Raw genomic sequence first — 563,999 nt, 5'->3', positions numbered from 1 at the left:
TGTCATCCTCATCCTCAGCAATCAGAGCCGGGGAGAGGGAGTCCGGGGTGCTGTAGCTCGAGGTGGGGACGCTGCCAGCAGCAAACTCCCGCGAGCATGGCTTGCACTCGGACCCTGCGGGGGAGGGAGGCAGGGAGACAGAGAGAGAAGCCGAGGGGAGTCGTGTCACACGGCAGGCGGGAAACCACCGCGGCCACGGAGCAACGGGCCACACGCCCACGCGCAGGCAGCTGCAGAGCGGGCACCGGGCGCTCAGCGCACGCCCAGCTCCCTCGCCGCCCGCAGCAGGCCCGTGCCGGGGCCAGGCCAGCTGGCACCTCCCGGCCTGCGTGCGGGGCGGCCAAGGGCGTGAGGATCCAAAGGCTTTCCCGTCCCTGCCCCTCGGAGCAAGGCAAGGCCCTGCGAGGGCCGCAAGCCTGGGGTCCAGCCGGCCGCAGGCTGCCCCGTGGGAAACGGGGAGCGCCGCGCGTCCTGCTCGGGCGGGCAGCCGAGGCAGCAGAGCCCCTGCCCCGGGGCACAGGACTGCAGAGCTGCCCTCCTGCCCCTGCACGGACAGCGCGTGGTGCTGGCCCCGGCCCGGGGCACGCCAGGCAGCAGCACGTTTCCTGGGCAAGGGCCGGGAGCCGGCTGGGGTGCAATGCCCAGGGCTCTGCACAAGGCCCGAGGGGTGCACAGCCCCGTCGTGGGGCAGCCTGGGGCTGGACCGCAACCTGCGGGGGGCCCCGCCAGCCCTTGTCACGCAGACCCCACGATCCCGCGCCTGCTCCCTGCACGGGGCACGGCCACCTCCTGCCACCGGCTGACTGAGCGTGGCGGGCGCAACGTGACGAGACACAAGCCAAAGCCCAGACCCGACCCGCGTTGCAGCGCATCGTCCAGCCGAGCAAAGCCCTTGCTACGTAACACGCCGGGTGGCAAGCAGGAGCTGTTGCCCAGCACATGGAGTCAGATGTCTCTGGCACAGGGTGCGTGGGGCGGTCATCGGGCTCCTGGCCGCGTGCTGCACCGCGCTGGAAGGGCGAAGAACGAGAGCCGAACAGGCCCCGCGGGGCAGATCTGCTCTGCAAGGATGTCCACAGCACCACGGGCAGCCAAGGAGGAAAGCAAGCCGGGTGCTGTCTGCGCGGGCCCCGGCCCTGCTTTGGCGCTTCAACGCCTCCGGCCAGAGGTGCCGCATTCAAGGAACGCGCCGTGGGAGGGGGGAGCCCAGCGGGGGCCGGGGCCGGGCTTGCAGGCGAGGCGCGGGGAGGACGTCAAGCTGGGAGCGGCGCGAGCCTCTGGGGAGCGTCGCAACTCAGACCCACCGGCCACTGCCCGCCACGGAAGATGGCGCAGGGCTGACAGCAGGAAACCCAGAGGACAGCGAAGCGCCAGCTCCTTCGTGGCTGGGGCCTTTCCTTCCCGGCTCTCGACAACTCTACTTCTTTTGCGGGCTACCTCCGGCTCCCAACCCCGGGGCGCCTGCTTTCCAGCATGCACGAGTTATTTGTGCCCTTTTCCAGGGCATTTCAGTTGAGTCATGTGGGAAAAAACCCAAACTTTTTTGCAGAAGTTCCGCACAGCAGGGACATCCAAGCTGAGTTTCACTATTAGTGAGAGGCTTCCACCATGAGCATCCCCTAAAGGTGCCGGAGGGTTTCATTTACAGTCATGGGATTGCCCTGGCCCACCCCGTGTCCAACAGGCAGCAGCAGAAGCGAAGGCAACCTCTCCCCAGGCTGCATCATGTGCCTGCACGGAGCCAGCTGCAGGAAGCACGGGCAGTCATGACAAAGCAGCTGATAAAAGTCATTGAGAAAGACTCGGGGCAGGAAAGGGGCTAGGGCAGGCCCTCGCCTGGCAGTGGTGCAGAGATGGGCACGGAGTGGGCAAGGGGAGGGGAAGGGGGCAAGTTCTGCTTCTGTAAGTGCTTACAACAAGGGGGGAGAAAAGAGGCCTCTTGCCTCCAAGCACCCGTCAAAGCAGGGGCTCGGCTCCGAGGGCACCCCAGGGCAGCAAGGCCCCTGCGACCGGGTGCGGGCAGCTGCTGCATGCCCAGACCCGCGTGGGTACAAGCCCCGAGCCAGAGTCGGGGCCGAGCCGCTGGCGCCCAAACGAGGCATCAGCCTCCAGCCCAGGACAGGAGTCGCAGCCCTGAGCAGGCGGCAGATCCCTGCCCAGCGGGAGGGGTTTGCCAGGCTCGAGGGCAGCAGCTCCCTGGGGTCTGGGCAGGTTTCCGCCTCTCCTTGTGCCACGCCGAGCGGGGAGCTGGATGGAGACACAAGCCCAAGACAGCGCGAGCTCTCCAGCTGAGGCCAGCATGCCTCCTCCTCGCGCCCAGGCTCCTGCTCAGCGCTCGATAAATCAGGCTGGCCCCAGCCGCTGGGCGCATCCTGCAGCAGCGTGGAGGAGCCCCTGCTCCGGGGAGACCATTTTAGGCAACGTGTGAGCAGCCGGGCAGGAAGAACGGAGCCCCCTGCTCGGTCCTGGCCCGACTCCTTCCACGCTAGGACCACGGAGAGGGCCGCGCCGGGTCATGCGCAAGCAGGGCAAAACGAGGGGCTGGGCAGGTCCGACCGACTTCACGAGGCCGAAAGGAGACAAGGGCTAGGAGCGCCAGACACCCCAGCCCGTGTCCCGCTGGCCCAGGAGCTCGGCTCCGACGGGGCTCCGGGCGGCCCGGGGGCTGCCCTCGCCAGAGCGAGCAGAGCTGGCCAAGGCTGGGCCTGGCTTCTCGCCCGCCGGTGCCCCCGTGCCCGGACCTGCCTCCCCTCGGCCCTTTGGGCAAACTGAGCAGCCCACCCCGGTGCCCCTGAACTTCAGCCCCCTTCAGACAGGCCAGGAGTTGGAGGCTGCGCCGGCGCCCCGGGCTTGGCTCGCGGGGAGGAGGCTGAGCCCAGCGCCGCCCAGCAGGTGCCTGGAGGCCCCGCAGTGGCTCCCACCTTGGCCGGGGCGCAGCTGGAGACGAGATGACAGAGTGACGCTCTCAAGAGCACGCACTGTTTGCTTTCAGAGAACATTAAGCAGATTAGGAATTGCAGTTGCCTAACGTGCCTCTGGCTGGGAACCATAAAAGGTTATTGCTGCAGCGAGCAGCCTCACCAGCAAAATCCCCAGAGCGCTCTCCACCCGGCCTGGGCTCGGCCGGTCCCGGCAGGCGCGGGGGAGCCGGCTTTCCAGGCCCAGCTGTGGCCCAGCTCCCCCGCCGGCCCTCGCGGGACCTGCGCGAGGGCCCGGAGCAGGCAGCGGGCCCCGCGTCTCCCCCAAGAGCCCTCGGTGTGGCAGGAGGCGCCCCCGGCACCCACGGCGGGCGGCTGGGCTGAGCCAGAGCGGGCTCGGCTCCGTGCTCTCCCCGCTCCCGGAGGCGGCAATGCGGGGAGGCCGCACCCGACCACTGACGGGGCCCTCCGTGGCCCGACGGCAAGGGGAACAGCGCCACAGCGCGGGAGCAACGTTAATCCCCTTGGGCGAGGGGGCGCTGCCCCCAGAGCCGGGCTCCCACACCCTCAGCTGGGAGATGGCGGGCGTCTGCCTGCCCGCTCCTCTCCTGGCACCTGCCCGGTGCCGCTCCGGGCTGGAGGAAGCACCGAGGCCCCCGGCCTCCTGCCCCCACTCCCCTGGCAGCAGCGCGCGGCCACGGGGAGCGCGAGGGCCAGACGCACTGCACATCTGCCGGGGGCTCAGCTCCGCGGGCGAGGATCGGGGCCGTGCTGCAGACCCAGCTCGGGGTGCGCTCTCAGCCTGAGGGCAGCGGGGGCCGAGCCCTCAACAGCCCTGCCAGCGAGAGCTGCCCCAGCCAAAGGCCCCGCGTCCTCGGCGCGTGCGGCTTGCAGCCCCGCAGCCTCAGACGGCTTGGGGTCGAGCAGGGAGCAAGTCCCACGCCAGGCCTGGCTCCTGGCCTAGGCCAACACGTCCCTCAGCCCAGGAAGGATGGACACGCGGGCGGACAGGGGACGGGAGGACCCCCCTGTGCCGGACCGGGGGCACCAGGGAAAGGTGCCTGCCGGGGAAGTGGAGCCGAGAGCAGCTGCTCCAGCCACCCCGCCTGCCCCGGTGTGGTCGGCCAGGGCAGCACAGGGCCTGCAGCCTCCGGCAGGGTCAGCGCCGGCTCAGGCCACGGCCACCTTGGATTAAGACCGGGAAGGCCTTGCCTTGGGCTCCCGCAGCACCGAGCCGTGCGCTCCTGGTACGTGCCACGGCCTGGCGTGCTCGCCGGGCACTCGCCAGGGACAGCTGCAGCTGTGAGCCCAGGACCTGCAGTGCCGACGTGTCCAGGGCACGAGGGAGCCAGGGGCTGGTGTTGCATGACCCAGCTGCTGAAAGCACTCGACATGCCCCAAAAGGGAGACTAAGGGGAAGTCAAAGCAGTAGCTGCAGTCGCGCAGCCTCCCCTCCGACAGCCTGGTGCGCAAGCAGGCGCCAGCATCTGGCCCAGGCGACCCACGGCCGTCCCAGCCCTGCTGGGACGTTACCTCGCTTGAAGGACCATCTCTTCATCCAGCGCCTCGAGAACGACGGCCAGGAGTGGTTGAGCAGCGAGTCTGCCATCGGGGCGCTGGGTGGCCACAGGCGAGGGTCGAGTCCCAGCCGCCGGGGCAGAGCTCCGCGCGCTGCGAGCGGCTGTGCAGACGGCCGCCCAGGGGCTGGCAGGAGGGGGGAGCAGCCCAGGGGCTGCCAGGAGGGGGGAGCGGAGCAGCCGAGCGTTTTGTGGAGAGCATCAGCTGATTGAAGCTGCAGCCAGGGGGAAGCTCGCAGGCTGCCGCGCTCCCACCTGCGCAGACGCAGCCCCGCCGCGCGTGGCCTGGAGCAGCGCCGGGTGGGGGCACGTCCTCGGAGACCGCTCGGCGCCCGGCCAAGGGCCGCAACAGGGGCCGAGACCCAACGCACGGAAAGCAGCGAGCCTGTCGACAGCCTCCCCTTGCTGGCAGGTTGCCCCTGCTCCACTCGTGGTCGTCATGACGTCCGCCTGCCAAATCCATCAGCTAAGCTGATACGCAGGGTCGCCGGCGCCCGTGCCAGGAGCGCAGCGGAGAAGGGCGCGTCCGCCATCCCCGGCTTTATGCCTCCGGCGACGGGTCCAGACCAGTGCCCGGCAGGCCTGCAACGCCTCCAAGAAGTCCCCGTGTTCGGCTGCCGCCCAGGGCAACGCGGCCCCCGAAACAAACTCACCCCCGATTTGTTTTTAACCCCAGTATCGCCTCTGGTGCCTCCCAGCTGGAGACCAAGCACTCCCTTGCTCCCGCCTCGCACCAGCCCCTCCAGTCCCGGGTTGGGCCCGAACCTCTGGCCTGGCGCCACGGCCCGTTGGCTGGGTGCACGGGGCAGCAGAGCAGAGCCGGGCTGCGGCTGAGCTAGCCCAGAGCACGGCGCCAGCCGGGCCCGTGCCTCCAGCACACGGGACAGGGGCTTTCCTCCGGCCCCAGCCCAGCAGAGGTCCGATGCCCCTGGAGCTCCCTGCCTCTGCCGGGCACCCCAGCATGGGGGCAGGGGGGACAGGAGCTCCTGCCCCGCTGCAGCACGGTGCTGGCAGCACCCCTCCCCGAGACGCCGGCCCTCCCCGCGTGCCAGGACTGCGGCCGTGGCTGGAGTAGGACCATGCTGGCCATGGCCACGTCCCTGCACAGTGGCCCCAGCCACACAGCCCAGCCCCCGGGCTGCTCCCCGCGCAGGGGCCGCTCAGCCGGGAGCCCCACACAGCCGGGGCCGGGGGAGCCTGGGCCGCGGGGCGGCTTTGCAGGTGGCCAGGCCCGGGGCAAGGGGCCGCATGGCCCAGGGCTGGGCGTGCAGCTTTGGGGCTTCCTGGGCACGGTGGGCAGCGCTGCCCCCTCGCACCCTGCCGGCCGCTGCTTCCTCCCGTGGACCCGGGGGCTCTCGGGGTGGCCAGGTATGCGGCAGCCTGCCCTGCCCAGCCCAGCCAGGCTCCTGGGTCAGGCCCCTTGTCCGGGGCAGGAGCAGCGTGCCGCTGGGAAACGACCCCAGGGATGCAGGGCTCAAACAGCTGGGCAGACAGACGGGCGGGTGGGCGGACAGCACGGGAGCCGCGTCCTGATCCTCCACTCCCCAGCAAGGCCCCGGCCTGTGGCCGTGGCACAGGCACGAGGCCCCCGCTTCTGCACCCAGGCCCACGAGACCTGCCAGGCAGGGCGGGGGGCCCGGCCCGGGAGGGGCCTCGCGGTACGACGACAGCTGCTTTTACCCCTCCCGCCGTTACAGTGTGAAGGGCCTCGCTCTCTGCCTGCCCCGCGGGGAGCCCGCGGCCCCGGCCTGGCAGCAAGGCACCGAGCCAGCACCCGCCCGTGGCGCCGCACCCGCGGCCACCGCTGCCACCGCACCCGCGGCCGAGCGCCGGGGCAGGCCGCGTGGAGTGCAACTCACCCAGGATGCAGGAGGCCCCTCTCCGGCGAGCTCAGCCCGCGCAGTCACCGCCCCGCGCCTCCGGCTTCTCCTCCAAGTGCAGGGACAGGCCACAGCATCGCAGAAGTGGCAGCAAGAGCAGCTGTGCGGCGGGTGCACCAGCTGCTGGATCAGTCCCCACCACTTCCCCTTTCTCAAGTTGCAACCGAGCTTGGCCTTTCCCGGTCTGTGATGCACCCAGGCGGGGAGAGCGCGGCTGCTAGGCCCCGTTGACCCACTTGGACAGGAGGGGCGCGGAGGTCCCCCACGGAAAGCGCAGCCTCAACGCGCCCAGGCCCAGCCCGGAAAGGAGTGGACACGGGGCCGCCGGCTGCCGCAAGCAGCTTCCTGTTCCGTTCAGAGAAAAACCACTCGGCGTTTGCCTGTGGAGGCCGCGTACACAGTAGGGCTGTGACCCCGCGCCCGTCAGCAGGGTCCCGTGCGGGGGCGCCCCACGGCTGGCACGGGGCAGGTCCCTGCTCCCCTGATGCCCCCTGAGCTCACTGCAGGTTTCTGGGGCCCAGCCTGGGCACCGCACAGAAGTGAGGCAAGCGCCAGCCAGGCCCTCACGGCTCTGCTGGGACCGAGACCGGCACCACTCCCATTACGCAGTGCCGTGGGTTTGACAGCGTTGCAGCAGCTGCTACCCGGCCCTCCAGGAAACCACAGTCATCGACAGGAACTAAGATTCAGTTCCTCCACCGTCCGCAAGAGCCTGATGAACATCTGAGATCAGGACCGCATTGGGCAAGAGGGGAGATGGGAACGAGAGGCGGCCCGCCGCACACGGCTGCTCGGAGCAGCCCCGGGCCCTGCGGGTGGTGCGTTAGGGTGCAAGAACCTAGGGACGGACCGGGCCGCTCTCAGCACGCCCTTGCCAGTGCTCGAGGCCCCGGGTCCAGCACATGGCGACGCCGCTACACAGCGCCTGTCCCAGGTGACACGACAGGCAGGGGAGCATCACTCTGGGATGTGCCATGTGGTACCAGCATAAAAACAGCACAGCACCCACTCTCCCCTTAATGCTCTCTCCTCCTGTAGGTCCCTGGCAGATCCCAGCCAGGCAAGGAGCACGGGACAGCACCTGCCATAGAGGAACCTGGGATGCCCGCGGAGGAAGGAATGGGCATCCCGTGGGCTGGAGCCCAGCCTGTCCTGGGCAGGCGTGGGCACAGCTGGCTCCAGGTGGGGACTCAAGCACGTGGCAGGTGCCGAGCTACAGCGCACACCACACAGCGCATGGGGGAAAGGCTGGCCCCAGTCGCGAGCCCATGAAGGGCGTGGGCAGGCAGCGTGGGGGCTGCCAGGTACCCTGCGCAGAGCAGAAGAGCCACTTGTCACAACCAGCTGTCTCTCCTCCTGCTCCTGGACCAGGGCTGCTGCTGGCTCTGGCTTCTCAACTCCCTTGGGGAGATGAAAGATGCACTTGGTGAGCAGACCAAGCTGCACGAACCAGATCTGCAAACACCACCTGACCAGTGCTCCATATGCAGCCACTACCCGGATTCCCAAGGCAGAGACTTTGGGCCAGCTTTCATCTTTCCAGGCCTAGCCCTCCCGCCTGCTGCTGCCATTCAAGATACAGGCCCGAGTGTCAGGCTGCTCCTGTGCAGCACAGCAGGCAAACCCTGCAGTTGCCCCGGCCTCTCTTCCAGGCCAACCTCTTGCGCTCCGAGTGCATGGGACCTGCAAACCTCTGCTGTTGCCTTAGGAAGATCCACTTGCTACCAAGAGCAGGAGAAGCCGCCCAGCCATCACCTTGAGGGGACCCGGGAGATGGGCTGAGACCTGGCAGCAGCTAGCAGAGCAGGGGAGACTGGTCTTCTGGCAAACGGTCACAATGCAAAGGCTGCCACAGGCACACAGCACACTTGCTGGAAAGTGCTTGCAGCAGATCTGCCAGCTCAGGCTGTTTTATGGGTTCCCTGTGAGCACCGCAGGTTAAGCACGGTCCATCCGAGCGGGCAGTTTTGCCAAGCTGATGACCTCCCCTTACCAGCCACCTGGGAGAGGAAGAAAAGGTGAATCCAGCTGCTGTGCCTGGTCCTGATGTGCGCTGCTCAAGACAAGCTGAACCGGCAGAAGGCACCGACCAGATGAGGAAGTTGGGCAACAGCAGCAGATACAGCTCCGGGCAGAGAAGTGTAAACAGATGCACAAGGGAAGAGATGGGCCGGGCTCCTCCCCGGGACCCACGAGCTCCATACTCGACACGGCTCAGGCCAGTCCTCTATGTTGCAGACAGACATCCAGACCGCTCCTGCGCCATGCAGAGCTGCACAGCATCGCTCTCATGCAAGTACCGGCAGGTTCATCTGTGCGTCACCACATCTGGCCCAAGGATCCTGTGCTCCAGCTGGGAAACAGGTACGGTCCAGAGAAGGGAACTGAGAGCACAAACATCCAGGGGAACTTCAGGCCCAGAGAGCTCAGAAAGACCAAGGCCTATTTGTGCCTTTGTCTTGCAAAGAGTTTGGGCCCCAGGTCCCTGGTCCTGCTGGGCTCCCTGAGCCACCGGGGTTTTAGTTTCTGTGAGGGTACAAGCAGCTTCAAAAGAGCTGGCTGGGGGCTCCTATTCGCTCTCCCCGTGACAGAGGGCGTCCCCGCGGCAGACCTCTGTTCAGGCTGGGTACCGGTAGCCACCTGCCCCCAGCAGCACAGTGCAACCTAAGTCACCCTGGTTCTCGGACTGATTCTGCAGCCGGCGCTGAGCTCCAAGCTGCTGCCTCCTGTCTCCTGCAGACCCCTAACCCAGCAAGCGGATCTCAGGCAAGCTTGGCTGCATCTATACTAATAAAATGCAAAGCCAGATCTATTTTTAAATGAGTGAGAATACAAGTGGCAGCTGCAAGCAATGATACACCCTCCTGCCTGCAGCTGATCGCTACAGCTGGAGCAGACACAGAATTTCACCCCTGATAAAGAACAGGGCAAGTGGGAGGAAAAATGGTTTTAAAGCTCTCCAACGCACTCAGCACTGACTGCTGCCTGACTCGGAGCACTGGGCTGCACTGGTTTGCCAGGTCCAATTAAGTCTGCTACGTGCCGGACCGAGCGCGAAGCGGGGCCCAGAACACAGCTCCGCTGACACGGTCTGTGCAGGATGAGCGCGCCATGCAGTGGTGCAGGTGGAGTTTTTCTCTCCGTGCTACAGAGAGGCAGCACTAGGCGTCTCCTGGGAGAAGGCAATCCTCTCCTCCCGCCACTGTTTATATCGAACGTCTTCACCTCCAGATGAAGCCGTGCCCCAAGGACAGAGCCGAGGACAGATCCCAGAACCAACTGCGCGGAGGAGTTAACCGGGCCTCAAACCACAAGCCTAGAATTGGCAGGGCCACCCCCCCCCCCTTAGCTCCTTCATCTTGCCACTAAAAGTATTACTTCTTCCAAGATGTGAATCTGATGCCTTGACTGTGGCAAAACAGTGTTCAGCATTGCACAGACAGCAGAGACAAAAATGACCAGAGTTATTCCTGGATAACTTATTCAGAATTTTAATATATTCAGAATTTTATTATAAACAGTTAATTGTTCAATATTTTACACACAGCAAGATTTAATATTCAAAGATATCTTCTGTACATGTCACTGCTTGGCTCTTTTATGAAAACATTGAAAAATAAAATCAAGCTTTTTTTTGTTTGTTTGTTTGTTTTGTTTTGTTTAAAACCATGGCACATTTTGATCCTTTACTTATTATTTCAAACAAGAGGTATCTGCAAGACTATCAGCATCCTGGGACCTTCTGTGTGCAGAGAGGAAGGCAGGAGCAGCAAGATTAAATATAGAAAAAAAATACAGACTTTACAGAGCTTTACCTAACACGCAACTGAACTTGCCTTTAGCTTATTTAAGGTACAAACAGAATGTTTGCTTTTGGCTGCATTGGTAAAGATGATGTCCAGTACCCACTTCAACAGGATGCCTCAAACACAAGGCACTGTGCTGATACTTGAACAAATCTATTCTTCACCCCAAATAAAAGCTAACGTTTTCCTTTTAGCTTTTTAACATTTTAATTCAGCCTTCAAAGCTAAAATGTGGCCCTTCTACAAACTCCATCAGCTCTCCTCTGCGGAGTCAGGGCTGGGGCAAGCATTTGGTAACTGGTGCCGTGGAAGGTAACTGGTGCTGCTGGAAGAATTCAAGTGCGGTAAGAGTGATCTGGTGACAAGTGGGACAGTACGTCAGAGATACTGGGAACCTCCTAACCCAGTAAAAGCCTTTACCAGTTTCAGTTTCAATCTGTATATTCCTGCTGATGATACTGTGAAATATTTCAGCGTCTTTGTAAATGGGGAGTGGAGGTCTTACCACTGGATACAGTTCAGTTAGTTGCTCAAGCACATGCCTAAATTTAAGCTTGTGATTATATTTCCACTGAGGCCCATGGGACCACTGGAGCCTGTAGCATCCCTAAGCCTGGGCCACAGTGTTTCAATCATATTTTCCAGAACAAGTGAAATGGGATGATTTACAGACCTTGGAACAAAAAAGAACCATCAGAAATAGTTTTCTTGCTGACTCCAACTATTTTGGCAAAATATAAACACTGCTCAAGTTAGTATTAACTTAATTATACAACATTTAAAAATAAATCTCCGTTTCTCCACCTGTCCTCTTCCAGCTTGCCCTGTGCTGCAGGTATTCTGCTGAACTGCAAGGCTGATGCTTGTTCCTGGAGGAACAAAGTGGGCTGATTTAAAAAATGAAACATCCACTTCACTGCATCAGATGTGGCAGTAATGTTTATAATGGCTTGCAAAATAGCAAACTCCTCCAAAGGGCAGATTTACTGTCAGCCTCACTCCTAAGAGGTTCATGACAAGGCAAGCCAAAACAGAGCAGGGTGAAGCACGTGAATGCTCTTACATCGATAGTTGTGGACATTATCCAAGCAGAGTCAACATCGAGCCAAGCAGAAGATAATAAAAAAGGCCAATTTTAATTTATGTTCCTAGAAATAACTCATCTTATCTCAGAGATTTCACGCGTTGAAGTTAGTATGCCTCAATCCCAATCCATTCAACAGCTCCTTTCCCTGGACATGGCTCTTCGGAAACCACCAGGGCACTAGGCGTGTTGTCAAAGGCAGCAAGTTCACGACACAAACCATGCCCTGTTCGGCTCCACATTCACAAGAGAGGTTTAGTGGGGCTAGGAAACAGCAAGAGGATCAAAGGTTTTACTGCAGTTTCTCAGTCCGTCTGCTGTTGCAGTCTCAGCCCGTCTCACATGGACTGACCAAGTAAGTACCCAGCATAAGCCTCTTTACTAAACTTTTTTATGGCACAAAGATTTTGGTTTAATTTCTGACTCGTAAAAGAGGTTCCAGTCTCCATATCAGGGCCCACTCGCCTACTTGAAAGCCGCCGTGGCGAAGGGCTCGGCCCCATCTTCACACCCAGGGACATACAAGAGGGACCCAGCTTGCCTCTTCCCCTCCTGATAGAAAACCTGAGGCTGGAGGATAACTGGCACAGGATCTGCCTCACTCCTGCCTCTTTTCCCGGTTGCCTCCATCAGGTTCCACACAAGCAACGTGGGGAGCAGCTTTGAGGTTTTCCAAAGAGATACCAACATCACAGGCAACACACAAAGATGAAGCAGTGTCCTGTTACTATAACACACGTTTAGGAGGAAAGAGATACACGACCCATAATCCAGAGTACCCTTTAGCAACCTGACAGCAGCCTTTTTCCTTGCCACCATAGCATAAGAAAGGCCTTGCTGCAGCTTGGTCTAGTTCACATCACACCTCTAAGCTAACCCCGCTGGCACGGAGCATGCAGCCATTAGCTCTTCTACCTTACAACACCACAGACTACTTATTTACAAGCCGCCACAAGAAACACTTTTCTGAGCCTAGCAGACAAGCTTTGCAGCAGAGAGCAGTGCAAGGTGCACCGTCTTGCAAAACCAGCGCCACCAGCTTTGCAAGGGACGTTCGGGAGAAGTTATCGTGTAATATTACCGAGACACCTGCCTATTCGCAGGCTCCCGCACCTGCGTGGGGAAGGCAGCAGGGCACAGGCGCCCAGCTTGCATGTTCTGCCTCGCTAGCTCTGCACGCCGAGTTATGCAGCAGGGGGCAGCAAAACCCTCCTCTCTGCAACACGAGGCCCTGGGACAGACTCACCGGAGCCCTGGAAGAGGACCGACCCAGCCTGCCACGCTTCGACCGCCCCTCCAAGGTGGTCGCAGGGGTCCAGGCATCAGCGGCAGCTGCTGCTGCTCCTTCTCCTTTGGGAAAGGAGAGAGGTCTCCCAAGCAGCGTGCTGCAGCCACCCTGCCAGAGCCCTGCTCCACCACCCTGGGCCTTCTCGCTGCTCGGGAAGGGCTTCCCTGCAACGCGTGGCTGGACGACCACGGCAGTCCCCGGGCTTTCAGCTCTGGTCCAAACCGCAGACAGCAGCATCTCCCAGGAAGAAAGGCCGAGCCGACTGCCACGCAGCACCTTTCTGCAGGCAGACGATAAACAGAGAAGTTTCTGTCCAACACGCACAGGTCCCACCACCCACTGAGAGGCTTGTCCCACTGGTGAGGCCTGCCTTCGGGGCTCCTTCCAGCCCCAGCATGGACTTCTCCCCCCTGCACAAAAGCATGCGTAGAAGCCAGGCGCCACTCTCTTCCTCCTCCCTCATCCCCACAGCCACCACTGATGGCATACGCGCAGCACCCCACTGCTAGCCGCTGCCGATCCGGCACCACGCGAAGGTGCTGGAGGAGCTCACAGAGGTGCTGAGCGAAGAGAAAGCCCGGCCAAAGCAGAACACACGTTCGCCTTCGGCGAGCTGAGCGCTGCCAAGCGTGCTACGCAGGGCCCAGCAGCACCAGGGAAAGCAAGCTAGGTACAATACAGGTTCCAGCGTCTGCCTGCGTAACGGGTCTTCTCCTGCTCCCGGCTACAGTCGCTGCAATTCTGAAGTGTCCCAAAGGTAAGGATCCGGCCGGAGCGCTGCACTGCAGGGACTGCACCCTGCGCGCACGCACCCCAGATCTGCACCGGAGCAAGCCAAGAAGGAAACAGGATCCGCGATGTCCGACTCAAGCTAGTCTATCGGGTCATTAACCTCTGTCCGCACTGTTCCAAAAACACACCATCCGCTCCTCCTCAGGCTGTGAATTCAGAAAGAGCCCACATAGTTAATGTTTAACCTTGACAACCGACTCTTTGTCCATAAAGGGGCATCTTCCTCATTACAGCAGAACTCTGGATACTGCATTAGATTCAGATTAGCCATTGTGTACCTGGAGCCACAGAGCGTCTTTGGTCACTACTGCTTAAATTAGGTGGTAAATAATGACAAGCTGTCCTCCCAGCCCTCTGGTAAATGGTCCCTAGTATTGGAATCAGCTGATATTGGATTCTCCCTGATTCACAATAGGTCCAGACCAGAATATTTCATCAAGTCTAGAGTTGCATGGCATTAAAAAAATATCCTTACGAGACACTGAGGTAGACAGCGCCAGAGCAGGACAGAAAAATCCCACAACTTCCTCCTGCCTAGCTGTCATTGATAAAAATTTAAATGTTCTGTGTGTTTTAAGAAAGCAAATGGTTTGTTTTTACAGTGATTTATATATTAAAATAAATTAAAAAATCCTAATAAGAAAATCTCTCCATTAGAAAAGTGTGAGGATAGCTTTTGTTTCCTGCAGTGTAGTGTAGAGCTGCTAGACAGTCAGTAGCTGTAAAGCCCAAGAAGTGTCAGCTAAGCCTCTTGAAACAGAAACTGCTTGTCTGGTATTTACATCATAGATTTTGCATCTGGATTTGCACAGTTTGTACCTTCTGCCTCTGTCACAATGGACTCGGTGCAAGAAGCACAAGGGGCTGCTGTTCCTTCTTCGTGGCGCACCGAAGTCCGTACCGCTCTCTAGGTGCTGCCCTCACAAGCTTAGCTACGGTCTGGCCTTGGCAGCCAGGGGTCAAAGCAAAAGCACCCCCATTCGCTCCATCTCCTGCTCTATTTTCAACACTCGCTTTATCAGTTGTGGAAAGTGCGAAGCAGCAGCACCCAGGCGGGCTCACAAAGCAGCATCCCTACGTGCCTGGCACCCCTCCCAGCCGAGCCAGGAAAACCCCCTCACTCGCAGCACATGGCACAGAGCGGTGCTACACTCGGCTGCAGCTCCCAGACCTTCCAGAACGAGCGGCTGGACACGGCCTTCTCTCTCCTCCTTGCCCTCTGCTCTCCTGCACTAGCGCAACCTGCCGCAGCCAGGGCATTTGCTTCTTGAGCTCAGCGATGCATTTGCGCCCCTCGGCTTCAGACCTTTTCCCCGCCAGCACACGACGCGCGCAGTCTAATACCCTACGCTAGCAGCTCTGCCCATTAAGCAAAGAGCAGCAAAACACAGCACGGTCTGAAAGACAACAGTCAGCATCCTGAGAGCTGAAGGCACCAGCTAACAACTCAGCAGCCCTGACCGGCTTGCAGGGCACAGTGCAGGTATCTCAGAAAACACCAAAGGTCCGCTTGCTGGCCCAGGCCAGACGCCCACGCAGGCGGCAGGCAGAGGCTGGCTCACCACAGCTGGGCTCAACGGCGGCTTCGCTTGCGGAGCACTGAGCGCTCCCCCACTCCTCCGGGGCAGGTTAGTGTCTTTTCCTGTTAGAGTTTTTGCTCTTCCACCTGTCGCGGGTTTTCTCCAACGTCGCTGGGAAAGTGCGCGTGGAAGGTGAAGTGAAGTGGAAGCCAGGAAGCAGCAGAGCAGAGAACTGGGGGGCAGCGCTTCGACGTCTGTCAGCTGCCACCAACCAAGTCAAGTCCAAACTACTTTATCTCGGGGCTTTTAGCTGGAGCCAGCTGACTGTTATATAAATCACAAAACTGTATTTTAAAGCCTTGTCAAGTACAAACTTAACATGTGCTTCATAGTTCCTCAGAGAGTAATCAGCTAAAATTAGTTCATTCTGAAATCCTTGGACCACTTTAAGACCAAACAAACCAACCCCCAATTCTCCCCCGCAAAGGATCATAATAATAATTTATATGAACTTAACATTTAAACCTTAAAAAAAAAAAAAGAGGAAAAGAAAGAGGAAAAGAATGGAACAAAACATTTTAAATATATTACAGCAAACAATATATATACTTAATGCTGCAAGGACAGAAAGCTTGATCTCTCAGGTCAGGGGGCTCCTGCTTTGTTTGGTCTTGAAAGAATCCGCAAAACTCAGACTTGTAGTCCTTTGGCTCCCAGCATATCTTCCTCATCTGCTAATGAGAGAAGAAGCTGCTCCCAAGTGTCCTTAGTATAAAAATAATCTGTTTAGGGTTCAGTCACTCCAGGGAACTGGGAAAAAGAGGAGTACACACTTACAAGAACAGGAAAGCTTCTATGAGAACATACAAAACTTATGTACAAAAAGAAGTGTATATCTTAATACATATGCACCCCACATGTATATACGGCATATGCACACATACACAAACACACACACACACACACACACCCACGCACGCACATGGGATTTCACCCATTTGAAAAGTATGAAAGCAGCAGCTATTGGTCAATCTGAGGACATGGCGCGTCCAACTGATGGGTGTTAAAATCCTTCGGCCGTAGTGAAAGATGCCAGAGACCTTGGAATTCTGCGGAGAACGTCCGTCCCGAAGAAGTTTCCTCCTGCACTGCAACCACGCGGTTCGGATACCGGCAACTCTCATCTCCTTTGCTGGCAAACGCAAATCCCCCTTCTTTTAACCCGACTGACAAGGTCACTTCCTGTTTTGAAACGATGGTTACAGAAGGAACAGCAGCCATGGAAACCTTTTCCATTTATGTTCACAGATAAGTCTCACAACCAGTCAACTTGGCAAAAAAAAAAAAAAAAAAGTCTCTTAATCGCCGGATGATTAAAAATCTGAAGAAAGAGTTTGTAGATGCGTGTCATGCACTGTGGCAGCAACAACAAGAGTCCTGAGATCTGTGGAGGGGAAAAGCGTTGACACAACCCTTGGGCCGAACAGAAAGTGTTAGGAGGGGCTTGACCGAGGCATGGAGAGAATCCGCCCGTTTTTCTTGCCGCCGTTCATGTGAGTGTAAGGTATGTGCTCTTCGTAGTTCCCCTTGAGACCCATGGAGGGCCCATTGTCCCGCCCCAGGACTTTGTCCCTCTGCGAGTACGACGAGGGGTCCAGGGGAATGCTCTCCATGTTCTCAAAGTCCATCTCAAACTCCTCCGTGTCCGGAGGTTTATTTTCTTCACTGTAGAAGAACGAGACCTCCTGGAAGCTGGGGTGGAGGTCCTCCTTCAGCATCTCAATGATCTCAATAAAGGTGGGGCGCATCCTGGGGTTGTACTGCCAGCACATCTGCATCAGCCTGTGCCTGTAGGGGGACAAACAAGAGAATCAGGATCTGGCAGGGGGTTGCCATCCTGGACACTGGCCGGCACCAGACCCAGAGGTATCTAGTCTCTGAGCCCCTGTTGGGGCAGACTCCCTGCAATCGCTGCCACTCTCCTGGGCACGCTCTCCTCTCTTGCTCTCCTCCTGTTTTCTGCTTCTCTCTACAGTCTCCTGCTCCTTCCCTCGGCTCCTGCCAGGGCCTGCAGCTCCCGCCAGCTCCTTCCAGGCCATGTTTATTCCTGCACCAGGTCTCAGCTTCGCCATCTCCAAACTGCTCTGGGGGAAGTTCTTGTCGAGCCTCCCTGCATCTCATCCCTGCAGCATCCCCACCCACCTCTGCCCACTGCTCACTTCTGTAGGCAGCCAAGCCCTGTCCACATCCCAGACCAGGACCCAGAAACCGCCCTGGACGGCGAGTGGTGTCACGCAGGCCAGGCCATCAACAGCGCAGGGCCACCCAAGTGCAGGAAACACGAGGAGAGACGAGCCCCACTGCTAGGAGCAAAACAATCTTGGTGGCCTGCACCAGGCATGGGGATTCAGTCTGGAGGGGGCTTGAACAGCCACATGCCGTTTACCACTCTGGACTCCGGGCACGCTCACCATCATGCTGCCACACTTGCCCCTTTAGCACTCCTAGCAGTGGGAAAGTGACCCTGCAGCTGCCTCAGCATGAATCCTGGCAGTTGAGCCCTAAGCGCAGTGCAGTGTGGAAGAGCTGACAAACCCGCAGGGGAGGGACTCAGCAAGGCAGCTGGCCTTTCCTCATGAGGCAGACACCTGGCCAGCAGCCTATGGAGAGCCGCCTTCCTTCTGGCCTAGCAGCGGCCCAAGAGAAACCTGCACTTCACACAGCAGTGCCAGTGCGGCAAGCCTCCCCAGGACAGCAGCATCTAGGATCTCTGGATTAACATGCAGCTCTCCCACATCCACAGCCACAGGCAAACCACTGTGCAGCCACCAAGACCCTGCCTGGCACACTGCTTGGGGCCCCTTGGCTGCCTAGGACCAGCGCTTTCAGGCAGGGGCGGCTGACGCATTGCTTGCTTGTATTTTACACTCCCCAAGTCTGAACTCTCAGGTTTCAGCAGCCTGTTCCTACACTATAAGAGCCAGGTTTGTTCTCCTTTCTGGTCACCTGGGCTGGCTCATGACCTTTATTTTCCACTCTGGTCACTCTCAGGGTAGGGGGCTGCATTTTCCTTGGTGGGTGGCTCTCAGCCTGCTGCTCTGCTCTTCCATTCAGAGTGTGCATGTGCAACCTGTGCTGACTGTACACTGGCAAAGAGGCATAACTCAGGCACTCCCAGCTCGCCTGTTGTACTTACAGTCGCTCTGGACAGTTGTCTGGCTGATCCAGGTACCCTCCGTCCATTACAAATTTTAGCACCTGTTCGTTGGACAGTCCCTGGTATGGCTGCTCTGCCAAGCTACTTATCTCCCAAAGCACAACTCCGAACGACCTGCAGAAGATCACAGTCTTTGTCAGGCAGGCACAGACAATCCACAGATAACATCTTCAAACCCGACTGGGGGAGGATTTTAGCAGGTGCACTATTTCTGAAACTGCATTAAGAGTGCATCATAAAGAGCTGAGCTCTCACACAGACTGAGGTAAGTGACCTGCTGTTGTGGCTCCTACTGCCCGTCATCCTGACATGCCGGGTACAACTTACCACACATCTGAGTAAGTAGTAAAGACGCCATCCTTCAGCGACTCGGGCGCCATCCACCTCACGGGCAGCAGTCCTTTGCCTCCCTTACGGTAATAATCGGTCTCGTAGATGTCTCTGGTCATGCCGAAGTCTGACAGAAGAAAGCAGCATGCGTTCAGTGTCACTGCCCCGGGCCCAGCCCAGCCCTGCTGGTGACTGGAAGGGCGAGGATGGTCACCGAGCACGCGCTGTCCTACCACACGCGACGCCGAGACAATCACTGCAGTGGGCAGGGCCAAGCTGCCTCGTGGGGGCCTTCTCTTTGGGCCACCCCTCAATCTCTGCGGCACCAGTGCCAAAACCTCCTGCGAGACTTGCAGCAGGCGAGGCTCTAGAATAGGTTCTCAGCCTCGGCCTTTTTGGAGTTGAATACACACAAAAGCTTAACGGCCGATCAGAACATCGCACAGCCTGGGCCTTTTGAGGTCTCCTTTTCCTGAGGCTTGACTTGAGCTGCTGCAAGGTTAAATTAGGCAGTTCACTTACCTGCAGCTTTGGGCATGGCAAGTGAAAGAGAGACCTGACACAAGAAAATTAGCCCAGATAAAGGACTTGAAAGGACAGACAGCATCCATCCTGGATTTCACACAGCCTCCTCCTCATTAACTGAGGCTTGCTACCAGCTTTGGAGCACACGACACATACCTCCAATTTTTACAGTAAAGTCTTCTGCAACCATGCAATTACGAGCTGCCAGGTCTCGGTGGACAAATTTTTTGGCATTCAGATAAGCCATACCATCAGCAATCTCTGCAGCCATCTGTATCATCTCCCTGAGAGTTGGTGGGGGACGGCCAGGGTTATTCTACGATGGAGAGAAAGGGTCAGAGACCACAGCCAGGCAGTTTGTCAGGGGCGTCTGCATCTCCTTGCTCCTGCCCTTACCTCAGCATCGGGTCTCAGGGAACGCAGGTAGCTCTTCATATCTCCATGTGCCATCAGCTCCATGACAACCAGCGTAGGCTGGCCTTTGGAGACCACCCCTAGGAGACGCACCTGAAAAACGGAAAAGGGATTCCCTGTTAGACCGTGTCCAAGCACGCGTGCCCGCCAAGCCAGCATTTCCCTGGCTGCTGACTGCAACAAGACGTGGGGCCTGACCACACCATGGAGTTGCGGAGCAGGATGCACTTTCCAAACTGCTCCTTGGGTGACCCTGTTCTGCCTTTAACACATGTGGCTGCCTTTGCAGCGGGACCTGCCCGGCCCACGAGCTGGATGGAGCCACGGGAGTCCCACCCAAGATGGAGATGCTTCACTTACCACATGATGGCAACTGAAGCCTTTCATGACCGAAGCTTCGTTCAGAAACTCGATGCGCTCCCGAAGACTGGCAGATTCGTTCACGGTTTTCACGGCGACCCGGGTCTCGGGCTCCCCTTTCACAATGTCTTTGGCGATCCCTTCATACACCATCCCAAAGGAGCCTTGACCCAGCTCACGGAGGAGGGCGATCTTGTCTCGGGCCACTTCCCATTCATCGGGGACATAAACTGTAACACAGACAGACATTGGGGTGAGCACGGCCGTCGCCAGGAGGGGTTCTCACAGCAGGGGCTGAGCCCCACAGGAATCGAGTCTGGGAGCCCCTGGGCCTCTGGCACAGTCCTCCGCAGCACAGAGCAGAGGGTGGGGGATGAGACGGGGACATGTCCTCCCCTCTGCATGGCCAGTTACTCCTGTGCAAAGCAAATGCAAAGCACTGCTTCCTCAGGGCAATGCACGGCACACCCAGGCTGCCCTGCTGTCAGTCGCCGCATGAGGGCAGGAGCTGAGCCCAGTCCAGCTCACGGCAGCGCTCGTTGCCTTGGCAATCTGCACCAAGGAAGAGACTGCCGTGCGAGCAGCAGGACCGCAGCAGCTGGTCAACAGCAGAGTGGAAGGTGGGTTGTGATCCTAGACTAGTCCTGGAATGACACTGGCCGCCTGCGCTGAAGCTTGCTGCTCCAACACCAGCGGCCTCTCCTGGACTGGATCCAGATTTCTGCACTGAATTTGCTGCCCGTGAAGACGCAACAAGTCTAAACAAATGAAGGACAGAAAACTGTTCTCAAATTTAAAACACTGAACTAACCGTGCTGTTCCCAGGCTGGGAGCCTTGCTCTGGGAAGACCTAGGCTGTGGCCAACCAAGACTGCTGCCCTGCAGCGGCGAACAAAGGGAGACAACCAACAAGCAGCTTCCTGCACCCCCAAACCTTTCCAATGCTGCGAGGTTGGATGTGCAGCCCTCAGCTTAAACTTAAACACAGAGACCATTTGTTCAAACTGACTGGCCATGCACAGCAAGAGGCAGAAACCACTTTTCAGTGCATTAGCTTGGGAAGCTATCTGGGAGATGGAGGGCAGGTGGGCAACAGAAGTGTTGACTCCGAGCCTAGGAGACGTTCTTTGGAAAGCACTGCATGTCAGAGGCTTCCACTTCTGCTGCAAGAGGTCAAGGTTCCCCAGGGGCTAACCCTCAGCAAAAAGTCCTGGACAAACAGAACAGCTGACAGGCAGCAAAACACCAACACCTCCTTCCTTACAGCTCCTGTGCTGTAGCCACCAACCCAACGCAGCAAGCTCATTAACAGCACAAGACTCCTAGATAGTTCCCGTGGCCCCAGATGAACAGCACTCTGTCCTAACCAGTCCTCTTCTCTACCCCAATATTGCTCCAGCAGCTGGATTCCCCACTGGGAGCAGCAGCTTCCGATGGGCAAGACCACCCCGGTACGATTTCAGAGTGCTCTCGTGTTTCCAAAAGAGTTGTTCAAAACAAAGCGCAGCACCACGAGTGCCAGAGCTGCAGCATGGCTCTCACCGTCGCTGGCGCTGAGGTACTCTGGGTTAGAAGAAGCGTAGAGAGGCCCAGTTGGTCCTTCGGTTTGTCTGAAACAGAGAGGACAGAGCAAGTCTTCAGCATACCCCCAGGTCTGTGCCTTGCATGCCAGGCACTTAGGCCGAATACAGCTTACTCGCAGCCACACTGGCTCCCGAAGTACAGGGCAGACTCTCTCAACATCAGATATTCACGTGCTATACAACATGTCACTCAGCAGTGAGGCAGACATTCATTATTTTTTTCAGAAAATAAAGACGATGCCCCCAGGAATAATGAACTTGTCTCTGGGGAAAACATTCTCTTTGCTCTGCTGAGAACGATGAAGGTCACCCACCTCTTTTTCACAAGCACGTACACAATGCCAATAGCTCCAATAATTATTGAGGCAAAAATGATCGGGACAACAATAACAGCGATATTAGGCTGAGCATTCACTAGAAAGAGAAAGAGAGAGACAATGTGCCGCTTTACATATACTTCCAAACAGCATCGTGTTTCTAGAATGAAATGCCCTCCAGAAGCCACGCAAAGTGCAGGGCGAGACCCTGCCAAGCTAATGGGCAAGAGGTACTCTGTGCCATACAGGAGCAGGCTGAGGCCGTGGCACAGATCTATTCTTGCCAGAGCCCGACGAGTTGTGACCAGAGCGAGACTGGCAAGAACCTCAGCAGTGTGAAGACTGGGTACCCAAACCCGTTCGCTGGTCCATGCTAAACACAAGCAGTCTAAGGGCTTGATGAATGACTGCGGATGAGCATCCTGACCAGCTCCCAAACAATCGCTCTCACAGGAGAGGTTCCACCTTCCCAGTCTTCTTGTGCTCCCACACACAAGCCTCGCACAAAGGTGTCAAGTGCCTTGGAGCGAGCATTTTCCCACCACAGGTTCATTATGGCACAGAACCTCTCTTCAGCGTCAAGCACAAGCTAAGGAAACTACGTCCCCATGTCGAGGAGTTTCCCAGCAGCTCACGTGCCCACAGGACAGCAGCTTGCTGGGTTGTGAGACCGCAGGCTGCTGCCCACAAGAAACACAGGGTCACACAGGCTTGCAAACTGAACCTGAGCACCCAAAGGAAGTGGAGCAGCTTCTTACAAGACTGCTTCTGTTTTCCAGATGCACCTCCTACTTGTCAAGGCAGACTTCTCCCCCACACCTCCATCCTGCCCAGCCAGCATGGCCTTGCCAGGCCCCCTCCCCCAGAGAATGGCTCGGAGAAAGCAAGCTCACAATAGTCAGCCACGTAGAAGTAAGTCGGCTCTGTCCACGACCCGTTGCCTGCCAGCGAGGTGGCTCGGATCCGGACGCTGTAGTTACCAGGCTGTAGCGCACGCAGTTTACAGCCCTGCTCACTGGCAAACTGCTTACGGGAGACACAGTAGTGCGCTTCCTGGAGGAGGGAAGACAACAGCTTTACTGCCTCTCAGAGAACGTAGCACCATCAGGGGATCCACAATAACCAAGCATCCTTACCTAGGCTAGGCTGCAAGTCTTCTCCATGCAAACACCTGTTAACCTCCTACAGAGATGCAGTGTAATGTCTCCTTGCCTAGGGAGCCTGGTAGCCATCAAGACTGAGCTGATGCTGGCAGCCGGGTCCCAGATGCAAGGTAACACATGGGAGTGTAGGCTGGACTTCAGAGCGTGCTAGGGGGTGGGCAGCCTGAGCATGAGCTGGCAACTCGCTGTGGGCAGTTTACGGACTGAACACAAGTGCAGCACGTGAGGACTGGAGAGTGCCCAGAGCTCCTGGTCCTTCATCACAGGAGATAGCTACAAAAGGCTTTTATTGACAGCCCCGTGCTTTTACATTTATTTCAGCTGAACAACAGTTAGGTATTGCAGCCAGCAGACGCTTACTATTCAAGCCTCTGAAAAAAAGCTAACCTCCAGGCCAAATCAGATTTTCACTCAGCATTAAATGAACATTCAGAAGCGCAAGAAGAGTCCTCAAACAAGGGGAAAAAAAAAGAGAGCCAGAAGGTCAAGACACAAGCCTTCTTCCCAGCTCATAACTTATGGACATATTTAATACTCAAAGCTGCTCAGTCGCTAAACAGTGCGATCTGTAGGAGTCCCGTTGTATTCAGGGCAATAAAGCCCTGAGGAAGGAAGCCCCTGTGCCAGGTTTACAAGTGAGATCTCGGGTTAGCAGGGAGCTGCAGGACGTAATTTGCAGTGCTGACCATCACCATGAAGGATGCTACAAGGAGTTGCAGGTTTGCCGGCCAGCATCCATGCCACTGCAGCTGATAAATACCTGTGCAAGTCAACTAAAGCAGGTTGCCTGCTGCTGATGTGCAAGGCAGCTATATCACGCAACCCAAGCACCCACTGCTGGACTCTCCTGGCACCATCTGATCCACCCCATAGTCGAGCTGTGCAGCAGGAGACTGCAGCCAGCTACTCTGGAGCAAACATGTCCAGCAACACGCAAACCTCTGAAGGCAGAAAGACACCGAGACATCCAATCCAACTTCCCACTGAACAGCTGCTCCCCAGCAAATTCGTGGCAGATGTTATGGCCAGGCCGTGTGGCACCCATCACATCCACCTGGTGCAGAGGAGGCCTGAGGCAAAGGGCTTGGAAAGTCTCACCTCTGTTTCCCCAAGACGTCCATAATTCACTTCATACAGCACGATCAGCCCATTTGGCTCCTTTGGCTCCTGCCACTTCAGATGAACAGCATTTTTTTCCACCAGTTCATGGCTCACTGGACCCACGATGTCATCTGCTTTAGCTAGAACCAGCAGATTTCGATAGATCAGGTTCAAAAATTCCTTTAAAAAGTTTTCCAGAATTTTACAAAATGCAGAACTGAGCTGAGCCAAAAGCAGGGAGGAGGGGAAAGGGGGCGGAGGTGGTGCCTGCGCCACCTCCATGCAAGGCCAGCGTGGCCACAGCAGGTCCCCAAGCATGCTCCAAAAGGCAGCTAGCTCACCAAGGAAGCCGCTGCGTCCACACACGCTCACCTGACTGAGCCAGCAGTCTGGGCTTACCTTCCGGCATGGTTCTGGCACTGACGTAGGCTGCAACACTGCACCGGGACTCCTGGGCATCGTGGTTACAAGCATGCAGTTCAATGCGATACCCAGTAAAATGCCGCAGACCTGAGATAACCGTGGACTCCTTAAACATCACCCTCTCAAAAGGCTTCTGCTCCTCCGTGTTCCCAGTGGCTGCAGCGGAGGTGTTTGGTGAGGAGGTGATGGTGGGCATCACCACAGTGGCATTTGCCACAGTGCCAAGGTCTCTCCGTTTTCTCGACGGCCTGCCAAACAACACATTCAAAATGCTGTTCATTGCGTTTAACTCAAATAGATTCATCTGGAGTGAAAGGGTTAAAATGGAGAGCTCAGAGTTCATATGGAAACTCAACGCAAGGCGGGCGCACTTGCGATGCAGCAAAACGTGGAAGTATTCAGGGTTTTGTTTTATTGTTTTTAAATGACAAACCCCTCTTGCCTCTACAGAACAGCCTCTTCATGGCAAAAAACAACAGAAACTAAAGGCTCAGGTATCAGCTCAGTCTGCCCCGTCGGAGGAAACCGCGCCGTTACTAACCCCAAGGCACAGGATCCCTCAGACAAGGGCGCAGCACTTGGGAGCTCACCCGGCCTGGTCTCGACATCTGAGCGCACGGAGCCGTGTCAACAAGGCAAACCTCTGAGCGTCTTTGGGGTCTCGCTATAGACCTGCGTTTGAGGCTCGCTGGGCCCCGGGCACGTTACTCTGAGCCCTGCCCATTCTGCTTTGTAGAAAGTTTTAACCCTTTCAAACACAACAGGGCACAGTCATTTCCTGAATGCTTTCAACATGAAAAAACGATTTTAGAAGCTGCTACTGTCAGATTCACATCATGCGCATTAGTCATACCCAGCGCTTGGTAACCAAGTGTTTTCTGTTAGATTATTGTACAGGAGTTAGTCAATCTGCTTCAACTTCCCGCCATTGCGAACATTAAGCTGTCAGATAAGACTTTAGCAGCTCCCACCCCTAAAAGTGAAAGCAGCCAGTTAATTTGAAATATGATATTGTGCTTCGCCAGACTTCAGGCCCACCCGCCAATTTAGATTCTCTTTTTAAAGAATCTGAATGCCGAGTGTCATAATCCGGATTTAGCGTTCAACCCCTGCGGCACCTTTTGGGGAGGAATTCCAGGCTTGGACTTGTGAATGATCAGGAGATCCAGCTGCATCCATGATAAATTACCATTGGTTGATTAAGAGGAATCCAATTTTTTTTTGTTAAAGTCACAGTCACCAGGTTGAAGGGGACAATGGCTGGCTTTCTACCCATCCTAGGAAACAGAAGGCACCTGGACAGTGCCCACGCTGTGGCCAACTCAGAGTTTAAAAATACAACAAGCAGTTGAAGCAAGTCTTTGCTGCTGAATTGAACTTTCCACCGCCACCCACAGACTGCCAAGCAAATGACTGGTTAATTAAAATTGCAACAGGTGATTCCAAGATCAAGCGTTTACCTAGAGTACTCAGCTCCATTCCCTGATGTAATTTTTCTGAAAAAACAAATGCAACCACTTTGAAAGCAGATTTTAAACATTTCCTCTAATTCGATAGCACTAACAAATTTATCAACAGGAGGAAAGAACAAGAGACACCAGATGAGATTCAGCTGAGCATGTCCAGTTTTAGTCTTCTCTTCTTGCAATTACTAATTAACTCAAGACACCATTTCTAAGTTGTTGTTGTTACAACTGGTGCATTGCTCTGAACTGTGTCCTCTAACCAGGAGGCAGAGTTCAAAGATGCAATTCTAGGTCACAGTAACCACCCCCTGCCCTGAGGAATCTTTATGGCTAACGACAAACCTTGTTTGTACTTAAAAGTGTAGCTGTACCCACTGCTGATGAAGTGCTGACTCCGCAGTCCCCAAACGAAGATCATTTAGTTTTTCAGCAGTAAAACAGTAACCCCCCGCGCAGAGCTGTGCCACTCAGTCATCCACCCTGGGGCGGCCAATGGAAAAATACAAAAAGAACCAAGAGAAGGTCCGGAAGCACGAGCATCCTCCTCCTGGGTGTAGAGCATTCCCTTGCTAAGCCTCTCCTTCAAAATATCAATAGGCCATTTTGGCTGGCAGAGAGGCTTGCCATATCCAACCCCCAGACTCAGATTCCCTTCCTCTGTGCCAGCAGGGCTAGCAGCCCTGGGGCAGAGTTTAGCCTCAGTGGTGCGGCAGAGACCAGCTCATAGCAGCCGTCCTGTGGCCTGCAGGAAACACAAGCCTTGCACCCAGGACTCCTCTGTTCAAGGGAAGATGAGATCTGGGCCTCACGTGTGATGTTCCAGCTTTCACATCTTCTCCATGTAACGTTCTCCCCTGCCCTCAGCCCCAGTCAAAGCAGCACTTTGCACACCACTTCACACCTGCGCATAACTTCCCAGTACAAGAACAAACAACAGGAGGGAAGAAATCAGCTGGTGTCAGACACAAGGGGAAAGGCATGAAGCCCGTCACTGGCATGAAAGGCACCTGCCACCTACAGCCATGAAGGCGTATGCAGTACAGGGCCTTTAGAAATCTGTGCCCGCCCTGCCAGAGCACCCAGGAGACCCGTGCTAGCACTCCCCCAGCTCAGCCAGCCCGCCATGCATGACCTCCACGCAGACCAGAGAAGGGAGGGACTGTGGCTGGGGCCAGCCGGGCAGTGCGCAGCACTGGGCGTGCAAACAGCGCCCAGGGAACAGAGTTCCTGCAACAGCAACAGGGAAGGAGGGGAGAGGACAGGACTGGCCCATCCTATTCTGCAAAACCTGCTGCCACAGGGGGCCCTGCAGCTGAGGGGCTCCCTGCGTCCCCTGCCGCCTTCTTCAGGGCAGGAGGCCCCAAAACTATTTCTTGCAGGGGGCCCCAAAAAATTGTGGGCCAATCCTGGGAGAGGAGGACAGGCAGGAGAAAGGAGAGGGGAGGAGAGGAGAATGAGTGGCAACTCCTCTCAACTGTCCCCCCGCCCCCACTTGCTGCCCATGCCCTGCTCATCTTCTCCCCCAACCTGGGCCCCCTCCCAGCAACTGCCCAGGCATCGCGTTCCAGCAGAGTCTGTGCAGCATGCTGGGGGGACATCAAGCAGACGGAGGGCATAGAAATCAGAGGTGGATTTAAAGACACATCCTGCTCTGCTGCCAGACCCAGCCAGGCTGCCCTGGACACATCCTGAAAGGCAACACTGCAGGCAGGCTGCACTGGTGGTGCCTCCGATGCTCGCTCATCAACACTGAAGTGAAGGGGGCTGCGTTAACAAGGTCAACCCGTGTAAACAGGCTGGCAGTTTCCCCCTCAGCAGGCTGACCAGGCAGCTTTCTGATGCCCTGTTTCTTCCCAGCACACATCCCCCAGCAGCTGACCTGCAACGCATCCGAGGCTGGCTGCGCAGGGACGTTTAAAAGGTCGGGCTGTCAGGACCGCTGGCCCAGACACAGCGCGGGCTGCGCATGGGACGGTGACTCTCAGTCCTGCGTGCCAACAAGCATGTTAGGCCCCAGGCAGTTCCCTGGTGCTGTGCCTTTCCCAGTGGCACCCGCTCACTTAAACAGCTCCAGCAGGAAGGAAAGGGCAAGCGAGTGACTGCAGGAGCTGCGCCGTGTCAGCAGCAGGCATCCCTCGCTCAGGTGCAGAGGGGCAGTGCTGCTTAGTGGCAGGTTTTTAATAAAACCCTGCGTTGCAGCAGCTTGGCCTTTGTCAGGTGGCTGCACTAAATACCTCATGGTTAAGGGTGGCAAGCACAGAGCAGGTTTCGTGTTTGGAACTGATTCTGACAGCTAAGAGGGCAAATTACCAGCGACTCCAACCCGATTCCCATAGCGCTTTCTCTGCAGCTCACACAAAGTGCGAACACATTCAACATCATTTAACGTGACAGTGTGTGCCATTCAGAACAGGACATTTACCACCCACAGCAGTTACATTCCTCACGGTATTGGAGGCATTTCCCAGGCTAAATACAGAGAAGGCTGCGAATACCGCAGCAGAGGCCCAGGCTCCAGCATGGTAAACTACCCATTTTCTTTTATTTTTAAAAGGCTACAGCGCAAGAGCCACAAAGAGTTTTGGGCAGAGCAAAACAGCCGTTTCTGGCATCACGCAAGTTCTCAAGTTCTAGCCGCCTTGGGTTGAGCAGAGGAGAAACCGAGCCTAGGAGGATCTCCCAGCACCGTAGTACCGTCCTGTTCTAACGGGTTTGTTCAGCAGCCTCAAACATGCACGTGCCCACACACTGCTGCCTTCACCGGACAGCGAGCCCCAGGGAGACCGGCACTGCACCCCCGCGCCGCCTCCTCTCCACCTCCCTTGCATAGTCTGCTTGCACCTCCCTGCCCCAAGCCAACGACACCCTGACCACAACGCAGGACGACGGCGGCAGAGCCCATTACCTGGGGACGAAGACCTCATTGTGCAGATAGTTCTCGAACGTCTTGCGGAAGGCAGACTCCTCCAGCTCCTTCTGGATCTGAGAGTCCGTCTTCGGGCAGGAGCAGCACTCCCCACTGACCTCCTCGCTTTCGCTTTGATTGTATTTCTGAGGGTCTTCAGACTCAAAAGGGGGAGACCACGTCCTTGAGGGCAATTTTAAACCTGTGGAGAGAAGATTTCTTTATATCACCCACATTCCATGTAGCGGGAGCAGAGGTCCCAGCCGGCCACAGACAGGAAGGCTAGGGAGCTTCAGTGCTGCTCTGCTGCGCAGTCAAAGCAGGGGAGGCCTCTAGGAAAAGGAAGGCACTGGTCTGCAGCTGCATGGCAGCCACTGGGGGAGCAGGGCCTGTGCATCCCCTGCAGAGGAGCCCTCCAATCCAGCTACATGCTTGTTTCTCTCAGCTCCCTGGGTGCTGCAGCACTCAGCGTACAACACAATGAACACCGCTGTTCTCCCGTCAGACCAAATGAAATGGGCTTAGTCTCAGGACAACAGATATTCTGGCAGCCTCATTTAGAAATGCTGAAGAAGGTGCAGTTCATGACTACAGCCAACGCTTTCATCAGCTATTTAGCTATTTGGTTGTTTGCTGCGAGGCGGCCAAGGAACACAATCCTGTCTGCACTCTGTGTTGGCACTACAGAGTCACGCCCTGGGTTTACAAGCAGTGTTGTGAAAGTCACAGCATGGCATGAAACATCCGGGCACAATGACTTTTCAAACACACTCACGCGATGCAGACGTTCCTTCCAGTAGGATACAGGAGTTCATCTGAGGGAAACATTATGCTGAAATCTAGCAAAAACTGTAGTAATTTTGAAACAAGTGTCCCACAAGTGTAAGTGGGTTAACACGCCAGCCCAGCAACTGTCCTCGCATGCTACAAAAGTCGCAGGCAGACTCTGCAGACAGCTCTGGCCTTTGCCCTCAAAATCAAAACAAAGCAACTTCTCCACTTGGCAGAGTCATTAGTGGGACAGGCACCAACTGAGCAGCTCTTCACACAAGTCATAAATTAAAGATCAGAACTATGTCAAGGGTGTCCCTAGAAGCCCAGCAAGTAGACAAGACTTGCAACCTGCTTCCCACCCTGTGAACCTTCCTGTCAAGACCCCATAACCCCAGAGAAGCATCTTCCAATTCATGCACGATGGAAATTGCTTTCCGACAGGCCTGTCAGCTCCAGCTCACAGCACTGGACTGGCACACAACGGAGGTGGTGCTCCAACTGGCCCTGAAGGGGTTACAAGTGCTGGCATGTGGATGACTCTATCTACATGGAACCCAAATGATGCAGAAAGACAGTCCTCAATTTTGGCGGCTGCTGCTCTCAAAGACAGCAGGCGTCCTCCACAAGGCCATTAGTAAAGGCCTTGCTTAGCCACGATTTAAAATAGGCTTGGTTGTAACCTGAATGAATTCTCACGTGGCTTGGGTGTCTGGCAACTAGGGTGAAATGCTGATGTTTGGTCTCGCACACTGGCTCCACAGCTCTTTAATTCATAGTTGTGAAAAGCCTTTGGACCGCTCTGTTCAGGCTTCAACCTAATGCTTAGAAATCGTGCACAGCTCAAACTCTGGTCCTACCACAGCTCATCCAGTCAATACAGGCAGAGCCTTAAGTGACAGGCAAGAGATTTTTGGACACTACCCAGTCTCTGACCCTGAGACGAAGCTGGAAGCCAATGGATGGAGTTACAGCAGAGGTTAATTTGGACCCAGGTCTTCAGAAGCCCAATGCTGTTTGTATCTGAAGAGCTTTTATTAAACTGGTTGCTCCGTTCAAGAGAAGCAGGGGCAGGGTGTGGATCCCAGGGGGACTGAAGCATCCAATTTTGTTGTGCAAAAATATGTTCGCTGCAAAGTTGGCACAAGGCCTGGCAGGAGCAACCACATTGATTCAAGTACACAGAGGGAAAATACAGCCTTGCAAGCTCTTGTACTTCACTGCGTGCTCCCAGAGCAATGCTGGCAAACACAAAACCCCATATCCCACTCATCTTCCATGTGCCAGGGAAAGAACCCCAACCCCCAGGGCCCTAGGGGCCAGAAGCATCATACCTTAGGTGCAGGCACTTACCCTTCAGGCAGTAATCGAGCTCGTACAGCTCGCTGTCCTCAGGCTGCTGCTGCCAGTACACCAGGTAGTGTGTAATGTTCCCATTGGGCTCTGAGGGTGGCTTCCACTTCAGAATGATCTGGGACGAGGAGTTGGAAACCGATATTGGATCTAATGGGACTGAGGGAACTGAAGGGAGAAAGACAAAGGTCATCACATCACCCTAGCCTGAAGCAAGTGGAATAAAAGGTACAACTGGGACTGATCGCCACTACTAGGCCATCAGGACTCTGAGCTGCTCTTTCTCCAAGGGGCCTACCAGCAGCTTCATCACTACACCTGCCTACTATATGGTGGCTTTGGTTAAGAAGCTTCACTCACCTGGGTGACCTCACACAAGCAAACCCAGTCACTGATTTCATTCTTAAATCAGCAAAAGACTGCGAACAAGGTTAACACCCCCTGAGGCTCCCTGCACAGCTGGCCTTATTGGTTTCTCCCCAGTGCAAGGACTGTCTTAGGGCCTGTGGGCTTTGGGTGCACATTGCTAGCTCTCAGGCAGGCACTGCTAGGAACTGTTCAGCCTTCCCCAGAGACGGGTCTGCCCCTTGGGTCTCACCCTCCTCGATTGTTCACGCTAGGCCTCAACTGTGAGGTCTGCCTTCTTTCCATCCAGCACTTAGTCTCAGTACACCTGGCCTTTCAGGGGAGCTGGGCTCTGCACCTCTACAGGATCAGTTACCTCCATGCTAAGAGTTGGCTGAGGATCAAGCAGTTGCAGAAGCAGGAAGCAGCCCAGCAGAGCAGAGAGCTGCAGGAGGCAGGCTCCTATGGGAAGCCCTGGGGACAGGTGGAGCATGCCCGCTCCCAGGGAATAGGCTAGACATCAGGAGGCGCGACTTCACCGTCAGGGCAGCTAGGAACTGGAACCAACTTCCAGGAGAAGTGTTGCTGGCTCCTACCCTGGGGGTCTTTAAGAGGAGGCTGGATGAACACCTTGCTGGGGTCATTTGACCCCCGTACTTTTTCCTGCCAGGGCAGGGGGTCGGACTTGATGACCTGCTCAGGTCCCTTCCGACCCTACTAACTAAGAAACTATGAAAAGCGCTGCAGAAGAGCCTGGGCTGAGGGAGGGATGGCCAGCACACGCGCCCAGACAGGTGCAGGCACTTGCTGACAGGAGCCCCATGTGCTGGGCTCCCCTCAAGAGTGTGGCTTGTATTATTCATGGACAAACAGTCCCAGCGCAACGGCATTTAGAGCAAGCAGCATCAGGAGACAGTGCCAGGAGCCACGCAACCTTACACGCAGATCAGGAGCACGGATGCTCTGTTTTCCCTTGCCCCACACAAGACAATGTTAGTTGATGCCTGCTCACCGGTGGCATTTGTCTGCACATAGATAATTTCACTCTTGGCTCCATAGGTTCTCCTCTCGTCTGAGAAGGTGACCAGCGTCTTCACAAACACGGCATACTGCGTCCAGGGCTTCAGGCCACGCAGCAGCCAGCCCGGGTGGCTCTGTGTTTTTGGCTCATTTGACCGCAGGGGAGGGTCAACATCGAGCACTGTCCAACTGTTGGATCCGCAGGCGTCTTGGCCATCAAATTCCGTCACATTCTGATAGGGACTGTTTCCAAGGAAAGAGAAAGGGGAAGGGCTTAAATTGATCAAGTCCAAACTCTGGCTTCTAGGAACAACAATCGCAACACATGCAGGACACCAGAGACACCAGCAACCCTTTATCCAAGGGAATCCAAGACCTCAACAAGCAGCAGTTGCATGGTGCTCTAGGGAGGTCTCATTTTACAGACGGAGAAACTGAGGCACAGAAGGAGAAAGGCATGATCTGTTCAAGAGCAGGAGGAACCTGAACCTTGCTGCCCATTGCTCCAGCCACGCCACGGACCCACATCACTCACTGTTCCAGACCTCAGCTATCCCAAGCCAGTGCACGCCTCGGTTTCCAGCATAACCCACTCACAGTAGCACCCCTCAAGGACGCTGCAACTGAAAGGAAACTGCCATGCTCGAATGAACCCAGGTGGGCAGCACTCTGGGAGGGGCAGAGCTGAGCGAGTAGCATCACTCCCAGGTTGTCAGCTAATGCCAGGAGCAGCCAGAACCAAAAGTCTCTCCACGGACACAGCTGAGCTGTTCGACTTTGTTTCTCAGCCCATGGAGAACAAACCACCATTGCTCTTCTGTTCATGCAGACCCATTACGTGCATTCAGCCAGTGAGTGGCAGCTCCTTTACGAGGATCAGGAATGAACAGCAGCCAACAAGGGGAGCCGTAACTCATCCACTGTAAAGCAGCTCAGCCCAGGGAAAGATCATGTCCAGCAGTGGTTCACACCAGCACCTGTCACCAGCTGCACGGGCCACAGGAACAGCCTGAGGCACCACCGACCCATGGGGTCAGAGTTTGTTCCTTTCTAGACTCGCTCAAATAACTCGATATAATTATACTGAATTTCCAAGCAGGCTGGGCCTGAGCGGGTGGATCCCTGGCTCAGGTGCCTCGTGGCTATGCCAACTCCAGCAGAGTTACAACAGTGAAAATCAGCTGAGAGCTCTCCTGAAGCTTTTCACAATGGAGCAGCTGCTAGTGAGACAGAGATGACCTGGGGGCACAGGCTCCACTCGTGTCAGACTGGAGCTCCCCCCGCCGCACGGAGCAGAAAAGAGGCAGTCTTTGCCGGGCCTCCAGCACACATGGAAGGAAACACCGGTCACCGGGAGTGCTGCAAGAAGCTGCCCCCTTGGCAAGTGTGCCATCGCGGTGGCCAGTCCTGCTTTCCTCCCTGCCACACTGCAGCAGATGGCTTATAACATGCTTGTTTAGACAAACCTTCTATTTAGGGCAGAGCCCTGCTGCTCACCAGGTATGTGCCACTATATAGGAACAGTCCCCTAAGCTGCCACTTCCCAGTATTTAGGCAGCCCCCAGTCAGAGGGACCAGAAACACTGTTAGGAAGGCACTGGAACAGTCTGCCCCCACCGACTGCTAGCAGGGCTCTGAGAACGGTCTGGCTACCACAGCCTGGCCTGCAGCAGAAGCCAAGTCTAAGGTACATCCTCTACCCTGCCTGCTGTCTGACTTCAGACCTTCACAGGTACCTCTCTTTACCCAAGCACATTAATCCAGATGGAAGTCTGGTGCTGCAGAAGGACTTTCAGCCCCTGGACTAGTTCGCTTTAAGCCATCTGGGGTCTCTGTACTACCATGTGGATGTACCTGTAGCCTTTTGCTTCGAGACTGGCTTTCATTCGAGCCTGTAAGACACCAAATACTTAACACAAAAGAAGCGTGTGAGGGATCAACTAGGATTCAGCCTCACCCAAGCTAGGCTGGTAACTCTGGTTTTAGAAGAACGGCTCCTGTCTGAAAGGGAACAAGATGACCCCACCCCAGGTGCGGATCCTGAGGTGATGAAATCTGCAGCTTCAGTAATTATTTGCTGATCTCAGCAAGTTCCTATTTTAATTTTTAGGTTAATCTTTAAAGTAAGGTTTTGGCTGCATGCCTTAGCTGAAGGAGTCCTAAACAGCACCTGTACAGGGAAAGGGGGCATTGAAAGCCTATGCAAAATTGCCAGGCAACTCAGAGGCTCAAAAGCAGCAGCAAAAATGTGACCTCTGCTCTCTTCCCTTTTGGAAAATTGGTGTGACAAAGCATGGCTTTGGAACCGGGATTCCCTTGAAGCCTACGTACGCTTCTTTGTAGAAGAGCATAAATCCCAGGAGATCACGGAAGTCAGGGGGCCAGTACGGCTCCCACCTCAGCAAGATCTTGTCGTGGGACGTTCTGATGAAAGAGAATTTCAGCAGCTCATTCTCACCTGCAGTAAGGCAAAAAGGAGACTCGTTTAAATCAACAAAAGCAAAGTTTTCTGTTTTTAATCATTTTTTTAAAGTTCCTATTTTCCACAAGCACATTCATAACACCCAGAAACACTTAGAGCTAGAAGAGCTACATGCTGTATCCCAATGTGAAGCTGTTGAGGGATATGTGAAGTATTATGAAAGATCCAAGCGAGCTTCTGAGTTCGCTCCGCACGCTCACTTCACAGAATCTCTGTTCAGCACGACGTCTGCCTTCAGACCTGCTCCCCACGATTTGTTTAAACACCACAGTGCCTGGGCAGAAACGACAGACACTTTACTGGGCAGTGTGCATGCATTGGCAGCCATCAGTAACAAAGTGCATTAAAGAAAGAACTGAAGGAGGAAGGTTTGCTCAGGGTTGCACCAGCCCTTAGTAAATGCTTGCCAATGTAACACATGTGGCTGCTCTTGTGAAGACAGCCTGAGCAAGGCGAGGGGGAGTCTACACAGAACAAGAGAAAGGAAAGCCGTTCTGAACAGATTTTAACACACTTAAGTTTGACCGTTTTCTACCATGCCGTCTACAGCGCAGATCCTCTGCAGCATATTCAGAACAGTCAGTAACAGCTACTGCAGAGACACAGATATTAACTCTGGTCAATGGAAAAAAACAAAAGCTAAATGGGATAAAATTCAGGCTTGTCTGCAGTGGCCAGCCCAGCAAGAGTGCAGAGATATCACAGTTTGTCTCCTGCTCTCCTCGGATGTGCCCAGTCCTGCCAGACAAGAGCCTGCCTCTCTGCAGAGAGGGGAGACCAGTGACAGCAGTCACTGCAGGAAGGGGAAGAGGGCTTCAGCATCTTATGTCCGAGGGACCCAAAAAGGACCAGCTGTGCAGCGCAGGTTGGATATGCCATCGTTCAGTAGCCGCACAAGGGAGGAGGAACGTTTGCTTCCCCGGTCCAGAACAAACAAGGCTGCCTTTACAAACAGGATGCTGCCAGCTCGAAAACTCGCCTTGCAACATGAAAACAAACAACGCAGCCAAACACGCGGTCTGGGGGCATGGAGAGGAGCGCAGCAGAACAGAGGAGAGCAGGCAGGGAGGAGCTCCCGCAGCTGCCAGGAACAAAGCAGCCAGCCAGCCCCACTGCTCTGCCCGGGAGCTGCGCACAACCACATGCAAGCATGGTTTGGGCTCCCGTTCCCCACTCGCGGGCCTGGGAAGAGCTGTCACTGCCCCCAGCTGCAGAAGGATTCTGGAGTCTGCATCCCCAGCGACAGCTCGTGTACTTGCCACGGGAAGGCCTTGTTTCCACAGGGCACCTTTAGGCTGTGAAAAGGCAGAACCCATCTCTGAGAACAGCCTAAGGCTGCCTCTCTGCTCCCAGGTTCTGCTGGAGCAGAACAGATTCAAAGGGAGAGTGCTAGCTTCAATGCACCAAAATTCACATTTCTCCTGCTGTTGTCACAGAAACCCTCTGGACCGCTAGAGCCATTCTCAGTTTGTTTCTTTTCTGTGCAGTCAGCAGCACTGCTTCCCCTCGCACGTGATGGGAAAAGGGACCGTTAGGTATATGGCAGCACCAGGGCTTTTAGGGCCCAACAGGAGCTAACACCACACCACACCAGGGGCCGTGCATGGACTCCAGAATATGCAGCCTCTTCCCTGAGTTGCTCACAACTGAGCAGCAGAAGCTGGAGGCATGAACACCATTTGTAACATGGCTGGATAACCACAGAACCTGGCAGGGGCCAGACCTGAAACCGCTTCTGGTTATGGCAGGGTAACAGTGCCCCTTTACTGTGGCAGCGAGTGGGAAATGGTGCATCTGGGGCTTTCTATGAGAATGCAAGGAGCAGTCCTTGCCCCGAGGAGTTCACACCCCAGACATGGAGGAATGAGGACGCATGTGCATGTGCCCATACATATGCCAGCAATTCTCAACTAGGGCAGCACAGCACCCTCTCATGCCTTAAGATCCTTTCAAGGGGGTCACAGGGTCCCCATGTGATGTCAGCACTGCTAGGTCTGCAATTATGATTCACAAGATAAACTCAGAGGTTTCCAACAGGAATCCATAGCGTTAAAAACGTTCTGCCCTGTTGTGGGTTCTGAGGGCTCTGCCACAGAAGAATCACTCTACTATTTTTCTGTAGTAAAAAAATGAACGAAGACTAAGGGCTGCAAGGGGCACCTTGAGGCTAAAGAAAGTTGAGAACCAGACATGCAAACAGCACTGGTCCCACTGCGTCGCGAGACTTACAAGAGGCCTGGTCGCCATTCGTCTTCAGGGCTATGTCGTTCCTCTCCTGACGTCCCTTAGTCCCAGAGATCTCCTCCATTTTGTGGATTTCGGATAAGCACAGTTTGGGGTTGTAGTGGAAGAAGAGCTTCCCCCGTGCAATGGTGAGGTTGTGCTTGCTCCAGTCCCAGAGCTGCCGCAGGTTCTGATTGTCCAGGGCGTAGAAGGAGTAATTCCTGCAGCGAGAGGAACGGATTGGAGCAAATGCTCGTGAAATGGGCCTTTCTCCTGCACTAATCCAGGCACAGACAGAAATCCATGTGTACAGCAGCTCGGGGGCAGGCTGCGGCAGAGCAGAGCAGCAGCCTACTCCAGAAGAGTTTGCCAGCACCGCCCTCAGGACCTGCGCTGCCCCCCCTGCAAGAGCACTGGATAAAGCAGCTTCTGAAAAACACTCACCCAGCTTCTAGCGTCTCCCCTTTAATCAGATGCAGTTTACGAAAGAAAGAGAGAGAAACCAAGGCATAGGAGCGTCGAATTTTTAGGTACCCTGAGATTTCTTCAACCAAGCCAAGATTTGCTTCTAGCTCAGCTGCTATGTTATCTGAGGAGAAGAAATAATGACTGATTTAAGCTTTTGGATACCAGTGACTGGCACAGCAGGCCCTGAGAGACCAGGTGTCTCTGCACCTCCCTGTATCGACTTAAACAACATTTCAAGAACCAAACCTGTAAAGCCATTAGCATCACAAATGCCTGCACTTGGCTGTTACTTCCTGCACCCCCCACCCCCCAAGCTCTGAAGCTCTGGAGACATCTCAGACTCAGTGGAAATCAACAATCCCTCCACAGTCCACCCCCGCTTCCCCCTCCACGGGCTCCTCTGAATCGCATGACGAGAGCAGAGCTTACTTCCCCCACGGATGTTTATGACTAAGCTTCCATTAATGATGGTGCAGCCACGGAGCTCCTGCGCCGACGTCACCGAATCGATGGTCTTCTCCTTGCCAAAGTCGCACACTTTGGGGCAGGGCCCCGCACAGGGGGTGCAGTGCAGGCTGAAAGCAAAGAAAACACCAGGTTTTAGTCTGACCCAGGCTGCTCCAGTGGAGCTCGCGTGCACGACGCAAGTCCCCGAGAGTGAGGCCCGGCTGAGTCCCGGGTTTGCTACAGGACCCGCACGCAACACAGCGAAGGACCCGGGAGAGAACCCTATTTGCAGAGTCCTAGCCCCCACCAGGATGAAGAGCTGCTCTGCAGGGCATTAGGCTGTTCCCTCTGAATGGCAATCAGAACAAACGAGACCATCTGCTAGTTGTGGTGCCTTTTCTGCTCACGTTCACTAGCCCTCAGCAACGGCACACTTAGCGAGGCAGCCACACAAACCCGCCCGCCGGAGAGGCCCTTGCACTGCGCTGCTCATCTGCCGAGACAGGGCTCTGAGGATGAGACAACTACCACTGCCCTCCTCACCTGAGCACCCGTGCGATGCCCCTTCAGCAGCACTCACTGGTGACCATTACTGTGAACACCTGCTAAGGCTGGCAGCTCACCAGCCCCTCATGCCAAAATACCACATCCAGACCTTTGGGACTATCCACTCGCTCAGTGATGACTTTTAGTTCTTTACCAGAACAGGACAGAAGCCCCTGCTCTTAAATTCAATTATTGCTGCTTGTGAGAACCAGCTCGCAAACCACACAATCTCCATCCTAAAATAGCCTCCAAACAGGTGGAGGACCCTCCTCAGACCACTCCTTGAGGATGATATGCAGGACAGTGCTTGCAAATTAAACAGGGCTAGGTTGAAGGCTTTGGAGCACGCGAGCATGGCCTTGCTGCCACGTGAGAAAGTCCGACACCTGTCCTTGAGTCTGAACCCCTGGCACCGCATCTGCTTCCAACCTGTCCAGAGAAAGATGAGCTTCATCGCCTCTAGGGAAAGCACGGGGGTCTTGTGCTCAAGTGCCAGTGCCAGTGCCAGTAGGACCAAAGCCAGCAGGTGTAGGCAGCAGGCCCCTGCTATCAGATGAGCAATGCGCAGCTCGTTACTGGGGCTGCTGATCATATGCCAGATGTACAAAACAGGAAACAGACCAAGAGAGCCAGCCACAGAGCCAATTCCCCAAGACTGCCACGCAGAGCAAACACACACGAAGACAAAGCTGCGACATTCGTAGAAAATCTGACTCATCCCAATAGATTATGGTACGGTGGGAAAAACAGCCTCCTTGATGAACAGCTCAGCATAGACTGGGTTTGTCCTCACAGCCCTGGGAATAGGAAGAAAAGGCTGCTCCCTTCCTTGTCACACTCAATGGTTGCCTGCTACGTTGTCACTTACCCTGGCAGAGCCCGAGCCATCCTGGTGATCAGACACGAGGGGCGAGGTGCACGGCTGGTCTGCTCTACATGCACTGTGCTCTCCTGGCATTGGGCAAATGTTTTTTGTTCTGATCTACAAGGCCCGTTGAATCAGGGGTCTGCCTGGGATGGGGTGGGAAGGGGAACATACCTGGAAGGTCTTAGTACACCTGTTTTCCCACGTGTCACTGCATCTTTGCCCATCCAGCTCCTTGAGAGCAGGAGCCACACAGTCCTTCTGTGACACTGCCTTCCTCCAGGAAGATCCCCTTTGCCTCCCTCCCTGGGCTCTCAAGCATGAGAGGATCCTTCCTAGGCAAGACCCCCCCACACCACCTTCCCCGCTCGGCTCCTCACCAAGGGGCAGTCGGGGAGCACAGGCAGCCTGGAGGAAGCTGCAGCCATGTGCAAGGTACAAAACTTGAGCCCTTACAGCAAAGAGCTGGAAATGGGTTCATTGATAAATCAGAGGAAGGTCACTTCAACAGCACAGCACCGAGACTGCTTCTCAGCCTAGACACAGATGAGGGGAGTGGGAGCAGGGCAGTGGTGCGTTTACCCGGAGACATCACTTACTTGCTGGAGTTCATGGTGTAGCCAGAGGGACACTCGTGCACGCACTCGTTGTTGTGGATGACGTGGCACCCCGACTCCCTGGCGTTCTTGCACTTGTTGTGCAGGTCCTGGCAGAAGCTGAAGGTCACACAGCGCCAGCCCTCGAACCGGTAGTAGCTGGGCGGGCAGGTCTCCACACATGTGCCGTCGAGGTAAAAATTGCGACAAGCCACACACTTTTCAGGACTGTTGGGCTCGGCGCAGTCGCCCAGGCACTCGCGGTGGCAGCACCGTCCGTCCGAGGTGCAGCCTTGAGACTTGCAAGCGGTAGGACAAACTGCAACAAGAAAGCGTGAGCAGCACCTGATGAGAGCACGCTCATCCACCTCGCAGCAGGCCCCGCCACCCGCTGCACACTTCGTCACTCCTCTCCAAGCAGTCCAAGGAGAAGGGCACCCACAAGTCTTATTGCCTGAGGTTTGCATGGCCTGTTTTTAATTATCCACTACTTAGCACCACACAATACTCTTAACGAGTGGTCTGTTTCCAAGCAAAAACCACAGGCAAAACACCAGGAGGATGCCGAGGAAACTCAAAGCTGGTGGAAAGGAAGAGCATTCCTGCCGCATTGCTCACTGCTTGCTCAGGACCTCTGCACACCACCTTCCTAGTAAACTTCCACTGTGGAGTGACGTGAGGAACAGCTTGAATGCAACTGCCTCACTCAAAAGAGCCACCACATTTCAATTCACAGGGTTACAATGAAAGTCAGAGGACAACTCTGGGTACAGCAAGCCAAATGCAAGCAGCTTTGATTCAGCATAGCACTTGAAAATAGCAGGAGGTGCAACTCAAGAATGGGTGTGCAGGGGACTGGAGTCAGTTGTAAGGTGCCAGATCTATCTGGACTACAGCTATGCCCTGCCAAGAATCAGATCAGGACATAGTCCTGCTCTACTGAGTCAACAGGACTTTTGCCAAGGGGAACAGGATCTGGCCCTTGGCCTGAAGACACACGAGGCAGGACCCACAGAAATGGTTCACTGCCACTATGCAAAGCAATGTTTGGATGAACTCTCTGGTGAGGTGCGGTGACCAGACCAGGTAACCCCATATCTAACAGCAGCTGCCAGAAGGGACCCATCGCAAGGAGCTCAGTTTTCTGGGCGAGCGGCATGAACGCAGGACGGGCCTGAACAGGGGAAGTCCCGGACGCACCAGTGCGCAGGGGCTGGCATGCCGTTTTAACTTCTGGCTGCCTCGCTGCAACAGGCCAGTGCTGGAAGGGGTTTACTTCCATTCACCAAAATGAATCGTACTGAGCTTCAACGGTGCAACATGCCACCGAGGCTCTCACGACAATCGCCAGCTGCGATTAGAAAGACTCCCCACTCCCCAGCCGAGGAGCAGGACTGCAGAATGAAGTGCGCTACGAGTCTGCTGCCCTCCTGGGGAGCACCGAGCATGGCCCGCTGTCGCAGACAGACAGCGAAGGAGCCAGACTACCACTCTCCTGCAGTCTGGCACGCCCTTCGTTCAGCCATGGGACAGGTAAGGTCTGAACTATCACCAAGCTAAGTACGCTCGCCTAAGCACCAGGCTGCTCCCGTCTCAGGATGCTCTCCCTGCACTTCTCGGACTCTGCTCGAGCACGCGCAGGACCCAACTCCTGCAGCTCCAGGCACCTTCTGGCATTTTCAGGAACAGACTCACAGTTAGAGACGGCATCAGCCCGGGGCTTGTGCGCTGCAAGATCAGCTGCTTCACAGGAAGGGCAAGTGGCACGGCAAGAAAACCTGTCCTTAGGGAAGGCCTCTTCATAACAGTAACCACTCACCAACGGGGGTCATGTTCCTAGCATGAGGGGGACCATCTATTCCCAAAACTCATTTAAGCTTCTCTCTAGTTCTTTCTCATCTGCGCAACAATCGAATCCCTTTGGGATCCTGCAGCAGGAAGTCTGAGAGGCCAAGGGCATCCTTCTTCCAGCAACCTGGGCTTTGCTGCCTCTCCATGCAGCCAGTGCCCTCTTTTCTCTGGACTAAGGAAGAAGGGAAGCGGGAAGGTCCAACCCACCTGCTCTGCCTCACTGCTCCTGTACAGCTGGCGTCCGCTCGCCTCGGAGGAGTGAGACCAGCCTGTCGAGTTTCTCAACGGCCCCGATCACACGTGTGACCCACCCGATTCCCCCCTGAGCGCGCCCTTCCTCCCCTCTTTAGCCTGGACCAGCTCGCCATCCAGACCTTTGCTTCAGCTCAGCCTGAACAGCGGCGAGTGTCCCACGGAGGATGCAGGGCCCCACACACCGCACCCTGAGCGAGCAGCCAGCACACAAGAGCCAAGAAAAGGATCCACAGAAAGACGATCCATTTCCACCCTCAGGCTAACCTGTAGACCTGCCCGGGGTGATCCAACATGGATCTGGCTCTTCCCTCACGACATCCTACAAATGGGGAGTGCAAAGTGAAGCATCCTGCAGAGACTCGCCCAGCAGGCCGGGGCCAGGACCAGTCTGCTGCTCCACCCACCAGGCTTCCCTGCCTGGTTTCCTCCCACAGAAAGCCTAAGCAAGCCCCAGAAACAAGGGGTGGCACCCCTGGCTCCCCACTTCAGAAGTCCTCATACTTTTGATGGACTGTCCCGTGTCCTGCCTCCAACACACGTGCGTAATCCTAGCCCTGCTCCTGGGAAAGCTTCTTGGCTCGAGGGGCTCCGCTTTGAAGCCGAAGAGACGTCTGCACTAGGCCTGCCAAGACGGACATGGCGCTGCCCGTGCTGCGCAGCCAGAGTCGCCCCCGAACACAGCACCAAGACACAGCTGCCTGCGGCCAAGCCACTTGGCAAAAGCAAATGCCAGCGACCGTTACCAAATAAAAAGGCTTCAAATTCAGGTGGTGACTTTGATGGGTATGTTAAACAAAGAAAACAGATAGAAAGCACCACAAGATATACATTCCCCCGCCTTAGACCTGGACTGCGTCCGTCTGCTTCAGGAGAGAAAAGAGCTCTGCAGATAATTTAGACCAAGTGGTTCAACAAGAGCGACACCGAAACCACTAAATGCTAACTGGACAACCACAGAAAAATGTCACCGGCTACATAAGACCCGAATGTGCTGCTCAGACCTGTCAAGTCCAGCGCTCGGAGGAGCAGCACTGGGAGATGGCTGTTTTCACAAACACGTGGCCAGTGCTATAAAAGACTCCCATCATAAACAAACCCAAAAGGAGTAACAGGCAATTACTTTCAGCATTGTGTGCCTGGCAACTTAAAAAAAAAAAGAAAGAAGAGTCTGCGTAAGAAGTTAACATTTAATAGCTTTGTTTTCTACGCTCCTGTAAACAACAGGCTTTCCACCGTTTCATGATTTCAGGTTCAAAGTCACAGAATTCAGGATGATTCAGTCTGGAGGTAACCGTGTGCAGGAAACGCGCGCTCTCAAAGTCCTTTGCGTAATTGCTTTACTCCTGCGAGGTGAAGAAAAGCACGAAACGTCTCGTAAACAGGGACTCGCCCCCCGGCCCTGCTGGGACGACAAGGCAGTAACCACGCAGCCTTGCTCTGCGGGCCATCCTGCCCTCTCCCCCCGTGTCGGCGGAGCAGGTCCTGCGAGGCAGGGCTCGGCCTGTACGGGCCACGGGGCCACGGGCCCCCAGCACACGGCGCACGAACAAGAGGGTGACACGGCTGCCCTGCCGTGCGCCCCTAGTTTTACACCCAATCGAGGAGGGCCTGGGCTCCCTCCCCATCCCCAAGATCTGCCCGAGGGAACGGCCCTCCCGCGTGACCACAGGTACGTGGTACACAAGCACGAAACAGAACCACGAATTCAGAACAAAGTTTGTTTCCTTTGATGCTGGGAAGTTTTGCGCTTCTGTTGCGGTAGCGTTTATACGTGATGAACCTGACACTTCCAAGTGGTAACCGGGCAAAGTCCCGCAGGCAAGCACAAAAACCACCCACCCGCAGGCGATTGCTGAATTTGGACGAAGCATAAAACGAAAACAGAAAAACCAAACCAAACCAAACCATTACAATAAAGAAATCAATCAATCAATCAATCAATCAGGCAGCACAGTGCACCCCCCCGCCCCCACTTCATGTGATGGCAGGGGGCTACCTCGCACCTCCTAATTAGATACAGCAAGACAAGGCAGCCAAAGGAGAAGCGTGCCCAAAAAGTGTATAAACAACCTGTGAATGATACTAGAATAATTACTCTGGCAAGCCCTCACACCCAAAGGTTACAAAAGGTTGTCAACAGAAATAAAGCAACAGAAAGTTCCAGAATTGATCCCAAACTCCAAACGCTTGTCGGCTCTGCGGTCTGAAGCGGAAGTTCAGACCAGGCCAGACGTCTCCCGGGTCTCACCCAGCACGCGCGGACGTGCTCCTCTTGGGCGCGGGAAGCCGGGCGCAGACTCCTGCCATGTCCCAAGGACTCGGGGCTGCATGGGGCTGGCCCACAGCGCGTCGGGCGGCCGCTGCGCTGGGCCCCTGCGCGCGGCTGGGCTGGGCTGGGCGCCGGCTGCCACAGGTGAACGTTTCGTGCCGCGCTGCACAGGACCCACGCGCCGGCCAGACCACATTGCTGTAGAGGGCCCAAGCCTCACTGCTGCCCACCCCACCGAGGAAACAGCGGGCGCAGCACCGCAGGATCCCCGGATTAGGTCGAGGACGATGAACGAACATGTCTTCAATTCATCCGCTTCCTAAACGTGCTCCCATGGAGCCGGAAGAGGGCTGTGGAAAACAAAAGCCAGGCAGTTCCCAGGCGCCTCGTAACCTGTCTCGGCCAGAGGCAAAGGGATGTCCCCTGCACGGAGCACGGCGCCACGACATGCCCAGGCGGCCTGGAGGAGCCAGAGCTCTGCGCATCAGGCAGGTCACGGAGAAACCCCCGCACAAACGCAGAGCAAGCATCGACAGGGCATTTGGCACCTATTCTATAACATGCCACACAAGGTTTTTGCACTTGTAATGGAAACCAGGGCTCCAAATCCTACGCTTATTTTATGGTTTATAAATTTGGCTGAAAATATTCAGAGCAGAAGTTCTCAGCTCTAAGGATTGTTTTAAATAGACAACAAGCTGTTTTGGAGCAGAGCTGGGAGGAGCAGCAGCACAGTACAAGTGTTTCTCACATTTTTGTAGAACAACAGGGAGGAGAGCAAGGCAGCCAAGCAGCTCCTTCATTAAGCATTCAAGGCAGGCTGCATTTGCTCTCTATTTGTACAGCTCCGAGCACAGCGGGCCCTGAGCAGGTTAGCCTCAAGGTGCTACCGCAATATAAAGTGCTAAATAATGATCGTTTTAAAAAAGAAAAGCACAATACAAGTCATGACTGCATGAGTCCATCTACTCGTCCCCACCACTTCTCTTGGACCCTCTGTGGGACCTGGGTTGCAGGGACCCAGAGAGGACGGGCTACAGAGAAGGCACTGGGGGAGTCAGCCATGCATCTTTCTTCGTTCTCTGCCCACCCCAAAACTGCAGCCCAGTGCAGCGTGCACAAGTGCTGGCCAGGCCCAACTCTAAGCAGCACTTACACACCCAGAGAAGGACCTAGTCTGGACTAGTCGGGCTCCTCTTCTCCCCTGTGGGAACAGCCCGAGAGCAGGACAGCCTGAAGCACTGTCCAGTACTGCAGGAGCATCGCCAAGACTCAGACCCTCAATGTCAGCAGCCTTTGCTCCTGAAGAGTCTGGGGGGACTGAGCCAGTCTGCCCCCTTCCAGGGGAAAAGGCCAAATTTACCACTGCCTCCGAAATACAGAAGAACAACGGGGGGAATCTTGTCGACCCAAATGCAAGAGTCTGCCAGTCTCTTGGTGGAAACAGTTCAGAGAGGGGAAGAAGTGAGGGGCCTTGATGGGACATCACAGCATGGGATGGGGAAAAAAGGACCTCAAACGCTTTAGCAGTGGACTGAGAGTTGTGGGGCGAAGGAGAGAGGCAGCACATTGCTGCAGGAAGGCGACACTTTGGGAAGCACATTAGAGCAGCGGTGCTCAACCTTGCTGTCCCATGGGCCAGATCCAGCATGCTGCAGTCAGTCCACAGGTGCACACCAGCACAACCTAGTGCACCGGGCCAGGTCGCCCAGAGGTTTGGCAGCAGGAGACCTGCGATTAACACTGCCACTGCCCAACCTTCAGACCTGCGGGGAGACCCACTGGCCAGATGATGTGGCATCACAGGCCAGAGGCTGGGCTAGGGCAACACTTGACTTTTCACCTGGCCTTCCGAAAAGCCGCACCTGCTAGGAGACGGTACGTTTTATGATGCTTGCCCAAGAACAGGGAAGATGGAGTCGGTGTTGGTGGGATTCAGACCTGCTCTTCTGGTCGCAAGCAAATACCTAAGGAGGCAGCCAGTGACTAGAGACTACGGAAACTATTATATAAAAAACCCTTCCTGATTAGGGATTGAGGCTGACATTTTTTCACGCTGCTGAGGCCCAAAAGAGGGGACATCTCCAAGGGATTCTCACACCTACGGACCCGTCACATCATTGCCCTGCTTTCCCCGGCATCATGCAAACATGAACAGTCCAACAGCATCGGATACTCTCTGGACACATCAGCCACCGCACAAAAGGGCCCTTGGAGGTGCATCATGGTACCCACTGCTACTCAATGCTAGGCACTCCACCTACTACTCAGCCACCTGATTTGACTATCTAGGCACGATAAAAATATTTGCATGAATTATTCCTTATTTCCTGCTTCCTTATAAAATAACACAACGGTAGCAGCACAGTGCTACACTGAGTTGGGAGGCAGGGGGGAGGAAAGATGGAGAAAAATCACAAGTTTTGGGGGCTTTCCTTTGGTCTTCTGCCTCGGGTAGGCTTTGGACAGACGCGCTCTGCAACTATGAGCTGACTGGTTGACTATTTTATCAACCAGCGGCACAAGCATAGATCAAATTTAAATATTTCAAGCCATTTATAAAGGCACCGATCAGAACATCATAGACCGTATGTGTGCAGATTTAAGATCCCACATTTTTCTACAGAAAGAGAAGCCCGCTCCATTTTCAGGCTGTTGTCTGAGGGATTGATATGATCTCGACTACTCGTAATAAAAACCCGCTCCTCTCCTCATGTGATGCCAGGTCCGTGGGGCTGGAAAACAAACAACACGGACCCCTCGCTGCTCTGTGCCGCAGGCTTCGGACCGCCTGCAAAACGCCGACGAGGAGAGCAGCGCAGGGAGGAGACTCTCCTTTCACCGCCGGGAGCTTTTCTAGAATTATACAAATGTGTTGGACTACCACCAGCCGATGGAGAGAAACGACAGGCTCCGTTCCCCTGAACTCCAGGCCGGGACACAGCTGCGCCGGGAGAACCACCCTCACCCGTAGCCAATGCGTTTGCTGCCTGCAGTCGGAGCCATTCAACGACTTTCCGTCTCTGCAGAAAGCAAACACACACTTAACCCTTTGGCAGCGAAGCAGAGAAGGGGGGAAATCCCAGATTCTCTCCTTTTGGACTGGTTTATACAGTTCCCTGGCTGCTCTTCAGTAAAGCATGTTATGCCAATGAAGTTTAATAATTTCAAGCAAAATGTTCTCATCCTGGATTCTAACTTTGAAGAACATTTTTAACTAGAAGAAACTCCTAGGAGAAAAGTCTAAATCCAACACTGACACAGCTTAAAATGGCTTGTCTTGGCTGCGATATACACAACTTGGTGCCAAGCCCAGGTTAGCGCAATGTTATAGTCGCAGCGTTACACGCGCGCGCACACGTCATACAATTCAAAGCCAGCATTCTCTAGAAACATTATCTTGGGCCTCCCAGCTTGCACAAGTAGTTTTCCTCTTACTGTATATGGCAATGACTTCTGTCATATATATATATATATTTACACACATGCACATGCCGCATGGTGGAGTTACAGTTGTTATGGAAGCCATACCTTTCAGCTCCCTTGCTCGAGTAAGCTGTTCACACTGCCTCAAATGAAGTGTTTTTCTCGTTCGGAGCGAAGAGACAACAAGGAGAGCAATTGCACGTCCCATTAAATCCCCTGGGTGTGTCTGCATTGCCAGCGGGATCCCAACTGAAGACAAGGGGGTTGTTTTCAGTGCTACAATTATTTGACATTTGCAGCCAGGCCTCGTTTTCAAGGTGCTGCATAGCCCCGCGGAGGTAAAACCCCGAGCAGAGGCTGCATTTCAGTGTATGACACGTGCACAGGGTTCAGCTTGTGCTCCGTTTCCACACACAAGTTTTCCTCCCTGCTCGTCTGAGTTAGGCGAGAACTTGGGGGTGCCCAGAGTAAGCCCCCCAGCCGCGCAGCACTTTGCTAACGAAGGCCCAAAGTTGCGCGAGCAGGTGGCCCATTCCCCTGGCAGGCAGAGCGTGCGCTGCCACAACACTGGCACAAACCACATCTTATGTAAGTTTGAGGACTGAAAACTAAAAGATACTGTGGAGCGGCAAAACTGAAGGTTGAAGACATGCATTAAGTACCTCGGGTTTCAACAAATGGATTTTCTTTCATTAAAGCCTGAAACGACCCACAGCCAAGCTGCAGTATAAAGGCCGATGCACTTCATTTTCTGAGATGATTTTTATTCTTATCAACTGAGTTTAAACGCACATTTTGCAAGGGACCTCATGTTTTATGGGTCCACCATAAAATGCTTCAAATATTTTAGTTCAGAAGCCTGGTTTAAAAAAAGCAAAGAAAGAAAAAAAAGATTACAGAACAGATGTGTGGGGCCAGAGGCAGCAAGAGGAGAGCAGCTTTAAAACACAAGACAAGCCACGGACAGCCAGCGTCAAGCTGAAGGAAGTGTTTTATGGCAGTTATAAATGGTGGAAACGTTGCCCCATCTTGACAGGGGAAGATGCAGTGGCTGTAGCCCTCCTGAAGACAGCACGCCCACAGCCCGTCCAGCCCAACACGGTCCCTCCAGCACTGGCCACCAGCAGCCGCTTGCACCTTCCCACCCGAGACCTGCTTACCCCAAAAAGGGATCCTCACCGGGGAGGGCGTGGGTGGCTTGCTCACACCAAGTGCGAGGCCTAGCTCCCTTTCAGCGTGTCCCACTCATCCTGCCTCCGAGTCAGGCGTGGAGTTGGGAACAAGCAGTTCTGCTCGTGGCTACAAATAAAGCCTGCTATGTTTTGAAAACAGATGTACGCATGAATGGTTGGTTTGGGGTTTTTTTACGCTAACAATAACCATCAAATGCAATGATTTTACCGTACACAGAACAGCTAGGAAGCACAAACAAACCTAGGCAAGTCTGTAGGTAGTTAAAAGTTTATTTTAATAAACTTTATGCAGTTTGTCTCTTTGCTCCTCAATCCCGACACCCCCCTGGCTGCTTTAATAAAGAACAGGCTTGAAAATATGCTAATAAAATTTTGGAACTCAACCCAGCACTATATTAGGTTGCAATAACTAGAAATTGTAGACTCAAGATAGGGATTGCCTCCTTTTGCAAACCAGGCACATTTTTACCTAATGGAAATTCCCATGTGCAGGTTTCGCCATTTTGGGTTTCTCTCTGCAGCCAAACGGTTTGAAAGTCGCATGTACATAAGAGAAGCATCCTACCGAAGTGACCCTTTTTAAGGCTGGTTATAATAAATACAGTAGCCGTTCTCTGTAGACACAATGCCTATAACTAGAACAACCTTTTGTGTCCGTGAATATACAGGTAACTCTATCCCTAAAACAGCCTCTCTCAAAACCTCCTACTCCCAACTTCTCCATAGGAAATGTTACTGCAGCTGCTTCTGAGAACCGTCTCCAGACACTGCAGGTATTTGGGAGTTTTATATTATACTCTGGTGTTGGGCAATTGAATACACCCAAGCACCAGCTCTCAAGCGGTCCCAGGGCTCTGGCTTCACCCAATATAAATCCTAAGCTGACCAAGCCGTCGGTATATTCAATGCCATGTTGCTACCTGACGATCCATTAAGCATGGACACTGTTTGGGAGAAAGGGGAGAGGGTCTGCTCACAGGCGTTTCAGCAGCAACAGCCCCCTCCAGCACAGCCTCTCAGAAAAAATAATCCCAGCCCACACGAGCTACGCAACATATCTGGAAACTCTGCTTGCTCTTGGGAGGCTGCGGCCGAAACGGTTTCAACTCAGACGTGGGCACCAATCAGTCCTCGAGTATGGGGACCCCAGAACTGGAAGCAACTGCCTCCTGCTGCAGACGGCGCGGAGACACGTAGCTGCATGCAGCGCCCGGCTCCCGCCGGCCCTGGACGGCCGCTGCGGAGCAGCGCTCGGGGCCTGGGGCCGCAGCGGCACAGGACGGAGCCGCAAGCCGCCCCGCGCAGCGGGCGGGACGCCACCGGGGCCCGGCCGGAACCGCACTGCGCCAGCACGGGCAGGGCTCTGCTCCAGGCGCTGTCCTCGTCTTCTCAACGGTCCGCCCGCGAAGCCAGGCAAAACGGGAGCCGTGCTCGTCACGGCTTCTCTTGCTGTGCGAACAGGATGGCGCCGCTATTCATTCGTGTCTGCAGAAAGCCGCGCAACATTTTAGCCCTCGTGCTGATCCATCTTCTCCGTGCACGTTGACGTGTGAAGAATATTCTGAGAGGACGCCCAGAATGAACCCACCCTTCCTTGCGGGGCTGGGGGCAAACATGACTGACATAAAAGGGGAAGAGCAGCTGTAAAACTTGAAAAAAACCCCTCAGGATTATAAAAAAAGACACTTAGAAAACAACAAAAAAGATGATTGGGGCTCGTTAGAGTCTGAGAGGAACAGTTAACATCCTCTCGAGACGGGGAAAAAACAGTCTTCATATATTACAAAAAATTCCAACCACGTATGAATGTGAAGCAAGCACACGGAGTCCATGAGGGGGAGCGAGCTCGCACCAGAGTCTAAAATGGCTGCTGTCAGGCAAGCAGCAGTCGGCCAGCCGTGTGCTGCACTCGGTCTGCCTCCTCCAGCCCTCTCAGTGCCACCGCGGCCCAGGTGGAGCAGCGACAGCCTCGGAGCCGCGCGGCGCAAGCCAACTGGAGACAGGCAAAGGCCTGGGGACGGAGCGAGCATAAAAACGCTCTGCAGCGGATCCCGCAGAGCGCAGGGAGTTCAGACCAAGCCTGCTCGGGAAAAAGCAGGGGCGTACCTTCAGCTTCTACTGCCGACTACAACCGTTGCAGCAAATCCAGAGCCAGCACCAAAAAACTGGCCATAACCAATGACATCCAACACACAAGAGTTAGTAACTGCTTTCCAGTGCGGCATACGCTAGTCTGGAACAGGCTGGGAAAAGTCAAGTTGGCACACTTCTACAAAGAGACGGTATGTCGGCTGGCAAAGGGGATGCTACCAAGTCCAACGCCTGTTTGCTAGCTATGGCCTCATCTGGTGAAAGTCAGGAAACACTGCCGCAGCGCACTAGAAATGCCTCCCGCTCGTTATTCACAGGTTCCAAGTTAATTGCTTTTTGCTACCTTCACCTGCACCTAACACCCTGGATGCTCGAGCCGCTTTCCCTTACGAGCTGCAGCAGTGACACTCGTTCAGGCCACGGAGCCTTTACTCGGGTCTCCACTCCGGTGCTCAGTAGGAATGGGGGTGAATACGTGCCAAACAGATTCAAGGTTTTACAATCTGCGCTAAAATGGAAGTGTTATTTATAAATTAAGCCATGACCCCTCTGAACCGTGAGTGCTAAGAGGGCCTTATTTACACAGGAACGGATAAAATTAACTGCAGGTGCCTCTCTTCCCATAGACAGTGACTTCCAAAAACAATACTGCTGGTACTAAACAAAAAGGAAACCCTTTCCGTTCACACAGTTTAGAACAACACTTCACTTTGTACCTTGGGGACTGCTAGGGTAAGAAAAGCACATTTCACCTTCAAGCCCTGACAACTGACATGTCCGTTTGGAGCTGCAAGCAGCTTCGCCAGCATGCCTGAATCACGCAGCCCAGCATTTCTCAGGATGCGTCGGGGTGTCCCTGCCAGTCTGACTGCGCCCCGAGGATGTGGAGAGGCCTCCATGGGCGTGGGCGGGAGACCCGGGAGGCCCTTGGGCAGACACTAGAGACCCCTCCTCGCAGCACCGAGGGTCAAGGAGGGGAACGGCCAAGTGCGGCGGACACTCTGGTAGCACAAGGTTTGGAAGGAAAGGGAATCCCTTTTGCTGAAGAGGAACCAACCAGTCAAGAGAGATGACGAGAGACGTCTTTGGGAAAGGTGCAGTATGTTCCTCAGCTCCGGGGCCCTCCTTGCTTGTCCCCCCCCAACCGGGAATATCCCAAACCAGAGCTGAGTTTGCAGGCTCCTGCACGGGATGGAGGTCGAACCTGGCAGGCTCCTCACCGTTTACCGCCCACTGCTCAGGCTGCAGCATGCCATGGGAGCTGGCCTAGGAGGCTTCCTGCTCTTTTTTCTGCTTACACCTGAAAAAAGGAGCTTCTCCGGCAAAGAAACTGGCACATACGTGGACTATGTCAGATTGGCAGCGTAACACCAACAGATCAGCGCAAAGGATGAAGATGGCCAGATCCGGCCATCAGCCACGACAACGCAGGCTCCCGAGCCCACGCTGCCAGAGGGGAGAGGCCAGGAAAGCCACCACCGCTACCCGCCAGGAGAGCAGACCGGCCGGCCGGCTGCATAGTGCCACCAGAGAGGCTGTGGAAGCAGGCAGAGTTTGCATCAGTGCCCTCGCCACGTAAATATAATCCTGCCAGACGTTTGCAGTGATGCCAAAGGTTTCCCCTTGTACCTGTACACCACTCTGCTCCCAGCCTAATCAGCGACTCGCTGCTAATTGCAACAGACAATGAGCAGCAGCCGGCTGCAGCTGCGGCGTTCCAGACTGAACTAGATCCCCCGGCGAGAGTCCGAACGAATAAACAGCGAGCACCAGCCCCGCACAGGCCGCTAGGAAGAAAACGCAAGAGGAGGATATGGGGTAATTAACTCCCTCCTGGGTTGCAGATATTTCCTGGCAATTCTGGGCTTGGAGGTTTCAGGTTAAGTGCAAAAGCAATTCCCTCTCCCACAACTTGGAAGCCTCCGACTGCTTCAAAACAGGCTGCAGGAGCCATTATCTGCATAACGGACATTGCTCCAGATCGAATGCTGCTGCACAGCTGGCACTCAGCTGAGCCGCATTTTTTGTGGGTAGTGATGTCACCGCTTAATTTAACCTCAACCTTTTATTCTATTAGGGTCTGTGCACTCGTTTGTGGGCTCAGCTCCATATCTGGGTGACAAACTGGAAACGACACTTTGTGCCCATGGAAACAAGAGTTGCCTTCACGGTGTTCAATTTTTCCACCGCAAAGGTCTGTTCCTCTCTAGCAGACTCTCCTGCACGGCAGCACCACCACCACCTCTCTCACGAGCTCAGCTCTGCTCTCCCCACACCACCCGCACACATTAGGAGAGGAACAGCAAGACACCCAGTGTCCGTTCCCCGCGGCCCGTGCGTGCTCAGTCCTCCCTCCCCTACAGCTAGCCTGGCCTGCAGGCTTCGTTTCTCTCCCCTGGCTAGAAAATGAACCTGAGCAACAACCCCTTCCTCCCGTCTCTGGGCTCCCCCTGGTCAGAAAGAGATGAGGAAATCCAAATGGCAGTTTTTAATGGGAACGCAGAAAACACCTGTCAGAAGCACAGGGACCTACAGGCCCCGACACGCATATTGGACGCGTGAAGATCTGTCTTAAAAATATAGAGAGAAATAAACAAATGAAAACTGTTTGCTAAATGCAATGGGAAAGGGAAGGACACCCAGTCTTGTGTTAATGGTCGAAATGTGAATCGCCCCCGTGCTTTGTACTCGTGCTGCCACCGTTACCTACGTGAAGTCCCCTCTGAGTGCTGGGCCAAGTGCACGTTGCTGGAATCCAGACTCCTTGCAGCTATCACGCTATAGCTATAGCTTTGCACCTATCAGCTACCAAAAGGTATCCAGCCATGTACACTGAATTATATCTGATGGGGGACTCGGTGTCTGAACATGCCCAGCAATATTCACTCTTTTGGATTTTCTCTTCTTCCCCTCTCAGGGATTCAGGAAATCCTGCGCAGAAGCTACTGAGCAGCCAGAGTCCAACACAAGTGCTAAGCTGCTACATGCTCTGCCCTTCAGAGCCTCGGCCTCGGCTCGGCTCGGCAGCTGGGGGTCACGAGCGTTGGCCTGCTGGGGGCTGCAGGCGAGGCCAGCTCAGGGCAGGAAGTACCGACTACCACGGCTCGGCAGGCACCGCGAGGCCAGGAGGAAGGACTCCGCTCCCAGTCACAGGTCTGCGCAATGACCCAGCCCGTGGCCCTCTCTGGACTCTGCCGAACTCAGAAGACCCTCTGGAAACAGAGGTCGGGAGGAAGAGCACGGCTGGCTTGAAGCTTTGTTGCACCGACTCTGCCAAATGAACCCTTGAACTGCTTGCTCTCGCTTGGCGAGCCCCAGTGACTTTTAGGTGTTGCCCCTCACCGTCTTTGTGGACGTGAAATCCTGGACCCGTTCCACCCTTGACAAATATCCTCATGATTTGCTTTTCCACCCGACTGTTCTGGAGTTTACTGTAAAGCCTCAGAAGAGCGCGTGTTAATATTTAACCATCTGCTGCTCTATCAGACAAATGGCATCTTGCAAGCACTTCTTTGTTCCCTTGGTAATCTCCTCGCAGTTAAACCGAGCCATCCTGCCTGGGCGCTCCACTCCCCTCCAGGCTTACAGGAGGGGAGTATTGTGGCCCCTGCTGTGGTACTCCATCACGAGTGGATATTTTATGGCCTTTTCCCTACATACCTGCTTCCCCATTCATTTAAAATGGATTACACAATGATGAAAAAGATGCTTTCTACTTCCACACTGCCATTTCAGTCATTCTTCAGATTTTACCTAGTCTTGTGTAATACTGAGACCTTCATCCCAGGGGCAGAGCTACATAGTAGTTAGAGAAGGGGGAAGGGCTCAGACTTGGTTGCCATGATTTTGTGAAGCACTCGGATCTGTGAATGAAGGGTTTGAAGAACAAATGAACAAAGCTACTCCCTTCACCTTACCCAGCTCAATCCTTCTTGGCTCTTAGGTTTTATTAGTCCTGCGCAGCACAACGTTAAGACGCTGTTCCAGTTTTGACTGTATCAGGAAAGTGGTGGAATTGTCCACAGTGACTAAGAAGGAAGCCATGTCCAGCTTTGTTCAATGGCTAATGATCAACAAGCAGTCAGAGCGACAGGCTGGCATTTTAGTTAGGATAGGAGACCGAGCTTCAGGAGAGAGGCAGACATGGGAGTCACCGAAACAGAGATGAACATGTGAACTGTCTGCAGATGAGCTTAGCCCGCGTCCTCTCTGGGTAAAGGGAGAAAGAAGATCAAGGACAGTGCCTTAGTGACCATCTCCGCCCCTCCCCCTCCAGAGGAGTGGAGACACGGAGGAGAATCCTCCGCCGGACGTGCTGAAGGAGTAATGAGAGGCAGGAGGAGACCGCATCAGGGAAGGCAAGGATGGACAGCTTTTCAAGAAGTTCAGCAGGGTCCAAGGGCTGAGGGGTCAAGAGGACGGAGCACCGATTCAGGCCAGGGACCTCCTCCACAGGCTCTGCTGGAGCGGAAGGGACGGAGGCTGCACGGCAGAAGGTCTCGGCCGTTCTGGGAGGGAAGGAGCTGTGGGCAGGGGAAGGGAGGGGGAGCCACAGCTGGAGGGGCAAGACGGGTCAAGGGTGGAAGAGACTGAAGGCAAGGAGGAGATCAACATAGACACAAAGGAATCAAGAGGGAAGAGAGGCAGAGGCTAGCAAGGGAGGTAGAGAGGAGCAAACAAGACACTCCTTTGCACGACGGGGAAGGAGGAGAGAGTTGCCAGAGGGAAGGGGATGGGAAAGCAAAGCAGAGGGAAGGCAGAAGTCTCATCATATTTTGTCAGTTTTCCTGAGATCCCATGGCCAGAGATAAACAGAGACAGCAGAAGAGGGGAAGGAGAGCGGTGATGGAGCTCGAGGGCAGGAGATTCAGTGAAGCTGGAGAAGTGCAGCTAGGAGATGTGGAGGAGGTGGAAGGAGAGAGCCTGAGGACAGGACTTCTGCCAGAAGCAGCTGGCACAACACAAGAAGGTCTTGGCAGGGCACTGGGCTGCCAACTCATGGTAGCCTACAAACGTAGGCAAGCTGGCATGCAAACCCACCCACTAAGGATGCGCTCCTTTGGACTAACCACCATGCAATCCGGTCTCAAGCACGTTTCTAAATTTAGAAATATTCCTCCCATAGCGATTGCACAAGTAAGCAGAGAACACACCAATGAAGTAAACAAAAGGGGTTGCGAAAACGTCTTGTCTGGCCAAACGTGCAAAGGCTCCGCCGCGAGGGCTAGACAGACCTGTCGATGAGCAGCCCCTTCGCCCGGATCCCCTCGGACAAGCGCTGCTGTCTTCCGCTTCCTGCCCGGCATCGTCCTTTTCTCCCCAAGGCAACGTCTGCGTCCAGTTGTGATGCCAATACAGATGCATTGTTATGTTATGTAGCCTATTACATGTTTCCAACTGTATCTGTGCACGTTTTGAAACGCTGCAAGCAAATGGTGCCCTTTCCTTTCCTTTTTCGTGTCCTTGTGACAAAGGATCTAGCAGAATTTGCAGGTTTGTTGGAATCGGACAGCCCACGCCGTGAGCGCTTCTGCTATGGCCTCAAACTTGCGACCCCTGGGCTGTCAACTGTGCGCCTTAGCACCGCAGCACCCCAGTCCCCGAGGTGCCCCGCTGGGGGGCGGTTACAGGGATCTGGGCAGTGAGCTGCCACAGAGGAGAGAGGCGGCCAGTTGGGGACTACCAGCATCATGCTGCACCCAGCCACGAGGGAAGGTGCCCAGTGAAGAGTCAGACTTCCCTTGCGCTATTCGCCGTCATCCTCGCACGTCCAACAATTTAGCAAGATCTTTCTGGAAACTGTAGCCAGCTGCACAAGGCAATATCTGGTGGCAGAACGTGGCTGTGCCACACAGCTATTCACTGCACACCAAAACTACCTCTTTTTTTCCCCCCTCTCTTTAAACATTAGCAAAATGCATCAACTGTCCTAGTGTACGTACATCTGGTATCCTACCAAACGCTCTTTGGACACAGCATCCCTGTCCCTCCAGAGCTACTCCCCAGCTACGGGGTTTCACCTCCTGGCGAGAGACGGCGGCAGAGGCAGGGATGAGGCTGAGCATTCGGCAGCATCCCTGAAGGGAGGCAGCCGACAGTCGATTCGGGAGCACGGTAGTACAGCTGCACCCCGTGGAAGCAGCCCACGCATGGAAGGACTTGCCACGGGTCCAAGACACAGATGCTCCTGTAGCAGACTACTCTGAACAAAGGCACAGAGACTTGTCAAACGCACGTGTATCTACGCTCACTTGGTAACATTCAGAGTCATAGGTTTTAAGGCTAGCAAGGACCACAGTGATAAACTAGTCTGACCTACTAGACAACACGGGCCAAAGGTCTTTCCAATGTATTCCTGCTTGGGCAAAGCCCCACATACTTTAGAAACAGTCTCCACCCTTGCTTTAGATACTTGGAAAGTTCAAGTAACACAGAATTCACCACAAACCTCAGTCAGTTGTTTCCGAAGCCAATTACTTTCCCTACAAAAAAGACATTTCATTTTTATCCGAGTTTGTCTAGCCTCAGCTTCAGCCCATGGAAAAATTATGCTTTTTAAGCTGCTGATTTTTACACTGTCCCACAGGTTTTCTTGCTCATTGAGGAGACGGCCACGACACTCCAGACACAACCCAACCTGGTCATGTCTTAGCAACCTGCTGGGAAGGGGCCTCTGCAACACTGGGGAAGCAAAAACCTTCGGAAGCTGCATGGGATGCCGTGGTGTGCCCAGATACTCTGCTACATTATTTGCACAGCAATTATTGGCAAATGATGCTCAGAGCTGTGATTTCAACAGTAATATTCGTCTTCCTACTTTCAGGAGGTTATAGTGCCCTCGTAGGGCCAGCCACTGCCGAAGAACAAACAGGATCTGCAGTTCTTAGAGGCAATTCCTACGTCCAGTAAAGAAGCCTCATTGCGGGCCGGCAATGCGAACTTCCTCCCCAGGTGGTGCGCAGGCCCCGGACACGCGAGCTCTGCAGACACGTTCCGGTGCTCCAAAAAATTCCTCATCAAGCTCCACGGCAAGTCACAAAGTGCAGCGACTTGCCCGTGGCCACACCATTGCTGCCAAGACAATCCTGCTCTCTACCCACTACACTGCGCTGCCTCCACACAAGACAAAATGCTCCGTAGCAGTAACTGCAGTCCTGCTTAATCCTCTTGATTAACAAAGGGGACACAGATTTAGAGCTGCACCTCCCCTTCACATTGAAATCATTCTTTGCGCTAGCTCGCTGGACGCCTGCTGTAATCCTCACTGCTGACTAAGCTTAAAGTTTGTTCCAAAATGAAACCTGGAGTTCCTCGTTATCAGAGAGATCAGAGCCTGCTGAAAAGTGACACACTCATCTCCGACTGATTACCTCCATTTAGCATCACGCCGTGGGGAATTAACTCCCGCTTTTGCTAGCACAGCTATTCTCTACTGAGGGCTTACTCAGGGTATTGTCCTGCCCGAATACAAGCACGAGGCCAGCGACTCTCAACCAGGTGCCACAGCACCCTAGGGTGTTTTGAGATCTTTTCACGGGTGCTGCGAGGTGTCACACAATGCTAGCGAGCGCTGTCAGACATGCCAACAGGATTCACAAGATAAATCCAGAGATTTTAAGCGGGAATTCACAAGGTCCAAAACGCTCTGCCCTGTCGTGGATTTCCCGAGTTCTCCAAAACAGAAGACTTGCTCTGTTATTTTTCCGGGCTCAAAAAAACAAGTGAAAATGAAGAGCTGGCACTTTCCAAGGGTGGCTGTGAGTCTAACAACGGGTGCCTAAAAAGGCCGAGAATCACTGCAGTGAGCAGACCAAAAGCCTGACATCTTATGCTCTTCAGAGCAAATGTCACATTTGCTACAGACGTCTGCTTTTAAAGAGAGTTTTCCTAATTGTGTGTGAAGCCAGTGACCTGTTACTTAAGCCTCAATGAAGGAGCTGAATGTTACACAAGTCATGTAAACAGCTGGGGAGATAAGATTAATGTAACGTGGAAGAGAAAGTCATCTGCACTCGACATATTTCCCTTCTCTCTGGGAATTCGGCACAGTACGTGGACAGAAGCCCTTTTCCCCAGAGCCGGCTGGTGAGACTGCCGTTGGATACCCACCATCAGGGCCCCGGCAGAGTTACACAATTTGCACATACCCCGTGGGTCTGCAATCCACCAGTCTTCAGGACAGAAACACGGGGCACCACTTTTTAAAGCCTGTTTCACCTGTGTGTTAACTAACAACCCCAATGCCTTTGAGCTGAGTGAGACGTCCAGGCAGCCAGACACTGCAGTGAGGTGCTCTACTTCCTCTCTGGCTTTTTTTGGGAGGTCTGAGGGGTACTTGCAAGGGAGCGCTGTGCTGAAGCTGTGCAAACACTTGCAGTGCAATCGGCCTTGGTGCAGAGACACAGCATTTAGGAAAAGGCAAAGGGAAATTGAGCCTGCCTTGCCAGGACTGTCATCGAGTTCTGTGCTACCCGTAGCACATCTGTTCTGTTTTGAGAGAGTCAAGCACCATTTCTATGCTGCTCAAGCTGCAATTGATGTTTCTAAGGGCAATTAAGTATTTAAAATTTTTTTATATATATATATATCACTGTGCAATGAATTAACGCGAATGCCTAACACAACTGAAATGGTAATGGCAAGATGCCTCTACCTCTGCTGGTGGTTAATGAGTTGCAGGTTTGCAATATTCTTGTGTCTTTACAAAAAGAAAAAAAGTCAAATATACTAATAAAGCTTCCTGCTTCGCTTTACAGTTTCAGATTCATTTATCTATCTGGCAGCACATTAGGTCTCAGACAAACTCGCTAGACTGCCTAAGTTCCAGGTATTTTCCTTTGAACTGTGTGAAGAAGTTGCCGATATTCAGAAGAGTAGGAAGAAAGGGACAATACCACAACACAGGCAGGGGAAAGTGGGGAACAGCACCTGAAGATGTATTTTTTGCCTCATATTGAAAAGCTACCTGTAAATTCAAGCTGCAGACACCACTCATTCTTTACAACCACTGGACCTTCACTTTCTGCTGCAAAGTAACTGGGTAAAACTTGGTTATTCATGGAGTAGCAGGCATAGGACAAAAGCCAATAGATCTCACGCTGCAATAAGAAAAGCCGATGAGCTCAGCAGCACTGCTTCTGCCACAAAATATTTCCTCCTCCCCATAATATGGTGTGAAGCTGACCCAACTCTTCTCATCAACAAGGGAAGCTGGCCAGCGCAAAGTGCACCATTTTCTGCCACCCTACCCACCATGCATCTTTGTTGCATCTGAATGTCATTTTTAATCTTGGGAAGTGTCTCTCCTCCTGGCAGGGAAAAGAGAAGGGGCCCACCTGCCCCTCGCTCTCCCCGAGACGGATCCGCACGCAACCTCTGCAGCGTGCCAGCTCCTCCGGGCAGGAGGGGGGCACTTGCACGCGGCTCTCTGAACACGTAGCTCACAGGGGTGCTGCCGCCTGCACAGCCTCAGTGCTACGTATTGCAGCCTCGAGAGAAACAACATCTGCTGAACAGCAGCTGTCCTGATGGAGAAGCTTGGGGAACTAGGAGACAAGTGGGACGAAGGAAGGAGGACACCGGTCTAAAACACTTCTTCAGAGATCAGGCTAAAACACCCCAGCAAGGGTTCACAGGCCTCACGGCCCCAGTTTGCAGACGTTTCCCCTGGTCTGTGGCAGACCTGGCCCATGGCTCTGCTGCAACCAGCAGCCTTTCCCTGTAACTCGAGCCGGGTCCGACAGGACAGGCAGGGCTCATCACGTCAGGGCCCTGAAATTCCAGCGTGGCCGCATACCAGCGGCAGCAATTCTGCAGGAATTCCAAGTGACCGGCACCCACATTGCACGGCTCCAAAACGTGGAAAAACAAATGATACGTGAACTTCTATAAACAGCTCAAGACAGACAGACTCCTCCTTCCCAGCAAAACGTTTTGCCGTGCTGCAGATGCGAGCTGCAGCAGCTCAGGGGACACGCATGTAATACCGGGCCACTCCCTACTTTCCGATACGAACAAAGCCGCGCAGAAGCGCCCACCGCGGAAGGGCTGGGACAAAGCAGCGCATGCTTGCAGAGCTCTTTGAAGGGCTGAAGTTGAATTTGAACATGACACTTAACAGCAGGTCTTAACATATTTGAAAAAGAGCAACTCTAAACTCTGTTATACAAGATTAAAGTCACACTTAATGAATTCTTTAGCTGGATTATTATTTCTCTCTGGCACATGTCCAGAGCACTGAGTATATATCACAAGTGCTAAAGCCATCCACTAAGAACATAAGGTCCGAGGAACAGCGCTCAGCACAAAACCTCGATTCCGGCTCTCCCAGCCATATGAAGAGCCCCATCCTCTACTCAGGCATATCATATGCCAATGCATGAAGATCCTCCTCTGTCTCAGTACACGCAGCCTCCCAAAATGCCCGAGGTTCACAACCCAGGCTGTACAGCAACAGCCAGGAAAGTTTGTTCCAGTTATATGCTGGGGACAGTCCACAAACAGTGAGAGGCAAGGATTTTTGTGGGTAGTACCTTTATTAGACTGCCTGTATATACAAAAATCCTTTGCTGTGCCATCCCAAAGTTAAGGAATTCACACTGATACCCTGCTAGCCGCTCCTGGGTGCATCTTGTGCCATCTCTGTCCATCTCTACTACTCCTCCAAAAACCTGAAGAAACACCAAGGTAGGAAAGGGTTTAGTCTGAGCTGAAGCTGGCCAAACTAGTCACTGGCTTTTCATGCAGGGACTCCAAGAAGTTAAAAATGTCCAGCCAAGGTTAAAAAAGTATGTACAGTCACAGTAATCATCCTCTTCATACAAAAGAGAAAGACGACAGAGAGTACAAGCTTCAGGCCTCTCAACCTTAGGTCAGCAGCCACGACTGCCCTCGTGTCCTCACCTGAAGCCAAGACAAGACGAGGAATACACCCAGTCGGCCAGCAAGCACTTCAACAAGTGGACCAGACAGCCCTTGCTCCACACGGTTACACACTGCCAAGCATGAAGCCTGGTCCAAACTGGTAACTCCGACTCTGAACACATACGGCTTGGCAGAGATTTCAGCCATAGCTTCCCAGCCTCCTGCCACCCAGCGCTCCGTCTAGCCAAAGAGCTGCAAGGATCCTAATAAAGAAGAATAAAATCCCAGCAACCTAATTCACATCCCTCCAATAGGAAATCGCACACAATGAGAGGATACAATCGGGAAGCACGATCACTGAGCTTTTAACCACCTATTGTTACAAACCAAGAAGGTCTCAGTGTTGCTTCCTCCAGGACACAGACAACTCCTTCCTGAATCTCATAATGAGCTGAAAGGTGCCCAAGTCCTAAAGCCTGAGGCTGGGAACAAGCTCTGCATTGATCACACTTGCACCACTGTCTCCGCGCAGAGTTTCTGTGTGGAGGCAATACTTGTTAAGCTCTCTCTGCTGGAAGATGATGCTCCCCAAGGCTCTGCCAAGTAACTCGCTTCAGTTGGTTTAACAGCACACACCTACATTTTTATTTCAGACTTACACTAATCCTTTTAAAGTTATCAGTTTCCAAAACAATAATCTTAATGACCAACTTCTGTTAAATGCCACTTCAAAAACCAAAATTTAAGCCTCAAGTCATTTTAACAGGAGAACAGAAGAAAGAAAATGCATTTTTTAAAGATTTGGCAATACAGTTTAAACAGCTTATAGACTGTCCATAATCTCCTGCAATGCATTTAATATTCATTTTCATTTCCCTTGCTTCAAATGCAAGAAGCACATTTCATGAGGGAGGGAGAGAGAGAGAGAGAGGTTTTATACCTTCTTTATAAAAATATTAAAGGACAAAAGGTGAAGTGTGTGGCCTTGCCAGGACCAAGCCTGAAAGACCCATCAGTAAAAAACACTTGTATGCCCAGAGGTTGAAGCCTCCCCCAGTGACCTTCACAGGGTTGCACATTCGGACTAGCTGTTTGTCTCCTGCTTTCCACCCTTCAATGGTCCAGCGTGACACCAACTGGTCCATATTTTGTTGCAAGGCAAAGTGTCCAAACTCAAAATGTGCCATGCGCTTGGTTCAAGAAGCGAAGAGCTGGAGCACTAAGATACTGGTCATACATATTATAAGAGGAGACAGAAACCAACACCCTGCTGATGTGCTCCCAAATCCTGCCCGCGTGCTAAGAATCCACACATTAATACTGAAGTCCTTACCAAATTCTGACTTTCCCGATTAGATCTCCTCTCCCCTCCAATACTCAGTTTAGCAACCGAATACAATATTCTTCCTTACCTCCTCTCACACCGTTGTGCATTCTTGTTTTGCCATGTCAATCAGCTGCTCCGCCTTGCCTCCGAGACGGTTGGCAATTACAGAATTAAGCGCTCTGGAGAAATCCATTTCAGCATTTCTTCCTTGGCTGCTCTTCACTGAGGTCTGTACATGGGACCAAATTATTTAAGGGAAAAAATGCCTAGTCTCAGCCTACGTCTACAGCTTGATGCAAGCGGAGGCTAGTTTCCATTGGCTGGAGCCTACGAGCATTTTACAAGGCTGGGCTAGTAGCCTGAAAGAAGTGTCCATTTGAAACAATTCAGAGCTTGGGCTGCTTTGCAGTTGGAAAGATCTACCAGGATAATTTTAAAAAACAAACCTGTACCCAACATGAGGCAGAGCAGAAGAGACTGAGGAAAGTATGTGGATGTAGAGCAAGGTTTAAAGAAAAAGCACTGCAAGCCGGTTCCTGGGCTTTCAAGTGCCCCTACAAGATCTAGGGGTGCGCACATGATAAGGAAAGGCATTGCCTGAGGAGCGGACGGAGCCGAGGACATCCCGATTTCTTCACGTTCCGGTTTCTGTGCAAGTAGGTCATTCGTTACGTTCCCTTTTTACGCTGCGTTCTTGCTATGTCCAACAGGATCTCCCACGGATGGGGAAGAGAGCCAGAATCTGGAAGTACAGACCCATTTCTATCCTCTGCACTCTTCAGTTTTCAACAAACGCATGGAAAACCCATTTTTCCTTCCCGTGAACTGTATTTCTACCACATCAACATAGAATCTAGTGCCAGATACAAAGTTAATGGCTGGCACCGAAAATGTCAATAAATGACTACCTTGCATGGTGAGTCACTGACATGGATATCAGAGCTAATCCTCCTCCTCCGGCATCATGGACTACTCTAATCTGAAAATAGATTTTGGCACCTCACCCCCTGGCTCAGAGCTTCGTTTCACAGTGGCAAGAAAAACAGGTGAACCAGAAGGAGCTAAACATCAAAATCTACCTACTGCCTGGACCCACGTGAGGTTTGACAGACATCAGACAGCATCCCAGAGCCCGCGAGGACACGGTGTGTTCTCAGATGATCCTAACCACACATCAGGTACAAAGAGCCGGCAAATACGACGTTAGGACAGAGATGCAGAGTGGTAACCCTTCCTTTACCAGTCAGCAAAGGTGGCGACTTTTTCCACAGAGGAAACAGAAGGACTAACATGATGCTATGAGGACAGCGACCGTTGCAACTTCCGTGGCAGGGCCAGGAGGAAACCAAGGCCACTCTTTCCTCACTATGCCGCGTTTCCGTTTGGACCAGAACTCCCCCCAGCCTTCCTCACAAGCCTTCGGCTTGGGCTAAGCTCGCATTTCGTTACGCAGCAAAAAGGCTGGCCTGGGTCAAAGGTGGCTGGGTCAAAACTGATCCTGGAGAAGAGAGAACCTGCAGCCACCGAGCGAGAGAGCAAACTAAACAGAAGGGACTGAAGCAGACGAGGAAGAGGGGCAAACCCCGCGGAAGGGGCAGCGCGGGCAAGCCTGGGGAGGCAGGGAGAATTCAGGAGCCGCAGGCAGCAGCACAGGAGAGATGCTGGCAAGAGAGAACAGTGGGCGCCAAAGCCCCTTCAGCCTCAAGGACAATAGCCTCATGTGGTGCCCTTGAGAGACAGATAGTTAACCTAAGGAAGGAAGCCAAAACAAGGCCCACTTGCAAAGCCCTGGGTTTGAAGTAGGCCGTGAGTAACCTGTTTAAACAGGAATTTGAACAATTCTTCCTACAGTTTTCAATCCCTCACTGCATAATCTATTTTGCCCCTGAATTCTGGAGTTGCACCATGCCCCCAGTCTCCTAGCTGCTCTCAAGAAGCTAACTGAATTAGTTCAAAGGGCCTAACCATTTTAGAAGCATCACAACAGCCTCAACCACGAGCACTGCATGTGCTCAATAAAGCTGTCATTTGGCAAGGTTTGGAACAGACGCCCCACTGAGATTATCGGGTGTTAACTTCCATCTGGCATCTGTTAAAGCTGGGGAAAAAGGCCAGTTCTTATCAGATCTCCAGACATAAAGAGCACTTCCACTTTGTGTGCTCACCACTGGAAAAAACTTCTTTGTGTTTCAAGTTTTAAAAATACCTTGCCCTTGAGGTTGGCAAGTGATCCAACCTCGGTGCTCCCTTTAAGACCCCGTTCCCATGCAAAGGTGATAAAAGCAATCTTATGGTTACAGAAATTCCCAGCACATAAAAATCACAGGAAGCTGTTGCTAAGTAATATTTCTACCTAAGTAAACAACACAAAACATTTCCCACACACACCTCTGAGCTCTGCTACTCAGACCCGCCTCGAAGACACGCATTGCAGCTAATTTCCCCTGGCAACACCACCTCCGAGGGCCGTCACTTCTATCTGAGGGCAGATGCCGAGAGCTTTGGGCTGCAGAATACTTTTGTGGGTGCTTTGTTGCACAGCTTTCTATAGGAAGCAGAAGCAAGCTGCCATTTCTGTAACTCAGGCCCCACGTTTCCCAGCAGACTCTTTTCATTCTTTTCAGTGGGCAAGACCAGGACTAGTCTTTCCTGCAGACACACCAAGAACCTGAGGACAAGATGCAGCACCACCAGGCTAGCTAATTTTTCTGTTACAACTCTTTCTTGCAACCCCGAGCTGCCAATTGCACTAGGATCAACAGTTAAGCATCACCTTACTCATCACCTCTGATGAAAATATTCATTTTGTTCGGATGAGGGTAACAGCGCCACCCGTTCCAGCCATACTGCCCGCCAGCCCCCTTGCCAGCAGGGGGGCTCAGAAGAAAGAGCACATCTGCAAACCTGGCAAGTAACCTGCCCAAGTCGCTGGTTCAAACTTCAAGGGTCCTGTGGAGCCCCAGAGTCACAATGGTGTGCACCCCAGGAACGCCCCCCCTCAGATAAATACATGGGGATTATTAGATAGCACATTTAGACTGTCTTCTAGCTTATTTTTATTCATTTCACATTTCCTCCCATCTCCCTGTCATTCTTTCTCCCCTCCGCTAAGTGAGCATGGGACACCAGTTGCAAGCAAATGACTGAAAAGTCTCTCCAAGATACTTAAACCCATTTGTATATCCCGAGACGTGGCTGAAGAAAGGAACTTGAGAGCAGAGAGACTACGGGGGAAACCTATCAGAAGGCAGAGCCATTCCTCCTCCAGCGAGAGACGCACACATGGTATTTCTATTACAGTTAAAAGACAAAGCCACATGGAAAAAAAATGCAAAATATGAAAGTGATGTTTGACAAACCCACCCTGCCAGATCTGAGGTCAGAGACACTGGCTTTTCAGCTATTTTGTCTACTAAATTCTTCAGAAAGACCAATTCTAGCTGAACAGACTGCAATGAACTGCAACCTGAGTCATCAAGGTGATAAAATAAAAAAAAAAAGAATGTACAACTTAAAAAATGCTCTAGCAAAATGAACCTGAAGATGCACAACGGCCTTTAAAAGACACCCCTGAATGTTAATTGAACTGCTTTTTCCTCACCCACACAAGTCACTAAAAATCAAGGAAATCATTAGTTAAACTAACATTCATATCCTGAACCATCTCTTAACACCCAAGTATATGCCATTCCTCAGCACTGCAAAAAGTCTCTACTACCTCCAACGTGCAACTGCCCCCAGACACCAATATAATTCCTATGCAATCTCACATAGGCACAATCTTAATTCTGACCTCAGCAAAACTCAGTCACCAACAGACCCTTTAGTCTGAAAGCCTCAAAGCCGTTACCTCTAACTAAACGTTCTCAACTCGAGTTACAGCTGCACAAGCACGATTCAAAGTCTTGGGCATAAGCTTGGTGTCTTTACGCTTCAAATAAAGAAGAGTTTGGTGCAGAGCAGGAATCAGGATCGATTTAAAGAAACCAACCACTCAACCAAAGAGAAACCCTACTCATGAAACAGGGCAGGGATGGAGGTCCAGAGATCCTGCCGAAGCGACCAAGCTATACTCCCGTGCCCTGCTCCCTCCCCCACATCAGAAAAGGTCCTGTTCCCGTTCCCAGAGGAGCGTGTGAAATGGCAAGAGAGAATCCTGGTAAGCACGTGACGGGAACCTGAAAACGCGAGAAACTGAAAGGTACAATTTCATAAGTGGGCTTTTTGGTCTCTGCTGCAGAACAGAAGGAGACTGATCCCTATATTAGCAGCCCTCCCTACAATGTTAAACCTCTGCTTGCTTGCACAAATATTATAAAAGTTGGTAAGGGAAATTGCATGGGGAAGAGACGCATTTAATCCCTGCTCCATGCATCAATCGCATGAAGCAGGGATTAAACGCTGGTGGGGGTGAGGCACCTCCAAATTAGCAACAACATACCTCTAAAGGACCCTGACTGCCACATCACATTATCTGCTAGCATCTACATCAACCGTGCCTCTGCTTCATTTTGGAGTGCAGGGAGAAGAGCAGTACATTTTAAGTCTGAGATGCCTTAAAAAGGTGAAGCTTCTCTAAAAGGAAAGGCCAAAAAACTTCTTAGCGTGCTTAGCACCCAGAGCTAAAAGCAGATATTCAGGAGAGCGCAGGTCCCACCGCCAGCACTCCCCTGTAGACTGAAGGAAGAGGAAGGAGTTCAATGGCCCTCCAGAGAGAACCAGAAATGGATTTTGACAGAAACTACGAATTATCCATCTCCTTAATCCAGCCAAGCTAGAGGAGCAGACGGGCAAGCCCTCACTTTCCTCTTGAATCCTCATGACTGTTCGTCCTCCTCTCAGATCTGCTGTCTCTACGTATATGGTCTGTGGCATCCGAGGGAGAATCCCGTCCATCAGAATGCATACTCACTGCAGGTCGAACGCTGACAAACAAAGAAGGCATCCATGTCAGCATTCGTGATGTTTCGGCTTTGGGATCTCTAATGAAAGCAAGCTGGGAGGGAAACCATCAAGTCGCTTTATGCATTTTGTCTTTGGCTACAGAACTGATTTCACATAAATATCTCCACACACACACACACACACACACACATCTTTAAAATATCTTTGTGATGAATCGAAGTTTTGTAGTACAACCACCAGCAACATCTCTACAGGTAGAAAGCAAAAGCAATGAACAGAGGAAGCTCTCCCAGCCAGTTTCCGTCTTAGAAATGCTTAAGGCACCCTCACCACAGCATCAAATCTCAAAACAAAGAGCCTACAATAGGTTTATTAAGCTCTGAATATATAACTTCACCAAGGTTTTGTCCCTAGAACAAGGATCCTACTGAGAATGTTACGGTCAATTGACTGCATTTCATCCCAGGCTCAGGTCCAAAAAGAAACCAAAAGAGCTGGAAACGATCTAGACCAGAAAGATAGGAGTCAAGATGCTCGGTGGGCTGGGATAGCTGCTTGAGATCATAAGAGAAGCCTCAGGCCAGCCGTCACAGTTTCAATATCCAGTGCACGGTAAATGGAAAGGTAAAATTGAAAGCTCCGAGTGCTTGTGGCTGGCACAAAAACAGAGACGCAGGTTCCAGTAACAGATTCGGCTAAAGAACCACCACGTAATCCCAGCCATGCTTAGCAGGAAACCTACCTGCACACGTGACTGCATCGTCACTGCTTATGGCCGACCAAAAACAAATAACAATTTTAAAAAGTCTTCAAGGAATGCAGGCAGGTGTGACAAGGCACTCACAAGTACAGATAGGTCACTGCTGAAAACGCGACTAGAACTCTTAGCATCCGAGAGCTTCGTGTCAACAGTTTGTCAAGTGTGTTTTTCAAGTCACGTATCAATTACAAGTGTTGCCACTCTAAATATTTTGACCAAGTCTTGTAAAATGAATGCACAGGATCTACAGGGAAGTCTGTGTGTGTCAGTAAACGTTAAAGAGAATGACTTTGCAGGCAATCAAAATCAGACATAAAAAAAAGATGCAAGCTGCCGTATAACAATCAAATAAAGAGTTGAAATTTGAATTTGAATCATCACGTTCTTCATCTAAGGACGATATACATGCACGTGCACACGCACGATTCCACCCCCACCCCCACCCCCAAGCCATTTCCAAAATGTAAAGTGTCAGGACTTAAATATTACAGAAACCAGTTTCTGATAATGGTTAGTACTTAATCTACAGCAAGCAACTTAAAGTATTCTTAGATGCGGTTCTTTAAATAGAAAACTACAAAACGACACAAACATCTGAAAACTAAAAAAGTTTCATAAATATTTCTGTTACTTCTTTTTCATCTCTGAAATAAAGGCAGCACTTAAGGGGGAGAGGGCGGCATTATCACTACCTGGATGGATTTACTGCCACCAGGGCACACTCAAAGTCATCTCGCGCTCTGCGTTCCTACCTCTCTGACAGCGATCGTGGGTCCAGCAGCGCTCGATGAAGATGCCGTTTATTACAGTAGGTGGGCAGTTGCTCTTTCCTTTCACAGTTCCTGGACACACATCTCCACACTCCTCTTTATCATCCTTGTTAGCAACGATGTAGTTGTCTTCCACGGAGTCCAAGATTCTTGACCAGTCAATTGTGGACAAATAACACAGTTCATTGTTCTTCTCAATCCTCACAGCACCTCGAGTAATGTTCATCAGGTTATAAAGGCCTATCTCTTTCAAGTGAACCATCTCGAATATGACCAGAGCATAGTTAAAGAAGAGATGAGTTCCTCGAATCACAGTGAGGTTGGGGAAAAGCCCCTTTAAACTTTCTAGGCCATAAACCCGAAAAAGCAGTAAGTAGTCTGTAATCATAGTCAGTTTGGGAAAACTGAGCTCACGGAAATCTTCAGGCTTGGTTTTAAACATCAGTAATATTTGCAAGTGGCCCTCAATCACAGTGCAGTTCTCCAGCATGTTCAGCCGGGTCAGGTTGTTCCGGATGTCCATGCTCTTGCAAACTGGAAATCAAAGAACAAAAACAATTAATTGACTGTTTTCTAAAGAACCAGGCATGCTCCTACACCCTGTGATGCACTGCATGCTCCAAACAGCAGGGGGGACGCGTCGAAGCGTGGGACTAACAGTGGGAAGCGCACTGCGGGGAGCACTCCCGTACACAGGAGGGGTTTGCAAGACAGGATCATATGCTCCGTCATCTGCAATTTCAATTTATGTTCACTGCGAACGGAGCCTCCAGGTTGAAGCAAGAGTCCTTATACAGTCATTTGGCATTTACAAGAGAGGAAAGAGTCTACTCAGCAGAGTCTGTTGCCAAGAAAACAACACACCTACCCCATTTTGGATTATGCAATTAATACAAAGGGATTACTGGGAGTAATTGGACAATGGGGCCTGGTTGGGAGGAGCAGATGGAGGAACAGACAGAGGGAAGGAAATGCAGCAGTGCACCGCATGCTGCCGCCTCAGCATCACTGATGAAGTCCAAGTTCGCTCCAGCAACCGAGAAGGAAGCCCGCTGCTCAGATTTGTTGCTTTGCCCGTTATTACGTTCCAGGTTGGGAACCTTCTCCCTGCCGTATCTCGTTCAGCACTTTACCTGGCAGAGCCACTGTTCACTTTGCCAGTTCTCTGGAGCCCTCAGCAGTGACAGGAAAACAAGAGCAACGTGAATGCAGGCTCTAGCAAAATAAGGAGCCAAAGATGCAACTTGGTTAATTTGTGCCAGTTCGAGAAGCAAAATCATGTTCCTCGGCTGATGCAGGTTTGGGTGACAGAGCTAAAGCCCCACTGGAGTCTGCTATCAAAAACGGCATCCAGCAAAGTCCAGCTGAAACCAACACTGAAGTTCCTCGCTCAACCGCTGCCCGAGGGCTCAGCCTTGGGCCCGGTCACACAACACCGACTCCAGCTGAGCCGTCAGCTCGGTCCCTGCAGTCCGCAGACCAACAGGCACCGCTCTGCCCGCAGACCCGGCTCCCAAGCAAAAGGCCTAGTGCCGCTCTGCGATCCAGGGCCTCCAGGTCCCGCTAGAACCAATTTCCTCCGCACTGCTCATCTGGTCACACCAAGCCTTCAATATTTCTGGCCATCACTTTTTGAGGATACCAAAATCCCCTTTATTGTGCTCTGCTCTTCTCCTGCTGCAGGAGAAAGGCAACACTGCTCCTGGTCGTCTGTAAACTTCTGCTATCGAAAGAGAGAGCTGACTAGAAACCACCATGAAAAAACTAGAGTAGAAAAGTCACCAATAAACCTGGGGTTTTGTTTGCTTGTAGACATTAATCCTCCAGCTATTCCTGCAAGGGGCAATCTACAGCTGATCAAAATGTGACTAACAAACATATCACTTTGATGAGGATGGGTCTGATAAGCCCTTTACTAGCCATTTCTCACTTCAGTATTTAAACTGCTGTGCAGCTTTCTGCCGTGAAGATCTGAGCCGCTGGAAGCGTTCCTCAGCACCCTTCCTGGCAGCAGCTATGCGGGTTCAGAGCCAGTCGCTGCACTCTCTAAAGTGCTTCAGAAAACCCAGGATTTGTCACTGGGACATAGCCAATCCCTTATCTGCCAAGAGGCAAACAATAATGCTGGACTAAAATAAACCATACATACACTTGATAACATTTCTCTGTCTAATTTGGTGCAGGCAGGTACCGCTATCTCTACTTGTTTACCTAATTAGCACTTTTCCAGGGCACCTACCTGCACATGCCTTTTAAAACAGGACTTCATCTCCGGGGTCTAATTCTGTTGTCGATTATTAACTGTTATCTGCGCTACGCGGTACAGAGCCAGCAACCTAATTTAATTTAATTAACATCCACACAAACATCTCTACTGCACCCGCTACATCAGACACACCAGCTAGAGCACCGTATTTGTTACAGGTACAAGTTTGGGAGTGTCAGACGTGACCGTGTCCCCTCAAAAATAAAATCACTATTACAGGACCATTAAGCTCTGTAAATTCTAAAGAAAGTCTGTTCCTGAAATTCCTTCACATTCAAACACCTCAGTGTTTTTAATGCTGCGTCTCACTACCTGCAACTTGCGATCGTTAGAGGACTAGCTAGTCCAGAACAAAATCTTCTAAGATGCACTTAGCAGGAAGAGTTCCAATTAGTTGAAACTGAAGCCATCAGCTTATTTTCTAAAGCTCAAGAGAATTTGTACACGCTAGATTCCCACTGGAGCAGACCTGGGCAGCTGCATTATAAACATTTACGTTTATGGCACTGCAAAATCAGTTAACCACAAAAAGACAGAGGTGTTGCTAAGCCGTGCTCAGGCGTACGGAGCTGTTTAGATTGCAAGTTCTTTGTGGCTTGCCTTGGTACCTGCTTTTAAAACACTTGGCACTCCTCTGGCACCGTACTATACAAATTAAGGTATTAACTGTTAGTAGTGCTACTGAGTATTACTATGGGAAAATTGAAGACTGAATATTGGCTACTTTTCAAACAGCAATTGGACAAGTGAGGCATGTTCAGTCTAGACAGTATTTTGTGCTTCTTCATTTTAGCTTAAGGCATGTGATATATTTATCTTTGATTTCTATCATGGACATCATCCTTGCTTAAACACTGAGGTGTTTAAATTGATTGCTATGCAAGATTCTTTCATTAGCTTGGGTTAGAAAACAGAGATGAATACGTGTAGGTGTTGTGTCCAGAAATGCTCCCTTCCCGGTGGTGCAGCACACTGGACTTGCATCTCTATGTGCGCGCACATCTCAGTGCAGCCCCCTTAGCACATGCTTAAACATTTCCCTGGACCCAGAGCCCACAGGAGGACAGGCTGGCTGAGCCCTGCTTGGTTCTGGAGGATCCAGAGTCATTCATTCAAAGCTCATTAAGAAGAGGCAGTTAATGATTGTTAAAAACGTAGTTTCTGGTTTAAAAATAAACAAGTCATTTGAACAGATAATCTACCTGTGGTTGGCAAACCACGTATTGAAATAAGGCCCTCTTAATATCATTCTGCATAATGCATACATTCAGTGTACCCTGCTGCTAAGAAGGATTTGCTTTCAGTCCAGAAGCAATCATGGGTGGGCCAGTAGATTTCCTCAACTAGTGTATTTTTACCTTTGGTTTAAATGAAAGCAACAGGAGTAATCTCACACAAGTGGATTTATATATTCTACCCCTTTCACAAGCCCCAAAATATTGTGAGCCACCAATCCAAGAGTACTTTTCAATGTTTGAGTCCAAAGGACAACACTGAATGCAAAGAGAACTACATTGTCACAACCTGCTTTAACTTATCCTAGAAAACTTCAATCCACTTCCAAAACTAGTCAAACCATAAACAAATGTTAACGTTAATATTGGACATTAAAGGTTACCACTGCCATTACCACATGGGTCTCGCACAACAAAGTCACCTAACACATTTCATTGTAACCTTTGCTATGGATTTGCTTTTTCCTCCATACAAGAGCTATACAACGTTCCCGTTTCTCTCGAGGATTCTCCAAGCAACAAACACACACGAACTATGGAGACACTTCTGTGCTTTCTTAACAGCCTTCCCCCGAGTGCACACAGACAGATGCACACAACGAAGCCAATGTCTCCTGGGCCATTATGGCCTGGCAGGGAAGGCAGCATTTTAAAGCTGGCGAAGCAAACACTTTAACCACAGGAACGTGTGCATCAGCTCCTGCGAGCAAAACAGAGACGGGGCCCCCCTCTGCGAATACCAGCCATTTCATTCTGACCGATGGCACCGTGTCCCGACACACCGGGTCCCTACCCAGCAAGACGGGCGCTGCGGCTCGTGAAAGAAGCGACACAGAGGGCAGTATCTCCCGAGGAGCAAGGTCCATGGCACTTGGTTACCCGCATCCATTTCCATCTCGCGCACACCCTAACATGCTCAAAGCTGCCAGAGCTTATCATGATACAATCACATTCATGAAAAATTAGGCATCAAAGGCCCATGCTTTAATCTACTGAACGTTACAAAAACCCCCGCATGCACGTGGTAGAAATTTGTTTGATGCATTTCAAAGCGTAAGAGAAGCGAAGTGTTTTCTGAAAGCCTGCAGGAACACACTGTGCAAAGGATTCGCTTCCCGAAACGCTCCTTGAGTGCTGGAGGCAGCAGCCCCTCGGCCCGGTGCCATGACCCACGCAAGCAGCGCTCCTTATACAACCACCACGCACACGTTGCAGTTAAATCACCCACTGGCCCGAAAGCCTGACGGCCCAACCGTTCAGGGCAGTGAATTGTCTAGCTTGTCTTGGCTCAACAGGCATGAGTGTGGGGTTTTTTTAAACTACCTTACTGATTTTTATTAAAATCTCTTAATGATTGTTCATAAACCTGATTAATTACAAATAAAAATTAAACTTGGCAACACTACTGTAAGATTCTGAGCAATATTATTGCTCAATAGGATTTTCTGGCATTATATCCTAGTGGCTTCATAAATCATTACTGGGAGAATGTTAACACACACACACAGCACATCAAAGGTGATGTGCTTTTCAAGGTAGAACAGGAAACCCTGTGAGCAATGAAAAGCAGCCTCTCTGCCTCACCAACACCTTTGGCCACGGCAGGAGCCAGCCAGCGAGTTATCTTTCTGCACATTGCAAGCATGGAATAAAATATTGGGAAAGGCTCAGACGTAGCTTGCACGGGCCGTTCCAGTCCGTCCTCAAAACAAGATAGAAGAGGAAGGGTGCTTTCAGGGCAGGCACGCATGGAGCGAGTGGGGCTTTCCCTCTGAGGTTTCACAAAGGCTACCACATTTAGTTCAAGAGTATCTCCTCTGAATCAACTATTCTGCCAAATGCTACCTAGCTTTAAATTAGAAAGTACCTAAATACCCTTTGAGGGCACCGGGAGAGGAAACAGGGGAATACCTGGTAATAAATCTGCTCACTGTAACACAGGAGATGTTTTCAGTATCATTTTCTTGCTGAAAAACTGAAACATCTGTATTTGCCATTTTGATCTTTAGCATTCTGGCCACGCCGAGGAGCCAGCAGCTTCGCTGCAGCCACGCTGCTGCTTCTCACCGAGCGCTGGTGTAACGTGCTGCCCCAGGCCTGGAGGAGAAATCGGCCGGAGCAGGAAGCTGGTCACTCATCCACTCCGACTGGCACAGGAAGTTCAGTGCAGCTCCCCAACACCAGAGCACCACAGAGTCTTCAGACTTATCCCGCTCCCTACACCGGCTCTGGAGCACGCCCACGGTGTGGGTCCTTATGTTCAAGGCCCTCTGTGGCCTGGATCCAGGAGAGCTAAAAGGGCACCTCGAGCTTTGGGATGGAGACTGTGAGGAACCAGGAGCCTGCTCTGGGGCAGCGGAAGAGACGAACGTTCCCAGGAAACGGCCTGAAACCGTGGGGTGAAGGACTCCAGAACTGGGCGTCATGCAGCCCCCGCCTCCTGTCCAAGTGCCAGGTGCGCCTCCGAGACCACGTCTCTCTAACACGGTGGCGCTCGAGCAGTCTAGCCACACAGGCCAGAGAAGTGACACGGGGCCAGTCTGCGGGCCAGATCCTGCACATGGGGCTGGACCCACTGCAGGGTGGGCACACGGGTTCAACCTAGCCCGCTGGTAAGACCCTGCACAGTGGATCCAGCCACAGCACAACCACGCGCTAGAGGGATCTGGCACACAGACAGTGCCACTCACACCACAGGGTCTGGATATTTGGTGGCAGGGGAGCAGCGGCATCATTGACACCTGTGGCTCTGGGAGCAAAGCTGCCGCTGCTCCCCCACTGCCAAATTTCTGGGGAGCTCCACAGGCTACAGTCTAAGGATCACTGCTCTAACAGATCTACAGCAACAGGCATGCAAACAAAGATACATGCACCCCCGTCCCCCTGCCCCAGTTAAACAATACTACCAACTGCATAAGCTTATCCGGGGAGAGGATGAGTGAACAAACGCCGCGAGACGCCAGTCACATTGCACGTGCATGGTTGGAAGGAGCCTGAATGCTACAGTGATCGGTATGGGGCAACAACCCAGTTGGAATAAAAAGAACAGCAATTTATTTTTTAAATCATGAATATTTTAAACAAAGGCCCAACCCATCGTTACTGGCGTCTTTTACGAAGTTCTATGGAAAACTTTTTGTAGAATTTCATACTTCTGTAAGATCAGAAGTGGTAACCATTACGCACCGACTTACAAGGACCACCTGCACATGCCTTCCTCTCTTCCAGGTCTCACTCCAGCACCTGCATCACAAGCGTCAAGCACAGCTGAGTACATTCAGCGTCTTCATGGATCAGAGGTACAGAATTGCTGCTATTTCAGAAAATCTGGGTTTGTCTTCTGCAGATCTGTCTTGCACAGTTCAATTCAACTGAGCAGTTGGAGTCCACTGGTGTTGTAACCACTCACATGACCCCTCTAATTCTGTAGTTACCATAAACAAAACTCAGTTTTAAGCAAAGCAGCAAGTGTTTTTCCACATCTCCCCTCAGCAAGACTTTCTGGGGTGGGGAGGGGCAGGGGCAGAAATCAGCAACAAGGCAATATGAAGACTAGTCAGGTGAGTGGCAGCACAGAGAGACTAGCAGTTTAAAAACCAGCTATTAGAGAGTTTTTAATACGGTTTCTGAAACAAACACAGAATCAGCTATTTAACCCTCAAATCTGTGCTCCAAGTGCTGCAGCTACAAGGCCTAATGCTGCTCTCACTGATGCTAGTGACAAAATTCCTGCGTCGCTAAATGTCACCTATTTCTGTCAAGCAGCGAGGCCGGCCAGAGCATGGACCTCAAGGAGGCTGGGAAGAGGCCCGCTTGCAGCCTGCTGCAGCGAGGAGGCAGAGCCCCGGGTGAAGAACACGCCTGCGTCCTGGCCCACGGAGCTGCCCAGAGACGGTCGATCGGTGGCAAGGCACATCAGCGCTTCCAAAACACGTGGCAGAGGCTCCTGCACAAACTGGTCTGCCAGTAACACCCTCAAGGTACTGAGGAGAGACACGAGGCCTGATGTCAGACTGTAGTTTTCAAGGTACTGTCTAATGGGGAGCACTTCTACGACTGACACTTGGTGTAATAGCGAACAACAAACCCTAACAACTCACCGCAACAGGCTCCGGCCCCCCATCCAGAGTCCTTGCTGCACACAAAGACAATTTATTTCGCTGACTGGAGTATTTCAAACCTGCTCAAGCACGTGGATAACAGCGGTCATTCTGATCAACCTAAACCCTTGGCACTTCCCCGCAACTCTGGTTTTCAGGAATCGTACATCTACAACGAAGAGCGAGTTACATTCCGGTTTTTACAACCGCTCATGGCTCTCGAGTGATGGTCTCACCCTGCGGAGATAGGACCTCAGGCAGAGCACTGGCCAGGGAAGACCTCAACTGAAGGGGCTGAGACCCAGGGTCCGGCCTGTTTCATACTGTTTTAACAATCAGATGATCTAATAATGAAACAACAAGATTTAGTTTTAAGCACTGTTTTCCTCCCCTTAGCGAGACCTGGACAGTGAAGCATGCTCAAACCAGGCTATGATGAAGGTGAGAGTCTGTTTATATGCCCCTGGCCTCCTCAGATGACCTCTCTCAGGCAGCTGCTGTCTTTATTCCTAGGCAAGGGGAAAAAAACCTCTGCTGAGCCAAGGCCAATCCTCCTCCGACACAGAGACTGCTTCTTCTGTGCTGGTTGCACACAGACTCCGCAGCCCAGCCCGAAAGGCTCAGCTGAGCACTGTGCGCTCCCCCAGCCCTGGGAGCTGCTACCAGTTTTAGGCTAGTCAGAGAAATAAGAACGTCTCTGTTACGTTCATCCCTGATGAAAGCAAAGGGCAGACCAGAGCAACAGGCATCCCCGCATGTACTGGGCAAGGCGTTCAGGAGCTGGTCAGCCGAAGGCCACCCCACCCCGTGGAGCCCGAGGCAGGGCAGGGCAAGGCAGAGGGCTGCTGTACAAGCCGGACAGTCCCTTCCCTGCCAGCTGCCTCCGGGCGCTGCAGGTTGTTCTTGGCCACAAGGACTCTTCATCCCGCTCCCAGTCCGGCCCGCAAGCAGAGCGTGCCAAGGACAGCAGCCCGCGCTACAGGGATGCTTCGAGGAGTCCCACAAGTGTGCCGAGGCAGGCATTGATGGGAGCAACGGGGACAGTCTACCTTAACCTCCAGGAAACGAAGCTTTCCTCCAGACTGAAACTCGACATACAACCAGACTGTAAGGCCCGCGTGAGACGCTTCGTAAACACAAGACTGTAGTGACACACGAGTCCAGTCCTGTGATTCAGGAGCAAAATGTGCACGTCCCTGCAGAGCGAACTCTCTCTGCTGTCCGAGACGCGCACGCAGGACGTGCGGGAGAAGCTTATGTCCGGGAAAGGTGGTGGGCTGGTGCAGCGGTCAAGCAAGAGCATCGTGCTTTAATTTGCACAGCTGCTCTGCGCCTGTGCGCTTTCACCCTGCAACAGGCTCGGGGGATCTTTGCATTTGACAAGCTGGCTGTGTCCAACCTGCTGCAACCACCTGTAGGTTCAGCGATCCCGAAGCCTCAACTCGGGGGCCTCGCGTTAGGAGAGCTCCCGACACCCCCAACCCGGGGCGAGAGGCCGCGAGGAGCCGTGGCGCAGCCCGGGGCGGGCGCCATGGCCGGCCGAGAGCGGCTCGAGCCCCGGGCAGCGCCTGGCTGGGGCGGCGGACGCGCGGGGGCGACCCCGCAGCGCGGGTGGGACGCGCCGCCGCCGGGGCCTGGTGCGGCGCCGGGCCGTGCTGTGCCGGACGGCCCCCGCCCGCGCCCCCCCGGCCCGCACTCACTGTCGCCGCGGCCGTGCCCGCACCAGGCCCCCAGCACCACGGCCACCGCCAGCGCCGCCGCCGCCGCCGCCCGCGGCCCCATGGCCCCGCCGCGCCTCACAGGCCGCGCGCCGCGCCGGGCCGCCGGGGCATCCGCATCGCCGCCGCCGCCGCCGCCGCCGCCTTATAGCGCCCGGGCTCCGCGGCGCCTTCCCCGCGGGCCGCGCCGCTGCACACGGGGCTGCCCCGTCAGCCCGCGGGCCGCGCCAAGAGGCGGAGCGGAGCCGGGCGGAGCGGAGCGGAGCGGAGCGAGCCGCCTCCACCTGCCGCCGCCCCCAGGCGGCCCCGCCCGCGCGCGGCTCCACGCGCCCAGGCCCGCCGGGGCTGCCAGCACCGCGCTCTTCCGAGGGCGAGCCCTGCCGCCGCCGCCCCGCCCGCGCAGGCGCCCTGCCGGCCCGGAGATCCTCGCAGGCACGACGGCCGGCTGAAGCAAGTGCTTTTCTCCGCCCTGCAGAGCATTTGCTCGTGGGGACGCGCCTGCCCCGCGCAGGGGCGCACCGTGCGGGCAGCTGCTGCTCGGGCCCGCGCCGGGCCCTGCACCCCGAGGCGCTGCTCAGGCGCCGGCAGCAGGCCGAGACGGGCGGCACGCGGCTCGCGCAGCGCCTGGCAGGCCCATCAGATAGAGCCCGCACGCTGCTGCCCGCAGGTACAGGACCCAGCTGCTTACACTTGTCTTTCTACAACTACAGGAGGAAGTATGTTTGAGGCCCGACAGGGGCTTTTTTATTTTATTTTAAGTGTCTTGACTCCAAGAACCCTACCAAAACCACCAGCGTTACTCCAGTGCTCCTCCCACGCTTTGGTGGTACTTACCTCCCCAATACCCCAGCCACCCCAAAGCAGGTCTCCTCTCCCCTTTCCCTTAGGGGGCTCAGGGACAGGCAGGCGCAGCGATGCACGAGGGAGTTAACAAGACATGCCGTGCCGTGCCACAGCCCAGCCCTGCGTTTATGATGGCAGGACTAGAGCACATCTGATGTTGCCCCCTCAAAACCATCATGAAAACCACCCTCAAAACAGTTTCATTTCAGATTGTTCTAATTGCAGCCTTTGATCTGGGCAGAGCTTTGTGTTTACAACAAAGCACGAACCAGGAAGGTGGAAGAGATTCATTAGGCCAAAGAGACCAGGATGGAAATCTTGCTAAAAACAGCAAGGCCTCCAACCACTCAGGGATCGCTCCCTAAGCTGCAAAGGCCCTGCCAGGAGCTTTTTTTTTTTTTTTGCACCGGTCCTGGAAGCACTGGTGTACCAGGTCAATGCTTGGAGTGGATGGAGCACGCTCCCGTTCCACGACCCAACACCAAAAAGAATCTGCTCAATATAGACCTCCTGTGGAAACCACCTTCGAGATCATGGTGTCTCCCCTGCCAGAAGGCAGGGAGAGGCTGCAGGGCCTGCCCGGCGTTGCACCCAAGAACCTCACAGCCTACGATACTCCCACTACACAACTTGTCACCTCAAGGCTTCACCCGAGTACATCGAGCCCTCTTACATAGGCTCCTGCTTTTGACCAGGCTCCATAGACGCATGGTTAGACTGCAGAAGCTACAACCAAAACGACCACGGAAAGGAAAACAGCATCACAGCCGAGGGGGAGGGAAGTCCCGCAGCCCTTGTCGTGGTCAGCTTGTACGTTCTGCAAGCGGCACAGCAATCCTCTAGAACATGGGCTTGCCATGTACAGCAGTCACGCTACATTTATCCGCACTAACAGTTGCCTTGAAACAGAACTGCCGCGTCCTCCCGAAGCTGGGGACTACACAGGTACAACAGGCGTCCTTGACGTCACTAGGAGAATGCTCAGACAACACGAGATGTCTGCGATGCTGTGACAAGGGAGGATCTGTCCCTCCATTTGCCACCATTACCAAGGCAAGGCTGTCCCGAGGTGCTAATTTAATTTCCTGCTGTAGTCGAGAGAGAAGAGCGCTCGTACCCGGATGTCGCTAGGTAGCAACTTTCGGTAAACACCGGAGTTCTTAATGGCAACCACTGCACCGAGTTACTTTCATCACTTCTCGGTGGCTGAGTTACCGCTGTTTGCCGCAGTCCTCAGGAGACGTCTCCCAGGTAGGGAAGATGTGGGCCTCAAAGCCAGAGTGAACAAAAGCTCCTGCCTGTCCCGTTTTGGTTTCTTTGATCTTTGGACGCTGTCTCAGCTCCAGGACGGTCCTAGTCACTTGGTCACCATTGCCAACCTGCTGCCCGCTGCTATAAGAAAAGTCCGTACATCCCACGTGGAATGAAGGCAAAACAAAGGTGGGACCTTACACGTGCCCAGGTGTCGCCAGAGTAACCAGCCTACTCCTTGCACAACTCCGGGAGGCGCCCTCTGTGCTGCCCAGGTGTGGCGGTGACAGGGCCCCGACGCGCACAGTACGGGACTGCAACGCCCCACGTATGGGAAGTTTGTGGTGATCAAGAAACACTGACTGTGCAAACTTTGTTCCCAAGCTGGGTCCGTGCTGCCCTGTCCCAGCAGCACAAGGGAAGCCCTGGGCCTTTCACAGCCATCCCGTGACTTGGCTCCATGGGCAGGATCTTGGTGCTGGCAGGTGCTCAATGCTGCTTAGCAAAACTGCCAAAGCTTGGACCGTGTCTTTTGCACAAAAATGCAAGACAATGGCTGGGGCAAGGCGGGGTTGTGGCCACAAGAAAATCAAAATCTGCTGACGGCTTGCAACCCATTAGGCGTCAAGACAGAGGAGTGCTTGTGGTACTCAATACCGGACGACCCATGCCATCAAGTAATGAAAGTGACGGTTAAAGTTGTTGGCAGAGACCTGACGTGCTCATCATGCGTGTAAGAAAGAGACAAGAATAGGCCAAGTCAGTGTAACTAGAGAAGGCAGGGAACCTACATCTGCATTTCAACTGAACTAGCAACTAAAGATGACAAAAGAATAAATAGGCATCTCAAGAGAAGCCTGTAAAAGGCACAGGAAAGATGTATGTCTGAGTTTTGTAAAAAGACCATCACCGGTACAAGCTATTGCAGATTTGCCCCAAGAATAAGCAAATCCCCAAAGACAGGTCTGGCAACCAATGCCTCTAGCTATCCTGTCTGACTGCTCGAGACCCATCGCCCATAACTGACCTGTAATTGCAGGGGCTGCAGAGAAACACAAGCCTTCAACACCTGGACAAGTCCAAAAACAGGAGCCAGGCAGTTTAACAATTGTAATATGATGGTCCCCCTTTTCCTCCCCATTCTGTTCCAACTTTAAATCAGCCAGCTATCAAGGAAAAATGTTTTGAAGCTATACAACTAACAGTGTAAGAGCTAGCAAGGTGTGCTCAGTCCAGGGAAGATCAAGAAGTCATCCTGCCACCCAGCCAATAAGTGAAGGATCCCCACTGCAAGGCGGTTCAGGAACTGCTTCCTGTCTGCATTGGGTAAAGGTCTCTTTGCAGCCAGGATAATATGAGGACTACCAACTTATTTTATATTCGGAAATATTTTCCGTCATTTAGTTTTGTAGCTTGCTGGTAGTTATTAAAGCAAGCCTTTCTGCTGTTCATCAGCCAAGTGTTGTGTCAATTCTTAGATCTTTGGGTTTAAAAACCCACTTCTCAAGTGCAACACTTGAGGGCCCCCAGGCAGCATTCTGGAGACCTCCGTGCTCCGGGCGCTTTGCACTGCTGCTGCATGGGACGTGCCACAAGTCTGACCCTGCTCCCAGACCTTCTTGGAAACGGGCTTCACATGCAGGTCACTGGGGACTCGGGGCTCTGAAAGCTCGTCAGTAGACTGTTCGCTCGCTGCCAGAAGAGATGGACGCATGTACTGGCTTGAAGAATCCAAGCGCACGGGGAGGAAGAGGGTTCGGCAGGGGCGTCCATAGAATCATAGTAGTCGGGTCGAAGGGACCTTGTAGATCTTCAAGTCTGACCCCCAGCCTGGGCACAAGAAAAACTGGGCTCAGATGGCTCCAGCCAGGTAGGCATCCAGCCTCCTCTTCAAGACCCCCAGGGTAGGAGCCAGCACCACTTCCCTTGGAAGTTGGTTCCAGCTCCTAGCCACCCGACCGTGAAGTAGTTCTTACAGATGTCTAATCTAAACCTCCTCTTCAACAACTTGTGGCCATTATTCCTTGTTATGCGGGGGTGCTAGGGGAAACAAGGTCTCTCCCAAACCCTTCTGGTCCCCCGCAGTGAGTTTATAGATGGTCACCAGGTCCCCCCTCAACCTTCTCTTGTGAAGGCTGAACAGGTTCAGGTCCCGCAGTCTCTCATTGTAGGGTCTGCCCTGTTATCCCCGGATCATGCGAGTGGCCTCCTCTGTACCCCCTCCATGTTGTCCACATCCCTCCTGAAGTGGGGCGCCCAGACCTGGACGCAGAACTCCAGCTGTGGCCTGACCAGTGCCGCATAGAGGAGGAGGATCGCCTCCTTGGACCTAATCGAGATGCATCTCTGGATGCACGACAAGGAGCCGTTAGCCCTGCCAGCTGTGACCCATGTTCATCTTGGAGCCAGTAATGACTCCAAGATCCCTTTCTGCCTCCCTGCTCTCAAGACGGGAGTTTCCCATCTTATAAGCGTGCTACTGGTTACTACTGCCCAGGTGCAGCACCCTGCACTTGTCAGTATTGAAACGTACCCTGTTTTTGCTAGCCCACCCCTGTAACCTGTCCAGGTCTTGCTGCAGTCTTTTCCTCCCTACTAGCGTGCTCACCTCACCCCAAATTTTGGTATCAGCAGCAAATTTGAACAGGTTGCTTTTCACCCCATTGTCCAAATTGCTGATGAAGAAATTGAACAGCGCGGGCCCAAGGACGGAGCCCTGGGGGACTCCACTGCCCACTTCCCCCCAGGTCGAATATGACCCATCCACCACCACTCTCTGAGTGCGACCCTTCAGCCAATCTGCAATCCATCTGACTGTGTAGGCATCAATGCCACAGTCACCCAATTTTTTTTAAATGGGGATGGGGTGGGAGACGGTGTCAAAGGCCTTGCTGAAGTCCAGAAAGACTATGTCCACAGCAACACTTGCATCCAAGGCTTTTGTGACCTGATCATAAAAGGCAATCAGGTTGGTCTGACATGACTTGCCCCTAATAAAACCGTGCTGGTTGGCCTTGAGCATCATCCCTGAAGCTGGCCCATCACAGACGTGCTCCCTGATAATCTTCTCAAAGAGTTTCCCTAGGATTGAGGTACGACTGATGGGCCTATAGTTGCCCGGGTCCTCCCTCCTCCCTTTTTTGAAGATGGGGACCACGCTGGCTATCTTCCAATCATCTGACACCTGGCCTGAGCACCACGAGCACTTGTAAAGCCGTGCCAAGGGCCCTGCAATAACCCCTGCTAGCCCCCTCAACACCCTGGGGTGGAGAGCATCTGGACCCGCTGACTTGAACACGTCCAGCCCCTCCAGAAGCTCTCTAACCCGGTCCTCCCCAACCTGAGGTCTGGAGGCGTTCCCCTCGAGTCCGTCTGGCATCACAGCGGGGAAGTCCTGGTCCCTGCACAAGAAAACAGAGGTGAAGAATTGGTTAAAGAGGTCTGCTTTCTCCTCTGGCGCAACCACCAGATTGCCCAGAGGATCTTGCGGGGCATTGCTTTTGTTCTTGGATCAGAGAAGGAGCACAGGATTCAAGTGTCTGTCATGCACGTCTCCGTATTTGTTAATGACGCTTGACACAGGCAGCTTGTGAATTTCTTACTGCTGGCATCAGCAATAAGAATTCATTACATGCCCTCCCTGGCTAACCAGATGTGCAATGTCGTGGTACAGCACCAGCAGGCTCAGGCTTCATCTCCCCTGGTAGCTTAGAGCTGTACCAGCATAAAACAAAAACAAGCTACGTAGCAGGCAAGACAAATCTTCTCCTGTGGGCCCCCCGCCCTTACACCCTGAGTAAGGCTCTGCAGGACAGGGACCTTCTCTCAAGCCCTGGGAGCTTCTTGCTCCCTTTAAGGCTCTACATTTGCCACGGTGACCGAGTGCTCTGGGCCAGGCTTGCTCTATAGGATGCTCCCTGGGCAAGCACTGAGAAATCTTTCGGGACCAGATTTCCTGCTCCCTAGGACACTGGGAACTTAGAACCAGTCATGCAGCCTCCAAAAGACTTCATGTAGAACCAACAGGGTTGCATCAACTCCAAAACCACCCCTAGCTGCTCCGGATCAATCCCGTGAGAACAGAAGTCCTTCCCCAACACTTTTCAGAGGGACTCCCCTTCACTCCCGAGACCAAGTATCCTGAACACAGAGTTCCTGTAGACAGCAGCAGGCGGGCGGCCCGCAGGATGCAGTGCATAGTTCCATTCTGCAGAGGAACTTGGTGAATTGGTTTGTGTTTTCAGGGTCAGAACCACTAATCTGCGTCTTTTTTAATGCAGTCTTCCTGGTCAAGCCAGTGCAGCTGAGAGAGACCAGGTGAGCGCTGTTCTTTTCTGGGCACCAGCTAGAGTCCAACACCAGGGCTGGCCACTTGAAGCAGCACGAACTCACTGCAGCATGCTCTGCGCCGCGCCCTCCAAGGCTCCTTCTGTCTTTGGCCGACTCTCTACAGTTCACACATCTGGAGAGAACCCAGCCTGGCTTCGAGAACCTGTGGGACAGAGGTGGTGGAACAGGGTGGGAAAATATGTTTCCTCATAAGCTACATTTGGGGACGAGACATGCTGACATGCTCGAGGGGCCCCCAAGGCTAGCTGCACAGTGTGGAAGTGCAGCTTGAGGACAGGGCCTGGCACACATGCAGTCTGTTTTGCAGCACTGACTGCTCACTCCAACTGAATACTGCAAGGGCAGCCAGGGTGCTGGCAGTACCATGCTGCACTTTTTGGTATCTGCAGCTGCAGACAGGTGACAATTGAGGGGATTGAAAATAATCTTAATTGCCAAGATGCAGGGAAAGCAACACTCAACCCACCCAGTTGAAGTAACTGGCTGATCCACAAATCCAGTCAAACTCAAGGAAAGACCTTGAATCTTTTGCAGCCCAAAGGATCATTGCCAGAGATTAACCAACTCTCACAGACTACCTGGAAGGTGGATCGATAGAAACCTTCACTTGAGGAAAGCGAGGACCAAAACCAGCAGCCCTGGTTCCACAGTGAGCCAGCAGGCAGACAGGGACACCCTGACCTCCAACCTCTGCTGTACCTACAAAATACCGCCCTTTTGTTGGGATCCAGCTCCCAGCTCCAACGAGGCAGCAGAGATGAGATGTGCATACTTCTGCACTGGCCCCGTGTGAGGGGACCTCACGTGGAACCAGTGTTTATTGGGAGCCAGCCTCACTGTTACTTCCCGTGATCAACGTGCTTTGTGCAATATACTTCCCAAGCTCTCAGGTTCTCAGCAAGCAGCATGTACCCTGCTTACCCTCTGGCTTTTTGGAGAAGTAGAAGTAGGAGTTACCATCTCAGCCGGTCGAGTAGATGGAGTGAGTCCACACGTCACAGGCAGGATGTTACAGGTTACAGAATAGACTGCTCAGGCTCACAAGCTGAGATCACATAAGATCTGCCCTTGGGAAACTCATCCCTTCCTGCTCAGAGACCCACAGGGCTATTGCCAAGTCACTTAAGGCAAATGATTTCACGTCATGGACCAGCAGATTTCCTCTTATGCTTCCTTCCATTCACACCCACTGACAACTGACTGGGAGAAACTTAGCTTGATGGGAGAAAACTGAGAGGATGAAGATCCTGTCTCCTGACGTGCAAAGGAAAGACATTCCAGTGTTTTACTGTTAACACAGGAACTACTGCCAAGACCTTCTGAACAATGCCATTGTTGCACTAGAAAATGTAACCTCGCCCAAGGCAAGTGGCAGAGGGCACCGCACACTTACGGAATCAAAGGAGTTGGAGATGAAAGGGGACCAGAGAGGTCACAGCAGTCCACTTCCTCCGACAGTGCTCCCTCAGACCGTCACCAGTCTTTTGCTCAATCTGCTTTTTAAAGCGTCACCCACGGCAGTGCAACATTTAGCCTAATCTCCAGTCCCTTGTCTGTAGGACTATGCCTTTCTTCCAGTCTGTGTAATCCCTGTTATTTATCGTTTAACTTTTTGCTGCAAGCAGCTTATCATTTGCAGAAACGGCTTCTTCAGGGCAGCACGGCACGCAGCAACTGGAACACGCCGCTGCCTCACACGTTAGCCAGCACAAGGAACGCCGTCCGTCTTGGATACCTCCGCATCCAGGTTTGTCCTGCAGTACTGCTACAAACAGCCCCCCTGGGTTTCCTGGCAAGTGCTCTCACCCAAGAACACTTAACCCACTCCACTTCCCTCTTCCTCCTCCCTGCAAGGGTGCTGCCCATTGCAGAAACCAGCCTGGGACACTTGAAAGGTCTCAGATAGGGCAGGGCTTCCATCAATCCAGCCATCACGTCCCATCTCTATCATTCACAATCAACACTGAAAAGTGCCATGATTAGCTACCCAAACTACAAGAACACCCGCAGTGCTGGGCACTTGACAAACGTGCAAGAAACAGCCCTGTCCCAGAGACCCCATCACCACAGACAGCATGGAGAAACGATGTGCATTAAAAAGAAAAAGGCTGGAACATCACCTTTAATGAACACTGCTAATGCCACATGGTGTTGCTTTGTCTACCACAGATGTTCCCAGTCGCTCTCCTGCCCATCGGTTGCTGGCTAATCTAGTCAGCCTGTATGCAGTGAGGCAGCCTCAGCCCACATTCCCCTCTTGGGAACACGCTGAAACGCGAAGTCTGTACCGTCTAAACATTAACGTCCTAGATCCCAATCACGTTAGGGACCAAACGTGTCCTGGACAAAGAAACCAAAACAGCAGTGGCACCCAGGAAGAAGCCAAACAGAAGGAGGCCACAGCCACAAGCTCCTTGGGAGAGGTTCTCGCTTGCTCTTCCCAGTTGTCTAGCTCTTCCAGCCATGGATTTAGGCAGCAGTCACTGCTGAACCCTAGCCTCGGGGGAATTCCTGCCCGTCTGCACTGCACGTCTCTGTATCGGAGGGATGAGCAAGACTCTCTGATCACCTGAACAGTCCAGATCCAGCTTGCAAGCCAGATTCACCCAACCGCTTCTTCCCCACACCTTACCTTTAACAGCAAACGCAAAAGCAACTTTGCAAGGGAACCGATTCCCTTAACACCTTCGCTAGAGGAGGTTTCTTCTTTACAGTACGCTGTATCACAAAATCAGATTCACCAGCCTCATCATTGCACTTCACACCTGCCATGGTATTCGCCTCGCCTGTTTCAGGCACAGAAGCACCAACACACCAGCAGTGCAAGCTTAATTTGGCCATATATGTAGCGCATCCCTTTCCAAAGGAGATAACTACTTCAAGGAATAGAAACAATGCAGCAGAGTTTTTGTTGACCTCCCCGGGTTGTGGATCAGGCCCTCTAACATACAAGCATTGCAGGTGTCAGTGTGCGTCCCCTAACCTGCAGGGCACAGCCGGAAGCAGCACCATGTGCATGCACCTCAGCCACAGGCCAAAACACTCCCCAAGATGTGGGAGAAAAACAACGTAGGCACATGGCCGTATGCTCATCTGCTCTAAAGCATCCCCTTTTAACTAAGTGGCTTTAGAAAGTGATTTACCTAAATCAGTGCAGGGCCCTTCACTGCCTCGTGAGGGCACTTGGCCCACGTAAGAACACCACACTCCTTCCTTTGGGAAGCTAGATAAATACAAGGCAGACACAAGCAAATTAGACTCAGAGTGCCCACAAAAAGGTGGTGGCACCGACTAGGCCACCTCAGCATCTAAACTGGTTCCAATCAGCACCTCTTGTGGGTGCAGACAAAGCTACAGTAACGAGGCAAATGCGGAGCTGAAGGGCTCTCGGACGGCATTAGCACTGGAGAGGTGTGACTGGGTCTGTGTGGGTAGAAAGACCGCTATCACCCGCATCTAGCCTAGGCAGATGACAACCCAGCACTTCCATGTCCCCCCCAGTGTACAAGGCAACCCAGGATACTAGCCACTGCCTGGGACAGATGCAGTGCAGTGCTGAGAAGATGATACAGGGGGACAGCCAAGTAAAAGGGTCTAAACTGGTGGCAACAGGACGAAGCTGCTGCTCTGCAACTTGGCAATTGATAACCACTCTCACTGCCTTATGCTCCATTGAGCCCAACGCCATAACACTGTCTCAGGAGGTTCCCTCTCACTTGGGGGACTTACTACCCATGGCAAAGTCTGCTCCATCCATGTCCTTCTTGAACCGATTCCACTCCCACCCACTTCTTCCCTCTTTGGCTATTTCTGTAGCTCAGATGCTCCATGAACATTTAACACGCTTGCTCCACACACAGGTGAGATGCCGGGGGTTTTGCTATATGTGGTAGCTGCCATTGAAAGGCAAAGGCCTTTGCGAGATGTTACAGCACCTTACAGGGATTTCACCGCTGCTGCAAGGAGCTACTGGCTTACCAACCGAGAGAAACAGACCCAGCAAACACGCACAGGCCAAGAGAGATCAGGCGATGGCAGCGCATGCACCCCCAAGCTTCCTATCAGCATCTTAACAAGCCGGCTGGTTTTACCAATGTGCTGCGGGACTTGGCTATCCCAGTGGAAGGAAGGAAGTGAACCGGGGCTCCATGGATGTTCCCCCGGATCACACAAACAGACTTCCCCTCCTACACAGTTCCTTAAGTTGTTCACTTCCCTACGTTGCCATTTCTTGCCTGAGCATCCCAAGGGCAAAGCGTCTGGAGCGTAACACAAGGACCTCCATTCCCTGTCGGTTCAGTACTGATGGCTGTCTGTCGCCCCATTCCTGCTGGGCTGTGCTCCCACTGGATCTGCCTCCTCTGTCACACTATCCAGCATAAGGCAGCACTGGCACTTCTCTGGCAGTTACTAGCATGAAAGCATTAAGCCGCAGCCCTATGACGTACCACTCCAGTATTGTAACCCAGGCAGAAAGAAGGGCAGAGACTTGCCACATACTAAGCAAGTCAAGTCAGGAACAGCATTCTGGCTGCAGCTCTGCTGCTTCCCCCATCTGGCAAGTCTGCCCCAACTGGCAGCCAGTTCTGGAAGGACAGACACAGACTGCAGAATCGAGTACACAGAGGCTTTGTGCAGTACATGCCCAGGCTCAGCTGCAGGACTGGTCACTCTGCCTTGGGAACCACTGCATACAATGCACTGCTCTTGCTGTCCACAGTCCCTGCCCGTTGACATCCACAGACCACTCACCCTGGAGGACCCTGTATGACCATCAACTCCAGCTGCGGCCCAAGGATGCAGCTCTGACATGTACATTAACACCTTCACCACCAACACAGCTTAGACTGACCTGCAGCTACTCTTGCTGCCAGGCCTGGAGGCTGCTGTGCTCCAAGGCCTGCTATGACCCAGACTTCTAGAAAGGTTTGCGCTTTGTCTGAAAGCAGGTCGTCTGTCAACAGCCAACTAACAAGCCCAACCTCTTCGCTCCATTAGGCCTTCTCAGGGCCTTAGGAACATTAAGCAATTTTCCATTAGCAGTGTCTATAACTCTTTGGGTATGGAAAAATGTGCATTTTAACCACTTTGAAAGGAGAGGGGACCTGCTGCTCTTGAGCTACAGGAATCATTGAATTAATCTGAGCAAGAGGCAAAGCCACAGCTGCCACTTAAAACAATCACTGGGTGAGGGGAGACAACCACCTGTCTTGGTAATTCATCCGACTGGTGGCCAGCCCTATGAGGAGAGGCTGAGGGACCTGAATCTCTTCAGTCTCCGCAAGAGGAGACTGAGGGGGGAATCTACAACCTCATCAGGGGCCAGCAGCAGGGACTCGGGGCAAGTCTGTTCCCCAGGGCCCCCCCTGGCGTCACCAGGAACAATGGCCACAAGCTGAGGGAGGACAGGTTGAGGTTAGATATTAGGAAGAACTACTTCATGGCAAGGGTGGCCCAGAGCCTGGAATAGGCTGCCCAGAGAGGTGGTGCTCTCACCTTCCCTGGAGATCAAAAGGAGACTGGACAGGCCCCTGGCTGGGGTCTTATGACCCCTCCCGCCCCCAGTGCTCCTTCCTGCCCATGGCAGGGGGTCGGACTCGATGATCTGTCCAGGTCCCTCCCGACTCAGCGATTCTATGCTGTATTAAGACTCTGAACCTCTTACAAACTGAAGACCAATGTTTGGAGAATATGATTTCTCTTGAGGGTGAAAGGTGGAGGGGAGGGGTTGCAGACAGTAGGAAGCTGCACTCGCACCTTATCATGCAAGCACTGAGTGCACTGGATTTAACCTGTTCTGATGAGAAACCTGCAATGCAGGGCTTTTCTAAGGCAAACAGCAGCCAGCTGAGCAGGGCAACACACACACACACACACACACACTAGTCAGTGATACCTAACGCTGCAGAAACAAAAAGCAACAAGCCATGACGGCATGGTAACAATTTGAGGTCTTCTCCAAGGAAGTTAATGTTTTTCGCAAGTTAACTGCTGCAACTGTTTGTTTCTTCTCAGGGGTTATTACAGGTGAGAGTCCTCATAACCTGGATCAGCAGTTATCGAAGGCTTACAAGAAAATAAGTGATCTTTACAGCTTAGCCAGTAACTTAACGTATTCGAGAATTAGCACAACAGACAGTGTGTGCAATCACCATGGCTTTATGCAGTCAAGATCAGCACTTGTCCCAATCAAGCTGGTTAATGCAAAGGAGGGAGAAGCCGCCATGAAACACAGAGCTTGCTTCTCCAAACACAGGACCCAAGCAGTCAGCCAAATTCTCCTCCCATCCTCGACTGTGGCAGCAGCTATTCCCAGCACACTCCTCGCCCAGGAGGGCTGCAGAGAACGGTGCTGTCAACAGCCACCTGGCGGCTCAGACGGGCAGGCAGAGAATCCCCCTTGCAGACCTGGAAAGGACGCCCAGTCAGAGAAGAGGGACCTCTCTCCTCGAGGGGAACCATCCCTAGAAAACACAGGGCAGATGCATCTAAGCAGGGTCACCAGCACTTCCAGGGCACTTACATGGGCCGTGGAAATTGCTGCTTGGTTCTGAAAGACCACTTTGCAAGCATTTAGGGCACCACGCTTCAGGCCTACACTCATTTCAAGGCAGTTTCTCCCCCAAGATTTTTCCATGGCACAAAATGTTTTTATGTAAAACAGGCGCTCTTAAGTACTCTCATTCTGGGCAAACCTTTTATTGAGCAAGTGCATACAGCCCTGCTTTCCTGCAGCCACCTCTTAGGCAGCTGAATTCCAAATACCACTCGTGACTACTGTATAGCCCCATGCCATAAGAAAGGTTTATCAGCCCTTTTGACTTTCTTCAGATGCACAGAACGAGGCTGTGATGAAATGCAAGAAGCAGCAGATCAGCAAGACTGAGACTGGGCAGACCATATGTAGACCAAACACCCCGGCTGAGAATCTCAAAGTCAAAGATTTTACCTGCATACAGCAGGATCAGATTGGACCTATACAGGCTTGCTCCAGGGCACAACCACTTCAGGAGCTAGGAGGCTAGCGTTCACTGAGTCGCCTGCAAAGACACCTTTGCTGGGATGCACCATCAACGCTTTATTCCAGTTCTCTCAAGAAAACAGCAACAGTAACCGAATGAAAAGGTTTCCTGGGGGTTTGACTCAGCAAACCTCCTCTTCAAGGTGTCCCAGCAAGTCCAGCAAAGGCACAGGAAGGGATACAGAATTAGTCTGACAGTTCCTCCCTGAGACGAGACGAGACCAGTGACTGGCGGCTGCTCCGCAGCCAATGTTTACCAGCCTAGTAGAGGAAATGAGTGGGTGATGATCCACGTGTGCAACACAGCCCTGGCTTTCACATAGTGCTCACGGGCACTGTGGCAGTCATCTCAGTTTAGGGAAAATTCTGATAAAGAGGATCACGCTGATAAAAATAAAATACACTATGATTATCATTATCCACAGCAACTAGTTGACAGATTTCTTTGCATGCTGCTCAAGACGTTCAGACTCATCCTTTGGCTTCTCAGAGTTCAGGTCCGGCACCCTGAGGCACTGAGACAATGTCTGGGGAACAAAGAGGGTGCTGTGAGTCACCTGATTTTCAGGAGAAGGAAGACAACATCTCGGGGCTGGTGAGCAATCAAGCCAAGTGGTGCCGACAGCCAGACCAGCAGGCTCTACAACGGAGAAAATACAAAGGGGCCCCAGTGGTTAATACTATCGGCACTCAGATTTGAGAGCTGCAGTCTCAAGGGAGATGCCCACAGACAGATTTAGGACCATAAGTGAAGTAACCCAATTGCAGAAGTGCCAGACATCTGTAGCTCCCAAAGCCTTCAAAGGTCAGACCTCCATAGCTTCAGGCGCCACCATTTGAAAGTTTTTGGACACCGTTTCTTACATAGCTAAAGGCAAAACAAAAGAAAGTCTGCCCCCAGTAAAGACCACATGCATCAAAGAAAAGACAGGTCCTGCCAGTGAACTCTTTCCCCTGTACCTGTATTTAGCAGCCAGTTACAGATTTTACTGTTTATACTATATCTCAGACTACTCATGTCTTACGCTGCGTTCCTACCGAGTTCCTAGTACTAACAGGTGTTACCCGGTTACCTTGTTTAATAATGTTCTGTGCCGCCGAAGTGCTGTTTTGGAGACTGCGAGCCAAACTCAGCATTTCTTCTGCTAACTTCTCCTGCACGTTCTGATGGTGCTGCAACACGGCATCCAGCTCCGGTGCTGACTGTTTCTCATCGGGTGCAAGTCCTCTACAGAGAACAAGGCAGAAAGGTTAGGATACTTCAAATGTTTCAAGGACTGCTCTCCCGAAAGCACTTTGCTATGTAAGCTGACAAGCACATTACATTACAGCTCACGGATCTTATCAATTGGAAAGAGCAGTAAGTTAAACACAGGTCATGGAAGCCAGTCATTAAAACCTGGGCTTACACAAACAGGAAGTAAAACCCTTGCACCCAAATCAAAGTCAGAAGACTTTGGAAAGCAGGTGTCACTTCTGAGAAAGCAGCAAAGTGTTAGATTATTACTTACTTGCACTTCCTTACATTCGGCTCCTTAGAATCTCTTTTTAAAGAAAACTAGTTACCTTGTGTTTTAGCACATTATAAACCTCCAGGCCTGACTTATCATGGCAGGCTGCCCTTATAAGCAGTGATCCATGAAAACTACAAGAGGCCAAAGAAAATTAAAGGTTGAACTTTGTCTGGGCACCTGCCTGAGGAAACAAGGGTTTAGAAGGCTTTGACGGAGGAGGCACCAAGCTATCGCACCCGCGTTCAGTTCAGAGAAATGGAAGAGACCAGCCTGAAGAGAAGGACTGAATGAATCGCTGTTCCCAAATGACAGCAGCTTGGTTTCTGATCTAGGTCAAGCACAGCTCCTCCAGCAACAGCTACAGAAACTGGCCACTGATGTGGCTGGGTACAGTGGGGATCAGTCACGCATTTTAGAAGAGTTAACAGGATCTAGAAATCAAGTGGCTCCTGGAACTATGCAATCTGCCTGTGCCAGGAGATACAGGTAACAATAAGACTGGACTCTTGTGCCCAACCCTGAAGTAAATCTGAATTCATGCAGACAGATGCTCTCTGTCCTGAAGCAGCCTGGCACAATCACATCAGGGCACAACTGGGCACGACACAATACCAACATCTGTGCTACCACTTCTAGGTGTCTTATCAGCTGGTCTGATAGAGGCATTCCAGACTCCTGGGGTCAAGCAGGCTTCAGCTGATTTGTAACCACTCCATGCACCAGCGTGCAACCCTGAGCGTCTGAACTCAGTTCTCAGATAGAAACTTGCCATTGATAGACAAGGGATCCTGGGGAGGCAAGGAGACAAAGCAATTAGGTACACACACACAAATGGAACTGGGGCCCAACTGCAAGCACATCTCATCCCCAGAGCATCCTCCTCTTTCTAATGCTTCCGGTCAGCAAGTGAACAACTGCCCTGTATCCACCGCAAGGAGCCAAGAGTGTCACAGATCGTAAGTTAGGCTCAGCCCCTTGAAGGCAACATGCTGCCAACTGACAATCTGTGCTCTCAGTGGGGAGAGATGGGTGTATCCTCAGCTTTAAAAACACACACTTTGAGAGGAAAATTGAACAAGAAAAACAAAATCAAAAAAATCTCAGAAGCTGTAAGAGTTCCCTTGGCTATGACCTGCCCCCACAGAGAGCCATGGGTCTGAGGCCTGCTACCAACAGTGGTCCCTGAGGACACTGTCATTTCAAGGCTGGAAAGCATATGCTGGGGACAGCACCTGGGTGAGGTAGGTGACTCCCTGGAACTAGCACCAGAACATACTGTGCCGAGCAGCTCACTCCTCGTCTTGTCTGTACAGCGAGCTTTCATCCGCAGGTGAACTGTTTTAGTGGCTGGGGTTTGCTCTTTGGCCGTAGTAGTTTGTCCTGGAGTCAGGAACTGATTTGCCAGTGCCTTCTCAGTTGATGACGACTATAAAAGAGAAATAGCCAAAAGGAGTCGTTAACCCAATGCTCTGCAAGGGACACTGGAGAATGAGTGATCTGGGGCAAGAATCTAGAGAGCTCTTCCACCGTTGCATCCTGAACAACAGGGAGGGGAGCAAAATGACACAGCGTAGACAGCTGCGACTGCAACAGATCGAACTGCAGCACAGAGGTCATTAAATGCCAATTCTCGGATGCATAGACATCTCTAGAAATGTGCCACACAGGAGGCACAGACGAAAGGGCAAGCTGTGTGGAACAAGCAGCCTCTGTCGCAAAGGCAATTCTGGGACATGTCTAGAACGAGTCTGGAATGCCAGAGGTCACGGCCACTTGAATTCTAGGTCTTGACTGACATCTTGAGAAAGAACATGCAAGTGTGGAGGCCAAGATGAGACTCAGTGCTTCAAGAGGAATATTACAGAGCCTCAGTCCCACAGAACAATGACAGCAACGCGAGCACAAGTAAAGAACACCCAGCATGGCATTTCAGGCTGGACAAGGATCTTACCCATTTTTCAGCTTCCAGATGTCCCTTTAAGAAATTCACTTTGCAGAAGTATTCATTCATCAACTCGGGGGCAGCCTTGCCGCAAGAGTCAGAGGATATCATGAAAGCCAGGAGTCAGCATTTCCTATTGCAAGCATTTCAGAAAAATCAAATGCATAGGGCCTGGGAGTTCCAGTAGAAACTACTCAGAGACAGGGTTAGCCTCACAGCTGGCTCCCCAGCAGCTAACTTTTGGAAGCATCACAGGTTGAACTGCCCACAGAAAATGAACTCAACTGACACCTCTAGCGCTAGCTTCTCCAGGACATGTAGAGTGTGAGGGTGCACGTGCGGAAGAGAGCAGGGTTACAGAGAGCTGCCTCACTGACCATGTGTGCTTTTTCTGAGGGGAGGCTCTGTCCCCCGCGTGCATGTGTTCCTATGTGGAAGGCGGAGTGCACAAGGCACGCTGGAGCTTACCAGCAAGCTACTGCAGCACCTGTGAATTGGGAGAATGCTGGAAGATTTCAGTCTAAAAACTCTTGAGACGCATCTTGCCACACAGATCATGCCTGTGGCGCATATGGAGACTGAAAAGGCTCCGAGACGCAGATCACCTCTTCCATGCTTCTGCGCCACACAATGGATCCCCAGAGGTCTAAACAGGCTGCTGAGTGCTCCCGCAACAGCAGTGGGACAGCAGTCCCCAGGGACTTCGTTACTGGATCGGATATGTGTTAATGGCAGTAAAACATCCTCTGGCGTAAGCGACCTCTCAGACTCCAGCCACATCAAGAAGCCTTGCCCACGCACAAGCCAGCAACCTATTATCAGAGACCCAAATGTATGTGCAACTCCAGTGCCCCAGGCTCCATGTTTCACAGGTACCAAACTAACGTAAAAACATGTAAGATATGTTGTGTCTGGTTAGAGAGTTCTCACCTGGAGTGTTTCTTTAGTTCAGGAAGCACCTCTTCAAGAGCACCTACATACTGGAGGGAAAAACCACAAAAAACAAGCAAAACTTTCACCAGTGTGGGCAGCAAGTGGAAGCAATGACAGATGCTGAGGGCTATGCAGGCTGAACCTCAATTAATGAGAGCTTCCCTTTAACTAAACGTGATCTAACCATGCTTCTAAAAGCCCAATGAACATGTGTAAACACAAGTCATTTGTATGAAGTTAACCTGCACCACTCACATATGCAGATTGCAGAATCTGCACCTTGCATTAAAAGCAAACTCTCTTCTGGGCAACAAACACATCCTCACCGCACGATCTAGAAGCCTATCTTTATCCGTGCCACTTCTGTGGAGCCCAAAGAAACAAGTAAGGCCAGATAATGCTGAACCGTAAGGTGCCCCACACATTAGCTGGCTGACAAAGCATTCCCTCCCAAATCCAGAAATACATCTCCAGCAACAGAGACTGTTTTAAACGATCAGTTTTGGAAATGACTCATTAAACACAAGTCAGAAGCAGTTACTGGTGCCTCCACATCCCCTTGCCAGACTCTGTTATCTGCCAGTATTAAGGACGTTTCTCCCCCTTCCACCTCCACGCTGCACCCCTGGGCACCAGCCTATGCAGGACAACCCGTCTGACCGTGACATGCAGCCAATGCAGGGCAAACCAAAACCTGGTAATTTCCCCAATAGCGGTTTTGTGTGCGAGTAGTAACAGGAGCAGGCGCACGTTTCAGACAACATCATTTTCAGACTGACGAGGGCCCTGTGGTCTACAGCAGGCTGGACTGGACGGCTGTCACGCGGCTGCCCGATTGTCAGAGCTACGGGCAGAAAATCTGCTGCTACGACAAGTCCTTCTAGGAGAGGCAACGGGGTGCGAGGGGGCAGTGGTCAGGGCTGGGCGCGTTGGGCAGCACCTCCTGGGAGGTGGACGCGGCCGGTTGCCGGGTTCCAAGCTCGGCTGGCCAGTGGAGATGTGCATCCGGGGGCCAGGGAGTAGGCAGGATGTGCCCGGTGGCACGGGCAGCCGAGCAACACAGCTGGCCCCAGAGAGCGAGGCCCCATGAAGCGACCCTGGGTCTGGGGCAGGGAACAGGCAGCCACCATGGCCCAGGCACTCTCATGCCTACGTGACAAGGGCGGGAGCCAGGAGCAGCCCTGAGCCCGAGCCACGGCTTCAGCCCACGCCCAAACCCCTCAGACATGCGGTGCCCACCAGCAGGGTGCACCGCCCCTGGCCCCAACCCCAGCCCCCACTCACCCGGGTGGCAGCGCTCAGCCGCCAGTGCTTTGCAGCGGCTCAGCAGCCGCACCAGGTTCAGCTCCAGATGTGTCGCTGCCATCGCCATGGGGCCCAGCCGCACTGGAAGCAGCCGCATGTCGCTTGCAGGCTGCCATCTTTCTGCTGTGGGGTGGGCCTGCGGGGACCCCGGCCCAGCGCCCCACCCCAGTCCCGGACCCGCATCCCCACACGACGGCCCGGCCAGGCACGGTGCAGCACCGTGCAGGCAGGTGGAGGGGCCCAAGCCCCTGCCCCGTGGAAAGCCCCCGCCCCAGCCCCTTCCTGCACGTGGCAAGAGGAGCAAAGTGAAGGGGACCGGCTTGTATTCAGCACCAAGCGTTCCCCGGAGGAAGGGCCGGCACTGGCACAGCAGCATGAGTGAGCATGACCGCATACAACCGGGTTTAAAAAGTGCAATGTATTCATCAACATGTCGATATACTTTTGGCCTCAGTGAAGGCCATTACAATACCAAAAACTCCGCAAACCGCCAAGGAAGCTGTCGTAGAAACATAACCGGTACAGAGCAAGGCCCCAGGTTCCCCCGCTCTCCTCTGGTCCTACCAGGGCCCATGCCTTCCTCTTACAGGCTCAGTTCCATGCACTTTAGTTAAAGCAGATTTAAGATCCTATTTCTTCTGCAGTTCCTTTTAATTTAGATTTCTTACAAAGAGCAGAATACCATTTGCTATGAGCAGCTCCGCTCAACCTGCGCCTGCTGCAGAGGGCCCGGCCGCCAGCTCCCCATCTACAAGGACAAATGTGCACCTTCACAGCCCTCGAAGGGATGGCGCCGGAGCTGCAGTCAACCTTCAACATAAGAATCGGGCATCTGAAATATTTCACTCAGGCATAGGTGGCACATGCGAGTAAGGGTCTGAAAACCGCCGCTTCACTTTTGCTGTCGGTTCATATTCATCCACAGATGCCTGAGCCTGGGCCACCGCCGACCCTTGTGCAATGTACACAGAGTGGATCTTATCAGGTCGCCTTGCTGGCTGCTCCCTCCGTCTCACCACAAGTTGAGACCCTTCCAAAACTGAAGTCCTGCTCTGGGATTCCGTCAGCTTGAGGATCCCATGAGGAAGTCTTATATTTGCTGTTGGCATCACTGGATTTCGGCGGGGTACTTTCATGCTGACCAGCACTGAAGATGATCTGTGTCTTGTAGCCAAGGAGGCAGGAGAGGAGTTTGCGGAGGCCAATGGAAGAGAAACACCAGGCGCTCTGCTAGAGTCTCTGGCGAGCACGCCGAGGCTCTGATCACGGCTCTGGAATCCAGACAGAGCAGCTCCTTTAGAGAAAGGACAAGGTGCTTTGATAGCAAGACGCACGGTTTTAAACACACAAACGGAGACTATCGGTTCTAAGCAGATGTCAGGCTGCAGGGCAGGGGTAAGGGATGTAGAAGATAAGAAAGCACATACTACCTTAATACTGACCTTCGGCATCCAGCCTCCCTGCTCGGTCGCCCAGCAGGCTTTCCGTGCTTGCCGAGGTCTCCGAGTCCATGTTTTCCTCATCAGAGCATCGCTGGTCAAGCTCAGGTAATCGGTAAGTTATGTCTTCCCTGCAAACACGCACACTGTAGCACTCCAGAAGGGCAAAGACTTTCAATATGTACCAAGCCCACTGACATGAACTACTAAATCGCCACCTTAACAACCTATATTTCAAAGTATTTTTCTTTACCTGTTAACCTCTTACTTTCTCTTTCCAACTTCCTAAATACTTGACTAAATAATTAAGTCATTTTGGTATCACGCTACAACATTAAAGCAGCGTATTATGCTCCTCCTAAGGCACAAGGAACAAGCTGCAGAGCTAAATGAATTTCATCCCAAATGCAAAACTGGGGCTCACTTTTCCTCCTTAATTGATTGGATTCGTTCAATCAAAATCTCCTTTTCTCGCTTCTCAGCATCAGATGCTTCCTCTTCCTCCTGAAGTAAGCCCAGCTCAGGAAAATCATTGTCATCATTTCCCTTAGGCTGGGGGCTTTTATTCTGTAAGAGATAACTGCGTCATATTTCTTGATCAGGTGCAAGATAAAGCTACACTCTAGTCTGGATAATGCATTGGGTCTAAAAAGGCAGAGGGCAGGGGAGTCAGCACATGAAGGACTCTAACGGAAGTGGAAAAGAGTTCTTAGTTACCCACTCCAAACAGATTTAGATCGGGCAAAGAGTAGTTTAATTTCTCATGAAAAATGTATTCACCAGATTTGTTTCAGCATCCTCTATTAGAAAAAACTCAATTTGCCCTCATTTACTGGTATTTAGTTTTGAGAGTCAATTATAAACCAGTATGAACCTTTAGAACTGCTAACAAGCAGGGAAACAGCTGTACATGCAGGTAGGGAAAGAATGTATTGGTGCACACAGTCTGGACTGTTTTAAGTGCATTTTCAACCAAGCAAGTTCCCAGTCATGCAGTAGTGCCACAAGAGAAGTAACCATGCATGTAGAACCTGTCAGGTATTGTACATACCAGTACCCCCTCAGAAGGAGAAGAAAACCCAAGTTTTACAGGCCAGAGCTAAAGAAAGATGAAGACCAAATTCACTATGGCAGGTAATTGCAAAAACTTTTTCTGATCAGAAAAATTTCATTAAAACTATATAGATTCACAGCAGGTCTAGCTGTTAAGAATTTTTGCTGTTACGCAATTTCAAGCCAGATAAAAATCGCAAAATATTAAAGGCTTTATGAAACGAACAATCTACCCAAGCATACAGATACATGATAATTCATCATCAACATCCTTTCACTCAGCTCAGCATGTTTTAACTTTGTAAAACAGCTTATTGACAATGTCACATCAAACAGCTTTTTAAGTTTTTCTTGGCCACCAGTGATATTTAGTTGTTCCTGTTGTAAAATCCTCACTCCTGGTTAGATTTCCAGAGTTTGCAGAATAGCTACAGCAGCGTCTGAATCAGCAAATAGTCATACAAAAGTCAATACTAAGGTCCACATGGAAAATCTCATTCCTCAGCTGTCAGACATCTTACATCCTTCCTACAAGTAGACATGCAGTTTAAAACCTACTTGCCTAGTGCTGCTTAGCATCCAACAAGAGGTTCATACCACAAATTTAAAGGGCAAGGCCTTAATATGACCTTCCTTTAAAAAAAAAAAAAATAAAAAAAATCAATTGATCTATGGGACCAGGCTGAGGAAGTATGACAAAAATCACAGTGCAAGTTCTGTTTGGCAATGAGCACTCATTCATGAAGTCAGACCAGGAGTATTTAGGCAGGATTTGATCCAGATCACACACTACATAGTACACAGAGAAGCAGGAGCACAGGATATGGTAATGCAATCCTTGTCCCACCACCCTTCCCATATTGCCTCCTTAGCCAGGAGGTGCAAGCACTGGGGCTGGAGTCAGCAGTGTAAGACCCACCTCTTGCACTACAGCTCCTTCATTCTCTGCATTTGAAAACTCCTCTGGCAAACCAAAAGGCAGGCAAATACCAACTCCCCAGTTTAACAGAAGGGGTGACCGAGTCCAAGGAGGCACTTGAGTTGTCCAAGGCTATTCAGGCAGTTTGTGGCAGAACTAGAAACAGGTTCTTAAAGTGGGCAATTTGTTTCACCCACTAACCCACAGAAAGACAACAGATTTACGTACTATATACATTTTAAGACATATTCAGGCCCAAAGAGGCTTTGACCATGTGATGCCTTTGCACAGTTAGCTAATCTAGAAAGCTCAAGACACACAACATAGCATTTGCAGAGGACACCTGAAACAAGAGAACCACCACAGCCCCTAGAGTGAAGGAATCCTTTTGCTGTGGACCAAGCTCATATTCCTGACCAGAGGAGTCATCACTGGGTGGGAACCTAGGTGCACTTCACAAGTCCAGGAGGTACTCTCTGTTCATGTCACTAAACCCAGACTCCCACGTGGCAGCACAATTTGTTCCTAATAAAGTGCTGGGCTCAGCACCCCCACTGGGGTCTGCCTGCTGGGATGCGAGGCCCTGGGGCTTGCTGCAGTACTTACCGTGTTTTGTCGAAGCAGCGAAAGCCGACGGAAAGCAAGGCTCTCAGCTGCTTCCAGCTGATTAATCTCAGCCATTTTTATCTTGTACTTTCTCAACTGCTCTTTTATTAGCATCTCCACACACCTGCATGAAAGAGCAAAACTTTATTCAGAAACTTGTCTCCAAGTAGACGCGTCCTATGGACAACTATGGGGATGAGAAGCATCACCGACATGTGGATGTATCATTAACACTATCAGTGACTATATCCAGGTCAGGGATGTCAGACAGACATGGGGATGGTTCCCTCAAAGCCAGCTCTCCAGATGAATTCTTTACAGAAGCAGTGCTGTGTGATACAAGGCAAAGAGGCTATGCAGGCAAGCAAAACTGACCACAATCACAAAACGGTGCTACACAAAATGATGCACGTTCTCACCAGGAGAACCCAAACCTCGCACACCGTCTCCATGCAACAATGGTAAATGAACAAACATCAACCAGCCTGCTACCTATTTCCATTGTCTCTACCTGCTGTCCTCCCTGCTCCGGCACAGACACTGGTCAGCACAGAACGTTCCCGAAACTGCCCTTCTCCACCTCTATGACCCCACAGGAAAAGCAGACCGAATCAGAAGTTGGAAAAAGCTGTCACTTCGTCATTTTTCAAATACTTCTTTAATTTCTCCTTTGGCTCTTTGTTTAAATAGATGGAGGCTGCTCAAAGGGCGACCTGACACAGCAAAGGTCATAAGCACTTGGAAAGCTAGAGAAGCTGCAGTGAATCCAGAAGGCCTATTAGTAGTCACCACAGATGGGATAGGCAGAACTCCCAGCTCCCAGAAAGATTCAACATGAAGGCCGACAGGCTCCCAGGCAGATATAAAACATACAGGTTTGTTTCTGTCCCTATTACCATCAAAACAGTGGTTCTTTTCTCAACACAACAACATTTATACATAAATAGCATAATCATGATTTTTATCCTATACAAATATGCTGTTGTATCCCCACCCAACCAGGACCCCACTCACAAACCAATAAAAAGAGTAAGCGGTAACATTTTCAAGCGCTGACTAGCACTAATGTTACACAGCAATGCCTTGATGCTCCAGTCAGGGCTCCTTGGGCAGAACAAAATGCAAGGCCTTGCCCCAATGCAGCTTTTATTTTTTTTGATGCACGATACAAATGAGCATGTATGTGTACAAAATTCTGTACACTAACCTTGCATGCGTCTCAAGAACAAGAGTGTCATCCCATTTTACATGCCGAGAAACTGAGACAGATGAAGGGCTTGGGTAAGGACACAAATTCAAGGGCCCAGTCAAGATGGGAACTTGGACCGTGGCAATTTCTCAGTCCACCAAAACCATCTTGTTTACAAGGCTGGAAGATAGTTCATTCAAGGGGACAGTGAAATGCAAGAAACAGGAGGTGCACTTGTCCACACAGGGCTGGAAGGGCATTTCCCATACTACATACTGACCACAGATAGATCCCAAAGCAAACCATCTGACACTCACATTGTTGTCTTTGAGACGTCCTTCATGCTGGTTAGAGGGTCTGAATTATCAGGGCAGCGCAAGAGGCATGGAGCAAAGATGATAGCCAGAGCGTTGGGTGACATACGGTTTATATCTTCTATCAGGGCGACCCTGAAATTCAATGCGTAGAAAAAAAGTGAGCATTTCTCAGCACATTTTGCTAGAAACAATCTGATCAAACTTTTCCCAAGTATAGCAACAAGATGGTTAGGGGGTAATTCCCAGAATGATTCACTACATGCAGAAAGTCCTGGGACATGAGTTAAGTTTACATCCTGTTGCATGCAACAGAGTGCAAGAGAATGTAATCCAAAGACTGAGATAGCCTGGATAAGCCCTGCTTAGCAAGCCAGTTGCACTTTACCTGTAAGGTCAGATATCATTATTTTTAGGACTCTAGGATCCCTTGACAAGCACAGCCTTTCCAACCTGTGCCCTATTAGCGCTTTCCACCTCAACACTAGAATGCTACAAGCACTTAGTGCTTATAATGCTTGTCACTCAGCTATACCAACATCTTCACCAGTGGATATTCACAGAAGCAAGACACTTATCACCACATTAATGCTGAGACCCCACAGGAAAATAATAATAATAAAAAAAAAAATTGAAAAAACAAGCGTTAGGAGGACAAAGCAAAAGAAATTCAAAAGTCTGCTGACAGTCTTCTTCAATGAAGCTTCTTCAGTAAAACCAAAGCTTTCTCTGGGACAAGCGCACAAGAAGCTATCCCTCGGAGGTCCCAGGATGGAACAACACTCATTCAAGATAGCTCCACCATCAACACATGGAGGAAGGAACACTTTCAAGGAGGTCCTGAACCAAGATTCTAATATCAAAAACAATACCATCAAAACCACTCCTTCAGGACGTGCGTGTACGCACATGAACGCAAGAGCAAACTGCTACTCTATATACAAAAAACCCAAACAAATTGCCAATACTAAACTCCCTCATCCTTGTGTCAATTTTACAGGACAACAGTTAAATCCTGCCCAGACCACCCCAAAAGTGTCAGGCTGTCAGGAAGCTTGCAAGATAAATTCAACATCCTTTTGGTGAATATTCATACCTTCAGTTTACATGACTTCCCTAACAGTCATTGGAAAAATGACATGGGAAAATGCAATTAGCACAAAAATAAGACAGAAAATTCACTTACTTGACCAGGTGAAAGACAAGTCGCTCCAACGTGTTGTGATTGGCTTGTGGAAGCTGATCAAGGACGCTGTAAATGGCACAGAGCTGCTCCTGCTTTCCTGGTAGCTCTGCATAAGGAGATAAGAGCACAAGATTTAATTCAGGAGCTCACAAAAGTTCTGCTGCCCAAAGCGACCACTGACTGGCCTTTGAGGATATGAGCAAAAGTAATCACTGCACAGAAAGTAAGAGTGTAGTTAGGCAGCAGAGCCATTCCTACTTTTGTATGCAATAGTGCAGCTGTCTCCCGAAAGTCTAGCCTAGACACCCCCAGTCTGAAGAATGAGAATGGAATACTGAGGTCACATCAGAAACTCCGAAAAAAAACATTTTCTAATCCCGATTTAGAGTCGATACCTTCTAGTAAACACGGTTGGTACTAGGGCACCAAGTCCTCCAGTACAGTAAATAACACAGATAATTCTTCCTGCTCTTCCACGTGTTTACAAACCTACCTACTGCTCGGAGGAAGTCACTGTACTGTGCAAACGTCATGAGGGGATCTGGTAACTCCCGCAGCCACTGCTTCAAGATCCCAGTGATAGTATGAATGGGAAAATTCTCCAGTTTCACTGAATTTGGATCTGAAAAGAGTTAGCACATTTAGATATTTGATTCCTCAAATAGGCAGAATCAACTTTCAAAGTTGGGAGCTCGGAAAGAATTCCAGCACTACTGCATCTATACTCACAGAGCCTGTACAGCAACTCGGGTAGGTATTTAAGAGCATGCAGTAGCCGACGACAGCTACGGAACTGTACCCCAGGCTCCCCAGTGCAGACACTGTCACTGAAAAGCTTTTCTGAGGTGTAAGAAGGAGTTACAGCTGCTCTAAGACTGGCAAGGCAGCAGCACTCTGTGCATGGAACCAAAAACGACTGATAACATCATCTCTGACCTGACTCCAGTAACTGCTTCAGCTCCTTTATGCGATTTGCTGACCCAGATTTCCTGTAGATGCCTTCCGTGTAGAGGCCATGCATCTCCACATATTCTAGCAGTTTCTCCAGGACCACAGGGACTGAATTCTTATCACTGGTCAAGGAACTCACACAAACCCCAAAGTGACGCGATTCTGCATCTTGATCATTCTAGAATTGATACAGTACAAGCGTGACTTGGATGCCAATTTTCAAGCTACCGAATTCACTTAAGTTATTGTCTCCTGCTACACCTGGCTCTGAGATATGAAAGCTGAGTGCTTTACTCCAGGCTCGCTGCTAACTTTTAGTTGCAGGAGGCCCCATGGCAGGCCCACTACCTGGACTGTAACACTGTGAAGTTGCAGTTGTTCAGACCATCCCTGGCATCAACTTTTCTAGCATATTACGTAAGTACATTCTAAAGGCAGAAGAGCTCTCACCTTTCTTCCAAAACCAGATGTACAGCTGCTCTGAATTTTGGACACACATTTCTTGTGACAAGCCAACTTGCAAACTACAGAGAAGAGAGGACTGTTACAAACAGATCAAAGCAGAGTCAAATGCTGAATTTCCTCTCATTTGTTGTTTAGTTTGAATAAGCTATACTCAGAGTGCTTTCCAAATTGTACCTTGGGGCATGCCAGCGCTGCAGCTGACTGAAGCATATGTACAGAGGGCTCTAATTTAACTGGTAAGTTGCCCTGACTTGTCAGCAAACATGAGGGTGTGCTGACATGTGGATACTCCCACATCTTGAGTTAACTAGTTTAAAGCTTGCCGAGTTACCTCAGCACTGTACTACAGTCACTTATATGTCTGCAGCCTACACAACCCCTTCATCTATGTAAGAGAAATGGCAAATCACTCTCAGGTTCCCGGGAGCACTGGCTGGACAGACCATGGCTTCATGGAAGTGGTACGTTTCCTTTCTTATTTCACCTAAATCCCCCTCACCCCACAACCTTTTGCCACAAAAGCAAAAGCAACAAGCAGTTGCATTTAAAGCATGGTTGTTGAAGCAGCTGGAAAGAATTGCCACTTCCTACTGTGTCAGCTGCTTGTATGTGCCCTCTCACTGCATAAGGCTCTGCCTGCCTCTGCCTCCAGCCCAGCCAGCTGCCTGTTAAGCCCTCCCTGTCTGTGCCAGACAGTTACAAGGACTCGGGTCTTTCTGAAGACTAAGCAGAGCAACAAGGCACTTCACTTACTGCTGCAGAGACAGGCCTTCTCCATGGGCCAAATGTAGGATGAGCACTGCTCACATGACTGCCGAATGCTCACTTGGTAGTTCATGAACACATGGCCATTGTGCTCCTCAATCTGGGAAGGAGGGAGAGAAGTGAATCACTTTCTGTTTATAAAGACACGCTGCTACCATTGTATATTTCTTCTTTCACAATTTCCTCTGCCAGTCCCATACCTATACCCAGATATTCTTCTGGCCCAATGGAGTGAGCTGCCTCACTTCAATAACCGTGACATTTACTGGAGAGTAGCTTTAATCCAGTCACATGGAAGCTAGAGCTTGCCAACAGTGAACAGTCACTTCTCCTTTAAGCATTCTGCATATTTTTTATCCTAGAAAAGATTTTCACAGGTAAACTAGATGCGTTTAGGGATACACCAGGCTGCCTACCTGGACAGCAATTCACTTAAACCAAAAGCCAGTGCCAAATGCTTCTGTGCCAGTGGCGAAAACCTTAAGCACACAACTTTAGATAAAGTGGTCAAACCCAAAGAACAATCAGCTTGTGCATCAAGCACAAGCATCCACACCCTTTAATGTACAGCTTCCTAGCACAGTTATACAAAGTGTTTAATTATTTAGATGTTAATTTAGTTGCAAGATTGATATGTCAGATTTATCCCAGAACCCAAAAACGGACTGACTGCAGGTGCATGGGAAGCCTAGTGTTGGGGAGCCGGTTTCCAGTGCCAGACTCCCTACGTAACCACACATTTAAAAGGCATGCTTGCAACTGGATACATGCAGGCAGCCAGGGTCAGGACCTCCCAGATCCTCAGCTGCAGACCTGTCAATGGTGCGTGGGCAGCTGGGCATCAGGGACCTCCATGCCACACGTTCAAATTAAAACACAGAGCAAATCAGCCAAAAAGATATTCCACACTAAAGTCACCATTAAATAATGAACATCCTTGTTATAAATGTTATAAAATAAATGTATTCTTTCAATTCACACTTGTAGCTAATTTGTATTAAATTTTCACAACTGGTTCCATGTAGACAACCCCATAATGACTGAATAAAGCGAGCCCATTCCAGGAAATGGTTCTGCACTCTGCTACACGATTACAGACAAAAGCAGCAACATTATGCAGTTAAGAGATTAACAGTTAGTTTATTTTGAAAACCAAGATATAATGTCAGTGTACAGCCAGTGGGGTCAGCACTCTGGGGAAGGTTTTTCCCCACACAGCACTTAGTAGGATGGGACCCCAACCCAGGCTGGGGGTGTCCTGCTTTTTTCAACAAAAATAATACTCACTGAACGCTCTTGTTTTCGTTTCTTCTTCTGAGCTTTGCTTTGCTGCAACAGAAAAAAAACCCCCCTGTATTTGTCTTTAAGGATTCCTCTCACCACAGAACCTTACAGCCCCCACTCCAGCACCACCCTCGTTTAAAATCTCCTATGGCCCATTCCCCGAGGCAGCTGCACGAGGTCCTTGTCAGAGCTCAGCAAGCCATCTCTTGATCAGGCACCGGAACTGCGGAACCATCAGAAGAGTTTCACAAAAATCCTCCCCAACTCGCTGTTACTGTCTCAGAATCTTAAAAAAAACAACAAAATGACCATCATGAAGCAATGCAAGGCGTTTCTAAAGCCCCTAAAATGTACTGTACTGGGGATTTTGACTATTACGTTGAAAAATATTTCCAAAAGAACAAAACTTCTGTGGAAAAATGTTCCGAAGTTACATAGCTTCCTCATGACAACAATTGGAATAAATGTAGTTCTAGTTTTCTGAAGTTTAAAGTAACTTCTCTCACACAGCGTGGCTATACAATGGTTGAATGTACCATACCTTGTGCTGCTCAGGCTCCTCTTTTTTGAAATATTCCCGGGCAAACTCATCAAGAAGGGATTGGAAGATATTTAAAACTAGCTTGACTTCTTTCTCTTCCATTTCTTTTGCCAGATTTACAACTAGAAGCTGATAGTTTTCCATCAGGTCTTTATAGCCAACATGGATTGCTCCATCCTAGAGAAAATAAAGACATTATTCAAATATGAACAATCAGTTTAATACAATGGATCATTCTTCTCTTTTGATATTATTGATACAGTTTTGGATAAAGTTTTATGGCCTATTTTGACAAATCAGGTGTGAGAGAGTACACTCACAATTTTAGCTGAAGACAATACATCACAAAGCACAGTCAGAAGAATGTGCTACGTGAGGGAAGGGAAACCAGACAAGGCAAAGCTAGGGCAGAGAGCATGGGAAAGCACTCTGCACACTTCTTTGGCAACTAAGGGGGCAACATAAACGGACTGAGGACAATGAAGACAGGCTGTTTCTGACCATGGGCGACCATCTGCAACAGAGTGGATATTTAACAGGTAAACAAAGAAGTGTCTCTTCTCATGAGTAGTGTCTGCAGGATTTGGCAGCTGCATTCAAACTTCTTTGCCAAAATAAAAATATTGAAATATTTGATTACTTTTTTTCCCCCCAGTTCCTGCTTAACTCTTGTAAGAGCCTGGCCAAAGGCAAAACTAATAAGGGGAGCTAGAAAATACACTTAAACTCCCACTCTTTTGCCAAGCTACTGTTTGTGAGATACTCACATTAGTTCTGGAGGTAACAAAGCTTTACTTACGGGAGCAGAGTACATGGTTTTGATGTTTCCTCTAAACTTGTCTGTGGCTTTGAAAAACAAGCATTCAATAGCAGACTTCTGAGAGTGCAAGTCATTTATCTGAAAGGCAATAATCTTTGTCACAAAAACACATTTAAGGTGAAAATGTCCAGTGTATATTAAGCCATTAGCCATTTGGCCAAACCAGACCAGACACTTCTGCAGAGGTAAGGAGCTGCTGTCAAAGTAGTACAGCTATTACCTAGTTTCTCCCTCCTCCCCAATCACTGCTCTTCTGCTCCCAATGGGTTTTCAAAAAGCAAATGAAACATTCTTGTGCACGCTTTACTGAAACACTGCAGGTGGGGTAAGCAGTCTCTGCCTCTAAGCAAAGCACCATGCAAACAAAGCCACACAATTGTTGGCTCAGGAGGAATGCACACAGCAGCAGCATGGTAACGTTGCCTGGGACAGAACTGAGCCATACAGATTTGATCTATGTGCATCAAGAACCTCTGGATAGAGGAAAAACTAATTTTTGGTGTCATGGCACAATCTAGTTTTGCATCAAGTTATCAAAGCCTTCTGCACTCCACACTAGTGGAGCTGGACAGCTCCTGACTACCAGGAGTGCAGCCGTATAGGGGTGTGCAAAGCAGGACTTACTGGATTCAGATTTGGCCCGAATTGGGGACAGTAATTCAATTTGTTGATTCGGATCACTGTCCTCAACTCCATTAAGCTGAATCTAAAGATTCAATCCTGATTCAGAGAATCAGCAATTCGGCCACCGACACAGCTTTAGATGTTTTTTCTACGTACCTCGAGGTACCAGGCACAGCTTGTGAAGGCTGTGATGCTGGGGCGCGTGGCGTGTCCCACAGAAGCGGGGGGGAGGGGGACGGACACCCGGGACCCACCCCACATGCTCTGCAATGAGCCCAGAAGTGGACCAGAAGTACTTCTGGTCCACTTCTGGGTCTGCTAGTGGGTGGTGGGGGGTTGTCCCCGGCTTGGGAATTGGCCGCAGGGGTGTCCCCAGTCCCAGGAGGCACCATTCACCGGGTGGGGGGTGGCAGCATACTCCCTGGCGGACCCGGAAGTGCTTCTGGTCCACCTCCGGGTCTGCTGCTCCTGTGGGAAACTCCACACGCCCCCATATCACTGCGTTCATGAGCTGCCGGCTACCTAGATGTACGTAGAAAAAACATTTAAAGCTGTGTCTATGTCCAAACACTGTATCTCTCCGAATCGATTTTTTGATTCAGAGAGATTACATGGTTTCCCGATTCGATCTGGATTTGAAGATTTGGCGACCAAACGGCCGCTGAACCGAATCAGCGACCTAAGCTGCACAAAGCCCTACATCCCTACTATTTCAGGACAACTTAAAAAGCAAGAAAAATAAATAAGCAAGCAAAACATAAGTCAGGAAAAACTTCCACTCCAATTTTCCACAGATAACTAGCCATAGAATGCCTTCTATTCTACTTCACTGATTTTCACCTTGTTTAGAAGGAACTCATCGAGATATTTCAGCTCATCGGCATTTGTGATCTTGCGGAACACAGACACTCGCCACTTCTCAGACGCAGCTGTAACTTTGCTGATCTTAATAGCACGGGTCTTCTTTGCTTTGCCAGTGTCTTTCACGTGGCTCTCTCCTGCCTGAGGGCGACTTGGTTGTCCAGGAGGGTCTGGGATAAGATGTATATCTATTTTATAAACATTTTCCAGGCAGGATGACGTAAATCAATTCCGTATCACCAGAAATTTAATTGTGGCCATTTTTCCACATTGTTCTCCGCACAAATCTTTAAAACATACACTTCATTCTAAGAACTACACCAGAAACACAGTTTACACCAGTTTTGTCCCTCTGGGTCCACGATGAATCTCAGACATGTCTTTGAATGCCCAAGAAGGATGCTTATGTCCAAAAGCTTGCAAAGAACTTTTTCCAACTATTTAGTGGATCTAATAAAAAATACCACATCTACCCAAAGAACCCCATTTACCTTTACGATGCATCTATTTGAGCTTTTTGATATTAATACCACAAGACCCCACTGCTAAAGCTGCTCAAGAATGGAGACCTAAAACTCCATTCTGAACATGGCGCCCTGTGTCTAGCTGAGTAGAGGACTCTCCGGCAGGATTCATCAAGAGTGGAGGAAAGTGACAGCAGAAAAATAAGAGCTGAACATCATCATCCTAGAAACTGAATTCATCCTTTCCAAACACCTGCATTTAGTACTCTAGTAGCATAAACCAAGAATTACTTTCATCAGAGTTACATTTTGGTGACAGACTGGCCAAAAATAGCATTAAGACCATCTAAGAAATGCCTCACATGGAAGTAAAATCTGAAGCTATAGATAATACTGCACATTTTGTAAAATTACAAGATTCAGAAGCTTTCTCTCAATAGGTAACAGAACAGAATTTAAAATCCTGCTTTAATTGAACCCAAACACACAACTTCTGTACATAACAAGCACTTGAACACTTGAAGAATTTAAATTTCAACTGATCCCACAAGTGCAAGTTTTAATGCAGAAGACACCCATTTACATTCCTCCTTGCTCATTGTGGCCCAGTGGTGGAAACTCACATTCTGACACTTGCTGCAGTTCAACTGCTTCTCGTATCAAAGCACACGATACATGTGAAAGATTCTCCCCTTCCTCTATTGCATCCAGATTCTCCTTAAGGTTTTTCTTGTCTGTTTTTTTCCCCAGGAATCGACGCAAAGGACTTTTAAATGTAGACCTAAAAAGTAAAGACAACACAGGTTTTTCCTCACAATCAGGCAGGATTCCATTATGAATAAGTGACTAAGAAGTAAATCTCCAGAACAGAAGTTATTCAGCTCCAAAGACTGGTGAAGTAAAACAAAACCAGAGGGAAGGGGAAAGAGAGATTAACTAGCTGGATCGCATTTACTGCGGAGAAGCGTGGCCTCTCTGTGCTCCATTTTCCAAGCGTTTCAGTTCACTGGAGATAAATTACCTAAATAATAAGGAGCCTTTTCCTGAAAATCCACAGCTAGAACCAAAGCTACATTGGCCGAATGAACTAACCAAACATCCAATTCATGTCAGCTACTGACACTACAGCAATTTTGCTGACTGGCTGAGAAAATTCCCTGCTTTTTCTTTTCCTGCCCCACGTGCTAGTGTCACACATTCTGGTGGGTGTGATACCTGGGTGTACCAGGGAAACTAAGGACAGGGAACACTCGTTGGTCCGTTTGGTTAAAACCAGTCCCATGGCCACAGAGAATACATACTTAGCATCCATCTGCTGGCTAGATGACTGCAGTGGAACAGCTGAATCCAAGGGTGATAACTGCTCTGTTGACTTCTTTTGGAGAGTGTGTTTTTTGTTGACCTTGTCTTCTTCAATGGTATCTGGAGGTGGCTACAGAACATTACAAATACCATAGTTTTTAAAATGAAACAAGTGCCATATCCTGTATTTACATCTTACTTTTGAAGCAATCTATAATCAGGTTCTGTTTTCATAAGAAAATCTAAAGAACCTGCTTCATCCAAGTTATGGACTCTTTATTCGGGGAGATGCTTTATGAGGTATAATGCCTTTTCTAGGATTCTGTTTTGAAAACAAGAAATGGAAAGAATAAACTGCTGTATAAAATCCAGTGAACAAAACCATCCATCTTACATGGAAATCAAGCCAAACAAAACCCGATAGGAACTTGCCCGTACTGCATGCACGGCAGGTCAACTATTCCCAAATTCCTGTACTTTGCATTCCTAATAAGGTAAGTAAGAATATACAAATATATCTTTGAACAGTGTCAATACCTGACTTATGCTGACAGATTGGGCCAGGTTGGAGATATCATTCAGTGAAGAAGTAGTCCTCTTCTTTCTGTAAGATTACACCAAAATTACTGTAAAAAACAGATTATTTTAAATAACACACGCAGTTTCAATTGTCTGGTAGCTCAGGCCAAAAAACCAAAACAAGCTTACTTTGCACAAAACAGTTTATAATGTGTTGTGAATTACTGTCCCAAAGTAGTCCCTGTTAAAAATACCACACATCGATTGTTAACCTGTGGGGGAGGATCTTGACCTAACCTTACTAACTAACTACTACTACTACTAACCTCTCTCACTGGTCTTCCAAATTTCCAATTACCTTTTCAATATCCAAATTCTTGATTTTTTTTTTCTATCATAAACATAGGGCCAATCCCTGGAGACTAATGAGGCTGTTTATTTAAAAGCAAACTTTCTAGATTATCGCATATGAAAAAAAGTTCTTTAACTGGGAGAGGCAAAGAAGGATTAGTATAGGAGGAGCCAACCTTTTTTTTTTTTTTTTGGCAGGTATGCCACAAATTAGCTCTATACCCTCTCTGAGTACCACTCTAAGCCCCTTCCCATGCCCAATCAGATGCTCTGCTTTCTTCTCCCTGCCTGATCTGATGCTCTACTTTGTTTCTGCCCTACACTCCCTGCCCAACCTGTCACTGTGCTGCCTGTCTCCTCCCACCTCTGCCGCGTGCCATGCAGGGGTTAGATCCCAGAATGAAAGGTTTTCTGGGCACTGACAGACTTGACATTGTCATGCAACTGGCCATCAAAAATGCTCTGCAACTGTGCACTCACAGATGAACACAGCTGCAGAGCACTTAAAAAAAGTGCTCAATCGTGCAACAAATGAACCCTCATTACACAAGGGTTCAGATGATGGCACGTCAAAGCAGAGCATCTTCATTAGCTTCTGTTAGTGCACGCCAGAAGCAGGGCTGCGCTGAAGCAGGCCAGCCCCAACCCCAGTGTCATCTTCAGGATGGGGGAAGTAGGGGCGGGAATTCCCAAAGTGGGGGGCTCTAATCCACCTGCCCCCATTCCAGTGCAAGCTGGACAAATCTGAAAACAGACCTCCTTCCCCACCTGAGACAGCAGAGGAGCTGGAAGGGGGGCTGGGCTAGGGGAAGAGGCTGCAGAACACACAACCTCTCTCACTGTATCAGCTCCAAAGTGGAGCTTGATCCCGCACCCTCCTGACCCAACAGCAAACATCCGTTGGATCAGGAGGGTCGGTCCAACTCACGGTGCTCTCTGTGAAGTCCCATGAGTAAGACCAAGAAGCTGCACATCTGTTAGCAACCTTTATGTCTGACAGGATTCCTTCCTTCCACCCCTTAATTGCTGCCAACATACTCTCTTTGGACTGTATTACAGAAATGTGTCCTCAGCACAATCAACTACTGGTGAAAGCAGAACAGTAAAGCAATTGGGAAGCTGTTCTTACTCTAGTGGAGTTTGTGGAGACGGGCCAGGTTCAATACTTTCATCGAAAGACTGGCTTAGCATTTCATTCTGACCAGCTTCTGACTGCCTCTTTCCTTTCCATTTTTCCCGTTTATCTCTCAGTTTCCCTGGGTCATCCAGGTACCGCTGTATCTGAAAAGAGGTGGGGCTGTCCAGATCTTTGGCTTTGTGTTTATGTCTTTCTGCGCGATATTCGACTGGACTTCGAAAGCTTCCAGTAGCAGGTAGGCTGTTTTTAAGATTCAGCATAAGATTTGATGGTCTTTCAGGACAGTTGAAGCTTTGGCTGCCTTTTATCTGGCTCTTTTGGCTCTCCTGTGTTTTCAGTCTATAAGCATCCTTCTCATCTAATGTTTCCTGCTTTGATTCAGTGGCTTGCTCAGCATGGGAATCGTCATCCATTATTTTCCGTGACAGCTGTATGTCTGAAAGTGTTTTGCTTTCTTCCACTGGGATTCTCTCTTCTGTACCTTTCAGAAGTACCAAATCTTCTGCTGTGGCTTTTTCTGGGGTTTCTTTAGCAGAAGTTTTTTCTTCAAGGGACACTAAAGACTGTTCCTCTACGGAGAATAGGACACGCTTATTCTGCAAGTTGTTGTGCTCCAGCCCTCTCTGTCGTCGAGATGCCCGTTTCTCCCGACTACTTGGGATCTTCTCAGAGCCATCAGCTATGCTCTTCTGGGATGGCACAGCTCTTTCAGGAGCGTGGCTCAAGTTCTCAGTTTGCACATGCTGAGCTTTGTCTTCTCTTTCTGCCACCTGTTGAACACCTTCATCTACCTGCATCTCTGGTTTTACATCCAATTGCTCTGACGGTGGTTCACCATCCTCAGCCTGGTTTATAACGGTCTCTTTCCCTTGAGCTTGTTGCATCGCCACTTGCTCTCTCTCAGCTTTCTGCTTCTCCACAAGCATTTGTTGAAACCTAGTTAATAAAACATTAAACATGGGGTATATAAATGCATAATCCAGAAGGAGCCAAAAGCAAGGCCTGTGGATTAAATATGGCTCACAAAGCACTGCAGCTAGATGGTACCAATAAATGAAGTCCCTGCATGACTTCTGGGGTATTTTGTACCAGGGCCTTGGACTTCCTGCAAGCCATAGCACTGAAGCTGCTGTAATTGATACTACAAGCAATTCCAGTTCTGAAGGAACCCTGGCTTCCCTAACACTCCATCCATGTAGTTAGTTCAGCTGGGCAAACCTTGGCTGCCCTTGGCTTATCCTGATAATGCAATCCTGGTAACATCACTGGCATCAGTTTAAATCAGGCACCAACTGCAGTTAAGACAAACTAATACAAAGAATGTACTACTGGGAAAACAGACTCATTACAGCGGTAATTCATTCATTCAGCCACAGCAATGCAAGTCAGGCAGCTTGAGGTATTTCTATACAGGTCTGGCAGAGCCATGCTCCTCTTTTACCTCTTACGCTGTAGGTGCCCCCTAACAAGTGCCTGCACAAGGGAGATTCGCCTCTTCTGCTGACAGTAGGACTTCCGTTCCCTGTACCCTCGCCACACTGACTGAATATAGACGGCAGCATTTTTCCTCTCCAGTGCCCTCCTAAAACAATACGAGCGCCAGCAAGCCTAGAAGGGAGACTTCATTAGTCAGAGACATGCTCATCGACACTTTCTTGGAGGGGAGCTTTGCAACTCGCACTAAAAATCGAATAAAATGTACCTGCAAAGTAATGGCTGCCTGCCGCATTCTGAGGAAGCGTCTCCTTTCCAAAACCATCCGGAGCCAGCTCTGAAGGTGAATGATTTTTCTGATCACTTCTTTATGTAGTGCTTCCTGTAATATCTGTCGCTCAGCCTCTTTCATGAACACCTGGTCAGTTAAAAAAAGGGTCACATCAACACAAATAAAAACCAAGCTGCTTCATCCCTTGAAATAGATAAATCCCAGGGAACCATTCCTAATGGGTATCTAGACACTGTGCTCTCAGCACAGTAGACCTGAATTTCCTGTTACTGGAACATCTAATCTCCATTTCCAGTGTGATGGGAGAAGGCATCTACAACACATTTTTGTTGATTATAACTGGTGCATTAATACGTTATTTCCATTCACATCTCCTAAAGTTTTTTTTTGGGGGGGTTGCATTAAACATACAGGGGGAGATATTTACTCTCAAAATTCTGTTGCACAGCACTTCAGTCTGGTTTACTGCACAGCCCAGTGTAAATTTGTTCCCCCTCAAGAGTCAATTTTCCCCTTGTTTTACTGATTAAAAGTGTGTCAGACTCCCACTACTCACTTGTATGATCTGAAAGCCATATACAATTCTTTCCAAATGGAAAACAGTGAGCTTAGTGATAAAAGACAATGCAGCAACTGTCCATAGACTGAAGGCTGTCCAAATATGAAGACTGTTTTTCAGGGTGAAAATCCCTGCACCATTTTGGACAGTCTGCTCAGATGGCTAAATATGGGATCAGGAAAATTATGGACAATGAATATTATAGGGAAAGCTGGGTCACATTTTTTTATATCATTATTTTTCGTGTGCACAGCCAAAAAAATATTGAAACACATGCTAAAGAACCCCAACAGGAGAGACGTTCTATGCATTCACACTTCTTACAGAGCACCTTCAATGATGGAAGATATTTCACAAACCTTGGTCTTCCCTATTTGGTAGTTGTTTTTGTCCAGTTTCAGTTTGTTCAGATAAGCACCTATGTCTTCCCTCAAGGCTTTGGCATTTTTGGGCAATAACACTTGAAACTGGTCTATAAACTCCTGAGGAGGTAACAGCACACAACAAGAGACAAGTTAGCAGACAGCTCATGACTTTGGAGTTACAACTAGAAAACTAGAGTTGAGGTAAAGTTAAGATTTCTGGGCTGCAAAGGTTAGCCAGTGCTAACCTCTGTGTCTCAGTCCAAAATTTTGTCTGTAAAGTTCCCATAAAAAAATATATGTTTTGCTTAAATATCTTTGCTTTATCCAGATGCTATGTATGTACATAAACACATCTCAAATTATTATTTAATGAAAAAATCTACTGAAATTTCTACACGTAAATATTAATTTTAACAATCTGTGTTCTATAACTTAGCACCACAGTTCAGGTGCAATTCTCTCCCTGCAAGTGACAGCACAGTACTGAATGTGCAGAAGCATTCAGACCATGCCTTTGCAATACAGACCCCACGTAAGATACTGCAAGATGTCTGCAGACAGGGTTTTAATGTAGTTTTAGGGCTAAGTCAGTCACAAGCATTATTGCCTACTAAAGAAAATATATACACTGAACTCAAATGGTCATGAAGTACATCACAATGCATCCTTCTTCCCTCAGTACCTGGAATGTGTATTTTGCACTGTAACCAGATCTTCGAATTCGCACCGTCTCCAGCATGCCAGTGTATCTCAACTGCTGCAAAACCAAGCCCTCATCAAAAAGGAGCTCCTCCTGAAAGAGACAGGCAAGAAAACAGTGTATGCAGGATGCAGTTTACACCACCTGCTCAAAAACAAAACAACTACCTCCTCCAACACTCCTTAAAAAAAAAAAAAAAGTTGTCTCCAAATATCCATATTTTGTTCTTCCAGATAAAGCAGAGAACAACATGGTAATGGCAGGAATAAAAATCTGTGATACTGTTGCAGTCTTAAGATAGTCTCAGAACGCATGCATCACTCAGTCTTTAAAGAAATATCATTTAAATTCTTTGAGGTAACACAAAGATATTTGCTCCCTGCCTCTCTTACAGCAGCTCTTGAAGCACAGCTGCTTTCTGGCCACCAGGTATTTGTATTTGGGTTGAAATCTGAAGGAGAGGATTGCCTTCATGTTGTTTGTGACCACCTCTGTTCAAGGTTTAGTTTTCACAATGTACCTGAACAGCCACAGTAAGATTATACCTAGTCCACAACAAGGATTCTCCAACAGGAATCCCCAACATCTACGGTCACTTGGCTGAGCGGCAACAGCATTGTTTAAGCAGAGGAAGTAGTAAATCAGAGTAACCAAAGAATGAACAGTTTCTGCCTTGTTACTCTTTGCTTCACATCTTTACTTCTCCTTTTTACTGGGAGAAACTGAAGTCTGGACAACTCTACAAACTGCATACCTACTTACCAACTGTGGCCTTAAAAACTCGCTATACCAAGAGACCCCCCTCCCGCATGGCTGCTGCTTTTCTCTGGGACAAGGGGAGTTCCTTTCATATACTAATTAACTATTACCATTTGTGGTAAGAATGCCAACAAGCGAGTAGTTAGTGCTAGGGAGCATTAGGGAAGTGGGGACATTTGTCCAGAAAGAACTCTACAAAAACCCTCCAATTCATTCCATGTTTATGTTACCATAAAGCTTTCAAATGCCCACAATACTCTGCCGCTGCCAACACTTCAGTAAAGCTAGAGCTGGCTGTCAGTCCCATAATCTCAAGGGCTTGCTGTGACAGCACAACTTCTGTAAGAGGGCAAAGGGTTGCTGCAGTGGTTGGAGATTGTGCCAGAAGCCTTAGGCTAAGTAATGCAGATTTTTTTTTCTTATCACACACACAAAATTCTACTTCTTTTATGATGTATTTTCAAACAATATCAGCTATGAGTTATTTCATGTGCTATTAGGTTTTTCTCCAACAAAAGAAAGCTCTATCTGCCTTTATACGTGCTCATCGTAGTAACTAACATGTTAGCAGCTGAACACTACTGTGTATAAGTGGGTGGGGGCATGGCCATCAGACTAGTTTCCTTGCAAGTGAAGTGACTTACCTTTTCAGCATTGGAGCGAATGCAGCGGATGAAGAATGGCTCAGCTTTCCCCAGAGTCTCCAGTAATTTATTGAGAGAGGTCTGGAATAAAACATTCCATGTACTCATGCAAACATCACTATTTTGAATTGCCTTTGCCAACAATACCTCTTCCTTAGAACACAAGTCTCAGCCAGACACTGCAATACATCTAATACGTGGTCTCACCAAATCATTTTTGTATTCATTTTTCCTTTCTACCAGGAGCATCCAAGACACTTTCACTGCCAGCTCTTGCATATACCAAACATGGACAAGAGCCAGGTGCTTGTGTAGTCTCTTACTGATCTATCATCATTGCCACAGAACGACTGACTATCAAAAGTCCCTATATTTTCTGTATTATATATACAGTAAATTACAGTTAGCCTGTAAGCATTAAAAGATTGCAAAAGGCCTAGAACAATGGTCCTCAACCTTTTAAGCCTCAAGGTCCACCTCAGAAAAAGCTAGCTCTTAATTTTCACTTGTTTTCTGACTATGCAAAATTAGAGCAATTCTTTTATGGCAAAGAACTCAGAAAGACCCCGGCACGTTAGAATGTTTCCGACACTGTGGATTCCAATTTGAAATTTCTGTGTTTATCTTGTGAATCATGTTTATCTAATAATGCTAACACTGAAAAGATCTCAAGGCACCCTGGCTGAGAATCGCTAACCCAAAAAGAAGAGACTGATCTATGCAAAGAACTAGCAAGCTGGTTGGGAAATAAAGAAGTGGAATCTGTTCTGGCGTGGCAGGAGGGGGACAGTCCCGGGTGGTTTTTACTCACTGCTTGTTCCATTGCAGAGCAGTCATTATCTATGAAGACTGAAATATGCATAAGTCACCAAATCAGATATTCATTTACCTGGAATTGTGCACTTATGCTAGGGGGTTTCTTCTTTTTGTGCAAATGTAAGAGGGATTTTGTAGTCCGATCATGCAGCGTCATGCTCATTATAAGCTTCAGAGACTTGGAATCCAGCAAGTTCTGCAATTAATAAATTTGGTATTTTCACAATTTATATGTATAGGATCATTTACTTGAAGGACAAACATCATACTGGCATCACCAAGTGTGGCAAGAGTGCAATCTACCACTTAATGACAATATTCTCTATATTATATGTTACACTCAGTCACTCAGGATTTTTACTTTAAAACCTGAACTATCCTCTCTCAAACACTGAAACCATTTCTGTTCCTCTTCCCTGGGGTGGAAAAAGCTAAAAAAAAAATGGTCTCACATAACCAATATTTTTGTCCCTTACGGCCTGGTCATGGGTTGCTGTCCATACAGACAAGCTCCTTCCTTGTCACAATGAAGGTATGTTCCTTTCTCAAGTAATTTCCACTGCTCTGCTTAACCATGGATCAACCTGGAATTTTGTTCATTTGCCAGGCAAGCTTTACTGCATGTCAGTACCATTTGGGACTCAAGAATTTGGTAGCAAGAGTGTTCTTGTCTAATTGCTGAAAGGTACTTTCCTCATTTATCTATTCCAGTCAAAAGGAGCTTACATGTCAGCCAATTCTAAAGACAACATTTTATCTACCCAGGTATTTAAGGGGTAATGGGAGACAAAAGATTTCTCACCACACACAATCTTCCGTGTAGAAAGTTTTGTCAAATCAAGAGGTATATTCACTATTTGCAAAAAAAAAAAAAAAAAATCTTTAAACATGCTGAATAACTTTACCTTGGGAATGATCTGCTTTTGTTTGATACCTCTACTTTTCCTGTTAAAATATTAAAGATTGTTTAAGAAAAAAAAATACATTGTGATTTTTGGTTAGTTCAGCAAGCCGTGCCTTGCAAATTAGATCAAGCTAAGATGCAGAGGAGAAGAGATTGAGTGCAACAGCTTCAGGATGTGATCATGCATGCAGAGCTCCCCATAGCAGAGTAATGTGGGAAATGCAAACCACTTTGACAGGAGAAGGCTTTGCCAACTTCCAATACCTGCAGCATTAGCAAAAAGGAAATGTTTTGTTTACAGCACCTACAGCTATCAAAGATGAGTCTGATTGCTACAGAAGATATATCTGCACTTTCCACATGCATGCTTTCAGTCCATGAAACCACCTGTGCGGGCATTGGAAGACAGACCCCGTATCACCAGCGGATGAAGCAGGAGGTTCTGCCTGTGCTAGCATCATTCTGCAGAAGTGCTGGGCTCCTCAGACTGTTAACGTGTGCCCCAACATTCTACGCAGGGATTCTGAGACACGAGTAATGCGAGCACTTGTCAGGACAGATCTCCTAGGGAAGTGCACACACTTCGCTGGCTAAGGAAGCACAAACTGCAATGTGAATCTCTTGAGAACCAGGGTACAACTCACTCCCTAATTCTGAGAGCGTTTAACCTTTTAGTGTAAAATGTGCTCCAACTCCAACTGACCTGCAGTTAACACCTCATTATGCAAACTATCATAAATTAACTGTCACAATCAAGTTACTAGCTCTAGGAACGTGCCTACAATTATGCGTTTTTTTCCAGCTTTTTGGGAAACTGTTAATGCTTATGCTGTCTTATTTTGAGAGAGACTTGGTTTTCTGATGCGTACCAGCAATCTGTTCATGCTACACAGCTTAGTACTTCAGGGCAGGTGGTATCAAAAGCAGATTTTACCACTGTTATTGCAAAGGAAACGATGCAACATTCTCTTTAGCTTCCACAGGAACTATGCTTTTGCCAAGGAAATACTATCTTGCTTATATTTTTAGTTTTGTTCAATTTAGTCTGAGGAGAAGGTCTCTCTGCTGTTGCAGATCTTGCTATGGATTGCAATACTGCTCGGTCATTGTTGCGCTCACAAAGTAATACTAGGACACCAAAACTCACAGGAAGTGGAAGCGGTGTGGCTGAAGTCGATTGAGTGACCGAAGCAGCCTACGGGGATCATCACCCTGCCAGGGAAGTCCTTTTATACTCCTGATGATTTGATCATGCAAGTCCCTAAATGATCCACAGCCAGGCAAAAGATGGTCATGAGAGAAAAAACAGGGAATTAAAACAAGGAGGTCCCGTCACCCAGAGTGCTCCAAACAACAGCAGGCTGATCCCAGGCTACTTTTTCCTAAACATGAGTTTCTGAAACAGAAAATCCTGGCATGACACATGAATTGATACCCTCAGATTTTAAAGGTTACAGGTCAAGCATCAAGTTATGTATACTGCATTTAATACATGCTCCTGGGTTATCAGTTATGGCAAAAGTGAGGGTAAATTAAAAACTGATGCTTAAGTATTTGCCAATAGGCTATATTATGTGCAGTCTGAAAGGTCTTTACAGGCAAAAAAAGGAGGCTTTTCAGTACTTATGTCTAGGAATAGATGCTTATATCTATTTCTTAAATAGATTCACTACATCTAACGATTACAGTTAGCTTGCTTAGCAAGTTCTCATTAGAACCCACAGCAAAACATTGGACACTTAAGGACTATCTGAAAGTGAGGATTTAACTTTCTTCACATTTCCAGTAGAAAGTTGATGTATTTTTTTGAAACACATGTTTAGCATGAAAGTTAGTCGGAGATGGTCCCTATTTAACTGTTGACTCCATCAGTGTAACCATGCACCATGCTGAAGAGGATCCCATCCTGGCACCAAACTTACCTTCTTTACTCTCCAGAAAGGCACAAACCAAAAATACAACAGAAGTATAAGAATCACTTCTGATATTAAAATGCAATCACTTTTTTGAGCTGCTCAGTGAAGAAGCAACAATAATTTAAAGTTGCATTTGCTTATTTTTTCTAGTTCTTCTGAAAATTCTTGTTAAAATCCTGCATTCCTTGTTACAGAATCTCAAGGAAATGAGCATGACACACACTGGCTACGTTTGGTACGTCTGAAGTGTATCTTTGATTTTTGACAACTGCAACTGCCTGAGGCTGTTCAATCTGCTGATGAACCAGGGTTCTGCAGTTGTTGTTTTTTTAGCTGCATTTCTGCACTGAGCTTACTCAGAAGGTTCAGCTGTCCAGGAATGTGCCTCCCTGGCCTCCAACAACAAGTCTTCTTATTGCTACTTACTTCTTGCTTTCATAAAAAGAAATGATGTCTTCAAAAGCATTTATATCGAAATCCTCAGAGCAATCAAATGAAAAATCAAGCACTGAGCAGCTGCAAAAGGAACATGTATAGAACCTAAATACTTGACAGAAAGGTAAACATGAATATAAAGAGTAATCTTGGGAACCAGGTCTGGAAGGGATTCTCTACCTTCCAGCCACTGCACTGCTTTTTCAGTTATCACTTCTGTACCCGTAGAATCATAAAAGCAGCAAAACATTGGTATTTTTTTTTTTTCAGTTCTCAGGGGCCAGCAGCATAAGGAAGAATGTTCAATAGAAACAGCAACGTCCAGTAAAAAGATGAGACTTTAGAAACGTAGCAGCAAAAGAGCATTTAGGCTTTACAACAGTACTTGGCAGAAATATTCTTATGTAGAAGAAGCTGAAACGTCTCCCCCAAACGACTTTATTTATAAACACTTCACTCTGTTATACACAGACAAATCTTTGTCATTTCCCTTCCTTCTTTCATAAAGGCATTCAGAGAAAGTGGCATCTTTGTTTCCACAGTTCACCTACACCTGTTCCTTACTCACACCTAGAAAAAGACTAACATCTATTGCACCAAGGCTGCTACTCTACCTTGGGACCAGGGTGCAATAAAATAAAACAGAGTCTTAAAAAACCCCTACCACACCACTAGGAGAACAACAGAAGTAATATCAAGACAAGGCGTAGAGATAAATAGGTCCAGCTCTTGTGAACGTGGCACCTAGTGCTGCATCTCGTTTTCCTATCCTGCAAGTTCTCTGGGTCTTGCACTGTCCTACATATCTGTTTACTTGCTTGTACAACAAGGCCATAATCTGTGATAACAGCGAGTAGGCAAGCAGTTCCCAGTTTTTCCCAGCCATGGCCTGACTGACAATCTGATAATTTTATGAAATCCCATATAAGCCGTTACTGTTGTTCACATGCCAGTAATTAACAGGGGGGGAAGGGTTGCTGACCATGTCTCAGCTGCTCCGTTGCTCAGCTGCAACTATTGCTCTAGGGAAAGCTAAAACAGGGCAGATTATCTCTGCATGAAATAGTCCTAAACAGATCTGGTTTAGCTTTCACTAACCATAGGGTACAAGCAGACACACCAAAAAGTACCAGACTAACAAAGGGCCACTAAGTCCTAGTAATTATGGGCGCACAAACTATCCATGTGCAGCAATTACTTTGTGGTAAGTGGAAGCTAAAATAGATCTACTTAACTCCATTTTATTCAGGGGTAAACTGCCTTGTTGTGGCTCTCACTGCAAAGCAATTGTGGGGCACAGTAACAGAGACAGTTACTATGCGGCAGCTGCAGCACAAAAAAGTCCCATTCTATGTTAACTATTAGTACAAAGGGCACAGGCTTGGGGGAATTAGGAGTGTGTGGTCACGAGCTCATGACTGTAGCAAATCAAGCAGCCTAGTTTGGGAACTACTGCTCTGAACATTACTGCAACACAAGAAGTAGATTGCATGCTCCAAGGGGCAGAGCAGAGCAGAGTCTTTCTGTGTCACCTAGTGACTACCTGTATAGATACCTTGCCCCTCTCCTCAAACTTGTTCAGTGATTTCCAAACACTGAAGTGGACACTTCAGGCTGTTCTCCATATTGCTCTCTCCACCCCTTCTTCCTCTTTCAAATTTCCCCTATGAAGCACACTTCTTCCACAGACTGACTGACAGCAATCCATCATTCTGGAGTCCTGGGTATGCCAACGTTACAGAGGGGAAAGAGCATGTCCAACCTTCCCTCGGGTCTTTGGCCCAGTGAACATCATGATTTATACACCCCAAGCCTACTGCCAGCATTTAAACCAAGCAATTATGCCTTGTTTAGTCATGCTTTCTACTTGTATCAATAACTGGAACAAGAGAAACCCCCCCCCCAACCAAGTAGCTGCTAAAAATATTGAAAAAGTAATGGGTTGTCAGCCATGTTTGTGGACAGCATGAGCTGACACTTGCTATATGGAATGTGGCTCAGCAGTGCAGGCTTTCCCACACAGTGCACTCTTCCCTGCCATGCCCAACATATAGCCCATTGCTCTGTGAAAAGTGGCCAAGCATGTTTCTCACCGATAAACTTTTTCTACTGGTGTATTTGCTCTCTGGAGTTCTCCAAGAGGAACCCGAGGTCCATGCCGTACCACCCCTGTTGTAGAACACAAAGAGCAGCATTTTACATTTTGACAACTCTATCCAGACAAATGCAATATATGGCACTTAAGCTCTAACTGATAAATACGCACGAGCTAAAGATTTTGCTCCACTTCTCCTGTTATTAAAGAAAGCACCAACTTATTTTAGTTCTCAAACTGGCTCCTACTAGGACTGGTAAACTCATCTGCTTAAATGACTTTCTGGCATTGGACAAGTTACTTAACTTTCATGAAGTTTTCCCTTCAGCATTAAAACTTTCTCATTTTGTATCCTGAAATCCCCTATAATTATCATGTGCTTAGGACTGTTGATAAACATAATAATAACTGGTTGAATTAAAAATAACACTTCTAAAAGATTTTCCCTCTGCTTGGTACCTGCGGTTTTTTGAGCTCTCTGGCGCCCTGCTTCTGCAAAGACAGCCATTGCCCGAATAGCAGCTCGCAGAACAGCCCAGCGGAACACAGCCACAGGATCCATCCCGATCAGCTCCCGTACATAGGCACTGTCACTACTGCGAAGCAAGGCAACAATATCCGGTCTCATGTAATCCATGTTCTTCTCTCGGAAATCCTGCAGAAAAAGAAATGTCAAACCCCAAGAGATGAAATGAGAAAGGATTCAGCTGGAACCAGGTTCCAACTATGCAGATACATCAGGCTGAATAATTCATGTGGACTGGCCTTGTTTGAGACGTCACAGATAACGTAATCCAAATCTAGCGAAACACCAAGTGTAAATAACGCCTCCATTTTTTTCTGTGTACATTTTATTGTTGGCAAGGAACAGAAGAGTCTTTGTTGGCTATTCCAAATTTGTTACATACCTTTATCTGATATTTAACTTTCCCAGCGAAATGCCAGATAATAAAAGCAGGCTCCATCACTGGGGTTCCAACAAAGAATTTGTTCTCCTCATGCTGCTGCTTGAACTTTGCAAGTAGGGTCTGGTTGGTGGCATGTGGAAAGCTAGGTACACAAAGCAGGAAACACATGGGGAAAGGTTAGCCCCTCACTCTCCAAATACGAAGGACCCCAGCTGATAGGATCCTAGGACCCCAGCTGACTTCCTGCCCTTTGGGTGGGGGGCTGGACTCGATGATCTTCCGAGGTCCCTTCCAGCTCTAATGTCTATGAAATCTACGAAGGAAAGGTGCGCAGATAGATCTGCAAGCACATGATCTAAAAAAGTATTTAGCTGCACTAGACAAGCTAATAACCATTTGCCATAGGGATCAAAAGGTAGAAGTCCTGCTTTGATACTTTAGAGATAAGCTACAGAAGTGCTTCTTAGGCAGAAAAGCAGCCCATTATAAAATTCCAGACACCTCCACCCCACTTTCACTGGCAATTTTGGGAGAACTGATACTAAGTGGTCATAACTTTGAGCACTTGCATAATGACATACCCCAGACACATGCATTATATTATAGTCACCTGGTAAAAGCCATCAGAAATATCCAAGTTCCTATGCTGTCACTTTAAAGCCATCAAGAACTATTAAATATAACAGTCAGGGATGTAACTTAAGTCTAAGAAATCCCTAAACTTATGACTTCTGGTAACTGGGAGGGGATGACAAGGATAAATGACAATACACATGGCCTGTTTCTCCACTGCTGCAGAGGACATTGGGCTAGATGGACCCTTGGTGTGAACTGGTATGACAGTTCTTCTGCCATGACCACCACCAAAGTGGAGTGATTTTTCAAAGAGAAATTAGCTTTGTAGAAGTTTAGCTGCATGATCTACATATATAAAGATTCCTCCCCACAATCTGGTACCTCCTATAACCATTAACTTCCTCTATTTTGGCAACTACTTCTGCCCCCCTCCCACACTTTCATGCAGCAAATCTTTCAGAAGAACTTGACACTTACTTGCTTTCTTCATCTAGCAGATAGAAGAGGCCAGTGGGCTTCTTGCTGATTAAGTGAATACAGGCCACATTATCAGTATAGTCAATATTGTGCCACGTGATCCCTTCACTTTTGTATTCCTCCTGTGCAACTCAAAGAGATTTCTTTATCAGGACGGCAAACAGGCCCGCACAAGCTATGCAAAATAAATGCTTAAAGACTTCCTTACACAGCTATTGGCAAATTCTGAATTTGTTGGTGTGAGGGAGAAACCAGAACAAGAAAAAAATAATAATTTTTTGATGTTGAGGATCAAATACCCTCATTACTATAGTCATAGAGTTACATTCCAAGTCAAAGAGCAGAGGACAACAAAATGTCAAGGTGTGGTATGGGAATCTATTCTTTACAAGGGACAGGCTGACCTGTTTTGCCATCAGCAAGCACTCCCTTTCTGCTGAATATAGGAAACCCAGATAAGGTTGCAAAGTTTATCTACCAACACATGCTGGTGCTAAGTGGCCTAGAAATGCCAGTTCCATATCAAGATATCAAAGCATAATATCAGCTTTCTTTCATCCTGCACATGCTAAAGGCAAACTAATTTAACAATAATGCACTTACAAATCTAAACAAGAGATTCAGTAGGCAGGTAGTCTAAACAGAATGACATGTTTAGAAGAATAATGAAATAAATCCCCACAGCTTCACATTCTCTCTATGATATGTTAGAAAATGCATCCTATTCAAGTGACTGGGATTAAGTGTGTGCAAATTACATAGTTGGTATGATTTATATGCGCAGCACGTTGTAAAAAATAGTGTTTAAGTTCCACGAACAAAAAGACCCTTCTTAAAATATGTAGGCAACCCCTGAGGGCTCTCATGAAGACAGACACAGGAAACTAGTTACTTAATCTTCTTTGGGAAAACAGTTTTAGAAAAAGAAGACAATACAACTCTTTACTCTAGTTAGTCTGGACAGACAATCCTGTCATTAGGTGCTAAGCCACTGGTCTCTACTATGACTTTACTTAAAGTTGGTGCGTTTTGTGCTTTCTTCCTTTAACTTTCGTTTATGGTTACTTATGTACTGTTGATAAAATACGTAACATAGAACAATTGTGCCCCACCTCAGGAGGGACGTGGATAACACTGAGAGGGTCCAGAGGAGGCCACCCGAATGATCCAGGGACAGCAGGGCAGACGCTACAAGGAGAGACTGCGGGACCTGAACCTGTCCAGCCTTCACAAGAGAAGGTTGAGGGGGACCTCATGACAGTCTATAAACTCACTGGGGTGGGGGGACCAGAAGGGTTTGGGAGAGGCCTTGTTTCCCCAAGCGCCCCCTGGCATAACATGGAATAACAGCCATAAGTTCTTGGAGAGGAGGTTTAGATGAGACATCCGTAAGAACTACTTCACGGTCAGGGCGGCTAGGATCTAGAACCAACTTCCAAGGAAGGTGGTGCTGGCTCCTACCCTGCGGGTCTTTAAGAGGAGGCTTGATGCCTACCTAGCTAGGATCATTTGAGCCCAGTTTTTTCTCTTGGCCTGGCAGGGGGTCAGACTCGAAGATCTACAAGGTCCCTTCCAACCTGACTTCTATGATTCTATGATGTCCTTGGGTGAATTAAAACTGGTTTTCTGGCATCATTTGGAAAGATACTTTAAGCCAGCAAGAAAACAAAAGCTTAAGGGAAAGGACACACGGCCAGATTCTACATCCAAATTCAACACTGCCCAATGAACTTTATGAAGTCAGATGCTGTGCATACACAGCATGCAAAGCACGTGACCTGAAAGTAGGACTTTTAGCTACAAACTTCAATAACTCTAACTTTACACTAGGAGGTTTTGGGGAAGCTTATTTTAAGTTCTGTCCACTAGACAAGCATGTTACAAAGCAAAACGTATTAAAGTACTGAGTTTAAGATTATACCTATTTCTGGCTTTTAACTTTAGCCCTTACATAACACCTGCAATACACAATCACTTACCTGCTCCAATTTGAAAATGTGTTGATTGAAATAATACTGAAGCTGTTCATTTGCATAATTTATACAGAACTGCTCAAAACTGTTGGTTTCAAAATCTTCAAATCCAAAAATATCAAGCACCCCAATGGACAAACACTGAAGGGAAGGAAAAAAGGTGCAGATACTGTTACTTGATCTTATGATAGTTTTGGTTGCTAACAACACACTAAACATCAGTACCGTTATCTATGCCAATATGACTTGGAATGTTTACTATTGTAATAACCACTTATTCCCACAGTAAAATCCATGGGACAGTAAAACTCCCCCGAAGTTAGTGATAATTTTACTACTGACATCAGAGTGGGGAGGGTCAGAGCTCCACCCCAAATCTCTGACCACACTATGGTATTCATAGGATGAGTTGCTAGCTCTGTCTGCTCTTCTGTCCAGAACTTACTGTAACAGACTCCTCCATGTCCTTCTTATTAAGAAGCGCATGATTAATTCGCAGAACAATCCAGTCAAACAGAGCACTGTACAAGGACTTTGCCATTGAATCCCGAGCTGTTTTTGCCTGCAGTTAAAAAAAAAAAAAAAAAAAAAAAGAAGTCACAAGCAGGTAATACCCCTGACTGAATATGGTAGAAGGTTTAATGCATCACTTTTTCAATAGCTGACACCAGGGTTTGGGCAGCATCCATTAAAATATATTTAAGTGAATAAAATAAAATTCCTACTGCCATGTTGCATGTGATGTGACATTTTACAGCCAAGATGTAATCAGGGGCCATTTTCTGGCTTCTAAAAATTGAGGAAACCCCCAAGTCAATTTCCTAGCATTAATCAACTGAGTAACAATAAGGTCACCTGCAAGGCTACTGACTAAAGCCTCCCTGCTTGTGTCCTTGGACTCACCTCATTAAGACTATACGGCAGGACAAGCTTGTCATTGGCTGTCACTGTTTTTCTTTTTGTCAGCACTTCCACTAAAAGTTCTCGTTTGACCTTCAAAAAATAAAGTGAAAAACAGAGTTATTAGCCACTGGTGGCAACCTAAGTAGTTATCATCTCCTCAGATAGCTTTGGAAACCCAAACCCAAGGACAAAAGCTACAGCTGTGGCTGGCTGACAATTTTCATGTTCCTGAATTCCTTGAAATCCTTTCCCTTCACATGCTAGGGATGTATCTCCATCCTGGTGAAACCCACCAGCTGTAATCCGATTGGAGAGCTGACACCGTAACCAGATCTAACTATTCCCATCTTCTGAGATGTATTTTCTCTCTCTCCTTCACAGCACAAAAAATTCTCCAAAAACATGAACATTTACATTCAATTCAGCAAACCATCTCTTTTCCTTCATAGGCCTCCTACCCCAGGCCTGGAACACGCCCACCTTTAGCTACAGCATGCCATTAGCTTACCTAATGGTTATGGAACGCATGAAAGGGATACTCTACCTTTAAAAGCTGAGAGAGGATGTCCAGTACTTCAGGGGGTCCCACTTCTAACCCTTCATCCCGACCTGTGGCTTTCTTCTTGTAGGTAACATTACCCAAATAGAGAATAGCTGAAAGCACTGAAAAGATTCTGAAAAATAAAAACAGCGGTGACTTTTTAAAAGTGTTTGTTTCATTAACAAGCATTAAATAGAGCCACAGGACAATAGCCAAATCTACTGGAAAAAAAGATGGAGACTGAATAAAGTTGGCTTATGGCAACCCATATAAGAAAAAGCCCACTGTTCTCCTAGTTTGTGCGTCGGGCTTTGAACAAATACAGCTTTGCTGATTTACAAATTATTGTACGGGACACCAAACTGTTCTGTGTAGTTCATAACAGACTACTAAGCAATTTCATGGAAATGCAAGCAAGCACTAACAAACTGCAAACATAAAAGAGCTAACCAATTCCACTTACTGCTTTTTTGTTGCAGGAAGAAAGCCAACCATTTCCATAGCTTGTTTTAATCTTTCAAAATCATGTTGCAGATCTTCGCCATCTTCAATTTTCAAGTTATGCTATGAAAAAGCCCCACAACAATCAGGTTCAAATATATAGCAGAGATACAGACACGGGCCCTTGAGTAACTTTTCTTATGAATAAAAAAGAAACAAAGTGCATGCAGGCCCATAGACACTCCTGTTTTCTGGCAAAATCTGGAATTGTGTGCGTCCCTTTTTTTGTATCAGCTAGACTACTACACTGCTTTAAATGTACAGTCTGTTCCCCCCTTCCCAACCAGTCTCCAGGTGAATGATGTTATAATCACCAGTTACCTAACACTGTAAACACGAAGCAGTCTAACAACAAATCTTGAGCTTGAAATCACAAAACAGTTCTACAAAAGGAATTTTGCATCCAGTTCACAAGATAGTCAGATTCATCCTTAAGGCTGGCTGTGTCTCACAGGTGGCCTACAAAACTAAAAAGGAGATAAGGTTGATGAAAGTTAAGTCTCTTCTACAGAGAGAAGAGAAATATATCTGGAGCTCTGTGATGAACGCGAGGTGTCTGTATAAGAATTTGTAGTGTTGCTAGAACTGCTGTGCAGCGAAAAAGCAGTATTTTGTTAAAAAAGCCTTATAAACCAACTAGCATTTCCAGAGAATTGTCATACCGCAGAGGGAAATAAAGATCACCTGTCTTGGTGCCCTTCATTTTAACACCGGGGACAGACAATATTTTTGTTGTCAGAAAGTCCCCCCCCTCGATTACCTGATTGAGGTAGAAATAATCTTCAGGTTGCTTGAGGTGAAATTCTTTGCGTTCTTCCTCACTCACTCCAAGTAACAAATAATAAAACACATGGTAGTTCCTACAGTATCAAAAATACGTCTGTTTAATAAAGACATCATGATGCCAACTTTTCTTTGATAAAGAATACAAATTTCTGAGCACCCTTTCATGTACGTACTGTATTAAATCTTTTACTGTGATCATCAGGGTAGTTAGTGCACAGTAATCTAGAACGTACATTTTCAGACCATCAGCTACTTTGCACCGACTGTGTGTAAACACGCTTAGCATATACTGAAAGTGCAAGGGAACTTTCATGGTAAGCTACTGGCATGTCGTGTGAGTTAAGAGTCCAGGTGCACAGGGAGCTCGAGTGAATTCACACTGCACAGGGTGCCCTAGAGCAGCTCCCTGGGAGATTCTTCCTGTTAGGAGAATTAGTCCCAGTCATTTAGGTGGAAACTCATTATATAGTTTGCTAAGAAAGGTGTGTATCATTGCATTTAGGAGAGACATTTGAATACAGACCATGCACCACAAAATGCCTCTCACCTTTCATCTTTTTCCTGAGAGACCAGACGAGATTTTTCAAGCAGATATTTTTCAACAACAGCCCTATAAAAGACCCAAAAGAAACAAAACGTGAAGGGAGGAAATGCAAACGTGAGCACCTGGATACCAAAACACTAAGCAACTGTTTCCAAATGGCTTTAGGCTATTTCATATACAAAGTTTATTGTGAAGGGGGCCTTACTGCTATCTCTACTAGTCAAAAACTTACCACATACAGTGCTACATTTAGGAGGATGCTGTCAAACATTTAGTCCTTCACTACTCTGTCTTAGCAGATATGAAAGAAAAGCCAGTTCAAACTGAGCAGATTGGTTGTTTTGGGGTTGTTTTTTTTTTCTCAAAAATCACAATTATTCAATATGCGTCCACTTCATTAATAAAAGATAGCACGGTAAGAAATCCTTGCCTCTTGCATAATTACTGGACCATCAAGGCTACACCACCACTCTTACACTAGCTTGATTTTGCTAAACAGATGCTAGTCAGAGGCAAAAGGAAAAACCCACAAAGTGCAAAGAAGACAAAAGAAATGCACTGCTGCCAAACTGTGAGTTTGGTGACCAACATTAGACTGCACCCACCAGCAAAAAACTGTAGAGTAAACGCCTAAAGAATAATTCCCTTTTCCACTAGGTATACAAATGGACAAAAAGCAAGGCCAAAGCTAGAGTAGCCTTTTTCTCAGGCTGCAGACAGAGAACAAATGGGTTCACATAGTACCAATCCCTTAAGCGGGGGTGACCTCATCTGTAAATATGCCAGTTTTACTCCTGAATAATACTCAAACAATTGTTTGTCTGACAGAATTAGCATGTGTTTACATCTGATGCTTAAGGAAAAGCAGTGATACAAACCAAATGCATCAGTGAAAGGATACGTTCCAGCGTATCCTTTCATTATACACTGCTAGAATGGCACTACAGGGCAGGCATAAGTCCTGGTCAATATTCGATCATATTGCCCTTAATGCAGAAGCGTGAATATGTTGCAAAAAAAATGTGATACTACTACATGCTCTGCAGATACATGGTACTAAATACTAACACTTACACAATAAGACTAAAGAATGAGATACAAGGCCTTCTCACCTGACAGGTAATGAATTATTGGACAAAACTATTTACTTGCAAAAAAAAAAAAGATTCAGAATTAGATTATTACTGTAACCAGTAACCATTTATATGATTGATATAAAATTAGCCACCACTGAATGAGCAAACCTATAGAAGACTATTGCACATTATGGCTGATCATAGACGTGAATAAAAAAAGCATTATTTTAAGCTCAGTGCACCTCTGTACCAAGCACAGTGCATGCCCAGAGGAGGGATCATGTTAAATTGAATCGGTTTTAGATAAAAGCGCCAAAAAGCTGCACTGAAGCGCCCGATCTATACAGATGCTGCAGAGCCGGGTCAAACTAACATGTTGCCTCTTCCAATAAAGTGCTGGGGGGCGTTTTCCCATGTCCGTCAGCATCCCTAGTGCCTATTACACAGCTGTATTTATACAAGTAGTTACTGAATTTGTGCACGGTTTGTGACTTCCAAGGAAATTAAAAGCATATCAATATGCAAGAGGCAAGGATTTTCTGGAGATATCTTTTATTGGACAAACTGTATGCTTGGGAGAGATGTTAGACATGCTTTCGGGCACAAAATGTCCTTTCTTAGGTCCCAAGGTGACCTGAAGTAGCAGACTGTTCAGGCGTGAAAAACACCTACAGGCATACCTCGGAGATATTGCGGGTTCGGTTCCAGACCACCGCAATAAAGCGAGTCACACAAATTTTTTGGTTTCCCAGTGCATATAAAAGTTATGTTTATACTATACTGTAGTCTATTAAGTGTGCAATAGCATTATGTCTAAAAAAATGTATATACCTTAATTAAAAAAATACTTTATTGCTAAAAAATGCAAAGTGAGCAAATGCTGTTGGAAAAATGGTGCCGATAGACTTGCTCGAGGCAAGGTTGCCACAAACCTTCAATTTGTAAAAAAACCACAATATCTGCGAAGCGCAATAAAGCGAAGCACAATAAAACGAGGTATGCCTGTATGTGGAAAGCCACTTTTAACACACACAAATATCTCCACAATATTGACAGTTCAACTCTAGAAAAAACTTCATGTCACACTTACCCTCTGACAACACCATTCTCCAAATAGTTGACTTGAATGAATTTTCCAAAACGACTGGAGTTATTGTTATGAGCTGTTTTTGCATTGCCAAATGCCTGCAACAACACAGAGAATAAATCTATTTTCAGTGAAACAGGTTAAGAGCTATGTACTCACTCGAATTGCTAGTTGGCACTCAACACCCAAAATATAACGGAAAGAGCAAAACATACGCGGTTCAAGAGCATCTGAGACAAGTGTTTTTTCTCAGATGTGCACACATGTACATAGATTATGCCAGGTCCAGCATAGCATTTGGAACCGTGAGGAAATTAGAAGTTACTTCAATATGCACTACAATTAACCAAGTTAAAGCTAACTGAATGCCCCTTGGAACCTCAGGTCAACAGGCTGAATCATTAGAAAGCAAGCATGAGCTTAAAGAACGGTCTTTGTCAGTGAAAGAATGCTGCAACGATGACAGAATTGCCTCTTGAAATCAAAACTCAAAACCATATAGCAAGTGAGTCTTTTTCTCAAAAATAAATCCCTTGACAAAACAAGCTACATAATTACTTTACCTTTAACAGCAAATATAATATTAAAGTCAGTTCTGCAAATATAGTCAATTGAATTCCCAGGGAGTCAGACTGATTTTGTATGAAATAGGCAAGGCAAAAATTCAAAAAGTTATACTTCTCCAAATTCATTTTGGAATTGCTCTGAATCAACCAGACTTTTCACTCCTCTGAACCTAAAGAATTATTTTTAAATTTATAAAGATCTGTTATGAAAAGACATACAGGGCTTTCAGGAGGAGATTCTGGTACAAATACCCTCCCATCCAGCACTGTTAAACCACAAACACACACACACACACTCAACTTTGTGTGTCACTGAAAGCTGTAAGTTGGGAACTCTTTTCAAGAACACTTACTTGATGCTTGCCAAATGTCTGTAGCAACAGTTAAATAAAATTTGTCCACATGCTGAAAATGGTTTAATCTAATTATAACCCTAATATTCAACTAAAGTGTCAGCAATTTGGCAACTGAATCAAAGAGAATTTTGACAGATTTCTTAGAAGAGGTAACAAAAGGAACAAAATAGCAGAGGTAACAAAAGGAAATGAAACCAAACTAAGATCCCATATTTGCAGTAGGTTGAAGGGAACCTTGTAATTTTATTAACCTGCAGAGAGATGACGTAATACAGCGAAAAATCCAATGCAAAAGGCAGCAGTTTAGCAAACAATGCACCACTCCTTGCGAACATTATCAGCTGACACGTCTGTCCCAAACATTTCCTGTGAAAACTTTAAGCAACACCAACTAAGATGTCTCAAAGGAAACATGCCTCCCAACAGAGAACAAATTCATGGAATTTTCTGACCGTCGTCAGACATCTTTAGTGTGCCAGATACTGACATCAGCATTTGACCCTTTAAGTCATGACTTGTCTCTTTCCCTGACCCTAGAGTAACCAGCTCCATATGACACAAGAAAGATATTCAATCCCGAAAGCGATTTCTTTCTTGAAGTCAATTCATGTTTACATCCGTGGAAATTGTGTACAACAGAGCAGCTATTATGATACTTCAGGCTTGCTATAAATTGCATGCAATTATGCTGATGTGTTGGCAGAATTTCTCAAACTTATCTTGTAGCTATAAGCCAGCAAGCTATTCTTAATTTTATTTCTTTAATTGTTCTCCACACACAGGTACAAGTCTCTGAGAAAGCATACAGTTAACCTATTCTAATATTAATTTTGCATTGGTTGTGGTCAACTCATTTTAGTTAACAGAGCTGAAGCCAATCAAGACTTAAGAGGGAAGTCTTCTGATAGCAGAACAAAGAACCACCCACTGCATAGAAATTACAGCCTGCTCCTCTTCCAGAGACTCGGTGTGAACATCACACATTACTTTTTGTTTAGAAAAATAGGAATCATTATTAAAGCTCTTCCAACTTGCAAAACTAAGGAAAAACCTACTTTACGGGATCTGCAGACCTACTACTCTGTAGTGAAAAAACAAACTTTTAACAAGAAGTTTAAAAATAACAGAAACACACAAAGCATACCAGATTTGCATACATACAAGCTATTTAAAAGCAACTGCGTACCAAAGAGTTGATTAGTAAATTGATTAGTAATCTCATAATTCTGGTTTCCTGACGACTTAGTGATTACTCATGTAAGCAATGCATATGGTTTAAAACTACCCAGTGGCTCAGATGACCCCACATGTCTGGTATTTAGTCTAAGAACATAGCAAATTCTCCAAAGCAGATCTAAAAATACCCTCCTCTAAAACCCCCATGATTACTGAGTCTCTGTCATGGCAAATTACAGAGATTGGTCCTCTTTACAGACTTCAACTAGTCAAAAAATTCAAAATACTGAGTGGTTTGGCCTCCAACCCAAGTCACAAAACGCCACTCCAGTATGTTTCTTACTGTCCCTTTCCTTCATCCTACTCTGTTTCATGGAGAGAAGTACACTTTACTGTAATTTGGAGAGCATAAACGGCATACACAGAAGCTACATTTTCTTGTCAAGAATCTGAACATTTTAACATCATTTGGAATATGAGATTTCCTAAATTTGCCAGTTAAGGGTAATTAATTTATGACCTACCACATCCTTATCCTAGCAACAAATAAATTCACTTGCTATTTTAGCTTTCTGTTATTATGGAGTGGCTGTTCTGGACAGACAGCATAGTCTGAGAGTCCTTCTGTTCCCGTAAGCCAGCACAGCAGCAGAGCACATGCTGGGTGCTGTGTTGTGGGGCAGAAAGCTCCTGCTGACAGTCCCGCAAAAACCTTCCATATATTTCCAAAATCCATCAGAAGTCAAGGAGGGCAAAACCACAACTACTAGCCACTACTATAACGTTCTAGTCTCTTTAGTATTCACCCTTGTCCTTCAAGAGAAACTAAAGACTAAACCAAGCCTATGCAGAATACTACTGATGCATATGGTGAATGACCGAAGTAGAAGAACCACGCTAGCAAAAGCAGATGTTACAGGATAAAGCAAGAATTGTCAGACCAAGATGAACAAAGAGAGACAGACTGAGATATAGCAAGAGAACTGGAGAAAGTAGGACAACCTAGGCCAGTAAAAAGCTAAAAGGTGGGAGCAATGCATAGTGTTTCAACAACTGGGGAAGTCTCAACAAGGCAAGTGGCAAATGCACCCATGTTCAAAAAGATCTAACTAGCAAGATAGAAAACCCCAAAGCTCCCCTTTTGTCGTATACATGAGAAACTAGTGAGGTTCAAGTCAAAGGAAAAAGGAAGTCCCATCTGTTTTCTGACTATGGTCGTGTTTAAAGATGTACACAGATAATGGTCTCAAAACTGCCTCTCTACCTTAAATAGATCAACATAGCTTACACCCACTAAATACATTATGCAGGGCTTTTGTGGCAAAAGCAAACAGAACCCAATGCTGAAGTACCCCTTAGCCCAGGCCTGATTCTCACATCAAGACCACAAGCCATGCAGAGCTAGAGTAGAGGAGACAGAAAGAAGCCTGGCTGTGTTCCCACTCCTTTACTCAAATGTCTATTTCCAGGGGCAAGCCTTAGAAGTGAAATGTAGCAATCGCATCCCCAGTGAGCTAGCTCCTTTCATGGTTCTGCTTTCAGGATATGAGTTCCTTTTTACATCAACTTTCTTTAGAAGATGACAGATAATGGAAGTGCCTACAGACAACACTAACAGTTCGGCTGAACTTATTTAGAATCAGCCTTTGAGGAGAAAAACTGCCCGGAGGTGTCTGCAGGACCACATTATCCAAGTGCCAAAAAATACACTGACTGCCATTTTATTTCACCACAATTTCCTAGAGATACCTGAAAGCCATCTGATTAAATGAAGAGAAAAATCCAAATTGCAGCACAACTGAAGTACCTCCATCTGTTCCACAGTCACCATTACCATCATCCACTTCAGAGGGAAGTGAGCTTTATTACTTTTAGTCTATTAGGAAGGTAACTGCTTTAACAAATTTCAGAGACTAACACACATCAGTACACTCTTTCAGAAGGTGGTTTGATATTTAGCCAATTCATCCAAAAGCAGGCTTTTAACAATTACTTTTACTTACAATTTATGTAAGCTAGTTTCCCAAAAATGTTTTTTTATTAGGGGTGCACCGATAGAGGTTTTCTTGGCAGATACTGATGGACAATTATTAACCAGGCGTATCACCCAACGCAGATCCCATAGCCGTTTACAGGAATGCAGCCCGGCAGGGTGGAGAGCAGCATCCAGCCGGTAAGTCTGCACGGGGGAAGGGGCCAGATCAAGGCTCCCATGGTGAAGGAGGGAGTGGGGCAGGGGCAGGCACTGCCCAGCCAGGGTGCTGAATGCGATCCTGGGGCCAGAAGTGGGGTGGACCCAATATGAAACCAATACATCAGTGCATCTTTAGTTTTTACTGGGAAACAGTTGCACATTAAATGTGTGTGCACTTGAGGGAACCGGGAAAAAGTCTCTGGAATTCATTTTACACTTTGCATTTGAGGTTTACGGTCTACTTGAAGAGCATTTTCCTTGCAAAACTGACAATACAGAACTTTCTGGAAGGTTCCAAGCTAAGTCGTGAAGATAAGGCCTTCCTGAACCTGATCCTATGCAAGTTTAAACAAGGCTACTGCAAAAGTTAGAATAAACAGTCCAAATTGGATCAGTTTTGCATATCCTGGGAGCTTATTCTATAACATGCTTACATGTATACTAACATTTTTGAACCACATCTTAGTCTTATTATTTTTTCTAGCAACTGTCCATACTAGAAAGTAGTTCTAATGATTATTAATCTTTGAAATATAAAATTAAGATGTTTTATTAAGAGTAAAAAGCTGCAGGGTAGTTACCTTGAACAGGGCATAACCTCACTTCCCCATTTCCCTCTACCACCTGCCCAGAGGACTTCTCTGCCACGTGCTGCAGATTCTCTAAATGGTTTCATAGAACATGAGTGTTGGAAGGGCCTCAGCAGGTCACCCATGATAAACCTAAGACTTCCTTTCTATTAAGGACTACACACAACGTACTTAACATTTCAATCAGCATCTCAGTTTGGTATATTTAATGCCTCAGCTGTTTGAGAAGGTAACTGCAAGGAGCATTAAAAAAAAAACAAAAAAAAACAATCACCTCTGTGAGCTATAGCCATAACCCATTTTCTCAAAGTTTGGATATTGTGAACAAAAGTTTACATGCTTCAACACACTCAACATTCACAAGAAGTGAAGCTACCAGCCTGGTCAATACACTTCCTGCCCTTTGGGCAGGGGGCTGGACTCGATCTCCCGAGGTCCCTTCCAACCCTAATGTCTATGAAATCTATGAAATAGAGAAACAAGTTTTGTTGAGGAAAAGGAGTTTACTTTCAAGCCTCCAAACAGACTTTCTAGGAGCATGCAAGTTTTAGAACATTCTACAGTAACTGTTAAATACAATAATGGCATCCACCTTTTTAATGTTATATGCAATGTCATTGCCTTGAACTCTAGGAAAAGGTCAGACTTTGAACAGACGCCTTGTACCTGAGTGTCAGGTCACTAAAAAGAGGAAGCTCTAATTCAACATCTAAAGGATCCTACCAAATGAAAATTAGGTTGATCTCATTAACCTTAACACTACCTTTCACATATGCAAGCAACTTCAGAAGGACTTGAAACAATATAAAAATGAAATAAGGTACTCCCCAATGATTAGGCATGCTCCCAAAAGTGCTCTGTGCCACAATCCTCAGAAGCACTTATTTTCAAAGGAAATTTCTCTTACTGCATCATTCTGTTGCATGAATAATTCAGTGATTCACTGTAATCAAGTATAAAACTACTGACTCGGAGACAAGCAGTTATGGCTGCTAACAGTTTAGTTCATTAGAGTATCTTCAAGTTTTCACTGCACTCTTTTAATAAAACCAGGTTTGACTTAACCATTCAGTAGTTATTAAAAATATAGTATTCAGCATGAAGGGCACAACCCCACTTAGAAATCTGGCATGTATAATTCTCCACTGCATCAGCTCCAGCTGCAATACACTGACTGTGTCTAAATGTGCAGCGGACTGTGCAGATGTTACTCTGCAGTCATTTAGTACTTGCATACTGTCACCACACAGTTTTTTTCCCCAATGCTACTGTGCAGTAGCACCATGTCATGGTTAGTGCCTGGCAATGCTACCAAACAGTAGCAACATGTTATGGCCCAGTCGCTCATTCTTACTGCACTGTCGTGTCACACGCGGACACGGTCACTGAGTGCAATAATGCATACACGCATATTTATTAGAATTTTATTATCCAAAACTTACTATAAAAGATCTAAGAGATGTCTTTATTGTAGCCATCACTACTCCCAACACTACCTGTAGTAGGTGAGCATTATAGCTCCCCAATTTTCTATCTAAATAATACTGACACTATTCACTTAAGAGTTACAGGTGTCTTGCTGACTTCCTTCAGCACATATAATCTGCCTTAACTTTTTCTTTTCTTTTATTTTCATGAGGGCTTCATTTCCTTCTTTTTTGGTTTCAAGTTGATGCGTAGGAACTTCCAAAAAAACCCATAAACTTGACCACTTGTGCTCAGCTCTGCAAGACATTTTGAGATACAATTGTACTGCAATTTTTTACATTTGTTAAAAAAAATGAAGGATTCTATGGAAATTCAGTCAAGGTACAAGCTTATTTTGAATTAGCATGCGACTGACAGAGGCCTTACACGTGGTGAAGTTTCTCTGAGAATTTCAGTCGGGACCTCATTAACGAGGACAGCATATGTCAAAATATTAACTTTATAAGAAGACTTAGTTAGAAGGTTCCCAAGCTAAGTTTTAATCTTTAGTTGTATTTCCAGTGAGCAGAAATGTTTCTTTAGTAAGTGCCTTCCTGGATTGCTCAAATGACAGCTGAAGAAAATGCACAGGGGTTACTGCACGTGTCACTTAGCTTCACCGGAAAGCACTCTCCTAAAGATCCCAATTTTTAAAGAAAACTTAAGGTAGCAGTTATCTTTGATTGCAGTACAATTACACCTACAGCTGCTGTATTTGTAGTATTTACATTTCTCTTTTGGTTCATAATCACAAAAATATGATTTCAGGCCCTTTATCCGATTTAACTCTGCTGTATCATACCCTATAAACTAGTTTCTGAAACAGTTAACAGTTCCATCAAAGGCAGGCAGATCAGCTGATGGAACAGTGCTTTCCACAGTGACCCCTTCCTGTTTTCTGTTCAAAACTGCAAACTTAAGCTCCAGCTATTAACAAACCTCAAATGATTCTACTTCTGCTTTCAAGTAGCAGAAAGCAAGGGGAAACACTTGCATGTACTCCCTGTTCTGTAAAGATTTTCCAAAGTCGCGTAGGTACTTCTTTGAAAGGTCTCATAGCATTTCCCCAGTATCACAACAAAAAATTACACAGAACTAGGAATGCTTTTCAAACATTTCTAAATACTGTTTGAACAGAATTCCTTCAAGTTTAAGGTTTAGAGTTTCTCCTGCTCCTAGTCATGCATTGTTACTGGTTTCTCCTCCCAAACTAGAAAGTAAAAAAAGAGGGGGAGAGACACTGAAATATTATGCAGGAACCATTTATGTTGGTCTTTCTGTTAGCTGACACAGGTCTAGACCAAATTTTATGATTTTATTCCAGTGGCTGAAGTTTTGCCTTCCACTGAAAATTTCACAGTAATTGAACGAAACTGAATCAAACTCCCCTTCCAAACACAGTGGTCTTCTCCCAGAAGCACATATTTATGGCTGAGAACTAACCACTCCTCCTCAAAGGGGGGGGAGGGGGGTGTCATAATAGGAATATTCAAATATTGCCCTTACCATGCAAATAGTGCCCTTACCGTGCAAAGGGCACTATTATGCTAAGCAACTACTATTTCAATAGAGACCTATTTATTGATTAAAACAGTCCCTGTTTGCCTTATTCAGTGCAACCTCATAACTGGTTTTTCATGACCCTTGCCTCAAACACCACCAGTATTCTACAACAAAACACCCAAATGATTCTCCTAGCTTAAAACGGTGATTTCTGGCAAAAAAGTTAAGACCAATTAAAACTGATATCTTTGAAGCCAAAAAGATAGACTGAAAAGGCAAAGACAGAGACTAATTTCAAAAGGAACTAAATAATCTGCTCTGTTTACACAGAAACTCAATTACAAGGAAGGATGGGAAATTAAGGAACACGCGATTGAGAAGCAGTCTTCAAAGTAGCAATTCAATCCCCAAAGTGTATTTTCACAGACAACACTAAGAATGTACTCAAAATCCTCCCCCCTCCAGGAGTGGTACATATATTATAAAGCAATTACTTGGAAATTCAATTTATTTTAACAAAAGGAGGGGGGGGGGGAACCATAGGCTAAGTTTACCTCCAGAACTGGTCCAGCTCCCAAAATAGTTCTCTCCACACCGCTTGCGTACCCTTTCTGACTCAGTGCTGTGAGGCAGTGAATTAAAAAGTTTGTACTTTGAGTTTTTCCAGATCCACTTTCACCTGATATAACTATGCACTGGTTGACTTGTTTTTTAAGCATTGTGTGATAAGCCACATCAGCTATTGCAAAGATATGGGGCTCCAACTTCCCAAGCTGGTGATTCTCATACATCTTGACATATTTTGGGTTATAAATGGGCAAAAATTTGAAGGGGTTAATGGCAATCAGAATACTTCCTGCATAAGTATAAATCTTTTTTTTCAAAAAGCGGCATTTGAGATTCTCTAGGAGCATGGTCTCTGTTAAATTGGGAAGATTACACAAGTCATCAAAGTCTTCCTGATGCCATGGAAGAAAACCCCTTTCAACCAACCGTCGAGCCTCCTTCGCCTTGGACACCAGTTGCATGTGGACATATTTGATGGTCCCATCAGTGTTCCTTTCTTGCAAAAGAAAGTAGTAACCATCCTTTTGAGGATGCTCATCCTGAGCACGGCGGGGCCAAAGCAAAACCCTTTGAACAGGACAGTCATTTACATCAAGTACCCACTCTTCACCTCCCGATTCTTTCACTTCCACAAGCACATAATGCTTTGAGACATCCAAGTTCAAAGTATTTATCACATCCTTGATGACATCCGAAGCAGTGCTGTCCTTGGTTGCAGTCACTCTACAGCAGGGAGCACTTTCTATCGAGAGCTGAGGGTAAATATGAAGATGATAGGCCACCCTGTCCTGGCAAACTGCACTGCCAGCATCTTTTAAACTCATTCTGCCACAAACCTGGCTTCAGCATACCTCCCGAGCTTACTGCACAGTACCCATTATCTGAAAAAGAAGAGCAAAGAGTCAGGTATTATATTCTGAACAGCAGGCTTCCCTGAAATGCAAACGCAAATGAAGGAAGAAAAACACAAGATGAAGTTACACAGGCATATCATGAAAAACAAGCTATTTTCTGAGGTTATTTCAAACTGAAACTCTCTCTTATTGAAGAGGTCTGCTTAAAAATAAGAGTTGTGGGCAGGAGCTAAGGGGAGAGAGCTTGTGCATTTGAGTTCATTAAGCTATCCTTGCCAGCTGACATTTTCTCAGATTGTTCTCACATTGCATATGGACAAAAAAAGACTTGCTGTTTTCTAATAATATGCAAAAACTTTGCACAAGAGAATGCGACACCATTAGGAGCTATTTTCATTACAATCAACAACCATGTCTTGCTTTTAACATTTTTTTTAATATGACAGTAAAACTAGTCTCATTGTAGCATTTTTCAGTTCAGATTTTACAACTAACTTGCACAGAATTCACAAATTATGTCATTTACCTCATACTCCTTTACCCCTTCTCTCTCCTCCCATTATTCTCATGCCTGAAGCAGGAGCCTCATGCTTTTTGGTGACATCTCTTATTGAATAGTTGGGAGAGATGATAGACAAACTTTCAGGCACAAAGTCCCCTTCTTCAGGCGACAAACATCCCTTCTAATTATTCAGGTGCTCCAGTAAAAGATCCTACCAAAAATCCCTAAACAAAAAACCCCAGAAAAAACCCTCTCTTCTCGCTTATTTCCTGGACCATGATGACTACAACATGACTCCAACCCTACTGAGCTCATGTCATCAATCCCAAGCATTTCAAATGCATCATGCAGCCTCATGGTCTAGCTTTTGGTCGCTCCATACCCATAAATAGCCTACAAGTCAGCCCTCTCCTTGTTGTATCAACATCTCAGAGTCCTTGGTCTACACTTTTCTCACCTGCGTGGCACTATGAATCTCCGTCCTTTGCTGGAGCATGCCACTCTACCTTTCAGTTGCCATCTGATTAGGTTTCATGATTAATCATGCTAACAGCACCAAAACTTTGACTGTGCTGTAGTGGCCCCTTACCAACATACAGTTTAGGAGACAGATAATGAATGAGACACCAACTCCATGTTTTGTTTACAGTACTCCATAAAATAGCCACTATAAACCAGGTCTGAAGAACAAGTCATCTAAATATCAGAAGTTCACAAGCTGAAATAAAGTGGAGTGTGAGACAGCCCGTTTGAGTTACAAGTTACAATGCAGTCATTTTCAACAGCAAACAGTTATTAGGCCAACGAGCTTCAGTGAAGAGCTTTTTAAAAACTGAGATCAGTGGAGAGCTGGAAACACTGAACTGGCATTTCTACTGCAGGCAGGCAAATGAATCACTTAAAAAAGCACATGACATGGTTCTGCCATTCCTGAATGAAGCCAAGAATGGAGAACTTGACTCCCAAGCAATTCTGTGTAAAAACCACTCTTGAACCATTTCTGTTATGCAAGTCAAATTGTTTTCAAAGTCTGCTCATCAAAAGGGCAGCAGAGTATGCCACAGACAGTGGAATATACAAGGGCATTCATCTGTGGTTAATACATACAATCTATTGCAGCATGACTTCCTCTGCTTAAGTATATTGCTCACTCCCAGGAAGCTCACTGCAAACTGAGATGTGCAGGGGGATTGACTACAAGTACCTTCCAGCCCTTATGTCTAGCATTATTCAGTTCTGGCTTGGAGGTGAGGGGGCTGCGGGGGGAGGATCCAAGCAAGTGTTAAGCACTGTGAGACAAGACGTCAGTAGAACAGTATGACGACCAGTCTCTGCACCAGAAATCTCACTTGACACTGAAGTGGCTGCCCATACAAAGACATACAGAATTTGTTCTTCACCATGTTGTCACACAAACACCAACAGAATATATTAGTATTTGTTTAAAACCATGCTTTCAACAAAAGAACATTTTAATTTCTTTCAACAGATTAAATTAAGGAACGTTTCTGAAACAACCACAATGGAGAAATAACAATTCTGACTAGGTGAATTCTGTCTGAAAAACAGCACAGGAAATGCTATTTTTGAGATGATAACTAAGCTTGTACTAAAGTTCCTTTTTTGATGCCAGACATTCAGACCCAAACCTCAAAAAAAAAAAAAAAACCAAAAAAAAACCACTCATGCTTGCCAGTGGCACACAGCAGCTTTCCCTGGAGAATGCAAAGGAAGACAAAATTTCTGCAAAATTCAAATAAGTTTTTAGCTTTTGGCTCACAACAGAAGCAATTTCAAGTCTCCCAACAACCCCAGATCAGCTGCCTATTCATTAATATTTCCAGAGGGACAGCTACATGACCGCTGCTTTCACTGCTACTACCCAGAGCTACCGTCTGCAGGGAACTTATCAGAATCTTCATTTAGTCGCGCTGCTAGTTGGAAAAGCTATGAACAGCAAGGGTGAGCACTGGAGTTATTCATGGGCAATACAGTCCTAAGGAAAGAGACTAGGGGAAACAGGAAAACAGGCGTTGCCACTTTTTCTTTTTCACAGTTAAATAGCTCCAAAAGAAAGCACAGAATGACTGAGAGTTCCCCTATTATATATTTTCCTCCTCTTTCAGCAGCTTATTTCAGATACTTAATAGTCAGAGACTTGTATGAAATATGGCCCTCCAAAGTAGCAATACCCTGGTAAAAATCTTAGCCATTTGATCCTTCCCAGCAGGTAGCGATAGCTTGAAACCGAGTCTCTCAGCACTATCCTTTCTGCGAACATTTTTTATAGAGCCTTCCTAGTCTCCTCTTCTGTACTGGCTAGTAGGTGTCTTGAACCTTTTTTCAGGCTCATCCATCACCTTTTTCAACCTTGACTTCTTGGATAACTGCCAGAGGAAATCAAACAAAGGTGGTCTCAGATCTTTTCCTGGGAGACAGAGGCCCTTTATAAACATGGCGATATGAGTTATTTTAGATATCGCTGGTGGTCTGTTCAGGAAAGACTCAAGACGGAGAAAGAGGACAGGAAATACCTCCTACTCTGGGGAAACAGAGCAGTGACAAGGCAATGCGCAGACCGTAGACACTAACATAAAAGTGTTTTGCAGGCTCCTACTTTAATAGCGGTACAGATGCAACTTCTTGTCTCCCTCCTAGAACATGCTTAGAAGAGGCGATCTTCAGTGACAAGATCTTGCAGCAACATGATTACCACACACATTCATGGTGAGGGGGTGGAATAGGAAGATACTGTAATGGTTGCTTCACTCCAACCAAATATGAAATCCATTTGAGGATTTTCTTTTCTTTTATCACCACTGAAATTTTAAAGGCCTTTTTCCTCCTAGTGACAGCTGGCTCATGTTATTATTTACAGTTAATATTATTAAAGTTTACATTAATATAAAGCACTAAGATTGTCAAGGAATGCTAACGTTCAATTTCTACTGAACTTCACGTAAGTGATTCATCTTTGAACTGCTCTAGGATTTCCAAGATTTGAATTTGCCTGCCAGTGATCAAAAATACTGGAACAAAAAAAGTTAAAATGTTTAAGTCTGAAATTCAATGTTGCAAAGATCCACTTCAATTTTTAGAGATTACGGAGAAGCTTGAAGCGTCTGAAAGTCAGGAGCTTTGAAATATATCAACTGCTAGACTTAATTACTTTGCCAGCTTCTCTTTGCAACAGCTGGTGGGGTCTCAAAGTTTTCAAGAGCCACGACACAAGCATATTTATTTCTGCTTTGGAAAAACTATTTGCCATCAACACAAATGCTTATGAACTATCAACCTGTTCACAAAACAGACTGCAGCAGCAGGGCAGAATGGCAGACTAATCTAAGTGTAAAAACCCTACAGCAGTGACATATAGTAAATGTACTTATTTAAAAACACTAAATGTACAAAAATAGAAAAAAAGGCGAGATGAAAATAACGAATATAGATTAGAAGACAGGATTTATATAATAAATGTAAACAGTGAGGCAAAATGACACAAAATATCTATGAGCATTTAAGCACTATAAAATATGCTTAAGTACATTAGAAACAAAAAGAAAGCCACAACTGATATTTGTCCAATACTCTGGAAAGGGTAGAATTGTCAATTAAGATAGAAAAAGAAGACCTGTTCAATAAATATTTGTCCATGTTGGAGAAAGTCAAGCGAGGTAGTTTTATCAAAGGATGATAATTAGACCCCCCATTAAAAGACTAATTCAGACAGATTTAGTTTAGAGAGAGAAAACTGAGGGGGATTTGATAACAGCCTTCAAATGCCGAAGCGGGGGTTATAAGGAAGACGACAACAGACTGTTCTTGGTCACCACAGGGAGCAGGACAAGTAGTAATGGTCTTAAGCTGCAACAAGGGAAATTTAAGGCAGTATGGAAGTATTTTCTACCTATGAGGATAGTTAAACATTGGTACAGGTTATTTAGAGACATCAAAGAATCTCCATCTTTTGAAGTTTTTAAGAACAGGTTAGACAAACGCCTAGCTGGGATGGTTAAGATAAGGACGATCTGGCTTTGAACAGGGGGCTGGATCCAGTGACCTCCCTTCCAGGTTATGTTTCTATGATTCTAGTGCAGGAAAATAAGAGAAAGTTAATGAAAATTAGAGGTCCCTTTTTAAAAAACCCCAGCAATTTAGAGCAAGGACAGAAAATGGATATCAAGCAAATCAATCTAAAATCCCACAGCCCCACCCCCCTCCACTTTCAGTTTATTTTTCCTTTCTTATTTATAATACACAGAAAATGAGCGGTATTTATTGGCAGCACTAATACAATCCATCTGTGAAAACAAATATGTATTTATTTTATTTTATTTATATCCTGCCTTTTCTAAACAAAAGTTCAGGGCAGCTTACAAGAGAGGACAGAATAACTTATGAAGCATGAGAATGGACAAGAGAACAAAACAATAAGAGAGAAACTGGTATATCAACATAAAACAGATACCCCCCAACCATTCCCTGGCCTGCCTTTGTTTGCTACATGCCATTAATATCAACTACATTGATATTCCTTTTAGGTTAAGCACATGCAAATCATTCAAGCCTAGATGTACTCCAGATTTCCCAAACAATGATCATGATTACTGCCCAATTTACTTCATCACAGGAGTATATAGGACAGTTCCATTATCATTATTTGGGAAATCTGAAGTAGCTGCCACTTAAACCACCAGAGAGGGCAAGCACTCTAGACACTAGTTTACTGCCTTTTAGGAGAAAAGCAACATCTTTTAACCTTAGCAAGCAATTAGCTCAAATGTTATATTCCTCTTTTTAGAGACAAGACAGAGAAGAACACTTTGGAATAGGGTCACTATGATAATGAGAATTTCCCATGTTCTGCTGACAGCTTTAAACTGTTTTCAAGCCTCAATTCTACCAACATTCTGAAAAGCATATTCTGAATATGACAATATTGGAAAAAACAGTGCACCAATCAGGCCAAGGTAGCAGTTTAGTTTAAATAAGGCCATAATTTGAAACTGAATGTTTCTCCACTGAATCATACCAAAGCTAAAAGGGAAAGCTGCTATTATACCAAAATTATTCAGGAAGAATGGTTTATATTTCAGTTCCTTCCACTTTCATGCTGCAGTTTAAAAAATTCAGGATTCTTTCTAGGTAGTGTTTTTGTCAAGTTCTTCTCAGCATTAAAGCAAAAATGAGGCACTAAATACCCAGTTCCCCAGTGAAATAAAAATCAGCTGTACACAACTCAAAACATAAGCACCAGTTGGTTGTGGCTTTAAGTGATTAAAGCATCTGATTTCAAGCATTTGTCCATTTCAGAAACATTCAGTTTTTGAGTACTGTGAAAGTACCATTCCCTAAATCGAAGAAAATAAATTCCCCTTCCAGCCAACAGGTTATTCAGCAGCTGCCTCAGCAGCTCAAGGGATGCAAAAATTTTTACAATCAGTGCAAGGGTTAAATCCTTAAGACTCTATTCAGGTGCAAACTGCTTATAATTCTCAATTTTCAATTACTTCTTTTGCATATCTTCCTTCCAAAGCTATATGATTTTTTGGTTACGACAACTTTTAGTTTCTCACATCAGCCAAACCTAAATAAAACACCAACACATGGTAGCTTTGTAAGAGGCATATAATATCTCCAAGTTATTGCTGTTTTTCTTAACTGCTGTAACCAGGGAGGTCAATGGAGAAAGCGCTTCTGCCAAGACTTCCTAGAACAGACGATGGAATCCAGTATTGTCAGCTACCAGGGAAAGAGCACGTCAGCATGGTTATAACCTCATGTTATACCTTTCACATCAGCTTCATTGCCACATGAACTACCCTTCTGCTCTTTACTGTCTCTCACACCCGCTTTGCCCACCTCCCAAAATCCGCAGTAATCACCTGGCGTACAAACATCCATTTCCTCCGAGACACTCTGATGGATATCTTAGCTGTAACCTCAGGAAGTCTGAGATGCCTTATTCAGCAAAACTTTACTTTAAAACCCTATAAAGTATTACCTAAAGAAAGGTCATGCCAGAAATAAGAATAAGCATTTAAGTTAGCCAAAGGAACTGAATGCATGTATTAGTATACTGGAAGTGAAAGACAGCAAGTAGTAATTACAAGTATATTCAGGTATTAGGAAAACAGTGTGACAAAGTGTGTAAATCACAGCTATCCTGGACATTAATGTTGCCTTCTAGAGCGACTTTACTACAGTACTGCTAAAGTTAAGAATGTTTGTAGGCCCTAACACAGAGGCCTCCCGAAGCTGGATGCTGCAATTACACTGATAAGAAAGTCACTAGGGGAACCTTATCTCCAAGTTGTGTGGGCGGGTTTAAAAAAAAACAAAAACTGAGTCAGCCATACAGAACCGAGGCATATCTGAAACAGCTTTAGAAACACCAGGCTGATAAAGACAGTTGCTCTTCGGAGCACAGACTATCATCTCTGTCAAGGTCTGCATCACGTTACCAATCAAAGCTCACCATCACATACAGTAAGGCACAGATTACCCTATGACTACGTGCTCAACTGTGCACAAAAAGTTACTGACATCTCCAGTTAGTCTGATGCACAGCTTCCCCCAGGGCTACAAATATAACTATTGGATAAGACAATGATCTTAATGGTAGGTTGCTTACACTACATGCGTAGTGAACAGTATGCCGTTAAATACAGGAATAGCGTAAAAAACATTATTTTGGGAGAAAACACGCAACATAAAACCCACGAAACTATTTTTCAGGATAACGGGTAAGTTACGGACAGAAATTAAATGTCAAGCTAAAAACAGTTCAGCTAAAATCTGTTCAGAAACTTAAATTTACCATCTTCAGAATATACAGCATCTGTCTATTTTGTACAGCAGTGAAGAGACTGTTTGGAGAGTCCACATCTTAGTAATCTACATCTCATATCAAGTAGAGAAAATGCAAGTTTTTGTTGTAAATATTGATGAGATAGACTCAAACACGAAGTGGAAAAAAATCTAAACTTCCAGAAGTCTTTAACTGAGGACACTTTATGTTGTTGTTAATGAAGTTCATTTACCAGCTCAGCAATTGAGCAGGATTTCTAATGTGTATTTAAAATGTAAACATTTTTACATCCTGACATTCACAAAATTGGTATAAAGCCTTAAATGTTTTAATATAAAATGATCAGTTTAACTAATCAGGAGTTTAGACAACCAAAAGTAGTCCACCTTTAGAGACCTTTCTTTGAAAATTCTTGACATATTAGTTGGAAGGATAAATGGTTCTCATAAGAGGCCATACATAAGCTGGGCAGACTTTGGTTGTGGACCTAAGGGCCAGTTTATCCTTGAATCACCGGATGTCAGACCTCAGTCTGTACAAAGCTGTAACCACCAGATATGTCTAATTTACACTTTCCATCAGCTGCATTTACTACTTGTAAATTATTCAGTCTTACAAAACGCGCAAGGTGCCACAGCACAACCGGAACAGAGAACCTACGAACTGCCTCTGTTCCCAAACAGGCTGTGCTGCGCAGACGGCAGGAGCCAGCTCCGGGCCCAAGCACTGTGGAACGAGGCAGCGCTGCCAGGCAAGCAGGGAGGCAGGTTCAGCTGCAGGCGGGTGCAAAGCAGAGCATGGGGCACTGCACCCCAGCACAGGGCTCAGGCGCCTGGGCACCAAACAGAAAATCAAAGCGCTCCCTGCCGGGGTACGGAGGAGCGAAGGGGAGGCAAGGGAAGGGAAGGAGGAGGTGAGGAAAAGGCAGGGCAGGCGTTTGGAGAGAAAAAAGGGCCCACCTGCCACTCCCCACTGCCAGGTCCGGAGCAGAAGTCCAGGTGTGAGCGGCTCCAGGGACAGAGAGCGCAGGTCGCGCCAGGGTCCTGGTGGGCGACCTGCCTTTAAACCGGGTCGGAAGCCTGCGTTGAACCGACATGAATTACCGCGAGCGCGCAGCCAGACACGGCCGACGGAAACGAGGGTCGGGGCTTCAGGGCGGCTCCGCGGCGAGGCCAAGCGCAGAGGCAGGGCCCGCACAGCCCCGCCGAGAGCTTGCCACCGGCCCGCCCCGCCCCGCGCCCGCACGCGGCGCACACAGGTGCACGGCCCGGGGCAGCCGACACGGCCAGCGCGGAGGCGGCGCGTCTCCCGTCCCACGCGGCGGAGGGCGCGGCGACACCGGCGGCGGCAGCCCGAGGGCGAGGCCGGGGCTGCAGCCGGAGCCGCGCCCGGGGGCCTCCCGCCCCAGCCCCAGCTCCGGCTCCGGCTCCGGGCGGCCCGGGAGTACGCGGCCACGGAGCCTTGCCCCCCTCCCCTCGGCTGTACCTCGGCAGGAAGCGGCGGACGTGCCGGGCTCGGGCTCGAGACACGCTTCCGGGTTGGGGGCGACATCCGCGCCCGGCCGCTGCTGCGCATGCGCGCCGGGGGGGGGGGGGGGGGCGGGCGCTGCCTGATTTGTATATGCGTTGCGGGCGGGCTGCGCGCCTGAGCGGGCTTGGGCGGTCATGGCGGCGCGGGCGGCCGGGTGAGGGCGGCGAGCCGGGCCCGTTTTGTCTTGTCCCCCATCTCCCTGCCCCGGCCTGAGGCGGTGCTGCCGCCACCCGGCCTGTCGCCGCCTCATGCTGCGCTTTGTGTCTGTAGGGCGCCCGCGGCAGCTGAGGGTTCCGGGAAGCGGCGGAAAGGTAGGGGCCGGGCCGGGCCGGGCCGGGGCGAGGAAGGAAGGAAGGAAGGAAGGAAGGGCCGCTGCGGAGCGCGCTTGCTGTGTCTCCTCAGGCGGCCGGGTGGTGCAGTCGCGGTACCTGCAGTACGAGCGGCGAGTGGCGGACAAGGTGACGTCACGGGCGGTCTCCCTAAGGCAGCGGTTGAACTGTGATGTCACGCGCAGATCTCAGGGCGGCGGTTGAGCGGTGACGTCACTGGCCGTCTCCCCAGGGCGGCGGTTGAGGGTCCACCTGGCTCCGAACCCGGGGGAGGGGGCGTCCCGGGGGGCCCCTTGGGCCGGGGAGCTGCTGCCCTGCCGCTGCCGTCCCTGAGCCCTTAGGGAAGTGCCCAAGTCCTTTGCGAAGTGCTGGGTGCTCTTCGCAGGGCATCTTGCTTGCGCTCAAGCACAGGCCACAGGCAGTCTGGCGCTGCACCGCTCTTGACCTGGGGTGACTTGTGTTTTTGGCTGATAGAGCATCTTGGCAGATTCCTCCACGACTTCTGTAGGGAAAGGCTCTGAAAAGGAAGGACCTGTAGTGGGAAGATCCCTTTTGCTGCAGAAATGCAAGGCTGCCGCAGGTACGTGTTGGCAGAAGCAATGCAGAGCAGTGTTCACAGCTTTCACAACCCTTCCTGCACACTCAAGAATCAGGCGGGTAGTCTGCAGCCCTGGAAGAGTGGCATGGACAATTAAATGACAGCATGGAAACATTCTCCTTTATCTTTTAGGAAGAAAATCTGTATAAGGGGACTTAAGAAATAGTTAATGTTTGAGTTGGTGTATATGACTCGTAAGAGCATGAAACCCTTTCCTGGTGCTCTCACTCAGAGGTACTATATAGTGTTTTTAATTTGCTATCAGTTAAAGTGATGAACTTAGCTACAGTTATGAAGCCCTCTTTTTGTGCACTAGACTGCTACTTTTTAAGTAGTTTTTCCTTTATCTCTGCAGGTAAGCCCAAGTCGCCGTAATTTTATAGCATGAGTTAGCTTTATAAGTATGCATCTAGAAATGAGTTGCTGCGCCATGGAGCATGCGTGTGGCATCTCCAAGTCTTGTCTGTGGAGGGCTGGATATAATACCAGGGTTTGCATAACAAAATGAATGTGTAATGCAATACTTTTTATGTTGAGTAGAACATAATGGGCCTTCATTGTACAAAGCTACAAGGAGAATCCAGCATCGTTGTTTAATTCAAACTTGAGTGAGACTTCTGCAGTTAAAAATGGAGGTGTCCACTTGAGGCTACTGGGGGTTAAAAAATAAACTGCTGTGCAAATATTTGTGCACTTGTTCTTTAAAGGACTTGTTTGTGTGTTTTCCACACCAAAGAGAGACTTTTTTTTTCTTAACAGGCATTGCCTCTGGAGCATTAAACCAGAGCGGTTTGGAAAAAGATGACTTGCAGTCAACTTTGTTGGAAGGCCATAAAATTGTTCGGCCTGAACTTGATCTCTCTGCTATTAATGGTAAGCTTCAGATTTGTTGTTCTTTTAATAATGTTGCTTAACTCAAAAATCACATGGTTTCATATGATGATGATACAAAACAATCAAAGAAAGTACTTTATTTATAGTGAATAAAATTGCATTGATTGTCTGTCTCTCTCTCTTCCCCCCCACCCCCCTTGTGATTTAGACAAATGCCTTGTCAGAAAGACTTCTACCTCAAAGTCTGTCTGTGAAGTGGATCCAAGGACGCGGAAAAAGGAGCAAAATCTAGTAAGTGATATTGTTTAGTTTCCATAGCCCCATTTACAGGGGTGTTTGCTTGATTGTTGAATTTGATAGCATAGTTTAAGACTTTCAGAGAAAACTGAAGGCTGTGCCAGCATGAGCTGTGTGGTAATGAGTTCTTCTGTTGTATGATGTTGGTAGTACAGAGAATTAATTGGAAAAGGTGTTAAAAATGCTCCCTTTAGATTTGAAAAGATCAATACAACTGACCTGTCTTCAGCAAAGCAGTTAATGTAGTATGAGCTAAAGACCTGCTCTGATGCCTTTGGACCAGGGGTAGGCAAAATACAGGCCATAGGCTGAATCCAGCCCACCAAGGGATTTTATCCAGCCCGCAACAGGTCCCTTAGCCCCACCTGGCCCAGGGGGGAGCAGCTCAAGCTGTGGCACATGTGGTTAGTTGTGCTGTACCTGGATGCACAGCAGAGCTGGGGCAGCGCAGCAGCCAGAGTCTGCTTCCCAACAGCAGTGGTTTCTGGCTGCTGCTGCCAGTGTCACCACTGCCACTGGACCTGGCCCTGCTGCCCAGGCACTCTGGCCCATATGCCAGGGCTGGGATGGCAGGCCAGTGACAGTGTGAGGGCAGTATTGCGAACTACTGCAGCGGGCGTCAGTTTCATGGGCTGGGGCATGTGCGGAGCAGCTAGTGTAAGCTGTACCTGCAGGAGCTCTGCGCTTGCTGCCACCACCACCAACATAGCCATGTCTCCCTGCTGCCTCCCCCCTTCTTCCCCCCCCCCCCCCCCAACTTGGGGTACACACCGTTCGTGAACACGGACGACGTATTTGCAGATTTCCCCATTCGCAGGGAATCTTTGGAATGTATCCCCCACGAATGGCGAGGGTCTCCTGTACTATCATCCACTTGAGGCTGAGATTAGTCTGCTATATAGAAAAAGACTGAAAACACTAGGACACTTCTGCGTGGAAAAGAGGTGATTGAGGGGAGCAGGAATATGATAGAGGACTGTAAAATCATAAATCGTCGGGCAAGTGAATATTGTACAATTATCCACTATGTCTTTGTACAAGAACTAGGGGACATTCCTTGAAATTAATCGGGTAGCAGTTGTATGCAAACTACTTCCTTTCCTTGGTTTTTGCAGTACAGTTAACTTGTTCAGCTTGTTGCCTTAGGGCACAGTAGAGGCTAGCATTATAACCAAGTTAAAAAGGGATTAGACCTATCTTTTATGGAGTAAAAACATAACAGCTCTCTGGAGGGTCTACAACAGTGAGGAATGGTATCTCAGGTTCAAAATATCCTTAAAGCCATGAACGACATGTGCCCTCAGCATTTGGGGGGTGGGGCATGGCAGCAGTCGGAGCACAGCAGTGGTAAGCGTAGAGTTCCTGGAGATACTGTCAGCAGTGCGTGGGTGGCGAGCAGTAACTGCCCACAGGTGGTGTAGGGGGTGCACCGCCACACTGAGTGGGTGCACGTGTACTCGCGTGCACTCCCTACGCGTTGCCCCTGCTTAAACCTATGACATGGTAACTGGGAGGGTTGGTAGAGCTTGGATTGCCCTATGCATGGCCCCTTTCTTATACTTTTTTCCTCTAAAACATCTGCCACTTGTTGTGTTTGTATACAGGATACTGGGCCAGGTAATAAATCTTTGATCTGACCCAGTATGGCAGTCCTTATATTAGAGACGTTTATATTCATTTCTAAAAATGTGCTACCATTGATTAAATATTTCATTTCCTTAAGAAACTTTCTGATCCTGATGATGTGATTAGGATGCAGGAATCTCAGGCCCTGCTGTTAACTTACGCACGGATAAAGGTAAGTCAGATAGTGGGTTTCAGTTCTATGAAGAGCATGGCAAATGGTGTAATTTTCTTCTGTTGTATGAAAACTAGGTCTATACTTATGAAGAGAATCACAGAATTCAACAGAAATTTCAGATTACAGTTTAGATTAGGACTACTTAAAGACAAAGGGGTAACATACTAGGATGGGAGGACAAATGATTTGGCGATATGATTATGCAGTTGACAGTAGTGATATTCACAACTTGATGGGGAAAGAGTTCATATTATTTTGAGAAGGATGTAAGGATTCAAGTCTCAAAATGTGTTTTGGGGAGAACTTTGTGTAGTTAAGCACAAGATATCCAGGGTTACAGGTTTACATAAAAGTTGTCCCTGTTGGCAAAGCAGATGGAGGGTGTGGTAAAGTATTTAGCATGGATGGAGTAGAGACAAAATGGTGAGTTAAGAGACTAGTATAGTCTAAGTTGTTCAGGGACCTAATGACCTAGGTCAGTGGTGGCCAAATCCTTTTGGCAAGCATATAAATTAAATACAAAGTATGAGAGAGTGCCAGTAATAATCAGCCAGTGCTGTCACCTCCTTTAAGTCGGGGGCCCAGACCTCTCATGACAAATGCACCGGCTGTCTGTACCACTTGTGGCATGAGGTGTGGGTTGGCCACCACTGGTCTACCTGATGTGATGCAGAAAACATGCCAGTTCAGAGTCAAGTAGACAATGGAACTCATCAGAAGGGTGAAGCAACATTTGTGGCCTCTCTCACCCCAAATTCCCAACTTCATACTTGGTCTGTATGCCCTGACAAATTCCTGAGTTTGCCATTTACTGTCTACATTCCATCTGACTTCAAGCAGCTTTAGTGAGCATGGAAGTGGCTGTTAGCAAGAAAAATTGTTTGCAAGATGCAGTGACTTTTTTATTTGTTGTAAATGTGACATACCAAGAACTTGCTTTACATGGGTTAATTTACATTTGTCTAAGGTCCATGTTCCAAAACATTTTTAAAGCACTTAATAGTTTAAATATGTGTTATAAACACATTATTGGATTTAATAGATAGAGAAAAATCTTGCCCAGTTGGAGGAGAAAGCTGAAAGAAACCTAATAAGATTGTGTGAAGAAAAGACAAGACAGCAGAAAGAACTGTATGAATTGAAACGTAAGCTCCTGCTTAAGGAGAGAGAGCAGCAGCTTGATGAAATACTAGATAAACAGGTAAGACAGTTGATTCCCTGGCAGTTTACAGGTGCTCCAACAAGGTACATTCCTGAGACAGTTATCTGCCTCTTGCTGTAGGGCGTTCTGTTCCTCAAACAACAACAACAAAAATCCAATCTGATTTCTTTTGTGACACTTCATGCTTCTCCAGTAATGGTAAAAGAGGTAGAATGCTTATGTCACCTCATGTGGCCCATGGTCTAGAGGCCAAAAGAGGAGTCAGAATTCCTGTTGGGGAGAGTGGTGGTGCCCCGGTCCCCAGAGTAGTCTACAGTCTGTCATACATGTAAGTAAAACTGTCTGAACATCATCTTTGGGTACTGTTTCCTGTAGCACAATCTAGAATGTGCGCTAAAAACTAAGTTATGAAGGCTGCAAGGGGACACTAATAGCCTCCTGGGCCGGGCCAGTCATTTGTCTGCTTGGCCTGTCTTCTTTTGGGGCATTGGGTTGACGTAATCCCACTGGATACCAAAATGCTGAAAGAGAAAGTAGTAGTTTCAGCTTGGCACTGGCAGTACAGGAAGTATGCTTTCAGTAGGAAGAGGTGCTAAACAGAGATCTTGATGAACTGAGTTTCAGCTTCTTGTCTGGCCTCCTTCATTAGCTTTGTTGTACTAAATGATTTGTCTTACCAGTGCTGTTCATTCTAAACTCTAAAGTGAAGTCCTTGTGCTGGCTTTTCTTAATATTGTAAAAACTGAAATGGTAAACCACAAAGATCTCTCCTTGCTAGAAAGAGATGCTGGATTTAGTTGGCGTTAAAAAGCAAAAACATATTTTGTTTGCCACTTAGGAAGTATTTCTAAACATGGATATTTCAACAGGAGAGGAGAACGTATTAAATGGGGGATATGAATAGGCACCATAGAATTTGTTGCATTCTTTCAGAGTGCTTTCCAATTGAATGGGTATGTTTTTTGTTTGTTTTCTTGTTGGTTTGTTTTTGTTTGTTTCAATATTGAAAAGGAAACCAGAAAAAGACAGCTATACATTTCATCCTTTAAGGCAAGCCAGATAAGGAAGCACATGGAGGATATTTCTTTGCGTTCAAGTGGTGACTTGTGTGTACCTTTTGTTTTCAGAATGAAGTACTTGCTCCTCTTGTTGCTGTCTGTGAACATTTTGAGGAGGAGTTTAAAATCTTTGCCGCGGCCCTGGATGCCACTAGACATGAGCTGCCCGTGAGGAATATTTATGTGGAAGGGAATAGATACAAATATTTGGGTATGAAAACTAGCAAACTTGTTTTTCAGTATATTGACTACCTGTGTAGTTCTGTAATAGAGGCTTAAGTTGTCTTGTATTAAATTCATGCAGTTAGTTGCTTTTGTCCTTTACCCCTGAATTTGTCACTCCTGTAGTTGTCCCAGGTTTACTGGGGCTACCAACTATCTCTGTTTTAGTTAATATGCTGTAGCTTCCTAACTTATTCTGATTAGATGAAAAGAGATTCCACTTCATTGCTTTTAGACCCCCTAAGTTTGTCTCTCCTGGAAACAAACTGTATTGTTTGGTGTTCCCCTGCCACCCCCCCTTATTCTTTCAAAGAATTTTCAGGAAGTTCTGTTCTTGTAGTTTGTCCCAGTTAAGCTTTGTTTTCTTTCCAGAAACTTATTTATCATCTTTCCGCTTTGCTGAAGCTATAAGGAAGTCTTAAATGCTTTTAAAAAATAAGAATGCTGCAATGTCTTTTATGCTATAAGCTTATTCAAGGAACTTCTTGAATTTTTCGTTGTTTGGCACGTGTCTAGGCATCAGAATAATTCACGTCATGATAAATTTGCTGTATTTCTAGTTTTGGCCTTGCTTTTCCACTTTGCTAACTCTGCACAAAGGACAGTTCAGTAATTCAAGAGAAAGAATAACCCGTTTCTGAAATTGGGTTTTAGAGGGTTCAAATATTGTCTTTTTCTGTTAAACTAAGTAAACTGAATAGTGCTTTAAGTTCCTAATCTCTCAAAAGTTATTACAAACAAAGTTTTAAAAACCTGCTTCAGATTTTAGCTCCCACTGAACTCGTGTGAGGCTTAACATGACACTTGCAACATGGGATACAATTGCTACTCTTTTCTCAAGAATAAAAGTCTTATTCTGCCTCAGGTTGAGACCCGATATAGGCTGGCTTAGAAAGGAAATGTTCCACATCAGGACTGAAGTGCTTTGGCAGGATTTTTTAAGACTCTGCTTTTTATATGTTCGTGCTGGTCCAAAACAATATTACTGGTTCCTTAATTTCACGAGTACTAATCTTACTCACAATTTAACACAAGACAAGAAAAGGTAAATGAACTTAAACTCTTGCATGACAGATTTTGAGATGAACAAATATAAGTTGCTTTTCTGGGTTTATTGATAACGTAATACTGTTTGGCATCTAGATAACTCACCGATAGCAACTTATACAACTAGCTGTAGACTTTTTAATATCCAAATCTTTCACTTTTGCGCCTGCAAAGTTTTTAATTTTTCAAATAAAAACTTATCTCGCATCAGACTTTGTTTCCTGCTGTGATTAATCTTCAAGCCAAAACAATTTTGTTTTCACAGGAAAATTATTTACATAGATTAATAGATTTGTAGATTGTGAGGGGCTGGAAGGGATCTTGCAGTCATCGGGTTCAGCCCTGCCACTCTAGGCAAGAAGACAACTGGGGTCAAGTGGCCCCAGCAAGGTGACTGTCCAGTCTCCTCTTGAAAACCTCCAGGGTACGTGACTGCACCACCTCTGGAGGGAATTTATTCCATGGTTTGGACACCCTGACTGTGAAGGAGTTTTTCCTGGTATTAAGCCTGGAGCGGCCTGCCAGGAGTTTGTAACCATTGGTCCTGGTCTTCCTCAGGGGTGCTTGTGTTGTGCTTGTGAAGGCGTACGTATCATGCTCTAATGTTCAAATATTTTTTTGGTCCAGTTTCTTTGTTTGAAGCCCCCTTGTGTTGTTAGTACTGAGTTTCTGTTGTTTTTTTTAAATGGGATATCAACATGTAAGCACAGCATCATAATGACTGTGACTTTTTTCACTTTTGTAGATGAATTACAAAAGCATTTAGCTATCACGCAAAATCTTCTGGCAGAAGTTGTATCTGACCACTCGGAAGAAAATTCAAAGGCATTCAGCCTACTGAAAGAGCTTAAGGAATTGTCTCTGAAAATGGCTGAAGAACTTCAAAGGTACGTTGATAAGCTAACTAAAAAGATTCGTCAGTTTTATAATGAGTTTTGGAATGTTGGCAGCCTTCAGCTGGAAAATCTGTAGCTCCTATAACTTAAGGTTACCAGTACATGAAGCAGTAAATGCACCTAGGGTTTGGTCCTCTGCTTCTGCTTATAAAGAACCAGAAATAAGGTCAAGCGGCTGAATTTCTTTCCCTCTCTTCTAGGGCAGGAAACTTTTTATGAATACATTTTCTGAGGGCAATCACATGTCTGATAATGAGGGAAGGCCTTTTTTTCTGAGAAGGCCAGTAAGATCACATCCTCTAATTCTCCCACCAAATATATCAACAAGGTGTAACAGCACTAGTAACTTTACTATAGGGCAGAACAATGGCAGATTCAGGAACGTGAGGTGTAAGGTCTTTAAGACCAGCAACATGGAGAAACCAGGCTTTTGCATGCTTGTTCTTCCATGTAGATTTGCAAAGAGGGGTGAATTAACTTACTTTACCTCTCTTGTGCCTCACACAGTGTTGCTAGGGAGGCGCAAAGAACTTGGACCTACTTCTTTCCCTTACTGTTGGATGAATCTTACAGTACAAAGTGTGGTTCTCCATGTATAGGTTGTCTTCTGCTGAGTTGGAGAAATATAATTTTCTGCATTAATTGCTTTTAACGTGTACAATTTGTTTACAGGAGTTTCATCCAAGTGCAGGACCTGTCGTTTGACGTTAGTAAAGAAGTGTCTCTGCGTAATCAAAAAGACTGTGAAGAGACGTACGGCATAGAGACCATGAAACGCTGGTATTTTGGCCAAGCTTGCGAGTTCGCTGGTTAGTGACAAAATCAATTTGAGCAGCCTGGCCTTAGCATTTTGCTGCTTGTTTGAGCATCTGATGTGAGTGCATTTTCTCAGTCATGCCAAGGTGAGAGTTACAATACATACAACTAAACTAGTATAGAATGTGGAGTATTTATTGTCTTATGCTACCTTGCAAGGTTGTCTTTGATTTTTAGATAGAAATTCCTAACTAAGCTCCACAACCCTTAAAGAAGCTTTCTTATCAGTGGTGGGCTTTAGAATCTTTGAAAAATGTTGTAAATTCTGAATGCGTTTTGGTCAAATACAGCCTGTGTATCCTTTGTTTTGTTCTTGTGTGTTGACTCCTTGTGCACAATTTTAGCTGTTGCAGGCTTAAGTCTGTTCCCAAACAGCTGAGCTTAGCTTCATTTTGATGTGATGCCACCTGTGGGGCCAAATGTGGATGGAAGTGTTGCACTGTTGTTGGGTCTCTCTCCTGCTGACTAATGCTATGATTATACTATGAGCATTGGTCGCTCCGTAAGGAGCTACAGCAAGAAGTATCGTCATCCTCTTACTTTAATGAAAAAAAGAAAAGTCCATAGAAGTGGCAATTTCTGTCATCACCTAAATTAAAAAAGATTGGAACAGGAGGAACTGATTGTCTGTAGTAATAAAGTCATACACATGATTAAAATCTGTATAAACACTTGTATTTGGTTAACAAGTTCTGTTTTGAAGAAGATGAAATATATTTTACAAATAAAGATTTCTTTGCACTACGCTGTTCCTGGTAGTCTGTATGAATGTCTTGGGCTTATCATGTAAGGTTTCTCCATTTCTGCTAGAGCCTTGCGTAGGCTGGTGGATGAATTCCCCAACCCTAAAATAAATTTAAAATATTTTAACTTTTTTTAGTAATGTCCTATCTCCCTCTATTTCTGCTGTCTACAAACGTTCTGTAACCGAAGCAAGGGACTTCATATGCCCTGTATGGGAAGTCCAGCCTCTGAAAGCTAGTTCAGAAGCGGTGTCTAACATTGTCTTTGTTCAGCTCTTTTTTGGTAGACACAACCTGTACCATAGGCACTGGCCAGGAGACCATGAGTGCACACTGGGCACTGTTATATCAAGTTAATAAAAACTGCAATGAGCCCAGCTACCTGGGGGAAGGCAATAGCAATCTGCAGCCCTCTGGACAGCTCTAACAGGCACTGAGGTATACAGGTTTCAGTTGCCAGCAAGAGCTAAAACTCTTGAAAAATTGGTGAGACCTATTCTAGGACCCACTTTCAGAAACCCTGCTGCAGTGAACTGCCATTTGCAAAAGCCCTTCTGCCCTTCCAAGCAGGCTGGGATTAAGTGCATGTCCTGAAACCCCAGGGACAGATGTTCAGGAGCCTGATGTGTGCTGCTTATTGCCCTGCCCTGTTGTCTCAATTGAGCACCTGTCTTTATCCCAGGTTATGGTTGGTACCAGTGACTGTCTCCTTTGCCTGTAATCCTGCATGTAGGGACAGATAGGAAAGCAGGGCCACAGGAAATATCTGGGTAGAAGTGTGCTGTGTCCAGGTACGGGGAGCTCATTCTTTTTGCTGTTTATCTACCATATGCAATAGTCTCTGTTCTAAGCTTCAAGTCAAGTAAAATATAAAGACACTGCAATGATGCAGTTACTTTCAGTACAGACTGCTTTCTAATTCAACACTAAACTTGAAGAAAAGTGTAAAAACATTTGCAGTACTACAGCTGAAATGGCTTAATTTTTTTCTTTAACTGTCTTATTTTGTAAAAATGTGGGAGCAAATTAGGACAACTATTTTCAGGTTCTTGTATTTTTTCTGGACGCTCCTGTTTTAAAATAGCGTACCTATCTTAAATCTATTACGCAAGCTTTATCCACTCCTCTTGGACTTATTCTTTCCTGTGGCTGTTACCCTGGAACATTCGTATTAAGTTTTGTATTTGCATGGTGTGCATATTTATTCATTCTGGCTAATTAGCTCTATCCACCCCGTTTCATCTGCTGCAAGAAGAACAAATCTCTCTGTTGTGGCCAGAAACTGGTTTTAATGCTTTTGGTTGTGTTTCTGTGCTTCCTCACAGGTATCATTTTTAAATCCTTTAGATTTGTCTCTTCATCCTGGTTTTTCTGTCTTACAAAGAACAGAGAAGCAAATAATTTGGAGAAGAGCCTTGTTTCTTCCTTTTCTTTAAATGAGATTCTTTGAAGAAAACATTTGAGCAGCTTTTTTTACTTCCTGTCTATCTGGTTTGTTGCATCCAGGCGTTGAAGAAATCTGCATTGCTATAAACTTGCTTTATTTTTCCATATTAGTGCCTCAATGTTAGTCTGTGCTGTTTTTCTGTGTTATAATCTCCAGAGATTTATCATCTGTCCATCTGCATTAAAAGAAGAATTTGGCAATGTGAGAGACAGAGAGGGAACAGTGCATTTTGAGCTGTTTCTTTTAAGCTCTTGACTGTTCTTTCCCTTTCTCAAAGATACTTTAATGATCTGGATAGATAAATGAATGTGTGCAGAGAAGCTGCCGTACTGGATCATGTCTATTCTCCTTCTAACGGTCTAAATGACTTAGAGGAACATTTGAGGAATGTCACCACCATGACCAGATATTGGAGTAGTTTGCCTCTTGATGCAGTCTCATAATCAGGAATTGATTGACTAATTAACCAAATTTAGATCTTCACTTGTGGGTCTCGTTTTGATGGGTTTATATCACAGCAATAGTGCTTGTGGACAGAACATCATTCTTTCTGTGAAAGGGCTGGAGTTGGACCTGTCCCTATGTAGCAGTTGGCCCAGTTGGGAAAGATTGGATTAGTAAGGAGTTCCAGGTTCAACTTCAAGTCAGAAGGAATAACAGGAAATCTGTTGATCTCTTTCTTATTTGGTTTAACAAGAGGAAATGCCCAGAGTGGTGGGGATTGCTGGATACGGGTATTAAAATTTGAAGGAAGTTGGATGGGAGCAAATCTGATTATGTGCAACACGACTAACTGTGGTCACCAAAAAGGGAAAGTCAAGTTGTTAACTTCTTTGAATGCTTGTTCTTCACTTCACCACTCCATTTTTTTTAAATAGCAAGTTAGTAGGCAGTAGCAGTATGGTTTTGGTTTTTTTTGTTTTGGGGGTGGGGCTGAGTTTTCTGGTAACATATTCTATACACCTAATGACTGGACAAATGCAATGCATTATGTACTAGATGGAAAGTCAATGTATAAAAGCCACTGAAAGTCTTCTTGTTTATAATTTCAGTGAAAGAATAACTCTCTGGCAACTTCTCATTACTTTAAGGAATTCCTGTAGTGAAAACACTTCAGACTCTTAATTTGGTACCACTTCAACATCCTACAATTTTTGTTGAACAATGAACGGCTCCAGCTGTGAGATGCCTCATACTGCTCTCAGTAGAACAGTTTTTGGGTGGCTGTAGTCTGGATCATTTCAATACTGATGCCTGTAACTCACAAGAGGATCTCTGATTCTCATCTGCAGAAATGTTGAAGGATGTACCTACAACATCCAACCACTGGATGGGGAACTTTGATAACTATTTGGGTCCAGTGTATGGCCACAAGTTTGCAGGCTCATTAGCTAAATAACTGCTTCTGTGTTTTTTGTATGGGTGGAGATTTGAATAGGCAAGTTCCTATATAATGTAGCTATTGGTTTAACATTTGTTTTTTCCAAGGTTAGGGTAATTGCCATTCATACTTCCTTGTGCCCTTCACTGCTGTTCACCACAAACAAGCCTGTAAAGCACTAACTTTCCTTCAGAGTTAGAGATCTCTTTTAAACCTTGCTTGGGAAAAAAATCATTTTTAGATTTCACGATTTTGTGGGTTCAGTGAGCCTAGAAAAGATGCAACTAATAATTTAACAGAATTGATATGTAACCCTAGGAAAAACAAGAGGCTAGTATGAATCATTCGTCCGTTTGGTTGGTCATTCAAGGGATTTATGGAATTAGTTTTATGTTTGATCAGTCAAGTGTTTTCTGTTGTCTTTGAAAGGCTGTGTTCAAGTTTAAATTAATTGTGAGTCTTCATTAATTTTTAGCTGATACATTATAGTAACTTAATTTCCACAACAGACTTTGAAGATTTACGAAAGGATGTGTGATCATGCATTTACATGCTAGTTTATCGTGGCCTTTGACTAGCTGGAGACTGGGTCAACCTCCTGGATGATGCCTTCTAAGTGGAAATGTACCCACATACATGTCAGTGATTCAAAGCCAGCTACTGTTCAAATGGAAACTTTTCTTAACAAACTTCTTTTTATACAGTGGTTTCAGTACCTGCTAGGTAAAGGCTCCTATTCTTTGTAGTATCAGAGGTTGGGAGAGTTAGGAAGCAAACTCTGAAGAGGACTCTTAGGAAAAGTTACTCACAGGATACCGCTGTTCTGATCTAGTTTAATCAATTCTTGTCTTTCTGTGAAACAGCTCTGGTGGTTGGTGTGGTCACTATCCTATAGGTAGTAGCACAGTTCTGCTTTGAATTAGGCTTTACAAAAACATTTTTGTCCTTCAAATCCAGACTGTTCAGTGAATGAGAAAAGAGAACACACAGTTCTACCAGCAGGTACTTTTAGAGAGGCTAAATAAGGCTCTTAACTTGTTTTGTCAACAGGAAATGTAACAAGCATTCATTCAAGGAATGGGGGCTAACTGCATTGGAGAAAATCAGTCTAGAACGAGTGAGGGCCTGCCTCTGTGTTCAGAATCAGACTGAGGAAGCTTATCCTGCATAACTCTTCAGGTCTGTGCCATTATATGATATGTCACTTTTCAACAGGGAATAGAATGTGATTGCTTCATCGTATAAATACATCTAGTTAGACCATTATGTTTAATCTAGGTCAGCTAAATTGCTGTGATTTGATTCCCAGCATGAAAACACAGAGCTCCAAACCTGATACTCAAAAGCAGTGAGACAGATTAAAAGCAGAGGGTCATATTTCAAAAGGGGGTTGTTGCTGGCATGGGAGATAAAGGAAACAGTTTGTCTTGAAAATCTTGTGCTATTAACCCTTCCCAGTCTAAAAGGGAATAAATAGAACTAGCAGGAAATTTCAGATAGTGGTATGCAGGAGTAGGATTTTATAAGCACAGCTGTCCCAAATCCATGATTTTGTTTGAAACCTAGAAGGGAACACAGTCTAACTTTTTTTTCTTTCAAAATAAGGTGAGGAGAAGGTAGCTATATTGATGTTTTGGGATTTTATGGAAGAAGTGACTCTTGAGAGAGTTTGAAAATAATATTTTGAGCTAATTATATTACTTGGCTACCAAAAACTTAATCTTATCTCTTGAGGCAAATAGATTTGAGTATGAAACTTATCAAAGGTTAAAAAAAATTAAAATTGCATGGGTTCAGAGGTAAATTTTGATAGTCAAAATGCTGCTCCTGGCTGAGAGTGCAACAGTTATCTTGTTTTGTTGCATGCTGTGGCCTAACTGCACCAGCTCAAAGCCAAAGCATTGGTGTTCTGTTTGCTTTGTAATGTATATTTCTATCTTGGCTTCTCTTTGAACCTGTGAACCCAAAATTTGATCCAGCAAGCAGCAGTCTTAAAATGCAAATAATGGAGAAGAGACTTTTAGGAGCACGCTGATCCAGTTTTCTTTTAGGGTATTCCTTCTGGATAGGATTGTCTTTTAAATGAATGTCTCAATGCAGTGCTACACTGAATTTTTTTGAAGTTAAGATTCCCTATGCAAAATACTTGCATGCAATTAAATACAGTTCCTTCCATGTGCTTAAAAGGTCATTGGAAAATGGAAAACAAATAGTAGGGCACTTCTGTGCCATGACCATTTTTATATTTAAGTGCAGTTCTCTCTCAGAGGTGTTTGGTTGAATCATTGTATACCCCACAATCTCTAATGCCATAGAAATGTGCCTGCTTCCTGGAAATAATGTTTCTTATTTAATTTATTGTTAAACACTATATGGACTGTAATCATAATGGAACCTTTACATGTTAAACCCTCTTGTTAGATAAGTAGTTGGGATTGTTTCTGTAACCCAAAAGAGCATTTGCATCATGTCTCAGAATTAGGGATTTTTAAATCCTTTGGGTCAGTAATTCTTCTATACAGCTACCGACAGCAATAGCTATTGTTACTATGAGCACCAGGTAGAAAGTGAATTAATTTCAGAACTGGTCTATTTGTGGCACGCACAGCTGATGTGTGTGGCACGTGGCAGATCGGGAGGGGACAGGAAGCACAGTGGCAGGTAGGGCAGAAAACAGAGAAACAGATCAGTCCAGCACAGGGCAGAAAGCAGAGCAGCAGCTCAGGCAGGGAAAGGGGATCGGAATGGGACTTGGGGAGGGTCTGGGGCTAATTTGTAGCATGTCTGCCAAAAATGTTGGCCCCCAATGATTTATGTAAAGGTGCCCTGTGACCCCTTTTGTGCTTGCTAAGCACTGTTCAGTCGTAGAGTAAGAACAAAAAGATCCTGGCCCCAGAGAGCTTACAGTCTCTCGATAGGAGCACGGTTAATTTGCATATCAACTGAAAGATATTTTTGCTAGAACCGTTTAACATTTCAGTCCAGGTCAAAAGCCTTGAATTTGGGTAGAATCATGAAGACTTTCTCAAGAACAAGTAAAAATAGAGCTGAGTTTTCTTTATTTTCAGTTATTTAGGGAATTTGAGAAACTGATGCTATTCCTCCTTCCTTTCATTGTTCCCTGTTAAATCTTTGTTTACCCAGTATTTTATTACTGGGTAAACATCTGAACTATTATAGCCTGATTTTTCATGCATATTTTAAATCCCTAATATCTAGATGTCCAACATGTGCAGAAGCAGTAGATATAGAACATTCTGCTAACTAGATCAGTGCAGTTTTTTCCTCTTCCAAAAACAGAATGTAAAGCAACTGTAAAATATCAGCCACCCAGCTCCAACATCTGCGCTGGGGCTTCCTGTAGTGTACTGACTGTCCCTATGGATAATAATAGGCTGCTCCTTATTCTGACCTGTCTCTTATGGGACACAGCCCATGGGCACTGAAAAGTAAAATTGCTTCTAAACCCCTCTATGTGGCCTAGATTCTGGGCTCTGGCTGGCATCTGGTGCATCTTAAAACAGACAGTGAGTTTACATTGGTTTTCAAAAATTTACTGTGGGCTGAAGTGCATATCTCCTGCTCTCTGTGATAGGGTTGAGAAGACTGCTTCCCCTTGTCATTGGTGCAGCAAAAAAAGAGAAATGGGGCCTGTGTGTCCTGCAATTTTTTGTCTGCTCCATGTGTACTTGGAGCTGATCCCCTACTCAACACCAGCAAGGTTGCTTATGATTTCAGCCAATTGTTTTTATATGCTCAGGTAGGGCTGCTTTCTCTTGTTACTGGTGCAGTGCAAAAAAGCTGCAACCAAGAGAAGAGACGGGGCCTGCCCGTCTTCACCCTCCCCCTACCCATGCACAAATTTTGCTATGTGCCATGTGCACCTGGAGCTGATCCCCTACACATCTCAAGCCACTTTCTTTTGCTCGTGCTCCCAGCAGATGTTTTTTGCACTTTAGGCTAATGGAACTTAATGGATTACTGCAGTTTCCCCCTTTTCGGAATAAATACCACTTTGTTGGAGATCCGGAAATGCATGCTGGATATGATAAACAAGCTGCTGGCTGGACTGCAAATGCCAGGATATGAATAGAGTTCCACAGAAGCAGAGGATCTGACAGCTCTGCGCATTAGTTCATTGAACCACTGAGCCACACGAATTAAGCACATTTCCAGCGATTATGTGAGCATTCCTGTTCAAGTCTCAAGTAATTTTAGATTGTTTCTGCATGTTTGTGTGGTTTTTAAAGCAAGCACAAACATGGAGAATTTGATTTGCAGGATATTCTTAAATGCCACTCGCCCGGTTTCTTTCAGACAAAAATCTGGAATAAGTATGCAAGGCATATCCCACAGTTTCGTGCTATCTTGAGCAAGACCTAAAATTTCATTTATTGAGGAAGCAAGTAAAATAGAATAAAAGAGAATATTTTCACTGCTTCTAGCTGTCAGGGATTCCCAACTTTTTAAAAATTGATTTCTCGGTCTATACATCAGAGTTCAGGCCATGTGAAACTTCTATAACCAAATTAATGTCAAATGGGAACCTTTTCTAATATCTGATGAATACGACTGCACAAGAGAAAAGAATAGTCTAAAATAACTTTTTGTGAGAAGTAGAATTTTCTTCAGAAATAATCCCCAAAATAAACATCCTCCATTCCTGTGGAAAACATCCCATTTCAACAACTTGCTCAGTATTTTGCTTTTGATTTTGACAAGCGGGGTTGACATGTACCTTATAGATGGAGTGTCTGATGAAGTGAACTTGGGTTTGTGAAAGCTTGTCGTCTATGTATATATTTCATGTAGTTAGTCTATACAGTGCATATCTAGCCTGCCTTCTCATTTTCATAAAAGCCAGAATCATGTCTCCTTCATTTTCTACAATATTTCAAGATGGGGAAGGGGGCTTCAATAATTTTTTTTTTTTTATATTCATGGTCAGTACCCTGTTTGTAAGCTTCATTTTTTGCTGTTTGAAATACCTTTTTGTTAGCTCCATTAAAGGCAAGTTTACTCCAAAATACTCCAGGCAACCAGCTTTCTTCCATCCTAAACCTTCAGTTGCCTTTGCTTATACTCCTCCTTTTGGTTGGTGTTAAAAAAGGACCCATAAAGTCAGTGAAAACCACAGGACCTACCATTTCTATGCACGTGATCTTTGTTCCTCAGAGCATGCGAAGCCTGATTTGTCAGGAATTGTTCTTCTGGACTCCTTCGTATTCCCTAGAAGAGTTGGAAACAAGTTAGAACTCGGCTAGGCTGTCACAGGTTTTTTCCTGATCCTTTCTTTGCAGAAGTTGATGTGGGATTCTTAGCACGTGTATATTGTTTCCGTTGCAGTGTGGTAGGGTGTTGTGTTTGCGTGGAATGTTGTGTGGCAGAAAGGAATGACAGATTTGATTTCCTTTTGCTAGACTCCTTGGGGCATTTTTGCAACTCTTGATTACGTGGGAGTTAAAACAAACAACTTCTTCATGATGAGGCAAGTTCAGCCTCAGTTCCTTCTAGGCCCTGGTGATCCTCCTACAAAATTTGAACACCTTCTCCAGCTGCATTTACTACCTGCTAATTAAGTGTTTCCATTCCTTTGTAGCCCAGCTAACTGTGAATTAATCCATTTTAATTAAACTGTTTCAGTATAACCTTTTGTAATACTTGAGCTGACAGCCAATTTCTTGAATAAAATAATTGATTCTTTGGCATTTGCCTTTGTCTTGTCATTTTAATTTGAAACAGGAGTTTGCAAAAAATTTTTTATACTGCTTCTGAAGGGCTTATGCTTCTATACAGTTAATTTAATAAAAGATACCACAAAAAACCCTTGCCTCTTGCATCTTCCTGAACCAGCACAGCCACTACAAGACTCCAACTCTACTTATGCAAATAATAATAATCCAGCTGCTTCCTGGTTTGCAGCTCTAGTAGACCACCATCAAACTGCTTCTCTAGCTTTCTCTGCTTCAGGACTTGCTTCAAAATAGTCTTTGTCTTTTATAATCCTTTATGTACTTGGGATGATCACAAAATACTATGCCATGATACTCTTGTATAATTCTCTGAATGTGCCCTCAGTGTCTTTGATCATGCTCTCTTCTGTCATTGAATCTCGTTTTTTTAATCTTGGCTGACAAGTCTCTTCTCTATTGCATTCGTCATTTGTTCTATCTTTTCTTTAAAATGACAATTATACTGAACTCTGTAAAACTGTTCTAAGGGTAGGATTTCTTCATAGGTTAAGGTTCTGTCTTACACTGACCTCTTCCATAATGCAGGCCATATCATTTCATCTCATAGTTTCATAGTTTCTAGGGTCGGAAGGGACCTGAGCAGATCATCTAGTCTGACCCCCTGCCATGGCAGGAACGAATACTGGGGTCAAACAACCCCAGCAAGAAGTTCATCTAACCTCCTCTTAAACACCCCCAGGGTAGGAGCCTCCACCGCTTCTCTTGGAAGCTTCTCTTGGAAGCTGGTTCCAGACCCTAGCCACCCTGACTGTGAAGTAGCGCCTCCTGGTATCTAACCTAACCTAATGATTCCTGTTGCTAGCTCATTGACTATAGCTTAGCTGTAAGTTATCTTCTGCAAAGAGGTGAGCACTGATTTTAAGGGCTTCAAGTGAAAGAATTCTACATATTCCTACCCAAGATGTTCATGACCAATTACTGTCACTTTTTAAAAGTGGGCTTTATTTTTAGACTCTGTTTAACTTTAGCTATTGGACTCATACTTTTGCCTGCTCAAGCAAATAGTCCACTGCTGTCACTACAAATCGCTACAAAGAAAGCGGTATGTGAAATAAAGCCGTATTATTTTGTAGATATCAGTATATATTGTTTAAACTGGTACTGAAAATGAAAACTCCAAACCAAGCAAAGTGTCTTTGAATTGTGAAAATGTGGGACTGTGTTCTATTCATGTGGTTTCCAACTTTTCATAAAGTACTAAGATAGCTGAATAACTACTATAGTCTATTATTCACCCCAGCCCTCCATAGCAAGTTAGCTCACAATTAAATAGGGGGGGAACAACTGAAAAAGTGTAATTAAATGCCCTAATGACAGATAGCCTCTTACTTCTCTGATTAAGCATGCTGTGTACAAATAAGTTATTATAAATCATTTATCATTACGATTTCAAGCAGTGTATGAAGATTTAAAATATAATATACTACAGAAAGATCAGCTTGTTGTGCTCCATGGATGATTAATGGGTATCCATTCATCACGACCATATAATAATAATGTTATCCTTTTATTATGCACCACTCAAATTACATTCTTATTTTGAATGTGCTCTCTAATTATCCTTTCCTTGTAATTTTGTTTCAGAGTTACTTTTATTCCCCAGAGGCAGGATCAGTCTTGTTGTTACTGCTCCTTAGAACAGACATTACATTTGGATTTTCCTGAACAGAAGTGTGTATTCTCATGCAGCTAGTAAGTGTCTTCATTAATCTGACAAAACCAATCTGCTGTTGCTGCTTCTGCTGTAACCCATTAGCACATCAGATGTCCTTAGGGAAGTAAATGTAGCAGTTTCACTTCAGAATGCCACTTGGCTTCCTGCTGTGGCCTCTCTTCCATAACACACGGAGGAAGAAGAGCAAGATGTTGATTAAATCAGACTAATGAGTTCTTGTCTTGGCACAGGTCTGTTATTTTAAGTGTTAACTGGAAAATCTGTATTACAGCTCCAGAATATGAAATGACTTCATGACCTATTTCATTAGTTAAGTGGGGGTGTGCATGTGTAAATTAAGAGTCTGGTCTCATTGAAATCAATAGTAAAATACCTACAAAGAATAACAGAGTTTTGTTTAATTGCAGGATATTTTCTTCAAGTGTAGCTTGTGCATATGTTTCCAGGAATATTTTAAATCGGTGGGGTTCAATCTCTGGCCTGTAGGCTGAATGTGGCCCATGGAGCCGTGTCATCTGGCCCACAGGTTCAGAAATTTTGGCTGCAGGATGGGGGTGGCAGCATTAATTGTTACAGCTTCCAGAACCATGACAGTTAACACTGCCATTGCTCCCCTACTGTCAAATGTATGGTCCATTGTGCTGAATCACACTGATGTGTGGCCAGATCTACCACATGAGACCAGGCTGATACATCAGGTCTCACCCACAAACCAACCCCACAATAGATCTGGCCCATGGGGCTGGAAGATTGAGCAATACTATTTTAGGTATGTGGAATTTGTGAAGCGCCAGCAAAAAGCCATTTTTGAGCAACAGGAGATGAATATTAGATAAATCAGTTTGATATTAGGTTAATTGTTCAGTGACCTGTAACTCTGAAGCTCTTCCGAGTGTGCCTGCATGAACATTTTCCTTTACCTTTACAGTAAATCTATGAGTTTGGGGACTGACTAATTTTGTAGACCAAAGTTTGGGAAGGGGCTAAAATAGAGCTTTATAATGGGCGCTGGTTGCAGCTGCCCTTTTATGCTACATAGGAGAGGATCCATTAAAGTATTACTACAAATATTTAAGACAAGCTGCTTTTATTTCCATATGGTCCTGGGAGAGTTTAAGTGAGAATAACTAAAGCTGGACCTAAGAATAACCATGATATGATTGGGGAGATAAAGGACTGTGAGACTGTTGCTGGCTTGTATGGGAGTTCCCCATTTGGCACTGGGTACCACAGTTCACTCAGGGTTTTATTTAACTTGAGCAGTTCTTCAACAAGAACTTTGTATAATCACCTACAGCACAACTGCTGTTTCTGTGTGTTGCCTTTTAGTGATTTTCAGGAGCTGGTATGTGGATAGACGCAGCAGCATATGGAATTATTCCTGCAGTAACTAAAGGTAAGAGGATGTGGAATCTCCCACTGGAGCTCCTCAGGGTGATAAGAATCCAGTCACTTCAAGGGTTTATTTTAATTCAATACTAATTTTTTTTTCAGTACATTGTAACCAGGGGAGATAAAGTACAAGATAACGATTGCATGAAATACAGTTGTCTTATTCTTTGATTCTTATATAACCTAGTTATAAGAGTTACCTAAGTGGCGATGGTACAATAAGAAAAGCCTGGTCACTCTCAGACATTATAGCTAGGAATAGACATTACATTTGTCCCTGGACAAGTTGTGCCTGTGTTTGTCCTGGATTGGCATGTAGATGCATCACCCTTCTGATCAGGGTTTAGTGAGTGGTTAAATGCACTGGCACTTTTCTGCCATCGATTCAATGATGAGGTTAACTGGTCATATGCATTTTGTGATGTCCCAGGATGAACTGTTAGTACTTCTTATCATAGTTTCATAGTTGGTCGGGTCGGAAGGGACCTGAATAGATCGAGTCTGACCCCCTGCCCTGGGCAGGAAAGGGTGCTGGGGTCAAACGAGCCCGGCAAGGTGTCTATCTAGCCTCCTTTTAAAGACCCCCAGGGTAGGAGCGAGCACCACTTCCCTTGGAAGTTGGTTCTAGATCCTAGCCGCCCTGATTGTGAAGTAGTGCCTTCTAATGTCTAGTCTGAATCTACTCTCTAACAACTTATGGCCGTTATTGCTTGTTACTTCCAATAGTGCTCGGGGGAACAGGGACTCTCCCATTGCCTGCTGGTCTCCCTTGGCCAGTTTATAGACGGTCACCAGATCCCTTCTCAGTCTTCTCTTGTGGAGGCTGAACAGGTTCAGGTCCGGTAGCCTCTCCTCGTAGGCCTGCCCGGCTGCCCCCTGATCATGTGAGTGGCCCTCCTCTGGACCCTCCTGATGTTGTCCTGACGTGTGGTGCCCAGAACTGGACGCAGTACTCCAACTGTGGCCTGACCAGTGTCGCACAGAGGGGGGAGGATCACCTCCTTGGACCTGCTTGTGATGCATCTGTGGATGCATGACAAGGTGCGGTGAACGTTTTTAGGATTTATCCCAGGACAATGAACATGGACTTCTGAATGATTACACTTTGTCCCAGGATAAAATTGTTTAGTATTCTACATGTCAGAAACCCAAGACTTAACTGCAAATGTCAGCAGCTTGCCAGTATTCTGTCACTCCCCTAACTAGGAGAAAAATAGCCCCTTTCCTACCTTTTGCATTTTTTCTCCCTTTACAGAGTCTTTTCTGTTAAAATAGAAACAGCACCTAAGAAGCTAGGAATATATATGCCCTACTTTCTTGATCGAAGAAGAAAAAGGAGGAAAGCCTATCTCTATAAGGAAAAATCAAAGGTCTTCTACTGAGGCCTTTTGGATCCAATTCAGTTTGGTTGCACTTGAGTTTTGTCAAAAGGCCAATAACGACATAGACCAATGGTTATGAGCTTTTCCCGCTAACTTGACAAAGATGCGCACTGTACCAGCTAGTGCCCACTGTTTTCCATTTAGGTGCCCAATAGACCTACACTGAGTGCTCACTAGAGCTGCACCTTGCCACTGTCATAGCTTGCTGCCAGCTTAGCTTGGTAGTTAGGTGAACAAAGACAAGTTTCCTGGGGCTTTGCATAAACAAACATAATGGAATAATTATTAATGGAATAATTCTCCCACCTTAGTTGTAATGAATATGTAGATCCATTGGATTAAGCCTGAGAGTAAGAATTTCAGGAGAAGGGAGCGGTTCAGAATAGCAATGTCAGGAGTCACTATCTGTAGTATTTAGTGGTAACCCTGTCATAATTTGGTCAGTGTTTACCTGATAATTGAACACTGTTGCTCTTAAATGGTTCCGTTGACAGCTGATAGAGGCCTTGAAGATAAAATTCTTTTTCCTTGGTTGAGAGATCATTTGATAGTGGAGTGTGCATGCAATCGGCATGTAAATTGGACCCCTTCTGAGCTAAATTAAATCTATCTGCACCTTTTCCCATAAACTACATCCCCTTTCTCTTCGACACAATAATGCAGTCACACCAAAAATGTGCACACGCTGTTAAAATGGAAAAGTGCCTGAGATTCCTGACATTTCATGACCAGAATTCCAATTTTTTGTAAACTACATAAAAATCTGAACTATGCGCAATGCAAGCGATGGCTGAATATGGCTCATAGATTTGACTGATGAATAGATTTTATGTATAAGCAGTTCTTACAGAACTTCCTTTAAACTCCTAACTGTTACCAGATGTTGGTTGCAGGCAGCTGCTAGAATTCCAACACCTGTTGCACTGCACTGAATGGGATTCGTTTTGGCAGGCACTGAAAATTCCATTTCAGTAACTAAATAGTCCAAAATTATATCTAAAGCCTCCTTTTTGAGACCAAGCTGATCCCAGCCATATTTACAAAATGGCACATAGTTTCATAATTAGAAGACAGCTTGTAGTCTTTAAAGGCTGTAATTGACTGTTATTTCACATAGTCAGTGAGTATCAAATGGAAAATCTTTAAAGCTAAAATAATCCTCTGGCTTTTATTTTTATATTTTTATATATATATATATATATATATATATATATATAACCTAAGTACTGATAATTTCCAGCTGCAGTTTCTGTAAGCTAGAAACATGCTGAATGTCAGCATTCTTTGAAACATGACAGCATTATGCTGGAGTTAGTGGAACTTCATCTTAGAACATTGTCCTGCACTGCCTGCATCGCTCCTGCTACTGGATTGTGTTGTTCCACTGCAGCTGAGGCCCAGAGTCCATTCCCCAATAAGATTCTGTTGCCTAGAGGACTGCAGAGCTGGCTTCTTGCAGCATGTTCTGTGAGACTCTGTCTTCCAAATCGTGCAGTTAGACTTGGGTGGGTGTCAGGGGCTGTCCATATGGAGCCAGTTGCAGGTCTTGTATTCAGATACATTTAGTTAGTTCATGTTGTGACTTTATAAAATTCTAACAAAACTTGTGCCCCACTGTTTCATCCGAAACCTGACTGATCTCACCCTTATTATAAAAAGTAACATAGCTATATATTTGGCTGCTACCTCTGGTCTCAGTCACTGGAGCCCCAGTATCAAAATCATTAATTTGTAAATTGCTTCGAGACGCATGAAGAGATGCTGAACAGCAGTGGTAGTTGCTCCATTGCGAGAATTAGCAGTTCTTTATGCTTTCATTTTGCCAGTCTCTTGTGCCTTGTGTCAGAGGATCTCCGCATACGTTCAAATACAAATTCAGGCACACAGTGCCTATGAAGGAGGCCAGGATTTTCCTCACTTTGCATATCAGAAAATTGAAGCACAGGCTACACACTGTCTATGATGGAGCTGAGAACAGAACCCCAGATTCCTGATTCTCAGGGACAGTGCTTTATCCCTGAAAGTCTTGGACCTATCCCACTTACTTTTTTAAGTCTTCCCTTTCATGTTTAATTTAGTACACTGTCTCTCAGTGCATAGTTTGTAAGAAGAGGTAATGATCTCTGTACTCCTGTAATTTGGATGAGCTTAAACTCAACAAGAATGCCAGCAGTATGAAAGAACTCACTCTTCAACATAGACACTTCAGCTGGCTTCATTCCTGATTTAGTTTGAAACTGACGAAACTATGTCCCAAAACAGAGTGTGTTTATTTAGGGTAAGTGAAAACTATTTCAAGTGCAGACTTTTTAAGTAGAGTTGACCCAAATGACTTGTGACCAGGACCATGCATGCCACAAATGCATTCAGTATAAAGACAGGTAAAATTAATGCACTGAGTGAATAGACATAACACAAAAAGTGCATCTTTTAAATTAATTATTTGAAATCTGAATTGTATTTCTTGTTTCTAGTTCTATGTAAGAAAAAGAGGCAAGAATCCCAAAGACCATCAGCATCAAACTCAAGAGTAACAGCACTGTTATAGGCATACATTTATGAGGTACCAGAAGTCAAAAAAGAACACCGGCCACATGAACTTCAGATGTAGAGGGAAGATATGCTCTGAGGACCTTCTTGGACCTCATTTCTTCCCTGCACTTGTCTCAGATTACAGGCAAACAGAATATTGCCCTGGCAACTCTCATGTTAATGTTTTGTTATGAAGATGCATGAAAACAGAGTGAGGAAAAGAGGAGCACTTGTACCCAAGCAGCAACAATTGCAAGCAAAATGGGTTCAGTTGAAATGGAAAAGCTGTTTACAAGGTAGTATTTGGGATATGCTGCAACTTTCGCATTTGAGCTAGTTTTAAAATAATTTTGTATGAGGACTTCCCCCTCCAAGACTCTGTGCAGTTGCTGTACACTTCCCATTCAACAGTGACAGTGGGATTTTGGTATTCTACTGCTTTGGAAAGAACCTTTCTCACTGTCTGGCCACATTAAAGTCAACTACTCGCATTGCAGAGGAAGTAATTGGGTGCCAACATTAGTGTGGCTGACTGCAATGCACTTTTCCACTTAATGTAACATGTAATTCCATTTAAACAGGAAAAAGACTTTTATGAGCAAAATCTATTTTTAAAAATTAAATTAAAAATTAAGTAATTTGAAAAGCTTCCCAAAGTGGATGTTGTTGACAGCAACCCTCTTCTGCTTCTGAAAAACACTCGTAAGTACTTGATCACATGGCAACTTTTACATACCTGGGCTGACCTCAGAATGGAGACAGTCCATTCCAGACACAGAGGTTGCTTTGTGTGCCAGTATCTTTTGTCTGAAGGAGTTATGGTAGATTCAGAAAAGTTATGGGGCTCTAGAAACTGACGTAGGAGGGTTGAGTGTGAGTAACAGTGTTCCTTGGGGGTTTATCTGTCCTGAGTTGCTATAGCCTGCATCCCCTCGGGTAACATGGAACAATGAGCTGAGTTTTGCCATCCACACTGAATGAATCAGGTCTGTCCTAAAATGACGTCCATTTCCCTCCAGTCTGCCTAAATGAAAATTGTCTGGGTTCTCAGGGGCCTAGTGAGCTGTCCTCAAAGGCCTGATTCTGTGTACTTCAGGAATCCCTGTGGAGTTGAAATGTAAGATCAGGCTCCAAATATGCTAGGGTCAACAGAGTGCTGGAGAAGCTGTTTTTCACCATATTTGTCACAAAAGATTCTCTTTTCCTACAAGAAACAACCTGTTTCTTTGACCATTTTTATATTCCAGGGGTCTTCAATAATTTGGGCAAACCTTATGCTCACTGGAGCTCCTCATCCTCACCTAATCTCTGGTCTTGCTGCTCTGCACTCCCACTTATGCACTTAATTCTGTTTTCCTGCAGTCCATCTTCTCTAAAGGCTTCGTTCTTTTTCTGCAACAGTATTCTGCTTCCCTGACTTAGGAGCCACCTCAAAATCCACCTCTTTGTATGACGTTTCCTGCATTGATCCCTTGCTCCAGCACAATCAGTTCCATGTCTTGGGCCTGATTTTTGGTATTTAGAGGTGCTAAGTTCAAGTCTCTGCTTTGCCACAAACTTCCAGTGTGATCTTAAGTCCCTTAGACCCTTTGTGCCTCAGCTCTCCCAAAATAAAATGGGACTTATAACATTCTGTGCCTCACAGGTATGTCGCGAGGACACTATTGTGAATAGCTAATAATTGAACACTATTCAATATATTCAGGTAAACATGGACCAAACTGTGACAGTTACCACTACATGCTACAGATAGTGACTCCTGACATTGCTATTCTGAATTCTTACTCTCAGGCTGAATCCAGTGGAATTAAAGATTGTGAGGTTCCTGGATACTATGGAAACGAGAGCTTTGGTATCATTCGTGTTTTGAATTTGAGTGCAGAAACCTGTTGTCATTATAGATATAGACAACAGGGCTTTCAAACACCAGATCCCAGGCATTTATAAGGGACGAGGCCATGAGAATTGGTGAGCTGAAAGTTTGTGCTCTTTGCCTTCTGCCTCCACAATGGGCTCAGTGAAGAAGTAGTAGTGGGAAGTGGGCTCTATGAAATTCTGTTCTACTTCTGCTCATTTGTGAACAGAAAATCACCTATGTAGATGGAACTGGAGCAGGTGTTTGGAGGTAAAGGTGCTGAAAGGTACACTTGACTGGCTATTGAGAAGTGCCTGGAGACCTGTAGTCTAATGGAAGAATGGTGATACTGGAGAACATTGAGGAATACAGGAGTAGGTCATTGATACATTTTCTTTCATTTCTAGATTTGTTCCCCAGATTCTCTCTCTGTATTTAATTTACACTGTGGTACGTTTGTTTTTTATTTGCTGTTTTTCTTTTTCTCCTTTGCAAGAATCAAATGTTTTTAGCGATGCTTATTGCTGGGTGGATGCATGACGGTCAAAGATCAGGTAGCTTTTTTCTGCGATCACACCACAAGTCCTAGACCTCAGCACTTTAAATACAGATTAGATATAATTTGATATTAGAAACAGTTTGTCTTACCTGTGTGACTGATAGCACCTCAGACTGGGTAAGAACATTTCAGACACAAGGTCAGAGCTACAAGAAAAGGGTTCTGGTGTTTGAGATTAAAAAGGTCCTGTTTGCTAAATTAAATTTGACTGCATAACAGTTCCATGTAGAATGAGAGAATTTAGAATCAAATGACTGGGTCTGACCTAGGACAAAATGTGAGCTGTAACAATTTGGTACTATTAGAGTGATGTAGGTGTGATGGTAGAGCAAACATGACAAGCAAGGATATTTTTGAGGGTGAAATCTTTTATTAGACTAATTGCATGGTTTATAGAATTTTCTGTTTTCCTAATTGCTGTTTACTGATACCTTAAAGTTTATTCCGTGAAAAGTAACTGTTATTCCAATGCAGAACTGTGTTGGGAGAGTACTTTTATTCCTGAGTATACCCCGTGCCATGATCTAAAAGTCTGAACTGTGTTGTGGCTGATGTCCTTTTGTTAGACAGAAGCTGCCTGGATCCCTGATCAGCTGAATTCCTAAGCTGGCAGGAGATGTTGCTGTTCTGGTTTCCATGAGCAAGAGCACATGGAGCTGTGTAGTGAGGTACCATTGGTATGCCGATGACGCCTAGTTCTGTCCGTTTTACAAGGCCCAGCAGTCCCAGTCCTTACCCAGTGCCTGGCTACAGTTGTGGATCCAGTGCAGAATAACTAATCAAAGGTGAATCCAGACAAAACAGAAGTGATGGTAGTTGGCAGATCTGGGGGATAGGGACTCCAATCACTGATAGGGTTTGGCGTCTCATTGTCACTTGGTTTTGAAGCACTGAGGTGCTCCTGGATCCTTTGCTGCACGTGGATTTTTAGGTTTTGGCTGTGGCCAGGAGCCCTTTTCACCAGCTCCATCTGGTGCAAAGGCTGTGACTTCTTTTCAGAATCAAATTTGGCCACTGTCTTCCTTGCCTTTGTAACTTCAAGTGTGTTGCAATGTGCTGTATGCAGGGCTGCCCTTGGACTATCTGGAAGCTGCAGCTGGTACCTGTGCACTGACAGGACTGGAGTCAACCAGAGCATGTTAGTCCATGCTTTAGAGTCTGCACTGGCTTCCAGTAGCTGTCTGGGTGCTATCTGAGCTGATGTTTTTGACCTTGAAAATCTTCAGTTGCCTGGACCCTGCATGGCTAAAGGACTGCCTCCTTCCCTGTGGTCTGTTGTAATCCCTAAAATCAACTAGAGACAACTTCCTGCGAGCTTTATTTGGATGCCAAGTTTATTAGTTTGGCAAAAATAGGTGTGTGGTTGCTTTGGATAGTTTCTCTTCAGCTTTGGAAATCCTTTCCTTTCTGGCCCAAACCTGTACATTGTTTGGAAACGCACTTCCTAAAGAACAGGAGCACTTCCAGCGGAGAGCTAAACCTTTTCACTCTGAGTTCTCAGGCCAAATGTTGGGCTTCTCCCCCTGCCCTGAATCGTCTGTTTTTCTAGCCCAAGGAGCCCTAGGCATTATGATACAACTGCATCCCAGCTCCAGATTGTCATGCAGGATAGCAGCACTTCTGGCCTGCACCTGAAATTTATGAACAAGTTTTAATTAGGGAAAATCCCCAAGGGATCTGCTTTTCAAATGTGATGCTTGTATTGTCAGTTTAAGTTGGGACACAGCAGCTGTCACTGTGCAAGTGGGGAGAGAAAATTGGCTTTTTCCTATGCATTTGGGTGGCAGTTAAACGTGGTGCACCTGGCTGTATGACTCTCTCTGTTTGTTCATGTCTTAGAAACCACCTTCTTTCCTGCCTGTTAATCTTTTGTTGGGTCCAAGCACCTTGCCCAGATTGTCTTCAAGTGCAGTGAAGTCTGTACAGTACGTGTTTATACAGTGGCCCCAGTCCTTCCAATCCTGGTGTGTTGGAGTCCCTGACTGTGGTGTGGTGGGCTTCACCTCAGCTGTTCGTGGAGGTCAAGGTACTTTATGAACTTGAACCACCTCCTCCGATCCTGTCGGGGGGACACTGTTTAAAACTCTTGCCTCTGTTTGAAAACTCTTCCGCCAGGTTTCCTTCCTCTGCCATGACCAGGTAGGCGCACGAACAGCAGCCCCTGGCCGCAGGGCTGGGGGTGCAGGCGGCTTGGCCGGGGCCAGGGGGAGCCGGGGCCCCGGGCTGCTCCCTCCCTGCCTGCTTGCCCCTGGCCGGCGCGGCCAGGGCTCCCCGTCCCGTCTGAGCCGGCTGCACCGAGGGATGGAGATGGGCAGAGCGGGCCGAGCCCCACAGCGGCCCGCGGGGTCCCGGGCGGGGCGGGGACGGGGGCCCGGGGCCCGGGGCCGGTCGAGGGGGGAGCGCAGACAAAGAGCCGGCAGCGGGCACCGGGGCCAGGAGGGGGCGGCCCGGGGGCGGGGACGGACGGGACAGGACAGGACGGGACGCGGCGGCGGCGGCGGCGGCGGCGGGGGGAGCAGGGGGCGGCGGCCAGAGGCACCGGGGAGCCGAGCGCAGCCCGGAGCCCAGCCCAGCCCAGCCGGCGAGGCGAGGCGAGGCGGCGCCGCCGAACAAAGGGCTGTGCCCGGCGCCGCGGGCCGGGAAGGAGCCGCCGCGGCCGCACCATGCCCCCGCCCGGCGCCTGCTGGATCCTGCTGACCCTGGGCAGCCTGTGCGGGGCCGGGGCCGGGGCCGCGCCCGCCGCCCGCCGGTGAGTACCGCGCCGCGCCGGCCCCGCGCTCCGCTCCGGGGATGCTGCCGGCGGGAGCGGGCAGACCCGCCCCGCGCTTCCCGCAGCCGCTTTGTTCCGCTGCTCGGGCTCCGGGGCAGCCGCCGCGGGAGGACGGCTCCGCTCCGCTCCGCTCCTCTCCTCTCCTCTCTCCTGCTCGCCGCAAAGCCCTCCGCAGCCCGCGCCCGGCTCCCGGGCAAGCCTGACGGGGCTGGCAGCCAGCGAGTGCTGCAGCATCTGTCAACCTCAGTGTCCCAACTTTCCAACCTAAACATTTAATTTTCAAGCCCAGCGGCAGGGAATGACATAATTTCCAGTGACCACATCAGCAGGCTGCTGGTCCGAAAAGAAAGCTAGAAATATTGAAAACACTGTGTATGCATGTGCTTCACAGCTGTAAGGGCAGGGTAGGGTGGTTTGAAACTAGATGCTTGATGCAGATACTATTCTCTCTCTCCCCCAAATAGATGGGCTTTGTTTTTCTGCTAAAAATGTTGCAGGTTAGGTAGTAACTGGTTTGTTTGTTCTGATACCGTTCCAAACCTGGCAGCCACAGATTCTCCAAGGTCTAAATATCCCATGTGCTCGAACTAAAACGCCAGAGATCTGAAATGATGTGGGGTGTAATGGGATCTCCATGGCAATGAGTCCTGCTGAGAGACAAACACTGGGTTGGAATTTGCTAAAAGATGACTTGGGGGCTGTAAAACGCCATCACCCTTACCCCACAGTCATAATTAATCAGGAACCAAAGCGACCCCGCTCCTGGAAGCTAAGTGGCACAAATAGCTGAAGTATGTTTTAAAGTGTATGACATGAAAAGTTACCTTATAAAAAAAATCCTTTTGGGGGGAAGTGAAAAAGTATGTGATGTCATAAAGAGAATATAAGAATGTTACTTTCCACATACTTCACAGAAGATATTGGCAATTGTAATTGAAAAGGAAACTGGTTCAGACAGCCTATAAAATTACTGCATCATGTGCTATTCAGTACTGAAAGATCAAAAAGGTTCCTGTCTTTACTACAAACAGCATCACATTATGTACAGTTGTGATAGTTTTCAAGACTCTTTTGAAATCTGTTGTTTTCTAATTAAAAAAAAAATCCTTGAATAGAATATTGCTCAAGATGTAGCTATTTTAACAAAATGGCGGGACTAGGAACTCGAATTCCAAACTCCTGCATCCCAATTTTGAGCTTCATTAATTTCTGCTTCCTCTTTAAAGACAACTCTTTTTTTTCTTTTTCTTCTTTTTTTTAAGTACCAGCACTTTCAAACACTGGTTGTGTTGCTTTCTTTTGATGCTCAGCTTGATGTACTATAAAGTGACTTTCATAAAGTTCTCAGCACCAGTGTTGTGAAGGAAGGCCTCCTTAAAAGTGTGTCAGGATGGCCTCCAAAAAATGAAGCAAATGGTTAAAATGTTAAAACAGGATATTATTTCTGAAAATAGTATTTATGAAGAGTTCTGATGTTACCATATTGTTCACTGGATGTTGGCTTTTTTGCGTACAGCTAATTGTATGTGTGTGCATATAATACCAATAGGGTATTTAGTTATTAGTAGCTGAATTTGATCAGTTATATATGCTCTACTCAGTATTGCACACAATTCTATCAGTGTGAATACATTCAATACACCATTTGAGAGAGAGCTGTGTATTACTCTTGACTGGCCATAATGCTGGTTTCAAAGTACTGTGATAGTTAGTTAAAAATACCATTTTTTTTGCTGATACTTACTAACCTGTTTGTAAGTCAGAGTTGAAAGTCACGTTGTCTGTAAATCACTGCAGCAGTTTAAAGCAACGTCAGATTGCTCTACCAACATGAACCACTTCTTTGGGTAACATACTGAGGTAAGCTATAACTCCATGCAGATATCTTTGCAAGTGAACATTTACTGAGGAGTTACATTAGTTATTAGTGAAATCTGAAAAAAAATCTGTGTTCAAAGTGTGAACCATAGGTCTATAGATTACCCTGAAGCTGACTTCATCTCTAATACAAAGGTTTGCTCTGAAGAGACTGCAGCACTGCTCTTAGGATGCCCCATCTCTCTTTGGGGCAAGATGGAGTGTTGCAGTTGCTTTAGCCTTTAGTAGATGAAGCCAGTGGAGATTACAAATACCAGACTCAAATCTTACACATATTAGACACAATTCCAGGCTCCTGTCAGATTACCATGGTGGCTTTCCAGGGGCATCCATGTCATAGGAAGTTTAATTTTTCCTTTCTGTTAATGCTTTAAATGGATTTATGCTCCATTGCATCTTGCCAACCTTGGGACTGAAGGGAGAGCCTGCTTTGTGATTCTTCTCATTAACTGTTCACTTCCACTCTTACTTCCTAGGGGTTATTTGATTGCAGCGCCTTCTGTTTTCCGATCTGGTTTAGAGGAAGCTATTAGCGTGACCATCTTTAACTCAGTCAAGGAAACAACAGTCCAGATTCAACTAGTGGTCAAAGGAGAAACGGTAGCACGGGCCCAAGGAGCAGTCCTAGGTAAGATCTTGTTTATGTGAAACTAAAAGGTGTGGTGCTGCAGGACCTCTTCAGCTTCATCAAAAGCCAAACTCCCTTGTAAGCTTCTTACAGGGGTTGAATGTTGGCAACTTGGTTCAGTTTGGCTTTGATGATGTCTCACACAGTCAACACTGTTACCTTTGAGGCATAGAAATGGAGGGAGAGCTTAGATGTGAAGCATAAAGATACAGAGAGAAATTTAATGTGCTGATGCACTGATATTCAAGTGTTCTACACTCATACCCCAATTACCTTTCCACTGAAGGAGTTTTATGTAGAATAAGAGGATGTGGTTGAACATGAGGAAGAATACAACTACTCTACAAAAACATCAGAGACCCTGCCTTATTCTACCCTGATCCAAGTCTCCCTTCTTCAAGATCCATCATGGAGATGTTCTTCCTTATTAAGAGAGGTGATAAAATCTTTTAGCTGGATACCCCTTCATGTATAAAGGCAACATTCATTTATCCCATCTGGGAAGACACAAGGTGTCTTAACGCTTGGCACATTTACATTGGTGAAAATGGTGTTCAGCAGTCCTAACAGTAATGGAAGCTGTTATCATGTGGATAAATCATGTGGATAATCAATCATTTTTGTCTTCATGTTTAACCCTGCCCTGTGCAAAGCTCAGTAGCAACATGAACGCTATGATCTTAACAGCTGCATGCTAGCTAAGGAAAACTCTGGATCTACCCTCAGGGGTGTCAAGCTTTGAGCTGAAGAGTTTCTGAGCTGAAATGAAGAAAAGTGATCTGAATCCAACTCTGTCAGAGGCTGTCATTTGCTAGGCTACGACTGCCTGCATAAAAGGAAGAAAACCAGATTTTGGTGTCCCTAAAAGAATGTTCCCAGTATCTTTGTTGCTTATAAAGGAGCCTGCTCAATTAGTTGATCATGCCAAGTGAAGACTTGTCTTACCTCTAGCATCAAGATAAAAAGTTAAATCCTTTTAGGTATGCCATCGATAACTGTTTAAGGTCTTTGTTCATCAGTCTGGTGATATCAAGACGTTCTCTTCTAAAAAAACAGTATTTTGGCAGGTAAGAAATGTGCAGACAGTAATCTGATGTCTCGTTTCTATTGGTCAGATTAATACTAGACCACTGTATCTGAAAACTTAAACAACTTTGAGAATCCCCTTTGAATAATCTTTGTACAAATTTCTGGTGTGAGTTGCAAAGGCAAAGTAATTCATTACTCTCAACTCATTAAGTAAACAGCCAAGTTGATGCTTCTTTAACATCATGATAAGTATGTTATTAAATTGTTCTAGAAAAATTGAAATTGCTGAATCAAACCACAATCTGAGGACCCGTCAGTTAGTGACTGTATGAACCCAGCTTAGCTTCAAGGTGGGTGCTTTAGTATGGGAAGAAGGCGCACTTTAATTTTTTGTCTTTCTTTTTTTCAGATAAAGGGACAATCAAGCTTAAGGTAAGTGTCAAGGATTTTTTAATCTAGTGTTTGCAGAGAAAAGACTTTAAGACCGATGAAAACAAACGACAGCCAAAGAAACTGAGAATCTGTTTAGGGTAGAACAAATGTCTCAGGGTGCAGCCTGAGTGGATTGTCTTTTATATGAACAGTATGTGCAGGGGTCAAGAGAAATTTAAATGGATGATTGCATAATAACATGTTCTATGACTAGGGTATTTTGTAGGTGCAGCATATGGATCTATGTGACAAGGGGTACAGGACATACCACACTAGTTCCCAAAACATGATAAGAGAATACTTGACACCTGGCAGTTATTCTAACAATAACATGTTCCTGTCTACCCTGTGTTTCTATCACAGACTCATTTCAGATTTGTGCAGTTTAGCTTCTGACATTAATAATACTTCAGCACATGGGGAAGGGAGTTAATAAAAGGCAGACATGTTAAGTTTGGATATATTAGAAACATGGGGAAACTACATTTATACCTGAAGAGAGTCTATGATGGAATAAAATAATCGTGTTTAATTTAACACAGTCATAACAGAAAGTCTCTGTAAAAAATAGAGCCATTACAAACTTATCTAAGTAGATCATCTGAGTTTTAGGGATGTGTGGGAGACTGACCTTCATTCAGTTTCTAGGAGGCTGAGAGCTTAGTCCATATCTTTTACAGAATTGAAATCCTGTGGGCTTAGTCCTCCCTTGCTTCGTACCTTGCATTTGTCCCTGTGCCTTAGACGAGCTAAATGCTGTCAAATCAGAGTTTACTACTGTTACATGTAGTTTACACAGATGTAAATGAAGATACTGAGTGCCATGCAAGGGAAAATCATGGCATTTATAGGCTGTCTCTACAAGCTGGTCTTGCTTTGCTGCCATGTTAACATTTGGTTTGTTTTTTCCAGATTTGATAAATGTAAATTCAAGATGTAAATTCAAGTAAATGTGCCTTGCTTTTATCATCCTTATTGAAGTACCATCAAAACATGTGGTGCTACAAAAGGTGTATGAATATACCCATCTGGTACTTAATGTAGTCACCATTTGTTATTAAAATCTATTATGGCGAACTAGAGCAAGAATGAAAGACAAAGTGGTATGTTAAAAATGGGATCTCATTATTTTAGGCAGGGCTTGCTTTAGGGTGGTTATCTCCAGTGGGAGATTGAGGGTGGGGAACAAATCTTATAGCTATTAAATTGTGACATGCATCTGGAATACTGGCACAATATCACTTTTAAGAAGCTTGTAGAGCTACAGGGTCTGGATAGTTCTTTGATTTAGTCACTATAGCTATGTGATCATGACTAAAATAAAATCCACATTATCTTGATTACTAGTGAATTGCAGTATTTTTATTGCACTTGAGCCCACTTGAATGTCTCCTTCATATGCTGTACCATAAGAAATGAATGTAATTACTTTCCTTATTCGGCAGACACACATCCTTAAAAGAACTGTGGTGTATTCATTTAAAGGGCTTGGATGCCTTCGCTGTATCCACAGCATTGTCATTGGCCTATAAATAAATCAAAGCCTTTGATTTACAGACATTTAACTAGCTTGATGATGATCTGTCATGACTGCTCAACTCTCTGCTCTCTTGGTGGTACATTCCAGAGTTTTCTTTGCCCTCTCTGAAGTTTGCCATATGACTGTCCTAGGAACTGGGCTCCAGAAAGGGTTTGATATTTATTCTTCGCCTTTCTAATTTGGGGCCTGTGGTTTTTCTAGTGTTTCAAGAAATACAATAATGCCATTCCTTAAAAATGGTAAGGCCAAGGTTCTTATAATTGGCCTAAGCAGTCACTAATTGTCATGTCTTTTGTCATAAATTCCTTTTTCAGACTACATTTACTCCTTTGATTGCCAAAATATTTGTTTTCATGCTGGGGTATCTTGTACTTTAGCCTATCTTGTTAGGAGCAGGTGCAATCTGTAGTGAATCACTGGTTTTATTGTTGAAGGGGGAAAGGTTGGGGTCCAGCATTAGTTGCTGCCACTCTGAAGTTTCCCACTTCCTTGACTGAACTACTTTTTTTCACTCAGTAGCCCATAACCAGAGGTCAGAATAACTATCTGCCTTGAGTCTGTTTTTGTAACTCTCCCCCTGATGGTAATGGGAGTTATTTGTGTAGCTGCATTAATCAAAAGCACTGGCAAAAAAACAAATGTGCCAGAGAAGCCAGGTAAGGTCTGGGGGTGACAGGAATCATGTGCAATGGGAATATCTTACTGGCTGGACAAAATAAAGTAATTTAATTGTGCTGTTTTATTCAGGCGTTTCAAATGCTCCTGTCCTTTCTTCCAATCACTGTTGAGTGCCAGGATGTATTAACACAAGGCCAGTTCCCCAACTTGTATGATAAGGAAAGTGTCTACTGTAGATTTCTGTATAAATGGTCTCTCGTGCATGTGCGCCTGCCCTCACTTGCAGCATTGGTATTGACTCACTTTCTTTGCTACATCATTCCTAGAAGTCACACACCACAGTGCACATCATATTCAATGCAATTTAAGAACCGATTGAGGATCTCAAACTGATGGAAGATTCCATTGTTTAGTGCTTAAGCCCAGTTAGATAGAGTTGTTGGCCTTTAAGTTAGCAGGATCTTGACATACAGTTCAGAAACTCAGCCTTGTTTGGGATTCTAGAGAAGAGGGCAGCTTCAAGCTGTGCTGCAGGTACAGCCCTACCTCCTTTGAAGCTTTCAGTCCCCTTGTAAAATATACAATGTGTTTTGCATTTCCTATTTGTCATTCACACAGTTGCACAGAGATGCAGCAGGTGGCTTTTCTGTTCATCTCCAACTGCTTTTCATCTCCTGGTTAGGGCTGATAAATTGCTTCTATTGGTTTTGTTCCTGAGACTTTGACATTAATAACACACATCTTCCATGTAAGCAAAGGCCTTGTCTAAGGCCTATTTTTCCCCACCTCATGATCTCTTTTCTAGGTGCCTTCAGGGCTTCGTGGACAAGCACATTTGAAAGTCTGGGGCAACCGGCATCTGACAGAGAAAGGTTACATTTTTCACAACTATACCACAGTAACCGTTGATAGCAAAGGGTCATCAGTATTCATCCAGACTGACAAACCTGTCTACAAACCCAAGCAGAAAGGTAAAGGGGCTTCAGTGAGCTTCTTTATGCCTTTGTTCAAATGTTAACATGGCTGCACTCTTCAACCAGAACTCCTTTTCAGAATGGGTCCTGGGAGTGCAATTCCTGTTCAGCATGAGCTATGATATTTAATGAATTTCCTTTTTCTTCCCTTTTTAGTGCTGATCAACTTGTTTATGGTCACTTCTGACCTGAGACCAATCAATGACAAGGTAGGTAGACTGGCTTTCCTTTCCCATTGTGAAATGCCTCCTGCTTTTCCAATTTTGTCACCCACATACATAGTTATACAAACGTGTAGTGAGTTCCTGTTCCATATACCTTCAGCTGCTCTGGCATCTTGTTATGGATTGCAATTCACTGATTTCCCTAGAAGCAGTGGTTTTAAGTTTAGTTACTGATTTTGGCACATTGTTGATGAAAAAGAAGACATATGTGGATCTCTGATTGTTCTGTCAAGTACCATAGTGAAATAAGGCAGCTGATAGGAGTGCCTGGAAGGTGAATTATTCCCTTAATTAGGTGACTGCTGGTTTGGGGTTTCAGATGCTTGAAAAAAATGGCGGTTTGACTATCCTAGTGATATCAAACATACAGCCTGTGGGCTGGATTCAGCTTGCAGAGGTGGGTTATGCAGTCCACAGGGCTTTTCTCTGGCTGGACAACTCACCTCTGAGTCTGACCCACAGTGCTTCTTGGTGTGGCTGCTCAAGCTGCTGTGCCACCACATCCAGTGTTACCCGTGAAGGTAACACCAACCCTGCCTTTACCCACTGCTGAATTATCAATTGCTGTTCAGTATACAAATCTGCAGTGCAGTGGGAGAAGTGTTACCGTTTGCCTGTTAGCTGCTCCAGCACAACAGTTCTGGGAGCCGTGGCAAGAAGCTCCACAGGCCAGATCCAGCAGTGGGTTGTCCAAGCCATAAGAAGCCCTACGGTCTAGATCCAGCCCGCCAGCTCATGTGAGATTGACACCCCTGGACCATACTGCTCTTTCAAATGGATGCTTAAGTATGTTCTTCCTCTGCACCAACATATGGAGGCCAGAAACTGTAGGGTGGACCTTGCTTGTGCCAGTTTTGCAGCTTACTGTGAGAGACAGAAATGTGGCTTTGTCTCACAAGGGGTTTTATTCTTTATTTCTTTCAGATTGAAGCGTATGTAGTGGTAAGTATCTGCTAGTAGCGAGTGACATCATTACTCTGCAGAAGCACAAGGTCTTCAGGGCCTCTAAGGGGGCAAGTCATAAATGCATATCCTTCCATATCTGTCACCATCTGCAGCAACAGTCTATGGCATAACTACTATGTGCGTGGTGCTATTTTGGGGGTTTTTTTAATGAAGCATTTATATTGCATTATATATATTGCATTATTCTGTAATAATTACAGGAATATTGGTTTCTGCTTCTGTTTCAGAATTTTTTCCCCATAAATATGCTTTCAAGTGGAAAATGAACAGTTGGTTAGATCCAATGGGGTTTATGGATATTATCATCCCATTCCATTCCTTCCTCCCTTCCTATGCAGATACACTTGTATTTTGCACTTTGTTAGGGTAATATGGTTGTCGTGGTAGGGACAAATCCCAGCTTTGCTCCCAGATGTTATGGTAATGGACATATTAGGAATGCATGGAAAAGAGAAAGGTTGTATTAGATTATCCCTATGCCCTGCCCTCTTTCGTTGTCTTTGAGGTGATTGAGACCCCCTAAACCCACCTTTCTTTGTTCACTTTCTTTTTCTGACAAGAAGTGATTCATTGTCTGACCTGTATTTGTGTTAATTGACCAGCTTAATGCTGGCATAAATTTAAACTGCCCAAGCAAATAATTATTTTTTTAAATTGTTTGTGAGCTGTTAGTGGCTCAAAAAATGAAATCTTTTGTTGCAAACTGAGTTGGCTGTATTGGTGACATTTACTTTTGTTCTGTTATTATCGCTTGTCCTAAACCATTATTCAGGATCCTCGGGGATCTCGCATGATAGAATGGAGCAACTTGAAGCCATTTTGTTGTGGTAAGTTCCAGCCTGTTGCAGCTCAGCATGTTTTTATTTATATTAGCTAGCTTATGTTGTTTTCTGCATTTTCTGCGTTTCATTAGATAGGCCTTTACAAGGATGGATTGAATGGTCACAATGCTCACAGTGCTTTTCTTCTCCCTTAGGCATTGTAAATATGAGTTTCCCCTTGTCTGATCAACCAGTGTTTGGTGAATGGTTCATCTTTGCTGAAATGCAAGGGCAAACATACAACAAATCCTTTGAAGTTCAGAAATACGGTAAGTTATTGACTCCAAGTCACCCTAATCCCAAAATATGCAGAGTGCCATAACCATGAAAAAATGGTCCCAAAACTCAAGGAGAAAATATTCTTCTGAGAGCTAATAGGCTGCAAGAAATGGACACTTAATTAAATCCTTTGTTTATATCCTTAGAGTAGTATAGGAATTTAAATAGAGGGCCTTGTGGCACAATACATGTATATACATAACAAAGATTTCGTTGTACTTTGGAAAAGCTGTTAACATTTTTTAAGTTGTTGTTTTCCTTTCCTTCATAGGTAATTGTCACTAGCAGCTTACCAAGATAGTCCTGATTTATTGCACTGACTGATCCAGTTACCTTGCTTTTGTTGTCCATTCAGAGATGTGCATCAGCAATGCATCTCATCTACACTGCTCTAAATACACAGTGATCTTGTCAAATATGAACAGCTGCTGTTGTGTCCTGGACTCTGAGATCCTAGCAAAAACCCTTTTTCATGTTTTTGTCTTCCTTATAGTCCTACCAAAGTTTGAGCTGCTGATTGACCCACCTCGCTATATCCGAGATCTTACGACTTGTGAAAAGGGGATTGTTCATGCTAGGTAGGAGATGTGCCCCCCTAGTACAGCCCCGTACTTGAAAAGTTGTTTTGCAGCTGTTGGACGGTGAATTTGGGAGAAAGCTGTTAGACGACACGGGGTGTTGTATTTTTAATTCAGAATGAATGCTATACCATTACACATGGTATAGCATTCATTCTCAAAGTAAATTCAAGAAAGGTTTTCCCTGTTGTCAATTATCAGCATCTAAAATATATGTCTGTTGGCAGTCTTGGAGAAGTCATTATGAAACCTGCTACCCGCAGCATTGTATGTACGAATCATTGCCTTTCAACGGAAGTCTTCAAAGCACAGCTAACACAATGTGCAAGTGAGACCAGTTTGAAAGTTGTTGAAAGGAATTTCGGGGGCAGACCATTTTCTTGGTGCAGGTGACTAACAGGTCTAGTTCCAACCTAAAACTGCAAGCAGGGTACCTACTGTAATGAAATCTTTTGGCTAAAAGAAAGGAAATTTTTGAGCATAGACAAATTTTCAAATTGAAGGATTGTTTTTTCAAGTTCAAAGTTGTATGGTAGGGAAATATTTATTTTATCTTTCTTTCTTAAACCTGAAAGGATTCAAGTATTGAATACACTTTCCACTAGTTCTGTTTGTTTACTTCTCACATTTTTACTTGGTTTAACTTTCTGGTTTTTTACCATTTTCCTGAATAAGACTTGTCAGAAATGCTTTCAGTGCCTTTTTTTAAAGTTCATGTTTGTCCTGACCAAGGTACTTGGTGTTTTGTACTCTGATTTTGCTTTAACAACAGAGAACAGAAAGACATTGGAAGAAGTTTGCACTGGCTGGAAACAAAAACCAAAATCTTAAAATAGATGTAGCCTGAGACTAATCTGACTATCGAGTCCAATAATCTCTCTAGTCTGTTGCCCATTGTGTATAGGAACCTGCAGAGCTTCAAACAGGAGTTTTCTGTTCTCAGTCTAGTTTTAGTTTGGATGAGTGGTTTGGAGATTGCCCATGTAAAAATGTTGGTAGAAATATTAACAGTTGCCAGTTGGAAATAGCCCGTTGTGGCTTTTCTCTTTTGTTTTCTGGATATGTAAGTTCAGCATCAGTTTAGTCAGAGAAATGGAAAAGGGACAGCCAGAAGTTTTTCATCATTTGCTTCTCCTGTTTCAGATACACATTTGGAAAACCAGTGACAGGAAAGTTAACAGTCAATATGACTATAAATGGAGTAGGGTACTACAGGCATGAAGTTGGACACCCCATCCTCAAAACCACTGAGGTGAGGGGGATCATTAAACCTGCTGCTCTAGAAAGGTCTGATCTGCATTCACTGAAGCCAGTACTAAAACTCCCATTAACTTCAGTGGTGGGTGCAGTATCTGTGTCTGAATATACTACCTAGGACCTAAAACTTTGCTCCCAGTGGTGGAGCCTTTTGCATGTTACCTGTGTTAGTACTTGGGGGAGGTGTATTTAGAGAATATTGGTGGGAGGAACATGAGTGACGGGAGCTGAAGCAGTGCTAGATCAGACTATGAGTGGAAAAAAATGTGAAAAGCATTGCTGGTTGTTTTTTTCCCCTTATAAAATGTTTTCTTCCTTTACTGCACCCTTTTGAAATAAAACAAAAATTCCCCTCTCACCACTCCCCAAAGCAAGACCCATCTTCTCAACACATATGCCAAATAACATTTCCTTCCCTGGCCTGACTGGTAGATTGATGGTTCTGCTGTTTTCGACATATGTGTGAAAGACATGATGCCAGCTGATGTCCCAGAGCACTTTCGAGGCACTGTCAGCATCTGGGCCACAGTGGCTAGCTCTGATGGAAGCAAGCAGGTCACATTTGATGACTCGACACCGGTTCAGAAACAGCTGATTGACATCAAGTATACCAAGGATACAAGGAAACAGTTCAAACCTGGCTTGCCTTACAAAGGGAAGGTAAGACAGTGGGGCACTGAGGGGTGGCTAATTCTGAGCTACGTGAACAACTTATCCACATGTGCTGCATCTGGTGCTGATACTTCTACTGGATTGTATCTGTTTGGAATTGCCAATAATGTGAAATAGCTTGTTTTATTAATAAAATGGCCATTTAGGTAGAAATCACTTACCCTGATGGGAGCCCAGCTGATGGTGTTACAGTCCGAATCAAAGCTGAGCTAACGCCAAAGGACAACGTTTACACAAGCGAGCTGATGTCCAGCAATGGCTTGGTAGAGTTTGAAATCCCCTCCATTCCTACAGCTGCCCAATACGTCTGGCTAGAGGTGGGTGGAAGCTCTTTATTGGATTAATGGGCTTTAATACAGCTAATCTTGTCAAATGTGCACTGTATGAATTGGTGCTAAAAATGGTAAATCAATCACTGACAGTGGGAAGCTTTTAGCTTTGCATGAGTTTTTTTTCTATCCAATTCCCTGTTGCCTGGAGGACTGATAATCATAGATAGAACTGTCTCCTAAGTAGGCAGGCCAAATCCAGTCCCCCAGGGAGGAGTGACTATTGAATGTCTAAGTAGAAACCTGGAGAGCATCATCTCAGTATTAAGTTAACAATGTGGTAGGAGCAGTGGATGGAGTATGGGTGGAGGGCAAGGAGGTGTGAGGGACAGAAGCCCAGTTTTCTACCTGTGAATAACGTTCAGATGCATCTTTCTTTAAGACTAAAGTGACAGCAATTGATGGAAGACCTGCAGGGGATCAGTATCTGCCAAACTACTTGTCTATAAGCAGCTGGTACTCGCCTAGCAAGTGCCACATCCAGCTCCAAGCACCAAATAAACCTTTCCAGGTAAGGTGGCTACAAGTTTCATTATGGTGATGCTTGTTGTTCTGATGAAATATTTTGATTCATCTCCATCTTTTGGGCCTGTGGCCTATGATTGTATCCATTTCACATATGGATAAAAGCTTAGTTTGTCTTTGAATTGTCCCTAGCTGTGAACCATGACACACCTTAGGGCCCGATGCCTGCTCTGACACATTCTAATTAGAACGCACTTTAGTCGAATGAGCTTTAGTTAAAGTGTCTCTGCTACCATTTTGAAGCGTGGGACACTGAATGCATGAGATGCCGCGGGCACTTTAATTAGAGCAGCTCCTGAGAGCTGCTCCAATTAAAGCATCTGCCCCTCACCCCAGAGCATATGTAACCTTTAGTGCTGAATGCCCTCCCTAATGCTGAGCATGTCCCATCCTCTCTGTAGTTTAGAGTTGGCTCTCCAGTAGAGACTTATTAGATTCAATAGCACAGATCATAAACAAGTCCTTTCCCCCCTTTTCCCATTTATATATATGCCATTTGAATTGGATAATAGAACTGTCTAAATGCTATTAAGATATTGGTTCAATCAAATGCTGACTGTTTTGAAGTCCAGTGATAGTGGTTAACTAAATCATTTTGAAGCCCGAATTGGAATGATCTAGTCTCTTTGGAACTACTGGTTCAAATCCCTGTAAGATCAGTTTATCATTTGGGTCTCAAAAGTAAACAGACTGGGCCTGCTGTATTTTTCTTTTGGAGAAGGGTACTCTCTCTCCTGCTGTAGGCAAAAGTTTTCATGACTTTCTTGGCCAGAATTTCCCACCCTTCTTGTTGTACTGAGTTACCGTTCTCCATCCTAGAGGGGATGTGAGATATGCTTTATAATCCATTTTGGGTTTTGGTGCTGCCCATAACTAACTTACTATTACATTATCAGCAGGTATGATAGGCAGAGGTTTAAGGTCAGCATTGCCAAATGAGGGTTTTTTTCATTGTGTTTCATGGCAGTTTAATGACTAATTAATCTTTTACAAGGTTTCTGTGGTATGGAAAGGGGATTAAACACCACTAATCTGAACATATTGTTCTTATTATAACCTGATTAGCACTAATTCTGCTGTGGGAAAGCTGGGAGTTGGGTGTCCAGCTGATGTGGGAACCATTTCCCCAGCTCTTACTGGGTGTTCCGATTAGCTTCATTTTTTTATGAACAGTTTCATCACTTTGCTCTAAGGCATTCTTAATGCCTTGAATATTTAACATCATGAGGCACTTTTCCAGACTCTTCTGCACTCTCACTGTGTTTAACCATTTGGTGGGTTCTTGTTTCCCTGTGCCATCATTTTGGCTTACACCATGTGTGCATGGTAAGAATGAAGATTCTCCACTTCATAGGGATTCAGAATTCTTACTCTGCTTTCAGCAGTAATTGGACCTGTTATACTTCAAATGGACAAGGAAGAGAACACATGGAGCTGCTTCATGGTTCTATGAAAGGGGAAATCTACCATCCCAATAATGTCATTGTGGAATAATGCAGAAGAGAAGTGGTTCTCATGCCTGTCTCTGTGGCCCCTTGAGAGGCAGTTTTGTAAACAAACGCTGAGGCCCATGTAATTTGAAAGTTTTCTTCCTGGTTCAGGTTTTCCTGATTATTTTGGACTGGGTTGATTACATATTAATTAGTTCCTGCAAATTACAATAGCCACCACATGTAATCTCAGTTAAACAGCAAAGCTTGTGTGAGCCCTTCCCCTGCCATGCTCTCCAGTTAGAGATCTGAACATAATAATGGGGTGTCCTCACATTCAACCCACTCTGACAGCTGCTTTACAGCAAAGGGCTTAACCCTCAGGATTCCAGAGATTCTTTTATTGCTTTCACTAATCCATGTGGCCCTCCCAGCCCATCCTGTCCTCCTGTTCAACTTGCAGGAAACCAAGTGCTTCTCACAGGCCTCTCTTGTCTTGTGGGGAGCTACATCAAACTGATTAGTGCAAATGTAATGACTTCTTTATCTCCTTCTGAGCTCCTGTTGAGAACAACCTTGTTTTATGCGTTCTGTTCTTTCCAGAGTGCATTTCAGGGCCTTATAAATAATAAGGGCCTGAAACTTTATATTTTGATGAACCTGACTTCTGGCTGCTGCATCTGTTTGTACAGGTGGGAGAGGAGGCCCGGATTGGAGTGAAGTCTACATGTCCTTGTAATTTCACTCTACACTATGAAGTGGCATCACGAGGTAACATTGTCCTTTCAGGGCTGCAGCCTAGTAACATCACCCAGCAAAGGAGCAAAAGAGCCACCTTTGATAAGAGCATCCATGTCACTCATGTCCCAGGAGCAGGTTAGTAGCTAGCAACAGAAGTGGTAACTGTTCTCATCTGGTGACGATTACCTCCTTGACTGGAACAAAACTTCTTGCTGAAGTTTTGAGATGTTCCTTGATATATCTGATACCCTTCTGTAAGGGCACAGAGTCTCCTTGCAGGGAGAGAGTAACTATTGTATGAAAACTTTGATTTTTCTAAAGTTCTCTTCCAAATGATATATCTTCTCCTCCCTAGCATGTTTTAGAGTTTGGGAAGCCCTGTGCTTGATGACCATTGAGGTGGCAGGGTGGGGGGATGCTGATTCTGGTATCGTTTATGAGTATGGGGAACATGCTGGATCTGATTGAGTGTGAGTGTAAGTTGGGAAGAAGATGTGGGTTGTTCTGCTAATGTGTGCAGGTTGAGGAGGGAAAGGAGGTGAGTCTTATTGTGCAGGGTTGAGGGGATCATGTGGGACCTTGTTCCGTGTCCACAGGCTGAAGGAAAGATACTGGGTCTGATAGTTTACGTACAGGTGGGGATGGAGAATAGGTGTCTTGATAACTATATGGTGCGGAAGGCAGATAGGAGGAGAAGATGTTGAGCTTGGAAGCAATGCCAGAAGACTGGGTGGGGAGTGGGCTACTGGGCCTGGTAACCTTTTGGGATAGGGTAGGGGGAGACTGATTTTGACAAGTGACTTTGTTCTTTGTATAATTTGTCTTCTAGCACCTACCACCCCCCCTACAGCAGAGGTTGAAGTCTGCATGACCTTCCTCCATTTCTCAGTAGCTCATAACATGGCTCCTCTGGGCCGTCTACTGGTATATTACGTCAGGGAAAATGGAGAAGGGGTCACAGACAGTCTTCAGTTTGCTGTCAAGTCCTCCTTTGAAAACCAGGTATTGGCAACACTGCCAGTGTAAAGGAACAGTTGGCCTCCCTTATTTCTCTTTGTGGTTTTACACTCTAAACATTATGCCAGGTGATGGGTTTGTTTCTTTTCCAACTATCCAGGTTTCGGTGGCACTTTCAACAAATGAGACCAGGCCTGGTGATGTTGTGCACATCAAAGTTAAAGCTGCGACAGGAAGCTGTGTCTGCATTGCAACCGTGGATAAGAGCGTCTACCTTCTTAAGACAGGTTTTCAGCTGACCTCTACTCAGGTGAGAGGAGGTGCAAGGTACCAGTGTCTCCTTTCTCCCTGTAACATAATCACCTGTCCTCTGCCAGAAGAGGGATCTGCAGAAACACGTCTTTGGCGTTGGGGAAGGGACAGCAATATCTGCCTTCTCTGCATAGGTTTTCCAGGAGCTTGCAGAGTATGATGTGTCAGATGCCTTTGGGACTCCCAAGGAGGAAGGGCACTTCTGGTGGCCAGGCATGTCTTCACGCAGGCGCCGTCGCTCCTCTGTCTTCCCCTGGCATTGGGATATCACCAAAGATGCCCGCTTTGCATTTACGGTGAGAAGGACTTTTGTCCCAGTCTAGCTTCTCTGTCAAGTGTCTATGTGATGCATTCACATTGCTAAACAACCACTGTTTTAACACCTTAGTCCAGATTCTCAGAAAGTGCAGTGTGTTCTGTTGGGGCCATAACTGTCACAACGAAGCTGTAAGTGCTGAGCTTTTTGAAGAGTCTGGTCCATGAAAAGTTTAGCAATTCAGTGCTACGTGCATGCTTAGGGGAAGAGTGGAAGATCAGAAATAATTAGCAGAAGCTCCTGTTTTGTAGGAGGAGTACTTCTAGGGAACATTTTCAGGGACTGCTTGATTTAGAGAAGGTTTGAGGATTCTTTTAATACAGCCTTTTAAGATGAATTTGCTCATGAGAACCACTAATCTGCATGAAATCTGTTGGGTCCTACGGACTTGAGGTGATAATGTAATGCCTCTCCTTGTTGACACTGACAAGAAGTGTGCATGCCTCTTGCTGTAATGAAATGAGACACTCTTAAAAAATAAGCCTTACTGTTCTACTTTACGTGCTAAGGAACAAGAAGAGACCAAAGTACATTTGGATTAATACTACCTGCATCTGGACAGGGAACAGGAGTAGAATGTGAGATCTTGATGTAAACTACTCAGGAGATCATACAAACTTTGCAAGCTGCTTCACTGCTGGATGTACTGTGCATACAAAGTCAGTGTTTTCTGCTTTAGGAGATGTCTGAAATTCATTCAGCTTTTATTCCCAAGTGATCAGTGAGAAATTTGACTTTTTCTTGGAGTTTTGTGGGACTTATGTTTCACATGGGAGAGGAAGAGGTTTGTCTCGTCATTATGATAGCCTGGGACCTGATTTCTCAAAATAGAAGGTTCTGCAAAACGAGTGCTATGCTCCCTTGAGTACTTTAAACAAATGTACTCTGACCCTAGTCAGCACCAAGGGGAAGGCCAGAACTCGAATTGACTAAAAAAATCCAAGCCGGCTCTCCCAAAAATCAGGCAAGTGCCCAACAAATTTTTCTATTACCGGGTGAGGCTATGATTCTATGAAGGCTTAGTTTGCAATGGTCTTCAAGGGAAAAGCAAAGAGGGTGGAAATGGATTTGAACATGGGGCTTTCCCTGGAGCCTTGGATAGCTATGGAAAAAAATATGAGTTTACTCTATTAGAACAGCCCTTGAAAATCCTTTAAACTTGCTCCCCTGGTCCCTTTGCTGGCAGCTGTTAGCTCCATCTGTTTGGAGGTCAGTTGCATTCTCTTCTAATCTCTGTTTGTATTATTACTTGAGGTTAGCACATTTAAATAATTCTGTTAACTGGGTTTTCTTTAATTATTAAACCAGAACAAATTTAGAAAACTAAAATGTCGTTTGTCTTTGTTGACTGTGTACAGTTTTCTCAGCTTTGACTTTGAAAACAAACTATCCAGCTTCTCTTGATTCTTGTTCTCATGCACTGGCCTGTTGTTACTATGTGTGGATTGCCAGCGTTGCAATTTTTTAATAAACTGACATTAATCCCTTAGATTTTTTTTTTTACCTGTTAACACAGTTCCATTTGCTTCATGTTTTCTCTGCTCTTTTTTTGCACCAAATGTGATATACCTAGACCTCTTTAACAGCTACATTTTCTAAGTTAGCTTGTTCCCTTTTTCTCCCACTGCTCTAGGAGAGGCCACTTACTCTGTCCTTTTCTGGTTTCCTGTCTCTGTCCTCCACGTCATGGTGATACATAATCTGATCTCTGCCTAGGTCTCTTTTTTTAATTCCTTAGTTCTGTCTATGCTATGCTTCTCACTGCCCTCTTGGTGTACTGCTCCCTTTAATTCTTTCTGTTTACTTGTGTGTGCGCTTCTTTCAGGTTGCCTTCACCCTCTGCATCCTTGTGTCCCATTTACCAATGTTTTTTCACCTTTTCCCCACCAATTCTTCCCACATTTCTTCTGAAATCCATTTCTGCAGGAATCCTTCCTCCTCCCATTTTCTCTGTGATGATGTTCTTTCTCTCCAGGATGTACGTTCTTGAGGCAGGGTCTGTAGCCTTGGTGAGAAATCACTATGAATGTGTGTAGCAGTATGTGGATGATATCTAATAATTATCAAATGTGAATCTAAATTATAATAAAGTACGTATTTCCTTTGGTGGATGAGCAGAAGTGTAGGAGATGCCTCAGGCCTCAACATCAGGATCGCACTCATATGTGTCATAAATATAAATGCAATGAAATAGCCAGAGCTAGCAGAAAATTTTCTTGTCCCTTAATATCTTTTTAAAATTATTATTGTAAGACTGTTTAAAGCTGCAATTATTTCTGGAGTCCCTAAAGAAATTGGAGATCTTATTCAAGGTAACTGTCTGCTGGTAATTGCCACGATGGGAGAGAGAGCGTACATGCTAGTAACTTTTTTTTACGGAAGGATAAACTTGAGTTAGAACCAGCAATCTAACTTTCTAGGAACAGTATGGGATTTTTTAAAACCTATTTCTGCTTAACTGTCCACCTGCAATTATCTGAAAATTATGAACATGCCCACTTGTGTTAGATGTTGGGCAAAGGAATTTCCCCAAAAGTCCCAGAATTAACTGCAGAGTTCCCGCTTCTAAAATGCTCAAATATTTTTTATGTTGCCAACTATTTTTTTCCGTAGAACTTAAGCAATCCCATAAGGTTTAAACAAGTTTTTCCCTATAAGTGCTTTGAAGCTGAGGACATCAGGAAAGTCCTCATGGTAACATGCTGAATGATTATTGTTGGGGTCTTTTTTGTCTAGGAAACAGGTTTGGTTGTAATGACTGACTTGGTCAGTTTAAACCACAGACAGAATGGAGGCATGTACACGGATGAGGCTGTGCCAGCCTTTCAGCCCCACACTGGAACACTGGTAGCTACCATGCATTCTAAGATTGTACCAAGGTAATCTTTTGGTTGTTAAGATCTTGCACGTTGTACTCCACACCAACTACAATCTGTCTCTCAGGTCTTCTTTATCAGGAAAGTGTTTACCTTAGCTAAGACGAAAGAAGTTTGGTGGTTGCCTGCAAAGATCTATCCAAACTAAGGAACAGGATAACACAGGGTCAGATTAGGATCAGCAGAGACAAGTCCAAAGTAGTGCACCTTGTAGGAACTGCACACATTGACTGGCTCTACATCATTGCTTCTCAGGAAGGAGAGCTGGCTTTCATTCTGGACTGAGGCACAGGTAGGCAATTGCTCAATACAGAGTAGGTAGTTAAAGCAAATTGAATGACAGACTCCATGAAGAAGAGATTTGAGAATGATACCAAAACGATGGTAGTGCTACAGGTGCACACAGAGGCTGTGTGCTGCTCCCTCTTACCGAAACCAGGGTCAGAAATTATACAGTGAAAGATAATAGAAACAATCTGAGGTATCAAGGAAGGGAAGTGGGGTGCGCGGGGCAGAGAAGAGAGACGAGGACAATTCCATATGAAAGGAGAACTGATTCAAGGAGACATAAGAGAGAAATACAGAATTGACTGCTATGAAGGAGGTCAGTGCAAGAGTGCCTGGCTGCCTCCTTTGCCTCCTGTAGGAAAACGTGGGCATTTGGTGTCATCAAAAGATAAATTTTGTATCTCTTATTGCCTTGCTTGCTGACTACAAGAACTATGCAGTTTAATCTGGGAAGTAATTTTCATGGGGTTTAGTCATACATTCATACTGTTTTGATGAGACCATTCTTATACTTGCCTCTGTGTGTAAATAAATTAAATAAATGATTCCATGTCAGCAATAGCATTCTTTTCTAGTATTTTTAGTATAATCCTCTGTTTTGTTGAAGCAATTTATTGCTGATGATTTACTTCTTGTCTTAATAGGTCAGAGAAGAAAAAAAGAACATTCTTCCCTGAGACATGGATTTGGCACTGCCTCAACATCAGGTATTTGTGGCAAGCTTTTTGGGCTATGTGCAGGGAGGCCCGTTGGAGATTTTAGTTCACCAGCATAATTGTGTCCCTGCCTCACAAATTACTTTAAAACAAATTAGTGGTTGCATCCACATCTTCCAAATTTTAACTTATTTCCCCCTTATCCTTTATTATGAGAAGTTACTTGCATTAAACAAAAATATTCGCTACTTTACAGTTTACCTTGTCTGGAAGATTATTGTGTTATAGTAGAGGAGTCTAACTGCAAGGAAGAAGCAGGGACAGTGATCAAGGGCTGCTAAGGTTTTGCTCCCACAGTGTTAGTGGGGACGGCTGACTTGCAGATGCAGCTGGAATTTAATCTGTACTGCAGTCTAGCATTTAACACTTGGAATTCTTTGTAAAGCACATCTCTGTGGACTGTGCTTGTGGTTTGCTGACTAAAAACAGTGCTGCACTTGTCAGGTATGGTCTTTGAGCTGATGGAAGCCTGCAGAACACTTTGCTGGTGCTGTAGAGAGCTGCCTGGTTACGTGGTGATAGCTCTTGTTTCTACCTGCTAAACTGCATTAAAGGAAAGCTAAAGCCACATTGAATACTCCTCAGTAAAAAGTTACTGCAGGTGCTACAGGGAATGAGCAAAGAGAAGGTTCTGTTTACGTCATTGCTTGTGGGGTTAGAGGTTTCCTTGAGATGAGCACTCTCCTAGGATGCAGACAACACTCAGGATGCCTGAAGTAGTGTGAAGCATCCTTCAAAGTACACAGGCCACAAGGAGCTTCAGTAACAGAGGGGACAAAGAATGTGTATGATGCCTCATTCAGGAAAATATCTTTGCATATTTACCAGGATGTAAAGGTCATTTTTAAGGCTTCTGAGGCTTAGTGTACATATTGACTGCTGTGTGATCACTGTGACAAGACACTGGCAGGAGAGCAGTACCTCCAAAATCCTTGTATAATATAGTCATGCACTGATGAACACTCTATTTTGATTTGGTATGTCAACTCAACATTGTACAGAGCTCCTCCCTTCATTTTGCATTTTGTCCAGGGGCTTACCATCCAATAAATCAGATCCTGTTCCTGGCATAATGAGTGACACAGAAACGGATAAATAGATGACTAATTCCTCCCAGAGGCAGCACATCCAGGGGTAGGAAATTTGAGGCAGGTTTTAAAAGGCTTCCTCAGGTTTGCAAGTAAACTTCATTTCCAGTAAATGGTTATAAATTAAATTTGACAGGAATTTGCAGCAAGTGTATTCAAATCTGTTCAATTGAGCATGAAATATGCTTTGTAGAAATACACCAAGAATTCCAGAAGTGCCTGTTCGCCCCAGCCTCCCAAGGCCCAGTTAATTATGAGTTTCTGGAATCGAAGTTGCAGATGGCATTTTCTTCACTTCATTTCACTATAAATAACTGTGAGCTAAACGTTGCCTGATTTCCACTCTTTTGAACAGGAATATTTTTTTTTTCTTTTTACCGTTTATAATTACAATATACAAGCCTTAAAAAAGAATCAAAAGCCTAATGTCAACTTCCCAAACCGATTTTAAAAATTCCTAGAGCCTGGCTGAAATGTGTAATGGCTGGAAATGTGTGTGTACCTTGGCCCCCCGCCCAGAAGAGTAAGTGCCCTCATGTGTGAAAATAATATGTTAATGCTGGTTATGGGCTGAAATCCCAGTGGAAAGAACATCAGCTGCAACAAATTGTCCGGTTAAATGGACTGGAATTGTGCCAGCTGTGGGGCTGGGATGCCCTTCTACTGATTCTCCATGGCTGCAATTTGCTGCAGGTACCAGCTTTTCAGCTCTTATTATAGTTGCAAACTTAAGCATAAAGAAACTGATGAGTTTGAGAGAGGTTAAAATAACATGGAGTTTGCTGAGCCAACTGCCTTTCACAGGAAGGTCCCTCTGCTGAAGGGCTCTCTGCAGGATGGGGTATGTAGAGACAGGCTGAGCATAGCACACAGCATCACATCACCAAGGGCATACTGAGCTCTATGTTTTCTTGAACCGTGAATGTTTCCCTGTTGGGATTTCATCAAAACGTTATTTGTGAAAATAGCCAAAGGAATCTGAGCAGCGGGTCTAGCTTCTGTCCTGTCAACCATCTGCAGTCTTTTCATTGTTCAGTGTTCTTAACTCTCTTGTATACCTGTATTCCAGCGTGAAATGCAGTATATATGAGCATAGCGTTTATCTTGCTTATCTGGCTGCGTAGAATTAGCAGAGAGGTTTTCAGTTGAGTAGTTATGTTGTTTAATACATTGACAGAATGACAACAGTTATTTGAACAGATCCGTAATATGTAAAAGGAAGAACGTTTTACCCTCCTCCTATGCAGTCTGGCAGCTGCTTCTCTCAGGAGATAATCCTTCATTCTTTGTTCCAGTGCTTCTGTGAGCTTGGCTTCTCCTCAATGAAGGTCAATGCAGTAGGTTCAGATATGAGCCTCAGAGTTTGGAGACCTCTTCTGATTTGCGGCATTTATTATTGTTTCTTCTTCAACATCAGTTGCATGGCTTTAACAGATAGAAAGTCATCAGGAATCTGCCCAGAGCCTCTCCTCCAGTTCCAGGCATGATACCCATGTATCATTTGGGGTTTTTTCAACACATAATGTTTCGGTGTTTTAAATAAATGTACTTTAAACCGTGAAGTTAATTCAAAGTCCCATTTAGCTTTCAGTGCTGGAAGTCCTACAAACTAATGCGTGATGCTTTGCCTAATTCATTCACTGTGATGTTAACATATCATCAATGTAAGTCTTTATATGGATTATATAAAACGTATTCATCAGAATCCTAAAGCATGGATTTCCCAGGTAGAATAGGAGTGTGTTTAACTCTTTGAACTTAAGACTTTTCTAGGTACCCCCTGAATCCGTGGGTACCATGATCTGTGAGGGCATCATGCTATTATGTGGACACTACCTCTGTGTACTCTAGAGTCTTGTTTGCTCTTCCTTCTTGCCTGCTAAGGTGTATGTTCTTTTTAAAAGACTCTAGAATTAGCAGCCATGTGCATCAGGCTGTGGGATTAGGAATAAGAACTCCAAAGAAAGCATTCTTCAGGGTCTACTCCTAAATGTACCAGTCATGCTGCCAGCTGAGCCATGAAATAGCTTTGGTTCTTGCGTTAGAGAAGACTGTTTGTCCTTCTAGATAGGGCCAAAATTCTTTTGGGGGAGGAAGACAGTGAAGGGTGTAGCACAGTGTTGAATCCTGAGCTTCACAAAACATGAAGAATATTGGGCGACAGAATTATAGTAGGCATATTGTGATACACCCAGGAGAGCTGGCTGAAAGACAGGTTGTCCAGTTTGCAAGCTTTCAGGTTTTTTTGCATTTGGTTTTAACTTTTTTTGGAGCAAAACCAGAGTTTTCTGTAAACTATAATTCCAAAAAAAAATGTTCCTGAAAAGTAATGTGCTCTCCAGGGCAGGGAACAGCTGAGTGAAACTGATGTTCAGAACATTTCTAACCAGCTCTCATTCAGGCAAAGTCTCCTATGTGGCAGTACATATAACAGAAGTAACAAATTCCAACAGATTACTGTACTTTTATTTCACTGATTGTTTGATAAATCATAGTTTAATCCTGAACTAGAGTTTCTCTTTCTTTTTCTTAATACAGACCTTTGCCTCTAAGGAAAGTGAGTCTGTTGCCAAACAGCAAATGCCTTTAAAGCTTTTAATCCAGGAAAGATTTAAAAGTGAGATGCTGTGTTACTCTATGCTAGCCAATAGCTGCTTGTCTACTCCTTGCTCGTGCATCTGAGTTACTGCAGAGGTTTCCAAAACAGCAGATATCTAGGAAGAAAAAGATCCAGTCTTGCAGCCTTTGGTGTTCTGGCATGCAAAGAAGACATCCTGAGTCACATATTGATACTATGTTGTAAGCTGGGATTTGGAGGAATTTCCCAAAGCGTTTAGTCGCAGAAGCTTTTTGGCTCGGTTCAAATACGTCTTGTTGATCTGACTAGCCCATGACTCCTTATTCTTGTTGGCAGTGACACCTCAGGAGAAGCGCAGCTACATGTGGAAGTGCCTGACTCAATAACTACATGGATAACAGAGGCTGTGGGCCTGTCTGAGGACAAGGGGCTAGGCCTAGCCAATCAAACAGAACTGAAAACATTCAAATCTTTCTTCATTGATTTCACCTTGCCCTATCGCGTCATTCGTGGGGAGCAGACCAAAATCCCACTTACAGTCTACAATTACCTGGCTGTCTGTGTAGAGGTAACAGCCTTTTAACCTATTCCAGAAACACTGAACTTTCTTCCATGATCAAGGAATGTAACCTAGCTGTGATGTTTGCAAAGAAGTGTTAGGTAAGGTGCTGAGAAAGGAAAATGACAAGAGTAGCATAAATACCGAGAGAGAGAAAGACATTTATTAGTTTGTACTGGTAGTAAAAGTGGATGCTTTATTATTTTGTTAATAAATGTTGAAAAATTATTTGAGAGACAATGAAGAAATTCCCACTGAAGAATGGTGAAGTAGCTCTGTTTTTAGTTGGACTACCACTGTGTCATTTACTGTTGAGACAGACGTCTGTTAAAGAAGAATACTGGAAAAATTTTCCCTCTTTTTCAGGCATACACTCCTCTTACCTGCTACACTTTTCTTACAGTCATTGGGTTTATTTGTGTATCTTTATTGTGTTATATTTCATGAAGTTGTTGCTTTGACTAATTTGTGATAAACACATGCTAGGTACATACATATAATGGACACTCAGGAGTCTTTGAGTTCTATGTTGTGTGCCATTATTATTGATGAGGTTTGGATCTAATGCTGTGAAATGCTTGTTTTTACAGGTTCATGTGAAGATCTCCGTTCCAAAAGGCATAAAGTTTGTTGGACATCCAGGTAAACATCATCTGACAAGAAAGAAGTGTGTAGCCCCTGGAGAGGCCAAACCCACCTCCATAGTCTTGTCCTTCAATGAGCTTGGGTTAAGCAACATCACAGGTAGGTAGTGGTCATAGACTTACAGAAAGGTAGGGCTAGAAGGGACCTCAGGAGGTAGTCTAATCCAGCTTCCTTCTCCAAGCAGGATCATGCTTATCCAAAGCATACTGTATAAGTGTTTGCCTAACCTGTTTCTAACACGCACATAAGCAATACATTGCTCTTCCTGTGACTGGAGGAGATCCCCTCCCAAGGTTACAACTGCCCGAATTATTCAGTGTGAATAATTTTTTCTTCAGGTTTAGCCTTCCTTCTCCTGTTTTTTTAGCTGCCCCATGGATTTGTAAATTGCTCTGTTCTTCAAAATTCTCTGAAGTGTTGTACAAGCAAGCTGCAGACTATTCACTTCAGTTCACTATTACTTAACGTGTAAAGTGTTTTCATGCGTTGCATGGGACTGTTGCTGTTCTCTTATTTTAAAATAACAGAATAATGACTAATCCCAAATCCTGTACACCTTCTTAGGAAAATAATAATTGGCTCTAAATTTCATGAATTGGGATTAGCAAAGACTTTCCTCAGTGCTCAATGACTGATCAAGCGCTTGTAGGCAAGAATAATATGACCCTGTGGGAAAAGAAAAAAACAACAACAAACAACTTTTAATCAAAAACACTTGATGTAGTAGGGCTGGGGTGGTGCCAGTGAAGGCACATCGTTGACAGCCCAGGGGTTGCAAGTTTAAGGCCACAGCAGAAGCTCTCATGGTGCAGCCCTGTCAGATTCCAGCGAATCTGTGAATTCTGCTAAATACCTCGTCATAAGGACATGAAAAAGGAAAGGAAGGACCTGATGTAGTCGACTGCATCTGCTTGGGAAGAGCAGTTCTAAAGTGAAATGTTCTTTAAGGTACCGGAAGACATTGCTGCATTTACATCTCTGCTCTCTCTCTTCCTTTCCTTAGCAAAAGCCTTTGCTTATGGTGGAACAAATTGTTGTCAACAAGGGCTGCAAACCCCAAAGAATGGCAAGCATGTAGAGGACAGTTCCATGGATACAAGGACCCCAGCTGGGGTAGATTATGTTCGTAGCAGTGTAATAATTGAGGTAAGAAGGTGATTTTTTTTAATGTTTCATAAGAAGGCCCAGATGCCACTGTGCAGTGGAATGAAACTTTTATATGATTTAAGTCAAATCTAACACGATCATAGAATCATAGGGAACTACCGAGTGCCTTAACAAAGCCAGCTCACCGAACCACATGATGACAGATGAAATTTATTTAAGACCTCAGAGTATAATTGATCAAATCGTTCCTTTGCAGTTACCTGTTACTAGTATTTTATTTTATTTATTAATTTATACTATAGTCATGTATAAAGCCCCAATTAAGGTCGTGGTCCCTTTGTGTTAGGTTTTGTATATAAAGTAAGAGTGTTGACAGATGAACAATTATACCATTTTGAGGGGGGATTTACCATGATTCATTGAAGCCACTGTAACTATTTTGTTTGTCTGCTTCTATCCCACAGTAAATGGAAGTTAAACTGGGGCATCTTACCTCTGAATGAACTAGGGTAAGGTTACCACAGTTTAGCTTCATTTACTAAAGATTAGGAGCAGATGGATGAAACCATTACTATGGAACAGTTGATGCACACTCATGAGTAGTAAGTCCCTCCACCTCCAACTTTAGATATTATAACTGTTTGTCGGTCCATCCCCTAGGAGGCTGTCCTTGCCTCATGCATTTTACAACAGACAAAGAGTGGGGGAGGAAGGATTATTGTCCATATTACATTGATGGGAGATTAAGGGGCAGAGACTGGAAGCAATTTGGCAAAGAACAAGGAAGGATCTTGGCAAATCCGAGGACTGTAGCCTGATCTTCTGCATTCTGTGTCTCTCAGCTCTCTGATCCCGACTTATCTAAATATATAGTGTATCATTGTAAATGTTGCCACCTTGTTCAGTTGTTTCTCTGATATTGAAGTAACATAACACTGGTCCTAGTAAAGATTCAGAAGAAACACCTGGAATAGCTTCCTTTTGGATATAGGGTACTGTACTGATTCCTACTCTTTGTTTTTGACCCCTTCAAAGGCTTTCTAATACATAATTAAACATAATTTCTGATCTGTTATTTATCATCAGTTCTCCTAGGGACACTAATAGTCTCATTTGTCTCATGTTCACACTATAGGAAATGTGTATTTTTTTTTTCAATATGCTTTAAATATGTTATTGTAAACATCATAAATGTGATTAAACAAATTCCAGTCATCCTATAATCATATGCAAACACTCCTCAGCTCCGAGCTCCAAAACTGCAGTTAGCCTTCTGTACATATAAATCTTAAGTGGAGCTTGCATTAACACAGAGGTTCTGCTTTGGTCTGATGCACCACGGAGGCTGATACATCTTAGGTACCACAGGGGAGAAAGAGTGGTGGAAATTCACAAGGCATTCCTGCTTATATTAGTATGGGACAATGAAATGTTGCATAACATTTTCAGGCAATGACTAGCTATAGCATAACATTTTCAGGCAATGACTAGCTATAGCACATCTCCCAGCCAGCAGGATACCAATGAAGCCTCATATTTTGTGAGAGTCCTATAATGTTTTATAACACCAGAATTTTGTTTTTCTGCCTTGATTATTAAGATGTACAGGAGGCTGCTGTTAATACAAGTGTTTATAACTTTCTGTGTGGATTTCTTTGTGTGTGTGTGTGGGTGTGTGTAGCCAGAAGGACTGTCCAGAGAATATACTTACAGCGTGTTCTTCTGTCCTAATGGTAAGTTCATGATTTGACTACAGTAAGACAAGATATGTTTTTTTCCAGTTTCAATTATAAATAGAAACGTGTTGCTTCCTCCCCAGGAAAACCTGCCCTTGTTTTCATCTGGTCAGTAGGTAAATCAGTTAATATTATTGATGGCTTTATAATACAGGGTATTGATAAAAAGGGTTGATCACTCTTGGCTGGCAACCTGTGCACAATATTAACTGTCCAAATGCTTTTTGCCAATAAAAATTTAACCTTCCATACCTTATAAAACTGTCTAAGTGATGAGACTACAGACAGTGCTATAAAGTTGATTGTACTCTGTTTTTTTTACTTAGTTAAAAAAAATAATAATTCATGAAGTCTGTGTCTCTTTTGCCTGATTTGGATAGCTTGGACTTGGCTACAATAACTGTGATCTGGCTTCTGGTAAACAGAGAGGCTTCTTGGTCATTTAAACTGGGTGTACAGGGAAATGGCATATAAGCTGCAAGAAATTCATCTAAGCTATCTGAATTCAAGAGCTGCAATTCCATTTTTGGAGGACTGCAATGAATAGTGGATAAAAGAAGCCACTGTCTACTTTAGTACTTTGATGTATGAGACAGGTGACCATTGATACAGAGATTATGCAGAACAGAGTCCATGTGAATTGTGAATCAGCTTTGGGCCTTGTCTTGTATTAAGAAATGTTGAGTGCTAATTCTGACAACATTCCATTATTTTTTGACTAGAGAAAATTCATATTTCTACACCTAACAAATATGAATACCAGTACATGCAGAAGCCTTCTTGGATGACACACTTCGACATTGCTGTGAAAGCTCACAATAATGCTCACCTTGCCTTGTCCTCTGGCCCACATGACATGGCAGAGATGACTGAGATAGTCATTGGTGGGCATCAAAATACAAAAACATGGATTTCTGCCAGTAAAATGGGTGAACCAGTGGTCAGTGTGGACACAGCTGGTATCCTCTCTTGGGATGAATTCCGAAGCTTCTGGATCAGCTGGAAAAATGGAATTATCCAGGTAGTGAATCTGGGTGTGTAATAGCCTTGTGGTTTCTTTCTTTTTTTAATCTAGAGTGAGAACACACAGAGCACATGTTCATTAGCCATGTGGTAGTGTGTGTTTCATTTCTTTTCTATATTAAATTTTAATTGTTTTTTCCCACCTTATTGAGCACCTTTTTTATATTTCATAATATTTCGTTGTCACCCATGCCCTGGGCACCTCAATTTTAAATATGATTAATATTAAGCATATTTTGCTCCTGGTTGGGCTGAATTGGTGAGCACGAGGCTGGTTGGCCAGTACTGTTAGGACATTTATGGGAAATAGCATGGTGATCTCAGCTAAATTTCCACATAAACCAGTAGAGTTTGACAGCCACAGTTTGGCTGATGTTTATGATGTAGCCACAGGTTCAGATTCATGGGTCCAAAGGCACACAGGTCATGTTTCTGATTTAAAGAGAAAGGCAGAGTTGACTTCCATGTTCTGCTTGGAATCGGATAGTTTGCTTGCTCCTTTCAGGTTGGCCACGGTACTCAGATGCTAAATGAATCTATTATAGTGGAGTGGGCCGTCCCGAAACAGCCCGAGGTGAAGTACATTGGATTCTCCACAGGCTGGGGATCAATGGGAGAGTTTAAAATCTGGAGAAAAGAAGAGTCTGATGAAAATCACAATGAAGCATTTACTTTGGGAGTTCCCCACAATGTGATTCCAGGATCGGAAAGAGCTACTGCCTCAATAATAGGTACCAACTAAAAGGGGGTTGGGGACTACATATGTGAAGACAACGGTTTGGTTCAGACTAATATTTAAGTGTAATATGGACCAGGAGAGGTAGTCATAGCCATTGATAAAACTGTATTCCATTACATTCTAAAGTATTCTTTATTCTGCTGCCAAGCATGGCCCTCTCCAATTTCCAGTATATGTGGGGATCTCCAGCTGTTGTTACCATCACAGTCACAAATAGCATAAATTGATTCCCTGGCAAGCAGTTTGGGCTGAGTGGCCAAGGAGTAAATGAGCCTTAGAGACTGAAAGTGCCTCTTCACTCGAAGGGGATCTTGCATGGCTAGGACTGAGGATCCAAGGGGCTTCCAGTATTCTGTTAACTAACCTGAGACTGTGACTTTGATGGAAACTTATCTGAGACATTGGGTTTGTGATAGTACTCCTGCAGCGGCCATTCTTATTGTTCCTTCTTCATTTTCTCATTCTGCTTAGGAAGTAAAATTAAGTTATGAGACAGAATTCGGAGGTAGTGATCATGTGTCTTCTTGTTTCAATCAGGAGATGTAATGGGCCCAACACTGAACAATTTGGACAATCTTCTGCGGTTACCGTTTGGATGTGGGGAACAGAACATGATCCATTTTGCTCCAAATGTTTTTGTTCTAAAATATCTGCAGAAAACTAAACAACTCAGCCCTGAGGTGGAGTGTGAAGCCACAGATTACCTGGTGCAAGGTACCACCTCAGACTTAAAGGCTGTAGAAACAGAAAAGACCTATAAGTTATCTAGTCAAATAGAACATATAACTAGGCTAGAATTGTCCTTCCTGGTCTCAGATGTCCCTAAGAATGGAGAGTCCAGTATTTCCCTTGAGAGTTTATCCTGTAGTCTCACATACTGAGATGGTATTGGGAAGTTTTCCGTGGTATGCAACCTATATTTTCTCATATTAGTTATTCCTAAATATATGGTTTTTGTGCTCTCAGCAACTTTCCTTCTTTCCTTGGTATTTGTTCCTTTCAAATAATTGTGGCATCGACACATTTAGCTCTGCTGAGCTACATATATTCAGTTTTTAGTCTTTCTGTATAACTCAATCCTTCCAGTCCTCCAACAATTCATGTTGCTCTTCCCTGAACTCCGTCTAATTTGACAGTAATCCTTGGTAACAAAGCTACAGAAACAAATGTTAGTATCCTGAGCAGATACCCCGGAGCCCAGCAGAGCTCTCCCCTCTGTGGCTGGTGTCATGTCATCCTTTTGTGTGCAGCTTGAAACCATCTGTTGTTTTATATACAGTACTATTTTTCTCTATATTCAGATGTGAAAGATGGTGCACTCAGGATGGTTTGTAATTAATAAAGCAAGAGACCTGGGAGCAGGGAAGAATTAAAAAATCATAACTGAAAACACAAACAGCCAGTGATAAGATGCATTCTGCCTTGTACATGAGTTGTTGCTGGTTATAGCTCATAAACACCAGGTTGAATAGAGGGGTATATATTATGATGTAATGTTATTATCCAGCGAATTAATTTTTTCGCTGCCTGGTACTTCCTATACAACAGGAAGAGAGTGGCAGTGTATTTAAGCTGGAAGATGTTTTTCTTTACCAATGGAGTGTCTTAGCTTAGTAATGTGACAAATGAAATATTTCTAGCAACGAATATGAAAGAACTGTTTTTTCATATCCCAGAAATTTGATAATATAATCAGTTCTTAGCGAAGTCTAGTGCCCAGTGAAATGCTAGTAGCTAGAGAAGTAGTAGTTCATTAATTTTGTTTTCAGGAGAGATATGGAGGCATGTAAGCACTAGCTTGAAATGAGATTTAATTAAGAAGTTGTGTGTACACATAGAGCTGGCTCTACCATACACGGCTGATCAACAGAACCCCTGGCGTCAGTGTCAGAAGATGGAGCCTTCATTCACTGTAAACGCTTGCTTTTCCCTGGGTGAAGATGCTGGATTCCCACAGTTCCTTTTGTGACTTCCAGGTTACCAGCGCCAGTTGACCTATAAAAGACAAGATGGTTCATATAGCGCTTTTGGTGAGAGGGATTCCTCAGGAAGTATGTGGTGAGTTGCAATTTAAAACAGAATTAGAAAATTCAGTGTTTGCCATATGAGGAAAAAATGCAATTGCCAAAAAAAAGGACACTAACTTTCCAGGATGTCATGCAGCATGGAGGGTAGAAATAATACTCTCCAGTGGCCAGAGGGACAGTCAGTGTGATGCTGCTGTGTTATATAATCCAATAGTAAGTGGATGAATAATAATTCTGTGAAGGTCAAGGATAGTTAAAGTGTCGACCCTCTTACAAGTTCACCATTGTGGTAAAGGGCCAGTGCCATGGAGCTGCATAGGCGGTACATGGCCCAGAGAAGAACCTTGTTCCTGGAGAGTGGAGCCCCACCATCAGATGTTCAGTGAGACCACCCAAGTTGCTAACATGGCAGGCTCCTCTTGCTTGCAGGATAAGAAGAAGGGAGCTCAGCATTTCTTTCAAATGCTTTCCACCTCCACTGAGATGGAGGTTCAAACCAATGCTTCCCACAGGGGCTTTCCTGCAGAGTCTCGCAGGGTAGAATAGTATAAGGGGCAGAGGATGTGGAAACTTGTATGACCACCCTACTGATACGCCATCCCCAAAACACCTCCGTCCCCAAAGTCTTTGTTGCTTTAAAGTCAGCATGTAGCTGACTAACTATAGCCTGTCAAACCCAGCGGGTTCTGTGCTTCATTCATAAGCCTGTGTTGTCATTCAACTTCTCCAGCTGCTCTGTATTTTCTTTAGAATGACTTGCTCCATGAAATCATCTGAGGGGAAGTAGCACTTCAGTGCCGCTGCTGCCGCCTCACTTTTTTAAGATAGTAAACTCCACTTTTATCTCAGATTTGGCATCTTTTAGTCCCTTGATATCAAACATGGTGACACACAATTACTTAACGCTTGAAAAATCCCCTGCCAGGCAATATGCCTTCTACCCTCCCATTCCTAAGGGGCTTGTAAAGTGAATGATTCAATCTCCCCAAACTGGCCAGAGTTCACACTTAATGCATGCAGAGCATTAGCATTCTGAAAGCACTTTGGCTTCAGTCCTTTTTCTCTGTAAAACTTAATACAAACTCAGACTCAAGCAGTGGATCTAAATTGCCATTTTTTTTATTAATAATGAGTAGTTAAAATGGAAAAAATACAGTATTTTTGTGCTTTTTGTCCATCAGTTAAAGTCCCCATAATGTTAAATATATAGTTATATTTCTAAAAACTTTAAATTAACCTGGGAACAACTACACGTCCTTGTGAATTCCAGACAGTGACAAATCTGAGTCAAATTGTGTCCCTTTTCTCTTTATGAATTATCTGTGAACCATAGAAACTGTACTGAATTAAATTATGTGGAATTTATATTGTTATTGGTCTGAAGCTCTTTAGTAACCAGACATTGATTAGTCAAAATCTGAAATTTGCTGCTGTTTGGCTTTGGTTGGACATAGGTTTTGAAATATTTATCTCTTCTCTGATGAGATTTCCAACAGTAAGAATCCTGTTTCATATTCAAGTTCAAAATTCACTTTCCTTATTGTTTGCTTATGGCCTAAAGCTTTCAGGGCTGTCATCCTTCCAAATTCTTTTGTATATCCTTGTTAATACAATGTGTTTACTCCTGTTATTTCTATAATGTCCAGTCCTTTATTGAATCCTGGCAAGTTCTAAATCATACAATTGAGAGTTGCACAGGATAATTGTGCTTTAAAAAGGTTCTTTCTTATTTTTAAATGTTGTGCTTTTCATTCCCCTTGAATCTGTATTACACAGAAGGATAAATATGTTCAATTTGCCATTTCTGTACCATTTAAGTATGTGTATCTCCATTATCATTTCTTCCAGATTTTTAAAACTCCTATTTTCCAGGAGCACAATCTTACATAGCGCTGCACTGCTGTGTATTCTAATTCCTACTTATTCTATAGATTCTATATCTAGTCCTATATTCTGATTCCTGAATCTGTGTCTTCAGGCTAACTGCATTTGTCCTCAAGTCCTTTGCACAGTCCCGTGGGTTTATTTTCATTGATCCCAAGGAACTAACAGCTGCAAAAGATTGGATCATCCAGCACCAGAAGGAAGATGGTTCCTTCCCTGCAATGGGCAGAATATTAAATAAGGATATCCAGGTAAAAGCTATAGGAGCTCAGAATTGTGCAAAAAATGCATTTTTAGGATGTGACCCTGCGTGACAGTTTAATCTTATGACTGATGCAAGGTTTATACAGAAGGGTTAGGATACTTTGGGAAAGAAAATGGATTGGGAGGACTCCAGTAAAGCAGATCTGCCTGCTTTTAGTTGTGTGACACACCTTGAGAATGGGAAACAAAAGGTGAAATCACAGCATGCCACTTCAAAAGTTTGTCTCAGAGTTCGAAGCTGTATCTACAGGTTATTGCCATGAGCGGAAGCTGCAGTGGGCAATTGGGCTTCAGAGTTGGAGAGGCCACAGGCTGTCATGCAGTTACAGCTTATTCACTGCGTGGCTCCCATAGGCTGCCCATCCAGGGCACTGGTCTCCACCTTTCATGTACTTGTTTGTGTTTGTTCACTTCAGGGTGGAATCCATGGCAAGATCTCACTGACAGCCTACGTAGTTGCATCTCTGTTGGAGACGGGTGTGACTTCAGAGGTAAAGGACTGAACAGTAGCAGAGACTGGTTAACATTGCAGATTGCGTTTCCTGTGTGAGGTTTTGAAGGTTTCCTTTCTTGGTGCCTCACTTTTTTTCACCTGAGAATCTTTGAGCTAGTTTAGAAGGTAGTATTCAAACACCTGGGACTTTAGTAGAGCCCCCATCTTGGCCAGCATGGCTGTCTCAAAAAATTCTGCAGTCTCTGGCTATGTGCTTGTGGTTTGCTCCAGAGGAGAAGTGCTGCTAGGGATAAACACTCGCCGGCAGTTGGCTCCACATGAGAGTATATTTACACAGCAATTAAAAAATGTGAATACAGGTAATATAGACCTACCCAAGCTAGTTCTTAAACTGGCTGAATCCAGCTCTCCCATCACTGTGAAGAGACGAGGGATGAGTTTGCTTGTATGGCTGTGGGGATGAAAGCAGGAGGTATGGCATTGTGCAGCATTACACCTCTCCAGTGAATCTTTCACAAGGTGCTGCATCTTGAAGCATAAAGTAGCTTTCTAGAGGGGAGCCACTAGGCTTTCCTGAGAAAACCTGAGAACTCAGTGTTTGTAGAGAATGTCCCTGCAGAGGTTCCAGACCAAGTTCTCCAACCTGCCATCTGCTGAATGCCCTCCTCAGTCCTGCCAAATTCAGTGCCAGTTGACAGCACTTTTCTCTGCCTTTCTCAAGGCCTAGCCCTAAAACAGGTAAAGGAATAAATTTCTGCAGCTCCCCTTTGCACAGAGTGGTGGGATGCTTTCTTTAGGTCACTGCTGAGGAGGACAGCTCCAGAATTCCTAGTCTCTGGAAGCACAGTTCAGCTGACCTAGTGGTTTTCCTAGGGGGCATTTGCAAGTGTTGCTAATGATCTTAGCTAGGAAATGAGGAAGGGGAAGGCCAGTGCCACAGGGAAATCAAAGGAAAGTGAATTACATCAAGTCCAATTAAATTGTTTCTATAAATTATCTGAGCCACGTTCCTGCATAGTGAGGTCATTGGGGGAGTTAATAAAATGTGCTTGCTGGCTGCAGAGACTCCTGGGAATCTTGGCCTTTATTATCCTCTGGCGTCTGCTAGACGCTCCAGTGTCAGGAACACAATCAAATGTATAGTAGAGACCTCACTGCTACTAAATACATCTGTGTTCACTGAACCTTGTGGCCTTTCAGCCCTAGGGAAACAAATATGTCTCAGTGTTAGTTTCTGGATCTTTCTGGCTGAGATGATATCCCTCATTTCTTTAAAACCTGGAGTTGTGGCTCTGCTCAGGGAAAGGAAGGGCCAGCTCTGTACCAGACAGAGCAAAATGTGCTGCTGCTTGCTTTCCTAACAGGCACAAGGCCACAAGAAATGTAGTGATTCTAGCTCTGGAGATGCAGGAGCTAGTAATCCAGTTGGGATTGTTTCCCCCTACCTAATATAGGAAGAAAAAGCAGCAGTTGCTAAAGCCAAACACTTCTTGGAGTCCAACTTATATTCTGCAGAAGACCCCTACACCACAGCCCTGACTGCGTACGCCCTGACTCTGCTGCACAGTCCTTCTGCTTCTGTGACTCTGAGGAAAATGAACAGCATGGCCATTATGCAAGGTACTATGCAACTGGGTGCCAATCTGAGTTGTCCCTAAATTAGCTTTTGTAGGCTTACAAGGTTCTTTGGGTGAATCTGATATCTTTTATTAGACCAAATTAAATAGTTGGGGAAAAAAAACTTAAGCAAACTTTCGGGTTCAAAAACCCTTCGTCAGGCTGTGGAAGTTTCAGCAGTTGGTGTGTGCTCTTCCTGGATGGAATGAAAAGTAAAGCAGCCAGAGGCAGGACTGGTCTGCATGCAAGACAGGCAGTCAGTGGAGCTGTAGACTGGGGAGTCAGTAGGTAAGAGACAGGTGCGGTGGGGAGGTGTGGAGAAGGGGGACGAATAGTGGAGAGGTACTTGGGGACTCGGATGTCAGGCAGGTTATAAATTTATGCATCATAAATCCAATGTCTATATTTAGTCCATGATTTTTTGTGTCCAGTAGGGTGATGAAGTGGAGTTCATAGGCTTGTCTCTGGGACGTGTTTTGTAAGTTTCCTTTGACGGTTAGAACTGAGAGATTGGCAAGTGAGTGGTTTTCTTGTGAGAAATGTGCCCCCACAGGTCATTGGGTAGTATTCCTGTCTTTGATAGATTTCTGGCGTGCATTCATTCTGGTGTGCAGTTATTCTTTGGTCTCTCCTACGTATTTTCCATCGGGGAATTTGGTGCACTGGATATATTACACTTCTGGAGGTGCAGCTGTAAGATCCGGGAATGCTGATGGCTCTGTTGTGGGGTGTAGTATATTGTGGGGGTGATGGAGATGTGTTAGCAGGTTTTGCATTTCTTGTCATGGCATGGTCTGGATCCACTGGGGGGTGTTCTGGGCCTGAGGAAGTGTGCTTCTGGTGATGAGGTTAGCGAGGCTCGGTGCTTGTTTGAAGGCTAGGATGGGTAGCTCTGGGAAGATCTCTTTAACAATAGGGTCTCTTTCTAGTATGGGTTGCAGTTGGTTGAGGATTTTCCATATGGGTTCGAGGGAGGCGTGATATGTCATAACCAGCGGTGTGCAATTTGTGGGGGCGTTTTCTTCTATACTGTAGCAGTTCTTCAAGTGGTATCCGGGTGGCTCTTCCAAACGTCTGATCTAGCTCTCTGGAGGAGTGTCCTTGTTGAGTGAAAGCCTTCTTAAGATTGGTGAGGTGGCAATCCCGGGTGTTCTCCTCAGTGCAAATTTGGTGGTATTTGAGGGTTTGGCTGTATATCACAGCTTTTTTCATGTATTTAGCATGATTGCTGGTTCTGTGCAGATATGTATGTTGGTCTGTGGCTTTCTTGTATAACGTGGTCTGTATTTTATCATTCTGGATACTGATCATTGTGTCTAAAAAGGAGATATTGGTGCTGGAGTATTCAAGAGAAAGTCAGATGGAGATTGCTGAATTTCTGATGGAATTTAACCCGAAATTGCAGGTTTTCAGTCCAAATGATGACAATGTCATCGATATATCTTAACTATAGCAAGTGTTTGATGGTGCAGTCCTTAAGAAGTCTTCTTCCAGCTGGCTTATAAAAAGGTTGGCATACTGTGGAGCCATTTTGGTGCCCATAGCTGTGCCCATAGTCTGGAGGAAGTGTTGGTTATTAAAAGTGAAATTGTGTGTGAGGATGGACTGTATAAGGTCAGTAGTATCTCTGGGTCTGTACTCTTGAGTTGTAATCTTGCTCCTGTAGATATGTAAGGCAGGCTTGGATGCCATCCTGGTGTGGGATGTTGGTATATAGGCTGGTAACATCCATAGTGACTAGGAGGGTGTTGCTGGGAAGGTGGTCTGTTTTGAAGTTTCCATAGAAACTCTGTAGTGTCTTGGACAAAACGTGCTCTGTGGGTGACAAGCGGTTTTAGGATTGATTCAGCGAAACCTGATATTTCCTCAGTTAGGGTCCCATGGTTGGAGATGATAGGTCTGCCAGGGTTCCCTTGTTTGTGGATTTTAGGGAGCTTGTAAAAAGTCCCCTGGTTAGGTGGGGGGGGAGGGGGGAATCAGGGTCTGTAGTTTTTCTTGTAGTCCTGATGGAAATGATTTGATGGTATTGTTGAGTTTCATGGTGAAAAGGGGAGTAGGATCTTCTTGTAGTTCTTCAGAGTCGGCTTGGGACTTCTCAGGCCACGTACCCAATACAGGTACAGTCAATCCAGGCACTAAGTTAACAGCCCTTGCCAACAAGCTTATGTGACTTGCAGTATCAGCCTGCGGAGGACAGATCTTACAGGAGAACTGGGAGTAGCTCTCCAGATTCTCAGGAGATGGGACAGAGTCCTTAAGGTCCAGGCGTGGGCTCAGTTCTACTGTCAAGAGTGTGTTGATGTGAGTGGCTTTGCTGAGAGCAGTGTAATTGTGCAAGAGGCTTTGCAGTGGTATTCTGTGACCCCTGCTGCTTTCCTGTCAGTGCCCAAGGACCTAATCAGCTGAGTAGCACATCCAACTTTCTGATGGCTCATCGCAATTCAAAATCCAGCAATCCTTGAGCACTAGCCCCACCAGCACCTGGCCACTAATCTATCCTCGCACATTGTTGCTGAGCACCAGCACTGGTGATCCTGGTGTGCAACACAGAGGAATGAGCAGTCCCTGCCCTGAGGGGGTTGCTGTCTAAATAGAGAAGTGGTGTTACCCAGGACATGGTTTGCCTTTAGATTAAATAAATGGTAAAATAAATTTTGATTCTCCTCGCTTCCAGGGGCACTGCTCCAAGCAAGCTGTAATATCTTTACTCTTCTATCCTTCTAGATGGTTTTACACACTGGAGTTTAACAGGAACTCTGGCTACTGATGAAGATACGTTCATGGGATTTAACGATGGGCTTTCTCAGTCAGGTACCCCTGCTTGCAACTCAGTTGATGAAAAGCTAGGATTGTTCTCTGTTGTTTTTTACAGTACCAGTAGTGCAGGAGGTGCTTTCCAGATAGGGGTGAATGCAAAGTCCCTAATCCAAAGATTTCACATTGGGAGGGCAAAGAAAAGGATATGAGTTGTAATGAAAGGCCAGCAACCGCAGGGACAGTATGCAAGCATTTTTTAGGTCTGTGGTTTGGGATGGACTTTGGTGTCCACCTCATTATCCTCACATTTGTTTTGTAAATGCTTCATTGGGAAGGAGGGGAAGCCAAGGCAATTTTGGTCCCATAAAGGAAGTATGTTTTAGGGAGGCACTTTGAAGAACGATGGATAGTTAAGGAAAGGCTGCAGGATGAAAAGCCAGAAAGAAGGCAGCAGTAGGAACTGTGAACTGGGAGAAATGAGTGGCCAGGCATGTAGGGACTGGGGAGATGTAAAGGTGAATCACGTGAAAGAGAGTGTGAAGTCTCAGGAGATCCTGTCAGGCAAAAGCCATATGTTGTGGGAAGTCAAATATACTTAATCGTACAGTAACAGCTCTTTGATTTAGAATTTTTAAAGGAACCTGAGAGTTAGGGGTCCAGCTTATATTCATAGTTGATAGGAATTGGACATCTAATACCTGAAGGGGCTCTTTGAGTATCCCTGGCCCTAATAACCCCAGACTATAAATATGTAAATGCGTAAAAGTATGTGACAGAATCAACTGGCTGGGACAACAAAGACCAGGATTTTGTATGAAAAGCTCCAAGAGGAGAAAGTTGATTATATTATTCAGGTGGCATGTTAGACAAAAAGGGGCAGGAGAAGATTGGACAGAGCTTGAAGTGGAGCAGGAGGGGTTGCATCCTGGTCATGAGCCAGGGAAGAGAGTTAACTGGAAGCTAACTCATGAGGTATGTTCAGAAAATGTTGCATTCAGTCTGGGTGCAGAGGTTTATCACCACTTCATTTTTCCTTTCTTGTCTTGGCCTCTCCAGACCCTAAAGAATTTTTTAGCTTGTGAATTTGCAGAAAGGTGCTTCCTGATTTCCAGCCCAGGTTTCCAGCTGTAGCTGGGGGATTGACTGTTTTCCCTTTCAGTTGTGTCTGCAGAGGTGGAAATGACAGCCTATGCACTGCTGACATATACACTCTTAGGAGATGTGGCCTCTGCACTTCCAGTGGTTAAATGGCTGTCGCAGCAGAGAAATGCCTTGGGAGGATTCTCATCCACTCAGGTGAGTTGCCATAAGGTTGTGCAACTTCAGCACAGATGCAGATTCCAGTGTAAATTGGTCAGTGTTGGGTTTCTCTCTGGAACTACCTAGCTGGGGTCATATGAGCCCAGTCTTCATTTCTGCCCAGGGGAAGGGGTCAGACTTGTTGATGTGCTCAGGTCCCCTCTGATCCTACATCTGTGAACCTATTTGGAAATTATGCTGTATTCTGGGAGATAGATCACCTTACAATGCACTGCCACCTCTGGGGTGAGCAGCATGGAGTGAACTGTCTTTTTCACACCAAGGTTTCGGGGAAAAGGAAACCAGAGTGAAAAGAGCCGTTTACTATTGAACAAGTGAGGAGTAAACTTCTGCTGCCAGAAGCTGCCAACTATGCAACCTGCTGCTAATCCCTAAGTTGGTTCTTCACTGACTCTGACCTCTCCTCCTACCCTAGGATACATGTGTAGCCCTGCAGGCTCTGGCTGAATATGCCATTCTTTCTTATGTTGGAGGAGTAAACCTAACCATTTCCCTGGCTTCCACTAATTTGGACTATCAAGAGACATTTGAGCTTAACAAGTTGAATAAGAAAGTCCTTCAGACAGCTGTGGTGAGTGAGCACTTGTGCAAATGCCATTTTTCTTGTTTTAATATTTACCAGTTCCCCCAAGCAACCTGATATTGAATTCTGCACCGTAACTCAGATTGTGTCAGGGAAGGGGGAAGAAATGGGCTCGGCATTTTGAAACCTCAGGACTTTCTGGGTTCTTCCACTTGAGCCTAATAGGAGAACTGGCAAATACTTACAGTGATGAGAACACTGTCATAATTGATTCCTGATGTTTGGTTTGGGACTCTTATAATCTGCTACTTGTATTAAATACAGGAACCGAGAAAGATTTAGCTCTTTTTGCTTATCGTTCTAGTTTATGGGTGCTGTTTTAAAAGCTTTCTTATGCAGAGGATAAAAATGAAACTGAGTGGGGTTAATTTCCACACTTCATAGTTGTGTTTTCCCCGTGTCTTACCTGTGAATTCTTCTGTGCCTACTCCCCAGATCCCCAGCATTCCCACAGGGCTGTTTGTGAGTGCCAAGGGTGAAGGCTGCTGTCTGATGCAGGTAAGGGCACTGCAGACTGTGTAAAGCTGCTTGGAAGATGACCTTTGAACAGATTAGACCATTTGTGAGCTACTCCTTTAAGTCCAGTCTCTTTCTACAAAAAAACCCACTGGTGTTGGGAGGAATTGCCTTTTAGATTTTTCCCAGATGAATTCTCTTATCTCCTAGGTTTTTGCTTTATCAGCTTCCAAAATATCTGAAGAAGGTTGATACGTTAGGTGTAACTAGAATTCATCAGGGAAATATTGGAAAGTGAATATTTAAACCGAATGTCAGGGAAACTTCTTTGGGCTGAGGAATAGCCATTTAAGAGGGTCTCCTTGGCATTATTCCCATCACTTGGGATTTTTTTAGACTGAGCAATGCACACTAGTCAGTTTTGCATTGGAGGGGGATGTGCTGGATAGGACTGGAGCTTCCCCATCTCACAGTTCTGATACCCACAAACATTAATCCCTTGTAGAAATTCACCTTGTCACTACTGCAAAAAATATACTTCTGCATCCAAAGAAAAGTTGTGCTTCTTTCCATAGCAGCCCCCAGTATATGCTTGGCAGGTGGAATGTCCTTGTGAGAAGTGGGATGGCTGAGGGCAAGATCCAGCTAGTAAATTGCTCCAGGTGCCCCACAAAAATGTGTCTTTAAAGTTAGTACCGAATTGTGTCATTCCAGTGGCATGGGAGTTAGAGAATCATAGTCAGGACTGCATGCAAATGACAGCCAAAATGTCATTCTTGGAAGGTGACAAGCTCTGGCCTTTGTGTCTTGAAGATCTTGTCCCTCTTCAATGAGCCTCTTTCATCATATGTCCGTTGGCCTTGTGCCAGCCCCATGTAGTCATGTGCACTGAACACTTGTATATGTTTTGTAAGTACCAGTTAAAGAGGCTGAAAAAGTGATACTGAACTTTAATTTTAAAAGCTCGTCAACAAAATTGGCTCTATGTTCTTTTTGCTTGAGAAGTACTAACAGTTTCCTCCTGTTTAGTTATCCTGAAAGTGTTTACATATTTTATTCATAATATAGGAATCTGCAAATCATTTATGCTCGTATTTTAATGTTATACCAGGGCCTTTCTCTCCTACCCACTCCCAGTTACTGGGCACAATCTGTCATTGGTTCAACTCCATGGGAGTTAACACAGTTGCACCAGAGCAAAACCAGTGTGAGATTTTCCCTCTGCTCAGATATCTGTGAAGCCTTCCTTGCCCTGGTGTTTGCACATGTCTTTCTCTGAGCATCTGGTCCCTGCTCTTGTCTTCCCAAGGAGTTATCTAGTGATGCTGCCAAGTCTAAATAATGCTTTTCTTTCCTTGGGCCCTCACCAGGCTGCTTTTTTGCTGTCTTTTGTGTGGGAAGATGAAGGTTTTGTTACGTGTATGATGGGATGGAGCAGGGTCTGAATTGTTTATGACCGTGTGGCCGGCACGCTGACTGCATAATTAGCATGTAAGACACGATGTGAAATGCAGTGAAGGTGTCTGTCACAGTGTGATGTGTTGGTTGGTTTGGTTTGGTTTGGTAGTAAGTTGTTTGTGTTTTTGCTTTGTAAGCGGCCACCGTTGTTGTATACCTGAACCCCTGAATAAAGTAATTAAAAAGTCAAAAGTCCTTCTTTCTTTCTTTCTTTTTGTAACCAGCGGTGCTAACACCAATCCTCCATTTTCCGCTTTTCTACTATAGATTGATGTCACATACAATGTACCTGACCCCGTTGCTAAACCAGCTTTTCAGCTCCTGGTTAACCTGAAAGAGCCCAAGCCAGAGCGTCACCAGCAAGCTCAGCACCCCCTGCAGCCTGTCTCTCCAGAGGAGACTCGCTCTGAATCCTCCCACAGGGAACGGGCTTTGGTGGATGACGATGACCCAGCTTCTGATCAGGATCACCAGGAGTACAAAGTGATCCTAGAGACATGCACTAGGTAAGAAGCCCTTTATTCCTTCAGTGTGTGCGGGTCTGATAGGCTGGCTAGTTTTGTTAGCCATTGCAGAAGGCTTGCAGGTGTTTTTCTAATGAAAATTGCAGCCCTTCCCTATATGTGTGTGTACCTGTTTAGTGGGGTTATAATGTATAAATAAGGGGCACATGCTGATGTGTTTCTTCCTGTATTATCCGTGCATTAGATGAGGTGAGGCAGACCAGGTCTTATTTGCTCTGGCCAGTAGGTCTCACTCACTGTGTTTAGGTGATGAAGTTGAGATAACAGATGAAAGATTTCTGACTAGATACATGTTAGTGTGTAGTAAATGTCAAGAGTCACAGGTGAAGATCCCCAGAAAGAATTTTATTATGGATCAGGTCACTCTAGAATCTAAGTGGTTGCAGTGGGTCAGAGTTCTGAAGTTTTTCACCTATTTTTAAAATGGTCTTTCCTTTCACTTGGCTCCTTTGGAGCTGAAATTGTGCTTTCTCCCCTAAACTCCTTTCTCTGCAGCATACATGCGTGCTGACTTGTCTTTTTGCCCTCTCTGGAAAGCAGGCTGTGCCCGCCTCAGACTCTGGCCTGCAGTTCAAAGCAGTGAGTGCAGCCTGTGCAGATAAACCCGATCCAGCTTTAAGCTATACAGTCTACGCTTGCTCCTTTGCACCACAGCTCAGACAGACCCACAGGGGTGGGCACAGCCTGCCCTAATGGACAGTATAAAAAACAATTGATGTTTACAGAAATAACCATGCAAGTGCAGCAATACAGACATCTTCCACTTAGTGTGCTTGGTGGCCTTGTGCAGCTATGCTGCTACCCTGTACTGAAGGTGGCTGATGTATAACCCACTTGAGCATGCCTGTAAGAACTACAACCATGCCTTTGGACTGCACATGGTCATGCACAAGTGTTTTGGCTGCGGGATTAATCTTTTTAGCTGTGAAGCATGTTGTGAGAGGGAAAGCCTTGCACAAGGGGTTTACAAGTTGCTGCATGGAAAGGTAGTGATATTTTGGATCTCTCAGCTCTGGCTAAGACTTTGTCTTTGTCTCATCCAAAACCTGAAGAAAACAAATTAACCTTTCTCTGTTACATCAGGTGAAAAAAGGAAAAGTTTGAGAACATTTTCCAGGGCTAAATTAGTGAGAGGTTCTTTCAAAACCTAAAGGAGTTAGGTAATCCCAATTAGGTAATTCTATACTAAACATGGCCATGGGTCTATAAATATTATTGACTCAGCTTTAATTTAATGTTTGTTTGAGTTGCTGAGGCTCATTCATTGAGTTTTGGATACCAAAACCCTAACAAAAGATGCTGGTTGCTAGGGTATTGGTTTGGAATCTCATTACCAGAATGGCTGTGTAGTTGCTATGGTAACGGTGCAGTCTTTGAGGTTATTTAGTTGACGTGTTCCCCAGAGCCCATTGTTTACCTGCTTGTTTCTTATTTAAAAAAATTTAAAAATTAATTGGAAAAAGCAATCTGGCTTGATACCAAAGCTCAGTGATTTTTTTTCAGCCCCAGTGTTTTGTGTGAGGGCTTCCACCTTTATCCCTGTTTTCTAGATGAGGAAACTGGGGCATGGGCAGAGGAAGCAGTTTGTCCTTCATCCTGCACTGAGTGGTAGGGACTGGAGTAGGACCTGGCTCCCCTGACTGTGATCCTGGACCTTGCACTTCAGTGTCCTGCAGCCTGCCATGTGCTAGGCAGTAGAGACCACAGAACTGTCAGCCCTAACACCAAGCAGCTGCTAGGCCCAGGGAGCAGTGGCTCAGAGCTGACCATGGAAGATGATAAGCCCTGTACTTCCCTGCTTGTGGCCACCTCCTCCCAGCCAAATGAACTAAAACTGCTTGAGTGGCTTCAGGCAGAGATGGGACCCTGTTGCCTTTGTTACTTCTCTGAGCGCTTCGTCTTCCCACTCTCTCTTGGCTGCACTGCCAGTAGCCTGGGTGCCTTTGAAGGGCAAAGGCCTGTGGAGTCCTCAGGTCTGGCCTCACACAGGTTTGCGTTTCTCAGGCCTGGGTGGTTCCTCACCTCTAGCAGTAAAAGCAGGGGAAGGGCCAACAACTCAACATGGTTCCTCCCCTGCAGCAGTTTGTTAGAGACCCTGAAAACTGTGTGTTCACTTGTATACAGCCACAGGACCTTGGTCTAGTTCATGGCTCAGGTTTCATTCCTTCTGCCACTTTGCCTTCTTGACAGTGTCCAAGCTGTGGCAGGAGGTGAGTGGCAGAGACAACATTTTTCAGGCTCAGTTAAAGAAATTAGCACCTTTGCCACGGCACCAGTATGTTACCAGACTAAGTTGCCCCAGTGCTAGCACCACTGTGCCACCTACCTGTGTACCACATCCACATGAGAGGGGTTTGCACCAATCTAGATATATCTGCATAATTATCTGGGTGTCAGGTTCTTAGACATGGAAAGCACAAGCGTCTCAGAGGGGCAGGTTCATAAGGTTCTGTCCATCCCTTGAAGATGCCTCTCAGAAGGCCACCCTACATCAACACAATGTTTTGGCTCTTGTCTTCTAAACTTCTGCCATGGGTATTTCTAGAGCAAAGACAGAAATTTGAGAAGAAGCCCAATCTGAGGAGATTGAAGCCCTGCAAAGAAAGAAAAGCAAGTGAGAGCTTTCCTTCCCCTTCTCTCCAAGTGAAGATGTTGTTTAACTCCTTAGACCTCTCCTCCTGCCGAACTTAGAGACAGCAGATCTATAGGCAGCAAGCTGAATGCCTGGGTGACTTTGCAGAAGAGGGAAATTGTTCATTTGAAGGAGTCAGCTGTTCTCTCTGGGCAAGGGAGAAAGACTATATGAACCTAGAGAAAAGAATGTGCGCTGCTGGAACAGAAAAAGCCACAGTCATCCAGGAGTTTGTTTGGGTTGAAGTCTTTGTCTGTACATGCATGATTCTGCCACCAGTGTTTCTGACAGCTGACAGCAGCTGCTAGTGCTGAGCCAGCTGTTTATGCACATCAGTGGCTCTTGGTGGCTCTGCTGCTGCAGCTGTGTCAGGCAGGAGAGCACAAAGTGCACCTTGAGAAGGCCACAGCTGGTGAGAGGATGCTACAGTTGGCAGAAGGCATCAGAGTAGGCCCTAGTGTCTAAGGACATGTTGTTTGGCTGTATAGAGATGCAGGGCAGCTGAGCTAGCTCTGTGTCGTGTTCCATGGCATGTGCAGGCTAAAGCCACCAATACAGGCACTATTTCTTTTGTACCAGACAGCCAGTATGGGGAAGCAGCAGCCACCTTCTCCCCCTAGGGACCATTTCCCTCTCATCTCCCTACTAATGAGTCCAGTAATTAGTCTCACCATGTCATGGAAGACTGCATTCCCCCTCTTCCTCTGTTGCCTCCACCTCCCTTTACCTTTCCCTACATGTCTGTTTTCTGTGGACTCTGCTTAGCTTTTGCCTAGTGAAAGCAGAAAGGAGCGCTTATAAAGCTGAAGAGACTGGCTTTCAAGAGGTCCTTAAATCGGGACTCGCATCCTCGCTTGGATCCTGTGCATAACTTTCCTTTGAATGCTTGTGTCTTAGCTGTGCTCCCTCTCACCTGTGCCATGGAAGGTTAACTTGGATCCTAAACTTGTTCTCTCTCTCATGCCCCTGGGGAAGGTGGCTGCACTCTGGATCCTCAAACATGGCCGTCCTGGAGGTGCCCTTGTTCTCGGGGTTCCGGGCAGATATGGAGAGTCTGGAGCAGGTAAGATTTTTCAATGAGTGTAGAGCATGCTGCAGTTTGGGGCCCGCCTTTGCTCTGCTGTTAGCAGGGATTCCCTCTGAAGAGCCCAGGAGGTAAATGCCATCCATCATTTGTTAGAAGATTGTCTGAAAAGATGTAATCAAAATTGGGGACAGGGAAATTTCACTTGTCAAAACATATGTATTTGAAAAGGGTAAACAGATGTTCTAAGTAAGATTAACAAATTTACCTAACACAGCCAAATAAAGGTTATTGCTGTGTACAGCTCACAGTAATTAAATGAGACCCATTTGGAAATGCTGAAGTGAAAATGTGCTCTAACAGGAGCTGTTTATGGCTTCTTAGTGGGCTGTATTATCTCCAACATCTGGATTCGATTTCATTGGAGGCTCTGTGTCTTGGAATTTTTTGCCTTTTTTTTTCTGGGAGAACATCGTGTTTATTGCAAGCCAAACTGAGGTGGACAGAATGTGCCTCTTACCCGGCCAGCCCTCTAGGGGGGATGAACTGCAACCTTCAGCTTCTCTTTAGGCTTTGCAGCAGTATATATAGTGTCTGCACCGACTTTGATATTACAGATAAAATTCTTAGGGACTCTGGAGAGAGAAAAAGAACTAGCATGCCATCGCTGAGAGTCAGCCAAGAGGTAATCTGGACTTGCTGTACCCAGCAAACCTCTTCTTTTAAGAGCCTCGGTTCATAATGCAGGGAGAAAAAGATGTGCGTTTTCTTCAAGTCAGCTAACTCTCGGGAAAGTCATTGTGAAGACAAGGCTGCTTAACTTGACTTTACTGATACCTGTGAAGGCTACAGACTCTCTTGTCTTCACAAGTATTTTACCTTGAATGAAGTAACTCAAATGAGAATACAGTTACCCCATGTGAGGATACGGCCAGTATGTGCCTCTTAGAGTCCCACAGTCTGAGCCAATGAAGCAAATGATACATGCACTAGTATCTGAGACTAAAATTTAACCCTGGTTGTTACATTACAGTATGTATATTTGAAAAGGAAGTCCTCTTTCACTTACCCTACCGATCACAAAATTCCCTGTCCCCATTGAGTAGTGGCACAATTACAAATGCCTAACAGAGTAGGAGGTGCAGAAGAAACTGCCTCAAATTCAGAAGATCCTTGGAGTCCGTGTTCTCTGTCCTTGCCCATTTCCACAGATTGCAGAGGATGAGCGAGTGCTGTGGTTGCTGTCCATAGCTCATGGGAATGTGAATGTTAGTATGAGGAAATATCAAAAATGCAAGTCCCCTCTACCACTGTGAAGAGAATAGGGAGGAAGTCCAATGCAGGACCTCTGCTGGGCCTGGTTTACATTTGCATCGTTTCCTGAAGTGCTGTAGTGACTCTTATTTATGTTGCTTTAGCCCAAAATCTTTCTGAATGCTGATTCATATAAGTAGATGCAAAATGACATGAATGGAAAACTGGCTTTGGGTTGTTTTCACGACTTCTGATCTGTGAGCCAGAAGGATTGATGACAGCAGTGAAAAGATGAGCTCCTGCTGTTCGGCAGGAAAGGGGAGACTTACCACTGAGAGGAGGCTTACAGACAAAGGGAGATGATACAAGATGTCAAGGAACTGTTTGGCTCATTCTCAGTGGAGAAGACCTGCCTCTGAGGTCTCCAAAATGGGGAGGGAATTGACTGTCAGCAAAGATAATTGTCTACATTGGTGAAGGGTCAAACACAAGAAGAAAGATAGGTGCTCTCCTCTATTAGAATCTCTCAGTGGCACTAAATATGTGGAATGTGTTACTGGGCAGGGCAATTGAAAAAAGGGTGTAAAGGATTGTGAGGCAGAGGTGTCAGGGGCTCCTTATATTCCTAAAATGGGCAGATGTGGTCAGAGCAGTGGGAGCTCTTAGCACCTTCACCAGCTAGCCCTGACCCGGGCCCTGGCCCTGGCTCAGCTGGTGCTGGGTGAATAGGCTCTGTGCTAGGCTTCAAACCACAACATTGGCGTGTGCTTTTAGGACAGGACTTCTCTGTGGGTTTTGATGCTGACATGTTCTGGGGACTGCAGGGAGTTGTGATCTGGTGGGGCTTATGTGTTTGTGCCAGCCAGATAGCTGTCTAATATGTGAACGGATTGAATTATGGCTTATTCCACAGGCATCTACAGCCCATTAAAGGGTTTTAAAGTGGACAACCTTATTTCAGGCCTACTTAGAGCAAAGAGCTGTGGCACAAAGCAGTTTCACTTCAGTGCAGAAGGTCAGCATGCACCACACCTATTCACCCCAGAAGTCCACAAGAACTGGTGGTTTCCTCTGGCCCTGTTTTCAGAGGTGAACTTCACTCGTTCTGAGTAGCGGCAGAACTGACAGGCAGCAATGACCCAGCTGGATGCGCACCAATCTAGAAGTCATTGTGCCCACAATGTTAAGCACAGCTTACCCTGTTTCTGTTGCTGAGCACTATCTGTACTATCTCTCTCAGCAAGTCTGCTTGTACAGTGAGTTTGCACACTTCCTGCTGTGGTTCACGGGTACTCAGGAGCTGGTCCAGAGTCCACCACTCTGCATATTCTACAGCCAGAGCCCTCCCTCTGTCCCCCAGAACAAGGCTGCTCCATTGTGGTTCAGTGCTGAGTGGGTCTGCAGGGCTACAGCCAAGTCCTTTCCCTTGGTGATAATGGGAGCCATACAGCTCTGCTATGGAGATATCCTTATTTGTGAAGGGCTGAGGCCCAGACTTCTTTTCTGCAAGCACAATTGGCACCTACAAAAATGAACCACAGATGCAGGTCTCAAATGTACAAGCACTTGGAGGAGCAATTGCAGACACCTGCCTTCAAAGACGAAGTCACCCCTTTAGACAGATCACTCCAGTGGTGCCTCAGGTTAAGCTGCTCGATTACTAGAGAGCCAAGCCCTGCTGTTCACACTGCTGCATTTCTTTGCTGTCCTGTCCTTTTTCCCTATGTTGGGGAGGGGTGGCCTGAGTTATAAATCAGGTTTCCTTGTTTGTTGTTTGCCCTCACAAGGGAGTACTGTGCACAGAAGGACTCACGTGTGTGGCTCCAGGGACGAGGATGGTTAATGAAGACTCTGTTGCCTGCTGACGGCAGCCCCCTGCCTGTGCAACCACAAATCCTCCTAATAATGCTGGGTGTCGACAAGGTCAGGAGGTCACCGCAGGCTGGTATACATCAAGCTTCACTAGAAAAATGCAACTTTAGCTGAGCAGAGCATTTCCCGGTGGCGCCAGGCTCTCTGAGCCCTCATAAAATGGCTGTCTGCAGCCATCCTCTGCAGAGTAATAACCACCACCACCAGGTTTCTAAAATTATAAGAACAAATTAAATTGGCCCTTTCCACATTGTGTGGGATTTAAACACATGCTCCTTTGCTTGTTATACTAATAGCAAGAAGCTGCGTACAGGGTTTTACAGCTGTGAGCAGCACACTGAAGAAAGTCACAGCTAAAAGTTGCTGGTAGCAGGTTTCGGTGAATGTCAATGTACATGTTTTAGCCCCACATTGTACCTCCTAAAAGAATTAAATACCTTGCCCTCCCTTCTCCTGCGGCAGTAATCCTGTGATCCCAAAGCACAAATGGAATGATACTACAAATAGGTCAAATCACGTAAGTGGAGCAGAGGTGAGAATAAACCCTGTGCATCTTGACTTCTAAGGATTTCTCAGCCTCAAGGCACCCCTCATTAGACTCCAAGCATCCCTCAGAAAATGCCAGTTCTTGGTTTTCACTTCTTCTTTGACTGCAGAAAAATAATAGAGCAATTCTCTATTGAAACTGAAATCTCTCAGTTTATCTTGTAAATCTTATTTGCACACCTAGTAGTTGCACGGGACCCTGCAGCACCCTTGAAAGGATCTCAAGGTACTCCAGGGTGCTGTGCCACCCTGGCTGGGAATCACTGTTCTCATACCTTGCTCTAGCATACTGGCTCATTACTTCCTTCCTAGAGCTGTTCCTGATGAATGGTTCAGTAAGACAATAGACAAGTTATTTTTCTACTAAATCCTCTTGACCATTGCCCTTAAGGACAAGTCCTTCCTTTTACGTGACACAGGAAGTCAGCCCAGGTGATGTGGCACAGGGAATTTTCCCCAGGGCGATGGGCTAGATTTCACAAAACCAGCAGTCAGTATGGGGCGGACATGTAGGTCTTGCTTCTGAAGCCCCTGGTGTGTATGGAGTGCTGTGGTATGTGATGAATGCATGGAAAGCATGTAGTTGTGCATAGCTGGCACAGCATATACTACGTCTTTGTTGCTCCAGAGAGGAAATACAAGTTGTGGGGCTTGGCTTGACCCCATTCTCCGAAAAGGAGGATGCGGAGGGCTCTTTCAAGTGGCTGCTCTTTTCAAATGCAGGGATTAATTTTCTTGGCAGAACAGTGTTTTGGGTTTTTGAGCTGGCAGCAGTGGGAGAGGGGGCCTTTAATGCTCGGTATTATCCAGCAGGATAGTTCTCTGGTGGAGTGCAGGAGTGTAAACAAGAAGCCTCAATCTAGCAAGTGTTTTGGGGTCTCTGGGGTCTTGATTGAATTTTGGGACTGAAAATAATCTGGGCACTACTCAATTAGATTGTGGATGAGATGTCCAACAAGTTCCAAAGGGATAAGCGCGCCCCTTGGGGCTGGGAAGCAAACCATAGCACTACGTTTCTCAGGACATTCCACACTGCAGACAGTGGCTTGTGCAGCAGAGAAGCACAAACTTAATTTCCTCCTCATTTGTCTGGAAGGGCCTTTGACCCATGTTCTACCACCTTCAATTCTTCATCTTCAAAGGTCATTTCCCAGCAGAGATGGGTTTTCTTTAGGATTTAAGCCGCCTTTTTCTAAGCCTTTAGAAATCTTTGCTTTTTGACGATTGCAAAAATGAGATGAAGCTGAACCTGTTCATTTCTTTCCAGTTATTAATGAACAAGCAAATTGGATTAAAAAGATATGAAGTTGATGGAAGAAAAGTTCTCTTTTATTTTGATGAGGTAATAACTTTGCTTTATATAGTTTTCTTGATTTTTGAATGCGAGGATAAGAACAAGAGGCAACTGGATTGTTGGACAGGCTTAAATGAACTGAAATGTTGCACGTGAGGATCTCTGTGGATGTTAATTGCCAGACTTCAAGAGCCAGTGTGGGACTTGTAGGTGTTGGGCATACTTCTAGGAAAGACATGTGTGCACAAAGAATGCAGGTAGCTTCCTCCTGATCACACAGGAGCTCAGAACAGATCCCTGTTCTCCTGGCTCCAAGTGCTGGGCTGATACTTGTTGTTACCTAGCCTTAGCTGCAAGATGGTCTGATCCTGGCTCACCAAGTACTAGGAGTATCAAAGTACTAGGAGAAAATGGTCCTTTACTGAAGAGATCCCTATGTGATGTGCATTCTGAGGCAGATGTGCTGGCACATATCTAGGAGAAGGAACTGGCACCTCTTCTGTCACCTCTTCTAGCTCATCAGTGATGGAATCACTCATCAAGTCTCATTTGCAGAATAATTTATGGATGAGGCCGATATGCAAGCCCAGAGAGTATGCCATGGGTTTCATGTGCCTTTGTTTTGCATTCATCCTGTCCCCAGTGCAGATGTGCCTTAAGGGTCCAGCTGAGCCCTGTGTGTTCTACTGAGTTCGCTGAGCCCTTTTTTTAGCATTCTTTGGAAGCAGCTTAAATCCTGGAAGGCACTGTTGTTAGTGCAGGTATCTGTTGCACAATATTAAGTTATGAATGGCGTAGACTAGCCAATTTACTCTGCTGATTTACAGAGCTGTGGTGTATGTTAAACTAGCACTCTTATGTCCTTCATACAGATTCCTAGCCAGTGCATGACCTGTGTAAAGTTTCAAGCCTTCAGAGAGTATATAGTTGGGAAAACAGCCCCTGTCCCCATCAAAGTGTACGATTACTATGAGCCAGGTAGGCTGCTTTCCTTTGGATCTCGCTAATCCAGAACCCTATCTTCGTGGTTCTGAATAATTTGTCATTCTTGCTTCTCTGTAGCATTTGAAGCAACTCGTTTCTACAATGTGAGCGAAAACAGCCCCCTTGCTCGTGAGCTGTGTGATGGGCCAACATGCAATGAGGTGGAAAGTTCAGCTAGTCAGTGGGTTGGTAAGTCACAGCAAAGCCAAACTGGCTGTTTTTGGAAAGGACTCCAGAGACGCGTGATTCAGGGATTGGGACCCAAAATTGACTGTTTCAGTATGGGTTTTATATCAGAGTCTTGAGATTACGAGGGTGGCAGCCTACAGAAGTTTGCGACACCATCAAATCAGTGACACAATTAGCTTGGTCTTCTGTCACTAATGGTGACTAGTTCTGGATACTGCAGAGGAGAGGTGCAAAGTATAATTGTGGAATAATCTACCCAAAGGGGATTGCTGCTTTGCATAGATGTTAAGTCTTTCTTTTTTATCTTGTTAAATTCTCAGCCTCAATAATCGTTTGAGAGTTCCACCACGTCATTGGGCATTGTGTAGAAAGACAGATAAATTTCACTATCTGCCATGACAATAACCTTTTCCAGAGACGAGCGACTTTCTTCTATCCGGTGTTGCCTAAGCTAGGGAGGGAGAGTCATACCATTCAGAGTTGGAGTCTGCTTCATTTTGGCTTATTTCAGAAACGCAGTTCTGTTCCCTCAACTTCTTAAGCTCCTATTTTAAGAGTGGTAGGGAATTCTTCTAAAAATGTGTATGAAACATAAAAAGAAAACAATAAAAATATCCTTTTTTCCATCTGCTTCTGATGTTCCCACTGCCCTTTCAGGTTTTGTTCACTCTGGGCCATGCAACAACATTTTCGGCTGCCTGGAAGATGAATATTTTGAGCAGTGTATGTGCTCTAGAGACTGTGGCTATGACGGGGAGCCAGTGTGTGGGTCTGACGGGCTGATGTATCAGAACCATTGCCAGATGGAGGTAGCATCCTGCAGGAATAATACAAGGATAGAACAAATTCCTGTGTCTCAGTGTTCTGCCTGTAAGTTGCTTATAGTTTCCTTTTTTGTTGTGTTAGTCAAAGTAGTGCATGTGATTTGGACAAGTACAGGATTCAGACTACAGTCTACAAAAGCAAAAGGGGGTATCCTGTGCGGCAACTCATGACCTGTGATCTGGGCAATGCATTTGTCAGGAGCAGTTAGCTGCTCACTTTGCCGAGAGGTTACAATTGGACTTGTAGCTCTTAAGAATGAAATGTAAGAATTTCAGTGGTAACATTTGTCTCTCTCCAGAATAATGTCTTGGATATAAATGAACCCGGTGAGATGTGGCCCCTAGTATATTCTCAGTGTATTTTCATTGCAAGCAATGTGGCAGTGCAGTGGACCACACTGGATGAAAGGTTTTGTAAAGGTTCTTTAACCCACACTGTGGCAACTGTGTCCTGTTTTTGCAGCCAAGAGTTTACCAGAAGAGAGGGAGAATCCTTTCCACACAGTTGACCAGCCCAGTGTTCAGCAAACGCAAGCAGGTAATGATGTCTTTAGATTTACCCAAGACCCTTTTTCTCTGGGAAGGTTCAAGATGGTGACTCTCAAAACTGTATACAAGTTTGAAACAGATTTGAGCAGAGGGACTGAAGTACTTGCTTTGAATTGTTCAAGAAGTACAGCTGTACAACTTGCAGTTCTAAGTGGCATCAAGATGCTTGTAGGGAGGGGCAGTTGACTTCCAAGTCTAGGTTTCTGAGGGTTTCTCTTCAGCGGCTATCACTGAGGAGCAGGGCTGGCACTGACTGGGGAATTTCCCCTTGGACATCAGATAGGTGCATTGTGTCTTAGCAAATAAGTGACAACTAACTCCTTCTGGATGAACTAGAAAACTTGAGCTGAATGGAGTCTACCCTTAGATGTGATGTACAGTTTTTGAGATGGCTGCTCTGATCCTGGCTGAGTCTGCCTGGAGTGAAGGGCCCAAGTGAATGAAAGGTAAAATTGCTGAGGAAGGAACCACTGCTTTGATTTGAATGAAGCAGGGAATCTGGCTGCTCATTTTATTTGGCACTTTATGGGAATTTTTTTTCAAGATTCATGAGTCAGGTTTGCAATACGAAGTGGGTTACAATAAATCTCACCAGGAAGCTGTTGGGGGTCAATAGAGGTAGTTTGTTTCGCACCTTTTCTAGTAAATAAAATGAGACTGGATTCTTCCTGGCTGCTTTCCCCTCATTAATTCTCCCATGGCCTCCAGCTCTCCCAAGAAATCAACAAAACAAATCCCTCTTCAGGGGGAGCAGTCTCTGGCAGCGGGCAGCCAGAGGCAAGCAGGCAGCAGCTGTGTTGCTCTCCCTCTTCCCTGTTCTCTGACCAACTTGCTGACATCCTGTGATCCCCTTTCTGGTTTCCTACCCTTGCTCACTCCGCAGAAGCTGATGAGTAGATCTTGAGATGGTAGGTGTTGTTTTGTTTGTTTCTTTGGGTGGCCCCTCTTTGGGGTCTTTGGACTCTTTTCAGCGTGTGTTCTGCTCACCATTGCTCAGCGTGTTGTGGGTGTATAAATCAACTCCTTGCAATCGAGATTTTTGTATTCTTTTAAGCTATGTGTAAACCTGTCTTGCTCTGAATTTCTGGCTTTGATTTGTATCTGAATCCTTCAAAACAGTCACCTAAGGAGAATCCTCTGAAATACAAGTATGGGCAGCCATATGCTCTGCTAACTATGGCAGTAGAGATGGGATTGACAGACACTTTTAGCTGTAATGTGTTGGGTTTCTTACTTTGGATGTCATAAATCAGTCCCCTGAACAATTGGATCATAGGGTCTCCTAGTATTTTGTCATCCAACAGCAGTAAGAAGCAGGCAACCTCCAGGCTAGCAGATGCTCTTCTTCCGTGCTGAGCTGCCTGAGCAGCCCTAATAATGAAAAATTTTTTTCAGTCAAATTGGCTAAATCCTGCCTCAGGAGGAGTGCACAGCATGTGATTCTCCCTAATCCTCTGGACTCTTCTCAAGGCATCCGCACGGTAAAGGAATCCAAGTTTAACAAGTCAGTGAATCCCTTCTTATGCACAGGTCCCATCGGGTCTCATTGGCTCATTAGCTTCAAAGCAGGTGATTGGTTTAAGTCAGTTCAGGTGCTCTGAGTTGCTAGTGAAAGCTGAGATAAGCCATATCTAAATCTGTGATTTCCTAAAAGGATGAAAAACTCCAGGAGCCAAGTCAAGTTTAGGGTAGAGAGGGGAGTGATGGGGTGAATGGACTCAATGTGTTAATCTCTAGGAAGTGCCTTTTTCTCACAGAGTCTTGTGGTGTTTATATTGTCTGCAGTCCCTGTGAATTTGCTCTGACTTGTGTGGGTTCTGTTTGGTCTGACGGATGCTTTCATTGTCGGCCCTTGGCTGCGTTAGACACCTGCAGTGGAAACAGCGAGACAGCTCCCCTTACCAAGCAGAGTGTGGGGCTGTGCAGTGCAGCTAGGCTCACTCCTGCAAGCACAGCCCTGTTTGGTGTAGGAGGACGGCTGCAGTGAGTACCATTACTCGCAGGAATGGCAGTGAGCAGGGTCATCTCCTAATAAGGCCTGGGGTGCATGACCCTAGGTTAGTAGTATGTAGCCCTGAGAAACCTGGGGGCTGTGCCACATCTTTGACAGTAGCTGTTCCAATCTCTGGGGCTGGTGATGGAAACTTGAGGGGCCTGGAGTCTGTATCACATTGGTTTTAGAGAAGTGTGTTTTCAGGCTGATGCTGTGAATGGGAAGGTTGTCTTTGACCCTTTGAGGCTTCAGCAGTGCTGGAGAAAACCCATATGTTGGAGAGGCTGCAGAGATTCATTGGGGTGGGAACTGGGAGCAGCATTTGCATTTGGATTGCCTTCCACGCCTCCTCTTCCCTCTTGGGAAATTGCTGCCAAATTGGACATTGGGAGCAAAATCTAAATGGGCCACAGGAGATGACCCTGCAGTCTGCTGGTGCATCTCATTCCTCCAGCCTTTGTGGCTGCTGTTTTAAATTGTCAGGTCCTTTCAAAGCACACTAATGCTCTGTGAAACAGCCCAAAGCCTTCTGTGCCCCAGGTGCTGAATGCACTGCTTCCTGCCCAGCTCCAAAGCTCAGAGTTGAACCTACCCCCTCTCCCTCCCTCCCATAGGGCCACACCACAACACCAGCCGGCTGTAACATTCTTTCCAGGAGCAGTGCTCCTCAGGATGGATTGGATTGGCAGTGGGCCACTTTTCCTTTCATCCCTTCAGTGTTCAGCAAATATTGGCCAGGACACAAGCATTTGAAGACAGGGTGCGGTTTGTGTGCAACAGGAAACACCAACCTTTCATCCTCGTTTGGAGTTGAAAGTTGCATTCCTCAAAGGAGCGAAGTCTGTGATCTTGGTCCTGTCCCTGGTGGATGGCAATCATCCAGCCATAGAACGACCTCATAGCCTGGCAGGTTCCCTTGGAGAGGAGGCCAAGGAGGAGTGAATGTGGAGACTGAATCTCCTGTTGGGAAAGTGGTCCCTTGCTATAGGGCTGAACCTGCTGCTGGAGGGGTGTGGAAGGCAACAGGGAAAGGGGCCTTCAAGATTTTTATTTCTGGAGAACAAACATTTTCAAAGGCTTTGGAGAGAGTTCACTTTAAATAAAGCAAATATTACAGTGAGAGTTTTCCCCCCCAAAGCAAGTAAAGGAAAGAACAGTTTGCTTGGGCGTGGATTGGAATAGTTGCACAGATGGAGCCAGTCGAGGGAAAAGGCAGCTTCATTCAAACTGCAACAGAAAGGAGCTGTTTGTATCCCAAGGATGTTTCCACTCTCTTCCATACACTCTGGACCCAGTGCCCCCAAAGCAGAGGGCAGCACCCTGTTCTGCATGGAGTGAGCGATCTCTCACAAACAAATGCCTCCATCCCTTTCTTTATGCTTGGGAAGTTGCTCTGTGGCTTGTGACTGAGCTGAAGTGGAGACTCATCCCCAGTGACGCGAGCCCAGGTCCCCCCCTAGTTATACTTATTGGGCTGCCCAGAGAGAGGTGGCTTGCTGTGCTAGTCTGAACTCAGGCAGAAGGCAGGGCAGGTGGGACGAAGTCAGCTGTCACTTACAAATGCTCCTGCCTCTCTGAACCAGTCAGTCAGGAGGGTGCCACCCTGCCCTGCCTTCTGTCTGAGGGAGGGGCTGGGAGACTCCCTCCTGCTCCTGTTAAGCCAAAATTGGTGACCTGATTGCTGGAAGAAAGAGCAGCCCTGAAAACTGATCCTCTTGAAACAGGCAGAAGGTGGATGATGTCTCACCCCTGATGGAGTCTGGCTTTTGTCACCCATTGGTAAAGATGATGCTTAAAGCTGCACTTTCACAGTGATCTCAAAGCACCTCGCTAAGCTGTTGTAGCATTTTTCTGCCCTTTTTACTAATGTGAAAACAAAGGCTCAAGGGGAAGTGACTTGCCCTGTGTGAAGTGCAGAATCAGGAGAGAGAGCTGGGTGACTCCTGGTCCTTGAGACACACACAAACTAAATGGACAATCTTTAAGATTTTTTTTTAAATTAGGGCCCTTATTTTTTTTATTTTACTACCTGTCAGAGGAGGAATTATGGAAAATCGTGGTGCAAAGCAGCTCTGCTGCTTGTGGCCTGGAGTTGGAACTGCCTGCATGTCGTTGTTCTGGGCTGCCGGCACACACTGCTCCCTCTTTTCTCGTGAGGCACCAGGGCTTTGGCTCTTCTGAAGTGTATTTGGATTCCCCACTGATTAACATGCTTCCTCTTGTGTTTACCTCCCACCCTGTGCCTGACACGTAGCGGAGCAGAAGTGTTACCAAGGGCCATCCCCTTTTGGCTAAAGCTCGTCCTGTGAGTGCCAGTCTGAAGCTTCATTTGTTTCCCTTGCACAGAGGAAGGCCCCGTGATCCAGTCGGACCTGTCCTACTACTCCTATGAGTACGACCCCGACCCCTATGTCTCTGAAGCTGATGTCTTTGAGATGGCAGCGGAGCTGACAACATCCAGCCCCACTCTGAGGGAAGGGGACAGAAGTCAGGGAGTGGTGACCACAGTAGAATGGTGAGAGAGTGAGGCCTTGGGGGCCAGAGGGAGGGCTAGATCTGGCTTGTGAGTTGAGTTGTTTTATACCAAGCCATGCCTCTGGGTCCAGAGTGAATCTGCAGTAGGGGCTTCTAACAATCATTTTGCCATTTCCCTTGGCCTCAGCGCTGCTGGGGATTAGGACAGTGTTGGTTTGGCACTGGGAGCCTTCAGTGCCTGCAACTTTCAGTTCCAAAAAGGCATTTTAAAGTAGAAAGGGCTGGGTTCAACTGCTGCTGTATGGAAATCTGTGATGGGAGAGTGACTTTTCTTTGTTATATTCTCTCTCCAACAGAAATGTATAATTGAAAATAAAAAGAAGAAGCTCAGAAACAACTCCTGTACGAGTTTGTTCCTACAGATGACCTGCTGCAGAACAGAACCAAATGACGACTACTTTCTGATGCTCTCAGAACTGTAGGCCTCGCCTCCCCGTGGGGCGGCAGGAGCTTCTTGGGGGAACTCAGCATTATTTTTTCTGTCAATTTTCCTGCCTTTTGTTCACCCTATTAGGAGTCTTTCCAAGGATGGGAGACCAATATGCTGTCCCTGTAGGTGGGAACAGGGGTGGGAATTCAGACCCCCTAGACCACTTCAGAGTGTTTTGTATGTTACAAGGATTTCACAAACACCATTTCCTAGCTACACAAAGAAGCCAAGTCCAGGCCCCTGTGTCCAGCTGAGTTGCTTCTTGTGAAGAGGTGGCTGAGGAGCTTTCTTTCAAGTTACAGTAATAAAAAGCAATGGGTTTTGCTTACTGTGCCATAGCTAGAGGTTAATGCTGCCTCCAGCCTTAATGTCCCACTGCACTAGCAGCATGTTGCCCTCCTGGGAACGACTTCCCTAACACCTCCATGCTCATTGGACTTGGCAAGGAGACAGTTCTCCAAGAGAAAAATTAAATCATCTGAGAACTCCACAAGGGGTAAAAGTCTGACAGTCCTGGGCATGGCTGCAGGCTCTGCCTGGGAAGAGTGCCAGTGATAGCAGGGATGAGGGGCCGGCAGGTGAACTCCATTTATGCTGGAGCAGGTTTTGCCAAGTGCAGCCTGCATCCTCCTGGCCTCTGCTCCCTGGTCTCTCTCTCTCTCTGTAACCCCAGCATGAGAATAAATTTGACCTGAGGCAGTGTCATGCTTAGTGCTTGCCTGATTTTACCAGCCGTTTCTGTTCTGCTCCCAGCAGACCCCAGTACTCTGTATATTCACAGCCTTTGTGGCCCTTGGGCTCCCACCAGTGCAGAACTCTCCTCAGTGTCAGGGTCTGGGCTCCTGTAGGGTAACTCTACCTGAGCATGAGAGTTTGAGTCTAATCGACAAATGGTTCAATGTAAAGAAAAGCAGAAGCTGTACATTCCTGAAACTTTTTGGGTGTCGCCTTTGCTGGCACCAGGAGCAGCATCATTCCAATTAATCCTTGGAGGAGGAGGTATACACAGCTGCCTGCCGCAAAATACCCAGAATGTTTCATCCTTCCACCTCCACTGTTGCCAGAGCCCAGAGCGAACTGGAAACTTCTCGGGGCTGTTTGTTCATGAAGGAAAACAGAAGAAAGCCTGATTCATATTGTTTATAAGGCTCCCCAGAATGCAGATTACTTTTTTGCCAAACAGTGCCCCCATGAAGACAAAGGGGAGCGAGTTTGGCTTTCTGCTCCCTTTCCACTATAAAAACATTTTCCAGGTGCTGACTTCAGTCAGTGTGCTGATCAGGGACAAGGTCCTTGGACTGGGTCTGTGGCTGGGAAGAGAGTTGGAGTTGGGGTTTCTAGCGTCAGTCTCTTAGACTTCAGCTTTCAGATTCCCAGACATAGGTGACAGTGGAAGGCAGCAGGTCACAGCCCAGCCCTGAGATTCCAGTAAATTCAGAATGGCTCTGCTGGTTAATATTTTAATTGCTGCTTCCCCTGCTGCTCAGAGGTCTTCTCTCAGACTCCTAACATGGCTGCACCCATCTGTACCAGCTGCTTCTCAGCAGAGATTTTTGCCACGTCTCTTCAGTGTGCAAGAGCAGACCACATCCCAGCTGTGTCCCCACAGTGCAGTGGAAATGCCAGTGGCTGCATTCTTGCCTAGCAGGTAAATAAATATCTTTAAACTAAATTCAGTCTCTGGAAGCAACTGGCCTGGCAGGCCCTTACTAGTGTATACACACAGCAGCCTGCATCAATATTTATCTCCTAGTTTAACAACAGGCTGGGGGCAAGCTGCTGTAAGAGGCAGCCTTTTTTTAAAAAAAACCCATCAAGCTACACAGTGTAAGCTGTGCTGTTTCCTAGCACCACCTTCAGCACTATTTAGTGCTTGAAGTCTGGGAGAGAGAGATGCAAAGAGTCTCCTCATTATCTTGGCCTCTCATTGTCATTAGAGATGGGCGCTCTGTTCCATGTCCCTGAGCTGGGGCTACTTGGACCCCTGCGGATGGGAGCCCTAATCCCAGAGTCCCCCTCCCTCCCTGTCTCCAGTTGGCTGACTTTTGTTTCGTCTGCCGTGAAGAAAGGTGCCACCGCCAGGACGTGCTCCTCCTGGTGTACACCTTGCCCTGAACTATTCAAGCTATCATTGCCTCTGCACAAGAGAGCAGAGAGGGAGGAATCCCCTGTGTGGATAGGGCCCACATGACTTCCATGGGACCCTGTTAAATGTAAAATATTTGTTTAAGATACAGAAGCCTGCCCAGTGCCTCCCCAGGGAGAGGACGGGTTCTTCTGGCAGTGCCTGCTAATACCTAGCCTATCCTGAGCAGCCTCCATACGTGGAGGTCAGTCTGGCCAACACACGTGCCAGCCTGAGGCAGGAAGGGAAGTGCTATCTCCTGTTTGCCATGAGAAGAACAAGCATAGAGAGGCTGAAACTCCCCATCAGCCTGTTGTAGCTTCGGGATTAGCAGTAGGGTCTCTTGCCTACCAGTTCTTGGTTCCAACCACCAGCCAGTGTTGCCTCCTGCATTTAAGGAGCTGTCCTGGAGGTCGCTGTCCCTGGGCCAGGCACCTGCCAGATACCTGCCTAGGCCAGGGGAGACCCCTGAGTGACCTCTCCCATCTCAAGCACTTCCAGACCAGTCAGCGCTGCCCAGCTGCTGTCCTGTCCCAAGGCAAAGCTTCCTTTTCTCTTGGGGACAGACTGGCAGCCTCTGCAGCCCGTGCAGGCCAGTGTCTCTCTGGAGCTAAACAACAAACTGTTTGGTTCAAGACTTGAGGGCAGGAGCCTGCAGTTAGTGTTGCGGCTCCCTTTCCCCATCAGTGCAAGGTGGAGCAGGAAGCCTCTAGAGCCCTTGAGGTACTGCCTTGAGTAACTGCAGCAGCGCAGTCTGTATGTGCCCCAGTGCAGTCCCAGCTGTCCTGTGTGGCCACTCTCTCCCTTCAAGGCGCTGCTTGTTCCTCTGGCTATCATCAGCACTAGGTCCCTTAAAGGAAAATTAAGCTCTTGGCCTCCCTCCCCTTTCCAGAGACCTGGTTCTGGTGTGCAAACCATCCAGGGCTGGTCAGCAATCTTTTAGGGATGGGCTGCTGCTTGTGACCTGACTGCTGCCACAGGCTGCTGCAGCCCCATGTCAGCCACGTGCCACTGACTCCTGTCCACAGTGGCACTGGGGAACAGGAACTTGGCAGCAACAATGAGCGGCACATGCTGTAGAGGGCAAGGGAAGTGGCAGAAATGGGCACTGTGGGGTGGGAGGAGGGGATCACGGCACTGGGTGGGACAGGAGAGATGCGTTAAACTGAGCTGCCCCCCCGGTGCCACAGGCTGCATCCAGTAGTATATCCAAGGGGGGAGACCAGGGCAAAAGCCACATGCAGTCGGCCAGGGAAGTGGGGGAGCAAAAAAGCATCAGCTGGCTGCCAGTGCAGCAGCTGACACTGCCCCTTGTGCCACTGCTGCCCAGAGCACTCAGGTCTCCAGTTATGCTGCAGGCCCTATCCAGGCACTTTGGAGGCTGGATCTGGCCCACAGGCCATACGTTGCCAATCCTTGATCTCAGAATATTTCCTCTGGGAGCCTTGAGTGGTGCCTTTCTATTCTAGGTTGTTTGTAGACTTCTACCCAGTTCTGACTCTGGAGCTTATCAGAGTCCCTGCAAGGGCTCTGAGGTCAACGCACTGCAATCCAAGGGCTCCTGCCTCGGGAGGATCAACTTCAGAATGCTTGTTTTAGGGAGACAGAGTCGTCTTTTCTCCCAGCGTGGTAGCTGCAAGGTGGCAGGGACAGCTTTGCTGTCGGGTTTACCTTTGGCTTTGGGTTGTTTCCAGGTTGGAAACATTTGTCTTGCTTTCCTAGAGATGGGCTTTGCCTATCCCCTCTCTGATGGTCACTCATTGCAAAGGGGAGAGAAATACCAGTGGCTTGAAAGATACCGGAGCTTCTGTTTATAACAAGTTATTTTACTAACTAGACTTGATAGCCCTCTCTAGTTACCAGTGATTGTTGCTTGTAATCCCTCCAATGAAATTTGTATTTATATTTGTAACTGTACATGGATATTATGTGGAGTAATCATTACCATGGTATTTATTTTGAAGCAATAGTTCTTTGTCCTTTGTTGTCCAAATGTTTTGGTCCTGCCCCCTCTTCTGCATTATCGTCAGTAGATGACAGACTCACCCAACTTAAAGGATGAAGTTGAAAGCAGCAGTGCTTGCTTTGTGGCCATTGGCTGGTTCATACATGATACCCTGGATCTCGCGATCGTGCAGAAGTCATCTGTTCAGACTCACATCTCTGTTGATTTAAACCTTCTGCCCAGTTCTGGTTTGTCCCATTTGCTGCTTTTGACCATGGGACAAAAGCCCTGGCTCTCAGCCTAACTCTGCCATATCTCTTCTGCATTCGGTGGCTGGCATGTTCTCAGCACTTGCAGTGTTGCACCCATAGGAGACAGGCACTAGTTTTTCACTGAGAATATTTTTAATAACAAAGGAAAACAAAATCCACCAGCATTGTTACATGACCATTTTTGTTTTGTTCACACAAATCTTAATGAGTCTGAATCCAGAAAAACATTTGTTTTAGGTACTGATGAATATTTTATTAAAAACTGATTTCTAAAACAATTCTGCCTTCCTCTCCTCCTTACTAACATCTGCCTCCATACTACAGGGCAAGCATGTTGCAGAGCTGCAGCTTCTTAACTACCAGCTATTGCACAGCACTGAAAGGACAGAAGTGATGCATGTACCTGCAGAACCAAAGCACTCAGCAGTTCTAAGGAGTTCTGACTTGCGATGAGGTAGAAATGGGCAGTTTGCTGGGAGGTTCCTTTTGTTTTGCTTTGAGGGGTGTGCTGACTGTAACATGTCTGCTTTTGCAGTACATTCCCTGAATCCAGCTGTAGGTACGGTCAGCGGTTTGGGGGGGGCGGAGTTGGGAGCGGGAAAGCTCTTGGTTCTCTGTGGAGGTTGTAAAAGGAGCATGGAATTCCACTGTGGGAGTTTCCAGTATTTTATTAATACCCTGCCTTCAAGAGACATGGAAATCCTTTTTCCTGGACTAAAGCCAGGCTGTCTTCATAACCAGTAGAGAGAGGCAGTGCTATTCAGAGGACTCGCAAGTGTCAAAAGCCAGAGCAGCCTATGCAAGTGGTGAATGTTACCAACAAGGAGCTGATGACTGTTAATCACCAGTCAAGAAAGACCTTGCTTGTTAGAGAAGGTGACATGTCACCTCCTACTAGCAGGGCAGTTAGTATGAGCAAGCACTTTCAAAGAGAGATCTCAGTGCTTTGCAAATGTTTCCAAATTTAACTTTGTGAGTATTCTCCCCGGTGCAGAGAGGCAGAGATGGACTTCCTTGTTTCAGGGCGGCAAGCTAGTGAGTAGCAGAGGCAGGAGTAGGATGCAGGAGGATATCGTCTCACTTCATAACAGTCACTGAGGCTAGATGCATTCTCTGCACCCCAGGATAAAATTGAGACCTGGAGTCCTGGCACATTCAAGAAGGGGGTTTGCAGGGAAGGAGCCTCTCAGTTTTGCCTGGTCATGCGTGGATGCAAGATGCATGCAAACAAACTACCTACCAAACCAGTGGCTCTGGTCAGTGTCAGGGTGGCAACCAGGTGGTTCAACTGGTTTCTCTGGGCAGCTTTTAATTCTTAGCCAGCCTTTCCCACCCTGGACTTTTTTCCCTTTCCTCCCTGAGACACTGCCATTATGCATGCAGAAAGTGCAACATCCTCCATCAGGCCTTGAGGTAGAAGGAAGGTCCACCAGGGACCTTGATTAGTATGATAGCTTGTGTGTTCAAGTAACCCTGAGACTGTCTAGGGCAGAGAGGAGTGGAAGCTTCTAGCTCCTGTCAAGGTTGAGGGGATGAACTAAGAGAGAAGCATCTAATGGCCTCAATCTGGAGCGGCAGCCAACAACCTGTCCTTGTTAACAAAAGAAATCAGTACGGTAGCCATGCCAGCAAGAGCAGGATGGACAGGCATGGCACAAACCTCTTCACTCACTAAGGCACATCTGGGAAAAGTGAGATTCAGGCGGCAGCTGAGAACCAGGGTGTGGAGTGCCTGAGGGATGCAGTGATAGCAGTGAGAGTGGCTGAAGGAGAAGCCATATTTTGTTCCTGTCTGCATACAGCTGACTCCACCTAGTTTGTGCTTTGAGCCCTGCAGGAGTACCTAAGGCTCCCCCCTCTCCTCCCTGCCCTGGACTAGCTGCCAGCCTGGCCCCAACCTGGAAACTGTATAGTGTGAGGCCAGCCAGCACCTGGGAGGGAGAGGAGCAGGGGCTGGGGCCTCACACCACAGACTGCGAGTGGGAGCTCTGCTGAGGGAGTGTCTCCTTGGAGGTTTTTAGAGACGTGATGGTTTGCTTGCTGCAGCCGAAGAGTCTGCTCTTCACCTTGTCCCTGAAATCCTCAGAGACGTAGTAGTAGATAAAGGGGTCAATGCAGCTGTTGCAGGCACTGAGGGCCAAGCTCAGCATGTAGCTGATGTACAGGTCCCCGTGAAGCATGGAGCAGCTCTGGGAATAGTGGATGAGGAGGAGGATGTTGCTGGGGGTGTAGAACGCCACAAGAGTGAGCAGCACAAGGGCAGTGAGCTTCATGGCATGCAGGTACCGCTCTCCGCTGCCCAGCAGGGCCCACAGCACAGAGCCATAGCTGAACAGCATGACTGCCAGCGGGGCCAGGAAACCACATGCAATCAAGCAGACAAAGTAGTAGAAATAGTACTCAGTCTCCTCGTGCCTAGGGAGGGCATCATGGCACAGGATGATGTTTGACTTATACAAGGGATACGACTGCTTCAGGAGGGTCAAGGGCAGGGTGAAGATGGCAGCGCAAACCCAGACAGCAGCACAGGTGCACGCAGCGAAGCCTGGGCTGCGGAAGGAGCGGGAGAAGAAAGGATGCACCACACCCAGGTAACGGTCCACGCTGACACACGTGAGCAGCAGCACAGAGCAGTACATGTTCCCAAAGAAGAAGGCTGTGGTGAGCCGGCATAGGCCTTCACCAAAGGGCCAGTGGTTCCCCAGGAAGTAATAAGAGATCTTAAAGGGCAGCACCAGCACCAGCAGCAGGTCAGCTGCTGCCAGGTTCATCAGGAAGATGGTGGAAGTCAGCTTCTCGATCCTTGTGGCCAGGACCCAGAGGGCCAGCCCGTTGGCTGGCAGCCCCACCAGGAAGATGACAGTGTAGAGAGAGGGGAGGAGCCACACTATGAGCGGCCTGCTCAGCTGGGAGCGGGCAGCCTCATGGATGTCCAGGTAGGTGGTGTTGTCACTAGTCACCTTCTCTCCCGGGATGGCTCGGGGACACAGAGTGTTTTGAGACGTCGTCCTCTGCTCATCGGTGCTGTTCTGAGAGTAATCTGGCAACGCAAGCAGAGGCTGTTACTGAGAATTTGTGCTGGGCTCAGAACAACTGGCTCTGTGCAGATACATCTAGGGACAGGGTCCCTGCCCCAAAGGGTGTGCATTCAGACAAGACACCGTGCCCACCCAGGGTACAGGAGCCAGAGGGTGGCAGGGCTATTCCCCACAGCAAATCCTGCAGAGGCCTGCTCTGGTTCCAGCTAGAGCCACTTAACACAAACCCCAGCTCAAAGGCCTCCCTGCATCAGGCCTGGGCCTGAGAGGCCGTTTACTGTTTTCTAAGATACTTCACCCCAAAAAACTGCTGTCAGCACGGAGGGGAGCCCAGGGTTTAGTGGTGTTCAGGCTAGCATGGTCCTTTGCTGCCGTGTGACCTGCCATGAGCAGAAAATATCCCTGATGCACAATTTAAATGAAGAGGAGAAGCAAGGGAAACCACAAATACTCAGGCTGCTCAGTGCTGAAAACAATATGTACTTCGTCCCCAGGCAGTGCCTGCACTTTTTGTCTGGGTCCCAGTTATTCATGGTCAATTGTTGTCATGAGCCCATAGAACCACATGCAATGCCTTGGAGCGATGCGCTGTTTCTTACAGCTTGCGGTATGTCTGCTGCTGGCTGCTAGGGACTGAGCACCCCAGAGCACAAGGCAGCACAAAGGGAGCAGGCCAACAAGGCCTCTCTAGGGAAAGCCAGTTCCAGCCCTGGGCTGTGTTGCTGGCTCCTTTGGCAAAGGTAGGGGGTCTATCTGACCATGGCGATCCTGTGCTCAGGATCCCTCCCTCCCCTTCTCCTGTTGTGGAGTCAGAGCAGCTTCCTCTGCATCTGGGAGCTTCTGGGGCTGAGGCTGACACAAAGGTGCCAGCTCTGGCAGTCTCCAGAGGGCATGGCTCTGGCTAGTGCTGCTCCGGCCTCTGGTAAATTGCTGCCCGACTTGGGGAACCAAGGGCCGACCTTCCTACTCACCCACCTAGGCAGAGCAGCCCGTCAGGGATGCTGCAGGAGGAAAGTCTAGTTCCCCAGCACACGCAGCATGATGCAGCTCGCATGGGAGAGGGGTATGGGGATGAAGGGGGAGCCCAGCTGCTCAGGCTTGACTTAGTCCCCTCCTCCCTGTCATTCCCCTCTGTGCGATGGAATGGCCCCTGGGCCCCGTTTGCACCCCTTGCTGCAGCACTTGGCCTGCAGCTGTCTGAAGAGCAGTGTGGGGCAGAGTGAGTGCAGCAGAGGGGATCAGGATGGACTGGGAAGGTAGGAGTGCAGAACTGATTAGCATTTGCCCTTTGGCACTGCTGTGCTTTGCTTCTGCATCAGGGCTTTCTTGGAGTCTTGTCGGGAGTCTTGGTATGGGAGCATAATGTCCAGTCCTCAAATGAGTGGGAGGATGTCACCCGGGGCCATGCGTTTACTCACCGTCATAGTCTAGACCCGCCGAGCAGAGTGCCCAGAGGCTGCACCACAGCAGCAGCTGATGTGACATCCTTCTGTGCCTGCACATCTCCACACTGCAAAGGGTGCTGTGCTGTGCTGCATGGGAAGGGAAGTATTAATAGCCTTGCTTGCACATTTCCTGCCATCCAGCCCTTAACTTGTGGAAACACCAGACCTTTCCTGTCGAGGAGAAAGCAGGGGATATTTAGAGCTGTGAGCGGAAGCACCAGACCTTTGCTGCAAAGGAGAAAGCGGGGGTGTTTAGAGCTGTGGGCATGTTCCTTCTCAACCAGGCCAGGTCTGCCCCTGCTCAGCGGTGGGTCCCTAGTGTCAGTGAAGGGATAGGGCCCTTCCTGGAAGGTGATAAACACCAGGATAAGAGATCACGAGGCTTAGCTAGACTGCCAAAAATATAACGATCAGGGAGTTTCAAGGCCCTTGCAAATCAGACTGGGAGGATGGTAGTTTAAGTGACATCTTCCAGGGAGATAGGGGTGTTTGAAGGGGAGTTTGCCAATAAGGGGGCAGTTTCTTGGTACCCGTATGGAAGGAGTGAAGTAGGGTGCACCTGCACGGTACCTGCGGTGACTGGGGACGGGGTTCTTATGGAGTCGTCAGAATCTGGACCGTTCCTGCAGCTAGTCAATCCGTAACGAAAGTCTAAAAGATGGAGATGTTCTCCCTCCCTGCACCTCCCCTCTGCCAGCCGGTCTGATCAGGCAGCAACAGTGACTGAAGGCTCTAGTTATTGAGCTTCAAGAAACAACACAGTGAGTGGAAATACTGGGTGCCAGCTCCATCTTTTAGACCTTTGTTACAGATTGACTTGCTGCAGAAACGGTCCGGATTCTGATGACTCTATAAGAACCCAGTCACCGCAGGTACCGTGCAGGTGCACCCTACTTCACTCCCTCTGTATGGGTACCAAGAAACTGCCCTGTTATTGGCGAACTCCCCTTCAAACGCCCCTATCTCCCTGGAAGATGTCGCTTAAACTATCATCCTCCCAAGCAGGGAGAGGGAAGGGGAACCTGGTTACAAGCTGCAACCTCCCCACTAAGAAGAAGTGGGGACAGGGTGAAAGCTGAGGTCTTGTTGAGCCAAGGTTTTGCTGAAGCCTTAGCAGGACAGTGTCAGGGCACAGGGCCTCTGTCCAACAGTGCTGTGTGTACTTGGTTCACATCGACCTGGTTCTGGTGTCCTCACAGCCTCTGGCAACCGCCTGGCAGTGGCTCCTCTGACTATTCCCTGAGAGGCTGGGGGACAATCCAAGCAGCTGTGTACCAGCCCTGGGATCCCTCCTGCCTGGATTCAGTGAGCTCCCTGTGCCCTGGGGCTGAGGTGGCACAGGTGCCAAGGCACAGCCCAGAGGTTGCAAGCTCAAGGCCATAGCAGAAGTGCTCACCGCGTGACAGGTCACATTCCAGCAAAGCTGTGAATTCTGCTAAATACCTTGTCACAAGGACACAAAAAGGAACAGGCGGGCCCTGGGTGTGGCACAGACACCTGGGAGGCTTGGTCCATGGAAGAGCCTGGCGGGTGGTTTTGATTTGAAGTGCACCAGCCCTGGCCTGAGGACAGTGGGATGGAAGCAGACAAGCGGCGTGATCTGGGGGCTGGGTGAAGGTCTGGTGTGAGCGGGGCCCGAGCAGGCAGGATGCAGTGTGGCAGAGGGGCGCACAGGACACATCTGCAGCCGAGTAGATAAGGCTGAGTTCAGAGACTCGCCGTGCAAGGAGCTCTCTGGCCCTACAGCTTCTGGCACTGCAGAGAGGCTCCTTCCTGCTGATGGGGGGCCCAGACCAGCAGCCCGCTTGGCTGTGGTGCTTGGGGGCTCCTTGATCCTGGCACCCCACATACAATGGTATGTGGCCCCCTGGGTCACGAGACGGTGTCACCACCCTTCAGGAGTTCCCCAAGCCTTAGTCTCCTCTCCTGTTGGGATCTTGGGCTCTTTAACCTCCCAGCAGTCTCTGCCAAGTCCCAGGGGTCTCCCCAGCACTATCCTGCACTCCTTGGATACGTGCAGGATGGGTGCAGCATGCTGCAGAGCAACAGAAAAGGCTCTGAATTGCTTTTCCCCTTGTAGGAGACAGGCAAGCCAGTGAGATGAGGGGCTGCGGGGACAGCCTGGGGAAAGGGGATGCTGCTTTAGAGGCAGTGAGGGAAGGTGCTAGGTGTTTGCACACCTGGGCCTGCCTTCCATGGAGGGAGTAAGCACAGGAGCTGCCGTGTGGCCAGCAGGAACTGTGAATTTGGTTTGGCAACTGGTTGGGAACTCATTTCTTTCTGCTTTGCTTATGAATGGCCTCTTCTGTGAAGGCTGCAAGTCTGAGCCTGGCGGCTGTTTGATGAGATTCCTTTATTCCAAGGAGAAAATGATCCTATTTCCTTTGCTGTTGCCATATTCCCACATCCTTGTGCCGAGCGCGTCCAGAGGTGGAGCTCCAGTGGGCAGGGACGATGCCGTATTAGATGTTTTGCTTTTGCGATTCTCTCGGGGTTTATGAACCATTACAGAATGACTCATGTGGCCGCATATTTTCCATGCCTCAACCAGGATCCTTTCTGTGCTCTGCATGCAAAGCATTAGACATGATCAGGTTCAGATAGTGTGCAAATCACAGCCCCGGGTGTCTATGGCCAGGTCTCTCGGGTGGAGTAGGGAGAGGTCAGTCATTGCCGCATCCTTTCTTTTTCAGATGCTGTGTGATCTCTGCTGACTGCATTAGATGCAGAACAGCTTGTCTGAAAAGTCTGGTGCCAGAGGTTTCCAGAGATGCTAACGAGCAGTGACAATCCTATGATCCCTGCCTGTGGGATGACAGGAATGATTTTAAAGCTGTTCCTTGCTCAGCTGATCTTTTCCAGGTATAAAGATGATTCTTCCCCACAGGTCTCAGCCCTCAGGGTGCAAGGGAAAGCAGACAATGGGTTTTGAAGGCATTGAAGAAGAATGTAAACCTTGGACTTTGAGGGCCTGAAGGCAGAAAGTTGTGCCTTATACCAACAGGCCCAACTTCAAGGGCTCAGGGGGTTTTGGCTGCAGGTTGTGAGGTGTTTAGGTAGTGCCACTGATCTGAGAGCTTCCAATCCTGCCCCGGCCCCGGCCCACACATGTAGTGCAGACAGGAGAGGCAGCTGAACAGCTTTGTGGCCAGTGTCATGGAGTGTGTCTGCCACTGTCAGCAGAACCTCACATTTTCTGTGACTGTAGCCCTGGTTTGGGCACCCCCCTGCCGAACACACAGTCCTGTCCCACTCAGGACCTCGGGGTACAGGCAGCTGTGGCTAACCACTGTCACGGATAGAAATGACGGCCCTTTACCAAGAGCCTCCCGCAAGTGCCTCAGCCCTGCCCCAGAGGAGGGATCGCAGCCATGGGGCCAGAGCTCAGCTGCAGTCGCTGGTCCCCTCCCTCTTCCTTGCACAGGAAGGGAGAGCTGCAAGCAGCAACCAGCGTCTCGGATTCAGCTTCCCCTTCTCGCTTGCCAGGACCTCTCTAGCCTCAGTCAAACCTTCCTGTCTCTCCCATCCCTCCACACTCGCCCAGATTCCCGTCTGCACTCTCCTGCCAGTTTGCCCCCCACCAGCCTTTGAACACCTTTGTTGGCCTCCTCCACACCCCGGCTCCAGTCTTACTTCTCCGAGAAGCCCCTGGGACAGGCCAGGCAGACAGTTGCCACATCTTTGTGGGTGGCAGTGTTGTCCTTGAAGCATGTGCATGTGCTCTTTGTGGTCTGGCCTCAGACCCCAGCCTTTGGGGGGGCTCTGGCTGGCAGCTGGGCCAGAGGTGGTGCATGGCAAAAGTGCTGAGGGATCAGAGCAGACCCTGATGGGAGCAGCAGCCTCATGTTTGGTCCCCACCTGGCCCAGTCCCCTCGGTGCACTCGGCCATTTGCATCACTGTAAAATGACTGTGGTGCATTGCATTCTTCCTCAGTGTTTAAGAACCAGAGACCGCAGAACAACACCCCTGGCTCCATTGCAGGCAGCCAGGCCAGGAGAGAGGGGACTGCTGGATAGATAGTGGTTTATGCAGACTGTCCTTAGACGAGAGGGTGGAAAGCTGTTGCTATGGCAGTGGGACAATGAGGACTGCTTGTACTTGGTGTGAACAGTGCCCAGCTGCTTTGGGCAGAGTATTCAGGCAGGGATGTGCTCAGAGCAGGAGGGTGGGTGGAAAATACAGGCCCAGGCTGTGACCTGCTTACAGGGAGGGGCAGCAACCAGCAGGGCCATTGCTGCTGGCTGGCCACGACAAGCATCCCATCTGCCTCTGCGCAGCCTTCTTGGCAGCCTTTCCCAGCTGCTGTCTCGGCCTCTGGACTGTTGGTGCTTTGGGCAGAGCCCATTGCCCGCTGCGTGCTTGGGCAGCACTCGCTGGGCTGGGGCTCTGCACTCTGCTGTAACTGAACGCTTAAAGACATGTCAAACCTCCACTTTCTGCTCATTCGTGCGCCTTGGCCCCCTCCTGTAGTGCTTGGGCCGTGCAGTCATTTCTGCTGTTACGTAAAGTCCTGTTTACAGCCAGGAGGCAGCAGTCTTGCTGCTGCCATTGTAGGGATCAGGGGTCTAGCCTTGTTGCTGTTCCACTGCACCAGGGAGCTCCTCCTGGCCCCACCTGACTGCCATACTTCCTGGACACTAATTCTCTATCGCATCTTTTCCAGGGGTGGGTAGGTAGGAAGGGGAGCAGCTGGCCTCCCTGGTGCAGACTGGGTGTTGTGCTGTGGATGTTGGGATGCCTCCTCGTGAGGTCGCTGCATTCCAGAGTCATTGCTCCATTTCTGTTCCAGCACAATGTCCCCATGGTGAGAGGTCATTTCTGCACGGCTGGCCTGAGCTACAGCTGCCGTGGGGGAGTACTGGAAGCTAGCTGTTCTATGCTGGGCAGTGTCCTCCGGACAGAGGAGGCCTATGGCTGGGGCAGGCCTTCCTTGAGACACAGGTTTGTTGGCAGCACTGACTCAGGAAAGGAGCTGCTGTGTTCATGTGGCTGGACTGGCAACGTAGCATCTTACCCAGTGGGATATGAAGCGGCTTCCCAGCTTCCTTAGGGGAACTCACTGAGACCTGCACCCACAGCATCTAACATGAAGAAGTCATTTTGTTCGTGCATGCGGTTCTGGGCCCTTCCCATGGGCTCATGTCAAATAAAAAGGAAGGTACGAAACCCAGGCCACAGCTACTCATGTTAGTGTTTCCTGTTAGTCTGATTTAGAAACTAATTCACTCCTTTTCTGTCCAGCTATCGTGCAAGGTATTTTTAAACTGTTCTCCTTTGCCATGTCTAAAGCTACTCACTGCTGAGTTTTCAGTCTGCATTCGGCTGATGTCACAATCTGGCTGTCCCTTCAGAGCGCCTGTTCCCTCCTTTGTAGCCCCGAGGGACATTCTCTTTGTAAGAGGTCCAAGATTTCTGAGAGGAGGCTTTTGTATAAAGCATATTGTGTCCTCAGAGGCACCAACACCAGCATTGTTGTCAAATTATTCCATGCCATTTATACATCAGAGGGTTATTTATAGGAGAAATAGAACAACTGCTTGTTTCTTGTGAGCAAATCATTTGCTAAACCAAAAAAAAAAAAAAAGTTGCATTTTGTTATGGCAACTGGAGTGTTGAGAATGATGTAAAGGAAACTCCTATCAGATCTGGGTCACATCACTACAGTTTCACCTGCAAAAATATAATGTTCATTTCGTTGTTGTGCACGGCTCATAGGGAACACAGATACTCACATCATCACATGGGTATTTAGAAAGGTTGGAGGTGGAAGGTTATTTTCATGAGTGTAGTTGCATTGAAATGACGTGTAGCAGATGTGCATATGATTTGGGAACTGGAGTCAGTTGCTTTATTGAATGAATTTTTAATTTAGTTTATCAGGAGCTAATTTGGTGTATGAGCTCTGGGAGCGTGGAAGGGGCAGAGTGGGGCCTTGTGTGCTTGTGCCAGTGTTGTTGCAAACCAACAAAAGTAGTTTGTGCAGTGAGTTCTTAGTGGAACATTTTTAAAACCAGTTTCAGTTAAGCTGCTTTTCCATGGAGTTGCTGTAGCGCCTCCTGGCTTCTGTGTTTTGCCCACGTGAGGCCAAGTGCCTGGCTATGTATGCAGTTGAGCACAACCAGCAAGCTGTGCTGCACTAGCCATGTGTGACAGTCTATGTCCACTAAGTACAAGGTAGTACTCCACTTTCAGAGTAGTCTTTGCACTGTAAATTTACATCCAGTCTTACTTTGCATTTGCTTCCCAGTATAGGCAAAGCCAAAGCAAGAGTTGGCTGCCTAGACTAGAATGCAGGCTGCCAGCAGGCATGCTTCTTGTGCAGAGCAGCTCAGGAGCAGTAGGATCAAAGCTCCACAGTGTGGGACTAGGGAATGGGTTGGAGCTGACTGGACAGCTCTTGTCTTATGTGCTCTGCTTTGTTTCCCTTTATAGCTTGTGGATACTACACAATCCAGCTTCTAGCAGCGCAGCAGCCAAGTAACTTTTCTGGTTACAGCTTTTCAGACTAATAGGAAAAGGCCCAGAGGATGAAACAGCAGCTGTAACCATTAAAGGGCCCAGACCAAGTTTCCGACAGATTCTCTTCCCCCAGTGGCAGGTGTTCAGTAGGAGGTGCAGCCAGCCAGGGAAAGAACGGTCCCATCATCAGGGTGGCTGCCAGCAGACCCAAGTTCAGTTCTGCTTTACAAAAGGTTCCTTGTGTGGCCAGCCTAAGGATGCTCCCTGGCTGTTGGGCAGCTGTGCAAGCTCATGTACTGAGATAGCCAGCACACCCTGTAGGAGTACCTAAGAAATCTTCTCCTAGTGGTTCTTTCGTGCAAAGCTCAGGATTTTAAAGCAGCCCAGTGCTTCCTGCAAGCTAAATATTTTGGCCAAAGTATTTCAAACCGAAGGTGTCCTCTTATACCAGCCATAGAAAACAAATGCTGCTCTAGGTGGGATGGCCTGAAGTCATGGCACTTCCCAAGCCTTTGGGGTAAGCTAATGATGCCTAAAACATACCAGGCACTTGGGCTTAGACCCACAAAGAGATTTAGATGCCCCATGGCCACAGTAAGCTAATACCAGAAAGCAGGTAGTCAGAACCCCTGCTCCACACCTGCCTAGGGCTGTAGGCATCTATGCCTATGCCACGCTCCCGAATTTCCCTTTGCCAGCAATATGTAGTGCAGAGCATCTGGAAAGGAGTGTCTGAACCGCTACACCACAGGCCTGTGCATCAGATTGGGCCCCGGAGAAAGAGCCATGCCTACTTAACTTACTCCAAGCCAAGTGGACGTTTCTCTTTAAAACCTAGATTGCTGGGCTAAGCCAAAGGACATTCCTTGTGAAGTTTTGTTTAAGCTAATCTGAAGGCACTGGAGGTGGAGTATATGTGTTCAACTCCTTTCAGGCAGAGGGCAGAGCTGAACCTGGTGCCTCTTGCATGTTGGGCAAGTACTACAGCCACTGACCTGCTGGTTACAAGGGAGGCAGGAGTCAGCAGCACCTCCCCAGTGGCACAGAGGAGGGAGAGAATGAAATGTTTTGCAGTTTGCAGGTGTTGTAGAGGTAGCCAGGGCTCTGCAGTGCTTGCATTTATAGCTCAGATAAGAAAGTGGGGTGCATGGCTGAGGCATGGCCATGAGAGTAGAGACTGTTGCCTCTCAGTGCGTAGAGTGAATCAGTGGGTGACTACATGGGTTAATCAGTCTTCTTGCAGCTGTCTGGATCACAGCTGGGCATGGCCAGTCCTGCACCCACCTCCATAGCCTGTTCTACAGTGTAAGATTAGGCATCGGTCACTCTGGTCCTCTCCCTGGCTCCAATGTCACTTGTGAGGAAAGGACTCTGTGAGATTTATAAGCTCCATACTTTATTTTACTTGAATGTGCAAATAAATATATCAAAAAACCTACATTCAGAGAGCTAGCAAAGCAATTACAAGCCCCAAAGCAAAGATCCTTCAAAAAGAAAGTCAAAGGAAGAACAAACTCTCTTTAATCAGCTTCATGCTAGCAGATACACAGCATTCAAGGCTGAAATCTCAGTCATTAGCAAGCCACTCTCAAACATGTCTGCACTGCCTGCGTGTTTTATTCACATCATTTGTTACTATTATGTTTGAGACAAGAGTGCTGTAAATTATGAGTCTCACTTAATCCATTCAGGTTATAAATTAAAGTTTACAAAATAAGATTGCTTAAAAATGTCTGAAGTACACTTAAAAATGTCGGGGAGACCAAGCAGGGGGATGCATGAATGCATCGTGCACCCAGGGAGGCATGGAATCGAATGCATTTTAAGCCACAAGTTGCAACCTACCGTCTAGTAAACATTTGTATCATAAAACAATAACAAAGTTTGGCACAGTTGGTCATCTCTGCTGGGAGACGGCAGAGAGTTGGACAGGACTGAGGTGCATTTGGAGAGCTGTCTGGAAGCAATAGGGGATCCTGTGCACTGGATCAGTCAGACCTACCCCAGGCTCTCAGAGGTTCATGTTCATTATCTTATGCTCCTTACCCAAAACAAGCCAAGAGCTTGCGGGGGACAACGACAAAACAAACAAACAAACAAACAAACAAACACTAAAAAACCACCTTTGGCTCATTTCAGCAACTGAAGTTAACTGAAACCCTGGACAGCGAGAGCCTGGCTTCCTGGTGCAAAGCCCTCTGTTGCCAATCGCTGTGCTTGTGGCCAACAGTGCCCAAAGCCTGTCCCTCCCACAGGTTATCTTGCAAGAAAGACGTGCAGCTGGTACAGTTTTAGGTCACAAGTATCCAAAAGGTTTGTCATGTCTTCCACTGTCAATAAGACAACTGCAGGACTAAATGCTGGACAGCCAGAAAAAGTGAGACTCCCACTGACTATGAACCATAGGGAAAAAAAAACAAACAAAATCACAAAGAAACAAACATGTGAGGAGTTCCAATTCCTCCAAAAGCTGAGAAACACGGAGTCAGGGCTGAACAGGGTGCAATCTGCCTCGTGGACACAACCTTACACATACTGACGTGGGATGGAGAAACCTCAAGCTCAGTGTAGACATTGTGCTCCAAGAGCTCCATCTGCTGACATACTTCAGGTGTGGCCAGCACAGCAGTGATAAGGAGGAGTTCTAGATGCGCATGGGAAAGCTAAGAGCCTGCAGGGCACAGCTTCTGAGTAGCAGCCACCAGCATGCAGAATGCAAGACCCCTCACATGGATGTTACTCCCACTGCACACAACTCCTGAGCTCAGAAGGCAGAATCCAGTGGTGTGACAAGTTTGTAGAGCACTGGCACAAGGTCCAATACAGCACTCTGCTGAGGATGTCCCCAGGGCACCCTGCTCTGGCTCCCTTCTTAACCTTGCAGCCCATGGAGATGTTTCCCACTTGTTCACACTGTAGAATTTTAGCAACGTAATTGTTTTAGAGTTGAAAGTTAGCTTCTCTTCTTGTCACCTCAGGGTTTGGCACTTCCCTGCCCGAAGTTGATACAAACGCTGCTTTCAGAGCTTACGCTAGTACAAACAGATAACGTGAGGGGTGCCTGCAGTCCCTGGTGAGGCTGGCCATCTGTGCTCTGGACCCTCTGGCATGGAGGGGTTACAATGAAAAGTTCTGCAGGCTCATGCCTGCAATGAAATCTAAAGAGACATGGAACAAACCTTTCAAAGAGGAAGCAGCTGCCAGCATCTGCTCCAGCATCACTCCTGCTCCGGTCTGGCTGGAGCATTACAGCTCTCTGCTCCTCTGCCAGCAGCCAGCCCCGCTTGTTCCATCCCTCCAGTGCAGTTGCCACCAGTCTCCTCTATTCTGTCCACCTGTTCCAAAAGCCGCCTCTCCAGCAGTGGCTGATCCACAGGAGACCTGAAGCTGGGAATCTGCTCTATGGCATGTCAGTGCCAAGAGCCCTCTTCATGTCATGGTTTCAGCTCTCTTCATGACCTGGCCCAGAGGATTATGCTGCAAGGAGACAATTCTATGCCGTATGGAAATACATCATAACCCAAAGTAAAATGCTGTTTGGATAAATATCGTTAATACATACACTGCATTCCCACCACTATTCTCAGACTTAGTGTTTCACCAGCAAAGCTCCTGCTTGGCATGGTCTTGTGGACAAGTCCTTTGTCATGGTGAAGCTGGCCGGCGACTGTACTGCACCCTGTATCTGTTCACTGGGACCCCGTGGACACTGACAGTCTCACAAGTTGTTTTGCACGGCACCATGTCCTCGTCCTCATCACCCATGAGCCAGTCTTGAACTAGGTCTGCTGCCTCCACAGTGACATTCTCTTCTAGCCACCTGCTGTGCCACTCGTCAAACTGCTGGTGGTGCTTGAGCAGAACCACTGGCTGTGCCTGAGGCAAGGACAGGAGAGATCAGGGAGAGGGTCTTGGGAGAGGAGGCTGGCCTCTCCACTCCCTGACTTGAGCCATACATAACCCCAGCCAACAGCACAGATCCCACCTACCTGATTTCTGCATGGATCATCCTCCTGTGTGGTTTGCATGGTAAATCTGTGGCCAGTAAACTGAGGCACATGGCCTCTACCAGCCTCCTTTGCTGTTTCAGCCCAAAGAGGGCAGTACCTCAAGGGTGTAGCCTGGAGGGATTTGGGCACAAAGACATTTGCCACTTGTGGCTCAAATTCCCCAGCACCCAAGCTACCACAGTAGTAGGGGACTCACCCGTTTGGCCCGGCAGAGCGCACCCCGCCTGTACATGTAGTCCTCCGAGTTCACGATAAACATCATCTTGTGACTGTTGAGCTTGAACCTACAGTCCACATTGCACGCACTCTCCACGCCAATCAGCCTTTTCCAGGAGCTTTTGGCCTCGCTCCGCAGAGCTCTCACTTGCTTGCATTGCCACTTGCGGAATTTTTTAAGGTTCCTAGAAAAGACCATTGTGACAGGGTGAGACACACCAGGTTACTCAGCTCCACCCCTTGAGCAGAGCTGAAAGCACAGAGGAAGCATTAAACTTGCACCTGGCTCTTCCCAGGATTGGTTTCCAGACCCACTGCCCTCCCTGCCCCTCCCCCAGCTGGCACAGCATGAAGCGGTCAGGACTTAGTCTCCAGCAAGTGAATGAACTTAAATGCTGCCCAAGGGGAGATGGACCATTCCCTCTCACAAGCCCTTGTGCAGCTTGCCATGCTCTGGCTGCTGTCCTGCACCCCAGAGGTGGCTACATTTCCCTGGAATTGCCTGCACTGTGCATCATACAGCATCACCCCCAACATGTAGGGCAGCAACAGGACTGCTGTTTAGGGGGGGGGGCAGGGGTGACACCAGGGACAGAGGGGAACTCACCTTTGCAGGAAGACTGGTTTCAGTAAGAAGCCATCGTTCTGGCTGCTTGGGGCTCCCTCCACACCAACATACTGCTCCATGTAGTTGGCCAAGTGCTACATAAAAGAGACCATTTCCAAAGTTATTTTCCTCTTCAGTCAGAAAAAGATCAGGTACAACTTCCCAGTTTTTCTAGCCTACTTTAGTGCTTCATTCCTACCACAGCCCGACCCCACGGACAGGTAAACCTACTAGTCTCCAACTGTTACAACCCTGCACATGCTCATCCTCCTGACAAACTCACAAGTTGGAGCAAGGACAGAGGGGAGCACCCCTAGCAGCCTGCTCTGCCAGTGGTGCTGAGGGGGTTCTGGTTTCACTGCTACATTACCTGGACCTCAACAGGATCTTCTGTTTGGGTTTCTTCTGTATCCAGTAGCTCAATGGTCATGATCACCTGGCTTTTCCTCTGAAGAAACATTACCTGTAGCAAAGGGATAGACACAGGGAAGTTAGCTGAGGCTGTTCTCTTTTCCCCTAAATTTTGTCCCTGGGGCTTCCAGAACCAGCTCTAAATAAATGTTCCCTAAATCTCTTCCAGCCCCTGCCCACTCATCCCAGGTAACTCCTCCTGTTTGGTCCAGCTGCTGCCTCATCCAGACCTCTCATGCTCAGCATGCTGAAGCCAAGCTCCATCTTCCCTTCTGAGTTTCCTTGTAGCTCTTCATTCCTGGTGACTGCTGGCTACTCACCTTCCTCCCCATCATTGGCCTGGTGTTCTGGCTAAGACTCCTCTCACTTGCTCACCCCCATCCAAGCTTTTGCTAAATTCTACCTGTATGTCCTCTGCAAGTCTTTTCGCTAAATGATCCCTACAACTGGAACCACTACTTAGAGCTTTTCTTTCACTTTTCATGGCCACTTTCCACCTTTATAGACCAGTCCCCTGCAAACACGCAGTCTCTTCCTACTGAAAGCCCTTTCTGAAAGTGTCCCTCTGCAAAAACCTATCTACTATAATCCACAGCTGAAATCTGGACAAACCAAGATCCATGCTGTAGTCAGCATTTCTGGCTGTGACACAAAGGGCAGGAGCTGCCTTCTTTCTGCACCACTTGTACGTTGCCATGCCTTCACACTTTCTACCTAGCCCGAGACCAAAGCCCTTGAGAAAGGGGCACTCTTGTCTGTTTGCTTCCAAAGCAATGTCCCCCTCCCCTGAGTCACAGCATCACTAGGTCTGCTCTGTTTGCGAAAGAAACGGTCTCTCTGAAGGAGGCTTGATCCAGCAGCTGGCTGCTGGCTGCTAGCTGCAGGGGCAGGACAATTCCCCAGCAATCTGACCCAAGAGGCATTTGGTTCAGAGCAATCTGAATTAACGAGATACTGTGCTCTCAGGAAATCAGACTGCAGCTGCCTGTGCTTCCTGTGCCAGCTCGCTCTGCACTCACCTTGAAACAGTTCTCATCTGCCATGCAGCGCTCTGCCTTCCACTGGTAGCTGGTCTCTTTGGCTGCCCGCACACACCTGGAGGACAGGTTGCCTCCAGCAGCACCACGCTTCCTCTCATTCAAATAAAGTTCAACAACCTTCAGGCAGATGTCGTCACTCACAAGGTGGTGAAGCTGTCAACAGGCCAAGAAGGGTTTCAACTCTCACAAGAGACTTGCTGAATGGGGAATGCAGCGTGCACCACTGTACACCTCCGGCCACTTCCACACCCAATTCTACCTCTAGACTTGATCCTGCATGCCTCCTATGGGCATCTCTGTAACAGCAGCATCCTTGTGCAAGGGGTACTTGCACAAGTGACTTAATGCGACTAGCACACGACTCAGCCTCCTGATAAAGTGCTCATTTAGAGCATCCGATTCTTAAGCTGGTAGCAGAGACCTAGATATTCCACTTCTGATGGACAAGCTGCGGTTACCAAGGGGTTGTGGGCTCAGGCAGTTCTGCCTTGCTACACCTGCCCTGGAAGGTGGAGACAAAAAGGGAGGCCTGAGCTCAGGCTATAGCAGACTGGGAGATGGTGGTGGTTGTCTTCTGTGAAAGAAGCCTGCTAAGGTCAAGGCCTATTGGAAATGCCATGAGCCAAGGCAGGCCTGAAACAGACCCTGACTGTGAATGGATGACCCGTCCCCTCGAGTCTGTTACATGTGTTTTAGGAACAATGCCCCAAAATATTTAAAAAAAAAAAAAATGCTGTGGTCTGTGAGGAAGATTGCTCTGAGGTGGCCAGTTTCACAGAGGGGCAGGAGTGCTCTTCCCAGCTTCTGAGCAAAGCTCTCCCAGAACCGGCAGGAGCACTGCAGGCGTCCTGAGGGAGGTGAGAAGGAGGAAGCTGTAATTCCATACAAATTACAGGTAAACAGAAGACAAAAGTGGCTTCAGCTCAAACTGCACTTCCACCCGTCTTCACTGGCAGTCATTTTTCTAACTTCCCCCTTTCCAAAACTCGAGAGAGATTACTGACATCTCAGGCCAATGAGCTTGGTTTCCTGCTTGGGCAGTATACACTGCACTCCTGGTACAGCTGACACCACAGAATGCTGAAAGTCACAGAAGCTATAGGTCCCTGTGGCTTTTTAAACTGCAATACTTTGGGAGGGGGAGGAAAGGTCTGGCTAGGAGAGGCCAAAAGCTGTTATCGCTTGCTTGCTTGCCTGTCTTACCAAGATGCATATCACAAGTGTCAGAGGAAGCTCCTCTTAGCTTTGCTAGGTCTCTCCATCACGTGGTGAACTTGCAGATCTTATCAGCAGGCTGGGGAGAGATTGGGCCCAAGCTGCACTGTAGGGGCACTAAGATAATTTGAGGGCTGGTTACCTGGCGGACAATATTCTGCACCAGCTTGTCCATGGTAAAGCCGATGTAGGCATGGATTGTGAACATCTCTCTCAGGGTGTCTTCGTACTGTGTGGGGTCAATGTTTCCATCCAGCAGACTTCTCACCATGTCCAGGAACGCTGGGTAGTATTCCTCCAGCTCCACCTCACCTGGGCAGGATAAAAAAAAAGAACAGTCACTTGCTACACAGAGGAGTGGCCAGAGACAGGAGATTTAGCAGAGAACCACACTCACCTCCACAATCTTGGTGCCACAAATACAGAACAAGATACTTAAAGCACCAGCTATGTCCTTCCAGAGAGCGCTGTCGGCTCTTGAAAGAGCCAAGAGAACAGCCTGACCATCTGCCTTGATGACACTGCACTCTCACACACATTTTAACTCTAAGCAACAAAGTAAATGCCAAAATGCTATGTAACTATTTTCCCATGCTCTCAACATCTGTATTGGAGATAAAAGTATACATGGTACAGCAGCTTATGGGCTTGCAAAAGGTGCAAACAAGCTAAGACTACATCCCTTAGCTTTTAAGCCACCCACTAACTACACTGGTTACATGTATGTGGGTAACATTTATGAATCTGCATGTTTAAAGAGCCAGAGGTTGCTGCAACTATACTGCTTGCAGGCCAGCATGCTGGTCCTGGGTACCAAGATAAAAATGGTTTTGCACAAGACATCTCCAATGTTGACAGCAAAATGGGTCTCTGACTGCAGGAGGTTCTTACTTGGTTGCTTCAGTCTCAGTTCCATGGCTGGATCATTGGTTTTCTCTTTCCTCCCATCACAGAGGAGTTTCTCTCTCTCCTTTTCAGACCGATACTCTAGAAGCTGCTTCTGAGCCTGACGATAAATCTTTAATAGTCTTGAGCAGAGAGTCTGGTGAAGGCGGAGGAAGAAATACCAGTTGTTATTGACAAAGAACAGGCTGTAAACATCATCCAGAGTGTTGTGGGGTTCAGCCGCCGTGACATCGCAGAATGTTGCTTTTGCGTCTAGAGGGCTGCTTGGCAGCACCGGTACAAGCTTCTTGCGTAACTCGGCAGTATCTAGCACCTGTGCCTGATGGTGCTCTCTGTCTTCATCTGTTGACTCTTCAGAAATGCTGTGCTCAGGGGGTGGAGAGAAAAACAGCTCTGGTATGAAGTGATGCACTATTTGCCGAATGGTGGCCTGGTCTTCTTTCTGGATGGTGGGCTGTCGTTTCACATAGTAGCTGATGAGAGAAGCTGCATCTTCCAGAATCTGCTTATCCTCATAAATGAATATAAGGTGAGGCTCGTTTGTGGAGGAACTTCTCCCCTCTGAATGCTGCTCCTGATGCTGTAATCGAGAGACAAAGGGATCAGTTCTTTTCCATCCCTTCCCAGGAGCCACTCCTGCCACAGGAAAGCAGCCTGTTTTAATTGGTAAGTACCTCTCATCTGAAATTAAAGATCTCTCCAGAGCAGAAATGGTGTCTTCCTCTGACTACAGAGCACCCACCACAACGAGGCCCAGCTATGACTCCAATCCTTGGACATTAATTGTAAACAATAGAGCAGACTGTTTGCCAGCATACACACCTCGTCATAGACACTCTCAATCTCATTCAGCAAGCTCTTGGAACGCAAGGCCTTGGTATCGTTTTGCTTGAAGTTGACAGCCTGGTGGTCAAGAGACTTCAGGTAAGCTTTCTCATACTGCTCCCGCCAGATCTTGTTGAAACCCTGCTGGGCCTCCCGCCATTCTTCCTCCTTTGCTTTCAACCTGCATGATGCAGAATGTGCTGTTCACCTAAAAGCCAGACTACAGAAATCCTTATGCAATGTTGTTTGAGCAGCCTGCTGAGATGCACCAACACTTTCAAAATTCTTAGAGCAGGATAGGCACAAGGAACACCCTAATAACCAAGCATGCCTAGAAATACACAGCTTTATCATAAACGGACATCAACAGAATATAGTAGTCTAAGCCCCCTGAATGTTAGAAGCTCGGGCAAACCACAGGAAAGGATCTAGAACCTTAATAATGCTCACACATTTCTGGAACACTATTTTCAGGACAATGGAGATCTTATTTAGCTCTCTGCTTTACCTACAAGGGTTAGAAATGGCAGTAGAACTTACACACCAAATGTAGAAGATTAAGAGTTAACAGGAGGGGATCTGAAGCCCCAATTTCTTGTTTTACATTAAACTAAGCTTTTTTGGAAACAATGCCTCTTATAAAAGGAAGATTTGGAAGTCTAACTTACGTTTAAATGTATGTTTAAATACATTTGAGAGCAGCTTGAAAGGAAACACTAGCTAAATCTGGACCATAAAAAGCCATTTACAACTGAAAGACTGGTTTAGTTTAGTTATGGACTTAGAGAGAATTTACTTCTCTTACTTCCATGGTAGCCCAAACAGCAATCTAGTTATAGAGTTATCCTCAAAGCACACAGCAACCACCAAATTGGGGCAAGGGAAGGAACTCTACTTCTAAGGAAACACACTGTTCCCACAAGAACAACAGTGCATTCTCATAATCACATGTGCACACTTCAGAGGGTAGGGAGCAATTGCAAGCAAACCTGGACAGGTTAGAAAAGTGGGCAGTACACAACAAGATGCAGTACAACAAGGACAAATGCAGAGTGCTGCACCTAGGGCACAAAAATATCCAGCACACCTACTGGCTGGGAAGTGACCCTCTCAGCAGCACAGAAGCGGAAAGGGACCTTGGAGTCATAGCGGACTGCAAGATGAACGAGTCGCCAGTGTAAAAAAATCATCAGCAAAGCTAACTGCACTTTACCATGCATCAGCAGATGCATGACAGATAGATCCAAGGAGCTGATACTTCCCCTCTATGTGGCACTGGTCAGACCGCAGTTGGAGTACGGCGTCCAGTTTTGGGCGCCATACTTCAAGAAGGATGTCGATAGACTTGAGAGGGTCCAGAGGAGGCCACTTGTATGGTTAGGGGCTTACAGGCCAAGCCCTGTAAGGAGAGACTGAGGAAACTGGACCTTTTCAGGCTCCACAAGAGAAGGCTGAGAGGTGATCTTGTGGCCACCTACAAATTCATTAGGGGGACACAGCAAGGGATTGGAGATGCTCTGTTCCCCAAGGCGCCTCTCAGGGTAACAAGGAACAATGGTCACAAACTGACAAAGAGCAGTTTTAGGCCAGATATCAGGAAGAACTTCTTCATGGTTTGTAAGGGTGACCAGAATTTGGAATGGGCTTCCAAGGGGAGGTGGTGCTTTCCCCACCTCAGGGGTCTTTAAGAGAATGTTGGATAGGCATCTAGCTGCACTCTTTCCTGCCTAGGCAGGGGGTCAGACTCGATGATCTGTTGAGGTCCCTTCTGAGCCCAACATGTATGAATCTATGAATTGCTGAAATAAGCCCTTCTTACGTGGAGCTAAGAAATCAGCTAAATATCCGAGATGGGAATGCTGTTGTTTAATATTCCACACAACTGCTCACCTTCCCCTCAGGGCACAGTCCTAGGCAACTAACTTCTGAACCAACAAGTTCTCACAGCTTGTACTGGTTAGTCGCTGAGAGCTCATAGTTGAGGAGAGGAATTACCTTTTCAGAACAACAGGCACAGCAGTAATCGGGTTTTTCTTAAGACTCTCAATGATCTCTGGGGCTTTGTCACCATAAATACGGTAAATAGCTCTACGCTGGATCACTTCTGATGTTCCTCCTAAGCAGTCATCCAGTCGGAACTTCTCCTGATCCTCTTGAGACATCCGAGAGAGCTTTTTCTGCACACTCTCTAGCACACGTATTGTGGCCAAATTGGTCTCCAGGACAACATCTAGCTGTGGGAGTTAATACAGGATACAGCATAAGGAAAGACTGTGCAGGAAGAAGTGGAGAGCTGCTATGCTCAGGTAAGGATTCTTGCTGGAGGAGTTCTCTGCTAATACTCGTAACTACAAGGGCAGTCTCCCTAGCCAAAGCAATGCTTGTGCAGGGAACATGTCAGGCAAATCAAACTATGGAGCATTCTAATAGTTTCCTTCGTCAAAGCTCTCTCTTTCCAGGATTGGCCAGATATATCTTAAGGGATGCCTCGTGCTGCATGTGCACTTGGGAGACCTGGACAATACAGTGCACTTGACGTTTCTGGTTGGAGGAGACAGTGTTGAGAAATACTCCCCAGGCCAAAAGCAACATTTAAGCTACCTCACAGGTAGAAGTACCAGTAGCAGCACTTGCAAGGGGTCTGCATGTAAAGGACAGGTCAAGTCCTCAAAGACTTTCCTTCCCCCCAGTACACAAGAGCATCATTAGGGTATTTGCCTTTCCTCTTGCAGGCTAGAGCAGTGGTCTCCAAACTTTTTTGATCACTCACCCCATCAGTAAAAAATTTTTGAGCATGCACCCCGAATATATGTGTATTTATATAAATATACATCTAAATAGAAGTTCTAATATTTTCTTCCTGCACCCTAACGGATCGTCTTATGCACCCCACGTTGGAGACCACTGGGCTAGAGAAGTGAAGAGTTGTTCACTACCTCTCATGCAAAGAAGCAAAAGGAGCATCTTAGAAGAGAGTGACTTTGGAAACACAAGCCCACACGAAAGCCAAAAGGACAAAAGAAGAGGGACTAAACACAGCAAGAAGATTAATAGTGTTTAGCATTTGGCTATAGGCTACCCATTCAACCATGACCCTAACAACTTTGAATTTTGCTTTTATATAGAAAACACATCATGGATACAAGATGTGATAGTAAAACTGAAGAGCAGAAGCACCTCAAATCGTTCATCCTCACAACGATGCAGCTGCTCCTCATAGGGAGTCTTTTTTGAGCTGACAAACGTAGAGTCCTCAGACCAGGATGGAAACGAAACCCAGGTATCGTTTAAAACCTGCAAAAAAGTGAAATGTGACATCAGCCAGCATCCCAGGAGACGAGGACTGTAGGAATTGGCTAAAGTAGCAATTCTAACACCAGTACGACACCTAGTTAGATGGAGTATGTGTGTCTTGTGGGGGTGGGAGGGGGGTATTAAATTAACAAGGGTGACCATTTCTCAAAATAGCACGTGTGAAAAGCCCCACCAGGGAGTTCTTCATATTTCTGAGATGCCCTTTGCTGCTGGTAACGTAGGCAAAGGTGCCAGTGCCAATAGGGGTGGAGTTGGGAGCACTCATTCTTGTAAACCCTTCTTCCAGTTGAGAAGAGCTGCTGTCACTATGCCATGTGTGACTTTTATGCAGACTTAGTTAAATCACTTCACTTCTGTATGGACCTTCTTATGCACATAAGGCTGACTAATATAATATTGGATTTGCTCTTGCTGTAAATATACAGGTGCAAGCTAAACTGATAACCAGTTTTAGATAGATGAAGGCGCATACAGAAGTTGAAGCAGTATAAACTTAAAGCAGTATCCCTTCTGCATTTACATGTGTCCTAAACACTCATGAGAAGGCAGCATTTCTGGTATCACTCTGGGTTTGGCTGCCATTGCAGCCAAGCATAAGCAGGTGATAAGCTTAAGCTGCCAAATACCTCCTTGCAAATGGCTGTTCTTCCACTGCATTTTGGCTGTTGATAGGTTTTTGGAAGAGCCCGGTAACTTGAACCTATGCGTTTGCAGGAAGCATAATCTATTTCTCGACTCATTCCATCCCCAGATCGGTCACTCAGTGGAGAAGCAAACGAAAGCTCTTTCACGCCAAGGAATGACTTGAACTGTGCAAAGAGTTCTGGAAATTTCCTTAAAACACAAACACATACAAACAGGTAAGTGCAGTTGTTTGAGATGCTCTCTGCTTCACCTCCTAACTAGTAATTACTTCTTCTCCCTCCTTCATATTTAGAAGGTAGGGCAAAAAACAAACTAAAAGCAACAGGTCAAAAAACCCTCCATAATTATCCAACCTGCTTTAAGAACTCCCCTAAAGGTCTTTATCACCTTTTTGGCAGCAGACAGCAAAGAACTCCCTTCAGAATCCTATCACTATTCCTCCTTAGCAGCTTAGTGAGTCCTTGTTCATTGCCATAACGCTTCCCCCTTCTCTTGGATGGGAAAAGGCAAAAACACTTCCCTACAAGATCCTGCCACAAACAGATTCCCTTTTAATAGTATTAAGATTCTATGGTATTTAAAAATTGGACAAGATTTTTTCCCCCCTCTAAATTAACCTTAAAATATTGGCTCATAAAGCCCAATAGAAAGCTGTAACGCAAGCAAATATTTGAACACTCTACCATAATAGCCAGTCAGGACTTACCCTAAAAATGGGGTGACTAGCTGGAGAAGCTCTGAGCCTGACACTAGTTCCTGGTTGAAGAGTGCAATACAGCGAAGAAAGTTCTCATAGACTTCTTGACTCTTGAGTACTCGGCGCACCTAGGAGAGGGAATGGAAAGGAACTCTAACTAGCTTTATTTTTTTATGCTGACATCCCAGATGGCTCTGTCCAAGTGGTTTAGCCTAATAACTATGTGTATCCATTACAGCACCATACCTAGAGGCACAGAAATGCCAGCTTTTTAAAAAAAACAAAAAAAACAAAACTTAGTAACAAATTACACTATTAACAGGGTGAGGATCATAGGCTTAGAAACAAAAATTCAGTAGGCAGAACACATGCTAGAAAATACAAGTTAAAGTTTCCTCTGGGGTCTCCTGAGCTTCTCCTGCTTACTGGCCTGCCCCTTTGAAGCCCTAGACAGGTAGGGAATTGGAAAGGGCTGCCACCTGAAGGTATAGAGGAAGCCATATGAGCCAACCAGTTGCTCTGTACAACTGAAAAGGCCACACAACATGAGGGGCCAGATCACTGACCTTGTCAAAGAAAGAAAACTCTTGTAGCGTTCCATATTTTCCCACTGTTGCTACAGACAGGTCTTTGGTACCTCGCAGTTTCATTTTTTTCTGTTGAAGAGATCCAATATTTACTTCAATATCTCAATTTTACTGAATGGCAAATACTTGTGCAAACCGCTAGCTCTGTGTCCCGATTCTCAAAACAGACAAATGAGCTTTATCATGTCAGATCCCCTGTGGTATTCCGTATGAATGACACCAGCCCCCAGCTCCAGCTGCAGTGGCTCCCCATGAGGCAGACTCCTGCAGACAGAAATTTGCTCAAGGGGGCGGGGCGGGGGGGGGGGGGGGTGTGGATCGGTCAACACAGGGCTTCCAAATTCCTGTATTACTTGACACCTGGCATGGGCATAACACTTTGTTGGATCAGAGGACAATGTACTCCAAACACATCTTTAAACTTCCTTTTGTAAGCATCTTGAATGCTAATCAATAAGTTTTCATTAGTTAGTCAGAGTAATGTTTCCACATGCAGCACAACTTAGAAGTTAAAAAGCAATTGCCTAAATGCAGCATGGATGATATAGCACTGTACTGTACCTGAATATTTAACCTATTTACAGTAAGATACCTTTGCTGGGCCAGAAACAGGACGCAGCATCAGTGGTCTGGATCGCTTCTTACTGTGTTCCAGGTTCTTTTCATGTTCAATTTTCTGGGCACTGTTCATTTCACATGGTCCATTTCCTGTGAACTGAAGGAAAGAATAAATGGTTTCAATATGTATTTCTTAGTTCGACAAAAATAAAGAACCCTATTTATTTGGGCAGAATAGAGAATATGGAGTAAGTGGGTGGCTTGCGTACAACCAAGTAATAACTACAGCATAGTTCAGATGCTAGCCATAGAACCTTTGATAATGTTTTGAATCTGAAAGCAACTCTTGTGCAGCAGGGTTTTGACCACGTAGCAATCAAAACCATGCTGCAACTTCTTTATTGCTGGAGCAGCTAGATTAAAAAAAACCCAACAACCCATCATATTAAAGGTACATTCTGTACTCTTGGAGCTACAAATAGTTCCAGGGCTAAATTAAAATTCTCTACCGATGCTACAGCAGCATCTGAACAGCACCCTACGGAGATATCCTCTCACAGGAGCAACAGGATTTAGAACAGAGCTGTGCTGTGCCCAAGCCTTCCTCCACTCCTCCCAAATTTCAAAAAATCATCTTTCTGTGAGGTTTTCACCCAATGTCAATGATTTAATGGAGCTGCAGTTCAGGAACAAAAACAACATTCCTTTGACTTTCTTCTCCCCCCCAGAGGGAGCTGCTGAAAAAGCAGTCAGTTCAGACCTTCTTGTCAATGGAAGCTGTAGGAAAATAAGTGGCAGTCCCCCAAAAAAGAGAGTTTTAACACTGCAAAATAATTCCAACTGAAAGCTGGATGGGTCGCAGTATATATTTTTTGCCAGCCAAGGTAACTGGTTTTCACACACAGCCCTTCAAGACCTCTCTCAAGAGTGGGGTGTCTACTTTCCACAGTGCATAAGTCTCAGTGTCAAGCAAGCTAGAGAATCATCTCTTCACACACCACTTCTAAAAGGTCTCCAGAAAATTGTAACCACGGCCCCCAAAAGCAGTAACTTCAAAGAAGTTACACAAAACTGTTTGCTATGCTTTTCAGCTGAGAAGGTGCAGGTTCTCTCTACTGTGTCAGTTAGCTGCTCTGAGAAAGAGGTACAGACGTGTCATCCACTCAGCTCTTCTCCAAGTTCTTTCACTCTGCAGCAATTTAAATTGCTCCTAGCCCAGATCCCATTACCTTAATGCTAGTGGCAACTGCACAGATCCAAATCCTCAAAAGGTATTTAAATGTCTAATTCTGATCAAATCAATGAATGGCAGGAACCTAAATACCTTGTGAGGGTCTGGCCCAAATCCTTTGGTTATTTGTTTAGACATTACACAGATTATGATGCAACTAGAAGACAACTTGGAGTAAACTATCTTTTATGCCTCACAAGAGCACACATACCAAAGACCTTTTAGCTTCAGGAAGGAACTGGCCAAACTCTGAGAGTAGATCCTCCTGTCCCCTGAAGAGATTTGCTACTTCAGTAAACACTTCTTCCTCCGACATGCCACGAAATGGCCTGCCTTTAGTGTTCAGCTGTTCTTTCTGCCAATGTACAGACAGATGTTAAAAGCTACAGTACACTCAAAGGGAGTCAAGTAGTACACTCTGGTTAGCAAGGAAAAAGGAACAGCCAACCCACTGTGTTCAAAAGCCAAATACAGAAAAAAAACCCTTTAGACAGTTATCAACTGGCCCAGGATTCTTATAGCAGTACAATATGCTACCATATAGGGTATCCCAGTTTGAGCTTAAGACCACCTTGCAAGTAGCAAGTGGGGACAAAACTATGGGGAATCTTTAGAACCTGAGTGGCTCAGAAAAGAGTTGTCAGTCTCTTTAGACACCCCTTTTATGTGTCTGTAAATCTAGTCGCAGTAGATAAAAATCACAAAGTTAAAAAAAATCCATTCTTGCAGGGCTTCAGTGAGGCTTCTCCAACGTCTCTCTCTCAACCAATACCTGAAGCATTTGAGAAAGAACGTGCCTGGATGCTGAGGTATTCCTGCAAGGGCTTGAGCCGAGCTGTGCTGGAGATGTGCACAAAGCCTGGGCTTGTTTTATGTTTCCCCATGTTCACATTCATCTGAGGGAGGCTGAATTCGGGGCAGCTTTTATAGTAAACCACAGTTCTCCATATACAAACAACGTGTAAGAATACAGGTTTCAAGTGGCCACAACAGTAAACCACAATCTCTTGCTCACAGGGATTTTACCTGGTAAGTGTGAAGAATTTCTAAAAACGATCTGTAGATTTCTGGGTGGTCAAGAAAACGGGTTTTGATTTTATTCACATAACTTATCGCATTGTTGAACTCCACAGAATCAGATTCCAAAGGGATCTGAGATTTATCTTCTTTGTATGGCAGTTGTTGCCTGTACTCCTCAGAACAGTCACTGTGGTTGTGAGAATTCTCCTGAGAGTAATGCAGCAATAATCCACTGCCAGGGAGAGCACTTGGAACAGGCTCCGAGGACACCTAGCGGCAGAAGCAATGAAAGCTAGTGACTCATGAAAGGAAACAAAGCTACAAGTTCAATAAAAATATTTTGCCTATATTTAGTCAGAGAAAAGTTTATGGCATAGAAAAAGATTCAACTGTTCTATGAGTTTCCTTACCTGTGTTACTAAGACCATCAATTAAAAAAAACAAATAGGCGCGCAGTTGAATTATCATTTTTCTTTCCATTTAAAAAACTCAGGGTTACTTATATAACAACCAATTTGCACCTTTTGTATGTTAGAATAGAGCTTTAGACAAACATTTACAGTGCTTGAAAGTCTTCAACGTTAAAACCTCCTGAATAAATTACATGCGAAGGATGGTAATGAGTAAAGACACTGATCAAGCTTCACCTTTGAGGTTTCCTTTCTGCCCGTTTGTATTCTGATTTGTATTGTTACAAAACTTGCTCAACACAAATTTACCATCCCCAAGTATCACCTTTTAGATGTCTGAATAAAGGTTATAACTTAACCTGCCAAACTTTAAGGCTTTTCTCAAACATTTGTATTTCCAGGGAAAAGAGGTTTGATTTTAATCGTACTAAGGGAGTTCACAGACTTCATCGGAACCCCTGGTAAATACCCAAAATTTACATCCTCCGAAATTCTTGAAGGTAAGCACACCCTGCCCAGAACACAGATATTGTACAGTGAGAAAAGGAAGTTGTTATCATTTTCTTACTGTGTTTGCAAAGACTCAGGCAATGATACCAGACCACACCAGTGTTTGGCTAAGACCATCCTGGCATGTGAACTTTACTAAACGAAGCAATAAAAAGAAAATGTTGAAGTTTGTGATGTAGTGAGGTACATAACTATAACTATGTCTCCTTATTGTAACTGCCCCTCTAAAATAAAAGTCAAGCAGTCTCGGTGCTGAGAACATCTCTGCAACCTTTCACTAATGAACTCTAGAGAAGTAGCATCAAGGGGTTTGTAGACATGCAGCTGCACCACAGGGCCAGCATGGAGGAAATCCTACGTGCAGTTGTTCAGATTCCTTAGGAAAACAGCCTTTTTGAATTATGCCAGTGACAGGTGAACTTTGTGCTTGTAGCTTACAGATGAGATTCAGAGGACAAAGTTATAGCTCACAGCCCCCAAGATTAGTGGAATCCGAATGCATTGAATCTGACCACACTCTCTGCCCTGCATCTCTTGCCTATGGCAGCGCTTGAAAACTGCTCATCCAATTATTGACTGAGTGTGAAAAGCAACTTGGCTCAAGCCAGTGCTGCCAATGCCTTTCTTAAGTGCCTCCAGGTACACGAGCAACACAGTTCCTGTGTCTCAGGCCAACCAATTCCATATGAACTGGTTCTGGAGCAAGCATCCACCAGTAGCTAACGCAAGAAGCAAGGTTGAGGGATTCTAGCAGAAGAGTCTTTGTGATACTGGACCTTTTGAGAAGTGGGGGAATGAAAGAGGGAATCTGACTGACTCCCAGGGAAGAACACACTAAATATGAGAGCTCTCTCTGAAAAAGGGGTTCACAGCAGGGGGCCTGTAGGCCTTGTAGATAATCTCTGAAAGTATTTTACCCAGCAGCAAGTTTCAAGTGTCAACAAGACCTTGTATTACCACAACACATGGTGGCTTCATTTCAGTATCCAGTTACGAAGCCAGGTCTCCTGTTAGTCACTGAACATCTCAAGGCATTTGATGCACAATAATGCCATACTTCATCACAGATTCATATTCTCTGCTCTGTGTCCTTTTATCAAAGGGTGGATACCTTCTCAGGTCCAGTTTTCATCAACAATTCTTCCACCAGAGCACGCCTCATTTTCAAGGGATTTTCAAATGCTGTACCTGGACCCACTGGCCATGATCTTGACAAAGGAATACAGAGTAATCAAAATCCAATGACCAAAGGTCCATGAGAAACCTGACAAGCCACCACTATTTCTGGTCTTGTTTTCACTCTGATTCACTAATGCTTGTGATTGTCACTACATTATCCTATCCTCTTCACTTTAACTATACTGCAGGGTGAATTAAAAAAAATCTGTAGAGTAAAACTACTTTGTTCCAGAAGAATGACAGATTATCAAGACGCAGGCTCAACAGTCAAAATGCTAAATTTCTAAGTAATACAAAACAATCAATGCACGTAAGAGATCTGAAAGAGTAGTAGATGGCACAAATTAAGGTTTAAACCAGAAGCTTATAAACAGAAATTTAGCTCATACTTTTCCATTACAAACTCAACAACCACACAGTGATGAAGGAAGCAGAGAATGGCATGCATCTATTTGTGTTTTAATACCACATCCTTCAGTGCAGTATGTGAGCATCTGAATAAAACGCGGATATTTGTATCGTGCCAGTAAATATCTTGTATCATAATGGGAATGAGGAAATAAAATCCTTTTAAATATTCCTTTAAAACGTAAAATGTGATTACAAAGACTGAATGGATTACACATGTGCACCCAGCCACCATCTCAAATCTGACTCAAATGTTTGGACTGCAGTATGTGTGTGGGAGCTTTATTCCAATCAAACTAATTAGCATTTCTGGAAAAGAAATTTTTTTTTATGCTGAACCCATAACCTCAAAATTTGAAAACCTTTAACTAACTGCAGTAAAGGCAAATCAGCTCATTTACTATGCAGACCCCACGTGCTACTTTATCTATATGCACACGTACATTTGTATTCATGTAATCTAAGTACGTTAACATACCTGACTAGCCAGTGGCGACTGTATACTTAACTTCCCATTCTTTGGAATCTCTATTCTGTAGCCCAAAGGGAGGAAAGCGTTGAATCCTACAATGAGGTCGGGATGTTCGTGGAACAGCTGGGAAACACGCCTGATTACGCCAGGGGTGTCAATGCTAGAACCAAGAAGAAACTGTTAACTGCATGCAGGGTCTTTGTCACAAAATACAACCACAAAGGAATTCATACACAGGTACAGAAGTATCAGATTGCAAATATATATTTGTTAACAACACAGGGATTTGAAAGACTTAAGCACTGAGATAATGCTCACTCTCTTCCAGGTATCCGTGAATTGCCTAGACCTCTGGTGGCTTCCTGTACAAGATTTAAAATGCAGCAGGTGGAAGTACTGCTAGTGGAGTTCTGGGTACTTAGTGAAGAGACCTCCTTTACACAGCGATCACGCAATTTCAGCATTTTGGTATGTCAGAACCAGGCATATGGGTGTCAGTAAGAACAATTCCTTTTCCTTGAAATAGGTACTTGTGCAGGTCTGTGGGTCCCAGGGCCAAACGGTACCAGACTGCGACCACACACCTGGCTGGAACATCTGGCCCCTGGAGGGAGCAGTGGGAGTGAAGGTCCCTCAATCTGTTCCTTAGACGGCCTCGCCAAGAATGCAGCAGAGGAGGGAAAGAGCAAAGCCAGGTGCGAATCAAGCAGATGCCCGTCTTATCACAGTCAGTGTCAGCTGTCAGGCAACTCGCAAGGGCAGAGGGAGCGACAGCCCACACAGATGGACAGCAGCTGAACAGACCCAGGAGCGAAGCTTGCCCAACCTCCATTAAGAAGAGGACCAGGGGAAAGAGCCGGTGAGATCAAGAAGCAGAAGCTCCCTGGAGTGGGTCAGGACCCTGGACGCCAACCCCCAGACAAGCCTGTGCAGCGCAGGAGGGGGGAACCCTTGCCCCGGTAGGGGGGCAGGAAGAAACTTCTGGGAGAGACTTTGCAGGGAAAAGGGGCTGCCGTCAGACCTGACGAAACACCTGTCTTGGAGCAAGCCCTGCAACCAGGTGCCCTAGAGCGAGGGCGAGCTGGAGCTGTCCAGGCACCCTGTGCCCAGCCAGGTCCTGCAGGCAGCTGCCCTAGGCCAAGTGCCGAAGGCAGCGGGCAAAGCAGGTCCCGGCCGAGCAGCGCAGCGCGGGTGCCGGGACGCGCCGCCTCCAGCCGCCCCCGGGCTCGGGCCTGCGCCGGATCCAGGCTCTGGCCGGGGCCGGGGCCGGTACCTCTGGCTCTTGAACTCCTTCATGATCTCGAGGAAGCCGTTGTACGTGGCCGGGTCGCTGCCGAAGCGGATCTTCACTTGGTCCAGGTAGGAGAGCGCGTCCTCCACCTGCGGGGAGACGGGCGGGGTGAGGCGGGGCGGCGAGGCGGGGCGAGGTGGGGCGGGCCGGGCGCGGGCACTCACGTGAACCGGCAGCTTCTCCTGGGCCCCGGCGCGGCCGCTGCCCCAGCGCGGGGCGCTGCCCCCCCGGCCGCCGCCGCCGCCGCCCCCCGCCGCCATGTTGGGAACTCGGGCACCGGGCGGCGGCCCCGTCAGCGCGTCCTCGGCGCCTGCGTCACCGCGTACGCCCCGCCCCCGGCCCCGCCCCCTTCCGGCCGCGCCGCGGGCTTCCGGCCCCGTTATTGGACGGGGCGGCGGCGGCTCCAGATCGGGCCGCTTCCGCCCGAGGCACCACATAAACTGAGGTAAGGGGCGCAGGGCCGCGCTCTAGGGTAGCCCCCGTGTCGCCCAGGCCGTCTGTGAACACCTGACACGTTTTATTCGAAACAAAGCAGAAGCCGCATCCATGACTCCGGTGTGGCCGGACCGCGGGGGAGCCCGGCTGGCCGTGGTGCGCCGGGCCGGGCGCGGAAGGGCTCGCTTGGCCGGGCGGGGCCCCCCACGGGGCTGCCCGCAGTAGGCACTGGCCTCTTGCCGAGCGCGTGCGGCATCGGCCCTGGGCCCGGTTGCCTTGCTGAAATGTGGAGCGTCTCGTGTGCGGGTGGCAGCGGTACCGGGCTCTCTGGTACGTGCGTGTTTTTAAAGCGAAGCAGCGGTAATAGTCGCGTGGCAAATATCGCAGCCGACACGGAACAGAACAGCCCGCTGGGAGTCGAGACTCTCTTATAAAGTTATGCTGGAAGTTGTGTGGGGCAGGGGGGTGCACCCAAACTATATAAAGATAAAACTTCCTCCTTTACTTTTAGAAGGAACTTATAGTATCCTAACAAACAATCGCTTAGAGCAAAGAACTTCACGCAGCAGCCTGCCAAACACTACCCTTGTAATCACAATCTTGTTGCCTTAACTGTAATATATAACTCCTCCCTTTGGCTTCTATGCAGGGTGTATTTAGGAGCGAGGGGATTAGTGTCAGAATCTGCCACGGTTCTCTGCGTGTAGTCAGCGAGGGCTCATGGGGTGGTAGTTTGCTCCTGCCATGATGGACGTGTGAGCTGCAGGCTCTGTGGAGCTTGTATGCTCAGGCCAGGTGGGGGGTGGCGGTTCACAACAGCAGGGCCTTGTGTCTACTCATAACACATGTTAATGGTTCCACAGTTGGATGGGTTGACTCTGCTTCTGGTAAACAATGCTAACTGATCAAATATACTGGGAAATGCTATGGTTAAGTTGGTTTTATTCGTTGCATAGTATAGGACTGAACAGAGAAGAGATCTAGTAACTCCCAAATTTAACCCCAGCTCTCTGCTTCTGACTTAAGTGGCTTGGCCTGAACACTTAATCTTGGGTCCCAAGGCTGTGTCTTCCCAATCTGCTGCTTCCCTCCTCTTACACAATTGCACAGCTCTGTGAAGGCTTGTGGTTTTGAATCTGGTGTCTGGAGGCATTTCCTTGATTGCTGTGCTGCACTCCTGAATTTGCCTCTTCTCCCTTCCTGGATTTGACTATGCATGTTGCCTCCACATGCTGGAGTGGGTCATGCTGGTGGCTGCTGGACTGTGGGCAGTGGAACTTCTCACGAATTATATAGCCAAGATTTGTTGTTGCAACAAACCCATCAGCAGTTGGCGTGATTCTTCTTGCAGTTGCATGCACAAACTGCACAGCCAGCAGAGTACCTGCAGGAGATGAAAGGGAAAAGATTTGCAGCGTAGTACATTACCCTTGAAGGACAGGCGACCCTGCCATTTTCCATAAATGGCTCCATAATTACTGGTGTTAATGTGAAGGAAGGGTGGAAGTTTGTCATCAGCTCCTTTAGACTGTAACAAGGATTGGGGTAGGTAATAAAAGCCTGTAAAGGATTTTGCCATAAAACTTGCAGAGATTAACTTGTTTTACAGGGTCATGGGCATGCTGCCCTGAAAGTACTTGCTACTGCACTATAACCTGCAGTGGAGAAAGTGCATTACTTATGGCTACAGTAATGTTCTGGATTCCTGTCTGACAGATATGAAAGCAAGCCCCCTGTCGCATCAGTTTAACAAAAGGAAATCTGCTAATCCAAACTGCAGTTGTTTAAACTAGCTGCCCATCCTTTGTGAAAGAATGACAAGTCGCAAGCCTTATAACAAGCTAAAGCATAAAGTTCACAATTGTTATGTAACCCTGAAATAAGAGTGAGCACACAACAGCATCTAACAGAGGAAAGGCAAAGAAAATGGAAGCGTACATATTTTTCCCTTATGCTGGATATGATGTTCTTGCACTTATGTGGGCCTAAGCTTTTAGGATGAGTCTAAATACAGATTTTTAAGGTACCTTATACATGGACCCTGACAAGCCCTCAGACAGCTTCCCTGCTGTAGAAAGTACTACATTTATGGCAGAAACTACAGTCACTGGTGCCACTGGCTAGTCTGGGGTAGGCAAAATGTGGCCTGCCAGGCCATTCTATCCTACCCGCAGGGCCCCTAAAAAATTTAGAAAATTAATATTTATCTGCCCCAGGCTGCCTGACATGTGGCCCTCAATGGCTTGCCAAAACTCAGTAAGTGTCCCTCTGATCGAAATAATTGCCTGCCCCTGGGCTAGTCAATGTAATGAGGCTGTTCCCTAGAGTCCCTTTTTTGACGCTGGGGATGGTACTTCTCTTTGCAATGTCACAGAAGGTCAGAGTGTACTGTTAGGCATTTGTGGGATGTTCTCATGGATTCAAGGGAGGCAGAGGTAGGGGTCAGTGCCCATCTCTATGTAGCTGCAACTTACAGAGACTTTACCTCTCTGTCAAAAATCTATTTTTTGGCTAGGAGATCCCAAATTCCTTGTGCTAATGTGTAACCAACTTAGTTTCTCATTTAAACTGAGTGTAAACTTTGTTTTCCTTTGTACCACATAAAGGAGCTTACATACCTGTTTAATAAAGCAAAGGTTTTCAAATTGTGGGGTGCTTCCCCCTGGGGGGCATGAAGGAACATTGGAGGTGGGGGTGCAGCACAGGGGGGCATGGAAGAGAAGTTTACAAGGGGCTGGTGTCTCCGCAGCTGCACTGGGGGCGTGGGGGTGGGCAGGCTCTGCCAGGGGGTTGCTGCACCTCTGGAAGCCCAGTTCAGTGGGTGTGCAGCCTAGAGCCACAGCAGGGCCAAGGCAGGAGGTGCAGGAGCTGAGCCAAGCAGAGCCACAGCAGCTGCTAGGACAAAGGATGCCTTGTGCCTGGCTGCACTGCCCCTCTGGGGCGAGGAGGACAGTACAAACAAAAGTGGGGGCTCAGCTCAAAAAGTTGGAAAATGGTGCAGTAAGGTGTGCCCTCTCATCTTAGCTGGTGATACAGATTTACTTACCATTTGAAACATCCCAAACTGCAATGGACTGATCCAGTAATCCAGTATACAGGTATTTATCATCTTTTGAGAAGCAAGCACATTCAACACCTTTCAAGAAGGATGAATGCTAAAAATGGATAACGGTTTGAATTAGACCTGAACGTACTGGTAAATGCACGAAGATTAAGACGACCTAGATGGTTAAGAGTGGGCATACATTTTAACTTAACCAGTGTTTCCAGAGTGGTTCTAAGCAAGACGGAAAATGCAACAAGTTTGCCATTTTGCTTTTAAGCTTCTAAAGCTCTTCAAAAAAGTGTCCTGTAAAAGTTCAGAAGGCTACCAAAAGGAGTGAGTGCAAACTCTGCAGCCTATGGCTGGGTAAAGGCTGAGGCCCGTCAGGAACAGGTGAAAAGCTGAAAAATGGCTCAAGCTCTTCCATCACTTCCCCTTTTATGGGACTTCACAGGGCTAAGCCTGTTAATCCTTTATGCTGCTTCTACTTGACCTCAGCTAAACAATGTACATAACCAAGAGCAGGATGCAAACAAGCAACTAAGTAAATGTGGTGGATAAGTTCTAACCAAGCATCTCTGAAGATGCGTTTTGGGGCTAGAAAAAAATTTAACAGCACTAGTTTATTAGTGGGCTCTCTAGAAAGCACACTCTTTAATGAGGTAGCTAAACCTGGAAACAAGCGTGCAGTTCAGGCCTAAGATGCCAAAAGGAGGCACCTAGCTGCTAGTGTTTGGAAAGCCTGCTATTTGAAAACTGGACTAGTTATATCTGTACTGGCTCATTAGAATAAATGACTAATAATGTTGCGTTCCCAAGCTCTGCTGGTGCAGTACCTTATAATAGCATATCTCATGTTTCCACTGGCAGAGCTCCAAGTCCCACAGACACAGCAGAGAATCCTCAGAGCCACTCAGTGCCCACTGTTCTCCATGACTATTTTCTAAACAAGTGATTTTGCTTCTGTGGGCTTCCAAAGGAAATACTTGGGAACGTGGACAGTCATAAAGGAATAAGTCCCCACTGGACATGCCGTAGAGGACCCGACAGTCTGTAAGGACAGCCACGCTGGAAATAACAGCAGGGAGCTGGGTATAAAAGGTGTAAACAGGCTTGTCAATCACTGGGCATGGTTCTCCAGGGCTGACATCCAGCACAAGAACTAAATTATCATATGCTACAACTAGTTGTGTTTCCTGCCTGTTGAGTGCTATGTGGTTGACTGGTTTTTGTGACTCCGGGGGTGGGATGCACACCACATCTTGCCTGGAATTCAGTGGAAAAACCAGGACTGCTCCAGATACCAGCCCAGTGAAAAGGAGTTCTCTCTGCTCGGCCACCTCCAGGCTTCTCACTTGAGTGGAGGTGTCCAGTGTGTCACACTCTGCACCTACAAGAGAAAAGATGATTGGTGAGGCCTTTCCTTTGCTAGTTCTGCATGGATAACTTCCCTTCTACATAGCTGAGAGTGAATTTTTCATATAACTTCACAGTAAGGGCAGCTGAGGGAGACAAAATAAGAGATGTTGTCATAATGATACGGACAAAAATAAAGCCAAATAAGTATGATAAAAGTGGACTTCTAATCTACAGGCCCTTTCCACCTAACCCAGCCTTTCAGGGGATGGGCTTTGCATCCCTGTTGGGAGACCAACAACCTTTTCTGGTTATCTTGAATCAGTCATTTGCTTTCCTGCATAATCCTGCCTCCCCCTGCCACCATGCCCAGCACTAATTCTCTACAGAGGTGCTTTAGATTTCAGTTCACCTTCTATGCTGTTCCAGATGATGACTTTATGGTTCTCTCCAGGCTGAGGGAAGTAAACATAGTTCCCATCTTGAGACACTGCACTGCAACCTAGGAAAGGTACTACAGTTTTGTGCTTATTATCATAAGAGAGGTCCCATGCTCTGACACATGGGGCATTGTGGGAAGCAGATACCAATGTGCAACCATGCAGGGCTAAGAGTGTTGCTGGTGTTCCACCCAAGGTATCCTTCAGCAAACCCTGTTTTGATAAACTCCACACCTAGGAAGAATTAGGAAAAAAGAGGTATGCAATCAAAATGATTAGAAGACACAATCAATAAGCAATTACCTTTCTTCTCACCATCCCTATGCAGGAGATTGGTTGATTTGTGATCTTTATAGACTAGACCTCTGAGAAATAAAGCCCATGTTGCAGTACACAAGACCTGCCCTCATAAAACTGAAAACAAAAGAAGAAAAACTGAGTTTACAGAACACAGGATGAAGAGAAATGGGACAGCTTCCAGAAGCAGCACTGCATTAGCAACATTCACCTGGGCCAGCACAATTTGATTTGTGTTCTGAATGATCCTGCAGACATCCCTGGGTATTAGCCCTTTTGGCAAGACATGGCACCACAGGTGGGGAATGTTCTATCAGGACTGCTTTAGCTTCCTTGGTTAGTGCATAGTACAGCTTAAATGTTTAAAGAAAAAATGCATTATACTGGCTAGCAGCTCACCTCAGCCTGGCATTCAATATATTTACAAAGTACTACTGTTTTTGGTTCAGTGCCAGAAATGCAGATAATAAGAGAAAAGACTAAAACCAGGAAAGAAGGGGAAGAGATCTTCAAATAAGGCAATGACAGAAGTACTTTAACAACCTGATTTGGGGATGATTTTGTTTGTGGCTGTGCAGAACCTGATCAGAATCTTACACATTTTGTGAGTTATGTCTGGAGAAGGCAGTTCAGGAAAGTTGCCCTCGTTCCCTCACCTGGATATATGCAGCCTGAGAGCCTGTAACAATGATGTTATTGTCAGAAGAGATAACAGCTGTATGCACCACACCTTCATGCTCCAAGTCTGTTGCTAGAAACCTGCAGAATCCACTTGAATCAGCCAGGAACACTCTCACGTATTCCCCAAAGCCTAAAAGAATGGACTGTGGTTAGTGAATGTATTGGTTTGGGGTACAAAGACTTGGACTACAAGACTTTTAAATACGAGTTCTCAGGGTACAGATCAAGCCAGACCCACTGAGCCAAGTGCTTGGCATCCCTAACATACTGCGTTAGTCAGTCAGTGTGTGTTACTGAAGTTGTTTTAATGAAAACAGTTCAGAAATCTAGGAGTTAAATTTACCCAGTCATAAATCCTATACAGTATTCATGACAGAGGGTGTAGGTACATTGGCCATGTGCGAGTTCTTTGCAAAAGGTACATTTTACCCATTCCTTTCTACTCCTTGGGCCTCTTAATTAGACTGTAATAATAAAGTAGGAAGACCTCCTCCATTTTGGCCCCTGTTTGAGCAACATCTGGTATGCGATGTGGAATAACTTGTGCTGTCATCTTTTATAAACCGGGTGATATTTTTCCTAAGTATCAGGGCTGCAGTTAAACCTGCAGCAAGGAGAGACTCATCTTCTGATGTCACCACAAAGCGAACGCCTTGAGGAAGCTTCTCCAGCAAGCTGGCTCCATCAGAAGAAATCTGTGCAAAAAGAAGCTAGGATCAGAAAATTATATTAGGTTTGTTAAGCTTTAGGTGGAAGATAAATGTTGCCTGATTGTAACTGAAAGGAGTGGAGTTCAGTTTGCCTGTTGATGCTGTATGCTTCCTAGATGTACACTAGCCTAGACTAGTAATACTGTTTTAGTTTTAGAAAATAAGGTCTAGGGAGCCTGCTCTGCTCATCCTGAGGAGATGAAGAGCTCTGGAGACCTAGCCTGTGTCCAGTTTAGCACAACTGGAAATGGTGCCTGGAACTGTGACTCGATTCATTTCACTTGCTCTCAGTGGACGGTTACAAGGAAGGTCTCACTGCAAGTTTTCCCCTCCTCTGCCTGCCTTTCTCCTTTCCCAACAATATTCTGCTGTGTGGCAACTTCCATCCACAGAGCAGCTGAATGTGCTTTGTGAACAGATAACATTCGAGTCATACATACTTTTCTCCTATTACATGTGGAGGAACTGAGGCACCAAGAGGGAACATGATTTGCTTAGCCTCACAGTGAGTTTGTGGCAGTGTCAGACACAGCACCCTAGTTCATTGACACCTCATAATTGTGTTGCTGTTGACAGACAATAACGAAAAGGCAGCACAACAGACAGAGGACCTTGTGACAGGTCATGTTAGATTGGCTGCCTTGGAAATTCTCGGAAGTCTCAGAACTGTGAAAATACATCAAGTAATTTACACAAATGATAAAAGACCAAAGATACAGATAGCAACACAGAGCAAAATGACACTGAGAAGAGATAATCTAGGATCCACCTGCAGATTTAAATCCTAAAACATTATAGCACAGCTAAGCAGATAGCCACATACCATGGACAGGGACCCTCTGTTAAATCCTGCCACCATTTTTCCTTGCTTCTGGATCAAAGCACTGCAAGTTGGTGCTTCTTTCTGTAGCCATGATAGCTGGTGTTTAGACTGCATTGCTCCGGTGCTTCTGTCCCACAGGCACACTGTTCCTCCTTCAGACACTGTCAGAATTACCAGCCTTGGGACAAACACAGCAGTGCACAGCCACACATCTTGGACATCACTGGAAATCTGGAAAACAAGTTCTGCTGTTTCCAGATGCCAGCCACTAACCTAGTAAAAAAGGAGAAGGATTGACATATGGCCTAGTCCCACTATGTCCTTTTCAACATTTAACTACATATTCACTCTAGAAGTTAGATACTGACGTTGCTTCTGCCTTTCACACTGAATATCTTGGAGCATCATACAAAAGATTTCTTGGAAGCACGTACACTTGGCTCTTACATCTAATCAAGGCTCCAAGCAATCAATATTCTTTTCTAGTTCCTTGGTAAATTGATTGCTGAAAATAAGATTTGCTGCACTAGTCAATGGAAGGGAAGGGAAGCAACTCCCATCATTTAAAAATGTTATTACCTATATGAGGCAGAGTACTAAGAAATACCCTGCACGGAGCGAGGACAGGAAGACCAGCTTGTCACTTTACTCCTTAACCTTCCTGATGTTATAACAACTTCAGTTTTCTACTCAGACCCATAGTAGGCTGTAATCCTCTCTGTGCACTTTACCTTATGCAATGGGTACGAGTTCTGTACCTTTTCACCTGATGCTGAATAAACAACCATGTTCCTTTCATCAACGTGAAGCTGACACAGATGCAGTGTGCTGAAGCGAGTGTCCTCGATTAAAAACTTTTCTCTGCCAGAAACTAAATTCCAGATACGTAAAGTGTGATCCATGGCAGCTGAGACAGCAGAAGTCCCTTTTCCAAACACTTTCACACACTTCACCTCAGCTACAACATAGCAGAAAAGAGTGTTAGCAAAACGGGGGTTGCTGATTTGTCAACAATTGTTTACCACAGGGCTCTGTTCTGACACCCATCCTCTTCAATTGGTATACACACGATATTCCCCACACATCATCAAGAAAACTTATTTGTGCTGATAGTATTGCTATCCTCACACAGGGCTCTGACCCTAGTATTATTGAAACCACTTGGTAAAGTTAGAAGTCTATTTTAATGAATGACATTTGAAGCCCAACCCTGACAAAAGTTTTTTTTCCCCTTGTTTCACGTCATCGATGCACAGGTGAACGCCTATCTAAGAATCGGCTTTTGTGGAAAACTGGTTGGCTACAAACCCAACCCCAAATATTTAGGAGTCCACCTTGACTGTCATCTCACCTCTAGGCATCATCTACAAATAAATAAGAACAAACTTGCTACAGGTAATAACATCATCTCAAAACTGGATGGGGAAGCGATGCTGAAGTTTTTAGAATGTCAGTGCTGGCCTTTGTTTGTTCAGTGGCCGAGTATTGTTCCCCAGTCTGGGGCAGGAGCACCTATGCCAGCCTGACTAACTCAGCTGAATGAAACAATGCGATGCACAGCAGGTACTTGCAGATGCACTCCTGTTCCTTGGCTGTTTGTCTTCTCTCGTACCCCTCCTCCTGATCTCCAACGTAAACAGTCTACAAAAAGCTGCTTACATTCAATTCGCTACCAATTTCTCAGGAATTTAATGACCCCCCTAGGCCAAGGCTTAAGTTGAGAAGGCCATTTTGGCATGTAGGAAGAGAGCTGAATGACAAAAACTTTAAAAATCAAGGAAAAATGGATCCAGCAATGGAGCACAGTTGACATCACTAATGCATTTCCTATCACGGACCCCACGTCTAAGCCTCCTGGCAGAGCTGGACAATGTTAAATAGGGTTCATATTGGACAAGTTAGATGCAACTGCTTACTACATATATGGAATTTTATTAAAGACCCCAAGTGCATGTGTGACAAAATCCAAACTATAGCACACATCACAGAGGAGTGTCCTATTGATCATTTAACGGTTGCACTGAAGGCCTTGCACTGGATATCAAATCTAAAACAACAGGTTGTTTATAGCTTGTTTTGTCATGTGTTTGCTGTATTCTATTCCATACAAATAAACACTTCCCACAATTGGAAAAAATGCCTGGATTTACCATTAGCTGTGGTATACTTGCTGATCCTATAGCATAGGAGTGATCCAATGCAGTTGGGGCCCTGGTAAGCCCACAAGAAAAATGTTCTAAGGAGAGTGAATTGCATGATAACATTAGAGAGGGTCAGTTTTAAGGCATTTAGAGGTTTTCAGTTGCTGCATCCTAGGATTATTTTTCATTTGGGGCAATTTCCTTGATCAGTATTAGGGGAATCTGTGTTTTGTAGAGGAGAACTTGGCCCTAGAATGCAACCGACAGCACCTTAAATCTTAAGAAAAAATGCTAATACAGAGGTGTGGGTATTGCTGTTGTACAGCTCTGCCTGAAGTGTTATGAAGCAGAACTCCAGGAACCAATCCTATCTCTTGAAAGGCTTACCAGTATGACCAGTCAGGGCTTGCATCACCTCAGTATTCTCCATGTTGCACACAAGCATTGAACCGTCTTGGGACCCTGCTACCATTAGTTTGTGCTCAGAACTGACCTCCAGTACTGTGATACCTGCAGTGAAACACAGATGAAAGAAGTGGCTGCAGGCCACAAGAAGACCCCTGGAAAACTGCTGTGGTGGAATTCTTCCCATCTGTGACAGCATCAGGTCCCTTGCCAAGGTCACTTGGGTGATGATACAGTGGAGCCAACCAGGCTAAATTAGATTCCTTCAGATGTACCTACACCAGTGTTCCCACTTTTATTGGATGGGAAAGAGACTTGGCCTTTCAGCAATTCCACATGAATCTGGTGCAAAGTTCATTATAAATGATATAATCAGCAAACAGACCTTTTTCTTTGTGAAGCCAGGAGTTTAGGAGCTATCTTGTCCCATTCTGTATACATGTTGGGACAGCCTGGCCAACTTTATTTCTAATCTACTGAAGCATTGCTACACGTGGCTAATGCCAGGAAAGAAGGGAACCAAATATTAATATATCTTGTGTTACATACGTATAGATATTTCGCAAACTGGATGCTACTGCTGCACCTACTTCTGCCTATCAAACAGAGCACAATATCCACTGTTTACAACACTTACGCCACCACTTCACACTGAGAAAGAGATAAACCAGAAAACGAAATCTAGGTTTTCATTTCTTGGGCTAGCGTGAGCATTAGCAGTCATTTTCTTGTAGTCCTCTTCAGGCTTCCCTTCTGTTTGCTGAGATTTGTGATTGTATGTGCTGTGCTGTGCTGATGGATCAGTGACAGTGACAGATACAGTTACTTAAGTGTCTGAAACTGACCAGGAGACACCAAGAAATCACACATCATCTCCCAGGCAGCAAATAACAAGTGGCACAGCTGCTAGGCGACAAGAGAAGCACAGACCAGAAAGTGCTGACACCAGAGCTAACTAGTTTTTAGCGCCTGTATTTTTAGACTCATTAAAATGGTTTGTGCCTGTCAAGTTCTGTGGCGATCTCAATTCTCTGAGTGAAGGTCCTTACTGTACCCCTACCTCTAACCCTTACCTTTGAGAAACCCAGTGAGAGTCTTCTGCAGGGGCCCACCAGGAGGCTGGAGGAATCCACACAGTGGGATGAGAACAGGATGTGGACAGACTTCAAACCAGTCTAAACACTGCTGGCACAACCTCCCAACAAGATCCGGATAAGATGAGATGAAAAAATGAAGCCTGCCCAGCACTTCTGTATATATAGTACTCACTTCTGCAAGGTGGAAAAACAAAAGGAGATTTCAAAGGCTCCCAGTTCGTGGCCATGGTACACCTGGGAGAAGCCACTAGCAATATCCTGTATGCACTGCAGTTCATACACTAAGAACATGTAACAAACTGAAGTGAATGTCTCAAAATTGTGTTTCCACCGTAAGACACTTGGATACAGCAGTAAATCACATAGCATAAAAGCGCAGGTAGAATTAACTGGCTGTTGGAGCATCTATCTGCATTTTGGGAGGAAATTGTGAATCCTTCTCGTTAATTAGTGTTACTACTACACAGAGCTGGAAAACCACTGGGAAGATTCCCTTGGACCTGTGGTGAAATCTGATGACTTTTCATGCCTGTGCAGTAGCTCTGCCAGACCCAAGCACTGCATGAGTCTTGTGCCAGCTCTCCGCATGGGGGAGACCATTAATTGAAATGACCCAGAAAGAAGTTTCTTCTAGGGAGGCAGAGGGACAACCCTTTCCCCAGAAAAGATCTGCCCACTTGCAAGTGTGACAAAAGTCAAGCTCTTACCTACAACGCCATCCATATCATCAATGGTTGGTTTCAGGAGGAGGAGTGCATCTTGCACAAGACTTAATTCTGGGCAGTTAGTATGAGTAATGCACATGGCAAAGTCATCCACAACGCTCTCTATTCCAGCAGCAGTGATTTTACAGATGATCCAGTTCATATTCCCTGCAGGAGGGAGTGCTGACTATTAGAGAAAAGATCAGGCAAAAGAGGGAGCAAAGCTACTTGAGGGCTTGGGGAGTGGACAATTGTAGGAGGTGGGTGGGCTGCACTTGGGAGGGATCAGGGGCCCAATGGGGTTGGGGGGGAAGTGGAAAATCAAGGCCTGTGCCAGGGAAGCTGAGGACTATCACTTGCATGGTTCCTTTTTGGGTCTCTCTCAGAGTGTGTGTTTTTTTTCCCCCTCTTCTACTTTTAAAAAATTTGCTTCTAAGCCTTGGGAGGAGTTGGAAACAAGTTTGATTCTTTCAGTGACAGCAGAAAGCATAATGGGGGACTGGGAGAATTAACTTTCTCTCTTTCACAGATATCCTTCCTAGTTTCCCTGTTGTTGCTATTGGCAGCTTCCAGTGCTTTCCACGCAAAAGTGCTGCGATTCTGTGCTTCCCTTGTGTGCAACTGCAGGCGTGAAAATGTTCCCTGTTGAGCATTGCACCCCCTAGCCCTTACCCAGTACATCCCGCTTTAGCTCCTCAATTTGCCCAGCACTGAGTAAGTGAAAAGGGAATTCACTCAGTTTCCTCTGATTTGCAATAGTATCAGAGAACCAGAGCGGCTGAGGTGGTACCTGGGAAAGAAAGGAGGAGATTACTGGGGAGAACACAGGGGAGAGACAGTAGATTAATTTTTCTAATGACACTAGTATTGCAGTATCTGGGTGCCATCTCATGATGCAATGGCCAGCCCTTCAGGGGACAGCCTGTGGGAGATGGTAGCTATCGGAATATTGCCGAGCAAGCAGGCAACCGGAAACAAGATTGTTGTCAGAGGTAGAGCTCAGGGTTACAGAGCGATGGAGCTCAGGGTTACAGAGAAGGCTTGCTGACACGCCTCACCTTCCTGTCAGCATTGAGAGTTGTGCCACGGAGTGGCAAAAGAAAGGGTTTTTTCATCCCCCAGCTCCAAGTCCCCCTGAAGAAATCTGCCAGGAGCAAATGCCGTTTGGTTTGGTTTTGTGCGGACAGGTAACGATTCTGCACAACCTCAGCAAACTGCCTGAAGAGGGAAAGAAACAGGGAAGGCACTGGAATAAGAAGCCAGGGCACAGCATTCTTATGAGTCGGTGCTGATGGGGATGAAGAGCAGAGCAGGGACAAAGAGCCTAAAATGGGCTCTCTGCACAGCTCAGACTTGGGACATCCCAGACACAGGAATTTGTGCCTCAGCACATCCCCGCGTACCTGTGAGCAAGGCCAAGAAGGGTGAAGCCATCTGCTTGCATCTCCACTAAGCAGTCTTGAACATCACGGCGAAGTCGTGCCCACAGCAGAGGGGGCAAACGCAAGATGGATTTACTTGGAGGAGAGGAGTGCTGGTAAATCTCAGACAGAACCTCATCATCAAGGGACAAGACATCCTTCAGCTCTGCCTCTGCCAGCCCGTTCCTGCAGGATGGGTGTAGGAAGAGGGGGAGGTTATTCTCTTCCTCCCTGCTGCACGCAGTGGCACTAAGTGGGAGTGAGAGGGTCCCATCTCACACACTCTGGCTTGTAGTCCAGTGCTGCCCCTAAACAAGCATCTATGGGAACCTCATCTAGCTGCTGGTCACAGACACATACAGCCTGGGTGTGAAACACCCACAACCAGGGCACCCACTGGCTCTGAGATTGACAAGGACTGGATGAGCATGGGAGATTAATTATCTGACACACAGCCCCTGGGACATTGTCCCCCGTGGGGCCAGGACTGACACAGGCTGGTGGGCGAGAGAAGAGTTTGTATTAAAGGTCTCTGCAGGCTGGAAGAAGTGCTGAGCTGCTGCATTATCTGCAGACGAATTTAAACAGCTTTCCCCCAAGACTGCAAGACGCTTCCAGAGGGCCAGCAGTGGTACTCACCGGGAGGAGGCAATATAGCCAAGAGCGTGGGACACCAGGACCGAGCCGTGGAGCTTTTCCAGCGTGTCACACAGCTGGTGCAGGGCGTCCTGGACCGTGTGACTGATCACCAGTGCTGAGGGCGGGGTGTAGGAGGCCCAGCTCCGGACCTGCTGGAAAGCCAGCTGAAACAGCAAGGGGTCCCCGCCGGCTGGGAGGCTGTGCTGGAGAACAGCCCGCTGAGCTGGGCTCAGCTTCCGGCCGGCTGATGCCAGCAGCCCCTCCAGCATCTCCCTGCCTTCCCCGCTGGACAGCGGCTCCATCTCGAAGTACGCCTCGGCCTCGGGCACGGCCTCGCGCAGGCTCTGCAGGAGGCCGTGCTCCGCCGCGGAGACGGAGAGCACGACGTGCACGTTTGGGGGGCAGGCCTTGGGCAGCCAGCGGAGGCGGCGGGCGCCGGGCGCGGGGAGCAGCTGGTCCACGGAGTCGAGCAGCAGCACCAGCGCCTGCGAGCCGCGGCGGGAGACGGCGAGGAGCAGGCGGCCGAAGAAGCGGAGCGCGCTGGCGTAGGCGCCGGTGAGCCGCGCGGGCGGCGGCGGCAGGCCGAGGGCCAGGCTCACCTGGAGGCAGAGCCCGGCCAGCAGCCCGCGCACCGAGCAGCGGAGCGGGGCCGCGCCCAGGCGGCGCAGCACCACCACGGCGCCCGGCCGCAGCACGGCGCGCACCCGCCGGCGCAGCTCGCCCATCAGCGCCGTCTTCCCGCAGCCCGGCGGCCCGAGCAGCACGAGCGGCGCGTGGGCCCGGCCGCCGGCGTCGTCCTGCCCCAGGCGGCGGCACAGGCGCTCCGCCAGGCGCTGCCGCCAGCCCGCGGCCCGCGCCCGCCTGGCGGCTCAGCTCCCGCAGCAGCGCGGCCGCCCGCTCCGCCTCCGCGCCCTGCTCCGCGCCCCGCAGGCTGCGCTCCACCTGCTCGCGGACGGCGCCCACCAGCTGCCGGCGCAGCTCCAGCCAGGCCCGGCCCCGGCCCCGGCCCGCGGCCTCCGCCGGCAGCGCCAGCACCCGCAGCCGCTCCGCGTCGGGGCCGTCGAGCAGCCGCCTCCAGCCCGGCCCCGGCCCGCCAGCCCCCGCCGCCTCCCGCAGCAGCACGCAGGCCCTGCCGCGGAGGCCGCGCTCCAGCTGCTGCTCCAGCCCTGCAGCGATGGGGGGGGGGGGGCGCCTTGCAGCAGCGGAGGGCAGGGCAGGGCAGGGCGCCCCCGCACCGCACCGCACCGCACCGCACCTGACTCCTCGTAGCGCCGCCGCTGCTCGGGGCCCAGGAGGCCGCGTCGCTCCGCCGCCCGCGCCGCCCGCCGCAGCAACGAGCCCAGCCGCGGCCCCGCGCGCCGCCACGCCCCCGCCCCGGGGCCGGCGGGCAGCGGCCGCAGCGCGTAGGCGGGCGGCAGCGCGTTGTCGTCGCGCCGGTACCAGTGCGCCAAGAGCCGCGCGGCCTCGGCCTCCAGCGCCGCCGCCAGCGCCTCCCACTCCGCCGCCGGCACCAGGCGGGGCGGCCGCGCGCCTCCGCCCCCGCGGCCCGGGCCCGGGCCCAGCACCGCCTGCGGGCAGAGGGGTGTGGGCCGGCGTCCGCCCCTGCGGCGCCGCCTCCCCGGCACTGGGGCTCCCGTGCTCCTTGTACTCACGATGAAGCTGGGACCCACGGACAGTTTCTGGCAGGATTCAATCTCCTCCAAGCACAGTTCTGTGTCGGTGTGATCCGGGTCAGCCAGGTCACAAATACCCCACCTGAAGTCAATCATCTGCAGAACAGTTCCAAGCAGAAACAACAACTGCTGTAGGAGTTAACCCCGTGTCACATAGCAAGGCTATGGGGGATAAGGCTGTCCCATCACCTGTGCTTACAAAAAACAAACTGAAACCAACCGGTCCCATGTCTGCCTCTCTTACTGGAGCAGCTAGAAATGGGAAAGAGACATAGAGACACTTAACGCCCCTCCCCAGGAATATCTGTCAGGACATGTGGTGAGGAGTTTGAACCGTGGGCAGCTGGTAGGTGGCTCTGTTTGTTCAAGTAGGGGAAGCTTGATAATCTGGGAAGTCTTTGTTACAATATTTGGATCCTGCAGTTACAGGGAAAATAAGACTGAGCCCTGGCATTGCAGCAGCCTCTTCCATGCCAAAAGTTCTGCGCAGTGGGTATGGAAAAGCTCCTGCAATAATATCTCTCCCTGGGCGGAAGAACAAAGCAGCCCCTTGTTAGAGAGAGTGATGAATATTTTACCAGCCAGGATCTGGGAGTGAGAGGATGGACTCAGTAGCAAGTAAACCCAAATCCTTAAGGCTATTGAGCTGCCTGACTCCTCACTGACATCCACAGGAGTTAGGTGCCCAAATGCGTTCTTAAGCATATGGCCTGGAAAGCCAGTACAGCTCTATCCTGCTGCTTCTTAGGCAAGGCAAGAAATTCAGGGAGCATTTTTGGAGTGAAGGTCACTTTTCTTGTCCCATGTACTTGTATGATCTCTGGACAAGGCTGAAAAGGCTGTGAGATAATAAGCAGAGGCAACAGCAATGCTTTGTACTAAACAGAACAGACAATTTACCTCAAACATTAGGCCATGCTTCTGACAGAAGGCCTGCAGCTCGGGACACGCCGCCTCCAGCAGCGCCTCGCTCTCTCTGCTCGTATCTGCAGGGAAGGACGTGTGCAACAGCACCATGAAGAACCATTGGTGTAGTTGTTAACCAAGAAAGTCTTGCAGTTGGAAGCTTGTCTAACTGTGAACTACAGAGCAAGGCTCACTTCAAAATCATAAAGGCTAGAAGCATCACTGTGGGTGGATTTCATGTTTTACGTGTGCAAGCTTTTGAAGGAAATCACTGAGCCCCCAAAATGTGTCTCTACCACCAGTACACTTCACAGTACTCATATTCCTGTCCTGCCTGGGACTCATGAACTCTCTTGGCTACCTTGGTGGAAAAGCCCATGAGGACTCCCTCTATAGATGTAGTGGCATTTGGGAAGCTTCCCTGGCCACTGCTCTTGCTGTAATTGGGATAAAGAGGGCGGAGTTCTTCAGCAGCACCTTTTTAACAGGGCCCTGTTCACTGAATTAATCCAAACACAGAAAGTAAAAATAAACTGTTCAAAACCCTAAACAGAGCAAACAGGGAAATGCAAATATCCCCTATTTCCATAACCACAGAAAGGCAAGCTCACACTGAGAAACATGCACGCTGGGCTGCTTGTTCCCTCATGCGTAAGTGCATACCCCTATGCTCATTCAAGTACCCACCTGCTTGTACATCTGTCACGCTCACATTTTTTGAAAAAAAGGCGAAGGAAAGGGAATGTGTTCCCACCTGCCTATGCAGTATCTTCTTAGGCTGCAAACTTTGCAGAGCAAGGATTGTACCTCCCTGTGTCTAAATCTTAGTGTCATGTACCTCTGGCATAGCATAAATCAAAGGAGGCATTGCTGGAATTGCAGGGGGGTAAGCAGGTCCTGCAGATTTCCTTTAGGACAACTCTGAATAAAGAAGTGATGGCTAATGAACCTGCAGCAATGTCAGAAGTGGAAAAGACTCCCTTGGGCTGGGAGTCATGGTGCCTCCACTCATGTGCAACAGGGAGCAGACTCCCTCATGTATCCCTTGGAATAACTCATCAGTACTCTGTGTCTCGGATAGTTACAGGGGAATCCCTTTATTGCTTTACCTGTGTGGTCCTTTCCACCAGAGGATTTGTGTAACTTCCCTCTGTCATTCTCGGTAGGTCTCAAGGCACTTGGAACCACCCTCCCTTCTGAAACCAAGTGCACCACAACTAAGGCATCTGTTGTAAATGCTGCTGTCGCCCTAAGCATTAGCACCTGGAATACACTGGGACAGACCCAGCCGGTTGTCTCCGACTGCACTGTGTTCCTTCCCAAGAGCACTGCGCTGGCAGCCTCCTGGCTAACTGTCTACTTATTGATCCCATTGGGGAAACAGTCTTGCCCTCCAGAGAGGCAGCAGTAGTGTTGCCGTGCTGGCCCTTGTTGTCCTATCCCTGTGTGTGGACATATCAGGCTCTTTTCTTTGGATGCAGGGAAGTAAGAAATGCAGAAGTCTCTCTCCTTGTGGAAGTGGGAGGGAGGTCAAAGCCTGCTTTCTCCTGATGACATTTAAGGGGAGGGTGAGTGTTTTCTAGGTGGGGGGAGGTTATGCTATATGCTTCACAATTCCTGAAATCCTGAATTAATCACCGTCTATCAGTTTTTGAGAGCACTTCCTCTGGCAAGGGGATCTTGGCAGGTGGGAGATCTAGGGACAGCGCCTAAGAATGGATCTCTTCCTAAATGCTTTTCTCCAGGGCATTAGTTAAGAACCCAATTCAAGGAGTCTGTTGCATCCAGCCTCCCTAAAGGTACAGGGAAAGCTCCAAGCCCTGTTGGCCTCAGCACCAACCAGCAGCTTTTCCCACTGTCCTTTGGTACAGTATAATACGCTGGCGGCTACCCCTGGCTGCACTGGCAATGCCATTAGTCAACTCCTGCCCTGGATGGGGACAGAGTCCTTTTCTCCCAGACAACACATTGCTGCCACTGATGGTAGCATCTAACTGCGTCAAATGTATCAGCTGCAGCGGCCTTTACCTTTAACACCGACCTGTAGCCCACAGAAAGGATACGGGCTTTTTCTGCAGAAGGCAGCCAACCCCCTTCTTGTAAGACCTAAATTCAGTCTCTCAGTAACCCTATAGGATTCAAGATCTCATTAAGCTTATTTACCTGAGGAATCTGAGCTGATGAAAATCCGGACCAGACTGGAGGGCTGGAAGGGAAGAGGGACTGTCTTGCCTTGGAGAAGGTCCCGGCGTGCGTCTGGGCTGAGGCGGCTGAGGCTCATGGTGGTATCTTCACTCCTTGACTTTTTCCTTCTTGGAGTCTGTTCTTGAGAGGAATCTATTCAGAGGCACTTCTGAGTGGATCAGCCTCCTCTAAACTTTCGCCTTCAGGGTTCTTTGCATCGTCCTGAGTGACTGATGATTGCGAGGTTTTGTTCCTTCAGTTTTAAACAGGGATCAGTAAAACCCTCATCTATTCTGAAGGAGATCTGAGAAAAACCTGGAGCTTAGTGTCTGTGCTGAGCAGGGTAAAACTTGACTGTGTCACAGAACAGATTAGCAATTCTCAAGATGATGACTATCTCTATAGCCACCAGTGTTTGTTCCTTGGTTACAATCCCAGGGGTCTCTTTCCAGGGCTCCAAAGGTGCCATCCTCCTTTATGCTTTCTGTAAGGAGATACACACCTGAGGCCCTTCTACTTATTAGCTTTGTCTATTTAGGAATATTTGCCACGTTGTTCCAGCAGTGGGCAGATGGAAAAGTGCTTGCAACACTTAAAATGGGCCCAGACAGGGTTCAGGCATCCTTCCTACCTGTTTAAACTAGATGTAATGACACATGGTCCATCTGCACTAGACTTTCATCAACCTGTAAGAGCACAAAATTACTAAAATATCTTGATTTTAAAAATATTCCCAATAGATTTGCCATGTGTATAGTGACCTCTGAAATCTGTGATGCATCTCTTCATCCATAGTGGCAAGTACAAATACAGGACACAGAAGAAAGGCTGACAGAGAAACTTTAGTATTGTACAAGTAACATCACCAGCGCCATCCTGGGGCAAACAATGACTTTCCCTGTTTACACAGAAGACTTTAATGTGCTAAGTGAGGCAACAGCTAATGATAAGACTCCAGTGTCAGGAGCCTCTTGTCTTTTCACTGGGGGTATGGAATTATTGTGTACAGACGGATCTCTCCTTGTCCACATGCCTGTCAGGCTGCAGAAGAACTTCTCACTCTCACATGTACAATTCTACAGAACAGATGGTACAGCAAAGAGGAAAATGCCAGCGTCTCAAAGTTTCCTCAGCTGAAGGTAGCAGCAAACTTCAGGTCAAGCAATCACATTTGCAGTTACCAGCAATTCTTTCCAGGCTATGGCAGCTTCACCAGCTACAGACTTCAGATTATTTTGTAAAACTGCAAGGAAACTGATTTTTTTGAGAAGGAAATGGAGAACAAACAACAAAACAAAAACAAAATGTGGATCTGCTGATAAGTAGTGAGGAATACCTGCCGAAGTGAAATTAGAACAGCACTGTCTGGCCTCTGACAGGTGATGACAAAATACAGCCCTGAAAGTTTTGTTCTTTGATAAGACAATCCTGGTTGTAATTTGTATAGTTAAAATGTTCAAGATGAAGATGAACACCAAACTCAGATACAAAACCTTCCAAGGCTATCCTAGCTAGTGGCCTCAACAGAAGGGGTTTTAAAGAGCTCGTACCTCATGGAAAATAAGGGAAATAACTGATTGGAAACGGTTATGTCTTTAGGGCAAATGTCTCCATTCCTGTCCCTGTTGTTATTATAGGGAGTGTCACTTTTGAAAGGTTTCAGAACTTCCCTGATCCACTCTGATCCTCCCATTCAGGTAAGAATCCTCTGAGTGTTACTAAAGCAGTGCACTGTGAACTCACATGCAGGGATCTCTAGTGTAGGTGGAAAATAAACAGCCGAAATTTTGGGAGAGAGACTGGTTTTGTACAGGCATTCCTTGTGATAAAAAAAATGGAAGGAGAGAGAGAAAGTGTTGTTTCCATCAGATGATGTTGGTGATGAGAGGCCTGTTAGTGTACTTATCTCTGTCTTGCGCACAGAATACACTCCATGGTATCTTTTCATTCACATGGGCATGAGTCATGGTCCTCTTTGGGGTATTCACAGCATTGTCAATACAGTTAGTTTTTTCTCTGTAGCCTAAGCGGTGTCAAAGACCACTTTGAGTTCATCCTAGGAGCAGGTCTTACTTCTCAGGGTATCTCCTCATGCTTTGCCGTTTCTGTATGATGAAGTTGATCTGGTAGATAAGCATCGTGGCCAGGGAAAAGACAAGAACCTGCAAGGGAAGAAGACACGAGGCTGGATTTACCAAGACCTGAAAGCAGACATCCATAGGGGGCATAAAGCTAGAGAGTGCTGTAGAAGAGGCCACAAAATTTGCTTCTGATATGCCTAGCTAGGGACCGCATGTCACATTGGCTTACATGGGAGCTGCAAGGGTTCAGCCCACCTGAAACTTTGGCTACTTTGTTCAGGGGTCTGGATACTATTGTTAATATGCTCCTATATTATTATTTTTACCTGTAGCTATAGATGTCTAACTTCTTATACCAAATGTAAAAACTGAGGATGTAGCTTAACCAAATCTATTCCAAAATGAATGTAGTAAAATCAATGCAAGCCTTTAAATAATATACTTAAATCAGTTTAACTCTTGTTTATATCATTTGGTTCAACCAAGTTGATAACCTATGGAGGCAAGATAAATTGATGTGTCAGTAGCTTACCAGTGAGAACAAAATGGATAAATCTGTCTAATTCTTGCTTCTAAGTTCAGTGTTTTTTCAGGAGTTTGTATTGGTTTAAACTAATTGACTTTTCTAGGCCTTACTTTTGTTCAGTCTCAGTTACCTCCAGGACAAACAATCCTATTGCTAGCCCCGCAACTAGCAGCAGGTTTCTTTGTCCCCAGCTGACAATCTTCTCCAAGCAGCCCTCAGTATAAATCAGGCTCTCTGCTTTCCACAATCTCAGATTCTGGGTCCCATAACCACACATGGTGTTGAGAACGCTCTGCAGGGAAGGAGGATACAGCTAGAGTGAGAATGGAACAGAAGTGGCACTCGATGAAGGGTGAAGGCACAGGTGATGTGTCAAGGTAAAAACCAGAATGGTGTAGTATGCTGCTTTGCTCTTGGTGTTCTTGTTAGCTGCATCGTAAACAGAAAGCATATCTACTGGTTAGAACAGGGAACGTGGGATCAAGAGACCTGGTTTCTATTTGCAGTTCTACCACAGACTTGGTGTGCATTCTTAGACAAGTCACTTCCCTTCTCTGTGCCTCGCTTTCCCTTTCTGTGCAGTGGAGATGATGGCAAACTGCTTTGACAGCTGGATCTGAGAGATCCTGTGTAAATTCAAAGTATTACCGTCCTTCTCTTTGACTTGTTGGAAGCAAATACAACTACATGCTGAAGCTTGTTTTATCATCATCATCATCATCCAAAGAACTTGGCAGTTACATTTCCCACCCTAAGTTATAGCCAAACTTGACTTACTGTGAGAACCGTTCCTTTATCCTCTTGGGTGCAGCAGGAGAAAGGCACAGCACAGCGCTCCAGGCTGGGGTTGGAGTCTCGACACTCAAAGTAAATGTTCCGGGACCAGTCCTTGTAGGAATGCACTCCACAGCATTCAAACTGAGAGAGTAAGGCCAAAAATGGAGACCTTGGATAACTGCTGGCTTCCTCAGGGCCATAGGTGTACACAAGACCGTACAGAATAGATTCTGAGAAGAGCTTTGAGAGCAGTTACCTGTAAGAGTCGACTGCCCAGGGACTCCTTACTCTCCAGCTAAAGAGAGCGGTAGCCTTTTGAATGCAGCTCCCCCAACCTAGTCTGAGCAGGGCTCACCGATGAGCCACAGGTGCGTTTGACTAGCTCCCTCCATGTGTTCATGCACAGAACCTGATACTAGCATTAGGAATTTGATCTGAATGTGGCTGAGAGGCAGCACCTCTGCTCTGATGCAAGTGAGGAACAAAAATGAAAGGTTTTCCCAAACTGGTCCAGGGTGAAATTTCACTATGTTCCTAGTTTCCTTGACAGCAGTGCCAGCAGCAGCAGCTCTATGGCACTAAAAGCCACACCAAGACCATTTTTCTTTTTAAGTTGTAAAGTGCAGAGAAAACAAAGTTCTGGCTGGGTAGCCCAGGAGGTGATGAAAGCTGGCTGCTGTGGTCCTGGCACTAGACTGCTTGTGTATTCAGGGGCAGAAGGCTGGCATTGGCAGCTCAGCACTGGCTAGGGATATGGACCTGGGGTCTCTTCAATTATTTACCACCTTCTGAAATAATTAAGCAGCAAAACATTATACAAAACTAACAGGAGTTTTGAAATTACCTTTTTCTGTATATAGTCAATGAGATTCTGTAAGTCCAGGTCATCCCGATAACTGGAGATAGCTTTCCCCATAAGAAATGCTGCCTTCTCCATCACCTACAAGACCAAGAGATGATGTAGCTTTCATTGCCAGACAGGTAGATTCACTGATTTGCTGTTTTCCTCCCTCCACCTCCCAAACCCATCTGCTTCCTCTCTGGGCCCAAGATGCTTAGACCTGTGAAAACCACCCCTGGCAGGCACCTCCGAAAAAAGGGCTCTCACTTTCTCCATTTATTTACCATAAAATACAGATGGAGCAGGTTGATCTGTATCCTTTTTGGCAGGCAACAGATAAAATAAAGATTATTCTTTATTGTATAATTAGCTAGCACATTCCTAGCCACCCAGTTAGATAGGCATAGGAGATGCTAAGTCCTGTATGTAAGAGGGCAAATTGAGGCTTGGATGCGGGAAAGGGGAGAGACTTGCCCATGGCTACAGAGAAAGTCTATGGGAGAGCCAGCAATAGGCTACAAAATCACAGTTTTCTAGACCAGTGCTCAGATGACACGGCAGAATATCTGCACTGAAGTTTGCTGTGGATTTACCATGCCAGAGAAGAGGAATCCCAGAACAGCAGCCACGATCTGCAGGATCAGTACAATTAGCAGTGTCCAGGCAAACTGTAGAATGAAAGATTGAGATCAAGACTGAGAGCGGCCCTCTCCCTTTGAGCTTTGGTACCAGAGCTCCCTGGGGCTGGGGGTGTTCTGTTGGCGATGTAGAGTGCAGCCCACTGAGTGTGCGCTGCTTATACCTATGAGTGGAGTGCCATCAAGACTCCCCCTGCCTCCACGACTCCAGGGGAAGGAGCTGGCATCAAGCCCTGGCAGTGGCTCAGGAAGTCAACGCCAAGAACAGGATTGTAAATAAAGTTCATTTGAAAATCCAGCACAGCTACAGAGAATCCAAGGGCAAATTTACCCAGTGCTAATGATAAACATTAGGGGACCTGATCTGAGAGGAGGAAGCTTCTCTTTTGTATAGCCGATCACATTAAATCTAGTCAAAGGGGGCTTGCTGTTGTTTGCTATTTAAAAAAAAGCCTTTCCAGCTACACGTTGGATTCTGTCAGACTAAAGAAGTTCCAACCTCTGTTCATCAGGCTTGTTTTTCTGTGTTCTCACCTGTAGCTTGCCTTGTGCCTTAAGGCCCCTCCTCTCCCCCAAGGTAACCTCACACCAGTACCCGGCACAATGTCAACTCTTTGAGAAACGTGGACCCTGCAATTTGGAAGTAGTTGTGGAATATAATGGGTGAAGATTATAAACGGCACTTTGGGACAAATAGGCCAAATGGAAAAATGTTGGTGCATGTGTGAGAAACAGGCAGTTTCATAGTCATCAAGGAGACTGAACTGGCACAGCCAGCAGCTAGCTGTTCTTTGTTGGAAGTGGAGTTGTAGAGGTGATGTTGCCATTGTAACTCCTAATTGCTGAGCAGATTTTTGAATGATCAGAAATTAGCTAGCTTGTACATTGACCGTCTCCTTTCCTTGCTAGTTGTGCAGCTGGGGAGCTATTATTCCCTGACTCGTAACTGTCAGGTGCCCCTTCAAATCCTTGAGGGACTGACCAGAATTGGTGTTCTAATGAAGGTGGAATGGGATTGCACTATGTCCGTTGCGGTCGCTTTGGCAGCAGGAGTTTGCCTAGTGAGGCAGTCTGAGGCACAGGCCTCAATGTCTGTGCCTGGTCAGCTAGAAGGAAACATCTGCTGGCTTTTCCTTACAATTTTCAGAAGCATAGGGAGGTCACGGAGGGCTCCCGTGCACCCCGCAAAAGTGATAGCAAACATGAGGATCCCCACAGTGAGCAGGATGAGCGAAGGGTCCACAAGGAGCGAGTCCACAGCACCTGGCAGAAAGTGAAACCAAAGCGAACTGAAAAATCCTGAGGCGAGTCTGGTCCACCCCTCCCCTACAAAAGACCAATGGTAGATATAGGACACATGGAAAAACGACCAGCTCCAACAACAGCCTCCTTGTTGCTGTTCCTTTCCCTCTGATAAGCCCCAAGTCCGTTCTGGAAACCGAGTTCCTCCACCACTCTTCAGTCACCCAGGGGAGTGTCCTCTCCTCACAGGGCCAAATGATCAAAGGTTTGCACCCCAGAGTTTGTATGTACAGTTTCTGAACAAGCTTGTCCCCTAGTGGTGGAAATCCTTCTGGGTAGAGGATGTGTTACCCTTGCGTCTCCTGCCTTCTTTCTGTGGCTCTTTCCTCTGACCCAATGAACCATAATGTGGGCTGGGATGCTCTGTGGCTGTGGTGTTTAGGAGGGCCTGGGCTGCATGTCCTGGTGGATCCTTTAAGGCAAGTATTTATTATGTTGTTGTGTGCAGTTGTAGGGGACTGGATGTGATGGTCTGAGAGTCCTGTATTCCTCTCGCTCACTCTATGCAAAAGCCAGAGCCACCACTCAGTAAGCATAAAGTAGTGCACTGGAGGGGAGGGGAGTCTGGTGCTTCCTAAACCAGGACTTGATGGCATATGCTGGCCTGTGGAGTCCAGTCTGCTATGTTTGTGGGCCAGCATTTACCCAAGGACTTCCAAAAAGGCCGTAGAGGGTCATGGGTTGGTGAGAGGAGGTTTTCTGTTCCCTCACCTTAGGTTACTTTGCAGAAGTCTTGGGCATGGGGTAACCCCTGTTTAATCATGTGAAATGTTTGTTGAATGTTGCTGAAGGACCTGTCTGTGTCAGCTATGAGGTATGAGACAATTATGTGGTTGGTAGTAGTTGTGCTGGCTTTGCCCCACGTGTGGGAGTGACTTGAAGGAATTGCAGTGGAGGGTGATTACGAGAGCTGCTGGTCAGAGGTAATAACACAGAGCTCATCTCCATACGTTGTGCAGTCATTGCAGACCTCCCTGCAATTAGCCTCAAGTTACTGAGATAGACAAGTGCCAGGGTGCCAAGGGATCTGCAGAACCATGCCCTCCGCAGGATGTAGTGGGGTAAACCTCACCCTTTGGGAAGTCCTGCCCCTACCCAGTCATGCCTGCTCCCCTGAGTCAGCCGTCGAGCAGACGGCTGGCAAGTGTCTGCCCAGTGCGTCTCCTTCAGACTTTGAATGGCTTTCTAAGGCGTTGCCTCCAGGTTCTGTCCAGATTCCCTCCTGACTGTGCCACAGAACAGGTAACTGTCTGCAGTCTTTATAGGTGTATTAGGTTTTAAGCTATGTTAAGCTGAATCTCAATAACTAGGCCAGGATGAAAGTGAAGGTAGTTATAGTTTGGAGTCTGTGGTGTTGATGGGAGATGCCGGGTCCTGAGGCCATTCATGAGAGCATTGCATTGAGCAGACACTAGCCAGCATCTGTTCAACCCTCCTATGCCTGACGCTCTGAGGAAGGGGTGGGGTTTCAGGTGGGATATGGCATGGCTCAACTGCCTCATGCTGAAGGCATGGTTGGGCAGATAGCCAGCAGCAGGAAAGCCAGCAGCTTCCTTAGCTTTACCTGATGAGATCCAGTTTTACTCAAACTCCAGCTGTGTAGCTCAGGGCGGGACAGGAAACTGGTACTTACTTGCTTCCTTGGAGAATTTGGCATAAATCCCGACTGCTACCATAAGCCCACTGGCCACCTGGGAAAGGAGAATCAGAGACACGTTCTTCGTAACAGTTTTGATATAAAAACTGCCAGTGGTACATGATTTCTAGGGAAATATGAGACATTAGTACAGCCCAAGGAGAGAAACAGGAATTGCAGTCTTCCTAAGGGAAGCTGGAGACCAAATTACTGATTTCAAAGCATCCAGAGCTCTAGTTTCCTTCTCAGATGGCCTCAGCTTTGCAGCAGGCCAGCCTGGCTTCTGACTGAGGCAGCGTTGAAGGTGAGTTTCTCCGGAGGCAGGAAATTTGCAGCCCCACCCTGGACCTGGCAGGCCAAGTCTGCTTGGACTCACCCAGAAGAGGTAACAGGAGACAAACAGAGTGTATTTGATGAGCTGGTTTGTTCTCATCGTTCGTGTCCTGCGGTCCCTCGGGATTAGAGCAATCCTCTGTCAGTGGGAGAGTTGATTTCTTTGCTGACTCCTGCTGCCTGGGTCACGTGCTCTAGGGCGTGTTACATGCACAAGGGAAGAAGATTTCCAACATGTACAGTCAGGTTTGCCACATTTCCTGGTGTAAGTGACCTGCCTGTTTCCATCCCTCCTGCTGCTGCCCTCAGACAGATGAATGAGGCAAGACAAGCTGCTGACCTCAGGACCGTGAACACCTTGGAAGGAGTCGAGGGCAAGCACGGCAGTTGGGTGAGGTATTCTTCTATTCTGATCACAGAGTGAAGGATCTTGGACTGAAACTGCCCCAGCTGCCAGTGAAGAGAAACTGGATTCGGAAAGGTTAGTGTCTGGAAGCTGGGAGTCCCTTGGGCAGAGCTCATTGGAAAGGCATCAGGCTCACATTGGAAGTGGAATGAGTTATGGGCTTACAGCTGGAATGGGAACCCCACAAGAACTGGCCCCTGCCAAAAGAGAGAAGATGATTCAATTAGATTAGGCTCCAAACTGAACATGGTGAAAGGTGCAAGACAAGCTTCACGTCAACCACAACATGGGGCGGTACATGCAGCAATCAGGTTACTTTTACTTTGCTGTTCTAGCCTGTGCATCTCCAAAGAGACCTGACCATTACTGGGGCATTTACTGACCCCCCACTGATGTGCCATGCATCCTTGCCTCCCTGTTGCTGACACTATTGCTGATCCCCATTCGACATTTTTTGTCCTTGCCTCTGCAGCTGATTTGGTTCATTCAGGAGCTTGTGAGTTCATGGCTTGTGGTAGAAAGTGAGAAGTTGGTGCTGGACAAGAGGATTGGGATGGGGCACTCTCTCGTGGGCTGGGCTGTGGATGCCCTCAAGGTACCAGGGAGATGTCTCCCATGCAGCTCCCATATTGTGTAGTTACTTACTGTGCTTCAGACCCTTTGCACCGGGCGGCCCCTTTGCATTGCATCCTGCTGTAGGATGAATGTTGATGTCTTGGATTTTACCATATTTACTCTATTAGAAGTCAAGGAACAAGCCCCTCGCCTTACAATGGAGCACAGGGTGGGAGGCAGCTGTATCCTGTAGTACCAAGGAGGCAGACTACCTAATCCATGTTTTATCTTGACCGCTGGGATTCCCCACTCAGCTGGAATTCCCAATGGCATTGCTATCTGGGCACAGTTTGAAAGAATACATGACCTGTAGCCAGTAGGAGTAAAGGAAAATGGAAGACAAAAGCATTGGGCATTTTAGGTTTTTCTCTAATGCGATGGCTTTTGCCATTTCCTTTGTAAGCTTTTTGGTGTGAGAATTTTGGGGTTTTTTTGTGCAGCTTCTCCTTCCTGTCTTGTGGGTGGGAGGAAAATCTCTGCATTTTCTACCTAAGTACTCTCAGGCCTCTTTAACATGCAAAATAGGGGGTTCACAGCTTTTATACCCCTCATCATGAGCTCATTCTATAGTGGCAAAACCTGAATACACTTGGGACCCTTTGGAACTGGAAGGAAAGAGATACTTGTCAGGCAAGAGAAAGTATTTAGAGCAGCGACTGTAAACTGCCTGAAAGGCTCTGCCAGCTCTAGCAGGCAGGATGCCTATATAGTACCAGAGTCACTTTGTCAGTTAAACCTAGGGTTATGATCATGCCAGCATTGATATCAGCAGAGTTATCAGATTGTAACATCGCCTCTCTAGAACTCCAGGTCCCAGCAGGCTTCCTTCCACCCCTGCTCTGCTGCATGGACGCCAGAGCTGAGCCTTGGTGATGCAGGAGTGGCTACAGCTCTCACCCTGCACAGCCTCACTCACAGTAGTAGAGTTTTCTATCTTGGCAGCTGAACTCTGAAACTGCTCAGGACTGGAAAATGTCCCTTGCAGGCTCACAAAATGTGCTTTCCATGGGACATTTATTCTAGGTCTTGTAAAAAGATCAAAGGAGTACCAGTTATTGGCCAGTCTAGTGTTCCTTGTAAAGACAGTGAGCGCTTCAATATTTAGTCCTAGATGATAACAGCAAGTGCTGAAAAAACACTTGAGTAGAGTAGAAAAAGGCTGAAGCAGAAAAAGCACACACCTAGGGGTATCTTTCTTGTAGAGTTCATGTTGACAAATACACTTTAAATACATAATGACAAACTGAAACAGAAATGTACCTGCTACTGTGTGTGCATCTGCCCGTCCTGGGGTGAAGTTGCAAAATACATAGAGGGAAAGAGAATTTCTGCTCCAGCACAGCTAGGGAAACTATTAAGCTTCCACAACGTTCTGTCTTCTCCCAACTCCCCTCGTGACTAATTTAGACTAAACACAACAATGGCAGTTGGTGGTTACCATGAAATCTTGTTGAAGACCAGACCCTAGCTATGTTTCCGGACATGCTCAGCTTTGATTTACAGTAAATGTTAGAATAGTGTTGTTGGGCCAGGGGTCAAACTGGTTTAGGTTCCTCCCAGAAGCCTTTTGTAACTGCAGCATTTCTGGCACTGGAGAAAGTAAAAAGAAAATACATAGGTCCCTCCTGAGTGTCGCCTTGAGTCACTTCACAATTCTTTATTTTGCTGATGCCCGTTATAAAACAACACATTTCCTTGAATCAGACATTCCACAGAATATTAAACATATCCTGGTGCTGGTCGGAGGAACAGCAGGTTTCAGTAAAACAAGACCTATTAAAATAGAAAGCTGTCAGGCTTATTCCACTTTTCAAAGGAAGCGAGGGAAGGTCACAAAGTTAAGGCACTTTCAAAACCCAGAAGCACAATTAATTTGACTTCTATATTGGCCTTAGTCCTGTTGTACATAGACATCAGTTTAGGGTTACATCTACCAGTCCCTTTCACAAAATCATGCTGGGCAACCAATCTGCACTTATTTCAGTAATCATATTGATTCAGTTTGGGAGCACGGGAAGAGTTGGATTTCTGAAACTCTCTGATTTATGCCTTGCCTCCAAATACCTCTTCCACTATCCTCAAGGTCAGAGTTGCAGCAATAAACCCTCCAGGTGAAGGTGACAAGATGTAGCTCACTGACAGCTGAACACTACTTCCTAGCCGCCGCGTGGGGCAGAACACACCAGCCCTACCTACAGCAGCAACCCCAGCCTGGCTGGTCAGGAGGTTGAGATACATGAGTGGATCTTTGTATGACAGTGTCCAAAGCCACAGTTGAAAAAAAAAGAAACAAGATACTCAATGCATAAGTACAGTCTGAAACCAGTTTAAACCCCCAACTGTTCACTGAGGAGGACATAGCAAAACTGGCTGAATCCTCAATTAGCCAAGCAAGGGCATTTTTTGTTTTACCTTCTATTTCACTTGTCTACTTGATTAAGCCCCTTGTCACAGGCCAGTACAGTGGCCATGAGGTTGTCTTTTGAGGATTTGCAAAGAATTTTCAGATTTCCTCAGCTGGCATGCTGCAGTCAGGTTAATCTAAAATCCATCTCCTTGGTCTTTAAAAATGTTAACTTAAGAGAAAAGTAAATCTTCCTTCCAGCAGAGAGAGAATTTAGGCCAGTTCCTAGTATACTATGAACATTTTATCACCAGCAAGGATGAGTGTGGAACTGAGCTTTTCTCAAATCCGCCCAGTTGTGTAAATAGGAATTCACAGCTCCTTTTAAAAACCAGCTTTAGGGCCCAAGAGTTTGGTGCCCTGGCTATAATAAATAACAATAAATAACTTAACATTTACATAGAGTCTTATATCCCACAGGATTAGAAACAAACTTCAAGCTATACGGGATTCACTTCACTTCCAAATGACATGCAGTCAGCGCTGGAGTGGGACACGAGTTGTTAGCAGTACACAGCAGCAGTTCAGGACAGTAACTGTAGCAGTATGTAGCACTTGACATCATTGAAGCCGTTACAAATACAGATCAAGATAAGGAAACTAAAGAGAAAGGTTATATACATTAAGCTGTGTCCAAAGCCACAGTTGAAAAAAAAAAAAAAAGAAACAAGATACTCAATGCATAAGTATAGTCTGAAACCAGTTTAAACCCCCAACTGTTCACTGAGCAGGACATAGCAAAACTGGCTGAATCCTCAATTAGCCAAGCAGTAAGGGAAATTTGGACGAGCAGGATGAAATACCCAAAGTGGAATTTGGCCAGGACACCAAGGCTGATGTCCTTTAATGCACACGGGACAAGCCATATCAGTCTGAGACCTTGCATCGTACTACCTTGTTGCCATCCTACCTACAGCAGTTGAAAAGCCCGAGCTCAGCTTCAGAGACAAGCGGTCAGTGCTAAAAAAATCTAATTTCCACATGATTGCTGCCTGTAGGCAGCCCAGGTCATTAAAACTTGAAGGAATTTGTAAGGTGTAGGAATACAAGTTAGCTCTTGAAAGAACGATGAGTGCGTGAGCGAGTGGGAGGCAGGGGTGTCAGAGTAACTGAACATGCTGCATCGTGGTTGCTGACGGGATTGGAACTTATGCCCAAATGTCAGCCTGGCACAAACACAAACCCTCTCTAAATAAGGGGCTCAGAAAAAGAGACGAGGCCATGAAGCTAATAGTGGGACTGAGTGCACAGTTGAAATTTAGGAACCCCTATGGTAGTCCTGGCTTCCACCCCTCTCCTCTGGAGTATCAGGGAGAAGAAATGAAAGATATGTGAGGTCACAGCTCTGAGGCATTCTTTGCTGCCATCTTCACTGTGTGCAACAGATTTTTCTTATTCAGCCTTTTTCGCTTTCCGTTTCCTCGTGCCTTCATTCAGCTCCTCCTTAGATTTTGCAGGAGGCTGGGGAGGGAGTGCAGGTGAAGCATCATGGGAACCCCCACGATGGTCGTGATGGTGATTGTCGTGCCCACCGGAAACAGAGCCAAAGAGAACTGGACAGATGAAGTCTTCGACTGGAGCAAATGGTGAAGCATGAGAATGAGTTGCTGTCATGAACACCTGCCATACAGCAATGAAGACAGGAAGTTACGGATCACACCTTTTAACAGCAAAATGACAAGGGGCCCACTCCTGTCCCTGTCCTTTGGCAAGTGGAATCAGTGTTGCTAAAGGGCTTGGGTCCTGTTGTACTTGGACCCCATTCCAAACCTCCTGGTTCCCAAACAAGCCAGCTCTAGTGGGAACAGCAAAGGCCTTCAGTAACAGTGAGGGGATCACCAAAAACTCAGTCCAAGAGCTTGTCCTAGGATTACTCCTGAAGGGTAGATAATGGAGTCTTTGCATTGCCATTTTACTGCCCTAGTGAATTGTAACCTTGTTCTCATTGATGATACCGTATTCAACATTTCATCATTTTATGAAACTTTCACTTGCAACACACACTGAGCAAAACACAAACTGCATTTGAAAAACCCTGAATGTTAGGAACTGTTGCACTGGGTGAAATCTGATTGAATTAAACAATATCCTGGAACTGAGAGTTTGATCAGCTCCCACAACCTGACTGTACTCTTGTGGTGATATCTTCCCCATCATCCTGACTTCAGATCCCTGTGGCAATATATCTCCTAAACTGACCTCATGTCCCCTGTTCATATATGCCACTGCCTGCCTGATCCATGCCCCTGCGGGAATGTATATCCCTTCTTTCCCTCAGTTTTATGCATGCTTTAGCAGAAAATGTACTGTAAACTCACTTTGCAAACAATCATAAACATGGTGAAGAAAAAGATGAGGTTGTCCTTAGAGATGGGGAGCCAGTGAGTTTGTTGCAGGGTGAAGAAGATTGCTCCATACAAACTAGCTTTCGTTGGGCTAAAAAAGAAAACGAGGAAGTCTTATTACATACAGCTGGTCAGGAAGAATTACACGAGGAACAAAGACACGCTGGTTGTGGGTAGCCCTGATTTCAGTGTGAGAGAATCTGCAGTGTAGCTACTTACAAGGACATATGCAGAATTTCATTTGTTTCGGGCTTCCAGACTCCACGCAGCAACTGCTCAAAGTTAGACATCAAGGCAACACCAGAACCTGTGAAACCATGAAAGCTGAGGCTGTGAAATGGTTCTTTTGGAAATTAACGCTAATGGAAGTACCAAGACAGTCCTAGGAACCAGGATTATGTTGATCAGGATAAAAAGGTCATGAGACCCATTTCTGATTGCAACAAGTCATCCTGGAACCAACAGCAGAGCAAAGCTCTGTAAGTGTTGCCAGATGTAGGGACCACATCCTAACTGGTATGGCTCTAATGGCCCACAACCTTTCCTAGCCAACGCTTCAAGGAAAAGGGACCTAGGCCATCAGCCCTGGATAGAAACTCCCTGAAAAATGTACAGGTGAAAGCCGTGGGTGGCAGAGCACAGGATGGGGAACAGAGAGCCCCTGACTGGATCCCCAGAATAACTCAAAGTGGAGCCTTAGGCAAGTCACCCTCCACTCCACCTCAGTTTCCCTATCATTAAAATGGGAACAATGACAGTTACAAATGTTCAGTGAGGATTCATTAATTGTTGCATTTGGCTTCATAATAACCAGGAACCAATCAACTTCCTCCCTTTACCTCTACTGAGGGATACAAGGCAGTGCCTCTGCTGCAACCTCAAACTCTTCTGCTTCCATGCAGAGGCTGAATGCACCACATGTCTGCTTCACCATCTTGGGATTTACCTTTGACCCATCCAGTAGCTACCATAATGAACCAACCATCGTGGTAATGGTGATGAGCATGGTGGACTCCAACAGCAATTTTACGAACTCTGACCACCTCCTTCATTGCCACAAAGATAAGCTTCACAGGGAGAAAGCTCACACACTTGTAAAAAAGGTTCATGGGGCAGTAAAATATCAAATACCTGGAACAAAAACACAAAAAGTTCAGAGGCATACCTGTTTGCCCTGGTCTGGAGTAAAGGACAGGCTAGCAGCAGTAGTCTGCACAGGGCACCAAAATTCCCCTTTGTTACTGAGAAACTAAACTTTTGGGTCACTATTGCTGAATTCTGCAGACATTCTAATATTACAGTCTTCAAAAATTGCCTCTAAAATTCCACTGAAGTGCTTGCGCTTCCTTTCAGTGCACTCCATGCTGCCTCAAAGACCGCTTGTGCCCAGGGCCAGTGAAGGGTTTACTTTTTTGTGGGGGGAGATGGGGAGCACAATCCATTTGTAGCAGTGATGAATTGAGATAATTTACTTTTGAGCAGACTCCAGGCCAGCTAGTAAACCTTTTCTTAGGTCAGCGGTCAAATGAATTGAAAATCAAGCCCAGGAATACAAGAGATTTGCAGACTAATCCATACCCCCTCCCTGTCTAATCCCCTCAATCTCCAAACAGTTTAGTGTTGCATCTCACAAGTAAACTCACCAGACTGCTGTGGCTAGGAGCATGCTGGAGTTATTGCTGAAATAATCAATAGGTGAATCTCCGAGTAACAGATCAGCAAGAATGTAACTTCCAAAGCAGTAGAGCATAGCACAAAGCCAGGAGGCAAAAGGGCTCCGACGGGACATCTCAACAGCTCCTGTGAAACAGATCCAACTGAGAAGACCTATCTTATACATACCACAATCCCCGAGACCTTGACCAGTTGCGACAGTTGAGTAGCAGGTCACAAGGACATCTGTCTTGGGGCTTGTACCAGTATCACAGGAAAAAAAAGATTTACTTCTGTACCCTACCTGCATAATCCCAGAGAAAGCCCTGGTGGAATTTATTGCAAGACTCCAAACATATGACAAACAATCACAGAAAAGGAGGGCTGGAAGGAACCTCATGAGGTCATCTTATCCAGCTACCAGCTCTTATCCATCTACCTTGGCCAAGGTAGGATCATCCCCGAGTAAACCACCCTGACTAACCATCATTATTGTCTTATTTCTCAAGCAGTTTAGGGGACTGCAAGGAAGACTATAACTCATGTCCTAGCCCAGTCACTTGCTAGCTTTATCCATGATAATGGGACATGACAAGATCATTTTTTCCAATATGATATAATTTCAGCCAGACCTGATTTTAAGCAGAAAAATACCTCCAGGGCTTATTCCCTTGCTTTTAGCTAGGAAGAGAGATCTCTCTTGTTAACTTCTTCTTGTTAAATGCTCTTTCAAGTATGCTGTTTTGTGGGCATCACACGTGAGTATGTTTAATTCATCTTTTTTCTGATGGCTTATATTGTGCCAATAGTGTATTCCAAGCTTCAGGGATTGTGCAGTGACAGAGTTCCTATCTGAAGGTGCTTAAATCAGTCATATAATCATAAGTAGACAGACAATAACAAATTGAAATTTATTCCTGGTTTTCTGCAACAACTGACAGTTCAGAAGGGTCAGGATTGGTTAGTTCTTCACTTTTTGGTAGTTTGCCTTGCATACAAATCATCCAGAGGCAGCGTACTGTTGCCCCTCTGGCCAAGTGGCTGTTGAGATTCACAGCCTCATTTCTGTTTAGCTGAAGCCACTCAACGCCACATGCAGAACAGGCACATCCAACTCTTGCTGCCTCTAGATCAGAGGTCAGCAACCTGCAGCCTGCAAGTTGGATCCAGACTGTGAAGAGGTAGGATAGGATCCAGCCTGCGGTGCCTGGGATCAGCAGCGCGCAGTGTTGTGGGGACTTGCTCTGCCATGTGCTGCTGAACCCCTGTTTGACATCCCTGCACCTGGGACAGAACAATCTCACGGACTGGTGCAGGCTGCGGGCTGACTGGCTAAATAGCAGTTCTGCAGAAAAGGACCTGGGGGTGACAGTGGACAAGAAGCTGAAGCGAGCCAGCAGTTTGCCCTTGTTGCCAAGAAGGCTAATGGCATCCTGGGTTGCATTGGTAGCAATGTTGCTGGTAAATCAAGGGAAATGATTATTTCCTTCTAATCGGCACTGGGGAGGCCACATCTGGAGTCCTGTGTCCAGCTGTGGGCCCCCACTACAGAAAGAACAGAGACACATTGGAGAGAGTTGAGTGGAGGGCAACGAAAATGACTTGGGGGCTGAGGCACATGACTGGTGAGAAGAGGCTGAGGGAACTGGGCTTATTTAGTCTGGGGAAGAAAAGACTGAGGGAGGTGTAATGGCAGCCTTCAGCTCCCTGCAGGGGCGCTGCAAAGAAGATGTAGCTGGGCTATTCTCAGTGGGGGCAGGCAACAGGACAAGGAGCAATGGGCTCAAGTTGCAGCATGGGAAGTTGAGGTTGGATATGAGAAAATTCTTCCTAATTAGGATAGTAGTAAAACATGGGAACAGATCACCCAGGGAGGTGATAGGCTCTTCATCCTTGGAGGTTTTGAAGACCCGGCTAGACAAAGCTTTGGCTGGGATGATGTAGTTGGGGCTGGTCGTGTTTGGAGCAGGGGGGTGGTCTAGATGCGACCTCCTCACATCCCTTTCAACCTTCATTTTCTTTGATTCCCCCAGCCCTCCCTGCTCTGTGCTGAGGGCTGTTCTTTCACCCCATTACTGCAGCCTGCACGTAGCCTTGCTGCCAAATTCCAGCTACCCTTTGCCGGTTGGTGGCAGACATCTGTGGCAGTTGGTGGCTGTGGTAAATGGAGGCTACAGTAGGGGGGCACAAGAGTAACCTGTGGCACAGAGCAGGGAGAGCGGGGTTGCTGTCGAGGGGATCAGCGGCCCACACCAGCAGCTGTTACACACAGTGCCCTGCTGCTCTTAAAGGTTGCCTGTGCCTCTAGATTAATCCATGTGCATTGCTGGTAATGGGAGCTTCACATTCCTTTTCTGTCTGTCTCATATTCAGGACACAGTCTTTACTTCACAGTTACTTCTCAGCCACACAGGAACAGAAGCTGGGAAAAGGGCCTGTTTGGTAGTTCTACCACCTCTACCTTATGTAAAGTGAAAATTTCTAATTTGTAATGGGATATAAACTGTGGAGTTTAACCTCAGTCTCACTGAAACCCTACCAAACACACTGCATTTTAAGATTTAACAGTTAACAGTTTTTCAAATGTAAGCTTCTTTATTCCTTGAAACTTGACTAAATGGTAGACATTGATAAGAAATTATCGTAAGTGTGATAGCAATCTGTGGGTTTTCAAATCTATCAAATTGCCAACAGCTAATCCCCTAGAGCAGCTGTTACGCACTGTAGACATCAGAAGGAATGATCTGATGTTTTTTTCTGAAACTAATATCTCTGGCACTGTCTAAAAATAAAACACATATTAGTACCACTCTCCCCAGTGCATTAGCTTCAAGCCATGTACTGTACCACCTGGTCTGCTCTTTCACTCGCAACCAGCTAAAACGAAAGGACAGTTCTGAAGCTTTAAGGTCAGAGAAAGGGGCCAGGGAAGAAGGCTCGGTGGGATGGACAGGGTGTTGGAGACCTGAACTCAATCCCAGACTCAACCCCAACTTTCCCATTTGATCTTGGCAAAGTCCTTCAGGCCGAGCGGTGCTTTCGTTCTCATCTGGGGACCAGGTAGAAGGCAGAATCGAGCTGGAGAAAATGAAAACTGAGCAAGCTGAAGGTGAGAACAAAGAGCTTGTTGGGATGGAAAAGAGGACCACACCGTTCAGGGAACATGAGGAAGGAGTGTCGCATCGCCTACCCCACTGACAAACGCAAGAGTTTTATTGTAGTCTTTTGCACAGACGCAAGGGATTTCTACAGCCAAAATGGAAGAACCAAGCAATTGGGGTAAAGACAAAGTGCTATGTCTGAGGATAACGCAGATGTGGAAGGAATCAAACACTTAATCTGAATTTAAGAAGCATGATGGTATTTCTCAAAACAGTTGGGTACTTGGCTCTGGCCTTCTGCTTCCCATTTGCAAGCATGTTTTCAAACCTCTAGTCTTAGGAAGCAGTAAATTAAGGACTTCTCTGTGTGAAGGCAGAATTCGCATCAGCATACATGGTTCATGTGCACGTGGAGGAGGAGGAGGAGGAATTGGACATCAGCAGGCCTGTTGGGAGTAGGCCCCCTCGATTAAAGGTTGCAAAGAACTCTTCATGGAGGTTTACTTTGGCTTAAGACTTAGTGCTGCCATATGCAACGGCAGCCTCCGAGGAGGAAGTGCGTCCCCTTGTGCTTCAGATCATTTTTTCCGAATCAGCATGACAAGCTGCACAGACTGTGCTGCCTGCGGTGCCGTCGTCCCGAGGACAGCAATGCCAGGCATCTCAGGCAGGCAAGGATCAGGTGCCGCCTGCCCAGATAGGATTCAGGCGTGTCCCTGCTAGGGCAGCGACAGACGACCGGAGCGGAGAGGGTCTCCCGTCTCCATCCTGGAGCGCGGCTGGGGGAAGGCCAGGACTGAGGGACCCAGAAGCCCTCCTCCGCGGTCTCACCCGGTCCCCCGCCCCCGCCGCTCGTATCGCGATCCGGAACAGCGGAGCCCCCGCGTGCGGCAGCTGCTTGGGCCCCGCTCCCCCTTCCTCGCCGGCGTCGGTGCGCGGCGGAGCGGTCCCGGGGGCCTGGCCCAGCTCGCCCGGGGGGCAGGGCTATTTCGGAAGGTCCCGCGCCAGCCTCGCAGAGGCAGGAGCCGCGCGGCGCGGGCGAGGAGCAGGGCCGGGGCGGCGCGGACTGACCTGACTCGTACTTGAGGTAGAGCACGGACACGATGAAGTAGCCCAGGTCGAAGAGCGGGAAGACGGGCAAGCGCGCGAAGGCGGCCGCCAGCTCGCCCGGCTGCAGGAGCCCCGACAGCTCCATGGCCGCGGCGGGGCAGAGCGGAGCGCAGCGCCCCTCCGCTCGGCCCGACTCTGCTACACACCCGCTCCGCCGGCGCGGAGCCCCGGGGGGCGAAGGCGGTGCCGCTCCAGGCCCCGCCCCCGCGCGCTCTGGGAGGGAAGGGGGGCGGGACCACCTTCAGCGACTCATGGGTGGGGGGCGGTGCCACCTGGTGGCCGGGCGCGGATTGGCTGGCAGGACGCGGAGGGTACTTCCGGTTCCGGTGCCGCGGCAGCCACCATGATCGGGGATCTGCTGCTCTGCGGGTACTGGGTGGGGGGATGGCGCCGGCGGGGCAGGACGGGCTGGGCTGGGCTGGGGTGACGTGACGTGATGTGACGCGCCATCTCCCCCCGCAGGACGCTGCTGATGAACGCGGGCGCCGTGCTCAACTTCCGGCTGTGAGTGCGGGGGGGGGGGGGGGATGCGGAGCAAGGGCCGGGTGCAGCGCGCGCTCGCGGAGGTGCAACCCCGTGTCCCGTCCCCTCCCACCCCAGGAAGAAGAAGGATACTCAGGGCTTCGGGGAGGAGGCCTGGGAGCCGACCACAGGTAAGGGCGGCCTTGGCTGGGGACCCCAGCACACGGCCTGCACCCAGGTGCCCACTCGTGCTGCAGTGTGCGGACACTGCCGCTCCCTCGGCCGCGACGCCTGGCTGCAGCACGCGACCGGCCTGCCGGTGCGGTCAGATGCTGCTGCCCCGGTTCTAGCCAGACCCGCTAGGTGGGATGCTTCTCCCTTTTCTTTGGGACTAGACCATCTCAGGCCCATTGCGTGGCTCGCGCTTACGCCACAAAGGCTCCTTTGTGCCTGCCTGGATGGTAACGGCTGAACCGCTCATCACGTTTCTGACCGGTTTGGCTCATTGTCATCATTCATTCCTGGTTTGCCCTCGTGTTTGTGTCACTGATCCCCTCCCTAACCTGCATTCTTCATTTGTTTCTTTTTCTTGGTATTCTTTTTCCTAAAAGGTGAGGACGGTTTTGAGTCAGCGCCAAGAGTGTGTCGGGTGCTCGTGTGGGGGGTGCCTAGGGATTCAGGTAAATGCTTCTTCTCCTCTTGGTTTCCCAGGGGACAACATCCGGGAATTCTTGCTGAGTCTCAGATACTTCCGAATCTTCATTGCGCTGTGGAACATCTTTATGATGTTCTGCATGATTGTGTAAGTATAATTGCTGCATGTGTTGCTTTAAAGTGGCAAAATGATTTACCTTGGTCTCCCAGTGAGACTTTTCCTAGTGTATTTGTAGTTAAAACGCCCAAAACCTGAGCCAGGCCAGCCCTTTTACACAGTTGTACCCAGGCGTCACCTGCTTCATCTGTGTTTTATCCACTAGGTTGTTTGGGTCTTGAACGTCACGGAAGCATGTACCGGGCGCAAGTGTTCTGTTGTGACTGGGAAGAGGCTTTTGGCTGGAAACGTGACCGTTCTGTAAAGTAAAATATTGCAGTATTTTCAAAATACCAGTGTGGAATTCTGTGCTTTCTTTCATGAGAGTTCCGAGAGGTTACAGGGACAGGGCACACCTTGGACCACATGCGCACTTCTCTTGCTTGCCGGCCTGCATGCTTGTTGTTTCGAGTAGCCTGGGCCGCTGGCCTTGATTCTAAAAGCACAGCTCTGCAAATGGCATTGGTGGGCCAACAGCATGATGCCTGCCATCTAATGTTTGATTTTTCTCTTTTGATTTTCACTCATTTGAAACTCCTGGTCTTTCGTGCCTTTGATTTGTCTGCTGATCATGTATACACGATGTTATATACACCATTTAAAGAGACATTACTCTTGACCAAGAGACAAATTTTGACAGGTATAAAAGGCTTTTTTTCTTTTTTTTAAGTTACGTTGCACTGTAACAGCTTGATTAAGAGTTAGACCAGCCATTTGCTACTTAGTTTTCTTTTGGCCACAGCAATAGCCTCAACATTTAGGTGCTAGGGGACTATCTAATGAAGAAATAACTTCAGAGGAGAAAAATACTGTTTGTTACATTAAAGAGCATAGTTGTCTGTAAATTATTCCAAAGAGACTACCTGCAGACTTTTTGAACATGAAGTTAGTAGTCCAGGGGCCACCAGAATCAATTAGTCTTCTAGTTTTGGGCTCCACAATTCAAAAAGGATGTGGAGAAGCTTGAGAGAGTGCAGAGAAGAGCCATGCGCATGATCAGAGGTCAGGAAAACAGACCTTACGACGACAGGCTGAGAGCCACGGGGCTCTTTAGCCTGGAAAAGCGAAGGCTCAGGGGTTTATCAGGGGTGACCACCCGTATCTGGGGGAACGTTTGTTCACCAGAGCGCCCCAAGGGATGATGAGGTCAAACGGTTGTAAACTACTGCGAGACCGTTTCAGGCTGGACATAAGGAAGAATTTCTTTACTGTCCGAGCCCCCAAGGTCTGGAACAGCCTCCCATCGGAGGTGGTTCAAGCATCTACATTGAACACCTTCAAGAGTGAATGGGATGCTTATCTTGCTGGGATCCTATGACCCCAGCTGACTTCCTGCCCTTTGGGCAGGGGGCTGGACTCGATGATCTCCCGAGGTCCCTTCCAGCCCTAATATCTGTGAAATCTATGAAATAAAGTTGGTTACACACATCCTTATATTTGAAATGAGGAAAATTGAGTGCTTTGTGCTGTTCAGTTTACTACAAAAGGGGTCCAGAGGCTCAGGAGAAGTTCCAAGAAACTTAATGGGTCAAAAAAGAGAATTAACCATCAACAGAGATAACAAATACTCAGACCAACTTCCAAGTATTCTGGTGATGTAACAGATCATAACAGATTGAAAAGAAATAAAAAAAATAAATGTTTTCAATCTTTTTTTTCCCCTTGCATTTTCTTTTGGCTTTCCATGTTGTTTGGTAATAAAATACTCAAGTAAACATATGGTTTAAATTGGAAGAGTGGTGTTTGTCAGCCTGTTTTTGAGCTGTTATTGCACTGTTTTGATACCAGTTTTGTTCATGTTTCTTTTCATGAAAAAGTGATAAATGTAACTGAGGATTTATAGAGACTGCAATTTAAGTATCAGTTAATTAGATGGCAGCTAGTTTTATCAAGTGGTATGCAAAATGCCAAAGCGCTATATGTCTAAGACAGTCATTAAATGCAATACAATCAAGTTTCTTCAAGCAGTGTTGATGACTGAGTGTAATTTAATCTTTGGACCATTGCTAGAGACTTCAATAAAAATAGTTCAGCTATGGCAGGTAACATGTAACTAAGCCTTAAGAACACGCTGATTTGAGGGTTAAAGCAGGTGCTGTCTTGTTCCTACTCTGAGCAGGAGTCAGCTTCATCCTAGAAGAACTTTGTTTAAGTAGACTATCCTGTAATTATGACTGGCTTCCCTTAGCATTTATTTTTTATTAAGTTGATATTGGTCTGCCTCAGCCAGTGACTTTGACTGTTGGCTGACAAAATAAATAGGAAAGGAAAGGGCTGGAGGGTGTGGGTGCGGGGGAAACATTACCTGCCCCCATTTCTACTATGCTTTTTTTTAAACAAGAATCTTCAGTTGTGGAAAAAAGCAGGTCCCAGAGTCACTGGCTCTTCTCTGTGAGCAGCTTCTTGCCAGCTAGGCAATTTAACTCCTAGACTGGAGAGGAATTTAATAGATTGCACCTTTAGTTTAATCAATCAACCTTCACTTCTAGACAGGAGCAAATATGCAGCCGATGCACAAGTGCTGTGTGTTTACAGTGGTTTGGGTCTGCAAAGAGGAGGTGCTGTTCTGTATTACCTGAAATGTTGATGTCTCTTGGGAGGGTACTTCTAATCCAAAGGCACAGCATAAACTACCTGGAAGGATTTATGGGAAAAATCTATGTAGAAAAACCTATGCCATGCAGAAACATTTGAAATGCTAAGCTAACTCTGAGCCCTGCCTTATATATTATCTACTCTGATCTCTCTTGTGCTATATTTTATCCCGTTCCCCATGTTTTTTGTTTATACTTTTTACCCTTTATTTCTGTATTTAATTGCTTTTTAAAAAAACATGTAAGTAAGAATTTGAGTATTCACTTCCAGATGCCTAGAAATGCCTCTCATATCAAGCCAGACTTCTTGTACTCTATGGGGCCTATCACCATTTTGGCATGTGCTTTTTACTTCGGGGGCTTACTGCGGGAAGGCAAGGTCCCTCTGTCAGCTGGATGACCCAGGGTAGTGCTGTGGAGTAGCTCTCTGTATTTGTCCTCTGAAAAGGCCACAAGGTGCAGATGTGGAATAAGCTGCTCCAACACCATTTGCTCAGTAACATCCCTGCAGGGGTGACTGGTGCCTCCTGAGTCTGGGGGGGGGGTCTAGCTGGTAGCTTGTGGGCAGACCAAAATCCCCACATCCACTCCTATACTTCTGTGTGGCTGTGCCCCCCTACGCTGTAGAAAAACTGCCCTGGTGCCAAGTTGGGGGCCAGTCCCAGGGGCAGCATGTGCCCCCAGTGCTTCCCTGTAGACAGAACGTGGCCCCGACCAGAGGTGGAGGCACAGAGAGCTGCTGCCGGGACAGCAGCATGATCTCACCGAGAGTGCGCAGAGCTGGGTGGCTGAGCCAAGCCAAAGGCAGGGCCGACTTGCACCTTGCAGACTTAACTACACCCAAGGCACGTTGCTTGGGGCCTATTGGACGAGAGGCCGTTAGCTGTGAACCGGGTCCGCTGCTTTTTCCCGGCTCTGTCGCAGAGGGGACGAGACCCGCCAGGGAAAAGCATCGCCTCAGGGGCGGCCGTGACGACCAGCCAGGCCGGCCTCGGGCCGCGCACGAAGGCGTGTGCTCAGGCTTAGCCCTGGGCCGGGCTCGAGCGGGCCGCAACGAACGCGCGGGACCGGCCTCGGCCTGGGCCAGGAGGGAGGCAGCAGCGGCTCCGCAGCTGCACGCGGCGCTCGCTCCAGCCGGGCCGGGAGACGGGACGTGCTCCCCCGCGGGGAGCTGACAGCGGCGACTTGATGCTGCGCACGAGCCTAGCAGCGCGGAGCCGGTGCGAAAGACCGGCGCCTGCGGGGCGGTGCGCAGCTAGTCCGCGCTGGTCGCGGGGCGGGGCCACTCCAGGAGTGGCCCCACCCCCGGGCCGTGGCCCCGCCTCCGCGGGGAGCCACAACAGAGCCCAGGGCGCTCCGCCCCGCCCGCACTGGTCCCGTCCTTTTTTCCCGCGCACGCGCAGGGGCTCGCCGGGCGCGCGGCCGCTCTGCCCGCCGCCGCAGGAGCGCAACGTCACAGGCGCGCCGTGCGTAAGGGCGTCGGGCGTGTCCCATGGTGCCCTGCGCGGGGCTGGCTCCTGCCCACAGTTGAGTTCGGCCCCGAGCGGCGCGGACGCCCCGGCCCGGCCCCGCCCCGCCGACCCCGCGCGGTCCGGCCCGGCCCGGCCCGCGCCCCGCGCCCGCCCGGCGGCGGCGGCGAGCATGCGGCTCCGGCTTGCCGAGGAGGCCGCCGCCGGCGAGTGAGGAGCCGCCGCCCCGGCCCGGTCCGGCCCGGCCCGGCCCGGCCCGTCGCCCCCGCCCCGGCCGCGCCGCCCGCTTCGCCCAGGCAATGACAGCGGCTCCGGCGCCCTCCCCGCAGCAGATCAGGGACCGGCTGCTGCAGGCCATCGACCCGCAGAGCAACGTGAGTGCGGGCCGCGCGCCAGCCCCGGCCCGGAAGCGCCTGTCCAGGGCGCCGGCCCGTGCTCCGGGTCCCGCCGGGCCCCCGCGCCGCCCGGGCCCCCGCTGGCTGCACAGGGAGGTGGCGGCGGCCGTGGCCGGCCATGCGGCGCCGGGCTGGGCTGCGCGCCCTACGCGAGGCCGAGGCTCCAGCGCGGCCTGCGGCGGCTCCGAGCCGGGCTCGAGCGGGGAAGCGGACTGCCCCGGCCTCGCTCGGCGGAGCTGCGCCCTGCGGTGCCGGGGCAGCCCCTCGCCCTCCGCGGGGCCCCACGGGGGGGGCGGACAGATGGGGGCTGAGGGGTGCTGAGCTTGTCCTGGGGGAGAGTAGAGCAGCCCTGGCCTCTGCTTGGTCTTTATCCTTTCTGCAGGGCACTAATAGGCTTATCGGCCAGTTTGAGGATGTGGTATTAGCTTAGCGAAGCCAGCATGTTTCACGTGTAACTGGATTTAACTGAAAACTTTTTTCTTGGTTTTCTGCTCTAAGTAACTCGGCTTTAAACGCTGCCGTCTCTGGGAAAGGCGCTCTCCCGCTTCTGTGCGGTGCGGACTTGCACGGCAGCCCTCCCGTTCAGCTCGTCAGCCGGGACGTCGCCCTGGGGGTTGCAAACAAGGGTGCAGCTCAGGACCTCCATTATAGGTGGTTTCCGATGGCCCACGGGCCCCTGGCCGTGCTGTGGATGTCAGTACCTACAGGGTTGGGACGGGCGGGCTTGAGCCCTGCCTTTCACAGGGCACGTGAAGCTGGCGTTTCAGGCTTGCCAGGGTCAAAAGTGCTGGGCTCTTGGAAGGAAGCAAATGCATATTGCCGTAGCAAAGGCTAATGGCGTCTCCGGGGCTCTCCGCTACATCTGTGTCATTCTGCCGTGTGAAAGCTGGAGAAAAATCAGCCCGATACCTGTAGTTCTCGAGTGCAATGTTGTACACATCTCATCTTACATTAACTCCAATAAAATAACTCCAACATGCCTGAATTTCTAATGAGTTAAAAAAGCCCAAAGAAACCCTGCATATGCAGGGTTTACTGCTGCATCTCACTTAATTGTCCATCAGTGTAGATGTTGAACATAAAATATCTGCATGGTTTTCATAAGGGAGACGCTTCAGTTTAGAAGTTAGTAACACCCCAAAAACCTGAATCTCAGTGTAAATTATAAGCAACTTTAGAGTGGCATCAGAGGAGTGAGGAAGGGCTTTTTGTGCCCAAATGCTTGTCAAACATCCCTTCCAACAATGTAGGTTTAATAAGAGATGTTAAATGAAGCTTGCTTTTTCTCTGGACTATACAAATCTAAGAAGTGCAGCAGTTTCTCTAACTGTTGGAGCTAATTGGTGCTCACAATCAGAAAATCCTGGCAAAGAGAAGCTTTCTTTCAAAACCTATGCTATGTTAGAGTAATTTGCTAGGACTTGTTTAATCACAATAAAAATGAGTAGTGGTCATTCACATTCATGTTTATCAAATCAGTTTGACCCCAAGGCCTAATTTTCATTGAATGATTCAGCTGTGCCGGCATAATTTGGGGGGGGTTGCAGGGAGGAGGACTGTCCTATTTGGCAGGTATGTCGCTGAAAGGTGAGCTATACCAGAAAAAAATTCCCTTGCCTATAGAGCAGTTTTGTGTGGGGAGCCGCTAGTATGAACTATTCTGGGAAAATAACTTTCCTGGGTTATAGGCTCTGCCGCCATTTAGAAGGATTTGCTAATGGATTGATTCCAGTAAACTTGCTCCAGTGTAGGCATGACTAGAGTCATGGCTTTCAGGACTTTGTGCATATTCCTTTTTTTTTTTTTTTTTTAATCTGTTACCCTAGCTGGACACACATGCGCATGCATACACGTGGTCTTATCTGAAAGTCTGGTGGGGGACTTCAGCTTTTACATCTTTGCTTTGCTCATAATACTCGCTAGGTTGGGAACAAGATGTTTCATTTATGTACATGTTAAGTTTAACAGTGAAACCTGTTCCACCAGTCCCAGAGAAACATACTGAGATCTAAATGTTGTGTATAAATATATATACATTTCCCCCTCTGTTTCCCACCCCCCCCAGGATGCATATAAGAAACAGATTATACAAACAAGCATTGGCTCATCCAAAAGCCTTCCCACTATGTCAAATTCTCTGTTCCTTTTAATCAGGCTCATTTTACTAAAAAATGCTGTAAGGACACTAGTCAAATAGCAGGTGTCAACATTAATTTAACTGAAATGTATAGTAGATCAGCTACAGTGATTGGCACATACGAGACAGAAAAGTAGGTGGGATCTTTTCCATTCTGGTTGTAACATGTTGTAGAAGTGTCTGCAACTTGTATGTTGTGTGAAATGTTATAGAGAAGAGGTTCCCCACTGTTGCCTTCTGTTACTAAAAGTAGCAATATTTTTCTTTAGCACAGGATGCACTGAGAAACCAGACATCCACTGAGCCAAATCCCTTGCCCTTCTCTTCCCAGCCTGTTTTTATCATGCTGTGTTTCATGTTTTTCTGAGGTTGGGTAGTGATATCCATGAAATCAGATTTATTAATCCTTGACTGGCAAACGTTTATTGTAAATCTAAGGTTTAAGTTCCTTGTACTTCAGCCACATATGGGTCAAGTCTGTAATGAAATTGCTAGTTTCTAGTGGGTAAATATATATCACCATTTCTTGAGTTTAAACATGAAAGATAAATAAGTAAGGCAGGCAGGAGGTATGAACTTGTGGATTGAAAGCTCTTTTCTTCCCTTCTCCCCCTCCTCTCCCCTCCTCATCACTCATTTACCACCTCTGTCCCTGGTTCAAATCTGTATTGGTGAGCAAACACCCTCATCAGGTGCTTACTGTGTGAAATGTCTTGGTTGTAAATCAAGCTGCCATTCAGACCAGATTGCAGCTGTGGCTTCTCTCCTTAGACTGCCAAGAACAAGCTTAAGGATCTGAGTTATTAGTAATAGATTATGGCCTAGTTTATACCACAAAATTTGGCTGGCAGAATGGATGGCATTTGCACTCAAACCTCCTCTGCAAGGGCTGAATCCTCTACTCTGCCAGTGCTCCACCTTTTGCTGTACTCTTGCCAAGTGGACTAAGGCTACTGCTGCCACCCACCAGGCAGCCCCAAGGTCTGCCGTTCCAAGGTGTGCTTTTCTGCACTGGCAAAGCAGCTGCTATAGTGGAGCTGCTAGAAGTGCATGGATGTGCTGTCACTCTGGTCTGATGGTCCTCTGCCCACAGAATGTAGACGTGGCCTAAACTACTTGAATTGGCTTGCGTGATCCTCCAGTCCTGTCGGCCTGTTGTTTCCGTGTCTCCGGGTTGCAGCATCTGTGCCGGTATTAATTTAACTTTTTAACTTTTTTTTTTTTTTAAAGTAGTAGAAGTAATAGAAGGGAGCTCATCTTGTAAGGCTGAATTCCATCCATTTCCCTTGAAACTTTATAAGGAATAGGGAAGAGGTAAGACAGGGTTTTCTTTTGTTTTTCCTTTGAGCAGTGCCTCACATTGGTGAATTTAGAACAGGCATGGCCTTTTCCTTAGTTTTACCTTTTTCCGTAGATGGCTAATAAGTTTATCAAGTGGAAGGAAGCAGCAGAAGCTCAGAGAAGCTAGTGCATGTCTTAGCTGTTACTGTGTAGAATTAAACAGAAAATCAAGTTGTATGTTTTAAATAACTTGGAGTTTTAAACTGCTTTGGATGCCAGAATAGTTGCCAGGAGTCTGCATGCTGCGTGTCTGTGTCCCGATGAAGATTTGGCTGCTGGGTTGGAGCAGAGGGAAGGAGGCTTTGAGACTCTGAGTTGATTGCCAGCACAGCAAAATCCAAGTTGCAGGGGGTTGCCTTGCATCACACCACAGGGCCTACTTGTAGTTGGTCTCATTTTAATTCAATTTTCAGAGTCACTTATTAAGTGAGAAGGATTGTTTTGATGTTTCAGTACAGTTATCAGCTGGACCAAGTTAATTGTAGTTGCTTTCTGTTAGGTCACCTGAAGCCAGATGGGTCTGTCAGCTTTAACCTCCACATCTTCCTTGTTCATTCCTGCTTGAAATAGCTTTTAGAGTTTGCAACAGCTTTGCTTCTTGCTTGTAGCGCTTCCAAAAATGCTAGTGGCTGGCACAGTAGTACTTGCATTGATACCAGGTTGTGGCTACTATGAAAGCCAGAACCATCTGCAGCCCTTCTTGGCTGTCCTGGACATACTCCACAGATGTCATACTGTAGTCGCATTTTTGAGGCCATATTGGATGAAACTTAGTGAGTGGAAAAGCTACACGAGGGCTCACCCATGTTGTATCTATCTATGGCTGTTCTCTAGGAAAAATGGAAGAAAAATCTAATCAGGTGTCAGTGGGCTCATCCGGTGGAGGGGCTGTGTCACTTTATAGCAAGGTCACTATCCCAAGAATTGTAGGGCCTGAGGCTACTGAGGGAAGTCCAGGTCAAAGCAGTAGAGTTGTTCTTCCAAGCTCCCTCAACCCCTGTTCTTAGCCTCAGTTGCTCAGTTAGCTGCACTGGGGCCTTGTGAGAAGGAAGGTCTGTCTTCAATGCAGAATTCGTGTGAACTGTCTGCGTTCTTCCTGGAGTGAGTGGCCATCCCATGAAATTACACTTTGCTTCTGTATCCATACTGGCGCTGCACTCGCTTGTGTGGGGTGAAGGCATCTGAGATTTTGTTCCATACTTCTTGGGCTGCAGCGAGCTGCATTGCTCTGAGCTTTTCCCAGTGAATTATAGGAGAACTTGGCTCTTTGCTGAGTCCATGGGAAGAAGTTTGTAAAGAAATTGGAGGTTGAGCAGCTGATGAGTTGTGCTAGCTCCCACATGGCTTCTGTCCCTGATGAAGCAGCCAAGTGAAGAATTCTGTCCCAAAGCTTAAAAGCAAAGTGGTGGCATTCAAGTTATAATCCACTTTTGCAGCGAGGGAAAGCCCACAGGAGCTGATTCTCTATGATGGTCTGAGCCTCTTGTATGGAGACTTGTTTTTAAAATCAAGTGATCCTATTCTGCTCTTAGTTGCTTGTGTGTTTTGAGGCACAAATTCTTTTGGCCATTTTAAGATTGCTGTTAACAATGAAAACCTACTAACTCTCTCACTTTGTGGTAAGAAATAAACATCCTGGTTTGTTCTTCAGGGTCTCGAGATAAAGATGGACAGCAGACAGAAGGCAGTCACTGTAAAGGAGTACTCTGAAATGCTGTACTCACAGTTCACCAAAGAGGGGTCACTAAAAAGAACCAATTGGTTGCAGACGGAACAACTGTCTAGAATAAACTTCTTCAGTAATATATATATATATATATATATATATAAAAATAAAAGAATGGAAAGAGATGTTTTATGTATGGCAACCGTTCTTAATAACTAGGGAGTTAAAATGCATGCATCTTTCTGTATGATTTTGTCATGGAAAGGATCCACCTACAGGCTATTAAAATTTCTTTCCCTCGTTTACAGAAGATGCTAATTTGGAAGTTATGTGAGTAAGAAAATACTGCAGTAACACAGTCTATACCCTAAAGAATCTGAGACTGACACACAAGAAGCAATGAGAATAAAAGGTTGTACTAAGAGAATCTCCCGTGAAGACCCACATCACGAGAATTTCCACCAGTTCACAATGACAACCTCATAACAAAAGTTGAAGCAGAACTGTTAATTTAAAGAAATTACATCCAAAACGGTACAATGTCTGTTTGGTGAAATGACTAAGAACATATGTAACAAATTAGCAGATTCAATCCATTTATAAGAGGCTGTGTCAGAAAAAAAATAATTGAGATAAGAGAAAAGGGAGCCCCTGCAACACCACCTTGCAATAAAGCCAAATGCACCACTGCATGGGCAGAGCCCTTCTGGAGAAACAGATACTAAACCACACCAAGAAAATGTCATTCACAGCTCCATGTTCTGAGGGTGTCCACTCATAGACTCGGTGGTAGACTAGTAGCAAGGACACCATCAACCAAAACTACAGAGGTATTCTGTTACGTTCTTAACCTACATTGCGTTGTTCCCTGTGAAAATGAACTGCTAATTGGGGGGAAAGGGGAATTCCTGAATATTCAGAGTCCTAAAATGGAGTAAAGTTTTACTGACCTAGTCAGCAGATGTCACGTAACTGAATCAATACACCAAAATGCTTTCTAGTTGTTCACAATAAAACAACTGGATGGCACAATCTAAAATTTTGCTGTGAAGTGTAGTCTTGGTACCCAACTTGGATAATGGCTACTGGGATAAAAACCCAGGAGCCATCCTACACCTGCGGGTCTGCAAATGATATGGAGAAGCAGTGCACTGACGTGCAGGTCAGAAGTGTGCTTGCTCTTGCTGTTTGATTCACAGCAAGGTATGTTTAGCTGCTTGTGCAACCCTAACCGAAGCAGTGAATGTTCCCTCCACTGCAAACTGCCTTGCAGGACACCAGGCAGTATGTGACCCTGTCTTGGGTAGTCTGTGCTGCTCTTGGACGCTCCCTGTAGGACTCTTTCTTTTTATGCTTTGGTGAAGCTTGTGTAGTTTGTGCTGAAAGATTAATTGAATGTGAATCTTGACAGGAAGGGTTTTCTCTCTACTGTGAGTCACCGGCAGCCTGGCTGTCCATGGCACTGATTTGTGCCATAACTGTCTCTTGGATGCTTTGCATACCCACTCTTACCTGTCCTTGCTTCTGGAGATGTGATGGCTGCTGCAGTCTGCAGAGAAGAATGAAGTCTTAGTGGGCAAAGTGGTGGAGCTGGGATTAGAAGAAAAATTGCTCTGCTGCATGGAAGTGGAAAAGTTATTATTAAGTGAGCAAGATGAAGAGGTGAAAGGTCATGACTGGAAAGTGGGAAGGGAGGAGTCCATCCCCTTAAGTTGGGGACCCAGGTGTAGGAGCATGAGTTCTCTTCTCCCGCTTCAGCTCCCTTCCTTTGCTCTGTGACCTGACTGAGCTTAGAACAGACTGCGAAGGCTGTGGTAGAGGGTCCTGGTGGCTACCTGCAGCAGGTTGGAGAAGAGCCTGCTCTTTGCTGTTTTTTCTCAGTGGTTTGAAGCCAACAGTCTGGTATTCTGAGCTCCTAGCACAATGGTGATGCCATGACGGCAACTTTTACTCTAGGCAAAGGCCATCTCAGGCTCTGGACGTTATTAGATTTCCAGACCTGCTGGAATGAAATACCCCTTTCCTGTATCCTGAGGAAGAACCACTGATCACAGCTGCTGCACTTGGCAGACTGACCTTCCCCCATGTGGGTACTGACAAGGTTTAAATAGGACAGCTTGGGAGAAAGTAGTTCATGCCCCTTTCAGAGAGGATAAGTGTGGAGCTCGGTGCTCAGGGTACCTTGCTACCTCATCTCCCTTGTGAAAAATGGATTCGCTGTTCTCTGCTCCTCCTTCCTTGCATCTTTATCTTGCAACTTAAGTTGCTCCTCACCCAAACTCAAAATTAAACTTAAAAAAAGAATCATGGCTCTTGGGATAGTTATAATTTTCTTTTTCTCATGAGTGCTTGTGATTGGCAATACCATGCGTTGTAGCTTGTAAAACAGCTCTCACCCATTTATGACTCTTTGACAGGCCACTTTAAAGGGACTTAATTTTGCCTTGGCAATAAAGAGGCTTGGGCATTTGTACCAGTTCAGAAGGTGTGCTGGCCTCTGGTGAGCACCTCCGACTTGGGCAGCAGTGGTCATAAACGGAGGTAAATGGGGCATAAAAGACACTCTGTTTGGAACCATGCCCAGTCTTAGGAGGAACAAACTGCTTTGATTAAACTGCCTCATTCATAATCTCAGGAGAGTTAGTTGGAGAAAATCAGTGAACATAATAATTTTTAATGTAGTCCTGCTGGCATCAATTTTTGGTCCACCATTGTTTCATAGTTTTATCAGTGATCTAGATACAAAACCTTTGCTGATTAATGTGTAGACCTTGCTGGAGTGTGGATTAATACAACCATTGATCAGTGCATGTAGCAATCTTGCAGAGGCCCTGCTAACCGCATGAAGCAAAGTAGGCTCCAAGGAACATGAAACTAGGGGTGCCATATACAGCTTGCCCAAGTGCTGGAGAAGTAGCTTGTTACGTTTTAGAGGTGCCCCCAGGGTCAACAGGAAGAGAATGAGTTGGTAAGACCAGCACAGAACACCAAATCAATGACCAGAGTGACCCAGCAAACACATGTTCCCATCTGGTGGCAAGTGTGCACTACCTGGTGAGAAGGATGTGGATGTTGTCCCCTACAGATGCCGTAGTAGTGGGATGTGTATGTTGTAAATGGGAAGTTGTTCTGATTGGCATATAAAAAGGGACCTAGGTACCCTTAATACTTGGTACTGGGCTTAAGGATTATGTACATGCCTGTACCATGCTGGGAAATGGTCTGTCTAGCACGACAGACCAGCTGGCCATGCGTTAGTGTCTAGGCTTCGTAGTGGACACTGTCCAAGCTCTTCATCACTAAGAACCCATTTCCTGTAGCAGTTAGGTGGCTGGGGTACAGTATCATGGGTGGTATCCTAACAGTGTGTGCACAGACTGTCTGACCTGAGGGAGTAACACCTGTCCTCTTTCCAAAAGTAATGGAGTTTGACAGTCTACCCAGACAGCACTGATGACTCCCTGGAGTTCTTTCTTCAAATCTGCAGATGATTAAAGATAGCACGGTAGGAATTGTTTTGTGAATTTGTGTAATAGTCCATCCACCTGATCACTTTAAGATGCACAGACTTTAATCCTTTGATATACTAAAACTTTGGGGCTTTCCACAGTGGGAAAGGCGAAGCTGTTTGGTATTGGGTAACAGCGGTTTGAGATGATTGATTCTGTGTAGTATGTACAATGTAATTTGGGTGCTGCGTGTACTGATACAGTAAAAATGGTGATCTGCTTATAGAGCTTCTTAATACTTGGTTCTGTTATGATTCCGCTTAGGTGATAAGCACCTTTGGTATAGCAAATCTACTAGCTGTATGCCCTTGGGAGGAAAGGTGGGGTTTACAAACCTCCCGTGGATGGTGTTTCATGGTGAAGTGAGAGGGGAAAAAACACTTTCACCTTGTTGATAACTGCGCTGCTGAACCCCCCTGACAATGGCCCACTGTTCTTAAGCTGTCTGGAAAAATTTTGCTCACTTGTGAAGAAGGCAGAACTTGAAATGTACTGGACCAATATAAGATAATGAGCCACTGCCTTGAGGGAAAATAAATTGACCAAGGGCAGGTAGGATGCCAGGGAGGGAACAGTCAGTAGTTTGGTGAACAAAGTCGTTTTAAGATAAGGTTGACTTGCTGGAAAGCACATATTGTGCTGCTTGTTTCAGTATATGTGTACATGGCAAGCTAGGAGCAACATTGCTAACATGGAAATTAAAGATTACTTAGCTGGCTACAGTAATCTGTGCACGCTAAAATGGTGCACCTGGGTAAAGGGTCGGTGTTAAGTTTTGTGGGTTTTTTTCTGTTTTCTTTTTCTTTTGTGACTTGATGGAAAGGTTCTCTTAAAAAGTTTAATGGACCTTGGTGTGGTGGGGAGATCCACTGTCATGGATGCAGTAAGATAATACCAACTTGAAATTTGTTCTTGACTTTATTGGTCTTTTTGCTTACAGGTGAGTATAACCAAGCCCCTTTGCTGCTTCTTTGCGTCCTTTTACATTATGCGCAGACACTTGTACTTGTGTTGGAGGCTTGGGCTCCATCTTGTTGCTTGCCACTTTTTTCTGCTGAAGTCTTGCAGCCTACTGGTCTTGCTGCTTTATACACCGGGGTCTTGTGCAGTGCTACCCGTATGCAGGTATGTCCTTCCTCATCCTGAGTGCCACTTGCCTTTCTCTACCCTAAAAGTCATTGTTGTTTTATCACATGTACTTAATGGCCCCATTGCCACAGTGTAAAGTGTCTGGCAATTTGAAATGTATGTCTGAGAAGCACCCCTGCAAGGCAGGGAAGTGTATCTTGCAGTTGAGTAACCGAGGCACAAAGAAACATAACCTTTTCGAGGTCACACTGGAAGCCTGTTTCAGAGCAGAGAACTGGATCCGTTGCTGAAGCTCTTAGCACTTGGCCATCCTTTCTAAAGCATGGCTTTTTCTACCCTCTCTTCTCTGCTAATACTGTAGATGCAGCGGAGGGCTGCTCTGTTCTTTACATTCATCTGAAATTTATTATTGGATGCAGGATGTGAAATCCAATTACATAAATGCCATACAACTGAGATAAGTTACTGCACAATGGGTCACTGACCAGTCCTCAGATGGTAATACATATTGCTCGTTGCAGCAGTGTTGAACTGACCCACTGATTTAACTAGGAAACTTGGCCTCTTATTAATAAGTTCTTTGGACATCCAGCCCCTTGAGTGTAGTCATTAGTACAGAGACACATTTTTGATACTTTACTATACCGTACTGTGGTAGTTCTGTCTTAGTTGGTATAGTCGGGATCCGAGGGAACTGAAAGCTGTGTTAATGCTCTTTGTTATTACAGTTCTGCATGTGAAGTAGTTGCCCTTAGCTCCTTGCAGTGCCACAAAGTGCCACATGAGGGCACCTTTTCCTGGCTTTCAGGATATATTTTTAGGGTAAAAGATGTCATAGGTAAAGAGTCTGACATTTCTGTGAGAAACAGATCTGTGATGGATCTGTGTATTGTAAAACTGTGTTGAAAACATTAATTTTCTAGGTGCACTTACACAGTTAATTTGGAGTAAGTATAACACTTCCTGGAAATGTAATGTAATTGAGAACGTAGGCACTGGGGAACATGATACTTATAGAGCTACCATTATATATGATTGGCTTGGTTCTAGCACTGGATTTTTACTGTTAGATTTTATTAAAATTGTCCATAAATGGACACCGGTAACAAATCACATTTGTAGACGTAACCTACCATTTTCCTCATGCCTGCCCATCATCTTTAACCAGAGGTGATCCTTATGCCTTGGTGCAACAATCTGTCATTGTGTAGCAGTAGAGCAAAATTAACTGGAGCAGCAGAGAAGGAAGGAATACTGAGGCTTGTGCTAGGAAAAGTAAACTCTCTAAACGTCTGTCTGGTTTGCTTATGTTTGGTAGTGTTGGGCAATATGGACAGAAATAAGAGTTCTAATTTGTCAAGATTTTATAGCAGGACCCTTCCACGTGAACGCAGTCCTACATTACTTACAGCTCAGGCTAACAGCTTTCAGCAGGAATTATCTCTTCTCATAGAAAGAATGGCATAATGCTTGAGAACTTCACAAAACTGTAGGGGTCTTTGAGGCTATTTAATTCCCATCCTTAAATGCAAATTACACAAATTTTAAATCTCTGGTAATTTTTTCTAGCCTTCATTAGGATTAAGCTGGTGATCCTACAGTGATTCTCTAGTTGGTATTTCTAAGGGTTATTCTCATACCCAGCCTAGTGTACAGTACTGACTGCCCTTGCAGCACTAGAGATGCAGGATGGCAGATCGTACAGCAGTTCTTTCACTGATCAGCGAAAATGTAATGCTACCATTCTAGGATGTTCTGCTTTCATTCAGAAGTGGTGCTTGCCAGCTGCACGCTAACTGTCAGTTGGGAAAGGGATTGAGGACTTCAGATAGACTGCATTTACTCAAGGCAGTGATTTCTGTAATAAGACAGGAGACAGAATACACACAGAGCAGGGTGTTTCCTTTTGCTGTAAAGAGTACTGAGAGCAAACCATTGCAGATCAAAAAAATGAACCAAGAGGAGAGGAGACGGGCACAACAGATGCATTTTGAGGATTTCCGTTGATTTAATGTGCCAGAAGAAATTCTTGGTGAACTAGTAAATACTGATTTGGTATCTACCTGCGAATAAGCCAGAATCGGAGATTTTTCAGATGCCAGATGACAACTTTGAAGCCTGTTCCTTGAATTCTGGCATCCAGTTCTGTAATGCAAACATTGTCGTTGCTTATTCTTAAGTTTCCATGCAGTGAGGTAATCCATGTATATTGAGACAGACTAGAAAAAGTGTGATGACCCTCCCCGCATGTACACACAATTGTTGTGTTTGAGGCAGTGTATTTAACTGGAGCCTGGAGGCTTCTTACCCCACACCTCTGGCATTAATCCCAATCATATGAGGAGCCATGAAGTGCCTTGTCCTTCAAAACCAGACTTTCATGCGTGAGACAGTACTTCCTGGGCAGGCAGCGCATCTTGGGTTGGTCTGTGTGGTGTCACATTATCAGAGGGCAGTTATGAGCTGTATGGTCCCCTTGCGTTTCAGAGCCAGGTGAACATAAGCTTTTAGAAAACTCCCACAGATGCACTGTGGTCAGCTTGAGCAAGTGTGTGCGTCTTCTAAAGGGCGAGCAAGTGTGTGCGTCTTCTAAAGGGCAAGCGTGTGTGTGACACTGCTAAAGGTCTAATGGATTTTTTTTGCTTCTTCCTGGTGCCCTCCCAACACTTGAGCAGACTAAATTTTCAAAGCAACACCAACTTGGTGTGCTAGGTCTGAGCTGACAGCTGGTGATAGTATGTACCATGCATTTCCATAGTGGAAACTAGGGATTAGTTTTCAGAGCAAGAATCAGTTGCCTTTTTTGCCCTGAAGGGGAATGGAGTAGTATGCAGCCCTTATCTGGAAGGAGTACTGTAGGTGAAGGAGCTTGGGTGAGTGAGCTTTGCATCCAAAAGCTTCTGTATATGTATCTCTTCAGAAGCAGACAGCTGCTGCTGGAAATTCCCAGTCTGTTTAAATGCTCATTTCCCTTTCATGTGGACACACGCACAAGATCAGATTCCTTATGTTAACTTTCAGATGAATGTATGGCCTCTCTCCAGCAGTTTGACAGTCACTTAAATGCTTGGGGGATATTTGGGGATTACCAGGAATTGTAAAAACAGTCCCTCTGATTATTGACATTCAGGATGCCTTCAGCAGCCTGACTTGCATCCTAAAATATATTAAGAGGGAAGATTGTTTCCCCCGACCTTTTTCTCCAAAGTGAAAATGGCTTATTTTGATGTGCCCCAAAATTCCTTGGAATTGGGCTGTTTGCAGGGATGTGGAAATAAGTAGTGCACTGCTCTGGTGCAGGGAAAACTGGCACCAAAATAATAGAGTGGGTGCTCAAGCCCCACTTAAAATAACGCGGTGCTAAGTCCTGGCTGTATGCTGATGTGCAGTCGGGCACAGCACCGGGCGGAGGCCGGGGGGGAGTCCACCTCAAGAATCCTGGTCAGAAGTAACCTTCAGGGAACACTGGTTCTCTGGCTGGACTGATTCTCAGCCAGGGTGCCACATGTTAACGCTTTCAGGATTGCAAATCTGTTCACAAGAGAAACTCAGATCTCAAATAGGAATCCATGGTGTCAAAAACACTGAGGTATTCTGGCCTTTAGCATATATTTAAAGCAGCGTTGGTTTGGCTGTTCTTGGGGCTAATACCAGATTTGGGGCTGATATTTGAGACTCTAGATTGTATTTTTTATCGTAGCTCATAAAGGAGTGGTGTTACTGGCTGATGCTTAGAACACTTTTGTTGGTTTCTTCTTTTTACTGTAATTTTATACCTACCACTTTTTTATGTTTATACAAGATCTCCTTTTTGAGACTGAGTCGCTGTTGTGAAGATTTTTTTACCAGAGCGTGCGCTAGTCTATTGTGCTCGTAGCCTTGGAAGGCTGTTAACGTAGAAGGTTCCGGCTGTGGGTGCTGCTTTCTGTGTCTTAATTTTAGGGCTAAGATTAGGGCATGTTAGAAAAGTAGGTGTTTTGTTTCCTGACAGGGACTTAAATAGGGTTCAGTAAAGTGGCAACTCAAGTATCCAAGTCCACTTAAATCCTATTGCACTTACTTTTTTAGTCCTTCAGTGTTCAGAGAAAATTATTTCAGGAAGGACTCTGGAGAGGGATTTATTCTTCAGAGTAGGTACAGCACTATAGCTGAAGTCTTTAGCCACGTGACTAGAAATTATTTCGTCTCCATTTTGCTGGTTCGACAAACTAAAAGTTGTCAGTTTAGGAAGTTCCCAAACTTTTTCTTAGTGCAAAGAAAACCCTTGGTCCCAGTTTAGTCCCCAATTAATTGCATAATATTACTCTGATGACAGAGTTCTTGAAGTATTTGGTTTTTAATTGTCTTAAGTATTTCTATTTTTTGGCAAACTGTTGAATTGGGTACACTTTCTCCATTTCATCTTTTCCTTCAAGTGCGTTGAGATTTGAGCAAAGAGAACCATCAACGTATGGGCAGCAGCAAGAGTTCCATGGGCTTTGGGTTGGAAAGCTTCTTGCCTAGATCACAAGAAAAGTGATTATTTTGGCTTCCATTGACTTTCTTTGCCTTCCACCCTGGATTTTTTTCCTTTTTTTGGTCTGCTGTCCTAGGTCACTTGAAGGAGCAGAAATTTTGATTAGCAGAGGATCATATTTTTGCCTTACCCATTTGACATTTTAATGTGTAGTAAATGTATCCATAGATCAGACTGGGCATATCTTCTGGTAGCCTGGGCAATAACTTCAAACACAGACACATTGCTAGGTCATGCATTCCCATCTACAGTGTTAGATTTGGTTTCTTATCAGAACAAGGTTGCTGTAACTCCTTCAACTTCAAATGAGATCAGCCTGGTGCCCTTGTCCTGGTTTTGCAGACATGCAGCTCCCTGAAACCAAGAGGCAATTTCATGATAATGCTTTTATTAGAAAATCTGTGTGAAACATGAAGTAACTTTGTCTTCCTTGTTGCAGATCCATAACATGGTGGCAGTGCTGGAAGTAATCTCCAGTTTGGAGAAATATCCCATTACCAAAGAGGCACTTGAGGTATGTCACCTTGCGTGTGGAATCAACACGTGCTTATTGTATGAGTGAACTCTCTCTGTACAAGATCCTTTAATACTCTTAAGGTATAACTTAATGCAAAGCTAGATAACTTGGAAAAGAATAGAGTTTTTAAAAAGTCATCCCAGTAAATTCCCCTGGGCTTCCCTGACATCTTGGTAGGATGGAGCAAGTGACTTTCTGGGTCCTAGATCAGTGGAGGGTGAGGTATGTAGTCCAATCCACTTTCTGTTCATAGCAGGTACCAGAGTAATTCCTGCTTGCTGCTGGTTAACTCCATGGCTGATTCAGCCTTTGGTATGTTATATGACTGGTCACTTTTCCTTTTCTTTTTTTTCTTGACCCAGTCAGAATTGTGTCCTCGTATACATCCGTAGGATGAATTTGAAATATGCCTAATTTTGTTTTGGTGCCTGACTGGTAAGGTTAGTTCCCCCAGGCAAGAATTTTACGCAGCTAGAAAGAACACTTCTTATGATTGAACCATACTTGGATGGTCTTATTGTTCAATTCATCCTTCACGCTGAACTGTTCTTATGTACACCTTATTCTACCCTGGGGGTGTTTAAGAGGAGGTTAGATTTTGCCGGGGTCATTTGACCCCAGTATTCTTTCCTGCCATGGCAGGGGGTTGGACTAGATGATCTGCTCAGGTCCCTTCCGACCCTAGAAACTATGAAACTAACTATGAAACTATGAAACAATGTGGGATCTGGTTAAGAATAAACCTTATGAGATGAAAAGGCCCAGCACCTCTGCTGGCGGTAGGGTGCATCCATAGGCTTGCATTCATCAGCCTCATTAAGCCCTCTGAGAGCTGCGTCCAAAGATTTTTTGCCTCTAAATGTCTAAAATATTTGTAGTTGGAGTACCGCAAGGATATTGGGATACTGCTGTATCTACTGCCTATATCGACTGACAATGGTGGCATCTTCCCCAAGTCAGCATTTTGCATGTGGCTTGAGAAGTAGTTGTGGTTCTGCTAAAACTGCCTGTCAGTTTGGGATGGTTTGTTTAGCTTCCAGTGCTGCTTTAATGCTGCGGACCACCAAGGAGTCTGTTCTAGGATGCCGCACTATTAAATTCTCACTAAGACTAATGTTGAATAATCCTCTGTTGGCAGACAGACCTGGTGAGGCTCAGCTAACAGGTCTTTGTCCTCTTGTCCCTGGCCTTTAAGAATTGTGGTTGCTGCCACCAGGAAACTGCAAACTTGCAAACTGAACATTATTGTATTTCTCATACAAGTATGACACGTCCTGTGGTAGAAAAGTGCTTTGATTGCTGCACTACACAGTACAACAGTATGTTATACACTTTGACTTTTGTGGCTGAGCATTACACTTCTAACTCATAAACTTTGCTATTAGAGTTTAATGTTCAGTCAGCCAGGCACCAGAGGCTCCAGCTAAACTCGCCCATTCTGCATGAAAAATGTCAAACTTAAATTCCAGGTTCCCGTCTTTAGCTCATGACTGCATACACTGGGATCTCTTTCAAAAGATTATTCTCTTCCACTTATGACAGCAGCATTACTTTTCCAGTAGGATGTCAGCTGCTGCTGATGGTTCTGCTGAAACCCACAGCATCATGCCTCTAAAGAACTTTATAGACTATTCAGGAGGATTCCAAATTATGTACCTTACTGGGAATCTTTCTTTCGGGAACCACACAGCACTGCTTGGTTAACTCAAGCCACAGTAATGACACTGCTTTCCCAGTGGACACCAGTTAAGATGTATCCAAACTTCTGTCCATTCCAAACCTATTTTATATAACGTATCTTAATGTGTGCCATTCTCCCTGCATGCAAAAGCAGCTTGATTCCTTCACAGTATGTGTTTTTAATTTAATTTGATCCAGAAGCACTCCTTCCATTTAGTATGGCTTCTGGAGCAGCTGCCTGAGGTTACTGGATATATCTGCAGTATAAGCAAGAAACAGAGCTCCACGTATCTTTGTCGCATGTTGAGGGGAGCTTGTCATGTTTAGGCATCTGAAAATGTTGACCATCGATAAATCCCTTCGGAAATCATTGGATTTTGTTCTTGTCCTGAGGGAAAAGGTGCTGTGTGAACAACGCTTGACTCAGTTTCTGTTTCTTTGTGTCCCTCACTATCCAACACGTGGTCCTTTGTGGTGAGTGTGCACCTCGTCTGGCCAGACGAATTTCCCACAGAACTTGCAAAGGTTTTTCTCTGTCACTTCCAAAGTTCTATTGATAAAGGATTTCCTTTCCCATCTTCTTTGCAAAGGGCTCCCATGGCACGCTGGCCAGGAAAGAGACAAGACAGCAAAGCAAACTTGTGTAGTTTCCTTGCATGGCAGGCCTTTGGGTCTGCCGAACCAACCCCCTTGCAAAGAGAAGAGTGAGCCATTATATTTAGCTGGGGTTTTTTTATTTTTTTTGGCTAGGATATTTGTTGGTAGACTATATCTGGTAACAGGTGAAAATGCATTTTAGGACTTAAGTCATGATACCATCTCTCTCTTGGAAATTATAAATGTTTTTTGTGAAACTTCTTATTTACTTACAGGAAACAAGACTAGGGAAGCTCATCAATGATGTACGAAAGAAAACGTCCAATGAAGAACTTGCTAAGCGTGCCAAGAAATTGCTGCGGAATTGGCAAAAACTAATAGAACCAGTAACCCCGAATGAACCCGTGCCAAGAGGATTGCCGAATCCGCCTGGGTCAGCAAATGGCGGTGCTCACAACTGTAAACCAGAAGCGCCACCTGCTGCAATGCCTGGATCCAAGCCCGTGAATGAGTTGAAAAGCAGGAATGACATACAAAGGCTGAACTCCCCGAAACCAGAGAAACTGGGAAATCGGAAGAGGAAAGCTGAACATAGGGATGGGCATCAGGGCCCCCCTCCTCCTAAAGTTTCCAAAGCAAGTCACGAAGTATTGCAAAACTCTTCACCCCCGCCAACTAATGGGATTGGGGGGAGCCCCGAAAGCTTTCCCAGTCCTGTAGATGTAAGCTTGCACACGGGGCCTGAAACCAGCAGGACAGAACACAGTGAAAATGACAAACACAGTAAGATCCCAGTAAATGCTGTAAAACCTCATACCAGTTCTCCAGGACTTGTAAAACCTTCAAGCACTTCCTCACTATTAAAGACTGCAGTGCTTCAGCAGCATGAGAAATCAGAAGAAATCGCAGGACAGCACCAACCTAAGAGCCCGCGTTGTTCCTCGTTTAGTCCTAGAAGTGTTAGGCAGGATACTTTTCCTCGACAACATACCACATACTCACCAAAGGGTTCAATGCCTAGTCCATCTCAAAGGTCCCAGTTCTTAGACACTGCACAGGTGCCGTCACCACCACCATCCTTGATGCAACCATCAACACCTCCAATGCCAGCAAAAAGACTGGAGGTTTCTCAGCAATCAGGACCTGAGGTATCTCACCATTGGCAGGAGCAGGTATCTTCTGAAAGCCAGCACAGGCATCCAACAGGGACATTTCCACAGCACACATCTCCTGGCTGTAAAACCAGCTCACATCCTGGGGAGTCTTTAACACCACACATTGGCTTTTCACAGGACACTTCAAAAATGGACAGCGATGATGCTGCTTCAGGTTCAGATAGTAAAAAGAAGAAAAGGTACAGACCCAGAGACTACACGGTCAACTTGGATGGGCAGGTCACAGAAGGGGGTGTGAAACCTGTCAGGTTAAAAGAGAGAAAACTCACTTTTGATCCCATGACTGGACAGATAAAACCTCTAACACAAAAAGACCCCTTGCAGGTAGAAATTCCTGCACTTGCTGAACAGCACAGGACAGAAACAGAAGAGCAGGAGCAAAAACCCAACCTGCAAAGTCCTTTTGAACAAACGAACTGGAAAGAATTATCCAGAAATGAAATAATTCAGTCCTATTTAAATAGACAGAGTAGCTTGCTGTCGTCTTCAGGAGTACAAACCCCTGGTGCTCACTACTTCATGTCTGAATATTTAAAGCAGGAGGAAAGCACTAGAAAAGAGGCTAGAAAGACTCATGTTCTAGCTCCTCACAGCAAGCCCACAGACTTGCCTGGGATCACGAGAGAGGTCACAAGTGATGATCTCAACAGAATACGTGAACATCACTGGCCAGGTGTGAACGGTTGTTTTGATACACAGGGTAACTGGTATGATTGGACGCAGTGCATATCTTTAGATCCACATGGGGATGATGGTAGATTGAATATCCTGCCTTATGTCTGCCTAGACTGAGTACTGTTTGCTAAAATGCTTTTACATCTGCAGTTAGCAAAGATGGCAGACACTATGCCACTTAACATGGAGAGAGCCTCCTGTCATGGACAAAGAGGCCCACCGAGCAGAGGGTGTGAAGGAGCTGGTTCTTTTCAGCTCTTTCCTTTCAATTCTCCTATTGTGAAATGCTGCTACCAGTTTACTAACAAAATTGCAAAGGAAGGCATACGGAGGTTGATAAATTGAGTTCAAAACTCTATAGCAAGCCAGCTATAAAGTGTTAGTCCCCAAGAAGTGAAGATGATTTCCAGCACTTTGTGAATGCCGGAATCTTATTACAGGCAGGTACAGATAATTTGTGGAAGTTACCTTAACAAAAAATGCATCTATTTATTTGACTTGATTTGGGTTTTTATTTGGCAGTGAAATATCCGAGACAAATGTGCAAAAAACTGTAGTTTTATTTGCATCACACATCTCTGCCCCGATTGCGTTCTTTTACAGTCATGTAGTACAGAGATTGGTTTTAAACAGCAGGTGTTGCACTGCAGGCTGGCGAGCCAGCTTCAGCTCAACATTCCATAGGCATCCACATATTTTAGTCTGGTTTCAGTTTAAATCCAGTCTCTGAGAAATGCTGCAAAAACTAGTTATTTTAGTTGTTGTTCAAACTTGATCCCACCACTACCAGCCAAATAATTTTTCTCTTTTCCCAATCTGGAAATTTCTAGGGGGGGAAACATCACCTTTTCTAGAATCCAAAAGTAATGAGGGTGCTACAAGTTTGTAACTGTACTGTGAGAGGGAAAAAGGAAGCCTGTTTGTATGCTGGAAATATACTTGTTACCATTCCTTTAGATATTGTTTGCCTTATGGATATCCATCATAAACGCAATTTGCAAAAACAAAGAGCCTTAGTGAATGTACAGTAACTAGACTTCTGTGTTCTTGGGATGCAGAAGGGAGCAACTTTGCTATTTGGTCCTTTAAGTGGACACATTGTGATATAAATGTGGAAATAAAAAAAATTTGCACAAAAAAGTTTGTGAATTATTTATATTTGAAGTTGTTTAAAGTTTGGCCAGTTCAGACAAGCCAAATGATGATGACTGAAACAGAGTATGTTCTGCATAGTGTGACAAACCTGCATCCTGTTTAGTATTTTTCTAAGCCAATTGGAGATGATTAGTGATAGACAATGTATTTTCCAGCTTTTCTTAGTCTTCCAAGTGTGCTGACAATATTTAGTAATATGTTGGACTTTATTTAAAACTCTGGCTAAATCCAGGAGGAACATGTTTAGTTTTAGAGACTGTCCTACAAGTTACTGTTAAGGTACCCCAGCTAATTATTTGGTTTTCTCTTCAGTAACTTAATAATCCCAAATGTTAATTACCACTTCTTTTATCAAGGTCTGGTTAAAAACAGCTTATATTCAATACAGCAGGCTAAATGTCTCCAACTGTTATGACTTGAATAATCAGGACCACTTTCTTTTTTACTGCCTCTGAGATTAGTTTTCTCTCCTACTATATTAAGATTTTTTTTGTATTAATGTTGCTGCCTCTAGTGACCAGAAAAGCACCATTGGGCCCTGATCCTGCTTCCATGGAGGCACTTGGCAAAACTTCCGTGAGAGCAGGATCAGATGCTTAATTATTTATACAAGTTTTAAAATACAAGTGCTTCATTGGGTGAGCATTGGCTTGTTCCATGGAGAATAATGTGAAAAGTGTTTGACGTCTAACCCTTTCTATTCAGACTGAATGCTTTTGTGATTTGCCTGGCTGGTGAAATACTGAAATCTGCTGTATGTGGGTATTCAGAAATCTCTTACTGGTACCTCACTGTTTCTTTTCTAAATATTAAGGTCATAGGGAGAGGCTTCCCAGATGGAGAAACTAGTTACCACGAAATGTTTCCAAGTATATTTTCAGTTTACTTCCATTTTACCCTTCTGCAGTGATAAGGTCATGCAGGCTGTTTAGGGCTGGGAAAATTAAATGAATCTTGTGAGTCATGGTGGAGGTGGGCTAGGAAGGCTTATCATCCTAGAAATGCTTGACCTTGTTTATGTAGAAAACTTTAAATATATTTATTTTTGCACCAAAAGAGTCTCTGTTCTTTCTCTCCCCCTTCTACTCTTTCCCTGAATCACCATCTTGGACGGAGGGGAGGGGAGGGGAGGGGTGTCTCATCCTCTCATTAAGGAGGCCTCAATATAGGGACTAATCTCAGGGAATGCTTTTATTTGCTAATTAGACCTGGGCACACTCTTTCCCTCTCCCTTCCCCCCACCCCCTGCTTGGCCACTTTTCTGCGGAAATTCTGACCGGGGCCCTGTGGCAGAAGGTAATGCTCTGACTTTCAATGGTGTCCACTAACTTGCTGCTGTATCCAGTGGTGCTGTAAAATAAGTATCGGGCTCAGCTCTTACCCCTTGACAATATGATTCTGTTGGATTTTATTTTTTTTTTATTGTGGGCTTTAAATCTTACTAGTTTTTAGAGTTTTTGTGGAGACAGTCAACCTGTTTGGATATAACCCAGGGTAAAAATAGATTTGGCATCTATATATTTTTCCATGTTACGTTGGTGTAAAGAGTTCTGTGGGCTCCAACAACTGTGAAGATGTTTACAAGGTGTTTTTGTCAATTTTGTAAACGAGTTCAAATGAAGTTTACCTTGTACATGTGTGTCCGATTGCTTTGTATTCTCATGTTTGCATGGATCCTGTTCCTCTGCCTATTGCTTCTACTCTTGGTGCCTTATCCCGAAATGTAAAATCTGACAAAAACCCTGGTGTGTGCGAATCCCTTCAGGGATGTGGGACCCCCACACTTGTAGACAAAAGCAGCTAAAGACCATGTCTGCTGAAATGATGATGTATGACTACCTCCTTTTTTTTCCAAAGGGTGCAGAGAGGAAATACCCTGCAACAGTGACGGATAGTGCCGCTGGGGAAAGGATCCTGTTCCTGCCGTCCCGTACTGCTAGCGGCAGTGGTGCTTTATTCCTCTAGCGCTAGGGGCTCATGCCGACTCACCTCTGCACTGCGGCGGCGGCAGGGCAGGCGGCCGGGGGGTCCCGCAGGCCTGCCGGCGCTGGGCAGGGGGCTGCAGGCCAGCCGGCGCTGCGGCGGCCACTCACCCGGGACCTGGTGCTTAACTTGGCGGAGCGGGAGGCGGCTCCTGCCGCGCTGGTCTCAGTCTGGCGGAGACTGAGCGGCGGGTGGGCCCCGCAGAGCGGCCCGGGCTGAAGCTGCGTGTCCACGACGCGGGCCGGGGCCTCCGGTCCCTGACCTGACCTGCCCGGGGCGGGGCGGGGCGGCCCCGGCACCTATTCGTATCCCCCCGCCGCGCACCCCGGCAAGGCCTCCCTGGGAGGAGCCGCTGCCTGGCGATGCGGGGCTGCGGGCGCCGCCCGGCCCGGAGCCGGGTCCCCGGGCCTGGGCCTGAGCCCGGCCGGCCCCGCCCGCGGGGGTCAGCGCGCTCGCCCCCTGGCCCGTCCGAGCCGCCGTAGCGCGCCGCGCTGTAGCGCCGGGGCCGTCCCGCCCCCAGGAAGCGACGCGCTGGCGCGGGTGACGTCGCGGCGCGGCCTGCCGGGGGCCGCAGTGGCGATGGCGGCGCCGCCGGCGGCGGGCGGGGGGCCGGGCGCGGGGCGCGGGCGCGGGCCGGCGCTGCGGGAGGGCGCGCGGGTGTCGGCGCTGTGCCTGGCCTGGTACGGGCTGAGCGCGGGCGGCAACGTGGTGAACAAGCTGCTGCTCGGCGGGTTCCCGCGGCCCGTCACCGTCTCGCTCTTCCACATCCTGGGGCTGTGCGGCCTGCTGCCGCCGCTGCTGCGCGCCTGGCGCGTGCCGCCCGCCGGCCCCGCGCAGCTCCCGCCGCGCGCCTACCCGCGCTACATCCTGCCGCTCGCCTTCGGCAAGTACTTCGCCTCCGTGTCGGCGCACGTCTCGCTCTGGCGCGTGCCCGTGTCCTACGCGCACACAGGTGAGGGCCGCCCGGGGGGGGCCGGGCCGGCGCGGCCGTGCCGCCCGCCCGGGCCGCGTCAGCGCCCGCCTCGCCTTCCCTCTGCTTGCAGTGAAGGCCACCATGCCCATCTGGGTCGTGCTGCTCTCCAGGATCATCATGAAGGAGAAGCAGACCACAAAGGTAGGGGCCGTCCCGCGGGCGGGGTCCAGGAGGCTGCGCCGGGGCCGCCTGACCCGGGAGTCCCTTCCAGCCCTGGTTTTCTGAGACTTGGAGCTGAGCGTTCGCTCTCCCGATGGTAGAGGAGCCTTCTGAGAGCGCAGGATGAGCTGGTTTTCTGCACTCTGCAGGCCGGACACGAGCGAGCGCGCAAGACCCTGTTGAGCTGGAAGTGCCCAGAGGGTGTAAGCTCATCTCCCTTGTCCCTCTTTCAGGTGTATTTATCATTAATCCCTATAATTAGCGGTGTCCTGCTGGCCACGGTGACTGAACTTTCTTTTGACATGTGGGGACTCATCAGTGCTCTAGCTGCTACACTTTGCTTCTCGCTTCAGAACATCTTTTCCAAAAAGGTAACAGTTCTCCTGCTCCCTTTGCTGGGTGGAGGTCCAGCCCGTGGCACCGGCAGTGTGCTGACCCGCAGGCTGCCCTTTGCTCGGTTGTTCTCAGCCAGGGTGCTGCTGCACCCAGGGTGCTTTGAGATCCTTTCAAGGGTGACGGGAGGTCTCCTGCCGTGTTGGCACTCCTAGATGTGCCAGCGTGATTTGCAAGAGACCCCCAGGGAGTTTTGCTGGGAAGCCGTGGTGCCAAAACCTTCCCATCTGTTGTAGTTTTCCTCAGCTCTTTGCAACAGGAGACCTGTCTGGTGGTTTTTCTGCAGTCAAAATGCAGTGGAAACTCAGAGCCAGCATTTTTGGAGACAGGCCCACAAGTCTGAAGAGGCTGAGAGCTACTGAGATCTCTTTTCCATGCCCAAGGCTCTTTAACTCTCATCAGCAGTATGAGCATTTGTAGGGAACTCTCATCAGCAGTATGAGCATTTGTAGGGACCTTGAGATTAACATTGTATTTGAGAGACTACACCTTCAGCTCTTGCCAGCCCTTGCCACAGCTCTGAACCTGGAACAGGTCATCCAGAGCTCAGACGTGTTTCTTGAATTTGCTTTGGGGAAAAAGCAGGTTTTTTAAGTCTGAACAGAACGTTTAGCACTTAAGAGGTGGGTGCTAGTAGGCAGCGTGAACAGCTGACTTGGTAACCCTTTCCAGTTTTTAAACTAACCAGGTAGCAAGCCTTTGCCTCCAGGCAGGCTGCTGCCTAGCCTTAATCCCTTGGTACAAAACGAGCCGGGCTTTTTGAGTGGGCAGTGGTTTATTATCTCCTACCAGTGTTTGGAACGCTGCTTGTTGGAACAATTGCCTCTGCTTTGAATGCCCTTAATGCTTGGCCAGGGAATGATTTCTTGTGTCTTGCTTATCAGGTGTTACGAGATTCCCGGATACATCATCTTCGGTTGCTGAATATACTTGGATGCCATGCTGTATTCTTCATGATCCCAACATGGGTTTTGGTGGACCTTTCTTCCTTCCTAGTAGAGAATGACTTGGTGAGTCTTCAGCAAGCTTTAAAGTAGAGAGAAGTTTATCAGTGCCTAGGAGATTTGGTAAGCATCACCATGTAATCCTTGACCAGACCTGTTGACAGCCGTGCCAAAAAGTAGTTGAGAAAAGGCAGCCGCTGAATGTAAGTGTATAGGAAGAACTCATTGCCGTCTCAACAGACAAAAGAAGCTATCTGTCATACAGCAGCACAGACTTCAGGAACTAGCACCAGAAGATGAGAACCTTGAAAATCAAATCCGGATGAGCTTAAAATATATGTGGCAAGGGCAGCTGTAGAAATGGACCGCCAGTGAATTTCAGAATGGTAGGGGAAGGGGGTGGGAGGGCATGTAGTGTTGAGCCTTTTTACTGAGGGAGTGAGGATGTCTTCCCTATCTAAAAGCTGATGACCGGTAATTACAGAAGTTACTGGGAGCTGCATCTACTTTTGTACAGGAAGTTTTCTTCATCTTTTCCCTGAAACTGAATATATTAACTGACTCTTACATTTTGTTTTCCCTGTAGAGTACTGTGTCTCACTGGTCCTGGACCTTAATGCTGCTCATAATCAGTGGATTCTGTAACTTTGCCCAGAATGTCATTGCCTTCAGTATTCTTAATTTGATCAGCCCTTTAAGTTACTCTGTTGCAAATGCCACAAAAAGAATCATGGTCATAACAGTTTCTCTTATAATGCTTCGAAACCCAGTTACCAGTACCAATGTTCTTGGAATGATGACTGCTATTCTAGGAGTATTCTTGTATAACAAGGTAAGTTTACATTGTGACCCCTGTTTTGGTCAGTAGTATCTGAAAGCTGCTGTGCTCTGGTAAACATAAAATGTTCCTTTATTAACTTAGTTGTTCATTAGCAGAACAAAGATCAAAATTGCGTCGCATATCATCAGAAGTTGCCCACGTTTTGTAGGTTCAGCAGAGACCAAAGTATGAATGAGCCTTGTTTAGGGAGATTCCCTCTTACGCAGGATGGGAATAAGGGGAAACTTGCTGTGTCGCTGATTAAGTGTGCTGCTTTGGTGGATCAGAGGACTCATTTTTACAGCAGCCGTTTGTGGTGCCGGTGCCAGGCTCTGCCCCCTGGAAGCAGCCAGCTTTTTAACTTGTTCTTACAAACATTTAAGATGGTGATCTTCTCTTGAGTTTCTGTAGGCACATAAATATCGAATCATAGAAAATTAGGGTTGGAAGGGACCTCAGGAAGCCGTCTAGTCCAACCTCCTGAGAAGATTAGGGTTGAGCAAGATAAATGCACAGGTTGCTAACTTGTTTGTGTATGAGTTCTGGTGTACAGTAACCAGAAGAAATCTCTTTTGCCTTAACAGAGGTTAATTTAGGGTTTCAGCCATTAGATTAGGTGTGGTTTTTGGCCTTTGTTAAACTCCTATCTCCAATTTTAATCTGATGAAAAATTAGGATTAAGAATCTAGTGGCTTCAGCATCAGTTTTGCTCAAAAGCCGTATTAACTAAGAATAACAATGGGTAGGGAGTCACAAGAGGAGTGACTGGGGACGTCATATTTTGGTGAGCACAGACTTTAGTCTGACTGGTTTCTTCTGGAGCGGCTTTTGTTCTTCCTAAGCATATTTGCTTGTTGGGCAGCCTCTGAGAGATTGTGTTAATCTGTTATTTCCACAGACAAAATATGATGCAAACCAGGAAGCGAAGAAGCAATTGCTTCCAATTACAACTGCAGACCTTGTAAATTTGGAGCATCACCGGAGCACTCCAGAAAAGTCTCAGAATGGACTCGTGGCATTTTCACAACATGGAGACTATCAGTATGGCCGAACCAATGTTTTAACAGATCACTTCCAGTATAACAGGCAAAACCATCCAACCGCATACAACTTAAATCGATTTGATATATAGCATTTTGGCAAACAGGTATAGACTGTTATGCAAGATTTACCCAGCATTATCAGAAACTTCTGGCACATCCATGAATGTAAAGCTAAAGGTATTTGTACAGATTTTGCAGAAGGGAAGATGATGGTGTGTGGAAAGGGGTACAGGCTTTCATCTTCAGCTGAGCATCTCTAAACATGATGCAGTTGGGTTTGACATTTGCCAGGATCTCAGTGTGAGAGTTATACTGTACATTCAGTTCCAAAGCGCAAGCTTGAAGCTGCAGCATAAATATCTGCTGTCATTGCCATATAATGAAAGGTCTCATGCCCGTCAATAATATTTAAAGTAAAATTTGGGGGAAAAGGGGAGCATAGAGAACTGACGTCTCAAATTCATGTCACTGTCACAGTTTTAATTATTAACAAATGGAGTAACAGAGCTAAAGGCTCTAGTCATCACGTTTTCTGAATCATGAAGTCTTGTAACTTTTTCAGGAATCGGTTTTTCCCCGACAACATAGAAAACTTGTTGGCAAATAAAGTATTTGTAACAATGTGACTTATTTTTTCCTGTGACTTGCTCCAGATTTGCCTTATAAAGTTGACTTATGTTGAGACAGGAACTTAAAAGGATTAGGGTGTTCAATTTCCCCATAAAAAAAACAAAAAAATGTGTTTCATCATGTGACTGTTTAAGTATGTGGCTTTTGATGAGAAACACCGTAATTGTTTACTAAAGCTATACACCTAGCCCGGGGTTGTTTCATAAGCTTCTAACTTAGTTCTACTGAAACTACTGCCTATTCTACCTGACTTCTGCTTTCAGCTAAGGTCTGAAAGGTAACTCCGTATCTCTCTCTTCCTGCAATTTCCCTACCTTGATTAATGATTTGTGAGGGATTGTTTTTGGTTGAGTAGATGCATAAAATCATGAAGAATGAGGATAGGATTCTGACATTTTGCACTTTTAATGTAACTGAAGGTAGTCTGACAACAGTTTTTCCTGTGTTGAAGGAAATATGGTAGATATTGCATCTGTGTAGGTGGGGACTGTTTTTGAACCAGGTTTCTGGGCCTTGCTTCCCTGGCAGAAAACCATCCTACAATGGGATCCTGGCAGAGTAGATGCAAAGTTCTTGCCCATTGGATGTTGACCAGGTATCAGTGACCAACTTAATAATGGATTGGTGCTTTACAAAACGTTCCTTCCCCTTTATTCTCTGTATGGACTATGGTAGAAGAGAGGGAATGTTGTGATTCCCTCCCCTTGATTATTTACACCAGTGGTTTTCAGCCTGTGGTCCACAGCCCCCCGGGGGTCTCCAGACTGTGTCTAAGAGGCTTTCGAAAGTTGACTGTGATCAGTCAAAAGTGCATGAATACCCACATGTACAATGCAGAGGGGCCCACATCTCCATTTGAAATGTTTAGGGGTCCACAAATGAAATAAAAAGGTTGAAAACCACTGATATATACAATTCTGTGGAAGTTCAAAATCAAGCTTGTTCTTGGTGTGTTGGTGCTTATGGAAATTACCAGTGTAATAGCTTCCTTGCTATGGCCCAAAGAAGAGAACGGTGCTTCTGGGGACTGGGTCATAGACACTGTTGGTACAAGTAAACAGAACTTAATTGATCTCATGGAGTTGTCTGGTGGTGGTCGTATGGAGTCTAGACCTGGAAGTCTAGAAAAGTCTGGAAAAGCCCATAGTAGCAAAATGGTTTATTTTAAGCAAAGCTTTGGGCATGAGACTTTTCCCAAGTGACAGTTGATTTGGAACTGCTTTTGCACCCAATATGAAGACACACCTTGTGTTTTAAGAAATCCTTTTGACATCTGAGTGCCATTACGTAAACACAGAGGGATGATATTGTTGTTAAGACACTGGACTGACTCTAGCACAGACTTCCTGTGTAACTTTGGGCGAGTCGTTTGGGCTGAGATTTTTCTGAGGGGTTAAGAAATGAGGTGTCTAGTTAAATTATTTTCAGTGGGATTTGGGTGCCTAGCTCTTGAAGATCACTGGCAGAATTTTAATTTTATTCTTTGTGCCTCCATTCCCCATCTATAGAATGGGGATGATTTTTCCCTACCTCAGGGGTGCTGTACTGGGATTTGCAGATGACAGGGGAAGCATAGAAATGGATAAAGGTATTCTCCTGTGCTTTTCCTGGTGTGCCTACCACCATCATAATATCTTAGTACTAATGTGAATCATCCCTTTGAGGAAGGCACAGTTCCCATCTCATTTTCTTCCAGACTAGAGACTGCCTTAAACACCCTTGGGCAGCTTATTTCCTGAAGCATGTAGCTAGGTAATTTCATAAGACCTTTCTGAGGCAGCAGGACTTGGGCTGACTGGTCAGGTGTGTATTGGCAAGTGAGGGCTTTTTCCAGAGAATACCTTGTCAGGCTCCTGCAAATTCCACCTGGGGCTTTTGGCTTTCTTATCTCCTTTGAACAAAACTACTGCAACATGCAGTGCAAAAGGTGGGGATTCTCTCCAGGAGCCAGGATACAGACTGCAGAAGGCTCTGAACATGACAGTATGGCCTTTGGTCATGCCTCATTAGTTTATAGTTTATACTCAGCATGGGGTTTGGAGTCTCCTTGAGTGCCTGAACCAAAGTCCCAAAGCAATAGTGCCCACAGTCAGGTAGAGGAAGTTTCTGATATTGTTGATATTTTAATCTTAAGCCTTTCAAGATTTTTGCTAAGCAAGGTGAAACATTTTTGTCTAGTTTTAACATGGTTTCTAAATTAGTAGCATATTTAACTTTGTATATAAGCCTGTAGAAAGTATGAAAACACTGGAATAAAAAGGGCATATCTAGACAATTGTATATAATGACCCTAATATTAAAGGAAAGGGGGAATAGGGTTTTTTTGTGTTTTTTTACCTGTAGCACACCTTTGGAGTACCATAAATAAGTGGAAAAAATAGCTATCTGGGGAACTTGGGGCTTTTGAACAAAACTACTACTAGCTTAATGTTTTACATTTTTATCGTACAAATCACTACTAGATGTTTACATAGAATAAAACGGATACAGGTGCGTCTCCATAACTAATGCATGGACATTAGCTACAGCAACCTTTTGCAGTCTCCTGAGTCCCATAGCCTATCTGTAACCGTACACTGCAGAAGCACAGAATTGAGGAGTCTTTTTCCCCAAAAGGTACTAGATACGACCACATGTGGGTTTTGCAGTCGTGTTGAGCCCATCAAAACTACTTGGTGCTTCTTGAGGGTATCTTGAAAAGTTCTTCCTAGCAAGTTCTGCTATGACACCCAATGGTGGTAACTAGTGGTATCCTTATCCGAGTCTATCGAACATTGATGTGTCTTGTTAGTTATCTAGAAGACCTGAACAATGAATGAAACCAAGACAAAGTTGTATTCTTTTAGCTTAGGGCTCTTGCAGAAATGACACTGGTCAAGTTAGATGAACTCTTGGTGACCAGCAGATCAAAAAAAATTAGTTTGTCAAAAGTAATGCGAGTTCAGTAGAATTTTTCTCACAGAAGAGCTTGGTGTTTCCTGTTCTCTGTAAACAACATGTCTTTTCTAGGACTTCCATCTTTGCACTGTTGTAAATGGGTTTGTGAGTTTGGGGGTTTTTTGATTTATCTATTTATTTTGTGTTTGTTTTGTTGCTAGGATAGCTATGTGGTGGCTGTCACACCTGGTAAGGTAAATAGATATATGTAAATCATGGGACTACAATGAAACATTATGTAAATATTAACTGTTCATACTTGGTGCACAAGAAAAGGTTCCATTATATGTTTTCCACATGCTGACACTTCATGGATGAATTTAATGTATAATTAGAGTATCTCTATGTATTACCAAAAACTTGCTTATGAAATCTGGCACTCAGAATAGAAAATAATGTGAATTTGCAATGGAATCTTTCTGGTTCTTTCTTCAGCTGTTTTACTCTGTGCTGTTGTGTATAACATAGTAGATGATCTCCCTCTGCTGACATTTGTGTTTCAGGTACCATTGCTGTTGATGCTAGAGGCTCCTCTTGGGATTGTTGTGAGAAACTTAAGGATGTTTTACCCTTTAGCTAGGTGGGTCAGCAAGCACTCTAATCCCTGCACCTGAAGGTTCGTATCTGGTACCCAGCTGTGTTGGTGCTAGCTCTGTGGTCAAAGTGGAGCCACAGATCAGGCAGGGAGCACAGGTCTGGGAATAGAAAGCAGAGTGGCGGTCTGGAAGGGAGTAAAGCTTTAACTAAATGGTGTGCTTAGCAAAAAGGCTGGCTCCAGGTTACTTCTGGTCTTAGAGACCGGATTTTCAAGTACTCTGTTAACACTGGGGAATTCAGCAAGGTATTTTTCAAGCTCTCACAAAGAGCAAGATTGTCTGTTTTTAGAAAAAGGAGTAAGTACTCTACAGGATGGTGAGAGGAGAAAGACGGTGCAGACAACACGTGTGCCTGGGCGCAGGGAGTGGGGCCGGAGTTCTTCTGTGCGTCTGTCGGAAGCCAAGATGAATGCTGAAAGCTGTAACATCACATTCGACTGAGAAGAGAATGACCTATTCCCCTTCAGCCTTGAAAGCTCAAGTACAGAAGGACAAGTATGAGACTCTGAAACTAAAACAGACCAGTCTAATTGAACTGTACAAGGTAAAGAGATGTTTATTAAATAAAATGAGAAGGAACGAGGGGGGGGCCTCACATGACTGGGCAGCTTCCTTGTCCGAGGCCCCGCGTGTTCTTTTTCTACAACAGTGACGCGTGTATGTCCTGCGGACTGATGCTGTATTTAGGTTCCTGCATGGCTGTGTCTTAAAAAGTGTTGGCCTAGGCTCCGTGTCGCTAAGGCTTTTATCCGTTCAAGTTTGTTCAAAGTGCTAGCGCTCCTGGGGGTGCTGCTTTGGCTGCTCGGGACGGCCCGCAGTATCCTGCTGCCGACGGCTCGTTTGTCCGGTCGCTCCCTGCGGCTCCGGCTGCTGCAGGCGGCGGGGAAGGATAACGCGCGACGGCGGCGCAGGGGGGCTTGCAGAGCGCCGCCGCCGGGCCAGGCCCTACGTGTGGGGGCCGCTGCCCTTCTACTTCCGAAACGGGGACCCAGTCCCGCCTCGCGCGTGCGGTGCGGTGGGGACGGGACGCCCGTGACCAGGCCCGCCTTTAGCCTGTGCCCTCTGAGTGGGACGGGCCCTGCGCCCTGTAACGTACTTCCTGGATACGTGCACGCTGCATAACTACGACTTCCGCAGCACCGCGTGCCCGGGCCTTCTGCGGTGGGGGAGGGTCCCACCGCTCTTCCTTCCGGGGGGGCGGGGCACGCGCGAAGGGCAGTGCGCTGTGACGCAAGCGCAGGGCGGGGTAGGGCGCGCGGACGTGACCTCGTTTCTATAGCGACGGGGCCGTAAAGCGCGGCGCCCAGCGCCGTCAAGTCTTTCGCGGCACTTCCGGCCACTCGGGCCTAGCGGGGTCGTGGGGCTGCAGCGCCTCGTTCCCCCGCCGCCGCCGCCATGGAGATGCCGCTACCCCCCGACGGTGAGGGGCGCGGGGGCCGCGGGGCCGGGCCGAGGCGAGGGTGGCTGACTGAGTGAGCGGGCGGGGGTGGCCGGGCCCGGCCCGTGAGCGCGGTCGAGCCACCCTGTTTCTGGCTGCAGACCAGGAGCTGCGGAACGTGATCGACAAGCTGGCGCAATTCGTGGCGCGGAACGGGCCTGAGTTCGAGAAGATGACGATGGAGAAGCAGAAAGAAAACCCCAAGTTCTCGTTCCTCTTCGGCGGTGACTTCTACGGCTACTACAAGTACAAGCTGGCGCTGGAGCAGCAGCAGCGTGAGTGCGGCGGGGCGGCCCCGCTCGCGGGGTGGCTGGTGCAGGCGCAGCCCGGGGGATCCGCGGCCAGGGCCCGGCAGTTGCCTGGGCGCAGCTGGCACTTTGGGCCCTGGCTCAGGCGCACGCCTGGTGCTGTCGCGTCCACTGCCTTGCCTGTCACGCGCATCTTTGGAGACGCTGCGGCAGCTCCCTGAGTCCAAAAACGTGTTCACAAATGTACCTGTGCTGCTTTTCTGGAAAGCTGGTTTTGGCCTGACCAGAGCGCTTTACAAATGGAACTGAATTAAACGGCTGGGAGCACGTCACAGTTTAACCTCCCCTTTCCTGTTAGGAGAAAGAAAGGGCAGTTTGGCTCGTGGAGCCAGCGTGGGAACAGTCCGTGTTTTTTGGGCTGTACGCGGTTTTAAGAGGGATGTCTCTTATGGCTTTTATCTTGAAAGTAAGTGTTTTCTTCCTGTTAGTGTTGTGCAAACAAACACAAGATATTGAAACCACTGCACAGATCCAGCCTTTGTCACAGCCGTCGCTTCCCCCGCCGGCTGCTATCCCAGCTCCTCAGGGGGCACCCTCTGTTGAGGAGCTCATTCAGCAGAGCCAGTGGAACCTGCAGCAGCAAGAGCAGCACCTCCTTGCGATGAGACAGGTAGGCTTGAGACGACTTGTGAATCCTGCAGGTGCTCCAGGCAGCAGTTGTGTGGGTACAAGGTGTGCATGGCTTGGAATGATGACCCGAATGAGGAAACTTAGTGTCTTGTGAGTGGCAGACGATATGAGCTGGCATCACTTCACGTATGGTATCCGCTGCAGGACAAAAATAATAGACTCTGTAGAGCAGAGGTAACTAGCCATTGCTTTGTTGAGACCCCATTTATAATTCACCAGGAGTGTGAAGACCACAGTGGTCCTCCATAAGCTGGAGCGAGTTGCAGTTGTCTTCAACTTGGACATAGTGCTGTGGCTTGTCAGGACTGTGTCCAGTTTTGGGCTTCACAATTCAAAAAGGATGTGGAGAAGCTTGAGAGAGTCCAGAGAAAAGCCACGTGCATGATCAGAGGTCTGGAAAATGGACTTTATGATGAGAGGCTGAGAGCCATGGGACTCTTTGGCCCAGAAGAGCACAGGCTCAGGGGTGATATGGTGGCTGTCTGTAAGTTTATCAGGGGTGCTCACCAGGATCTGGGGGAACGTCTGTTCACCAGAGCACCCCAAGGGATGACAGGGTCGAATGGTCACAAACTCCTCCATGACCATTTCAGGCTGGACATAAGGAAAAACTTCTTTACTCTCCAAGCCCTTAAGGTCTGGAATAGACTGCCGCCGGAGGTGATTCAAGCACTTACTTTGAATACCGTCAAGACGCATTTGAATGTTTATTTTGCTGGGATCCTATGACCCCAGCCGACTTCCGGCCCCTTGGACAGGGGGCTGGACTCGATCTTCCAAGGTCCCTTCCAGCCCTGATGTCTATGAAATCTATGACTACACATCCAAGCATGAAATGCTACATTTTGTGTTTAAATACTGATTTGGGGCCGAGATGAAAGGTTCACAAGTGTTACTTTAGGAGTGCTGGTTCTTTGTTAAAGGTGCAGGGGGCCTACCTCGCTGAAGGTTCCCTGGAGAGAGAGTATGGGCTTATGTTAGGCCTTCAGCAACATTTGAGAGGTCCTTATTTGTTTCCTGCTAGAGCAGGGGCACACACACTGCAGCCTGCCAGGCCATTCTGTCCCACAGGGCCCCTCAGAAATTAAAAAAATATATATATATATTTATCTGCCCCTGGCTGCCTGTCACGTGGCCGCCCTCTGTGGCTTGCCAAAACTCAGTAAGCAGCCCTCTGCCTGAAATAATTGCCCGCCCCTGGGCTGGAGTGTCTGGGAGGTTTTTTCATGGTAAACCAGGGAGAGGAGATGGTGATAACCAGCTGAAAAAGAGCTATGTTTTTTCCACTGTGAATAGAAAATACCGGCCTCTAAAGGGAATTTACTGTGGCTAACATGATTTGAACGTTTCTGTTGAGTTTTTGTGCCCAAAGAATATAGGGTGTATTAAAATACTCCTTTTTTTTCAGGAGCAAGTTACGTCAGCAGTAGCCCTTGCAATTGAACAACAAATGCAGAAAGTCTTGGAGGAGACCCAGCTAGATATGAATGAATTTGACAATTTGCTGCAGCCGATAATTGATACGTGTACAAAAGATGCAATCTCAGTAAGTAAGCATCTAAACTTTTGCCTTCAGAGGTGATTTGTTCTCACTTGTTGTGAGTGCAGAGGCAGATAGTGCGAGGAGATTGTTTTAGTGTAAAAAGATTGGGCTGCTGTTGTTAATTTCATGTGGTGTCATAAACTGTCTCTTCTGCTCATGGGCAGCTTGTTGGCAGCTCTCAGTGCACAGTGACAGCCTGTAACCTGCACCACCAACCTTGAGGTGTTGAAACAGCAGATGGGGCGGGATTGCTAATTAAAGATGCTGTCAGTCCCTAGTTCATAGTACAACTGGGAAGGCTCGTTAAGCTCTGGAAGTCTGCTAAAAATCTCTACTGAGGGGGTTGAGGGGCCCAGATTTAGCAATTGATTGCGTTTGGAGAAATGACCAAGGGCAAAAGGGGACAAAACAGCCTAACACCTTGGGGAGCAATGGGGAAATCTAATGCTGGACAGAATTCAGCAACCAAAATTTTAAGCCAAACAACCACTGAGTGTTATCATAACCTGTACTAAACCTTTCATTCATCTCTAGTTTCACAGATCTTTAATTTCATTGTGTGTGATTTTTAACATTTCTTTTTATTTAATTGTGCAGCTTGTATCATAGTCTGTTGTCTAAGAATTTTTGCCTTCCTGCAGTTATCCCTGCAAGAAGAGGTTTGGGGTTTTTTGTTTTTTTTTGGGTTTTTTTTTTTTTTAATGAAGTCTGTACAGTGTGAACAAGTTTGGCTAACTTAAAACACTTTAATTGGTTGATTCCAAGGCTGGCAAGAACTGGATGTTTAGTAATGCAAAGTCTCCTGCACACTGTGAACTGATGGCTGGGCATCTGCGAAATCGTATAACAGCAGAAGGAGCCCACTTTGAGCTTCGATTACATTTAATCTATCTAATTAATGATGTATTGCACCACTGGTAAGAATAAAGATAAATTCTTCAATTTGCTGTTTTGGTGAGTTTGATGGAAAGTCAGGGATCTCCCCACTAGAGATGTCTTTAGTTGGAATGGGCACCTTTTTACATTCTTCATCTGTATATTCCTGTCATATTCAACAGAATGTAAATAAGTATAATTGGTGCAAAGAAAGTGGTGGTAAAGACTGAATTCAATTTTTACAACCATTATTGCATGTTGTTCCCAGCTGAGGGTGTGTGGTACAAATGTGAAGAATCCTATTCATTATATAGAGACGGGTTACTAACTATAGGTGTCTGTTTGGCATGCTAGAATGGGAACACTGGGTGTTGTAACTTGCTTAATAGTATAGTGAAACATTGACAGTCTTTCTTCCTTTTTATAGCCAGCGAAAGCAAGCACGGGACCTTCTGGCTGCCTTACAGAAGGTGGTTGTGCCTATATACTGTACCAGCTTTTTAGCTGTGGAAGAGGATAAGCAGCAGAAAATTGCCAGAGTAAGTAGTTTTTTTTTATGTTAATTTGAGCTTTACATTTCAGTGCTGGAAAAATTCATAAGTAATAGTGCAAGGAACTGTTGTGATCATGTAGTTTGACCTCTGGCTCAGACAGGCTCTACAATTTTCTGGAATTAACTTTTGTTTTCACTAGAGCAGAGCGTCTAAGAAAAATGCCCAGCTTTGATTTAAAAATTGCTAGTGACAGGAAATCCACCGCTAGTATTGAAATTTGTTCTAGTATTTATTAACCAAATGAGGTAGAGACTCTGGTGGTGAAGTTATAAACATGTAATATACTTCCCTCTAACTTTCTTTTGTCTTTCTGTCACCATGCAATAACATTTTCCCTTCCTGAATTTGTACAGCTCCTTCAGCTGTGGGAGAAAAATGGCTATTTTGATGAATCAATTATTCAGCAGTTGCAGAGCCCAGCTCTTGGACTTGGCCAATACCAGGTTAGCCACAGAAAGTGTAGTATATTTTTGTAATTTAAATAAATTGCAGACATGTTTTATGCAATGCATATGCTACTACTTTGAAAGGTGTGTTGTGTATACATTTTGAAAAAATCTTCTATAGTTTTTATTGTGAATTTGTGTTACTTGACTATAAACGTAACATAGCATATTGTTCAGTAGCTAAATGTAGCGTGTCATTAAACAGTTCTGATCATGCTCCTTTCTTAATTCCTTCCTTTGTCACCTTCTGTAGTCCTTTTCCATCACCACTTCTAGTCCCAGTTCTGCTCTCTGGGCTTGTATGTTTTGTTGATAACCTTCCGCATGTTGCCAAACATTCTGTTCTCCATAGTCCCTTCCTTCCTTTTCCTGGTTATTGTTAGCAGTGTGTTCTGTGATGCCTGGCATAGTTCCACTGACCTCTTTCTTGTGATGATCAGGCTGAAGGCCAGTAACATCCAGCTCTTGGATAAGTCAGTGTGTGCGCAAAAGGGGAGATACCACTGCACTTGTCAATCATAACGTGGGCTTATTAACTGACTAATAATAGTTATTGATGTATTCTTGTCGACTTGCTGAAATTATGTGTTATGGTACTTTTGAGTGAGTGACTGACTGAGGATGGTGGTAGTCTGTGTTGGCTGCAGCAGTAAACTCTGAAATGCTTGTCTTAATTTGTTTCCTGTTGTTAGGCAAACTTGATGACAGAGTATGCAACAGTAGTGCAGCCTGTGCAGGTAGCCTTTCAGCAGCAGATACAAAACCTGAAGACACAACATGAAGAATTTGTCAGCAGTTTAACACAGCAGCAGCAACAGCAGCAAATACAAATACCACCACTAGAGAGCGAGGTAAAAGCAACACCCCCGGCTCCAGCTCCAGCACCAACTCCGGCTCCAGCTCCTCCAGTTGCCCCAGTCGCACAAACAGGTACAGATCCGCTATGATGCTGGTTGGTGACTGTCTGAAGATTCTGTTTGTCTAGATAGTGGACTGCAATGCTAGACTGACTTCTTATCGTGTAAAACATCACCCTAAAAATGCTTGCATCTGTTTTGTGCAGTGCGTAGTACAGTCTGACTCAGTTCCGTTGTGGGTGTTGGCTGTTACTGAAATACAAAGTTTTAGTTATGAACCTGAGGTTGTTCCCATTATCTTCCATCTCTGTTGTTATCCTGTAGTTAAAACCGCGTCTTCTCATTTATTTAGCTTTTAGCTATATTAATACACTGGTGGGTGCTTTGGTAATGCGTGATTTCATAGAAATCAGACACGGTTGTTTCTGTCTTCTATCAAACAAATACCTCAGGTGCTGCATTTGCAAAAATCCATCTGTATTCAGTGACCGTTGTAGGTGTTTAGCACTGTTATTAGAGAAACTAAAAGATCAAAGTAAAAAAGTATTTAATTTGGTCCAAAAGTCTGTATAAATAGGAAGCGCAAATGCTACATAGACTGAGATCAGAACTCTTCTACGTGTTTATCCTCGTGTCCAGCCTATTTTTAAATGGACTAAGCTGTATATATGAGGTGCTTACAGCAGTCTCTGATTTGTTACAGATGATGGTAAGCCTCAGCTTCCTTTAGCTGGTTCTACAGAGTATGATACATCGGGAGCTGGAGTGCAAGATCCATCAGCTTCTGGACCTCGTGGCCCTGGATCTCATGATCAGATACCTCCAAATAAACCACCCTGGTTTGACCAGCCTCACCCTGTTGCACCCTGGGGTCAACAACAGGTACCAAATGTGTAACTTTAGATGTTGAAAAGTATGTGAATGACCCAGGCTTGGCTGAATGTTGGAGGTGGGGAGGTTGGGAGTTGCTTAGCAAGAACACCACAATAGTAGAAGGCTAGAAGCTGGATATGTTAGAAGTCCATTTCCAAAGTTTGGAATAAAGTTAAAGAGCAAGGTCTGGCCCAGGGTTCATAGCTGGTATCCTTCATTTGGGAGAAGACAGGCTACCGGCAAGATACAAAGCCATTTAGGTCAGTGAAAATGAGCACGCTGGTAAATCCACTTCACTTTTTCTTCCAAAATTCCTTTTTGACTCCTAATTTACAGTCTTCACACACACACAGGCATTCTGTCTCCTCACTGCACATGTAGCATTTACGTTCTAGGCAACATTTAGTTTAAAAATAGACTGTTTTTATTACATTCTTTATTTTTATAGCCTTATGACCAGCCTCCTTACCCTCACCACCAGGGGCCTCCTCACTGCCCTCCGTGGAACAACAACCATGAAGGAATGTGGAATGAGCAGAGAGACCAAGGATGGAATAATCAGCGAGACACCCCTTGGAATAACCAACCAGATCCTAATTGGAACAGCCAGTTTGAAGCCCCATGGAACAACCAGCATGAGCAGCCTCCATGGGGTGGGGGTCAAAGGGAACCTCCATTTCGAATGCAACGGCCACCCCACTTCAGAGGCCCATTCCCTCCACATCAGCAACATCCCCAATTCAACCAGCCCCCGCATCCACATAATTTCAACCGCTTCCCACCTCGTTTCATGCAGGATGATTTCCCACCTCGCCATCCCTTTGAAAGGCCTCCTTATCCTCATCGTTTTGATTATCCCCAGGGGGACTTTCCTCAAGGTAAAGTGTGTACTCAAGCAGGGTCTCCTGTGTCACGATGCTGATTGCTGTTGTAAAATGTTTTACTATTTTTTTTTTTTTTTTTTTTTGGAACGAGGACACATCAGTCATGGACTGGCATAGTTCTCCCTGAAGTGTTTGGCTGTTAGAGGCTGAGAAACTGCTGTTGTATGTATAGGCTGTAGCTGCCTCGAGTTTGCCTGCTGCTTTTCAGTCCTTCCTTCCCTAAGAGGTAGTGGATGTTTGGAACCTATAACAAATCCTTGTTGTGTTCAGCAGAAATTTGCACCCCTGTTCCTTCAGAAGAGTGGTATCTGCATGTGTCCAGATGCCAGTGCAGCTCTGGTCAAGCTCTGTCTGCAAATTCATTGTGTATTTTCAGATTTGTCATGTTTGAAGCCAGTGGCCCTTACTTCGAATTTCTTGATAGCATAGCTCGAAGGTCTTCCGTGGATTAACTCCTCCTTCATGTGCAGTAGTTGACCGTGACGTATTTTAAATTGAAGGCTGTTTTTGTTTTTAATGTTTCCAGTAATAGAGAAGCTATTGCAGCCTTAGACCATCTCTTGAAATGTATTGGAGCTCTGCCTGAATATAACGTGGCAGAGCAGCCTAAGCTATGGAAAATAAGAACTCTAAACCCCAAAAGTTGATCTTTGTGTTGGGTTCTAGTGATGAACCGGAGCCTCCGTTATCAAATGTTTATGGAGTCTGAAAACGGCATGGAAGTTTCTTACTGCTTCATTTTGAACTGTGTTCTAGTGCTAATGGAAACGACAGACTATTAGCACTGGCTCAAGCTGAGTGGTCACTGTGCAGATTTCTCCTATCAAGGTCTGCCAGTGAGGCTCAGTTCTGTCCTGCAGCACCCTCTGCTGTTCCGGTCCTGGGTCTCCCATGCCGTTCACGATGGGCCTAGCAGGGTGTGCCGTACCAAGCCTGGCACTCTCAAAAGCCAGCCATTTTGTCCATTAGGGATCAGGCTGAGACAACTTATTTCTCTGTTTTAACAGGTATATTTTCTCTCCTTTATTTTGAAAAGCACCTGTAACAGAGCTCTTGGATGTCATACTCATGTGAACTCACTTCTGTTACGTTTGTTTCTTTGCGTAGATTGATTGGATAAGGAAGAAGAAAACTCAACATCCATTGCATTGATGCTAAATTGCAATGATATATTCAGGGCTGGGAAACAGGCTGTAGGTGCCTTCCTTGCCAAGTGCAAATGACTTTCTTTTGGGGCCACTTTTACTGTGACCTTTCCAAACTCTTGGGACCACAGAGTGATAGGGGTTTAGTTTGTGAAATCCGCTCTTGACTCTGTGAGTAGCTGCTGTAGGTGAAGAGGGTGAGAGGCTGCAGTTGCTTCATGAGGATGAACCTGCAGTAGGCTCTTGCTCTCTCTTCTGTTCCTTCCAGTAGTTTGTAAGCTTTCCACCTAGTAAGATTTTTTTTTTAGGACTGATGTATGTGGCCAGGGGATCTCCTGTCTGCTCCCTCTCCTTCCTGCTTTTTACTGTAAACGGAAATTTAAAGTTTCTTTACTTTCTCCCTTGTGCAGAAATTGGACCGCCTCATCACCACCCTGGACATAGACTGCCTCATCCTGGAATCAGTGAGCATCCTCCTTGGGGTGGGCCACAGCACCCTGATTTTGGGCCTCCGCCACATGGATTTAATGGGCAGCCTCCTCACATGAGGCGACAAGGTCCCCCTCACGTGAACCATGATGATCCCAGTTTGGTGCCAAATGTCCCCTACTTTGATCTTCCTGCTGGACTTATGGCTCCTCTTGTGAAAGTAAGTGGCTGATAATAGACCTGACTAGAGGGTTAAAAGATCAGACTTACTGCCGTTCATTTTAGGGGCAGGTTAAAACAGACATTTATTCCTTCAGGTCAGTATGTTTTCCATACAGGATGCATCAGACAGGATTGGCACAGGATACATAAGAAAATACCAAAAATAGAACTAGCTGTGCAATGGTGACAGGATAACATTGTCAAGTGCCTAAGACTCAGTGAAAGTGAACAAGGTTTAAGCACCAAAGTCACTGAAGTGCTTTTTAAAATATTACCTGTAATTTACAAAACAGTCCATAATCATTTATAGGAGTACGGAGGAATCATCAAGTCCCTCTCTGGCCACACGTGGTTACTGCTAGTCTTAAACTCTTCTGTGAAGATGGATCACTTTTTATATTTAAGTTAAAGCTACAATAAAAGCATCAGAACTTGAACTGTAGGCAATGGAGACTCCTAGGGAGCTAAATTGGATCTGTGCCTTTTATCAGTGATATTGATGCTCAGTGTTCTGGACAGATTCATAGATATATGACTTCTGTTATTCTCAGGGCACATCACTGTCTCTGAGGCCTCCTTTTAGGTGCTGTGATGATATGTGGGCATATTGATTAGAATTGCATGGTATCTATTTGGAAATCCCAGCAAATGTCCTGACATCCTAAATGTTGTGAATGTCACTGGAGTTTGTATCTGCTGCCCTGTAAAAGACAAGTGCTGGGCCATGTGTAGGACCTTTTATTTATTTTGTAGACAGTTTGTAATCCAGTAATAAACTAGACAGTTCCTAAGCAGTTGAGTCTTTCTAGGTATATTTATTTGTAATTTGTTTTGTGTCTGGCAGCTTGAAGATCACGAGTATAAACCTTTAGATCCTAAAGATATACGTCTTCCACCCCCAATGCCCCCCAGTGAGAGACTACTGGCTGCGGTTGAGGCGTTTTATAGTCCACCATCTCATGACAGGCCTAGAAACAGGTAAGAGTAGGTATAGCTAACAATGTGATAAGGAAAATGCCCTAAGAAACTGTCTCAAATCAAGAAATGCCTCTCCCTTCCTTCGCCTATAACTTAGTTCTAATGCTGAAAATAAGTGCTTTACATTATGTATTAAACTTCATGCTGTTTGCTCTTTCTCTGAGAGTGCCGCCTCTTTCCCAAGCCCCTTATTCTCTAAAAATATAGGGAGTATTCTGACCTGTGTTTCATGGCAATGCAGTTTTCACAGACTGATTCTGTGTGGTGTTGGCTTATTGCAGTGAAGGCTGGGAACAGAATGGCCTGTATGAGTTCTTCAGAGCTAAAATGAGAGCTAGACGGAGGAAAGGCCAGGAGAAGAGAAACAGGTGAGAGATCTTTTCCCCTGGCCTCCAGTTTGCCTCTCCCAGCACTGCTTCCCCCTACCACCTCTCCCCTCACTTTGCTCCCATCCTGGCTTTTGTATTCTAATCTCTCTCCACTTTTTATGTAGACTGCTCTGTGCATGTCCTTTCACAGCATCTGATGAAGTGAGCCTGGGCTCTCACAAGCTTGTGATACAGAGGTTAATATGCAAGGTGCAAGTTTTCCCTGCCATCTGCTTGACTTCAGACTAACACAGCTAACTATGTCTACCTGTATCCATTTAAAGACTGCTGCTCATGCCTCCAATTCATTGTCTATTGGAGTTGTTTTCTCTATGTGCTGGGGTGATGAGCCTTAATTTTGGGGAGTTTGGGTTGTCTAAGACGTAGAAAAACAACATGTTTGCCACCCTGACACCTTTTGACTTAAACGGGTTGTTAGCAAAATAGTATGTTTCCATCTCAGTTTGACTGAAAATACATATTGTTAAAACGGCTCATATGGCTTGTTTTTTGTTCCCCGCGCAGTGGGCCCTCTCGGTCTCGCAGTAGGTCCAAGAGTCGAGGTCGCTCCTCCTCCCGGTCTAATTCAAGATCTTCAAAGTCATCTGGCTCTTACTCAAGATCCCGATCTCGATCTTGCTCCCGATCACGATCGTATTCCCGATCACAGTCCAGGTAAGACCAAGCAAGAACCCATCAGAAATAACTTGTCTAAATCTCATATGCTGTTTTTATACAGTATGCTATTTGATGAAGACCTGTACAATAATCTGTTTGGAGGTAGGAAAGTAAATGTTACCACACTAAGGTGGGTAAAGAGAGGTGATAAGTCCAGTGGTAGAGTTCCATGCAACTAGAACATAAGATTTCCTGATTCCCACTCCTGTTACTCTAGAGCAGTAGTCCCCAGCCCTTCCTGGCCCAGTGGTCAACAACTCTGATCCGGGAACGCACTGTGGGAAGCATCACATCTTCCCACCCCGTCAGTCTGAAGAATCTGTAGAGAGCAGAATATCCTGTGACTATAAACAGCATCAAGAGTCTCATGGGCAATGTGTCCAAACACTAGTTTTGGGACTGCAACTTTAGATCATGTTCCCAGTGTCTCTCTTAAACAGTTCTTTTATGTGGCTTGTGAATGTAGATGGAAAATTCTGGAACGTGAAGTGCCTTCTTCAGGAGACCACAGTTAAGAATCTTAAGATACTTACTTAAGTTGACCATAAGTTCCTTAAGGTCACTGGGATTTACTCAAGCAAGTGAAGCTGGCAATTTGAGTATTTAAAATAGTGTGTTCATTCTAGATTGTGTTCATTCAAAACATAGATTTTGATGCTAACTTTTCCAGCTCTTAGATGCATTTTTTTTTAAGACTGGTGTTACTTTATTAACTTTACAAGTGACTAACAAAAACTAGGAAGCAAGTAGAAAAAGTTTTAAAAAAAAATGCTTTAGCACTCCTATACATAAAAGAAAGGTAATAGATTTCACCCATCCTGTCATTCCAGAAGTAGGAGCAGGTCCCGCTCTTCTCGCAGCCGGTCAAGGTCAAGGTCACGATCAAGATCGAGATCAAAATCTTACTCCCCTGGAAGGCGGCACCGATCCCGATCTCGGAGTCCTACTCCTCCGTAAGGTTTTCTTTGGGTTGGGTTTAACGATTTACCTTTTGAGGTTGACCTGGGATGTCTCTCATGCTTTGTTTTGTTTTTTTATATTAAATGATATATTGGATAGAAAGGGTAGAATTTGAGGCTGATTTAAGAATTCAACTTGTATGAACTGTACCGTACCGTAGTATAACATACACTGAGAGAGAATAAAGTTACTCCGTAATTCTTTGTGGTTGCTACTTTTTTACTCCCAGGATGTAAAACAAACAAAACCAGCTATGTAACAGAAAGGAAGAGGGATACTCTGGACCCTTGAGTTACTCTTGAGAGAGCAGTGGGATTTGGGATTCAGTATCTGCTGATTTGGGTGGTGGGTTGCATGTGACATGTTGCAACAGGACTCCTTATGTCATAGCTTCTCAAAGGTGATGATGGCTATTGAAGTTTACATAACAGGAAACTTGCATGGTTTGTTCTAGCACAGTAAGGCAAAGGGATAACAATAAGAAAATCTGACATGTGTTCTCCTTTAGTTCTGCTGCTGGTTTGGGCTCCAGCTCTGGGCCTCCTATACCTGAATCAAGACTTGGAGAAGAAAATAAAGGGCATCAAATGTTGGTGAAAATGGGTAAGTTATGTCTTGAATCTCAGGAGTTCTGGAGATAGCTGGTGTAACTCTCCAGTCATGGGCACTTCAGAGCGGGGTCATTATCTCCACCTTCCTCTTTTGCACTTGCTAACAGTAAATCAGGTTAACTGCTTCTATTATCTTCCTTATTTGTGGCTGAAAAAAAGCTGAAAACTGCAGGTTGCCTTAGGACTTTTTATCATAAGGTGCTTCTTTTAATAGCTTTTGTCAAAAACAGCATAATTATCACTATTTTATTTCAGCTATTTAAGTACTTTAAAACCTACTTACAGTGTGTGAGCGCCTCAGTATTTGATCTATCCTCCCTATAGCTCTACAAGTAGAGAAGTGCTGCTATTGTCCATGTACAGCAAGGATGAAAACTGGCATGTTACAATGCCAAATCTTGCAGTCCACCTTTTTGCCTGCAAAGTCTGTATTTCCATTTGTATAGCTCTGCCCTTTTAGATGTAATTTTGTCTACTTCGTAATTTGTAAACCCGGGGGCAGATTCTCAGGTACATGGATGGTGTAGACTTTCTTCTTCCTTTCTAGAGAACCCAGGGTTGTGGCATGGAATTAGCAGCAAGTGGACTCACCTGTCCCAGGTGTTGACTGTAACTGATAAAGTGCCACTACATTAAGTGGGGAGATGGGACCTGTTGCACTCTTCTGGTGCTTGGTGTTTTCCTTAGGGCTCTGGTTTATTCCCCATGTAGCAGATCTTGAAGTTAACACACTTGAGGCTAGTGGGACAGTTAGTGCATCTGAATTATTGTTTAAAACTATCTACAGACTTGGGCTATATCGATCTTATTTTTTTGTTTCCAAAATACCTTCCTGTACAGTTCAGTGAGGTATTTGTTAAAATCCTTAAGATGCTTATCCATGGTGTGCACTTTTCTTTCTTTCCTTCTTTCTTTCCTCCTTCTAATAGGATGGAGTGGATCTGGTGGACTGGGAGCTAAGGAGCAAGGAATCCAGGACCCAATTAAAGGAGGGGATATCCGAGACAAATGGGATCAATATAAGGGTGTGGGAGTTGCCCTAGATGACCCATATGAGAACTACCGAAGAAATAAAAGCTACTCGTTTATTGCACGCATGAAGGCCAGAGATGAATGTAAGTGAACTTCTTGAAAAATCTGGAAAGGTCTTGGTTATCCTTTTCTTGTTTCCATGATGGCTGTGTTAGCATGTTTGGCAAAGGTTTCCTTACACTGTCAATCCTCATACAGTTTGTGTAGCAAATCGAAAGGTTAATAACTAATAATAAACCAATTTTTAATAGTAGGTATTCATCTTTTTTAACTATGATAGGTAAGTAAATGATGTTCTCTGAGTGTCTCCAGCACATTCCTAGCTAAGAACTTTTCTCAGTATATGCAACTTGCATTAAACCATGGTGGCTATTGTAGGAGTTATCTATGAATTTTCTAAATTAAGCTAATTTGGGATGTCTGCACTTTAGGAATTTGTGTGACTCTCTTCCTTCCATTCCGAAACTATCCCACCTCTGTTCAAGCCAGCTCTTGTGTGTGATAGTGGTTGCCAGACAGTTTGTCATTCAACCTTATTTTCTGAAGGTTAAAATACAGCAGTAACTTAGGGGGCAGTGAGTAGTGTCTATCAAGGCAGCAAGGGAAGGATGGCTGTTATGGGTGGTGATAGACAGGCCAGGGTTATTGCCTGGCCCTGTTTGAGTTGGCTGTCATATTTTGTCCCCTTTCTGAGACTGGGAACTAATACGCATCTCTAGTAAAGGCTCACGAAAACTTGCAAGCAAGCCAGGTAGCTGTAATAGATGTTTTGTGTAGGATGGAAACTTCATTTTGTGAATGGGAGCGGGACAGAGACTCACGACAAATGCATCTAAATAGCAGTCAGTGAGGACGTGCAAGAAATTGGGCATGCAAAACGAGAAATCATTTCTTTCCATAGCTTGGAGGGTATCTATGTAACGAAATCCACGCAAGCACCACACACAGTGGGGAAAACTACCATTTTTAAATGGAGCCCTCCTCTCAAGATGCATTTTCCTCAGCCAACCAAGACTAATTGCAGAATGTATAAGAATTTTTTCCCTGTTGTTTCAGCGAAGCGTGACACCCAAGATCCTCCACCACCTGAATAAGACTCCCTGAAATACCTGGAGAAAGATGTCTTGCATCTTCTACAAATCATTAAACTTGTATAAATCAGGATTAATGTCTGGAGGAAGTGACCATTAAGATAATTAGCTTTTAAAAAGGAAAGCTATGACATGTACTCCACTTTGTTTAGCATTTTAAAAAGGCCAGTGATCACCATGACATGTCTAGCAAGTTCAGAAATGCCCACTTATTCTGCAGTTTTAAAGTAAAAAAGTTACCCATTTTATACTAGGACTAAATCCCTGTTAAGCTATCTCTGGTCCAGGATTGTGATCCACTCATTCCTGTGGAATACAGACATTATCTGATATGGTTCCATGTCTCTAGTTCCATAATGTATGTTTATTTCTCTCAAAGGTTAATTCTATTTGAAGTGGAGGGGTGCTGCCTTGGGAACAAGTCAGACTGATGCTGAGCAGTGTATCCTAATGTCTAAATGGGGAGACAAGCACCTTGTTCCAGTACAGGTGACCTATGAGCACTGTATGAGCTTATTAGAATCTACTATACAACTTAGAGCCCCTACACACCAGCTGCTGCAGTCACAACTCTACTCGGAACATAAAGGGTTAACTGTTTTAGCCATCCAAGTGCTCTAAGGGATGTTTGATGCTTTGTAACGAAAGACATTCTTTAAGCTTTTTATATTTTTGTATATACCCTTGAATAAAAGCTAAAATTAGTTCAATAGAAGAGAACCTGTTTTTCCCCCATTTCACAAATTTCTAAGTGTGAAGCATTCCTGGAAACCTCCTTTAAAATGCTTTTGTAACTAAATTGTTTCCAGACACCACCAGCTTAAGATGTTAGATCATTACACTGCACATCTACTCAAGAGGTCTGCTTGGTGGTAACCTCTTTCCAAAGTCATTTGTTTATACAGCAGAAACCCTCTTAAACCATGCAGTCCAATATGGTGAAATATCTGTCTCTTCTAGACTTACTGTAGCTGTGGAACTGTAACTGTCTGTGAATCGGCCTAAGACATCTGTATGTTACCAACTTGTGAATTTTACTGTTTTGCCCTCCAATAAACACTTTTTATTAAAAACAAAAACAAACAAACAAACAAAAATTAGCTTTAGCTCATTTTTCAAAGTAAATGGGTTGCCTTTTATCCTGTATACCAAGTATTTTCCAGTTGCCTAGGAGTTGCTTTGACCTTTGGAGCAAGTGTTTTATAACAAGGGTTGATTTAACAAATAATTTTAGAGGCCAAGTTGTATGAGTAGTTTAAGTGCATCTACATGTGCGCTTTACTGCAGAGTTGACTAATTAGCTCCATGGTAGAGTGTTACCATCTACATGTGCACTTGTGTTTAGTGTGCAGTAAATTAACTCGAGTGTAAGATAATGTGGCAAAGTAACTTGCACTGAAACGCACGTGTGGACACTGACTGCAGGCCTAAATTGCACCTGGTCAGCCCGGCCAGCTGGGGGCCTGCTCCACCCTGGCTCAAATTGCTGCTGTTTTGGGTAAGCATGTAGATGCTGTGCCCAGTAGCGGTTTCCTCCGGCTCAAACAGCTTGGGCATTTATTGTATCATATCAATTGCACATGTGGATGCACCCACATTGTCCTAATTAGACACCTGGATTTGGCAGCCCGGGAAGTCCTTTCCAGTCCTGTGTTCCTAATTTTAAGGAGTACTTCTGCTTTTTTCACACTTCTTAATACCACTGGTTTGGGTTATTAAACATGGGTTATACTGTGACTTGTAACACAAAGGCTGTTGATACCCCTTAACAATCACCTGTTTGCTTGCTCATTAGGTTTTAACTGTTTTTTGTTTTTTTTTAACATAATCAAGGCTAATATACACTGAAGATTTTTAAGTAGTAAAAACCAAAGTAATTTATGTCTATTGGATTGGTAGTTTCCTGGGACAGAATGTAACCGCTGTATCTAACGATATATTGCAGCTGGGGTGAATTCTTACTTGGTGTGTCTATATGTTCAATTTAATGCGAAGCAATAAACTCTGGAGCTTTTTGAGTTGGAGTAAACTATTCCTGGGCATGGCATCTACATGTGCACCTGGGATAGCAGCAATTTGAGCCTGGGCTAGCAGGAGGCATGGAGGTCAGGCCTGGGCTATGAGTGGCAGCAGAGGGGCTTGCTGGGGCACAGTGGTGCTGAACTGCAGAGCCATGTGTCTAGGCAGCAGGCAAGAGTCTGGTCCTTGGCTGGCTGGGCTGACTAGGTCCTATTTACACCTGCAGTCAGCATCTACATGCGTGTTTAACTGCAGTAAATGACCCTGTCATAAGATGGTACGACAGTACTATCTTATGGCAGAGTTGATTAGTTTACTGTGGCCTGGCACTGCTGCACATGTAGATGGTGATGTTTTACTGTGCAGCAAATTAGTCTACTCTGCAGTAAAGCACACATGTCGATGCACCGGGTACAAAACAACTCGCTAGTATTGTCCTTTTCTACATGTTGCATGAAAGTCTTGCTTCAGTTTGAGACTTGTAACTGGAAATCCTACTCGTGACAAAAAACATTGGTTAAAATTCACTTAGGAAAAGTCTGTCAAAGCAGTTACTGTTCTTGTACTTTCTTAACTTCTTCTAATGCTTGTTCAGTTGTCAGAGGTGGGGATTTGTGACTCGTGATGTACTGCAAAGAAACAAGAGATTTGGTTAATACTCAAACACCATTTAGTGCTGAAGACAAGACGGTTGCTTTGCAGCCTTTCTGTATATTCAGTCTTGCATCAGAAACTGTGGTTTCCTTTGCAGCTATTGCATTGGGGTGTAAGAGACATCTGGCCCATGTACAGGGAACATACAGTTCTTACACAGAAGGTCTTTGGGATAACAATGGTATCTTTATATGGCACCCAACACAATGGCAACTTCTATCTGAACTGGATTCCCTAGAGCAGTGCTTCTCAGCCAGGGTGCTAAAGCATCCTAGTGTGCCTCTGAAGGGTACCTCAAGGTGTGAGGAGATAAGTGCAGGCTCAGGTTCTCCCTGCCCAGCTGCTCCCTTGCTCTCGCTGCCTCTGAAACTGAGTGAGTACTGCTCAGTCCATGAAAGTTATGGCAGGGGGTTGTGAGTCTAAAAAGGTTGAGAACCACTGCCCTAGGACGTAGCGTTATTACAGGCAGATTGTGCAGCACCTCTGTAATTAAGGTTGTCCAAATGCTTTTCATCAAAGTCCTCGCTCGCATTTGCTTACATCTGCCAAACTTCAGTTGTTCACACTGATAAATGTCTACCCCAGGCTCATGGGTCAATGAGAAAACTGAATTGCTTTAGCTGGGCTGTTTCAAATAACAAGGCTGGGGTAAAATGCATCTTGTTAACATTGTGTATTAGACAACTTTGTGCATTAGCAAGATTTTGAAACTTAGCAATGGGTTGGCTGTGGTTTCACAGACATACCCTTTATTTTCTGTGTGGAACTTTTCCCAAATCAGCAAAGTTAAGTGTTGAAAAACAATCTGTCATTGTACACTTGTCAGTTTCACAGGCACAGTCTCAAGAGAACCGGTATGCACTGAGCACTTTTCATGTCCCTCCCCACCCCACCCCACCCCACCCCAGCTCTATCAGGACCATTCAGTGAATTGCTCTCTCTCATGTACTAAATGGTCCAGGGATGGGAAGGGTGGGGAGAATGAGAAAATTCACTTGTGCGCACAGTTTTAATTCTGGTATTTCTAACCTAAGGTTTATGTCACAGTCTTAATGATTTTTTGGCTATATTGTGTATGTAAATTGTGTGCAAGAGCCTCGTCTTTTATAACTTAAGAGGCACAGGATCCACTAGGTGACACTGGTCCACATTTAATGATTAGTACAGTGCCTTGAATCCACTGAGAGAAATTATTTCTCCCCAAACTGTGGGGAACAGTGAAGGGAACAGTTTGTAATTTGCTGAATAGCTATATATCACTTACATGAACTTAAGCTTTCTGCATGCAATTTACCTGTGTATTTCTACTCCTCCAAACTTGACATTTTCTACCTGTGCTATATACTATGTACTGTGTGGGTTTAATCTAAACGAGAATAGCTGTTAATATTTGCAAGGGAACAAGAATCACTCTTGTATGACATGTTTTGTGTCGATCTAGTTTAGGAAATACATTTTTGCTTTAAATCACAGTCCATTTATAGCCCACTGCAGTTACCTCCTTAGCTTCTTCCAGTGTGTGATAGCGAAAGTTCTCATGCTCCAGTGACTCCACAAGGGATAAATGAAGATGGTGGAAGGTTTCTACAAACTGCTGTGTCAGCATTAAGTGCTGTTTTAACATGTCATTTAAAACAAACACAGCAGGACTGTATGCCGTCAGGGCTGCAAATGAAAGACAGGACAATATTTTATTCTAAAAAGTAAATGCTGAACAGCTTGTGTAAGGATATTACAGCATTCTACTTCATAGCTTGGTTTTAACAGAACTGAGTAAATTTGTGTTTTACAGTACCTTCTACCATATCCATGCTGACAACATGACTGGCAACAGGTATTGGATCCAGGTAGCTGTGTCCAGCAGTTGGCCCAAGGATTGCTGTGCCATCCACTATGTAGAGGACAGAAATGTGACAGAAAAGGTTTCAAATCAGAAACACGTCTGAATGCTAAAATTGTGCAATATTCACTCTCTCTCAAAGTAATTCTCCCTAGAATTTGTTCAGGACATGAAGCAGGACTCTCTGCCCACAAGACTGATTCTGAAGCATGCTGGTATCACCTCAGGCTGCTCTCTCACTTGAGGTGATGGGATCACCATAACGTTTGCTGTATCAGCAGAATCTCTATTTTACAGGAAGCCAATAACTATAGGCATAGCGGACACTGAAAAAGGGTGTTAAAGGTGGCAGGTCACTTCAGTAACTTTGTTTTGTATTTCAGTTGTTAAAAGTCATGTCTGAGAATGCCAGGAGGCCTGTTGTGAGCCAGGCTCTGCCACAAAGGTCAGCCTCTCGGAAGAGGTTTGTCTAACCTCCTTCTCTGTTTCCCATAGTAACAACAGTTGGAGTTTATGGGCTGTTTTGTCTGGAACTAACACCCATAGTATCTTTTGTATATATGGCTAATTGCATTGTCTGATATATTAAAGAGGATCCTTCGGATCACTTAGGCAGCACAGTAACTGAACTGAAAGGACAGAAGTTAGATTTCTATATTACACAGAAATGAATGAGAACTTACTTTTTGACCAGCAGTAGGTGAATGGAAAATCAGCTGTCTGAACTGCAGTTTCTTTCACCATTACTCTGTTTACTGTGCCATGCCATTTTTTATTAGACAGAGATGATGACAATGAAAGAGAGTGAGTTTCTCTGGAATGTACAGAGCTATTAGGGTGTTCCATCAGTGTTTCAGACGGAGACCTCCTGTTTGTTGTCCCAGATACTATTGCAGAAACAGATTTTTCAAAGTTTTCACAATATTCTGAATGAACAGTGCTCTCAGTAGGTTCAAAAACATCCTGTTGAAGGCTAGGAAAGTTTTCAGAAATTCCACTTAAATGCTCAGAGATTTCAGCTTCGGTTCCAATTCCCTCTTCAATATCACTGTCAAAATCAATATTTGTACGCATTCCTGCACTCCTCACTTTGAGGGGAGGTTGATCACTATTTGCCTGAAAGACATTTATTCCTTTTTCCACATCTGATTTTTTAACTTTTGTAGTGTCTGTCTTCTGTTGGGGGGGAAAAAAACAAACGCAAGGAGAAGGGTCATCACAATAACACTTGGAAAGGTGAATTCATTAAATTGCTTGGTTGCTGCTTCTATTGGCCAGACTTACGCTTTTAGTACGAAATAAGTAAACCCTCTTTGAAATGCAACCAACCAAAAAAATTAATTGTAGCCATTTATACATCTTATTAAAGGAAACCAATGAAACTCGGTGACTATGACCTCAAACAGTACACATTTGGTCGGTCCATGTTCTGTGGAAGCTCTTCTTGCTACACAGATTATTAATGAAACGGAAGCTGTTGTTTTCAGAGCATCTCTATTGTTTAATAAAATGAAATAAATCACTCCTGTGTAATGTGAAGGATTTATTGCTGACCTTTTGTTGCAAGTCTTCTCTCTTGCATGAAATGCTTGGTGCCAACTCATCAAGGCTTAAAATATTTACTCTGAAGTCTGTAATAGAATGACAAATGATCAAATCAGAAAAGTTGCACTAAAGTTTTCTTCTTCCCCTACATCACACTTATCTTTGCTCAATAGGATCAACACTGTGGGAGGGTGAGCAAAGCTGTGACACAAGTATTGCCGTGACAAAAGATGTTAAGGCATGCCACCAAATGGCTCTCTTGGCCTATCGCAGTTGGAGGAGATGGAAAGAATCTGCCAGTTCTGCTAACCACAGCCAACTAGCTCTGTGTTTCCCATTTCTGTTTTTCATAGTTTCATTGAGTCCTATTAAGGTTCTGTCCATTGATCAAAGACTGTTCCCTGAAATTTTGGAATTGATCAAAATGCCATCAAATTGGCCAAGCAAAGAAAATTCCTATGCCTAACAAAAACTGAAGAAAAATATGATGCAGTATAGTTGAAGCAAGTCTCAATCCTTTTGAGCAGGATTTAGGCGTCTATATGACTTGTTTATGGAAGTATTGATGTGAGAAGTATGGAAATATGGGTGTTCACCCTAGTTTGGTATCTGTATGTACTACAATCAACGGTATTCTAAACAAAACGTCACTTAAAAGTGAACTTCAAAATACTCACCATCGGAGCTTTCACTGATTGAATTTTGTGTGCTGCTTGCTCTTGAAAACAATTCATCCAAAGACTTTATTTCACATCTCTCAGACAGGGATATCTGATTTGGTGAGTTTCTGTCAGACGAGGAAGAAGCCTGGGGGCGAGTTCTACGATGATTCCTTTCCTGAGAACTTTCGGTACAGGGGGAAGGTGCGCTAAATACATTTGTCTGTGAAGGTGGTCTATGAGGCAGAAGAGGTGTTCCAGGGGAAGTCTTGAGTTTAGTCTTTAAGAAGGACTTGGAAGAGACAGTTAGTAATTATTTAACCCACTTTCAAGCTTTAGGTACTAAACCTAGCAGTACATGATAATGATAATACTAAATAACCAGACAACAAGAGTGTCATTTAGAGCAAGCCACACGTAGACTGACATGACCTTGCACCTCATAACAGTGGGTTGGTTACATGTCCACTTTAAAAATACTGTTTTCTCCTACTGTTAACTAGTTATCAAGTCTGGCACTTTAAAATGTCATTTCATAAAAGGTAAATAAAAGTGTTTAGTCAAATGAAGCTCATTTGTTACCTTTTCACAATGTTTAGCATTATGGGTGCTATCTTTCCGATCCTTATTGTCACTGGAAAATGCCAAAGAACTCCCTAATAACACTCTCATTTCCTCCTCATCGCTGTCTAAATCAAACCGGGCTTTAACTGGTGCTTTCTTTTCGATGGGCTGGTTGCTTTCTTCCCTCTTGGAACAGCTAGTATGTAGCGTCACTCTTCCATCAAGCACAGAGCTTTTCTTGAGATACCTGCTGCCTCTTGCGTTTGGCTCGTGGCTAGCCGAGAAGGACTTATTGGAAATGTTTTGAGCCAAGTCAGTGCTGGACAAATCCATCTGCAACCCTCGGGCTGTGTTCTTGCCCTGTGTGCGCACCAGCTGTCCCAGAGCTGTGTGGGATGCCACCTCCGCGGCCGTCTCCTGGGTCGGGCGTGCAGCGGGGCCATTTCCCCCTGCCTGTGCGCGGCTCCGCTGGATCCCTTCGATGCTCTTCTTGTTCTTAAGGAACCTGCTGCGACGGAACAAGGGGCTTCTAGTCTCTTCCACTGCCGCGCCGTGCAGAGACAGGTGTCCGGAAGAGTCAGCGAGGCCGCGGTGTTGGGGCGTGCTGGTCGACTCCCAGGGGACGTGTGCGCGGCGCTGCAGAGGACACAGACACGGAAATGGTCTCGTCGCCGAGCGGCGCTGGGCCCGGCCCCGAGCTGCGTCTGCAGCCTCCGGCCCAAGGAAAGTTGCTTCCTCCGCCCCCCCGCTCTCGCCGCAGCCCCTCAGGGCAGGCCCGCCTCGAGGGCCAGTGGTCGGTGCCCTGCCCTGCCCTGCCCTCACCCGCTGGCTCCAGGGCCCGTCCTCTTCCCTCCGCATCCCGGCACGGCTCTGGACCCGTCCAGCAGCCCAGTGATAGGGTTTCCCCAGTATCGCGGCTCGCGATTGGCTCCGGGCAGACCATAATGCCGTTCCCTTAGCGCCGGCTTGTCATTGGTCACACGCTAGAGACGTCCAGCCAATGACAGTGGTGTCTTCCAAAGGGGGCGGGAGATGTGGCGGAGCTCCTCTCTCTGCTTAGAGCGCCCGGGAATCTCCCCCTTCCCCCCACGACTCTAAGCCAGTCAGCGCTGACCCCAGCAGGGAGTGGGCCGGGGCGAGAATGCCGACCAATCCTGTCCCGAACGGCGGTGGGCGTCCGGACCAATCAGAGCCCGCTCTGGTAAGAAGCGCGAGGGGGAAGTGGCTGAGGTGTGGGGTTGCGCGTCCGTTACTGGCTGGTGGCGCCCGTGAGCCGCCGGGCCGATGGCACTGCTGCTCCGCGCCGCGCTGTTGGGGGCAGTGCTTGGCCCCGCCTGCGCTGCCGTGCATTTCCGCGAGGAGTTCACGGACGGAGGTGCGGGCCCGGGCGCGGCCGAGTTTGCGTGGAGAAGAGCGCTCCGCTGAGCCTCTGCGGGCGGGCGGCCGGTGGAGCGGTGTCCTGGTCCCGGGTGACGCTTGTGGCGGTTGCCTGGCGGTGGATGGGAGGCTGCGGGCCGAGGCGGGCCTCGCTTGCCTCTGTCACGGCGGCATTCGTGCGCTGACTGTCAGCACCGTTATCCCAGAGCAAAGCCCTTTGTTCAGAGTCGAGGTGAGGGCGGGGGCTTCCTACCCAGGAAGTCATCTCTGTCCCCATCCGTAGGGTCCCGCAACAGGGCTTGCCTACCAAAATCCTGGTGATACCTGCCTAGTACTATGTAATTCTGCAGCCACAACCTGAAGTCTAAGGAAAAACATTCAAGGTCTTGGGAGGTATTTTTATATAACTGATTAAGAAAAACTCGGTGTTGTTTACATTGTTTAGAAGCCTAGCATTTCCATTTTAATCTAAACTAATTAATTTGACAGTTAACTGGCAAAGGAGATGGTTGAATTCTCAATATAAACCCGACCTTGGGAAGTTTAAGCTGACCGCTGGAAAATTTTATGGTGATCCTGTCAAAGATAAAGGTTTGTGAATTTTAATGAAAGTGTTGTTTGGAATGAATAAATTGCAAAAACCCATGGGTAAATTTGTAGTCTCAGCACATTTAGCAAGTTCGTAAATAATACTTTGCATTATTCTCCTCAGAGCATTACATCTGGCCAGCTTAACAGTCATGAAGTTCTTGCTTTCTAGACGAGCGACGTGTCCTTCTACAGACCTGCTGACAGATCAGCGGAGATGTAGTTGGTTGTGTTAGCCTAAAGTCAAGCAGAAGGCAGGATAGACCTGTGCCTTATAGACCAGGGTAGGCAACCCCCAGCATGCATAGCATGCAAAGCATTTTGTTTGGCTCTCGTGCCTCAGAGAAAGGGCTGGGGCCGCACGGCCACAACAAGGATTGGGCCCCTTGCAGCTCCCTTGCTGTCCGCCCCTGGCACACCAACATCTTACAAGTCCAGGTTGAGGGTATTTTTGGCACTGCCCAAAACATTGCCGACCCCGTTACAGACTTACTTAATTGTATATTATATACAGGTTTCTTTAGTTGGAGCTCACCTAATCAGTTCCTGTGAAAGGAAGATGACAAAGCAATGCATAAAATGGAGAGAGAGTTGAATTCAAACGGTAGGGATGAGAGAGGGAAGCAGTGCTGGGAGAGGCAAACAAGCAATCAACCCACAGGGACAAAGGGCTCACAAAAACTAATCCAGGGAACGGGACTAAGAATCCACAGCCTCCGTTTAAACCATACTTAACAATCCCGTCTGCTTTTAAAGCTTTGCGGCCTAAGCACTGACCTCACGGTAGCCAGGGAGGTTAAAATATGCTTCCACAGGCTTTTGTGTTTTTCTGGAGCTGATGTTAAATCGGTGTTCATTCATTCACGTAGGGATTGTCCCATCTGCCCAACATGGGCAGCGGAGGGCACTGTAAGCAGGTGATGGTATACATGACATTGGTAGAGTTGCAGGTGAATGGACCTTGGATATTATAATCTGTTAATCCAGTGATGATGTGGTCTATATTGATGTTAGGGCATTATACGCTGCTCTTTGCATCTCCTTTCACAGTATCTGATTACGGGAGCTCCAACTCACTAAACACTATACTACAGATCTTTAATTTTAGTGAGCTATATAGCTTTAATTTTAATCTACCCTACATTCAGATCACTCATGATACAAATCTAAAAAATGTTGTATTGTTCTTTTTAATGTGGATTATTAATCCAAGAGTATGGCATGATGACTAACTGTATTTTAATTCTTTATATTGCTGTGTCACTTACTTCTGTATATTTTAACAGCGTTTAAAACTGGCTGCTTTGTTTTATGTCTTGTTTGAGGGGAATAGTTTGGTTGTGTTTTTTGGTTTTATGTTGTACTCCAATAAATGAAGAATGACAGGCATCTTTTTTCCTCCACTAAAAACACAGCCAATTCTGCTCTTGATTTCACTTGTGTGACCTTATAGTTTGAGGGCAACTCTATATCAATAATAGTGTAAATAAGAGAATTCCTGTCTCGGTTAAATTAAGAATTAAATCTCTAAATTTATATAGTAAATCTGCACTTGCCCAATTGATGGACTTTTTCTTAGTCAAGACTGACTTATACAGAGCTAACTGTGTAGGCAAATCTTTATGATGTGTCTAGTTATCCACAGATTGGAGGGGAGGAAGGGAGAAATTGAACTGTGTACATGCACGTGCAATTGACATGTTATATGCAAACTTCAATATCTTTACAGGTCTGCAAACCTGTGAAAATTCTAAATTTTATGCAATCTCATCACGATTTAAACCATTTAACAATAAAGGAAAGACTCTAGTCATTCAATATACGGTAAAACATGAGCAAAAGATAGACTGTGGTGGTGGATACATAAAACTATTTTCCTCAAACTTGGATCAAAAAAACATGAGTAGTGATTCACCGTATTACATTATGTTTGGTAAGTTTAGTTATACATACATTATTCAAATGCCTCAACTAAATTAGAATGCCTTGACTGTCAGTAATTCTGTGCCTGAGCTATCCTTTGACACGCCATTTATCAAAATGCAAATGAGACGTGTTCATGAGTGCTTGAGAGCTATGAACTAAAAGTGTATGGAACTCTCCTATGATGAAGTTAAATGTTTAGCAAGGTCACTGCAGTCACTAAAGTTTTTGAAAACCTTAACTGTAGTCCAAAATGTGCGTCCCCTGATTGCAGATCCATTTAAATAACAGAGATGTGGAATCTCCATCCTTGGAAGGTTGTTTTAAGAATAGGTTAGGCAACCTTCTCTAGGATGGTTTAGATGGTGGAAGATCTTGCCTTGAACTAAATGACCTCATGAGGTCCCTTCCAAACGCTACTTTTCTGTGATTTTATACTTTACGTTTGTGTACCTCAAGGTAAAACTTAAGCCAAAGATGCTTTATCAGTTGAGAGGTTTTTTTAAAAATTTTCTTTAGTTTGGACTATGGATAACTGCTGCTGTTAAAGGATTTCTGTATATGCATGTGTGGTATTTTGGTTTTAATTGTATGTTTAATGCCTGGGTGAAGAATGCAACATAGGGCTAGCAAAATATAAATATAAATCTTAAAAATAACTGTGCGAATAAAAAAAAAAAAAAAAAAAGATGTACAAGTACGACATGGAAGAGTGCCTGTTGCGTTGTGGTGCGTGGTGTTTTGATTTTTAGCTAAAAGGTGTATGCATATAAAACAATTTAAAAACAAAAGTCATGTTCTATGTTCTTAAGGACCAGATATTTGTGGATCTGAAACAAAGAAAGTTCATGTTATTTTAAATTACAAGAATAAGCTTTATCCGATCAAGAAACAAATCAGGTGCAAGGTAAATGCTTGATATTTCTGAAAGTTATAGTTATGTGAATTTTACATTTATAACTGTAAAGATAGACTTGTATTAAATGCACTAGGGAAGTATTAGGTAGTGACTTTTTTTTTGTGGTTTTATTACAATATTGTTTTTAAAGCAGGGATTCAAGGTCTTCTGTATGGAAGATAGATATCATCCTCCAGACTTGCATTACTCTTAAATCAGGGGTTGGAAACCTGTACCACAAAGTAGACGTTAGAGGTTTTCAAGTGTAACCATAACTTGAATTTCCTGGATTTTTAATGCATTTTCTTTTGTATAATTATCATATCCTATGTGTGCATCTTCCCGGATTGATCTTTGCCCACACTTGAGGTTGCATATATATTTCTAACTTCGAGAGATGCTTATTTCTCCTTCTTTATCTTGTCACTCTCAGCTATCCCAGAAAAGGTTTAGGATGGTTTATGATAAAAGCAAAAAATTATGTACACAAACTAAAATATTTTAAATAAGACAGTACAACCTTCCTGCCCCTTCCCGCACACAAGTTTTCCAACCTCATGTTCAGTACTTCTTTTTAAAAATTCTGCTCCTGCATGGCCTACTATTCACTCCTATTCCCCTGCTTCATAGCCAAAGGAGTTGTCTGTCTTCCTCCTTACAGCCCTTCCCAAGCCTGTATCTCCCTCTCGCAATTGTTCTCCAAACTTACCTTCCCCTTTCCCCGCCCCCCCCCACTCCCTTCCTCAAACAAAACACATGAATCAATTTTAAAAAAGAACAAAGCAGTCCAATAAATAAATGTCTGTTTCTCCCTCCCACCGCAGGGCAATTCATTTGAGCATTGCCCTACTTCCTCTCTGCCAAAATGGGGAAAACTGCTGACTCTGGACTTATTCATTGCTACTTTGAGTGCATTTTTCATGACCAGTTCTTGAAGTATGGAAAATGCTTTTATTTGTGCTTAAGCATTTTCATGTTTAGCTTCTATAAAAGTTCTTTTAAGCTTCTCTTGATATTTCAGCTGAACATGGTACATAGACTATGATTATAATGCAATATTATTTTAAAAACAACCTGTTCTCAGTAGTAAAAAGTATTTAACTCCTTTTAAACTCTAAAAATGTTACAGGTTGATGGATTTACTCACTTGTACACACTGATTTTAAGATCAGATCAGACATACAAAGTGAAAATTGATAATGAAATGATTGAGTCCGGCAATCTAGAAGATGACTGGGATTTCTTGCCACCAAGGAAGATAAATGATCCTACAGTGAAGAAGCCTCAGGATTGGGATGATATAGCCCAAATTAATGATCCGAATGATGTCAAGCCAGAGGTGGTTTCCTTTTTAGTTTGTTAGTTTCAAGATTCTTTACCCTGCATTTATAGGGATGCTACCCATTCAGACTGTTCATTCTTCCTATTGGCTATCTGCTTCTAGGTATTTACTTAATGTATTCTGACATTAACTTTCAGGAATCAAGGAGAGGTCTGCTGGCATTGTGAAACCTGAGACTTCCTGAGCACTTATCACAAGGGCATACACTGTTAAAAGCCTTCACGAAGCTCTTGACAGCCATGCACAGCTTATACACAGATATTTCCAGTAGGAGCTAGCTAGAAGTTGCGGATGTTTGTACCCAGAACATGGCTACTAAGTGATGCTAATGAAAAGAGGAACATGAACCCATACAGAACACTAGTCTAAGATCAGGCCTGTTTTGGTCTTCGCATTATAGACCATGTTTGCATGTGAAGCATGCTGATGGATTTGTTGATCCCATTTCAGGGACAGGGTGTCTATCATAATTCTGGTGGAATTCCAACACCCCCCCCCAATTTTCTGGTTCTCTTCTGGAGGGTTGGAACGTAGAAGAACTGTCTAGGTCACGTGATTCTCTGAATAGAAGCTGGATATCATGCAAAGCTAATTTCTTGATGCAAGTGCTTTACCTGGGTCCTGTGGTGGGGACTAGATAGCAGCCGTCTTATGCATTACTAGCAATGCATAAGGAGGCTGGTATTGAGTACAGTGGCTCTCAACCTTTTTTTTAGACTCAAGGCATCACTTGGAAAATGCCAGCTCTTGGCTTTCATGCCTTGACTGCAGAAAAATAATGGAGCAACTCTGTTGAAAATAACTCGGCAACACAGCAACAGCTGCATTCCTTTTTTAAATCTCTGGGTTCACCTTGTGAAATGTGTTAATGAAAATTACTGATCTAGTAAAACTTTCCAGAAAACAAACTTTCCTGTATGTTTCCTAGAACCAAATGACCATGACAGGATTGTGTTAAACCACTTCAAACTTTGATTGTGAGTTTTGAAATCCAAGTAGCATTAACCTACATGTACCATGCCCACATGCCATCCCAGTTTTGTTAGGCTTATGAAACTGAGATCTTTGGCGTTTGGTGATTTAGGCTCCTGGCAGATGTTATATTTAATGTGATCGCTAATTAGCCAGTTTGTACAATTAACAGCACAATAAAACCAAATAAGACACAAAGTTATTACAAAAAATATATGTAGTAACTTTGTAGCTGGTGTCCTTTTTTCCCTTTAATTGAATGTGTGGCTAGCGCTGACTGGCATTCCCAGCCATGGGGGGAGACTTGAGCGCCCAGCTTGCTATTTATGGGTGCAGGGGGAGCCTGGGATTGTGGTTTTGGATGCCTCCTGCACGGGCAACAAAGCAAGGTTGGGTTCTGATTCCCCAATCCCACTGTCACGCCCCCTGCCATACACGTTGCATGGTAGGAGGCCCAATTGCTGGGATCACAGATCAAATCTTGGCACACCTCTGCCAGGGGCCTTGGCAAATGAGGCTTTTCCTTTTCTGACAGATTAACTTGTTTATCCTTTTAAAAAAGGATAATAGGTATATTTTTCTTTCTTTCTTGAACTGGTTGGGTAATGTCTCTTGCACGTATATAAAGTTGTGTTAATTTTGCTATCTTCTTTATTCCTATGTATTTTAAAGGATTGGGATGAACCTGAACACATTCCAGACACTAGTGCCGCGAGATCTAAAGACTGGAACAATGCAACTGATGGAGAATGGCGACACCCTATGATCAAGAATCCACTGTACAGAGTAAAATCATTCTAGTTATGGATCACTACTTTAAACTGCTTGTTCTTTTGGCCAAAGGTATCAAGAATTATATGGTTTGTTGTAGGGTGAATGGAAACCAAGGAAGATTGATAACCCTAATTATAAAGGAGTTTGGCCCCATCCACAGATTGACAATCCAGACTTCTTGCCAGACTTCAACATTCTCAGCTATGAGAACATTGGTGTCATTGGACTAGATATTTGGCAGGTCAGTTGTCTTAAATTCTTGCAGGTAACTAGAAATTAAAGTACTTATTCCATTCCTTTCCTGTACAGAGGTGTTGGTCAAACTTTCTTCTGTAAATGTGTAGAAACTGTAGGGCTAATGCCTGTATTCCTTCCCCCCCCCCCCACACACTTGCCTTCATTTAAATATGTAATTGGCTGCATTTTACATAAAGTCAAATATTGCGTTAAACAGATCTAATTACACAACAGCTGTACTGCTGATGACTTTGAGATTTAATGAAAAATGAGGGAATAATATTCTTGTGTTTTCATAAATGTTCTATATACTTCACTAAATGTGGCTCTTCAGTGCATACTTTACTTATGCTCAAGTATAGTATGATGATAGGTACATATTTTTTCTTCCAAACTAGTAGTCCAAGCTACTATGGACAAATGTGGAAGTAAAAAAATGTCTAAAGTGTCCATCTTTTATTTAAAGAAATGACAAGGCCTTGTATTCTGGAGTACAATTCTGCAGCCACATAACTGTGGCATTCTTGGGACTGTACAACATGTAGAATTCTGCAGCATCTGGAATTTTAGTCATTAAAAGGAATAATCATGTTCCCTGACAATATAGTTTTAGCTTAACTTTTTCCATCCAACGTTCTCTCCTTCTATTGAAGGTGAGAGCTGGAACCATTTTCGATAATTTCTTGATCACAGATGATGAAGAATATGCAGAAGATTTTGGATATGAAACCTGGGGAGAAACCAAGGTAATGAATGAAATCCTTATCCCTATTTTAGCCACTCATTATGAAGTAAAAGGATTGGCGTTATGTAAAGGGGTCTGTCTTACAGGCTTTTTATTGTGTCAAAGAAGGAATGTCCCCAGACACAAACAGTATAAAGACAACTATTAGGATGCTTTTTTAAGATCTCCTCTCAAACCCTTGTAAAAGGAATGTACAGTTCTGTGGAGGTTCCAAATAGGACTGCAGTCCATTAGGGGGTCCTAATGAATTGTCAGAGGTCTCTAGCCCTTAGAGCAGCTCAGGGTCAGGAGAGAGAAAAAGTTGCTTAAAACCAAATGGACTGATTCTCATCTTTCTGAAACACTTGCCAAGCATACAGTCTGTGCATGGAGTGATGAATCTTTGTTTAAATGAGCGTGAGTTTGTTGGCTGTACGAGTATCAAGTTCTTATTTCAGCACAAGCCTAAGTTACTGCACTTCTTAAAAGCAGCTTCTTTGTGAAACATTGGATAAATATAGTACCTAGAATCTCCCTCTGCAGGGGCTAGTACTGTCTTACGCTTACTTCTGAGTTGCTACGGGGCCCAGAACTGGCATAAAGCTGGAAAAGTGCACTCGCTTTCCCCCCCCGACAAGCCTTTGCCAGCCATAGACACAACTTGAAAAATCTTGGATGCTTGTTACTAATAAAGGCCTTAATCTTGCAATTCCTTTATAAAGAACTCCTTACCTTTGACTTAAATGTCAAGCTCAATGAACGGAAGGGCTTGCCGACTTGGACAAAAAAAACCCTCCGTGTCCTTTTCCCTTTAGGACCCTGAAAAGGTGATGAACATAAAACAGACTGAGGAAGAAAAGAAAAGGGAAAGGGCAGAAGAAGAAAAACACTTCAGGGAAAGGCTTAACAAGAAGGTAGAAAAGAAAAAAGAATCAGGAAAGAATAAATTAAGGAGGAATACTGTCCAGAAGGAAGAGCTTTAATTCTTATTTGTGAAACTATCTAAAGGGTTTGCTTTTTTTTTTACCTGCTATAAAGGTTTTGCTGTCCTGTTCCCTCCTGCTACCCTCCCTTAGTAACAAGCACTCAACAATATTATTTAAATCTTTTATTGAGAGCCTGGCTAAAATATTATTAAATTATAGATTTCTTTTTCAAATATTTTATTAAGAAGTAAGGCTTCTGATTCTAAGAATGTTAAATTGAAATGGAATTCAATAAAAATACCAAATGTATTAAGACTTGGTAAAGTATCTCTCAATGAAGGGTGATTTATACTGAGTGGGTCTCTACAGGGGAAGCTTTACTGCACATTAAACTTTGAATGTGTTACTTTGGGTGCTGACTTTTGCTTCTCTGAAGATGGAATGTCCAGTCCTCTCACTCCCAAAGGAGGCCTTTTGCTATCGTACTCTGTATCAGCTGCAGAAAGACACAAAAGCCTGTGGCAGAACACTTCAGCCTCCCTGCCCACTCCACTGCTGACCTCAGGATTGCTGTTCCCAAGCAAAAAAACCTAAACAAACCCCAAAACAGAAATGAATAACCCATTTGAATGGGAAGTTGTGGGAACAAGAAATCCATTACAAACTGGTCTCTGTTAGGTTAACCTAAGCGAAATCTTAGTTTCTAAAGGTGAATATCTGCCCTCCTTTTTGACTGACTGACTTCTGACTAAAATGACTACCTGGCTCCTTGTATCCATCATGTTTCCTTGGCAGATCTACCAGAGGGATCTTCCCTTCAGTAGCTATTACTTTCTTTTCAGGAATACAGCTTTTCGAAGGGGATGGAGGGATGGAGAAGAGGTGGAAGACACCTGGTTTATCTTACCTAAACACTTACTATCCCTTGCTAATTACCTAGGCTAGGCTAGGGGGTGGCAACCTATGGCCTGTGGAGCTATTGTCTGGCCCAAAATGCTACAGCTTCATCTGTGTGGTGCCTGGACAGCAGGAAGAAGTCATAGCAGTGGCATCAGAAGAATAATCCCAGCCTACTGCTCCTGAGGTGTTGCTGATCTGTGACTTGGAGGCATCTGGAGTTAGATGCATCCAAGTGGGTTTCCCACATCTTGTTCAGAGAACCCGGAACAGCTGCCATATCTTGCGAACGCTGGTATTGTCTCTTATTCTCTGGCATTTCTAGGCTAATGATGTTGTAAAAAGAAATGATACAACATCGATCTAAGAGTTAAGTGAGTGAGTCTCCCGTGTTGTCCAAAAGCTGAAATTCAGATCGTTTTATTATCCAGGAATTCAGAAACAGAAGCAGTGAAACTTGCCCTAATAATCCTCAACGTAATATGTTGACTTAGTTACTTCAAATGTTTTCTAGTAACAGCTTTTGAACAGAGAGAAAGGTGGGGAGCTGGGGGTAGACAAGTTGGGTAAAGAATGGGCCCGGGGGACGCTGGCACTTGAAGGGGGAGCCTGGGGTGGAGTCTGGTCTGACTGGTGGGGGGATGGACGGGGTGGGCTGGCTGAGGGGGAGACCAGCAGTGGAGTGAGACAGTAAAAGTCCTGGGAAGGAGACTGAAGTGGGTGCTGCCTTGTGTTGCAACAGCAACCAAGGACATGTCGATGAAAGAAGAGAAGTCATCAGGAAGGTATGACCCGCGCGTAGTAGGCGGAGCAGTGAGAAGTGCTTGGACTTGACCTCTCGGAGGAGCAGACCGACCGGAGCTGCTGGGGAATCAAGGGCCGATGTCCTGGGGCCCGGCTGCGTGTCGAAGTCTTAGCAGTTTCAGTGGCTTGGGGCTCGGGCCTCGGGCCGGCCTCTCGGCCCCGCCGGCCTGGCAGCGCGCGCGACAGACAGAGGGAGGGAAGCCGCCCCGCCCATCGCTCGCCCCGCCCCCCCGGCCGCGGCCCGAGTCCGCGGGAGGAAGATGGCGGCGCTCATTCCCCTCAGCCAGCAGGTAGCCGGCCCGGCCCGACCCGGCGCGCGGGGCAGCGGGGGCGCGGCGCAGCGCGGCCTGGTCACCTGAGGCGGGCGCGGGTGAGGGGCGCTGGTGCGTGGGAAGCCGGGCCCGAGTGGCTGCTCCTAGTCCGCAGGCACGTCCGGCTGGCCGGGGCCGGGTGCCACCGCCGCGCTGGGCCAGGGCAGTCTGCGCTGTGGCCGAGCCCGGGGGCGCCGGGCCACGCTCGGCTCCCTGCTCCGCCCTCCAGCGCTGCCCGGCCCGGCATGGGGAGGCCAGGCCGGTCCTGGGGGGCCGAATGTGGGGCGCGGCGGCGGGTGGGGCAGAGCCTGCGCCCGGCTCGTCCCGGGAGTGTCGGCTGTGCCGGCTTGGCGCCACGGCCTCCCCGCGCCGGCCTGGCACCTGCTGCGGTGGGCACCCAGCTTCCCCAGGGCCCTGCGGCGAGGGGCAGCGCTACGGGGCCTGGGACGCCAGCCCTGCTATACCCTGCCCCAGTCAAGGCCAGACCTGCTGTAAAGGCTCCCTTAACGCTTGGGGTTCTTGCCTGTGCTCATCTTGTTCTGATCTATTTAATTAATTTCTTATCCTTTAAATAACAATGCTGGCATTGCTCAGTGCCATACATCCCTCCCCAAATGTCATCTAATTGATATTCTGCAAGAGTAAAAAACTACCCCTGCCTTAAAAGTGAGATGCTTTTCTCCGCTGTGCAAGGTCAGTGAGGACTCTGGGAGACGACGTGCCCTTGGTATGCCAGGCATATGTAAAAGCACATCTTTAAATCTGTTTCTTATGAGAGAGGCCTGAATTCGACCAGCATCCTGTTGTGTATTGACAGTGTCCACTACCAGAAATTTATTTTCATAAAGCAGTATTTGAGAATCCATAAGATTTACCAATAAAACATTATACATTTTATTTTTGATTAAATGCTAGTCTCTTATTTCCAGTCCTGAGTTCAAAATTATGGCTTTCTCCACTAGTTTTTGGGGACGCGCAAAACTGTACTAGAGAATAGCTTTGTAGCAATGCCCTCCTCCCTTCAGATGCATGCGTTTTTGCCAGAGGTGAAAGCTTTTCAGCTCATGATCAAAATGAGTCTTTTTTTGTTCATAACTTATAAACCTAAAGTCATTTTTTTTTTTTTTGCTGGATTGGGTGCCTGATCCAAAATCATGTAAGTCTTGATAATTTTCCAAATGTTTCAAGAGCTGTTTGGTCATTGATCATACTGACTGTGACTGTGTTTCTGCCACCTTGATGAATCTGTTTAGCAGTCAGAATATTGTTAAATATTATTGTTCTTATTATTTGTATGCAAACCACTGTGCTATGCAAGCCTGCATGTTCCTTGTACTGAACATAAGTAATGAAATTGCACTCAGTATTGCTGAAAACAGGCATAAGTCACACTTTCAGGAGTTTTGCCTCTTTTTGTTTATGGTCAGATTGGGTGCAGACTTGTAATCTGTCCATTGTCTCATTTAAAAGGACTATAAAACATTTTCTTTTTGGACATGAATCAAAGTTAATCAGACCTGAAATTAAAGTTAATTGGACATATGTTTAGCCCAGCTGCTGGGGCTGCATGGGTAACTGCAATGACGTTCAGTGCATCAGTCTAACCTTGGTGGACCAAATTTCCACCTTTTTTAGACTAGTCTGTATGTACTGGACTTCTATACTGTTACAAGTTTAGACTGATTTCCAATCACTGAGACTGGGTCTAAGTGTAAGATCCACACCTGGGCAAACTGAATTGGATTGGGTGCTCATTTTTGGCACAATTTAAATTGGATCAGCTCCTCCTCCTCCTGCCCCTGCTGTACTGCTCTGGGCAGCAGGTAGCAAGCACGTGGAAGTGGTGGGGGACATGTGCCAGGGGGAAATCTGCAGCTGGGCAGTTCCCACCGCAGCATGTTGGGCTCCAGCTTCCAACCCCCTTCCACTCATTCCACCTGTCCTGCATAATGAGCAGCCACGTATGGGTGGCCAAGTAGATGGAAGGTGGCCAGGAGCTGGAGCCAGAGCACCGCGTGATGTGGCAGGAGCCTCCTGGTACGAAGTGGGTATGGGCAGGACTGCAACATGGGCTGCCCTGGGTGGGAGTGGCAGGGCTTGGCCCCACGCAGAACACCACAGGGGCAGCCGTGGGCTGGGCAGAGGCGGGAAGTGAACCATACCTGCGTTGGCACTGTACTGCCCATGTGGGCTCTGCTCCATGCTCCTCCTGCCTTCCCCTACCTCCGGCTGGATCCCAGGACCCAGCACACAGGCAGCTCCCCACAGACATGCACATTCTTCCCCCATACCCGTATACACACCCTATTCCCCCAAACACAATACACAAGAGTACGGCTTTATTTTGAGATATTATGTAATCAACTCGCTATACAGTACGCAAAAAACCATAAATTAGGGCAATTATTTTTTTACATTAAAATATGTTATAGTAGATGTTTGATTTTTATATATGATTTTTTAATCTATAATTTGTTAAAATGATACCTTCCAAAAGATTTTGTATACTCACTAAAACTCGTTAAATGACCTGCCAGTCAAAATAATTGCCCATGCCTGTCATAGTATTGCTATAACGTTCCTAATAAATCAAGTCGTATTACAGTGTTATGGCTATTTTATACGTTTAGGTTCTTGCTCTTGAAAATACATGTACAAAATTAAGCTTGTGAGTAATCACAAAAAGTTAAAACCAGTAAGGCTGCTGTTGTTGAAAGTTAAGTTATGCCCATGAGCTTACAGGATCAGGTCGTAGGAGCATTCATATGAAGTAATGTAAAGATTTTGTGGAAGCTGTTAGTTTTTGGCAGAACTTCTTTAACTCAATTCCCTGCCCTTAGATTATTTTTTTTAAATAGGGAGTGTTGCAAAAATGGTTTGGTTATTTTCGAAAACAAGAAAAGGAGAAAGTATGTTGTTCTTCACATGTATACAAAGGAGGCTTTTTTTTCTCTTTTGGGGGGATCATTTATTGTTCTTTTTATTGGTCTCGTGGGTCTGTGCTTTGGAGCTGGGACGTGAAATTTAGCAGTCAGAATTGCTGTGGTTATCAAACTTTGCTGCTCTTGCGAATTATAGATCATAAGTCTTTGGTCAATTTATCATTGACCAGGAAAAATTGATTGACTTTAACAACTAGATTGTCCACAATCAAAGCTAGAATGATAATAGCATAATGTAATTAAATCAGACTTTTCAAAATTCTTGTGGCCATAGAGCTTGAAGGTCTCCGATCTCTGCCTTAATGAGCAGATCAGTGATTCCCAGCCTTTTTGCTGAGTGGGCTGGATTGGCAGTGCCTGGTCTGGATCCAGCCAGTGTTCCTGACCTGGTGACTGGGCGGGCACGGTGGCACAGTCTGGCCACACAGAGCGGGGTGGGGGGTGGGGGCAGGCTGGCCCCAACACAGCTCGGCAGGGGGGAGAAGCTTGACCCGTCTCGTGGAGACGGAAGGGGTGTGCCCAGGCCCCAACCTGGCCGTGCAGAGAGGGATGTGGCATGGCTCAGCCCCAACAGGAGGGGAGGGGGTGTAGTCAGACTCCAACCCAACCCGATGGGGTGGGAAAGGGGCGTGACCCAGCCCTGATCCAGAAATGGACAGGGTGGCCTGGGGAAGAGGGTATAGCTTGGCTTCAACCAGCTGCACAGGGATTGGGGCATTTGGCAGGGTGGAGGGTGGCCATATTAACAGCCTCTGCTCTCCTGGTATCAAACTTCGTGACCCATGGGGAGTCCCAGCAGACAGGTGCCATGGCTCTCTGAGCTGCATTTGGCCTGTGGCCCTGATGTTGAGCACCCCTGGAGTGGATGATCTGCCCAAGACGGTGGATGGGTTTTGATATCTTTGTGCTTATCATCTAGGCTAGGGGTAGTCAATTATCTGGACTGGAGGGCCGCTTCAGGAGTTTCAGTGAGTGAGCTGTTGCAGGTTGCAGGGGGGGTTGGGTAGTTGGTCCTGTCCTGCCCCAGGCTGTCTGCCCTGTACCCACCACTGGGGAGCATTGGTTCCACAGGCAGGGCATGGATTGCAGCTCTTCCCCAGGCACTGGCCCCATACTGTCAACATCCCCTCTCTCCACCCTCCCATCCTGCTCCCAGATGCCACTCCCTGCCTGCCTGCAGCCCTATCCCATCCGCCCAGCTCTGCATGCCCTACCCCCCAGGGTTCCCAGGCCAGTCTTCATGGAGACCCCACCTTCCCACCCCACCTACTCTGTCTGGCATCCCCATCAGTGACTGTGGAGTAGCAGGGCAGAGTGAGCTGTCACCAGACTGGGCTGCCAGGAAGCCCAGTCCATCTGCTGTGCTGCCCACACCCTGCTACGTACCTGGGAGCGGCAGAGACTGGCCACACATGCCACAACCCAGGCTGCCTTCCATGTCTGGGCTGGACAGGGCCAAGGGACCAACTGTGGACCGGGTAAAATCCCTTGGTGGGGCAAATCTGCCCCTCAGGCGGTGTTTTGCTCACCTCTGATCCAAGCTAAAGATCAGGTCTGGGATGTGATCAAATGTATGGATTGGACCAGAGATAACCTATGGAAGTTTTAGGGAGGCAAATGAGAAGATGAGTGCTGGGGCTTTTATCTTTCCTGTCCATTTAACATGTAAAAAGTGTGTATGTGGTAGATGTTAACAGACACACCCTGATCCTCAGGCATAGACACCTACCTGAACAATGCTGTTTATAGGACTGGAACATTAAGTAAAAAGATAAGAACATGAAAAACAAGTGAACAGTGTGGTTAAACTACTGTTACCAGAATAATTATAAAAACTTGTCGGAGAGAGGAGGAGAGTATATGTATCTATGTACAATATAAGCTTATAAAAATGTTCCATAAGTATCCAGGGCATACAGTGTGCCCAAATTAGACTTTTCACTGTGTCATTTGTGGTTCCCTAGAATTCAAACGTTACATTTATAACTAGCATAATCTATTTTTGTGAATTGGTCCTAAAATTGTAATTCCAACTGATTTGTGCTATATTAGTATGTGCTTTTTTGTCACTCCCTTAAAGTGGAAGTTATTTGATTATGATCCATTTTTTGTTTGACTCTTTCTTTTTAGCTTTCCACTGGGAATCCATTGTATGAGACATATTACAAACAAGTAAGTTTTTAATACTTTAATTTTTTTAAATTTAGTGTTTCTCTTGCTTCCCATATTTCATTCTGGTTTCTCTTCCTCGGCTTTATGGTAGCTGAATGCCAGTATTGCTCTAATATTGTCTGTCTAAGAAACTGGCAATTTGTACTTTTCACCTCTTGTTTTTTATAGTTAACTTACTTCAGTGAATTATTAATGTTTGTGTTGCAGGTAGATCCCACATACACAGGGAGAGTTGGGGCTAGTGAAGCAGCTCTATTTCTTAAAAAGTCAGGTCTCTCGGACATCGTCCTTGGGAAAGTAAGTTAAGTGTGTGCATGTGAGAGCGAGAGATGTGGGGGCATGTGCTTACAGTGTGTTATTGTTTTTATGCACCATGATCCAAACTGATAGTCAATGGACTTTTTTCTGAGAGAGAGAGGGAGTAATACACTGTAGCTCCATGTTTTTGAACTCAAAGTTAGCTATAGATCTGTTTTACCACCCAGAACATCACTAAACCAAAGCTCTGTTTTGGTGGACATTTTGAAAGCCTCAAAACACCACAGCAAATAAAATGGTTGAGAATTGGGAAGGTGACAGGATAGTTAATGAGGAAGAGGGCCAAAAGAGTGCTTGAAAAGAGGCAACCTGGCATATAAGAGGACTTTTGTAAAAACATGACTCAATGTGTTAGATGGCACTAAGACAGGATGACTGAAAAGAACGTAGGTACCAACAGAACTAACATGGAGATACCTAGAGCCTCATAGACTTGTATAGTGATTCTCAGCCAGGGTCCTGCAAGGTGCCATGCAATGTTAGCACTGCTAGGTGTGCAAACACATACATGTGATTCACAAAATAACTCAGAGATTAGAGACAGCAAAACTACAAGGATCAGTGTTAATTTCTGAGGGTTTTTTGCAACTTAAGAGTTGCTCTGTTGATTTTCTGTAGTCGAAAAATACATTAAAGCTATGAGCTGGTATTTTCCGAAGGGTGCCTTGAATCTAGTGAGGTTGAAAACCACTAGACTAATAAAAGTAAAGTAAATCTGAAGGAAAGAGACAGGAAGCTATCAGAGACAATATACAAAGATGAGATTATGTATAGGGAGCAGCAATAGAAGAAAATGTCTTGAGCAGCCATATTTGTACAGATCTAAAGATGGGAGAAGTGAGAATTGAGGATAAAAGATATTTACAGTAATCAGGGTGAGAAATTATCAGGGTTTGGATAAAGGCCTTAATAGTGTATGGTGTCAGAAGAGGGTAGATTTTAAAGCTATTAAAGGTAGAAGTGCCAGAAAATAGTTGCAGTTCTTGTTGCCCTGTTGGAAGGTGCTCAGACAATATGGTGATGATAATACTATAACAACTAAATAGAAAGTAAGAAACCAGGCACCAGGACAGAAGAGTTAATGTCTGACTGATTATTCAATAAGGTGAATAAACTTAAAAACAGTTATTTAATAAAGTATTAGAAAATTGCTTCCTCTCTCACTTACCTGCAGATTCAGGATTACAGCATTTTGGAACGGTAATCCCCTGCAGAATAGGGAGTTCAGGAAAATGCTGGATCATAATTTTTTGTGTATTGCAGCATCATATCACAAACGAGAGAATCAGATTTTGTGTGGGTCAGAGCTTCTTGAAGGCATTGACTTCATTGAGGTTTGGATTAGAAATTGTGTGAAGTTGAAGCAGACTTTAAATTAAAGAGCACTTTGTTTTTTAACTTACATTTTGTTAATGATGTAAAAATTTAATCGTTGTAGTTCAGATTTTGAAACTTCCAGCAGACAATTCAAGTATGAATGTTTGACATTTGAACTCCCCAACATAATGAATTTCAGTGGCTGATTTTTATTATCTGTTTTTTTTTTTATAGATATGGGATTTGGCTGACCCAGAGGGTAAAGGATACTTGGATAAACAGGTATAAGAAATATCTAGCATAAATTGATCAGATCGCTCTAGAATTTGGGGCCTGATTCAGGAAATCGTTTTTATTCAGAATATCACTTTAATCAAGTCCTTAAGCCCCTTTCAAGTTAAGTGTGTTCTTGCATATTTTACGGTATCAGGGATTTTTTTCCCAATATTTCTCAAAGCCAAATATATATATACATATATCTACCTTTCAAAAGTAGTGTAATTAGAATGTTTTAATAAGAGTAAACTGGAGACATTTCCATTGGTATGATTTTATATAATTGAACTGGGGGATCATCTTAAATTCACCTCATCCCTGCCTCTGCAGCAGGGAAAGTAGAGGTTGAGGATCAGGCAGCAAGACCCCCACCCCTTGCTTCCCAGTCTCTTACCCCTTTAATCTGTGCCTGTGCCTGGCTGCCTGTCCCCCAGCTGCTTACCGTCTGCAGTGGCTCCAGCTCCAGGACAATTAGCAATGGCCTCAGGCTTGCACCGGCTCAGCCAGGTAGAAGCAGCAGTTGCAGCAGCAGCTCTGGGCTGGGCCAGGGCCAGAGTAGAAACTAAGTTGTGGGGGAGCAAGCAGCAGGAGGACGGGCTGTGCAGTCTCCCCCACACTCCCTCCCAAGTCCCCCATCTCATAATCTCCCCTGCTCTTCCCCTGCCATGTGCCCCTATCCCTGCAGCACAAGCCCCCCCACCCCATCCCCGCCAAGGCGATGGCTTGGCTCCAGCTTTGCCGCAGAGTCAGGGCTGCAGCAGCCACCTGCCCCAGCCAGTACTCAAATGCAAAATGTGCTCCCCTGCCTGTTGATGGGAAGTGGAGGATAGGAGTCTCTTCTTGGATTTGAATAAATACATTAAACCAACAGGTCGGAATGAGAGTCTAATTAGCTGAACATCCCTGCTTCTATGCTTTCACTTAGCCAAGTTACCTTTACCATTTTATAAAAAACAGTATATAGATGATTCTGCTTAAAAATAATGATTTAGCCTAGTTCCTTGCTTCAGTAGAATACCCTGAGTTTCCTTGTCCATTGAATTTTTAGGGTTTCTTTGTTGCGTTGCGACTCGTAGCATGTGCACAGAATGGCCATGATGTTACCTTGAGCAATCTAACTTTGACTGTGCCACCTCCTAAATTTGTAAGTAACTTTTTAATTCAGCAATTAAACTTCAAAAAAGAAAAAGAAACCTAGAATAGTCTTTTCTACCTTACAAATTGACTACTAGTAGGTAGACAGATTGTAAGTTCTTTGGGGCAGGGTCCTTCTTGGTTTGTGTGTATATAGAACTTAGCACCACAGGGTACTTGTCCATCCCTGAGTCTTGTAGCGGTGGGAGTAATACAAATTAATCTGACATTTTAATTTGTTTTTCTATTTGCATAAAAGATACAAGAGTGACCCCTGTCCTCCCACATGGTGGCAAAATGTATATGTGTACATATTTCATATGTATAGATACTTCTAAGAGAATTAGGCAATAAAAAAGAAAGTGACACGTGTGATAATGTTATGTTGTAGTCTTGTTCTGTTTTATTTTACTTTTAGCATGAAAGTGGTAGCCCCTTATTGATCACTCCTCCTTCAACAGAAAGTCACTGGGCTGTTAGGGTAAGTATACAGGACAGTACATTTGCTTCCAATCTTTGCATGGAAAAAGTGTTTTTTTGTTAACGTGATTATTTTCTTTTTGGCAAAATTATATTTTAGACATTGGAAAACCTTTATTATGGAAGTAGACTTGGGCACATGGCACACACAATATTAGTTTGTACTTTATAGTTGTAATAGACTTCTGTCAACGTCTGACGTGTTCTCAGAGCCTTGTTTTGTTTAGCTTTTTTTGCACGAACTGACAGATAGAATGGAACGCATGCTCAGAAAACGTTTGGACTTAAGCCGCATTTAGATCAGTGAAGATCTTTACCAAATCCATCTCCATGTGTGGTCTATTTGAAGCTTGAGTCCATCACTGCCTTGGCGTAGTATTGTTTGCCTGTGTTCTGGTTTCATTTAAAGAGTAGTTTGGAGTGTAATTTGTGAATTTTAAATTTTGATTATAAACTAAAAATGAAATTTCTTTTTCTGGATGATATATGATCAAATTATTTTAAAAACACGTTTCCACATTGCATGGTACAGTCTAAGGTGGGGAACAATATTGCTGAAAATAACAGTTCTTAGTACAGTAGATGCTTTCTGAAAGTTGCATAGTCTAAAATCTGGGCACAGAGATGTTCAACACAATCATTTGTCTTTCTAGTCTGTGCAGAAACTTTTTATTGTATGTCGTGCATCAGTTTTTCTGCTGTGATATAACCCCTTTTTGAAACTTCCAAAAACTTCTTCTCATACAGAGAGAATAATCTCCAAAAGTTATTGCCACGACTTTTAAAACTAAGTTAAATGGAGTGCTTAAGGTGTATAGCATGAAAACTTGAAAGATAAAATGATAGATTACTGACCAGTCTCTGAGTTTTTGCAAGATCTCTTTTTTGACACTCACACAGGCACACTTTTTTACTTATTCAGGCTATTTCTTACCAACTAGGTGGAAGAAAAAGCAAAGTTTGATGGTATTTTTGAAAGCCTTTTGCCAGTAAATGGCTTACTTTCAGGAGACAAAGTAAAACCAGTACTGATGAACTCAAAGCTACCTCTAGATATCCTAGGAAGGGTAAGTATCCGATAAGTGTTACCTAGATCCTCCTTTAACTTGGGTTTTGTGAAATTAAAAAATTAATATGATTGGTCATAATAGCAGCAGTTTAAATGCAGGCAATATTTCAGATATACTCCTTTCTTTTTAAAGGTTGGCAAAAGTTAAGCTCTTCAAATCATTTTTTAAGCAATTATGTAAGTGGTCCATTTTTAAAAATCTGTGTGTTAATTTGTATTTTCACTATTTTAAATTTGTTTCTGAACTCTTACATTGTGTCTAAATTTACTATAGGTCTGGGATCTCAGTGATATCGATAAAGATGGACACCTGGACAAAGATGAATTTGCTGTGGTACGTCTTTGTTTCCCAAATAGCGCTGGTGAGGCTTCCATTTTGGGCACAGAACTTCAGAAGAGAACTTGAAAAATTGGAAGGAGTCCAGTGGAGAGCAACAAATATTTTTAGAGGCCTAGGAAACGTGACATACAGGAAAACTCTGGAAGAACTGGGATTATTCAGTCTGCAGAAGAGAAGACAGAGTGGGGATTTGATAATAGCCTTCAAATATATGAAGGATGGTTAGAAAGAGAGTGGTTATGGAATACTCTTTGTGGATGCAGATACAAGAAGAGTCTCAAATTGCAAAAATGGAAATGTCAAGGGCTATAGGCTGTACAGGAGGGACAGGATAGGAAAGAGAGGTGGGGGCGTGGCGCTCTATATTAAGGAGGAATGCACATTCTCGTTAATTAGCAAAGAGTCAGGGGAGGGGCACTCTGAAGTGCGTTGGGTTAGAGTACAAGGCAGTCGAGGGGAAAGGGACTTAACGGTGGGAGTCTACTACAGACCTCCCAACCAGGGAGCAGAGCTTGACCAGGAATTCTTGGGTCAGCTCACAGAGGTAGTGAAGGCTAAGGATGTGGTAGCATGGGGGACCTAAACTTCCCGGACATCTGCTGGGAAGAGCAGACAGCCAGGTCTGACCGCTCACGTCGGTTCTTGGCCAGAGTGCAGGACCTCCATCTAACCCAGGAGGTGCACAGCCCCCCCAGAGGGGACGCCTTGTTGGACCTAGTGCTGGCCATGGGTGATGACCCGGTGAGGGGGCTGCGGGTGCTCGACCACCTGGGCGACAGCGATCGTCGCCTGCTGGAATTCACCATCCAGCGCAAGGTGGCAAAGGCATGCAGTAAGGCAGCGGCCCTAGATTTTAGGAGGGCAGACTTCAATGAGCTAAGGAGGATAGTTGGAGAAGCGCTGAGGTCCCGGAGGGGAGGGGAGCCAGGTGTCCAAGGAGAGTGCTCGCTCCTTAAGGAGACGATCCTCCAAGCCCAAAGGAAGGTAATCCCAACGAGGATCAAAGGGAGCAGGAGAGCACACAAGCCTCCGTGGCTCACCAAAAGCATCCGGGAATGTCTCCTTGCTAAAAAGGAGGCTTACACCCAATGGAAGGAAGGGTCATCACCAGGGAGGGCTATTCTGTAGTTGCTCGGGGATGTAGGGGCGTAGTCAGGAAGGCCAAGGCAGAGATGGAACTGGGGCTAGCTTCCCAGATTAAGGACGATAAGAAGTCCTTTTTTAAATACGTAGGGGGTAAAAAGAAGGTCCCGGGTAATGTGGGGCCCTTGCAGGACGCCATGGGAAACTTGGTCGTCACACTGGCAAAGCTAACATGTTTAACGATTTCTTTGCCTCCGTCTTCCTAAGTAGGGACCAGAACAGCCAACTCCCTGCTGGGCCCCCCTCGGGCCCCGGGGGAGGCACACCTGGGCCACGGGTTAGCGAGGATTTAGTTAGGGAGCTTCTGGAGGGGTTGGACATATTCAAGTCAGCCGGCCCGGATGATCTCCACCCTAGAGTTCTAAAGGAACTGGCTGAGGTCATTGCAAGTCCCCTGGGACAACTTTAGGAGCACTCGTGGTGCTCTGGTGAGGTACCGGAGGACTGGAAGAGGGCCAACGTGGTCCCCATCTTCAAAAAAGGCAGGAAGGAGGACCCGGGAAACTATAGGCCGGTTAGTCTCACCTCGATCCTAGGCAAGCTGTTAGAGAAAATTATGCTGGCACACATCCAGGAGGGGCCAGCAGGAGACTGCGTGCTTAGGGGCAACCAACACAGGTTCATCAGTGGCAGGTCCTGTCAGACCAACCTGGTGGCCTTTTACGATCAGATCACCAGATTGTTAGACACAGGGGTAGCAGTGGACATAGTCTTCCTGGACTTCTGGAAGGCTTTTGACACTGTCTCTCACCCTGTTCTTATTAAGAAGCTGGGGGGCTGTGGTGCAGACACCCACACAGTCAAATGGGTCGCCAGCTGGCTGGAGGGCCGCACCCAGAGGGTGGTGGTGGACGGGTCCTTCTCAACCTGGAAGGACGTGGGCAGTGGGGTTCCGCAGGGCTCGGTCCTCGGGCCCGCGCTGTTCAACATCTTCATCGGCGATTTGGATGAGGGGGTAAAAAGCACCCTGTTCAAATTTGCTGATGACACTAAGATGTGGGGGGACTTGGGCACACTGGAAGGATGCAACAGGCTACAATCCTACCTAGACAGGTTACAAGGGTGGGCGGACGAGAATAGGATGGGCTTCAACACAGACAAGTGCAAGGTGATGCACCTCGGGAGGAACAACCGGCACCATACCTACAGGTTGGGGAACTCCCCTCTTGTCAGCATGGAGGCGGAAAGGGATCTGGGGGTCTTCATTGACTCCAAGATGAACATGGGCCGGCAGTGTGGGGAGGCAGTCAGGAAGGCCAACCGCACCTTGGCATGCATCCACAGATGCATCTCGAGCAGGTCCAAGGAGGTGATCCTCCCCCTCTATGCGGTACTGGTCAGGCCGCAGCTGGAGTATTGCGTCCAGTTCTGGGCGCCGCACTTCAAGAGGGATGTCAACAGCATGGAGAGGGTCCAGAGGAGGCCACTCGTATGATCAGGGGACAGCAGGGCAGGCCCTATGAGGACAGGCTGCGGGACCTGAACCTGTTCAGCCTCCAAAAGAGAAGGCTGATGGGGGATCTTGTGGCCTGTTATAAACTAGTCAGGGGGGATCAGCAGGCATTGGGGAAGTCACTGTTTCCCCGAGGAGTGACCAGGAATAATGGTCACAAGCTGGCAGAGGGTAGGTTTAGGTTAGATATCAGGAGGCGCTACTTCACAGTCAGGGCGGCTAAGGGTCTGGAACCAGCTTCCAAGAGAAGTGGTGCAGGCTCCTACCCTGGGGGTGTTTAAGAGGAGGTTAGATGAACATCTTGCTGGGGTCATTTGACCCCAGTATTCTTTCCTGCCATGGCAGGGCGTCGGACTAGATGATCTGCTCAGGTCCCTTCTGACCCTAGAAACTATGAAACGATGAAATTTAATTGGACATTAGGAAGAACTTGTTCCCTATGAAGGTAGTTAAGCATTGAAACAGATGACCTAGAGAGACTGTGGCATCTCTATCCTTAAGAGCCTTTAAGAGCAGGTTAGACAAATGTTAGACTGAGGTGGTTCAGGCAGGATCATCCCTGCCTAAACCTTGAGCAGGGTGTTGTACAAAGTGATCTCCTCAGGTTTCATAGTTTCATAGTTAGTAGGGTCAGAAGGGACCTGAGCAGATCAAGTCCCACCCCCTGCCACGGCAGGAAAGAGTACTGGGGTCAAACGGCCCCAGTAAGGTGATTGTCTAGCCTCATCTTAAAGACCCCCAAGGTAAGAGCCAGCACCTCTTCTCTTGGAAGTTGGTCCCAGATCCTAGCCGCCCTGACAGTGAAGTCGTGCCTCCTGATGTCTAATCTGAATCTACCCTCTGCCAGCTTGTGACCGTTATTTCTAGTCACGCCTGGCAGTGCTCGGGGGAACGGGGACTCCCCCAATGCCTGCTGGTTCCCTCTAACTAGTTTGTACCAGGCCACTAGGTCCTGTCCAGCCCAATTTTTTTCTATTAAATTTACAGAAAGTTTGACTGTGTAAATGTGTACCATTGCTTCCTGAAATTGTTTGTTGTTATAATTACAGCTTCCTCTTTTCTGGCCTCCTGTTGCTCACATTGTCCTTACTCTGAGTTGTTCAGAATACAGCTATTAAAATGCTCTTCCTCCTTGAAAACCTCTGCTGACTATTACTTACCAGTGCTTAAACCCTTACATTCCAGACCATCTATAGGTCTCTCCTGGCCTATATCTCTTTTCTGTCATGTTCTTTCGCTCTTGTGTAGATGTGTGCTATTTGAAATTTTGTATGTGTTCCTCTCTGTTAACATGTTTTATAGGTGGATTTTGCCTTTACCGTTGCAGGCAATGCATTTGGTTTATAGAGCGCTTGAGAAAGAGCCAGTTCCCTCAGTATTACCCCCATCACTTATTCCACCTTCCAAAAGAAAGAAGGCACCTGCTTTTCCTGGTGCAGTTCCTGTTCTCCCTGCAAGTCCTCCACCTAAAGACAGCCTTCGTTCTACTCCATCACATGGCAGTGTAAACAGCCTAAATAGTACAGGGAGTTTGTCTCCCAAACACAGCATCAAACAAGCACAGGTACAAGTTTCATGTTTTGTTCTTAATTTTATTTGCAGGGAACCACAGAATAATTAAACTACTTCTTGCTGGATAATTTTTCTTCCTGATGTTTGTTGAAAAGCACTCAGTGACAAAACTTTCTGTGGCTAGAACAGAAAGTTGTACGTTGTATTTGTCACAACACTCTGTTCAACATTAGCAGTTTGGGCTTGTGCTAGAAAAATACTAATTCTGCTTCAGCCCTAGCACCACAGGAGGAATGAATCTGCACCTGAGACTCAAATATGAATCTCTACCTTTGCAATGTGGAGCCCTGATACTGACAGTTCCTCTCAGCCTCCCTATTCCATTTATACATAAGAAGCATGGCTTCTGACAGAATCAGTTTATTCCTAAGGTTGTCATATATGTTATAAATCCTAAAACATTAATGAAGGGAAGAGAAATGTCTATATGCTGGTGGCAAACTTAATTGTACAAGACGCTGAGCACCTCCAGCTGCAGTGGGGTTGTATCTGGCATGATTGAGCCCAGGTGTACATTTGATTTTTGGCTAAATTAATAACATTTATTTTTACAGCCATCTTTGAATTGGGTGGTACCAATGTCTGACAAAATGCGATATGATGAAATCTTCTTAAAAACTGATATGGACATGGATGGTTATGTGAGTGGTCAAGAAGTGAAGGACATTTTTATGCACTCAGGACTTTCTCAGAATCTCTTGGCACACATATGGTAAGAATTCATCCTGAGTTCTGTCGTCTTTGCCATAGCCAGAATCTGAAACTAACAGTTCCCTTGCTGTCATTTACATCTATTATCTTTTGTATTTTTAGTATTTTTGACTGAAGGACAGAGAATATTTTTCCCCTTTTTTTCCCCCCTACACAGATCAAGACCTTGCAAATTAGACAGCATTAGTGTCCTGTGCCACTTTGAAAATACATGTCCCTCCTTATTTTGTCATTGTAATGATAGGCATATCTTGCAGTGGGTGCTTCTACTTTATACACCATTTCATTAAGGGTGAGAGGGTGGTGATGCTGACTTTAGGATTCCTGTCAATCAGCTGGCTAAAGGTGTGCATGTGTGTGGAGGGGGGAATCCAGATATCGTTAGCTAAGTGTTTTAAGAAAAGTTGTCCTATTTTTATAGAATTGTCCCAGTAGGGTAATGGATGCTAAGGCCAAAACAAACAAAAAGAAATCAGCCTATTTGTTTCTCAGATTCCATTGTAACAGCAGTAGATGTTCAATTTATAAGACATTTTGACTTAATAATAAGACTAAACAATTCCTAACAGGGCCTTGGCAGATACAAGACAGATGGGAAAGCTAAGCAAAGATCAGTTTGCCTTAGCCATGTATCTCATTCAACAGAAGGTCAGTAAAGGGATTGATCCTCCACAAGTGTTGTCCCCAGATATGATCCCTCCTACAGAGAGGAGTACTCCCATACAAGTAAGTAATTGTTTATTAATAGGCATATTGTTCTATTTTTATCTTTGTGTTCTGAAAGTAACTAGTTTGGAGAGTCTGTTAATGTTCTAATTTATGTCTTGTGACACATCACAGTGTAAAATTTCCATTTAGAAGAATTGTTGCCTATCTTCTGCTGTTTAACCAAAATTCTGGAATATATATATATATATATATATATATATATATATATATATAAAAATTACATTAATTGGTTAGGAATTGAGAAATTCCTGTTGCATTATGTTTCTGTTGACTCAGTTGTTTCAGAAATTAAACCAGTTTCAGAGACTGTATCTTTTGCTAGGAAACATTCCTGTTGGGCTGGAAGAGGATGAGAATCTTGAACCATGTTAAGTGGTGATGATATGCTGCCCATTCTAATTCTGTTTTAGAGAAATCCCTTTCAGCATTAGGAATTGATGGGTTAGGTCAGACCACTCTTTCTTTTGTCTTACTTTTTTCTGGGGGGGGAGGCTAGGCAAATCCAGATGGCTAATGAAAATCTTGTCTGTTTCAGCCATATTTCCAAAGCTGAACTGTTCATTCACTGTTTTATCACAGCCTTTCTGATTATCCTTTCAACATTAAGTGCTTTTTGAAAATGTTATTGCTATTGGAGCCCCTTTCTCAAAAGTGACTTTAGGCACTTAGTTGCTTGTTGTTTTTGAAAATAGAATTTAGGCCTTCAATGGTTTTAGCCAAAGTCTGACATGTGCAATGGATCTCTCTTCTATAGATGGCCAATCCTACAGATAATAAGTGAAATGGAGAGGTTGACTCTAGAAGCAATATGGAGTAGAGAGACCTGTGCCAAGACAACAGGGAAACTTTAACCTTGCTTCATTCAGGGTTATTTAGTTAACTGATATTGCTACAGAAATGTGTAGCTACAGCGGTTGGATCGTAACAGCTAATGCACACTACAAAGCAACGGCTCCCTTTTCCCTTTTAAAGTTGTTAAAAAGTATGTTTGTTCATCCCTAAAATTAATCTAATAAAAAGAACTCAGTATGTTGTGCAGTATGCAGTATATTGTGTTAAAAAAGTATTCAAATATCACAGGTCTTCAGAATATCAAACCAATAATGAAAACTAAAGGTACCTATAGACATTTAGGGGCCACAGTCTAACTCATGGCAATTTATGCAAAGCGCCGTGAATTAGAGGGCTTCTACCCCCCTACCCAACAGATGTTCACGTATTGGGTCGGGGGGCTCAAGCTTATCTGCATGGACCCTGGCCAGCAGGAGAGCTCTGAGGTGGTTGCTCCCCAGCCCCTACCCTCTGTCACCAGCGGAGAGAGAGGGAGAGAAAGGGAGCAGCTGGCAGCTGGGCAGTGCCTGCCTGGAGCTGGAGGGAGGCTTGGGGTGGAACGGAGTCCCCTTGCCTTGTGGGGCCGACTCCCCACAGCTACTCTGGCTGGGGTACTGGGGAGAGCCCAGATGAGTCCATGAGGTGGGGAGGCTCTGTTCCACCATGGCCCTCTTTCCCCCTGCCCGCTTTGCTTTGCAAAGCTGAGCCAGCAGCTTCTGCTGCCGCTGTCAAGAGGCCCGGGGAAGGGAGCCTCCCTCCCTCGCAGGCCCCCCAGATACCCCAGCTAGGGCACTGGGCGGAACTGGGCCAGGGCCACAGGTGAGGGATCCCTTTCACCATCCCTGTCCCCCTCCCTCCCCTGCTGACAGCCTTGGGGGCACAAGAACACCAGTGCAGCCCTGCAGAGGCGCTAAAAATGAACCCTTGAGGGAACACAAGTTCCCTAAGGTGCTCTGTTCTATAGCACCTTCAGCTAATAGCTGATTTGATGAGGATTCATTTTTCACGTGATTTGCCATTTAAAAAGCACTCTGCAGGCATACATGTGTATTATGTCATGCCTGTAGCATGCTTTCAGGGGCCCGATCACACAAAAAAATGCAACTTGTGTAAATGCCCTAAGAAGAATCAGTTTGTCATTCCCTCATAAACACTATTACTTTTTAGAGGGCTAGAAATATTTCACTCATGAACTTTAGTCATACATCCCAAGTCTCCTCAGTGACTTCATTAAAAGTTTGCATGCCACAGAGGTAAGGAGAGAGCCTTCAGTCTGGCCCCTTCACTTCCATAATACTTCTTCCAGTTATGAATGCTTCTCACCATAGGATATGCAAAATTTACTGTTTACAGCAGAACCCTAGGAAGAGCACTTTGTGTCCAAAAGGTAGTCTTTCTATTCCAGTTTGTTCAATACAAGATATTAATGAAAAAAACTCTCTTGCTGTAGGAGATTCCTAAATGCTGCTTTAAAGGAAATAGGCATGTTGAAATCTGCATGTCTTATACTTAGAGCAGGGTATTGACTTGAAATACTTGAGATGAAAGAATAGGCCCAATTAAGTCATTTTAATCCTGCCACAGCCATTGATTTATACTCTGAACATGTGGAGGTCCCTTATCTTCTCTGTGCCTCAGTTAACCATCTATTAAATATGGATTGATAATATGCTCCTACCTCAAGGAGGGCAAGGTCAGTACTATGCAGAGTGCTTTGATGTCCTGTTATGGAAGGTACAAAGTGAGGTGTGGTTGTAACTCTGTCTCAAGTTTTTGTAAATAATGCATGCTGATGGTTAATTTGCTTTGTAAGGGAATATTTTGGTTTTTTTCAGGATAGCTCAAGTTCTCTTGGGTCAGGAGAATTTACAGGAGTAAAAGAACTTGATGATATTAGTCAAGAGATAGCACAGCTACAAAGGTAAACTTAGTGAACCTTTAAAATATTCTGACCATTATTCTGAATCCCAGTAATGGAAAATCTTTCTTCCTAAGGAAAGCTCTGTACAAAATTGCGTGTTGTGTAACATGGTTCTTGTTTCAAATCTTTATATATAGTTTTTTGAAATATCTTAAAGAAAAGAATCCTACATGAAATAATTAATTAAAATGTTGCATCTGTTGCTGCCATATCATAGGAAATTAGGTATCTTGCAGACTTGTTGTTAGTTACAATCGTCCTCTCTTCCCTCATCTGTTGTTAGTATATATTGGTCTTGTCACTGTTGTCATTTACGTACTGGTTGTGATGAAAGAGGCCATTTTGTGCCTGGCTACAAGTAAGATCAAACTCTGTTGTCACTCTGATTGACTTTTGGTTTTAATGGACATTCACTTCATACTGTTGAACATGTCTTTTATTTATGATTACCAAATAAGGAGCTGTGCATTCGTTATTGAGTATGGCACAGTGGGTTTTTTACTACTTCTCTCCCTTTCCCTCCATTGCGCTTGGAGTGGGTAGTTCATTTGGCAACGCATTTATGTGGTGTCATTTTATTTTTGGTTATATTCATAGATTCATAGATGCTAGGGTCGGAAGGGACCTCAATAGATCATCGAGTCCGACCCCCTGCATAAGCAGGAAAGAGTGCTGGGCCTACATTACCCCAGCTAGATACACATCTAGCCTTTGCTTGAAGACCCCCAGGGTAGGGGAGAGCACCACCTCCCTTGGGAGCCCGTTCCAGACCTTGGCCACTCGAACTGTGAAGAAGTTCCTCCTAATATTCAATCTAAATCTGCTCTCTTCTAGCTTGTGGCCATTATTTCTTGTAACCCCCGGGGGGGCCTTGGTGAATAAATACTCACCAATTCCCTTCTGTGCCCCCCTGATGAACTTATAGGCAGCCACCAGGTCGCCTCTCAACCTTCTCTTGCGGAGGCTGAAAAGGTCCAGTTTCTCTAGTCTCTCCTCGTAGGGCTTGGCCTGCAGGCCCTTAACTATACGAACCATACGAACCATATTGTTTTGTTTTCTATTTTACAAGAAACTATTGGAAATGGGACCCTAGCACCTTTTATGTAGTTGAGTCCAGCTGTCTGTTCTGTTTTTTTTATAGCCTAAGTCTGTGATTTTCAACCAGGGTGCCATGAGATCCTTTCAAGGATCCCGTGCAATGTTAGCATCGTTAGGTGTGCAAACATGATTCACAAGGTAACCACAGAGATTTCAAATAGGATTTCATAGTGTTAAAAACATTCTGACCTCCTTGGGGTCTTTCCAAGGTCTTTACAACGGAAGAATTGTTCTATTATTTTTCTGTAGTCAAAAAACAAGTGAAAACTAAAAGCTGGCATTTTCTGAGGGGGCCTTGAGTGTAAAAAGGTTGAAAACCAGTGGCCTGATTGGTGTCTTCTGAAATCTGACTGATGTAACTAAAGTACATTTTGCATGATCTACAACTTTGCTGCTCACTTACATGAAGCAATGAATTTCTAAGCTTTAAAACAGTTTAGTACATGGCACAGGTGTATTAATTTGTTTTGCGTACAGCTGATTGTTACTTGACCATTAGTGATATATTGTCTTTTGAATGTAACTATTCCTAGGCAAGTGGTTCTCAACTTTTTTAGACTTAAGGCCCCCCTCTGAAAATGCCAGCTCGTAGCTTTCAATCACAAGACTGTTTGTTCTTCCCACAGAGAAAAATATTCACTAGAGCAGGATATTAGAGAAAAGGAGGAATCAATTAGACAGAAAACCTGTGAAGTTCAGGTAAAAACTTTGGATTTTCATTACAGACCTTTCTTTCAATGATACTTCAAAGTCTTCCTCCTCACCATCCCTCTCCATCCCACTCTTCTTATGTATTTCTTTGGGCATATTTTTTCTCCCAGTGGGGAAATTTATGTAATCTCATTTAATGTGTAGCAATGATTTTATTTTTCTGTTTGCTATAGAGATTTATTTTTTTTATGCGGCCTAATGTAAAACACAGATAGTATAGGCACAGCTGAAATCGTATCTTTATTAATGCTTTGCTAATACCTTTATTTTAAAAGTATCCTAATATTCTAAAACACATGTTCTGAAAATTAATGTTTAAAATATTTGACGTGCAGGCTTTCTTGTCACTCTGTCCTCCTCCTGCATGGGCATTGATTTGTTATAAAGGATTACAGTAGTACTGAAATGCTGGCATATTATTTCCCTGCCCGCCTTTCTTTAGGAAAAACACTGATATCTTTGGGTGGTGGGAAAGTTTGGATTTAACAACCCATAGCAGTCTTCCTGTAAATTTAATCATTTGTATCAGAGCCTCAGTTAATTGTAACCTGTCCAAATTGTGGAATATTTCTCAGGAACTGCAAAATGATTTAGATAGAGAAACAAGTAATTTGCAAGAGTTAGAAGCTCAGAAACAAGATGCTCAAGACCGCCTGGATGAAATGGACCAGCAGAAAGCCAAACTGAAAGATATGCTAAATGATGTGAAGCAGAAGTGCCAAGAAGAAACGCAAATGGTGAGTGTACATTCATTTTGGAGGAGGTCCAGTATATTGTCTCTATGGCAGAAAACTACTGGAGAGTCTATAAGAACTTCTTACATTGCTTACTCATTTTGAGCTTAATGGCCTGTACTGCACAAATATAAAAACGTTTAAAGCAAGCGGTCTGTTAACCTGAATAGCTTTCCTGACAGCCTTATATATTTATTCAATATAATATATGAATATGGGTTGGCACAGGTAGCAGCTGTGTGGTACATAAGCCCTGGCACTCTGTAAAGGGAGTTGCAGAAGAGGTTAGATTAGAACCTCTGCCGTCATGGAGCAGAGTGGGGGCAGTTGTTGGGTGTCATTGCCAAGAGCCAGGTTAACCCTTCCCTGGCCTGGCAGTCACCATCAAATTCAAGGCTTTGGATCCTTGCTCTCCATATGAAATAGCAGCGATTGAGGGGCCAGGGTGGGCCTAACCTGACTTTTGGTGGTGACCCCTTTCTCACAGCATCATCCTGCCCTGCTCTGCTCCATGTGGCCAGAGACTGAACACTCCCACTTCCATTCTGGCACCTTAACAAACTCTTATGAGATATGGCTGCACCCTGAATCAGGACAGCATCCTGGTTAAGAATCTCTGGTTTAATGTAGTGGAATCTGAATTAATCATAAATGTTACATAACAGTGCCATATTTGTTTTTGTGTCTATGCTAAAGTCAGTGCTGTATTGTAACTTTCAGATTTCATCACTGAAAATGCAGATTCAGTCTCAGGAGTCAGATTTAAAATCACAGGAAGATGATCTAAATAGAGCAAAAACAGAGCTGAATCGCCTCCAGCAAGAAGAAACACAGCTAGAGCAGAGCATCCAGGCAGGAAAAGTTCAACTTGAAACAATAATTAAATCTTTGAAGTCAACACAAGAAGAAATCAATCAGGTAGTTTCCATAGTCTTTTGTGCATGTCTTTTTAAAAAATAATAGCTGAGAAAAAAACAAATTGCACCTGTGAAGTGCACACAACAAGAGGAATAAGCTGATATATAATTATACGGATCTTGGACTGTTGCCTGCTAGTTAGATTCCCAGTTCATGTAAAATTTGAGTCTGGAAAATAACTAGGAATTTGCAGTAGCTACACTGTCCTCATGCAAAGTGACTCCTACTTCTCTGGAGCCATGAAGAAACCAAATTGTATAGTTACTGCACTGTTTAGATTGTGAGCATGAAAACACTATTAGAAGAATGGCTAGTAGCATGTTTAACAGCTGTATGTCTAATCCTGTATGATGCTGAATTATTTTTCATCATTTAGGCAAGAAGTAAGCTTTCTCAACTTCAAGAGAGTCACCAAGAAGTCAATAAAAGTATTGAACAATATAACGAGGCTCTGAATGGGATTCATGGTGGAAGCATAACAAATTTAGCAGACATAAATGAAGGAATGGCACAGAAAGAGAGAGGCAGTTTTGGAGCAATGGTAAAGATTGAATAAAAATGCTTGAATTTAAGCTTCACAGTCAATAGACTTGTGACCTAAACTGAGAACGTAAAAAGATGTTATTTGTCTTTGTGATCTTAATAGCCCCTTTGATCTTAGAAAGATGTCAGCCTCTAGTGCTATGCTTTGAAGACTAAATCTCTCTCCTAATAAAGGGGTTCCTGCCCAGAGTTAACACTTCTCCTTCTTAAGCGTTTTCAATGGTTTCTTTTTTGCCAAAAACAGCCTGAACAAGACAGAGGGGGAGAGTTTTTTTCTGAATGATTATTAAGCTAGTATGTGAAATAACTCGCTGTACATAATGCATTAAATGCTAAACCTGCAATGTCATATTTACAGAGAGGTTTGCAAGCTGGGTTTGACTTGACACAGAGACCTCAGCTAAACATGAGTGTAACATTTTATTTCTTGTGAACATCAATTCTTGGGATTTGCCAGTAGAATTATAAAGGGAAAAGTCATAGTTCTACATACGCTCTCTTTCCCCCTCCTCCCTACCCTTTGTCAGCATAGTTTGTACCAGTTCTTCAAATAAAACAAGCTGAGCCAACAGAAGGACTGTCTTGCTGAGATTTGCTGTATCTACACTAGATCTATGCTGAGTTTTTACACTCCTGACTGGGAGAGAGACTGTGGGGGAAACAAAAAATTAAACCAGGCCTTATTTTATGGCGTGTCAGATTTCTAGTATAAGCAAAATAGACAGTTTGACTGTTTTGTTTCAGATCCCAGTACAGCTGTTCTCAGAGTCGTTCAGGACCTAGGAATATAACTTCCTCAACAGTTGTTCCTGTTCCTCTTTTACTAATGGGTTTCTTTTCCTTGCCTCACTTTTTTTTCTTTTTCTTTTTTCTCTCTCTCCTTTTTCTGAAGTAGCTATACTAATTTCTGCTTTCCAGTAAGGCATGAGTTGTACATTTACATGCTTCAGCTAAATAAATACGTAAATATAGACAAAAAAGCTTATCCAACAAAGATAATACATGGATTCTGTCCTTGGCTACCCTTCAGATATTTCTAACATGATCTTCCTCTCATTTGTTATTTTATTTCAGATGTATATTCTATTCCATATATTCCTTAAGAATCTTAGGAACTTGTCATGTTGATTTACTTTGGGTATCTGGTATTTATTGGGTGTTTACTAAATTATATAAATTGTACTTACACAAGAGGTAAGGATTTCTTACAGTGATATATTTTATTGCATGAACTGTGTAGTTGTGATAAAGTTGGACAGGCTTTTGAATGCAAGGCATTCTTCCTCAGGTCTCTGATTACAGGGAGCCAGGCAGCCAATAAAAGTACCACCCTAAGAAATCCTTGGCTCTCTCAATTTCTGGACCTCACAACTACAATATCACTCTAACACTACCATAAGCTATACTTACTCATTTATAATGTTGCATATTTATTTCTCCAGCTGTTAATCACTGTCACAGTCATATTTTGTTCAGGTCTCCTTGCCAGTTAAACTCTTATTGCAAACTTTTCTGTCAAGAAGACACTACAGGTTTATCATTTAATACACTATGTACAGTAAGTTGTTATTTCATACACTAGTTTAGTAATCATCCAGAAAGAATTCCATTCTTTTGCCTTGTTCGGTTTGCTTTCTGCAAAAGGAAGTTTTGAAAATGTTTAAGAAGGAAAAACTAACTTGGGACAGAAACTCTCTTATTAGGATATGAATTTGGGCTTAAAAGGTCATTCGCAGCAGTCATTTTTGCTTGAACAGATATTGGTAAGGTACATTTCAAACTGAAGTCTCTGGAATGGTGCTTTTGTATTACTAAGCTGAGAACTACTTGAGGAAAACTCTAATTCATGTTTGTAGAAAAATGTTTAAAGTACTTATGCCTCTTTCCTGTTTCTTAATCCACTCTTCTTCCTCTTATGTGTTTTCTTTTGCTGTTGAGAAGATTTAATTTTCACTTCTTCATTTATGACTACTGTGAAAGGGAGATCCCTCAGTGTATTAGGCTGCTTACAGACTCAGGAGAAAAAAACCCTGGCACTTTAAGCTCACTGTGGCCCCTCACCAAGCACAGTGTATGCCCAGAAGAGGCATCGCATTAGTTTGACCTGGCTAGCCCAACATCTGTATAGATCCCACACTTCAGCAGGACTTTTTGGCGCTTTTATCTAATAGTTGATTGAATCGGCTTTAGATAAAAGCCCCGTTGAAGTTCACAGTCTATACAGATGCTGGAGAGCTGCGTCAAACTAAAGCGCTTCCTCTTCCAGTAAAGTGCTGGGTTTTTGTTTTCCTGTCAGCAGCCTTAGGCTGTAAGAACATGGTGACACTGGTTGTTAGCACTAAATATTTATCAGGTGGGGTGAAAGGCCTCAATCAGGAGTGGAGTTCTTTTGTCCTAAGTGACAGAGTCTTATCTATGCAAATACAGCAAGCAGTACAGTGTGCAGTTGTGGAGATGATAGTTTTGTTTTTATAATTTGTCGGTGCTGTAGATTGAACTGTGCTAGCAGCAATCATACCTACTTAAAAAAAATTAAGCTATCCATGACATTTGGTGACCATGTTAAGAGAGAGAGTTTCCAGCATGGTTTGGGTAGTGCATCCGTTAGAACGAAATCCCTGTTCATGCTTGTCAGGTGAACTGTCCTAACCCAGTTCTTAAAAGATTTATCATTATGGTTCTTCCCACACTTATGAACTAGGTGGGGATCAGTATTTAGGGATCTGTGGAAAGATCTTGGAAAAGTTCTTCTACCTAAAGGTGCAAAAACCCCAGAGGATGACACTTTGGAAAGATTTGTGGAGACTTTTGAGAAATTAATTTAACAAAATCATTAACAGCTTAACACAAGTTGTGTTCTATATGTAGACTTTGATTTTATTTTTCTTTGTAGCTTCAAGCAGTATATTTCTAATACTTGCTTCAGGTTACTGATAACTTGTGATTTCCTGAAGATCATTCTGAATTTTGAATATCGTTGAACAGGATAAAGATGATGTGGGAATTCTACTTATTGGATCGTTTAGCCTTTTAATTTTGGTAAATCATAATATTTCTCTTTTAATTCTAGGATGATCCATTCAAAAATAAAGCCTTGTTGTTCAGTAATAACACGCAAGAATTGCGTACAGATCCATTCCAGTCAGAAGATCCTTTCAGATCTGATCCATTTAAAGGAGCTGACCCTTTCAAAGACAGTAAGTGCCTTGATGGCTAGCACAAAAACTAGAACAGTCAGACAACTTTTTTTCATTTTTACAACTTTGCTAATCTTCTCAACTAACTGACAAAATACAATATATTTCTTCTTTATCTAGGTGATCCATTTCATAATGATCCTTTTGCAGAACAACCACCACCTGCTTCAGCCGGTAAAAGTTTTTCAGGTGATGAAATTGATAGGATAGAATCTGTAACTAAATATGAAGGTGTAAAGGCAGCAGCTGGCTTTCTGTGGCTTCTGCTTTTACGTTTAAATTGGGAGGCCTGTAGAATTGTCTGTGGATGTTTTGTGCAGGGAAAGAGGGGTCAAGTTGTTAAATAATGTATATGTAATTTCATAGATTTCATAGACATGAGGGCTGGAAGGGACCTCGAGAGATCATCGAGTCCAGCCCCCTGCCCAAAGGGCAGGAAGTCAGCTGGGGTCATAGGATCCCAGCAAGATAAGCATCCAGTTTACTCTTGGAGGCATTCAATGTAGGTGCTTGAACCACCTCCGCTGGCAGACTGTTCCAGACCTTGGGGGCTCGGACAGTAAAGAAATTCTTCCTTATGTCCAGCCTGAAGCGGTCTTGCAGGAGTTTGTGACCGTTCGACCTCGTCATCCCTTGGGGCGCTCTGGTGAACAAACATTCCCCCAGATCCTGGTGGTCACCCCTGATAAACTTATAGGTGGCCATCAGATCACCCCTGAGCCTGCACTTTTCCAGGCTAAAGAGTCCCATGTCTCTCAGCCTGTCATCGTAAGATCTGTTTTCCTGACCTCTGATCATGCGCGTGGCTCTCCTCTGGACTCTCTCAAGCTTCTCCACATCCTTTTTGAATTGTGGAGCCCAAAACTGGACGCAGTACTCCAGCTGCGGCCTCACCAAGGCCGAGTACAAGGGGAACTCGGCCCCTTTTACTAAATGTACATTTAGTACGTTTTACTAAATGTAGTTTTGTAACTAATGTAAACACCACATATAGAAATAATTACACTAAAATCCCTGTTATCCAGCATTTGAGTAACCAGAACACGCTATTAACTGGAATTTCCAGCTGGCTGGCCGGACGCAGGCCAGGGGGGTGGGAAGCTCACACACTGCTGCCGACCACACCATGCTGCTGCTGCTCCATATGTGGCTGCCTTGGGTAAAACTGCTGGCCTTGGGTAACCAGCATTTTAGATAACTGGCACCCCCATTCCCCACTCATGCTGGATAATAGGGATTTGACTAATTGGGATGTGAAGTAAACAATTACTTTTTTAGAGTAGAAATTAATACTTCATGAATAAACTAAAAATAGAACTAAGGTATTGGTCCCTGCAGCAAATTTTCTAGCATTTTTACTTGCCTAATTACATTTTCTTTACTTAATGGTCTTTTGGTAGATCCATTTGGAGAGGATCCATTTAAAGAAAGTGACCCATTTCATAGTTCAGCCCCTGATGATTTTTTTAAGAAACAAGTGAAGAGTGATCCATTTACATATGATCCATTCGCAAAAAATCCCACAACGCTCTCGAAGGTAGGCATTTTTTTAAGTCTGCGTATAATAAACTTTTTGTACTCTGAGGCTAATACGTTGTGTAAAAGACTTAACAAAAAGAAAAGTCCCACGCAGCATTCTCTTATTTCCTATATTAGGTGACATGCACAGCTTCTCTCCTTATATTGAGTGTGTATTTATTTCCCAAGTGATCTCTTCAGTTCCTTTCTACTTACTTATAGGGCAGCATTTTCCAACTTTAGCATCTTAGCATCACACACAGAATAAGTGGTCAGATTTTTAGAGTGCACAAAAGTACCTCCACCTACCATTGACTTAAAGATAAATTGTGTGTACTTGCTGCCACTGAAAATTAAGCTATTTTCATTTAAGAGCATAGGTGAATTGAGTGCCTAACATTGGACACTCGTGTTTGAACATTTGGACCATAGAAGCTTTAGGTTCTCTGGTTTTTTGCATTGGTGAATAGTATCAGCTTTAATTCACTGTGAGGTTCCTTGCTCTAGAATCTTGTATGCTCATTCAAATACTTGGCTTTGTCTGCAACCCATAAGTTTTCTTTTTTTTTCTTCCAAGAACTGTCTGCACTAATAGCATGGTCTTATCCCATAAGACTATTTTTAAATACTTGGTCAATTCATCCTGCTGTAAATCTGTTAAGAATAGCAGATTTACACAAGAGATTTATTTGGCCTAATTTGACAGTTTTTGAACGTAGGGAAATTTTTTATATATGTAGGAAGGTAAAGTACAGAATGCATTACAGTGAAAAACATGCAACTTTTTCTTTTTTTTCTCATATTTAGCCTGATCCTTTTGAAAGCAGCGATCCTTTTACATCTTCAGGTATCTCTTCAAAACGCCCAGGTAAGAGGGATGGGATTCTGCTTGTAAAAGGCAAAAATAACTTTTTATTGCCTTTTGGACACCCGCTTTTGGATCCAAAGAGTTCATTCCCAAGCCGTTGTTGCCAGGTGGCAACAGGGACAGGGCCACCTGCAAGCTTTCCTGACAGCTCTCTGCTGGGCCCACTGAGGAACAGGGAGGGAGACCAGAGCACTGTGAGATAGGAAGTGAGGTCTGAGACCTGCCTACTTGTTAAATTTGTCCCAGCAAGACAGGTTGCTGTCTGAAACAGCAATTTTGTCATGGATCCACCAGTTTTGTAGTGGGTGAGCTATTTTTACAGTGCAACAAACAGTGTGACCATTCACCTCACATTAATCGGTAACATAGAAGTGGGACCACTGTAACGTCTGTCAGAGTCCTATAGCTGCCACCCTGTCCTGCCTTCTGCCAACTTCACATTGACATAGCCAGCCATCTCTATAGAGAGATTTGGGAGACATACAGCTTGTGCAGAGGGCATCTGTGTAGATGGCCCTGTCATTGTAGCCTCAGCAGGTGGGCAAACCACAAATTCCTCTCCACGGTGGCAGGTGAAGTCCATATTTTCTTCAGTACTCCCTTTTGTGGATGGGAAATGGGGATTAAAAATATGTCATTTGACCATGACCGATTCTCACGTGAAACAAATTTTTACGGTCCCTTGGCAGATTTTTTCAAGGTCTGGGAAGAGACTGCTGAAACAAATGATTTCTAACATTAAGAACCGCTGCTCTTGGAAAAGAATCTTTTGGGTAGTTGGAATGTGGTGTGATCAGACTCAAATAATGGGCGTATTCCAAATGAAAAGCATTAAAAAAAAAACCCTGTTCCTTATAAAGGAGATTCTAGGATGGAGTACACTTATTACTTAGTGCTGAATTCTTACCCCAAGGAAGAATCAGTCATCCCTCAAGTTCACTGTGAAATCACAGTATCTATGGTGCTATTATAAAAGCCTATTATGAAATCATTCTGTAGGCATCAGCTTCCAAATTACAAGGCTTTGTTATGAATCTGGTGGCACCATAATGAAAAAAACCAGGATTTCTATGGACTTTGTTAAATAAAATTGTGCTGGGGTTGGCAACCTTTTATGAATGGTAGACCACCACTTGCAACCCAGACCACCACTTGCAACCCAGCCACTGCCAGCTGCCCATCCACTCTATAGCACCCCGACTCTTCCTGCTGTGTGCTGAAGGCTGTTCTCTTGTGCCCAACTACTGCAGTCTCCACTTACCCTTGCCATCAAATGTCACAGATTCCCATAGTCAAAAGTGATGGGGAGCGATGAATTTGATGGTGATGGTAAGTGGAGGCTGCAGTAGCAGGGTGAGAAAGCACTGTGGATTGGTTCAGCAGCCCAGGGCAGAGAAGGTGCCCTCTTCCCCTCACTTCTCTCACAGGCCAAATCCAATCTCTTCATGGACTGGATCTGGGCCACAGAGCATAGGTAGACAAATCTGTTGCTACTACTATCAAGGTCTTCGTGTCGGTGTCCTTAATTCTTATGCCTCGTGTTACGTTTGAGGTGGGGAAAAAAGTTATACTCATGATTTTACTATATATGTATGTATGTATGATTTTAAACAACATTAAAAAAAAGTTAACTTTGTTCCTTACATGTTTCAGATCCTTTTGGAACATTAGACCCATTTGGAAGTGGTGCCTTTAATAGTAATGACGGTTTTGCAGATTTTAGCCAGATGTCAAAGGTAAATGTTCAATGGAAATAAAGTTCCTTTAAAAATGTTGTTGGGTTTTTGGTTTTGTTTTCCCATGTCTTTCTTAAGGAGTGCGATGATGTGAATAATATAGGGGATATCAAATGTCAACATTATTTTTTATTGTAATTATGGGTACAAACCCCTCTATAAGAGACCAATAAGATTATTTCCTTAGACGCAATAGGGTTTCAATAACCTCTATGTGTATCATAGAGGATAAATTTATTAACGAGTTTGTTTTGTTTTTGAAGGGATTTTTACAAATAAGCAAAGAAGTGAAAGAAGTAAAAACCTTTTTTCATGGGATTTTAAACTCGATTGTATTTAGCCAGAACGATCTTTCCTATCTTTTTTGTCTCGCTTTCCTTTATTTTTTCCTCCACTAGGTGGCAGTAGCCTTTACAAATAGGATGTTTGAGTGAAGTTGGTGACTTCTCAGCAAGGCCTGATTGGGACCTTGAGGCTTCCAGTGCACTGCCTGCAAAACTCCCTATTATTGTAGAATTAAACTTAATATGAAAATACATTAAAAGTACTGCGTGTAAATTGATAAAATCAAGATACAGCAATCAATCCTGTCTATTTTGTAATGGTCAGGATGCTCCTCTGCAGGCAACAGTGGAGAACATAGTTCAAAAATACCTTGTTTTCTTTTCTAGAAGCTTTAAAACAAGTAAAGAGATGTGAACCGCTGAGAATAGAAGGGGGACATGCTGTATACTTTAGGAATAGCCACGTTTCCAAATGGTACATACTGGTTCACTGTGGTGTTTGATCATATAATGAAAAGTCCTATATTTTGGCTTTGCTTTGTGGCTTAGAAAACAACAGCATGATGGATTGTATTAAGAGGAATGCCACCTACAAGTCAAGGGAAGTGATTCTTCAAGTGTGAGAGCTCACCAGTGCTAAACACCTGGTGACCAGTTTTGAACATGGCATTTCAAGAAAGACCTTGACAAATTGGAAAGAGCCCAATGGAGAGCAATCACAATTTTGGAGGCTTAGGAAACATGGCTTACAAGAAAAGGTTGGAAGAACTGAGATTATACGGCCTGCGGAAGAGAAAACTGAGGGGGGGATTTAATAGTAGCCTTCAAATACATAAGGGATGGTTATACAGAGGATGGCATACTACCCTTTGTGACTGTGAGGGACAGGACAACAAGTAATGGACTCAAATTGCAACAAGGGAAATTAGGTTGATTATTGAAAAGAACTTTCTTACTATAAGGGTAGTTAAGCACTGGAACAGATTACCTAGAGGAGTTGTAGAGTTTTTAAGAGCGTATTAGATAAACGCTCACCTGAGATGGTTTAGATAAGGATGATGCTGCCTGGAGCCCCTTGTTCCAGGCAACATCCATCATCTTTATCTAAACCATTAGATTTAGATCTCCTGAGGTCCTTTCCAGCCCTGGTTTTTCTGTGCTTCCTTTGCCGTATGTGTACAAAATGGGACCAAATAAAAGTTCCTGTAGGGACCTTTGTGATAACTATTTCTGTCTTGGTTGTGAAAGGTTAAATGATTAATCATTTAACTGTTAAGTGCAGTGATAACCAGTTATCTTACCAGTTACCCTTTGGGTGCAGCCTGAGAATCATAGAAGTAGGGTTGGAAGGGACCTTGTAGATCTTCAAGTCTGACCCCCCGCCTGGGCGGGAGAAAAACTGGACTCAAATGAGTCCAGCCAAGTAGGCATCAAGCCTCTTAAAGACCCCCAGGGTAGGAGCCAGCACCACTTCCCTTGGAAGTTGGTTCCAGCTCCTTGCCGCCCTAACTGTGAAGTAGTTCTTGTGGATGTCTAATCTAAACCTACTCTCCAATAATTTGTGTCCAATTAAGGGGAAGAGGAGCTGTGTGATGCCCCAACAGAAATCAGCAGGGCAGGGAAGAGGGAGGGGGTTAGTACCCATAGTTTAAGAGGAAAACAGAGAGCAGCCTAATGACTCATCAATTAAGCAATTAGATGCTCCTTCACAGGTGCTCCCTCTGGCCTGTGTTGTCTGGCTGGGCTTGCCGCCTTCTTCCCTCCAATCCCCCTCCAAAAGCCAGCCTCCCTCTCCCTCTCCCCCCCACCAGGATGGAATGGCACTCAGTAGCAGCTGTCTTTGAACTGCTGTGTTATCTGTTAATTGTTTACTGGTATAATTAGAGGAGGTTAAACGTATATTTTTTTAACGGTATTTGCATCCATATTTCTATCTTTTCCTGAAGTGTATAAAGTTACCTTCTAAAACACAAAGCTGTCCCTGTTTCACAATGTAAGCCCCTGCAAGCTTTTACAGTTAACTCATACACATATTATTGAGGTTAACAAGGTGGACATAATCACAAATACGAACTGACTATTTTTAGTTTTTCGCAAGATCATGGCCTAAATTATATATTTAGTAATATGAAACAGTGAGGGGAAGATGAAACAGGACACTAAAATAAGATGGACACTAAGCAATACCTGGTGCTTACCATAATAGACCATGGAGAGGTGTGGGTTGTACTTAATGATTATTAAATACATGCAGGTAAATATGAAATATCAGTGTGTAGAAAGCTGTGATGGCTGTGACTCAAACCTTATGTTGTTTCAAAAGATATGTACACAAATAATGTATTTTACTACATGAAACACCTCAATTACTAGATTAGTAATTGCTTTCAAAGTAAATGCTTTTGAAAACAGAAGTTAGACGCCTCTGTCCCTGAGTTGATTTTCCATATTTATCTATCCTGAGTTAGTGTCTGTCTGAATGATCTTTATATATACTAAAAATAATAAGTCGCTTCTGCTATCTGATATATACTTTCTTTTTCTCTCTCTTAAAGCCTACAGCTTCAGACCCTTTCACCTCCTCTTTTGGAGGGATGGGGTTCTCAGATGACCCTTTTAAAAGTAAGCCAGACACTCCTGCTCTACCACCGAAGAAAAATGTTCCTCCACGGCCCAAGCCACCTAGTGGTAAGTACATCTTCTCTTAGCCTGGTGTTTCTCAACCTTGTTAGGCTCATGGTATGTCTCAATAGACTCAAGTATCCAGGTTGTAGCTATATTGGTCTAGAGGAAAAAGCAATCAGGGCTCGTGGACAGAGGTGATACCTTTTATTAGACCAACAAGATTTTTGCAAAAAAACCCATTCTTTAATTGCAAGCTTTCAGGCACATTTTTTAAAATGAAATCTTCATATTTTCCCAAGCAAGAAGCAACTTTGACCACCTGAAACCTGAGATCCTGCTTTTGTTTATGGTAATTTGCATCATCACAGTGTCACAGGATAGCTGAGACTCCTTACCAGCTAAGAACTGCTTCCCAGAGGGTTTTTCCATCTGTTGACTCCTCCGTGAAATCCTATGAAATATGAACTTTCATTTCTACCCAAGAGAACCTTTACAATGTTTTTTTCTGATGCCTGATGAAGGGTGTTTGTGCCTGAAAGCTTGAAATTAAATGGGTTTTTTTGCAAAAATTGTGGTCTAATAAAAAGGTATTGCCTCTGTCCACTTGTCCTGATTGCTCAATAGACTCAAGGCACTCCTCAAAAAATACCAACTCTTACTTTTTACTGCTTGTTTACTATGGAAAAATAAAAGAGCAATTCTTTTGTTGCACAGAACTCAAACCACAAGTCAAAAAAACTATGACTTCCTATTTGACATCTCTGAGTTTATCTTGTAAACCATTCTTGCATAACTAATTGACAACATTGTGTGATACCCCGTGGCACCCTTGAAAGGATCTCCAGGTATCCCAGATTGAGAATCACTCTTTTTGCAGACACTTCCTATAGTTTTTTTTCTGCTTGTCAAGGTAACAGGAAGTCTACAGTTTTCTGTCTTGTAGATCTCTTATCAGCCCATGTTCTAGGAAGGTTAGCAGATGGTTCAGACATGTAATACTTGCAGGGAGGAGGGAGGGATTATGGGGAGAGAGATTACATGTTCAGTAGAAGGCGAGGAGCTTTTGTATAAATTTTAATTAGGGACTACTTCTAAGTACAATGATTAATTTCTACCTCTGGTACATTATATTCTGAAACTGCCAAGTATGAATGAATCTGCTATATAGTTTAATAATTTAAGATTTATTTTAGTTTGGAGTTCAGCTTCAGATCATTTTTCTTCATAATGCCTCATTCTCTTAAACCAGGGGTGGCCAACATGTGGTACAGGTACCACAAGTGCCACAAGCAGTCTGTGTGTATATGGCGTATGGGAAATTGGGAAGGGGACAGGCAACAGAGTGACAAAAAACAAAGAGCAGAAAACAGAGCATCAGATCAGGCAGGAAGCATAGGACAGGGAGGTTGGCCCCCACTAGATTCTGGTGAAACTGTTAATAAACAGAAAGCATTTCATAGCTGTTAGTTTCAAGTCTGTTTTTGTCAGCCTGTGATATATTTTAGTAGATGTTAACAGTGAACTCTGACAGGGAACAGCTATATCACAGAAAAAACATGATCTTGCCACAAATATGCTCACAAATCTATTTGTATCAAAACTCTGGCACTGCGAGGTGTTTTGTTTCGTTTTGTTTTGCTTTGTTTGTGACATACAAATTTAAAGGCCAAATATCCAGAATTTCTATGTATTTTTACCATTTCATAAATTTGTAGACAAAATCTATTATTATAACCTCCCTTTCAGCATGGATCTCACACTTTCCTTGTATTGCATCACGGGGCAGTGCTTGGTTTTGTCTGACACTGCAGTTCTCACACAGACCGCTCATAAAAGTAGTTGTTAATTTGGTTCACCCTACCGGTGAACCATCACTCAAAATTAAAAACACCTGTATGGATGTTTTACCTCAAGAACAGTTTAAGTTAAAATTTCTGTTATAGAAAATTGGGTACCCTGTCCCAGACTGACTCTGTGTTTTGGAAAATTGATTTAACAAAAAAAACCACTTAACACTTTTTAGACATCTTGGGCACTGACAGACGGGGAGAACGTGCTTTACTGAAAGAGGCAGTGTGTTAGTTCGACCCAGCTCTGCAGCATCTATATAGATCTCTTGCTTCAGTGGGGCTTTTCTGTCACTTTTATCTAGCAGCTGATTGAATCGGCTATTAGGTAAAAGTACCAGAAAAACCCTGCTTAAGTGCCTGATCTATACAGACACTGGGCGAGCCGAGTCAAACTAACACGCTATCTCTTGGGGGCATGCACTGGGCTTGATGGTGGGGTGTGCAAAGTTTAAAGTAAAGTGATATGGGGCAGGGGGGGTTGGGGTTACATCTGTAAGCAACCCTTCTTAGTACATCTGTAAACAGCCCTTGCTTATCATTAATTGGTAAGATGTTTTTGAGTACAGCATATTTGAGTACTGATGAATACTGACAAAAACGGTGATTGCATACAGGTCCTCTATGCAACCAGTCTCCTTTCTGTTTGCTTTTGTAGTGTTCATCATTAAAGTATCTGACAGCCTTGATAGAAATAATATATACTGTACATAAGTACAGAGCATAGCTGCAGAGCAGTTAAAATATCTTGCCATAGCTCCAGAGCCATGAATTCAGGGCCTGGATTTATGCCAATGGCTACCTTCAGCTGCCCCAGTGGTTACCTGGTTATACAGGCTGAGAAGAAAAAAAAAAAATGGCTCTATGTGATGCTAGCCATGAGGTGCTCTTGTGTGCCACTGACTACAGAAATTGGCATCCTAACCAGACTACCTCAGCGGGCTGTTAGGCCATGGGTGGACCTTTGACTTGACTTGGGAGAGAAATACAGACCAACAAGACAAGTGGCAAGCATTAAGACAGAAAACACAATACAGGAAGAGGTGATCTCATTGCCATCCTCAATTTTTCATTTTGGTTAGTTTTCATGGGGTACATGCTATTGACCAGAATGTTTGTTTACTCTTTCTTTTTTTTTTTTTAGAAATGCCTGAATAAAATAATCCCAAATTTAAAGGGGCTATGTAAAAGGAATGAGTCAAACAGATAATACTGATGAGGTGTATTTAGTATTTCTTTCATGTGGTTTCTTTCTGTACTTTTCTTGCTTAAACTTGATCAATTCTAGCAAATACATCATAATACATAAGTAACTTCTTATGCATCTGCGTCCCCTTTTATGGGAGAGGAGGTTTTGAGGAGCCAGGTGTGCTCATAAAATAGACAATGGAGGAAATATAGTTGCTCTATGAAAAAGCAAATGAGCCTTGGGTGCTGATGTACAGTTGTACTCCTCCCTTCCTTCCACACTATAGCAATCATCAGTGGTTACTTAAAACTTGAAAAAATTACATAGTAGTATTCTGTGATGCTTGTAGGAGATACAAATGAGCGTTAGTGATGGAAACCTGGTTCAGAAAGCAAATAACAGAAGAGAAACTTCCGTTGTTTCTTACCTTACTCGTTAGTCCATTTAATTAAAAAAAAACAAGTATGTGGTAAACAACTTTCAAAGAGAACAGATAGATCAGATGCATCCAAAACTTGCCCTTTTTACTGCCAGTTTACTCTCTTCCTTTGTAACGTAGCTGACAAGACAATACAGAATCATTTTAGTGTATCTTCTTTCCTTTCATTAATGAGGAGAAATAAAGTGCTAACGAAAGAAATCTTTCAATTAAAGACTGCCATGAAGATTCTAACCACTTGATCTAAGCTGGTTTCTTTAAAATGACTGGCTTGTCCCAGATTCAAGTCTGCAGGCATGGGAAGATGCGCTTTTTTCATGATACTCCTGCAAAGACATGCACTGGAATGGGGACTCATCCTAGTGGAGGGTAGATATAATATCACCACTGCCTGCCTTCCTTCATGACTCTCTGATTTTGCTTTGTTGTCTCATTCAGTTTGTGGTCTACTGTAACCCCTAGGTTCTTCTATGCAATAGTGTAGCCCAGCCAGTCATTCCCCAGTCTGTATTTGTACATGGAATTATTCCATCCCAAGTGCCGGGCTTTGCATTTGTCCATACTGGACTTTTATCTGGTCGATTGCGGAACATTTTTTCAGTATATCCAGGTCATTCTGGACCCTAGCCCTGCTTTCTAAACTATCTGCAACCCCACCCAACCTGGTGTCATCTGCAGACGTACTAAGCGTGCACTTAATCCCATCATCCGAATCATTAAGACATGGAACAATCCTGGACCCAAGACAGAAGAACATTGGGAACACCCACTTGATGCTGCCTCCTCCCTACTAGACACAGAGCCACTAATGACTACTTATTGAGCATGATGAGCCACCCAGTCATATATCAACCTTCTAGTCTTTCCTTAGCTAGTCCCAGGTTCTCATGAGTAAAATGCGTAAATCCAGTTTTAGAAAAAGATGCATGCCCTATATATGCAGGAGGTGTGACCTAAGCTTAGATCACAATGGTCCTTTCTGCCCTTAGAATTCCTTGTAATAACTTTTTGTGCCTGGACTGGCTGGTTGGTTCAGAATCTTGAATGATGCATTGCGCCTCCCCCCTTCATCTTGCTTTTGATGAACCTATTGTTGCAAGCTTACATTCAGGCAAGGTGCTTGAGATATCTCTGGATGGAGTCTCGATAATGTGAAGCAGCCCTAGACAGAGATGCACAAACTAGCTCTGCACACGGTAGCTCCAAAACTGGAAATAGTATAGCTGCATTATTCACCTAAGCCCAGTGCAGCATGACACTCTGCCTCTCGGATATTGTGCCCAAGCTTAACATCTCTCATTGCAATGTGCAAATGTGTGTCTGTAATCAAGACTTTGCTCATTGTTATGTGATAGATAATAAATTACTGTGGTGCATTTGGAAATTACCATGATGCCTTTTGAGAGCAGTCTGAATTATACTGTAATGTTATATTTTGTAATTTACACATGCACTTAATTTTTTAATCTCCTGCTGTAAGTAGCTCTTTGTAGCTTTCAATATTAATGAACTTTAAGGTTTTGCATATGTCTTACACTAGTAATTAGGTTCTGTAGAGCTTGTGTGTAAAGGTGGGGAGGGAGATGATGATCCACTGAAACCTGTCAGTTAAAATCTGCAGTTCGAAGGTTCTCACACATTAAGAATGACATGTTTTCTGCAATGAGCTGCAGATTGAAATCAGTCAGAGTTCACCGCTAACTAGTTTCTAGGTAAAAGTTGTTGATTGCAAAAAAGAGAGAAACAGATTTTTTTTTTTTAAAGTACAGGAAATTGCTGTGTGGGTGTCAGTGATTGGGCTATAAGTAAAATTCAGTACTCTAGTGCTTTGATCGTGGGACCTGCTGCATTTGCCCCACCCTTACCCACTTCCTCTAAATGCAGCACCATGCATTCCACATTGCGGTTTTAACAGTACTGCTAACCAGTGATATTAGTGGAAGAAACTTCACCACTAACCAGTGTGTAACCTTCAACCTCTTCTGAAATTTTATTGCTTATTGGTAGCGGTTTTGACCTTTTTAACCTTGACAGAATATAAAAATCCTAAACTTTTGAAACAAAGATATAATTTCCTACTCAGAAACGGTCTTCAGCTGTTTGTAAATAGTAGACGTGTCCTGCAGTTTCAGTTAACGCTTTGATAATTTTGCCAAGTTTCTGATTTTAGTTTACTCACATTGGTAAATGTAATATTGCAATTAAATACTCACATTGGTAGCTGTAATATTGGAATTAAATGCCATGTCTCTGACTATTTCAGTTGCATCTGCTATTTTTACAGTGCTACTGTCCTTTTTTTTTTAATATGCAACAATTTTATATGTTGCATTGGAACAGGAACAAAGTAAAAATTTGTTGGAAAATAATCCAAGAATGTTTTTAAATAAGTGTGTTAAGCTTATTTGGTATTGATTATGAATTGCTTGAGTACTATTAAAATCTGGAGGTTTATTTAAATTAGGACAGCTTGGTATTCTGAGCTGGTTGATGCAGTGCATTTTACATTTATATGATACATGTCTGTAATTTTAGATTTTGCGAAACATATTCAGAGAAATCTAGCTGATGCTTTAGTACATTTTGCCATTTAATACCTATAGCTCTTGTCTATCATGGAAACCAAATTTATAAATTGGCATCTCAGAGGTTAGTGGTTAACGCCTCTGCTTTGAGTTAAGGACTTCAATTCCGTTCCCACGTTGTTTTTATAATTGGTCTTATTTTTGACTTGTCAAAATATCACAAGAAATCTTAAGACAGATAGCCATAACTTCACCAGCGTTTCTTGAATCTAGTATGACCCAGATCCTTCTGCAGAATGAGCTTGCAGGCAGCCCCGCTTACAGTAAGAGCATTCAGTGCAATTAGTTAGGTCTGCACTGAGCCATTTCTTGTGGATCAGAATCTGTGCTAATTATTGTATTTTACAACAGATTGATTCATACGGAGCAGTTTGATATTTTCTCAGAACGGAAATGTTAAATAGATCTTACCCTTTTAAATCTCTAAAATTCTAATTATTTAAGAGTTTTCTCTTACTGACAGTCAAGTCAATGAGGGCTGCCTGCATCAGGCCCTGTGTGACCTTTTCCTCACCTCACCAGTTGGCAGATAAATGCAGATGGTATCAGAAGTACTTGATGTGTAAAAAAAAAAAAAAAAAGAAAAGAAAAAAAAAGAAAAAGAGTTGAGACTTTCAAATTAAACTTAAATAATATTTCTATCAGACGAATCTGCAAAATCTTAAATTCTGGTGCAGTAATCCACCATAGGCAGAAATGCTCTAGTTCTGGATTACTGGGGGGTTTTTATCCATCAGTTTCCCACAAGTAAAGAAGCGGGAACAGGTAACTAACCAGGGACTTTGAGATTAGCTGTCTCTCTTATGGTTCAGTTCCCTGGCTCCATGGCCCTAGAGAGGTTAAAATAGAAGCATTTGTCCTCTAACCTGCTTCCAGGTATGAACACACATAAGAAAAAATATCAGGGCAGATTGACTTTAAAGACATAGTGTATATAGATTAATTAGATAGAAGTATATTACTATTCAGGTACAAATATGTCAGGGTCATCTAGATCCTGTTTACTCTCTTCTTTTTTCGCAGCTTCCAAATATATCTATTTTTCATGCATCACTTCTCTGAGTTTAAGTTATTTTATGGTTTGCATATTTACATTTGCTGAATTCTTTTTAGATCTGTGCAAATAGCACAGAGGTTAGCATAGAAAGGGACAAGAATATTGGATCATCTCTGTGTCTTGTGTTTGCTTGTTGTCCCTCTGTTTTGATGAACTGCATGGAAACAAGGACATTATTGATTTTGTTCAATTTCTTGGTAAAGTACCTTAAATCAAGCTTCATTGCTGTATATTCCATACAAGGATTAGACAGTATTCTTTAAATACCAGGAAGATTTTAAATTTAAAACCATACCTGAATTCATATTACAGTTTTATAACCTATACTAAATTATTTTTAGTGTGTACCATATGCAGTATCAGTGAGGTTCTGTGAAAATATAAGCAAGCACGTAATTCTGCCGTATGATTTTTTTCATATTTATGTAACAACAGAACAGTAATTCAAATAATCAGGCCATGTGGTAAAAAATAAAGCCTTTTACACTGAGCAAGCTGATTAACAATTTCTGATTAAGCTACAGGAGTTACTTCTTTGAGAGGCAGGGAGAATATACAAACTGTATTGCTTAATTAGATATTTAACTAAAAAATGTGGAAGAGGGATGTTTCCACTTAGTTATCCTGGTTCTGCAGTGCATTGGACCAGAAGCCAGGCATACTCATTGTAGTACGAGTTCCTTCCTGTTCGTGGTCGTGAAGATGGGTGCCTCAGGGTATAGATGCTTAGTGCAGTACCTACCTAATCATTTTTTCCCTTTTCCTGAGCTCTGAATGAGGAAAGCTCAGCACCAGAGCTCGGGACTAATGGGAAGATATCTGTTGGTGACTTCCTGAAGACCCAAGAGTTGCAGTAGAATACAGGCATCCCTTGTTGCGAAGGATAAATGACTCATGGGTGGAGCACCTGGCCCAGCCCCAAACTAAAAATTCCATTCATGTTTTGATTGCTGTTTATGCTGATCTCTCACACTGAAGGTGACATTTCAGAAGTCAGACATTGAGTGATGAATCAGATTGCGCAGAAGGCAATTCCTATTCACCTTTTTCCTCATTAAAACACATTGAAATAGAAGGAGCAACTGCATATATTTATGGTGGTATAATTAGTCCCAGGTTGACCTTTGTTCAGAAGTTCATAATTTTCTGAAAATTTCATTTTTTCCAGCTAAAGCTTTTCAGACTTGATATCTAGCCAAATGTGAGCGTCTTTAGGAGAGATTAAGCAAAAAGTGCTCAGCCTTTTTTTTTGAGTACAAGAGTGGGGAAAATATAATTGTCTTCATTGCAAAGAAATTTTATGACCTTTTGCAAATAGCTCTACCAATATTTACTGTTGGAATAGAAATAGTCCTTGCTGAGAAGAAATGCCTAAGAGAACTAGTTGTGATTTTACTAAGTTACAAGTAGAACTGCTTTTTCTACAAGTCTGTAAAGTAGATTGCTAAGCAAAGATGCATTCTGAATCTAGAAGACAGACTGATAACTGAACTGCACAGTGAAAAACATACAAGATGATAAAGAGGTGTGCTGTGAGCTTACATCCTCTGCAGTCCCCGAGGTTTGCAGGAGCAGGGCTTACTCTCACATAGCTGAAGTACCAGGTGCAGGAACCTGGTATTGCCTATCCATATGTTGACCAAATTATTGGTTTTACACACACTACTATCATTTTTTCCTGCAAGCCAGAAGTCTGAAGTCACATATAGCTGACCTTCTGCTTCTTTTCTTTTTTGTTTACCTGTCTGTTACACATTTCCTAGCCATAAATGTTCCCTGCAAACAGCTGCTTTAAGAACATCTAAGGTTGGACAGACAAGCACATAAAGATGTCTGTATTAAAGCTGAGAGAGGTAACCACCTCTCTAAACAGCCATGGTAGTCAGAAATCAGTCAGAAGGGAAGGTCAATGTGCACCTTTGTAGACTGACTAAATAAAATATATGTCAAGGGAGAGTACACAGGTTTTCATGACTGTTTAATCTTTGCTGTCATGTGTACTTGTAATAGCAGTCTTTATGTAACCGCATGCTGCATTTCTATTATAATATAATATAATATCATGCTGCCTTCCCAGTGACTGCTCTGGTCATCCTATAAACAGGTAATACAGTAGTAGAAAAGATTAAAAAATAATAATAAAACAAAACACATCTTCATTATAAATTAATTGCTGCTCTGTGGCACTCCTACTTTAGGTAGCCATATTCCAGCATGGCATCCTACACAAAAACCTTCTATGTAAACTACTGAGAATAAATGTGTTACTTGCTCTTCAGTGTTTTCTTTAAACAGGCACCCAGATCTCTTGTTCTAAACCTGTTCCTGGGGTATGAAATTAGATAAACGCTTAGTATGGGTGGAGTTCATTACAAGTTAACAGCATTTGCTGTGGTAAACCATTTTGTTCATCATCTTTTTGCTGAAGTGAGTCCTCGGTGTGGTTTGTGTACACCACTTCGGTAACTGCTGAAACTGCTGTGGTTTCAGAACAGGCCCTGTTTTGCTTTATCTAAAACTTTTGTTCCTGAAACTATTAGCAAAAAGAACTAAAATGAGAGAGGACTGCAAATATCTATCTAAATTTCCTTGCTTCCAAACCTGGAAATATTTTAAGGTGTAAAATTTCATTGTAAGCCTGCAAATTTTCAGTCTCCAAGGAATGAAAGCTGAAACTGATTTGGTTCTCTAATTATTAATAAGCTAATTAGTTTTACTGCTGGGTAATCAGGGTCCTTTAATTTTGCTGGCAATTGTAGGGGAGTATTAGGTTAAAAGAACTTTCTTCTCATGCCATTTCAAGTCCCTATAATCTTAAAAATGCACATTCAAAGATTCATCTCTAGAGGCAAAACCATTACTTCAGTAGGGGGTTGCAGTACCTGGTGCAAGTCAGTGTAGAATTTAGTACACAGTGTCCAATAGAATATGGGATTGCCAAGGAGAGGACTGAGGTGCCCAGATGACTAAATTGTAGCTAATAAACTAGTAAATTGTTTGGGACGTAACCAAGTAAGTATGTTAGCCTTCAGACCCAAATAGTATTAGCTTGTGAGCCCCTGAGTAGTGTGCAGCTAATTATGGTGTTTTCTTGTGCAAGAAGGGCCTTTGCTGTGGCTTCCATAATCTATGATGGCCACTGATATTGGACCATCTAAGGCAGGCATAGCTCATAAAAAAAAGGACTTTGCATGGTAGAAATGGGCCTTCTCCAGTTTAGCTTCAAAATAAATACCATATTAAAACCTTCTTAGCATCTGTTTTTAGAATATAAAAGCTGAACATAAAATGAAATTAGAAGACTTAGAAGTTAACACTACTTTTACATTATTCACTGTGACATTTCCTTTGCAGCAAATTTGTGTTTTTTTGTGTTGTATTCTGAAGGTGAAGCATCAGAAACCCCAGTGCTCTTTGCGTGTGCTCTAAAACCACCAGGGGCTTCATGCAAAACATTAAAACAGGCAATCTGGGGGGAAAAAAAGATTGCTGAGCAAATAAGTTGCAAGACCTGGGTTCTCATTAACAGTCACTGATTCCACACAGTGGTTTCAGCAACTGAAAATCTAACAACTTAAGACAGCTTAAAATGGAACAACTTCTCTCTTTACAAATATACCCGGTGGTGAGCTTTGGTGCTAGAAACTCTAGGGCCAAGTTCTGTTCTTTGACATTAGTGGAGCTTATGAGTCTAAGTAAGATAACAGTTTGGTCGACTAATACACAATAGGTGTAGTTAGAGAACAATTTTTTAAAATATATTTAAGAGGAATTGTTCAAGACAACCCATATATAAAATTAAGAATAGGGATATTCCAATTTTATTCATAATCAAAATACTTAATTACAAAAAAAATAAATTGTGTGATATGTAGTCAGCGTTGTTGGTTGTCGCCGTGTTGGTCTAAGGACATAGGCTAGGCAGGCAAGGTTCTTTGGGTAGATGTGGTATCTTTTATTAGACCAACTAAATAGTTGGAGAAGAGTTCTTTGCAAAGTTTTGGGCACAAACAAACAACCTTCCTTGGGCATAGGGAGACTGTAGTCTGCATTTGTCTGTAAAACCTAGACTGTTAGGTGGGGGTTGGTTATTAGGCATCGCTACTTGGTTTTTTTTTATTTCTTTCTATATAGTAATGCTTCATACGTTGAGAGCTCTGTATCTTTTAACAAATTGACTGGGACGGATGTGAGAGATTGAAACTTGCCAGGGCCAAGAATTGTATGTATTATGTAGCAGTCTGTTTTCACAATATAGGCAATATGGTGGTAATAAGGGGTCATAAAGCATCCTCAAGACTGCAGGAAAGATGCTGCATATTATAAGTTAAAGCAAATTCTGCTATTTCCTGTGTGTTTTATGTGATTTACTTCCAAAAAAGGACAAACAACTGGTCTAATCTCTCTTGTTACATTGATGTATATAAATGTGATTCATTGCTAATTGTGCTAACCTGAAGTGCAACATAAGGCTTGTACAGAAATTACCACAGATACACTTCCACAAGTGAGGCAGAACATGCAACTCCATTCATTGGTGCGTAAAAGGAATTGGAGATAATGGCAGGAGATGTGTGTTCCTTTTTTAATGTCAGCTTGGACTTGCTGAGAAGTGATTGTACATAGTTTTCAAATACAGGTGAACAGTTTATTTGCTTTGTAGGTAAGTAGTGGATATTACTCCATTCAGTGAAGAGATTGTCATTGTTCAACACAACCAAATATTGGTATTTTTTCTAGCCTAGAAGAGAGAGACAAACCATTTAAGTGAATGCATTTCCCTTCGTGTGCATATACATCAATAATAGCTCCCTCCAGATGTACAAATTCTTAGACATCTCTGAGAGTATGGACAAACAAACCTTTTAAGGTGTTTAAAAGGAGAAGGGGAGCTGCTGCTTGGCAGCAAATATCAGCTGTTACAGTCTGGTACATTTGCATGATACTGTAGCAATACAAATTAGCAACATTGACCCTGACTGAAACAAGGTTAATTGAAATGTTTTGCTACACTTCATTGCTACAGAATCATGGAGATGCAACAGATGCGCCTTAACAGGTGATAGCAGAGATATTTGTCATAACTGTCTAAATCCTGAGAAGGACTTTTGCCAAAGCGATCATTTTTCCTATGGAAATGCTGATGGAAAATAGTAAAATTTCTATTGACTATGGATGTTTGTAATGATTTTCTGGTACCATCATTTTTCTAAAATTAAATTAGTGTAATTAAAAACTAGTTTTAAATAGGAACATTTTAAAATAGCAACTTTAAGTTAAGGTTGTAAAACCTATTATATTGTACCATATTGTGTACCATATTATGACTAGCAAATAGTAGTCTACTGTACTGTAGACTAAGTCTCTCACACTTTCTCAGTCTTAATTTTTGAGAACATTTAAAGGAATACTGTAAGTTTTTTTTTTTTTTAAATCATCACTGTTAATGACTTTTTTTGTAGTCTCTGTTTTTGCATAAAGGTGTATGTAACATAAATTTTTCTTGCTTTCATATATCTCAACTGACTTTCTGAACATTTTAATGTATTGTAAGCTGCAGAGAGAAGGGAAATATGATATTTGAAAAGATTTGGTGATTTCTGAAACAAATTAACACTGAAGTGCAGTATTTAAAAAAAAAAACTGCAGAAAAAAACAACTGCAGAAACTTCCTCAGCCTTACGAAGGGCTTTTAAACCCGAAAGCTTGCTTAAAATGTTTTTTTCCGACTACTTAAGTCAGTCTAATAAAAGATATCAGATTCACCCAAAGAACCATGTCTGCTTATTTTAAAAAAAAAATCTCTTTTCATAATAAACAGTGCAAAGAACACTTTAAAAATACTGACATATAAAACTTGCATACAGAAACAGATCCAGGACCTTGCAATCAGGGTTGCAGGGGTAGCTGTACTCTCTGCTTCCACCCTTTTTCCCATCTTCTTCCCTCCCCCTCCTCTCCCACCTGCCACTGCTGCTGTCCCAGGGGTGAGGGGATCTCCAGAGCCACTTCTGCCCAATTTGGACCCAGCTCTGTGGGGGCCAGACTCAGCCTGGAACAACAGCAGCAGTGGCCAGGTTCCCCCTCCCCATGCTTGCTCCTGGGCTGGTGGGGAGCACCCAGGGGGACCAGGGAGAGAGGGGGAAACCCACTTGTCGCTGCTACTGTCCTGGGCTGAACCCATGCAGCCCAGCTGGAGTGGACAAGAGCCTCCCCCCAACAACAGGTCAGTAGGGACAGAGGTGGGCAGAGGGGGGAGGAAGCATGTCTCTGTGCGCCGAGGGGAAGGGAGGGAGGAGGACTTGTTACCTGCTTGGGGACTTTAAATCAAAGTGCCAACTGTTGCTCCTGCTGCATGGTCAGAAATGGGGTGCCCCTGCACCACTGCATCCTCTCTGGATCCACCCCTGCTAGTATACTAGCGTAAACAAGGGATGGTTGTGATAGCCCTATACTATTGCAGCTTACTAAAATCTGAGGAAAGTCTGTCCTAAAACTGCACTGGGGCAATTAACACCAATATAATGTTTATGCCTGCTCTTACGCTCTTCGCTGCAAACAAGTTAATTAGTGGCTCATTTATCACCTGTTGGTGAGGTGTTATAATAGTCTGGCCTTTGGATTCTGTCTCAGTGGTCTGAAGCAGTAGGTCTTGGACAGCCTCCACTCCTCCTTACTCTTGCCTGGGCGCATGCTTCGGACATCTTGGTGTGATGGTCATAGACCTCTTATGTGTACACCATGATCCAGAGGATCGATGGTTGCCTACACATAATAATAATGCCTAATGCATCAACTGCCGCAGAAGAGAGAACTCTCTGACGACTCCAGATGTCAACATAACTTAGTGAGGTATTGAAGCTTTGCAAATTATATAAATGTTAATGTTGTTTTGTGCTCAGGGCCTCAGATATATTGAGGAATCTTAAAGTATGTTTTGTGTCCTTAGAAATGCTTGGGAACGTAACTAACTTTCTGCCTTTCTGCATTTCAGGTGCAAATAAAGTATGGATTCATAATAAGTTACAGTTAAAAGATGTGGATGTTTCAAACTATTGTTTAAGCTGTCCAAATAGCTCCTATCTTGTAGGGTATGGACACATGTATTTGGAACCATTTCAAAGGGGCAGCAGCTGTTATGTTCTAATCATTATTGTATGCAGACAAGACAAGAAGGGTGCAAATGGAACAAAAACTGCTTCAATTTTAACATTGGATGAAACTAGCTCACATGTGTCTGTACCTGCAGTCATGAACAATGCTTCCAGAGGTGCTGGAAATATTCGTTAGTCTAGGTTTCTTGTTTTTTGCAGTGTCATTAGCTGATAGCTGGAAGCTGTGCTTTCGTAAGTCTTCATAAACTAAGGAAGACATCATCTATGTGGGATGTGTACCAACTAATATAAGAAAACAGGGAAGACATAACCTTTACATTTTATGTATCAAGATTTAGATACTGATTTCTGCCCTTTGGAACTTCTTCCTGGATTTCTCTTTACATGTCCTCATGCACTTTTTAATTTACATGCCTTTTATAAACTGGAGGGTTCGTCAGGTATCTGTTTCCCTGAGGGTGCTGGTTTCAGAGGAATTTGTACATCTATCAGGATTAGAGTGCTGAAAGTAGGACAGGGTAGCATCTTAAAGACTAACTTGTTCAGAAAGGCATACACTTTTGTAGGTGGCAGCCTATTTTGTCAGATGCTAACTCTGAATGAGTTAGTTTCTAGGGTGGCACGCTGCCCTGGCTTCTGTCTGATTGTTAGCATAGGAGACCATATCACTTTTTGCTCCAATCTGATTTGTTGTTTTAACTAGGAAAAAAAAAAATTATGAATGCTAATTTATATAAAATGGTTACAACATTCAACCTTCACTCACACCACTGAAGTGAACAGAAGTGCTTAGAAGACTGCTCATCAACATGAATGAGGGTTACACAATCAGGGCCTAAGCAATGAAAATAATTATCGTTAGGATATTCACCAGACTCTTCTCTTCTTTGTGAATATGGCAGTTGTGGAGGGATGAAAGAGGCACACACGCATGCACATAGAATCTGTTCTTGGAAATCTGATCTGTTTGGTCTTTAGACATGTTGAAGCACAAGTTCTCTTATCTTCAGCCTAGCAAAGTCAAAATATTAGCCACACTTTTCAAGTATTTCTGAAATGCGTTTATATTTTTATACATGATGATGCATTTATTACTTGTGTTGATAAGTACTGTTTATAAAAGTGGCATTAAGGTAAATTCATGAAGACCAGAACAACAATGGAGACCTTTAGAAATGGTGACAGATGCTATTAAAATAGAATTTATTTTAAAATACCCCCTAACAAATCAATTGTGTGACATTAAAAATGCATGAAGGACAGTCTCCTATTTAGGCGTTTGCATTTTCTATGGTAAGTAACTTCTCCTCCTCTTTTTTTTTTTTCTTCTAAACTTTTCAGGTAAAAGTACTCCTGTAAGCCAGCTTGGGTCTGCAGATTTTACCAAGCCCCATGATCCATTCCAGCCATTTGGGGCTGACAGCAGTGACCCGTTTCAAAGTAAAAAGGGGTTTGGGGACCCATTTAGTGGAAAAGATCCATTTGCTCCCTCCTCTTCAAGTAAAACTTCTAAAGACTCTTCCTTGGGGTTTGCAGACTTCAGCTCTGTAAGTTAAGTTCATTGTCTCTGAGCAAACCACTTTCTGCTCTGCTTGCAGCAATCTCTTGGGTTTTTTGTTTTAACTGCAAACCTACTGTCCACTGGCTTCTGCCTCTTAGTCCCTTCATGCTGTCCCCACTGTTGCTCTGTATGAATAATTCTGTATAAAAAGGCATTATCTCTCAATAAAACAGGAGTTTTGAGTTTGATACTAAACTTTAAAGGATTTATTTGTTTTTTAATTATTTAGTACAGTGTGCCTTTTTCTCCAGTTCTTTGTAGAAGAGTCTTTGTACTGTTTTTGTTGCATGGAGGCTGTCTTGTAATTGATTTATGGGCACCAATGATGTTAAGACAAATCTTCAGAAGCAATTGTGGAAGGTATTTGTACAGCGGTTTCACCATATCCTGAAAAGTATATACTTAAAGGATTCCATAAAGTATATGTACCTGTTTGAAAAAGTTCTGACAATCTCGTCGCAATGTTTTCTGTACGCAGTGGAATGCATATTATCCATATATAAGAGAGAGATTGAAAGCTAGCTATTGAATTTTGTTCCAGGTATTGATTTTTGTAGAGAATCCCTTGTTAGACAAAGCAAACGCAAGCTTGTTTTGTAGGACCAGTATAGTAATGTCCATATGGCATCCTATAGTACAAAATCAAAAGGCCTTACAGCAAAGCCAAGTGCCTTTCAAGGAAGAAATACCAGGATTTAAAGAAGTCTGGCTTTGTTTTCTAGTTTTGGAAGACACGTGGATTTGAACTCATAAATGTAGCAGTAGCTTGACTGTTCTTATGGCTACCATTGGTAAATAGGAAATCGGTTCCATCCACAGCCTCAGGCTTCTTCCTTCTTTCATGTGTTTTTGTTCTACGTTGCGCTGCCATGCAATAAAATCATCGGCTCCATCTACATTCATAAACCTGGTAGACATAGTTCACTGTTCAGTAGGTTTGGGTGTTCTCAAGTTTTATTTTTTTCAAGTCTTATTATTTTTGAAAGTTTTCCCTACTTATATCAGTTTATACTAAATATGTATCATTCCCCTACCTGATATATGGTTAATTGAGGTCCTCTATGAATATCTTGAAATGCCCTCAATACTTTATCTGTGATACTGAAAAGGTCAGATCTCAAAGTAGGCTGTAAGCTTGTACATAATTAGTAAAATTCTGTTGAAAGTCACTGCACAGTTAAAGTCTGTGAATGTATACAAAATGGTAACAATTTATTAATAAAAATAAGACAAAAATCTTGCTTTATTTGAAATTTATTGAATGGCACCTAGTTTCTTTTATTCTTTATGGGGGAAGGATGCAATGGCTGTGCATAAAATGGAATGACTGTTATCCAGCTGTTATCTTATTTGCAGACTACATTTCTTAGCTGGCCGCTGAATAATCTCTAAGTGATATACTGAATGGTTAATGTATATAATTTCTTCTGCTTAAGTTTTACAGTTAAACCCCTGTGCCATTAAGTTTTTAGGAAATACACATAAATTTTGAAAAGTAAAAAAAAAGAAAAAAGGGAAAAAGTGAGATCTGATTAACAATTTACCACTTGGCTAATTAATATTTTGGTAGCATTTCATTTGGAAAAAATGTAATTAAAAGTTGTTTCATGAAATTTGTTCATTAAAGTCCCCTTTAGAAGTAGAGTTTTGTTTATTTCCCTGTTCTGTTTAAGTATTGCTTACTCTCTGATTATGAACAACACATGATCATAGGGTCACATTTTATTAATGCCAGACCTGCAAGAAGTCATAGGTAATCCATTTAGCTCCTAAATCAAGAAAGGGACTTCATACATTTACAGTTTGGGTGATCTTTTTTGGAATTTAAATACATTGTTAAGAACAATTCTATTGGCAATGTGTTTTCTGCCCTGAAGTGTGGTTCTGTAGAATCTGAGACTGCCAAATTGGTTAGCTGTCACACACAGAGAAAGCTGAGGACTTTTGTAAGTTTCTGAACAGTTTGGCGTTGGTTGAATTATTCATACGCATAATATTTAAGTTGTATGGCCTTATTTTGGTCTAAAACATGAGCCTCGGGAACTGAAAAAATACGTTCTTAGTTTATATTTCAGGTATTTGTGATTTACAACTTCACCTTTCAGGAAAAAGAAAAAAGGCAACATCTCAATAATCTTCAGTCACAGAGAACAGTAACTTTAAAGGAACCAAGAATTCAGAGCTAAGCTCAAAGATTTCTCTTTTATATAAGTTAGTAGCAAAGTGAACACAGTTCAGTGCACTTGGAACTTTGTCACATATTTTACTATTTTACCTTCAGGCTTTAGGGGTTGTACCCAACAAACTTATCGGTAATTATTTTAGCGTTATTTTTAGATCCTTTGTACTAAACTGCAGTGGTAATTGCAATCTATCTGTGCTAATGTATTAACATTTGTATGGATTTTCTTTTTGCTTTATCTTTTCCTGAAGACAGGAGAATGATGCTGTACCAATTTTTCTGTAGCTCAATAAAATGTCCTTTTCTAGACAATTTGCACAAGGACTGATGACAAGATATAATTGGTAAATTATATATTCACCAGGTACATACGTCAAGAATCATGCTTCTGGAGTTGTATATTCCTGCTTGTACTATAAGATAATACTGATCAAACACTAAAAGAGGGGTTTTCTGATAGAAAACTTTGCTGTGAACTGCCTTCATACACTCTCAGTTGGCTTTTCTAACTGTACGATATACTTTCAGATACATAAGGAATAAATAAGCTTCTTGAAGAAAGTTTTTGAAAATGTGCTTCTTTTACAAACTAAAGAAAATATTAATAAACCTATTTTCCCAACAGTTTAAAAAGTATAAGACACTAGAAGTAATTAGTTGAAATGTGTTACATCTCTAAAATTTCACTCTACATCCCAGCACCAGGCTTTATTTTGAATGGTTAGAGATTGAAACCCTGTCTCCACTGGGTGTGTCCAGACAAGTGCATATATGTGGCTTGCAGTGCTGCAGACCCGTCTGTGGTGCCGCAAACTGTGTGAACTGCACATGCAAGCAATTGCCGCACTGGTAATTAGCAGTATGGCCGGTTTTTTGATACCGGGATATCCTGGTGTCAAAAAATGTGGCACAGCACGCATGGTGGCAGCACGTGCCACCCAAAACTGAAGCCTGGCTGGCCAGAGCCACACTCCAGCTGCCGACCAGGCTCTGCCCACCCAGGTCACTGCTGCTTGAGCCCCGGGAGGCCCCAGGACCCTGGATAAGGCTGCTGGGGCCAGCCCAGGTGCTGGCCCTAGCCTCCCCTACCCCACCTGGGGCAACTTGTGTGCCAGAGTGCATGTGCAAGGGTCTTTTGTGGGGACAGGTAGCAATGGCACAACTATGGGCTGCTGCTACTTGTCCCCGGGGAAATCCGCATGATATATATCAAGTATTAATTTAAATAATTTGCAGAGGAATGGCAGCAGAATTTCTTGGTTTAAAAAGTTACCAGGATGCAGTACACTGTCATGAAAGAAACAGTTGCAGTAATAGCTTTTTAGCAGTGACAGCATGCAGTACATAAAAGAAGAAAAGAGCCCACTCTAAAATGCAGTTAGGAATAATAGAGGATTTGGCATATTTATCAAAATTAATTAGCCAAAATTAAATTTGACAACATTTATTTAAAATATAGATATATGAATTCTGGGGAATCTAGAATGTAATAGTAAACTATATAGCTGCAATATTACTTAAAATGGAATACATTTCTTTTCTGAAGCAGTCTATTTAGACAAGAGAGACAAAGTTTGTAAGGGATGGTTCAAAGAAATAAATCAGCAATATATTATGCCTTATTCTCTGTCATGAACTGGAGAGGTGATATTCATAGTTTTATACAGATTTTATTCCACCAAAAATAGAATTTGTAATTTTGTATATAGTCTTCCATTCTAAAAGCCCAAATAATACATTTTCTAAAGATTCCATAAATTATCAAATTGATGTTTAAAGAGTGGAAATAAAGCAATTAGGGATAAATCTTGCAAATGCTTACATATAATTCTGCAACTTTGTTTGTTAGCTGAACAGGGGACCTTCAAGATTAAATAGCAAAACAAATCATTTATTTTATCAGAAGTTAAAATTAAATGCTATTTTAATTGCCAGTAATATCTCTAACTTTTTGTGCAAAAAATAAAGCAAACAGATTTTGCCTATTTTAAAGTGAAACTATACTAAGTCAAAGGCTGATTATTATGGTATAACTTTGAACTTTGTTTCCATTAACTTAAATTAATTCTCTGATAAGCGTGAAGAAGTTTGAGTAGGATACCAAAATGAATTTATTTCTTTAGTATTTGTTGCAAAAGTGATCTGAATAGGTTTTTGCTATTCTGCTGCCTGAAAAAAAAAATCTTCACTTATTTTTGAGAGAATTGCAAAATCGGCATTTTACTTTCAATGTGATGGTGTAACTGTCCGCAAATCTTCAGTCTCTGGGTTCATTGTTAGCATGTGTCACCATTTAGAGGAACTGTTGCAGCAGACACTTTGCAGTGTAGTGGCACATCAGTAAACTGCTTCCATTTTTTTACCAGCTAAAAGCTAACAGAATCGTTGTTCACATGGCTGTAGGCCAACTTCCAAGTATATTTTTCATGTACATGGAGCTCTCCATCCACACAATCTTTTGGCCTCTCTCTTGTGTATAATTGAGATCTGGATGCAGGCAGATCATCATCAACTGGAAGGTTTATATTTCTGATAGGTGAGGGTGCTGAACTCAGTAAATGAATCACAGAATGGAGTGGGGAAACTAGTGGGTGTTTGACTGTATGTGGGCGTATGTTTCCCAATCCAGAAGTTGTAACCTATTTTGTCTTGTTCAGTGGTGGTTATTTTAAATTAATTAAATTTACAGCATGTTGCATATAACTTCTGCTGGCCATGGGTGAATGTCTTGTATATATTAACCATGTTTCCATTTTTTTAAATCTTTTTTTAGTTTGGAAATGAGGAGCAACAGCTGGCATGGGCAAAGCGAGAGAGTGAGAAAGCGGAGCAGGAGAGGCTAGCTCGATTACGAAGACAAGAACAGGAAGATCTTGAATTGGCTATCGCACTCAGTAAGGCGGATATGCCAGACTCTTAAATGCAGGTCTCTGGTTTCATCTCGACCAAGTGAAATCCTTTAAAAGTTTTGGGTTTTTTGTTTTTTGGTTGGTTTGTTTGTTTGTTTTGGGGGGAGGGGTATTTTTTTTTAAATAAAAATACTAAATTCTTGTTTTACATTGTGAAGTAATTCAAGTCACCTTAAAGTCACAGCATAACAAGACTGATTGGTTTTAGCAGACTGGGCTCTGTGTGGCTTTTCAAGTACATAATGCACAGAAAATGCACTGTATAAAATTGTATTATACTTTCTAGATAAAAGTTACTGCTTGTAAGAAAATTTATGTATGATCCTACGGTACTGAAAACAAAGTTTCTTTATAACGCAGCCAATATTGCACACAGTAGGCTGCAATTCATGAATCTGGCTTTTATTACCTGAATTCCATTGCCATAGTTTGAGGCTGCAGTAGGAAGATTTATAGAAAACAAGTCATAGAGTATGTTTAAAGACGCACACATACTTACTTTCAGTTATCTTTCTTGCATTTAATTATTCATTGTAGGCCAATGAGTATAAAAGCCATCTAGCTCAAAGTCTTGAGAGCAAATTCTGTAAGATTTTTCCGTTTTACCAATGAGAGATGCCGTATCTTATGAGAAAAAAAATGGATTATTTGTACATTAGATCCATACAAACAAAATTGACTTAGATTAAGTCCCACAAAATATTCTGAATTCAAAGCCTATGAGAGTGAATATTTGTTCTTGATTATTTGCACTGAGATTTAGTTTTTGTAGCTGGCAGTATAGAAGAGGGGAGAGATCCTGATATGGTAAATTGGACAAAGGATGATTCAAGTAGAAAACCATAGGATAAAATATACCTTTACTCATTGGGAAGGATGACTTACAGGAACAGTAGTATTTTGGAATTCTTTTTGTGTTAGATTGGGTAATTTTAATACTTTTAAACCTGATCTTGAACTGTAATCTTTCATGTAACTTTAATTTACCTTCATTTGCTTCAACAGGCAGAATAGAAAACGATTATTTGTATTATCCAATTGACTATGTTACAGTCTCTACCTCAGAAGTGCTTCATTGTGTAGCTGTATTTTTAAATAGTATAATTCTTGAATCCCTTTACTTAGATATGCAACTACTGTATAGAAGCTCTTTTAATTTCAATTGGGCCCAGTTTAGGCAGATTGTATTTGCCAGATGAAATTATTAGCTATTAGTGCAAAAGTTACAAAATACTAATACAACGTATTGGCCTCAAAAGACAGGCTATTCCACTGATAGTGCTAATTAAGCCACTATGTCTAGCTTTTATATTGACTTATAAAGTTCAGTAGGCAGGACACGTGCAGAATGTAGAAGTAATGCAGTGTGTGGTTTGTGTTACAGGTATATAAAACGAGTCCTACTCTTCTTTTCTTTAGTTATAGGAACTGCTTTTCATGATTATGACAGAAGTCTTAATGTTTTGGTTGCCCTTGCCAAGTAATATGGTTTTATTTGTAAATGTAATAGTTATCTAAGGCCAGTTTTTCAAAATGTCCTTAAGTTGTATATCTATTTGCAGCCCCAATTCTGTACATTATACAACTTGGGTAGGTAACAACATTGTGAATCTCTGGAAGTCTGGGTACGCATTCTGTTTGCTAGAGAATGTGGTATTTCTTCATCTTCTGTAATGTGTTTACATTTTTGTGTGTCTGCTTCATGATTTTATTTTTCCTTTTACAGTGATGTTAGTGCCTATTTATCCTATCAAAATAATCCTCCCCTAATTGCCTTATTCTGGATGTTTTCTTTATACAGAAATGAGAATCAATTTTTTTTTTTCTGATGAGCAGCCCTCAGCCCTGGAGATGTAATGAAACATTAGTTGTCTCAGGATGATATTGCATTTGTGTTGCAAATAGATTGTAAATTGAGATACGTTAATATTTTGGTCTTTGGACCATAAATTTGACAAAATTGAAGTCCATTTCAGGGAGGCACCGTTCTGAATGTGAGTGTAACTCCTCTTAATATTAGTACACATGCTGTTGGTCTTAATATTAGTACACATGCTGTTGGGCTTTACGTGTAACTATCTGCAGTTTCGTATTTGATATAATGAGCTGCCCTGAATACAACAGGAGATAATTCTACTATACATGGAGAATCTGACTTAAGTCCCTTCCAACCAAAACCATTTTCCTGTAAAGTATACTATAAGATACTAAGTTATCAAGTCTACTTTTTAAAGATTTGTAATATTGTTCTTTCCATTCAGCCACAGCACTTAAAACTTGACAAGAGCAAATTGGGCCTGCTTGTAGCAGAAGTAATACCTTTTTTTTGTTCTTGTTTTTTTGTTTTGTTTTTACAAAGAAAGGAGGATCAATATAGAACACACAGTAAACATCAGTCCTACTATATAGTGATTTAATTTTTTTGAAGTTTTAAAATACCCTATATTCCTTTTCTCAGCCCATCTTATAGTTCAGTCGCACCTCTTTCACTTTTGCTTAGCAAAGATAGTTGCTCCGTGTCTCTGAATGAACTGTTTGTGCAGTTTTGTTGTTGTATTCAGTGTTGTTATTTAGTCTTTCCTTGCATTGTTCTGTCCTGCATACATACAATTTTTCATTTGACTTGGTGTTTTTTACACATCTCACACTCTAAATAGATGGGGGAACATGTGATTAGAATGCAGGATAGTTAGTAGAATTATTTGTGTATATGAAACATGGATTTTTTTTTCATTTTCATTAGCTATTTCTACCTTAACAGGGTTTTTCCATTCCTCATGTAGCTGAAAAATCTAATGCTGCTTCAAAGGAATTGCAGTGAGTCCCCTTTGAAAGCACTGGGTAAATACAAAGAGAAGAACATTGCTTGGGATTTATAGCTGCATTACAATACTGTTGTTCTTCCTCCTTCTCCCTTTACAGTTAACAGACTTTTATTATGGATGCTGTTGTCTATAATAATTCCCTCTTTCATCTCTCCTCCAATATATTGTCAACCACACTTGCCTCTGACTCCAGGGTCAAAACACCTGCTTCAAGTTGACAGTGCTTCTTCATTATCCATCCTTAGAAGGTGAATTCTTCTCCCCTGCCATCCAGGGAATAAAAGCATCACTTCTGGAGTACAACAGGCCTGAGGAGTGAAAGTCGCAGGATTTGCCTTAAAGCCCGAATCTTGTTGTAGAAAAAGGGAATGGGGGTGGGGGTGTGAAATGACACTTTTCTCTTCTGCTCAAATCTAAACCTTACCTGCAAAGCCAGTTTATAAAGGATTGCTATTTCTGGATCACTTTTCAGACAATATCACATATGAGACGTGAGCTAAACAGCATGACATTTTCGAAGTTACCAAGTCTCTGAAATCTTTTATAGCTTTATTATTTCAGAGATAATGAGATAATGTTTTTCAAGACAGTCATCGTGAAGTTAAAAGAGTGACTTGATCTAAAATACTAAATAAAAACTTTAATCTTCCCTTCTCAGGTAGAGATTTGGTCAGCCAAATACTAGTAAGAATGATCCAGTAACAAATGATCAATCAAATTAATGGAACAGGAATATGTAAATAATCCATGTACAATCTCAGATGTCCATTAGCTCTAGGCTTATCTGAGATGGCTTTCATTCGGGAGGACAGGGGGAAGATTTTATAAGATTGAAGTCTAGGAAACTCTCTTAAGATCTCTGTGTAATGCCATCTAAAATAATTTTCCCTTGTAGAAAGCAAAAATGTTACCTTCATTCTTGGTTACCCTTATTATCCATTGTTTTAAGTTACTACACTTGTTCTCCTAAGGCAAAAAAAAAACCCAACAAAAAACATTGGAAGACGCTGATCTTCCTTTTATTCTCCAGAATGCAGAAATTCATACCACAAAATAGACTTATTTCAGTTTGGGCAGATCAGTATACAAAATATATAACGTATGTATACATTGTAAGATATACCATTTATGTATATATACAGTACAATGCATTACATAATTATAGTGTGTGTGTGTGTGTGTATATACTAAACATATGTCTATATATTGCAGCAGTTATATGCTCTGTATATAAAGTGTGCGTATGTGTACATTCACACACGCAATGAATATGTAGTATATAATTATATGTATAGTCTGTATTTAAGAAGTGTATGTTTATGTCCATTTTTCTTTATGTACATGGAAATTGTGCTACTGTGGTTAGAATTTTAAAATTCTGGTGAACTTAAAAAAAAATGTTACAATTTCCAATAATTCTTTGTTAGTTTGAAAAAGTGTGTGTGAAGTTGCCCAAATGGACAAGAAACTTGACTGGTATCTCAGATATATATAATCAAGTTAGGATTGAAATTTACATTGTCTTTGTGGTCCTGTAGTGTCTACTTCCACTTAATGGCCATTTCTGATCTCATACAATATACTTGTTTAGTGCTGTCATCTCTCTCCTTTTTTGGGGAGATTAGGCAAGGTTTTTTACTAGCTTTCAATTAAAACATTATTGGCTTTTATGGGCATTGAGGAAGACTTCTTTTTATAGTCTCTCATCTCCCACATGCGTTGCACAGTCATTCTCTTGTGGGCTTGAACTGTGCTTTTTCTCTATTTCCATCTAAGTTTTTGCCTTAAGAGAAGTTACTGTCCAATGTTGCTGCTTTTGAAAATAAAAATGTAGCTGTTTCTTTCTACTTGGAAAAACTATTAGACTATGCAGTACACTAAATAACCGCAGAGAAGTTTGCTAGACTTCTGTACTAGCGTATAGATGTTGTAATATATTCACCTGCACATTTGAAGTACAGTCAGAGCTGAGTGACTTAGCAACCATTAAATAACAGAGCAACGCTATACAGCATATAAATACAGCATCTTAAAACAGAAAAGACTACTTATTCCAATGAAACTGGACTTCTACAAATTCTGCACTCATCAGACACAGATACTGAATTACCTGTATATTCCTCGCTAGATCAGTGTATACATGTTTCCCACATGAGATTATTGATATTTTTTTTTTTTTAAGTTCAAAATGTTTTTGTTGTTTTTGTAGAGACTGCCAGTCATTCTACCAACTGGAACAGACACTGGTAAGGGAAGTCTTGGCACTCTCACACTGTTGCTGTTTGAGACTCTTTATATCAAAGTTCTTCTTATGAGGTTTCTGGTTTAATTATTTTTACGCGGGGTAAGTCCTGAGCCCCTGCTGTATTTTGTTTTATCTAGCAAATTCCAAGAATGATCTGTGATAGTACAACACTTAGTCAAAATGATTTTGTCATCTCTGGCTTTGCTAAAAGGCACTGTACTTTCCTTTGATTATTCTTGTAATCTTTTTGGGTTTACTTTCTTTTTTTTTTCCTTGAATAATTTTCCATTAAGAAAAAATTGACCTGCGGACTCTAATCGTACGGCATTTCAGTCCAAATGTTCAGAACCAACACCTCCCTCATCTAGGAATTTCATTCCATTTTTTCCACTTAACTTATTCCTGCCTCTTAGAAACAAAATTTCTATATAATCTCAATGTTGCAGAATAAATTATAACAAAATGATAACTATTTGTTTTGTTCTGCAGTAATAAACTCACTGGTTTATTGCAAGCTATTTCAGTGCCAGTACAGTCAATAGTTACATATTCGTTGCATCCTTTTCTGCTAATTTCCTATTCACAACGAACATATTTACCTTTTTTTTGAGTAAGGAAATACTGGTGAAAATTCTGGTTTGAATATGTTGGAATCCTTAAGGTTTTGTTTTAGGATTGAACCAATTAACTCTTCTAATATTCATTGATAAATCTGTTTTATCAGTTAGGATATTGGTTTTAGCAGTGTTGGTGTAAAAGCATAGGGAGACAAAACTCTTGGGGTAGAGGCGATATCTTTTATTAGATCAACTAAATAATAGCAAAAAAAATCTTTCTTTGCAAGCTTTCAGGCCCAAACGCCCTTCCTCAGGCACAGGAGAATTCAAAGATTGTAAAAGTTCTCCCAGATAGAAATGCCTGCTTTGCACACTTACAGAGCAACCTCTTTTAAAATGGACTGTTATACCCAGGGGAGCCCTACTGTCTTGTACCTCCCCTGTGCAAGATGAAGTTTCATTTTTACCTGGGAGAACTTTTACTATCTTTGAATTCTCCTGTACCTGTGGGGAAGGGTGTTTGGGCCCAAAACCTTGCAAAGAGATATTTTTTTTTGCTACTATTTAGTCAGTCTAATAAAAGGTATTTATTGCCTCTACCCAAAGAGTTTTGTCTGCCTTTTATCAGTTAAGATACTGTTCTTTTTAGTTAAAAGATTTAGAAATAAAAGACCAAGTTGTCAATGCCTCAGTTTAAAAATTTAAATAACTTAATGTATACAGTTCCCTCCACTGACAGAATCCTGATTATGCTGTGTTCCTTTAATGATCCACTTAATATGATTCTGACGGAAGTTACAGCTTAAAACCATGAAAACAAAGTGGAAGTTGCAGCATTTACCTAAAAGTCACTAATCTGTCCAAATATGTACATGATTATATTTATATTTATCCTTTAAATATCATAACGCATTGAAAAAATATTTTAATTTTAACCCAATACGTGTTTAATATAAGAGAAATGTTATTGTTTAATATAATAAATGGAAAAGATTACTTTTTGGAGCTCTGAGACTAACAGTTTTTAATTTTCTTTCTTTTCTTTTTTTTGTCTCTGATTTCACAAACTTTGCTTTGGGTCAAAATTTTGAATCCTATTTAGAATGATGTATTTCTGCTGTATATTTTTTTGGGCTGTTGGCCTGTTCATACTGTTCTTCCCTCTCAGTCTCCCATTTCTGCAAAACGCGCTTGACTTGCTCTTTACTTTGAAGATCCCATACCACACCCTTTACAGAAACAGTCTGTGCGCCAAAATGTTAAATATGTAGGGAATTAACATAGGGAGGGGTTAAAGAGAATAACTCTTTGGCCAAATGGAAACACTGAACTGCAAGAAGATTCTACTTCATTCATTTTGATTTGACTCATTTCTGCCATAGACTTGATGAAGTATAGTGGTATGTTAACAACAGATGATTGCAACGGGCTGCATCTGCTGTTTTTGAAATTATTCTCCAGACACATTCTCAGTTTGGGTTTTTGGGAGAGAAGAGGAAGGATTTTGTCTTACTTAATTTAAGACAAAACTTTCAGGAGAAAGTGGACAAGTACCATCCTGGGTTTAACTAGGCATGTCTACACTTGCACTTTAATGCACATTAAACCATGCTTTTTAGCTAACGTGCATTAAAATAGGCTAACGGGCCTTTTTCTAGTACCTCACAATGGAGGTACTACATTTAATGCATGTTATCCTAAAGCGCATTAATGAGTGGATGGATGTGCCCAGCTGAATACCCAGCTCCTAATCTCAACATATAACCATGATGAATTAGGGAAGATCATGCAACTCTATGAAATTCCCATCCCTAGCTGGTGCCCAATATTGTTGGTAGTGCCAGACCCCACCATGGCCTAGTTTATACTATGGAGATTTGGCAGCAGAAATAAACTCCAGTTCTGCTGACAAAACACAGTGTCCACACACCCAAAGAGCTTCTGTGGCAGCAGAACTCTGCTTTCTGGCATCAAAGGACTCCACCCCTGAGCAAGGCGTACATACAAGTCCCAGGACTTCTGCTGGCTGCACCCCAGCAATAGCTGGCACTTTTGCAGGATGTGCTTGCACAGTTGCTGAGGGCTTGCACCTTCTCTGGCAGCCTGTCCCACAATTGAGTGGGTGGCAGGGACAGGGGAGTGGGTGCTTATAGACCAGGCCTAAGCTTTATTCCTCCCTGCAGATACAGAAATAATAGTGCAGTTGCAATGCACAGGTATCAAAAAATCCTCTCCAGGGGAGTACATGAGAAAAGTCACCCAGCATCCTGCCCAGTAGACACTGTTTTGATCTTAATCACTTAAAAACAAAATGTTTGCAACTTCTTCCTTTGTGCTAGGCATTGTTTTTGTGGCACCTAATATGGGACATAAACTGATTGATGTTTGAATCAGAAGAAAACACGTATTTGTTGATGTTATAACATTGTTCATGGAGGCTTCAGCCTTTCCCATCTGTGTTTCTGCACCTCCCTTTGCTATCAGCAACACTGCTTTTGGTCTCTAGGTTTCCATTAATCTTGCTTTCGAGTATGGACCAACAGAAGGAGGTTTATTAAGGCCTCTTAAAAGGAACCTTTTTAGGAAGAGCTTCTGTACCAAGATCATTTTGCTCAGGAATTCAGATTGTCAGTGTTTCTAAGAATGCCTTATCTGTTTCTTCAAGCAAGATAAAAAACCCACAAAAATATTTTGCTGTCCTGCTAGAGCAGTTCTGCAATTGTATCCTGGTTCCCTTGGTTTAGAAATGTCACCTGTACATACAGATGAAGCACGTTCGTGGGCGGGCGCTGACACTGCCTGGACAGAAGAAGCTCGACAGTTTCCGTGCCGGGGCTGCCGCCTCCGACGGGCCCGGCCCTTGCAGAGCCACCGGCCGAACAACGGGGGCGGCGGCGCCCTCCCCAGCGGGCGGGCGGGCGAGACCCGCTCGGCGCGGAAACGGCCCCGGTCCCTGGGTAGTGAGACTTGCTCCGGCCGGGCCGGGCCGGCTCCTCCGCTGCTCCCACAAAGACCCGCGTGAGAGCCGGGCCGGCCCGGCCGCCAGGCGTCACCCCCGCTGCCCTGCCCGGGCTCCTCAGCGCCCGTGGGCCACAACCGCGCGTCGTCCGGAACTGGCGGGCGCCCCTCGGCAGCGGCAGCGCCTCGTGGCGGCGGCTCCAGGCCCACGCGCATCCGCCCCGCCCCGCGGGAAGCAGCGCCGCCCCCTGCCGGGCGCGAGGGCAACGCGGGGCCGGGGCCTCAGGAACGGCGCCGGCTCCGTGGGCGAAACGGCGGACGCCAGGCGAGCAGCGGCGGGAGCAGGCCCCGGGTAAGGCCCAGGCCCGGCGGCGGGGGCAGGCCCCGGGACCGCGCCGCGCCTCAGCCCCGTCAATCACCACAGACCAGGGAAAGGGGGGGCGCTGCAACTGCCGGGGGTTGGTGCCCGGGGGGCACGGGCGAGCACCTCGCGGTGGAGGCCGAGACCGAAGTGCGAGGCCAGAGGCCGCTCGGGCCCGGGGTGGTGACAGCGGTGGGTGCTGCGCCGGGGGTGTCCCCTGCCGCCCAGGAGGGAGGCCCGGCCGCCCGGCCAGCCTGACCCGGCTCGTTGCCGCCGGAGCAGGGCGTCGGAGGCGGCTCATTGCGAGTCCCCTTGAGGCGAGGCTTTTGAAGTCAGCAGAGGGCCCTTCGCCAGCCGGCGGCAAAGCGACCCTCGGCTGAGGAACGTGGAAGTGCGCAGTGACTGCTCCGCAGCAGAGCGGCCCTGTGCCGGAGTTGCCAGGGTTAAAAGCTGGCCTGCTCGGTCTCGTCTGGTCGGTCGTGGTGCACGGTTTGCCCATCGCTGTGGTATCTTCTAAGAGTGTGTGTGAACCTTGTTTACAACAGTCTTCGCATTTCCTTTTAGCCCGTTTGACTAATTTTTGTAGCATGTCAAAAACAAATGCAGGATGAATGCAGGTGCTAGAGCCGGGGAGGAGATGTGGGGAAGAAAAGCTACCCCCCATGACTGGATGCTACTACTAATCCCCGCCCCCAAATAGGACTGGAGTTTCAGTTAGAAACTGTCCATTAGATGGAGGGGTTTCTTTACAGTCAAAGAGATGCGTCAGGTTAGGTGTGAGTCATGGATACATGACTGTGTCTTAGCATCTTCTTGAGAGTACAATAATCATGACGTGCACCAAGCATAAGGCAGTTATTTCTTGCACAAATCATCTGCTAGTCTTAAAAGGATACAGGAAGACGATCCTCAGTGCTGCCCTCTACTTCAGGACCGTTTAGAAACTGGACCTGCCATCTCCTATGCAGACCACACAGAAACGGTCACTGATGTTCATAATAGTTCAAATCATATTGGTCATAAGGCTGTTAGCGGCTGATTACTTGATTCCAGCTTTTCAGAAAACTGTGTGTACACAAGGACCTCTGGGCGTGCTGTGGTGTGGTGTTTCCTTAAAATAAAGTCTCTGAACATTGTGAACTCTTTTTCAATCAGTGAACAGTGCACGTAGATTTTTATTTTCATTTTGTTATAATCTTGTAAAGTTTCACAGTATAACTTACAGATGGCAGGTATCTTCCCCTCCAACCCCTTTGTGTCTGTAGAAAGGACCAAGTTCAGCTAAAGATCAGCATTTCATCTCGCCCTTCCCACACATGCCACAGAACAGAGTTCTCTAGAGGTTCTGTGCACAGTGTGGGGGCTGTATGTAACATGGTCACTCAGATCCAAAATTCAGAGGACTATTATAGAGCGATGGCTCTAACTGCCATTTTTATCTGTCACCTACAGTGGTAGTCACGGCCAGGCTGCACAGAACATGGCCAGAAGGGCTAGAGATTCTCAGTCTCAGTCCAGCGCCTTTTTGAACAGTGCAAAACCATGTATAGGGGCATAGTTCTGTGCAGTAAGGTGTGGCTTCCAAGGTACAAATGAACCTTGTACAGGCGTTGCATACCCATATATCTTGTGGGGGGGAAGGCGGGGCTTTATAAAGTGGTACTTTATAAAGACATACCAAAATGGCAGTTATCTTGAGGGTCATTAGGGTGAAGCATACTCCTGAGCACAAGTCTTGCAAGCATGGCAGAAGTAAGACCTGCATTGGTCCTTTATCTCGGGTGGGTTTTTAAGTAGGTGTAACGCAGGAACTGGTTGCAGTATTGCAACACAGGACTTTAAAAGAACATTTTAAAATGTTCAGGAGAAAGAAAGGCAATCTAGTTCAGTAGGGGAAGATGATTAAGCACTGAATGCTAAAATCATGCTCTGGAGGCTGTCAATGCCAGTGGACATTCTGAGATATGAAATGATAGTCTGTGGGGAAAGAGGAGGAAATACCTAGAACTATTGCAACAACGGGTGTAATAATTTTAGAACATCTTTAAGTCATCGTCACTTTCTGGAATTATTGTGCAATTGTTTCTGGCAAACGAACTCCTTTTTGTTTATAACGAAGAAATACTAAATCCCCTTTATATTTCACTTTGAAAGAGCTGTAAAAGTGAAATGTAGAACTCATTCTTCCGTGTCACTGATTAGCAGCTCAAAATACATCTGCTCCACATGAGCAACTGCAGCCTTTGATTTCACAGAATAGCTGTATTTGCAATTACTTTAAATATTTCCTTGTTGATTTAATTAAAGTGTGTTATTACTTGTAAAGTCAGAAAAAAACCTTCTAATTACTTATTATATATAAATCTTTGAGTGCAAAAATGGTTAAGAGTAGTTTCCTAAATCTGTATACTAATAAGTATTGTACTTTTACTCCAGTGGTGCCAGTACCCAATTACAGATGGATGTTGTAAAAGTTAAAGCTGCCCAGTATCACTTGAGAGTAACTGCATACATTAAAAAAAATGGCCCAGATTCTGTTCACTTACAGCTGTTTAGATTTAACGTGCAGCATTTTTGTTTCATGCTTTTTGCAAATATCCATTTTGTCTGAAATCAGTGCCAATATCTAAGCACAGCCGAGTGAGTGATCTGGCTCCAGAACTGTGGTGGTGTTTAGTAACTCTTGTAATCTTTAATTGCTAAGTGAATCTTAGTTTTAGGAATGAGCTATGAAGAATTTTATCGTAATTGTGCGGGAGAATTCTGCAGAAAGGAAGGGGGAAAACGGTGGTTAACATTTCACTACTGGTCTTGGGATTTTGCACTGAACTCTTAAGAGCAAGCAAGGGTAATTTATGTAGAAAGGATGCCTTAAAATAAGCCACTGTAATTACAAAAATGCAGCGTTTAAATTTATAGTAAAAACCCACATGCTCTTGGCAAAACTGAAACTGCATCTGGAAAACATTAAGGATGCTATTAAAATAGTCCAGCATAAACTAGAAATCAGACTGAAATTACAGTGTTGCTTACTTTTTGCCTAAACAACTACTTTTAGGAAGTGTATTTTGAATGTGAAATACTTCACTATTTTTTTAATGCAAGACAGATTCAGATGTAGCTTTTTATTAAGTTGTGCATCTAATTTTGTCTTTTTTATATAACAAAATCTTAGATGGAGATTTGTCAATGTTCTTTTATTCCTTTTAGTAATTTAAAATATTCCCAAGTGGCTGCAAATCCAGCTGTTGAGAAGGATTAAAATAGCTTATCAAGTGAGGACGCAACCACATGCATTAAACATTTAATTTTATTAAAAAGTTGAAATGTTTTTGAACATTTTAAAATTACTACTTTTATAAAAACCGAAATAGGCAAAAAATACCCATTTGTCTTCTATGTACATAATACATTACAATATTTCTCCTTGTATAAAATTATTTACATTATATAAAAAAATAGTAAAATAGGTTATTTTCTTACAAGACATCAAGCCCTGTACTTCTAGTGTAGATCATGGCAGACAAGAATATTATTGCACCTGTGAAAGAAATAATCTGACAAGAGGAGTGTTTTTCGTAGCCATGCTCTCAACTGAGATCTAACAAACAGAGACAGTAACATTCGTTTAATTCCATCTAGGGTCAACTTCAGGCAGTTTCCATACAAACATTGTCCTAAAGCTTATGGATTGAGCAATTACAATCAGAGATACAGTATTTACAGCTTCATCTATACCATCTGTATGGAGTTTTGTTGAGTTCACCCGTCACAGTAGCCCTATAAATAAGCCATGTTCCCCTGCACGGGATGGACAGTCACACTGATAAAGTTCCTTTAAATCTCTTTAGGAGATGCCAGGCTAAACCTCCTTGAGTCGAGTTAAACTTTAGCATCCATTGCTAGAGCCTTGTTGCCTCCCTAAGTAGTACCAGCTACTGCTCCTTTTAATGATTCTGCACCTGAGCAGTTAAATAATGTCCATCCTCTGTTACGCAGTTCAGAGACCCTGTGGCTACATATGCCTTTTCATGTGCAGAGCCAGATGGTCTGACCTGGAGAAAGCCCTGTCGCAGAGGTGGCACTGGAAGGGACGGTGGCCTGTGTGCTTGCGGTAGTGACGGGTCAGCTCATCAGAGCGAGCAAACTTCCAGCCGCAGCCGTCCCAGTTACAGTGATAGGGCTTCTCACCTGTTGGGAGAAATCACACAGTGACTCAGCATTGTCCTCCCACATGCAGGCAGCTCTCCCACTCATCTTATCATTTTATATTTAGATTTGGATCATATTTAAAACTTCCTTTTACCAAGGCCATCACAACAGAACCCAAGTGGCTCCTAGGCTAAGTAAGCTGCACTACCAGGTCTCCCTTCCCTGGCTTAAGGAAACTTTCTGCCTGGACTGTAGCATTTGTGGGGGTGGGAGGACAGAGAGAGAGAGAGACTGGGAGGCAGTTACCACAGTAATAGCTATAGCTGGAAAGCTTTGGCAAAGATACAGACATCTCCCAGATGTTACAGGATTAGTATCTCAGACTATGACTTGATACCCATGCAGCTTACAGGCACTAGAAAGTTAGTCTTTCACTCGCCTTGGGGTCCTTCTTGCACATGCAGTGGGTTGTTTTGTTTTGAGGCAGTAGTTTACTAGCCCGTGTAGCTGGGAATTCCCCGGGCTCTCTCAAGTAACTGAGTATCAGGCTGCATTTACCTGTGTGCGTTCGGAGATGGGCCTTCAGGTGAGAACTCTTGGTGTAGGTTTTTCCACAGCCAGCATAGGTGCATGTGTGCGTGGCTGTCCGCTTCCTGGGCCAGGACCGGCGCCCTCTTTTTGGCTTGGAGTCCAACAGCTCCAGGGGAGAGGAAGGAGGGGTGAGCATACCTCTTGGGGCTGAGGGTTGCAAAGGCACTGTGTCCTCAAACAAGCCAAACTGGGAGGTGCTCTGGTACTGGAGGTGGCTGTGGTGAGGATGGAAGCCTGTGGTGGGGTGATAGGTTTGCTGGAATGACATTGAGGAATGGCAGATCCTTTGAGCTTGGCAGTCAGTTACCATGAGGTCAGTGGGGCTCAGGGGGGGTGTTTCTGCACCTGGGATTTGGGGCGAGCTGGCCATCCTTGCCTGCTCGTAGGCCATCATGCAGGTTGCGTTGCCTTCTTGCTTGATCTTTGGACAGGTCTGGGGTACAAGGCCCAGGATGGGCCCATAATTGTCCATGTCAGGTTCTGGCTTAATGTTCTCCACAAACTGGGGGCTCCCGAAGCTGGGTGCCATGAAAAACCGTCCATGGATGTTGTGGGGGGGGCAGAAGTTTGAGTCCATGTCTGACCTGATCATCTCTGGCATGAGGCTGGGGTTGTAAGGAGGCGGGCTGCCTTCCTCCAGGGAACTGTAGCATCCAGAAGGCGGGTTTGTCTGGTAGAAGTTACTGGGCTCTGTCTGTGCCAAGGGGTAGTCCCCAGTGGGCGAGTTCTGGCTGAAGTTGTCGTTGCCCATGGAGAGAATAAGTTCCAAAACATTGTTGAGATCTTCGTCCTCTTTGGGAGGGGACCGGCTGCCTGGCCCTTGCCGCATGTCCAGCACGGCGCAGCTGTTGGCAGGGGCCTTGCCGTCCAGGTCACACTTCCACCGCTGAGGGAGGGAGGAGAGAGCGTTAGTGCTCCGGGGACAGGATCCCAGGTTGCTCCATCTCTGTCGCGCGGCCCCGCCCCGGCCCGGCCCGGCCCCAGGTGCGTTTGAAGGAGTATTCACGGTACCGAAGTGCGACCCCGCCCCGCCCGGGCCCCCCCCCAGCCGCCCCGCGGAGCCCGGCCGACACTCACTGCGTGGAAGGCTTTGTCCCGGCAGGGGCTGGCGAAGGTGGCGAAGGAGGGCAGGACGGTGTCGCTCAGCGCCATGGTCGCGGCTCGGCTGCGAGCGGCGCCGTGCCGGCCTCCCCCCTTATAACGCGGCCGCGGCCGCCGCCGAGCCAATTGCAGGAGCAGAGGAAACGCGTCCCGGACGGGGCGGCGCGGCGAGCCGGGCGCAGCCTAAATTTAGCCCCAGTATAAAAGGAGACGGCGGCGGCTGCTCCCGCGCGCGCGGGGCCCGCCCCCTCCCCGGGCTAGCGCGGAGCGCCCTCGGGGGTCCCGCTCCCGCCTCCGGCTCCCTCCGCGGCAGCCGGGCCCCGCGGGCGGAGCGTGGCCCCCGCCGCCTTGGTGCGGCTTTCCCTGAGGACAGCCACGAGCTGGGATGCCCTGGCCCTCACTTGTTCCTCGGCTGGCAGCAGCGTCCCCAAGATGCTGGGCCTCGGGGGTGTAAGCGGGCTCGGTCCTGGTCCTGAAGACCTGAGTCTTGCCAAGGGCGAGGGGAGGTGCGGGGTAGGAACCCCCAAGGCCGCCGGGGTCCCGTTCTACCAGGCGCCGGACAGTCGCGGCGGAGGCCCAAGCTGGGTGGCGAGCGCTCCTCGCAGGGCTGCCATGCCTGGGCTGCGCGGCTTCACCTTGCCTCTCATCTTGACCCAGAGATTGAATGCTCCCTTAGTGGGAGCTGCACTGAGCTCCTCAGACCTGCACACTGGGGAATCCATTCTGTGTTGCCCCTGGTCCAAGAGCAGGGGTCTGTACGGGCAGCCCTCAACGGGAAAACAGTGACTTGCCACCGGACTGCAGCTGTCTGCGCCGGCTCCCCAGGTCGCTGCGTTGGCAGAAGGATGTTTGGGAGCAGCTCCCACTTGTAGGTATTCACAACTTGGTGGGAAGGGGCAAGGTGAATTAGTGTGAACAAACATTCTTCTCTGGTCCCTGATGAAGTGTCAGAGTCTGTACTCTGGGGACATTTCCCCAGAACTGCTGGTCCCTGGAAGCAGTCCTCTCAGGGTAATAGGTTACTGTTGTTAGTTACTGACTGTTTTAATAAGTACGCGTTACTAAAAATAAATGCAGTTTAATAATGCGCACACATTTTATTCTGCAAATCTGCAGGATAGACAGGAGGAGTATCCAGCTGTCTGGGAATGGAGTAGAATCGATGCACTGAACGCGTGGTAACAAAGTACACAAACATGTATGACTCACAGCAGTGTAATGTCACACTTGTGTAATCCGTTAATGTAAACTGTTTTCCACATAAAATGTACATAAATGTACAGAATATACATATATATGGTTCCATGAGTCAGCCAACAAAGTGTCCTCTGATGAATTCTGAATGAATGTGAGTGTTCCCATGATAACACACCCTGAGTGACTTTGGCAATTTATATTTTTGTGATTTCATCAACTGCTACAACAAAATATTTTGTTACTAGGGTATTCAACCGACAGTGAAAACCAAACTGTAAAGTTTTAGCCAGATGCTTTTCTCCAGTAAGTGCTCGAAGTGCATGTAAGTTTGCAGTACTGTGTCACTTCACTGTATCGTGTACTCTTCCCTTTATTAAAGGGAAAAAAGCAGGTTTGATAGGTGAAAGTCAGCTCTCTAACTTTAGTTTCTTTTTTGTAGAAAGAAGTGGATCTGATAAGCTAAAACATTGGCAGTTTATTAATCCTGTGAGGATGATTTTCTCTTGAGTCACTACATTAGTTCTGTATGACCCTGGTAACACTTTGCCCAGATGTTCTTCTTGCTCCATCATTGTTATGTGGAAACAGTGGCACGGTTTCTTCTTTATAAATCTTTTTTTCAAATAAACATTTAAATGAAGGGTTTGGTTCTGGTCTCGCTTTACACCAGTGTAAATCGGTAGTAATGCTGCTGTAGTCAGCCAAGCTACACTGGCTGGTATGTGAAAGTAGTTTGTGTGAGGTTAGAATAGAAAGGAGCTGGAGCGGGTTCTTTAATCTTCTCTAAATAGAGTGCCAGTGGGTGATGCGTGGGTGTCCTTTTCAGAGAACAGGTCACAAGATGCAGATTTTCAAAGGCTGCAGGTTATATTGATTTTCTAGGACTGGTGCTGACCTGTTTCTTGACATCAAAGATAAATATTTGATCATTCTTTAAGTAGACTGTAATTAAGACTGAATTTGAATTAATGAACCAAAGCTACAAATGTGGAAAGAGAATTCAGCGGTACTGAATGTTGTAGCTGGGTTCATAGGTGATGGTTTCCAAGCCAGCAGCTCTCAGCAGAGCATTCTGAGTTGTCAGAACTTAAACAAGAAAGCTCCTTTCTCAGAGAAGAGAGGGTGTAGCAATCCTGTAGAATGATACAGTTGCCAGTTAAATAAGCACAGAGTCATTACCATTACATACCATTTCTTGTTTAGTGTAAAACAACAGCACTGGCAACATAGCTTGTCTGTTCCTGTGTTTTATAAAAGGGACAGATGTATTGCAGGTTTCTTCAACTGTATATCAAATGACTGTGATAACATTGACTTACACCCCTACTTTAAGAAAACAGTTTGAAACTGTGCGTATTGAATAAGTACTTGTGGAAGATGCTAGACTGGCTGTGCTGAGACTCAAGCCCTCTGTCCCGGGTACTTCTGAGCTTTCTTCCCAAAGTGCCATAGACAGGAGTCTCTAATCTTTGGTCTAGATTTATTTGCAGTGTTTTCAGTTTATGTAAATAGAGTAACATCAGATACTGCTTTTACCCTTCCTTGTCAATTGACTCTGTGAAAAGGCCAACACAGAAGACTTTTTTATTTTATGCACTTACTGGCCAATGTACAAGTATCAGTAGATTGAGAAGTTGCTGCAGTCCTACAGGTGAAAACTGTTCAGGTGCTGTCTTAACAAGAGTGGCACCAGTAGGTTATTAGATGGCTGGTTAATGAATTTTGCAATGAATAAAAAACCCCGTGCAGGCACTTTTGCTTTAATTTATACATGAATAGATATCAAGTACAGTAGTCCAGGCTTCTGTATAATGCTGTGTTGCTCACCCTTATATTATTTCCTGCTTCAGGTCCAAAGCCCATGGTTGAACTAGACTGAGTGTATCTTTTGGAATGTCATCCAGTCTTGATTTAAAGATTTCCAGTGGTGGAGAATTCCCCACAACTCAAGTTAAATTGTTCTATTGTTTAGTTGCCTTTACTTTTAAAGTTTGGCACCTTATTCTAGCCTGAATATGTCTGCAGAGCTGTCCAACTGACAGCCTGTGGGCTGCATCCAGCCTTGGCAGGGAGAGGTTAAATTAGCGTGGCCACCGCTCTCCTCATTGTTCCTGCTGCTGCAGTGGCTGGCCAGCCAGGGTTGTTGAGGCAGGGCACAGGGAGCTTGCATGGCAGACACCTGTGTGGCATGTGGCCCCCAAAGCATGTGGCTCGAATGGTGCAGAGCCTGGGGCACATACAGCCCCCAGCCACTCTGCTGTTGGCTAGAGGACAAGTGCATGACAGAGATACTGTTAACTGTACATAAGGTAAGGAGTTATCCAGAAATATGTGTGAAAACCGTGAGCTGACATTCATATAGCTTTGAGTGTGAGAAACATAGACATTGAATCTTTTAGAATGGAAGTATGCATGGGGGGGATTTAGATTGCTACATAGCCATCACTGGGAATGTGGTTAAAACTGAGGATGTTTTTCACCAACATGAAGAAGGCTTCTAGCTTACATCTTTAGCTAGTAGAAGTATGTTTATTGACCATTTATATATTAAGGTGGGGAAAAGCATGTTTGGGGTGTTGAGTACACATTAAGTTTCCATTTATAAAATACCTTCTTTGTACTGCACCTGTATTATTTATTAGTCATATGTCCTGTGTATCTGGAGTTAAGTAATGGGAAATGTTGGAGCACGAATTTCATCAAGTGTGACACTGTTAAATGGCATAGCCTGCCACTAGGAATGACTTTTTCTATCTGAATACATGGAAGTATGAATCAGAGCCTGGTGAATTAGCCAGTGAGAGGAAGATGGGTATCTTTACATGACAGATTATACTCTGCATATAGAGTAGCTGATCTCATTTGTCTTCCTGTACCCTGAAGTTTTGTTTAGATGCTAATCGCTGAAGCATCCAAAACTGTATAGGTTCCTTTTTTAATGTGATCATTTGTCATATTACAATTTAGATTTTGAAACTGCAGTGGCACATTTAGGGTCAGCTGTTGTTTTTCAGACCACTGGTTTCCATTTTTGTGCATCTCATTGTAAGGCACTTAGATTTTTCAGTTGCTGATTAAGTGCAGAAAAATAGCCTGTAGAAAATATTATTAAGTCACGAACGGGAATCATTAACTCCTTTATTTATACATCTCTGAAAATATACTTACCATTCATGGGTATAGCATCCACTTCTCTTGAACTCTAGAAGAGCCAGTTTCAGTACAATCCTAATATCGTATGGACCCAAAGTGTGGATTTATGATCCTCTAGTACAGCTTTTCTCAACATGACCCAGAAGTGGGTCACAAGAATATAGGAAGGGGTTGCAAACAAACTTTACAAATGGATCAACAAACTTTACAAATGGACTCTCCTTTAAAGGAGGAAAAATGTGGGAAAGCGTGGCTTTTCCCTTGCAGGCTGGCAGAGTTCCAGCCTGCAAGGGGCTGCTTGGGGCTCCCCGTGTCCCACATACTGGGGGGGCTAGGGCAGAGGGTCAGGAGTGAGGAGCACTGGGCAGGGACTGGCCATCGACGTTTACAAATGAGTCTTGGTACAAAAATGGTTGAGAACCACTATTCTAGTAGATACAGCATATATAGGAACTGTAGTAGATAAATACCAGTTCTCCTAGACAAGGGGTTCTCAGACTGTGATACGCTTACCCCTGGAGATATGCAAGACATCTCTGAGGGTACATGGAATAAACTGTATAATGGCGGAATTAATTTTTGTTATAATAATAATAACTGGCATTTTAGGGGTTAAAATATAAAAACGTGCTGGTGGGGGTATGCAGGCAGCTGGTAAATCTGGAAGGGAGTACGCAATAAGAAACATTTTGGGAACCTAGACCTAGACAATTCTGTTGAAATCCTGATATGTTACTGCCATCTTAAGGAACGGGTTTTAGATGTGCAGTCTGATGCAGTGCAACTTTTAAAATTAGTTTTGTAACTTTTTCATTAAGCACAAAGATGGATGTTGGAAAATCCTTTCAATAATAAAAATACAAATTTGCAAGGAATGATTTTGCCACCTATGCTGTCATATAGCTGCAGCGAAGGAGTCCTGAACGGAGTTTGCTCTGGAAGTGGCATCAAGCTCATGTATGGGACATGGTGTTTTTATTTGCCAAGTGTCCAACATGAAGTATCTTACATTGTAAGTTTAATGAAAAAAGGAATTCAGAAGAGACAAAGAAGTTGTGATTATGCCTAAAATAGATGTAGTGAGAAAAAGGAAGACAGGGTGCTGTCTGATAATGGACCATGCTTTCTTTATATAACACAACATTGATTTTGGGTACAGGAATAGTTGACTAGCCACAGTTAGTATTTTCCCCTGTTATGTACTTGAAAGCAAACAAGGAGTCAAAAGACGATGCAAGAGATGCAGTGTGAGGTCCAGTAGCCTGGCAGTACAGGACATATATTCTCTTTCTGCACCCACTGGGGATTTGAACAATCCTGATTGTTTTTCTCTTTGTGATCATAGAAAAAGATTAGGGGCACTTTCCCGCCTGTTCTGAAAGGTATATATGTTCTAGGCATAGTTTTATTCTACCCTGACAAAGAAGTTTCTTGAAATGAAACTTAGGCTATTGCTTTCTGAAAACAAAATATAAAATGTCCGATACTCTAAATTCTTGGGCTTTAGTCCTCCATAAAATGGTTTTCTGTTTCCTTTCTTAAAAAAAACACCTGCTCTCTGTAGATAGCAAAGTGTCTCCCTCGCATGAAATCAGCACGAAGCAGCCAGCCAAGAGGCAGCAGTGTGTATGAGTGAGAGGGGATCCTCTGCAGCCTTTATATACCAGAGTTATTTTTAACCACAGCCTCCATGCTTATTACAGTGTTTCCTCTCTCAGACGCTCAGGAAGCCCACTTGGCTCTGCTTCCTGCTGACATGCGGCCCTGGCTCTCAAACTCTCTGAGAACAACAGGCCTGAGACTGCTCGGCTCCATTAAAAAAACTGGCAGCTTTTCAAGCCCTGACAGAAAACCTTTCAAAGCTCTGGATTCCCTCCAGTTAACAGATGAGGCTCCTTGATCAGTGACAAACTTGACTGAAACAGTGCAAAATGCTCTTAAGTAAATAGCCCTTTTTTCTGAGTTTAAGTTCTTAATAGTTGAAAACACAATTTATGTTTTGGGGGTTTTCTCTGGAAAAGTATTTTATATTTTCCAAATATGGGTTCCAGGGATGTCTCCTCTTCCTTTCAATCTTCCCGTGCCATTCTTCTCAGAATTCACCAGCAGCGTTTCCTCTTGCACAACAGTAAAACTGCTGGTCAGTATGAACTCTCGAAGGGAAGGGTATGGGTTTAGTTCTGTGTTTGCATAGCACAGTGCGTAACATTTTGTCTCTGGGCACCACCATATTATAACTAATAATAATAACAATAATAATAATGGGCTTAAGGATTTTGCTCCGACTGACAGCATGCAAGATGAGTTGGCTGCCTTTCGTGGCTTCCTCTGCCCATTCATTATACCCACGCAACACACAGCAGTCATTCTTCTTTCTCACTGTTGACATATTTACTCACATTAAAAAAAAAAAAAAAAAAAAGAAGGCCATACAGCCTTCTCAGCTTTCATCTCTCTAGCAGAGAGATTGATGAAAAGAGAGTGAGTCTGAATTACAGCTACATTGTAGCTTCTCTAAACTTGTTGTCCTGCCCATTCTCTGGGTCTTTTGTCTCCAGTAGTGAATGTTTTTCTTGTGCCAGATTTGTGGAACTGTCTTCTGTTTTCTTCCTTCTACCTCTCATCCTTTTCCAGTCCTGTCTTTGAGCATTAGATGATGGCATGTAAAGGAGGAAGTAGCTGGGACTGGCGTGCAAGAGCAGCAGCATTCCTGCCATGTGGACTGAAGTAATTAGCGCTCCTTTACCCTTTTCTTTGAACTTGGTAACTGCATTTGAAGTAATCAGTTTGCCTACTTTTGAGATCAGCCCTGTCATGACATACTCAACACACTAGTTATTTTTGCTTATATTAATAATGACAATCAACTAGTTTATGTTAGAGCTGACAGCAGACTTTAAAAACTCGGCTAAGGGTATGTAGATACTGAAGGCAAGACTCCTTTAGAACATTTAAACTCAAGTGAGGCAACCTTCCTTCAAGCACAACTGAAACATGTAGCTTGTAGCTTCTAAAATAACTTGCATCATTACCATCTCCAAAAACAACCCTTGGACTATGTGGCCTTGCGGTTATGGCTATGGGGTTGTGGTGATATAGTAAGAGATTCAGATCCAGTTATAGGGAGATAAAAAGCTTCAAAGAAAGTGAAACTGTTTTTGTCTTGATTATATAGAAATAATAAGGCTTCATTGTACTTAAACCTGCAAAACAAAATTTGTAGCTACAAATTAAAATGTGGAGTGATAAAGGGAAGGATCCTGTCACGCCAGGCAGTCAGTACACACTAGTTAAAAAAAAAAATCAAGTCAGTGCAAGGCACAGCGCATTCTATTAATATGTCAACTACCTTGGGACTTGTTACGTGATTGTACGTTATGTAACTCTTCGAAAAAAAGAAAAATGTGGCTTACACAGACAGCCTAGTCCTCCTTGCAAGTCTGACAAACTCCAGGGGATGCTGGACATCAGCTCTGCTTCAACACTCTTAAATGTGCCTCACTGCATATTGACTGGAGAAAAAGAAACTCCATCTCAGCCGCCACTGTCGAGACCCAGGATGAGATCATGAGGCACCTGAAGGAGAGTGAGAGCTACCTCTACCTGCATATGTCCACTGGCTCCTGAGTGAGACATGCTGGAGGAGCATCCTTGGGATCATGGGAGCATGGTACCCAAGCAACAAGAGCTTCCTGAGAGCGTCCAGGCTGACAAGGCACGTCCTGGTACCTGACAGCCTCAAGTGGTTTATATTCCAACCTTTCTACAATACGAATGAAGACACTTTAGTCTGTGTTACTGGCAGACAATGAATGTGCAACTCATTGATACCAGTTTTTCACAGGCGATTTTCAGGTATGAACCACAGATTAAGGAAAGCATGGTCAATATTCCTGTTCCTACGGTACAACCCAAGAAGCCCTTAACTTTACCTCACACATTCATCTTTGACGTTTTCTACTGGCTACAGCTTCCTTCTCAGTGTTCTGGCCATCTTGGGTGCACAGTTCTCCCCACGCATTCTCCAAGGAACTTAGACAGATAACTGGAGGCTGGGATTCTGTTAGGCAAGCTAGGTGCCTAACTTTTTTTTGTGGATCTTGTACCCAGTACACACCAGGTCAGGTTCAAGAAGTTTAACAGTTAATTTACTCACACTATGTCAACTGCCAATCATGCATATTGTTTCTTTTCTTAATTTTAAGGGTTATGTAAGAGATTTAAGTGTTATTGAGAAAATGTTAAAATTAGAATTGTGACATGGTAGGGTTGGAAGACAATACACATTGTACCTACGTAAGTTGCTATATATTAACATATTCTAAATCATGCAGTTAGTCATGCAGCTCACATTCATTTGGTGTAAAATAATTGGGAAATTTCCACAAGATGTGATGAAAAAAGAGGGACATGACCCCAGACATGGTGACAGCATCAGTGTAGAATTGCAAGTTTGTAAGCTGTTCTTAGACAATGACTTGAGCATGCACTATATGACTGCTGGGGTAGTTAGCAGTCTTTCGAAAGAAGCTATAGTATAATAAGGGTCCACTTCAGTCCATCTCTGCACTGTCACTGCAGTAGAGAGGTAGAAAGGTTGGAATATAAAAGTAAAATCATATTCTCCCCTTTTTCTGTGTCAGTATCTGTTTCTCATGGCTAGAGGAAATGTAATCTAATACACAATGGGTGCATCTACATTAGACTTTTACCGCAGTTGCCTAATTAACTGTGCAGTAAACATCTCAGTGTCTACATGCACGCTGCTATTAGGGTGCACAAAACTAATAAACTCCGCAGCAGGGCAGTACTTGTAAATACAAGTACTACTCTGGAGCCTTTCGTGCACAGCAGGGCATGTATAGATGCTGACCCAGCTGGCTGGGGCATGAGGCTCCTCTGGTGTGGGGGCTGCCTGCTGGCTAGCCTTGCACTGAGGCACCCTTATGTCCCAGCCATCCCCTCCACAGCACAGTGAGCCCAGCTGGAGCAGCTCTGGGGTGGCAGACTGACCCCCCTGCCAGCTGGGACTGCTGTGAACTAGCTCAATGTGCTGCAGTCCTGGCACCCATGCAGACATGTGCCCGGAAGCAATAAGCTCTGGAGTTTATAGCTGCAAGTTAATAGGCACATGTAGACAAGCCCAGTGTGAAGTCTGTGCAGTTGCCTTGGTGTAACTCGGGACATCATTTGTCTGCAGAATCTTTTTTGTGCGTGTGTGTGGTAAAAAAATCAACACGAGGTAATGATGATTATACAAGTAATTGGACAATTAAAAAAAAAAGTAAATGTGCTGTGACCATTCAACAGCCTTGTAAGCACTAGTGCTGCATTTGGATGTTGTCTATGTACTTGGGTAAACTGATTGTGGCTGTGGAATGTAAAACAGCAGCAATCACTTGCTTTTTAGCTGTTCGTATTATGAGACCACCTATAAACCCTAGCTAAGAGTGGACTCCTTCCTTTTCAGACTGTACAGAAACTTGTAAACGCAGTCTTTGTGAGACAGCATAATACCCTGGTTTGTGGCATCTTTGTTGTGCACATAGGAATGTAAAAGCGTTCCCCTCCTCACCCCCCATCCCTCTATTGTTAGTCCCTCGCTTGGGCGCTCTGTATTTCCATATCAGCTTTGTCATCTTTTTTCTGGATTCCCAATCCAAAACATCTATTAACGGTTCTTTTTTCCAAACAGTGACTAATTTAGCAGACTCACCTTATGGATAAACACTGGTAGCATTTATACCTAAGTATGAACCAGTGTTTTCATTGTAGAAATCCAGCAAACATCAAAGAATGTGCCCATATTTCTACAGATATAAGTTAGCCAAATAAAATCAAATAATACTCTTGGCATAAGGACTCAGCCCTCATTACCAAAGTTATCAAAATCTATGAATAGTATTTTTTTTTAACACAGATGCTAATGTATCTCTGAGTGAGCAGCTTTAGCGATCTGTACCACAGTAACATTTTAATTAAAAAGTCATACAATAACAGGCTCAAAATGTAAACTTCAAAACATTTAAAGCCCAAATTACCCTGGGTTAAGAACTGGCATTGAGTGTGTAATTTTTAACATTCCAGACTCCTTTCATTATAGTTCAGGAGGCCACAGAAATACGCCATTATGAGCCAGAAATAGTTCTTCCTTTTATTTGGAAAGAGAATTACAGAGGGAGTGATTGGGAACTGAAGTTTAGGTCCTAAAGCAGGAGCTGGCTACAATATTTTTATATACAACTGCAACCACAAGCTTGCACTCAGTCATACGTGCCGGACTAAATGGTGCCAGCTGTATAAATACGCAGCACTAAGTTAAAACACAGGATCTTTTTTATTTCAGCTTTGAAGGTTTATTGTGCTAGTTCTATTTGCAATAGCACTTAGAATCTATATGCCTTTAAAAATAGCGAAGGAAAAAAACAACAATTCCTAGCAACTGTAAACCTACAAATACAGAATCCACTCCTGAACTGTGTCAGAAGGAAATAGAAGCTGGACATGTTCTATCCACTGTTAGTGGACACAACGTTTGGCCTTCTCTACAATATGTTACTGTAATAGCGCAAAGCAATTGCCTTTTTGTTTTTATTTGTTTTGTTACTTAGTCTTGAAATGTGGCATAACGTGCACTTGAAGTATTTTATGAAAACCAAGTGATATGACAATTTGGTATTGTTTGGAGCCAAATTCTGCTCTGAAATACATCTGTGGCACCCTATTAAAATCTGTGGAGGGGTTTTGCTTGAGTAAGGAATATAGTATCATCCCTTTACTTGGAAATTACTTGGGAGAGCTTCAGCTGCACAGTTCCATATAGGTGTGGCGCATTATGCTTTATTACGATATGCCATTGAATTAAAAGGGGTTTGATCCTTGTTCCAGTGATGATGAAGCTCAGGTTTTTCCTATACTCTGTTAGACTTTAGAAGAACAGTGTCTCTCACTGTTGTTAAGGCAGTAGGTAGGGCAGACGGACTAATAGGAATACTGAGTGGTAGTTAGCCATGTTAGCCTGAAGTCGAAAAGAAGGCAGAGTAGTGTACCCCACCTTTAAGACTAAGTTCTTTAGAAAGCTTTTGTAGGCTACAGGCTACTTCATTGGATGCTGTGAACAGTCCATTCATAGCATCTGAGGAAAGAGGTTGTAGCTTATGAAAAATACCTTCCTGAATGAGGTAGTTTTAAAGGTGCCACCCTGCCCTGCCTTTTCCATTATTAATATTGCTGTTAATAAATGTAATTAACCAGAAAACAGTGCAGAGGACAACATCTTTATTATTTTATTTGTGACAAAGGGAATGGCACTCAGCTTTGCTGAGCATAAAAAAGCACAAACCTCAGTGAAGAGACATGGAAGAGAAAGAGCATCATTTGTGGAGGTGGAGTGCTTAGGATGGCTCCACTCAGGAAAGACAAAAGTATGATGGGTATTTAATTTGCCTTCTGTTTTTTTTCCCCCTCAGGTTGTTATCATGGGAGTTCTAATGTTGCTTTGCACTTTATTCAGCTTGAATACACATGTTCACTGTGGAATTGAATCTTGGCTTCTGACATCCCTACCCAGGGACAGAACACCTTTTGCATTTTCAGTTGTTGTGACTATTTCCAGGTTGAGAATTAAACCAATGTGGAAATGTATGGATTCAAGCTATTTCTGGTAACTGTGTAACTGGAAAAGCTGTCCTGATTTTAACATATTTTTGGCAACTGAAAATAAATAAGTAATTTTAGAAACTCCGTGGAAAGTAATGCCTCCTTCAGGAGTGTAGAGTGCCAAATAACTCTCCTGGTAGATGGATGAAGAGCTTGTTATTCAGTTTCAAGCAGCAATGTTTTTTATGTAAAAGATCAAAACTAAGGAGAGACAATCTAAAATGTAAAGTACTTGCATAGATAGTCTGTAAAAGGAAACCTGTAAACATATGAAGTGGTATATCACAGAAGACAGATGAAACATGGGGTGTAGATGACTGAGAAACATCCTGATTTGTTCTTGGACAAGGAGCAAGTTGAGGTAGAGCTGCTGTTGCTCTGGACTGTTACAATCTCCACGCACAGTCACATTTTTCAGTGCCAGAGGTGTGATGTCCTATCCTATTTCAGTAATGACCAACATGCTATTGAGCAGTGCAGATACCATCAGGGCATAGTCCCAGATGCATGGTAATCAGACCTGTGAAAAACAGGACAGAGGAGATATTTATAGATGAACTGGGAAAGGGGAGGGAGGCACCATGGCTCAGGGAGAGATGGAGTTTAGAGAGAAACAGTAATACTGCAGTTACTTTTCCTTTCAGACAATCTTTAGTGAACAACGTACGAGTTGCAACAGCATCACTTTTGTCTGCCTAATGTCGTAAAAATGGATTCTCTGTTCACGTCCTGACACACCAGTGTTTCCAGTGCTGTTCATGCTCATTTAACACTTGTCTGAAAGCCTGAAACTACATGCCCTTGTAATTTGTCACTGATTAACTATTCAATCTTTAATCGGTATAGTAACATACCAGTATATTGCGTTCACCTTGGAAATGCCCTGCATATAAAGTATTGTTATTAGCTTCAGTAGATTCACAGTAAATCAGTCAAGCTCAAGGGCCTATGGGCAGTCACACACTCTGTAGCAAGGGATGTGATTGGTTTTTGAAACTGAAGTCCCCTGTGGGGGAAAATATGTAGGGGGTGTATTTATTTTGTTTTTTCTGTGCCCCTACTGACCTTTTCCTAGCCCTTTGGCCTATAAATTTATGGAGAGAAATAGTCTTTTTATACTGGGTAGATTTGCACAAGAAGAGATGTGGTTGCAGTGCTTCCTACACATTTCTTCAGCAATTCGTCCCTGAGAACACAGTCCCAAGCTGCCCAATTCTTCCTGAGACCCTCAGAATAGGTTCATGCATGCATTTTCCCCACAGCTTTTTCGGAATAGCTAGTGGTGTCTCCCTAGACTTTTATATGGTCTCAATCATTGTTTAATGTATGAAGCAAACAGAGACAGCTGACTTGTACATTGCTGATGGCCCCAGTGTAGGAGGTAGAAATACATCTTGACAGTTCTTTTTTATTTCATGGGTCCACCAGGAATCCCACTGGGCCAGCCACAGAAGGCCTTACTGGCCATACACACGTTTTGTGTGATTGTAGCTCCGTTCGTTTCAGCAGGACAACTGCACATTTACACTGACATAGGAGAAGCACATAAGGGCCACGAGGGCAAGAAGGGAATTCTCGATAGCAAATATACTCCTACTAATAAACTCAAGCTGTATAATAAAAGCCACAACACAAGTGCCAGTTCCCCTGTAGTTAGCCACTTCATGGGCATTTGTTGTGCATCTTTTTCAGCCAATTCTTAGTTAACATTTGTAATGAAAATCCCCTGTTTGTGTTTGTGTTAAAGGTTGACTGGATGCTTTGAGGTGTGGGTATGTGGTGCTTCCAAAGTTTCTACATTCTGTGATTCCATAAAATAGCTTTGTGGAAAGGATAAATAAAATAGTCCTAATGATCCGGGTTCCTGATTGATACTTTTACAATTTTAACACAAAATGCTTATATATTGGCCCCTCCATTTCTCAGTGTGCAGAGGTAATGTTGCATTCTGATGGTAAAGACCAAATATCATCTCACTAGTAGGATGATAGTAAAAACATTGAATTAGAACATCTGTTGCAGACATTAAACTTTTTTAAAATAGCGCTGAAATAGAAAATGATTTATTTGAGATTAAATCAAAAGGAGTTGGCCAGTGTATCACCTGTAGCTTGCTGGAGCAGACTGGGCTGGTCTCTTAATTCCAGGGATGGCACAGTCGAGATGGGGACCAGCATCTGCCTACAGTGTGGCTCTCTGGAAATAAGGGCTTTCACACATGCTCGATACATAAGATAATGATGTTCCTAAGAGTGTGCCTCAGGGTGGAGAGAGAGAGAGTGTGTGTGCACACATCTACACATTCATTAATGCACTGTAATCATCGCTACTGAGCAGTAGTGCTGACGCATATTTTTGTGGCGCTAATATGCAGTAGACTAATTCTACTGTGCATTAGCATGGTTTTTGCCTGCGGCACTAATGCGCAGTAGAATTAGTCTATTGTGCATTTAGCGTCTCATGTAGATATGGCCTGTGTGGGGGAGAGAGAGAGAACAACAGACAGCTTGCTTGCACTGAAAAAAAAAAAAGAGGAAGTGTTTTTTTTTTTCCAGGTAGATAAGTCATACAAGTTTGGACTCAGGTGGCACGAGGTCTGGAAATGCTTAAGATCTTCCTCACACACACGTGCATGCAGACAGATACAAAACACCTTAATTCCAGAAGAAAGTTGGAGAACCATGAAGTCCTGTTGCTCCACCACTGGGGGGTAAATGTTCTTCCCTGTCAGTGGCTCCAAGCACCAGGCCCAGGTCTGGATTCAGACCACTGAAGGTGTTCATCCAGGTCTATGACAGGAGGGGAGGTCTAATAGGTGGCCATTCGGCTTCTGCAAGTTAGAATCATGTCATCTGCCCTTACCTTGTCCCTATAACTGTATTGACCTGAAGCCAAGACAACTCTGATTTTGAAAAACTATCCCCCGTCCCCTCAATACTTAGATGCTATACTTGGAAAAATTATAAATGTGTTATAAGGTTCCATGTATAAAAACTAATTATTGGAAAGAAGGGGCAACTTAAATGTGGTTTCCCTTCCCCCCTCCCCTACAATGGGTAAACACATGGGGGGGTGCAGACATCTCCTTGCCCCACACCATGACTTAATCTCCCCCTGCCCCCCCTTACATCACTTGTCCCATTTGCCACCCCCCCCCCCCACACACACCTGTGGTGCCTGCAGTACCCACCCCCCCGCTCCTCCCCCTGCCCCTGCCCTCTGCAGCTTCTGCCCCTCTGCCTACTTTTCACAGCTGTTGCCTTGCCCCCCACCCCAAAAAAAAAAAACATGCCTGCCCCACCCCCTGCAGTATCTGCTCCCCTTTCCTGGCAGCCTCCAGCTCCCCCAGCAGCCTCTACCCACCCCTTGTAGCCTCCGCTTCTGCCTGTGCCCACTGCCCCACCAGCATCTGCCTCCATTGCAGCCTCTGTCCTCTCCCACCCTCCCTCTGGCTCCTCCATGCCCTCTTGTGGGGGTCATCAATTCTGTGCCCCCATGCCCAACCACACAGCAGCCAGCCTGCAAGGGCTGGGAGGGGGCTGTGGGGACTCAGGCTCAGGACTGGAGTCTTATTCACAGCAGCCACCTGACTGGTGCCTGCCTAAGCCTTGTGGCTGGTGACTGGGGTGCGGGGGAGGGGTGCTGATGTATGCTACAGTTATGAATGGTTGCTTCTATCAGTTGAAATAACAGTTTTAACAGACTTTTAGCTACCAGTGATTTTATTTGTTTCAAAACTGTCCATTGTTTGCCTTCCTAGAGGCATCAGTGTCAGCAACAAAAGCTACTGTATGCTTGTTTAGCAGGGCTTAGTGCTTTGCAGAGGGTCGGTCATGCCTAAATGTGAGAAGCAGTGGTAAGGCGGCGCTCTGAGCTCAGACTTTTATATGGAAGGCTAAGCTGGGACTCCCTCCTTAGTACTACAGGTGCCTGCCTATTGTTGCTTGTGGGCCCTTTCTTATCTGCTTGTGTCTTGTGACCTATCCCCTGACAGTGGAAGGCTACGGAAGACAGCAGTAGTTGCATTTGGCAGGTTAAAGGCAAAATGGCATTGAATCCAACACCGCCTGTATGCCAATGCAGTCTGTATATGGGCTAATTCAATTGAGCTATCTCAGCTGTGTGATATTAAATCATTCAGTCTTCCTTGCTGTATGCTCAGGCATCATCTCTGCCGTGTTACATGCTAGTGTTTCATTTAGGCTGGGTGCTAACGTCCCAGAAAGAGTGGGGCGCCCACTAAGCACTTCAATAAATAGCCCCTTCTTTCCTTCATGTGTGCATCCCTCAAATTTAGGTCAACTGTTGGCATTTGCCTTCCAGCTCAGTTGTGTACCATGGGCTGTTTCTAAAGAGAGAGCGAGGGGGGAGCGTTGGGGGAAGGAAGGGAGATGTAGTTAGCTGCATTAGCTGAAATCAAGTAGAAGATTTAGCAGAGTAGATTTGCATCTTTTATACTGTGTGTGTGTGTGTGTGCACGTGCGCATGTGTGTGTAAAACTGTGTGTTTGTGTATGTAAAACTAGATGTGTGCGTGTGTGCGTGCACATGCAGAGCACAAGTTCACTTAATCAGATGCTGTGAAAGGACATGCAGAAAGCAATGCAGAAGAAGGCGAGAGAAAGTCTTTTGTAGCACTGTAGGTTAGGGTGCCAGCAACTTTCCTTACAAGTCAAATCATATAACCATAACCCTGTAGCTCTCCTCTTGGCTACTCGGTACTTTATACCTGTGACCAGGTTCTTGCTCCAAAATGGTCTCCTTCTGTTGGCTTTCTTAGAAAAAAGATATTTATACATCTTCCTGTGTTGGGGCATGGAGGTGGGGAACAGGGGGCAGGATAGGCGGGAATTAACTCAAATGTCAAATATATCTTTCTGCTTTCAGAACTGAAATTGCTATTTAATTCTGCACATCTGCCTGGCATGAGCATCTCAGCTTCTCTGCACATCTGGCTGGTAAGCGTCTCAGCTACTCCCTGCTTTTGCTCTCCCTGAGCTACCTATTGCCTTTAGTGGAGCTGATGCTTGACTTTTGCTTCACTTGTTTTCCTCACAGGGCTTTCACATCCATTCTGTATAGTTCAGAGTAAGGTTGCACCATTAAAGAAGGGACTAAACACCAATAGATACCAAAAAGTAATTGTAAGGAGGAATCATCAATACTGGGGATGATTCCAATGGGTCCCAAATGATTTTGCTTTGGCCTTTATGCCAGGATTCATTATCTTTTTCAATGCTCTGGGAAAAAGTATCAGTGTGGGTGAAATTTGCAGGTGACAGAAACTGCTATTGGGTAGACAACACCACATGCTGTCTGTGGCAGGGACCACTGCATGCTGTTTCAACAGCACCTAGCACCTCCTTGAGCCATAAAGCCAGGGTGAGGGCAAGGCACCACCACAACCCAAGTAATGATGACAATTAATCATGAAAGTTCAGGTCAACAGAATTATCTTGTTCATTTGCTTAGCTGGGCTCAATTGACTATGATATAGTAATATACAACCACATGAAATGATATACACCTAAAATCTCTGAAGTAGCACAACTAGAAGATAGAGACTCCCTGTAGGAAACATTGAACTAAACTCTTTCACTGGTGTAATGCTGGGCAGACGAGTGATCATAGTATCCATGAGAAGCTATCACTTGGCAAACCGGCTCCCGTGACTGATGTGAAGGTGCTCTCATGCAAGCTACATGAGCATTTTATATTTTGCAACTTTTCAGGGGGCTTTAGTTGAGCAGTCCACATATCTGCTACTCTGTTTTCATGTGACAATGAATAATAAGTGAGAGCCAAAACAGAGGTTTGACAGTTAACAACTGCCTTTTGGTACAGATTACAGAGGTTGTGTTTGTTATGTTAAGCAAGACAGGTCACATCATTATTTAAATGGAGTTACAGTAAACAAGCTGCGTAGATTAATCCTTCACAGGTTTCATTACTGATGGCTTCTAACGTTAAGAGCCCAAATCATATGAATCTTGATTAAAGGAGAGATAAAATGCACTGTTTTTTTAGTATTTTACTACAAACATGGTGTTTGTGCCAACTGACACAATGATTAAATATGATCCTCTCTTCTCAGAAATGAGGAGCAGAAAGAACAGTAACCACACAGAGCTCTCCGCCGCTGATCTAAGATAAAGAGAGTCAAAACGTGTGTGGTTTTTTTCAGACCAAACTTGTGGTACAGTGTTTCTTGAATGATGTTGTTGTCCAAATTCAAAATAATCTGTTTTGCCAAAAAGTATTTTTATAGCAAAGTGCTAAAAAAATAACACTGGTTTATCCTTCCCCACCATAGTGGTTAGTATTCACTGCTTATTAGTTAAAAAGTAAGAAAGCTAGGTATGCCCTAAGTAGGAGAATGCGAATGAATTTCCATGCGTTGGCTCCTGCCCGGTGGTTCTCATTGCTCTGATGCTGAACAACATTCCTGAAACATAATGCCATGCTCGAGTCCCGAGGCTTCCTATAGCCTAATCACCATGCCTTGCAATCCCACCATTTAAATTCTGTCCTCAGCTGTTTCTGCGATTTGACTCCAGCCAGAGCCAGAAGCAGCTGTGATTGTTCATAGTTCCTTGTGCTGCTTGGTGCAGCATTGCCATGGGTGCTGCAGGAGCACTACCACTGAGCCTGATGCTAGCCACAAGATAGGGCTGAATCGGTTAACATGTTAAAGTCAACAGCAGCTGTTTGTTTTGTTTCCGAAGTATAAGAAAAACAGCAAGCTGCTTCTCCCCTGAACGGGACAAAAGCTCCTTCACTCTTTTCACTTTCAACCACACACTGATGACAGTAATAACTGCTCTGTGCCCTTCCAAGGATCTAAAAACAGCCTTAAAAGCTTACTTAAATCAGTTTCTCAGGACTCATGAGTTGGATAAAAATATTATCCCTCCCATTTTACAGATGGGGAAACCAGGGCCCAGAACAGTGGAAGAATGCCTTCCAAGATACAGAGCTCTAAGTTTGCCAGTCCCTGTCCATGCTGTAGTAACTAGACATCACCAACCACAGCCAGTGACAGAATCTTCAGAAGTTGCTCTTGCTCATAATCAGGTGAGGGGTGATGAGTCTTTCTTCTTTAGAAAGCACTGCAGCACACACAGATCCTTGTAGCTAAACTAGTGGTTCTCAACCTTTTTGACTTGAGGCACCCCTTGAGAGACCCAAGGCAAATGCCAGGTTAGTTTTCACTCTTTTTTTTTTTTTTTTTTTTTTTACTACAGAGAAATAGTTGCAACAGGAAAAAAATGTTCACAGACCTCAGAAAACCCACAAGAGCTGTCAACCAGGGTGCTCTGGCACCCTGGTTGAGAATTTCTGACCTAAACCCAGGCCTTAGCCCACTTGCAATCACAGAACAGTTGGGTCTCAGTAATGAAATCACTGAAGCCTTCACAGAACAACACCCACCAAGCACCCTGGAGCACAAGCAGCAAGATGTAACAGTAACAGCATTTACATCTTCCACCCAGTTTCTAACCATACATTTCCTGAGAAGGTCATTGAGAAAGTGGAGGCTTCCAAGCTCCATAGATCTTCACAGAAGATAACACCATGAAATGCCTCTCCTTGTTCCAGTGAGCTATCCCTGTTCAGTCTGAACAGCAAACAGGCTTCTCTGCACATCCCTCTCCTCAGCCTGTGACACCAAACTCGGGTAACAATGGCTGGGGGGCAGCCCCATGTTGGACCTGTTCATTCCCACTGGGCCCCACTGTCTGCAGTTCTGAAAGAAAGAACCCAGGGACTCATGGTGAGCACCTGGGAACAGATCTGCAACAGCTACCCTGCAGAACCCAGTCACCGTCTAAGAACCGTATGCACAATGAGAGGCCCTTGTGGAAGCGGCTGGGAGGGACCTGTTCCAATGCATACATAATATTGTATGATTTGTCTGTGGAGTGGACTGCTTGATAAAGGAGGGATGAATTTTGTATGAGGTTTGAATGGTCAGTTTGTTCTGCAAACTCCTGCTGGTTCTTCTTTGGCCAGAAGAAACCTCTGCACAAAGAAAAATGATTTTTAGTAATAGGTAAGAAGATGCAGTTTGTGTATTTTCAGCTTTTGCAGCAGCTGGGAATGATGCCTTTCCCATATGCACAGCCTCGGCTTTGCCATGTGCAGTGATTCCCCCTCAGCACTCTCCCATCTGTTCTCCTTGGTGGCTGCTGTTCTAGCCCTGGTGTCAAGCAGGAAGTACAGGTGAAGTGTTCTCTCTAAGCAGATGTGGATCCTGCTGCATTAGCTAGCTGCTGAGGGAAGTAAAGCTGTTATGCTTCTCTTTGAATTTTTTGTTTGCTTTCACTTTGAGCTTAACTCAGTTCATACCAACTGTTTTTTCCCCCCCATGTTTTAGCTGTGGACATCCCATGGCACCTGCAATAAATGCACCTGGGCTCTGCTTGCATCCAAGGCAGTTTCCTGTAGTTTCTCTCTCTCTCTCTCTCTCTAAGGAAAAACCTCCACCCCCCAAAAAAACCCCAAAGCAAAAAAAAAACAACAGCATTTGGGGATTGCTCTTGGATTTTAAAGACTAGACAGGACTACTGTGATTATATAGTATACCACACAATTCCTTTCCTCTTCAGTTATTATTTTACTTTAGATTGCAGGCTGAGATGCATGGGGGGGGTTTTTTGTTTTGTTTTGGTTTTTTTTGAGAGAGAGACCCACTCTTGGCTTGAAGACCCCAGCTCTTAGTGAACCTTTCACATCTCTGGGAAGGATTCCTAGGATGCTGCAAGCCACATGTTGAAGAAGAAGATGGAGTTAACTTCTTTGGGTATCATTTACATTGATGGCTTTGTTTTACCCTGTTAAGAAATAATTATAATCCATTAAAAACAAAGAAGGGTGGGAGGGAGAAAAAGAGTAAGGCAAAGCAGAATTTGAAATACTACATCTGTGCAGCCTGTGCAAGCTAACCAGCTAGAAATAGCTGTACCTCACCATTGCTCCTGCCTTGTGAGTGTGGATACAGTGCATTAATTAGCCAGTGTTCTGTATTCAAGTTGCATAGTAAAATTTTAAGGGAGAACCCAGAACTATTCTACTTGTACAGTGCCTGAGGTCAAACCAGACTTACCTGGAAAGTGCTGCTGGTTTGGACACCTGACTTATCAGTGGACCGTCCACCATCGCATCAACAGCTGCTGCTGGCATACCCTAGTGGTAAAGCCTGCCTGAGAGGTTGTGTGACTTCTATCCTTTCTGGATAACCTACAAGTAAAGACACCGTTAAAAACAAAAGAGAACCCTGACCTTCCTCATGGGCACCAGTGTTACAGTCCAGAAACAAGCCTGACATCCAAGTTTGCCCAACACATCATCAGCATGTAAATCTTGTGCATCTAACTTAAATCTGCTTGTGAAAGAAACTGCTGCAAAATGCTGAAAAGTAAAGAGATAAGTCTCATGGGGACCCATTCTGAGAAGTTATTCACAGCACAGGAGTCAGGATGGGATGCTGAAGCAATATTTAGGCAAACTGCAATAATGCTCTTACATTTAAGTCCCAAAAAGCAGCTGAATAAGGAGTTTGTAGTACTAGGCTAGAATTGTTAAAAGTGTTTGTGGGGACCCGCCCCCCACTAATTAAATTCCTTCCCCCCCCTTTATTATACCACAATATTTAGTATCAACTTTTTGTCTACTATTGCGCTCGCAGAAATTCTTTTTCTAGGTTGGTAGCTAAAGTTACTATAGATCTGATGAGCACTGTATCAACTTCAGCAATGAGTCAAAATAAGGTTTGTAACAGCCACTAAAGGTCTTGGGTTTGTGCATAATATTGGTTGTAGTACTGGCTACCTTCCGTCCCATCTCTCTGCCCCATTTAAGAAACATTTATCTGGCCTTAAGTGAGGTATATTTGTATACTGAATTTGTCTACTCACTAACTGCATATGGCAAAGGCACTCTTCCTTGTATGAACAGAAACTAGTGTAACCTTCTTGCTATGTCAGTCACTAGAAACCAATGGATTATAACAGCTCCACCTAAAGATATTTAACATTTTGCTGAGCTCTGCATCATTGAAGTCAATGGACACATGATGAGAACTGAACAAAGATGTTTGTTTGTTGCTATTTTATTGTTAGTTATTTACTAAATCCTTCTTTAAAAGCTGCACTAGTGTTAAGTACATCTAAACCTGTGGGCATAGTCACAAAAAGTAATAAAAGTATGAATTTTTATGAAATAGCAGACTAGCACTACAGGAACAGCTACTGCTAAAATAGCAAAGTACCAATGAATTTCCCACATAAACTTGTTCCTGCTGTCTAAAAGACACTGTGTGCTGCATGCTTTATATACCAGTTCCCAAAATATCTGACTCCTGATAGGATGAGAAAAATACTGTCATGCTCTTGCACCAGGCCAATTACAAAGCTGTAGTTCCTGTGCTGTTAAAGATGTTTCCTGTTGATAGCGCAAAGGGACAACAGAGCACTTAGCTGCTAATGATATCTGGGACCTTTGTGACCTCTCAGAAACCTTAACAACTGTAGAGTTCACAGCATTTAAAAGCACTTGTGTCTTGTGATTTTGTGTTTAACAACTGAGAAAATAAACATGCTTTCTGCACTCTCATACTTGGTTTTGGTCAGAAATTAATCAAACTGAAGGAGCCATTGGGGAAGTTTCAGATTGGGTAAAATGAATTGGCAAGCCCCACACTGCACACAAATCAAGGGATAAGAGAGAGATAACGCAACATACCATAAATCAGATGGAGGTTTCAAATTTTCACTGGTATTTAGATACGGGTTTTTGTTTTTTATTAGTACCTAGTGCCAGACTCAAGCGGGTAAGTTTTATGGGGCACTGTAAATACTGCCAATAAAAGCAATTTGTCAAATACTCAGTGGTCAAACAAGGTCTATTTATGTGCAAGCAGTCATTTTCCTTTCTCCATCACTGCTGATGTTAAACAGTGAATCTGTAGCATTTTACAGCTGGGGAAAAGACATTGGGCATAGAACTGCTAGGTTGGATACTAGTTTAGTCTCCAGGTGAGCCTGGAGAACACTGAGTATTTCCTGTGCCTCAGAAGCCATCTCTCGCAGAAGACTGGCATTGTTGAAGAAATCTGATATCACTTGAAATGTGTAAGTGCAGCCTTCAGATACCTAAGAAAATGGGTGTTTGAAGACTGTAACAGATTGAAACCGTGAACTTAGTTTCATCAAGCAGCTGTATCCCTGCCTTACGCTATGAAGCTGAGACATGGACAACATATAGGAAACACTTCAAGTCACTGGAGAAATACAAAAGCTGCCTGGGAAAGATCCTTTGAATCCAGTGCAAAGACCGATGTACCAGTGTTAGCGTCCTCTCACAAGGAACACCATGAGCATTGAGACGATGATCATCCAACATCAACTTTGCTGGGCTGGCCAGGTCATCTGGATGTCTGATTCCAGATTCCTGAAACAAATTTTATTGTCCCAGCTCAGTCAAGGCATACACTCCAGAGGAGAGCCAAGAAAGTGCTTCAAGTACGTCTTCAAGGCTAATTTGGAAAAATGCAACCTTGACATAAACTCATGGGAGACTATTTGCCAGGACACCCCCAAATGGAGGAAGAATCTGCTGCAAGGATTTCAGTTCTTTGAAACCTCATGACAACAACAGGAGACGGAAAAGTGGGAGTGGTAGAAACAGCGTGTCGCAGACTGAATCAAGAAGCTAGAGCCACCCCTACATGGAAACGTGCCCGAGTTGCAATAGAATCTGTTGATCCCAAACTGGCCTTGTTAAACCACCTTTGGACCCACAGATAAGGCAATCATGGAAGACCATCATCCTCGACTGCAAGGGATTGCCAATGATGATGGATACTATTTTTGGTATTAATGTCAATAACAAGGCAAAGAATATGTAGACACACACCCACTGTTAGCTTACATCTTGTTCTTTGCAGAATAATTACAAGAAGTAAAGTGGCTTTAACCCTCCCAGACACCTCCACCATCATCAAGCCATTCTTTTCTTCGAGGCAGTACCAGCAAAAATCTTATGGCACTTGTGTAACCGTGTACCTGCTCCACTGGGGAGCAAGAGTCCAGGCTAGAGTGCAAGACCTGCTTGCTTCCTGGCAGAACGGTATAATTTCACTAAGTCACACACATCCTCTAGGTGCTTTTTTTTCTCCTGGTTGCATTTATCTCCCTTGTGTGGCTGTCCTGAGGGCAACCTTCAAGGGCTGGAATAAGTGCTAGATACCTGCCTTGTGGCCTGATACTTAGAACACTATCCAAGAAGGTTGGAGGAAGGAAGTGGGGGAGGAAGGAGGGGTAAGCTTAAACTGTGAGAGGCCAGAACCTGGAAGAGTCCAGGTTGCTGTTGTTCTTCTCCAATACTGACACTTGCTAGCCATGACCTTTTACCTCATTGTCATTTTGAAAGTTAGCTTATGCAGCTTACAGTGCAGTAATGAATTCCCTTACCCCTCAATGCTACCCAGGGAGCAATAAAAATAAAGTGACCCAACTCTGAAAAAAAAGAAGAGAAAAGAAGGTTCCTTGTAAAACTGTACTCATGGTATGTTCTCAGAGTATACCCTATATTTATAACTGCTGCATGAATACAAAATGGCCTAGTTTCAGAGGACTATACAATGGAGTGGGGGCGGGGGGGAGTTTCCACTGTTGTGAATTCATGACAGCATTCTTGCAAGAGTTACTTGCTATATAAAAAACTAATGGTAAAAGAAACTGGAGATTTCTGCTCATATGTTGTCTTCTGTCTTGCTTTCTCATGTTAGTTTCTGCAAGGACTTCCAGCCTCGGCAAGGGTTGCTGACACTGCATACGTATACAGAACACAGGGTGTTCATTTCAGAGGAAGAACTTTAACAGCTGGAATTGTCACATACTGCACTTGGCACTTGACAAAGTTAAGTAAGTATTGCCAAAGCAAAGTTCAGTACATTTTTTTTCTCACCATGCAGTGAAAGCTCACAGAAAAAAAACAACAAACAGGTGCAATCACAGATTCATAGATTTTTAGGGTCGGAAAGGACCTTAGTAGATCAAGTCCAACCCCCTGCCCTGGGCAGGAAAGAACGCTGGAGTCAGATGACCCCAGCTAGGTGCTTGTCCAGTCTCCTCTTAAAGCGCATTCCAGATTTTGGCAACCCTCACCATAAAGTTCTTTTTTCTAATGTCCAATCTAAATCTGTTCTCTGTCAGTTTATAGCTGTTGTTCCTAGTAACCCCAAGGGGTGCCCTGGTAGTGTCTCCTATTCCTTGCTGGTCACCGCCCCCTCCCCCCCAAAAAATTAATTTGTAGGTGGCCACAAGATCCCCTCTCAGCCTCCTTTTGCTGAAGCTGAAGATTCAGGTCCCTCAATCTCTCCTCGTAGGAAATGCCTGCAGGCCCTTAACCATATGGGTAGCCCTCCTCTGGACCCTCCCCATATTGTCCACATCCCTCTTGAAGTGCGGTGCCCAGAACTGGATGCAGTACTCCAGCTGCAGTCTTACCAATGCCGCATAGAGGGGAAGTACCAAGACCTATTCGTGATGCGCCTTCTAATGCATGATTCTAGTTCTAATTCTAGTTTATAAAATAATCATCATTGTATAAACTAGAAAGAGTAAATCATCATAGTTTCATAGTTGGTAGGGTCAGAAGGGACCTGAGCAGATTGTCAGGTCCAACCCCCTGCCATGGCAGGAAGAGTACTGGGGGTTAAATGAGCCCAGCAAGGTGTTCATCCAGCCTCCTCTTAAAGCCCCCTAGGGTAGGAGCCAGCACCACTTCTCTTGGAAGTTGGTTCCAGATCCTAGCCGCCCTGACAGTGAAATCATGCCTCCTGATGTCTAATCTGAATCTACCCTCCGCCAGCTTGTGACCGTTATTTCTAGTCACTCCTGGTAGTGCTGGGGGGAACAGGGACTCCCCCAGCACCTGCTGGTCCCCTCTGACTAGTTTGTAACAGGCCACTGATCTCCCCCCTCAGCCTTCTCCTGTGGAGGCTGAACAGGTTCAGGTCCCGTCACCTCTCCTCTTTAGGGCCTGCCCTGCTGCCTCCTGACCATGCGAGTGGCCTCCTCCGGACCCTCTCTACGTTGTCCACATCCCTCTTGAAGTGCGGCGCCCAGAGCTGGACGCGGTACTCCAGCTGCGGCCTGACCAGTGCTGTATAGAGGGGGAGGATCACCTCCTTGGCCCTGCTCGAGATGCGTCTGTGGATGCATGACAAGGCGCAGTTGGTCTTCCTGACCATGTCCCCGCGCTGTTGGCCCACATTCATGTTGGCATCAATGATGACTCCAAGATCCTTTTCTTCCTCTGCACTGATAAGGAGGGAGTTCCCCAGCCTGTAGGTATGGTGCTGGTTCTTCCTGCCCAGGTGCATCACCTTGCATTTTTCAGCATTGAAACCCATCCTGTTCTCAGCCGCCCACCCCTGTAACCTGTCTAGGTCTGATTGCAGCCTATTTCTCCCATGGATAGAGGCTCGTGGTCTGTCTTTACAAGACATCTCAAAGCCAGGGCTAATTTAGATGCACACCGCTAGAAAGCAAAGCCAAGGAAACCAAAAAGCATATGGCATAAGGAACTGAGGGAGGAGGGGAAAATATGAGCACACAAAAAGAAACAAAAGATTAATCTAGACAAGGAAGTATTTTAAAAAGTTCTGCATTTTACAGAGAAGGAGGTTCTGGCTTCTTTAATTCATGGATCTTCATTTATCTGGAATGGTATTCTCACAGAACCCCAGGCATTCTCATAGTTCTGCTATGAACATGAGCCGGCAGTGTAACAAGGCCAATCATACTTTGTCATGCATTAGCAGATACATGACCAACAGATCGAGAGAGGTGATGCTCCCCCTCTATGCGGCATTGTTCAGGCCACAATGAAAGTACTGTGTCCAGCTTTGGGTGCCACACTTCAAGAGGGACACGGAGAATCTGGAGAGGGTTCAGAGGAAGGCTACTCACATGATTAGTGGCCTCCGTGAAAGACCCTACGAGGGGAGGTTGAGGGATCTGGATCTCTTCAGCCTGCACAAGAGATGGTTGAGGGGAGACCTTGTAGCCGCCTCTTAAGTTTATCATGGGAGGACAACGGGATTGGAGATGCGCTATTTACCAGAGCGCCCCTAGGAGTAACTAGGAATAGTGGGTGCAAACTAGGAGAGTAGATTCAGGTTAGACATTAGGAAGACTTTTTTTTACAGTAAGAGTGGCCAGAGCCTGGAATAGGCTTCCAAGAGAGGTGGTGCTGTCACCTAACTTGGAGGTCTTCAAGAGGAGGCTTCGTAGTCACCTAGCTGGAGGTCGTCTGACCTCGGTCCTCCTCCCTGCCAGGGGCAGGGGGTCGGACACAATGATCCTTTGTGGTCTTTTCTGACTCTGCAACCTATGAATCTATGAAAGATTTTACACCTGGGCCATGAGCTGATGCCCCAAGTTTACTGTTGGCTCCACTGGGTCACATTCCCACACCTTACCGATGACACTGAGTCATCACTGTTGTGTGATGACAGACATCCTACTTTGCAATCTACTTGTGTTCAAGCACTTCCCCCTGGTGGCTGGTGCTGTTGTAGCAGTTTATATCAGTACATTTCTTTCTTTCTTGTTGATTATCTCTGCTGTCTGGACGTATTACTACAGTCAGGTACAAGGGAGGCAGGGGAGCTGCTGAGGTAAGTCACTGAACTCCAAAGCATATGAACAGGTCATCATAATCCTACACTGAAGAAAAAGGTGAGATCTGCCATGGCTTGGCCAAGAACAGAAAATCAAATTTAGAAAGCAGGATGAGGATGTCAGCTATAGGTTACAATTAGTTCTGTAAAACAGAAAAGTCACAGGATTTTTTTTTTATTTAGGCAGTCTGGACACCAGTTTTAAGTTCTAGTAACTATTCCAAATATTTAATTTTAATTTCCTGAATGAAGTGTCTGATGAAACAGGTCACGTACACTATGTTATAGTGGCAGGATTTAGTCCCATCCCATGCAGCCTCTTTTCATATAGAGCAGATTGGCCTTAGACTGGAAGGAAGAACAATATCCCAATTTAGGTGGAATTGTTGCTTGATCTGTGAGCAAACTTGAAAGGAACCCAAAATAAGTAGCTGTATGGCTTGAACTCATGCCTGCTGTGCAACAGTAAGATTCTTTAAATGGGTTTGCCACTGCTCCTTTGCATCACAAGTAAGTTGATAGCACTGGCATTTCCCTTAGTTATTCTATATTTTTTAATACTACAGTATTTTCAGATTTCACTTCAAGGCTACCTTACCAATAGGAAAACTCAACACGAAGTGTACAGAAACACACGGCCCCTGCAGACATGTCCATTTTACTTGATGGAGGAATAAAAGAACCTTCCCCCTTCCCTTCCATCTTTGACTTCTATTGGATCCATTCTTCAGGCATTGTCTTCTCCCCTGTTCTTGCTCCTGGGCTATTAGTCATCACTTCCTTCCAGTGGGCTCCTTGTAAATTGGGTCCCTCTTCCAAATTTATCTGTGCTCTTTCCCCTCTCCCTCCCAGCTAATTTGAACTTTCCAAAGCAGGGAGGGAAAAGAGCAAGCAAGAACAACTTCAGTTGTTCCTTCTCCAGCGCCTTTAATACTGATGAAACAGCAGCATCTCAAGGCCAAAATCAGAATTGCAGCATTAGCTACAAGGCAAGCCTCCAGGCTGTTAAGGAGAAACCTATCTTCTCTCCCTGAGAGCTGCAACAACTCAGGGCAAAGTTTTGGAAGGCTGGAGTCCTTCTGTGAAGTAAGACACCTGCCACAACACAGGAAAAAGTCCTGAATACCAAATTCCGAACAAATGTACCTATGAATACCAAGATTTGTACTTCTAGCTAGTAGGCTGGTTTTGCCCTTACGAATGACCCCTTTTTTGTTGGAACATTCTCACAAAAGCTCATGGCTGAATCAAGGTGAAGGGAAATGTGTATTTCAAAATAAAATGGCAGAGGTTCTAAGCCGTTAATATTCAATACTTCAAGCAAAGTCTAAGGCTCTATAAAACACGCTCACTTGGAAATCCTGATGAAATATTTTACTCAAATGTACAATGATTAAAAGAAAATTCTGTTAAGACAGCCACACTACAGTATAAAAATGACACGCTGCCAAACCGAAGCAGGAAATCAGAGATGCACTGCAAAATGAAAGTTGCATCTTCAAATTAAGAAATTTAGTATCTGGCCACAGAAGGAATATGTGCGTCTCTAAACAGACCCTGGACTAACGTGAAAGCACTTAGACCTGCTTTGCAGTACAGAATACCTGGGAAATAATACCAATACCATTGAAAAGAATGATTTAATTTATTAAGTATTATTTAAATTTGTTCACTTTTACCCAACTAGAATTCTTCCCAATATAATTAGTTTTGACAGTGGTGTTTGATGAATATGCATATATAGAGGTTGCAGGAGGCAACCCCCCTCCCCCGCAAAAAACCCAAAAGAAAGAAACAACCTCCCCACTGCCAACAACTAACATTTAAATAGTAACTGAATACGTCTGCTACATTATGGCTGTATTACAGTAATTCATCAGAATACATTAACTGTTAGCATTTATCAAACATTCCACTTACCTAGAAGTGACCCTATGCGACTGGCAGTACTTCAATCCAGCCAGTCAGCCTTTTATATTACAGCGTGGGGGAAAAAAGGCACTCTTTCTAATGTATTGGACTACCATAGCCTACAGCCACTATTCAACACAAACCTCCAATAGTTGCAAGGCAGAAAAGAAAAATACTGTTCGAGCAGAATACAAGCCTCAATAAGTTAATTAACGAATATATAAAGCTGTTTTAAGAACCAGCCTAAACAGATGACTAATTCAACTGTGTATGAAAAAAAAGACCTTAATCAATCAGACATCTTCAGTAAGTGGTCAGCCAGGCTGTTAAATTTATAAACATAAAAAGCTAAATAAAAGATCTCAAGATGAGCTAGCACTCCCCCCCCTAAACAATCAAAGTACACCAAAAATCTTGGACAACATGATTTAATAATTTTTGTCAGCCGACTTGCTGGGTAACAGACATCACTTAGTTTGGAATACATGCATCCACACTTAAAATTCTGCCTCACCATCCACCTCTCCCCCATATTGTCTTCTAGACACAGCTTTATGTTAGCACTGTGACAACATCAGCAGGAGTCTTTTCTGAGATAAGTCCTCCTTTAATATAAAGCTACATTACTTGGGAATTTGGTTGATTTTTTTTAAATAATATATGCAACAGAATACGAGGGTTACAGTTGCTGAGTTATCCTCTCACCCTCGAGGCAGGGCTCAGGACATTTATTAATAGGGCAGTGCAGGCATCCATCTGTGGGCAGAAACGTTGAGTCTTCAAATCTGCCAATATAACAACTGTCAGGTTTACCGTCACACCAGAAATAAAAGTGTTTGGAAGTCCTTTTTGAACAGAACCCTGCTATAATTATTTGTCAACATTTTCTAGAACAGAAGCAACTCAGCTCTATCTTCAAAAACAACAGCAGTATGTAAAACAACCAAACATACAAAATAAAGAAACACACACACGAACCCAGGCAGGGGTCTGCCCTGACCACGTAACATTGTGGCAGTGTGTCAACAAGCTTAGAACAAAGAATTGGGTAACTACTTAAATGGAAAAAAGACAGGGAAAGAAAGCAACTTTTCAAGACAAGCTGGAGCAAGTTTAAACAGTTTTTTAAAGTACACGTTGAAAAAATGGGAAAATGCATCTGAAACTAACCTAGGTGATAGGGATGCAGTTTCTGATTGTTATCCACTGAGATGCTAATAGATTGGAAAGAATCAGGAAGGACCTGACTTATTCTGAAGATCAAGAAGCATCTTCCTACAGAGTTTTTTTTTAGCCATATTGTTTTTGACCTTCTTAATGTAAATAGGAGTCTCAGCTTGTTTAATCCAAGTTTTAATTTTCTTTTTCCATTGATAATATCAAAGCCAAACAAGCATTGTGCTAGCTGGCACTAATTGTTTAAATGCCTCAGCATTACAATCTCTGCTAGCAACGAGCATTCAGTTTGATCCTGGAGCGATGACCACAGACATTTTTTCTTGACATCTCTCACCTTGGACGTAACATAGCAGTTACAGTATTTGTATGTTTAAAACTGTGCACAATCCCACCACTTCAAGTTGTCAAAGATTACATGACCTAAACATCTGAAATAAAACCAACTTTTATTCTGAATCTATGACAATTTTTTGATCCATCTCAAGTCACTGCAAGCTCATACAGCCTTAATTAAAAGAAATCACCACCCAGCAGATGGATTTTTGGGCAGAATAAATATCCTGGGTTAGCGCAACTAAGAATGCTTAAGAGTCATTTCGGTAGCACTATCATTTTCCCTGTTTTTAATACGATTCTGCTAATGACTTTACAGATGGCATTAGTACTCTTGAAAGTTTGGACACTTGGAAAAACTCTGACATTTGACTGTCAAGAGATTCAGTCTGTGTGCCTGGCTTCTCAGGAAAAACTGCTACTCCCAACACGATCAACATTTAGCAGCAAAATTAACGTGCTCTAAGAATGAAATAAACATCTACCCAATCTGTACTAATGGTCCAAACACTGTTTGTTGAACATAGTAAATAACCAATTCCTTCTCCTCAGTTCAAGTGTGCTGAAACAATACATCTGGAAACAAGAGTCTGCAGTCTTCAATACAGTAAAGATTTCTGCAAACAAATTTTAGGCCTGAAGTACAGCTGTCTATGTTGGGTACAAAAATTCTTATTGTGTTCGGAGCTGATAGTCTGCAAGAAAGAGCGAGAAGAAACAAACTGAAACACAGTAGAACTCATTAGCTCATCCTTCATTGCCAAACAAAAATAATTACATCAGACCACGAATATTTAAGAAATGCTAATGCTAAAGTAAAACAGAGTTCAGTCAGGCTAAAAAGAAGTATAAAGAATTGTGTTTCTAAAGCTGCATCTGGAAGAGAAACGTTTTGCTCCTTTACTGTTAAGCAAGTAACAGGTAAAAGTAACTTTTGTTCACCCAAAACTGACTGTCCAACTGACTCAACAGCTTCAGTATTAACAGTGACACTGTCAGCCTTGAGAGACATACTTCAAAACAAAATTATCAACTTCAGATGGCAGAAGCCTTGCTTTAGCTGCAAAATACTCAATTCGCTCGTCAATGTACAGCCATCACTAGCACTTCCATAACAGCAACAATAGGGTGTTTTTAAAAGGATTTATAGCAGTCGTGCATGGAACGATTTCACACTGAAAAGTGAGAGCAGTCTAGAGCAGGGGTGGCTAACCTGTGGCATACATGTCACAAGTAGCAAAGACAGCTTGTGTGTGTGGCAGACTGGGGTGGGGGCAGGCAGCACAGTGGCAGGCTGGCCAGGGAGCACAAAGCAGAGAAGCAGATTGGCCAGGGGAAGGGGACTGGAGTGGCACTCAGGGAAGGCGCAGAGCCTGATTCATGGCATGCCTGCCAAAAGGGTTGGCTTCCGGTAGTCTATAGGCATGACGCAGATGATTGCTGCGAGTGCGAACGTGAGTGCCTGTGCAACAGTGATGTAAGAAAATAATGTGTAAATTCAGTGTCTACAGATATCCTCTTTTAAAGTTACCTCCATTTTGGGTGATGTAGCGAACCCACGGTAAAGCCTGATACCCACTCTTCTCGATGATCTTTAAGTAGCGGACCTTTAAATAAATAAAAACAAGCCACACTGCACCTTATGCAACTTTGTCACTGGAGCCCACAACATTTTAACTGAGGACTTATTAAACAAAAGCCTTGGACATAATTATGAATGGGAAGCAGCACTCAAAGAGCAAGTAAAATACCAGGATATACAGAAATAGGAGAGAAATAACATCACCACAAATATTCTAGGTGGGAGCACAACTTCATGTGCTGTTTTGGTCACCAGCTGTATTTAAAAAAAAAAAAAAAAAAGAGAGACATTCCTCTTGGAACTGCCAGGGAAGCCAGAGTTGAGGACAAAGATCACACGAACCAAACTGTTTCCATATAAGGAATAGAAAAGAAAACTGTTTAGAGGAGACAAACAAAAGGTGCAATATAAGAGAGGTATATAATACAGTGAGCAGTGTACATCAAGCCAGTCAGGGGCTTCCTTAGCCTTCTTTTGGAACAGTAGGGGAGACTTTCAGCAAAAACACAAAGATGAGTTTCAAGAAAAGATAACAAGAAATGTTCTTTTTCCTAATGTCTTAAGCAAACATAAGGTGCAATTAAGAGGCTAGTAGAACTAAGGTAAACCTGGCCTCACCATCAACTTTGGGCTTTATTACCCGGGTAGCACTACCCAGCAGCTAAATGAACAAAAGGATTAATCATTTAATTTTCTAGAAGTTTTATTTTTTTGTTACAAACCTGGATTCCTGAAGTGGTAAAATATGGAATTTCAAACTTGACACTAATGGGTGGTTTGCCTTCTTTATCTTCAGCTTCAACACTCGGAAGTCCAAAGTGAGCTCGCATTAGATACTCCTTTCCCCCCTGCCGAAAAGTAAAGTGAAAAAGTCAGTCATTCCACAAGAAAACATTTTTGGGAAAACAAAAGTGCTTCTGGTATGGCAAAGCTCTCCAGCCATAGATATGGAGTGATTACACATTTGTTTTTTAAAAAAAGAAAAAGTTCTTACAAGTTGAACTCCAGATCAGACTATGGACAAACTAGAAAAAACCCTATGGTTCCAAATGTCATACCACAACGCCACCCCCTTTTAAAAATAAAAGGAGCTAGGTCATTTTTTGGTAATTATTATATGTAAAATTGTTACAGGAAATGGTACGTGTAATCCCTTCAGTGTTTGGAAGGGATTACTGTCAATGGCGATTATAGAGACTCAAGATGTGACAGGTATAATCGCTTTAGTGACTGAACCTTATTTTCTTCTCACAACAGGTATGTTGAATGGCAAGTGAAGGAGAACAGAAGAAGGTGTGAACATAGACCAGACGGTAATTCATATCTAAACATGAAATGCAGGGGGATTTGCTTACAGAATTACCACAGTAAGTATCTGCGGTCTTAAGTTTCAATACTTCATTGAGAACGGGGAAAATGTTCAGTATTACGTGTGCAATGTTAAGATTCTGTCTTAAGCAAATTTTGATCAAGTTCTAGATTTCTTAAATAGATTCACTTTCATCAAAAGCTACAATGCTGAGGTGTTCAGCTATTAGCAGAGCTATTATAATATTGCTGCTTACCGGAAAAGATTTAATGGACCACACAATTTCACTGTTCTCTGGAACCCATTTAACACTTCCCACTGTGGTTTTAAATTTTGGTGAGTCTGCATCATTTGGAACTGGAATGTGAATCTCCACATTGTTGGCAGTAGACCTACGCTTGAATTGACTCTTTGCCTAAGAAAGTGAGAGGTAATTTTTTTATTTTTTGTTTATTATTCCTACTCCCCAACCTCCCTCCCTGGTCTTCCAATTTTCATATTCAACAAAATCTTATTTGGATATTCTAAAGACCTTGGAGCTAGAAAATGCCTTGTTTTGTCAGGAGTGTTTTAGAAGATCCACATATAGAAGTATAATATAGAAATCAGAACCAACTTTCAAATCAAACATGCAAAACATGATATCCTGTGATTTTAAGACACTTCTATAAAACTGTAGATTTTTAAATGCTTCTGTGAACACTCAAGCTGTCACTTTAATCCAGCCAACACAAAGCTGCCTGTTTCTTCTCCTCCCGTTTTATACATTTGAAGATCTCCCAGATGGCAATTCATACTACCTGTAAGGTACAGATCACTTCTAGTAACTGCTCCTCTCTACCAGTGAAATACCATTTACGTGAAAGAACTACTTCCCAGAAAACAAACACATTAAAAAAAAAAAAAAAGAAGCATTTAAAGGAACAGAATTCAGGGGCTGAAGGTGAAGATATACATTTAGAGGCCTCTGACCTTGATCATGTACTCTATGCGACTGTGGGAATGTTTTTCAATCACAGACTCAATCCAGATCAGTGGTTTTACCTGTTGGAAAACAAACAAGTTTTTACAGAGATGAGAAAGAAGTAGTTACGGTACATCAGCTTCCAAAAATGTTGGATAGGAAACATCTAATTAATACACATTTTGTTCTGGCTAGACCCAGGCACTAAAAATAAAGTTCTGTATATGCGATTCAGAAATACAAATGAGAAAATATCAAGTTTTGACTACAAAAACAAGATGCCAAAAACAAAAGAACAACAAAATAATCACCCTGAAGTTTTAAGATTTAATTTAGTCTCAGAAAAACTCTCAAATGACAGAAACATTCAGTGTCTCCCAGAACAAAATGTAATAACTGAAAGCATTAGGAACTCAAAATGCAATAGGCTAAAAAGCAGCCACCAACTTTGGTTTTAAAATGTTCTGTTAAATTTCAGTAATTTATTCATGTCACATCATCAGTAATCATCTTTTCGATTCACCAGTTTGTTGCCTCTTGCCATAGCATTACACAGTCTGGTTTTGCCACATACAGGTACGTGATCAACCAGTTTCATTCTTGGATGTTACCTTTTCTTATTGATGAAGCAGACTTTCTTATCTTCATAACAGTATGACCAGACAGGCCAATTACAATGTTTTGCTCTGAACAGGTTAACATACAAGTGACTTTAAAGGCTTTCTAACTTTAAAAAAAAGTTTTATATGGCAAGCAAGGATCCAAAGCCCTGAGTTTGGGAGCAGAGGCAGAGAAGTGTTAACCTGGCTCTTGGCAGTGATGCCTGACAACACCTCTCACAGAAAGGCCCTGTTCTCACTTCATCCACTTGCCCCTGCCTCCATTCCAGTGCCTACCTTGATGGAGCGCTGCAGGCCTGCATCTCACACAGCTGCTGCCCATGCCACTTGTGGCATGTGTGCTGGCCACGCCTGCACAAGGTGGCAGTAGCAAACATAGAAGTGGAACACAGAAGCGGAAAGGGATCTTGGAGTCCTAGCGGACTCCAAGGTGAACATGAATTGTCAGTGTGACGAAGTCATCAGAAAAGCTAACTGCACTTTATCGTGCATCAGCAGATGCATGACAAACAGAACCAAGGAGGTGATAATTCCCCTCTATCGGGCGCTGGTCAGACCGCAGTTGGAATACCCCGTGTAGTTTTGGGCGCCACACTTCAAGAGGGATGTGGAAAACCTGGAGAGGGTCCAGAGAAGGGCCACTTGTATGGCTAAGGGCTTGCAGGCCAAGTCCCACAAGGAGAGACCAGGGCACCTGGACCTCTTCAGCCTCCGCAAGAGAAGGTCGAGAGGCGACCTTGCGGCTGCCTATAAATTCATCATGGGGGCGCAGAAGGGAATTGGCGAGGCTCTACTCACCAAGGCGCCTCTGGGAGTCACAAGAAACAATGGCCATAAGCTAGCAGAGAGCAGATTTAGATTGGACATTAGGAGGAACTTCCTCACAGTTAGAGTAGGCAAGGTCTGGAATGGGCTCCCAAGGAAGGTGGTGCTCTCCCCTACCCTAGGGGTCTTCAAGAGGAGGTTGGATGGACATCTGGCTGGGGTCATCTGAACCCAGCACTTTCCTGTCTATGCAGGTGGGTCGGACTCAATGATCTACTGAGGTCCCTTCCAACCCTAACATCTATGAATCTATAGAGATTTTACTAGATCAGTATTTTTTAATGTGCTATACCTCCCTCTCAAAGCACCCGACTAAAATCTAGGCGACAGTTACTTTTTCTCTACCCAGTACATTAAGATCAGCTGCATTTACAATTATGATGATAGTAAACATATACGTGTAGAGACCAACACGGTAGACTAGAACTGCTCCACCAACTGTGAAGGAATCTTGTTTGCAGTTTCTTTCTTATAGAAAGAAATATTTCTGTAAAGGGGATTTTACAAGAGTCCCATTCTTTCAGCTGCTATGACATGCACACCCTATTGAACTGTGGGAAAGTAACAGTGTCTTGAGCAAATAAAACTAAAAGGAAATATTTTAGAGTCAAATTGAAGTTGCATTTTGATTCAGAGTGGGAATTCTTGTAACTGTAACTTTTGCTAGTATTTGAGAACACATATTTATTGTTAAGTCGCTCATTTTAAATCTGCTATTTCTTCCAAATATGTAAGCATGAAACTTCACTGTTAACAGGGCAATTAAAAAAAAAAAAAAGGACGAGAGATTCTAGAAAACCTTTTTCCAGTTTTGCCTGCAATTCAGTACATGTTTTCTTTGAATCTGTTAGACTTACATGAGTGTTAAGACGATAAGACATGAGTTCAAACTCCCCATCAGGTGGGATGAAAGAAATGGTCCGGTCATTTTCAAAGCGAGAGAGACGGACACACTGGTGAAACTTTACATCTTCCAATTCCACTGACTTGCTTTTGCCACCTATCAGAAAACATAAATACTAACTTGTTTTAACATAACAACATAAAAGCCTACATCCAAAGTCCAAACACAGCTCCTCATGAAAAAGTGTAATATTCCCCACATGAACTAGGACTATTCTAACTCACCACTGAAAATTTAGAATTACACACACATGGGCCTGAACAGGACACAGGGGAATCCTGAAGGTAATAAGATAAAACACGATGTTCTGTTTTTGCTCAGTACACACACACACCACACACACACAGCTTGGAATTCCAGTCTTGAAGGGAAGAAATGCATTGCAAGTCCAAAAGAATACATTTCCCCCCCCCGGATGTTACATGGGGCAGGGTGCTGTTGCTAATACCATTTTATCTATCTTGGTTGACTTAAGACTTTTCTACATTTAAGTACCCCTTGAATTCCCCTTTACCTACCTCTTCTCTTGCTCATAGTCTATGAATACAAGCCTGCAATTTACATCTCAATCTGCCAAAGCCTAAATTTTAAATAGAGGTTTATAACCATCAAGAAATGAGTATCATGATGTATTTAAGTAGCAATACAAAATCATTTAATGTGATAAACTGCTATCAAGTTATTATTCCTAATATTGCAATGTAAATTATGGTCAACAATAAGTAGAACACAGAAAACTTGGGGACTAAAGTGAGTAATATCCTTTGAAATGAGGTTTGCTTAAACACAAGGCTTAGTTTCAAGAGGAGACTGGATAGGCCCCTGGCTGGGGTCTTATGACCCGTCCCACTCCCAGCGCTCCTTCCTGCCCATAGCAAGGGGTCGGACTAGATGATCTGTCTAGGTCCCTTCTGACTCATTGATTCTATGATTCTAAGGCCTCCACAACAGAAACCTTACAAACTACAGCTAAGACAGATATAGGAGAAATGCTTAATTAAATACAAGGTATTTTGGGCCCAAAGCAAGTAAATGCGATAAAACTTCATTTACATTCCCCCTTCCAATTGTTGAAGCTGAAAAATGTCTCTGAACTAATAAAACATTAAAAGAGCCCCTGCTATGAAACAGACAATTCTCTACTCCCAAGTGTTCACCAGCCTGGGGCAGATGTGCCACAACTGGTATGGGCAGTGGGTCTGGCATGCAGCAGACGAGGGAGGGGATGGGTAACACAACAGCAAACAGAGGAGGGAGCAGAAAGCAGAGCAGCAAATAGGGCAGAGGAAGGGGATTGGGTTGGCACTTGGTGAGGATATGGGAGCTAAAAACGGGTGGCCCCCAATGCTCGACTCCTACGCAGGAAGGCAACATGACACACCATTAAAGAACAAATGCTTTCCCCTGAAATGATACAACACTTGATCTTAGCCCTATACACATCAGAAGAGTAATAAACCAGGTAATACTGCTGCTATTCGAGACACCGCATACATACTCACGTCCTGTGTTATCAAAGAGTACTTTATCATTTAAACCAAGGCGAAGCTCTGGCATTCCTGAGAGAAAGACCCTCATTTTAATGGATCCAACGATCTCACTCCGTAATACATTGCCATTGGCACTCACCTAAAGAGCAAAGAGAGGTGGAGTTATTCTGGTAAGTCGTTATTGCTTGAAAATAGTATCAAATGCATGCAGCCCCACGTCCCAGATGAGTGGCGTGAGGCTGGTTGGCAGGCTGGATTGAGCTCATTGTCCCCTTCCCCAGTGCACCTAGCCAAGTTAGGACCCCCTGCTGCAGTGCGGCATCTGTGAGCACCATGTGCAGCACAGGTCCCAGACCTGCTGGAGGATTCACTGGAACAAGTATGTTGAGGAAGGGGGCCTGTGGGCCTGACCCGGCATGTGCCATAGACCAGGTGGGCCCAATCAGACCCAGGGCAGCACCGCAGGACAGACGGCAGACCTCTAGAGACTGAACATTTGATGCCCCTAATTAAAGGACAATACAGTACATGAAAAAGACTCTACTGCACAGCACTTGTAATAAACAAGGTTTCACATCACAGTCAACACAAATTATTTTTTAAACAAACAGAATGCTAGCATCTTCCCCTTGATCTTGGTTCTCGTTATTTCTCATTTTAAAAAAATCCAGAATTCTCTCCCTCTCGGAAGTTATTCTATGAGAATAATACAGTTAAGATGTATGGATGAAGGGGGATTAGGTAGTTCAGTCTGGAAGTTACCAGACAAGTGAAAATCCCATAAAAAAAATATGACTGAGATTCATAAGAATGATTAGATACAACTATTTATGCCATTGCCTTTATTGGATGATCAACCTTAGTGACATTTAATTAAGTATCAAATAATTAAATATTAAATAATTAAAAAGTGATTTCAATTGTGATAGTATAAACAGAGGCATATAATCTCAATTGTTCCGTTTTTTTGTATTTGCATGTTGCAGCTCTTTACACTGTTTACTACTATATTTCTCATTAAAAAATATATGAGGTATAACAGAAGTAAAATATAAACCTACCAAAAGGTTAACAGATTCTATAACGTCCAGAAACACCTCATTTTTCCTATATTTTATCCCCTCTGACCTCCAAGAAACAGCATTGGTAACAGTGGCAGGTGGACGTGGAGCTCCAGTTTCAAGTTTGTGGCCTTCCTGAGTGATGTACCTTCCATCACAGAAGTTGAGTGAAAGATATGAAAAATACATTTTGTAATCTTCATAACTACTATAGCAACACTGGTATCAGCATGTAAACTGTAAACTAAGGAAAACTAGAAGAAGACATAAACTTTTTTTTTCTTTGCCAGCTCCTGTCATTTTACATGCTTGTTTATTTTCTGGTAAGATACTGCAGTTATCTTTCAACAAAAACCGTAAGACTAACAAGTTTCATCAGCCACCTGGGGGTTAAGGAAAACGAACAAATTAATCTTCCAACTTCCCAAGCCATAAGAAAATGAGGCCTTTCTCAGATCATTCAGGTCAACATTTGTATGCTCCTAAATATTTTTAAACAATCTACCATATTGACATTTAAGTACCAGTACACAGATACTTACTCTTGTAAAATTTTACTATCAGTGGTTTGGGGATAACCAAAATCCATTAGCTCATCTAGCAATTCATAAATAATAACAAAGTTATCCCGAATGCTTTCTTCTTCCAACTCCTTGAAATATTCAGAAAATACCTGAAATGTTCAAGTTAGAAAAGAGTAAAGTCCTAGATCTGCAATTATATGCATTTAAAACAGCGGTTTCCAAACTAGCGTACATGTACCTGCAGGGATATGTGGCGTATTGCCAAGTGGTACGTGCACAAATTCTTAATAATGGTGGCAGAGCTTTTGATTGTTCCACACACAGCCAATAAAAATGCATGCTGCACCTTGACATTGGTGCATACGCAGAGATGCAATGAGGACAGGGGGCACAAGCTGCAGTTTTTTTTCTTTTTTTCTTTTTTTTTTTAAAGGTACAGGGACAAAATCCTTGAAAACCACTGCTTTAAAACTTAACAGAAGGGGCTTATTATAAATGGTACCAGAAAGTTAAATTCAATTCACATTACTTCCAAACCTCCATAACACAGCAGAACAAAGTTTTGATTGGACATTAGACAGAATTATCGTCACTGGAACCTGAAATTCCAAGTTTCCTGACATTCAAGGCGTTATTTATTTAATGCTTCCACTTTTTTTTTCTTTTTTCTTTTTTTTTTTTTTAAAGTCACAGAAAATGAGGCTTGCAAGGGACCTCAAGAAGTCATCGAGTCCAACCCCTTGCTCAGAGCAGGACCATCCAACTATCATCTTGGGCAAAGCTTTGTCTAGACCCAGGTATAGAGATTCCACCACTTTGTGGTAACTTGCTCCAGTGCTCTACTACCCTGCTAGTGAGAAAGTTCCTCCTGATATCTAACCTCAATTTCTTTTTCTGCAACTTGAGCCCATTGCTCCTTGTTCTGTCATCTGTCCCCACTGAGAACAGCCCAGCTTCATCCTCTTTGCACCCCCTTGCAGGGAGTTGAAGGCTGCTTTTAAATCCCCCCTCAGTCTTCTCTTCTTCAGACTAAATAAGCCCAGGTCCCCCAGCCTCATTGCTTAGAATGATTTTTATTTTAAAATCTTAAGATAGTTTTTTGTTTGGACATAAGTTACTATAGCTTCTGAAAATTCCTGCAATAATGCAATTCTGTCCCACACAGAGCATAAGTCTCAACTAACAGACCATCTTTCCCACTATTCTGCTGCTCTTAATGGTCCCTCACATTTATACATTTCAGAAATCTTTGGTTAACCAGTGCTGCCAAAACAAAGATACAGTTACACCACAAAAGCCCTTTTTTCAACCTGCCCACTGAAGAGGAGTGCTTTCCCCAGTTCACAGCAGCAACTCTTTTATAGTAGTTGGAGTGCTCCAGACTGAATGATGCGCATGTTTATTAGTAATAAGAATGCACCTCCATGCATTTGACTTGGCTAATTAGTTTAACAATCCCTGAAAACTGAAGTGTACCATAACACTCAAGATAGATGCCTAGCTGCAAAGGAAAACATTCTTCTTCCAGGAAACATGCCTTTCACCAAGAACCAGCCAACCAGGCACAGAGACTACACTGTCTCATACAACACCAATGAAGCGCAATCAGCATCAGCCTTAGTCCAAGGGGATAGATACCTCAAAGTCACATGCCCAAGGAATGTCAAACAAATAAAGCTTACTTTCTTCCAAAACACATTCTTAGGAAAATGACAAAATTTCCTCTTCGTTAAAGTACAAATCCATCTTCCTTGACTTTCATTCTAAGCATCACATTCTTATTTTGACTCTTTCTACTAGCCTTTACTTGCACATGGCATTGATTTTAAAAGTCTCATCTAGAGGTGCGCCAAGATATTGGTGCCATAATTGGATCAGCACCGATAAAAGGAAAATTAACATCATTGGCTAACAGCTCTTTGGGGCTGGTGCAGCCAATAATGTTAACTGATAAATATAATATGCTTTCTGGCAGGGGTCTTCAGACACTGCATGCATGTACCTGGCCAGGAATGCAGTTGGGCAGTGTGGAAAGCAGCACACTGTGGTAAGTTGGCGGGGGGGGGAAGGGACATGGGGGAAAGCAGATTGGGGCCCCCTCGGTAAGGGAGGGAGTAGGCCAGGTGCTGGAGGTGCTGCCCAACCTGGATGGTGAATGGGACCCTGGGGCAAGTGAGACACAGTTGTGGGCCGCTCGTCCAGAGGGTGCGTGGGGGAGGATGGGGTGTCTCCCCAGTGCTGCGTGCATGCTCAGGAGAGGCATGGGAGGCCATATGCTCCCCTGGATTTGTACTTGGGGCGGAGGCAGGCTGTGTGCTGTGGGCTCGGGGCTGTCTGCCCTGCTGCCTATGCCCTGGGAGCTGTGTGCTAGCCACATGTCCCTTGCCCATCTCCCAGAAGTGGGGGCGGCAAGTTGTGCCTCCTGCTGCCAGGTGGGCAGGAGACGCATGGCCAGTATGCAGCTCCTGGGGCAAAGGCAGCAGGGCAGAGAGCCCAAAGCAGGCAGCCCACCTCCGCCCTACTCCTAAATGCATCCCCATTCTTAAAATTGATGGCGGCGGCACTTGAACTAAAGCTCGTTTGATGAGTTCAAGCACCCCTGCTGCCATTTTTAGGCACCGAGATGCTCATCCCCTGGACAAGTTGCCTGCAGCTCCATCCTGCTCACTGCCCTGGCCCCAGGGTCCCATTCATTGCCCTGCTTGGGCAGTGTTTCCAGCCCCAGCCTCTACCCCACTGCCTCCCGCACTGCGGGGGTTTTGATCTGCCCCACGTCCCTTCCCCTCCACAGACTTAACTGACGGGAGCTGCTCTCAACACTGCCCAGCTGTGCTCCTGGAAATCGGTTATTGGATCGGTATCAGCTGATATGCCTGGTGAAAGGTCACCTGGTGATACTGGCCAAGCAAATCTTTATCGGTACACCCCTAGTCTCATCCATATTTTCAAGTCTGGTAACAGGAATATTGTGGCACAATTACTTGCATCTCCCACTTTTGGTTTCCTCTACAGTAACTGTTATGTTCGTTTCCTTTCCTGTTCCTGCCCCTTATATCCTTTTTCAGCTCACCATGCCACTACATTTTTCTAATCCTTCCAATGCTAGTTGTGCATACAAAGCAGCTGTCCCTAAGAAGGTGACCTTTCCTTTGGGGGTATCTTTTAGATTATATGCTCTTTGAAATGAGGAAGGTATCGATCTTCCTTTTTGTCAAAGCCCTTCTGATGTGCAACAATACAATGTTAGTAGTTAATGCAAAAGGATCACCAAAATATAGCCATTGCACAATTAGATGTGGTATTTCTATGCAGCAGTAAGAATTCAAAGATCTCTAAAGCTGTAAACAACAATATGACTTCCCTGAAAGAGCAATACTATTTTATCAATTGTGTACTCACCTGAACCACCTTATAGAGGAATGAAAACACCAGAGAGACACAAGCATTCTTCTTAGAAGTTGCAACAACTGAAAAAAGTAAGTTTAGGAATGTTTGCTCAAAGTTCCCATTTTTTAAATTTTATTTTTAAATCCCCCTTCAAAAATGTTTACTAAGGCACTGCAGCTGACCCAAAAACTCAAGAAGCAGCATTCATTAGGTATACCATGTCATTTCTAAATGGTGACCTACTGAAAAGCAAAGACAGGTAAGCACTGAGAAAATACTGGTTGCATTGGCACTTAAAACATATATATATTTGTGTTGATAGGGTATTCAATGGGAATTTGACCTTAACTGTTTTTTATCTTTGAAATCCTTTCCCCCACTTCCCCTCTGCCATGCTGACTTACATTGTGAAAATTCACAGTCAACATTTCCACCCTATTAAGGAGCCTATATGCCAAAGGATACGATATAAATTGTTATGTTTAATCCACATAAAACGAACTCCTCCATGAGCTAGAATGGGGGAAAGCGTTCCTTCTTCTTCCTTTTCCATAAGGATCGGCATAAAATGCTCAACCTCTGACATATCAACATCTCCACGGTAATTTCGACAGATGAGAACCTGCAGTGGATGAGTACAATAGAGAACCAAATGGACAACATACTTGAAGTGGTCATCTGACTAACATACATGACCTTTGGAAACGGAGGTCAAATAATTGGAATGACTAAAATTGATACTTGTATGGTGGAACCACAGACTACTTGGCTATTTAAGCTACAAAATGCTTGTGGAAATCTTTTATTTAACACACTGTATTTATTTGATTCCAAGACAAGATTTTTCCCCCCCATTTAACATGGGGAAAAAAAAACATTCTCATCTTGGGATCAACTATTGTGAGGGTGAGGGATGGAGGAAGAAAAGTAGGCAGCCACTGTGGCTGCAACTGCTGCCTTCCCCCACTGATGTCAGACCCCCCACTTGCCTTTGCTGTGGCAAGCTGCCCCCACTCCAGTCTGGGCCACGGCCATGGCCACAGCGCTCTTGCGCAGGGCTGAGGCCAAGCACCGTGCTCCAGGATGGAGCAGGGACAGCCTGCTGGAGCCAGGGTAAGGAGCAAGGGGCGGGCAGAGGGGAGCAAAGACAGGGCCCCAAGGTGGCAGGGAGCAAGGCTGCGTGTGTATGGGGAGCCTTTCGCATCAGGATGCAGGGGGGCAAGAGATGGTGGGGGTGAATGACTGGCAGCAGGAGGCACGCTGCTCCATTCCACTCCAGCCGACTGCCCGCATCTGCTGCAGCAATTGGTTGGGTGGGTGGGGGAACAACTTTGGGACGACTCTCCAATTAGAATACCTGGACCGGTTAAGTGTTCCACCTACACCACTGAGCTGTTAAGGCGGTCACCTTAAATCCCGCCGCAAAGAGGGTGTGCGGACACCTGGCAGCTAGAGAAGTCTGCACAAACCGGCCGTCAGACAGCACAGAGCCTGCGCTGCCCCTTGGGACTCAGGGAAGCCTGCGCGGTTGCAACGCAGCGCGGAGCGGGCCCCACCGGCCTGTGCTCCTCGGGCAGCACTGCTGCCAGCCCTCAGGGAAGGGCGGCTCGGGAGGAGCCGGCCTGTCCTGCGGGCCCCGGGACACGGGGAGGCGCGGCCGGACCGCCAGGGAGCCGCTGCGCCGGAGGAACCGCCCGCAGCCAGGCCGCGCGGGGCCTACCTTCCCCTTCAGGTCCAACACGTAGACAGCGCTGGCGGACATGCTGCCAGCTCCTGCCCCCCACGGCCTCACCCGCGCACTTCCGGCCGGAAGTAGCCCTGCTCCCGCCGGAAGCCGTGAAAGCTCGACCCGGCGCGCGGGGCGGGGCCTCGGTCCCCTCCTCCGGGGTCGGTGACGTCGTCGCGGCGCCATTGCGGTGAGGTGCGGGGCCGGCCAATTCCCTAGGACGCGGGGTCGGGCGGCACCGCTGCCGGGAGGGCTCCGTAAAGAGGCGCCAGGTCAGAGCCTTCAGCTCCGGTGCTCATTTATCCCCAAAAACCCACGCTGCGTTGTGCTGACCTGCGACGTCGCTCAAGCCAGTCCCTGCACAGCGCTGGGAGGAGGCAGCTGACAGCAAGCAGTAACTGAGTTCCCACTGCCACTTCTTCTGCGACATGTCTTACACGTACTGTACACAAGCTCGGGGGCCAGTGAAGAAGTCAAACTGCACAACAGGATTTGGGGGCTCAGAAAGGTACGGCTGGTGCTCCAACAGGCAGCGTTCACGTGAGACAGAACAACTGAGCATGTGTTTAAAGGGTGCTCAGATTATAAAACGGGAGCTGCTGTTAAGGTTCTGCTAAGGCAGGCAAGCACAGGCTTGCAGGTACAGCCTAGCTCAGGTGAAAAGTGCTGTCAAGATCCCTTCCTCATCCACTACACCAGGTACATTTTTTTTTTTATTATTTTAACAGTTTTTATTTGACCTTCTAGAGTTTGTAGAGAAGTTATAAACAGATTACAGAGAGGCTTATGGTACCCAAGGAGGAACAATTCAATAAGATAACTTGTCTGCATCTAAAATCAGACCGTCACAAACATTCATTTCAAAAGAAGGCTGTGTCAACCAGCTCTCGGTACAACCTCCATATGAAATTTCTCCAGAAGTTTTCCTACAAACTCTAAACAAGGGGACTTCCGCAGATAAATGGAGGATTAGGGCCTTTATTCATTGTTCAGTAAAGGTGGGTGTGTGGTATACATACTTCTAAACAAGCACTTAAAGAGTACTGCCACCATGCAAAAGTTAAAAAAAAAAAGAATTAAATATCCAATGCAGAGATCACAGAGATTTATGCAAAGCATATCCTCCTAATAGAAATGCTTCTCATAATCCAGAACCGAGTAAGAAAAGCCATTCATTTAGTCCAGCTGACTTTGGGGATGTCATAGTGTTCAGTCAGAGTATCCAAGTGTCTGTTAAAATCCTAGGAGAGAAGAAAAAAGTGTCAACTTTCCAGAATACTGAACATGCTTTCTGCCTACTTTAAATTTAGTAATTCCAGATTAAATGAGTTGAAAATTTAGGTCAGTATCTGGTTAGTCAGCATCTTGTACCAGGTGCCACCAAGAAAGGTGCCCAAAAGCTGTACAATAGACAGTTATGCAATAGATAGCCCAGTTAATGGTTGGCTTCTGATCTGAATTATGTGGATTTATATCCCTAACATCCTCTCATTATAAAATGAGAATGATTAATCCATTTTTTGAAACCTGCTGAATTCTAGGCTTTAATTGTATCCTGTGGCCGTTAGCTGTATGGGTTAGTTACCTTTTGGCAGCTTTAAATTTGTAGCCTTTTAATTTAACCGAATAATTCTGTGTTCTTGTATTTAAAGACGATACAAGATACCAATCAAATTTACCTTTATTAGCAACTTTTCTTTCTGTAAAGATTATCCTAATCCATCACATTTCATTACATTCATGCTTCAGTTAGTCTGGTATATGTTCTAAGATGTGATGGCAAGAACTTTTGGTTCCAAGAACTTTTGGAAAAACCTGGGAAGCCATGGGTTTCCTTCACAGGCTGGCAGAGTTCCAGCCTGCAAGGGGTGGTGGGAAGCAAGACACAGGGTGTCACGTGCATGTGTGTGCATAGAAATGCATGCATCAGCTAGCCAGTGGTGGACAGCATCTCCTGCCAGGTAAGTCTATGGGGGCACAGGCAACAGTTGTAGGGGAAATGTACAGCTGATTTGGGGGCGGGGCAGGGCTTCAGCTGGGTCAGACCAACTCTGGGCAGAAGATGCCTCCACTGCCTAGCAGGCAGGTCCCAGAGTGAGAGGGAGCAATGCAGTCCCATGACTGCCAAGGTGAGGCACAACAGCAGCAGTGGCATAGAGTTGTGCCCCCTGCTGCTGTTGGGAAGACAAGGGGTGCCTCATCTTGGCAGTGAGGAGCTCTCTCCCACGCTGGGTCCCACCTGCTGGGCTGCATAGGTGGCTCCTGTCCAAAGCTGGTATGGTCAGGCTGCAGCCCTGCACTCTATGCCCTGCTGTGGGCGCAGAAATAGGGCAGCACATGCCCACCCCACCACATTGCCTGTAGCCTCCTTATGCGCTGGGGGCAACAGATCAGGAGTGAGGTGCACCAGCAAGGCCAGGGCACTGTCAAAGCAGTGCTGTTCAATGCTATAAAGCAGCGGAGGGGACAGCTGCAGCTGGGCCTACACATCTTGTGAGCAAAGGGGGCAGGGGGAATTCTGATTTTCCATGATAAAAAAAACAAAATCAAATGCTAAAGCATATGGGTATTTAGAATTTATTTTCTGGTAGGCCTCCAAATTGCTTTAAAATGTAAATATGTCAATAAAACATTGTGTTGGACTGATACCGTATAGATAGTAGCGCTTCATTTTAATTATGGAAAAATGCTGATTTTGCAGGTTATAACTGGAGACTGTTGGCTCTTATCAGAGAACTTGTAATTTTTAAACACAGACAACCAGGATGCCTGCTGATCACCCACCACTGATTTCTGTTAAAAAGGCAAGCAGTTGTTTCCTCCATCAATCAGAGGCCCAGAATGTGCAAGTTGCAGCTTTTGTATTACTTGTGGCAAGAGATTTTTTTCAGACAAACATATTAGAACAATAACTATTTGAATTACATATCCTGACAGGTGGCTCATTTAGAATAGACAGCAAAGGGAACATACACTGTGAACAAGGATAATCGTATCCTCACCTCAACTCTTTGTTTGTGGGTCTTGGAAGCCTTCTTCAGGATTCTTTCCATTTGCTGAGAAAGGGAAAACAGACACAGGTTGCTGTCATGCTAGCTCCTTTCACTGCAATGAAATGCTTGCTTTTTAACCTGCGTATTGTCTTTTCGGGGAAGTAACCTGGGTCAGGGCCGCTGCAAGTGTGCAGCTCTGGCTCCCACAAAGCGCGCCCCAGGTAGGGGCGGACTCGTGCGCCCACCCGACCCGACCCGACCCCCGCATCTCGGTGCCGGCAGCAGGAGCCTCCCGGCCCGTACCCTCTTCTCCTGCATCTTCTCATAGGCGAGCTGCGCGGGCGTGCGCTTGTCCAGGCCGCGCCTCTTCTCCTCCTCCTGCTTCTTGCTGCTCACGGTTTGGTCCCGGATCTTGCTCTTGTCCTTGTCCTTCCTCTTCTTCCTAAGGGGACAGAGCCAGAGCGGCGGCCTGAAAAGCAGCACGGGAAGCCGGAACCCCGTTGTCCGCCGGTTCACCGGAGGAGGTGCTTACCGCCGGGCCGCTGCTGGGGCCTCGCCGCTCGCCTTGAGCCGCAGCGCGCCGCGCTGGACGCTTTCGTACTCCGCCATGGCTTCCCAGAGCTCGCGGCACTTCCGGGTTACGAGCGGAGAGCACTTCCGGGCCGCGCCCCCCAGGCGCGTCGGAAAAGGCTGGGCTGGGATGTGAGGCAGCTATGGTAACGGGCCTGGCGGGAGGGAACACGCGCGGCGTTGGTCGCGACTGACGGCCCGCAGCTGGAAGGTCGCGGCTCCCGAGCCCTGTAACAGCCCCGGGCGCGCAGAGCTCCCCACGGGTACCGTCTTGGGCGTAGTCCCGGAGAGGAGAGGAGAGGAGCGGAGCTGTGGGGCACGGCCACCCCCACAGACCCCGTCTGGCCCCTCCAGCGCCCGCCCCGGGCAGGCCGACAGCCCACAGCAGCCACCGACCTGCGGCTGCAAGGCAGAGTCAGCTGCAGGGCTCCTTGAGAGAGGGCCACGGCCACCCCCTTTGCCACGCAGCGCGGCAAGACTTGGGTGCAACTCCTTCTGACCCGCTGAGGGGCAAGACTTTCCAAGAGTCAGAGCCTTGGCTGCAGCAGTACTCTGCCTCTGAGGAAATGGTAGTAGCAGGAGGGGGAAAAAAATCCCTCCTAGCCCCACATGGGACCCAGCAAAGCCCAGAAGCCTGGGAAATACTCACAGCAGAGCACAGGTATGGCTATGCATAGGTCATTTCTGACCATTGCCTATCAGCCTCTCGAACACTTCCGGTGGGGAGATATCACAATTTCCCCGGATGTCTAGTCTACTGCTTCTGTTTTAACAGTGAAGATTTTTTTTCCCTAATATCGCAGTCTAAATCCTCTGCTGCAACTGTACTGGTCTGCGTTCAACTCTGCATCAGGAGAGAGAGAGGACATTTTCCCTCTTCTAACAAAAGAAAGTTTCCTACATTCCTCCCTCCCTCCCTCCCAGTATGTTTTCAGTTTTATACCTGAACTTCCAAGAGGGATCGGAGTATCGAGATAATGCCTAGTTAAAACCAACAATGGGGCAAATTATTCTCAAAATTAGGCCCACCAGATAAACATTATAAACTGTTAAATAACATGGGTGTATGATTTACACTTTTCCATTTTAGCAAACATTTCATAAATATATTGAAGACGTGATCCTTGTTTTTCGTGGGGAAATTAGATAGTCACATTTATTTTGTTGGTTTAACTTTATTATAAATTAGCAATTATGGCTCAGCAAAGAGCATTTGAAATTAATTGTTAATGGAGACCATCAAAACTATAATTACTAACACACATGGGGTTGATTTTGGTGGGGGGGTTTTTACAAGTGGATATTAAGAAGAAAAAGACTTTGGACTTTAGGGATGGTCCTACTTTGAGCAGGGGGTTAGACTAGAAGGCTTCCTGTGTTCCTTTCCAACCCTAAATTTCATGATTCAATGACACTAATCCTTTTTTCGGGTTCCTGCTGATGCTGACTATTAAAGGAAGGAAGATATTCCTAGTGTTTTTAGCAGTCTGCATTTTTTTTCAGCAGAATCACAAACAACAAATCCACATAGTCCCCTATCAGTTTCAGAGACCAGGCAAAGAAGCTGTTTTGAGTTTAGTTGTATGGTGTAATATGACTCTGCCAGAGCATACAGGAGGTAGGTGAATGATGCTGGAAGAGAGCCTTATAGTCAGACTAAAGATGCGATGAAATGCTCCTATTATGATTCTGAAAACCATGGAGCAGAGAAGGTGGTTACTTGATCCCTACCTCTGAACCTCATTGTTGCAGTTTTTCATATTTGAATATTCAGGACTCCTATAAAGGTAATTTAAGGGGATAGAACCATGGGACAAGAATCAGGACTCAAAGGCGGACATGGGCAACAAGCAAACCATTTTTACTCCAGAGCAGCTAGATGCTTATCAGGTAAAACCACCAAGCTTAAAAAAAAGAAAAGATAAAATAGCTATAATATGGGTTAAGGGAGGTTGCTCTAAAACAGTTGTTGGGTCTTAATGTTGTGATGCTAACTGGGATTAAAAACTCTAGCAAAAGTGTTTAGAGTAAATATGATTGATAGCTGTTTAATGCCTCTCTTCCTTTTTCATGCAATGAGAAAAATAAAGCCATGTATTATAAATTAAGAGGAAGTACGTAAGTCTTTGGCAAAGTTAACTAGAAAGGCAGCATGTTTACACTAGGAAAAGCTTTGGGCCAGTGTATGTTTTAAAAAAAAATGAATACCACTGTAACTTATACCTCACCATATTTTGCAGGACTGCACATTTTTTACAAGGAAAGAAATTCTAAGGTGAGCTTGTTTTTTTGTCTTTAAAAGCAGTAACAGAACACAGGGTTCTTATAAGTTTAGGAATCTTTGCAAGATTTTTTTTAAACTGGCTCCTACCCTGGGGGTCTTTAAGAAGAGGCTTGATGCCTACCTGGCTCGAGTCATTTGAGCCCAGTTTTTCTCCTGCCCAGGCAGGGAGTCAGACTTGAAGATCTACCAGGTCCCTTCTGACCCTACTTCTATGATTCTATGACCATGACAGAAAGCCCCACAGCTTTTATATATACAAAATTGTGTTAAGTAGCATTAACTGCGCCAAAAATCTGTAACTCACTACAGCATTAAACGGCCAGTTCCTCCACCTGAAGCTTTTATATAACAAATTATCTAAAATGATTTTGCCACATTCACGTTCAAAGGGTTTCATGCCCTTCCACCTTGTTTTTATAACAACTACTACACAGATTATTGATATTCTGTGGTCCATTTTGTTTATTTGATGAAATATATCCATGTTTTTCAGTAGTGTATTAAAGAAAAACTAACTTGTATTTAGAGTTTCTTTTCCTCATATATTTATATTGTAGTCTAAATTCTATTTGAATGTTATGATATAATTTCATTTTTGAATTACTGATATTATTAACATTAGCGGTCCAAAAATACTAGATTATCCACCTACCAGTGTGAGATTCTGGCTCATTTTGTTTCTCTGAAAACAGAGACTTGGAAAAGGACATGTAATACTGGTAAAGACTGTCTTCAATATTAGAACAGAGTAGACTTTAAAGTGATTTTCTTTCAAATTTGTCTTGGCAATATGCTGTTAGTGTACCATTTCTCATTCTTTCTTATTTTTATGTTTACAGTAAAATTTTTGGAGAAACGTTTACAAGGCCCAAATTATGTGAAAGAGAATTGGGAATTAACCAATATTCCCAATTCACAAAAAGTCACAGCCAGCTTGCTAGGATTAAAGTAACCTAAAAAGCTTTTGCTGACACAACATGAGGCTCTCTTGGTTTTTGTGTGAGAAGCTACTGACCTACGAGACATCTACTGTGGAGTTGTCTAATTAACTCTGCAGTAAACATCTGTGTCCACACAAGCATGGCTCCACTAGGTTGGAGGTAAATTAACAAACTCTGCCACAGGTTAGTATTTGTAAATGTAAGTACTATCCTACCTTACGGCAGTTTTTTACTCTGCAGCAACACATGGTGCTGCGTGTTACTGTACACATGTAGACATGCCCAGTATCAGTGGATTGACTCGTTTGAAGAACAGGGTAGAGGAGCAAATTGCATGAGGATGTGCCCTTTAGCAGAATTATGTGCTCTTCCATTGATGTGCACTCTGCTAACCTGCTTGCGAATGTAGCGCAGCAGAAAGTGTAATTGGAGCAAGTATCTATTATAACTGAAACTTAAGCTTGGCTGAATTTTCATGCACTGAATAGAAGCCCAGGCCATAATTGTGTCATGAATAAGGCATTTATTATTGATAATGAGCCCCTTAGAAACAATGGAACAGGATTTTCAGCCACATTCACTAATGATAACTCAAAAAAAAAAAAGGCTCCTTAATCTACAGGAGGTAAACAGTACTGCAAAAAATTAAAACATGGTTGAAGACACATTACAGATCTTCTGTTTCCCATGGGGTCTTGTTACAGTCAATTTAGTGGAAATTTTGCTGGGCCAAAAATGCAGGATGAGGCTGCAGACTTGAAGAGCGAAACAGTTGCTCCCTTACCCTCCTCCCCTTATTCTAACCCTTAAACTAGACAAAACGAAGGTAACAGGTAGCCAAGGGAAGACTAGCTGACTAGTGAAGTAGTCTCCCATCCCTCTGAGCTAAATGGCTCAGTGGTTCTCCCTCTCCTATATGTGGATTTGCTTTTGAAATTACAATCTATTCCTCCAAAAAATACACATTTTTATGAATTTCTTCTGAAGATTGCTTGGTGCATCTTTGTTATGACCAGAATGGTTAAAGCTGTGCTCGACTACATTGGGCACCTATATCAGAGGTATTGGGTACAATTTATCTCCTAATGACTTCTGTAGGAGATGGCATGCAGCCTCACTGAGTGAATTTTTTGCAGAGCATTGAACTTATAGGATCTTTTCTGTCTTGGCATCACATTCCTCTACACATGCAGTTCCTTAGCAGCGGAAAAGGGTCACTAATTGCTTCATTCCAAATTTACAGCCAGCTGGAGTTGATGAACAGTATTTGAACCACACGTACCTTTGCACAGATTTTGTAGGGAGGCATGAGACAAGGATTCTCAGCTTTTGGCGTATTAACGGGACATGTTCTTGCCAGCTAAGCCAGCCTTCAGGAATGTATATAAAGACAGGTGGTGATGGGGGGAAATGAAATTTGGAAAGTAGTTACTGGTGAAAAATAGTTCCAGGAAGCTAATAACAGGTCTGTTTATCACTTTGAATAAAAAGTACTTGATCACCCAGGCTACAAGAAAATGCAGCTGCACAAAAAATAACAACAATTTTGCTGGCTAGTTTGTACATTTTTTATACTAATTGTTTCTTCCTCCATGAAGTGCAGATTCTCCTCAGTTATATTTATGTTCACTACTTTGATGCAAGATCTGAATGATAAACCATAAAACAGAGAAGATGGACATATTATTCAGCACTGCAAGAACAAGCTAATACCAAAATTAACCTTATAAACATTCTCAGGCTGTTTTACAGGTACAGAGATCTGGCCCCACAGCTAGTCCCACTTGACTACTCAGATAAACCAGATGTGGTGCTTCCCTATGAACTCATCAGCAGCATGCCAGAGCTGAAGGTACAGTGTAAGAAATGCAGAAGGTAGACATGGTGCCACATTTCACTTTCATCTATCCCTTCTGAATAATTCATTCCTTACTAATTGTCAAAAGACCTGAAAGATAATTGAATTCTGGCTATAGAGAATAGCTGTCTAAATCCAAAGTCCCTTTAGAAGCTGCCAGTGGTTTCCTTTGAAAGCTTACTGAAGTCCAAAAAAGGTATAGAGAAGTTTGCAGCCGGATCTGTTTTTTGATGCAACATTAGACAAAAAAAAAAACAAAAACAAACTAGGAACAAGGGGGGACAAGGGGAAGGAGGAGGGGTTGTCTTGTCCACCACTAAGAGGCTCAGATGGATAGAACTCCTGCCTAGCTTGCGCCCTATAAAGCCAAGGGCTTGTGACCCCTCCCACCCCCAGTGCTCCTTCCTGCCCATGGCAGGAGGTCGGACTAGATGATCTGTCTAGGTCCCTTCCGACTCATTGATTCTGTGATTCCAGGATAAGGCACTAACTTGAAATAAATATTATAGTTTCATAGTTTCTAGGGTCGGAAGGGACCTGAGTAGATCATCTAGTCCCACCCCCTGCCATGGCAGGAAAGAGTACTGGGGTCAAATAAGGTGTTCATCTAACCTCCTCTTAAAAACCCTCAGGGTAGGAGCCTGCACCACTTCTCCTGGAAGTTGGTTCCAGATCCTAGCCGCCCTGACCGTGAAGTAGCGCGTCTTGATATGTAGCCTAAATCTACCCTCTGCCAGCTTGTGACCGTTATTCCTGGTCACTCCTGGCAGTGCTCGGGGGAACAATGCCTGCTGATCCCCCCTGACTAGTTTATAACAGGCCACTAGATTCCCCCCTCAGCCTTCTCTTGTGGAGGCTGAACAGGTTCAAGTCCTGTAGCCTCTCCTCATAGGGCCTGCCCTGCTGTGCCCTGATCATGCGAGTGGCCTCCTCTGGACCCTCTCCATGCTGTCCACATCCCTCTTGAAGTGCGGAGCCCAGAACTGGACGCAGTACTCCAACTGCAGCCTGACCAGTGCCGCATAGAGGGGGAGGATCACCTCTCTGGACCTGCTCGAGATGCATCTGTAGATGCATGCCAAGGTGCGGTTGGCCTTCCTGACTGCCTCCCCACACTGCCGGCCCATGTTCATCTTGGAGTCAGTGATGACTCCGAGATCCTTTTCCACCTCTGTGCTGAGAAGAGGAGAGTTCCCCAACCTGTAGGTATGGTGCTGGTTGTTCCTCCCCAGGTGCATCACTTTGCACTTGTCTGTGTTGAATCCCATCCTATTCTCATCCGCCCACCCTTGTAACCTGTCTAGGTCCGATTGTAGCTCATTGTTTCCTTCTAGTGTGCCCACATCCCCCCCACATCTTAGTGTCATCAGCAAATTTGAACAGGGTGCTTTTTACCCCCTCGTCCAAGTCACTAATGAAGATGTTGAACAGTGCGGGCCCGAGGACCGAACCGTGCGGAACCCCACTGCCCGCGTCCTTCCAGGTTGAGAAGGACCCATCCACTACCACCCTCTGGGTGCGGCCCTCCCGCCAGTTGGCGACCTGTTTGACTGTGTGGGTGTCGACACCACAGTCCCCCAAAAACGGGGTGAGAGACAGTGTCGACAGCCTTCCAGAAGTCCAGGAAGACGATGTCCACTGCTACCTCTGCATCTAATGATCTGGTGATCTGATCATAAAAGGCCACCAGGTTGGTCTGACAGGACCTGCCACTGATGAGCCTGTGTTGGTTGCCCCTCAGCATGCAGTCCCCTGCTGGCCCCTTGTGGATGTGTACCAGCCTAATTTTCTCAAACAGCTTGCCTAGAATCAAGGTAAAACTAACCGGCCTATAGTTTCCCAGGTCCTCCTCTTTCCCCTTTTTGAAGATGGGAACCACGCTGGCCCTCTTCCAGTCCTCCGGCACCACACCAGAGCACCACGAGGAAGACAGAGGCAAAGAAATCATTAAACATGTTAGTTTTGCCGTCTGGTGTGACAACCAAATTTCCTGACGCGTCCTGCAGGGGCCCCACATTACCCAGAACCTTCTTTTTACCCCCTGTGTATTTAAAGAAGGACTTCTTACTGTCCTTAATCTGGGAAGCTAGTCCTAATTCCATCTCTGCCTTGGGCTTCCTCACTGCCCCCCTACATCCCCTACTAATACATTACTTTATTAGTAAAGGCTGCCTTTCACTTTATTTTGTCTTCCCTTGTCAACAGGACAATCCATTTCGCCAGCGGATAGCAGAGGTTTTCTCAGAGGATGGAGAAGGCAATATGACTTTAGATGATTTTTTAGATATGTTTTCAGTGTTGAGTGAAATGGCTCCCAGAGATCTCAAAGCTTCTTATGCCTTTAAAATTTATGGTGAGTGAAACTGGCAGGGATGGTAAAGCTGGGGGGAAATACGGAGTTGCACATGACCAAAGACAGACTGCAGGAACACTCTTAAATTAGATCAGTGATTGTCTACTAGGCTGTCAAGGCACCCTGGGGTGTCTTGAGAACCTTATTAGGATGTCCTGTGGTGCCTTGCATTGTTAGAACTGTTAGCTGTGCAAATCCGATTCACAAGATAAACCCAGGCATATAAAATAAAAAGCCATAGCATTAAAAGCATTCTAACATGTTGTAGTCTTTCTGATTTTTTTGCAACAGAAAAAAACTACTCTTTTTTTTTGCATAGTAAGAAAACAAGTGAAAATGAAGAGGTAGCATTTTCGGAGGGGTCTTTATTGTGTAACGGGGCGGTGCCTTGAGTCTAATCCCTCATAGCTACTGAGGCTGAGAACCACTACATTAGATACACACGGCTATGAAATGTATAGGTACATATTTAATAGGGCTCCCCTTCTCTTTGCATTTAAATGCTTCCTAGCTCTCCTAGAAACTTTTATGCCACTTGTAAGGTTTTCAGTGTGTTCATAACTCAAGAGATATTTTGCTTAAACTCTGGCAGCTCTGGCTTTCACCATGGTGCACTAGGGCGCAGTAGAATTAATCTACTGCACTTTTAGTGTCTTGCGCCTGTTGAGACCGAAGGTGATCTCTGATCATCAGTTTCTGACATCTGCTGGAAAGTTTGTGGTACTGCATCCAAAGCAACTATTCCATATTTTGTTAACTGAAGGAAATAAAATTTAAAAAGAAACTGTACAGACCATGGGAGATGCTTTGAAAAGTATTGACATGACCAAATAATTCTAAGGTAAAGGGGATTTCATCTGGTGTCAGCTGTTCAGTGGCATCTGTGGTTCCACTTACTGGAAACTAGATCTGGACACGCAAAACTTGTCAACCAAGGCTGTTGACACATAGCAAGTCCTCCCTAAAATGTACCTGTCTGACTATTCATTAAGGGAATTAATGTCCCATCTTCTGCAGGGTTCTTTGAATAACCCAGGCTTGTAGCACATTTTCACGAAGGGTGTTGTTAAAAATTACAATTATTTACTGTAAGGTTTCAATTATTTTTTTCTTTGGGTCTCAGCAAAAGCAATTCTATAATGCCCTAATAAGAGAAAGTTCTGCTTTTAAAGTCAAAGGGGACATTGTTCAACATGGAAAACATGGAACAGCCTACGCTGTTCTTTTAACTTCATGCTTTTAGTTCTTGGTACTGGCTTGCTGATAATTTGATTATGGACAGATTGCATTAGGGATGAGATTATTTGGGAACTCTAACATTGTGTATGACCAGCAACAGCAGGGTGCATAAAACTTGTAGATGGGTGTTTTGGAAATAACTGCAATCCAGTGAATGTTGGGCAATTCTTCAATTCCAAATTAGGAGTTCCTTCATACAGCTGTATTGGAGTTTGTAAGTCAGGTCAGACATATTCCTTCCCACTACCATCTTGGGAGTCAGACTTGGAGAAGTTTTCAGTATTTTGAATGCATCATTTCTCTTTCCTTTGACAGATTTTAACAATGATGATTATATATGCAAGTCAGACTTGGAAAAAACTGTTAACAAACTGACTCGAAATGAACTTACTCCGGAAGAAGTTAGTCTTGTATGTGAAAAAGTGATTGAGGAAGCTGATCTGGACAATGATGGCAAACTTTCTCTGGAAGATTTTCAGCACATGATAGTAAGAGCTCCAGACTTTCTCAGGTAACAGTGGCCCCTGTGTTATACATTGAGAATTCACTTCTCATTCTGTAGTACAAGTGTCTTAAAAGCTATGCTTATTAGCTCTTCCACCCTTGAAGATTTCAGCATTTCCGGTCCATCAGTCACAGTATTGCACTACAAGCATTCACTAAAAAACCAAAAAACAAACCACCAAGATTTTAAAGTTTAGGGGTGTCTGTTTTTTTGCTGTTGCTTTTGAACTTCAAGTCACATTTTTCTCTAAGATCACAAGTGCCAGGAAGTTGTCTGAAGAGAGAGAAAAAAAAAAAGCCATGATTCTCATTCTGATGGCTGAGGTAGTTAGGCCTGAATACCTCAAATATTGTTGGATTCTATATTGAACTGTTAAGAGCTGGCAACGTTATCCTGGAAAGACTATTAACTTTACAAAAGTATTTTTAACAAAAGACTGGCTCTTTAGATTTAAGTGATTTAGGCTTCTTAATCCCAAAGCAGGCAAGACAAATCAAATGTGGCAAGGTAAAAATTGCTAGGTTTGTGCCATGTGGTGAATGAGACATATGTAGCAGTTTTTGTTTTTTGTTCTTTTAATAGTACATTTCACATTCGAATCTGAATCTGGTGAAATACAGAGTGGGAACTTCATCCGAATTCCACCATGTACATCATTCCGTTCTGTTTTCAGGACCAAACACGATTTTGAGAAACTGGAGTAAGAGCTGGGGAGAAGAAAAAGTTGTTCTCTGTTTAAATCTTCAGGGATAAGATTCATTAAGATTTCCCTAAGTAACTTAGTACACATTTTTTCTTGCCAGTTAACACGTTCAATACAAATCTTGTTTTGATTTTCAGCTTCTGCAAATCTGATCAACAAAGAAATGGGGAATACATCCATATTTGTTTAACTTGGCAAATAAAAAGATTTGTTTAAGGTAAAAGACTGCTGGCACTAGAACAAACGTGCATAAACTGACCATTAAAAACTTTGACTTGAAATAGGAAGGAGATTCTTAACCACTACTACAGCTGGGTCCTAAGAAACCCTTCCAATCTGAATAGTACGTGTTTATTATTGCCCTGAAGTGCTTTTTTAGATTGAGCCAGATCAGTGATTCTCAGTGCAGATGCTGTGGCACCCTAAGGTAGCCTGAGATCCTTTCAACGGTGCTGCCGTGTGCCACGCAATGTTAGCATTGTTAGATGTGCAAGCATGATTCACAAGATAAAACCAAAGATTTCAAGTAGGAATTCATTGCAGTAAAAAACACACTATGACCCAAGTTCTTTGAAACAGAGAACTTGCTCATTTATTCTTCTGTAATCAAAAAAATGAGTGAAAGTGAAGAGCTGGCATTTTCTGAGGTGGACCTTCAGTATGAAAAGGTTGAGTACCGTTCGGCTAGGTATCTGAAAACAGGGGTCTGCACTTGTCTTGCGAGGTCTCTTCTAGTCCTGGGCTCCCAACAGAAAAAACTGTTTGGGGGAATTTTTTATTTGTTTTTAAGGGGCTAGGCACTAAGTATAAGTTACACAAAAAAGAAAACCTAGAACATTTCCTTCTGTCCTTTATGCAATTTTACCTTGTGACAAAGATCTTGCTATAGGCACTGACAACTTATAAACTGGTGTCTGTTGAGCTTGGATTGCAAATTCATTGGCTCAGACAAAAACCCAAAGCACTCAGAATCCCACCTATTGTAGAATGACTTTTAAAGCTGCCAAAATTCCATTAAAATTAATGGAAATTGAACACACACCAACTTGAAAGCAGCTTTAAAGGTGTCAGCCTCTGAGTGTGACGTTAGAGGACTGAAAGTTGAGTGAACTAAGAAACTCCTACCACACTGGGGCAAAAAGCAGAATGGCACTGTGGCATATTCATTCACAGTTTGAATGCAACTTATCTCAGTTACACACAGCCTCAGATCTAGATTTATTGAGTAAAAGCTTTTTCCTTGGAAAAGGAGCAGAGGATGCTGAATTACTATCTGTATTACTTGCAAGCTTTTGCTGAATTTTCTTTTAAGTCTGGAACATTGCATTGTAAGTTGTAATGCATGGATCCAGAATTACTACCAACTTTCTTAGAAACACTTTCTATTCCATGGCTGCGAGACTCTGCAGTGTATAATGAATAACTAGCAAGGTATCTTCATGGCATATTAGTAGTAGGCACTGTAAAAAAAAAAAAAAGACCTTATCTGAAGTCTCTCTCTGTTACATGGTAGATGATCACCGGAATGTTTGGTTCACTGTGTTTGTCATAAAACTGACAATCAAATCCATAGCCCCCATTTTTTCCCTGAAATTCAGTAGCCTTTGAGCATCTTTAGAGTCTTTTCCACATGTTTACGATCATGGTTACTTTGTTGGTCATTTTCTGCTTACTTTAAAAGATGAAGACATTTTTGTTGAGTAACAGATTTCTATATTTTATCATTCTAAAGAAAGAACAAATTGAACTGAGGGGCATAAAACCCATGCATTTACATTTACAAGTAATAAAATGTTTTACATGTCGTACTTGGACCTTGAAATCAGAAAGAGCATGTAAATGAATGATATACATAATAGTTTTTTTAAGGAGTTTAGTTCTTTCCTTGTGACATATGCAAAACTGCATATTTCAGTATCTCTAAATAAACCCTAGGTGCCAACTGCTATTTATTGCTAAAATACCAAAAAATGCCACAGTATAGGTTAACAATTTCCCCTCATCCTGATCCGACATGCTCTTCTGTTGACTAGGGTGGCACACTAAAGAATGTGCTAATCCTACAGTCCATCATGAGGACATATTTATTTTGCAAATTAAGCTTATAATCGCGTATAAAAAAATATCTAATTCAGACAGTTTTAGGGGCTTATACTCAAACTAGACAAAAACCTCCACAGTCCATACCAGTCTAACCATGGGGTAAAATTCCCTCCTGATCTCAAGCATAGCAATCAGTGGTGACGTGTAGGGGGTACGCATGCACCCCCTGACCGGCCACGCTCACCTCTTAGGTGATGGTTAGGGGAGGACAGGCAGGAGTACCAGTGCCCTCTCTGCAAGCACCAGCTGATCACTATGATTGCTGTGGCCACTTCCAGGAGGATTGCCCACGGGCAACCTCCCTGGTCAGCAGGACTGGTTGCCGGGGGCGGGGCACATGCCACTCCCAACTAAAGCAGCACCAGTCGCTCATGATAGTGATTGGTCTCACTGTAAGTGGAATCTTTGCATCTCCCAGCTACGCAGTTTGCCCAGTAAAAGGGGTATCTATAAAAACAAATTTTAAACCCAACCAACCAACCAAACAAAACCTTCTTTTCACATATTCACTTGGGCCATCATGGCTATAACAACATTCCAACCTTACTTAAACATTTCTGACTGAAGAAAACTGAAAACATTTATAAAGGTACATCTAACACAGGTAAGTTTTTTATATGCCATATTTTTCTCACATACAGACACACCCCAGAACAAGAAAGGCACCATACTTTTGAAAGGCAGAATGAAGAAAACAATTTTTTCTTCACAGTAACTGAGTAGCAGCAGCAAGGGAGCTGAGCCTGTTCATTTTTCTGCTCCCTGTGGATCTCTGCTGACTTCACTTTTCCCTTCCTGCGGGATGCAGCAGACACTTCTTACTGCATTTCTTCACACATAAAATGCACACTCCAGCTTCAAGCAGCCAGTTTTTTGAAAAAAGGTGCGCAGTGTATGCAAGAAAATAAAGTTCAACTCTTAAAAAAAATACCTTAAGACACAAATCATCTTAGAATAAATATTTGGTTTGTTAAAGTGCATCATATTTCAAAGGCAATCAGGAGTCGTAGTAGAGATGATATCTTTTATTAGACCGACAAAATTTTTGCAAATAAATTAATACAATGAATTTAATTGCTTTTTATATATTGTATTAATTTATTTGCAAAAATCTTGTCGGTCTAATAAAAGATATCATCTCTACTACGAGTCCCGATTGCCTTTTCCTCTACACCAATATGGCTACAACCTGGATACTTCATGTTTAGAAGAATACGCTAGCAATATATGTACTTAAGTTTTTTTAAAGTGGTTTGCACTGTATTATTTGTCACTTTTTTTATACAAGTGTTATGTGAACAAGTTTGGATTTTTTACGAAATCCGGATTGGCATAATTAAGCTGAATTATTCATAAAATTGTACAGATCTGTCCTTGAGTTTGATTCAAAGGCCACTGAAGATGGGAACATTTCACATATATCATTTAATTTTATGTTATTCGTATTTTTAAGTGCAATCCTTCAAAAATAAATATTACAAATTACTTTTGTTCTAGTTAATCTTACACCAAGGTTGGTCTTTATGCCCAATTATTCATTAAAAAAACCCAAACCAATAGTAAAATCAGGTCTGCCAGACCTGATTCAATATTTTAAATCTTGTCGTCTTGTCAGAAATCTTGAAAAGCAGGAGACCTTCTAGGTGTGGTAACAAGATGCTACAAGAGCAGCACATTCTAGAATCTAAGGCCACACACTAACACGTCTCATTAGCTGCAACCCCTTTAAAATAAAAAACACATCATCCAGCCATGTCACTGTACAGAACAAGCAGTGTTCTCTTAAGTAATACTTTGCAGAAGCAAGTCATGTAAGAGCCAGCACTTTTAGGTACAGATAATTTCTATAACAAACCATTTGGCTGAAGTGTGAAATGTCAAACAAATAATGGTGAAGGACTCATTAAATGGCTTTATCCAAATTTGCTGGGAAAATGTGCACACACACACACTGAATATAAAATATCACAATATGTTACCTCAAAGTGTTGTAAATGTTACTGTTTTCATATCCTACCTCTTCTCAGGAGTGTTTTACCTTTCAGGTTAGTGTTGGCTTGGGGCTTGCACCAATGAGTTGCCTTGGTAAAACAGGAAGTATATTTCTCTGCACATAAAGATTGGACAAAAGTCATTATGCCACTGCCTTGCATCTAAACAAACAAATTTGTCAAACCGAATAAGACAGTAAAGTTACAAGGTACAGTAACCAGGGGACATTTTAACCAAACACATTGCACTGCATCAACAGGTAAAGCAACAAAATGCAAGTCTTGGGAGAGGTTAAAAAGGCAACTGAAGTACTTTATTTAGGTGCTGTAACAAACAGATACTAGACCAACTGACTGGGCTCTAGTTATTTTTTGTGGTCCAGATATTGACGAGTCAGTTATTAATATCTTGACAATTAGTTGATCACCACTGTTGACCCTCAGATGGATTCTGTGAACCAAGAAAGGTTAAAAAAGCTAATACAACATAAACATATCTAAACTTTTAATTGAAAAGTTAATACCAAAACAGAAAAGATATAAATGACAAAAGTACAGACAAGGCATATCAAGCAAACAATTAAAGTTTATGAATGTACATTTATGTAAAGGCATAACAATCTGATTAGGGAATCCCCAGCCTGTACCAGTTATTAGACCAACCAAAAAGTTGGAAAAATGGTTCTTTGCCAAGCTTTTGGGCACAAATACTATTTTATTGTAGTATTTGAAAGCATCTTAATCTTAACGTTAAGTCATAACATCTTAAAAAAGCCTCTGCCTGGTTGGCCAGTCCATTACAGAAAGGACCTCCATACCTAGGTTTCAAAAAGTATGTTGCTAAATAGCACTAACCAGGTCTTCTTGCAAGTGGGCAATTCAACAAGAGCTGTGGTTCAACACTGACGAGCAAAAATCCTGAAGTGGACCTGGTTTTTAAATACCATGACTTGGCTAAGGTATTGGGAAAAAAAAATCTTACTAAATAGGGCAAAAAGATAAAAAAAAGTATTCCCAATAAGTGGTACTGTAATTAATATTAATCTACCTATTCTTATTCCCTGTACAAGATTTACCTTCTCTAAAATTAGCCTCAACTATCACAAAACCACTAAATGTACACAAGGCAACCTTGCAAACTTTACTCTGATTTTTTTCAATCCATCCTTCTGGAGTTTTCCAAAGTGGTTCACACCTTATGAAATTCTCCTGCCTGAGCCTTTCCTGTGCCCATTTTCTTAGCCAAACTACAATCAAGCAAATACAAGCAACTCTATGACTAGAAACTGATGTTACCAAGTGAAGTGGGTCAGCTATACTGTGATGTGGACAAAGCACAGTTGATTTGCCTCACTGGACAGAACATGTCATCCCTTGTTTCACTTTTGACGGTGCAGGATGAGGAGCAATGCGATCTTTCTGCTTTCCCACTTATGGAGAATCACGCTGGGATTCCCCAGGGTGCTGTTCTGCAAACAAAAGCAAGGAAAGCAGGTGTTCCAGGGACTTGGGCCTTCAAGCCCCCATAGCACCTGCCAAGGATGGCTGGAGAACGAGAGCATCTCAGGCTGTTCTGCTCTCCTGACACAGAGCTAACAGACATTCTCTGCAATAAAGTGGAAGAGTCTATTTCTACCTTTTATCGCACCACTGATTTTCCATTCCTGTGGAGCAACAAAAGGTAGCAACATGTATTTGCTTCCATTTTGCAGCCATAAAAAAAAATGATGGCGGCACAAATGAGTTGTCAGACAATGTTTGTTTCCAAGCTATATTATCTTATCCCTGAACTGCTTACGGCCTACAATAATCATAGAAAATTAGGCTTGGAAGGGACCTCAGGAGGTCATCCAGATTCTAGTCCAATCCCCTGCTCAAACCAAGCCCAACCCCAATTATATGATCCCAGCCAAGCCTTTGTCTACCTGGGTCTTAAAAACCTTTGAGGATGGAGATGCCACAACCTTTCTGTTCCAGTGCTTTACTATCCTTCTAATGACAAAGCTTTTTCTAATATCTAGCCTCAGTTTCCCTTGCTGCAACTTGAGACCATTGCTCCTTGTTCTGTCATCTGCTACCACTGAGAACAGCCCAGCTCCATCCTCTTTGGAACCACCTTTCAGGTAGTTGAAGGCTGCTATTAAATCCGCTCCGCCTCCGCCCCCGCCCCCCCCCCCCGGTCTCCTCTTCTCCAGACTAAATAATGCAGTTCTCTCAGCCACTCCTCACTAGTCATGTCCCCAGACCTCTATTTTCATTGCCTTCTGCTGGATTCTCCAGTTTGTCCACAACCTTGCTGTAGTGGGGGGCCCAAAATGACTCAGGACTCCAGCACTGGTGAGGCTACATCTGAATAGAGGGGAACAATTGCTTCCCTCAGTCTGCTGGCATTGCTCTTACTAATGCAGCCCAGGATGCCGTTGGCTTCATTGGGAACAAGGGCACACTGCTAGCTCATATTCAGCATCTTGTCCACTGTAACCCCCAGGGCATGTTCTGGGGAGCTGCTGCTTAGCCAGGGAATCTCCAGCCTGTACCAATGCATGGGACTGTTCCGTTCTAAGTGCAGGACTTGGCAGTTTTCCTTATTGAACCTTATGAGACTTCTTTAGGTCCTGTCCTCCAATTTGTCAAGGTTTTTCTGAATCCTAGCCCTTCCCTCCAGCACATCTATTATTCCCCACAGCTTGGTGACATCTGCAAACTGAGGGTGCACTCCATCTCATCTTCCAGGTTGCTGATGAAGATAATGAACAAAACCAGCCCCAGAACTGACCCCTGAGGCACTCCACTTGATACTGGCTGTCTACTAGACATTGAGCCATTGACTACTACTCTTTCAGCCCAACGATCCAACCAGTTTTCTATCCTTTGTACAATCCAGTTGTCCATACCATACTTCCTTATAGCTTGCTTGTGAGACCATTGTGAAAGACCATGTCAATAGCCTCGCTAAAGTCAATCTACCCCATCAACTATATTATGCAAATTAAAGGCTCTCTCCAGCTCAAGTGGAAAAGCATTTTGAAAGGGTCTCATGTACAATAATGAGGATTCATGATAAGGAAGTTCAGTATTTAATAGATGGAGTTTGTTAAATAGCACGGTCTGTTCCACATCCAGGTGTCATGACAACTCCTTACTAGCCCTGAGAGTTGGGGCACCTGGTATGGATACACAACAAAGCAGCAGGCGACCAGGGAAATGGTCCCTTTATATTACAAATGTAATTCTTTGCATCTCTTTATCAGCGTGTAGGCTGCACCAGGAATGTGGATTTGACCAAGATCTTTACAATGCCATATATAATATGCAACCTCTCAGACCAATTGCAGGACATCCAAACTTCCTTACTTAGTTTTACTCTTTCGTTTCTGAATGCAGGGCTGCCGCCGCCATGTCGCTAAACAACTTCCAGCTAGCTATGGAAACTGTTTCCTTTCCCTCCAGTCATTTAAGAATTTGGCTTATATATTTAAGGACTTGACTATAGTAATCCTTAATAGGTAACAAAGAACGTAATTGAGACTTACAGTTATTCCCGATGGAGCAAGAGACTGTGCTGCCTTTTGGGAAATCAGAGCCTTCCAACTGCGGTGTGGAGAGCAAGGCAGGGTGCGGGACACTGGTTTTGTGTTATCAGGCTCAAAAAAGGATACGCGTTGAATACAAATAAGAAAAGGTGTGTTATCAGTATCCACAGATAAGCATGCCAAGACTTATGCTGACTAATAAACTCCTCCTCTTTTGTCTTCAAGAGGAGGCTGGACAGATACTTGGCTGGGGCAATATGACCCTGGCACCTGTTCCTGCCCAGGGCAGGGGGTCAGACCTGATGAACTGTTTAGGTCCCTTCCAACCCTGAGCATTATGATACTATGAAACAACTGTAACATAACCATGATTTCCTTCAGGAGCAACTGGTCATTACTGAATAGCAGCAGCTGTAACACGATGAAAGAACGGGCATATTTATTGTGGGTTGCAAAACATGATCTTGCATTTTACCAATATGAACGTCGTTATTTTTGTTTGTCAGGATCTGGTATCATTTGTAGCCGATTAGCTCATAAAACTTTTTCAACTAATTGACAATATTATGTTAATTGCACTGTATTGTTGACAGATATTGCAATAGGTAAGATTTTTTTTTAGTGGCATCTTTTATTGCACCGACTACCAGCTTTTGAATGCAAGGACCTGATGAAGAATGACAACGCGCATCTTGCATTCAAAAGTTTGTCCAACCCTATCCTAACTATGCCGTTGGTCCAATAAAACATATCACCCTAAGAAATCCTTGCCTCTTGCATAATCCCTAGCCCACCATAGCTACAACATCACTAACACTACCATATACTGTAATTAAAATTGTGTTGTTAAATACAGTGGAAATGTAAAGCACCAATTTTTCTAATCTATTTTATAGGCAACCAATGGGATAATTAATGGGATGTCAGACAAAGAAAGAAGAATGTGATAGTTTAAACACTCTGAAGGAGCAAAACGGGTTTCAGTAATTCAGTGATTATGCAGCAGAGCTGCTACTGTTGGCAATAAGCATGCTGGCCTGCAGGTGAGAAGTGGCAAGGGCTCAAAGAAGAAAGTAGAGGAAAGGTACTATGGGGGGGGGCGGTCGCTTAAGGTTTGGGTGCCAGAACCCTCTTCTCTGAAATGAACACCTAAGAAGAGTTTCTCTTGGCCATCTTAAAATTCATACCTTTAAGTAAATAGGAGAGTTGTTTGGGCGAGAAATTTTCTTGGGCTTACACAAAAAACACACCCCGGTTTACCACAGATACTTGTATATACTCACCGGTGTTTCACTTCCTGCAATTATAAGCAACTAGATTTTACATATCAACGCCATCTCAATACATTTAGTTGCAGAATAAATTTTTGAACCAGTACTTTGTACAATAGCAGATGCATGGAAGTCTGTAGTCTATTATTTACAAATTTGAAACAGTCATTTTATGATTGAGAAATACCAACTGTTGTTGAGTTAGTAGGTATCAGTTTTTACTTGGACATGTCAGGTACACAGACTGAGGTGGACACAGGCTTATATTACAAAACAGAAGGGAGTGCAAAAAGGAAAGACCAGTAACAAAGTGGAGACTGACTGGAATGACATCTTCCACAACACTACTAAGGGACAGTTTTATAAACTTTAGCACAAAGTTGGTAATTAGTCTATAAATATCAGGTGTATAACTAAAGTTGTTTTCAAATATTAATTTCAGTCTATGAAGTTATTTCATATCCTGTTAATTAGATTTTAAAGTGATGGTGCAGTAAACAAACACCTGAAGTCATGGACTGAATCAAACAGTATTTAAACAAAACAGCTGTAATTCAATACAGAAATCAGTTAAATTGCAAAATTTGTAGCTTTAATGCTCTTGGTGGAACAGGTGAAATTAACAGACATTATGGACAGGTTCCTCCAAGAGGCCAAAACTGGGTGCTCAGAACAAGGGAATATATAAAAAGTGAAGCAGTCCACTCGGTTCTGAAGTGAGACCAACCGTATTGCTAAACCATTCTTACAGTTACAAGATACTCATCTGCACTTTATTCCTCTTAGGAAGTTCAATACATTTTTCAGTGTTCCAAAACCTGATGTAGCAGAACTCAAACTTTGGTCATTATGCTTTCATAGCACTCACGTTAACATAAAATTTGCAATAACTAGATAACACTTCCACCAAATGGGCAACAATAATTGTTCATTAAGGAAAGTGGTTTAATTATGAAAAGGAAATCACAGTCCTCCTAAATAGACATATAAACATGTGCAATGACCAACATAAATGTAAATAAAGGATATTGGCACAAGAAAATTTTAATTTAAAGAGGACTCTCTCAGTATCAATAATATGCATAGTGAAGGTCAGAATTCCATCCTTCAAACCTTCCTATTTGCAAGTAAATATTCACTGCCCTCCCAGATTTATCACAACAAATTTGAAGATGGATGCTGTCAGTAAAAGACCATCTAGTAGTGTAGCATATTGGATTACCAGCTATTTTTCGCTTACCCGCCAAACAAACACACACATTGATTGGACCATCCAATATCACAGGGTGCACTGATAATGGAGGGTGAACATTAATCATCTGCGACCAATTCAAAAACTAAACATTTTCAGCACACAGAAAACGATTTCATGGTCCATTGTAATCTACCTCAAGGGTGTCCAGCCTGGAGCATGCGTACCACAAATGGCATAGGGGGCAGGCGGCACAGTAGATCAGGGAAGAGGAAGGGGATTGGAGTGGCACTTGGAGAGGGTGCCTGGGTAATCTGTGGCATATCTGCCAAAAAAGTTGCCGCCCACCACCGATTTAGCTGATACCTGCCAAATCTCTGCACTTCGCTGGTGATAACGACCCTCCCAAATTACTTTGTTCCTCCATTTTCAAGTTTTCCCTGCTTCTCTCTTTTCTGTTGGCTACCTGATACTTTATTTTACACCCTGTTTCTGTCTACACATGGAGTTTTACACAAGCTACTTAGCTCTGCTGTTTGCTTCTCTCCCAGAGACCTGAGGAAGGGTACTGTGATACCTGAAAGCCTGTCTTATGTCTATCCCAACCATGCAGTTGGTGCAATAAGATATCATCCAGACAAACCATTGCCTCTAAACACTTTAATATATTTATCAAAACTATTCCTGAACTCCTCTCTCAGTTATACAAAATATACAGATTAAAAAAAATCTTTATTGCCTATGCTGTAGTTTGCATTAGCTATAACATTAAATGCACAGACTGAAAGGGTCCCTAAATACGCTGGCATGATTGAATTGTTTTACTTTTAAAACTATCTCGACCCATTGCAGAAGATGGGCTGCACGCATTCACCAAAAACTCGTTTAAAAAAACAAACAAACAAAAAAAAACCTCAGGTTTTTCTGCAGAACAGTTTGGTACATAAAAATTTGTTAATGAACAGGATAGCTCATTTAAAACATTCAATCCATTAGCCCTAAGAAAGAAAATCATTTTAAATGCCATTAGCTATAAACTTATTTTCAGTTACAGGGAGACGTACCAAAGAATGAAGTTTCTTCCTCATGTATTCAGCCTGAGCCCGAAACAGAGCTCTTGTTAGGTACATATATCTACAGAGTTACTTTTTATACAGAAGCTACTTGACAGACCTAGGACTTGCAAGTACTATTACAAGAAATGAGGCTGGGGCATATTCATACAGATTTGAAGGACACAATATAAAGGAGTTAACTAATTTTAACATTAATCATTTCCCTTTAAATGCAGTTGTCAAGGTAAACAAAGCACATTAACAGTGCCAGGGAGATTCAGAACATTGCCAATATGTTCATTCTTTCCAAATATACTATTATGCCGAGTGGTTGACCATGACAGCAAGCTTCCAAGTAGGTTAGACTTGTCTTTTCCCCCAAATCTAATTAGGGAAAATTGATTTTTATACCCAATAACTTGAAAGCAACTCGCTGCATAATAACTTGTATTAGTTAGCTGCTAAATTCTAGTCACCGGAACGTTATGCACAGGTGTTGCAAGAATAAAATATGCATTATAGAGAAGTATAGTTTTACGAGTCAACACCTGCTTCTTCCATCCCAGTATTTACACTGCTGCACATAATACAAGAAGTTCACTGCTGCTTTAAATTGTAAAGTAACCACTGCAGGGCAGGAAGAAAATGTCATTTATAAACATGAATTTTCAGGATGTATGTGTATGCAGTGTGCTTTTGCATATGTGAGCAAGTGTGCACATGTACATGCATGATTGGAATGCAGTTTGATAACCTATTTTCAGAAACTGGAAATAACAATTCATTGAGATTTGAGGTCATCCTCAACTATGAAATTAAACAAGGAAAAAAGAACCATGCACAAAACACACACCTTATGTTGTCCATCATGATGATGTGATTTTTGATGTAGTGGTCTACAGATCTGAACCATGGCCTGTATTTCCAACAGGTAGATTGCACAGATGTAAAATATTCTCTCCAGTTAAAGATACCTAAATAATCAAATGTATTATGTGTGGTCATATCTACCACAGAAAATAAAGCTTCTCTCCAAATGCCTCATGTTGAGGATGTACAATATTTACAACATGCTTTGGTTTCAAAAACTTTTTGAAGAGATATTTTATTTATTTTAATTGTAGACTTAGGAACTGAACTAGAGATAGGTAGACAAAGGATGTTCTGTGGCAACCAAATGAGGGACATGCAGACACCTCCTGCATAGCTTTTGAAACGTGTACCCCCATTATGTTTACAGAAGTGCATTTATTTGATGTTTCGAAATGATTGTTCTATATGTATCTACAGACATTTATATGCACATGTATCATGTACACATAATTAGTTTATTAATATTGGCATTTCAGTGTAAAGCCATTTAGAGTTATTTTGATCATAACTTAATTTTCTATGTTAGACATTACAGATATAAACCCCATCCCAAAGAATGAAGCCTGTCAGTAAAGGTGCTATCGCAGGTCACATCTGATCTGTACCCCCTCCACTAAACAATGTAGATGCCAAATGGCAACGTGACAAAAATAAGCTTGTTTCATCTCCAAAATTGAAGAATCAGACAATTACTAAAATAAACATTTTTTCGGTCTTATTTTGATGGTCACAGTGTGACAGGGTATGTCGCAAGGTGTTAAATCCACAGATAGAGGAAATCTCACTCAGAACAGGCACAGTCCAGTTCAATTGAGCAGATGCTCAAATTAAGGCAGTGTCCCTCACAGAAGAACACATCGGAAAAAGCTGCTTTTCTTTTGTTGGTCTGGAGTGATTTTGACTCCCTGGTTGCTGCCTTGTGGGCTATTGCCTTCCTAAAGATGCAAAGAATTTAAAAAGGTTATTTATTTATACTTAACAGCATCTAGTGTGATTAATGATTACCTTCCATCTCAGCTTTTCAGAACTAGGGGTTTGATTCAAAAGCCTACTGAATTCATGGTAATTTTTCCAATGACTTCAACAGACCTTGGGTCGGCCAATGTATTACACAATAAAAATATTTTCTGCTAAATTTGGCTCAAACAAACATGGACTGTGCATATTCTCTTTACTTCTAAAACAGCGGTTCTCAGTGGGCATGCCACCAGCCCTTGTCAGAGGTGCTGTGGTATAGGTGCTGCTGTGATAGTGGCAGTGGCCAGGTCAAACTGCTCTTTGCACGCTCCTGCTGCATGAGGGCTGTGATCAGCCTAAAGCAGGCAGGAGCTGGCTTGGCTGTAGCCCTTTCCAATCCAGGCCCCCCACCCCCCCCCGGAAACAAGTGCACAGGACAGTTTCACCTGCACGCTTATTTCCAGGAGGTGCATAGGAGGGGTCAGACCAGCATAAGCTGCACAGCATGAGGCAGCTCCTGTTCAGCCTTAGGCTGAACAGAGTCTTCATCCAGCAGGAGTGTGCACAGGACAGTTTGACCTGGCCATGGCAGGAGCACACACATGCCAAAGGCCTTCTGAGGTCGTCTGTGCAGCAAGCCCAGGGCAATATTTTTCAGGGGCCACAGAACCAGGTTGTGAAATGCTAAGTTAAGTTGAAGTAGCACCAACAGTGGTTCTTAACATGGGACAGCACCATGTTCAAAAGAGGGGTGCAATGACTCTAAAAAGTTGAGAACCAGCACCCTAAAGGGTCTCAGAAACTACTGAGGTGAGACTCCCGCATGTCCTGTTAAAAATCAAATGTTTCAATTATATCTGATAGATGACGGTGGCTACCAAACTACACGCTGAGGAGTCAGCTTAATGAAAGTAACCGGGTGTGTTTTAGTTTCATAAATAAAAGAACAAAATGCATAAGGTCTCACCTGCTATGAGGGCAGATCTTAGACATGCACAGTGTGAACCAATTTGATAATAATACCTGGTCCCAGGATTAAGGTTGAATAGATGATGTTTTGGAGGATACCGAGTATGCAACACCAACTGTCGGGCCTCACTTATTTCTAATCTCTATGATTCAACGATTCTGAGTGTAAAAATGAGGATCATTTACTGAAAACAGGGTGAGACCCAGTCCAGTAAGCAAATGTTAGAGGTCATTTTAGAGAACCTCTAAACCCAGGCACAACTCATTCCTGGGATTTTAAAACCATCATCTTGTATTCAAATTTCATCCTGAACTGGTTGCAAGATAAAGTACAGTTTCTACTATCTCCACTGTGTTGCAATTGAAAAAAAAACCTGCCAAAAATAGATGCACTAGTCAAAACAGATACTGTAGTTGGTGCTTCCTTTTAAATGAGTTATATGTACTATTAGTTACTCACCAATTTCTTGTCCATTTTTGCCTTGATATCTCTTGCAAGAGTGAAAAAAGCCTACAAGTAAAGCATATAGAAATGTTTTTGTTAGACACATTAAGTATTTTAACAAACGGTTCTTCCTAGAACTACAGCTGGAAGTCAGCTTTTACAGCAGGGTAATACTTCCGTAAGATGTCACATAGTACCTTTAACAACAGTTTAAAATATGGCACTTTACAACTGAATTAAATGTTCAGAAATTTTTCACATAAAGCAGGTTTTAACTAGGAAAGGCGCGTGGGCTGATTCTTGTTGATCCAGACAACAAAACACTGCTTTGATGCACAAAATCACTGCAGTTCACTTTAGGATGACTTAGTGTCAGTATAAAATACAGGATACCAGCTACGTAGAAAGATGCATTACATTAGTACAATACTATCTCAAGATGTTTCCCAAGTTAAACTACCAGTGGCCTGAAAAACTGCAGCAAAATACCACCTAAAACATCCATGCCATATTTAAATGGTGACAGATTTAATTCACTGGGCCAGCAGAGAGTGTCCTAAGCCAAGCAAGCCATTTATTAGGACAGAAACTGTCATCTTTGATACAGCGTTCTTTACTGATAAAGTCAGCCATAACAGTAACTATCATATCATTTTAACTAGCACTTAAAACAACATGCTATTTTAGAATGTTCTACCATCCTCAAGTCTTCCCATCCATGGCCTCAATCCCCCAAACCACTTTCCCTTATCACCCCATCTCATCCTGTAGAGCTCTATAGCAGGGTTTTATTGCCCATTTCACAAGCTAAGGTGTTGCAGGAAGGCAAGGGGGAGGGAGCAGAACCATTTTGCTTTGCCATAACCTTAATTTGTTTTCTATCCCACTTACCTACTTCCTCCAAGTTTTCTTCCCTAGGAAATTTCCCCCAAGTATTAATAGAAACATGCACTCTCACGCATCTGGCTTACTTTGCACCAATTCTGCCTCCTGGCTTTATGATTCATTTCAATCTAAAGAGTACATATTTTAAGAAAAGCCATTTGGCGTGATACTTTCTTTGAATATTACCTCCACAGGGTAGATAACATCAGTGAAAAAACCAACACCAGTAACTTCTGGATAGGACTTTGTGTATAGTCAAAAGAATGGTGCTCGTACTGCTCTCTCAGGCAAATATTAACAGAATAGCTGCCTATAGAAAAAGAAAGCCTCAGTACTTACATTTTCTATATTAATATTTGCTTTTGCACTGGTTTCCATGAACTTAATTCCAAAACTGGCAGCAAGCTAAACAAAAATAAAGATTTGCCATTAGTTAGCTAGAGTTGGGCCACACCTAGTATTAGTTCTGCATTAAAAACAGAACCTACTGTAGCACTGAGCAGGAAAATGTGAAAGCAGAATTGCAGCTTTAAATTGAACTTCTTATGCTGCTGAACAATTACTGATGCTGTAATACTGCTATTTATATATATAAAGTTCAAGAAAAATTCTCCTCAGCTAAAACCGATTTTCAGTTATATTACACTGATTGATCAGAGGTCAGGAAAACAGATCTTACGATGACAGGCTGAGAGTCATGGGACTCTTTAGCCTGGAAAAGCACAGGCTCAGGGGTGATCTGATGGCCACCTATAAGTTTATCGGGGTGACCACCAGGATCTGGGGGAACGTCTGTTCACCAGAGCGCCCCAAGGGATGACGAGGTCGAACGGTCACAAACTCCTGCAAGACCGTTTCAGGCTGGACATAAGGAAGAATTTCTTTACTGTCCGAGCCCCCAAGGTCTGGAACAGTCTGCCAGCAGAGGTGGTTCAAGCACCTACACTGAACACCTTCAAGAGCAAATTGGATGCTTATCTTGCTGGGATCCTATGACCCCAGCTGACCCTTTGGGCAGGGGGCTGGACTCGATGATCTCCCGAGGTCCCTTCCAGCCCTAATGTCTATGAAATCTATGATTTAACTTGTGATTTTTCTTAAAATATTAATAGCACTGTATTTAAGGTCACTTTTTAAATACACACTTTTTTGAACTGTAGACATTACAAACCTGACAGGATACCTAAATAAATGAAAAAGAGTAAAGGCAGACCAAATATTTTTGCATAAGGAATGGGATTTAGAAAAACAAAACCTGTAAAAATAGGCACTAAGAGTGAGGATTTTTTCTAACTGATGCGATTACTTGTCTGTAGTTAAGAGACTCCCATGCTAAATCCGCATTCCTTCCTTACTACCAAGTTGCCCCCAAAACATTAAGAAAGCAGAGTTTCCGTAGCCAGATGGGCTTGAAGAATGGTTACATGTCTAAGTAATTACAGGCTCAGGAGGGCTACACCCAAGATTCCAGGGTTGAGGGCAGACACATTATAGGGTCTGCATCTAAAGTGAACTTTAGAGATTGAGAACAACGAAAGAGTCAGAGGCCAGCTCTAGGAGGCTCAGAAGCTCGCAGGATTCAGTGGTTGTACCCAAACACAAGATGGCCTCCATGCTAAGAACAGGATGCAGGTAGACTGCAGTGCTTACCTTCTCTCCTTGTTCTCTGGAAACCTGTCTTTTGTCATTTGCATCACATTTGTTTCCAAGAATCATCTTTTCAACATCTGGGGATGCATGCTGTAATGGAAATTGGTTTAACGCTAAGAATTATTTGCGTAAATCATTTGCTGGTTCTTACAAATACATTTATCCAACACGTTGTATCTTAAAAAAGAACATTATGTTCTGTACACAGTTAAGGATGGCAGGCCAGGACCGCAGCCTGATTTAGTGATTCTCAAACAGTACGCTGCAGTACCCCAGAATGCTGCAAGATCATTGGAGATGTGAGTAGATAAGAGAAGGCTCAGGGTCCAGGTGTGAGGAAGCAAGCCAACAGAGCAGGCTCTCCCTGCTTGGCTGCTCCCCTGCCCCCATTGCCCAACCCCTCTACAAAAGAGAGGTAATAAATTAAATTAATTTTTTAAATGGGGTGTCACTCAATTCACCAACGTTATGAAGCGGTGGTGCCTTAAGTCTCAACATGTTGAGACCCACCAGTGTACTCGCTCCTCTCCCCATTCTGAACCTGCCAAAGTTGGAATTATAAAATTCCCTCCGCCTCATCTGCTGCTGTGTTTTCTGCGTACTTTGTTCCACATGTTGCATGCTGCACGCAGAGGCTGCCCATGACACAGATTGGCCACTCCCAAGTTAGAATATTGTTAATTAGAAACATTTATGAGTTAAAAATACCCAAGTAAGAGGAAAGCGCCATGGTTTGTCCAGCCTGGCCTCAGATACGAATAGTGTGAATTATTAGCAGTAAATTCCAGAAAACGTTGCCAAGTTGGCATCAAAAATGAAAATTACATTCTTTCCCGCTCTCCAAATATTCTCTCAGACCACAAGTAGACAACGAACATAAAATGTGAACTGCAGCTATTTTTCTAAAGTCTGCAGGGAAGCTATATTTTTTTGTAAACAATAATACAAAAAAGGTACAAAGAAATTACCTCTTCGATATTCCGGACCCAATTCTGAATATTTTCAAATGATTTTTCATTGGTGATGTCATACACTAACATGATGCCCTATAGATTAAAGAAAACCTGACTAGTTAATTTTAACATGCGTATTTCAGCCAGGATGGTAAATAAAGCCAGTACAGAAAGAACATAACTCCTTATGTCAATGTTGAACAGAACAAAAACAAATGCATGCGTTAATTCGAAAGCCAAACTAACTTGCCAGAGCCAGTGTCATGCAAAAAAAAAAAATCCCTTACACGCTACACTAACTCATTTTGCTAGGTGTAGTTAAATTGCAGCTTGGGTTTTCTTTAGGAAGACATGCCATTTATTCAACTCTCACTAGCAAGCCTTTGCACAAGGCTTTACGTAGCAAGTTTTATCGGCATTCTGACTGCGGGACTCCAACGTGTCACCCATCTCCTTGCTTCACCAGCTGCACTACTAAGGGATGGAAGCCCCGGCTGGAACAGTTGCGTGGTTGAGCGTGATTAAACGAGGGCCGCTTACGCAGGCTTCACAACAAGCCCTGGATGCTTACAAACGGTCCTAAGCTGTGGTCCAAGTCCGCACAGCCCTTACCATGGCTCCTCTGTAGTAGGCCGTGGTGATCGTTCGAAACCGCTCCTGGCCGGCAGTGTCCCTAAAACGCACGTTAGCGCATGAGAACAGCAAACCCAACAACTTCTGATGGGACAGCCGCCAGCAGCCTCCTCCCAGCTGTGCACGCACGCTCTCGCAAAGCAGCGGAAGGGCACGGCCCCTCCACCAGCCCGCTGCTGAGCCGGCCGGGCAGCACCCCCAAGCACCGCGCAGCCAAGGGGGACGCAGCGCCAGGCGGGTGGGCGCTCACCAGATCTGCAGCTTGATCCTCTTCCCGTCCAGCTCGATGGTTCTTATTTTGAAGTCGATGCCTGCGGGGGGGGGGGGGGGGGGGGGGTAGCCGCAGTGTGAGCGCCGGCGCCGGCGCCGGGCCCTCCCTGTATCCCCGGCCCCTGCCCTTGCCCCGGCTCCCTACCCCCAGCTCCGGCTCCGGCCCCTCTCCCCGGGCCCTGCCCCGCGCTCGCGCTGACCGATGGTGGAGATGAAGGTGGCGTTGAACGCATCCTCAGAGAAGCGGAAGAGCGCGCACGTCTTGCCCACACCCGAGTCCCCAATCAGCAGCAGCTTGAAGAGATAATCGTAGGTCTTCGCCATGTTCCCCGGGCCCCGCCCCCTCCGGAAGCGCTCACGTTGCCCGGGGCCCCACAGGAGGACCTGCCTGCCCATCACCCCTGCTCTATACTCTTATTGGCTGGCCGCTCTGTGCGTCACACAACTCCCGGCTCATTCGGCAGCCGAGCAGGAAGAGGAAGGTGACGCGTATGGAGGAGGATCCGCCTTGCCGCCGGGCCACTCGTGCTCTTATTGGCCAGCTGCGCGGGCCGAGCGAGGAGTCGCGCTGATTGGTGGGTAGAGATAGCGGAGGAGGAGCGCTGTGGCGGGGTGCTGCCTCTCCCCTCCGCCGTGGCGTCTGGACCCAGCGCTGTAACGAGGCCCGGGCCGGCCGTGATTCTGGTCGGTTCGCGGCGTGCGGCCATGCCGCGGGTGCCGAGTGCGCCCGAGGCCCGTTAGCCGGCGGCAGCGACTGGGTCTAGGCCTGCGCTCCTGCTTAGCGACCTCGCCCCTCTCGTGCTGAGGTGAGATGGGCGTGGCACGGGGCGCGCTTCGTGCTGGGCCGGGTCTAGGGCGCCGCGAGGCAGGAGCGGGCCGGCCCACGCCTCCTTCGTCTCGGGACCGGCTCCGCCCCTGCCCGGGCGCTCGGTGCCTCCACGGTCAGCGGGGCCTTTGGTCCCGAGCATCGCTAGAGCCTCCCTGGGCCCTGCCTGCACTCCGGCGCGGCCCGCGGGCAAAACCAGAGTCGGCAACGGTGTGTGTGCAAGAAGAAGCCACCGCAGCCCGGGTTGCGTCAAGTGCGGATTAAACAGGGACCATCTCATCCCCCCGGATCCGTGCTTGTGACCATCCCAGCCGAGCCCCTGTCCAATCCACTCTCAGAAACTTCCAGGCATGGAGACGGCACCTCTCCTCGAGGTAGGCGGCCCAGTATCTGACACGGCTCCTCCTGACCGCAAGCCTGACTTTCTTCTGCTGCATGTTGAGTCCATTACTCGTAGCCCTCTCTCCTGCTGCCAGAGACAAAAGCCCATCTCCACCCTCTCTATAAGCACCTTTTGGGTATTTGAAGACTGTTACCAATTCCCCCCTCAGTCTTCTCCTCTGCAGACTGAAAAACCCTGCCTCTTTCAGACTCTCCTTTTAAGTTGTGCTTCCCTGGCTGCTAATAATTTTTGTGGCTGTCTGCTGGACTGGTTCCAATATGTCCATATCCTTCTTGAAGTACGGGCCCCAAACAGGGCCTCGGTAGTGCTGAATACAGCAAAAGGATCACCCCCCTTGATTTGTAAGTTTTATGTGCTTGCTGATACAACCCATCCTATTTTCACACTTGTTCTCTTTCTGCAGTCTTATATGCCTTCTCTAGTTTGGTTGCCAGCAGTTGGCGTGCGTCTAGAGCTCGAGATGCATCTGCTTTCGCTTCCTGATACGTTGCGTTTCAGTGTGCTAGTCATGCTAAGGCTTGGCTCTGAATTCATGGTTGCTTGTCATTCTCTGGTAACAATATGCCCCCAAGTAAATGCACATTGACAGCTGGAATAATACTCATGCAGAGTGGTGATTATTTATCACCCATAATGCGATCACGCATTCTGCTTATAAAAAGAACTGGCCCTTTCACACATCTCACTACAGATTCTGTTTTTCTGCCCTTTATGATGCCTAGGTAGGGCGGGGGGGGGGTAGTGAATTGAGGCAATGGTGCTGAGCCCTGTGCTTTGTGGGGGCCCTGCAGAGCTGGGTGGGAGTGGCAGTGGCCCCGCCCCTCACAGTGTTAAAGGGACCTCGCACCGGCTGACTTGCACCCTCCTATAGTCGTCTCTGTGCCTAGGCTTCTGTCAGAGTTACTGCTTTTCAGCTTTTCCCTTCTGTTGGCTCTATTCTGGTTATTTTACGTTGGTCAAATTTCAGATTCCTTCCAGTATGTGCATTTGTTTCACTATATAATAGGCTAAAATGAAGTAGGTTAGCCTCTCAAATGAAGTGGAAAATAGTAAGTATGCCTAAACCTTCTATTTGGCTTTTGCTGCCTCAGGATAGGGGTCACTTGTTTCAGGCACATAATTAGCTATAATCCAGTTTAAGTTTTGTGAATGATATTAGCAGCCTTTGATGGCAGTCTTACTTTTCCAGCCACACCATGTTTACTTCCAAGTCATAACGTAATTTTTTTTCAGGTACGTTTTAAAGTAACAAATTAATTGGTCAGGGTGTGTGAGTGTGCGCGTGCACGCTGTGAGTGTATGCCTGTGCACATGACACTTAAACACAGTTTCATGAGGTAATCCAATACTCTTTCTAAAGCATCCTAGTGAAAATACAGGGCTTTGCTACAGTCTGTTGCTGTGGCTGAATAAGAAGCTCTGGGAAACATACTTATGTCATTAATGGTGGGAAAGAAAAAAAGCAATCTGATTGTTCAGAGGCAGCAAGATAAACTTGTTTTTATTTAAATCAGTTTTTACGGAACAAGCTAAAAACTTGATGTTAAGGATTGCATGCGGAGATCGGTATTACAGGCTGACAGTTTTTAAAGAGCATCGAACAAAGCTAGGAGAATTGCTAGTTACAAAGAGGTCATATCATTAAGAGCATGGTCAAGTTCCTCGCTGATAGCTTTGTACTTCAGCTTCTGAGCATACAGCTCATCTACAAAGGATGGCCCAAAGGTGGTTCAATGAGAGATGCAGTAAAACAGTCCACAGCGAAAGGTACAGAGCAGAGAAAAAGGAGAGCATCGGAATGTATCAAATGAAGAGGAACAGTGGAAAATAAGAGGAGGGGGGAAAAAAAGTGAGGAGACTATTCATACGAAGCACAGATTTATACACATGTAAGAAATGCCTAAAATTAAGAGTTTCAACTTAAACAGTTTTAAGAGATGTAGAAGTTGGCTTTTTCTAGTGATCACCAATAAATTGGGTAAACTCTGTTCCTAGTAATTAAGTACTCAAGGCCTCTTGGTTAGTTAGGTGCATTTGGTATGTAAGTAGTTATCTTGGCTTTTGACAATCAAAGCAAACATTAAAAAAATGTCGTGACATTTTGGCAAACAATTGTCATACCATAAATCTCCATCTTTGTGGATAGCTCTGCTATCTTTTTGCATGACTTTGAGCCTGCATGGCTTTGATTGTAATTGTTCAGTCCCAAAAGAGACACCGACAAGGAGGAGCAGAGAAGAAGGGGGCAGAAGATGATTATATGTTAGTTGCAGGGGTAGAATTAAACTGACGCAACCTTGATAACATTTTTTTTAAAGTTAGACTAAACAAGAAATTGTTTGCGTAAAGTGTTACTGAAAATAGATTATATTTCTTTCAGTTTGTTGCATGAGGACTGTAAAGCACTGTTTTACATAATTATTCCTCTACTAGTGAACTGCCTGTCAAAAATGACGGGGGGCGGGGAGTGGGGACAGAGCGCTACTGCCGCCTCCCAAGAGTGTGGAGGGGGGAGGGAGCTTGCCCCGCTCTGCCTGCACCCCACGCCACCACTGCCTCCAGCACTGCTAGCCTTGTGCCCCACCCCCATTACACTAACCGATCACAGACAGACTGACTAAGCCCTTTATAGAGGAATGTTCCCTTACTGAAGTGAACAGAAAGAGATGAACAATGATGGTATCATCATGAGCCAGTTCATAGCTCGCTGTGTAACCATGTGAGGGTAATATGACTAAATAATTACATATTTGCACAAAGCCATTTCCTGCCTAAGTATCTTACATAGGTATGTGGCTGTTCATACTGGTGAGTGCCTAAATTCCTTCATTATCAGATGGTTGTTAGACTTGTAACATCATAAAAAAGGACGGTTGGAAGGGCCCTCAGGAGGTCGCCTAGTCCAACCCCCTGCTCAAAGCAGTACCATTCCCAAGTATCATCTGAGCCAAGGCTTCATCTAGCTGGGTCTTCAAAACCTTTACAGGTAGAGATTCCACAATCTCTCTGGGTAAATTGTTCCAGTGCTTTACCACCCTCCTGGTGAGAGTTTTTCTTCCTATCTAACCTCAGCTTCTCTTGCTGGAACTTGAGCTCACTGCTCCTTGTTCTGTCACCTGCCACCACTGAAAACGGTCCAGCTCCATCCTTTTTGGAACTACCCTTCAGGGAGTTGAAGGCTGCTATTAAATCCCCCCTGAGTCTTTTCTTCAGACTAAATAAGCCCAATTTCCTCAGCAGTCATGTGCCTCAACCCCTTAACCAGTTTTGCTGCCTTCTACTCTGCTCTTTCAAATGTATCCATATCTTTTCTGTAGTAAGTGGGGGGGGCAGTCTCAAAACTGGACACAGCACTCCAAATATGGTCTCCCCAGTGCCAGATAGAGGAGAGTAATCACTTCCCTCAATCTGCTTGACAACACTCCTACTTGATCTTTGAGAGAGACTTTGATATTCCTTTTACTTCAGATACTTGCACAGTTTAAAAGAGCTTTGTTACTTTGTCTCTTTACTGAAATCTCAAACTTTATAGTCCAGTGTGATTTTTGTCCCTGCAGCCTGTCCTCCTGTCTCCAGACATTGATTACTATCAGCGATTTCCCACACAATTAAATTCTTCATAGTGAATTGAAAAACTTTACAGAAACCACAGCTGTAACTGAAAAATAAGTCATATCAATCTGCCGTGCAAAACCCTTCCATCTGCAGGACAGCTTGTTGGGAACTCGTACCAGATAGCTGATGTAGTTTTTCTGATAATACCAGCTAGTGCTGTTCATTTAGTGGGGACAAAATTTTAAAATTCAGGTACATGGGAGGCACTGGGCATATTCACTGTCTGCCTAGGGATTTGATTAGATTTAACAAATAAGGAATTCTGCAGCATGGCATTTTCTAAACGCACTGTATTAAATGTTCCACACGCTATACTGTCGTAGTGGGGTCTTAGACGTTTTTAAATGGTCCTGATGCAAGTAGTGAGTGCAGTGTCACATCTGTGAAGTCCTCTGATTTGACAGTACTGTTGAGTGGATGTATTGTAGAGGAAGCTACTGAGGGAGAAGTACATTTCAACTATGTTCTTGACTGGCTAGTTAACTGCTATGGCATAAAAATTCCACTCTTGACCCAGTGATGTGCTAAAATTATATTTTCCCCACTTTGAAACTGATGGCTTGTATAAACAAAGGGATTTCATACCTTCCAGATCGTCAATAGATTTTTCCAGTTTAGCAACACTTCTTTCTGCAAACTCAGCACGGGTTTCAGCCTAGGAAAAAGACAAAGTTAAATTCTGGACCAGAAAACAATCCACAAGGATACTTAACTGGGACATATTGCCTTACCTCCTTGAGTTTGTCAGAGAGAAGCTTGATTTCTTCTTCATATTTATCCTCTTTTTCAGAGTACTGTGAAAATAATGGTTGATCTTTTTAAGAGAGTTTGTTGAAACAGAGCTGATTAGACAGTTGAAGTTTGCTAGGCTGTTGGGGCCATTAAGAAATAATATGCAGCCTCCAGTTACTCTAAAATTCTGTTTCTGAACTTTCATCTCCTTTCCTAGCCACAGTCATTTCATTTCATAGGTCAAAGTCCCTTTTTTGCTCAGTGTCTCTGAAGGTTTAGACTTCCACCACAGCTGTGTTCTAAGTTTTCCCTTGCTAGAACATATGCAGCGCAACTAACTTTTACTTTTCATATACAACTCCATCTCCCAAAAATAAGCTGTTCTGCTTCTTCAAATCCCTCCTCAAAATCCAGTTTTTTTGGTCTACAAGTGTATCTGTAGTCATAGCTGGTATCAGCACCCATTTAGCTAACACATTCCCCGAGAAACTCAATGGACATTCTTGGGGAGGTGAACACACAGAAATCTGTCCTGTGTTCGTTTCCACCCAATATTTGTCAGTAATGATTTGGATGGTGGAATGTGGTGTACTTTTTTTTTTTTTTCTTTTCTCCCTGTGAAACTAAACTGGAGTAGGAGACACTTCAGAGGACACCATGAATTCACAGTGATCTTGAAAAATTACACGGGCTCTGAAATAAACAAGATGATTTTATAAAGGCAAATGCAGAGTACCACATGTAATTTAGTCTGGAAAGGAGAAGAAATGAGGGGGGGTTGGGAGACAGGGGAATTTGATAATGGTGTTGAAGTACTTGGAGGGTGCATATAGAGATGCTCTCTTCTCTCTGTCCATAGAGGACAGGCGTGATGACCTTAAATTGTGGCTAGGGAAATTTATGTTGGAGATTAAATAGAACTTTCTCACTGTGAGGATGGTTGAGCATTGGAACAGGCTACTTGAGCTTGTAGAATCCCCATTCCTGGCTGGAAATTTTCAAGAGCAGGGCCAACCATGTAGTCGGTCCAGTAAAAAAATATTACCAACAAAATGTTTCCTCTCGCCAGGGCATGGTGGACTGACACTTGACAGGGATGATCCTGCCTTGAGTAGGGAGCTGGACTAGATGACACTGAGATCCTTTCCAGTCCTAATTTCCTATTGGTGGTGTAGAATTTTTGTCTTTACAGTGAGAGTGATCAGTCACTGAATTGGAAATTAATGCCGCCTTTTGTGCAGGAGGTCAAGATAGACTGCCACAATTTACCTCATTATCTTTAAGAATTACCTCCCTCCCCAAACAGTTTTGAGGAAATGTACATCTGTGTCACCAACTTCAGTCTCTTTTCAGACCCAAGCATTCTATATTTGTACATGGGAAGCACCAACCTTCTCTGACTGAGCCTCCAGGGACTTCAGGTTGTTAGTAACGTTCTTTAGTTCCTCTTCAAGGTCACTGCATTTACTACAGACAGACGAAAGCTGAGTAAGTCAGTTCTTTTATGTTCCTTGTATGATGAAGCTTACTTTGCAAAAGGTCCAGAATGCTGAACTGAGTCACATTCTACTGTCTCAGCACACTAAGTGGTGGGTCCTTGTCCTCCTCCTTACTGCTTCTTTGTGACTTCATGTTAGGGTTAGGGTGATTGATGGTGTGTTACAAAACTAGATGAATTAATGTGTTGGTTTTTTTTTTTCTGGGACTCAAACAAGGTGGAATAGGACTGCACTTAGGCATTCCATAGATTAAGTGGGGTCTGTCCCTAGAATGTTTATACTATTGTGTGGGTTTTGTTTTGCTTCATTTTTCCGAAATGTGCTCTGAAAACTGCATTTTAGTAGGGATTTTTGTAATGAAATGCACCTTGTTACAAATTTAAATTCAAGAAAGTTGTTTGTTCCGTGAACAGAACTCATGTGCATGGCAACAGAAGTTTACGGATTGATGACTGTTGGAAGCACCGTTGCAGTGTTTGGAGAGCGATGCTTGTGTGTTGCCCAGTTATTTGGTTGTGCATAAAATACAAATGTTTGTGAAGCTTAAGACTTAGATAAGTGTTCTGACGTTGGGTTGTTCTTGTATGCTTTACCTTCCCCCTCCCCCAATATATTAACACCACTACCACATGGCTCAATCACACCACATTTCCTTATAACACTAGTAGTGCTTAAATAGAAGAGTCTCAGTACTTGCGTACTACAGGAATGGTCAGTATGAAAACCTGGAAAGCTGTGTGCTGGATAGTTATGGATAATAGGAAGTGATCCTGCACAGGCCTTTAAGAAACCCTTTACATCAGTAGTTTTATATTCTAAGCTTTTGCCGTACGAGAAATTATCCTGAACAGCTACTTACAGTTCCGACACCTCAGCACGTTCCTCAGCTCTCTCGAGTTCACCTTCCAGAATGACCAGTTTACGGGCAACCTGCAAAAAGCATTTTTTTTAAAGCCACCTGAATCATTCCATAATCCTCATTTGTCCCTCAAAGCCGTCTGTCCTTGCAGCTTTCCCTCTCCTCTGCCTGATGCTTGTTAGAAATGGCACTCTGTGGATGCATGTAATCTGTGAAAAGCATGTTAAAGATTTGGTCCAAGTTAAGTTGCCACTCTAACATTGGTGGCAAGGGAGACACAACAGGATGCAAGGGTTCCTCCACTGGAAGAAGAAAGAATTGGAATGCTCTTAGCATTAGATACCCTGAGATGCTAGGAGGGCAAACTCATTTCGTGTGAAGCCAGAATATGTTAGGAACTGCATCTTTGTCTTTGTTCTGAGAACTAGTTCAAAGCTGGAATAATGTTACAGCAACTACAACATTTCTTTTAATTCTTTTGTTCAATGATAATTTTTTGCCTACAGTGGCTGGTTTCTTACACCACCCTTTTACCTCCTCATATTTGCGATCAGCCTCTTCAGCAATATGCTTCGCCTCTTTCAGCTGCATCTCCTGAATTTCCATCTTCTCTTCATCCTTCATTGCTCTGTTTTCAATAACCTTCATACCTCTGCAGAAGAAAACAAAGCATGTGTTTACTAGAAACAGTTTGGCTTGTCTGGGTAGATCCTGATGTCAGCTACTTTATAGTTTATTAAAGATGGTTTTGCTGTGTTTTTGCATTCACATCAATGTCTCCAGGGGCTAGCAGACAGACTGACTACGGTAGTTGGAATGACTCTCTACTTATCTGAATTTGCAGATTTGTTATTTTTTGAAATCTGCTTTGAAGTAGTAAAATTCTACCTTTTCCAGAGTTTTACTTTAACTTTCTCCTTAGCAGGATCTCAGAGCTTTTGTAGATTTAAAATCAGTAGCTCTCAACTTTTGAAGACTCAGACTCAAAGCACCCTTAAAAAAATGCTAGATCTTAGCTTTCACTTTTTTTTCTTTAAACTGTGGAAAAACAGAGCAATTCCTCTGTTGCAAAGAACTCAGACCACAATAGATCAGAACATTTGAAACTGTAGATTCCTATTTTAAAAATATTTGGGTTTACCTTGTGAATCGCATATAGATGGTTGCGCAGCATGTGCTAATATTGTGTGGCATCCATGACATTCTTAAAAGGATCTTAAGAGGGCCCTGAGGGCCATAACTCCTGGTTGAGAATTGTAGGCTTAGCTTAACCTGAAAAAGCCAAGCTTTGTGGCAAGTGTTTGAAAGACACCGCTGGGAACCTTTCCTAAAATTTTGGGATAGTGTTTTTTTTTTTGTTTTTTTTTTTAGTCCTTAGAGTAATTAAAAGGGGTAGAAATGGTTGTTTTCTGAGTGGTGCCACATCAAATTAGCAAGTATCTAATGTATTTAAGACAAACTCTTCGGGTTTTTGTTTTTCAGTGCTGAGAAACATTTTATTAGGTGTCAATTCTGAAAGGATTTGTGGACTGTTAGGCTCAAAAAATTAAGTCCAATGCCAACGTTTATTTGGTTTCTCATTTTCCCTTCCCAGTTCACACTAAGTAGACTTAGCAGCCGAGGCATGGAAGCCAAAGTTCTTAAGCCTCTGGAGTTCAGATCACAGCTTTTGCTGTAGGAACTGCCATACCGTTATAGATAGCAGGATCCTGCAAGTGAGACGAGGCAGAAAGAAATCCTTTCTTTTTAACGTGTTATGTGGAAGCAGGGTTTTAAACCATGTACAATAAAAAAGGATCTGACTAGTGCTCCATCTGTCACTCATTAAGCAACCAGGACTGTAGGCATCATAAGTTGCTTTACAAACACAGACTGGGGAATGATTGGTTAGGCTGCAACACTGCAGAAAAGGATGCAGAAGTTACGGTGGGCCATAAGCTGAATATGAACTTCTCTTGGAAGTTGGTTCCAGATCCGAGCCGCCCTGACCGTGAAGTCGCGCCTCCTGATGTCTAGTCTGAATCCACCCTCTGCCAGCTTGTGACCGTTATTTCTTGTCACTCCTGGGAGTGCTCGGGGGAACAGGGACTCCCCCAATGCCTGCTGGTCCCCCCTGACTAGTTTGTAACAGGTCACCAAATCCCCCCCCATAGCCTTCTCTTGTGGAGGCTGAACAGGTTCAGGTCCTGCAGCCTCTCCTCGTAGGGCCTGCCCTGCTGCCCCCAGTCGTGTGAGTGGCCTCCTCTGGACCCTCTCCATGTTGTCCACCTCCCTCCTGAAGTGCAGCGCCCAGAACTGGACACAGTACTCCAACTGCGGCCTGACCAGTGTCACGTACGGGGGGAGGATCACCTCCTTGGACCTGCTCGAGGTGCATGACAAGGTATGGAGATGCATTGTTCTACTGTAGATGCGTATAATACACATTTATAATTTAAAAGACTAATTATCTCAGTTCAGTTCCATGTCAAGTTGTGGTCATGGATTTCGATGAGCATTGGATCCAGGTCTAAAATAGGCCACGGGTACTATTTATAGATAAATGAAGATAACTAGCTGAAACCTGCAAAACATTTGCGACTACATTTTTATTGCAAAACTATTTCTTTAAATACAGGATGTTTGGTTATCCTTTGACTGGATACTTTAACGGAATCAAAACTTCTCCCTTGAAAAGGCTACGTAAAGTTGTCTGTGTGTAAACACAGGCTTAGGAATATAAATAGGTGTTTTGTCAAGAGACCTTGTGACTTGTTCACTGTCATAGAATAAGAGGGCCCTTGTACACTTGAGGACACCCTTTTAGTGTTTTATTGCTCTAAAGGCACGGGAAGCCCAGGCATACTCAGGGAAGCTTGGGCTTGGTGGGTTTCCAGTGCCCCATGCACCGTCACCCCTGCCTTCTCTGGCTGCCAGCACACCCAGTTGCCTCCTGCCACCTTCCTGGGGCGGCCAGCCCATTCCTGGGCGGTCTCAGGCAGTGGGGACGGTGCAAGGGGTGCTGGAAGCCTGCCAAGCCCGAGCTTCCCGCACCCCGTGCACTGTTGGATCTTGCAGGAGCTGCCTGCAAGCTGGGGCTGCACACACGCATCTAGCGCCCTGCCCGGGCAGGAAGCCCTGGGGGGCACTGCTGCTGCAGAGGGAAGCACTGGGCCCCCTCCACAGCTCGGGGGCTGTGTGATGCAGTGGCAGCTTGCATGGGCAGGCTCTGCTGGGGGGTGGGGGGAGTTGTTTTTTGGGTCCCCCGCCCCCGGAGCCTGCCTGCATGTCCCGTGGCTGTGGAGCGAGCTGCCATTGGGTCATGCAGCCCCTAAGCTGTGGGGGATCCTGGTGCTTTCCTCTGCAGTGACACTGCTGCACCCCCTTCGCCCCCCCGCAGCACTCACCCACTGGCACCCTGCCTGGGTGGTCCCAGGGGGTGCTGCTGCTGCAGAGGGAAGCACCAGGGCCCCCTGGAGCTCACGGTGCAGCAGGCATGGGAGAGGCAGGCAGGCTTTGGGCTCACCACTTTTTCCCTTTGGCGGAGCCTGTCCGCTCCATGGCAGGGGGGCCTGGTGCTTCATCCTAGCTCTGACTTGCCTGCATATCCGTTTGACATGCCTAAGGATCTTCCATAACATGCTTATTCTATCTGTTTGGAGTACTCCTGGTTGTTTCAGTAAGGATTGTGACTGGCTGCTGAATCAACCAGTCAGAGTGCTCAAGACGGACAGAATAAATCTATTATAGATTCTTAAAGTGTGCTGCTGAGTGTTTGAAGCTGGCATCAGAACCATACGCAACTTCAGGCTGACATTTCCAAGCTTGTTAACAGTGTGTTGTTCGGTGACATATTCTCTTGAATTGCAGCAGTGTTGCTTAGAATTTGAGTTATTTTTTAGGTTCATTTTTGCACGTAAAGCTTTTGAGGTAAGCTCAGCAGAGATTCTTGAATTCGCTAAAGAAGGATGGGACAGAGATGCAGCTGGTTATGGCAGAAAAACTAGGAAATACAAAGGAGAATTCAGCCTCTGAATTCTGGCTACTGCAAAGCAAGCTCCTGGATGCTGTATGAAGGGCAGCAAGCTTTTTTGACCCTCTTCGGATGAGGCAGAAGGAAGTGCTAGACGAGCCTTTTTTCAGTCCAATTATGTATTTGTGGCTCGTTATTTCTTGCAATTCTAGAATTATACACACAAAAGTATTGTTGGGGGCGGGGCGGTCAGAGAATTTCAGTGTTCCAAGTTTGTAAATTCTATACACCTAAGAAAATACCTTGCTTGACTCAAGTAAGTCACCCGTCTACATTGTATTTTCAAGGCCTACCTCTCGCTCTCATCAGCTGCTTTTTCTGCCTCCTCCAGCTTCTGCAGGGCTGTGGCCAAGCGTTCTTGGGCACGATCCAACTCCTCCTCCACTAGTTGGATGCGTCTGTTCAAAGCTGCCACTTCACCTTCAGCCTAAATACACCAATCAACAATTTTTTTAAAAAGCCCAGCAAGCCTCTTACCCATTAAAAATGCAAATTACATGCAACTAATTTCTTTAAAATAAAAGGGCTTTTAGTTTTGTTTTGCTTGCTTCTCACATGCAAGGAACTCCAGGTCTGGACCTACTTTGATTTTAAATATATAATTATCAAAATGCCATGGTAATAGAATGTTTATAGTAATTACACACCAACTTTCCTCTTTCTAATTAATCCTTCAATGAAATGAGCCATTAGGTCTCAGTGGGAAGGGACAAGAAGAACAACCATAAGCAAGTTAATTGCTAGCACTATGGATGAAAGGGACTCGGGGGTCATGACTGACCACAAGATGAACACAAGCCTTCTGTGTGATGCCACAGCTACTAAAGCAAGCAAAACGCTGGCTTGCATCCATAGATGCTTCTCAGGCAAATCCCAGGATGTCGTTCTCCCATTGTACTTGGCCTCGGTGAGGCTGCAGCTGAAGTACTGTGTCCAGTTTTGGGCTCCACAGTTCAAAAAGGATGTGGAGAAGCTTGAGAGAGTGCAGAGGAGAGCCACGCGTATGATCAGAGATCAGGAAAACAGACTTTATGATGAAAGGCTGAGAGCCATGGGACTCTTCAGCCTGGAAGAGCGCAGGCTCGGGTGATCTGATGGGCACTTATAAGTTTAGCGGGGCGCTCACCAGGATCTGGGGAAATGTCTGTTCACCAGAGCGCCCCAAGGGATGACAAAGTCGAACAGTTACAAACTGCTCCATGACCATTTCAGGCTGGACATAAGAACTTCTTTACTGTCCGAGCCCCCAAGGTCTGGAATAGAGTGCTGCCAGAGGTGGTGCAAGCACCTACTTTGAATGCCTTCAAAGAGACATTTGGATGTTATTTTGCTGGGATCCCTGCTGACTTCCTGCCCCTGCGGCAGGGGGCTGGACTCTACGATCTTCCAAGGTCCCTTCCGGCCTTAGTGGCTATGAGTCTAACGGTGCTACACAGATTCAATATGTAGAAATCTGGCTGGAGTTGGAAGTTAAAATACCTTAAAATTTCTAGAGCCAAAGTGTCTACATCTGTGTTATGCTGATAATCTAATCGAGGATCCTAACTCTTGCCTCAAGTGGTTTACCATTTAAATAATTACTTCAAGCTATTCCTGTTCATTACGTGGTCATCTAAATTCATAAACTGCCCACTGTTTTTGTGCTTTTGATTGTCTAGAGGAGGATTTGTGCATCACCAGCAGAGTTACCCACTCTGTGTTGAATAAATGGTACACAGATGAAGTAATTCCACTTGATGCCTTCTACTGCCACCTCCAGCCTTCGAAGAATTAGGTGGTTGGGGCAAGATGGAATACAGGTTGGGGACTCTGTTAGGATGAGGAGTTTAATATGCAGGGAGATGACACTTCTGTCAGTATCCTTCTTACTGTGTACAAATGAAGCAGACCTCTTGCAACATTGATGTCTGAAATAACCTGTTCCTACGCTGGTGTTTAGGGGGCCAGATAATGCTCATGTTTCACAACTGGCTAACATGCATCTCTTCTGACTTGCCACTTTGCAAAAGTATTCTCCACTCACAAAGTTGCATTTCTCAAATGTAAGTCAGATTGGTATGGTTTAGCTTTGAATTTTGGGTGTGGTAAGTCAACATTTATACTTTATTATGCCCGCATATTTATTTAATAATTAAGAACCAAGCAAAAATGATATGGTAAGTATATAATTGGGAGAGTTGGCTTAAACTGGGAATACACGTTAAGGTGCAGCATGCATTCAGATAGTCTAACAATGTTTACCAGCTTGAAGGTAGTTGAAACTACACCTTCAGACTCACTTTGAAGAACTAAATTGGGCAAGGTAGCAGATAGTGGTTAGAGTAGTCTTGCAAAGGCTTATGTAGAGAGATAATTTAATTATTCTTTTTCCACACATTCTTTCTAAATGAAACCTACTCTTATAAAAATAGAGGGGGTAGGGGTGCTCAACTGATTCTTGCGGTGCAAAGCTTGGAGTATAGTCATGGCTGATCTAACTAGTACTTAGGCCCACTCAAATCTGATCCTCAGTTCAGTGCCAAGCTTCAGAAAACTTTTTTTTTAACCATTCCCCTTGAGGACAGGATGCACAGGGACAAAAGTGATGCGTTCGGGAGTTTATTGTACTGTATTTCTGTATAATACCGGCAATGACTGACTTGCTGTAAATCCAGGTCTTTGGTCATTGCACATCTTAGGGGCCCATCCACATTTTCTTCCTTTACTGTGCTGATACAGTAGAAATTCAAGTGTCTCCTTTCCCCAGTGCAGTTCTGACCCTACATTTTTTCCCCTAAATTGTGAGTTTTTTAATTATCTCTGCAGTGATTTCAATTGGCTGACTTCCTTAAGAGCCACTTTAGAAAACGGGCATCAAAATCAGCCTGAGCTATAACCCATTTAATTTGTGGTTGTAGCTTAATGAAGTCAGATTCTAAGCATCTTTCCTTTTTTTATTCATTTTTAATGTGGCTAGGAAATAATTTGGAAGAAGAGATTGCTTAACTCTCTCTTTTTAAAACTTTCCATCCTTTTATAAGGAAAATCCTTTGTGGAGTAAGTTGTTGGCTGCATTTGTGGTAAAATAACAGAAAGATACGGAAGTGAAACTAGTGCCTAAGTCTATAGCAGTGATTCTGAACTGGGATGCCAGGGCAGGCATGAAGGTTGCTGGGGGAAGTAATTTCCCTGTGAGCTGCACAGGGTGCTGATGCAGACATCAAAGGTAGCAAGAGACTTGGGGCTCTTTAAGAGGAGGCTTGATGCCTACCTAGCTGGGATGATTTGAGCCCAGTTTTTTCTCCTGCCCAGGCGGGGGGTCGGACTTGAAGATCTGTGAGGTCCCTTCCGACCCGACTTCTACGATTCTATGAAGAGAATCCCAGCAAAGGGGTGGAGTGGGCAGTGAGGGACCTGTTGCAGGGTCTTGGTTTCTCCCGCAGGTCCTGGAGCAGAGCCTGTGTGCAATCCTCCACCTAGTCTGTCTGCTGCTGGAGACACTGGATCTTCCACTCCAGAGAGGACACCAGGGTTGTGAGCATGGTGGAGATGGGATGGGACACACGACTACTGCATGTCCTTGGCTTCCATGCTGTCCCAGACCCACCGCTCTCAGTGAGTTGGTGACCTCAGTACCTGGGGATGGCATCCCATGGCAGGGGTAGCTGGCAAAACAAGTGGAGCAGGGGACCTTATTCCAGACGTGCAGGAGCCTCCCCCTGCATACCAACAACCCAGCATATAGCCAGGGGCACCCTCTGTGTGGACCCCTAGGGAGTGACCTGGCTTCCTGTGTTTTGCCTCCCTGGAGTGATGTCTCCTGCAGATCGTGTGGCAAAGCTGCCCTCCCTTGAACCTCAAGGGATCTTCCCCATGGGAGATGCAATGTCCAGGAGGCCTTCCTTGGGTTTTCCAGAACCACTGCCTTCAGGGAAGAGTTGCTCAGGGTTTGATGCAGCAAACTTGCTCCAGCTGTACTGTGTCCACCTTGGTGCCTGATTTTCCCCTCCCCCTCATCGACCTGTTCTGGGTTCCCACCAGGACCTTTGCAGATGAGGTTTCCCTTTGGTTGTGACTGAAGAAAACAAGGGTGCAAGCCTTTAGATGTGGGGAGGACACCAATTGTAGGGACCTTGTGTGGCATTTCTTTGAGTGGGTTATGGCACGTGGCCATCCTGAGAAGCACTAATCTTGTTCCCTGTGCCACTTGCAGTGTAGGGTTCGGTGAATTCAGTAGCTGACTCTAAAGCTTGCCTCTGAGATCCCTCTGGGGCAAACCTGGTCTTGGGATAGTTATGTCCTAGCTCTAGCTGCTGGTCAACAGACATGTGCATATTGTGGGGGAGAAGTGTGTCTGAAACATAGTCTGATTTGTGCTCTTTTGTTCAGGTGACTCTAGTCGATTAACTTGTACTTAACCATAACAATAATGTGCTAATTTGTGTTTCAAAGTACAGCATTCTAGTTACAAATCTTAATGTATTTGTTTCTACTTACATCTGTTGCCTTCTTTTCAGTCTGCTCCAGTTTTTCCTGGGCATCTTTAAGAGCTTCTGAGTATTTGTCCAATTCATCTTCAGTTCCTTTCAATTTCTTCTGCAGGGCCATTAGCTCATCTTCTACCTTTCAAGATGGGAAAGATAAATTGTGAGCATTTTGACATGGGATTTACCGTTTTCTAGATATGAGGTAGCTAAAACGTCTTTGTACTCCTACTTGTAGATCATATTAAGATGCCCAAGATGTTTTTGAACTGATGTTGTGGAGCAGTTTTTATTCATGAATTGTTCAAAGTTCCTGACTAATGTCTGTTAATTAAAGCCAAGTTAGCTTGTTGTGTGGCTAGCTGAGATGCACATGGTGCAGTTCTGAAGCCAGACTCTATCCGTGTGGCTAAGTGGATTTCAGCCCTGCTACAGAAATCGTCTGAAGCCTTGTGTACAGTGTTGTCATGGCTTTCACTTACTATTCGGTGTAACTTTTCACAGAAGCAAGTCCATCAGTGCAGTTCGTGGAATAGGGGAGTAGCCATAGTTGCAGCATAAGCAGAAGGCAGTTGCGTTAGTGTGTTGATTTGGAAGCTGTTTCCACAACAGGTTCCTAAGGTACAATTACTCCACCCCACTAGTATCATGTACCTTCAAACTTTTATCATTTATTTTTGGTCTATATGGGATGCTCTGAGACATTCTCTTAAGAATGACCTCCATTAGCGTTTTGCTCCTAAGGGAAGCAGTATTAACAGCTATCATAGGTTTATTTTTACCAGGACACTGGCTTGAACCAAGTTCACATATGATGTTTTGAGGGAAGGAGGGTTAGGCATGGCATGAATTCCATCTTATCTCATTGTTCACTCTCTACCATACCATATAAATCCTTATTGTATCCTACAAAAAGAAGCTATTTATATCCTGCTAGGAGACTGGTGACAAATCACGTGGGAGCAAGCTTATCACAAAGAAGTGATGGGGTCTGCAGCCCATCTGATTTTGTCACTGAACTTGTATCACTTTTGTTTCAGTGTCTTTTTTAAATGTATTTTTATATTAAGTTATTTTGGGGCAGGGTTGAGGGAAAGATAGTTGGGTTTTTCTTGCTTGTTCTTTTTTAGACTGATAGTATATTAAACCAGTTAGTTACAATTCATTTTACGTCTGTGTCCTCCTTCAGTGCTTTTTTGGATGATATCTTCACTCTAGGGTGGCTGGCCTTTTAATGCATGTTTTGGCATGTTGCATCTGTACATCCCTATATTTTTGCATTGGCAACTTTTAATTCTGGTATTTCCTCGTGCTTGAGTTACTGACTTTTGTAATCTAATAACATTTAATGTAGCTGATAATAAATATGAATGAAGAATTAGCAGTGGATATACTAGCTACCAGATTAAATTCTTAGGCGATAAATGAAGAGAACAAGCTCTGCACTCTTTGGAATTCCTATTGTCTTGTTCCGTATGTTTTGAAGTATGTTTTCGCTGTCTGAGGTTCTAGAAATTCAGCCTAAATATCAAAATATATTTGCATTCAGAGGGAATGTGCACCAAGAACCTGCACCAGACTAGAGCAGAGAAACACACTTTGAGGAAATTGGATACAAGAGTTATCAACATATATTTAGGAACCACCGTATTGGAACTGATTTAAAAGTTTGACATTGATCTTTCCTAATACTGACAAAGTGGTCTGACCAATTAGAAGAAGATTTAGAAGAAGATTGTGTGTTTGCCTGTAACCCACTGGAACAAGGGCCAAAATTAGAGTCAGAAATGGAATCAGTTTTTTGGAATTACTCTACCTTGTTTAAACCCATAATTCCTTATTAACACACTTAATTTTATAAAACTTTTTTGCTGTGCTAACATTGAAGAGCAACAGAGAGGAGAAAATAGCAATAAAAAGACACCCAGGTGATTAAAAAAACATGAAAATCGGAGCTTGGATAAATCCCGTGGTTCTGGGCATCCTTTGCCTATTTTTTCCACCCCCATTACATTGTCTGTACTGTTGGAACTCAGTGCTGCTGTTTTTGGTGCAAGGCTATCAAAGATCTCTCCTGAACTCTTTGACTACAAAGTAGGATGTTACTAATGATAATGTCCCCCTCTGCATCGTAGCACTTCAGTGATCACTTGCAAGCGGGGACTCGGAAGAGGATGAATATATTCACATGCCTTTGCCAAGGAGGGGCTGTTTGCTGGGTCGGACCGCAGAGCAACCCAGTGCACTCAGGCAGGAGAGGGGGAAGGGGAGGGTGCTCCTCATGGGCCTGGGTATTTGGTGGGGTAGAAGGGGGTGGAGTTATGGCAATGTAGACTGCCACCACCCCTCTGCCACGTCAAAGTTTCCAGACTGATGGGGAAATCCTCTCTCTCACATAATGCACACCCTAATTTTCACCAGTTGGTTTTGGCGAAAAACATGCAGGTTTATATGCAAGAAAGCAGGGTATTTAAGGATCCCATATGCCTGTTTAGGGATGGTTTGGACTACAGTAATGAAACCAAAAGTGGTGTCTGCTTCATAAATGCTGTCATGTATTTGGGAAAAAAGTACAGTATTAACCTTGCATATATTTATTCACTCTTCATTGCATTAAAGAGGGGGCTTCTTATTCTTTGTCAAAAGTAGGAATATGATTGGTGTTTCTGCCTCTTGTAGTATCAGAATATTTTGGAATGTGAAGTAATTGTAGAATTGATCTTGAAAGCACTGAAGTTGCAACTTTTCTTATTTCTGTTTAGCTGTTAGGTTAGGGTTACGTATTTCTGATTATTCTGAAAACAAAAATGTTGCAGTACCCTCTAGTGTCTGAGCTCAAGGTTGCTTGGCTCTGGAAGTCAGGGGTATTTAGATTTGGGCTAATAAGCAACAGTCACTTATGCAAGGGGGAAGGGGGACAGAAACTCCTCTTTAGGTATCTGTGCCATCCTTTAGTATTAGACCCTAAAGATTTGGTCTTTCCAGGGAGTTGCATACCCATGGAAGTTATGTGGGACTCAGAAGAAAAGGAACTGTCTATCCATAACACATTGAAGAGTTCAAGGCTTTGCTGAGTTACAAATTGAAGCAACTGAACAAGCAAGAAGAACTATCAGGCTGTAACTCCTGCATGTGTTAAATATATTGTGAAAATATTCAAAATAAAGTTGGTGAGTGGGGAAAAATCCCTGGCAGTATTATCCTGCTTTCTCACCATCAAGATTTTGCAACTTAATACTCTTATTACAGTATTCTCCACATTTTCCTTATACCATTACTTCTATTGCAACTTACCTGTTTGCACTTGTCCTCTGCTGCCTTCTTGTCTGCTTCAGCCTGTTCTGCTCTGTCGATGGCATTCTCCTTATCTAACTTCAGCATCTGCATCTTTTTCTTGATAGCTTCCATTTTTGTTACAGTATAATGTTGTCTTTGACAAAACTGAAGATCTTGTGAAGAGCAGAATGGTAGTTTCTTCTAAAGGTACTGAAGCGGAGAAAGAAGATGAGTACAGCCCTGCCGATGCAGTAGAGTGAGCACTTGAATGGTTCGAGATAATTTTAAACTCTGAAAGACCCTTACTGGATATTTTGGATTGAGACCAAGTCCCTAGTGGCCCCCTTGATCTTTCATGTGCAGCCTTTCTAAGGAACGAGTTGGAATGGATTCACTAGAGGAATCTGTAGTGCTCTGTGATCTCCTTATTTGGATTTCTGATTTCTTAAAGAAAAAAAAAGTTTCCATATTTAACTTTCTGACAGAGGCAAAAGTGTTGACATATGAACACATGTTTGAAACAATGCTGATTAGCAACTCTGGGTGTTGTAAAGTAGCTAAACAGTCTGCCAGTCTATGGAAAATATTTTGGCCTCCCGTAAGTAATGAGCAAGTGGAATAAAATGCTGAAAAATGTCTTATATGCTACTCCGAGGAAAAAAAAAATTCCTGTACAAAAATGTGAGCACAACTGTACCTGTGTGTGTGTGTGGGGGGGGGAGTGATTTGTCTGAAACAAATATCAAATTATAGCTATGGAAGTTACAAGGTTCTGGAGCCCAGGTTTTGCTTTCAATTAATTTCATGCAATATTAAAAAAAATATGCACTGGGGAAAAATATGCACTGGGGTTTTCACACGAAACTAAGATTAGATTGAACCCTGACCTTGGAATTTTCAAATGCTTTCAAGACCAAACATACATATTCTTTCTTCGGCAATCTCCTGCGAAGTGTGAGAGAGGAAAATGATAACAACAGCAACAGTAATATATACTGTAGCTGAAAGATACAAAATAAGATTATTTTATAACAAGTTATATTTGAAATGTGACTGGTCTGTTGTCAGTGCATCATTTGGGTATTACCTACGAGTGTGATGAAGAAAAAAATACTTAGCGATTTAACTTTCACAGTAGTGCTTTACGCAAATGTTTTGATGGATCTTTGGTATTTTTCTAAGTGTTAAACACCACAACAGCATGCGGGTTCTTTCTTTGTCACAGCAGAAATCCTTTAATGCTTCCTCAGGGAAGAACACACAATTTTTTTAATGTTTGGAATCCATCTCGGCTTTGTTAGTCACTAGGATTATGTCCCTTCAACTGATAATTGTATATCTTTTGGTACTTGAAAGTAAATGAAAGACTGGGTGGGTTGGGGTGAGACATCCTAATGATATGCAAGTATTTAATGCTTTTTAGCTGTTTGTCAGGTGGCAGCTGGAAATAATGAAAGCCGGTATTGTTTGAACAGGTAATACTTTGCAGGCCCCTCATAAAATTTGTTCTCTGCATATGGGAATTATGAAAGCTTGAAATGTACAAACGTGTATCTGTTACAATGGTCTACCCGATTACAAGCATTTGGTTTTGTCCAATCTCAGTTCATTTAAATCAGTGATTTTTCCCGCCCCCCCCCTCCCCAACCATGGTGTTGCATGATGCTTTCAAGGGTGTCCTGGGGTGGGAGGAGATAAGCAGATAGCACACGCTCAGCCCTGTTCCCATCTGAACAATCCTGTATCTCCACTGCCTGGGGTGAATAGGGCTTACAGACCTATAATGTCACTCAGTCAAGCTGGAGTGGCGGAGGTAGAAACCCCATGTTGTTTGTTGCCCAGTAAGCAGAAGCTGCAGTAAAGGATAGGATGAGACTAGCAGCTGGTTTTGGGAGTAAACCTGTTCTCTTAAAGTTGACTGGATTTGGGCAAATCTGACATCAGGGGACTCCATAAAATTCTCTTTCACTTGGTAATTTTTTTCCAGTGTGGGGGAGCGTGGGGACTTGATTCTCCTATTACTTAATTGACTGATTTGAAAGAGATGTGCAGCTGCTTCCATGTTGTCCCCAGTATTAGTCCTGGTGTTACGCAGTTGCAGAAAATCTCAAGAGATGGTCACTGACTGGATGATTGACAGGGAAGCCAGCCATGTGGGAGGCTGAGGCAGCACATCTCTCAGATTGGAAACTGGCTGGAAATTGGAGCTTTCCCACAGGAAATGGCATCCTCCTCCTCTGTGACCTTAGATGGTCAGAAGCTTGGCAAAAGCTGCCCTGCTGTCAAGGGAGTTTTGTCACAGAGAAGCAGACTTAAAATACAAGTAGAGTCAGCCTGGAGCTTCTGGATGGAAATGTCACTAAGTAGATCTCTATGCAGTAGAGAAGATTGAACCACATTGGTTTGCAGGGGCTGGACTGTTCTGTAGTCTCCTTTTTACTGTAGCAGGAAGACGACAGCATGGGTGCAAGCACTCTGTGAAGCTCCTTACATGTTGCCTGGTTTCCTCTGCAACATGTGCTTTGGGGTGACCCAAAAAGGATTTTCACACACAGTTGATTAGTCACAGTGCTTATTTACATAGCACAGAGGCCTGGCGGGCCATCCAGGAGCAGGCTGGCATGCAAACACCGAGTTTCAGGTCAGGCAGTGCCCTGCTCAGACTTATTTAACGGTGTCCCCCGATAGCGGACATGTGGTTTGGGGTGACCTGAAAGTGATTTTGCCCCATCATCCCATCCTAATCTCAGGCCTTTGTACTTGAGACATAATACTATTTTACATTTTTTAATTGGTAAATACACATTATTTATTACATCCTAAATCTTTACCTTGTGTAGTTCATTCCTAACAATCTTTTTTTGTGTAAGGATTAGCTTTGAAAAAGGAATCAGGAACTGGGAATAAGGAACCACCTTCAGTCTCAGGCACTCCCACAGACACTGCACATCTCTTTTCTCTGCACTGAGCTTCTGGAAAGAGGAGAGGTCTTTCCAGTGCCCAGCTACAGGGCAGAGTGCAATTAGTGAGGCTAAACCCAGCCCCTCTGCAATACAGACTTTAATCCTTTCCCTGCCAAAATAAAACCCACTTAAAGAAATCCTTTCAACACACAATGACCCTAAAGTCTCTGTCATGCTGTCTCGCTTCCCGTGAAACCCCTTGTCCCTGTCCCAGTCTGCAGCGTGGCTCCACCAGTATTTCCCAGCTGCAAGTGGAGAGTTGCAAGGCAGGTGGGGAAGAGCCTTGCTTGCCTCCACGCTCTTTACTTCTCTCAGCTTGAAGTGGTTTGTCCCAGTGCTCCTTTTCTCTCCTCCTCCTGCCTGCGTAGCCACCCTGTCTTCCATATATATTGTGAGGTAGTCTAAGGGGGTGCACATAGACCCCCCCCAAAAAAGACCATTTGTTTCTGGGCTCTAAAGAGCAAGACATGGGGAAAAAAAACTGTTGTTCAGGAAGCACTGCAGGACATCAGTTCAATTTCAGGGGAGAGTTTGGGGACTTTTGGTGTAAAATAGTATAATATTGAGAAAGGGGTTGAAGTGATGGTGTTATTCGTTGTGTGCTTACTTTGAAAAACTTGAACCTGTACAGATATGTATCCAATAAGGGTGTGTGTATGTAATGCACACCATAATTAACATAGTGATCCTATTACTGGCTCTCTGTCTGTCTTTACACGTGGGGATAGTGATATAGATATTCATGTTTCCTCTCTGCATTTCATGATATACTAGTTTCTGCAGTTCATATCTATACTGTCAAGAATGACAGGGGCGAGGGGGCTGGGATGGAGTGCCGCCACCTAATGCCCCATGCTGCCGCTGTCTGCCTCTTGCAGTCCGCGGAGCGGGGGAGCCAAGACCTCGGCTCCCTCCGCCCTGCTTGCGCGGAGCGAGCCGGGTCTCCCGCACCTCCTGGGCGGCCCTCCCCAGCGCTTTGGAATCGGGGCGGTGCTCCCCCACGCTGGGCGCACTCTGATTGGCTGTTTTCCTCAGCCTGTGAGAGTGCGAATCAAGCGTTGGAGACCGGCAGACACCGGCTGTTACGATAATGCCGGAATAACGGGTATTCCGCGCACCCACGCGAAGTATGAAGACAAAGCCGGCTCAGTGCTGCCCCGCGGTGGTTCAGTCCGAGCACTGCAGCCACCGGGAACGGTGTTGAGGAGGGGAGACGAAACCGCTGCCCAGAGCCGCCCTCCTGTGGCCGCGCCGGGCACTGCCGCGTGCAGACCCGGGCAGGCGCCTGGGCGTGCGGCTTGGAGGCCAGACGTAGGGTCGGGGAACTAAGCGGCTCGGTGCCGCAAACTGGGCGTCGCAGCGAGGAGGAAGCTAGAGAAAATAAAACCCAACTGAGTGCCGCGCTCCGGTGTTGCTAACTGGCAATGGCAGCGCGGAGGTACTGCAGCTCGCTACCGGCTCCGAGCTGCCTGCCGCGGTGCACCCAGGGCGCTGTAGCTCAGATTTCAGGCAGAGGAAATAGCCGCTCCGCGCTGCCTTTTCGGGGCTGGAGCAGGGCGTGGAGCCCGGAGATACGGGCTGGGGGCAAAGCCGGCTCCGTGCTGCCCTCCCTGCGCTTCAACCTGGGCGGAGCAGCCAGGATTTAAAGCCAGATAAAAAAGAAACCTGCCTTGTGCTACTCCCTTGCTTTTGAAACTGGGCTTTGCGGCCAAGAGATGAGGGCAGCGAGAGAGGTAAAAACGGGGCTCCGGGCCGCGCACCTGTAGCTCAGGCAGGCGGGAGAGCGAAAAAAGGCCTTGTTGGCGCATCACTACAGCGCTGCCCGCGGCAGGGGCCAGGCGGGGTTCGCGCTGCTCGGGGCGGGACGCTGATCCCAGCCCTGGGGAGCGCGGCATGGCCGGGATCGGAGTCTCGCGTTTCCATTGGCCATGCTAAGGCATGGGGCGATTGGGTGGAGTGGCTACGTGGGCGGGTTCAGAACAGCTCTGCCCTTCCTCGCTGTGGCTCCTGCCGGAGGAGGCGGGCCCAGGGCCATGCCCTCCTTGTTCGCATTCCGATTGGCTGCCGGGGAATGGGGGGCACTCTTCTGTGTGCCGATTGAGCCGACTCCGATCCTCCGCGGTCCTGGAGAGCTGCCGCAGGCCGTTGTAGCGACCACGCTCCCCACTGCGGGAGCGCCCGGCGCGGCGGTGGGGGCGGGTTCCGTGCGGGGCCGGGGCGGAGCAGGCTTCTAGGCCGGCGCTTGCCCCGCGGAGGCAGCAGCGCTGCGGCCGAAGTCGCTGCGGCCGGGGTCTCCGCGGCCACGAGCGGAGTGCGCGGTGCCTAAGCCCGGCCGCTTCCATCTCTGCCCCGCGGCGCCTGGCTCAGCCCGGTCTCGTCCCACAGCGGGGGGCGCGGGGCGGCCGCGCCGGGGTACGGTCGGTGGCGCTGGGCGTCTGGGGGGGCGTTGTCTGCACCGGTGCGGGAACTGGCCGGCGAGTGGTGATGGGGAGCTGGTGATTTGGGATCTGTTCGTAAAAATGTGGGTGGAAATATGGTGATTTTGTATGTAGAAAATAGTATGGACATTTTGGAGTCATTTGGGAACTTTTTTGTGTGACTGGTGGAGCCTATGGCAAATTGTGTGGTGGTTGGGTAAGCATATTGAAATACGGTTATGTTGGTGGGGGTTTGGAAACCTTTTTTGAGGGTACATGGTACTTTTTTGTGTGGAGAACCGACCGTTTTGTGTTGTGGTATGAGAACTCTTAATGGAAATGTGCTGCGCTGGGCCTGCGAGGGTCATCTTATCCAGTGTGGTGCAGTAAACGGTGCGGTACACGCTCACATGAAACTGTCTAACGCATGTCTGCCCTCTTTCTCAGGCTCCTCCTCGTGAGCCTGTGCTTGGAACCAGCGTGTCAGAAGCGGGAGTTGGGGCAGAAGGGCCCCCAGGAGCTGTCGTGTCTGCAAGGGTCGCTCTGGCCACTCAGACGGGTGTGTGGGGCCTGCAGCGGTCCCTTGGACAAGCTGCAAAGCCCAGTTTCCGCTTTGACACGCTCAGCGGACAGAAGGCACCAGCAGTTACGTAGGCTTCTACCTGGATGCACATCATCCATGTGCCCTGCTCCAGCAGTAATACCTCTGCTGACGGCAGCTCTTGCCTCTAACTGCTGGTAGCACTCTCCAAAAGCAATGACCTACCCTTTGGCTCGCAGGTCACTCGGGACCCAGACCCCACAGACTTTGTATTCTCCCTCGCTGTGCCTGGATGAGGTGTTGAGTGGTTTGATCTGTGCAAGCTGCTTCAGCACGTATTAGCCCTGCAGCCCCTGTGACCCTGTCCTACCTGACAGCCTCTGTCAGCCTCTCCTAGTCTCATCCTTCCTTGGGAGGCTCCCCACGAAATCCCTTGTCCTGTCCCAGTCTGCAGCAGGCCTGCACCACTGTTTCCCAGCTATCTTGAGACAGTTGCAGGAGAGTGGGAAGAATGCTTCTTTGTCCCCTGTTCTTTGCTTTTCTCAGCTTTAAGTTGTTTATCTGCTTCAGCTCCCCTTTTCCCTCCTCCTTTGCCTGTGCTACCACTGTCTCCTGTATATGCTGGACATTGGTGTAAGCCAGGTGCAGACAAGTATTTGTGTCTGTGGGCCACATGGGTAGTTCTGGGGAGCAGCAGTGGGCTGGTCAGCACCCCCTACCCTGAATATCTTGGCGCCTGTGCGCCATATGCCTTCTCCCTGCCACTGCCAATACTGCACGGTCCCAGCCCTGACTCTGGTCTGCCCTGTGCCCGCTCCGGGCTCCCCCTGGCCAGGGTGGACCAGCTGAAACTTGCGTGCACCATCCTGATCCCAGCCCTCTGTGCACCTGCTTTGGACCGCCTGTCTATGCTGAGGAGTGGCAGCAGCAGGACAGAAGCTGCTGCTCTGCGTGGGAGAAATGTGGCCCCTCTTGCTCACCCTGGCCAAGCCTTTCTTGCTGCAGCCGTCTGGAATCCCCGCCTGTGCTGCCTGGCGGCTCTGCGCTGCCACCTCTGGGCTGTCCAGCAGGGCAGCAGCGGCAATTCAGAGGAGCTGCAGGGTAGTCTTTGAGCGGCTGCAACAAGAAGGTTCTGGCAGCTGAGGCGTGCGCGTGGCCACGGTTTCCTTGTGCCGAGCAGCAGCTAGTGCTTGGCGGCCGTCACTATTGCTGCTGCTCACTGTGGGTGGGTGAGTCCGGAGCAGGTGCGGGGCAAGTCAGGGTCAGGGTTGTGCGCTTTGGTTCTGGCTGATCTGGAGATTTGAGCTCCTTCAGGTTCGTGGCCAGTTCCAGAATCCCACATCTTTGCCTTTGTGTGGGGATTTTATAGAGTACAGGGTAGAATTTTTGTATTCCAGCCCATTTCTCTGAGTTAAGGATCTCCTAGCCCATTGACTAGAGACCAGGGAAACTGAGTCAGGGCCTGGGACGATTGTTCTTACCTGAAGTTGCTTCATTAGCATTGGATGTCATTTTTCTTGAAACATTTCTGACACACTACTCTTGATGTTGTAGACTGAACTGTAGTACGTGGAGGAAGGAGTAATGTTGTCTAACGTAGCGTAGCAAAAAAGGGGTGAGGGTTGTTCAGAACTCCCTAAGAATCTTTCCCATGGATCCTTCATACTTTAGCAGTCACAGAATATGGTTTTGCATTGAGGGGCTTCATTTTATCACTAGGTACAGTAAAAGCTGTGTTAATCGGCATTCATTATCCGGAATACATTATTACCTGGAACTTCTGGCTGGCCGCAGGGGGCCGGGGGGAAAGCTCGCACGGGCTGCCTGCCACCACCACCCTGTGCTGCTGCTGCCCCCTCTCCCCCTTCCGCTCTGCTGGGGTTATATAGTTTCAGCTGTGCGTGATGGAACCTTTACATAGAGGGTTTTTTACTTAGTGATGCACATTATCAAGAACCAGGTGTACCGTTGAGTCTTTTGAGAGGCAAGACTACAGCCCTTTTATGGTCGGGACACTTTGGAAAGCTTAGAGCCGGAATTCTTGGAAAGTAACAATTGTCCTGGTATATTTGGAGGAAAAGGGAGAGGGGTAAGGAGCAGAGCAGAACAGTGTTCATGGAGGAAGCGGAGCAGGATGCTGGAAGGTGCTGTGGGTTGGGGGTAGCTTGTGGTGTGTGAGTGGGGTGGGAAGGCCCTGGTCTGGCACGGTGTCCTGGGTAAGGGATCCCAGGCAGTGATGCCAAAGCAGGGCGTTTGTGGGTTTTGAGCTTCCCCTCGTCTCTTGCGGTGGTGTCCTGCGGCCAGAGGTCCCTCATCGGGCTCTACGTGAGGCATGTGTATTCTTGCTGGCCCCCAGCACTTACTTTTAGCTCTGTGAGCTGGGTCTGTTCCAACATGTGGAGCAGGCCAGATGCCAGCACCCACATTTTGCTGGGGCAGAAGTTTGGTGCATGTCTCTGCTTAGCTTTTTGTCTTGCTGCAGGC

At 45.5% G+C, this 563,999-nt stretch overlaps 24 protein-coding genes and 1 long non-coding RNA gene across 73 annotated transcripts; 11 read left to right on the top strand and 14 right to left on the bottom strand.

Moving 5' to 3' along the window:
* Positions 1-9,850: 9,850 nt before the first annotated feature.
* Positions 9,851-79,017, bottom strand: INSR (insulin receptor). The gene is made up of 21 exons (XM_090026942.1): positions 78,797-79,017; positions 69,478-70,029; positions 39,789-40,104; positions 37,761-37,906; positions 37,308-37,452; positions 36,870-37,084; positions 34,490-34,616; positions 32,151-32,401; positions 30,794-30,961; positions 28,670-28,871; positions 24,275-24,546; positions 23,873-24,015; positions 22,505-22,664; positions 21,609-21,708; positions 21,254-21,321; positions 19,712-19,941; positions 19,334-19,444; positions 19,094-19,253; positions 18,410-18,539; positions 18,062-18,196; positions 9,851-16,713 (listed from the first exon to the last, which is right to left on the bottom strand). The coding sequence occupies exons 1-21, from the start codon at positions 78,876-78,878 to the stop codon at positions 16,359-16,361; spliced, it is 4,068 nt and encodes a 1,355-aa protein (XP_089883068.1). The 5' UTR covers positions 78,879-79,017; the 3' UTR covers positions 9,851-16,358.
* Positions 79,018-91,381: 12,364 nt separating this feature from the next.
* Positions 91,382-97,838, bottom strand: USE1 (unconventional SNARE in the ER 1). 4 transcript variants are annotated; one of them, XM_090028054.1, is made up of 4 exons: positions 95,745-97,838; positions 95,070-95,219; positions 93,353-94,581; positions 91,382-92,919 (listed from the first exon to the last, which is right to left on the bottom strand). In XM_090028054.1, the coding sequence occupies exons 1-3, from the start codon at positions 95,844-95,846 to the stop codon at positions 94,540-94,542; spliced, it is 294 nt and encodes a 97-aa protein (XP_089884180.1). In that variant the 5' UTR covers positions 95,847-97,838; the 3' UTR covers positions 91,382-92,919; positions 93,353-94,539. The 4 variants fall into 4 exon arrangements, 1 of the variants encoding a protein (XP_089884180.1); XR_016439215.1 differs by having other exon boundaries at positions 91,382-92,663; positions 92,837-92,919; positions 93,353-97,838; XR_016439213.1 differs by having other exon boundaries at positions 93,353-93,507; positions 93,791-97,838.
* Positions 97,839-98,376: 538 nt separating this feature from the next.
* Positions 98,377-153,241, bottom strand: MYO9B (myosin IXB). Of its 12 annotated transcripts, XM_090028041.1 has the most exons (43): positions 153,127-153,241; positions 152,601-152,720; positions 143,462-144,355; positions 135,059-135,153; positions 132,896-132,958; positions 132,323-132,422; positions 131,525-131,625; positions 131,065-131,194; positions 130,521-130,610; positions 130,063-130,179; positions 129,624-129,758; positions 127,645-127,766; positions 126,592-126,733; positions 126,143-126,338; positions 125,682-125,757; positions 123,580-123,669; positions 122,385-122,498; positions 121,239-121,278; positions 120,407-120,529; positions 119,518-119,598; positions 118,097-118,207; positions 117,409-117,531; positions 116,467-116,616; positions 116,206-116,372; positions 114,756-115,700; positions 113,294-113,360; positions 112,756-112,886; positions 112,078-112,235; positions 110,970-111,160; positions 109,485-109,583; positions 108,686-108,862; positions 108,148-108,189; positions 106,849-106,960; positions 106,081-106,154; positions 105,616-105,808; positions 105,173-105,301; positions 104,680-104,785; positions 103,497-103,628; positions 101,991-102,114; positions 100,464-100,511; positions 99,837-99,979; positions 99,416-99,543; positions 98,377-99,267 (listed from the first exon to the last, which is right to left on the bottom strand). In XM_090028041.1, exons 3-43 carry the CDS (start codon positions 144,296-144,298, stop codon positions 98,816-98,818), a joined length of 6,654 nt encoding a protein of 2,217 aa, XP_089884167.1. In that variant the 5' UTR covers positions 144,299-144,355; positions 152,601-152,720; positions 153,127-153,241; the 3' UTR covers positions 98,377-98,815. The 12 variants fall into 12 exon arrangements, with proteins under 12 accessions (XP_089884167.1, XP_089884168.1, XP_089884166.1 ...); XM_090028042.1 differs by lacking the exon at positions 152,601-152,720 and having other exon boundaries at positions 153,127-153,230; XM_090028040.1 differs by lacking the exon at positions 153,127-153,241 and having other exon boundaries at positions 152,601-153,120.
* A 3-nt stretch (positions 153,242-153,244) lies between these two features.
* HAUS8 (HAUS augmin like complex subunit 8) lies at positions 153,245-162,980 on the top strand. The gene is made up of 11 exons (XM_090028053.1): positions 153,245-153,325; positions 153,442-153,482; positions 153,574-153,629; positions 153,975-154,080; positions 154,858-154,971; positions 155,141-155,223; positions 156,953-157,027; positions 158,073-158,231; positions 159,320-159,461; positions 161,265-161,406; positions 162,088-162,980. Exons 1-11 carry the CDS (start codon positions 153,306-153,308, stop codon positions 162,227-162,229), a joined length of 1,080 nt encoding a protein of 359 aa, XP_089884179.1. The 5' UTR covers positions 153,245-153,305; the 3' UTR covers positions 162,230-162,980.
* A 3,490-nt stretch (positions 162,981-166,470) lies between these two features.
* On the top strand, positions 166,471-178,939 carry LOC149853032 (uncharacterized). The gene is made up of 4 exons (XR_016439204.1): positions 166,471-166,981; positions 173,140-173,247; positions 174,560-174,626; positions 178,479-178,939. It is a non-coding gene; the product is annotated as an uncharacterized LOC149853032 (long non-coding RNA).
* A 4,477-nt stretch (positions 178,940-183,416) lies between these two features.
* CPAMD8 (C3 and PZP like alpha-2-macroglobulin domain containing 8) lies at positions 183,417-243,753 on the top strand. Of its 5 annotated transcripts, none has more exons than XM_090027990.1 (43): positions 183,420-183,699; positions 186,075-186,226; positions 187,665-187,687; positions 190,651-190,816; positions 190,976-191,028; positions 191,968-191,985; positions 192,782-192,836; positions 192,986-193,099; positions 193,603-193,687; positions 194,831-194,939; positions 195,377-195,604; positions 195,763-195,933; positions 196,328-196,456; positions 198,593-198,776; positions 199,471-199,643; positions 199,759-199,908; positions 200,045-200,206; positions 202,963-203,105; positions 204,035-204,097; positions 208,109-208,340; positions 208,922-209,075; positions 209,980-210,122; positions 211,765-211,816; positions 212,542-212,853; positions 213,442-213,573; positions 214,119-214,295; positions 215,558-215,639; positions 217,587-217,743; positions 218,173-218,247; positions 219,665-219,830; positions 222,552-222,638; positions 223,744-223,880; positions 224,320-224,475; positions 224,923-224,985; positions 226,669-226,907; positions 230,533-230,620; positions 235,521-235,595; positions 236,420-236,525; positions 236,610-236,720; positions 237,378-237,590; positions 238,008-238,082; positions 242,433-242,601; positions 242,918-243,753. In XM_090027990.1, coding segments are annotated over exons 1-43 (5,466 nt in total). In that variant the 5' UTR covers positions 183,420-183,613; the 3' UTR covers positions 242,919-243,753. The 5 variants fall into 5 exon arrangements, 4 of the variants coding, with proteins under 4 accessions (XP_089884116.1, XP_089884117.1, XP_089884113.1 ...); XM_090027989.1 differs by having other exon boundaries at positions 183,421-183,699; positions 212,542-212,840; positions 213,348-213,573; XM_090027991.1 differs by lacking the exon at positions 222,552-222,638 and having other exon boundaries at positions 212,542-212,840; positions 213,348-213,573.
* A 143-nt stretch (positions 243,754-243,896) lies between these two features.
* Positions 243,897-252,309, bottom strand: F2RL3 (F2R like thrombin or trypsin receptor 3). The gene is made up of 2 exons (XM_090027995.1): positions 251,850-252,309; positions 243,897-250,433 (listed from the first exon to the last, which is right to left on the bottom strand). Exons 1-2 carry the CDS (start codon positions 251,932-251,934, stop codon positions 249,355-249,357), a joined length of 1,164 nt encoding a protein of 387 aa, XP_089884121.1. The 5' UTR covers positions 251,935-252,309; the 3' UTR covers positions 243,897-249,354.
* Positions 252,310-259,834: 7,525 nt separating this feature from the next.
* On the bottom strand, positions 259,835-280,209 carry SIN3B (SIN3 transcription regulator family member B). Of its 3 annotated transcripts, XM_090027992.1 has the most exons (20): positions 280,054-280,209; positions 279,872-279,978; positions 278,605-278,758; positions 275,626-275,889; positions 274,811-274,954; positions 273,403-273,525; positions 272,790-272,879; positions 272,233-272,351; positions 271,508-271,715; positions 270,744-270,860; positions 269,562-269,800; positions 267,564-267,747; positions 266,727-267,321; positions 265,978-266,147; positions 264,600-264,773; positions 263,540-263,632; positions 263,170-263,264; positions 262,543-262,747; positions 262,326-262,457; positions 259,835-262,212 (listed from the first exon to the last, which is right to left on the bottom strand). In XM_090027992.1, the coding sequence occupies exons 1-20, from the start codon at positions 280,147-280,149 to the stop codon at positions 261,982-261,984; spliced, it is 3,540 nt and encodes a 1,179-aa protein (XP_089884118.1). In that variant the 5' UTR covers positions 280,150-280,209; the 3' UTR covers positions 259,835-261,981. The 3 variants fall into 3 exon arrangements, with proteins under 3 accessions (XP_089884118.1, XP_089884119.1, XP_089884120.1); XM_090027993.1 differs by lacking the exon at positions 262,326-262,457; XM_090027994.1 differs by lacking the exons at positions 279,872-279,978; positions 280,054-280,209 and adding an exon at positions 277,651-277,747 and having other exon boundaries at positions 278,605-278,737.
* Positions 280,210-281,249: 1,040 nt separating this feature from the next.
* NWD1 (NACHT and WD repeat domain containing 1) lies at positions 281,250-299,082 on the bottom strand. The gene is given in 18 exon segments (XM_090028003.1): positions 281,250-281,708; positions 283,371-283,479; positions 284,204-284,757; positions 285,136-285,397; positions 286,117-286,271; positions 286,746-286,836; positions 287,675-287,947; positions 288,433-288,632; positions 290,203-290,325; positions 291,294-291,491; positions 292,025-292,189; positions 292,694-292,811; positions 293,080-293,239; positions 293,425-293,628; positions 294,082-295,649; positions 295,734-295,850; positions 296,655-296,740; positions 298,824-299,082. Coding segments are annotated over 18 exon segments (4,791 nt in total). The 5' UTR covers positions 298,942-299,082; the 3' UTR covers positions 281,250-281,418.
* Positions 299,083-299,261: 179 nt separating this feature from the next.
* Positions 299,262-309,488, bottom strand: LOC149853027 (tetraspanin-33-like). 3 transcript variants are annotated; one of them, XM_090027997.1, is made up of 8 exons: positions 307,022-309,488; positions 306,643-306,700; positions 304,846-304,970; positions 303,663-303,737; positions 303,073-303,168; positions 302,229-302,369; positions 301,582-301,743; positions 300,870-301,006 (listed from the first exon to the last, which is right to left on the bottom strand). In XM_090027997.1, the coding sequence occupies exons 1-8, from the start codon at positions 307,076-307,078 to the stop codon at positions 300,914-300,916; spliced, it is 807 nt and encodes a 268-aa protein (XP_089884123.1). In that variant the 5' UTR covers positions 307,079-309,488; the 3' UTR covers positions 300,870-300,913. The 3 variants fall into 3 exon arrangements, with proteins under 3 accessions (XP_089884125.1, XP_089884123.1, XP_089884124.1); XM_090027999.1 differs by lacking the exon at positions 304,846-304,970 and having other exon boundaries at positions 299,262-301,006; XM_090027998.1 differs by lacking the exons at positions 300,870-301,006; positions 301,582-301,743 and adding an exon at positions 301,768-301,880.
* Positions 309,489-309,629: 141 nt separating this feature from the next.
* On the bottom strand, positions 309,630-318,814 carry TMEM38A (transmembrane protein 38A). Its single transcript, XM_090027996.1, has 6 exons — positions 318,574-318,814; positions 314,392-314,548; positions 313,695-313,879; positions 312,968-313,055; positions 312,722-312,839; positions 309,630-312,023 (listed from the first exon to the last, which is right to left on the bottom strand). Exons 1-6 carry the CDS (start codon positions 318,695-318,697, stop codon positions 311,796-311,798), a joined length of 900 nt encoding a protein of 299 aa, XP_089884122.1. The 5' UTR covers positions 318,698-318,814; the 3' UTR covers positions 309,630-311,795.
* Positions 318,815-318,872: 58 nt separating this feature from the next.
* On the top strand, positions 318,873-320,176 carry SMIM7 (small integral membrane protein 7). 2 transcript variants are annotated; one of them, XM_090028000.1, is made up of 5 exons: positions 318,873-318,981; positions 319,075-319,116; positions 319,213-319,265; positions 319,786-319,876; positions 320,052-320,176. In XM_090028000.1, exons 1-5 carry the CDS (start codon positions 318,956-318,958, stop codon positions 320,065-320,067), a joined length of 228 nt encoding a protein of 75 aa, XP_089884126.1. In that variant the 5' UTR covers positions 318,873-318,955; the 3' UTR covers positions 320,068-320,176. The 2 variants fall into 2 exon arrangements, with proteins under 2 accessions (XP_089884126.1, XP_089884128.1); XM_090028002.1 differs by lacking the exon at positions 319,213-319,265 and having other exon boundaries at positions 318,913-318,981.
* Positions 320,177-324,079: 3,903 nt separating this feature from the next.
* On the top strand, positions 324,080-345,987 carry MED26 (mediator complex subunit 26). Of its 2 annotated transcripts, XM_090027772.1 has the most exons (4): positions 329,760-332,992; positions 333,937-334,121; positions 339,041-339,115; positions 341,671-345,987. In XM_090027772.1, exons 2-4 carry the CDS (start codon positions 334,116-334,118, stop codon positions 343,360-343,362), a joined length of 1,773 nt encoding a protein of 590 aa, XP_089883898.1. In that variant the 5' UTR covers positions 329,760-332,992; positions 333,937-334,115; the 3' UTR covers positions 343,363-345,987. The 2 variants fall into 2 exon arrangements, with proteins under 2 accessions (XP_089883897.1, XP_089883898.1); XM_090027771.1 differs by lacking the exons at positions 329,760-332,992; positions 333,937-334,121 and adding an exon at positions 324,080-324,322.
* Positions 345,988-346,390: 403 nt separating this feature from the next.
* On the top strand, positions 346,391-351,341 carry SLC35E1 (solute carrier family 35 member E1). Of its 2 annotated transcripts, none has more exons than XM_090027775.1 (6): positions 346,391-347,335; positions 347,427-347,497; positions 347,749-347,886; positions 348,793-348,918; positions 349,439-349,684; positions 350,571-351,341. In XM_090027775.1, exons 1-6 carry the CDS (start codon positions 346,963-346,965, stop codon positions 350,802-350,804), a joined length of 1,188 nt encoding a protein of 395 aa, XP_089883901.1. In that variant the 5' UTR covers positions 346,391-346,962; the 3' UTR covers positions 350,805-351,341. The 2 variants fall into 2 exon arrangements, with proteins under 2 accessions (XP_089883901.1, XP_089883900.1); XM_090027774.1 differs by having other exon boundaries at positions 347,665-347,886.
* Positions 351,342-356,146: 4,805 nt separating this feature from the next.
* Positions 356,147-375,405, top strand: CHERP (calcium homeostasis endoplasmic reticulum protein). 4 transcript variants are annotated; one of them, XM_090027767.1, is made up of 18 exons: positions 356,147-356,298; positions 356,418-356,591; positions 357,053-357,234; positions 358,663-358,800; positions 359,563-359,714; positions 360,101-360,212; positions 360,581-360,670; positions 361,366-361,603; positions 362,234-362,412; positions 362,852-363,281; positions 364,843-365,081; positions 365,928-366,061; positions 366,343-366,429; positions 366,955-367,104; positions 367,938-368,060; positions 368,576-368,670; positions 369,608-369,793; positions 375,267-375,405. In XM_090027767.1, the coding sequence occupies exons 1-18, from the start codon at positions 356,274-356,276 to the stop codon at positions 375,296-375,298; spliced, it is 2,766 nt and encodes a 921-aa protein (XP_089883893.1). In that variant the 5' UTR covers positions 356,147-356,273; the 3' UTR covers positions 375,299-375,405. The 4 variants fall into 4 exon arrangements, with proteins under 4 accessions (XP_089883893.1, XP_089883892.1, XP_089883895.1 ...); XM_090027766.1 differs by lacking the exon at positions 375,267-375,405 and adding an exon at positions 370,767-371,895; XM_090027769.1 differs by lacking the exon at positions 375,267-375,405 and adding an exon at positions 371,181-371,891.
* C14H19orf44 (chromosome 14 C19orf44 homolog) lies at positions 372,094-379,025 on the bottom strand. Its single transcript, XM_090027773.1, has 8 exons — positions 378,905-379,025; positions 378,101-378,718; positions 377,537-377,810; positions 376,869-376,945; positions 375,998-376,490; positions 375,270-375,365; positions 374,973-375,139; positions 372,094-373,449 (listed from the first exon to the last, which is right to left on the bottom strand). The coding sequence occupies exons 1-8, from the start codon at positions 378,938-378,940 to the stop codon at positions 373,372-373,374; spliced, it is 1,839 nt and encodes a 612-aa protein (XP_089883899.1). The 5' UTR covers positions 378,941-379,025; the 3' UTR covers positions 372,094-373,371.
* Positions 379,026-379,166: 141 nt separating this feature from the next.
* CALR3 (calreticulin 3) lies at positions 379,167-388,152 on the top strand. Of its 3 annotated transcripts, none has more exons than XM_090027507.1 (9): positions 379,168-379,457; positions 379,949-380,050; positions 381,777-381,980; positions 382,783-382,877; positions 383,998-384,207; positions 385,855-385,968; positions 386,054-386,197; positions 386,887-386,939; positions 387,733-387,880. In XM_090027507.1, exons 1-9 carry the CDS (start codon positions 379,367-379,369, stop codon positions 387,746-387,748), a joined length of 1,029 nt encoding a protein of 342 aa, XP_089883633.1. In that variant the 5' UTR covers positions 379,168-379,366; the 3' UTR covers positions 387,749-387,880. The 3 variants fall into 3 exon arrangements, with proteins under 3 accessions (XP_089883634.1, XP_089883633.1, XP_089883632.1); XM_090027506.1 differs by having other exon boundaries at positions 379,173-379,457; positions 386,847-386,939; positions 387,733-388,152; XM_090027508.1 differs by lacking the exon at positions 383,998-384,207 and having other exon boundaries at positions 379,167-379,457; positions 386,847-386,939; positions 387,733-388,152.
* Positions 388,153-389,556: 1,404 nt separating this feature from the next.
* EPS15L1 (epidermal growth factor receptor pathway substrate 15 like 1) lies at positions 389,557-450,002 on the top strand. Of its 6 annotated transcripts, none has more exons than XM_090026735.1 (24): positions 389,557-389,834; positions 394,928-394,969; positions 395,177-395,266; positions 396,839-396,886; positions 397,929-398,024; positions 398,433-398,495; positions 399,436-399,561; positions 399,838-399,897; positions 403,827-404,063; positions 404,626-404,783; positions 405,352-405,508; positions 408,178-408,263; positions 409,988-410,060; positions 410,648-410,809; positions 411,527-411,724; positions 412,101-412,265; positions 415,338-415,464; positions 415,585-415,638; positions 416,865-417,001; positions 417,790-417,850; positions 419,504-419,586; positions 422,426-422,558; positions 438,069-438,274; positions 443,244-450,002. In XM_090026735.1, the coding sequence occupies exons 1-24, from the start codon at positions 389,805-389,807 to the stop codon at positions 443,388-443,390; spliced, it is 2,739 nt and encodes a 912-aa protein (XP_089882861.1). In that variant the 5' UTR covers positions 389,557-389,804; the 3' UTR covers positions 443,391-450,002. The 6 variants fall into 6 exon arrangements, with proteins under 6 accessions (XP_089882861.1, XP_089882860.1, XP_089882866.1 ...); XM_090026734.1 differs by having other exon boundaries at positions 389,558-389,834; positions 415,585-415,653; XM_090026737.1 differs by lacking the exon at positions 438,069-438,274 and having other exon boundaries at positions 389,559-389,834; positions 415,585-415,653; positions 443,244-443,386.
* Positions 450,003-451,105: 1,103 nt separating this feature from the next.
* On the top strand, positions 451,106-492,430 carry LOC149853017 (uncharacterized). Of its 2 annotated transcripts, XR_016439171.1 has the most exons (4): positions 451,106-452,316; positions 475,065-475,135; positions 482,968-483,103; positions 492,131-492,430. XR_016439171.1 is itself a non-coding variant. In XM_090027616.1 (3 exons), the coding sequence occupies exons 1-2, from the start codon at positions 451,772-451,774 to the stop codon at positions 483,056-483,058; spliced, it is 636 nt and encodes a 211-aa protein (XP_089883742.1). In that variant the 5' UTR covers positions 451,106-451,771; the 3' UTR covers positions 483,059-483,103; positions 492,131-492,430. The 2 variants fall into 2 exon arrangements, 1 of the variants encoding a protein (XP_089883742.1); XM_090027616.1 differs by lacking the exon at positions 475,065-475,135.
* KLF2 (KLF transcription factor 2) lies at positions 455,618-458,303 on the bottom strand. Its single transcript, XM_090027826.1, has 3 exons — positions 458,146-458,303; positions 457,036-457,954; positions 455,618-456,516 (listed from the first exon to the last, which is right to left on the bottom strand). The coding sequence occupies exons 1-3, from the start codon at positions 458,218-458,220 to the stop codon at positions 456,341-456,343; spliced, it is 1,170 nt and encodes a 389-aa protein (XP_089883952.1). The 5' UTR covers positions 458,221-458,303; the 3' UTR covers positions 455,618-456,340.
* Positions 488,192-503,823, bottom strand: AP1M1 (adaptor related protein complex 1 subunit mu 1). Its single transcript, XM_090027615.1, has 12 exons — positions 503,678-503,823; positions 502,423-502,579; positions 501,970-502,037; positions 498,589-498,719; positions 498,047-498,194; positions 496,998-497,124; positions 495,449-495,591; positions 493,155-493,226; positions 492,439-492,597; positions 491,596-491,721; positions 490,823-490,898; positions 488,192-489,986 (listed from the first exon to the last, which is right to left on the bottom strand). The coding sequence occupies exons 1-12, from the start codon at positions 503,717-503,719 to the stop codon at positions 489,964-489,966; spliced, it is 1,272 nt and encodes a 423-aa protein (XP_089883741.1). The 5' UTR covers positions 503,720-503,823; the 3' UTR covers positions 488,192-489,963.
* Positions 503,824-503,869: 46 nt separating this feature from the next.
* CIB3 (calcium and integrin binding family member 3) lies at positions 503,870-525,790 on the top strand. Of its 11 annotated transcripts, none has more exons than XM_090027620.1 (7): positions 507,354-507,392; positions 509,021-509,136; positions 509,487-509,521; positions 512,212-512,323; positions 514,535-514,682; positions 516,237-516,432; positions 519,874-520,717. In XM_090027620.1, the coding sequence occupies exons 2-7, from the start codon at positions 509,086-509,088 to the stop codon at positions 519,953-519,955; spliced, it is 624 nt and encodes a 207-aa protein (XP_089883746.1). In that variant the 5' UTR covers positions 507,354-507,392; positions 509,021-509,085; the 3' UTR covers positions 519,956-520,717. The 11 variants fall into 11 exon arrangements, with proteins under 11 accessions (XP_089883750.1, XP_089883748.1, XP_089883746.1 ...); XM_090027619.1 differs by lacking the exon at positions 507,354-507,392 and adding an exon at positions 507,796-507,907; XM_090027623.1 differs by lacking the exon at positions 507,354-507,392 and having other exon boundaries at positions 507,501-509,136; positions 512,224-512,323.
* Positions 504,642-507,358, bottom strand: FAM32A (family with sequence similarity 32 member A). Its single transcript, XM_090027632.1, has 4 exons — positions 507,209-507,358; positions 506,980-507,118; positions 506,686-506,739; positions 504,642-504,924 (listed from the first exon to the last, which is right to left on the bottom strand). Exons 1-4 carry the CDS (start codon positions 507,283-507,285, stop codon positions 504,856-504,858), a joined length of 339 nt encoding a protein of 112 aa, XP_089883758.1. The 5' UTR covers positions 507,286-507,358; the 3' UTR covers positions 504,642-504,855.
* RAB8A (RAB8A, member RAS oncogene family) lies at positions 521,193-536,267 on the bottom strand. Of its 3 annotated transcripts, none has more exons than XM_090027629.1 (8): positions 536,110-536,267; positions 535,890-535,950; positions 535,619-535,679; positions 535,022-535,099; positions 534,054-534,143; positions 532,743-532,808; positions 531,534-531,584; positions 521,193-530,082 (listed from the first exon to the last, which is right to left on the bottom strand). In XM_090027629.1, the coding sequence occupies exons 1-8, from the start codon at positions 536,231-536,233 to the stop codon at positions 529,990-529,992; spliced, it is 624 nt and encodes a 207-aa protein (XP_089883755.1). In that variant the 5' UTR covers positions 536,234-536,267; the 3' UTR covers positions 521,193-529,989. The 3 variants fall into 3 exon arrangements, with proteins under 3 accessions (XP_089883755.1, XP_089883756.1, XP_089883757.1); XM_090027630.1 differs by having other exon boundaries at positions 521,193-529,248; XM_090027631.1 differs by having other exon boundaries at positions 536,055-536,257.
* A 2,342-nt stretch (positions 536,268-538,609) lies between these two features.
* TPM4 (tropomyosin 4) lies at positions 538,610-555,947 on the bottom strand. Its single transcript, XM_090027020.1, has 9 exons — positions 555,613-555,947; positions 552,332-552,457; positions 548,149-548,282; positions 544,378-544,495; positions 543,844-543,914; positions 542,877-542,952; positions 541,485-541,547; positions 541,339-541,408; positions 538,610-538,843 (listed from the first exon to the last, which is right to left on the bottom strand). The coding sequence occupies exons 1-9, from the start codon at positions 555,724-555,726 to the stop codon at positions 538,761-538,763; spliced, it is 855 nt and encodes a 284-aa protein (XP_089883146.1). The 5' UTR covers positions 555,727-555,947; the 3' UTR covers positions 538,610-538,760.
* Between the last annotated feature and the right edge of the window lie 8,052 nt (positions 555,948-563,999).

The sequence above is a fragment of the Crocodylus siamensis genome, chromosome 14, assembly GCF_052110815.1.
Source record: "Crocodylus siamensis isolate JL-2025a chromosome 14, ASM5211081v1, whole genome shotgun sequence".
Taxonomy (NCBI): Eukaryota; Metazoa; Chordata; order Crocodylia; family Crocodylidae; genus Crocodylus; species Crocodylus siamensis.
The sequence above is the reverse complement of the archived record's forward strand: the minus strand, read 5'-3'. Positions and strand labels throughout refer to the sequence as shown.

What these genes read in the sequence shown, in the direction of transcription:
- INSR (XM_090026942.1), bottom strand. Translation starts at nt 78,878, where the DNA reads ATGGGGCCGCGGGCGGCGGCGGCGGCGGCGCTGGCGGTGGCCGTGGTG. An exon ending in GCTCGATTACTGCCTGAAGG is followed by an intron (nt 28,872 to 30,793) that starts GTAAGTGCCTGC and finishes TTCTCTCCACAG; the next exon opens with GTTTAAAATTGCCCTCAAGG. An exon ending in TGCCAGAACCATGCCGGAAG is followed by an intron (nt 24,016 to 24,274) that starts GTAAGCCCAGAC and finishes TGCTGGTTCTAG; the next exon opens with CTAAAGCAGATGACATCGTG.
- USE1 (XM_090028054.1), bottom strand. Translation starts at nt 95,846, where the DNA reads ATGATATCCTCTGACTCTTGCGGCAAGGCTGCCCCCGAGTTGATGAAT. An exon ending in ATCTGGAAGCTGAAAAATGG is followed by an intron (nt 95,220 to 95,744) that starts GTAAGATCCTTG and finishes TCTCTTTTATAG; the next exon opens with TCGTCATCAACTGAGAAGGC. An exon ending in GGAGTGAGCTGCTCGGCACA is followed by an intron (nt 94,582 to 95,069) that starts GTATGTTCTGGT and finishes TTGCCTCCCCAG; the next exon opens with GATCCCTTGTCTATCAATGG.
- MYO9B (XM_090028041.1), bottom strand. Translation starts at nt 144,298, where the DNA reads ATGAGTTTAAAAGATGCTGGCAGTGCAGTTTGCCAGGACAGGGTGGCC. An exon ending in CCAGTAGAAAAAGTTTATCG is followed by an intron (nt 123,670 to 125,681) that starts GTGAGAAACATG and finishes TTCCTTTTGCAG; the next exon opens with CTGCTCAGTGCTTGATTTTT. An exon ending in CGCTGCTTCGACAAAACACG is followed by an intron (nt 100,512 to 101,990) that starts GTAAGTACTGCA and finishes ATCTTTCTTTAG; the next exon opens with CTCTGGCCTGTAAAACTTGG.
- HAUS8 (XM_090028053.1), top strand. Translation starts at nt 153,306, where the DNA reads ATGGCGGCGCGGGCGGCCGG. An exon ending in AGCGGCGAGTGGCGGACAAG is followed by an intron (nt 153,630 to 153,974) that starts GTGACGTCACGG and finishes TTTGGCTGATAG; the next exon opens with AGCATCTTGGCAGATTCCTC. An exon ending in ATGGCTGAAGAACTTCAAAG is followed by an intron (nt 161,407 to 162,087) that starts GTACGTTGATAA and finishes ATTTGTTTACAG; the next exon opens with GAGTTTCATCCAAGTGCAGG.
- CPAMD8 (XM_090027987.1), top strand. Translation starts at nt 183,614, where the DNA reads ATGCCCCCGCCCGGCGCCTGCTGGATCCTGCTGACCCTGGGCAGCCTG. An exon ending in GCCGCGCCCGCCGCCCGCCG is followed by an intron (nt 183,700 to 186,074) that starts GTGAGTACCGCG and finishes CTTACTTCCTAG; the next exon opens with GGGTTATTTGATTGCAGCGC. An exon ending in CTACAAACCCAAGCAGAAAG is followed by an intron (nt 190,817 to 190,975) that starts GTAAAGGGGCTT and finishes TTCCCTTTTTAG; the next exon opens with TGCTGATCAACTTGTTTATG.
- F2RL3 (XM_090027995.1), bottom strand. Translation starts at nt 251,934, where the DNA reads ATGTGCAGGCACAGAAGGATGTCACATCAGCTGCTGCTGTGGTGCAGC. An exon ending in GGCGGGTCTAGACTATGACG is followed by an intron (nt 250,434 to 251,849) that starts GTGAGTAAACGC and finishes TTGCGTTGCCAG; the next exon opens with ATTACTCTCAGAACAGCACC.
- SIN3B (XM_090027992.1), bottom strand. Translation starts at nt 280,149, where the DNA reads ATGGCGGCGGGGGGCGGCGGCGGCGGCGGCCGGGGGGGCAGCGCCCCG. An exon ending in AGTCGCCACTGGCTAGTCAG is followed by an intron (nt 275,890 to 278,604) that starts GTATGTTAACGT and finishes TTCTGCCGCTAG; the next exon opens with GTGTCCTCGGAGCCTGTTCC. An exon ending in GTGCCTGTTGTTCTGAAAAG is followed by an intron (nt 267,748 to 269,561) that starts GTAATTCCTCTC and finishes TGCATCATGCAG; the next exon opens with GTTGAAAGCAAAGGAGGAAG.
- LOC149853027 (XM_090027997.1), bottom strand. Translation starts at nt 307,078, where the DNA reads ATGAGAACAAACCAGCTCATCAAATACACTCTGTTTGTCTCCTGTTAC. An exon ending in TCTCCTGTTACCTCTTCTGG is followed by an intron (nt 306,701 to 307,021) that starts GTGAGTCCAAGC and finishes CTCCTTTCCCAG; the next exon opens with GTGGCCAGTGGGCTTATGGT. An exon ending in ATAAAGGAACGGTTCTCACA is followed by an intron (nt 301,744 to 302,228) that starts GTAAGTCAAGTT and finishes CCTTCCCTGCAG; the next exon opens with AGCGTTCTCAACACCATGTG.
- TMEM38A (XM_090027996.1), bottom strand. Translation starts at nt 318,697, where the DNA reads ATGGAGCTGTCGGGGCTCCTGCAGCCGGGCGAGCTGGCGGCCGCCTTC. An exon ending in AGCTACTGGATGGGTCAAAG is followed by an intron (nt 313,056 to 313,694) that starts GTAAATCCCAAG and finishes ATGGTTTCACAG; the next exon opens with GTTCTGGTGTTGCCTTGATG. An exon ending in GAAATTCTGCATATGTCCTT is followed by an intron (nt 312,840 to 312,967) that starts GTAAGTAGCTAC and finishes TTTCTTTTTTAG; the next exon opens with CCCAACGAAAGCTAGTTTGT.
- SMIM7 (XM_090028002.1), top strand. Translation starts at nt 318,956, where the DNA reads ATGATCGGGGATCTGCTGCTCTGCGG. An exon ending in GCCGTGCTCAACTTCCGGCT is followed by an intron (nt 319,117 to 319,785) that starts GTGAGTGCGGGG and finishes TTGGTTTCCCAG; the next exon opens with GGGACAACATCCGGGAATTC. An exon ending in ATGATGTTCTGCATGATTGT is followed by an intron (nt 319,877 to 320,051) that starts GTAAGTATAATT and finishes TTTATCCACTAG; the next exon opens with GTTGTTTGGGTCTTGAACGT.
- MED26 (XM_090027771.1), top strand. Translation starts at nt 324,248, where the DNA reads ATGACAGCGGCTCCGGCGCCCTCCCCGCAGCAGATCAGGGACCGGCTG. An exon ending in CCATCGACCCGCAGAGCAAC is followed by an intron (nt 324,323 to 339,040) that starts GTGAGTGCGGGC and finishes TCCTTGTTGCAG; the next exon opens with ATCCATAACATGGTGGCAGT. An exon ending in TTACCAAAGAGGCACTTGAG is followed by an intron (nt 339,116 to 341,670) that starts GTATGTCACCTT and finishes ATTTACTTACAG; the next exon opens with GAAACAAGACTAGGGAAGCT.
- SLC35E1 (XM_090027774.1), top strand. Translation starts at nt 346,963, where the DNA reads ATGGCGGCGCCGCCGGCGGCGGGCGGGGGGCCGGGCGCGGGGCGCGGG. An exon ending in CGTGTCCTACGCGCACACAG is followed by an intron (nt 347,336 to 347,426) that starts GTGAGGGCCGCC and finishes CTCTGCTTGCAG; the next exon opens with TGAAGGCCACCATGCCCATC. An exon ending in GAGTATTCTTGTATAACAAG is followed by an intron (nt 349,685 to 350,570) that starts GTAAGTTTACAT and finishes TTATTTCCACAG; the next exon opens with ACAAAATATGATGCAAACCA.
- CHERP (XM_090027766.1), top strand. Translation starts at nt 356,274, where the DNA reads ATGGAGATGCCGCTACCCCCCGACG. An exon ending in AGCAGCAGAAAATTGCCAGA is followed by an intron (nt 360,213 to 360,580) that starts GTAAGTAGTTTT and finishes GAATTTGTACAG; the next exon opens with CTCCTTCAGCTGTGGGAGAA. An exon ending in CACCCTGGGGTCAACAACAG is followed by an intron (nt 362,413 to 362,851) that starts GTACCAAATGTG and finishes TTATTTTTATAG; the next exon opens with CCTTATGACCAGCCTCCTTA.
- C14H19orf44 (XM_090027773.1), bottom strand. Translation starts at nt 378,940, where the DNA reads ATGCGGAGGGAAGAGGACGGGCCCTGGAGCCAGCGG. An exon ending in ACGGGCCCTGGAGCCAGCGG is followed by an intron (nt 378,719 to 378,904) that starts GTGAGGGCAGGG and finishes TGTCCTCTGCAG; the next exon opens with CGCCGCGCACACGTCCCCTG. An exon ending in CAGCATGGATATGGTAGAAG is followed by an intron (nt 375,140 to 375,269) that starts GTACTGTAAAAC and finishes TTTCATTTGCAG; the next exon opens with CCCTGACGGCATACAGTCCT.
- CALR3 (XM_090027506.1), top strand. Translation starts at nt 379,367, where the DNA reads ATGGCACTGCTGCTCCGCGCCGCGCTGTTGGGGGCAGTGCTTGGCCCC. An exon ending in CGAGGAGTTCACGGACGGAG is followed by an intron (nt 379,458 to 379,948) that starts GTGCGGGCCCGG and finishes TTAATTTGACAG; the next exon opens with TTAACTGGCAAAGGAGATGG. An exon ending in TTGGACTAGATATTTGGCAG is followed by an intron (nt 386,198 to 386,846) that starts GTCAGTTGTCTT and finishes CTTCTATTGAAG; the next exon opens with GTGAGAGCTGGAACCATTTT.
- EPS15L1 (XM_090026734.1), top strand. Translation starts at nt 389,805, where the DNA reads ATGGCGGCGCTCATTCCCCTCAGCCAGCAG. An exon ending in CGGACATCGTCCTTGGGAAA is followed by an intron (nt 395,267 to 396,838) that starts GTAAGTTAAGTG and finishes TTTTTTTTATAG; the next exon opens with ATATGGGATTTGGCTGACCC. An exon ending in ATCCCACAACGCTCTCGAAG is followed by an intron (nt 417,002 to 417,789) that starts GTAGGCATTTTT and finishes TCTCATATTTAG; the next exon opens with CCTGATCCTTTTGAAAGCAG.
- LOC149853017 (XM_090027616.1), top strand. Translation starts at nt 451,772, where the DNA reads ATGAAGCACGTTCGTGGGCGGGCGCTGACACTGCCTGGACAGAAGAAG. An exon ending in GCGGCGGGAGCAGGCCCCGG is followed by an intron (nt 452,317 to 482,967) that starts GTAAGGCCCAGG and finishes TTCTCATGTTAG; the next exon opens with TTTCTGCAAGGACTTCCAGC.
- KLF2 (XM_090027826.1), bottom strand. Translation starts at nt 458,220, where the DNA reads ATGGCGCTGAGCGACACCGTCCTGCCCTCCTTCGCCACCTTCGCCAGC. An exon ending in GGGACAAAGCCTTCCACGCA is followed by an intron (nt 457,955 to 458,145) that starts GTGAGTGTCGGC and finishes TCCCTCCCTCAG; the next exon opens with CGGTGGAAGTGTGACCTGGA. An exon ending in CCATCTCCGAACGCACACAG is followed by an intron (nt 456,517 to 457,035) that starts GTAAATGCAGCC and finishes TTCTCCCAACAG; the next exon opens with GTGAGAAGCCCTATCACTGT.
- AP1M1 (XM_090027615.1), bottom strand. Translation starts at nt 503,719, where the DNA reads ATGTCCGCCAGCGCTGTCTACGTGTTGGACCTGAAGGGGAAG. An exon ending in TTACCACTTCAGGAATCCAG is followed by an intron (nt 490,899 to 491,595) that starts GTTTGTAACAAA and finishes ATTTATTTAAAG; the next exon opens with GTCCGCTACTTAAAGATCAT. An exon ending in CTACATCACCCAAAATGGAG is followed by an intron (nt 489,987 to 490,822) that starts GTAACTTTAAAA and finishes TCTTTCTTGCAG; the next exon opens with ACTATCAGCTCCGAACACAA.
- FAM32A (XM_090027632.1), bottom strand. Translation starts at nt 507,285, where the DNA reads ATGGCGGAGTACGAAAGCGTCCAGCGCGGCGCGCTGCGGCTCAAGGCG. An exon ending in AGAAGATGCAGGAGAAGAGG is followed by an intron (nt 506,740 to 506,979) that starts GTACGGGCCGGG and finishes TCCCTTTCTCAG; the next exon opens with CAAATGGAAAGAATCCTGAA. An exon ending in CCCACAAACAAAGAGTTGAG is followed by an intron (nt 504,925 to 506,685) that starts GTGAGGATACGA and finishes CTTCTCTCCTAG; the next exon opens with GATTTTAACAGACACTTGGA.
- CIB3 (XM_090027617.1), top strand. Translation starts at nt 507,813, where the DNA reads ATGGTAGTAGCAGGAGGGGGAAAAAAATCCCTCCTAGCCCCACATGGG. An exon ending in ATACTCACAGCAGAGCACAG is followed by an intron (nt 507,908 to 512,211) that starts GTATGGCTATGC and finishes AAACATTCTCAG; the next exon opens with GCTGTTTTACAGGTACAGAG. An exon ending in AGAGCTCCAGACTTTCTCAG is followed by an intron (nt 516,433 to 519,873) that starts GTAACAGTGGCC and finishes TCTCACATACAG; the next exon opens with ACACACCCCAGAACAAGAAA.
- RAB8A (XM_090027629.1), bottom strand. Translation starts at nt 536,233, where the DNA reads ATGGCGAAGACCTACGATTATCTCTTCAAGCTGCTGCTGATTGGGGAC. An exon ending in CACCTTCATCTCCACCATCG is followed by an intron (nt 535,951 to 536,109) that starts GTCAGCGCGAGC and finishes CCCCCCCCGCAG; the next exon opens with GCATCGACTTCAAAATAAGA. An exon ending in GGGTCCGGAATATCGAAGAG is followed by an intron (nt 534,144 to 535,021) that starts GTAATTTCTTTG and finishes TTTCCATTACAG; the next exon opens with CATGCATCCCCAGATGTTGA.
- TPM4 (XM_090027020.1), bottom strand. Translation starts at nt 555,726, where the DNA reads ATGGAAGCTATCAAGAAAAAGATGCAGATGCTGAAGTTAGATAAGGAG. An exon ending in CTGATCGCAAATATGAGGAG is followed by an intron (nt 543,915 to 544,377) that starts GTAAAAGGGTGG and finishes TGCTTTTTGCAG; the next exon opens with GTTGCCCGTAAACTGGTCAT. An exon ending in ATCTATTGACGATCTGGAAG is followed by an intron (nt 538,844 to 541,338) that starts GTATGAAATCCC and finishes CATCCTTTGTAG; the next exon opens with ATGAGCTGTATGCTCAGAAG.